This window comes from Falco punctatus (assembly GCF_963210335.1).
Source record: "Falco punctatus genome assembly, chromosome: 13".
Lineage (NCBI taxonomy): Eukaryota > Metazoa > Chordata > Aves > Falconiformes > Falconidae > Falco > Falco punctatus.
In genome coordinates this window covers 1,543,477-2,117,149 of record NC_137593.1, presented here as the reverse complement: position 1 = coordinate 2,117,149, position 573,673 = coordinate 1,543,477, and the positions used below count along the sequence as shown (strand labels likewise).

Below are 573,673 nucleotides of genomic sequence, written 5' to 3'. Positions count from 1 at the left end.
CGTTAGCTCTGCCAGCGCAGGGGGAGAGATGGCTTTTTGCAACTTTGATTTACTCGAAATTGTTGGAAAAGAAGCAAGCAAGAAATGAAAACCCAATATTTCCATTACAGTTTACTTAATAAAAAAATATTGTAGGAAAGTCAGATATCATAAAATGCCCATCTTCTCTCTATATTTACAGGATCATACAAAAACTCGAGCCAGACCAGCAATCAGTTTAAAAAAGCCCTTTGCAGCTGAAGGCAGGGACAAGTGATGGTTCGATATCCCCGTCACAAACCAGCAGCCACACTTCACCAGCACACCCCGAATGTGGCCAGGCTGCACTACCGTATTTCCAAGAAGCAGTTTTGAACATCGAGCAATTTCTCTTCCAACGTGCCAAGAACTCTTCTGCATCATCTATTCTCCCCACTTGCAAAACACCTTCTCTCGTTGATATGGAGGGTATTTTTAACATCAAGCTCCCGTGTTATGGCCAATCCATCAGGCAGCAAGTGCTGCCTATGGCAAAAAAAGATCAATCCCAACTAGGTGGTTTCTTCTGCCCTTCACACACACCTCCCTCTCCTCTCCCCTAGCATTACACCCCCTTCCATGGCTGCTTCTGGTCCTTTCCATTATCTTAACTTACTACTGGTCCTGCAAAAGCCTTTGGTTTTGCTGTAGATACTATGACCTCAGTGCTCGGGGATGGTCCCAGAGGAGACGGGCTGCCAAGGACCACGTCACCATGCCCAGCTGCTGCACTCCAGTGCTGCCCCCCACCACGGGCTGTGGTGCTTGGGGGACTCCCCAGCCTTCCCTCAACCTGCACCGGTTTCAGCTTGGTGTCCCACCTCCTGCTGAGCCAATGTCCCTAAGGAGACAGCACTAGACCATGCGAGATGCCTGGCCCACGGGCTGGTGAGTTTAGGGCTGCCTCCGGTCCACTACGCTCCTCCCCAGACACCAAGGCTTTGCTCGTGCTGCGGTTGCAGCAAGTAGCTCAGGCAGCTCTGCACTCCGTGCTGGGGGAGGGGGAGGCGCTGGCCCAGTCTGCCCAGAGCAGCTGTGGGTGCCCCGTCCCTGGCAGGGCTCAAGGCCAGGCTGGACGGGGCTCTGGGCAACCTGGGCTGGGGGGAGGTGGCCCTGCCCGGGGCAGGGGGCTGGAGCTAGGTGGGCTTTAAGGGCCCTGCCGACACAAACCGTTCTGTGATTCTGTATGTTCAGCTTCGTCAGAAGAACTGAGTCATTTCACGTATGAGTCACCTCGGGCCGTACCTACAAGAACTTCCTTTAAGGGAGCAAGCTCAGGCTGCTGCTGGAGGAAATGCCAAGAGTGGCTGAGGTTGCACTGAGAAGTAACCGCTCGTTTCCCAGTGAGGGCCATTCCCTCTCCGTTCATAAGACCCTGGGAGCCATCCCTCAGCCAAGCAGTGGTTTGGGCTCCAGGCACGGGCGGAGACAAGCCTGTGGCCCACCAGCAAGCCAGACAAAATGCCGCAATGCTGCTTTCTTCCCAAAGCCTGCAACCTGACCTCCGAAGACATTTAAAGATAAAATGTGCTGTTACGGTAGGTGCTGATGTTGATGCTCATGAAGAACAGCAAGTGGTATCTGCCCGAACCTCCACGTGGCAGCAAGAAGTTCCAGGGAGCGGGAGGGTCACTGCTTGTAAAGTCAAACCAGCACTTCTGCTGGAGTCACCCAGTGTTTATTTCTCAGTCAATAGTTTAATCTATTTTAATGATTATCAATACTGATGTTGAGTGTAATCACCTTGTCTGATACAATTGCTAGGATCTAAAAGGCAACTTGATTTTAATGGTTTATCATTAGGAGTATTATTTGGTCAGATTAAAATGGTCTTAATTCCTCAGCAGTCATCATTTAAAAGCTGTTTGGAGCTCATTACAGAGACCCCCCTCACCATGATATGAATCAATGCCCTGTCTCCATACCATATATTTTCAGCAGCATTTAGCAAGCAGCCACATGGACAGGCACCGAAGTACGACAAGCGATTAATATTCATAAATTGTCCCCACCACCAGTAGAATTTCCCTAACACACAGGAGAGCAGCAGTTGCATTTACCTCTCTGACAGGGCCCATTAACCCCCGACTGTCAGGAAAATGGCTGGGAAATGCTCATGAGCTGGGATTTGGAGGAGAAGCTGGAGCAGCCCCTGCTTTCAGGGGACAGATCCTCACCCACGGTGCTGCTCACCCAGCAGCAGCTGCTGCTCACCCCAGTGTGGGCTGCAGCAGCTGGGCTCTGCCGGCAGCCGGGACGCTGCCCCGACTCTCCCTGAGCCCAGGGAGCATCCCGACTGCACAGCCACCATAGGGAGCAAGGGCACGTCCACAGCCAAGAGAGCTGTACTAGTGGCTTCTGGAACAAAACCTCTGGATCTCACCCAGCCCGTGGCCCGGCAACGGGAAGCAGCTGCAGACCGAGCAGGGCTGCATCGCTCCTCCTTTCCCAGCTGGGTACCAAAGCCACCTCTCTCCCCCGTCCGCAGCTGGTTCACAGGGACCGGCAGGGACCCTCACCCACAGGACTGACGTCCTTCATGTGCACAGCCTGAATTTCCCAACCTTCTGCCATTAGGACACCAGGGGAAGTGCTCGTGCCGCTGCGTGGCTTGCTGGTGCTCACTCTGGGAAGCGGGCACCGCCGGCACCGGCTGCACGGACCCACGACACATTGCCTCGGTGTTGTGGCATGAGCTCACTGCAGCTGCTGGCCCAAGCGTTCCCCATGTCTTTTCCTTGTCGTCCATGAAGTTGTCTTTGTTGCCTGTTACCCAAGTCTGAGTACGCGTCGTTTGAAGGACCCAAGCCCTGGATATGGGCAACAATTTCTTACGGTTCCCTCAGTTAAAGCTTTGATTAACTTAAACCTGCAGCTTCTCACCCATGGTGCCACACAGATGTTTAACTCTTCACTTAAACACCCACAAACTTAAAACGTCACGGATGTAAGTCACACAAGGAGGCAGCAACAAAGCAGTGCCCAAGGCACAGCTGCCATTTTTCTCCAGCACAAACATTGCTCTGTTAGGAAAAAGCCATTTCTGATCCATAATAACTGCTACTCTAACAGACAGCGGCTTTCTCTTGCATCTCTGAGGTTACAGAGGAACAAGTAAGCAAATCACGATGAGGTAATTAGAACAAGGTGGCTGTTGTCCAGTTTTGGATATTCTCTGAAATTTTTCTATCTAAAGATAAAGCAGCAACCTCGCCCGAGTCTAATCATAGCACTGATGGCAGAGACATGTCGTTGGCTTCTGCTCTTTGAACCTGAAAACAAACTTGGTTTTCTCTGTTGTACTTTTGGCACAGCTGTAAACAGCCCCCTCTCAATGGTATTGTGCTAAAAACCTTGTGGGAGCATCTTTTCTTGCTTCCACAAGATGCCGTAGACTTTAAAAGCTCGTTAGTGGAAAACAGAGGGAATGAGATCCCGGAGCAGCCAACAGTGGTAGCTTTTGCTCCATGCTGCTTACTAGATGAACCAGCTTTTTCCTTTACACCAATACTGCAGGTTTTGACAGTGAGAATACAAGCATAAATTTCAAAAAACACTTAAATTCCAAGAGGCAGCCAGAAGTGGCAAATCAAATACTTATTTTTCTTACTGAAACAAGTGATCAAAACCAATGTGTAATGGCCAGGAGTAACTCCATTCCTGGAAGAATCTTCTGTAGACAATGGGGAAATATGTTAGCTAAATTATTTTATTAATCTGTATAAAAACAAAGCCCTGAAGACATTTCAGATGTTTCCTTTAGTTAATGAGATTTCCATGATAGTTAAAAAAATAAAATTAGAAAACAATGTCGTTAATCTTGGATTACATGCAGCACGAGGGAAGAATTAGTAGCATAAAGTAAGATTAAGACACTTTGCTTTCCAACAAAGTAGCTGTGATAGAAGCCACATGCTGCATTTTCCTCTCTGAGATTAACGAAGAGGTGATCAGGATCTGCCCTTTAGTCTCTGACCTGGTATATTTGGGCACGGCTCTACCTTCTCCTCCTGACATGGCAGGGTCTGCTCCTGGGAAAATAATCATGGGCTGAGCAAGGGGATGGCAAAGACCTTACATCCTAATAGGCAAAAGGAACAGCAAGGACAAGCACGTGCATTTGATCAGCTTTTGCAGTGCAATAGCTAATTGGTAATAACTTTTTCTCAAGTGTAAGTATTCACTTAACCCATATACTAAGTATTACTTATATATGAACTATTAATAAATAACTGTCATTGCCTCACATTTTAAAAGTTACATTATTTTCCATTAAGAGCCTCAAATTAAATCACAGTACTTTATATACCTCTTATTTGGCTGTTCTAATAAACTGCAGCATGAAATGGGGATAAAAAGCCATCCCAAAATAGGATTACGTATAGCAATAAAAGGGGAAATAATCTTTGAAGAAATGATGTAAGAACAAATTTTAATTGCATTAAAGAGTAACCAGTCATGGTTTCAATCACCAGCCAGGCAAGAGTTTGATAAACTCATGTGTACAGAGTATAAATCTGCAAGTACGACAAATTGCATTTTAATTTATGTACTGAAAAGGTTAATTTCTAATACCCTCTCCTCCCTTCAGAAACCAGGGAAAACACATTCGCCTAAGTACACGCTGAGACTAATAAAGTAACCGAGCTCACCGGGTAGATCCCGCACAAACCCTCAGCATCTCGCAGAGCTGTAAAACGTTTCAGAAGTGCTTGGCTTTTCACACGATGTCTTAGCAAAGCCCTTTTTCACAGCTACTGCGGCACTGCCTAAACCACCACCACCACTGACGGGGGTTACCGAGCAGCGCTTTCAGCAGGCGGCAGGACCATAACCCACCCGGACCCCCCTTCGGAGCCGCCGGAACGGGTCTGTCCTTCCACCGCACGCTGTGCCAGCAGCACCTAATCCACCAGCTCACTGTAGCCACCACTTGGCAGGACCCAATCCACCTCCAGCAAGAAGAGGGAATTCAGTCGCTCATCTAAGTTAGTGCTGCAACAGAAGCTGAAATTAAATTTCCAGATACAGCAGTAGGAACAAGGTTGCCCCCCCACCACCACTCCAGCCCCCCCAACCCCCTTTCATGGGGTTTTTAGCTGCGCTGCATGAAGTTCTACAGAAGTTCATAGAGCAAAATGCTTCACTTCTAGTTTGGCAGCAGCTTAGCTATGATCAATTGTACTCATCAGTTTCTTCTTATTTAAAACCAAATGTATTATTTATTAGATTTTATTATTTAAAAACAAAATGTAAATTGTGTCCCTTTAACAGTTAACTGAAATCAAAGGGAAGGTGCTTTGCTATAAGCCACACATATATACATATATGTACATATATATAAACAATGCTCATATTGACCTTTTTGAAAAAACAGTCTTTTTGTTCACAAACTTACTTATGGAAGAGTGAATCATTATACATCTATTCAATGAAATATTAACAAGTAGTTTACTCTTTGAGATAATTTTATTAAAGTTTTCTTCAAACACAACACAGTATTGCAAAAAATCTGCAACTGCCAGGTACAGTCTCTTTAGCTTCCAATTTATTTTTTTTCCTCTGTGGTACTTATTTAAACCAGAAGCTTGCAAACAAAATGCATGTTGTACAAAAACACTACATGAGGCATATGATGACATTCATTAATAATATTCCTTGGAACACACAGGTATTGATGTATAAATGCTTTAACTCTTAAAACAAAATGTGTAATGATACTCGGCAACGAGCTGTACATGAGGCTCCTACCAACTTACACCAGGACTCTGCTTTGGCATCAATAACAGAACCTCTGCACTGAAATTAATTATAGGATGTTTTTAATTCTGAGGCATACAATATTGAGTATGAATAAAAAAGGCCAAATCTTACGAGACGATGCAACTGGAACAAGCTGTCTGTAACTTCAGGTTGGGTTCAAGACACAGAGGTAATTTCACCATTGGTTTTAAACCAGCCACATTACTGCTAACTAGATGTACGTGTTCATCTGAAAAGATGCACTGTATCATGATCAATATATCTACAGCACCTCTTGCTGTGACTCCATATCACACTAGAGATAGAGAGAAACAGCTAAAATAAGAGCACGGGGGGAATCGGGAAAGAAAATTCTATTTATCCTGAAACAACACAGTAAATATTAAATATTTTATTACTGGCATGTCACTTGTAAATAAGTAATGACAAATTAATGATAAAATAAATAACAAAAAATAAGCAATAAATTTGGTCCCTAAGCAACTGCAGTCTTAACTGTCTGTCAAAGTCATCCAAGAGCAAAATCCAATGAAACCAGAGGCGGAATGCAGCCTGACACTAGGCAGCCTCCTCATTCACCAGCAATGGTTCCACTTCCAGTGCTACTAAACCAGATTCTCTTTCCTTGTGCTGGCGATACAGAATGAATTGCGCAGTCACCTGTTATTTTTGGGTAAGGAAGTAATTAACTAGGATACAGAGGTAGCATTTGCAGTACTTGCTTTCAATTAAAACCAGAATAAGCTGTACAGAATAAAAGCAGCCATCCATTTAGTTCTGGCACAGCCTCTGAATACCACAGTCCACAGAGGAAAGCTTAAAACTTGCTGTATCTAATTCAAGTACTGTAGTGTAAGTATTATCCATTTATTTAATCCCAACTGTGGAATTTTCTACATTAGCATATAACCTTTTCCAAATCCTACTTAACGCTCATTCTGAGTACTTCTTTATGGCAAAAAGTTTAATCATATTTAATTGCAACACTAGAAAAGAGAATATACAGAAAAATCCTAACTCAAAACTTCAGATCTCCTTGGTTACATGGCTCAAATACACACAAAAATATCCTTTACTACCTCGTGCTTGCAAGGGTCCTAAGTGTGAAATTCACTAGTAGCACAACAGGAACAAGGCTCATCTGGAAAAATGCGGAATCAAACATATTGCCCTGTACTACTCCAGCCTCAGTTGTCTAAATACTGCGGGCTGGACTGAGGGTGGATGCTCGTAAGGAGGGGAAGTTATTAAAACATTTTCTTAGCAATAGATCGGCAAGACCTGATTAGAAAACAAAACTCTCATTTCCTGCAAAATTCTAGCTGGTTAGATATTTACAGGGACTGACATGCAGACAACACTGTGACTCAGTATTTAACACTGTCTTCAACACAGGCTTGTGCAATTATTATTTCTATTGTAAAACAGACTATTAGAAATCCTGCTAATCTAGAAAGAATTAACAAGTACGTACTTGTTCTTTTTCTTGATGGTTCCAGCTCTCAGACAATATTATTGACTTTGAGCATAGGTAGCCTTTAAATAAATAAAAAAATAATCAGGGGTGCACATATAGAACGAACAGGTAAGATTTCTTACTCTTCAGAATTTTTGCAAGTTGAGGAGTTTTATACGTGGAATACTGAACTTTGGACAGAGAACACTTTGTTTTCTGATAGAGATACCATTTTAAGCTATAAAGGTATCATACAAACCTAGCCAGCTATGCCCTTCCTTTATGTATTCTTCTCTACTCCATGCTAAGAAATATGCATAGCATCTCACAAAGCAAAGATTTCCACAGTAAATCGATGTGCAAAGTAGCAGGTACCAGAAGACTGTCTTCACAAAGGTAAACCACCACCAGCCAGCAACCTGGCAATACCTGGCTGGTAGACAATGGTTGTGAGAAATTTAAGGCCAATATATGTAATTATTTATAAAAATGGCGGGGGGAAAGCTTTCTGGGAGGCCTGGATGAATGGAGAGGAAATTCTTTACATCTTAGGCAGAGCCCCAAGAATTATCCCACCTTCCCAAAGCTTTCCAGCATCCCACCTCTGAGGCCCCCCTGCTAAAGACTAGACAGGATTTCCTTCAGAGACAGCAGGTCAGCACTCCCTTTTTCGTATTTGTATAGTATTAGGTGGGGAACGCTTTCTTCTTAGAGCTTAGCAAATTAGTTTTATAGCACATATAACTACCACTTAAATTTCCTGCCTTTTTCTTTTTTTTTGGTTTTAATAGGCCTTACTGTACTTGCAGCTGAGCACCTCCCCAAGTCTTAATAGTTGCACTGGTGGAAAAAGAAATTGTGAACCGGGAATCAAAATTCACTGAAATCATACTGTGGGCATACAGCCTGGGCTGTGGCACTGTGCGCTAGCACTCTTAGCCACCAAGCTGGCAACAGCAACAGAGCTTTTAAGGAGGAGTAAATTATAAACACAAGTTATGTGGAGCTTATCTAACAGTATTTCCAGAATATGTTTTTGTGGCACGTGTACTCAGCTGCTTGTATTTTTTAAATGATGCTAAACTGCCAAGACTACTTAATATAGAAACTAACTTGCTGCTCAAGTCTGACTTTCTACGGGAAACTGAAGACCTACGCGTGCAGGCAGCCCAAGTGGAAGAGACAACCAAACTGACTGCTCTGAGTAACATTTATGACAGTCGCTGAGCTAGTGTATCAACTTTGTTTCATTCAATTAAACAATTTAATGACAATTCAAAAAACAAAATAGTTTTGAGACAAAAGTGGGCATTTACAGGAGTGCAGGAAGTTGTTTGTTTGCCTGGGAAACTCTCCCGGCTGAACTGTCACGTCAGCCTTAACATTCTTTGCACAGTGTAATTAAATTACAAAGCATGATGTTTTGTAGAAGTATATAATGGATTCCAAGTGGTCGCTCTGCAAATCACAAAAGGTGCAAGCAAAGAGTCTGTGTACAACAGCTTGGCTCTTGCTGAATATACTCTGGCTATCTAGTAACAACCTGGCTACACTTAATGAAAGGAAGTACATGTGGACGATCTGAACACAGTTCTCTGACAATAGGGTGATGTCAAATAAAAAATAAAAAAAAATAAAAAAGGCAAAAGTCTTGGTAAAGGGCTTTGTCTGAACTAAACACAGAGTTGTTTAGTTTTGGTAGGAGCAGGGGAGGAAGGAAGCAGAGTGAAAGAGGGTAGCAGACTTACAGAAAAGGACAAAGTTTTCTGGAAAAACTTGCAGTGGATTCAATCTTTTAGAAACTTGGTGATGGCTGCTGCTACAAGTCTAAGGGCAGAACTCCTCATCAACTGATTTAGTATTTTAAAATACATAGTATTGCATCCTTGTGTACAAGTGGCAAATTAAGTAATCATGCACATAAAATAAAGCTCTAACAAGGTCCACCACGGAACCCTGGAGCGTCGTGACTGACAAGGTGCCCTCTCAGGCCCATTTAAACCACGAGCTTCATGGTTTCTTGAGAAACTCCAACCACCTGCCACTGCAAAGTGGCAACTGGAAGGAAATATTTTACTGGAAAATAGAATTGTGTCCAATTTATAATTCAAATGTGTAATGCTAAAAGATTCCCCTTAAAATGAAAAGGAGGACAATTCATAATTTACAATTGGACACTTCCATTATTTATCAGAAATAACTGTCTTATTGTGCAACCAAGTAACTTTTAACTGTAGACACTAAAGAAAGGATGACCGTGTTATTCTGTTAAACCAAGGTGAAACAACTCCAGTGTAATCCTGCAGTAAGTAATGCTGGAGCTGCTGTTCCAGCGATGATCAGGAGTCCATTTGTTTCTAAAAATAGTCAACCCCAGCCATGTCAGATGGAAACAGAAGAATACTGCAGCAGACACAGAGTAAGTGAACTCTTAATCCTGGCTTGGACCTTGAGAAATGAGAGTTTATTTTCCACCTAATGAAACTCCCGGCACTATCAGGAATGAAGTCTACTAGAATTAGGCAATTTCTGCAACTACACCTCAGAACAGAGACTGACCAATTACACAACACCTCTCAGAAATTAAGACCTTTTGGTTTAAATTCCTCTGTTTTCCAAACCCAGGTGATCCTGTTCTTTGTTTTCTGGTCTAACATGACGTATCAGTTTGCTAGATTCTTTTTCTTGCTTGGCAAGAGACAGTAATGAAGCTCTCTTTTTAAAAGCATTGACTTCCTTACCTTCAGGGCTTCTCAAAGCAGGAGGTCTGCTTTTGTTTTCTCTTGATTACAAATACTTCATACATTTTCAACTAACACTATATACTCGACTAGATTCCTATAAGCTCCTCAACCTGATTTGGAAGCATCTGTTTTCAATATAATTTGAACTGCAGGACTATTAGCAAGATTGGATTCAGACTCCAATCAAGAGAGAACCCAGAAATGAATGTCATGTGCACACTGGCACTGCAATCCTGGGGCAGGGCTCAGAGAGGGGGGAGGTTTGTGGCCAATATAAAAGTTCCTTTTCAGAGTACATCATAGAAAGGCATCTGCAAACATGCACATAACATACAGTAAGGGTCATCAAGATCAAGTTTTAGGGGTTTTTGGTAAATAAATACTGGCTGGTTTACGTTTCCAGCTGGGAGAAGAAGAAAGAGTCACTACTTCATTCACGGAACAAAAGGACTGAGCGCTCAAACCAGCCACGTGGGCTTAGCAACCCTGACTGCCTACAGCCTGCTCACGCAAAACAAACTGCACTGTCTCACAAAGATAAAACTACAGTTTATTTCAGAACAGGCCATGAACCACAGTTCAGTCTCACCGCTGTGGTGGAGCATTAGCGTTCCCACGATGCAGAATGTTTTACCGAACTGCCCGCTTAAATTGCCATGGCTGGAGACGCAAAACACACAGATGGCTCTTCTGAATGACAGTATAATTTAACAGTCCATCCAAAGGGCAGGGTCGACTATCACATCGCTAGTCTAATTGGAGTGGCTTATGAAATTACTTTAATCAGACGTATAAAGACTGATGCCTGGGAATCATAACTTCTGGAACTGTTCCAGGTAAATCTGGTAAAGAACTTCCTTTTAATATGGAACGGATTAACAGAATATGCTTCAGCGTGGTCCTGAAATCACTCTTCATTTTATCCTGTTTTGTAGTTTGGGTTCATGGAGCTAACTCCTAAGATGTTTTCAGACACAAACCTAAAATTCTTACTTCAGGAAAAATCAGAAAATCTCCTCTCTATACTCTTTCAAGTGAAAATACAAGCTACAGTAACAAGACAGGTGACTATAAAACTATAGTGAACAGCAAGACCAGGTACCACCACATTACTGTTCACTAGACTTCCGAACAAAAAGTATAGTATTACTCTAAACATTTTGCTTTTAATTTCTTGATCACAAAACACTAATGCTAAACTAGAAAGAGCATGACTAACAATAACTAATATACTTTGGGCATCTTATGTATGACCCCTGAATATTCAAATAAAAAATTATAGTGTTTTAAGTTTGCTCTGGATTGTCAAGAAACTGGCACACTAGGTAACTGGGAGTTGGTTAGCCCTTAGCATGACTTAATGAGCACAGCTGCTGGTTTTCAGATGCACTCAGTGTCTCAGTGTATCTGATTTTGCCCCAAATTACGCACTGAAGGGTAGCTGCAGTATTTCTTTGTTAAGTGCTATTTTCTGAAACTAAGTTTGCCAGATCCTTGCTGTTTGTCTCTGACGTTAACACAATCTTGCAATAACACAATTTAACCAAATTCTCAAAGCTATAATTCTACAATTACATTTAAAAACAAGCAGGTTTGGGGGTTGTTTTGTTTGTTTGTTTAGGGATTTTATTTTTTTTTTTTTACATTTAACAGACAGCAAACCTAAGAAAAACAGTCTAATGTGCAAACCTTCCCCTCAACTTTTAGTATACTACGTATTGGCTACAAGATATAAATTAGCCTGAGCAATGTAGCTTTAATGTAGGTATTTTCTATAAACTTGTCATTCTTATCAAGAAATATTACCATAAAAAGCATACAAATTATTGTTCAGAAAGAAGATTTTATGGTCAAGTTAGAATCATAGCAAAAATTTTGGTTTAAAAAAAAATCCACTTGATTTCTGATGTACTTACTAACAAGACTATTCTGAGAAACTCCAGCTGTAACAGGAAAAGGATACAAAAATGTCTAGAAACAGAACTCCAAAGCTCCCAATGAGCCATGGAAGATGGTGTAAGAAGTAGAGTGCCCGGAAGGATTCAGTAGCTGGCATCTTTAAAACAAGGCTCAGTCCATAGGTACAGTTTCCCACCATGGCTAATGCAAACAGCAGGTAAGAGGTGCCTTCTGTTGACCTTCTTTGGAACTAAATACAAAGAAGTTTTTACAAATACAAAGAGATGTTAAAACGAGTATCACAGTAGCCAGATATAGGTAATTTTGGCATTTTGTACTGTAACACATCCAAAGACTTTCAGTCATTCTTGGCCATTTCTTCCTAAGCCCTGAATCCTTTGAGCTTAGTAGTCAGCACGTATCACTGAAACCTACAGAAACTGTCACAGTTCTTAGAAGCAGCTCCAGTTAATATAATTTTTATGTAAGTGCAAAGCAGCAAGGATAATCTGCTTCCACATGATATTTAGTTCTTAAGAAACCTGCTGCTTTAACAGTCTATTTAGCAGACCTTTTTGAAAATATTGTGGCATTCCAGCTGTGAAGGAAAATGTAGAGGGGGAATATGAATAGCTTTGGAAATGAACTAATAGTTTCCATAACAAATTAAAATGCCTGTACACAATTGACAACATAAAACCTTCTGGTCTTTTGTTGTGTTTGGTTTTTGTTTTTAACATATTGATAGTGAAGAGGCTGTGGGGGAAAAAAAACCCGTCAGTAACGGCATCTTTGTGAAAAGGGGCTACAATTCTAAACTACTTTTCCTCTAATTCTAACTTTCAGTCCCATGGTTGATTACTTAAGGTAGAATACTTTGGAGAAATAAATGGGGAGATCACTTGCTCATGACAACAATCACACAAAGCATGTTTTTGCTCCTATCTGATAAATCCAACCGTAAGAATTTCAATTCCCTTTCCGCTGCCAATCCAACTTCTTCCATCAATCAAAGACCATAATTTTCCTAAACTTCTCACCATCCTCCTCTGAATGTGAAAAGAAAACCATTTCTTTTTTCTTTACCATTTTAGACAATCACAAAAGCAAAGTAGGCTTTCAAGTTCAAGAGGGCTCACTGTGAGGGAGAATCCAACATCTAAAGCAATAGATAGTATTTTGTAAAATATACAACTATACTTAGCCAAAAATCTACTTACATTTTTATACAGCTGCGGAAATCTACTTCCCAAGTAAAACACACAGGATATATAACCACAAATGAAGCCTGACATTTCAATCATATCAAGAGAGGTCTGAAAAAGAAAGGTACATCTATTTTGGCAAGAATGTTTTCAGGCATTTCAGGGGATTAAACTGAGAGTTCACTGGCTGATTTTCTGGACAGAACTCCTTTCAAAGCAGTTCAGCGCTGCTCTTCAAATGACCAAAGAGGGCTAGAAAGGGTTTAATCTTTATCTCACAACAATGCGAACTGCTGTGTCATAGCCACGACCAAGATCAAAACTAGTGCCAGGCTTTAGGATATGACACTAATATCAATCCAGTCCTCCTGCTAAAAAAAATCCAGGGCACAATAATTCAAATCAAAACTAAGAACTGTAGCTAGGGCCACTAAAAAAACGAATCATCCTGTCTGGCGAAAGCAAAATACTCATTTTTCACAGTTTAAGAGTTGTTAGTTTTCTCACTCTAGCTGTGTTTTGAAAATAAGCTGCTTCCCTGCTGGGCAATGTTGCTGCATTACAATTATTTTACTGGTGTTAGTATGAAGGCCATCAAATTGGAAGAATAGCCTGTGAACTTTCCTGCTGAAATGACAGCAGCTGCAGGTACAATTGCAATCTTCCACTTCTACCGATTTCACTTGTTACCGTGTAGCCACTACATGGATGTCTACAGTATTTAACACAAGCAGAAACACAACACGTATACATGTTATTTCGCAGTGTCACATCCTAACGACCCAAGGGACAGAATAAGCCCAAAACACGGGAAGATGCTAAAAGAAGAAATTTTGTAACTTCTTTATTTTGGGATGTGGTCCATAACTGAAACATCCACATAATGCCACATTTGATTTCTAAATCATTGTTAAAAATGCCATCCAAATTTCTTCAAAGCTCAGAGCACATAATCCTTTCAAGACACTTCCAGGTGGGATTTTTTTGGAATGGAAGCAGCTAAAAACTTACATTACTTCTTTCAATTACTGTACTCTGGTCTTTGTTTCTTAGTAGCAGCTGACAGAGTAAGGTAACACACAGTGCTATACACACCACGATCCAGGTTATACAGAAACTCTTCAGGCTTTTGCTGCCTAGAATGACATACAAATAAATTAGCTGAAAAATAACATCTGCTGTTGATTTGAGGTTACTTTCTGTTTGCAATATAAACATGTAAATTTAAAGGTACAATTTCATCTATCTTTTTCTTGGCAGCAGTGTAAGCGCACCTCTTTCTTCTGGACTCCATGTCCACCCCTGCTCACTATCATAGTTGGGCTGCGTCTTCGTGCAACAACTGAGGGTAGCGGGCCAGGAAGAGGAGGGGAACTCCTTAAAGGGGCATTGCTACCAAGAGAAAAATCTTCATACTCAGCTTATCTCTTCTATTAACTCCTAATAGTTTGCTATTAAATAACAGCTGATAAACAGAAAACTGCTAAGAAGAATAGAGTGTAACAGTTTCTTTCAACATACTTTGATTAAAAACTGCCAAAGCAAAGATATTTGAAATTTAAGTTAACAAAAATATCTTTATAGATAAAAATGTAATTTAAGTGCTGTGCTGGACCGGTCTCTATGTCTATGGTTAACTAGATATCGAGCCTTACCAAGTCTCCACAGACACCTACAAGTCAACCAGAAACCGGCAGGCAATCCTCCAGAACTCTGGAGCTACAGTATCTTTTGTGTCATGACAATGAAGTCCTGCAGTCCCTGTTACCAATGGAGCAACTGCTGTGTGGCTTTAGCAAGCCAGCCCTGAAGACCTGTAGTCTAAATAACAGACAGTAATGCTGTTCCACAGGCAGCACTTTGAGGTGCAAAACTGACCAACTGGTCTAGGGTAACTGCTCCAGAACTGGGTATTGAAAAGTGCTCTTCTGCGGCTTTAATCATGGTGCCATTCCTCCCTCTCCAGCTATGCAAACCATCGAGCTGAAACAGACACTGGCAGTTAAAACGTACAAAAGCCTGTGTTTGTTTTCAAGAGTAGGCAGCAGGAAGGAAATATCTTCAGCACTGACCTATCTCCAGGTTTATTATCAGTTCCATATTGAATGAATCTGCTTTATCCCTATTTAGTCTGCTGAGCAAGCATCTGTTTCACTTCAGCTTTTTGTTACCTCTGGTGTACCATGAATTTTCTTTGATATATTTTTTTTTTTAAATTGATGAGTTAATGTTTTTGATTTGATACAATGTGAACAGAGCTTTGTGTCTTCCATTTGAGTCAAAACAGTAGTCCACTGGTAGGCTGAATACTACAACTACTGCCAGGATTTTATGAAGCACAATTCAAGTAACTTCGTTCCCCTTGAATATGTTTTTTAACCGTATGTATTGAAACAGAACACATGAAGATGTCAAGATATTTTATGCTATAAGCAAATAAAGTCCGGTTTCAATCAACATGGAGGAAACTATCTGAACCACACAAAGAAATAATGCTTGCTTTCAACTTATACATATATTTAGATAGCTGTAAGTAAATAGCAAAACCATGGAGTAAGTGAAAATGTGGAACCAGATTCCACAAAACTACTGCTTTTTTTATGTCTCTATAAACTGAAAGTACTACGCAGAAAATACAGTATTATGTGGGTAACAAAAGAGAAAGGCAGAAAGGAAGAGAAGAGAAAGGGTAGGATTTTCACAAGAGCCTGAGAAAACTGGAAGCAATAGGCCTAAGAACTTCAACCACAATTTGTGTGCTCTATTTTTTGATCCCTCTGAAAAAAAATTATTTAAATGCTGTAGAAAATATCAAAGTAAAGAGTGCGCTACATTATGAACATTCGGATTGTTGAAAAATCTTACATTTTGTCGTCTTCTGATTCTTGAGCTTATAGTAGACAAATTGTGAAATCATAATTATATCCATGTTAACATAAAAAATGGCAGTGACAATCTGAAAGAGAAGATACATTTGCTTATTCAGTATACAAACATTCAAAATACCTTAACTTAACTGCATGGAAATTTTGCTTCATAATCATTATGTGAATGACAAATACCAAAACACTGCCAAAAAAAATAAAAAGAAAAAAAAAAAGAAAAAAGAGAAAGAAAGCGTTTCCAGTACAAGTTAGACCACTGCAGATGAATGCGGTGTAAACCTTATGCAACACGAACTTGCTGACACAATCTCAATACTTGTTTTATTTTACAGAAGCCATAACACAAACTCCTACCTGGGCAGACTGCTAAATCCTTCCTGCCCAGAAGCTTAAGCCTGCTCCACCTAGTCTCCCAGCACTTCAGAAGCTACTAATGCTCAGTGCCTCTTATCTCAGTAAGACATTCTTTCTTCCCCTTTTCATAATGGGGAGATGGAACAGTTAGCGCCACACCTTAAGTTCTAAAAGAGAGGACAGATCTGTCCACCCTTGGGTCCATCTCCAGCTTGTGAAAGCTTCTGCAGGTGGCTCTCTCCAAATTAAGAGACAAAAATAAAAACCACAGATAAGAAAGTTTCAGACACAATTAACATATAGTTGAAAACGACAGCTCCTTTCAAAGAAACCCTCCCCTTAACGAAGAAAATATATATTCAAATTAGTCAGACATTAACAGCTTTGAACTAGTATTTTCCTGTTAATAAAAAAAATAATAATCAAAAACGAAGTTTAAAGAGTAGCTGCCCCTAAACAGCTTGTTATTACAAGCTAAACACAACTTCCTTCCAGCCCCACTTGTTCCACAAGCTTACTGTAAAGCTGAAGCTCAACTGAAATTTCCTCACTTCATTCATCATTGAGTAACAACCATAAGTCTCTTTGAATGTTAATTACAAGTGTGAAATGGTTTCTATAACACAAAACAGGATGAATGTAAATATTTAGGAAATTATGACCTGTTTTATAGATGGTAGATCAGTGGACAGAATACAAAACTATTTTCTTTTCCAGTATGTACTTTGCTGTGCAGTATGAAGTTATCCTAAAGTTTAAAGAGACAGTTTGAAAAGGATAAATCACAAAGTAGGAATATTGACAGGTTACCTGAATTGGCAGTTGATTTGTTAAATAGCAGCCTATGAAATTTGTAAGATCTCCAGCTATCCATCCCAGCAGAAAGCCCAAAGACAGCGCTTGATCCACTCTTCCATTCTGACAGGCAACGTAAATTTGACTGGCACAAATTCCAGAAATAATTGGAAAACAGCATAAGCAAAAAACGTTTATAATAAGCTCAGAAGTACATTTTTCAAAATCTGAATAAAGAAAGATTAAAACTCTAGCCACACAGGAGACCTATCACAGCTATACTCCACTTACCTTTTGAAGAACAACTCAGTATCACTATAGCTCACCATGTCTTACTCTAACATAACAAAAGACTCAAATCACAACCTCATTACTGCTTGCATGCGTTCCTCTTTTGTGGCCTGCACTGAAATACCATTTTCTGGTCACCAGAACTGTGTTGTAGGCATTTTATAGTCATCTGCTGTAAATACCAGCCTTTACAATACTGAAATAAGAAAAATCACTGTTATTTAACATAGAAGGGCTAAGAATGAAGAATGAACAAAGCTGCTAAAAGAGTTGACAACTTCACTTATGCCTCTAAATCAGAGAATGATTATTCAGATTCACAATGGGGACTATGAAGCAATCCCAAATGTGAGTCCATTAGAGATATCTTGATGAATTCCATGCTCACTAACATGACAGTTTTAATGTACAGCCCCCTTTCAACTAATATTTCAACTAGTATTTCTGAAGCTCAACAGCCTACCAAGAGTGGTTTTATTTTGCTTGATTTCCATAGTCCTTTTACTAGCTCAGTAAATTACATCCTCCTTATGGAGCCAGACTTTGGAGTCAATCTCATTTTGTTTCAGACATTTTCACCTGCTGGGAGTATTTCTACTTTTCCTTTATCATCTCCTACCTACATACTTGAAACCTTAACCCAGTGCCATCAACCAAACAAAGAATGATTTAGCACTACTGAAGTGTTAACTCATGTGCTGCTTCTGACCTTTTCTGCATCCAAATTTAATTGGCAGGAGCCAGCACAACTCTACTGGTGACATGGCATGTGGTTTAAATAAACACGGAGCCAGCTTCTGCTGCAAGTGTGCCTGCGTGTGCACACACATCTCAGGGTGGAGAAGATAAGAGAGAAGAGGTGATTTATTCTCATTTGCTCTAAGTGGCAGAGATTAGTGTCAAGTCAGTACAACAGAACAGTACATCAAGCTCATTTGTCAACCACCAAATATTTTTGCAAACATGAACAACATGCTTCTCTGGCATATTATATCTGTATTATGCAGACAGAGAAACATATCCAAGATAAAATAAAATAAAAAAAAAGGCAGCTTTTGAAAAAGGCTTCAGGCAAGATTACTCATGTTTGAATCTGAAGGACTGCTTAAGACTTTAAACTTACGGTAGTGCAGCAAACAGAAAACAGACAATGGAAATCAGTCCTATGACAACGCTCCAATACTCCCACGCATTCTCGACACATTCTTCTAGGAGATGCCAAATCCATGGTGTTCCATTTATGCACAATCTCCTATCCTCTATTGGGGAGATATTGAAAGCATGTGTATACAGCTGAGAAGCCATCGTTCCCGGACCGAGATTCAATTTCAGAAGTTTATTTCTGCCTCCATTTTTACCCCATGTAAATCCGCAAATCCGTTTACCAATGCTGAATATCCTCTGTGAAAAGACCTCTGCATCCAGACGGATGCTTGATATCACAGTTATTTCCAATCCCATAAACGAACCTGCCAAATTCAAAGAAATAAACATAGCCAGTGTGAATAAGACATTAACCGTACAATGCTTGCTTATATTTATTGCTTACAGAGAAGAAGTTGGACTTCTAAGAAAGAAAAATATTGTGGTCCATTGCATTCATTAGCTCTTGAAAAATATGCAACACTCCAGATTTATATTGGTATAACATTTTAGTCTGAGGTTGTGTTAGACTGAGACTGCCAGATGCACTGAGGTGCCAGCAATCTGCTACCAGGTAAAGTAAACCAAGTAATCTATTTGCACTTAAGACCGAAACTTATTTTCATGTTCAACGTTATGCCAATAAAGTTACAGTACTTTCTTCAATGATACTACTCCAGAGTCTCAACACTCTACTCACTTACAAAACATAAATACACTGTTGCTCTCTATGCAACCAATTTCAGGATAATGGTATGAAAAAGAAGTCACTTACAACTCAGATTCCAGATGAGCTCTAAGGTCTACTTTAACCTAGCTAGCCCATCAGACCAACTAGTGATTCAACATAGTCTCAGTCTGCATTATTTAACACTCCAAAGGAAAGATGGAAAGCATATGAAACTCGCAGAAGGCAAACGTAGGGTACTCATCTCCCCAGAATCCCCAGAATGAAACTTAACAGGACAGTATGGCTTAAATTTTGAAGCAAGGGAGGGTTGGGTTTGACCTTTAAAAATATTTTCTTGTTGCCAATTATAATAATTCTAGATATTCTTTGCTCCTGCTGAAATATCCATCCTATTTGGATTTTTAATATTTACTTAGAAGGCTAGCCACTGCAAAACTGAAGGAAAATTAAACAAAAATGAAGAATTAGCTGTTACGGTTCTTTGAAACTTCCTGCTGAACAAAAATCGGCTGATATCCTACTCATTCTGATAATTTAAGTCCTCTGAAGGTTAATGATTCCTCATATAGAAGAGTCTAAAATTAATGAGCTACCAAGGAAAAAAGCCAGAGTAAATGCACTGTTTAAAAAAACCCAAACCAACGAAGTAAGTAATATACTAGTAGGTTCACCTGTCTAGTGTTTAAAGCCAGACGTAGAACCAGTAACAAGCTGATAAAATTTTTTAAGACCATTTGGAACACCTCAGATGCACAGTGAATTCAGGAAAGAGGAAGGAGTAATACTGAGGTATAAGAGCATCCCTCCAGAAGTGACTAACATCATGCAGCATCTCACAGACAACAGACCCCAGACACCTGATGTTCATGGCAGGGATTTTTGACGTACTTCAGTCCATGTACATGGGGACAGGGTTTGAAGGGCTGACAATGCACCCTTTCTGCAACGTAATAGGTTGCAGCCACCCTCATTATGCATCAGACTACTCTCAAAACTTGATGAAGTTCCACAAAGTTTGTTTTCATAGAATAGCATTCACTGTAAAGTTAGGACTCACTTTGCCAGTCATCGCAAAACCTGCTTTTTTTTTTCATGAGACTTCAGGCATCTGTAGCATTAAATGCTAGAACAAGTTTTCTGCATAAACTCGCTGCCTTGCAAGCCAGCTGTCATCGTTGGACCTAAACCAATTAAATGATAAAAAAAGAACATGTATTCATACACCAAGAATTCACTTCAGCCTATTAGATACATTCAGCTTATACCACTGAAGTTATTAGACTTTGTAGCCATCTTTGAAGAATTTTTAAAGCTTAAAAAAAAAAAAAAAAAAAAAGCTCAGTAATGTTTCAAGTAAGCTTTTGCATTCTGGTACTCTGCAGTTGAGCAGGATTTTACCACCCATTAAAAAGGGAGAAGCATCAAAGCACACATACTACTTAGAAGGCAGGTTTTAGGCATGAACTTTCAACCACTCGTAAATATTGTAACAAAAATCTTACACATTTTATTATTTATTTTTCATCCAAAAATGCCCATTTCAAGATAAGCAAAATGTCAGATACATAAAAAAAAGGAAAAATAAAAAAAATTGAACAGGGTATTTTAAAGCCATGTCTGAAAAATTAGGTTTAACATGGTATTTAAAACTATGTCTGAGTATCATAACTGCACTTGGACTCATGCATGCCAATGTTCTCTTACAAGATCAAGGACTATGCAGCAGCAAGTCTAAACAAAGCGATTCAGACTCAACCACCTGATCTTATGCTATACTCTGCTCCAAACCCCTGCAGCTCTTACAGAAACCCAAACAGTTTAAAAAGTGGTAGGAATTAGACAGGCCACTTACACTTCCCAGATGACTGAAGATTTGAGCTTTGGCCTCCTGCCACACAACACACCTAACGCATTTAAAGCATGTGGATATTCCTGGGTTGTTATTACTTAAGTTATGCAGCAGAATAACGTTTGTGTTGCCAGTGCTTGTGACCGTATTTTTAATCTTACAATAATTGCTATCTTTCTTAAATCCCCAGCAAGATACTCTGTCCCAGTAAGAGCCTTATCACCAAAACCACCAATTCCACCAGTGGCTAGAATAACTGGATACCGTCAACTAAATGTATTGGCCACAACACCTGAGCTCCTCCTGCCATTGCTGGGAAGGCAAAAGGCAATGGTGTCAGTGTTTGATCTTGAGTTATCTTCACACCTGGACTAGGTGTGCCGTATTAGGATATACCCTTCACCGAAAAAGCTATGTCTTCTGACACTGAAGTATTTCATAACTACACTGGCAGCTCAAAAGAATAATGGGGTTTGAGCTAGACCAATACAGATGGTCCCGCCCAACACATACAGTCTTGCAGAGATATCTGAATTTTTCCTCAACATTTTTAAAAAAAGCTTTCACTTTCCTTTATTGCATTAAATGCTTTCCACCTGAAAAGAAGATAGAGACTGCTATGACATTTTTCCTATAGTATTTAAGTTGCCAACAGTAAGAAAATAATATTAAAAGGTGATTTATGTTCCTATAACAACTCGTTGCCTGTAATCTCATATTCTTTCTTAGATTACTGCCCAAATACTATTATTACTACTTGGAAAAGTTACACTAAAGGTATTATTTTCTGTGGACCCCTTGACATCATGCCTTTCTGAAAGGTTTAGTGCTTGTCTAGCTAGACATGAAACTGTTATGATGCAAGATATTTAGTGATAAGGAATCAGTAGCTTGAGAGTCATGTTTAGACACTCCTTTTTCTTATTTGAATACCTTACTCTGGAGTGAACATGTGCAAACAGAAAGATGGCTTAAAATGGCTTGAAAGTGAAATCATTAAGAACAGCTTCACAGTGCAGGCGAGGAAAAGCAAGCTTTCCCTGGAACTTGGGAGACTTGCCACAGATTCTCTCTCTCCAGCTGCCAGCATCCACGTGCTCTGGCTGCTGCGTCCTTCTGGATGTCAAATAACGAGACACGGCTAGTAATGCGTAAAGAGGTCAGATATGTGTGCTTGGCAGATTTGCCAGTTCTCTAAATAGCTGCTAATAACAGCTTGAAATCCAAAAGGCCGTTCAGCTGTACGGTATTCACAACGCGGAGCTAAGCTAAGGAGTAATTCAGGGCTCCTGCAAACATCCCGGTGTTAACCTGGCCATCGCGTTCCGTCTCCAGCGGTTCTCTACGCACGTTCTTACGCGCTGCCGGCGGCGAGCGCTGCCTCTCCAGGGCTGGCCACAAGGCACGGCCAAGCTCGACCCAGAGCCCAAGCCCAGCTCCGCGGCACGCTGCCGGCTCAGCTCCCGAAACGCCGGGCCCCGCGGCAGCGCCTGTGCCCGGGGGGGCCGGGAAGGCAGGACGGGCCCGGAGCTCCATCCCCGGCGGGGGGGCGACCCCGAGGGGCAGCAGCGGCAGGGCCGGGGGGGCCGGGCGGCCCGTCCCCCCGCGCCCAGGTGCTGACCGGCAGGGGGACGGGGGCGCGCTGAGGCCGGCCCAGCCGAGGGCGGCCCTAAGGACGGGCAGCGGCTCCCCGGCCCCGCGCACGAGGCCAAGCCGCTCGGCAGGGGGGGCTCGGCGCCGGGGGGAGGGGCGGGCCCCTCCGGGGGGGGCGAAGACACGCACCCGAGCGGGGCAGGCACCGACCTGGCGAGGCTGCTGCTGCTCCGGGGATCCGGCCGGCCGCGGCGGGCCCGCCCGGCGCCGCGCAAGCTCTCCCCGCGCCGCCGCCGCCACCGGAGGGCGGTTTTGCCGCACGTAAGACCCTGCGGACGGGAAGGGGTTACGCTCCCACCCCCCGGCACCCACCCGGCCCGCGGCGGGGAGGCGGGAGGAGAGAGGGCCGGGCCGCCCGCCCGCCGCACCTCCCCTTACCCCGGCCGCCGCGCCGCGCCCGCCGCCGCCATGAGCCACCACAGCGGCGGGGCGCGGGCGCCCTCTGCGGGCGGGCGGTGGCGGCAGGGCCGCCCCTCAGCCCGGTCCCCCCGGTCACCCTCCTCGGCCCGGTCCACGTCTCGGCCCGGTCCCCCCGGTCCCGTACCCCTCTCGCCCCGGTCCGCCCCTCGGCCCTGTCCCCCTGGTCCCCCTCCTCACCCCAGTCCCGGCGTCCCCCGCCCCCAACCCCGGTCCTCCCCTCAGTCCGGTCCCCCCGAGCCCGGCCGCAGCCCCGCGCAGGTGAAGGTGCCTGAAGCGGTGCCTGCGCCGAGGGGACACACAACCGTCGTGTTTTGTGGGGGTCGGCCTCTTCTCCCAGGTAACAAGCAACAGGACGAGAGGAAACAGCCTCAGACTGCGCCAGGGGAAGTTTAGGTTAGGGAAAATTCCATCGCCAAAAGGACACCAAGCACTGGAACAGACTGCCCGTGGGCATGGCGGAGTCACCATCCCTGGAGGTGTTTAAACAACGCGTAGATGTGGTGCTTACGGACATGGCTTAGTGGCCTTGGCAGTGCTGGGTTAATGGCTGGACTTGATGACCTTAAAAGTCTTTTCCACCCTGAACACTTCTGTGATTTTTAAGACGCAGGCAGTCAGGCCCGTGGTGCTACCCCTGTTACACAAAGCGGTGGCCTTCGGGCCGCATAGTGCCGGTGCGCAGAGCGGCCGTGGGGAGCGAGAGCAGCGAGGGTTTGCGTCAGGAGCCCCTCGGCCATCTCCCACGCTGCCATCCCTACGGGGGACAGCAGCGTGCCCTCTGCCAGCCCGGCCTCGGCGCTGGGTGCCTGGTGAGCACCATGGTGACCTTTGCGCGGCGGCATGAGTGCCTGCATGCTGAGCCTTGGCGTCTCCTAAATGCCACCTTTTAATCTGATTGGTAATGGCAGTTAGTGATCCGCAACACGAGGAAGTCTAGTGAACAATCCTGGGATCTTTGTAGAATATGTACTTTTGGACATGAATATTTTAAAATATTTTGATAGGAAGGAGTGTTGTATAATTTACTGAATTTTTAATATAATTCTACTTTTCATTCTCATATAGGCTCATCATTTCTGTAGTTACTGCAGCCTAGCTAATTAACACAGGGTTGGGAGAATGATTAAAGGAAGGCTCCGGGTATCTGCATTGTTTTAGTTTAATTGCTGCTCAAGTAAAGGTTCAGTGTTGGGTTTGGCAGTTGGGCAGCATTTGTCTGGCACTGAAATTGCCTGTTCACATCCATGAGACCCATCTGTTGCTGAAGGGCAAAAGCATGCAGATTTGTAAAAATGTTAGTAGCTTACAGACTTGTGGAAGGAATAGGTTTTATTACATGCCTTATAACATTTTGGCTGAGGTGCTCAGGTGGTGCCTGTTGTTACAGAGCCTGCTAGCTGGAGTCTTCTCACCTGTGTAGGCAGAATTGGGTCTCATGGCTGATGCAGAGCAGGCTGGAAGGAGCTGGGGCTGCACTGGCAGCAGAGGACTTATTTCCTACACCTCCCCATTGCCTAAAGAAAAGCCTTCTCAGTGTAAGGAACCCATGTGGTACCTAACCCAGAACTGGGTGTGAACATGAAGCATTCAAGGGCAGTAACTGGAGACACCATACAGGTGACTGGAATGGATAAAATAATCTAGAAATGTTCCTCATAACTATGAAGGTGAACAAAATTTGAGACATGAATAATGGAACCTTGAAAGTGTCTGTGCTCTGAGGGCACTGATTGACCTTGATGGTGCTGAGCAGCCTCACCTGGGGCCACCACCCACACCTGCCCTGGGGTCCCAGGTCAGCTGAAGCCGAGTCCCTCAGTCCTGGACAGACCTCAGACCGATGCTGTTAGCAGCTTGGCTCCTGGACGGACCCTTCATACAAGCATGTTATAGCTTGCATCTTGCTCCGTTTCCTGGATGGATTTCAGACATGTGCTTTAGCCTTGTTACCAGTCCTGTCTCTGCCCTTGTTTCCTTTGCTTCTGGCTGGACTCCCTGGGTGTATCTGGGACTTGGTTCGCTGCTTGATGCTCCTGGGACCATTAGTGGCCCATGGTGCATGCACCCAGCTCTGCTGGGTACAGTCAGATGCTGCCACTGAGGGTATTGCCTGTGCTCCTGTGCTCAGATGTCTCGCTGCTCACGGCTTGCCTTGCTCAAGGACACCAAGTAGGGAGGCTTGAATATTTTTACTATTTGAGTCAAAACTCCACGTACCACGAAGTAAATGAAGGTAAGTATGCTGATTAATTACAATATGTTGACTTTGAATGAATTCATGCATTTAAAAATAAGGTTAATCACAAGGAAAAAGGAGTAATGTAGTGATTTATATGTGAGAAAAACACTGTAAAGATGCCTCCAAGATCTTTCCAGCAAACTAGAAAACTTCATCAGAAACAGAGGTTGGTGTTCACATGTTTATCCAAGCTAGCTTCTGTCTCTGTTCCTGAAATGAACGCATCTTCTATGTCACGAACTGCATTTTATGACATCCCCTTAAAAAAAAAAGTGAATAAAGAGAGGATAATGTGGTGAAAGACAGCCAATTATTTCATAAATGTAAACTACATTAAAAAGTGGTGTACAACATTATATATTTATGGATACAATTTTGTTCTACTGTCACATAACAAAATGAATAATACATTAGTCCAAGAACTTGTCATTAAGTGAATTTCTTTGTTGCCTTGCCATTAAAATAAGAAAGTCCTTAGTCTGTATCTATGCATGACATTAACCCTTTTCTGGGAGCATAATGTAGGGTGGGTGAAGGTACTCTTAGACTGCAGATTTTAAGTAGATTTTATAATTTTTAAGGTGAAATAATGCTAGTGAAATTCATCAGAGGTTTGAGGACATTCAGGAAGGCTTTACACATTGGTGGAGGTTTTTTCTGTTAATGAGATGCAATAAATGGAACTGATATTGGATATAATTTAGACAAGAAAATGATGTTCTTTTAAAATCCTCTCTATTGTCAGAGTATCTTTACGGTAACCAGTAGGAAAGAGTTTATTTGCAAGAATTAATGAGAATGTGGAATTGGAGATGATTTATGTAATCATCAGATAACTTCTAGGTAAAGCTGACCATTCTGTTTGATCAGTTTTAACTCTAGAATGTTAATCTTTTTCCTTTTGTCACTGTGTATTCCAATACCAGTATCACACTTGTCTTATTTGTTGTCACATCGTTGAGTCCAGCTGTGACAGCCATGACTTTTCTCTGTAGTGCCTGCTTATATTGTTCTAAAGCCTGATTCTCAAAAATGGTGGATGAAAATATTGGAAAACAATGTGTGGAAAGCTGGATCAGTGTCTACAGAAGTTTACAGATACAGAAGACTTTTGGTGGTGAGTGAGCCAGCAATGTGCTCTTGCAGCGGAGGCAGACAACAGAGCACTGGGCTGCCTTAGGCAGAGCATTGCCTGCTGTTCAAGGGAGGTGATCCTTCCTCTCTGCTCAGTACTGGTGAGATGTGTCTGGAGTGCTGGGTCCAGTGCTGGGCTCCTCAGTATGAGAAATACAGGGATATACTGGAGTGAGTCCAGTGAAGAGGCATGAAGATGATTAGGGGGTGGTACAGAGAGAGAGGCTGAGAGAGCTGAGACTGCTTGCCCTGGTGAAGAGGAGGCCTAGGGAGGTCTTACTGATATATATAAACCTGACGGGGAAGAGTGAAGCAAGACTCCTCTTGGCAATATCCAGTGACAGGGCAGAAGGCAGTTGGTATGAGCAGAGATACAGGCAATTCTAGTTAAATGTAAGGAAAAACTTCTTTACTGTGGGGCAGGTCAAACACCGGAACAGATTGGCCAGAGAGGCTGTGCACTCTGTCCTTGGAGATGTTCAAAGTCCAACTGGAGACGGCCCTGACCAACCTACTCTGGCTCACCCTGCTTTGAGCAGGAGGTTAGTCTAGATAACTACTGGAGGTGCCTTCCCATCTCAGCCATGCTGGCATTCTCTGACTCTGTGAAATGGGCAATGAATAATTAAAAAGAATGAGACTGTTACTCCTATGGTTGAAGTTAAGTTCAAGAATCTGTTGACTTAAGATCTGATGCCTCCTAACAACATCTCCTAAGTTCATGGCATCTACCTCTTGTTTGTTTGGATTTCAATCTTTTTCCATGTCTTTTCTTTCTTTAATTCTTCTCTTTCTGAGAAGAGAGAGGAACAGCTATTTATAGTCTTGAGGGAGGCTAAAGGGGCAATCTGACTTGGCAGTTAGGAGAAAATTACCTTTATGGTTAAAGTCAATTAGACTGGGTATGGGAATTTCAGATCCCAGCCTAAATTCTTTTCTTGTCCCATGAGTCCCGCTGAGAAGGAAAGAAAAAGGGAAACCCTAATACAGTTAGATGGTGATGTAACTGTTTTGGTGTTGAGCCTTCCAGGTGTTCTGCAGGGTTCTCCATGTAGATGTATGTGATGAGTTTGTACCTTTCAAAAGTAAGATTAAACTTATATGAAATACCATTCATCTCAGAATGTGTTAATCTGATTTTTTTTTTCTATTTTCTCCCTAGTGTAATTGACAGCAAAATTGAATCAGTTTACTACTGAGTTGGATTTGAAAGGTGAGCACTGAATTTTCTATTACTTGATTTAATGCAATGTGTACATTTCACTGTTTGGTAAATTCAGACTTGCTGGGGGAAAAAACTGAGAACAATATTTTGGACACAAAGGATCAGATGTTGTCTTATGTTGGAGACTATTGGTTTACATGTTTAGTTTATGAGAGGAAAAATGGTTTCTCTGCAATATGTTTTGAAAATTCAGGGAACTGGTTTCACACTGGAGCCACTGCTTAGCTGTGTGCCGCATCTATGGAGCAGGAGGTTCTGAGGCTAGGGGGAATGCTTAAGGAAAAGACAACAGGTTATAGTGGTACCACCAAAAACCCAACCCTAACCCCACAAACAAACCCCAACTAACAACAAAAAAAAGCCCCAAACCAGAAAACACCCCACAAAAAAACTCCAAACCACAAAGAAACTGAGGAAATGAAAATGTTGTGAGGCAAATTTTGCTCAGGCCCTGGCCTGAGGTTAGGCCACATGAACAGGACATAGAAAAGCACGGGGCACGATGAGTGAAATTGCCAGATGTGACAGATTATGGTGTGAGAAGCTAACAAAAGTTACAGGTATAGGGGAAAGCTGGATTGCACAGCTGGATAAGAGGGGCCATTAGGGAAATGATCAAATCTCACAGATAATTTGGGGGAAGTACCAGCAGCCTTCTGGGGAGGGGACTTTTGCAAAGCCAGCTATATCTAGGCAACTGTGTCTGTAATACTATATAAAACTGAATTTACTTGGATAATGGTAATGGGAATTTTAGTTTTGTGACGAAGAGGCATACACAAGGCAGAGAAGGGGAGGTGAAGAGGATAGCCAAAACAGGACAGGGGGCTGATATACTGTGTGGGCTGGGGGGTACCTGTTGGCAGCCTTGTGCTTGATCGCTACGGCTGGTACAGCATAATAAACTAAACTGGTTGTATTGACCATGCCACAAGAATCAAAGCTTCTTCTGTGGCCAGGAGCTGGGGCAGGGAGGCTTCAGCTGTGCACCATCTCCCTGGGCAGGGAGACAGATTGGTTAGAGAGCATCATCGTACCCTGCTGGTGCCCGGTCCAGGCCTGTGGGCATAGCAGCGACCTGCTGCTCCCTGATGGCACAAGTACCCAGTAGGAGTAGGCTGAGAAATTCCAGAAAGGAGAATCCAGTGGAGATTCAAGGGAGTGTGTGGGGGGTGGAGGGGTGGGAAGAGGACAAGAAAATATGAGAAGAGTGGGAAGCTGAAAGAGATGTTTGCTCTGAAAGGAGGTGTTTGCAAGAGCAAAGAATCATGAAGTCAAACACTGTAACAAAACAGTGATTTGTTGTCCTCTGTTTCTAATGGGGTATGAAGAAGTCTTTGGCTACTGGGTATGTTCCTAATTATGAAGTGTTGAAAAGCTTTGCTTAGGGAAGCAAGATCAGAACAAACATCAGGTGTGCCTAGACCTGATAACTCTTGCCTCAACATAAGGAGGTGGGTTAGGTAATCTCTTGATGATTTTCCAATCCTGCATTTGTATGGTTTCCTGCTCACTTATTTATATAGAGACCCTCTTCTACAAATCTAGCAAGCAAAACTTTGTCCTGGAAAGGCATTTACATAGCCATATTAGTGCTGATATTAATTCACTCAAATAACTTGTCCCCTGAGGTGCTGCCTCTTCTGGTTTTTGTGTTGTGGGTTTTTTTTGGGTTTTTTGGTTGGTTTTTTTTTTTTCCCTGCTGACTGGTTTCCTTAAGCCTCCAAATAACTGCCACTACTTAGCTCTGATGCTGTTACTGAAATTAGAGTTTCTGGTAGAAGTACTATTCCTCTTGTTTGTCTTTCAAAGCATTGCGCTCATCTGTGAAGTATAGTGTTAATGATGGTAAGCTTATTAAGCATCTGAACAGATGTTTTAGTGGTGTTTTTTTTATATACTGTCTGTTACTGTGGCATCTATCCATAGCCAAGAGGAGAACCTGTGCATAAGAAAGGCATGAGCACATTGTATCACATGTACTGCTTCTCTTTCTTGTAAGTTAGCATTAATGCCTGTATTAATTTTAAATGTGGCTCTATGGTACGGATTATCTGGTTTCATTAGTAGCTTCAGAGAGTAGGTGTTTAATATTAATCATCACTGTTAGCCTATAGACTTAATTAGGATGAGAAACAGCTGGATGCTGTGCAGAACGAGTCTTGGCTCCAGATGCTGTCTCTCTCTGCAGCAGGCATGCCCTGATTGCTGAGCTCTTAACTTGTGGCAGCTGAGAACAGCATGTCCTCATCGTTACTTATCAATACTGCCTTTCCTTCCTGCTTCTAGGACCCTTTTAAAGGCTTCTGGCTCTTAACCAGAAACTGGGAGTGTGAGCACCTCTTGGAACAGTCATTTGTAGTCAGGCAGTTTTTCTTGTGTGTGGGAGTAACTGCCTTTGCTCTCCTAGGGTAAGTTTCTTGACTTCTGCTCTCAGGGACAGAATACAAGGATTACTTGGGCTGTCATCAACAGTTTAATTAATTTGTCCTGGCCATCCTTAAAAAAACTTTTGCTTAAGCCAAATGTAGGTTTCAACCCATTTGGGAATTACAAAGTAGAAAAAACACAGAAATCTTAAGAAGTTAAAAATACAGCAGAACTGTTAAAGTACTCCTTAACTTGCAGAGCTTGTAATTCCAGTGGCACAAATCCAGCACTCGATATTCTGCTTGGTACAGTATATAAAAACTGAGCAGTGGAGTTATGCAGCTCAATTAGCACAGTTCATAAACTATGCAGCTCAATTAGAAAGCCTGGTATGTGGAAAACAAAGTGAATGGAAATAGATGCCTGAAGTAATAAAATATGCAGTTCAATTGGAAAATTATGCAGGTGGTTAATGAAAATGTTATCTGATATGCAAAATATGAATGTGAGAGTGCATGTATGCATGTATGTGTATATGTAAAAAAGAGATTGGGCGTGTTTGCAGTCTGGCCATTGCAGCAAGGGAGGCTGGGAAGCATCTGAAGCACTGTCAGATGGACCTACAGTGACATTTGTTTGTTGCCTATGAGTATTTCGGAACTGTCTCCAAAACAGCAGTGGCTATAAAGAAAGGAGTATGCAAACTTTTTCAGATATACTTTATCAACGAGATGACACCTAGATGCACAGCAGATGTTGTCTTTTGTGATGCAGATGAGCCTTTTGGAGCAGTGCAGCTGATAATGAGCTCTGTGTATTGTTACAAGATAGGGCTGCCAGGCAATAACCACCTACAAACCTGACTAACAGCTACGGTGCTGAGGCAGGGTCTAGCTCCTCTGAGACAATGGGTCAAATCTTGTAGTTTTTAGACTTCGTTTGGGGAAAACCTCTTTTAATTTCAGCAGGAGCTTTGACTTTGGTACACAGGATTTGGCCTTTAGAAATAAACAGCTATTCTAAAAGTGTCAAACGAGATTGCTACAGTTTGCCAGTAATTGGAGTATAAGCAATGCTTAGCATGGGGGGAAAAAAAACCCACACTTAGAACAGTTAGAAAATAGCTTTAATAATTAATATGGAATTTGATAGAAATGTTAGGTTGACATCTAACATTTTTTGTTTGGCAATACAGCTTACAATCCTGAATAATCCACTTAGTGTATGAAACTATGCAAGTACACCAAGTATTGGGCTGCTGCCAGTCAAATGCATGGCCCAGATTAGTCCATATAGAAACCAAAGACTGCTTCATAAATGTCTGTGTCATTATTCACTTCTTTGTCTGAGACAGCGAATGGGTACAAGGTAACTTCAGGAAATACCTGCTGGGAGAACAAAAGGCTATAGAACCTTGTAATGACAATAAGAATCTCTCCATTAACTTCACGGGACTTTTGAGAGGCTCTGTTATTTCTGGGGTGAAACATTTCCTCCTCACGGAAAAAAGAAAAAAACAGGATACATTATCTGAAGGGGAAAAAAAATCAAATTGGATATCTGCTATTATGCTAGAGGAAACATTGCTTCCAGGACTAAAATTCTTGGATGAAATTCCTAATATGTATGTAAAAGATGTAGCTGTGAATTAGTGAGCTATATGGCATGTGACAGATAAAAATCTTGCTTACACGGGAAGCATTTTCATGGTCTTCAAGGTATTTGTATACTTGTTGATTCCATCAGAACCAGAGGAATGTTGCCAGGTTTTTAAAATATGAGTGGGTTAGGGAAGCATTCGTCAGTGTCTTGCTTGGCAGGATTTTGAGAAGCATGACTGCACATACTTAAAGGACAATAATAGGTGGTTCCCCATCCTGTGCTGAGTCTAACCTCTGACAGTGCCACCAGATCCTACAGCACAGAACAGCATTTTGCTATGTGAGCTTGTTATTTATTGCAACACAGGCTTGAACTTCAAAATCGGATCATTACCAGTAAAACATGTAAACCATTTGGAGGTACGATCTGTGATTTTTATACTATCCTCCTTGGTTTTCCATGGCTGACTCTTGGCATAGAACAGATTTTTGGCATCGGGAAAGACTGCAGGGATGTAAACCTGTTTTTTAAACCTGTTTTTTCCATTAGTCTTTTATGTTAGTAGGTTGGGAGGGGGTTGGATCTTTATGAATACCCTAAATTAAAGAGACTCCAGCCTGACTATGAAATTAATAGAGCTATCAAAAAACCCACTGTCATTATACAACAATTGTTAATTATTTACAAGCAAACTTCTGCAAGAACAGTATTGTAGCTGTCAGCATTGTTGTTATTAAAATTAAAATGCTGTGTCTGGGTAGACGATAACATGACTCATTTAGGCTAAATGCAATGAATATGGAATATTCTGTTTCTCTTCACCAATTAGTTAGACAACAATAGCATGTCTCTTTCCTAACAAGATGTTTATTTTAAAAAGGCTAACAAAATAAATATTCTCAGTACTTTTTTTAAAAAGGACATGAATTCATTGTAGCTATTATAATGAAAGTTAAAACCAAGTTTTTTTCTAGGGTGACAAAACCTATTTTCATAAAGTAAATTCTCCTTTTTCAGATAGTGGAATGTATGTGAAAATCTTTTTGCCTTATTAGCACAGTATCATGTTTTGCCTTATTGCAGCATACTGTTTACCACATGCATTATATGCTTTAGAGTTGTTCAAGTGCTCTTTGTTGTCTCTGATTGTGTTTCTCTTTCTAAGCAGTCCAGTGGTAATTTCTTGGTTCTCTGTGTAGTTGATGACAGTTTTTATAAACAGCAAGAGGAAAGTCAGAGAACTTTAAGACAACTGCGCTGGGTGGCTTGAGTCAGGCTTCCTGCCATATTCTTTCACATGCCACCTTGCATTAGCTAAGATTTCATTGTCTTAGTGACATTAATGGTTTATAGCAATGAATCTGTCAATGAAAAAGCAGAAGCAGAAGAATTAAGGTATGACTATGTCAGGGTTGTAAAGGGTGATGCTAGCATGTCAAACCTCTGCAGGGAGTATACAGATCGGAAGGGATTGAAGTGCCTAGCTTGGAATGGGCCACATCAATGTCTTGCTCTATGGTAATGCCATCAGTCGTCTTTTCAAAGCTTGTTTGGGTCTCTCTCACTGATCCTTACTATGCTGCCTTATATTGCCCAGCCTGCTGTCTGTCTTGCTTTTCTTACTGACTATACAGATGATTCTGGGAGCAGAGGGCATTCACCTCAGAGTAAGAGTAACCCCTTTCTAATGTCCATTTCGTGACATTAAGAGAACAGGTTGTCTGAGAAGATGGTCAACGCTGTTCTTGCCCTTTCAGCACAGTTATCAGAAAAGCTTTTTCATGTAAATCTTCTGAGGATTGTCATTAGCTACAACTGTAGTTATGTTTGAGTAAGTACAAAACCAGTTTGTGGTTCTATTTTTTCTTCCACATGAAAAATTTGAAGATTTTCAGACACTGCAGGGAAATGTAACTTTCGTTGCTATTAGAAGTCAAAAGTAGGCGTGCAATGGGTGAAGGAGTAGACCTCTTAATTCCTGCTGTACAATGACTTAAGTAGTTAACAGATGCAGAAGTAAAATCCAAGACCCTCATTTATGCTCTCCTGGTTAGACCATGCTGCCTTTTGAAGAATATTTTTTTTTAAACTTCTTGTTTAGAAAATGAGTTTTAGAGTAAGAGTATTTATGTTCTGCTGGCAGCTTGCAAGTTTTTTTACAGCCTTATAGAGGTAGGAAAGAAGCAAGCTGTGTTCTTCATATATTCACTAAGTTGTAAGGAAGATGTAGAGAACGCACAGTTGCATTTTATTTAAGAAAGTCATAGTTGTTTTTTAACATCAGTAAAAGTATGTTCACCCACCATTAATTTTGTGTGTGTTTGTAAAGGCCATGGTGGAATGAACAGGAGCAAAAAAAAGCTATTTGGAGGATTTGCCAACAAAATTGAGGACTCATATGACTGAATGTGTATTCTATGGAGCAGGTTTTTTTAAAACTGTGTCGTTTATAAACTCTTTCTGTGTTGCAAAAGGACAAAAGCCCTAACAAGAACGGTGCAAACATGCCTATTCATTATCTTTCAGCAAACAGTCTGGTTTTTTCTTGCAGCAGCTGGTTAGGAGTGCTTGGCCTTACACTTTGCTGTTCTGTGTGTTGGTTCATTTGATATTACTTTGGCTGTTAATAAAAAAATGTCTGCTGGGACACTCCCAGTGTGGGTTTGCTCCTGTGCTCTCCTAGGAGAGGAGGTCATAGCCAGTATCAGTTCCATTAGGATCCTTCAGGTCGCTGCATAGGGTAGGATTTAGTTGTGGTTGATTTGTTGGAAAGGAAAGTTAAGGGGAAAAGTATACAGATGTGCTTAATGTGGAAGGAAAGCATGTTCAGCTTGCATGGAGAAAGCTGCCAGAATGATTTAGAAATCATTTCTCTGCTAGAGCTGCCAAGCTTTGGAGGTGTTCAGGTAGGTCTTGGGCACTGGTTCCACCTGGGCAGTTATGCTTTCTAAGGGCTGGCTGGAGCTCTACAATTTGGTGAGGTGCAACGGGTGTCAACTGAAAGGATGCATTTCCTCCAGTGTCCTTGATTTTTCTTTTGGCTAATCTTCCTGCAAAGACACTGAAAGGGTCCGGCCTTCTCACCAGCTTCTGAGAAGAGGCCCCATAAGTAATATTAACTTCTGCAATTTCCTCGTTACTCTTAAGCAAGTTATTAATTAACTGAATGTAACCACTGGCTGTTGATAAATCCTCTTAACTAATTCAAATTCCATATCAAGCTCCGAGCATTTTCACTCAAGCTGCTGCTGAAGTTAAGCTTTGTGAAGAATTAGTTCTGATCTGTTTTTGAGTGCTGGAGTTGGGGAAAACGGAGAGAAGATATTTGTTTGCTTGATTCCACATGACAACTCCAGGGTAACTGAATAGACTGTACGGTTGGTTTGACAAGGCTGTGCACCGAGCCAGCAGCCTCGCATACCAGAGACGGGGGATGGAAGGGGGACTGACAACTGTAATGGATTTTTATCAGAATTTCTCTAAAGAGCGACAATTTGCCTTCAATTATTAATGTTTTTCAGAGATTTTTCTTCTGAGAGGTATGAATAACTAACTTAAATATGCATTCATTTAACACTTTCAATAATGAATAAATTACTGCATGGAAAGAAGTTGAGTAGCAGATCCAAATATTAAATAATGGAAGAGGTTTTTGAGAGTGTAGGAAATGTAGTCATTAATAGTGCGACTGTTACTGGTTTTTCTGTGAATGCAGTGTGGTTATTATATGTATAAATGTATTACAGTTATGTTTGTGAAAAACATTCTAAGGTAGCTTGAAGTACCACAGAAAGAAAAAGCAGTGCTTGTGTATGTGGTGTGTGACAGCATGTACATTAATCCTGCAGTGTTCTTGATTCATCCTGGGGCATCAAATGCATTTCACTTTCCTCGCTGTGCTCAGGAGGCACTTTGTGCCCTGTGCGGTAGCGTTATTGCCTTACGTTAGGGGAACTTTGAAAATGCAGGCAGGCTAGGGAACTGTTGGCCCTATTAAAATGTGCTGAAGAGAAACTAGAGAGAATTGCCAGGTACTTGGGAGGAACCTTAGGGCGTTCAGTGATTGTTTGGTGACTGCTGTTTCAGGAGACTTTGAGGGACAGTGACTTTTGCATTCATTTATTGCTTCTAGCCCAATTTTTACTTCAAGTGGCATTCTTAGAGACCCTATCCTGTAGTCCCTCATGCTCTGTTCTGTTCAGTCTTTCACTGTCTTTAGGCAGAAATACACATTTATATATTTTGTAAAATTTTATAACAAGTTCTTTTTCTGTAACATCACTACAGTCTTGACAATTTGTCAGAGATATGAAAGCTTGTTGAGCAACACTTGAAAATGACCAGCTTTTGACAGCATAACCATGACAATGAGTGCATTGGTATTTGTTATATGAAGCAGTTTATTCCGTATTAGCAGTGTGGTGTTTGTTTTAGCATAATATTTTAATATCATGAAGATATTTAGAAATGTAATTCTTACAAAGCTATCTCATTGATGTTAGAAAATACTGAGTCTTGTGAAGTGTTACAGCATTCGTGTGTTCTGAAACAACAGTCAGATATAAACCTTTGATTTGTCATACACTGAAAATTGTAGAAAAATCTCTTGGCAGCACATAGGTTATCAAGTAGGTATATCTACATTGAAAAAAAAATATGGTCAAGTTATAAACTCTTTGCAAAAGTAGCACTTTTCAAGTTCATAAGTACATTCTTACCACTTCGCATCACTTGGGTTCTGCATGGACTGGTGCAGCCAAAATTGCCCTGGAGATCTGTGAAATCTCGTTCATTTAAAGCAGCATCTGACCTATAAAACCTACTGAATAAGCCAACTCGTTGCAGGGGAGAATATTTACATGCTGGTTTTCAGTGTTCTTCCTAGACATGTACTTAATTCAAACTGCAGATAGTAGTATAGCCTTGCAGTTCTGGTAGAAGTGATGGATCTTAAAAAGAGCCTGTATAATTCCTCCGATTGTTTTGCAGTTGCCTCCAATAAGATTACTGCTTCCTTGTGTATAAGAACTGGATGTTGAGAGCAAGTCAGTTCACAGCTCCCAGGACTGCAGCAAGGTGTTTCACTAGCAAAAAAACATTTTTAACCCTAGTCTAATTAGTAGACTCCATAATTTATTGTTTCATCATCTGGTCCAGCTCAGCATCTATGGGATTTCTAGATGACATGAAGTGTGGAAACCTGTCATGACAGAAAAAAACAGAGAGGCTTGTAGGAAACAATGGCTGTCTTGTGGGAAGAGTTTAAATATATGCAGCTGATCCCATGGGAACTGCTGTAGTCTATTCACCCTGTGTGAAAATGATGCTCTTTCAATATAATCTTTAATCCTTTTCTTTCACTGAAAAATGTGAGAACTTAATTTAAAAGTTTTGAAAGAGTGCTCTATTTTACTGAGTAAATGCTTTTCAAACATAAAAATAAATCGAGTCATTAGTGTAACATGGAGGGGAAGGAAAAAGGTTCTCTGAAATATCTTGCAGTATTCTGTCCATAAATTGCATATGTGAATATTCTTGGGAAAGTTTCAGGCTGAAAATAACTAGGAAATGTATCTAGGCTTTCTTTTTTTTTTTTTTCCTGTATGAGCGCGTGTGGGGAAGGAAGAAGTATCCAGCAGTCCTGGAGATACTACAAACTTCTGTAACTGTTTGAGACATACTTTTTCTCATTCCACAAAACAGATGTTTCCTGTGAAATGGGGGAGAAGGATTTCAAGAAAAGGGAATCCTATCATATATGCACAGAATAGAAGTTTGCTTTGAAGTTAGTTCTAATCTTTTTCTTATTCATGGAAAAGTAAAATAAAGCTAAATATGCAGTTGTTGAAAAAATTTGTCCCCACCCCCAGAGAGAATGTAAATCTAAACCTTGCTTTGTTCAATCCATGCGTGTGTGAATAATGTCACAAACACCCACAGGGTTTAGTAGAGCTGCTGTCCTGTTGGCTTTTTATGGGACCATGTCCTAAATATTAAACCCTGTTTTGTGAAATACACAATTGTATTCCTGGATGTATCATGCAGCATATATTTTATAGTCTGCACACAAGAGTGCTGAAAAGGCAGAGAGTTACTAATACTATTTTGCTTTCCTATAGTCTCTTTCATCCAAGGCATCCAAAGCACTTCATGCAACCCAGAGTATTAAGCATGGCAACATGTCTGCGAGGTAAGAATTTTTTTTTTATTATTTTATTTTCCTTTTTATAGATAGAGTAGTCAAAGCATTGGGCTATGATTTGCCCAAGATTGGTGTGATAAAGCAAGACCTCTGGCCTCCCAGTCCTTTAACACAAGTGTCCCTGTTTAAGGACAATTCTCAGATGGCCTTCCTCTCCTGTGTCATTTACTTGATACTTAAATCCAAGTTACTTTTTTGAACCGGGTGCTCAGTTTATAACTTTTAGATTTCTTTCTTTAATATTTCAGAAAATGAACGTTACCTTTTGTTTATCAAAAAGCTGTGGTGCCTGTGGTAGTTTGGACCTTCAGTGCAGAATAAGAAACACCAGCTGGAAGTGCTCCAGCCAGGAGCTGTGCTGCAGCATTTGAGAGACATGCATGGTGCCCATGGCAAACAGAGTGTTAGAGGAGAGCGGGGTCTGGGAAGTGCTAAATGAATCTTGGATTTGCTGGGGAGCCCTGGCTGTGTGCTGGGTTTGGAGTATCATCTGTCTTCAGTGTGACTCCAGCAAGAGGATTGTTTGTGCTTGCAGCCTGTTGTCTCCTAATGTATTCAACTGCAACTGGCCGGTGGCTTTGAGCACGCAGGGACCATCCCCGACAGCAGTGGGTGCTGCGTTTTGCTGCAGGGGGTGAGTTAGCTCAGGACTTACAGCATTTCAGAAGGAGGTACTATTATGTAACTTCATGTACATGATCAGCTCAACGGTATAGTAAGGTTTTAATTGTGTCTTGCCTTGCAGTGAGCAAACTAGAAGATACTACGAGGTTCACTTAACATGAATTCTAGGTGGCTTGCATTTCCTAAAATTCCTTAAATATAGTGAGGGTTTTCTCGATTTATGTTGCTTAGCATGGAAATAGATCAGCAATATTATTGCACTGTTCTTTGGGGGTTGCTTTTTTGGTTTCAGTGAGATAGCACCATCTGGTAAAATCAAGTAACCATACTTACATTTCAAGTCTTTTGAAAGTTAAGGAAATTATTCTAACTTCTTTAAATTTACAGTGAAGGAAATTCACAAAATTTTTTCCTCTCCCCTTCCTCTTTGATTTAACAGATTTTTTTTTTCTTTCTTTTTTCTTGTCCTTCTAATGTCATTCTGCAGAATCTGAGTTCCTGATAAACTGTAAGACTCAGTCTTCTAGCTCAAAGTTCAATTGGCTTTTGGATGCCCTTAGGTCCAACTGCCCTTTTACATGGAATTTTTATTGTTAATCTTCTATTATTGGGGGAATTATTTTGCAAACAAACCAATTCAATTGCTTCAAGCTCTGAAACCTGTCAGGCTAGCTTTTATTCTGATTGCTTCTGATAAGGAGCTTTGGTAAAAATGCTGTGCCTCCAGCAAGTTGAGTTGGAGGGGAACAGCTTCAAGGTCCCGGGAATGTAGGGCTTTTTCAGCTTGTCATGAAAAGGGGAACTAGGTGTTGAAAATCACAATCAAAACTTTGAATTAGGTGTGGGACTGCACTATGAACCAGTGGAAGTGGCCTGTGTTATGAGCTAAGTCTTTTTTTTTTCCCTTCATAATGGTGACTTGAAGTTGCTTACAAGAGCTGGAGTCACTGCTTTGTTTCTGACGTTTTTGACCATAGGAAGGTACGGGTTCCTGCTGTGAAGCCCCACAGACAGTGTGCCAGTGGGGAGCCTTGCAGGGTGTACAGGCTTTGGCGAGACCCTTTGCCTTTGTGCCATTGCTTGTGTACATGGGACACAAATAGAAGTCTGATCCATCTCAGGCACTGGTCTGACAGATACAGTGATCTATCTAAATCTACAATCCTATCTAAATGAAAAGATACTGATAGGTGATGTGGAGTCAAGGTCATAAGACATCTCAGGAACCATATTCTGAAGCAGTTTTATCATCCAACCTGACCTCTTTTTAAAAACAAATTTTAAATAAATGACATGTGTATCATGTTTTTCCTTTTTTCAGTGCCAGCTAGCTATTAGTAGGGAGCAGTGCAATCTTGTAGTGAGCAAGGAGATGCTTAAGGGACAATTCTTTCCTTTTAAGACCTATACAAGAAAAGTATTTTCAGCACTGTTACACAATGTAACTATTAAGAAGATTTGCTATAATTCCATTTCAAAGAGCTTATAGTAAGTAAATGTTTTTCTGTATTGTCATTAGTAATGTCTATAAAACTTAGGTGAAAAGTGTCTGTTCATCAGGTAGAGAACAGGGCCTTTCTGAGAAACTTTTTCTGCAGAAGCACATCGAACAGAATGTAATTTTCAAAAGGCTAAGAAGGGGCCACTGTATTTCAGCACAGCTGATCAAATGGAGGGTTCAGCTTCGTTCCTCAAGCGTTTTCCCAAATTTTGTGTGCAGAGTTTGTTGTGCTACTTACAAGAGTAATGTCAAAAGCCAAAGCAAACTTCAGACCCTCTTTTGTATTAATGTAAAGTGTTACAGAATGATAGCATTTATTCCTCTGGACAGAAAATCTCTTCTGTAGCAAGTTTGTTCACTTGTCCTTTTTCTTTCAGCGTGAGCTTACTGAGGGTTTTTTTTTTTTATGTTCTTCCCAGGGAAGGATAGCTTTCCACTAACACAGAGAGTTCTGTTTTTCTCTATTAAAAACAACTGCCCTCAAGTGGACTAGGCTTTGTATTTTGTCCTACAAACAGAGCATTTCATTCAGAGATAAGGCCTCTCTCCATTTAGGTTCCTTTAGTCACCTGACGAAGCCCTTGTAACTTTTAGGCTGCTTTAGTCTGCATTCCTGAAATGCCTTACTGCTGGCACTACAATTAACAGCTTCAGGTTCACTGCTTGCCACCTGATTCCCCAGCTTTCCACTTGCTGTGCCCTTGGATGCTGCCTGGGGTAGCAGGAGAGCAAAACAAATGGTCAGGCTTTGCTTCCCAAGAACACAAGCACCTGTAACCATCATTGAGGGTGTCATGGAATCGTGAACAGGTAAAAAAAATCAGCTTGTGTCTGTGGCTTTTTGAACTTGTATTTTGAATTTGAGAATTGCTGAGTATGGGTATGATGAGCCCAGTCTCCCTCATACTTAACAGCATCCCCTTCAGTTTGGTGCCTAGTGATTTATGCCACAGCAATTGTCAGGAAGATCTAGCCTTTTGTGCTTTGGGGTTTGCTATCTTGCTAGCTCTTTTCTGCTCTTGTCTTGTTGCAAATTATCAAACTTAAGTCTGGTGTAGAAATATTGATAGATTTGGGGAAATTTAAAAAAAAACAACCTACAACTGGACTTATTTACAGGTTAAGTGCAAGGTGCTGTCTAGGTTATTAAAATAGAAGTTGTTTCATTGAGTCATTCCCAGAAGGTTCTCAGTGTTTTGCATTGGTTTGGCCTTTTATTTGACTTTTTGTGTTCCCCCTCCCTACCCTAAAAAAAAAGCATAAAAGAGTAACAGTGATTAAGGGTACTTCGTATCTCAAAAAATAAGTTTTACTGATCTAGTTTGTGACAACGTAGTACTTCGTTCATCAGCTTGAGAGAAGAACCTACAGGAGCTGGCTGTAAATCCACGTGGGCCATCTAGAAAGTGTGCTTGACAGATCTCTTCCTAGCCTCAAAATCGGTAAATATTCTGTATTAGATGAATAAATGAAGACAGAGGGGAAGTTTTTGTTTGTGACATAATGTGTATTTTACTACATGTTCTCATGTCAAACTATGCCTGGGTTAGATACACATCTCACAGAGCTTCCTGCAGGCCACCACGTGCTCCAGCAGGCAGGCAGCAGCGGGCAGGAGCTCTTCTCTGCCTGACCCGATTGGCGTGTGCCGTCGGGGTGGCTGTGGCTGTACACTTCTATAGCAGCTCCACCTAACGCAAGACTGTGTGGAAAAAGTGATGTTTGAGTCCTTAACTTTTCACACTTACTCAGCTTCTTATGCACTCTGTCCAGATTATGACTATTTTTCATAAGATTCCCTTTTCCACTGTGCTTTACTTGAGCTAATATATGCCAAATCTGAGGCATTTCTCCTTCCTCTACGTAAAGCTACAGGGAAATTTTACTCACTGAAAACACAGACTAGATCATTTAAGCGATGTGCACAAAGGCAGACTGATCCAGTTCTAGCAACTGCTTTTCCAATGTGTAATGTTTGAAGCCAACTCAAACTCTCAGATTAATGACTATCATATTTAGTGTATGTGTACCTTAATGTCATAATTCTGTCAGCTGGGTAGTCATGGATCTGTTGTATTCCTGCAAAGACATGCACTAGTGGCTGAAACTTTCAGATCATTGCATACCTAAATGTGAAGAACATACATATATACACATACGTAAATGTAAAGGACATAAATATATGTTTACTTCAGTTCAGAAAGACATTTTGATTCACGGAACAGCAACTAACGATAGACTGCTGTGCAGTTGCTCTGACGCTGTGTTTGTCTCCACACGCTTCGTTACAGAGAAAATACTGGTGATGTGGAAGGTGTTAGTGTTGAAGCGGTGAGCATGTTCATTTGTGTACCAAAAGATTGCTAACACAGATGTAGTTAAAGCTCAAGGGAGCTTGAGGTGACCATTGAGCAGTGCTTGTTTGGTGTGAGGTTGTTGAGCTGTGCAGCAGCTTCCCGGGGCACAGAGGCATTCAAGTTTTTAACCTCTCCTTTCTTGTGCATCTGAGCTTACTCAGGGCCATGGCACTGTCTTTGCGTTCCCTTTGGCTGGCAGAAGCTCAGTATGCTTCTGGCCAGCGCGGCTGCTGAGTGCTGGTGAATGTCCTCTGTAGTTCCCCCTTTCTCAGCAGGGGCTTGCACAGCAGGCTGTTCTATCGCCCCGCTTCCCTTGCAGCTCTGCCTGAAATGCTAGCAGCCCGTGGAGCTCTGCACTTAGAGACACATTTTGGGGCTGAGAAACTGTGGCTTGTGGGTTTCTTTGTCATTGTGACTAGTGTTGGTAGGAAAGGATGGAAGAAGTGCAGTGCAATTGGGAGCTGAGGGAGGAGGCATTGCCCTTGTTGTGTTCCTACTGGTAAGGGCCATCATGGAGACCCCTGGGAGACTCAAGGATAGACATTTTTCTTGGAAAAAATGGCAAAGTCCAGGGAGGGTGTCCAAGCCCTACGGGATGTTCTGGACTTGAAGGATCCTGTGCTGTCGGTCCCTTTGTCATGTGCAATGAGGCTGGGCCTGAAGACCCTCACTTCAAAGGTATATGTAGCATGACGCAAGTTCTGGCAGGCTTGGAATAACAAGTAGTGCTTCTGAAATGTGGAAGGAACAAACTCCTATAATTAAGGCAAATGTCTCTTCAGCAGATGCTTTAAACACCAGAGTTTTGGGGCACAAGGACAGGACTGTCCTCTTTCACAAGTGTGTGTGTGGTGCTGAGCCCAGCCCCACTTGACTCTGCTTCTATTAAATTCCCCAGCCAAGAAGTGCATAGTTTCAACTCAGCCAAGTGTTTGTTTTACATGAGTTGAAAAGACTGCAGGGATCATTTTGGCAACAAAACTGACTGTTTTTCTAAACAAAAATCATTATCTTCTTGATCTTGCTAGTAGTGTATTTCTGGAGTCAAGACACAACAACTCAGAAAACAAATGATGTGGCTTCACCCACCTCCTCTAGCTCTGCTCTGCTACTGACCACAGAAAAGCGGTTTGTAATCCTTATGAGTTAGTCCAGTCACCTTCCTGCTCAGGTAATATGCAGTGAAATGAGAAAAAGGTGGGTTTATTTATTTAGTTATGTATTGTTTAGCTAATTTTAAGCTATTTAGTGTTTGAGGGCAAAAGGTCCTTCAACATGCAGTTTGTGGTACTTGCTTAAGGACATACTTGGATCAGGGGATCCTGTATCTAAAAAATCTTAGTTAAACTGGAAGGTGACGGTTAATGCATTTGCTAATTCTACTTCCCCCCCTGCCCCCCCCCCCCCCTTTTTTTTTTTTTTTTCATTTAGATTGGTGCCAAGGAACTCTTGAAATATGCCCCGGATTTATTCTTTGTATTAAATTGATCACTAGTCTGCAGGACTGTTTCTATTCTGTCCACATCTGAGTTGTTCATGCACATGGTGCATGCAGAGGTTTGGCTGAGCAGCAGCAAACACAGCCATGCATCATCTGTTTGGGCTGGTTTTGGCACAGAAGGACCTTTCACGTGCAGGGGATCTTTTCTCCTTAGACGATGCTGAAATTGAAGGAAGCCTCTCAGAAGCTCTTGAGCAAATAAGAGTAATTAGTTCGTCTCTGGTAAGTGAAACACTCTCCTTAATTTTTCATGAGATCAAATGTACTGTATAAATAAAATATTAAAAACAGGGGCATGCACAATAGAACTTTCTAAAAAACTCAAGAACACCAGGCAAAGTGTAAGGTTTTAAAATTTGGTAATCAAATCTAGTTCCGACTGTCTGGAATTCCTTTAAAGATATTGCAATTTCCTCTTTATCATATTTTTTTATTAAATAGATATTTAAGGCATATTAAAGATTAACAGGAGGTTACAGGTATGTTGTATGTATAGTGTGTATTCTGTTTGCAGCAGAAAGTTTTCTGTATGATGGTAGGCTCATGGGTTTTGATAAAGTCCTTAAAAGTGCTGTCCAAGAAAAAAAAAACAACAAAACAAATCTCTTTAACTTTCTTTCTTCCAGTCTGCTGAAGGGAAGGGAAAATGTTTTTTGAGCCTTAGGATATTCAGTTAGCCACGCATATGTGTTCTCACAACCGCTTTTCTGGCACGTCATATAGCGTGTGAATTTAGAAATCAGTTTTGGCAACATGCAAACCTCTGACTCTCAGAGCATTCATCATGGCATTGCCGGTTGCATCAAGAACAGCCTCATCTATCAGGACAGCTGCTGTGCTGTGTGGCTTTTCTCTTTGGTCCATTTCTTTGACATCAATTACATTTGCAGTCTTTCAGAATATTAATCAAGATATTTTGGCCATTGCCACTGCTGTCTGTGATGTGCTTTGACTCACCTAACCACAGATTATCAGGAATTTTACATAAATTCCCCCTAATACACTTTTTGAGAGAAAATGCCTGGATTTGCTACAAAATGTTTTATGAGCACGCCGGTCTGTGTTGAGCAGCTAAAGCCGTGCCCTACTGCCGAGCAGCCGTTCCCACCAGAGGGCTCTAGAGATTGGGGAGCTGCTCCAGCGCTGCCCCGTTCCTGCTGTATGAACAGCCTGGATTTGATGCGTTTTTCCTCAAATGTCAGGAGTTGCACAGCAGTGCGGGCAGGACCACTCTGTGCTCTGTGGCCATGCGCAGCCAGTGACCACGACTCTTGCCAGGGGTTTGTTCTTGTGCCATCCCAGCCAGTGGCTGTTAACTTGTTCACCTCTTTATCAATAGGTAACCTTATACAGAAGAGAAAGCATGTTTTCTTTTTTTATGAAGTGCATGGATTATTCTGTCAGACCAAGCAAAGCTCATAGAGGGCTAGCTGCGCAGCAAGACAGAGAATTGCTTTGAGACAGACCTAAACATCGTGGCTTCTGCCAGTGATACGCTGCCCCACCGTGCTGCAGCGCAGGGCTAACTCTGGAGCTGCACTTCTGCAAGCTGGTGCTGAACTTGGCTCCAGCCTTTTAAAAATGTATGTGCCTCATCTAGCAAAACGAATGAATTTTGATTAATACTTCAGTCTGTCTTTCATCTTGATTACTTTTTAGGGTGGAACAGCGTAGGTTAGGCTGAGGGATGGTGATTGTGTATCGTGAATCTCTTAGTTACGGCAGAGTGCTGCCATTTCATATCCACCTGGCAACTGTGTCAGTAATTACAGGGGATTACAGGATTTTGTGATAAAGCCTATTTTAATTAACTTTTATTCACGTTACACTGATACTAATTGAAACTAACTGTGTTTACAACAGGGACTCAACATGATGTGAAATATTTGGGACCTTGCATTTGGCTATATATATTTGGGATATAATGATTCCTGTTTCAGTTTTAGGATGGTTATGGGATAAGAGGACTGTGCAAGTGGTTCTAGGGTGTGTGGCTGCAATCTCTGGTCAAGAAGGCCATGCTTTGAGACAGACTACTAAAAATCATTTTATAACATAGTCCACACCTTGCAGTAATGAGATTAAGGACCTAAACCAGTGAATTCTCTATGGAATGATGAATTTCTGTGTTTTAATGATGCTAAGTGTTTGTTGTAAAGGTGGAAGTGAGAAAATGGACACCTGACAGTTACAAAAACTTCAAGTCTCCAAGTAAATTTTGTGAAGTCCTTGAAAAGAACGGGCATTCTTTGGCAAATGTCTTTTCATTTTAACCAGGACTACCAGACCAATGACAATGACCAGGCTGTGGTGGAAATCTGCATCACTCGCATCACCACTGCCATCAGGGAGACGGCGTCCATAGAAAAGCATGGGAAAGCCCTCGTGGCTCTCTGGGAGTCTTGTCTAGAGCACAACCTGAAGCCTTCTGGTAAAGATGAGGACACACCACATGCAAAAATTGCATCCGATATCATGAGCTGTATCTTGCAGGTGAGACTGAGCTGAAAGCAAGGCAGTGTAATTCATTTATTGGCTATTCAGTTTTATTTTTTAAAATGTGGTTATACTTTGTTTTCTGAGGGTGCACGAATGTGGCTGCATTTATTTAAAACCAAGAATATGACCCCAGTCGTTAATGTATATTATTACATGTATATGACATCCACTGCAGTGAATCAAAAGTTTTGGCAGCTTCCTTATCTTTAGAAGTGTCTTGACTGTTTAGTGCCAGATTTCACTAATTCTCCTTAAATTCCAAGTATTTTCATTTCATGTAAATATTAAAGTGGGAGACACAAGGCTGTAATTCTCTGTGGTTACAGAAAGATTCATTTGAAAGCACTTAATATCAAGGCAGAGGTTGTTATTTCAAGTTTTTCTGGAAAACAGCAAAATGTCTAAGAGATTTTAATGATGTGAAATTTAGGTCAGTAGATATGCTGTCAGTAAGGAGGATCTCCCTTAACATTTCGATTGTAAAAGCTGGGTCCAGATACAACACAGAAAACTGACTTCTGAACTGAAATCTGATTGCTGCTACTCTAAATAGAGGATTAGAAAGAAGTTGTGCTCTGGACAGGAGTGTAGGAATAATTTCTTAAAATAATTTACTACATGTTGGAGGCAGCAACAAGAAGATTAAAAAGATATTTGGGTCCCCAAAATATTAGCTAAAAGAACAGCTGAAGTTGGGTCCTATTTGTACTCAATAGTCTATGAATTATCACTCCCTGTGGATGCAAGATTAAGACAATGACATTTTAGTATATGACAGACTTTTGGGGATCAGAATGGGCTGTTCCAAGACTTCCTAAGAAAGTAAGATGAGGGTGAAAAGCCATTTAAAGGGGAAAAGGAATCTGGTATTAAATCAGGGTAATTTTGGGGGTGGGGAGTGGGCAGTTCTGTTTGTTTCTTGGTTTTTTTTTTAGCTGGGAGTGCAGGCAGTATCATTCCTTGTTGGGAAAGGAATATAATACACTGGAGAGACCCATAGAGAAACCTATGTGCACAGTTATCTAAGTGGAAGCAGAAATCAGGGTTGTTTCCAGGGTTTCAGCTGTGGGTACAATCCATGGGAACCAGCTCCATGTCAGGTGGAGAAACAGTTGCCATGAAGTTCCTTTCTGTACAGGCTGCGCTGGGGTGATGCTTGCGGTACCTCTATTTTGTAGTTCCTTTCTTTACCTCTGCCTCTTGAATCAGATGTGTGTGTGGTTTGATTTGGTGGTTGTTTTTTTTTTAAGTTCTTGCATTATAAAAATTCAAACCATGGTGGCACGAGTAGGTCACTGTCCCATGGAAAGTACTACTTAGCCCCTTGTAGGATATATTGTTCCATAAACTTACTCAGATTCCTCATCTAGTTTGCCTTAAAGTGTTAAAAGTCCAAAGAGACAAAGAGTTTCAGAAAAATTATCATCAGTGCTGAATTTGCCTCAATGAAATTTTACTTTACAATCCTTTGGTATGGTCAGTTCTATTTACCCCCACTCTTTTACTCTGAAGACGCACAAAAAAGAGTACATAGCAAATATTAAAAGAAGGAAAAATATCATTTTCTGAAGCCCAAGTTCTTGTTGATTTTGGTTTGGGAAACAGAGGTGTATTCTAGCCAGATGTTTGGTCAGGACTGTGGATGGACCTTAGAAAGACTTTTTTCTGTACTGCACAGGCATCCCTGAGCCATGAACCATAAGCTGCACGCCCGCGCAGGGCACAGTAGCACATCCTGTGCAGGCCAGTGGTATCTTGGGGTCGTGTCCCCACTGCTTTTGGTAGGTGCCGTGCTTTCTGATAGGCAATGCGTTCCTGGAGATGCTGGTTATCTCCCTTTCTGTCTCGTGTCCCTGCAGGTGGGACAGTAACTGGATTTGGTTACCAATTACAGCATGGCTTAAACATTCCAGACAAGAGGCTGTACATTGTAAAATCGTTTTTTGTCTTTGCGGTACTTTAGAAATCATATTTCATAAAAATACTAAAGTATGCAATGTCTTGTCTAAGCTTTCAGTTTGTGCTGTTGGCAACTGTGTACCTAAATCAAGCTAGCTCATATCCAGATGTTTTGGAGATTGCACTGCGTGGCAGATAACTTCAAGAAAAGAAAAGTTCATTGAAATGAGAAAGTTATAAAAGTACATTTACTGTTCCCAGAAACAGAGCTATTATCAGAAAGTTCCTTTGCATAAAAAAAGAAAGAAGGCATAAATGAGTTTTTGTACAATACGTGAGGGATAGTTGTAGTAGTAATGAATATCTGACAGCTGGGTTGAATCTCACAGCGTGTTTCCGTCGATGTTAGCAGCAGGGAGGTCCACTAGGTTTGCAGGCATCACTATATTGTATTATTGAAATCTGGTTTTCACTGTCACCTTCACATTTTCATAAGGGTGCATTCATGCCCTGATATTTATAATGGAACAAATGAAAACTTTCTCCTTCCATCTGAATTCAAACCTTTTCTTAACTAAGTATTTTATCTTTATTGTAGCAAAAAAATAAATAAATTGTGCTTTCGTTGGAATTTTCTTTGATCTTTTAAATCCTATTTGGAGGGCCAAACCTTATCTTCCTATTCTTTCTGCGTGGAATCCTAGAGTATAATTTGGAGGCAGAATTTGGCTCCTACTCAGCCAAATATAATGAGGCATTATGTTGATGTAAACACGCAGCTGCATAAATCTCTGTTCATTTTAAGGGCTTTTCTCATGGAAGATGCAGGTTTTTGTCATATGACCGTTGCCACAATGAGCTATCTTGACACCTAGGAGCTGCTGCAGCCCCATCTTCCTTAGAGGCTGGCAGAAAGGGACTGTCCTGAAGCAGGTGCAGAACTCTATTGTTTGGCAGGTCTCTGTTGCGAGGAAAAATCCTTATAGCCACTTAGCTTGGCTCGTTTGCATTGGTTGAGTAGCATAATGCAACCTTAATTAGGGTCAGTCCTGCCCTCCGTGAGGCTGATGGCAAAGGCACTTACTGCTGATGGAGGCAGAGCTGGCCTAGGAGGCAACGTGGCAGGGTATATGGCATAACAGATTTGTTATTTCTCAGGACTGAATTTATTTTTTCAGTGCTGAACGAGAACGAGCATGTGTTAAGTATGGACTGCCTTTGCACTATTTTTTGCTTTCTGAAACATCTGGGCTCCAGCAGTTGCTTGCGATTTCAGATGCTGATTAAATATAATCATATTGCAGGATTATATTCAAAAACAATGATGTACTCTAGTTTCAAAGAGATGTTAAAAACTGAGTGAAGAAGAGAGAAAAGCACTGATTAAGGAGGCTTCAGAGAGAATGTAGGTCCTCAGTTACACATTAACATATCCTATTAGTTTCAAGGGCAGTTATGTCTGGGAATTTAATGTGCAGTAGATGTGTACAGTCTCTGCACACAATTTCATGTATACAAATAGTTGCAGAAAACCTTTTTTGACCTTAATGTCGAAACGTAAGTGTACGTGCAGGTACCCCCAAGACTGGTGAAGCTTGGTGCCATTTTGAGGACAGAAGGTAGTGGTCCTGAAAAATTTCACTTGACCCTGGTTTTCAGAGAAATTGTCTGGAGTTTAAAAAAGGAAAACTTAATTATTACAGGAAAGTTGATGATGAATACTAAAGCTATTACCTGGTGAGCAAGTCTCCCAGTATTATGTGTACGCTTTTCCTCATTTCACTGGTTTGCCTTTGATTTAGTTCCAGTGGCTTAGCATGAGATCTGGTTCTGGGAACAGAGGGGTCCTTTCTTCATGTAGTCTCAGCCAGCACAAAGATAGGCTAAAACTCAAGCTTGTAACACGCTTCAGTTTAGAAGAGGGAAGCTGTGACTTCTGCTGGTGAAGGTTTACCCGTACTTGAAATTGTCTCCCTGAGCCTTGACTGTGCATTGGGCTGCCCTGCTTGGGGCTGGAGGTTGGCATGGGGCACGTTACTGTGGTGCGGGAATGAAAGGTGGCAATGCCTCTGTTACAGCAGGGAGCAGTGTTTACCAGTCAACAGCACTGAGTGACTCTTCCAAGGTGCTTCCTATGCTTTGGAATGAAAATTCTCTGTGTGGATAATGGATACGGCTTCTACCATCTTCTCTGAGAGCACCAAACAAAAAATGTCTTGTTAGAAATGTTACAGCAGTTAAATGTTAACTGGTACACTTCATGCCATGTGTTCTCCTCCTCTTGCAGAAAACAAAAATAGGTGCGTTATTAGGATTTTGTGGTGCAGTAGTTTCAGATTTCCTTACTTGCTCTTTCTTTGAAGTCTGCCTTCAGTGGTGTTACCAAAACATAACCTTTCTTGACATGTTTTTCGTGCTCCCTCCCCTTCCCCCGTTGTTTTGATTTTTTGTTTTTCTACTCTGATCAGCATGAGACTTTGTTTTAATCATTTTTTTTCAGCTGCTTATTTTTCAGTGCTTTTTCATGTTTTTTACAGAATTACAATCGACCTCCAGTAATGGCCCTAGCTGTTCCAGTGGCAGTGAAATTTCTTCAGAGGGGCAATAAGGAACTGTGCAGAAACATGTCAAGTTATCTATCCTTGGCTGCAATCGCTAAAGCAGATCTGCTGGCTGATCACACAGACACCATTGTCAAAAGTGTCCTTCAAGGTATGACCTTGCTGAGATTTTTGGATTTAGTCCTTCAGCGTGCCCACCATTAGATTAGTTAGGCTGTATTAGGCATATACACATACATCCTCATACATGTTTTTTATGTTTAATGTAGTTGTTTGTGTAAGGCAGACATACAGACTATCTATAAACATGTGATAAAACATGTGAGAGCCAATCTAACCATAGACTATATCAAAGAAGACCTTTCAAGAACATGGGAAGTTACTGAACCTTGTTGACTGTGGAAGTTTCTTTATAGATTGGATGACCCATAGGGCAGGAAATAATCTGTATTGCTAGTGTACCGCACTAATGGACTTCAAATTATAAGCCATGATAGGAGACACCAGTTACTGGGCTCTTAGCCTTTCTATTAGTGTTATTGGCCATACTCCAAAATATAAATGGGGATGAAATGAATCCCATTCTGTGGCAAAATAGTCAGATGTAAGATATAAAAGTTTTGTAGTGGTTCTTTAATTTTGCCTACATTATTAGCTTTATATAGAATATTGTTGCTGAACTCTGTACAGTTTACTTTTGTGGTTTAAAAAGCCAGAAATATTCATACTTCTACAAAAAAAAAGTCCAATTTAGTTGAAGTAGTAAGGTTCACAGTATTTGTTGCAATAGAGCACTACTGCAGTAGTAAAATCACTGTTTTTCTTCAAGTAGGGGTAGCAGCATAAGTAGCAGTAGCTGTCTAATTATTCCAAGAACGTTGTTATGAAGATGTTAAGCCTTCAAATTAAATGTGTGCATTCTGTATTTATTAAAAAACATAGAGTGTATTATGGAGCAGCAGCTATGATAGAAAGTAATTTTGTCCTTAAGACATTATGGTAAGGGTTTGCATATTTCAGTCTGCTTTGTTTAAGGAGGAATGTATAATAAACATGATAAATATGTATGAGGTATGTGATAACATTAATTGAGCAGAGTCCAAGAACAGAATATTGCTAACAACTTATAAAGCCACATGGATAATTCTTTTAAGACTTGTGATATTAGTGTTTATGTGTTAACATTGTGCATTACCACTTGTAACTCAGTACTGTTAATTAAAAGAAATAGATTGAAACAGATTTTATGGTATAGTCATAGGTTTGGGAAAAGTGATACGCGCCCACAACTGAAGGTTTCATCGTGACTGTGCCTGATCGGTTTTGTGTATTTATGTTATTCTACCAGCAGATGTTGCTGTGGACATCAGGTTTGGAAATTCCAGACTGGAAGAGAGCACTCTGAATAGGCAAAGTGCTTTGTTCTGCATAGTGGCTTAATTGCACTGCAGTAATTTGTATTTCGGGCATAAAAAGGTTGGTTTGCAGCAGGCTAAGAACCACGCTTAAAGACTGTGTGTTTGCTGAAGGGAGAAGGGAAGCAAGAGGATAAGCTGCTAAGGATGAATTGGCAAAGCAGCGTGCAGACAAAGGGCCTTGTTCTGGTGCTGCACAGACAGGGCTCAGCCTAATGGCACCAGTGAGACTGACAGTAGACTTTGGCCTGTTGCCCATGGGTGTTTGAGAGCTAACTGGATTTTTTGATTACTTGAGGCAACTGTTTGGCTGCATTATCTGTTTCTTATCTTATTAGTTAAAAAAGAGTTCTTCAGAAAGTGTTTAACTACTCTGTTCCAGTTAGTGTGAACTCAGCTTCTAAACATGCAAATGTCTGTACTGCGCCGTGCTGATACCTTCCATCAGCATAAGGGATCAGGCAAATTTATTCCAGTTTCCAGGGGACAGCGGCAAAACTACCCTGCAGTCATCTTTGTAATCTGAGAGTCCCATGGCTGCTCCACCTTCCAGAGGAGCTCAGGCAAGGGGTGTGGATGTTGCATTCAGCAGAGAGCAGAACTGGGCTCAGCAACTTGCTCCCAGCACACATGCCTCGCACTTGCTCCTTCATTTCTACCTTTGTAGTGCAAGAGCAGTGGGTTTTCTGTAATTAGAGTCCGAACTTCCCCAAAACAGTGTTTACTTGGTGTTTTCCAAACAGGCAAAGTAACTGTTGACAAAGAAAAATATAGCTAAGCTGGGAAGGAAAGGGAGAAGCATGCTAATGGAGGTGACTTGTGGTGCTGGGCAGGAGGGGACTAAGCTTTGCTAGTCCACAGAGATGATAAATGAAGAGCAAAGCAGTTGGAGAGAGGAGAGTTTTTCAGCTGAGTCAGTGAGAATGAGAGGACTGGCTTTGTATTTGGTCACCTGCCAAACCAGAACAGAGATAGAAGAAAGTTACTTCCAAGACAAGGCATTTCAGGTATGAGGTATAGTAAGAAAAGTAGTCAGGGAGGACTTCTGGTAATCTTTTTGAGGATTTTGCTTTTTCTGCTGTGTTTCATAGACATTTGTTTTCATTTAATGGAGGGCACTGTATGGAAAGAGGATTTGAGAGTGGTTTTGCCCTTGCACGATGTTGGGACCTCAAGTGGTTTTTGTAAGTCTGAAGGTCTGTTTTCTGACTGACAGCAGAGGAACGGAGGTAATCTTTCATTGTTCTGTAGTTAAGGTTATTTGCAGATACTATCTAGTAAGGGATTTTTGTTGTGCTTACTACTAAGCATTTATAATTCAGATACATTTTTATTGCAGAGTAATAGGAGAAATTCCAGCAATTGGAGTGGTTATTTTTTACCTTAAATAAACAGTGTTGCCAAAACTTTGGAGCAGGTCATATAACTTTAGCTATGATGCACAACCCCCCTGAATGGCTTAGTAATGTGAAAATTACCTTGTTATAGATTTTTCTTACTACTTATGTATTATGGAAGGATCTGGTAGTTGCATCATATTCAGGAATAAGCATGGCAGCAACATGTCAAGAAACTTTCCAAAGTGAGTTCTTAGGACATCTGTAGAGAATGAGAAAGACAGAGAAACATGTGAATAGAGCAGAAGGGTGGGCTGCTTCCAGTGGAAATAAGAATTGCTTTGAACAAGACGTTCTTCACAATAACTTGTTCAGAAGCTTCATCAGGTAGTGAATAATTGTTCTTGTCATAAATGGTTACATATCCAGCAAATGACTGTTCATCATTGTCTACTTCTGCTCTGTTTTCCACACACAAATCCCCACCGGTGTCTTGGCTCAGTGCATATGCTTCTTATGCACTGTATCCAGCCCTATATTTTTGCTGGATTTCGGATAAGCTTGTGAACATGAGCAAAATAAAGCTACTGCCGCTGAATATTCATCAATTCTGCCTTGTACAAACCTCCTTTTATCATCAAGCAAGTTGGTTACTTTGGATATCTAAAGGTATCTTAAAATGGAGTATGTTCTTCTCAGATGGCCAGCATTGAGCATGAGGTAGCGATTGATTTATTTTATCTATAATTTTATTTGGGGATATTTCAAACCCAATCCTTCCTTCAGCCTCTAAGCGCTGTGCTAGCACAGCCTCAGGTCACTGCACATGTGTCAGCATGTCAAAGCATCTCTTCCGTACAAGTGACCGTGCCCTTGTGGGAGAACTCCTAGAGTGGCAGATCCTTGCACGTGGCAGCATTCACAAGAGGGATTGTTATCATGACAGGTCTTTATAGCTGTCTATGGCTAATGCTTGGATTTCAGTCCTCTGAGGGTCTCTCTGTTTGTATGAGATGTTGCTATTTATGTTCTTTTTATATTAGCAGCTAAAACTGCACGATTCAAACCACAGAAAATTCCCAATTGGTACTTTGAGTTTCAGTGCATGAGAAGCATGGAGAGTTTTAGTTTAGTAAAGTATATCTTTATTTACAGAACATCTTTACAAAAATAATTTCAATAAAATTATTACAAAGTCAATTTACAATATAATACAGCTGTGTTTTCTCCAAATGTAACATCAGATTATGATGGGGAATATTACTTTTATATGTTAGGTCAATCCATGGCATAAATAATGCTTTAAACAAGGAGCTAGTTTTGTTATAGTCTACAAATTGCTAACAACGGTTAATAAACAGCACATTTCTTGGCTTATGTGGTTCCTCTGTACAATTCACATTAGCACTATGAAAACCAATGACTGGAGGAACCTGGCAGATGCGCAGCCTTACGTCTGTTCTGCAAAGACTGGTCAGCCGGAGAAGTTTGCTTCAGCAGGGATACCAGGAGCGCTGTTCAGCTCCGCAATGCCCACACCGCCATTCACTTTGATGCATCAGAAAACATGTGCTAGAGAGACAGCGGCCATCTGACCTCAGGAACAGGTTTTCCAAAATCATGCCTTGATGTGTGGAGTTGTGTGTGTGTGGGGTTATTATTTTTCTCAGTGTTTTGCCAAAACAGCAGGCAGAGATCAAATCCTGTTTCCATAGTATCTCATTTTATAAACTTGCAACACTAATTTTCCTTGGGAATTCAAGAGACATGGGCTGCTACAGCTTTGTTTACTCGTATGTGTTGGTATTCAGTCTTCGTGAAATACGTTCTCTACTTTAGAAACTGTCTTGCCAGAATTTAAGAAATGTACTGGGCTCCCCCATACAGCAAAACTTCTGTGACTCCCCACCCGATGATGTTGCCCCTGGTACTGCATGCATCTTCTTCACTCTGTGCTGCTATCTCTTTGGCACTGAGCACTCTGTCCCACATGTTAAAGCCAGTTAATTTTCCAGAGAAGGCTAAAGCTTCATCAAATCCACCTCCAACACAGCACCCATTCTTTTCTTGACCAATCTGCAAAATCCCTCCATCTGGAATGGTGTGAGCATTGGCAATGTCCAAGGCACTGGCTGCAAGCTCTCCCTTCACCCACAGGGATGCAGATCCGTTCTCCGAGCTCCAGGAGCTGCAGAGATGGATCCACTTCCCAGGAACAACAATGCTTTTGACAGCTAACTTGTGTTGATCACCACCAACAACAAGCACCGCAGACTCCCGGCTGAGATAAAGCTGGATTTCATATGGATTTAACTTGGTTCCGTAGGAGAAGACAATAGTTTTGTCCAAAGCCTCGGTCACCTTGATCCAGATACAAGCAGTAAAGGAGTGAAGGTTCATTCCAGCAGTTGAGTGAACGCTCCCAAATATCTTTTTTGAACGCATGGGAAATAGAACCGCCGTTTCACACCCTGAAAAAGTTACAAAGATTGTTAGGTAAATAAAACCTAGTCTCTTTGTACATGCACAGTTAGGACCCTTGACATATGCTTGCTTCTGGGCTTCTCAAAGGGAGCCAAGAGCTCAGCTCATCCAGTGGGATGTAGGAACCCACCTATGGGGTGCTGTGAAGAAGCTTCCAGATCTGATGGATGAATTTGCTGAACACTATGGCAGAGGGGCTAAGGGCTAGTCAGGCTGCAGGAACAAGGCTTGGCTCTTCTTGCACTGCAAATGTGTTGTATTCTATAGTCCTGTGCTATGCAAAGTGATGTTTAGGTTTAATGCTGCCTGTCCTCCCTGGTGCTTGCCATGGGAAATTGGGCTTCCCTGAGGGTCTGTGTGGGGCAGATGTCTTCTGTTCTGACATGCCTCCTGGGAGAGCTTCTCTTTTGCTGGGTTACCTAGAGAAATTAGTACTTTGTGTTGGGTAATTACATTGGGTAGTCCTCTCTGTTTCATTTAGGTCTTGTTTTAGCCTTGTGTCCTTTCTCAGTATGAAGTGATGAAAACGGTAATGTTATGATGGGAATGGGTTCAGTGATCTATCAAATGGCAGGTTTAGATACTGTGCCATTCCTGGGATAGCAGTGTGAGGCTGCTGCTGTGGCAGGAGAAACAGAGCTGCTGGGTAGCTGTCACGAGCAGTTAGGCAGTGTCCCACAGTTGTCTCATGGAGAACTGACCGGCAGAGGAGAAGGGGACAGGGGCTACTGCGAAGCAGGCACAGGGAGTGTTGACAGAAGCATGCTGGGATGTGTGTGTTCGTTATCATGACTTCCTTTTCCAACTCTGCCTTTAGGGCTGTTGGTCGGTAACTTTCATGTGCACTGGTAAAGCATGGGAAATGTGTAAAAGACTGATATTTTTTAAATGGTTCATCTCTCATCTGCAATTAATCAATATGTTGATATATAGAAATTAGTTAAAATCACTAACAAAACTTAATGAAACTTGGAAAAGTAACTGATGATCACTAGACCCAAGCCATTTTTGGTATTCTCTGTACTGTTCCCTAGTTGTATATAACTTAATATTCTAGGCGGTACAGGGGAAAAGGCAGCCCCCTTCTACAATTAAGCTGGTTCGCTTCCTGTTCAAACAAGTTAGAGGATCTAAAATGTCTAAACTGTGTGTGGAAATTTCTGCTTCAGTGCATGAAGGACTCTTTGTGTCCTCCAGGATTGTGCTGTTGTGTTATTTCATAGACTGCTTCCCTTCAACTTTGAGCAGATTTTACATTTCTTCTTTGGCTTTTTTGAGGAGGGGCAGCGGCAGCCAACAACTGTTGGGATACTCCTTAAAATGCTACTTAGGAACACTATTGTGAAAAAGCTTTTAATTAGCAAGCTTTCAGGCTTTATTATCAAGGCCTAAACAAAATTAAAACCAGCCTCACTGAAGAACAAAAAGTGTGATTAGGAAGTCCCTGAAGAGTATGGCTGGCAGTAATTCAAGATGTGAGAAATTGAAGTCAGTTGCTAAAAATTCCCTTGAAAAAAAATTTCCAGAGACACGCTCTGGAAGTACTTTAAAATGTATCCCTTAAATTTAAAATAAGAATATTTGTATAAAAAGTCATGTAGGAACCAGTGGAAAGAATCTGGATTTCTACTGGTGAGACTGAGATCCTTAACGCTGATCAAGTTTGTTACTCTCATCTAGTGCAGAGTAGCTGACTGCAAGGCTGGCCGTGTTACAGGAGGGAGATAAAGAATGAGCTCATGCTTTCTGGAAGGCAAGATGCGTGTGTTTGAGAAAAAAGGGATATGCTGTAAGATCTACTCCTGTTACACAAAGATTACTGAAGTGTTATGACAAATAAAGGAGTAAAAGCAATTTACTTATAAAGCTGAATCCATGCCCTGCATGAAAGGATAGATTCACATTAGGTTGTAAAATGCTTTGGTGTAAACTACTGTTGTGTTTGTATTGCAATAGGTTTGTGTAAGTTGTTTCCTTTGCTTTAGCAATTATGAGAAGCATTCCTTGCTTACTTGAGTAAGAGCTCAGCGCTGGTGGTAGTGCTAAGGGTTGCTGGCAAGGCTGGTGTAACTGCACCCCTAATTTCCTATTCACACACCCCTGCAGGATTCTGCAAGTGCAGATTTCTGTGGGGTTTTTAAGCTGCAGTAACTTACATTTATGGAAAAAAATGGTCATTAAAGACATGTCAACATTTAGATGACATGTGGTGATAGCTACCTGGTAGGCAGAGTTGTATTCAAAGTAGTTATGTTGTGCATGTAGCAATTTTGCACCCCCACTTGAAATAGATGGGGGTATGATTTCCCTTCCCCAAGTTGCTGTAGCTGCTTTTTGGTTGTTATATTAAAGTGCACAGAAAAAAAAATTACATAAAATTTGGTACATGAACTCAGCTTTCTATGACCACCTCACTTGCTGACCAATGCAAACATTTTGGAAGGGCGGAAAAAGACCCAAAACCCAAAACACCACCACCACAGTGTTACTAATTTTTCCATGCTTGAGGAAATATTCTGTGCTGACAGTTGCATGCAGTGAATGTGCCCTCCCTGCTGCAGGAAGCATGCTTAGCTGGTTGACATCAGCAGTGTGTCCTTGGATTTAGATCTGCTCTTGGGCACTTGCAGTTGGTGAGACAATGTTTAGTTTAGGAAGAGGAAGGACACATGCATGAAGACAACAGGAGAGCTCAGTGGCTAGTACATAGGCATAGGAGTTACCAGCTGAGAAGGTAAAAGGTAAGCAAACATAAATTGTACGTTTGCAATATGTTTGCTGCTCTCTGGCTTTCATTTTGATGTGGGAGAGCCTGCAGGAGGTGGGATCCTAGCTGCATTTGCCCTCTGTAAATGACTTTGAACACTTCTTTGATCCCACGCTGAAAAGTTTGGTGCCTGTTTTTTGAGATCAGTTAGTGGGTTCCCTCCCTGTATGTACAGACTGCTCAAAGCTGCTTTGGATTGATTCATAAGATTGCTTTGGAGTTGCATGCAGAGGAAGGTGCTTAAGAGGGGTGTTTATAGGATGTCTGTTTGGACAGGCCCAAGGGAGCTCTCTGGTAAAGCATAGTGCATGTGGACTTACCTGCTGGCAGTAAGTGCTGAGCTGCCCATTTCTGCGATGCCTTCAGTTCAGCTCTGGTTTGCTGTAGCTCTTTCCACAGAGAGTTCAAAATGAGATTGTCTCCTCTGGTGGGACTGAATTTGTCCTGCTGAAAAGCTGTCTCCTGAGCCTCTGCCTCAGACCTCCTTAGCCAAGTGCTCTCCAGGCGGCTGAGCCTGCTGGACATGTTGTGGCTCAGCAGCAGAACATGCTCAAGAACCTTTCCTTGCTCAGACTCATGAAGCCGCTTGGCTTCTTCAGCTTGGTCACTGTTCCTCACAAGCACCTGCTCTACCTGTGACACGATGTGGGAGGTGACTTTTTCAACTGCAGCAGTGAAGGTGCCTGCGAGGTTGGTGGTGAGCTGGCTCAGCTCTGCTTTCAGGGTCTGCAGGTCCACCTTCAGGACCTCGTCCATTGCCTGCAGCATCATGTTCTCTTTCATCTGCGAGTTCTCAAGCATGATGAAGAGCTTGTCCCATTTAGTGTGCTCTCGCTGGCAGTCGCATGAAACAGCTGGAATGGAAGATACAGATGTTGCTATTCCTTTGTTACTTACATTTTTAAACAGAAGTATTTGACAAAATCTTGCTCTGTGCAAGGCTTAAGTGCTCCAGACTGTCACTGTGTTTCCCTCTATTATCAAAACAAACAAGTAAAATAATGTGTACAATAGCAATTCTAAAACTGTCATCATCAGTCTTTTGCAGGAAGACTGAAAAATAAAGAGTATAAAATAAATTCCAAGGCACACCATCCAAGTGCTTTAGCACTTGCTGTCTGTAATAATCTACTGGTGCAAGCACATGCTTCTTTGTCTGGAAAAAAGATACTGTTTGTAATAACTGCTTCAAGAGACAAGCAACAAGGAATGCAATTCTGCACTTAACACAAATTTAGTTTAAATCTACTTACTTTCCTCTGTACCAAGACCTGGACCTTCAATTTCATTATCCAGATTCACGTACATGAGATCATAGTCATCATCTTCATCCAGAACAGAAACAGAAGCCCTGAAAACACAGAACAGTGTAAGCAGCAAAAGTATTTCTTGGGGCAGCATTCTCTAGCTGCTTCCTGAAAACAGCTGGGCTGTCTGGAGCTCAAGTCTAAGTCAGACTTCAGCAGAGACAAGACCGCGAGTGAGATGCAGTGAGCCCCTAATAAATGCTCCGAGTGCCTCGGCTTGAATGAATGAGCAATGCTAGTGCCAGTGTTGTAATAAGAGCACTTCTGACTGTTGGTTTTGGCCGGGAGGAGAAGGGGGCGTGCAGCTTGCTCAATTCCAGCCTTCCAGGTTTGCACTGGGGGGAGATGTACTGACTCGTGGAGGGGAAGAAATGGGGAAAGCTGCTCTTGCGAGCTGCCGCTTCCCCTCCCAGAGCAGATTGCTGTAACGTGCAGCAATGCGAGGGTGAGAGCGGGGGAAGAAAATCACTTGGAGTTCACTGCCTACAAGCACAGACTGCATCAGTTATGTTATTTTTGTGTTGTTTCTGGGAAGGGAAGTGTTCTCTGCAAACTCATTTTGTAGTTGGTATGTGCCAGGGCTCTGGAGGGGATTGGTAGAAAAATATATATACCTGGAGTTGGTTTGGATACACTTGTATAGTTTAACCTAAATACTGTAGCTTTTTTTGGTAGTGATACGTAAAACCTTCTATTATATGCAAACAGCTTACTGCTTTAAGCAATAAAGGAGAACTTGTAAAGACAGCTTGTTAAAAGTTTTGCTTTTCTAGCCCTAATTACCAGTAACAACATCATAACTATGTGGATAATATGTTACTGCTAGTATCCTGTTTCAAGAGCACATAGATTAGCAGCTGCATGATTAGAGCCTTTCTGTTAACTTTGAAAGAACAAAACAAGGTACTTTTGGATTAGACATTAATCTAGTGCCAAGTATTATTGTTATTGGTGTTAATCTGTTTTAAATTCTGGAAAGTTTATCAGTTCAATGGGCCATTAATTATTTCAGAGATGTATTGCTTAAGTGAGATTAGGGGTAATGTGGTGCAAGTTATATAAAGACTATGAAATATTCAGAGAATACTACCAAATCCCCACATAATTGTATGCAACTCGTAATCCGTGTTCCCTTTCCATGTGAGACTCTGGTTTAGCCCCTTATTATTGCATGGGAGTGTGTAAAGAGAGCCCAGCATTTCTGTTCTTTCTCATTCTGTTTCTGACACCTGGGCCACAAGCGGGAGGTGCAGCTGCACGTGGCAGCAGAGGCAGCGTGCGTGGCCTCAGCCATCGCCCTTTCTGTGGTGGGGACCAGGAGGGGCTTTGCAGGTGTCACCTTTTCCCGAGGAGGCAGGTAGGGCTGGAGCTGCCTGCCCTGGGGGTGCAGAAGGCTGCTGTGCTGCTGCACCAGATGCCTCCCAGCACCCAGCCTTGGGGTGCAAACCTCTGAGCTACCTGTGTGCTGGGCTGCTGGCCACGGGACTGTGCTGTTCCTGTGGGCCAAGCTGTCTCACCGTTTCACCCTGTGGGTATGCGGTGTTCCAACTGCTCTCTTGCAAATGCAAATAATATATTTGTTCAACATTACTATTTATTAGAAACCTCAAAAGTTTGGTGAAGTAGAAGTGAACGTTTTTGGGGAGATACGTGCCTAACTTGATTCATTCCAGGGAAAAAAAATAAGTCTTGGTGCACGAACTTTTATCTTTGAATACTCAGTTTGTAGTGAATGTCAAAACGCTGCTGTATATAGCTTCGAGAGCTCCTTGTTGGTTGCAGTGTTGTTGTGGTTTAACCCCAGCTGACAACTAAGTACAAAATTATATCTGTCCTAAGCCGAAACCAGGACAAGTGTGCTACCAGGCTCATTGTTTTTTACAAGCCCTCTGCACTGCTGGGTTGGGCAGAGCAGAGACTGAGCACAAGGGAGCTTCTGCAATTTGCGTGTGCGGGGAATGTGGCCAAAGTGTGCCCGGGGCACAGTCCTGGGGCAGCTGGGTGGGCTGGCACCATCGCAGCACACTGAGGTGCTTCCTCTTGCTGTCCATGCCTCCTGCCTCCTCCCTGCCTGGCTTGCAGCCAAGGGTGCAAAGCCATCGAGTGTCCCCAGCTGTACGTTACTTTCTGCCTGAGTTGCATAATTCCCAGTGTGTGGTCTGCTTGGAAAGTCTGAGAAAATCTAATCTGGAAAGTATTGGGGGTAAGGGTGGTAGGGGAAGGAAGAGGGAAAGAAGGTAATTGAGGAGTTGAGTATAATGTTTTTTCCATTCTCGGACAACAAACATACTTTTCAGGCTCTTAGTTTAGACTGAGACAGATGAAGCAAGATGGAAAAAAGTGAATTACTTGGGAACAGGCACAATAATCGCCTCTGCCTGCCTGAGCTCTAAGAATCAGAAGGTTGGTGAGCTGCATGTGCGTAAATCCCTTAGAAACTGAAAAGGTGTGACTAACAAATGGCAAGAGGTTATTCAATTAAAAGCAGTTCCATGATAGTGAGTTCACTTGAATATCACTCCAAAGTGATGGGGTTGCTTCTAAATTGCCTTTGATTTTCATTTATCTTGGTTAATGAATATAAAGCTGGCAATGTTTGCTGTAGGGAACTGCCCAATTTGCATTTGTACAAAGTATTTTTATGCAGAGAAGTTTCATGGCTGTTATCCATCATGTTGTGTCAAGTCAAATTGCATCACTCCTCTAGTGCATCCGATACTTAAAATGCTTGTTTTCTCAGATTGCATAATTAGTCTTGCTTTCTAGATACCTGTGACAGGAATCCTGATTTAGGCAATAGCGTGTCTCAGATTAGTGGCTGTCTTTTGTTGTTTAAAGCTGTTAGTTTTTGTTAATCTCTGCTGAATTCCTTCCCTCTGCACTTTTACAGCTGAGATGATTTTGCCCATCCAGGAGCATGGGAATTTCTTCTTTTGCAATTGTTACCATTGCTGAAATTCAACTGGAGCTTAAGGGCTCTGTTCCATGTGGGCAGAAATCTTCCAGTGGAAGCTAAATGTGTGCAAGTGCAAAGAAAGGACTTATTTCTGTAAGCACTAAATTATCCTGAGAAGAAAGTAATTTTTAGTGTATTCGGTTACAAAATTTTTCAATTTCAAACTCTAATTTAAGTCTAGAAAAGTTCAGGTAAATGCATCCTCTCGCAATTTTGGTCCTAACTTTGGGTGAATTGGTGCTTTGTATGAATCCCATGATATGTTAGTGACACTTGTAAAAGTGGTGGCACTTTTTATACATATTCACTTGTAACATCAGGAAGAGATTTGCACAAAGAATGTGGCTAGAAAATGGTCAGAACAGAAGAGCTTGCTAATCTGTTAGGGTAATTAATCAGCAATTGTATTCCCTTTGCAACTGGCCTTTCTGCTTTGTCTAATAGCAAAGAACAAGACAGAAATTCACTGTGTCCATGGGACTAGAGGTGGGCTCTGAACCTTGCCTTTAGCACTGCAGCAGCTGTACAGAGGGCTCAGAGCTGCCTTCAAGAAGCCAATGGTTCTTCAAGCAGAGTAAATGGTTCAGGATAAGGTTGCAGAAGTGTGGCTGGATGAATAGTGTGGAGGTGCTCTCTGAATCATAAAGACCCCTTAGGGATCGTTACAAGCCGGTCAACTAAAAGTTGTCTGAACGTGCAATGAATTATATCTTAGTTATTTGGCTCAGAGGTGATGTTGCAAAACCTGACAATATCTTGGGGTACGTTTTCATATCTGGCAAGAGCACGATGTGGTCCAGTCTGAACCATATATCCTTTTCCTACCATCCATGAAGTGACCTGCTTATCTTCCAAAATTACAAGGCTCATATTTAAATGGGAGAAAAAGCAGCAGGCCAGAGAGCTAGTTCCTATTGGAAACCAAATCCAAAGAGACCTTAAGGACTTTCGGGGGTTTACAAAAAAGAGCTGTGCTACATTGCAATAGGCAGATGTTTTCCATATGTTGTTCAAGTAAAACTTAAATATATTGAGGCAGGCATGTACAGCGATGTGAAGTTATATATTTTGGTATGAGCCTGGGTTTCAAATTGAATTTTGCACAGACATCTTAAGAAAATGTGTGAGAGAGTGTTTTGTATATCTTTGTCTGTCTGCAGTTGACTCTTTCTGGCTCCTTTCTATTCCTGGAAGTGGCATCCTTAACTATTTATGTTCAAATTTACTGTCATGCATATTTAGTTCTCTTAATAACCAACTATTCTTTCCATATGCTGCTTATTTAATTTGAAAGTCTGAATCTCAACAAAAGAGAAATATAGCTTTTACATGCTTTTCTAGCTGCCATTTTTTTTTCTTTTTGGTTAATTTAACTCACACTTGGATTGGTCTAGGATTCCACCGAGCATCATCCAAATCTGAAAGCTCATTAAGAAGCCTTGTACTTGAGAATGAACTATAATTAATGGGATTTTTTTTTTTTTTACATCTACATTGTTATACTTGCCATGATTCATTCTTTTTAGGTTGTTTATTGGGCTTCTTGGCCCAGTATATATTTTCCTACAGTGTGTTTTAGGCCTCCCAGGTTTTGTACTGATGACTCTTCAAAACTGGTGTCTCCAGGTGTGTGCTGGTTTTCTAGGGCTCTCTCCAGCTGCAGGGTATTGCCCAGCAGTCAGTCACCAGTCTCTTATTTGCTCTGTTCTCAGGGAACTCGATGCTGCTGCGTGTCCTGCCTGCTCTGTACGAGAAGCAACCACAGCTGATAAACCTCCATCTGAGGGAGCTGGTGGCACTAATGGCTCAGCTGGATCAAGCCGAACAGCACCATCTTCTCAGGCTCCTCCAGATTGTGGCTAGGAGAAAAGAACTTGGGGTAAAACAGTGTTTGGAATATCCTACTGTTAAATGCTGCACCTCCTTTTGGAGGAGTTTGTTTCAGATGATTTGGCTAAGCCTGTCCTTGAACAGTGAGGGGTCCAGTAACATGCATGACAGTGCTTTCCTATGTTATTTCCCCCTGAATTCTTTAATTCCATTCCAAATTCTCCATACGTAAGATGAACCATAAAGAGAACATATCAATGACTCTGCTGGACCAGAAAGTTTTGTTAAACTGGAAATGTTTTTAACTTTTTTGGCTTTTCCTGTCAGCTGAGTATGAGTTCCTGTAACTATCTTACTGTTATTCCAACATATATATATGAACTGTATTAAATTACATATCAAGGAAAATGAAAATTGATTAGAAGTGAGCTGGAGATGAGTTATCTAAGGCAAAATATATCATGCTTTGGAAATTGCATGTCACTGACAGCACTCAGTGCGTTAGAACAAGGCACAAAGCTACCTGCTTTGTGAATTTATAAAATTCATAAAATCTTTGGAAAAGAAGAATCAACAGTAGTTAGTATTTTCCCCCAGGTAGCCAAGGAAATTTTGTTGAAATACAAACTCCCAGACGACCTAGAACTCGTTTCAGAAGCAAGGGCCTTGTCAGCTGGAGGGGCCTGGGGTGCACCGCTGGCTATTGCAGGGCTCCACGCTGGAGACAACATGTCTGAACTTGTTTTGTATTCTCATTATTGCTATTATTATCATTTATTACTACTAACAATTGATTCAGCTACTCACCTGCAGTATTTTGCCAGAGCAGTAAGTATCAACTTGCTAAACCTGATAATCCTCATAAAAATAAGAGAATGGGTCATTTTATGCGCTGTTCCTGTGTTGAAATGTCTTTTACACAGATGCAACAGTTTCACTGAATCAGAGGTACATTAGAGTGCAGTGTGTTTATACGAAAAAATAATTATTCAGTAGATAGTTGTATACTCTGCATCCTGTTTGTGAGATGATTTTAAGGACTACATCCTCAGTTTCTTGAAAATTATGTTGTTACAAGAAATGACAACTTGCCTACAGGATTTTTTTTGTGCAATAAGGATGATGCCTTTTATTTTTTACTCTGTTCCAGGTATTAACCCTGGTTACATTATTTAGTTTCCAGTGGAAACAAAAAATTTCTACTAGTACTTTAATTTGCTATATCATTGGGGAAGGCTAAGTCTTAGGTTGTTTTAATCAAGAAAGTATAGGACTGGCCCAGAGCAAGGGAAATATTTGGTGAGGTGATTGTTTTTTGTCTTTTTTTAACAATTGGACATTTCCTTACTTATATATGCATAACTGCAATATTTCAAGGCTAGAGCTTACCCTTATTCCATATGTTGAACTGAACTTTGATTGACCTCAGCAATAGCTGTGTGCAAGGGTCAGCAAGGGTGGAAAACTATTTTACTGAATCGAAGTTGGGTGTTTTATTTTTATCGCTGTGATACACAGTACCTCTTTTGGTTATATATATTGTTTGCAATTTAAAAAATTATATTCACAAATTGTTTCTGTCTGACGTTTTAATAGGTGCTGAAAGAGTGTATACCACTTCTATTTGGCCACCTGAGAGACCCTAACCATGGTGACATTATTCTAAACATACTTATAGAAATATCTAGCTATGAACCAACAGCCTTAGCTGCTTTTCTTCCAATGTTGAAAGAAATTGGTGAGAGTTTTCCAAGTCTGATTGGGCAAACAGCAAAGATCTTTGGAGCTGTTGGACATATTGATGAGGTAAGCTTAAAAACTAAGTTGGTTGGTTGGTTTTGGGTTTGGATTGTTTGAGGTTGTGTTGTTTTGGTTTTTTTCCTAAATCTTGTGTGAAGTAATACATCTAAGTATTCCTTTCTTCATGAGTAACCAGACTGCCCTACCAGAACATATTCACAGTCACAAGACCGTGGTAGGTCTAGACTATAATACCACCAATGTGGCTAGGAGAGCAAGTAGCGCAAAAATGAGACATGGTGTTTTAGTGACTGAGACCGCCCTCTGGCCTCCTAACCAAGGAACAGGCACGTGGTGAACAGGTTACTGGGAAAGAAAGAAACTTTGTAGAAGAACTTAAGGTGCATGAAAAAGGTGAGTACTTACATTCTCATAACGGTGACGATAAATATGTAAATTATTATTCTTTACTGTATAGCTCTTTCTGTGCCTGTATGGGTTCTGTTTATATGAATTATCCTTTTATGGATGGCCAAACCTCCCATCTGGTAAAAGCACAAGACTCCCGTTATTCCAGGGGCTTAGCTAAGCGAGGTTGCAGCATACCTATACGTGCAATGAAATGCAGAGAAAAGGAAAAATGTATTTTGCACACCCTTTGTATGTTATCTTATTTTAGATGCATATAGCCTTCAGGAAAGTTGTAATCATGTAGTGTAATCCAGATACTTTGGCTTTGTAGCTGTAGTTAATTGTATACTTCTGACGAATGTCTTCATAAAGAAAATGCTCAGTGGTGATGCTGGGCTCAAGCTTCATCACAGGAACATCTTTGTTTGGGATCTGACCCAATGTGAGCATTATGCCTAAAAAGGATTTACAGTGACAAACTCCTAAAAAAATTAAGGGAGTTTCATGGCAGTATAATGAATTTGCCCTGAAGTTTTTGCTTTAGTCATAACTGTGCCTGTCTGGATGCAGGAGCAACGTTCACATAATCCAGGTGCTGTGAACAGTCTCAAACACTGTGTGTACAGAAAATGTCACGCAGCTGTCAGGCCCCAGAGCCCTCTGCGCTCCCCAAATACCAGCTCTGATGAGCAGCCTAAGGATCCCTGTGTCCCCAGCAGCAAGGGATGCCACTCATGAAGATCCGATGTTACTCTGTCCTGCTGGGACAGGGACATGCCTTAGACCCCAAAAAGACCCAGCTTACCCTGCTGCTATCCCCAGTTCCTAAAAATACAGCCTGGAGGAGATTACCACCATGAGCTTCTAAACTACCCGATTGCTTGAGACCTTGGGTGTCCTGAGGACACCAAACTGATTAGACTTACTTATGACACATCATGATTTTTAATGAGATTTTATTGTCATTCCCAGGTATGAGCTTATGTGTCTTCCACCACTGTTAATAGACATTTTCTTTCCACCTCAAATCACAGTTCTGTAAAAACAAAAATAATGTTCTCCTGAGCTCAAAGAGTTTTCTGGTAAATAATTCAAATTTTTATGACTGTGACAAAACTCGATTATATAGCAGAAAATGAATCCCGTGTAATAAATCTAACTATTTGCTGGAGTGTGGCACTGATGCCTGCCATACAGTAACCTGGATAATTTATTTCGGCAAAGAGCCGAATCCTGCAGTTTCTGTGTCCTTTCAGCAATCCTTGAGGCAAAACTTGCGCTAAGTCAACTGGAGTTTGTCTGCATAAAGGCTAGATATTTTACTGTAGGTTTTGCCTTTCTGATTCAGACTTTTTGGTTGTCCTTCCTTTGACTCTGCCAGAGGCCAGTTCAGAGGGAAAAGGGGAGAAGTTGCATTGTTTTGCTGTGCAGGGAAAAATCCTCCATATATTCATCTTCTGCCTTAAGATGATAGTTCTTCGATTTACTTCTGTAGATACAGATAACGATGTGCTCTCATCAATGATAGTGGTCATTGGAGAATCTCCAGAGAGGCTTTTGTCTCCAGAGAAAATAGCTTCTTCTGGCCCCTGACCAAAGTTAGTCCCTTAAATCTCGGGAGTGAGGGTTGTTGGGGGGCGGATTAGGCTCTGTGCCTTGTGCTGCAGATTGCCAGCAGCTGTCAGTGCATTTGGGCAACAGCTCTGCTGGGTGATGAAGGATCGGTGGTACAACTTGAAGCATATTGCCTGACCCAGTGTAGGCACATCAGGCAAACCCATCGCAGGTGTGTGTTGTGCCCTGCTACATGTTGCTGAAGGTAAAACAAGACACGTGAGAAATGCAGGGAAGTTTAAAGTGAAATTTCCCTTTGCACAACCTTTTTAATAATTCAGAATTGTTCTGGTAATACTCTTAGGTGAGAGAGTAGCGCTGATTTAAATGGATATTGTGGAGTTTGGATATTGGGAGCGTGGTGGGAGGCAGGGAGAAGCCATGTGGGGCAGGAGCAGAGGGGCGGCAGCAGCCCCTCCACACTCCTGTTCACTGGTGTGGATGGGGTCCATGCAAGCCTCGTTGCACTTGTTGCAATAAGGCCAATCCTTTCTCCTCTGCCACTTAGTTTGGAGTGTGTATTGGCTGGGTGATGGATGTCTGATCGTTGTAGGTACTGCACAGGAAGACATATACTTGCTATTTCTACAGATCTTGAACTTGATATTCATTTTAAATGAAATTAATCTTGTAAGAATCAAAACCAGATTTGGTTTGACTTTATAAATCTGATTTCTGTTGTGGGGGTGGGGGGGTGGAGAAGCCAAAAATCACATCGAAGACTGAGCCAAATGAAGCTGCTTGTTCTCTCCTTGTTTACTTACATCCCCCCCAGCAAGATTTACTTTTATAAGAACTGTAGGTGACCACGCTTAATTCTGCATTTAATACTTAATAGTCAACATCTCCTAGAAGCTTTACAGCTTATAACTAGCTAATCCTCAAATGAGCACAGCTGGGATCAGAAGGATTTAATTTGGACTCTGTATTTTAGTGCGTTGAACCAGCTTTTCCCATGCGAGTGTCTCTGAAGCTCCTTTTCTGTGATACAAATTTATTTTGCCTTTTGTTGCTATTGTTTTATACTGATACCAAGAAGAAGCAAGGAACCAACTGGACTTGTGGTGTTTCATATATTGTTGGAAATTACAGGCTATAGCAAAGTTCACAAAGAAATGACTTGCAGAGCATTTTCTCCTTCTATTTTTTTTAATCTATTGGCTTGTGCAGATGCACGTAGCTACCAAGTGTTACATACACAGCCTGGGCAAGCCTACATTGAATAATTAATCTCTAGTCTCTCTCGTAAGTGTTGAGTAACTGGCGTTGTGTCCTGTGTCATATGTCTTATTTTTCTAAGAAGCTGCAGGCTGCTGACTTAGCAGCAGACTGCATTCCAGCCCACTCTGTCGCCACGAGCGCTGCCTGTTTGCAGAGATGGCACGCTTTTCTTTTGTTTGTAGTGGGCTTTGCTTTAGTGACATCCGGGAGACCTTTCACCAGATACTCAAAAACATTGAAAAAAGCAACACAGAAAGGGTGGTAGAGGTGAACTTGCCAATGTGAAACAAATGGCTGCTTTCCTCATCGTTTTGCTTTCTAAAAAGATAGAAAGCCGAATAATTCTGAATTACGGAAGATCTGTCCCGATTGAAGTGTCTAAGTAGTTATCAGTGCTCCTGTAACTTCATTTTATTTCTGTCTTTGAGCTGTATCAGTCCATGAGGCCCCTGACACCAGTGCCAGGCTTGCACAATGCTGTCACCTGGACACAGGTTACGTGCCCTGTGAAACCTCAGCACTGGATCTTCTCCAGAGGTCGTCCCCACGCTGTTCTGTCTCCTTTGTGCTGGGCAGAGGAGCCAGGCTGGCAGAAAAAGGCTGTCAACACTGTGCATCAAGCCAGGGAGAACATCTTGGTGAGAAAATGAAGGCAAGCTTTCTGGGTGAGGAGAGGTCCAAGCACAATATAGAGGAGCTTTGGGGCAGCCTGAGGAGCAAGTAGGTCTCCGGCACTGTCTGCGGTGCCCTGGTGTCCCAGCCCTGCCCATGAGTGGTCTGGCAGCTGCCTCTGCCCTGCCAGCACCACTGCGCTCTGCTAGAAAGGCTAAGTGCCTGCTGCCTTTCCTTGTGGGAAATGGTACACTTGTGTCACTGGTGCCCTCGAAGGGTTTGGACGTGCTTCTGGCAGTGCCATGCTGCCAGTTCAGTTATTGCCTCAGGAATAGATGATGCAGAAAGAGCCTTAAAATGTGCTTGGGTGGTGACTGGGCATTGCATGCTGGAGCAAAGGCAAGTCACATTTTGGGTGCAAAACTTATGCTGCAGCAGGGGAGGCTTAAAAGTTTCCTGTTTGTCCTTGTGGAGTGCTTTTGTTTCATAGGGCTTTTGCCTCTTGTGATGTAGGATGTGGTCTGCTGCCCCACCTAACCTGGGCGTTTTCACATAGCAAGTTCCTTCTTCCTTCACAGACAATGTAACTGATGATCTCTCTCTCACTTTCTACTTGTGGATTTTGTCTTTTTACCTAAGGAATTACCTGAGGGGTTTTTATTTTATTTCAGGGAACCTGAGTGCTTTGTGACCTGCAGTTTTGTGGGGCTGTAAGAAGCTACTTTGGTGGGACATTCATTGGTCCACAATTGCCTGGGATTGCATCAGACCAGATGTGGTGACTGAAGGGTCCTTGTGGCTCTTGCGTGTTTAGCAACACTGTGGATCTCTCATAGCCCTCCTTTTCCCTTGTAAGGTTTTGTTTGTTTTACTCCATTGGTTCTTTGTACAGATTTTGCCCCCATCCTGTTGAAAGCCAAGAGATGGGTCGTGTCTCTGGATGCTCCCATGCAGGTGAAACTACTTGAAAGGAAAAAAAATGCCATAGGTTTCTCTGATGTATGGGGCATCACGACAGCAGTGCAGACAATCAGCCTTCAGCCTGCAATAAAATAAGCAGAAACACATCTGGCATCATAAAAGCTGGATGGATCTTAAAGTCTTAGTATATAACGATGAATGCACCCACAAGAAAGAATTAAAATAATGCTCTGATCTATAAATTTAACTGCTAAGTTACAAGCATTACTGCAGCCAGTTAATTTATTTAGATCAGGTCCAAGTAGAAATGTGCAAGCAGCAAAAGGGTCCCTGCAGACATGTGCACTGCTGATGGTCTCATCTTGCAGCCCACTGCGGCAATGCCTTCCTGAAAACCGCTGTTGTCACTTCTCTCCCTTTTCCTGTAATGGAGCCATGCTACAGATATGCTGCTAGGTCTTAGTTAGATGTGAATCTGCATCCCCTTCCCAGCCAAGCAAAACAAATGGGAAATGAAACGACAATGGTAGTGTTGGAATTTTATTTGTTGATATTTTATTTCACTGGGAGGTTTACTTGGGGAAAAGAGGCAGCAAGGATTGAGGCTTGGCCCTTTATGGTATGGATTGTAGATATGAATAGAAAACCCTCTCTGCTGGCTTATAGAAGCAACCTCATATGCTTTCACTGAGCTGCTCTCTCCACCTTGGCAGTTCAGACAGCCCTCTGGAGAGACAAGAGGTTTGGTTGAAAACAGATCCCTTTATTTTAAAGGTTGCCCCCTTGTTTATACACGGCACTTCTGATGATGTCAGTGACAGTCTCACGGGTGAAGTTGAAATCAGAACTTGTCCCTCAACCGTAAATTTGTGCAAAGCAAAACACCATCTCAGGGCATAGGTCAGTTGAATGTTTTATTATTTTTTTCCCCCCCAATAACTGTAAGTTTTGGACCAACTGGAAATTGGAGTTACTTCTGAAAGCCTGTGATCTCTTTGTAGTTTTCTGAGCCTGATCTTAAGCTAAAGAAAAATACTTTGCCACACCTTATTGCTTGTATTTTAGATCTTCACCTACTGGCAGATGAAATGCCATGAAATGCAAGGGATGCTTATGAAAAAATATATGAATACATAAAATAAGCATTGTTAAAAATGACAGTGGGTTATGTACATCCAAATAGGCTTTCTGAAAATTTTTGGATAAAAATTGTGGCAGGGATAATGACTGCTTTCATGTTGAGCTATTTTGCTTTAATTTTGTTTTGTACAACAGTTACATATTATATTACTCAGTAGAGTTTATTGTTCTTTTACCTCACTCCAGGCGAGTAGCAGCATTTCAGCATGGCTGGAGACACTCCAGCTGGATCAAAGTGACATGAAAATGGTCAAAACTTCTCTTCCAGTTAGGTCTGCTGCACAGTTTGTTTAGGAAACAAAAATGTGTTTTAAATGTTAATTGAGCCTGTGTTTATCTCTTGGAGGGAGGATTGTCTTCCAAATAAACTAGTGAATATGTACCAAAAAGTCAACCCCTTTCAAGCCATTGAGGAAAATGCTCATTCCGTCACACCATCCAGCCCATCGAGGATGTAGCTGTAGTTTTTCCCCATATGGCTGAAGGGAAGCAATTTGTCTGATATGCTTTCCTCATTTATCTCTGTCATGGCACAGTATAGCAGATCCTCTTTTGTTTGAAATAAATTGACTTTTTCTTCAAAAATATCTTGCTTGTGATGCTCAGGCTGCATTCTGCTGAAGTCCCCAGTGTATTTTTATGGCCCAGCTGTATTTGGAATCAAACTTTCAGCAATTTTTTCTCTCCTGTTACGAGGTCCCAGAAGAGAAGAGGTAATAATCCTATTGCCCCACAGTGTTTGGAGTACGTGTGTGGCACACTACTTCCCCTCCTTTTCTGCTAACCCTTGGGAAGAAGGAAAGAACTTTTTATTTTTGCGTTTGCTCGCATTTCTGCACAGGCTCTAAAAGCAAAATATCTCCCAATTTCTGTAACAATCTGCTGAGTACCAAGTGGGTTTCACTGAACAGAGCCGTATGTGGTTACCCCAGTGGAGGATCTGATAAGAGCTCCTGAGTTAATTGCTGCAATCTCTGCTGCTTTTCCCACTTAGATATTTTTAGGACTGTGGAATCTACTACACTTAGGATAATTATAATAAAACAGAGGAACCCTAATGCATTTCTTCACCTTTGGGGTTTCTGTTTTAGTATGTGGATTTGTACGTGTACATACAGAAATAGTTGGAACTGGAATTTTGTATCTTTGCCAAACAGAGATGATAAAGTATCTGTGCTAGAAAATATTTGCATGTTTAATATTGTGATCTGAAACAGCCTCTTTAATCCTAATTTGTGGAGGATGTGATCTCGCTGAGAAATTGACGAGATCACATCCCCCTGAAGAACTGGCTAGCAAAAACTTTGGCTACAGAGGGCATATCAGACTTCAGTGTGTAGGCAGTGATTGATACAGCTTGCCAGACAGCACCTTATCGTGTGTGATGAGATCTTAAAACAAAATCTCATTTCTCTTTGTTGCAATGTTAGTCATGGGTCTAATCTTAGTGTTGCTCCTAAATGAATCGCTATGAAAGGAGAGAAGCCCTGTGATTTACGAGGTGCTTTAACCTCCCACCACTAGTGAGAAGGGATGGTGATAGTCTCGCAGCGCCTCGCTCCTCTGCTGATGCTGTGCAAGAGGAGTGGCGCTCAGCCTGGGTAGCACCAGTGACGACAGGCTCTTAGGTGACACTGCTAAATATAGCACATCAGCAACACCCAACAGGTCCAGAAAGGAAGTTGTGACTAGGAAACGTTTTATGGTCTGAAAAATAGATCTTCACTCCTGGTAAAGTATTCGTGACAGCTAATGGCATGTGCAGAATTCACTGCAATTCCCTGGTGACCCTTGATTGTTTGCAGTTATGGAGTGGAGTGTGACATGGACAAAGCAAAATCAGGACATTAGCCCATGAATAAGACAAGGCTAATAAAGATGCACAACCACAGTTGGTTGTGGGTCATGCAGTGCCTCATAGCAGCGCAGACCTAAGCCACAGGGTCTGTTGGCAGTTTATAACACGTTTGTGTCTGTGCTAATACCTGTGCGAGCTCGATGTGCAACGGGTTTGGGTACAGGCACGAGAAAGAGACCCTGTGTCCTGGAGCAGCATGAGTGATTTGTCACTTACAAGAGAGTTTGCCTGCCACAAACAGCGCAGAATAAAGTCAAGAAAGGGCACAGAAACTGGGTGTAGGGAGGTGAAGCAGCTTGGTTAGTCCCATCAAAGATGAAAGGGGAGCTAGGTTTGCTGCTGGAGCTCTGGTTGCTGAGCCAGGCTGATCTGCCACCCTAGAGCAATGCACAGGGCCCTTCAAAGAGGCATTAGGGACTCTGAGTCTAGGATTTAGGAGACAAGCTGTGCTGAAGTTAGGCTGGGTTAAGTAATACCAAGAGGAAGAAAAGTAATGTCAATAGTACAGAAAAATAAACTCTGCATTTGATGCAGTTGCGTTTTTGTTAGTTATCACAGGGTAGTCACTATTCCCCAGTGACAATGTTTTAATCAGCAGCACACACACAAACCTCCCTTGCACAAGCAAACAATGAATTAATTTGTTTGCAATTGTTCTTACCTCCTTGTGTTGTCTAGGAGCAAGCCAGAATATGCCTGATGTATTTGGTGAACCAGCTGGCCAACATGGAGCACTCATTTCACCATATTCTTTTGCTGGAAATTAAGAGTCTCACTGACACCTTCTTGAGCATCTTGGGTACCCAGAGCAGAGATATCTACCGCATGAGCAACAGTTTCACCACCATAGCCAAGCTCCTGGTCCGACAGCTAGAAAGCGACAACACGGCAGGAGCCAGGTAAAACTAGTTTTTGTACAATAAAGCCACAGTCATCTCCATGGCTGTGTGAGGCAGCATAAATTTATATTAAATACGTTCAAGTTGCAATGAATGAACAATCAGCTGAAAGTAAGATGTACTGCAGTTCCTATAACTTGCTACGCTGCCATTTTCATATCGCTCTTGGATATCCCTCTTGTATCATTCCCGTACGTACTCACTCAGCCACTGGATTGTGTTATTTATAGAGTTAGGTAAGCACACGAAGCTGTTCACAGACACCTGATAGGCAACATCCCTACTTGTAGAAGTAACTTGCAGTATGTGTTTCAAATGCAAGCGTAAGTATAATTGACACTAAGGCAGAAATCTGTAATTAAAGGGTGGCAGTAAGAGCTATAGGTGCACTGCAGGCACCAGATTCATGCTACTAGGTATGAATGATGTATGAATGTCATTCAATAGAAATTGCGTCATTTTGCACTGAAGAATAAAGAAGCTCTTAAAGTTTTAGCACTTAATGTACAGCAAGAAAGCCATGTCTCAGATAAGTAGACTAAGGCGACCTCAAAAGCTTCAGTTAAAAATAAATTGGTGAAATCAGGCTACACAATCATCTTTGAGTTTATTCTAGACGGTAACTGCTGAAGCTGATGAGAACAATGACTGGAGTAGCTCCCTGATAAAGGTTGCTAAAAAAAGTCTGAAAAAATTTTCTCAAGCTTGTACAAAAGGATGTTCTGCTCACTCAGCTTCTTTCAAATGTGTATCCTAAGGTTAAAGCATTGGGAGCATTGCTGCATTTGTCACAGCAAGAATGTAAGTGTTATTTAAACATATAGTGGTAGTCACTTTTAATTAGGGAGAGACTTATAATTAGCATTGTGTATACTGAAATAGGCCACAAGGGCACAAAGGAATAGTAATTATTTGAAAACAATTAATGTAGATGTCAGAAAACTCATAACCGTGAAGGACAACTGTGGAGACAGACTTGTAGAGTTGGAGCCAAAACATTGAAGTAATTCGAGAAACAATGAGTTGGTATCCTGGAGAGAGTTAAAAATTAAAATGGACAGGAACCCTGATACAGTCCCTTGTTTTACAACCAGGCCCCAAGAAATGTCCAAACTTCACCTGGTGGCAGAAACTTTAGCTGAAAAGGAGCCCCTCAGCACTTCTTTTATGAAAAGTTTCATTGAAGATAGTGAAAAAGCGTAAGTGGAGAGAGGAACATGAGCATGCAGTGACATACATGTCTTCCAAACCAGCCAGCTTCAGCTGTGAAGAAGAGCATGCCAGATGTCACTTAGTGAAGGGGACCAGAAGGATGTCACGTATTCTGGGAACTGCAGTGAAGCAGGACAGGGATTGAGGCTTCAGTAACAAAGCATAATAATTATTCACAGAGCCCATCATGGTCCCTTGCTTTACGGTAGAAAAATTACTTTATTTGCTAAAATGTTATGATGTTCCTATTCCTTATTATCTTCTGTGCTTAACATTTATCTCTAGAGCTGATAAAAACCAGTAAACAACAAAAAAGGTTTTCATTAAAGTGTTGTTGCTGTGTTTCCCCATTTCTCTCTGAAAGTCCCATTTGTTTTGCTGAGGAGCAGAAACTTCGTTATCTGCATGAGTGTGGTTACAGATGCAAAATACTGTTTGGGTGGAGAGTCTGGGGGAGAAGAAGAGAGGAAATTATACTATTTTTTCAGTGGATTTTTCAGGAAATAACCTTATTTTCCTTCAGGAAAAAAACTCTACTGATGATACTAGGCATGAAAGAAAAAGGCTTTGGCTGTTTGCTTGTTTAAGTTGTATTTGCTTCTGAGTGACAAGTTTGAACACAGCCATGCATATAAGCAAATGAAAATGCAACTGCTGTCTTCAGAGCGTGAAAGGTGCCATGGGGTCAGGGGGCTAGACTCTGGAGGGTGGTACGAGGGGTGGGCCATGGAAACCTTATCCCAGGGCTGCAGTGGAGCTGCTCAGAGTTAATTTTGGTTTAAAGAAGGGCAGAGTTTGGTCTTATGTCTGCAGTGGAAGGAACTTAAAATAGACTTTTCTCCACACTATTTGTTTTGTTGTTACCAGCTTTTAACATTTCTGTGGATAAATTGCTGCTTTTATGAGACAGGACAGTCTCTGTGATGCAGCTGTGCTCGCTGTGAGGCAGGCATGAGTGTAGCCAGAGGCGATGGGAAAGAAAACCTGTTCCTGATGCTCCTCTGGGTAAGGAACAGTGTCCTGGGACATGTCCGCTGCAGCGGGGTCTGCCTTGCACACAGCTGTCTTGAGCCAGTGGCAGGGCCTGGACCCTTTCAAACAAACCTTTCTGAAATTATTCCTTATTCTCCAACTGCTGCTTGATTTTTATGTTCTTAAATTTTTTAGAAAAAATTATTTTATTGCCCCTGCCTAATCCTCTGTGAACCTGGTTACTTGCAGTTGCCATCATCTTGTTATCTCAATGTAGCTGTGAGAGATCACAGCAAAACACTGATTTTTCACAATTATGCTTTTTTAGTTATTTGGTTTCACATTTCAGGCCTGTATCAAACAAATCATCAGCCAAATTGGACAAGAACAACTGTGGCACAGCAATTAAGGCTAAAATGAGCATTCTCCACTATTTAAGCAGAGTTTATTCTGACTTGTACTAGCGTAAGTGGGACAGGTCCACTTGTCAACACGGAAATACCCTCCTAGCTTCAGAGCTGCTGCTGTTACTGAACTGCAGTGTTTTTTGAAGAGCAGCAATCCAAAGTATTTGTTCTGTGAAAGGAAAATGGGATTTTTAAATGTGTGGCTGGATTATAACCATTCCTTCCAGAATCTTGTGTTTACATAAGAAGAAACTGATTTCTTTAGAGCGATAGCTGGCCTGGAGTTGTTTGACACAGGGAATTTTACATGCAGTTAGTGGAGAGTATAATTAAAACCATGTGATGCTCTGTTGCCCCTTACTGTCACTAAAACGCAAGTTATTTAGTCTCAGAGGTGTTTTTAAGAACACATACAGGGTTTTAATGGACTAGTCCAACCTAGAAGTATAGCATGGTCAGTTAAAAGAAGGCAAAAAAGTAAAGAAAGAAAATTTAATGACACTTCCAAGCCCTCATTCTGGGTAAGAACTGAGCATAACAGGCTATACCCGTGCTACTCATTTCAGTGTAGTGGTTGGATGAAATTCTTTTCTCCTTAAAGCAGAGAGTAGGTGTAGCACAAGACATCATTAAGCATTCCTTTACTATTCTTTTTCTACAGTGTTTGTCCTTCTTTAAATCAACATTTTTAGTGGTGAAGAGAGCTATATTAGCCTCTAAGAATTTCCAATATTGGGAAGGGACTATAGCGTGATTTAATTCAGTGCAGGCACCAAGAAGCCTGTTTGCGTGAAGTATCCGCTCCCCTTGCCACACACCACTGCCTGCATCTGCCAGCATCACCTAGTAAAATGTTTTGTCCTCCGCCACGGTGAGCGGCATGGCGTGTGAAGTGCTGGGGGTGCAGCCTCCAGCTCCCTGTGGCACCTCAGCCTTGAATGTTACCTGGCTGATGATGTTTCCATGATTGTTCCTGGCAAGATTTGGAAGCTCTTGATGGCCTTCCCAACAGTGAGCCAGAGGTTTTGAGATCGCCGTCTCGCTATCCACCACTTGCCTTTCAGACCTGCATGTCTGTTGTATTTGAGGAGGTGATTATATCTGTACACTGGCGAGCCACAAGGACAGAGTTGAAGCTCTGGAAGCAATCCCGTCTCAAGTGTATTTTTAGTAATTCCTATTCGTGTATGCTCTTTTTCCCACTTTAAGCACCTGACTGGTGATGTTGATAATGGTGCTGGTGGTCTGGAGAAAGGCTCTTCAAATTAATGTATCACTCTTGAATTGCTGACCTGTATATTTAGGTCTCTTTCTACAGAGAATTTAAAAGGAGCGAAGCAATGAGTAGCACAGCACCATCTTTGCAAGCCAGATCCTTATGATTTCTCAATAGGTTTGTGCATCCTTTTCCTCTTGAAAACAAGCCTGAGCTTTGGTGTAAGCTGATCCTGCTCCAGCAACCTCAGCAATGTGCCGAATGTCTCTTGCCAAGATTGCAAACAATAGTTTATTTTACTGTTGCTGGAAGGGGAGGGCAGCAGGAAGGCCTGCCAGGCATCCCGTTGGGCGTGGGGTGGAGGCTTCATTGAACGTTTCGCTTGGGGTATGTGCTTTTGGCTTCCTGGGAATTGATGCAAGCGCAAAGTGGGTACACGTGAGAGCGAGTGATCTGTGGGGGCATGCCCAGGGCCGAGTCCTCTGCCTCCCTCACGCAGTGCTCGCAGTTGCTCTGAAATCCCAGGCACCAACAGGGTCAGGACTGAGGTGGTGGCTTGAGGAGCACCAGGCAGCGATAAGCCCTGTACGCACTAACTTAGTGCTGCTTTTCGTACAGCAAATAGGATTTGTTAACATGTTTCCTTAGCAGAAGCGTTTTCTGGTATTGCCTTCATAAAGCCATCGGAGCTCAGCGAGAGCATGCTGGATGAAAAGGTGCAGTTACCAAAGGCCTCCAGACATCGCCAAGGCTTGCGGGTTTGGGTCTGTCATTCATAAACCTCATCAGTCCATCAATCCTTTCTGTAGCCAGAGGGCTCTATATGTATTTACGTACGTAACAGACATTTTTCTCAGTGCTTAATTCCCACAATGGGAGCAGTGTTGAGAGTTACATTGGAGTGGCAGCTTCCTCATAAATTAAATCTTGTCTCACATCTCCAGGAAGATTTGTTAGTAAAGGTCATACCAAAGTTCTTTATTACAGAAGAATTTTTTTTTTTCAGTCTTCCACAGCGTTATTATGAGATCTTGCCTAAATTAAAAACAAAGCAAGATAAAACTCGCCAACTCCCCTGAGAAATACCCTGAACTGCCTTTATCAAAACAAATGAAAACGTGCATTTTCTGATTCTTTTTAAACATCTTTTTTCTTCCCACAATTGGTAATTTGCAGGAGTTTGTGACAGGCTTTCCAACTGTGAGCATGACTTGTTGAGACTGCTGCTTTGAACATGCAATGTTAAAACGATCATTTGTGGCTTTCTGTATCCGTATTTTACAGATTTAGCTCTTCAGATGTTTGTCAGGAAAAGAAAACACAAAAAAATGGTCAGAAGCAGAATGAGCTTGTTATAGAGCTGTGGGTAGAGCTTAGAAAGCAAATACTGTCAAATACGCCTTAATTCTGTAAGAAATTTCTGAGTGTCTTTGTACTGCCTTCATGATTTTTTGGTCCAGTTATGCTATAGTTGCAGGAGTAAATGGTAACATACAAATCCCCAGCAGAAGGCACCTCCCTCAAGAAGAGGGGAAGGAGCAGGAGTGCTTTTGCCACAGTTTGCTGGTGATCCCCTGGGAAATTCAGTCCTGCTCCTGGTGCATAAAGGCCAAGCAGCATCTTCAAGGGAGAGTACAGATACTCAAGGTTTAGTTTTCTGGCAAATGGCCCAATATTTGGAGGAGCTGAGTCTTGCTGTGAGCTGTGTAGAAACCCAGCAAACTATTTTCAGAAGCCCTGTTTTGGGGAATCCAGCACTCAGACGGCAAACTTTGGTCTAGGAAGCGTGGGTTTGAGAAGGGAAACAGCTGCACTAGGAGCGGGGTGTGACATCGGTGTGCCTCCCTTGCTCTGGGTGGTGCACCTTTCATCCTGGGACCTTCTGCATAAGGTTTCTGCTGTGCCCTAGGGCTTTGGTCTTAAAAATCAACAGCTTCCCTTCAATTTATTTTAAAGTTATCTTTGAATTTTGCATTAAAAGGTTACATATTCTAAGACTAACATAGCAATCAAATTTAAAACAAAACAGCTTTGTCCTGCAGCCCTCAGAGTTCATTTTAATTCTTCATTTTCTCTTTCTCTTTTGCTGAACTCCAGTCACGTTGCTTAGAACTTTTGCTGAGTCTGTTTCTGTCCATGTGCTGCGTTTTAAAAGATACTTTCTTACTCGGAGTACGGTCATGTGGTGGGAACTGCATGTACTTTTGTCAAAAGTTTAAAACCACAGACTTATATAAACTCTGAACTAGCTTGACCTTCGGTTTATGGAAAAAACGTTATAAGTTGCTGTTTAGCAAGCCTGAGAAAATGGTTTAAGTTCAGTTGAAAAACCTTTTGTCATGAGACTATTGGGGAAAAAATTGGGTTTTGCTTATGCAGATACAGCACATAGTTTCTAATCCCATATTGTCAGAGATGTTCAATGTTTCTGATCCATCTGACAGAGACATTGGTCTAGATGATGTTTCTGAAAATGATTAGTCGAGCTCTAAGAGAATCTCTGCTGAAACGTAATTATTTTACTGAATATGTAATACAGGTCACGGGCAGAAATGCAGCATCAGCATCACTATGGACACAGTGTGCCAGAGTTAAATCTCTGCTTTCTGCTTCCTCAGAATGGAAAATGATGCTGAAACAGAATCCCCTGTACCACTGGATGATTTCAAATCTGTTATGAATGGAAACGAAGAAGATGAAAAACTTCAAGTTAAAATACAGGCTTTTGAAGAGAAAATAAACGTTGACAACAGTACTCCTGGCTCAGTGCGGAGATACAGTTTAGGCCAGGTTTCTAAAGAAGAAAGGAAGGATATGAGATTTAACAGGTATGGCTCTGTAAAACGTGAGAGTGATTTTCATGAATATCAGCTTTGTAATAAAGTTTTATCTAATCATTGAGAATTTGGTTTGCTTCCATGATACCTATGGGCATCATAAGTCTAATTTTAGCCAAGTCTCATATCCATGAATTCAAAGGCTGGATAAGAACTTTCTAAATTATTTAATCTCTTCTGTGCCCTAAAACAGCACAAAGAATAGGAAAATATTTGCATACAGATATTACTGGAAAGGAAGATACAGAGACCTTTCTTGTGTATTGTTGCCAGCAAGACATATCAAATGTTTGAATCTGGTTTTGCCCGTGTGCTGTGTGAGATGAGTGCGCCTCTCCCGGGACCTGGGTGAGATAAGGGCTGAGGCAGCAACACGCACTCATGGTCCGCTTAGGCTGCCTGTGCACGGCAGAGGTTTTCTCTTCCTGCTCCAGTATTTGCCCTTTCAGTCACTCCACTTCTACCTTTCTTACTCTTCCAGAGGTTTAACTTCATCCTCGGCATATCGGTACAGGGCAGTGAAGAACTGGAGGCTGAATCTTGGTTCAGTTAAATGGCTGCTGGATGTCATTTTTATGATGTGATCAATAAAGCTTACACTCCAGTCCTGGGGTTGTAAGTTTCTTGCAGATAGGTTGACTCGCTCCCTCCATGGCACGCAGATGTTGTGATATATGGATATTATTTAGTTTCATTTACTTATTAAATCTGCAGCTTGAGTTTTGCTTTTGACATGCGTATTTACCAAAAGGTACTTGCTTCGGGCTGAGTGAGTCCCATGCTCAGCTCTGAGCCAGCTGCACAGGGGTAACATGGAAGAGCACGCATTTGGGTGATTTTTGTGTCTTACCCCTATTCCAAAACATTTTTCCTTTCCTTCATCGCCTTCCAGGTCCAAAAGCCTCGCTTTGCATGCAGTCCGCATGAAGGGGGTTAACTCAGAGAGCGGCCAGGACGAGGAGAATGGGGAGATAACTGCTGGTATCTCCTTCACAGAGATCTACATTAGCCAAGAAAATGATAAATTGCCTTTTAGTGTTGATACTGAAGCAATGCAACTGGGAAATTCCGTGGTTTCACGCCAAAGTATCGATTACCCAGAATCAGCAAATCTGCCAGAATCTGCTAAAGAAAAGGCCCTCGAAGGAAGCCCGGAGGCAGTGACGAGCCCTGTGGAATACCAGGACAAGCTCTACTTGCACTTGAAGGAAAACCTGGGTAAAGTGAAAGCATATGTCACAGAGATGGGGAGGAAAATTCCTATCCCCGATCAGTGTGTTATTGAAGGTAAGAGGGCTGAGCCTTTCTGATTATGAGAAATTGAACACTACACGGGAAGTCCTCTCGGGGCTCAAGCAAATGGGTAGCAAAGATCCTCTAGTGCAGAGTTCGTGGATGGGGAGGAACATTAATTTTATAAAACAATATAATTTACAAATTGCACTGTTTTGAAATCTCCTCAGGAAGTGATTGAGTCACCATACTCAGAGGTATTTAACAGACATGTAGATGTGGAACTTAAGGACATGGTTTAGTGGTGGACTTGGCAGTCCTGGGTTAATGGTTGGATTCAATGATCTTAAAGGTCTTTTCCAACCGAACCAATTCTATGATTTTCCTTCAGGGATGTAGTACAGCCCTCACCCAGCCCAGACTCCCATGAAGGTTAAGGTGAGGATTGTCTGTCATGGGGAATGAACCCCGAGCTGTCTGGAAAAGGTCACGCTGGGCTGAAGGGATGTGGGTGTTGGCTAGGGCTGGCGGTTCCTCTGGCTGTGTCTGCAGGGCCGGCAGGCCAGGCGCATGTGGCCCAGCTCCAGGCTGTAAGTTACGGAGCTGCGTTAACAGTCGTGGAGCGTTGGGTGCAACAGAGCACACGTGCCACAGGTCGGACTCTGCCGTGCAAGCCTTTGGGTGAGCACGTGCTAATACCTAAGACTCTTTCTTAGCCTGCTGGGTTGGCCAAGGGCAGATCTGTGTCTCCTTCTTCATTATCATGATATTATTGCTTCAGTTGACTTACAAGATACACAAGGCCAGGACCCTCAGGTCAGCGTGTTCCAGTCTGGACGCAAAGCTCCTTGGAGGCACAACACAATGAGATCCCCAGTGCTCTGGGTGGGGTTGGATCCTATCTCACCTTTTCCCTGGGTTGTTTCATGTTTTCTGCTTTCATCAAGGGCGGGTATTTGTTTTCAAGTGCAAGAAAGCAGGTTTTGTGAGACTGTGGAGGAGGTGGGCGATACACTGCAAGATGGGTCTGATACTCCTCCTTGAAGTAAATATTTCAGGTTGGGTTGTGAGCCTCTTGCTTGCACTGAGCAGCTCCCTGTAATGTGAATTTGTGTGCCTCTAACTGCTTGCTGGTGGTCATGAGCTGTTTACAGCCCAGCCCTTCAGTGGGCCACTTTGATTCCAAGGAGTAGCTAACTGAATAAATTAATTTGCAGTCTCTTAAAATGTAATCTAATATTGTATAACTTCAGGTCCCTCAAATATCAACTTTTATTGATAAAATATTTGTTTACTTTTTCAGTGGTCAAGTAGTAGAAGTATCCACTCGTAAAAGGGATATAATTATATTATTTCCTAAATACTTTAAATTCCAGGTTTACTATTTGAAATAGTTATTTAGTAGAATTAATGATAAAACTTTAGTTTCATAAAATTATGTTGCAAACATGAGTGAACAATCTGGGTTTTGAAGTGCTGAATGCTGTGACCTTGCATTAATCAAATACAATATATTGAACGTTTTTTAATGTATTGCTCAGTTTCCTTTCTGAAGTAGTAATGATATGTTCAAGGATGTGACTATTTCTAAATTCATTCAAACTATTGTAATTTCCTGGAAATCCTCAACTAGCATTCTTGGGGAAATTCTTTGAGCAGGGACACATGTGCAGCACAGGAGATTTATGTGACTCATTCTAAATACACTGAAGAAATGCAGGCTGGCTCATTACGCAGGGGACAGCGTTGTTCATATTTCAGATATTACATAAACCTTGGAGTTATTGGACTTCTGTGATTCCTACACACTACAAAGGGCCCATTCAAATTTTATTTTTTCAAATGTGATGTTTTGAAAATAGTGGGAAAAGTTGGAAAATATTAATATACGTAGTTGGCAAATTTTATGTTAGTTATGTAGGCGTTGGAACTGGAAATTTAATATATAAAACATGGAAAATATTAAAAGATAGCTTTTCTTCAGAGCTACCTCTTCTTCAGAGCACTCTCCCATGACACAGAGTGCTTGAAGGAAATATGTTGCAAGAAAATTGTGCTGCAGTGTGTTAATAACGGACAGTGCGGAGTTCCCCACGTACCCTTTTGCCAGTCACACCTTTCCTGGGCTTTCAAGCGGCAGCTCACACACAGGTTAACAGTGTTAATGTCAGTTGTAAGAATTTCTAAGGAATGATGAGCCAACAACTGAAACAGAATTCAACCCCCTGCTTGCATTTCTAATGACAATGATATCTAACCTCTGGGCAGACTGTTTGTGAATGTGGTGAGCTCCTTAGTGCTTAAAACTGAGGCTGGGTGCACCCCCGCCCCCCCCCCCCCCCCCCCTTCCCCCCGAAAGGATGCCGCAGTGGCATGCTGCTGAGGGCACAAGCAGCTTGCATGCCTTTGGTTACATCCAGAATTAGTGTGCATGCACAGCTCCTGCCAGGTCTGGGGGCATTAATACCAAGAGCAGTAGGAATGAAAGCAAGAGGCTGCAGACGGTTTTCCAAAGATGGAGTCACTACCTTGCAGAAAGACAGAGGGCATTCGCTTCAGTGCTCAGCAGCTGACAAAAAAAAAAGGCAAATCATAGAATCATTTAGGTTGGAAAAGACCTTTAAGATCATAGAGTCCAGCACTGTAGACAAGAGAAGAATTATCTCCCAAGAGAAGAAAAATAGATACAAGAAATGACATCGTTATGCCATTGTCTGCATTAATTGGATCCTGAGTGTTGAAGGAAAAAGGAGACAGGTGGCAGGAGTATGAGGATAATCAGAGACTTCCATATGAAGAAAAATGGACTGGGACTTCAGTCTGGAAAAGAGACAGCTCTAGAGATTTGCAATGTCATGAATGACTGAGAAGATTAATTGGGAGTGGTGGCTTACTCTGTCCTAATACAGGCACTAGAGGACACGTAATGAAGTCAGGAAGCAAATGCAAAATACACAAAATAGGCACCTCTTACACGTAATTAGATATGTGCAATTAAATGGCGGAACTGATTTCTACAGTGCATTAAGTATGCTGAAAGAGTACCTGGTTTCAGAAGTGATGAGGTAAATTCATGGATTACAGCCATTCAAGGGTTATAAAAATAATACCACCCCTGACTCTGGAAATGCTGGGCCCGCGGGAGCAGGAGGGAAGTTACTGCTGTGTGCTTGTCTGCCCTTGCGCTCCTTGCTTACTGTTCTCCTACTCACCCTTTGTGAGCTAATACCAGGATAAGATACTGGTGGGACTTTCTGGCTTGAATCAGAGTTGCCATTCCAACATCCCTCAAAAGGATGAAAATTGGAAAATTTGGTTTCTTAACCAAAGTAGAATAAAACTGAAGCAGGACTTAATAACAGTTGTCACCTGTGTGCAAGATGGTTAAGGGAACAGACCATACTGGACAAGGCAGGAAATAATGAGCTTAAATACCAGTAAAAAAATATTCAGCTTAAATAGTAGAAAAAGCTCTCTAGCTTGTGCTGGCAGAGGAGGTTGTGGAGGTTAAAAGCACATTAAAGAAACCTGGAAAGCTGGCCTGGGCAAGGCTGTGAGCTCTGACAGATCTGAAGAAGTGTTGGTGCTCCCTAAAACATTTCTGTTTTTTTCACATACATCAGTTGATGTCATGTAAGAATTTTATTTCTTCTGAAAGCTTGCCTTACACCACCAGCCAGTTGTACTGCTACTACAGCTCCCCATGGCACAGGCACTCTTGCCTCTGACTGTGGGTGAGGGGGCAGACCAGGTGACAGCTCCAGGTCCCCTGCATGCAATCCTCCCCTGCTCTGTAACATTGTGATTTGCAAGTTGGTTTTTTTGCCATTGAGTCAGGCATTTGCTGTGTAAGTCTTATCCCTCACAAAATATTTTTGCTTTATGGGGTGTTTATTTTTTCAGTCTCCTTGTTGACTTATAAGCTTATTTGATTTACACTCTTATGTCAACGTTTATGTAATATTAACTGAAGTGTTAGCTTTTACAGCTGTGAAGGGATACAGTTTAAGGACTGTAAGGGTGGATCCATGATCTGTCTCTGACAGTTTGAAGATGCCTCCTGTATGCATTGGAAAATTGACATGTCCTCAGCTCCTGTTATCTCATTTAGTTTTTACTATTTTTGGCTGTGTGTGCTTCAGGCAGGGTGATGATCCTGCAGCAGAAGCAGGGTTAAGACTGGGCTGTTGGCCAGAATACTTTATACTAAGAAAATGATCAAGTTGAGGGTGTTTTGAAGAACAGACAAGCTACAACAGCTTACCAGATGCACGTGCGTGTGTGCATAAGTGAATCTTATGGAACTACACTGCAGTCGTAGAGGGGATTTAAACAGGGGCAGAAAGAAGGCATTAGAAACCACAATAATCCATTTATTTTAGCTTGTTGCAGTTTGGGGTTGATGGTTTGGTTCAGTTCCTGCTTAGTTTGAACCACTTTGCCCAGATTCACATCTCTGCCATACCTTAAGCAATTTGAGGCATTCTTTTATGTCATGTTCATCACTTTAAGCCTCTTAAGCCTATGGATCTTTTCCTCAAAAAAAAAAAAAAAAAAAAAAAAAAGGGTGGGGGGGAAGCCACCATATTTGTCAGGCGCTTTAGCTTTCTTGGAGCTAAGCAAAGTAGTTTTCATCAGCCCATATTTTTCCAGATGGTTTGTGATCTTACATCTTATTGGTACCTCCAGGATCTTGCAGATGGCAGTGGCCCAGACTTGTGCATCTAGAATTTCCTGAATGCTCCCAAGTTTGGTTATTGCTTTTCAGTGTATGCTGGACAGGATTTCTGCTGCCTTGATGTGGCTGGGGCCCCAGTGATTAAGAACAAGAGCCTACGTTCAAGATCCCTGTGTTGTATTTGCAGTTTCTTCACTGGCTGTGTGGGTGCTTTCTGAAAGGTCCTTCAGCCTTTCTGCTTTTCTAGGTCTCATGTACCCTCCTGGGGAGACAGGGCTGGCAATGGTTGGAGTAGGTTGCTTTGAAAGGCTTAGGTGAAAGATGGCATTCCTGTATCGGGCATTATTGGTGTTGGCTTTGGGAGTGCCACAACATCCAGCTGAGACCTGAGTCTGCCCTATTTTACCTGGTGTAGCCCCAGTTACCCCTGCATGCAGCACGGGGCTCTTGAGCAGCTGGCGGGCTCTGCCTGCTCTAGCCTTGCTGGGTCTCACCTTGAACCCTGCATGCTGGGTGATTTCTCACTTCTTGTTCTTCTAGTGTCCCAGACGTGTAGGGATGGTGGATCAAATGCGTGGCCATGTGTATCCTGCCTCTGAAAGTGGCTGGTGTCAGATGGTTCCCAGACACGAGCCTGTATGGCTGCTGGATTTGGTTATAACTTGAGGGCAGGTCCTTGTTTTCCACTCTAGTTCTACTTGCTTTTTAGATAATTGGGATAAAAATGCCGCCATTAACTTAGCTCTGAGCACTGAGTGTCAAGTGAGCTGTTGGAAAGAAAGCATTTGATAATATCTGTGTGTAGAGGATGCTGAAGGGTTTGCACATCTCCAGCCTGCCTAGTCTCCTTTTTAAAAGGATAGAGCCCAGGGAGATCTAGTGCCTCATTCAATCCGTGGTCACTGAAGCCACATTCAAAATGCAATTCCATCCAATGAAAAATATTATAGCCATTTTATAGTAGTAAGTCACTGCTGGCTCCTTGGTGCCCTACAGAAGGAAACAAACAGCAAACATTTTGTGGGGTTAATGACAAAATGCTGGAAGAGGAGGAGGTGGCAGGGGAAACAGGTTGCAGTATGTTGGTCATAAATCTGGTTATTATTATGTTTTATGCTGTACTGAGAGATAATCGGTACCATATGACGGTGTAGATGGAAAAGCTTATTGCTCCCCTGCAGTGCTCACCCCTGCACCGGTCTGATAAATTCCAGCATTCCATAAGCCAAACATTGATTTGGAACAGATGGACCTCTGGTTCTTCAGTGGGATCACAAAGTTGCATAGGCTCAAGCCAGCATTTCCAGAGATCAACTCTGCTGCTGCTAGGCCAAAAATAATATTAGCTGGCATTTTATTCTGCAGGACTGGTATTTCAAATGCATCCCAAATGTGAGGGCAGGCAGCGCAAATGGGAGTGCTAACTCCCGGGTTGGCCATCGTGCCCACGGTGATCTGCGTCGTCAGACCGTGGAGAAACTCCCAGCATGACGGGGAGTGTAATAGAACATGAACACGCTCATAACTTGCTGCCCTCACGTACGTGACAATAGCAAATCACGTGCGCTTTACACCTAGCCTGGAAGCATCGCTTGGAACAGGCTGGTCTCCACACGCGCTTTACCTGGTAGCTGGGAGATTCCGGGTGGGGTGGTGTTATCCCTCTCCTGAGGGAGAAGCCAAACCAGGGGAACTTGACTTCTGGGTTGGACCAGGACAGGCCTAACGGTTCCTTGAGGAGGTGCCTGTGCCACCGTGCAGGCGGGTGGGCCAGCAGCCCTCGGCCAGGCTGGGGATGCGGCCAGGACACGGAGGAGCCAGGCAGCAGCCGGAGTGGGATGATTTCCCCAGACCCTGCTTTGCTGCACACACCTTCTGGGCTTTTTGCACGTCAGTCATCGATACGGGCAGCGGAAGGGCCGATGCACCTTTGCTTCTGAAGATGGGACGATGTGGCAGAGAGATCTTACCATTGTACCTTCCCAAATGACTTGGGCTTCTCATTGTCCCGATGGTAAAGGGAAGGAAGACAGAGGGTTTTACAGAGCTAAGCTAATCTGTATGTTCTCAAATGTGGCTTTTGCACACAGATTTGGACTCTGTGTATTGAGCGCATTGTAGTGGCTCTCCAGACCCCATTATAATCATACCTTCTCTCTTAATTTTTGTGTAACTTACTGCAAGTTAAATCTGTTGGACTGAGTTATGGCATGCAGGCAAAGCTAGTAGTGTTAAAAAAATAAATAAATCAGCATCTCTTGAAGCTGGTTGCTTTAAAAATTACCTCTTTCTCCTATAAACATATTTATTGTTTGTATACCTACTTGTAATCCAAACTGAAGAGAACAAGCAAAGGAAAGTGAGGAAGCTGACAAAGGCTTAAAATTGAAATTTAAAAAGTTGCATCTATTTCTTATTCCCTGGTTTCATGTTTATGGTGGGTGGGTTTGATTCTGTTTGGGAGATTTATGAGCATACTTTTACTCCTATTAACAGATTTTATTTAATAGTAAAGGATTACCAATGCAAATCAAATAATGCATTAATTGTTTCCAGAACCAGTGACTCTGTATCTACTTGACCATGTTTCTCCTGGTTTAGCCCAGCGTGTTAAGCTGGAATAAACAACAATTAACAACTCCACTGACATTCTTCTGTTTATGTTTTATTCTTTTTCCCCCGGCACAACTACTTAGTAGTGAACTTCACAATTGCAACATATATTCTCTTGTTTCTTGTAGGAAAAACAAGTTGTTGCTTATTCTCTTGCTGGAAGTTTGAGACTTGGCAACAGATGTGATCAGAAGTGTTTCTTGACTGGAGGAGCATTTGCTTGGGATCTTCACCGCTCTCTGCCTTCTGTGGCGTTTGGTGACCCTGTGGTGTTTTGTGCCTCACATATTCTTCATGTTTTAAAAATCCTTTTTTTGTGGTACTCGGACTCTCCTTCCAAGCTGAAGCCAGGCTGAGGAAGGAGGAGAGCTCATCCTTCTTTAAGGAGATGTGCCCAGGTGTGACCAGCTGCTGCTGCCCGCGATGCAGGAGAGCAGGATGTAGCTGCAGCTGGGTATGGTGCCCAGGGGGATGCTGAGACGAGGGGCAGCTTGAGTGGAGGGATGCACAGACCCCTAAAGTGTCTTGGCTTAGGTTCGCTCTTCGGTGCTCATCAATAGGGGTAGTTCATAGCAACTGGATGAAACAAGCACTTGTTCCATCTGTTCAGCGTGTTACCCCACAGCAGCAGTAGATGTTGCTTTGCTGCTAATGAGATGAAGCAGAGCTATGAACTTTTCTCCTTTGTTGAGTTAACTGAGCTGGTGCTTAGCCTAAACAAAACTCTCATCAACATACACAGACTTCTTACCTAATAAACCTGCTTTGCACCAGAGCTCATTGGCCTCTCCCTGAGTCTGCAGTAGTCTGCGGATGTGGGGTCATGGGCTGAGATCCCAAGTGTGGACAAATTGGTTTCTCTGCCATTACCAAAGGGAGCGCTGACAAGATGTACAAAATGTGCCGTAATTCTCTCTGACAATGTCAGAGTGTGGCTCAGCCAACAGCAGCTCGCGGGTGCATGAGAAGCTGATTTTTCACGCAATAAAGCAGCAAGGTGGCTATGGGGGTGACTGGCGTTCAGACCGCGGCACTGTGTATGTTCACCTGTGATCACCTGTACTAAGTCAATGCCACCACAAAGATATACCCAGTGTCGTATCATTTTGTCCCTGAACTGTCCTCCTCATGCACTACCTTTTGACATGTTGACATGTACAAGGGATTTTCCTGGCCCAAGCAAAATGATCATATCCATTGTGCAGCTCCAAGAGCTTAAATAGTCGTAAGACAAGTCTGTCTCTGGGTTTTTTTTCTTTTTCGTTTTCCACAAAGCCTCTATGACCCCGTGCAGTATTGAAGTGCTATTAGAGGCACCAATCTAGTGGTTGACATGGTGCTTCCATAAATCCTAATTTAGGTCAGATGGGACAGGTTACTCAGTGAAATAGAAGTTGGCATAAACACCCTGCTTCAAATTTGCTTTCCACATTTAGAAATGACAGTAGATTTTTAAAGTACTGGTTCTAGAGTCTGTAAATGTGTAGCTTAAATGTGACCAATGTAATAGGCTTAATGTCCTCAGGGAAATTAGTTAATTTTTTCCTTCCTCTCTCCCTTACATACTTTTGAACAATTATTTTAAAGAGTTGCAGATCCATCTTTGCCATAATTTGGACTTCATTGCTTTAAATCACATCAAAAAGACCTTTAGTCAGCATTGGATTACCAGCACTCACCAAGCTGTGCTGTGTGCTGAGCGAGCCGTTGCAGAGCAAGTAGGCTTTGTTGACAGGACTCTCCTGTGTGTTGTATCTTACTGATATCCTGGAATTTTCTTGGGGCTAAATTAATCTTTCTTTACCAGGCAAAGTCAGGGTGAGTGGTTACGTGTTTCCAGGCCTGGAATTACAAGAGATTCAGGGAACTAAGTTGTCCTCACCTTCGTAGGCTGAGACTGGTTTCTTTTCACCTTCAAAGTTTTTTGCTAAGTCAAGCCTGCAAGTTATTTAATTTTGTTGTTCTTAGCAAAAAACTTTTGTATGCTCCTCTTTCCTGGCTAAACCTACAGACCTGATCCCTGCTCACTCTGTCAGCTGCTGCGCATTGCCAAGTGCAAATGCCGTGAGCTGTGTTCCCTGGAAATGACTGCCTTCAGGTCTCGCAGGTGGGAATAGGTCTTGCTGTGTTGTATTATCTCTGCTGCAACTCTGAAAACCTTTGGGATTACACAAGGTTGATACTTTGGTGTTTCATGTAACTTGCAATGACAGACTGGGAAAAGTATGCAACATAGTTTACTAAAAGCTCAGCCCATTTATTGACGTGTGTGTTTTAGGAAAGCCCAGAATGTATCTTCCTAAACTGCGTATCATACTGATTGCATAAGCACATGCAATTTGTAAATACTGCGATGACTTTAAAAGCACCTTTTTCGTTCTCAGAGTATGCCTAAGCACAAGTATGAACACAGATGTGTTACAGACATGCTTCACTCCTAAGTGATCCTGCCACACTTCTAACTTGTTCACAAAGTACAGCAAAGATGACCTACTGTGATGGACATTTTGAGGCTCAAATAATGGTTCTTTGAGATCCTTGAATAAGATATTACAAAAGTGCAATATTATGCTAGAAACAGCAAAACCCATGGTGAATGTTACTACCTCTGCTACAGCAGCACACGGTCAATCTGCATTGAACTTGCTACATGAGTGAGGAAATACTTGTAAAGAGTAGTAGTGTCACTTGTAGGAACATTCAATGCTTTGGTCTGGCTTCTTCAAAATGTAAATGCGGCATACAAAAGTTAGTGTCCAACAGCCTCTGGGTGTTAAGATACCATTTGCCATATATAATACAGGCATTTGGGGGGGATAGTTTGAGCACAACAGACTCTGATAACCAGTTGAACAGTATTCACGTCATCTGCAATGTTTTTATATGGAACAGTAGTACAAGAGGACTCTACTGACATGGTTACATTTGAATAAGTGTTTAAACCTATTTCATTATTCATCATGCTGGAAAGAGAGAGCCATGGTGGTTAAAGACTTCTCGAATACTTTGGCCAGACACTTGAGCACTCGGTTACAGGTGAGCAGATGTGCACATTCGTGGGTGGCAAGTGCTCCAGTGAGCAGAACCGGAGGAAGGCAGTTTTAGTTCTGCTCCTTCATCTTCAATGGATGCTGCCAAATTTGGAAGACTATGACTCAAACCATGGTTATTACAATTCATATTTTTAGTTAGAGGTCTGTCTCTGTACGGGAGTTAGTGATAAAACAGGCCACTGGTTATTCTGCAGTGTGTGTATACCCAGCGTGCCAATCTCACATTCGGTAGGTCAGTCTCTGATGGTACTATGAATTAAAATGATAACTTTTTTTCCCCCATTTTAAGCATTTTGTGAAACAGCGCAATGTAAATAGTTTTCTGACACTTCATTTTCTTGAAAATGTGCCCAGCTTCATTCTGGGCAGCTTCAATGTGCCCAGGTGATGACAAGAAACTAGTTTTGCCTTGCCTATCTATTTACATGTCTCCTGTGACCATAAAAATGAATTCCCATGGTACTGGCATGTTGGTTTGCACTTGAGTGAAATACAGTGTAATAGTAGTGCTACATATGGATCGGGGTTATCTCAGCCTTCATCAGAACAGGTTGATTATTTAAATATTGCTTTCCTTTGACTTTGGGATAACTGAGCTTAGCTGTTATGTGTTGAAACTGGTAGTTCATTGCAAACTGTTGAAAACCACACGTAGTAAACCTTGGCTTGTTATCAGACATTGCCAAATCCAACACATCAAATGTAGCAGAAATAGCTATGAGTAATCGCTCGTCCCGTACCAGAGGTTTGAACATTGTCTGAGTAGGAGGCTTTTTTCACTTGATTTTGACAAAGGAATGCTGCTTTTTTCCAGGAACTAACGTTTTGCTCAGCCAGCATGGACTCCAGTGCCTGAGCTGACGTTTATTTTGGCATGTGTTATAAGCCTCGGTATTTTTCTGTGTGATCCACAATGTCTTGCTAAGCAGTTTGTTAGGTTTTTGTCTTTCCATATATCCTTTACAATTTTTTTTGTTCTGCAGCATTTAGGAATTTCCTTAATAGTCCCATCAAACACAGTCCTACCTAGCACAGGGCTCCCTTTTGTAATTGCTAACCCAGGGGCTGGTATCCTGGAGCCCTGTCACCTTCTGCTCACAGCTCTGATGGCTTCTGTGGGAGGCTGCCCAGGGCAGCTTGATGTGGCCTTACTGTGGGTGACAAGGAGTCTGGCTGTGGACTCTGGTGCCTTGCTCAGTTGTTTAATGCACTCCAGTGTTTGTCTGCAGCCTTTAAATGCCTCCCAGGTTCCTTGTCAATTCATACATTTGCAACTGAAAAAATAACCGCCGTACTCACTGAAGAGGAAGGCATTGCCTGCTAGCTCTTTATCGCAGTGGCAGTACGTGGTTTATGGTCACTTTTAGCTAAGAGCGATTTCTCATAATGAAGCATTAAACTTTTCACACACGTTGGACCAAGGCCAAGCCTCTACTTCTGGTTGAGTGTATTGAAGTTCAGGTTTTGTTAGCATCTGTGATGCATAAACCGGGGGTCTTTAGGTTGGACCATGCTGTTGGAAAAGCATTCTGTCAACAACCTCCTTGGAGACATCATTTAGTTTTGTGCTTTAATATGTCCCAGGACTTAGGGTTGCTCTAATTAACCCTTTCCATTTCTCAACCTCCTTTATATTGAACATTGAACACTGGAAGGTTTGGGTATGAACCAGTAGATTTGGGTAACTAGGTTAAACTCAGATTTTCCCCATAGCCACTAATCCAAGAGTAGTGGATTTTGTGCCCATCTTTTTCCTGCTAAGGTGTATTGCTTATGGGCACGATGTATCTGTGGTCTCCAGCTAAGTTAGTTTTCTTTTCAGAACTGTTATCTCAGTTTAGCAGCATTTCCATCTTTGTTGGTTTAACTTTAAGCCCTGGCTTTCTGCTGCTGAAAGCTTATGGTCTACTATTGTCCCGCTGTAGTTCTTAGAGTATGTTTGCGCTGGAGTGATTGACGTGACCCAGACAGCACCGCCACTTTCCACAGGATTCAGTCAATGTTCACAAATCAATATCATCTTCTTCACAGTGCAGTCTACAAATGCCCAATTCTTGACATCAAGCCACCACTTTGTGCAGATTCTTTCCTTCTTCAAGGCAACATTCTCCTGTAATATATTCATTTTTTCAGGCCTACACAAGAGGAAACTCCATATTTCCTAACACCAATAAGCACACCTCCTTTTTTTATATGCTTGGAGTAGCCAAGAGCAGTGGCCCCACTTCAGCTCCTCTTCCCATTGCTGTCTCAAAGCAAAGGAAATGTCTTCAAAGCTGTCCTCTGTTAATGCACTCTCTAGACACAAATACAGCTGGGTTTTCTTGTTGGCTCACCCATGGGTTAGGAGAGCCGGGGCTGGTCTAGGTCCTGCCTCTTTGGAGGGGAGTGATCTGCGTGATGTTTGTAGTCCTGTTCAGTTCAACATCATTTTGACTTGGTTCATGAGTTCCCTCTCCGGGAGGAAAGCTCGCTGCCTGGTCTGACCCTCTGACCTCCTGGAGCCTGTGGCTTTCCTTCTGCTTTGGCCCCACATTGGCTTATTACCTGCCTCCGATTAAAGAGTAATGAACACCCCGTTGGTTTCCAGATAATCCAAGCTTCATCTGCTATAACACTGCTGATCATACCGTGTAAGTGCTCTGAGGAAGGAGTGCTGCTGTCAGCCCTTACGCTGTGGTCGCTACAGTCTGGTTTGTTCTTGTGCTCGCTTCCAAATACTCTGCATTGCTTTGGCTGGTGTGTGTTTCCCCACAGTAGGTGTAGTGACTCTACTGGTTTTTCTGAACCATAACTTTAATCTTCCCGTGCTGTTACATCTCAGGTCTCTTCTCCTGTGCTACAATGGAGTCTCAACGAGCTCTGCAGCCCCAGCTTGACACTGGTGACTTCCTTTTCTCAGCAAATTCAAACAGCTTTGTCAAAGGCTAATAAACTGGTTTCCACCTGCCAGTTTCTAAAGTTTTTTCTCCCAGCCATCTGGCCTCTCTGTAGCATCTTCAGCAGGTTCCAATATCCCAGTTTTAAATTTTCTGCATTTTCAGTGACAATCTGATCCATTGATGCTTTTGCTCTAGGGAAACTGGGGTTTTGTACCTCTGGTAAACTCTTTCCTCATACATCATGGTTTGCTGTGAAATACTGAATTTATTACATTTCTCTCCTATGCTTCCACATCTTGATTAGATGAAAAATGTTAAAACAATAAGTATTTCAAGATGATCTGTTGTTGGAGAGAAAGGCTGCATTCTGATATCAGTCTTCCTTGTTGCTTCTGTTATCAGTCTTCCTTGTTGCTGGCTCCCGTTGTCATTAGATTCAGAAGGCTGTGCTATTTAAATTGTCCCGTTAGCTACATTTTCTAAAAAGCTACAAGTAATTTTTCCGGTTAGGATATTTTCTTACAGCGTTTTTTATTCCTACACCTTCACCACAGGGTGACTCACCAGGATAGCACGCGACCTTGGGTGATGCTCCCTGCACAGCTGGCCCGTGTCAGCCTCCTCAGCCGCACCGTTCATCCTGCGGGCATGGTGCGGCCAGACCTGGCCGGGTGACTGCTCCCTCCGCTTGGTGTGCTTTGGCTCTGACCCTGCAGGTGCTGGCAGGCCAGGGCCTTGGGAAAGGGACAGCGGTGGCTTTGTGCATGGATCAGCCTAGCAGGCTCAGCAGCCACTGCCGGGCGCTTGTCTGTCTGTGCCATTTCTGCCTTTAGCTGGGAAACAAGCGCGGCGGCGGCAGCTGCTGGGACCGGTTGTTCCCCTCTCCCTTTCCAAGTTCAACTGTCCAGCTGGGTGAAGAGGGTGCAGCTCTCTCCCATCTTTGCATCAAGGTTATCATCTAAGGATCTCAGTCTTCTGTGTTCCATGCCTTTTTACCTCGGGTAGCCTCTTGTTCCCATTCAAAAGGGCTATAAAATGATACCACTATTTTAAGTTAATTAAGCAGCCTGATCAGGTTATGCCTAATGTGCTTTAGTCATTATGAGCAGTCATCCAAAGACAGAGAATGAGGGTTCAAGGTCAATATTTTGCAAAAACAGAATTGTGCATCTCAAGGGCTTCATTTCCAGTTCAAACCAGCATGGGAAGTTTGGAGTCAGGTAACATTACGCAGCATTTAGCTTTGTACAAAGCAGCTGACCCCAAAGGACACCTTCAGATTCCACATAACCTCTGCGGGATTTTTATCAACAGGTGATGCCATCACAGGTGCCATAAATGGTTGGTATTTGGTAGAGCAGCAAGACTTGGAGACGCTTTGTGTGTAGTGCCCCAGAGCTGGGACAAAGAGTCAAACCGCGCTTTTGGTGAAAACCTGTGCACTAAGCAGGTGACACCAGGCACAGCTGTGAACTGACGTACCCTGCTGTTCCCGGCGTGCACCTGTGAGTGCGTTTGCAGTCTCTTGTCCAGCTGGACCTGCCGCTCCATACCTTTTCCTTCTCCCTGTGTTTTTTTGCTGCAAAGTCTGTGGCTGTGCCAGCAGTTGTGGCCCAGGAGCTCTGCCAGCAGCTGCCTGTGCATTGGCTTGCAGATTTGAGCAAGTCACTGTGTCACGTTGTCCCTTGCAGTATGGCAGCAGCAACGATTCCTGTCCCTTGTCTGTTGTGCCTCTCGGAGAATGTGGCAAGAGCTGCAGCTCCCTGGCTTAGTGTGTAAAAATCAGCTCAGAAGTGGGATTTGTAGGACCTGGAGCCCCTAAAGCCAGGCTGTAGCCAGAGCATCTGTGCACGGGCAGGCTCAGGTGGACTTGAGCTGTGGGGCTGCAGCTCCTGCGTGGACGGGGAGAGGAGCTGTGCTGGGAGCCTTCGCGGTGGGGCTGGAGCCGCTACATCAGCTCCCCGCGGTGATGCAGGGCTCAGTGAATACTCACTGATGCTCCTCTTTGAAACTGTGGTATTCCTGATGATGGATTTGTAAGATAGCCTGTACAGCAAACATGCTACGTGCACAGTAGCGTTGTAAATCGATTTATGCACCTTTTGGCTCCTGGAGAATCCACGGCAAAGGGGAAGTGCCGCAGCTTTCACCAGTGGCTGAAGGAGCTGCTCCTGGCTGGGAGCCGTGCGCCACACTCCTCCGTCCCTACAGACAGCAGCTTTCAGCCGCACAAGGTCTCGGCAAGGATTCCACAAATGACAGGCCCCCATATGGCTCTTTCCTAATATGGGATGGTTTTTCCAAGAAATTCTTTAAATAAAAATAAGTAATGCACAGTTTTGACAGATCTGTCTGGTTCAATAAGCCAAACAATGGTACCAAATGCATGAGAAAGCACAAAGGAGCTGAATATCCCGACTGTGTGCTGCATCGCGCCTTTTGCGTTTGGGAGTAGGTGATTGCTACCAAAGATTTAAAGCACTGCAGACTAAATTTCTCCTGTACTGTCTGATGGCTTGTGTTTAATGTAAGGGTGCAGGCTCAGCACCGCCCTTCTGATGCCGCAGGGGCTGAGCCAGCCCGAGATTCCTGCGGAGTGGAAGTGCATGCCTAGGCGCTGCATGACTGCATGTGCACTGCTAACGGACACGTAGATTTCTGTCTTTTATGTACTTGACTTTAATAATCTGTATATTTATTTCTAGATACTGTTAGAAGTTGTGTCGCAAAGCTGTCTTTCAGCTGTCCCCTGAAGGGCCATTACTGCTTGTACAGTAAATCCAGTTTTACCCTCGTCAGCCGGCAGCCTCCGCTGTGGATCCATATCATGTTCCTCTTTCAGCAGGTGTGTGCAATACAAATTAGTGGCACCTCTATATTGTTCACGTTGTACCTGGAAAAAAGGTGTGTTAATGGTTCATCTCTTTAAATATGCTTCTAATCCACAGTACTTTGTAACCCTTATGGTTTCTCAGAAAATCATTATAGTGGGTTGAAGTGATTTTGCAGCTTATAAGTTTTTATATTTCTATTAAATACAACAAATTCAAACTGTCTGGAGAGATTACAAAGTCTGGGGTTAAAAAAAGTGGGATGAAACCTTATTGTCCTCTTTCAGGCAAAACTTCCAGTAAGTCCCAGGTGCCTTGCAAATGAACAGGAGCATTGCAGTGGATTTGCAGGGGAGCAGAATCAAGCCCGAGGCTGCAAGTGGAGGTTAGAGGTGCAGCAGCCACAGGGACTTTCTACTGCAGAAGTTTTGACTGAGCAGGATTTGCAACTCTGATCACTGCTGTTCTCTTACCAACCCTAAAGCTGTTTTTCTCATGTTTAATATGGTTTCCAAATATAGCCTAGCATTTGGACATATGTGGGATTTCCTAATAGGTTACAAGCAGTATGAAATTGTAAGAGAAAACCCTACATTCACACTTCAAGATGAAACAGATGGGGTTTTGCATTTAAATAGTAAGGTTCAGTTTCTTAACCTATGTAGAACTGTTCATTGCAGTTCATCCCACCCCAGTGTAACCTTAGAAATACAAAGGATTTATCAGAAATTTAAAACAAGCACAGCAAGTTATGCTGTGAATCTAACAGTTCAAATTGCTCTTTTCTGTGTTTATTCCTAGCAATAAATACAAAAAGTGTTTTTCAAAAATGCAGGTCAGTAGGAGTGTCTGGGTGCGTCGTTGGTGGTACAAGTCGCGGGTCCTCTGGATCCGGAGGTGCCTGTGTGAGTGGTTTGTGGGGACAGGGCTTTGCTGTAGGTGAGGAAGGAGGATGGTCAGGGGCCAAGCTGAGGGTGTCAGGGAAGGAGAGACAGTGACAGAGCAAAGCAATGGAAGCGAGTAAGAGCAGAGGCAAAAACAGCAATGAGGAGACAAGACGAAAGGGAGAATAAAGAAGGTGACTGACTGTAAATGAAAACCTGAAGAAAGAGGCTGAATTTTAACTGGACCTAGAGAGAATAAATGAATTATGTTATAAATGTATCATTTTATTCTTGATGAGAGGAAAACAGGTGCTGAAAAATATGGGCTAAAGTTCTAAACTGCACAGAAACGAGGAAGGAGGAGCAGAAGCAGAGGAGCGAGCGGCAGGGCTGGCGCACCTCACCCGGCACTGCGCAGCCGCCGCCGGAGTTGAGCACAATGACCTCTGCTCTGCCTGTGCTTCATGGTTTGAATCAGTTGCACTGACAGTGTAATCACTGACTCCACCTTTATTCCCTCGTGCCTCTCCTTTTCCTGATAGGTTTTCCATTGAAACCCCCCTCCCTTTAACCCCTTCCCAGATTGCTCTGAATTTGGCCCTGCTAGTTCCACCTTCTGTCAGGACTACTGAGCTCAAATAGTTCCCAGCTCACTGGGGCATATTATTTTGCTTCCCCATTCCTCTGCACTCAGGTGCCCATTTTACCCCCCTTCCCCATCCCCACGTGGTCCTGCTGGGTCCGGCTTCCTTTGGATGCTGCCCCACACCTGCTGCCCCCATTTCCCGTGGCTTTCCCTGCCCCGGGCTGGCTAACTGCATCTGTCCCACTCCACCTATCCTTTCCAAAACTTTCTTTTTATTCCCAACGTTTTTTTCTAGTTTGCTCCAGCTGTGCCGGTGCATCCCCTGGCCCCAGGCAAGGAATCCCCAGCAGACCCCCCCCCACGCTGCCGGGGCCAGGCTCGAAGCAATGCGGTTTGGTTTGTGTCTTTGCAAACATGCTGTAAACCAAGCACTTAATATGCTTTTTTATGGGGGGGGGGGGGGGGGGGGGGAAGTTCCTCTTGTGTTGCACTGAGTGCTCATGTCTGCTGTACATCAGGATGGTGTTTCATGTCAGATAATTTATGGTTTTCTTTTGTTCGAAATCCTAAGGCCTTTAAGTACTGGATATATAACTGTGAGTAAATTAAATACAGGGCACTAAATTCAGCCCTGGAATAACGTTATTTAAGCCTGTGAAATTGTACAAGAGATAAATTTGACATAAAATGTATTTATAGTGTGTTAATAATAAGTTAAATGAAAGGCTGGTGATAAAAATGTGTTTTTCACCAAATCTGTCATAGATTCACAGACAGACAACTAATATATGGGTTCTGAAAGTTTCAATACTAGTTACCGTGGTTTTATTCCCTTTTTGCTAGTCGATCCATATTCCGTCTGACATTGCATTTTGGGAAAGTAAAAGCAAGAGAGATTTTTTCACTCAGCTCTCCAGAACAGATCCTTAACTTCGTGACCCTGCTTTCTATTTAATTTTTAAAATATTAGTGAATAGTTCTATCGTGTTTCGAAACTCTCAGATGGAAGTTGTGAAAAACCAAATTATTCCTGCGGGGCAGTAGGAAGAGTAGCTGTCTTGCAGTTAAGTGATGATTAACAAAAGGAACAAAATTAGAGTAAGGGGTGGTGTTAAGCTATTCGATAGACAGGATGCTTGGTTTCACAGATTCATTCATTAAAATAATCCTTTAACGCTTTATGATTTAGAGTTTAATTTCCCTCATCAGGCGGGCCAGTGTCATGCCGCTGTGGTAGCACCAGCAAGCAAGGGGCTGCCTGGCACGTCCCTCCCTTCCTAACGCCTTCCCTACAGTTACTCATGAATTTGCCAAACACGAACTAATTGGGCTGCCATTTTCTCGTGCCAGGTGGCTGCCTGGAGCGGACTGCTTCTCCCTTTTAATTTGGGCAAAGCGATACAGTTGTTTCTGGGAAAAATGCATTGCCTCAGCCACAATAAAATTCCTTGAGTTGAGTCTTACAGAAATGTCTCTGTGTTGGTTGGGTGCCAGACTATGGGATTAGGGCTGTTGGGCTTCTGCTCAGAAAGAGGAGGAACATCCATCCAGGAAACCTACATTAAAAGGATATTGTTCATATTGCAAAATCAAATACTTGAAATATGGAAAATCAGATTTGTCTGTGCATTCTTAACTTGGCTCCTGCATGCGAGTGCATTTTTTAATTACAAGATCATGTAGTAGATGCAGTAGAGGCAGAAATGCTAAGCTCTCTCAGCCACAGTAGTTCCTGTAACATTGACCTCATGTGCAGTTTAGACAGCGAGAACTTCATGCTGCTGACTCCTAGAATAACTCAAGGCAGTGTAAGGCTGTGTCCTGGCTGTCCTTTGAAATCGGGAGCTTTGGAGGTGAGAGCACCCAACCCAACATGGGTTTCATCTTGTTTTGTGAATGTTCAGGGACTGAAAATTCCTCTACTCTGTCAGCAAAATCTGTGCTGAATGTGTTCTGTGGAGCTTCTTCTCTTGCATTTTGTCCTGTTCAGTGCAGTTGCAAACACCACGCTGTTATTCTTCCCCACATGAGGACCGAGAGCTGCAGTCAGGTCCAAATAAACACAGGCAAACCTGCAGCGGTGCCGAACATCTCTTCGCATTAACTGCCAAATGACATGTCTTTTCCAAAGAGATGCATGTCGCCGAGATCCACGCCTGGTCCACAGAGCCCGGTGCTGCTAACATTTGGATAAACTGGCATTTCAATGCAAAAATGACATGTGAGTTGTTGTCTGTAGCGGTGAGCCACAGACCTTAAAGTTGTGTAACGTAAACCAAAAACAAACAAAAAAAAACAAACCCCGAAGGAAATTAAATATTTGAAGATTTCTCTAGTTGTATGAATATTGATCCATCGTATCTCCTTGCAGAGAAATGAAATAATCCCTGGTTATTTGCACACTGTCCCACTGTAAGAACAAGATGCTCTTTGTTAATGGCAAAGTAAAAAATGCTTGAAATCCTGTTTTCAACATTTTCTTCAGAGCTTGTTTGCAGAGCCTTTGTCCATACAGAGCAATTCTGTGCAAGTCCTTAAGGCCCTGTGGGAGAAGACACAGCTTAAGGGGACACACAGTTTTGAAACTGCCATGATCCAGTCTACGTTTCCACACCAAAAGGTAAGATTTTATTTTTCTCAGGAAAAATTAGCAGAAGAACTTTGCCCTGACTTTTAGAACAGCTGTACAAGGACCTTTACAATAGCTACAGCAAGTCTTTGCCGGGCTCAAATCGTGAGAAACAAACCCCCTTTCCCTGCCTCTTCCCCTTCTTTGCCTTGCTGACACGCCAAGTCCTCTTCTCCTGGCTGGGCACGCGGTGATGCAGGGTGCGTGCCTCTGACCTCCCTGTTATGTGAAGCACTCGGCTTGTGGGGAGGCTGGGACGTGTTTGCCAGCCGTGATATTTTCATCCTCCGCAGAGGGTCCGCACTGCTGTTTTGCACTGTGCTTTGAAAGGTGTCCAGGCTTGTTCTCCACCCCCTGCTCCATGCTTCACGCGGATTGCTTCCGACGTGATGAAAACTGGTGATGCTACATATGGATATTTTTTTTTCTGCCTGCAGTTTCAAACTTTGGATTTAGATTAGCTGCCACTATGAACTTTTTGGCAGGCACTTGGAAATTCACCTAGTTAAACACAGACTTGGCTTTTATGGAAATGATCATTTGCACATGCAGCATTAGTTACCCCCATCAGTTTAAAAGATTACTCTTTCAAAGCTGTTTACTGTCTCTGGGATTTCAGCAAATGCTGTTTCAAAGCTATTAATCAGGCTTCTTGGAAAAGGATGCTGTAGGATTTTAAAACAAATATCTATTTATTCCTGAATGTCTCCATCCAGCTCAATTGGATGAAATGAATTGTCAAATGCGATTTTAAAATACTCGCTCTCAGAATATTGTACACATTAAGATGTCTGACTGAATAAGATTAATTTACTTAGGTTATGGCTGATTTAAAACCAGGAGTTTTGTTAGAAACACCTTCTGAACCCCCAGGATAACGTGGCACTGAAGTGGGAACTCCTGCTGTGCCTCGTGAGAGGAGCAGGGGCTCTCCACAGCTGAGACCCAGCTGATGGGCCAGTGCTACTTAGGCAGAGTGGAGCTTGCGCTAAGTATTGTAGCTGCTGTTGGAATCCTGGCCTGACTCACCCCAAGGTATTAGAGCTGGTTTTCTGTTCGATACTGGCTTAACTTGAGTCCCTGCCAAGATCTAAGAGTCCAAAGTCAGAGCTGGTGGAGATGTAAAGGAGTTTGGCGTGAACAAAGAGCTTAGGAAAGAGCATGCCTTCATGGGTAGGATTAGATGTAGTGCATCATGCACACAAAGTCTATAAAACATGTCCAACACCCTAGAAATATGATTAGTCTCGAGCGCATCCACCGCATAATCCTACTACTGCTCAGATGCTCGCATTTGGCCTGTTTGGGGAACTTTCATCACTCCATGACGGTGACTGTATCTCTGAGTTCCCAAAATAGCAGAGCTGGAAGATGAGATACTGATCTTCACTGCTTTAATGAATCAGGCAGTGGATTGAAGTTTGGGAAGTCCAGGAGCTGCGCATTGTCTGACAGCCTTGGGAGGCCGAGGGCAGGCAGATGTAATGTGCCTGAAATGTCAAAGACTTCAGTGTTCAGCCCCGCGCTCCGCGGCGTGCTGCTGGATTTACCTTCCTCCTCTTGGGTTTGCTCATGAATGTGGAACCCGAGCTTGTTTCTAGCACAGTTTCCTTCAGTTTAGTGAGAAAGTCCCATTGAGTTTTCTGGGAGCGAGACCTAGGTCTGCCGTAGGGAAGGTTTCCTTCAGCTTCTACATTCCCAAAAAATCTAGCCAGAGCGTTCCCGGCATGACCTGGTACTTTGCTTGACAGACTAAGCTTCTGCTGTAATCTGAATTATTTTTTTCAGAAGGTCTTCCCGTTGCTAATAGAACTTCAAATATTGTGAATTATTTGACAAAGTTACAGTACTTGTTAATATTATTCCTCTTCCGGTAGTGCAGGAAGCAGCATTATGGGGCTGTGCTTGTTTCAATGAGTATGGCACCCTGCATTTGAAATGTTTTAACATCTGTTGACATAAATGCAGCATCAGCGTCACATATTGTACTTTATGTTAAGTTTTACGCATCGTGCTATAGCTGTGTCTGAATGCTTTATCAGAACTGAGGGATTTCTGTGCTGTGGGCACGTGGGGAAGGTTCAGCCCCCAGACCCAAGCAAAGTCCGTGCTGCAGCACTGCTCTGCAGTTGCTCCCTGTTTTGTCTTGCAAATCCACGGCTAATCCAGAGTAAATGAATTTAGACTTTGTTTTTTCAATATGTATTCTAAAAGATTTTCTCTAGGTTTGAAAAATGCATTACATCAATGGTTTATTCCAGAGTAAATTCTGAGAAATATTTTCAGATTTACATCACTGTAAGGCATTTCTGAGTTTGGCCCAGGATGCATGTGCAAGGAATTGCAGTGAATACCTGGCTTACAGAAAGCATGTTGTGTTTCACTGGGCAGCCTGTTCGTGCCACAAAAAATATTTATACAACACAGCTTAAGATGTGCCAGGAGTAAAGCATTTCCAGATGTACACCCTTACAGATTTCCGTTCAGTTGCTTCATAGTTCTTTATCAAAGTACAGGCAGGCCATATTACAGAAACTAAGCCGGTCTTGAGCTCGTTGCTGAATTCTTTGGGTTGACTCATGCTGTGTCAGAAGAGTGAGATGGTGACTACTTCACAAGCCCCGTGTGATGCCTTAAGAGAGAGTCTTTTGTTGAGCAGCCTTGCAAGAGAATAATTAACATTTGTAAGCCATTGTTAGTCCTGTTCTTCCCTTTCCTTCTTTGCTGTCTTAGTTTACGCAGCAGAAAGAAACGCCGCGTTTTCACAATGGAGTCACTGAAGTTTTCAAGATGATGGAGCATGGGGATGAGATAAATCTCTCCTCTCTAATTAGGCTTTTTCCCCATGCTTCCCCTCCTGAAATAAGTGGTTTATAGCAGATTATGCAGCCCTGTCCCGGTGGACGGGTGCAGGAGGCACAAGGAACCGCACAGTGGAGCATTCCGGGGGAGCCCACCAAGGAGCCCAGGAGGGCAGGGGACCTCTCCGCTGCAGCCTGGCTGCCCGTCTCCCATGCGAGGATGGGGAGAGAAGCCGAGCTGGGAGGCTGCAGCCCTGCAGCACCCTCTTGCAAACAAAGCTGACACGTGTCCGAGACCTTTGTGGTGTGACTGTTGCCTTCCCATGCGTTGTCAAGCCTATTTCTCTGCGTGTTCCTCTGGAAAAGGGAAGGCAACCTTTCTCATTTGGGGCTTCTCAGGTGGTGTGAGTCGTGCTCCCTGTTCTGCCTTGCCATCCTTAGAATCACAGAATCATTCAGATTGGAAAAGACCTTTGAGACCATCAAGTCCAGCTGTTAACACAAAACTTCCATCAGACAGCCTAAAATCCACCAGGAGATGGCCTCTGGCGTGCAGAGGGTGGGGGTACCCAAGAGCCCCCGTTAAGTTAAAACGTGACGTTTGGCTCAGCTGAGCCTGTTACCCGGGGCCATGGCCAGAGGTACGGAGTGCTCTCGGAGTGCTCTCGGCTGTTTCGGTTCTCATGGCCGTTTCCCGGGTTGAAGCGGGCTGGGAAGGAGAGGCCATGGTGCCGGGTCTCCCCGAGCCAGCCAGCCTCCTGCTCCCTCCCCTTCCCTAAAGCTTCTCTGGAAAGGCCGGGATCAGACAGCTGCATCCTTTGCACAGCCGCGGGCGCTGCGATGAGCGGCTGCCCCGCAAGGGCTGGTCGCCTCCCCGCTGGCTGCGTAAAGCTGTGCTGTCTTTGGGCCGCCGCGTGCTGCTGCAGCCTGGTGAAGGCTCCACACAAGCGACAGGAGTGTTTTCTGAGTGTTTCTAGAAATTCCTGTTGTGTTTGCAGTGAGTAACTTGGTTGCTGTTATTTAACACCAATGTTTGCTTAAGTGTGAGATCACCATCTGTTTTAAAATTGAGTAACGGGATTTAAAATACACTGAATTATACAGTGCTGTTAATTGCCTAAAAAAGAGCATCCTGTAGCTTCTCCTGTACTCGGAGCTGCAAATGTACTTTCTGTAGGCTTACTTGATCGGGCCAGACACTCAGTTTACTTTGCAGATGCATAATCCTTACTTTCCTGGTTTGTCACTGACAGAATAACATCACATTTACCTGGGTTTTATGTGAGCTAAATCAGTCCTGTTGTTGCTGCATTTTTTGGAAACGTTCATATTAACATTCATATTAAACATTCATATTAGTGCTTCTCACAGGGGGCTGGCTTCAGAGCCTCTATTAGTTCTTTTAAAAAAAAAAAAAATAGCAGTCCCCAGCCGCTAACTTCTGCTGTGACGGGGGACCCAGCTGGCCAGGAGGAGGTCCCCAGCACTGCAGTGTGTTAGCAGCGACCACTGCCTTCTGGATCATTGAAAAAAATCCTGAGAGAGGGCTGGAGGTAATAAAAATGGTTCAGCTGGTGGGAAATGTGCTGGGCAGGACTGCTGAGCGCGCTGCTGGCAGCAGTGTTGAAGAGGCAAAAAAAATCCCAGACCAGCCCTCTGCCTCCTGCAGACTAATATGTAACATGTATTAGCTGCTGCTAATGATGGTAGAGAGAGATACGTCCTGCTCGGCGCCTTTGCCCTGGTGGGTCGTTTGTCTGCAGGAGACATACAGAAAGGGATGCTCAGTGCCCGCTGGGCATCCCATCCCGCTGTGATTTTGGGTCATGAGCTGTTACCCATGTGGTGGTTCACCTTGTTGAGTGGTTTGGTTTTTCTCGTTATTGGCCTAGGACCTGGACCATGTGCAGATGCACCTGGAAGAAGTGAGGTTCTTTGATTTATTCGGCTACAGCGAGGAAGCAGGAGCTTGGCAGTGTTTCATGTGCAATAACCCTGAAAAGGCAACAGGTAAGCAGTCTGCCTTCATTGCTGGTGGGCTGTACATGCCAGTGGAGTTGCGGAGGGTGGAGAGTGGAGCGAAGCTCGCAGATAACACTGTGTCAGTGGTGATGATGGCAGAGGCTGGGGAAAAGGGCAAGCAAACTTTCCAGCATAGCACAGGCAGTGTCTATTATAATTGGAATTCTCCATTACACTCCTCTTGTCTGCTTTTCTGATGAGAGAGTCAGTCTAGCACAAGCTTTATTTGGTGCTGGACCACATCTCAGGTCGTCAGGGGACTGCACAGGTGCCGTATGTCAGGGGACATCGGTATACGTACTACACCTGATTCATGTCCTCTTCATTCTCAGAATTATTTCCTTTAATATAATTGAATCCATAGCGCACACTTCCTAGGAACAAGGCAAGGCTGAAGAACAGCCATAATACTTCAGCTGTATTAGAAAACAGGGTGAGCAGAAAATACACTTTTTCCCAGGTAAAAGATCCTGGTGAGTTGTGGGGTTTTTTAAGCTTTCTGATACCCGTGTCTTTTAGATCAGTGCACTGAAATTCAGGGGAATGGCCTTTTTCTTAGATGCTTTTTGCCGCTCTGTAAAAATTGGCACAATTGTGGCCAAGAATTTTGACTGCTTTAGCCAAGCCTTTGAATAATGGGGTGTTTCAGCTTTTTATTTTAATAGCTAGCATGTCTTTGTATTTCATCAACCCTGAATTTAGTAAGTCTTGCAAGAGTGGCACAGCCTCTGCTGCAGGCAGGGCTGCCCATGCTCATTTCATGGGTGTTTGACCATCTTCCTCCTTCCACAACTCTCACGGGAGCCAATGACCATAAAGGAAATCGCCCTTTGAGCTGAAATTGCATCTCGGTACCATGGTCTCACTGTGGTTTGTCCATCACATCAGTGATAGGCCTATGTCAAGCTAAAGGAAAATGCATCTCTTAAAATTTCAAACCTTAATAAAATAGCCCAGAAAGGGGAGTGTTTGTAGCAGGCCGTTGGGTAGGCTGGTAAGGCAGCTGGGTTAGAGCCAGCAGAGTGGATGAAGGTGGGAAAAGGAATCCTTGGGGGTGACACGGGGCACCATTTCCTTGCTGATGCCACGGGTGTTGCTGATGCCACTAGTCTGGAGACATCGAAGGGCAGCTGACACCTTGCTTCCCTGCTGCTTCTCCTGCCAAAATGTCGCGTCCTCTGAGGAGAGGTCTGAGAAGGGCTGGGAGTGGGACACAGTGCGGGGGGTCCGTGTGGCACAGCACCATGGCTCTGCTGCCAGGGATCCAGACGCCACCGGTACTACCAGTATAGAGCTGGTATTTTCAGATGGGTCTGAACTCAAGGCAAACAGCAATCACAGACCGTGACAGCAGGCGGCAGTTCCCAGTGAGCTCTCCAGTGCCCTCTGGTTACTACAAGAGCTGATAGAACCAGGACCGTCTGCATCACTGACAAGAGGCTCTTGAGCCACTTGAGCTGACATCTCGAGCAGGGTAAACAGAATTCTCTGCTTGACACCAGCGGTGCTGGGGAAGCAGGAGCATGCTGCCTGCCACGGCGGGGCTTGGGCACACCGCCTCTCTCACTTACTCATCGTTGTTCCAGGCCAGCAAAAAATCACACGGCGCAGCGTTGTAGGTTGTAGATTTGGTGTCGTGATGTCCCACAGAGATGACGGAGAAGGTCACATCTCTTCTAAGGGCTCCCCCTCTCCCCTCGCTGCTGTGAAAAGGCTGCAATGAAACGCATGTGCTGACCTCGCTTCCCAGGGTGTGTAAACACGGTTCTCCGCTTACACACTGATGCCAACAGAAGGGTTTAATGTATTCCGAGCTCTGCCCGCCAGCCTGAGCCGTGTCCACCCGGCGGCACAGCAGCTCTGCCCTTCCCAGCCAGCGCAAGACCCGCTCTGCGTGGAGGTGCTCAGGCACAGGAGCACTGTGGCTGGAGGCGGGGGCTGCCCTGGTCGAGCTCACCCAGCAGTCCCGGGAGAAATGAGACTTCCATTCCTATATGCTGGTACTTATGCAGGCCCTTGTAAATCCTATCACCTCTTCTAGGAGTAGAAAAGCAATTTTTTTCTTAATTTACCTTTTTTTTCTAGCTTGTATCTGTATGATGTCAACTAAAAACCAGTGGAAAAAATGCAAATACAGCATGAAGGTGTTAAGTGAAATGCTGCCTTCTCAGCAGCTGCAGTAATCTGAGGCTTTGTCTTCTTTTCCTCGAGTACCACAAGCACTCAGGAGCATGGAGGATGCCTGGACATTTGGGAGAAGGTTTTCCCTCCCCAGGCACTGAAGGCACCGAGGGTGGTGCCCGAGTTTGCAGGCTTACGGCTGCGCACAGCTCTGCCTGCCTCTCCCCTGCCGGGAGGGGTTTCCAGCCTGCCCCCCTCTACAAAGTCACCAGTCACCCTGGGCTTTGGAGCCAGGGCTGAGAGTACAGGGATGCCTTTGAGGATGGTCAGGAGCAGGAGGAACTGGGCACAGAGTATTTTTGGACTGTAACTGTCCTTTTTATGAGCATTTACTCTCTTTGTCTCAGTTTGAAGAAAATTTTTTAAGAAAGGCCCATTGTGAATACCGTGACTTGCTTCTCAGCTCTCAAAGCCTTTAGAAGAGCAAGAAAATAGTCCTGAATGGGTCATATGAAAGCTCAAGTGTAGGAAAGGAATGTGGAAGATAGTGCTTAATGGAATAAAAATCTGCAGGTGAGTGAGAAATTCACCTTTGTATTGGTGATGCAGAGCTGTGGCAGCTGGGAAGGGTCCTACCGGAGTGGGAGACACTCAGGGTCTTTCTGGGTTTATAAGACCTGACACAAGAAAGAGGAATCAGAGGTCTCCTTGAACCGGTGAAAAATGTAAAGGCTGTAAAACATCTTTTATTTTCATTCCGCAGTGGGACAGAACCTTTGAAATCTCACATACTTTTGAAAGACAAAGTAATTTCTTCCTCTCAGCAATGCTGTTTAGCAACCGAATTCTCAAAGAAGGAATTCAGAGGCAAATTCTTTTTCTATTATTGTCTTTTGTTTTTTGTTAATGTTGGGTTTTGTTGCATTTTTTGGATGCCATGTTGCAAGATGCCGTTTATCCTCTGGAGTTAGGAAAGCATTATGCCTTAAAGGCTCAGTCTTGCCTTGGGGTGCCGGGTCAGTGCTGGCTTTTCCGGAGGTCACTGGGAGGGGTTGGAGCTGGGCTGCTCTCGAGGCTGCGCTTGTGAGGGAAGAGGCAGCTCTGCTCAAGCAACGTGGTGGATGTACCCAAAGTGGCAATTAACCCAGGGAAAGTTTGACTATTTCTCATGCATTCTTCTGATCACAAAGCATTTCTTGTACAACCACACTCTTCCTGAAGTGCTATTAAATCATCCCAAATTATTTTTTCCTGCGACCAGGGAAGAGCATTCCCACAAATCCTGCTCATCTGCTCAAATACATGTTTGTGCCCTGACTGCGCAGCTGGTCTCGGAGCTAGGAAAACCAGGTTACACTTTTTTTTTTTTTTTCCCCCGCTTTTTTTCTAAATGACAACCATTCAAGCAGAGATACAAGGCATTTGAAATTTTGGAAAATGCAGTGTGTGCCTCTTGTTAGGAAGAGCTGGCCTTTATACCCTCATTTTAACATAACCTCCTGTATTAACAGTTGGCTTCACAAGCTCTTGCACAAAATAATTCAGTAAAACCACTTGATAGCTGGAGAGAGAATTGCAGTACATTCCCTATTCTGGAAGCTTACAAAGAAATTGCAGCAATCCCTGTGGGCTGCAGAAGAGACATTGTGCCCATGGGCAATGATTCGGGTAAAACTGAGGGGGGAGTTATGAATTCCTCTTTAAAAAAGCAATTCACTCAGAATAGCCTACACCATATTAACTTCTGAATACATTTATCTTTTGCTAGTAGTGGTGATTATCTAGTGATGTCTCAGCTATAATGCTTGCTTGAAAATTATAAAAAGTGGCATTCAGCAATGTGTTCTTTCCAGGTTTTCAACAAAACCAAATGTGATGATTAATGAGAGAGAGTGAATCCATATTCCCTTAGGTTAATTGCATTTATCTTTGTCTGGTTGCCACCCACACATTCCATTCTTTCAAGTTACTAGGAGTTTATTGTCATTGAGATCATTCATGATTGGACTCAATTTTTGTGGATGATTTTATGTTTCATCAAATGCAAGATTTAATGCTTTGGGTTTTATCTTTCTTGAGTTCATCTTGGAAGAGTTTGTAGGTTTTTTTACTCTTTATTCAGTGCCTAAACCACCTAAAGTTTGGTATGTTGTAGTTCTGCAAAGAAAGCAAGATACAGTTAATAGAAGGTAATTCCAATGGACGCTTACATCAATGGGTACTATTCAGGGTTAAATTGGTTTTGGAGTTACTGTCTCTATTGAGATGGTTTAAGAAGCCATGGATATTGTAATAAGTGATTTTTCATTTTGAATTTGAGTAATATTTTTAGCTTTATTGTCTGTTCTGCAGGAAAAAAAGTAATGGCACATATATAGTAAATATATCCTTTAGAATCCTTCAACTCCTTTTTCTAAGCTAAAGATCTCATCATATGTGTCAGCATATGACCACGTAGAGTGATCTGAAACCCAGAGATGATGTGATCACTGAGTTTGACCTTGTATAAAACAGGTCAAAGAATCTAGTCCAGTAATGCTTATATCAAAGAAACGTTCACTCTTTGATCTGTGTTACTTTTGTGTATCTTTCTAAAGATGTCTAAACCAGACCTGATTTTTAAAAGTCAAGTGAAGGAAAGGCTTCAAGCCAACTGAGTTGTTGCTCAGGTATTTTAACCACTGTTAAAATGTGTGTTTATTTCTAGTCTGTCTCTAAACACTGCATCACATTATGCCCTTCCCTGCCATGCAGAAAATCTCTATTTGTAAACTTTATCATGTCATGTCTTTGCTTGGGCAAATTAAGAATACGCTTCCTTAGTTTTCCATGATACAAATAATCATATGGAAGATCAGTCTGAAACCATTCTTCTATCACTTTTCTGAAGTCTTTTCATTAGTGCTTATTCATGCAAGGTGAAGAAATCGAAGCTAGACATAATCTTCCAATAATTAATACGTTTATAAGCAATGTGCACACTCTAGTTGGCAGCTGATTGCATTTTTTAAAGAATCTTCTAATTGTATTAGAAGCCTAGATGTGTCTTTCAAATAACCCTGCTCTACCGTGGAAAGAAGCGGGGGTCACCAGCTACTGCATTTGGTTTTGGGAAGAGTTCAGACAGAAGAGTAAAGCTCTGCATTTCTGAGGCAGTACGGAGTTACTCATGATGCCCCTTGCTAACAGAGCTCCGTGCTCTGTTAACCTACTCCTACTCTGCACACAGCAGGTATTGAATGTCCCAGTAAGGACTGGGACAGGCTCCACCAAGATGTTTGGGTGCTTGAAGCGCTTGCCCTGTGAAGAGAGGCAGAGGGACAAGGGCTGGTGCAGGCAGAGCTGAAGGGCAACTTTGTAGTAGTCTGCCCATAACTGGCAGGAGGTGGTCGAGGAGGCAGAGCCAAGCTCTTCTCGGTGGCGTGTGGTGGGAAGGCGAGAGACAAGAGGCATAAACTGGCACAGGAGAGAGAGGTTCAGATGCCTGCAGGGGAGAACTTTCCCACCATGAGAACAATCAAGCATTGGAACAGCTTGCCTAGAGATGTTGTTGAGATTTTCAAGTCCCGGATGGATAAGTCCATGTGCAACCTAGCCTGACCCCATCGGTGACCCTGCTTTGAGCAGGAGGTGGGATGAAAGACCCCTTGCACTCTCTTCCAGCTGAATTATTCTGTGATTCTGTGAAGTTAAACCACAATGAAAATAAGCAAAAGGACTTAGAAAAATATTGGAAAAGAGCTTCATTCTTATCTTTCATGAATCTTTTCATTCTAATCAGACCTTCAGACATACTGGCATCAGATTCATTACGACGACTTTGGAAGCTGACGTCAGAGTTCCCCATGGACTTCTCTGTGGATGTGCACAAGAACTGCTCTGTTTGCTTTGTTTCCAGCCACCGGACACTAAGTGATCAGCGTTTCTTTAGTAAATCCTGGTGTTGAAAGATTTGGGCCATAAAACCCCACTTCAGGGCAAAATTGCACATTTGCTTCCTTTCTCACATTGCATTCCTAAGCACCAACCATCTCAGTACCTTCTTGTCCCTGAACTTTTTGTGCTTTATACCTTCTTCATTTGGATTAAAGCCATGCTGGAATCAGTATTGAAGACATTCCTGTGGGACCAGGAGCTGGGCAGATGCACAAGACCCAACCACTGAGCAATTGTCCTTTCATATCAAGTCCTTCTTTTGCTGTATCTTGGGGTTTATATAGTTGTCATCATGCTCTGAAAGTCACTGTGCATGTTATTAATTTATAGTTATCAAGCAGGACTAAAAAAACTCTTTTCCTGTCCTATCTTTGCCATTTTTATTGAAGTTCTCTCCTCTTTCATGCACACCCCAGGAAAGCCAGCTACTTGGTGCTTGGCGTTTCTGCGGCACTCGGCCTTTGGCTGGCACAGCAGCTCTGACACCGTCCTGGGAGACGACGCAGTGCCGTGCCCTGTTGTACCCACATGCTACTGAGATGCTGATTTCCTAACACCAAACGGCTTATTCCCGTGGTGACAACACGTCCTCCACCAAGAGAGTGTGCGTGCAAATGGTAAATGATGGGAGGGACAGGGATATTACCCCGTCCATCATTAAGTTAGAAATTAGATGGGGCATTTGCACAATAAGCAAAATAGCAGCTTAGATCGTGTTTAATTATAAAAATTTAAAACTTTTTTGTCTGTTCCGACAAATCTGACAAATTATAAATGCTGATTGTATAAATGGGGAACAAAGTCACCAGAAGATGAAGTGGCTGGTACCAGAGCACGAGGACTTGTACTCAGACCTGCCAGACCACTGCTGGCCCTGGAGGTCTGTCCTTTTGCTCGGCTCCCAGAGGCCAGTGACTCTTAAGGATGACTGTTACGGGTATCCCAGCCAATCTCAGCTGCAGAAATGCCAGGTAATACCTGGTACAGCCTTAGAAAACCAGCCCTTCTGTTCCCAGTACATGTTTCCCCCACAAAGCTGCTGTCGGCAGATGGTGTCCCTCCTGCAGGATGCCTACAGCTGCAGGCAGAAATGACCGCACGGTCCTGCTTGGGTGTAAAAGCCAAGGCTCACCTCGAGCCTGATGGTCCATGGACCTAGTTTGTTTGGAGAAGCAAATTTATCTGAAAAAAAAAGAACAGACCAGAAAACAAACAGCTTTTTCCTTCCTCAAAACAGATTATTTTCTCTAGTATTTTTTGTTCCATGGCATTTGACAATACTTTGTGTGCATCTTGTTGCCTGCGTGAGCTGGATGTCAGCTGCTTTCTGCTGTGTTCGAACTGCGTGAGTTGTTATTAGGGAACTTTGCCACAGGATGCTCTTTCTCTTGTCTAGAAAATGGGGAGCACGCCTATGCAGGATTTTTTTGCCATCAGTTCATTGGCTGTTAATTCCACGTGTTTTATGTGAGTGTAAATTTAGTGTAGGCTGCACAGCACGAGGCTCCCTCACAAAGGCATCTGTGCTGGACCAGTGCTTCAGGAACCCATGTCAGGGAGCAGAGGGATGTACAGAGTTTGGGCTACCTGGTTTTGTTTTTCCCTGCCAAGTGAAAGCGTGTGTCTCTAGCAGTTCTGAGAACAATATTTAATGCATTGGCAACGTTTTTGTTTAAGGGGCACACTGTAAAACGTGGTTCTGTCCCACTAAAGAGCGTGTTGTGAAATGAATGCAGCCTCAAACCAGCATCTCTATAAATCTGTGCCATTTTGCAGTGACAAAAATTATGCAGGGAGAAAGCCAGCTTCTGCTTTCTTTTGTCCCGTGCCAGGTTGGGTGGTGTAACACACTGGTGCTGGCATGAAAAGATACAGAAAAGAGCTGCTGCGTCGAGCTAGGGATGCGGTGGGCTGTGAGGAGCAGAGCGCGACCTGTTTTTGTTGTGGAAATCACAGCTTCGGTTCCCCATCAAAGCTGAAACCTAGCCACCCCCTGTTCGGTCCTGCTCCTTCCACAGGCTGCCTGTCTATAGAAACAGAAATATTTATAGTCTTTCACGAGGAAATTGCAACAGCTGAAGCACCCCAAAGTCTGCCTCTCTGCCAATATAAACAATGCTGGGGAAAAAATACCTTCTTTATATAGATGTGATGTGTTGTACTTGCATTGTTTGTTTTTTCCTCTACTAGACAGGAGGTAGTGAAGAGGGGGGTGTGCCCCAAAAGCTAGAAAGCCTCTGAAACCCCAGGTGCTACCTTTGGTGGCTGTGCTTGGCCACCCCGCTCCCCTCGCATCCTCAGCATCACACCAACCTGCTGCGGTTTGGGCTCTGAAAGGCTCGTGCACAGATGACAGCAAACACTTTCAAGAAAAAGCATTTCTGGATAAACTTTCATGCTAAGGTATGCAAGTACAGCCAGCCAGCGGATACACTGACCATCTGACAGATGCTGGGAAGGGCTCCAAGTCAAACATCACATCAAAAAAACATCCGTTCTCAGACTGCTTACGCCTTGGACTGCTCTTCAGTCTATCTGATCCATCATGTCCCGTCTATCGGTGTCAAAATAGAAAGGAAAAAGAAACACAGCCGTGATATTAGAGAATTTTTAAATTGTTTGCTCCGTACGTGAAGGGCAGTGGCTTCAGGCTGCCCTGCGATCATGGTGTAAAGCCCAAGGTGATTCCCTTGGTTGCTGGGCTTTTCTCGTGCTGGAAAATTCCTTTTTGCAAGCAAGGTGTGGGAGCGCTCTTCCAGCCCCCCAAACCTCGCGCGCTTCCAGCCGAGGGAAGCGCCAGTGGATGCTGATCACAGGTGAGCACCGTGGCCATGGGGCTGGCAGCGGAGGTGGCCACAGCCTTATAAACGTGCTGGAAATGAAAGCACAGGGCTTCCCAACAGTCACCCAGGACTTTGAATTCTGAAAGCAGTTTTAAATACAGCAATAATTTTGCAGTAAGAGAAAAAAAGGGTTTCTTTCCCTTTCCTAGGGTTTATTTTTAAGGGAATTGGTGGAAGGAACATCTATCGTGACAGACAAGTTATTTTTCTAAGGCAAGCTGAAGCCACTTCTCAGGCCGGTAGAGAAGGTGAAGGGGCTGGGAAGCGGCTGAGCGGAAGGCACGGCTGTGAGTGTGCCTGTTTCTGCTTCCGCGCTGGTTAGTCGTTACGGTTATTGAACTCTGCACTGTATGCTACGTATTTTTAATTACACTCCAGATTATTCTTGGGCAACACGCTGTAGCACAGGTCATCAGAGGGGACAGAAGCTTTTGTGTCTCTCCCTCTCCTCCTTCCTCACCCGTGGCTTGGGCAGAGTTACCCAACTTGTACTTGACGACAGAGGCTCTGTGTGGTCAGCAGTTCGGCACACGCGTGGCAGGAATGCTGGTGTAGCTCCCAGGTACAGACGAGGCAGTGTTATTGGCCAGTGACACACTAGTAGTTCGTAAGTAAATTTTGCCACAAGATGATAAAAACATAGATGTCCTTGGTGGGTAACGTGATGCAAAGGCCCTGGCTGTTTCCGAGGGAGGACAGGCAGCGGTCCCTGGGGGCTGCGCTCCAAGTTGCTCTGGCCTTTGCAGCACAGCTGTCAGCATAAGTTGTGTTGGTTTAGAAATGCAAAAGTGATGGAAAATATCACGTTCCCAACTGGTCGGTGCTTTGAGATTTACAGGATGCAAGTAACTCTGGGTTTTCCATAAGGATTGTTTTTTACAAAGTGGATTGCTAACATTAAATGACTTTTGAAATATCCCCAAAGAGAGAATTGTAAAAGATAATGAGGAAGTAACAGGGAGTGACCTCTACAAAATGCAGTGCCAGGTTTCTGCTCGAACAGGGGATAAGGGAGGGCTGATAACACATCCCTTTCCCGAGGGAAGGAGGAGTTGTGTCTTGGGAGGGTGAGGAAGGGAAGAGTCATGTCTGGGACAAAGCCCTTGGACTCACCGACCCCCTTCTCAGCAAAAAGTCACATTTCTAGGCTGGAATTACCTACGAGAGGTTGGCAGTTGTTCCAGCGGGATGGTGCCCAGTCACTCAGCCCCACATGGACGTCCCACTGCTGGCTCGTAATTCCTTCTCCATGGGGCTGCTGCGGCAATGAGGCAAGCTGCTGCAGCTAATGGGGGGCAATATCCTCAAAATATTCCTGTCCAAAGCGCTGCACAGCAGGAATAAACCGCACTGAACTCGGCAGCGTGGGCTAAAGCCTCGGAGACAACATAAACACCTACTTTCAGTTCTATGAAATTATAAATTATTATTGCGGGGCTGAGGAACAACAGGGAGGCGTAACGGTGGGGGTAAGGATGCGAGGGCTGAGGGAATAGGAGGCGTGGTGGCCAGAGGAGGTGATGTCCAGCTCCAGCTGCTGGGCCTCCCAGCAAAGCACGGCCGAGGGCTGAAACGTCTCTCTGAAGTGACAGCTGGATGCTTGTGGTCGGGAGGAATGTGAGCTTGGAGCTGATAGAGCTAAACTGCGAAAAACTTCTCTGCATCGCAGCAAAAGCCTGGCTTTCGGCTGGTGCAGAGGGAGGACAGAAATAACCCCCTTGTTGTGTGCTCACCTCCCCAGTTGTAAATCAGGATGGCCAACCTCTGATTGAAGGCAAGCTCAAAGAGAAGCAAGTCCGGTGGAAGTTTATCAAAAGGTGGAAAACTCGCTACTTCACTCTGGCTGGCAACCAGCTGCTTTTTCGGAAAGGAAAATCTGTAAGTCGGAAGACCCTCAATTTGATTTCTCTCTTTCCCTCCTTCCCAGCACTGTTTCCCAGAGGTTTTTACCGCTCGGCTTTGTTCGTGGTCGCTGTATGCCGCATGGCTGACCAGCCAAGGGGCTGCTCACCGGCTATAGTTACGTTTTTCTCTCTGGGTCAAGAGCACCAGGTTTTTGAGAGTACTCGGTGTCAGACTGGTGCTGCTCTTGTTCAGCCGACAAATACCCAGGGCTCAGCACCACGCTCAGTGATTTACGCCCTGCTAGCTGCTGAGCTGGGGCTGACCATCATCCACTCTGCCTCGAGGCATCCCAGGGTCACCTTGGATATTGCAAAAAACCCTGTTCCTGAAGGAATTACAAGTTAAGAAATAGTTTCCAGGCGTGCCCAGTGATTCTTGCTATTTCCTTGGATAAACACAAATTCAGTAAATTCTGCTCAGGTGAACATATTTTGTCCACTTGCAAAGCGCATGGCGTGGGACAGCAAGGCGTGCAGCAGCCGAGCCACCGTGCTGCGAGTGAGCTGGCATGTCGGGGTCCCCAGTTTTCACAGGACTAGCAGTGTCCGGGGGAGGGGGGGATGGTTATGTCAGGCCCTTCTGAACACCTCAGGGCAGTCTCCAAAATCCAGACACTCTTCACCTTTTCTGAAAGTCTAGCATGCTCTTGTGCATTAATAACCGTTGTTGAGATGAGAGCATTATAATTGGTGTTATTTGTGCAGGAAATACAAGTTTAAATACATGTTTATTATGCAGGAAATACATGTTTGAAGCAAGGTGGTGCTAAAATGCTTTTCTCCCAAAGGAATGGAGTTGTTGGGGGTTTTTTGCTTCACTGCTACCGTCATCTAAATTCAGGGAAATTCTGCTGAAATTTCTATTAAATTGTTTGAAATTTATACTAACAGGACTGAGACACATGTGTGTCCCAGGGTACAGGAGAGCAGGTAATTGAATCTAGTCCTCATTAGTTGTTCTCATTTATTAGAAACTAATTTTCTTCAGCTTTTCACAATGAGAATTATCAAATATTGTGCAAAATAGTCTGGTTTTGTTACAAGAGCCCTCTTTTAGATAATAAAAAAATAGCAGCATCTGCCAAATACAGACAAACCTTAATATCTCGGGTAAATAACCTTTACTTTTACAGAAACCTAGTAAAGCTCTTTAAGCTTCTTAAATGGCTTCCTGAGCCCTTGCCTGTAAGAAATACAAGAGAGTGTCCTGCCTAAGGGGAACATGTGCCTTCGTGGGACAGTGCAATCCTTCTGAAAGCCAGTAGTTCGAGAAACAGCCTTCCCCTTGCTTCCTAGTGATTATTTCTGATGTTCTGGCCGAGATTCTGAAGACAGTTTAATCCATACATGTGCCACGTACAGCTCAGTACTGGCTGATGCTCACTTTTCAAAGAGTCTCAGAATAATTGTCATTTCTTAGCAAGTTGGTTGGCTTATAGAAATATATTTAATGGAATGGCTTTAATTAGCTCTCCAAACAAGCCACGCATAAGGCACATCAGATACCTTGATTACTCCTGGGCTGCAACCGCCTCCTTAGATTTGCATTCTCAGTGCTCCCCTTGTTCCCCTGGGGGAACGTAGAATGCTTCGCAGGCGGGTGAAGCTGGCAGATGAGATTGTTGAATAGCCGATTTTGCTCAACAGCCTAATTCTTATAGATTAACTTCCCCTTTTTAACTGGCAAACTCAAGTCTGCTTTGCTTTTTTTAAAGTTGAACAGAAATACCCGAGTTGGTTCGTCAGCGGAGCAGGCTGGCGCCCAGCCCCCTGGGGACAGCAGCAGGGTTACTGTGCCTGGGTAATCAGTCTTTCAAGCTGGTGCGTTACATCCTGTTACTTCTACGGTTTTGGCCTAAATTCGAGAGTCAAGTCCTGCCATTAACCATGGCTTGGACTGCAGCTTGGAGCAACCCTGAGCCCACCAGTTGAGGTTGTACATGTGCCTGGGGCTGACTACGGCAGGCACCAAAGACAAAATTTTAAGTCCTTTAAACGGGGCTGGAGGTATGAAGCATCACAGAAGTGGTTTGGACAATAAAAGTGTGATTTTTAGATCCCACCGGAGGTCCACTGCTGCGCACCTCTGGCAGCCAGCAGGAGCAGCAGCCCCCTGCCTTGCTGGCCGGGCACCAGCGCCAAAAGCATTGCGAGATGCAGGGCTGCAGCCTGGCTGGCTAAAGCGGTGCTGGAGGCTCCTGCCCAGCTGCTTCTGCTGCTTGTTCCAGCCTTTGAAGCCGGATGGTCCTTGCCTGGCTGAGCACGACAGCTCTGCCCCGTCAGCTCTGGCGTCGCGGAGCAGGGCTGGGTGCTGTGTGGGTGTTTGGACTTTACACACTGCTCCACTTAAAAATACAAACCTAACACAGAGGAGGTATTGTGAGGGGGCCAGCTGGCTGTGCCTGCTTATTCCTGGAGCCCCACCATGAACCTTCCTTTCATCAGAGTAACCATGTGGACAATGTTCGCTCTGTGTAAGCAACCGTATGGCCAGTGGGTAAAGGGGAGGCAGGAGAAAACCAAAATCTAAGAGGTCTGAAAAAAAAAGCCACATCCTAAACTCCTGGAAAATTGCGGTAAATTCCTTCCACAGAAATGCGCCTAGGGTACAATCAGCTTTCTTTAGCAGCTGGAGGTCAAATGCTGTGTCGTAACGGAGGGAGTATATCATTTTTGCTAGTTGGGCTTCTAAGTGTAAGGGTCTGGCTCATGGGGTGCAAAGTTCTCAAGGCTATCGTTGCTTCGCATTTGCTGTGATAAAATGTTCATGTTTATCCCAGGTCAGATTTCAGTGCGGAGCCAGCCCAGTACTGCCGATACAGCCTTAGCCGGCGGCTGGGGAGGCAGGGGAGGGTGGGCCACACTGCGTCCTGCAGTCACGCCGGGACATCAATGACAGCTCTGGAAACATGTGTTCCCCTGTGGAGCTGGAGGTGAACTTCATTGTTTATGAAAAGTCATTTGATCAGAACTGAACGTTTAGCGGGGCAATTACCCGTTTAAAGAAAACCCTCAGGTCTGGAATAACGTCACTGATCTGAAAAAATGAACGAGACAGACAAGCAACTGCCCCGTGCCGGAACATGCAGCAGCAGTGCAGGGGGTAGAGGTGTGCCGGGAAGGTGATGGCTCTGTGCTGGTGCTGCCATTCCTGGCCCAGGGACCTCCTGTGTCCCAGAGGGGTCTGGCTGCCCGTCCTGGCGAGGGGTCCGTGCCAGCCTCTCCTGCTGGGGAGCTGCTCCGGGCAAGGGGTGGCCTTAAATGTTGCTTTGAGTCAGAAAGGAGGGGAATGCCCAGGGATTATGGTACTTAGGGGTGGAGGAGACCATGACTGCAAATAATATCTATGTGTGCAACAAAGAAGAACTCCAAAAGCTGGGGAACGCATCCTGGGCATTCACTGTGGATGTGGAAAATGGCAGATCAGTGATAATGGCAGGGGACTATCAAATCTCTGAGAAGAATCACAGCCATTGGGCTTGGGCCTTCTTTTGGATGGTCTTTTCAGAAGAGCTTTTCCTTAGAATAGTAAAATGTTCCAGGTTCTTTCCCAGAAGGACTGAGATGTTACCGCAGGGGACTTGGCAGTGCTGGGTTAACGGCTGGACTCAATGATCTTCAAGATCTCCTCCAGCCTAAATGATTCTGTGATTCGAAGTCTCCCTGCCCAGCTGTGGTCCTGCAGTTTCAGTCGTGGCCGGCCAGGAGAGCAGGTGGGGCTGGGGCCGGCAGAGCGGCTCTGGAGACAGCAGCTCCCGCAGCGCCGCCTCTCCCGCATCCTGCTCGCTCCTGCAAGATCCTTAACCACCGGTTCTGGTGCAGAGCAGTCCAGACCTTTCCTGTGTGATAGCAGCAGAAAGCTTTTGGAAAATCTGCCTTACTCCTCTTGGTAAAAAGCATAAGCTCAACAGGAGGAACATAAATATCCTTGAGGAATCAGGGCCTTGGGCTTAAACTCCTCACCAGGAGACCCAACTCATATATTTTTTATGAGCTCATGAATCTCTTCTTCCGCAGGAAACTTCCCTGATTTTGTACAACTATCTCTTACGCTCCCTGCATCACATTGCTTACAATGACACTAAGATTTTCTAGATGTACCTACTTTATATGTTTTCAAACAAAATTGCAGCTAAGCTGCCCGTGTTCTCCATTCCCTGCTGTGAAACGCCACCATTCCCCTCGTGCTCCTGGGCCAGACTCCAGGTGTCTGTTCTGTTTTCAAAACCAACAAAAGGAGTTGCTGCTTCTGGTTTTGGGTGGAGACTCTTAGGGGAACAACTTCACCGCTTAGGAGAAGAGAGCTTTGCTCAGTCCCGAGGGCGGGCTGACCTTTGTACCCACCATTTGCTGGTGGCACCAGTTGTGCCCGCCACCATTAACAGGGGTCACCGTTACAAAAAGCCAGGCAAAGGGCAGTCCAAACCTGTGCAGATGCTGAGGGGGAAGAGCTCATTGATGCGGACCCTTGGTGCTGGGTGCAGCACACGGTGACAGCTCGTGAACCCCAATGGTGCCCAGCAGGGGAGCACAGCACTGCGTGGGAGGGGGGCTCTGACTCCCCGGAGGCTCTTCTGGGAAGTGCCCATCAGTGCGTTTGCCCACACAAGCCGTGTTTAGCAAGCCCAGCTCTAGAGACATCCACTGTTTATTAAGACGGTGGAAGCTCTACCAGATGAACTTGGTTCTGTCTTCCCTGTGTTTCAGAAAGACGACCCCGATGACTGCCCGATTGAGCTCAGCAAGGTGCAGAGTGTTAAAGTGGTGGCAAAGAAGCGCAGGGACCGCAGCCTGCCCCGGGCCTTTGAGATCTTCACCGACAGCAAAACCTATGTTTTCAAGGCCAAAGACAAGAAGAATGCTGAGGAGTGGCTTCAGTGCATCAACGTTGCTGTTGCACAGGCTAGAGAGCGGGAGAACCAAGAGGCCACCACCTACTTGTAGAGCTGCTGTCACCTCGGTGGCTGTACCAGCAAACCAAACGTGTCTGGGACCTCTCCAGCACAGAGCACCCCACTGCCGTACCGTGGACCTCTTTCACCTCCAAAAGCCCCGCGGGCTCCTGGAGAACCGTGGGGGAGATGGTGTGTTGGCGTGGGCCAGGGAGACCTGTGTGCAGTGCAAGGGTCTAAGGCATCAGTAACGGCACGAGGTGAGGAGTGCCACCGTGCGGGAGCGCTCCCTGGCACTGGGACATTTGCTGGTGTAGAAGCAGCTTCCATGGCCACATGTGAAATGCGGGGTTTTTCTTCAGCCCAAAGGCCTGCAAGCCAGGAGACATAGCTAGAGACAAACCTGGACCCCAGGCCCCCAGCCGTTACTTCTGAGATGCACAAAGTTTGGGTGGAGCGTTCAAGCGCGTAAGGACTTTCTGCTTTTCTCAATCACTTTCTGTCTGTAAAAGGATCACTTCCCTTTTTATTTAATCTTGGTGTGCTTTATCCTTTTTTACTGTTTATATGTGTCTGTGCTGCTTTTTTCAGGTTTGAAATTGTGCAGTTTTAAAGATTTAACACTGCTGAAAAATAAAATATTTCACTGTTCTGATTTTCCCCTTCCCCCCCTGCTTTTTCTCCATTTTGAAACTGAATGTAATTTTTAAAAATGATTTTCTTTTCTTTTTTTAACTGTTCTGTAACTTTTCAACATTCCTCCAAAACTGGAAAATTCCCAGTTTGTTTGATTTCCTTTGTCACACTCGAATGATTCCAAAGTGGAGGAAGCACAGAAAAGACTGAAAGCAAAAAAGGAAAAGGGGGGGGGGGGGGGGGGGGGAGGGGGGGGCGGGAAATGAATGTCTGCAAGTGAAGAAATTAACTCAGAGATCATTCAAGGCTAAGTAGAAATAAAATTTGAAATTTCCCAACCTAGAAGAACATCTTTTGCAAAAAGTTGTTGCCAAAAAGGGGGAGTTGGGGGGGGTGGGTGTGGAAGAACTAACTGTAATGCCTTTTGCTGTACCATGTATCTTCCACTCAGTGGCAGAGGGAGCCCACAGCTTATTTGAAAGTCCCTTGCAGAGTATGGCAATATAATCTGCTTTCTGAAGTATTCTCTTGTCGACCCTCTGTAGTGTTTGCTGGGTGCGTTTTGGCTTTGGTTTTGCAGACAGGAGGGCAGCAGGGGCTGGTGAGGGTGGCAGCAATGCTCGGGTGGCTGTGACGGCAGGGACCCGGAGAGCAGGAGGGGGGAAGGGTAGCGAGGGGAATGACCTGGGACATAAATTCAGAGTAAAGCTAGTGCTGGGGCTGCTGAGTGAAGCCGGTTCTCAGCGGTCACCACAAGGTTTGTGTCTCATATCGCAGTTCTCTGTGCAGGTCGGATGACGGCACGCCTCTCGGTTTGCAGCCACCGTCTGAAACATTCCCGACAATCTCGGTTTCACTGGGGCTGCTGCTGGTCAGTGGCTCAGAAAACGGGGTCCAGGACAGCTCAGAAATGTTATTCCACCTGTGTTGAACTTCTCTCGCTTTGGGAAAAGGGGGCCACGCCGGCGGCTGGGGCAGGGCTGGCAGCAGGCTGGGGCGGGGGTGCTGGGCTCCTCCGGGAAGCCCAGGCACGGGCAGGCCATCTCCCTTACCCTGTCCGTGCTGCGGTGGGCAAGAAGGTGGGCACGAAGCTGAGCAAGGGCCGGAATAAGTGTGGAGGGTCTGGGAGCTGAGCGATTTAACTTGATAGTTTGGTGCCTCCTTCCATGTTGCAGTTGTTCAGTGGGGTTTCTGGCCCGAAGCTTGGAGTCTTGTCAGATGCCATATAAATATTTATCTTTGGTGTTTGATAACTTGAAGCACTGAGTGTTGCTGGTGTTTATCTCTCTGGCTGCCAGAACTCTGTAATTTGTTATATTGACAGGTAAGATGCTAACGTTTGGCAATAAGCATTTACTTGAATTAGAATGAGGAAAAAAACCGTATATGGTACCATAGGAGTGCCTGAGTTCTGCTGCCAGGTCAGAGCTGAGGGCTGCCTGGTCCCTCACAGCAGCCAGAGCTGGCAGTTCCAGAGGGGTATTTCTCAACCTGATCCATCAAAGCACCATCAAACCTTTTGGGGAGAAAGTCCCTGGACCTTGGGGCACTACCAGCGCAATGACTTTCCATTTACAGTGAAATGAAAATTAGGCTATTGAGAGGCTGTGTGCTATTTCTGTGTGCCCCTTTTTAGTTGCCTGCACATGTGGGGATGTCTCTGTTTCTTTGCTTGGGTTTTTTCCCATTATTTTCACTCATTTCCCAGACCCGACAATGATGTTTGTGGAGGCCCTGAGGGACAGCAGAGCGCCAGGGAATGGGCAGAAAGATGCCGAGACCTTGTGCGGCTCTGCTGCAGCCAGGCATGGGCAGGGTGCAGGGAGTGCAGGCTGGGAAATAAGACCAAACAAGCTCAATATTGCTTTGGGTCAGGATTAATCCGAGGTGACCAGGCTCCGATGGTGACCTTCTGGTGGCAGGGACGATCTGCCTGCCTGGTGCCACCATGCTACCCACGTGTAGTCCTGGTACCACCTTTCCAAACCACCCCTCCAGCCCAGAGAGAGGTCCCTGTTGCCAGGCCTGTGCCACCCAGCTGTCCTGGACCAATCCTGAATCACATCTTTTCCAACTCTCCACGTTTTCCCCAAGTCCTCTTGGAGAGAGTGAAACAAAACCAGTAATTCCTTCCTTATGCTCTTGCGCTCCTTCCCCGACTCCTGCAGGAGTTCACGTATGTTTGTTTTGCTTTGCTTGAGGGTCTCCAGTATTTCCTGAGACCTGTTCCTCCCAATGCTGATAGGCTGGAGCCCTCCTCCTGCCCCAGGGACCTCAGCAGCATGTCTTGGCCAGCGCTCCCGCCGGGGCTCCTAACACATGTCGAACAACTGACCTGGCACCCGTGCCCTGGAAGGTCAGCAAGCCCTGGCCTGAAAAGACAATATTTTATTTCCAACATTCCCATGCTGACAGGAGAAGGAAGTGCCGATAGATCAGACCATGCAGCCGGCAGCTGAGAACAAAGCGGTTGCTGAAGCATTCCTGGATGATGGAAAATCAGGGAAGGCTGTAAAACCAGCCCATAGGTTTATAGATCTAAAAGATAAATTTGCATTTCACCAGTGTTGTCAGTTGGGAAAGAGAAGACCTCTGTCAATGGCCCATGCAATACCTTAACCAGCTCCAGACTTCCCGATGCTCTCAGCACTCCGGAGAGATGCTGAAATGTTCAAATTTCTGAAAATTCCTGTAACACCTAAAATGTCGAGGTGTTAGATCATAGAATGTAGCAAAGTGATCAGAACGACTTTGTTAAAGCTAAATCTAGTTACAGAAAATACTGAAAGCCCATCTGGGACCAGTCTATCCGAGCAAGTCTTGGACATCTGCGCAGGTCACCTGGCTGGGCAGAGTCTGGCTCCCTGGTACAGAGCTCCGTCCCTCTCCCTGTCATTTACATGGAACCAGCTAATGTGTGCCTTATCCCAATAATACAATATCATTGGGACTTTACAACTTGTATTATGCTTCAAGCCTCTAAAACACATGAAGTCAAATCCAAACCTGATGCTGAAAACCAAAAGTGGGTGTTTTTTTCCAGGAAGACGTGTCTTTTTCATCTGTGACTCTTTACTGTTATCTCAGTGATATGGGATGGTTTGTTCAGGGTTGCTCATGCACAGAGGGTGAAGCAGGGTTGATGCAGACAGCCTGCACTCCAGGACATCATACAGCATGTAAGGAGTGGGGAGGAAATCTACAGTAAATTGTGAATTATGTCTGTACAAATAATGCAGGTCTGCAGACCGGACTGCTGCCACCTCCGCTGCCTCTGGATATAAATGAAGCTATGGAGCCAAACCTCGATTTAAAGGCAGAAGAGAAAGGGTAACAGAAGAGATACGATGGGAAATTTCCGTGGCCTCTCTGGCAGACAAGGAGATTCCAGTCATTTAATTTTCAATACCTGGACCAGTAAATCCTTACTTTACCCGCAGGACTCACCATTGAGTCTAACAGGAATGAAGTTAATTCATAGGTGTGAACTCGTGGATTTAAGGTCTTAAGTTCCAGAACTACATCCTACACTAAACACTGGATTCAGCCACCAAGACATGTCACTGGAGTTCAGTGGTACAGTAAGTGGGCCATTAAAACATTTTTTACAGACAAAACAGTCTGTATTTCTTAACCTTGATGCCAAGTTTCAGTCTGCCACTTATGCATTACATCATCAGTTTAATGCACACACTTATCCGCGTGCATATATGTGCGTACAAACGCATGTTGTCATCTACCTGACAGAGTATGGGGATGTGCAAAAAAAAAACTTCACCATTGAGTGATTTCCAGGTCTGAGTGAGAAATTTGCGTAGGGCAAAAACACAGCTCTGCTTCACCTGCTGTCTCAAGGTTTGTCATCAGTTGCTTACATCCTCCCTTTCAATCTCAACGTGATTGAAACAATATGGAATGCATAGCTATGTAGTTAGAGAGGCTTTGGGTTCTGTGCCAAAAAATAATTGCATAAAGTAAGAAGCTTAGCCACACTTCTCCTGTCTTGAATTAAAACTTGGAATAAAATAAAAGAGAAATTCAGCTGGCAACTTATTCTAGTCATCTTCCTAAAAGGAGAAATGCAGAAATCATCAATCTAGTTATGATGAGAGCAGGGAGATTTAAAAAAAAAATAAAAAAAACCCCACTGTTGCAAATTTTTCTTCTCGAGCAAATATATAAATAGTTTTTATTGGTTCTTTTTAAAACAACATGTATTGAAACGCTCTAGATTTAAATAGCTGCTTCCCTCTGAACAGGGAACACGTTGGTAGTTCCTGTTGTGCTGCATTTTCTTGGTTTGTTTGCTTGTCTCTGACAGGAACCACCCCAGCCCTCCACGAAGACACTGCGAGCTCGGCAGAGGGTCCCTGGGCACAGGGTGTGTGGCAGCGTGCTTGGAAAAAGGGATGCAAACGCCCTCCCTGGCTGCAGCGCCAGGACTCTGCCGAGCGTCCACTCCTGCCAGGAGACCAGCTGCCTTCTCTCTTGCACAACTTTCGGTACAAAACATGCCATTGTCTCTGTGGGGGTAAGTTCACCTTTGCTAAAGAATCTTGTTATTTGGTCAGTGTTTGGTGGAGGAGAGGAGCCTCAGTCCTACGGCGAGAGGGCCAAGTCCCAACCCTGGCCGTGTGGGATGCTAAACCCACACAGTGTATCAGGTACCATGCTCCCCCTGCCCCCCATGGGCAGCAGTAGTGCCATTTCCTGGGGTCCATGAAAGCAGGCAAGCATCGCAGGGGTCCTGGCAGCAACGCTGGGGCTCAGCCAGCCGGTCCCTGCAGTGCAGCGAGGTGTCGCCTGCCGGAGCTGTGGCACAAGGTGGCCCAGAGCCCAGGCTGCCAGCAGGGAGAGCTCCCAGCCCAAACCAGCACCCTCCAGCCCTCTCTGCATACTGGGGGCACACAGCGAGCTTTAGCATCTAAACCCGAGCCCACAGCTAGAAAGCCAGACCAAAATACGGACCTGAAGACTCCCAAGTGTGAGCAAGTTCCAAACCTAACATGAGTTTTACAGATCAGCATAACTTCTCTAGGAAATACACTTCTTCAAAGCATTGGCTCCAGCTTACATGAACATTTTTATGTATGGACAATAAACCACTTTTTTTTCTGGAAAACTTGATGTCCACCACGATTTCTGTGCCACATCACATGTATCTTTCAGGAATCCAAGTCTGGGTGAGTGTGTGGCCTCACATTACACTCAAGAACAACTGGTACTTCAGCATCACTTCTTCACCGTTCTGACGATACCACAAAGGGGAACAATCCAATGGTTTTGGCACTGAAGAGCTGGCTCACACCTCTGGGGCTATGGACCAGCCTCGTCATGTAGCACTTCTGCAGTGAGGACAGGAGCGTGGGTCCTGTCCGCGGGCTCACACGACGCTGGGAGCAGCCCTCCCACTGGTGGGGTGGGGGCTGGCAAAGTTGGAGAAGAGCAGGGAGCCAGCAGCGGGATGAGCTGGCTCCCAGCTGTGTGCGGTGGCAATGGTCTGCAGTTGCTTAAAGCACTGGATTAGTGCAATCCACAGAGGTTCTAGTGGACCAAAGCCCTGCTATGAATGGGAGTTGGACTGGATGACCTCCTGAGGTCTCTTCCAGCATAAATTATTCTGTGATCTATAGCAGTGCAAGAGGATTGCCAAAAATGTATCAGCAGCTACCATCATGTCTTCTAAAACAAACTGCAAAGCACTGCTGCGGCACTGCACAGCCCCTGGCGCCTTGCTATGCCGTACGGGTGCAGCTGCATGCATTTTTCCTCTTGTGATGCCTGCTAAGAGAAGAGAAAAGAAAGCCTAGACTCCTCTGTAAGCAACGTAGCTAACGATGAGCTGCTGTGCAAAACTTTCTCACATGGAAAATCTCTTTCCCCTCCTTCCTTCAAAACTCTGCTGTCATAACCATCTTTCTTCCTGTGCTTGTTTTGGTTACAGCTGTTTGCATCTCTGTAAGCCCCAGATGAGTTTCTCCCATGTGGACCCATGCGGGGACTCCCATCATTGAGCCATCCACCTGATCACGGGGATTGACTCGTGCCATGCCTGAGTCGGAGCAGGGGCCCTGCAAGCGCCCGTTTGCCAGCCATGCAGTGCTTGGGGCAACCTGAGATGTGCAAAGTGTGGGTCCCCTTCTGCTGCTGGCTCCCTTCCTCCTCTTCTCCTCTGATCTCCAGAACACAGGTATTACAGACTTCTTACCCTCCAATTTCCCACTCACGCCTCGCGTGGTTTGACTGCCCATGGCTGCAGGAAGGGGAGCAGCGAGGACTGGTCTCTCCTGACCCACCTCCGCTGCATCCAGCCGTGGTCAGGGAGAGCAGGTGGCACAGTGGGTACAACACGAGGAGCTTGCACTGGCACTTACAGCTGCCGCCCGGGCTGAGCTCCACCATGAGTAACACCACCACTTTTAACAGCTCGGGGGAACACGAAGAATGAGGTAGTTTCATGGTAAAAGCTTTGTAAGATAAATATGAAAATTATACTTAGCCAGGCAAATTATAAGTAATCATTTCTTTCTCTAACAGATTTAACTACTTGATCTATTTTTCTGTTGCTCACAAGCAAAATGTTCTTTGTTTCAAGTACATTTTTTCTATTATTCCCTGAAAAATTCTTGTATTCCTTCCTGTGAAGTTTTTGCAAACGGCTGTTTCTGATCACTTGACACGTACACTGTGCTGGTCAGTTTTACTGCCCAAATGGTATTTCTGTGCCCAGATGGCAGGACCGTACCTTCTGGAGTCAGATGACAAACACCAGCGGTCTCCCACAAACCCCCTCATTACGTTGTTGTTTCTTCCCCAGTGCTAAACTGTCTGCTCTTGAAAATTCAACTTAAAATTTTGGGCATTTTTGCTGTGTTTACTAAGTCTCAAGTGGATCATATTCTCAAACCCAACCGAACAACAATCCAAGGGAGGACTGCAGGAGCGTGCCGGCAGGGCTGGCCAGGCTGTAAGCTCTCCAAACTGTGGCCGCTTCCATGGGGCTATTAGTAGCTCCGCTTGACAGTATTTCCTAGAAATACAAATATAGGTTGTACACTGAAACTGCCTTCCCAGGGCTTGTTTATGAGAGCTGAGCCCAGTTCTGGGAAGTTTGCCAAGGAAATGTTACCCTACAGTTCCCTCCCACCTCCCCAAACAAAGCATTCCCCCAGTGTGTTTGACAGAAACAGAATAAAACAGGCGATAAATGCTTAGGTATTGCATACAGGCATTGCATGTGGGTATAAATGGAATAAGCTGAACATTATTTGTCCAGCTTTGCTGATTCTGAGCTCAGCAACCCATGGGAATAACCTTGCCTGCTTGTTGACAAGTCATCTAATTCATCTTGATACTGATGACTAATAGTCCTCGGGTAAAATCCTTGGCCTCACTGAGGTCAAATGCAAAACTACTATTAACTCTAATAGGGCCAGAGTTTTACTCCGCTCTCTGCCTGTTGTAGTGGTACCCTTACCGCTTCCTACGATCACTGGACTTGTCCAGCTGCAGAAACATGAGCCCTTCCCTCCCCAGCGACAAACCTCAGACACCAGGTTTGTAGTAAGGAGTATTTCAGCAAGAAAAGCTGTTTCTCTCACTTCTACCAGCATTGAGCATCACCTGTGCCTCCAGCAACACACACTGGGGCTTCCTCTCGTGGCAGCTGCTCCATGGGACCTGTGAGATGCGGCCACCCTGCAGCGTTGCTTCTCCTGCTTTGGGGCAGTGATGGTACTCCAGCTGGCTTTCCATGGTGAAATGGTAGGAGGAAGCAGGAAATAAACAATTTTATGGGTTTTGTTTCTTTGTTTTTTCATAGCAACATGCCTGCACCAATTAGGAAGTATTTATATTGCACCTGTGAAGGAACAGGACATTGATCAATTAGATGTCAAATTACAGCAACATTGAGTTGGCTCAGTTATACCATAAATCTCCCTGTTGTCTAATTAGGTGAAGGAAAATCAGACTTGATTCATCTGACTGCTTCACTGAAATGACCTGGAGCTTTCTAAGTTGTTTGTGTTTGGGATGGTTGTGTCAGGACCTGAATCTCCCTGGCCAGCCCCCCCTGGGACCCCCACCCTGCCCCACCCCAGGATCCCAGCCCAGGGCCTCCGTCCTGCCCCAGCGATGCTGCAGGAGCCGGTCCCAGCCCCACCGGGGGATCCCCCCTGGCCCCAGGGAGCCCTGGCAGGTTTCACACAGCCTCAGGATATTGAAAGATTTATATTTATTTGCTTCTGTAAATGTGGATACTGTAATATAAATGCCCGTCCATCTTCTGTGGACATAAAGCACTCAACAGGTAATCCTGGCATTTAATTAACTGCAACTTTTAGTACACACTGAAATCCCTTGGCTTTTTTAGGACAGACGTACCAATATGTTTAAGTAATAAGTATTGTTTAAGAGCCAGGTTTTTCCTGCTGATCTCTGCCCTCCACCCCTGCCCTTCACTTCTTCCTCAACAGGGAAATCAACCTGGACATGCGATTTCTGTCTGCCTTGCAGGTAAAGCATGGGGAAACTGGAATCTGAGGAGGGCCTCACAAACCAGGCAATGCTCTGGCTGGCAGAAAGCCTCAGAGAAGATTGCTTATTGAGGTCGGTGGCATTGCAGCCCCCGGTCACCCCCCCAGCTGGTGCTGAGCGGCTGCTTCTTCCCTGATTTCACTGTGCAGTGCGTGGTTAAAGATCATTAAAAGAACGTGATCACAGAAGGGACGGCAACGCTCCCAGGTTAGGAGCAAAAAAAACTGGCAGTTATTCATGGAAAATATGTGTGCCTGTAAGAGGGTCCTTTGTTTTTACATACTTTCTGTAAAAGATAACTTTGCATTACCACATAACGCTCTTGTCAACAGCTACAAACCTGTATTCTGTGGAATGAATCTTTATTTAAGAGTAAACAACAGTAGAAGGCCATGTGTCACAAGGTGCAAAACAGTTCTGCAACCAAAGGTCTCTGCCTGGTTGTGGTTTGGGGCTTCCAGCCCAAGGGAAAACATTCATGGCAAGTAGTGTTGTTTTTCCTTTGAAGAACACAAGTGTGAAGATCCTTTGCTTCAATGCAGGTGGTGTTTAGGCAACAGCAGACTGTTTTTCCAGCTGTCCATGACTGGGTCTGTTCTGACACAGAGAAGCCACCGCTGGGTCTCAGCTGGCCCAGTACCATGCCAAGGGCATTGCTGAATCCCGGCCACGCTCTCGCACAGCCTGCCAGGCTCCACTTTCCCATTCGGTGGATCATGCATGTTTTCCCCTCTACATGGTCTCAACCCTGCTCTCCTTGTTAGACCTTACTGATGTCTTGTTCCTGCTGCTGAAACATCCACAGTTATGTGTTGGGTTTAATGTGTAGGAATCCACTTGTTTTATTTTCCTCGACTCATTAAGTTTCATTAAGACACGCAGTGCTCTGAGTGTCGGTGCTACCCTTGTTCAGTTACACAGCGGGGACGGCAGGCTGTGCCAGTGCCCCGCTCTTGGGCTGCCCCTCAGCAGTCCGGGAAGGCCACTTTTCTCTTCTGAAGGAAAGAACTAATTCTAAAATAGATCAGGAATTCAGAGGGAAACAAAAAAACCAGTGTCCCTTTCATTTTGGCCATGCTTTATTTAACCTGCTCTGGTCACTCGTTCAATGAAGTCCCTCTGCATCCCACTGACCAACGAGCAAGTGATCAAGACCAACATCAGCATCAAAGAAACAGTGGAAGCACATTTTCCACTAACACCTACAAGGTGTGTCTTTAAAAATCATCTAAAACCCACACTGCAAAGAATCAAAGGCGCTTTCTAAACACACCCCATGTGTGTACGGGACTGTGACTGCTCCGTTGGCTCTCTGCCAGAGGTTGTACAGTATTGGGCTCACTGTGTTTTCACCATGTGGCTTGCAGATCTGGATCCAGCACGATATGTCTCTCTGAGAACTGGGCCCAGCAAGTTTGACATGTCCATCAGTAGGACAAACAGACCTTCAGAGGAGCTCCACAGTTCTCCCACTCCATGGCTGGGAGTCCAGAGACTAGTCCTGGTGGCACTGCACCAGGAAGATGCCTTACATGAATAGAAGAGTCAATTATTTGTCTAAAATACCACAAGACCCCTGACAAACCTCAGTTCTACCCCCAAGGCCCTTGGGGACTCCGAATGATACATGTCTATAATCCAAGCCCTGGTTTAGCTGCAAACCTCTGACTGTCCTGTCTTCCACGCCACCGAGAATACTCCCTCAAAACAGGGCTGAGTCCTGAGCCCCTGGCAGAGCTCACTGACACATCGCTGAGGTGTCCCGTGGGGTTTACACCAAGGTGAGAGCCGTCTGAACCTTGCCGTGCTTCACAGGGCAGTGGCAGAAGGTTAGGGAGCACCTTGCTTCCTGCTACATGGGAGCAGCAAGAAGGGGCCACAGGAGCTATCTGCATCTCACTGCGTCAGCACAGGACATTCAGGTGCTACGAGCATAGGCGGCTGGCAGAACTGCTCAGGGCCCAGTGCAGGGTACCTGCGACTACCCTGAGCATGTCCGATCATTTTAGGGGACAAATTACTTGACACTCTTCACTTTGTCAAACATACTACTGGCCACTGGTGGTTGCTTCTGCTTCCTGACAGGATGGCTGATGGTGACGGACAGGGGGAAAAGAAAAAGATAGTAAATGTTGGACAGGGAGGAAAAATTGTCCTGGGCAATGTTATTCAGCCAGAATTTATCAACAGCTTGATAAACACCTTGCAGTGTTTTTGTGATATGTTTGTGAATAATCAAAAAGCAGCAAATAGAATAGAAGCTGCATATTCAACTGTTCCAGTTCTGTTGAGTGCTTCACATCTGGTTGTATACTGGTCCACTTAATCACTAAAGAGGGTGCATGTGAAAAGCAGTTGCCCTCTTCAAAAAGCTTATTTCTGCTTTTGGGCTTCCCTTTCTGCTATCTATTAACTCTCCATACTCACAGCAGCTCACTTTCTCACTCGCAGCCTCCTGTTGCTCTGATTGTCTTTGACAAGGGCAATGCAATGGGGATGGGGAAGGATGATGGAAAACATTATGATTTATCAGCAGCCTGTTGTACATACTATTATGAAATGAGAAATAAAACCCATGTGTAAAATATCAGTATTGGTACTAAACTATAAAGCTCATAAGGCTGTTAACTGTAGGGAAGGCTGTGACGGGGTGGATCAATGGTCTCAGACGAAAGCCAGCTGCCCAGCATCTTGCCTCTGACAGCAGCCAGTAGCGGATGCTTAAGAAGAATGTAGGAGAAGACAAGTATTAAGTGACCCCCTCTCTGCACCATCCTCTTTGCTATCACCAGTAGACGCTTCACGGAACTCCTAACACCAGATGCTTCTTCCTGAACACTACATTTAATAACGAGATTTTACCCAATCCTTTTTAAAGTCATCTGTACTCTTGGCCTCCACAACATCCTGTGGCTATGAGTTCCACTGTTTAATTATGTGTTGTTTGATCGTTTCAATGTCCTCATCTGCAAATCTAATAGCAGCACGAAGGCACTGGAAAACACCTAAGTAATTCAGTCGCCCAGCACTGAGGGCTCCAGCCTCCTTTTCCTTCCACATGAGCACAGCAGACACTGTGGAAGCTTTTTGGGGCACTCACAGCAAGTGCGGCAGGGCAATGGGAGCTGGTATGTGAGCTCCTTGACTCACGGCAGAAGAGTGAAAGGGAAGATGACTCGAGATCATGAGGCTTATCTGAAATCTGAAGTTGCATCTGAACACTTAAATGCAACAGGATCTTCAGGACTTTTCTATTGTTCATTTCTTCTGGCCCGTTCTGTCACAAGGAGCAGCAGAGTCTCACACCATCTAGTGTAATGGCAAACTAGACCACAAGTCCATTGAAATATGAGCAAAATAGGTCTTTTTCCCCAAAGAGCAGCTAATGGGCCTTCTAAACTTTCACAGCTCCTGAAGAATTCACCATGTACATCCAACTCAGTTGCCAGCTGCCAGTTCGGTAAACCTGGCCTTGCCCAAAGAGCCTCAACCAGGTGAACGGCTGTGAGCGGCACTTGACGGCTTCATGTACGCCATGTTTTGCCTCTTCCTTTCAATCTTCCTTTCTTTAAATCTGTGATTCTAATAACGGTATAGCAAGACCTTTCTTTCAACTTCTGCCTCTATATCAGTTACTTTCTCTAGTCCAACCCTCTTTTCATTTTTCTTGGGAAAAGTTCATCTCTGTTCTTTCCCCTCTGAAAGGCTGGATTGTGATTAACGGAGGCAACAGGAAAATGAGCACTCGAACACGTGGGATTGAAGTGACATAGCAGTCACCTATCTGTTTCAGGAATGATCAGGCCTCCCAGAGCAAATCCATTGGCAGAGGCGCCTATTTATATGCAGACATTGTTTTTTGGTAAGGAGGATATTTAGGACAGATCTTAAAGAAGCCATGTAGCTTTTCAGGAGGTACCACCAAACAGGCAAATGACTGCAAGGGCACTGGCAATAAGCAAAGTTCACACTTGTCTGCAGATCGGCATCTTTGGCGGAAAGTCTCACACATTGATGACACTCTGTGAGATCCACCAGCCTGTGGGCACTTCTCACTAAAACAAGGGTTTGATTTTTCCAGCTCCTTTCTACCAACTTTAGAGTCTCCACGGGATGAAGTGTCCCCGTGGTAGAGGTTCCCTGCTTCTAGGACCCAAGTTATCTCAAGTGTCCCCCAGAACAGCACTGGATAGGTATGAAGCAGTAAGAGGTGTAAGTGAGTTAAAAGAGAGGGAAGAGGGAAGGAAGTTTCATGGAACTTCACATAATTCTGAGTAAGACAAGCAAAGTCTCAGCGGGATGTGACTAGATGGAGTGTGTCTCTGCGTACATCGTAAATCATCGAGGAGACATAGGCACCGCTAAGTTACTGCACACCCACAGCTGCGGGTGTCACAGGCTGCCTCCTGCAGAGAATGTCAACACACACTGCGGCTTCACTGCACTTCCCTCTGGGCCTGGTGATTTTAGGAAAGGTCTAGATATATGCATTTTTTTTTTTCATCATTACATTGTGGGTTAACAAATACAGATTGACATGAAGTCTGAAAATGCCAGAAATGCCTTTTGGCCACCAGTGGATTGCAGCAGCTTGTTAAATGTTCACAGATTGTTTAGGTAGGCTAAAGTCTGACAGGCCCTGAGATGGCCCCATTGGAGACACCTTTCATTCATTCGGCCTCATGTGTGAGCTTACACAGCACACTCTCCCTTAATCCTAGCTGTATCCCAAAATGTGACTTGGGACAAACGGCATTGCAAAGCGGTCAGCTGGACTTTGCCAAACTGTCTGGAAAGTTCCCATTAACAATCAAGCAAACCACATTTTCTCACCTCCTAAAGAGTAACTGAACTTGAGGTAGGTATGCAGAAGCGAGTGCCTAGGCTTACACAGCTAACAGCCAGCTGCTGGGGTTTAGGTAATAAGTTGCAGGTGGCAGAAAGCTATAAAATGGGCAGCCGTGGCAGCTGGGGGTATGGGGAGTGTGAGCAGGGTTTGCTGGTACAGCAATGAGGTGGTGGCTCCTCAGGGCTTCCTTGTCACCTGGTGTGCTGAATGGTGAGATTTCGTGTAGGCTCACAGACCAGGTATGTTCAGCAGGAAAAGTCCACCCAGAAGGACAAGGTTATTGGGTCTAGTCTATGAAGCTCCTGAATTTGCTAGAAGCTGGGTGATCAGCTGAAGGAAGCCATTGGGTAGCCTGCTTTGGTCTTGGGCTCTTCAAGAGTCCCACTGCTGCCAGAAGCAGGATGCTGAGCAGCTCTGGATGTTTGCTTTGATCCAGTTCAGCTGTTCTGGAGTTAGAGGTGATACCACAGCTGATCCCATCTCCTCACAGGCTGCGTTTGCAGACACTAAGCAGTGGTAGGTGTTGCTCTGACTGTACAGGGGAAGCAGGTGGGGGTGTGATGGCTGGTTTTTAGCCATGCTATGCATTAAGTTTTGAATGCATGGTGGGTTATTTCAGAGGAGCAAAGACCTTTAGGGGAGGCCTCGTTCTGCTCCAGAGTCACTAGAGGGAAGGAGCAGATATTTGGGGGAGCACAGCCTGTGAAATACATCCAATCTGAAATAATGTATTGGTTATCTTGATGTGGTGTAGGCACAGGAGAATCAGAACTGTCCAGATACATGGTTGAGATTCTGATGCTTTCAGCTGGCTGAATGGTTTAGGTCTTCTATTAAGCTCCAGTAAAGTAAAAATGGTAAGTAAACCTGTGAATTTTATTTTGATAATGGCACATGCAAATAGGCTTAAAAGGGAACAATTGAGTTATGCTGATCACTTCTGTGGGTTACACTGTACCAGCAAAGCAGATGTCTGGCATTATTCAAGAGAGTGTAGAGTCAGCGTAAGACTTGGGTTTGCTGTGAAATAAAGTCAAAAGGTCTTTCTTCTAACTCTGCCGGTAACATTTGCAGGTGCAAAAGAGCCACAAAATCAAAATCAACACACTTTCAATCTGACATGATCCATTATTGGTACGTTCCTGTTTGCAATTAATGCAGGATAAATATGGAATCTCCCTTTTAAAGATCTCTAACTTCCCACCCTCTCCATATAAGCTGGCTCAGAAGGTTCTGCCACCCTCCCCTGCTTAGGTGGAGGATTTGTACTGCAGGATCCACTTGTAACTTCTGTACGAACCTCTATCAAAGTTGCTGGAGACAGCCATAAGATGATGGATGTAATTTTGATTTTATTTATTTAGTTCACTTTGAAATCTAGTTTTACCTAAGGTCAAACACAAATGTTTCCAAGTTTTGGTTGGTTTTGTAGTGAAGTGCTGCCTCCTGCTGGGCAAAAGGCCCTGTAATAAACCCTTCAGTAACTTCCTATAAAGTATTTCTTTCACCTAAAGTTTAAGAAAGGGCTTTGCACAGATTGGCAATGAAATAGGATATCTGTTGTGCAAGCTGTTTAGCACAGAAGGAAAAAAAACTGCCTGCAGACAGGGCTGCATAAGAAAATAGCTTGATATTTCAAGGCAGTGTGTTTATCCCTCTGAATGCAGAAGGATGCCATCAGTGGGCCACCTATGCAGGGACAGAGATCCAGGCTGCGGCTTTTCTGCCTTACCTTCGTTATAACAAACAGGTATGGCCCAGACCAAACCTCTCTGCTTGTGCCCAGTTTGGTGCAAGTGGAGAGGTGAATCCCTCAGGGAAGGAAGGGGGAAACTAGCTTTTCCTGATGCAGCGCTCAATATCAAGCTGAGGTGGTCACTGCCAAACTTCCAAGAAGCACTTAAGAGCAAGCACAGGGTCCTCCCAGTCCCCCACCCTTCTCTAGCCTTTCTGGCCCAGTGATATCTCTGCCTGTGTCCACATTAGCAAGCATGTAATGCTCATAATGGGGAGCAGGTGCTGAGAACTGATGTTCTCGGCACATCTGCTGAGAAGGTACTTCAGACCCACTCCAGGCAGTCCAGTGGGCTGAACTCCCTCTACCATGAGAGCAGGCTCCTGGAGTACTGTCTGTGGTGCAGCTCCCTCCAAGAGGACCAAAGGTGAAAGCACAGCCTGTCCCAAGCACCTTCTCTAGCGCTGCATCCCAGGGGTGCACCCAACCTGCTTTGGGTGGTGACCGCTGGAGAGCGAGCCCTGTGCACTGTGGGGGCAGAAGGGACATGCAGGGCTGTCAGAGGGCTCAGGGCTGGGAGGGTGTTGGATAGCAGCTGTGAGTAAGTTGCAAAGAGGAATGGGGCCCGGGGCTTGCCTGTATGCCTTTTGCTGGCATGCTGCAGGGTACTGCATACCGGCTGCCACAGTTCCTTGCTGGGGGTGCCTGCTGGCCCCGGCTCAGGGTGCCTAAGCCACCCTCTCCCCACACTCGGCACGGGTGCTTCAGGGACTGGCGCTGGGCTGCAGTCCCCTTGGAGCACGTCAGAATTCCAGGCTGGTACCGAGGCACCTCCAAGCTCTCTTGCACAGCAACACTTGCAGTCAGAATATGCCTATATTTAAAACAAACAACAAAAAAAAGACAGAGGAGGGATGAAGGAATTTACTCACTTGTACTTGATCCCTAAGTAGTATTATTACATATCCTTGCCAAAAACTGGTTTTGATTCATATAGGGGAAAACACTAGCAAATTATATTGCCAGTCCTTCCAGAAACTAGCTAAGGCTTAGAGCATCTTTAAAATCTCCTAGTTCAGACTGTGCTCGATTCCAAAAATAAGTGACAGAATTATTCAATTATGTTGGTTAAAAGGAAAGTTAAACAAAAGCCTTACTCTAATATATAGTACTGTACAGTATGGGGGAACTTTGCTTATAATGGTAGAAATCCCAATTTCTGTCAATCATTGAACAAGGTATGCCCGCTTACACTCATAAATGACCTGGTAACATGAATATTCAAGTCTTCCCTTGTTTCTAATTAACTGGTATTGAAAATATTCTGGGATAATGGCATCCCAGCCTATACTTATATGCCAGTATACCCTGGCAGTGTCCATCCTATCTACTTTTATATGCCAGTTTTCTCTCGGTGCTACAGGGACAGACAGCTTATTGATGACAGCTATAACTAATGATTTCAAATTACCAGTTTATTTTTTATTTGCAAATGACTTGTGGTCTAGCAGTGGCAGTATCTGTGTGTATTTAATGTTGCTGTTGGTTATATCAGTAACGAAAAGCTTGCCCGTATATTATCAATTTAATTTCCTCCTTTGCTAGTGAGACTCTTGGTATCTTAGCATCCTTTCTCTCCCTGTCCTGCCATGCCTGACTGGGGATGACACAAAAATAACTGCCTTAATGCTTTTCTGCAAAATTGCATCAACCCACTAGATGGCAAACAACCACTTACAAATGCCACAGATACAGCTGTCTTACACAACCAAAGGCACATCAAATTCACCACTGCTAAACAGCTAAAGGAATTAAATTTCTGCTTATAGTTAACCTCACAAGCGAAGCTTGTCCAATAATCACTAGAAAAATATCTTATTAAAAGCTCTTTTACGTTCATGGATTGTGAGCTGCAATATGAGCTTTCACATAGCTCAGACCACAAGCTATGACCAGCAGCATATTCAGCATCATCTCTTTCTCGCAGGAGCACTGAAGGTGTTTTTCAAGTAAGTTTCCACTTATTCTAAGAATATATATACTTTCACTTATCCAGTGAGTTACTTTTGGCAATGTGATCTATAAACTCCAAGAGGCTGTGCTATTTTTCTAAGTTGCCTCACTATGCCCATAAGGACAGAATTTCACGCTTTACTGCAATCCGTGGGAGATCTGCCACTGACTCAGAGCCCAGTAGAGATTTCACTTAGATGCTGTAGCAGAAATAATGTCCCTGACAGAAGAGCAGACATGACGAGGCAAGGACCTGATGGACCTGATCTTTCTGCTTTGAATCATTGTCTGGGGAGGAAAAAATAGAATAAAAGACCTCTTGTGGTTAGCAAGACACTTGAAAACGCTTTAAAGCGGAGAAAGCTTGGAAAAATGTGAAGAGATGCTTGAACAGTTCACAGGCCATTATAGCAATTCCTACAGTGAAAGAAGGCTGTCTGGTATGTTTAACTCACCCCCAGAACTACCACGTCTCTGCTCTCTGCCCTCCCCTATGCACCAACTACTACTTTAATACTTGGATGCTAGTGGTAATAACTTGTTCAATATTAAAAGCAGCTTTTTATACTTATATACACAAAGGGCTCCTCCTCAGGCTAAAGAGCAGTGGAAGTTCTTGCAAAAAACTCAAGCTGCAGAGCAGGAGAGGGTGTGCAGCCCCTCGGGTAACCCTCGCTCCCCTTTCAGAGAAGCTCTGAGCAGCCCAAGAGCCCTTTCTGGTAACTCCTGCAGGCGGATACCGCTGCTATTGCTAAACTGGCTTTACACTCATTTTGAGCTGATCCACAGTTCAGTAAATGCAAATGGTGAAGCAGTGAAAGATTTGCGTGATATTTATATGAGATGAAGCATTTCTGTACTGACTATCTCTTTGTAGGGGAAACACCTGGTGAAACTGCTGGCTGATTGCAGCTCAATGGTTTCTAGACCATGCAGCTGCTCCTGCAGTCTATCAGATAAAGTTTCAGGACATGGTCACCCCCCCCAGCCCTGTCCCCCTTCAGCAGGATGTGGTCCTGTGACTTCGGTGCACTCGCTGCCATAGCACAGAGCCTCTCTCAGGCTTGCAAACACGCGCCACAGCCTCACCGTGCCTGAGGAGCCCAGCTGGGCTGATGGCCGTGCTGCAGCAGGGCTGGGAGTCACCTCTGCCTCCCGCTGCAGCTCAAGGTGGCTGTCAGACCAAAGCGTCTCGCTGCAGCTGGACCAGGGCTGCTAATGCAGAGTCTGAATGGGCAGGAAACAAGGCAAGGCTGCCAGTGCTCTGAGCCTATACAGCATGCCTCTGTTGGGCAGTTCCTGGGTAAAGCTGTTCAATCTTAAACAGATTTAACTAGGAAATACTTGCTTGGGCTCAGTCTGCTAGCAAGTACTAGACTGGTGCTTGCATGGCCCAGGATGAGGATAACATGTGTGATGCTTGGGTCTGCAGACTGCAAGCGTCACAGCTAGTAACAACAAAACCAGACACTACACTTGCAGCCGCACTTGGTGGCTTGTCCGTGCCTGCACATGCTCCTTGGCTTCCCAGGGCTGCATGTGCATTGCTCTGCTTCAGGAGAGAGGGGTAAGCCCTCACCAAGCTAGCATCATCTTTCTTTTTCTGTCCTTTAAACCTGCAGACTCATGATGCAACCTCTAAAAATAATTCAGGCCTCTCCCTGTAGTGACAAATATCCTCCTGTGTGAACCAGAGCTAAATCTGTCTCCAATGTGTGCCTTTCAGGATACAGGCTGTTCTTTTCTGGCCCATCACTGCTTGCTTCTGTTCATGCTCTGTGCTAGCGGCTCTGCTGTGAGTTATTCCAGGTCAACACCTTGACCCTGTACTTCCTTGTTCACACGCCTACAGCTACCAGCCTGTTCAGCTGTGATATATTTGCAAGAACCACATCTGCATACAGGGAAGGTCAGCACTGGAGGACTGCACGCAAAGGACAAACTCAGGCACATTCCCCGTTCAGGTCTTTCACCATCATGGTGATGCAGGGTGCAAGAGCCTCTTGTTAAAGCAAGGGCCTGTGCAGTGAGTCTGGGGAGTCTGTCCCATGCTCAGTGTCATACTCCCCCATTTGCTATTTGCCCATTTTTTTTTTACCTCCAGAGACTATCGGACCATCGGTAACTTCCCTGGGATGGATCTGAGGCAGGTGCTTGTACAGGCATGCATACAGAGCATATCACTTCTTTAAAGTTCGTGGTGACCAGCTGGTGGGGATAACATCAAGCCTAGTTGTGCATTCCCCAACCCCCCAACTGCCAAAGCAGGCTGGATGTATCACTGACCTTCCAGGGACAGGCTGCCCTGAGGGATGGGGAGAGCAGAGTCCCCTGCCTGCTCCTGCAGTGTCAGCTCTGCCTCGAGCTGCAGCACACCTCAGGGACATGAAATAGCCTGTTTTTCATGTAATACCCCTCCATGTATTACCTAATAGCGCGGAGTTAAACCTGAGGTACAGCAGAAAGCGCCTGCTTCTCAGAACTACTTGGCAGCAGAGACACCATCACATCACTGTCGCACATTTTGGGTAGTTATTGACACTAGTGCAAAGCAATCATTACACTCTCTCAGATCTGCCTGCCTGCATTTCACACATAACTTCAGCTGCTTGTGACCACGTGGTCCATGCCACAGACAAACATGACATGTAGAAGAGCTAAGCCTGCTGAGCTGCTTGCACCCAGCCTCACAAGGTGCTGAAGCACAGGGCTCTAGCCTTAAAGGTCATTATCTTCACATTTTGGCCATTGGAACATTTAGAGAGACAGGCAGGCTTGTGTTAAGGCATAAAGTTCCCATGGTTTAAGGCATCACTGCCCAGTCAGCTGCTGTCCCCATTCCTCTGACAGGGTTTGGCACCCCCAGTCTGAGAGTTGTTGGAGCAACCACACGTAACCTTTTCCACCTCGAGGTGCTATGGAACAGGTTGGGATTAATCTGGGAATTGTGATCTTGCCCTAGCGAGGGAAGAACTGGCCTGGCCTTGTGGTGATGGTGCAGTTGCAGGCCGCCCTGCCCTTTCTCAGCAGTTGCCTACCGCAATTCAAAGGCCAGTGTGTTAACCTCAAGTGTCAGTTGTAGTTGGACACATTTATCATTTTCAATTTCTCAAATCAGTTTACTTGAGGCACATAACTTGTGTGCAGATAAAATTAGCTCTCCCTGATCTGCATCTGAATACGACTTTTGCTGCTGTATCACTGTCTGACCATGGTAAGATCTGATAAATCAAATTCCACATGCTTTTGCTTGAATACCAACGTCTCTTAATGAGAAAACCAGGTGTGAGTTTTAAATGTGCTGGAAAACAGGTTTGAACTAAATTGACTTGAACCATGATGTTCAGTTTGCAAATGCATCAAACTGCTGTTTGCAAATAGGTGAGCTGGTGAACATCAGTCCATAGGAAAAGCTTACAGCTTTTAATACACGGTGAGCATTCCATATTTACTCATTTTCCAAATGCCTTATACTTCTTTGATGGAAGGCTAAGCAATTAGTGTGTATTGTGATAGGAAACCTGAAGCCCTGAATCCATAAACCCAAAAAATGAGAGAGAGATGCAGGCTTCGATTAGCATCCAAATGCTGCAGAGCCTGCACTAAAGTCTTCTGAAAAATCTATAAAATGCTTTTAGAGAAATGTAGCTTTACTGAGAAAGCAAAAGGCAACAAATATTGTATCCTGAGCATGAGATTTGAACACACATATTCCAGTTCAGCAGCATATTTTACATTCTAGATGACAGTATCCTCAAAAAAAAAAAAAAGTTTGTTTTCACACGGGAACTTTTTAACCTTTTCTTGATGAAGACTTTAAGCCAGTCACAAGCTGTAGCTTCACTGGAATAAGCAAGAAATGAGGAATGCCTCTGAAACCGGCAGAGAGCGATTTAGGGAGTAGAAGGTAAAGAATTGGTTAACGTGAAATGGAGAAACACACATATAAACGGCTGTATTCATAATTACACTTCTGGTTTCACACAAAGTTATTTATGGTAAAAACTGCAGGATGTAACTTAACGCTACTGAATTCCTCTTTTCTCTTCTGCAACCAGTGAGTAAGAATGTAAAGAAATCACCCTCTGGGAACAATTTCAAATTAGCTTCATTGTTCCTCTGAGCTGTTAATTTAGAGTCCAGAATTGGAGTCTCTATAAATCTTTTATAGAAGTACCTAACTAATTTCTCTACAAGTTATAATTTGACAGAGTAAAACACCTGTTTCTCCAGCCTGAGTAAATGTCACTGCCAAGTCTTTTGGTGCTAAACTCTTTTATATCAATGCAAACCCAGTATTCAACCTATACTGGAAGTGTACTTGCCATCAGAAGTCCTATTAGAGCTGGTAACACATATTTTATCACCAAGACAGGCAATTCTAGATTCTTGGTTAATTTCTCAGATTCAGCATGAAGAATTGCAGTCAATCTCCTAAATGATTTAATTAAAAGTAATAATCAACTTTCTAAAACCTTCAAAGTAAAAAATTTAGTTGAATACAATGAGTAAATTGATCTAATCATAGTCTCCAGTCTTTTAGTCTGGTCTGCTTGATATGATAGCAGAAACTGTCAGGTACCATCAGCTCATGTCAAAATATTTTGCTACCTAACTTCCCGTCATATTGTTTTCTTACATACTGGCATCTACCATCGTTTATGGAAGTTAGATTTTCCTGTCATCACAGATTCTTATTTCTCCAAGCAAATCCAATCTATTCTGTTAAGGCAATTGCATGTTGCAACTTGCAGTTCTTTGCCAAGAACCTGTTCTTGTATTACCTCTTGTGAAACATATGCTGACAAACCTGTAAAATCCTCAGGGGATTTTAGGCACTGAGGTGGGTGGTCTAATTACCTACTAGGAAGAGGTTTTAGGATCTCCTAAAACTCCCTTCCCACGAGGCTCACTCAGAAGCTGGTGCTACCTTCTTTTCAGCTCAGCCATCCTCTGGCCAATGCAGTTTATCGCTTAGCTTTGAAGTCTGGAACTGCAATGGGAAGCCTGGAAGAATGAAACAGCATTATCAGATGCAGAAATGTGTAAAGGTATGGATGTAGGGCAGACAGCACAGATTCAGAAGACATGATATGCTGCTACATCCCGGTCCCAAATTGCATTTGTTTGCTCGGGTGAAGCTGGCGAACCGTTCCCCGCCAAAGGCCCATGCTCTGGCGGTGCCCCCTGCCAGCTCTGTGCTGCTCGCTGCTCACTGCTCGGTGTGGGAGTATTGGCAGCTGCAGGCTGCTGAGGAAGGTGAGGAGGAATGATCATGAAAGGCTGGAGGCAACAAGGCATCAATGCCAAATCTACTTGGACATCAATGTTTCAAATGCTGTATGTGATTGTGGGCTTTTATGTGTGAACGTATGACACCAAACACACTTATTTTACCGTCAGTTGCTATCTGTGTACAATTGATTTAAAGAAAGAGCTTCCATGAACTGTACAGTTCCAGGCCAAAGAGCACAAGAGAATTAGGCTCATTAATGCACTCATTCATGACTCAACCAGCAGTTATTGATTGCCATTGTTTTCCAGCAGTATACTGTGTCCTGGCAACAAAGCAGGAACTTGCTATCCTACTTTGTTAACAGGTTTGTCTACTGTGCGCATCTGGGTGCACTTCTGCAGCAAGGGGGCCAGTCACATGGACGCTACCTCCTGGATTGTGTTGCAAAATAAAATATTAATGTAACTCCATGTTTACCAGTTTGGAGACATCAAGTACCAGCCACTGCAGGCTGTTTGCCCTCTATTTTTAATCATGCTACAGAAAACATGCTGGCATAGCCAAGACCTCCAGTTGCGTAACAGTTGAGGGGACAACGCATTGCTCAACTTCATTGAATTAAAAAATATAGATACTAAAACCATCAAGAATTGTTAAGAAGTTTGAGCGACCTAAGGAAAATCAAATACACTTCTCTTCAGGTTTTTAAAACATCCATGTGTAACCTGGAAAACCGGAGCGAATTAAAACTGATACACTATGGGTGTGTGCATGGGGAAAAAAAAAAGTGGGCAAATTCCACTGCAATGAGTGACACTTGCTGCTCAAATTACTCAGTTTTCCTTCTTTCCAGTCCATTTAGTACACATTACTAACTGCTATGAAAACAGAAAAAGCTGTTTGCCTTCTGTAAACACCAAGGAACCTGGTATTTTCACCTCCAGAATAATTTAAGGGTTACAGAACTGAACCAAACATGGCAATTTTTTTCCAGCTCCCCTTTTTATTACTATTTATTTAATCTTCAGTACATTCAAGGGGCTGTAAATTGCTTTTGCCATTGCAGAGATGCTTAGCACTAGCATTGTGTGTTTACTGGACTTTTCTTGGCTCTGTTAATGCAACACATAAGACTGTGGCAGGTTTCTAAAGGGCCAGTGACATTCCAGGTTGGTGGTGGGATTTTTTAAATCTATGTAAAATTGTTTTTAAAACCCCAGTGACAGGACAGTACATGGCTAAAGGGAGGAAGCTTGTGAAAGGACCAGCACGCTAACCTGTCCAACTAACTAGAACCACTGCTGAGTCATGAACCTACAAGTACAGCACCTCCCAATTAAATCCTCTATTTCTATAAAAAGCACTACATCAATGATAGCTACAGACTGGCTCTTAAACCCCAAACTATAAATGGAAAGGGATGGCTCAAAAGCAAACATCGTGTACTGTGGTGATCTTTCTGAAAGACTTCCTTGTAAAACTAGGAAAGTTTGACTAATCGTTGTGACTGTGACACAAAATAAGGTGCTATACCCACCGCTTCTGAGGAAGAGCAGACCAGGCCATGTGTACCTCAGCCTCCTTCAGCAATGCCATTCCTGTGAAAGCCTGGCAGATTAGACTTCTGCACCAATTTTTCTTGTTCCTGATTAACAATCATGGATCTGCATCTCTCTACAAATGCTTTTATCTTAGGCTCTCTTAGCACAACAAACCCTGGATGCAGTGAACTTACTCTGACCCTTTGCCCAATTAATTATTATACTGCAACTTGGCCTGGTTCCATGGGAGTTAGGCAACCTCACGTCCTGCGAGCCCTGTGCTCTGCTCAGGTTTGCTCATCCTCAACGACCAATGGAAAAAGAAATAATAAATCTTCCCTCTGCCCTCTGCAGAGCTGCAACCCTACCCTCCCTGCCTGTCCCACAAGGTCAGAACTGCACTGATGGGCCCATCTGAGTGACAGGTGTCCTATGCGCATGCATGAAATTATCGTGGCTAGATAATAGTGAGCTGTCCTCTCTAGCAGATCCTGTGGGCCCCAGGCATGCCTCTTTTGAGATATCCCCTGCTGCAGCATAGTCATGGTCTTTTTTTTCTTGATTTGCGGTCCAGTAGCTGTTTGAGAGTTGCTGCTGGATGATGGATGATGCCAGTGCTGTCAGGCATGCTAGCTCAGCGGAGAGGGGTTATGAGGCGAACGCGCAGGCCGCTGGGCCCTTCTAGGCTGGGAGAGCCTGAGCGAAAACAGCTGTGCTCACGCTGAGGAGAAGAGCTCAGAGGCACCCCTGCGGGGAGCTCCTCCCTGCTCCCAACCAGGCCTGCGCCGACCGGCCCAGCCTTACTTCCTTCCCCAGACAGGGGCCCGGCAGGGACGGCGGCTGAGGGGACGGCACCCCGCGTCCCCACACAACATGTCGGACAGACGCCCCGAAGGGGGCCTGCCACTCAGGCCGAGCGAGCCAATCAGCTTCGGCAGCTGCCGGTCGGGGCGGGATTTCCCGTTGAGTTCGCGTGCAGTCACGGCGCGGAGGGATACGGCCAGGGGGGCGTGGTGCGGCCCTGCCGAGAAGTGGCGCTGCAGGCGCCGGGAGTTTCCCGCTCGCCGCGTCCTGGGGTAGTTACGACAGGCGGGCGGGTCGCGATGGGGTCTGCTGAGGCTGTGGTGGGGCCGCCGCCGTGTCCGGCGGCACAGGCGCGTGTCGCCCGTGCTGAGGCGATGGCCGGAGGTCCAGCGTGTGAGGCCGCCTCGCCGTGCTCAGCGTGGGGACGGTGCGGGCACCCCCGTGTCGTCCTTCCCGAGTGTCCCGGCCCGCTCAGGGACCTTTTGCAGCCACCCCCTCGGGAAGAGGAACAGCCGGTGCCAGAGGGGGAGGGCAGCTGTGCTGCCCCGGCCAGGGCAACACACTGATAGATTTTTAAGAAATGGTGAAGTTGAGCACAATGAAATCCTGGTGCCGTATTTGTGCAGTTCGCAGGGTGGTAACCAAACGGTCCATGTCTTGTCATAATTATTTTTAGGCAGCAGGTAACATTGCAGTGGAAACACTTCCGACAGTATCAGTATCCTGGGCCAATGAAAGAGGACTATTAGTAGCGCCGAGGTACATTTTTATTGGAAATAAACACTGTATGTGGCACGCCTGTCATCCGAGATCAGTGGAGCTACCATACAGCTACCTACAGTACCTGTTTTAGAGTTTTTTTTATTAATATCCCTTAATAAAATTAAGTGGAAGGTTAACTATTTTGCTGGAGGTATGCTTCTAGTCTGGTAACAGCCCACCTTCTGTCAGTATTGTACTACAGCCATCCTGGTTTATTTTATTACTCATTTTATGGGGTTTTTCTCCCGCATGTGATGCAGCGCAAGCACCAAAGGCCTACAGCAGCTCCTGCTCGCCTCCAGGGCACGAGCTGCTTCACCGATACAGTCCACACAGTTCTCCTTCCCCTTGCTGCTGTGAAGCACACAGTGCAGTTACTTTTCAGTTTAGTACCTTTTGGAGCGGATGTACAAAAACCCAACCAGTAACCCCAGCCGCCGCCCGGAAGCCTGGGGGCAGCTGCGGTGGAGCCGCCCCCTCCCCACGGGCGGGCCCACGCGTGTCCTCATTTCCTTCCCCGCTCGCCAAAGGGGATCCTCGCCTCAGGCGAGGCACGTCTGACCCGTGGCGGCCCGCGGGGACAGCCGCGCCGCCCCGCTATCTCCCGGCGAGCCCCGTCGGGGTGGCAGCGCCGGGAGGTGCCAGTGCCACCGCCACCGTAGGCACCGGGTGGGGCGGGCGGACTTTTTTTTCCCGGCGTGCCGTGCGCGGGCGCCGTTGTGTGCTGCGTCACAGCGCCAGCCGCGTTAGTCTGTGCGTGGCCGGCTCCGGGTGCGGACGGGCTTCGCCATCATGGCATCCGCCGCCACACACCCGGCTCCCCCCGCCGCCGCCACCGCTAGTGTTGGTCCCCCGCCGGCTCCCGCCGCTCCGGGCATCCTTATCGGCGACCGGCTCTACTCGGAGGTGTCGCTCACCATCGACCACTCGCTCATCCCGGAGGAGCGCCTCTCGCCTACCCCCTCCATGCAGGACGGCCTAGACCTGCAGTGCGAGACCGACCTGCGCATCCTGGGCTGCGAGCTCATCCAGGCGGCCGGCATCCTCCTCCGCCTGCCTCAGGTGGGTGCGCGTCCCGGGGCGGCGGGGAGGGCGGGCGCCGCCATTGTGGCGCGGCGGGAAGGGCGGGCGAGGCGGCCGCGCGGGGGGTGGCGGCGCCAGCTGGTGCCTGACACAAAATGGCGGCGCCGGCGGCTGGGCCCGGTGACTGACTCCCGCTCCTTCCTCCTCCTCCCCGCTTTGCGTTCATAGGTGGCGATGGCGACGGGGCAGGTGCTGTTTCATCGGTTCTTCTATTCGAAGTCTTTCGTCAAGCACAGCTTCGAGGTGAGCGCGGCACGGCCCGGCGGGGAAGCCGGAGGGGGGAGACGGGCGGGGGAGTTGGAGGAGCGGAGCGGGCGCTGTTCTGGGGACCGGTGAATTTGGCTAGCCACACGCCAAACGGGACGCTCTCTTGGAGCGTTTAGGCCACGGATTTTTTGCCCTTTTCTTGTGTAATTTTGGTCTTTATGAGATTAAAACCCATCCGCTTATAGAAACGGGTCTTCCTTTCAGATTGTTGCTATGGCCTGTATCAATCTCGCATCCAAAATTGAAGAGGCGCCTCGTCGTATAAGGGACGTGATCAACGTGTTTCATCATTTACGTCAGTTAAGAGCAAAAAGGTAAGATTAGCTTTGTTGTGAACACAAGCATCTCTTGTCACTAATGTACACTGCAGTTTTCAATTCACAGTATTTTTCCAGGCTAAGTTCAACGACCTAAAATTGAGAAGGGAGTGCTCATTGGCTGCTGTGTAGGCAGTGCAGTTCAATGCTGACTTCTTCTACCAATAACTCTTTTTTTTCACTTGGTAGACTCGTTGTCATTACTTACATACTCACAAGTATTGGTTCTAGTTTGAGGTCCATGGTTGTAGTTTTAGGTCTGTTGCTAACTGATCTTTGGTGTCTTGTTCTTGTTCTTGAAAGGTTGTCTTAGGTGTGACTAGCCAATTAGTGGGTTGCTGTATATTCTCCAAACTTTTAACCACGTTCAGTAGTCCTAATGCTTTGCTTTTCTTAATACGTAGCTGTCCAGATGTGGTTATGGTGCCAATAAAGTATTGGTTAATAAAAGATGGCAGCTGAACTTTACCCAGTGACGATAGTGTTACCTTTTAGAAAAACCCGTTTTTGAAAGTGTCTGAGAGAGCGTGGTTTGGCCTACAGTGTTTGCCGCTTTAATGACACCGCTTCAACAAGGAATGTGTAATTGAGTCTTGGAAGCTGAAGGCATCTTTAATTGCAGAAAGCGAGACTTGTGTCTTTCACGGTACTGTGTGCTTGTGTCAGTGAAGTTGGAGTGTAAGCTTACCTGATCTGTGTGCAGATCTGGGTAACTGCTGAATTGTAGAGCTGTCTTCAGTTGTGAGTGCCTAATACTGCTTTTTGTGTGTAAAGCGATGTATGTTTTCCTGTGTAAAGCAAATTAACCTGACATATTGGAACAAGGAATGGTTGCAGGGAAAGAATTTTATAAATTGCTATTAGATGCAAAATGCGTTTAAATCTGTCATGCAGCGGTGTTGGTCTGTGAGATTGGAGACCTCAGCTATGATGAAGTAGCTTTACTTATAGTGGCCAGTTGCTTAAAGTGTAAGGTAATCCATAGTTTACAGAAAGGATTTTGGGTTTAGCTAGATTCTTAAATTGACACTTTCATTCCTCTATCACCAGGTTACAGCAGGAATTTAAAATTTAGTGTCGTGTAACCTTTTATGAGGAGTGGAAATCCCTTAGGGAAACGAGCCGTTTGCTTCTGTTGCATCTAAAACTTCCACTTTTAATGATTTGTGCTCATGTTTTTCCTAGTTAGTTTTAGATAAAAGAAGAATGATTTGGTGTTATACTTTGGAACTTAGCTTTGCTGGTTGGTTTGTCTGTTTGCTTTTTAAAAAGTTGATATCCCTGGTGGCCCCAAGAGAATTTTGTGAAGTTATGCTGGATGTTACTCGGTGGTATTGTTTCTTACCGCAGTTGTGATAAGGGAGTCTGGTTATGGGGATTATTGAAGCTGGTTCAGTGGTTCAGAATGTTTTGGCCTTCGTCCAGGAAGTGAAGGTTAATTATTCGTATGCAGTGCTTTTCTTTGCAATGAGAATATGAATTAGTTGTTTCTTTGTGCTGTGCGAAGGATCAGAGAAACTGAACTTAACCTGTGAACTTAAATCTTTCCAGCTAGCCTGTTCCAAATCAGAATGTCACTTGTGCATGTTACATGGTGTCTAAAATGCATCATGTCAAGAGAAATCGTGCACTCCTACCCATTATTTTCTGGAGAAATGGGTATTGTTGCTCTGAGGTTCTGAGTGAATCTGCATGAAAGTAATCTTAAAAATGCTGTAGTCTGAGATTCAGACTTGCCTTTTTTTTTTTTTTTTTTAGCAAGCAGGATGTAAACGTTTTTCTGTACTTTTTACAAGATTACAGTTACATAATCTGTACACGTTATTAACTTCAACTCTTTTTTCCCTTGCAACCGACTATACAGCGACCAGCTACATTTACCAAAGCCTGGGTGATGTGGAGTGGTACATAAAGATGAAGCTGTCGTCATGGCAACAGTGAGTGAAGTATCGAAAATCCCCAAGGAGAAGCCAGTGCTCTGAGAATAGGTCACTGGAATCGGGGGACTAACAGGTTGGCCGCTGGTGAACCATTTGGAAGAACTCCTGTATCTTGTTATAAGCTTTTTTCTTTGCTGTCCAGGTTTTTAGAATACTAGCTTAATCTTCTTTTGGTTTTTTGTTTTGTTTTTTTATCTGATGCTAACACTTAGGCTCTAGTTAGTTTCTCACACACAACCCAGCACTGAAACAAGCAGTCGGGCTGCTATAATTTCTTTTTGCCTCTAGTCTAGTATTTCTGTTAACTGAAGCTCTTAACCTGCACATGAAGTTTGAGTAGTTTGAGTAGACTTGCTTGCTTTCTTGAACAGTTTTGGGTTCTTGGTTCCACTTTCTGGCTCTGTATAATTGCAGTTTGAATTCATAGTAAAATATGCCTTCACAAGGATACGGAAGTCTTGAATTGTAAAGCTTTTTATACAAATCATTATGTAAGCAGTCCCTTATATGTACGTGTTTGCAGATCTGGGAATTGCACTGGAATTTTCTTTTTGTAAGACCTGTAGTCAACTGAGTTAACTGCTAGGTGGTATTTCTAATACTGAGAAGTAAGAAAAATCTAAAAAAGTGTTTTGGACAAGCATACTTTCGTTTGGATCTTTCACGAGCATATGTCATGTAGTACTGCATGTAAAAATGTTTGTGCATGGAGAAAAAAGCTCGTATTATGAAAATACTGGTTTTTAAAAAATTGTGTGCCGAAACCACTGTGTTCTGAGCGAAGTGCAACTATTGTTTAACATGTAGAATGTAGTTTGAAGTTGATTTTATTTATCTTAAATGTGCCTGAAAGCTGCAGAAAGTCCTTACGGGACTGGAACCAAATGTGACTCCTGTCATTGTGTTATCTCACAAATGTTGGTTTGAGATGCTCAGTCAGCTGTTCTGTTGCAGCAAACAGGTTCATGCAGTTGTGTTGGAAGTGGCCTGTATTAATAATACATACTACTTAGTGTTCCTCAAACTGTTCTATAAATCTGTGGTGCTTGTATTTACGATGTTGGACACAAATATAGAGCTTACTTTCTTCTCTCTTATTTTGACTAGGGTAACAGAGATCTGGTCTTTAAAACGAGATGCTGTTGTTACACTGTACTTGTCAGAAGTACTTCTCGCATTATGAACAAAACTACATGCAGGGCACTTTTCCTCCAAAGTATTAGACATTACAAAGGCATCAAATTTTAATATTACATCAAATGAAGATGTAGCTGTATCAATGTAGGTTTCATTTGTCAGGGGGATTTTAAAAAAAAAAAGGATACTTGTAATTTATTTATTGTTACAAACACATTACAGTGTGTGTTAATCTTCTGGGTTGTTACGCAATCTCAAAATCCCTATGAAGTTTTGTGACTCTGTGTTTGGTTGACTTACCTGAACGGGCACTGTGTGCATTCTGTTCCTAAGTCTAAAGTCTTGCCTGGAGCTCTAGTGCTGATCTGTGAAAACAGATTCAAAGTAAGAATTTATAATACTAGTTGGCTATATAGGGCTTGAAGCTTATATTTTATATATAAGCTTATAAATTATTTTTCTCTTGTTTGCTACTTGGAACTAAAATGTTTGGACTGAAAACTTAAGTGCAGCAAATGGCAGTAGCACAAAGTTCCTCTTTTTTTCTTTCCTCAGTAGGAAATCTAAGAAATTTTCCAGAGGGAAATCTCTGAAGCTTCCAACATCTAAATAATTGTGCATACCAACACTTTGGAGTTTGTGGCAGAAGTGCTAAACTGGTAAATCTTAATGCAGTGGGGAACTTGATTTCTGCTGGTAATAAGGTGCAGTAAGGTTTTCCACAGATTTTTATTTTGCATAAGTGGAAAAAAAGGCTGCATTTGTCTTTATTTCTGGAAATACAGTCTGGATAATCTGATGGTTTTCATGGCTTCCTTAGATCTGTAGATCTCTCAAACTTTTATCATAAGTGAACAGAGTAACATGGAACCGCAGAGTAAAGCATGCTTCCAGGTGTCTGAATTCTGAGTTTCCTGTCCCTTTGCTGTTCAACATGTACAACCAAAGTATGAACTGTTTGTGCTGATCCTGTGGCCCTGTAGAAGGACAGTGGAAAGCTTGAAATGCAGTAAGGCTCACAGTCTTCCCTGTTGCACTTCAAGTTACCCTATTGTGTTTTCATAATACTGACTTTCTTACATAGCTTTGAGAATGCAAAGACATGGATGATAGTAACTCTCCAGCAGGTTGTTGGGTGGTCCCATGCAGTCATGTTGTCCTGCTGTTGATTTTTTCTTTTTGACTGGAAGTCATAGTTGCCTTAACTGTTTCATCCCAAGATTTTTCGTCTCTTATGCAGTGTTCTGCTAACAAGATAAGCTGAGCCTGGACACCTAAACTCACTCTGGATGATGCCTTGCAGATCCTCTTAATGCCAGTGATCTATAGATAAAATTATATAAAGTAGTATTGGAGGAAATGTTATATAAACCCAGTATAGCTAGTTGAAATGGATTGAATGTGAGACAATTTCTTGGATTTGAAGAACTTCAGCTTGGTTCTTCCAGTCTCTGTGTTCAGACAGCCTTTATGTGCTGCAGTGTTCAGATAAAATCATAGCCTCTCTACCCAAGTAGTTACTTTACAGAAACTTAAAAAGATTTTTTTCTTTTCCAGTGAATTTTGGGGGGACACCAGAACCAATCAAACGGAAGCCCACATTCTGTCTTGGTTATGTTTAGAGCAGCTGAAATCACAAACTTTGCCCTGATGAGTAACATTAATGCTTAATTAGAGAAGTTACATTTATGTAACGTGGAAAAGATGGCATTTTTTTAGGAGACCAAGGTAGTAAGACTTGCACTTAAATTGTAGGTCCTTCAGCACCAGGAAGCTTCAGTGGTTCATCTCAGACCTCCTGGGAAGTGCTTCTCAGCCTGTTGGGAAAAGCAGGGGGAGCTCACACTTCAAATGCATGGTTATACAATATGGTGCTTGCATTAGTGAAGTGGGTCGCTTGTTGTATCCTTTAACCAAGGTAGTAATCATCCTTGTATGTGACTGCAGAAGTCTTCGCATAAATTCATTATTGAAGTTAGGAAGCCCCTCAGCTGGCCTCGTAATTGACCCCGGGGTCTTGAGTCCAGGGGTTTTGAGTGCGTTTTTTCTTCATCTGTGTTCTGTCAGGGAGGAGAAGCGTGATCCACTTGTGGAACTTGCGTGGAATCAAAAAGGACAAGTTAGTAGTGAAATTCTTTGTCTGATAAAATGGAACCTGTATTCTGAATCCACTTTGCATTGCTACTTTTGTTCTTTGAGGGTAATACAAGATAAATTGGTCACCAGTGCTTGGGGTACACTGGGTGTATGATGTGAACAAGCTGTTTTATTGGAGTGTAACTAGTTGCAAAAGCATTCTGCTTTGGAAAGCATCTGGAGTCTCTGAGGCATACTGCAAACAGGGAAAAAGGTGATCTGTCTTTAGGTAGAAGTTTAAAATGCACGATATAGAATGTTGAAAGGTCAAGTCTAAGCACAGACAGAAAAGAATATGAATGGAGTTTGATGCTTGTGCATAAAGTATACAGCAAGTTATCTTAGTTAAAATTTAAAAAATGCTCTGGAGAGTTCAGGTGTTGGATTTGGAAGGAATTAGGAATTGATAGTGCTAGACTTGGGAATACTTCTTTGTGAAATGAGTTCTTGTTCTGCAGATGCAAATAGCAGAAGTGGCACGATACCCACTGATCAGTGGGTCAAGCATTCAGAATCACAGGCAGATGTGACACCACTGCAGAGGTTTAAGTCTTTGTTTTACTAGGCTTTTTGTATGTCACGGTAGCAGGGCGGCCTTGTTCTCTGAAGATCTGAATGATCTTGTCTTCCAATGCATGGGGAAACTGCAGTTCATAAAGCACAAGCTTGCTACTTTTTTATCAGTCAGAAAACCTAGCCTGCTTTTGGTTTGAAGGCCTACCTAGCAAAGGCAGTTGTCTCATGTTCCGACCCCCACGTCTGTTGTGAAGTGTAAAGGTTTCTTTGAGGTCTTTGCTGTAAAGGTGATTTTCATTCCAGCAGCTGGGCCAGCATAGTCTGCATACACAGTAGCAAAAAATTATTTTTTTTATCTTAGCCATCTAATCTGTAGTTGGTCAAAAGCAGAAACTAAACTAGTTTATCTAAACTTGGACAGCACAAGATTAATGCTTAAACTTGCTTGCAGGAGTTGAAAAACGGTTTCTGTTGCCATTAGTTGGTTGGAAGGGAAAACAGAGATGCCACTGTTTTTGGATATGCAAAACAGTTTTGATTTTATTTCTTGCAAACTATAGGACTCCAAGCCCCCTGATACTTGATCAGAACTACATAAACACCAAAAATCAAGTAATCAAAGCAGAAAGGAGGGTACTGAAGGAGTTGGGATTTTGTGTTCATGTCAAGCATCCACATAAGGTGAGTTGTCAAAAATAATATAATTGTAAATTCTATTCTGCCTTGATGGCAGCATTGTGAGCTGTTGAACAAGAAACGCAGGTGTTAAAATGACCTGGTTATTTCTTCTCTTTATTCCTTAGTAGTTATAATGAATGCTTTTGGCAGAGTGCTTGGGCAAATAGTCATATTAACTTCGTTAGAAATTGCTTCCTTGGGACGTGTTAAAGGTGACTTTTTGAAAAGCATAGAAAAGTAGTAAAATACAGAATTGTCTGAATATGACTGGATGATGCATGAGCTTACAGTGTATGTATGCTTGGAAAAGGAGGTATTTGTTTTGGCATACTGCTTGATTATACTGTTGCTTTATATGTTAAAACTGAGTCGTGGTTTTCTTTTTCTTCCCCCTCCCCCTCTTATTCCTCAGATCATTGTTATGTATTTACAAGTCTTAGAATGTGAACGTAATCAAACCCTGGTACAGACAGCCTGGTAAGTTGTAATTTTCCATTCTTTTCCTAGCCAGGAAAATAGTAGCAGAAATAACAAGCCTGACGATCCATATGCAAAGCAATGAGATGTAAGTTATTACACAAATACATGCTTTTAAAATACTTTAGTGCTTGTTTCTGCTTACTATTTTCATGGCTTGATTCCAACGTAGTAGTGGAGAACTCAATTTAACTTTGTTCTTTTTTCTACTCTTTAATTAAAGGGTAGTCCATGATGGTAAGTCATAGAGCTCTGCCCTCTGCACCTCAGCCCATGACCTGGGGATGGCCTGTTTGGCTGCCCTTCTCTCCAGCCAACCCAGTGCAAGCTCTCATCCGAGATTCACTGAAGTGGTCCATATCCATCGGGCAGCATCTTCTAGTTCTGTCTGGGTGTCAAAAGGATTTGTATATTTGTTTTTAGAAGTAACTGTTAAAAAATGTTTCTAAATGTATTTGTTGCCTAGCTACTGTATACTGTAGTGTATTTAAAGGACACATGGGGTAGATTTTCTGCCAACACTTACTTAGTTGACTTAGCATTTGGCTAAACTTGAGGTGTTTTTTTTTTAAAAAAAAAGTAAATTACAGTGCATGCAGCATGTTCACTTAGAAGCCATACTGGGCATGGTTTTCTGTAGAGTCAATACTTACTGACTGCTGTTCATTTCTTTCCTGTAGCACAGTAACATAGAAATCGATGGAGGTCTCTGCTGTTTTTATGTATCTCTTGGCATGTGTTGCTTGGTAGTGCCACCGTGGTGGAAGAACAGTAGCTTAGTGAAGTGGGAGACCCATTACTAACTTGCAGGTCTTTTTCCAACACTCAGTGAGCAAATTGGATGCTTCTTTCTCTGGATGAAGTTAATGTGGCTCGAGACACTCATAAGATTCAAATGCAATGTTTTATGAACTTTATAGGTTGCATCTAGCCTCTGGAAAATGGTAGGTTAAAAATGTACCATGCTTTCATACTTGCATTTGAGTTTTAAGCATATTGGGTTTTAAATATGAGAATGTTTATGTTTAAAGCGAACAGCTGGACAGATGAAAAGTACTTGTTAGATTTTTTAACTCAGTGGACACTTCACAGTATAACTTAACATACCTACCTAAGGAAGTAGCCATTACATACGATTACTTGCATTGGGGTTTCAAAACAATGGCAATGGTGCAAACTTTGTTACAGAAGTAACAATATAGACATCAAATACAATAATTTGAAAGAAACCAAGTGTTCAATATAATAACAGAAAAAAAAATAAAGTCAATTGAGTCTCCAGTATTGCTACCCTCTAAATAAAAATACGTAAACTGGAGATCCAGCCTTTCATAATTGTTTGGGTTTTTCTTGTTGTTTTTTTTTTTTTTGTTTTTTTAGGAATTACATGAATGACAGCCTTCGAACAAATGTGTTTGTTCGCTTTCAGCCAGAGACTATAGCATGTGCTTGCATTTATCTTGCTGCTAGGGCTCTGCAGGTGGGTATTCATCTGTCTTTAGCATTGCCTTTTATTGCTAGTAATTTGGTTTCAAGAAAACGAAAAAAATTTAAACAAATGCTTGGTCTGTAATCTCTGTCGTTAAGCTTTTGGTTGTTCTATTTTCAGATTCCACTACCTACCCGTCCTCACTGGTTCTTGCTCTTTGGTACCACAGAAGAGGAGATCCAGGAGATATGCTTAACAACTCTTAAGCTTTATACCAGAAAAAAGGTAACTTAGAGATGTTCGTTCTTCGTGTTCATTTTCCAGTGCAGCTTGAGCTGTCTCGGTTGTCTTAAGATTAGGGGTCCTCAAACTTTTTAACCGGGGAGCCGGCGTGCAGATGAAGTGGCAGGCAGTCATCTGTGGCTGCCTGATTTCCCCCACCACCACCACACCCTGGCAGGGGGGGTTCAGTAAATACCGGGGGCCGGATTGAGGACCCTGGGGGACTGTATCCAGCCTGCGGGCCGTAGTTTGAGGACCCCTGGTCTAAGATATTTGGGAACACCTCATACAGATCTGCTAATTGGAAAGCCTCTGCTTTGTGGCTCCTCTGAGGGGCGTGTGAGAAGAACTTACAGAAGTTAGTCACATTATGGGACAGATGATTAAAAGATAATTGAATATTTTTCAGAAATGAGATGGAAGTATGAATTGCATTAGTTCAGATTCTTACCACATTGTTACTTTAACAGCCCAATTATGAATTCCTGGATAAAGAAGTAGAAAAGAGGAAAATGGCACTACAGGAAGCTAAACTGAAGGCAAAAGGTTTAAATCCAGATGGAACTCCAGCACTTTCAGCATTGGGTGGCTTTTCTCCTGCATCCAAACCATGTAAGTTTTTCTGAACAGAAACTTGCATAATACTTTTTGATGAGTCTTCTAAATCTGTGTCCCAAGGTGTTAAGAAAAAGCAGTGTGCTCCTTGAGCTTCTAGACAATTTAGGCTTTCTCACAGGACTAAGAAGTAAGAGAAATCTTTCTTTTTTTAAAACAAATTCTAAAACCAGTTCCAGTACGTTGAAATGGCAGATTAGAGGGGGAAGGGATGCTTTACTCCATACCTCCACAGGTGGAAGAGTGAGATATTAATAATACACACCCATAAGATAATGGTGTTACAAAAATGTCCAGACCCAGGAGTTTGTCTGTTACTGTGTTGTGAAGAGAGAGTCTCAGGATTTAATCTGGAAGGGTGATGTAGCAATAGTAGCCTTCATGGTTCCTTTTGCAGCAGGTATCTCTGAAAATCGCTTTCTCTGCCTCTTTTAATGTACATGTCATCTGTTAAAGTGCCGTGAAGGAAGACAGCTTATAGTCAGGAAATGGAGAAGGCAAAGTCACAGTGCTGGCTTGGCATTAGCGTGAATAAGTTGTGATGCATATCGTGAACTGGCCAGTAAATCCATCTGGACTCTACACTCTGATGGCTATTGAGTGAGGAAGCTGCGCTGTAAGTCCTGATGCAGCACCTCTGCCTTACTGTCGGCAGGCCAGATACAAATGCGTCGTTCTTGCATAGTAGCCCTTCCCTGAAAAGGTGAATCAATCTCTGGGCTACATCAGCTGTCTGTAGAGACAGATTGAATTCTAAACTAAGTGAGTTTTTTTTGTTAACTCGTATTTGTACCATTAATATAAAAATGAAATCTAATTCTCCTGTTCAGTCATTATTCTCTATGGTATTGGAAATTAACTGTCAGGGTAACAGTTGAAGTCACATATTTTGTGGGCCATAAGGGCAGCTTTTATTTTGTACTACTTGGGCTCCAGTGGACAAAATCTCTAACCAGCAGCTTGGCTTGAAGATAAATAGTGGTGTTCTCTGCCCTCCCTGCCAGCAGCTGGCTTTAAACTGTATATCTCCCCACGAGCATCTCATTGCAGTGTTCTCTTGTAGATGGAAAGATGGAATGAAATAGTAGCTTTTGAGTTCATATTTGTATTTTGTGCAAACACTGGCAAAGGTGTGTAAAGGATAAAATATGTTTAAGAAAGTCTGTGGATAAAATACCTAATTTTGAATTTAAATTCAATTCTTAGCTTCCCCAAGAGAAGTAAAAACTGAAGAGAAGACTCCAGTCTCTGTGAATACCAAAACCATTAAAAAAGAGCCAGAAGAGAGGCAGCAAGCTTCAAAGAGCCCTTACAATGGGTAGGTAAAAGTCTTCCTGATGAAGAGGATACTTCTGTAAAGATGGTTTCTTCAACTGAAGTACAGTCTACTTCTGAGCTAGTTCATGGAAGTAACAAGTGCCTCAGGTGTGTAACTTTTTCATTTATTTTTTTTCCCCCAAAGCATGAGAAAAGAAAGCAAGAGAAGTAGAAGCAGCAGAAGTGCTAGTCGATCTAGGTCAAGAACAAAGTCAAGGTCTCGATCACATACTCCTAGGCGGCAGTAAGTAGTGGATTTTGCGTTGGGTGGGGTGGGGTTGTGGGGCAGGGGCAGGGGTTTTTGCGGGATTTTCTTTTTCATCCTACTTAGTTCTCCGGGATATTTCAGCAGGGCTTTTCACTTTGAATAAGTAGGGTTGCTGCAAGTAGCCTGGAGGTGCTTAGTACAGGCTTTTAACTGCTGGCCAGGAAAAGTGTGAGACTTGGGTCTGGCTGTAGGCTCTCGGTTCCTGACATGAAGCAGTTCTGTTGGTAACCATGCCATTAACGGTTGAAGCTGTAAAAGCTTTGCTGTAAAATGGAAGCTTAAGACTATCCTAACAGCATGTGTACACGATGAGTCTGTGATGGAAGGAGTGTAAGGTAGCCTTAGCCTGTGTGATGATGTTCCCCGGGAATCCATTGTAAATGGGCGCAGTCTCTTGGGACTCGGTCCGCTGGGAAGGGGTGAGAAGTGCCATAGGGGCCAGATACACTGTCGCAGCTTTCGAAGGCGTGCGAGGACGTATCTTCAGCCAGTGTTACATGGTGCTCGCTCTGGCTCTTCAGTACTCTGCCTCTCTTCTGTGACTGGGGAAGAGGGGGAGCTGTGCAGGGTGATGTGCTGATAGCTGCTGGCTTTATGTATATCTATCTATCTATCTATATCTTTTTAAAGAATCTTCAGGCTGACATCCAAGTTGGAGACTGCCAGCTTGGATCTCAGTGAAGTGTTTCCCTGAGTGTTGCAGACTTGGGCTTGGGCTGATCACTGAAGGAAAAAAGGCAATAACCAGTTTGCAATTTGGTGTTGAGGGGAAGATGAAACAATTACAAGAAGCACTACATTCTGGGTTTGGTTTGGGCTTTTTGTTTTCAAAGGAAGTCAACTCAAAGGCATGTTCGGGGGGGGGGGGGGGGGGGTGTGTGTCACTCATTCATCAGCTCTCCCTGTGGAATAGTCTCTGACTTCTTCCTTCTTCCAGTAACTTGGAAATTCCTAAACGTTGATTGGGGTTTTTTTTCTTCCATGTGGAAGACTTGCTTTAACTTTTAGTGCTTTTCTGTAAGCTACAACAATAGGCGGAGCCTGTCTGGGACATACAGCTCAAGGTCAAGAAGCAGGTCCCGCAGCCACAGTGGCAGCCCTCGCCGACACCACAATCATGGCTCGCCACACCTGAAGACCAAGCATAGCAAGGAAGACCTGAAGAGTGCAAATAGACATGGTCACAAGAGGAAAAAATCGCGTTCACGTTCTCAGAGCAAATCCAGGGATCATTCTGATGCTGCCAAGAAGCACAGGCACGAGCGGGGACACCACAGAGACCGGCGCGAGAGATCCCGCTCCTTCGAGAGATCTCACAAAGGCAAACACCACGGCAGCAGCCGGTCAGGACACAGCAGGCACAGGCGCTGAGGCTTTGCTCCTGCACCAGATTCTAGTTCAGTCTGTATATAATAAAGGGACTCTATTTGCAAAGAAAGGAACTGAATAGGATTTGATTAATTTAAACCCAATATCTGATTTTTTTCTAAAACATGTAGAAGACTTTTCTTTTGGGAAAGAAACTGTTACCAATTTTTGCACATAATACCTTAGCAGTATCGGATTGGTTGGAAAACAGCGATAAGGCTATATTGTATGTATTAGAGTTGTGTATTGTTTATTGATATGAGAACTGGAGAGTGAGTTTCTGTAAAAAGGCAAAATGTACCTTATTTTTATACAAGTCAATTGCAGACACTTATATTTAAGTATAGTTATTTGTTTAAACAATGGTGGATACTTTCTTACACTGGTTTTAGTCTGCATGTGTTAAAAGATTTTTACAAGAAATAAAATATAAAGCTTTTTTTTAACTGCCTGTTGCATGTCAAATGTATTGGAACTAAACTGGATTTTCTTAAATGCTGTTGCTGTGACCAGTGGATGCAGATAGGACATTGGGGACGGTGATGTGCTGCTCATGTGAACACAGGACTCGGTCTGTGCCCGTCCTAGGGGAGGCAGGTCTGCCCCTGACACCCGTGCAGCGCTGGGACCTCTGAAGCGTAGTGGGGGAACCTGTGATAGCTGCCTGGCACAAGCCACAGGTAGGCTACTGGTGGGGGCTACTCATGGCCCGGCTTGCCTCCTGGCTGCCCCCGGGGAGACGGGGATCCCTTCCCAGCCCACCTCTGGCAGAAGCAGGTGAGTTGCTGTCACCTGCTGTTTGGCTTGGTTGTGCTGGAAGCGCAAAGTAGGCAAGTAGTGTCCCTGGGGGATCACGTTGGGGAATTTTTATTTCCCTCCTGTTCCCGCTGGTGGGGTGAGGCAGTAGAAAGAAAGATCCTGTTGGTGGCGGGGCTTGGGGAAACCGGCTGAAATGGATTGTGTGCGCCCCAGTGCAGAGCGGAGCGCTTGCTGCGGGGGATCCGAGCGCCTGGCCGTGGTTGCAGGAAAAGGAGAGGTGAAATAAATGTGTGAGGGGCTGGGTTTGCTCTCCAGGTGCTGCTCGGGGGGGGGTGTGTGTAAAGAAAACCTGAAACGTGAAGGTGTGAGGTGTTCGCACTCCTCGGCAGGCTTTATTTGCTATAACCGGGAGTCCCTTCAGGGGTGAAGCTACTAATGCAGCACAAAAAGACCTTTGCTCTCCCCACAAAAAGATCTCTGCTCTCCCAAAACGCTTCTCACAGTTTAACTGCTCTGGCTGAGGGGGGCTTGGCAGAGGGCAGAGCATGGGAGCAGCCTGAAATGGGTCTGGTGTCCTGCACGGCTGCGACTCTCCGGCTGCGTGTTCTGCAGCCCCCCGAGAGGAAGGAGGAAAAGGGGGTTGAGCAGAAGCTTGGCTGGAGCTGGCATGTGCCCATGGGCGGCTGCGAGCATCCTGCCAGCCCGTCCGCCGCTATTTTCTAGAAACAAAGTGTTTTGAGAAGAGGGAAAAGATAAATGGCTTCCTCTGTTTCTTCCTTACCTCTGTGGGCTGTTTTAATCTGCAGTGACTGTATTTCATGAGTTTGTTGCTTTTAGGAGAAACTGATTGTTGCTATGGAAATTAAAGCAGCTTTTTTCCCGGCTATGTGTATTTAGGTAGTCCAGGGCAGTGATAAAAACCCAGTGCTGGAGTAGCAGCACAATTGGCTCGGGCTCTGCTGAAGGTCAGTTTGTGCACTGAAGTGAGACACGAGGGCCCAGCTTCTCTGTGTGTGTTTATGCGTGAGCACTAATTACCCTCCTGTGCTTCCAGTGCCCCTCGCTCCAGAGCCGACGAGCAGAAGTTAACTTCCATGCGAAGTGTGAACATCTGGAGACATTGAGCATCTAGACACCATCTGGCGCAGATCACTTCAGCAGTGCTTGCAGTCAGCCGGCAAGGAGGTGTGTGGTTGTTCTTCCCTGGGGAACAAGGAGGTCCCCAGCCAGCGGGGCACCCTTACCCCACCACGTCTGCCACTGGCGTGCTGGAACACGGGTTTGGTTGCTGGAACATGGGTTTGCTTGCTGGAACACGGGTTTGGTTGCTGGAACACAAGAAGATCTTGGTCAAAGCCCAGGTTTGTTGGGTCAGTGCTGTGAGCAGGAGCTGTGCTGGGCTCTGAGTGACATAGCACGTGCCGGAGTGAGCTGCTTTGCTGGCGGGGTCCCCTTGGCGGTGCTGGGGGGGTCTTCAGGGAGCAGGTGGAGCAGCCTGAATGGCTGCAGCCCTGTCAGTGTCCCATTACTTGGAGGACTTGTAAAAGCCTCTGGGGTGAGCAACAGTTTCAATAGGCCAACACCTGGCGGTGCGGTTACAGCCGGTGGCCCAGGAGCCAGCAGCACACGCAGCTGGGGCTGCCGAGCCGGCCCAGCCAGTGGGCACAGCCGGGACCCCGCAGGAGTGGACTGTTCTGGCCACGGCTGGACTGTGCATGAGTGAAGGTTCCGCTCTTTTGCCTCATCCCCTGCCACGTGGCGAATTCCTCCATCTCTCTGGTTTACAGGGAGAAAGCCGCTCCCCCAAACTTACCGTACTGTTGGTTGCAGGAGGGGCAAAAGCAGTGGCACAGTGAAAACACCAGCTTGCCCGCAGCAGTATGGGCTGCAGGGGCACAGGTCGTGCTGGGAGGCAATGTGAGAACTGAGGAACTCGGGGACATGCCAGGAATGGATGGGCATCAGGAACCTGGCTCTGCTGTGTCACGCTCCAGCATCATAACCATCAGCAATACCATGAAGCATCAGCCTAAGCCTATTTTAAGAGAGGTACTGCATTATTTTTACATCTAGACTTCATATACCTCTCCTAAGGACACTTCAAAGTCTTATGTGTTCATTAGATCACAAAAATTAATCATTTCAGAGGGCTGTTTGACCTTTAAGCATCTCTATTGACCTCCAGGAGTCACTTGAGGCTGACTTGAGGCTACATTGACATAGTAGCTGAGCAGTGTTTTTCTTCAATGCTTGTTATTTTTAAATTCTTCTATATCTTCCATGCGCATGAGTCACTAATGGAACCCTTCATCAGCTGAAACTTATCTCTGAAGGGTGCGGTGGCTTTGGTGACCCACCCATGCTAACCAGAAGTGCATGAGGCAGCTCTGGACCCCAGCAGCCGCTGGAAACCAGCCGGACGCATTTGAGAAGCGAGCTGGGGTTTTGAGTGCCCTGCACGGGTTTGTTTCTGACTGAGCTCATTGTCATCCCTACAGGCCTTATTCCGCACAGCAGTATGTGACACCGTGTTTAAACATTTACTCTTCAGAGTGGAAATGCTTTTATGGTAAAAAACAGACTCAGTGTTGGCCTGCTGCCATGCTGTTTCTAACCGAAACCCCACATGCCACCCATTTCCCTCTGCCCCATCCCTTCAGATTTGATTTACCCTGCTTTTTCTCTCACCAGCCTTGTTGGAAGTACCAGGATGCCGAAGAAACCAGTGATGCAGCATGCAGATGAAGTGCAGAAGGTATTTTGGTCCTTCCTTTCCACCTTTCCGGGCTGTTCCGTTATAGCTGTCTCCAGGGCACAGTGTGCTGCTGCTGCCATCACAGCAGGCAGGTGGCTTGGTCTGTGCCATCAAACCCAGATGGCCACAGGCAGTCATGCTGTTAAAATGTTTTGACTGATTTTTCAACAAAATGATGCAAATATTTCAATTCAAACTGTTGTGACCATCCTTTGCTTTCAGCTTTGTTACAGATGTTGGAAGGATGTATGTGGACCAAAAGCTTTGGATGGTTCGGGAAGAAAAAAAATAGTGAACAATCTAAGAACATTCTTGATGGAGAGTGGACCAACGAGTACTCCCCTCAAAAAAACACAGGTGAGTGGTAGTGGGTGCAGCAGAGCGTGCCTTGCGCGCTGCTGTTAATGACAGCAATAAGGGTCCCTTTTCCAGGAAATCCTTCCCCCATTGCTGCCTCTGCCAGGAAATGCTTGTGAAATCCATCACATCACACCAGCCCCACCTGTGAGCCGCCCAGCCTGCAGCTATCCTGCCTGTGCTCCTTGGTGCCTCCCGCAGAGCACAAGGTTGTTGCTTGCAGCTCTCTGGGCAGCAGCGCTCGGAGCACTGGCAATTACAGCCCACTTAGGAAAAAACACTTCTGTAAAGGAAACAGCTTTCCATTCCGATCTCCTGCCTGGCCACAGCCCAGCAGGGCATTTTGAAAAAAAAAAAAAAAAAAAAAAAAAAAAAAAAAAAAGTTAAAATTAGTAAAGCTGGCCTGAAAAATAATGTCTTTATATTCCGGTGGAAGGAAAAAAAAAATGGCAAAAATTACCATTTTTGTCCCGGGACAGAATCCCTCTTCACAGGTTTGCTGGAGGGGACAAGGGACTCCCGCGCACACCCTGCAGCCATACTCCGGCTGGCCCCGGTTCCCTAAAGCAGCCCCCCGGCCCAGCTGGGCCCCCCGGGGTGCTGTGCACCCACCGGCTCCGAAGGCTGCTGCCAGCGGCTCCCGCTGCCGTTCTGGGTTTTATTCTGTAGGTGGAAGTATTGCGAAGCGGACCCGATGTCCCCGGCGCGCACACAGCACGCACACCCACCCGAGAGGCTCTGCCGGCGCTTTGTGCTGCCGAGAGCACCCAAGGGACCAGAAGCAAAGGGGGGGCTGGCAGGCGATGCGGGCAGAGCAGCCCCACCCGTCGGGGTCAGATGCCCTGATGAGCACCCGACTTGACTCTGCTGGGAGCAGCGGAGCTACTGATGGGTGGGCAGCTTTGAGGGAGGGCATCAACCACCCAGCGTGAGATACCAACCAGGTTAAAATCTGTGAAATCATCTGCATGCAGGTGTGCAGCAGCAGCGCGGACCAGCCTGGACTGCCCCTGGAAGGGCGATTGCAGCCACAGCCCTGGAGTCACTAAGTTAAAATCGGGTTTATGTGCCGCAGCCTGAACTTGTTCAGGCTGCTGTGCGTGAGAAAACCTCCACATGAAGCCAACAAACATCGACTCAGTTGCGCTGGTGGACATCTCAGGTAAATATATAACTATCAGTGGTTTGAAGCAGGAGGTGCTGGATTTAGGTTGCTTTGAGCCATGCTGGTTTAAAAGCTGTCCCAGGTTTGCAGGAGAGGAGAGACAGAAAAGTGCTCCGAGGTGTCCCAGTATCTCAGGGCCTGGCTCAGCTGTGGTTTGCCTGAGCGTTAAAAGGTTTGTTGTCTCCAAAGGGGTGGCACACACATCTTGCTGCCCCACAAGTTCCCCTAATGAGCACTCAGTTCAGCTAATTGAAAATTCAGATCCCACCTTAAGCCCAGTCTGGCACTTGTCCCCTGCTCCCCGCGGCCGTGCGGGTGTCCCTCTGCAGGAGGGTGTGCTACTGAGGATAGAAGAGTTTCAGAAACACTAGCAGAGAGCTAATCTGTTTCCAAAAAATATAAATATGCTGACAGCATCGCCTTTGAGTAATAGGGGAAGCAAGGGGTGGGCACCGTGTCCTCCCTGTGACATTTGTCCCTACTCAGCCAGCATGGAGCTGGCTGGATGTGGCCGCAAGCCATGCTCCCCCCTGAATGCTAGATGAGAACAGAGTCTAATTTACGTTTGCCCTTATGCAACAGCAACCTGTCTGTATTCCAAAAGTGTCTGGATTTCATTTGGTGCGTGTCGCAGAGTGCCGTTCCTCTTGGAAGCACGCACAGGCAGCGGATGAACTCATGGGAACTGCAGTCACGCTGCTGTGGGAGCAGGCACCCCCCGAGGGAAGGGATTTCAGACTGGCTGCACCAAACGCCTCTGGTAAGAAGAGAGCCAGGGCTAAGTGCCTGCTCCTGCTCCTCCAGGCACCTCAGGGCTGCTCAGAGCCTCCTGGAGCCCCTCACCCATGGACAGGGCTGCACAAGGGGGGCTGTGCGTGCCTGTGCTCCACACACTCCCTCTGTTTGTTTGACAATAATCAACTTGCCATCAAGTTTCAATTTTAAATCACACCGCAAACATCGCTGCTTCATTCAGGCATCCTCCAAAAAAATCACATTGCAAACGCAGGCACATGCGCAGCCATCCCCGAGGCTGACGGAGCCCCTGCAGTCCGCATCAATTACTGTACAAACAGAGCGAGCGGTACAATGAGAGGCTATGTGTGAGATCTGATTAATGTATTAGTATCAAATTTCAGAGGAAAACATGGATTATTTAAGCCAAGACATGTCCCATTGCTGTGCTCAGCTTGCCCATAACTGGGGGCTCCAGCCTGCCTGCAGCTCAAGTGTACTGTGCATACAACTCCATGCCAAAATTTTGCCCACCGCACACCCAGGTGACTCTGGGGGTCCAGGGATTTGGGGGGACAAGGGCATAAGCTGATAGCAATGGAGTGTGGCAGAGCACAAGGAGCAAGTCCTTTTGCCTTGATGTTAGAAAAAGAACTGTTATGTTTGCTCTTCGCTTGGGTACCTGTGAAAGCAAAATCCATCTGCCGGAGTGCAGATAGCTGGTGAGCAAGGCAAACGGTCTGAACGTGTCAGCTAATTGGAAGGCAAAATTCATACTCATTTTAACTGTGGGCAACCTGTGAAGACTCTGCCTGCCCTATAGACTGCCCCTGGCTGTAAGCCCACCTCTTCTTATAATTTGGTAGGAAAAAAAACATACAACTGCGATTTGAACCTTTTTCCCCAAGGTCAAAACTGTTCACTTAGCCAGCTAACTGTTCTGGCTTGGAGGGAGCCACATAACCCGAGGGTACGGAGACAGCAGTGTGGCGGGATGCCGACCTGCGCATCCTTCCTCAAATGGCAGCACAAGATGGCTCTGAAGTGCTGTAAGCAAGCATCGATCAAAGAAATTATGTTTACCCACCGGCTATTGCACTGTCGCTGTGTAAATATCATCAGGGATTGACCAAGGAAGAATTATTAGACTGATAACCACTGTTCCCATCTGAGAGCAGTGATATCCAGGTGAAAAACAGTTGTGAAGAATAATGAAGTGCTCCTGTCTCTTGTGCGGGTTTGTGGTTTTACAAATCCCGTTACTAAAGGGCTTCTCTGCCGCAGCAAGCGCCGTGCGAGTGGACCAGCGGCTGCACCATTTGCCCAAGCTGAAGGTAGCGGAGGTCCCGGGCAGCCAAATGGCATGTGTGCTCCTGTGCTGGTGAGGAATCAAGAGAGGAAATAATAGCAAAATGATCTTAATCCAAGTGGACCTAGTTAAGGGCTAACAAAAATTCAAATACATCCCTTCAGTGAAGTGACATAGGTTTCGAAAATACCTATGTGACTTGGGATCCTCAGGTTTGTGTTCATTTAACCAGGAGTTAGGTACCCAAATCCCTTTCACAGTCACTTCTTGTGTTCCACTTTAAAGTGATTTAAAGGCTGAGAAGCTGCAGTTTCTTTCGAAGCCTGTAGGTTTTTGTATGCCACAATACCTCGGGGAAAAAAGAAAACCTTTAAGCATCCTACAGCAACTGGTGATGTTTCAAAATTTGCCCACGCACTGAGAAGACACCTGGCCCGACAGCACGTGTAAGGCTGACAGGTAACTAAAGGACAACAGACCAGAGGGGAGAGGACTAGAGCTACCACAGGTGTCCCTTTCCAGAGAATAAGATACGTGCGGTTCAGGCAAAAAGCATCCTCCTGCCCCGCTCTGCTTCCCGGGGGGGCTGAGCCCTGCACGAGCCCTGCCCCAAGCCAGCACTCTCGGTATTTCATATTTTCATCCACAATGATTTTATAAAGCAGTCGGACACTAAAGAATTCTAGCACGGTAGTTTGCCATCAAGGAAACCGCAAGCAACAAACAAAGATGTTATCTCTAACATATGGTTCTTATTTGAGGAAATATGTCTGGTTACATTAATTGACACAATATGGCTCGAGGCTGTTTTGTGTTTTATAACTACTCGTGGGTTCCCTTAGCAACAGCAAAGCCCACAACATGGATCCAGAGCCAAAAACACAAGAGCAGGACCCACCACCCTTCCCCTCCGCCCCGTCTGTGTCCTCAGCAGCCAAGCACCGGTGCTGCCCGCAGACGCCAGCAGGCACTGACCTCGCAGCTGCATTCTGCAGCTCTTCTTGAGCCGGCGGGGCCTGTCGGGAAACGTGGTGCCCATCCACCCTTTTCAACACCCCCCCAATACCTGAGAGCAGTTAAGCAGCTGTGCTCGGGGATTCCTGGGATAACCATCCCGGGTGCCCAGCAGCCGCCTCGGCTTCAGCCCCTGCCTACAGGATGCTGCGCAGCCCTCAGGCACGCTCAGGTACAGGCAGTATGAGCGGGCAAGGTCCCGTCTTCAAGAGACTTTAGGAAGCTGCTGGGTTTTTGAAAGATTGGCAAAAAAAGGGTTGGGTACCCAAAGGCAGCCAGGCAACTGGAGGGAGGAGCTGCTCCCAGCCGGGCACCAGCTCCTCAAGCCCTTCCTGAATGCCAGCGCCGGGCACTTCCAGCCACCTCAGCACATGGTGCTCCGCAGCTGTAGGTGCTTCGTGAGCTTTGCAAACCTGCTGAGCACCCGTAGCACTGCAGGTGTTTCAGGGAGAGGTGGGTGCTAAAATACCTTTCAGGATCTGGGCTGAAAGCAATGAATTCTTTTTCATTTAAGTCCCATCAGCTGGTAAGGGTGGGACCTCAGCTCCTGCGTGGACATCCACCTCCATGAGTGGCTTTACAAGCACCGCAGCCACCTTTCAGCAGTGCGGCGTCCCCCAGTAGCCCACTTTCCCAGGCCAACATGTCTTCAGACCACGGCATCGGCACCCAGCACTACACGGGCACGGTTACTCACAGGATGCATCTTGAGCTGTAGCTTTAAAATGAGCACAGTTACACCCCAGAGCAGGGGTTGGAGGAGTAACTACAATTAGTCATGTTTGGAGACATGGCTGTAGCACTTCAGTATTGGAACAGAAAGTGGGAGCTGTGACAGACCCTTGGGCTTGGCTGGCTGCACTCGGAGCTTCTTAATCCACATTTACATACCGAAACAGAGTGCCCTGATTTTCAGCAGAGCCAAGCAGCCATAGCTTCCACTGTCCGTAATGAATATATTTCCAAAAACCGGTTACTTCCATGTGGGTACCTAAACAAGGGTCTGGGACCCTGCCTTTGGGCATGCGACTCAACGAGTTCTGTTTTGCGTGTTGCAAACGAAGGGAGGGTTACTAGTAACTACTCTGGCGTTAAGGGATGCCCTTCTCCATAAGGAGGTTGGCCCGAAAGAGTACAGGGTGACACAGCGATGGGGTGGGTGTAGGTAAAATTCTGAGCATAGAAAAGTATGACACAGCTGTTAATATGATGCAAGCAAAGTAAGCGATATGAGCGACTCCATGGCAACTAAGTGAAAGCAAAGGTAAACGGTGAGAAAGCAGCCTCTGGGCTTTCTCACCCAGGGATCCAGGCTCAGCAAGTACCAAGACACTCACGGGGGGAGGGGGGGGAAGCAAGGCAGCGTGAGAGCTGTCGCATCTCACTCACCGTGGAGAGAAGGCAGGTTCCCAGGGCTCCCAGCCTTTCCAGTAGAAATTTCTATTTCCTCACCTTCCAACCCAAGCTGTATGAAATGAAATGGTGCGAAGTGAGAAAATTTGGAGAGTCTTCTAAGGAAAGGTGATCCCCCCAGAAGCGTTCTCCTTTCTCAAGCCCCCAAGGGAACTACTTGGAAAATACACTGTTTTCCTCAAGCAGAAGCTTTCAGGTTACTTCTTACCTCATCCTCACCTACATTCCTGGGGAAGTAACGTGGACTTTCAGCCTTTGTATTGAACGTCTTCACCTTGTGAGGTTAAACTAGGCTGCAGGCTCTGAGCACCTCCTGGGCTCAAAGATGTAGGAGTTTGTCAAGGATAATGCAGAGCGGGGGGAAAGCACCAGCACTACGCCAGCCAGAAATGCACGTGATCTGCATGGTGGCAAGGGGTGTCACAACAGCTTCATGACTTCTGCATCACATTTCCTCATACATTCCTCACCACGTTGCACCAGGAGGCTGGTAAATGATGCCAAGATATCCGATTGCCCTTTAGGCTCTCCTTCCAGATGCAGAGACTTGTTAGATACAAAGATAAAGTCAGGTGGAAAGAGGAGAACAAACTCCTTCATTTTAACTGGGGGATGCAGTTTTCCGAGCACCATCTTATTAAACTAACACTTGTCCAGCCCTGGGACTGAAACAACTCGTAGCCAGGTGATGAGCCATACAGCCTCCCTTGGCGCGGTGGGCTGGAGGCTGCCCAGCCACGGCCGGGTGGGTGAGCAAGCACCAGGGGTCCTTCCAATGCCGAGCCGCTCGGCTGGGAGCCCCCTGTTGTCCCAGGGCTCAGCCCCCCAAGGGCCTGGAGACAAACAGCACAAGAGCACAGGCAACGGGAGACCCAGCGGGTAACTCAGCCTCAGGTTTACCAAGACAATAAACCCCCCCGTATGTGGCATAGAAGAGCATTCAGGCCACTGAACCAGGACACGTGTGTACGTCTGAGAACGTACCTTCTACTGCAGGAGAACTGGGTGAAAATTAAAGTTATTTAATGCCATACCAAATCCTAGGAAGCCCGATTTGCAAAGCGACCTGACGTCAGGCTCCTTTCTTACGTGAGCTAGCAGGCAATCAGCACCCCAGTGCTGGCACACAGATGGGCTGAAGGCGGAGTTCGGGAGGCTCAGGGGAGCTCAGGTAGCGCCTGTACAAGGAGGAAGGCGCGACGCCGGTGGTAGCAGAGGACCAGCATCTTCCCTGCATCCCAGCTGCCTACAGGGAAAGGGGGAGGGTGTGGAAAAGAAGGTGTGATCGTTGCTGTCTGCATTGGTTTACTCCTCGCTTAATTATGCTTTTGCAAGGCCAGAGGTGAGCTGTCACCCCTAGATGAGTTCCTTTAAAGCAAGTCCCCAGAGCAGGCTTTTGCTCTCCCCTGTTACTCACTGTGCTGGCTTTCCAGTCGCTTCTGTAGACTTCATGCTTATTACATAAAACGTGGACTGTGCTGCGATCATGGTGCGAGGATGTTCTGCAGAGCTTCTGCATCACCCTGCCCATCCCTGGATCCCCACGTCTCCATCACTGCAGCTGCTGTGCCTGCTGGGAGCCAGGCAATACACCTACGGCTCTCCTGCCCGCACGCAGCCCATCGGGCAAGGGACGCTTTCCCTGTAAGATCGGTGCACGGCACGTTTGTAACGCCCCTGCCCAAAGGCAGCCAGAGGAAAGTCTTTCCATGAATTTCCATGAATACTAGCTCACAGAAAAGCCTGGTCTTCAGAAGCAACTCTTTATCCTTTTGTTTTATAGCACAGGAATTAAAAATAAAGACGCTCCCCATATACAGTTTTAGCAGATGAATTACTGCCTCCTTCTAGCTCCAGTAACTGCTTCCACCACCCTTGAAGGAGGTGCTGTTATTATTTTAAGAAGGAATCTACAGAAACAAAACCCATAAAAAGACATCAGCAAATATAACGAAGTTAGCAATCGCTGATCTATGAAAGCGCTGAGGCAATGTTGCTACTTGCTTACACCCACAGCACCCGTGAATCGCTCCGCACAGCTGACCTCTTCCTGGACCATTCCCAGCTGCTGCCGCTCATCCTTTTTTGGGTACTTCTCCCAAAACACACATGTGGTTCTTTGTTCAGAATTTTACAATGACCACTCAGTCCTGGTAACCTAACACAAATACTGCAGCTAGCGCGGTGCTTCCCATGCACAGGGAACATGGATACATGGGTGCTGGAAGGGGCTTCCCTCAAAGCCAGCGGCTGCTGGCAGCTGGTGCTCGGCGAGCAGGGGCAGGGGCAGGGGCAGCCCCGTCCACCGCCCCGCGGCAGCACCCTGCCGCCCAGCCCCAGCACCACCTGCGCTTTGTGCAGAATAGCAGGAATTTCCAAAATACAGCGGGGGATGACATTTCGCCTACATTTTCATTTTCTGCTGCTAAACTGCTTTTCACATGACCTGGATGTGGAAAAAATGTGATCTCATAAGTCAAGAGAGGGCAACCCACGTGTTATTAATGCTTTCAGCTGCTCTCTCCCAGGGACCTGTACACTGACAAGGCCGTTTGGGCAGGACAGAGAGCACGACCCACAGACCAACCCCATCAGCTCTCGTGGTGGGTCTCAAGGGTTCTCTCCGAGCGCCTCCGTGACCACCAGATTTCACCAAGGACTCTACCCAGGGGTCAGAGCAGCTACTTGCCAGCTCGGCGTTATTCATTGTAGTAAAGTGGTGGTAGGTCAAAATAAATCACTTGCTGTGTCACATCAATTGGGAGATGGAAAATGTCATTTAGGTCATACGGTTCATCAGCTCCTGCCAGTATGTTTTCCATGGCTTTTTTTCCTGTCCCTTTGGAATGACTCAAGCACAGGAGCCCCACCACTCCTCCCAGAGATCTCCCACGGCTCACACAGCTCCGTGTGAGGACATTCTCCTCTGCACAGCACCAAAACTTTCCTTGGCCAAATGTCATCCCATAACTCCCGTTGTGGACCACCCTGAATTATTCCACCCTTTTGCTGATGTTTCTCACCTTCAGTTTTCATTCTGTGCTGGCCACCACAGCGTCTGAGTTCTGCCTCTGACCTGCAGAGACATCCCACCATAGATGGACGAAGGCAGCGTGTTGCCTGCTGCTCGGAGAGGCGGCCACAAAGACACCTTGGGCAAACAAACCATCTGCAGTCTGTGCCTCATGTAGACAAATCCAGACAGCCTCTGAAATAATGAAACAACCTCTAAATAATTGAGACAACCTCTAAATTAACAAACTAAAGCAACAGTATGGCTGTTGTAGAGGAGTTCAAACACTTGATGATACCCACCTAAATTTAGCAAGAAGAGAATCAGCAGCCTGAACTGCTGTAATTGATGAGGAAACTGAGGGAATGGTCTTCATCACGCTTAGGAGGCTGGTGGCACTCGTGGCACATATTTCCTGGTTGTATGTAAATTAAGTGAAGATGTCACCACACATAACTTTCTTCCAGCTGCCCAGCGTAGTCACGCTGCAGATGAGTGGGCTTCATTTGAAAGTCTGACCTTTGTAAAACAGAGGTGTGGGTCAGGATGCTGTGAAAAACAGCAGCACTCACATAGCAGCTGGCTGCACGGCCCTGAATGAGCAGTTTTACACAAAGAAACCGTCAGAAACTTGGCTTCAAATTATTTCTCCTCAGCATAACATCGCACTCTTCTCGCAGAAGGGGAGCACTGAGCCACATGCCCAGAGGAAGCCTGACCCAAGGCGCACTGTGGTTACGGGCTCCTGTGTGGTCCCAGTGAGCCCGGAGAAGTGCTGGGATCAGGACTGATGGTCTGTGCCTTGGAGAGACGATCAGGGTTTGTTCCTTAGTGCCTGCATGGAGGGGTGGGAGGCGTCACCCTGCGCCACAACCCTGGCAGCCCGGGCACGCCGCGGCCGCAGCTGCAAAAGCCCCATCACACCCTCTGAACACCTTCCTGCCACCTCCTAAAAATTAAGGAGAACAATTCTGCTGCAGCCTGCTTTAAAAAAAAGTTAACAATTATCTGTGAATTTTTGGCAAGAGACTCCACCGGTATTTTTCTGCAAAGCTGCGACTCCTTAACCGCAGTCAGGGAAGAAGCTGCAGGGCTGAGCAAGGACCGAAATGAAGAAGCCAGAAATGCCCCCCAGCCTCCCGTACCTTGGAAATGCAATTATTTCCCTTTATCCCTCATCAAGCAACCCGACAGAAGGGGGTGACTTGGATGTTAAAAACCTGCCCCGGAGCTGGCAGGGGGATGCCAGCCCCCCGCCCGGCCCCCTGCCACGCTGCATGGGGAGGGCTACCAGATGCTTGGGCCACAAGTCACATCCCCCTGCTGGTACCTTGAAATGGCAACCATCTCCCGTGCGCCTGTGCATCCCTCTAACTCCAGCCCTGTCCCAGCAGCGCCCACAGCAGCGCCTGGGCAGGCACTGGGCTCTGCCCTGCATCCTCCCCAGACCCTATAGAGACCAGTGGAAATGTGTCTATGTGGGAGCTGGCAGACCTGCGGGGAGGGTGGGTCCCAGGGGGCAGAAGGTGGTGGCCCACAGCAGGGCGATGGGGAGAGGAGGGAAGGAGACAGCGGGGAGGTGCCCTGTTTGCATTGACCCTCTACAACAGCACTGTGTGGAAGAAAAAGGAAAAAGAAATGATGCCAGCACAAGGCACAAGCTTCCCAGTTTCACTCCTGGGCCCCAGATAACCTGGAGTCCCGCACCTCGCGGGTCTCTGTCTGATGCCAGGTGCATGCACGACCTGCTTAGGGCAGCGTAACCGTCAGGGTGAGTTTGCTTGGCTGACACAGAGATGCCCACATACAAAATATTTTATCTGTAGCCATAGCCACAGCGAGCCACACGACTGCAACAGCTCCTGTGTCAGCAGCAGAGAGCTGGGGGAGCCTCCACCCCAGCTCGCCCACCAGCTGCTGGTGCCAGGGCTGGGGAATTCCCCTGGGATGAGGGAAATGCGGATCAAATGGGGCAACAGGAGTGCTTCCCAACTCCCAGAAAAGCCTGGCGCGGGATAGCCAAGCGACATACCAGTGTTGGCGAACGAGTGCTCTCTGCTTCATTTCTTCCTCACCGAGGGCATGGATGAGCGGTGACATCTGCCCAAAGCACATCCACTGCTGGCACCAGCCATGCTGCTGGGCGAAATGCACGGGACAAGTCACCTCTCGGTGTGAGCTGAGCAGGCACTGCCACCAGGATAGGGACTGATCAGTGATGCTTACATTTTCCAAAGCTTTTTTTTGGGGTCTCTTCAGCACAGGGCGGATGTGGTAATCAGCTCTTTGCTCCCAGCTTTCAAGTTTAATTTTTTTTTCCTTTTCCTTTTTTTCTCTTAAGAAAAAAAGAGAAAAAGAGAAAAAGAAAGAGAAAAAGAGGAAAAAAGAGAAAAGAGAAAAAAGAAAAAGAAGAAAAAAAGAAAAAAAAAGAAAAAAACCAAGCAGGCAGCTGTATTGCCACAGGCTAAACTCGCACAAAACCCCGACTGTGGTCCCACCAGGCAGGGTTCAGCCAGCCAGCCACAGATGTAGTGAGGATTTCCCTCCCAACTCAACCAAGGGAGAACACTGCGGGCTCCAAAAATACAGATCAACCCTCTGTCTCTCAGCCGCGGGAGGAAGGCAGACACTCGGGCGTCAGGACCTGGGCTGCCCCTGCCTGCTGTTTAAAGCTTGAATGACTGCCGGCCACCTCCTGCCACCATACTGCAGAAGGGCACAGCACATGACACAAGGCTCCCATCACCACGCACGCCTACCAAACCAAACCAAACCAAACCAAACCACATCTCACTATTATTTTGTTTTATTATTTTTTCTTACTGTGTATATCACATTAACAGAAGACAAAAAGGAAAGGAGATTCTAGACCCTTCTCTTCAGGCGTGTGTACGCCTGGAGCCTGCCCCTGCCCTTCACTGGCAGCAACACCAGGTGCCCAGGGATGTGGCGCTTGCACCGAACAGGGACATTGCCGTGATGCTGCGGCATACCCAGCTCTTGTAGTACCCAGCAATTACCCGGGAGGTGCCCCAGCCGAGGAGAAAACCTGCGGAAGCACCAGCAGGCAGAGCCAAGCTGGGTGTCCAGCACCCACCCAGCACCGGGCTGGCACCGCCAGGTCAGCAGTGTCCCTGCCGGCATCCCAGTCTGGGCAGGTCTGGCACCGACACCTGCCCTGTCAAATGCGTTTCCCACTCAATCAAGATGTGGTTGTATTTTGTGAAGAGCTAGCAGCTTGGACACAGTCGAGATATTGCTGCCGCTGCCCCTTGCTGGCTGTGCCTCCCCGAGGAGTGCCTGCCAGAGCGCAGCGCTTCTTGGCACATTCCTGAAGGGCATGTCCAGGGTTCTGCTTTCTGCAGCGGCAACCAAAAGTGGTGGGAGCGATTTCTTTGATTCTGTTTCCCAGGCTTTTCCGGCAATAGTCTACCCCAACAGCTCCACCTTTTCTTACCTTTTCCATAAAGAACTTTTTATCATTCCCATGATTTACCGTGCACAAACAACGCCAGGACTGCTGGAAGGAGGAGAAGGGGCACCGTGTTCCCGTGGCAGCTTTCTCTTGTCCCCCCCAGGCGCAGCTCTCGGAGAGCAGGTACCTGGGTCAGCTTGTGAAAGAGAAGGACAAATTTATCCACTTAGGTGTGCAAAAAAGCAGAACCGAGACGCTGCAGTTTCAGCTCACGCTGCTTGGCTGTACCCACCACAAATGCGGCAGGTATGGGACAGACACAAAATTAGGCTCTGAGAAGTAATATTTTGCACATGAAATCAATTGCTGAAGTTAAAAATAAAGATCATTTGAAAATAACTAATTAACACCAATTGCATCAACTTTGGAAATGACTGCTAAGCAAGCTGCCTGAAGTCACCAAAGTGCCAGCAACAAGGTCAAATACTACAGTGAACCACCGAACTGAAGAATGCAGCTATCTCCAGATTATGCTTCTGCTCTGTTATAGCAAAACCCCAGTTATTCGGGTGCTTGCATTTACACAGAGGCGGCGAAGGGCCTGGTAAATGATGTATTTTCCCCCTCCTGAGACTTGCGGAGGATTCATTTCAACAGCCATCTGCTAACGACTACTCAGGGATGCTCAGCTGAAGCCCATAGAGAAATACCTTGGAGGCAGCAAGCTGCTGACCTGTGGAGCGTGACGGGCTCGGCCACGCGCTGTGTGCTTCCCCGAGCGCACACCGGCTCCTGCAGAGGGCTGATGCCGGCAGAGTGCATCCCTCAGGGATCGGGGTGCTCCCACCCATGGCTCGGGAAGGTAGCCTGCAGCAAAGCAGCTTCCGCCGCGATCTTGCTGAGCGAGGTCACCCTGAGCTCTTGGCTACTTTTCCTCTTCAGGCTCTTAAAATCCTTGGGCTGTGCTGACAGAACGCTGTGGCATCGTAACACAGACGGCGTTCTGTGTCGGGGCCCCTCACCCCGGGAGCTGGAATTGCGCACGCCCCAGCAATGTGCGGTGGCTCACGGAGCCCCACCTGTGCCCGCGTCAGGCCGTCCGGCGGCACTTCAACAGCATTGCAGACCAGCCCTGTCCCAGCTGGTCACTAACCTCAAAGTTCCCTTCGGAACCCGCACCTCCTTGGGGCACACCTCACGTCCCCCGGGCTTTTCACCACGTCTAAACTGAAGTTGGCCAGGGGTGTTAGCGTGGCATCCTGGCTGAACGACAGCCCAAGCCATAACCAGGACAAAGCCCAGCACTAACGCCCCATTTCTCTCTGGGTTTGGTTTGGCTTTACAGCGGGTATGAAAAAGGGCTGGACCTCAGGTCATCTACATAGTTGTTTGCACCTAGAGCAAACGGCTTCCAACACCAACCATGAAGGGACCTCTTACAGACGTCTGCCTGCCGTGCCTGCTGACCCAACTGCTTAATCGTCTTCTTTTATACTTTGTCCAAAAGTTGTTTGCATCATTAAAGACCTTTTACACACTGCTGACTGCAGCTGTTTTTCCACAGGTGCACAGCAATCAACTTCTTATTTATACCGAATCGTTCTTTAACTCTTACATCAAATGGAGTCAGAAGCTTTGAAGCATTTCCAGCAGTAGCCGCAGCACCGGCACGAGGGCACGCGACTGCCACCCTCACCACGCCGTGCCGGGCTCTGCGGCTTGTGCCACAGCCAGGGCGCACAAGGCACCGCGTCTCTCCTGGGACAGCTGCAGGCAAAAAGCGAAACTTACCCAGACTGCCAAACTGAAATCCTGGATGTTTCCACTTTCGGTTCGAATTCCAGCTTCTTTTGGTTTGGCCATAATTGGATTTTACCATAATTAAGTCACTAACTGAATTCTAAACAATAAAACAGAAATTTAACATTCAGTAGTGGCAAAACAGGGGTTTTATCCACTCGAAAAAATATTAAATGCCTTTTTGGAAACAGGAGTCTCCCCCAAACAAACTTTTCCTATAAATTTGGGTTTGAGGAACCAGCAAAGCCAGGTTTGATGGGCTAGGGCAGCTCTGTGTCACCGCTTGTGTGGCCCTGGCATTTAGGAAACAATGGATTTTTAGAAGATAAAATCTGCTTGCAGAGCAAGCCAGCATCACTCCACACCCTATTAAGGGAACAAGCATGGGTAACAGGAGAGTAAGAAATAGATGGCACTCACAGGGTGATTTGGAACCGCTCCTTTATTCTCTAGTACCTTAGGTTATGACTCACACAAAGATAACGGCTCACACTGATTTTTGAAGAGGTGGTGCGGCACACAGTGACATATTCGGGTGCAATTAGACAAGCTCCACAACCGAAAACGCTTCTGCGTTAGCACATTCATTTTGTTCCTAATTTTGTTTAGTGTACAACAGCAAATAGAGGACAAATAGAAAAAAGAAAGCAGCAGAGTATCTGTTTACCCATGACCTGCGGACACGGGGATACGCTGGCATTTCACAAGCAGACGGACGGTTGCACAGGGGTGACAAGGAACCGCTTTTGTGTCGCTCCACGTGCCGTACCCGCCCTGCCCTGCCTGCTGAGCAGCGCTGCGTTCCAGAATGCCACTCGCTACCTGCAGCGCCGCAGTAACACCCCTAACGCAGGCACTACGCATCACATACAAGCCCACAGTACAGAGGCAAAGAACGAAAGCGACGTGCACAGCGCAATCCGCGCCCTGGTACCGCCCAAGCCTGGTAAGGCCACAGCTCTGCCAGCCTGCCCGTCCTGCTCCGCTTCCAGCTGCAGCCTTTGCACGCCGCGAGCACCCACAGCGGCAGCCTCAGCCCTGCGCGGGGCCGGCACGGGAAGGTCCCACCACGGCCAGATGTGGTGGGACACTCCAGGCTCTTCTCTGCTTCTCATGGACACCTGAGGCTTTGCTCCAGCTCAGCCCTGACTCCCTGACTTAGCTCCCCCCCCCCCCCGCCCTCAGTTCTGCTTTGATCCTCCAAACCCTTGCTGTGCCAAGTGCCAAGAGGCTCACGTCCCCATGGCGTGCTGCAAGGCAGCACAGGCTGGCCCGCCACGGAGCCCAGCACCCGTGAGCCGCTTCTTGGACACAGCAACTTACACCAAGAAGCTCTTTAAAGCGATCTTCAGAGAGATGGGAAACCACCTTGGTACCAGGCACGTCGCTGAAGGCTGCTTCAGTGGAGGACAAGAGCTGTGGAGCACAAAAAAACAGGCTTCCAGTCCCCCAGGAGGTGTGGGGACAGGGTATAATATGCATTGTAGACATTTTTTATCTCAATACTTTTTCAAAGCAGAATTTTTTAAAAGTTCTAAGTATCCTTTTATGGACTTTCCTTGTGAAGGGCTATCCATCAAAAGTGGAGTCAAGCAAGTCCTAAACAGGCCAATGCAATCAGCGTTACCCTGCTGATTTCAAGGTAACGCCAGCTTGTGCTACTGAAGCACTGGTGGGATTTTTCTTGGGTTTGCTGCCCAGTTACAGTGCGACGGGACCCACACCGGTAGAAGAGAAGGTACCACGCTGGTAGGCTGCTCAGTGATCCAGCCTTGGCTTGACTAGGATGCCTTTTTTGGGAAGAAACACAGTCACATCCTGGCACTGACCTTAATTCACCACTCATTCGAGGCTCCAGATGGAAAACTGCAAGGAGGGAACGTTTGTCGTGTGGTTGTTTCAGAGGCTAGAGGGTATCTCTGGAGAGACAAGCAAAAGTAATCTGCGGGAACTGGCCATGCTTCCTTGGAAGGTTTTTGTTTTTTTCATTATCTGGGAACAGCTCACAGTGCAATGCCAGATGCTCATATTTTCCATCACACAAATTATATTTCCGGTGTTAAAATCTCTTCAATGTTAATCTCTTGCAGTACCCTTTTTATTATCCTATCAAAATTGATTTTGTACTATGCTTTGAGGACGAAAAAAAACCTCAAGCCACATAAGTGCTAAGCATATTTGGTTATATTGTTTCACACCATTACGGTTGCATATGGAGTTTATTCTTTCTTCAGTAGAATACACTTAACCACCTATAACAATTAAAGATTAAATTGAACATCAGATTTTCATTATGTAAATAGGTCTCCATTTTAAATAACTAAAAATAAAGGCGTGTGGGATTTGTCTGAGACAGGAAATTTCCCCAATTTCATTATCCTGCTCCTTTCTTTTGTATTAAAACCGTACAGTGCTTCTGCAGCACGCTGCAGGCTTTAAAGGGAATTAGTTATAAAACACTGGGAGCCAAATCAAGAATTTAAAGCAAAGAATACCTCACAGAACAAATATATCTTTAAATTAAAAGAAAGACAGTCTATTTTTTGTTTTCCTGATTAATACATTTTAATTTTATATATATATATGGTATTGGGTCTGGCTCCAGTTTCTATTTTCACATACTAGGGGTTTTTTTCATCTTAAGTCTAATTTCTTCCTCTGTGGAAAAACTCCATATGCAAGCCACAGGCTGGGATCCCAGATCATACACACTAACTCAGCTGAATATCTATTTATCATTTTTAATAAATGAGGCACATCACTGCTTTATTTTGTAATATCCTATTAGGAATAGACGTTTGATACATATGGCGAGCACTTACATCTATGATACATATGGCAAGCAATAATTCAATCTCCTGCCAAAGAAGCGGCAAGCCAGCTGGTCTTTGACCCTTTCTGTACTATTATCCATGGAGAACAAAGAAATTTTGGGCAACTTTCAGTAGAAAAGTGATGACCCCATAAGAGGCACAGGCTGCTTTAAGTTTGATTGCTGCTCCAGCACGGGAGCCGGGTGGGGGAGTGTGCCTGGGCAAGCCAGGCTCTCCCGCCTGGGCTGCCCGTGGGCTGCCCACCGGCCATTTCTTGTCCAACAGCCATCGATTTGCATGTGTGACGTGCTCAAAATAACGTGCCTGGCTCTTGCTGTCTGTACCATGGGCTCCGACTCACACCGTCACTTGAGTTGGGTCTGTCCTTTCCAAGGCAGCCCATGGAGCCCACGTGCTGGTGCTTCCAGTGCTGCCCAAGGGCTCGGGCCCCGATCTGCCATGGGTCCCAACCTCCTGACAGTCCAAGCTACCTGCAGGTACACAATCCATCTTTCCTGTTTGTTTCTGCTCCTCTTTCAGGGCAAACCAACAAGTTCCTTCTGGGATGAAGCCAAGGCATGGCTCCAAGCACAGCTTGCACCAAGGACTGTCCCCAGAAGAGGTCCTGTCCTACTGTCCTGCAGGATGTCCCCTGCTCAGAGCTTTTCCACTCTAGGCTACATCAGCTGTGTCCACCTGGCTCTATCTCCTGGGATGCAAGTCTTGGGCAAGAAGACGATGACCCCTGTATTGCAGTTATCTAAGAAGTGCTCACTCGTTCTGCTACAGCAGCCAGGCGTCACCATGGATGCATGTGCTCGTGCAAGGCGTGCAAGCCAGCGGCTCCACCTTCAGCTTCTCCCACCCGCACCCTCAGCAGGGACGTGGGCAGAGCAAAGGTCCAGCCCCAGGCTGCGCAGCTCTCCCCGCCGAAGGCTGAAGGCCATCTGGCACAGCAGCTTAAACGGAGCACTGCGAAAGCACATGCAGAGGTCTGAGGCATCTCAGGACAACCCTGCTGGTGCTTCATATGTCAGAAATGCTGGGATGGCTCCTCCGGCCCTTCCCCACCGTGGCTGTGGGCAGTGCCCTGTGCCTCCCTGCCCACGCAGATGCACGCACTTCTCCCCTCAGTAACGATGCTTTTACACTCAAAAGACAGTTGGCCAAACACAGATGTTTGATGCCCCCACAAAGCCTTCTCTAAAGCATCAGACCACCGTTTGTGACTCTTAGTTCCACGCCCGGAGGAATCAGGCCTGGTATGGCGGGCAGGCTGGAGGGGGTGCCAGCACAGACCACAACGCCCAGCTCAGCATCGCGGGGCCCTGGCCGGGACTGGCCTCCCCACCGCCTCCTCCCCCCACCCACAAGTGTGACTGCAGCCCCTCGCAGCTCGCACCCCGGCACGGCTGCTTCCTCCGAACCATGCTCCGCTCACCTATTGCACGCAAACTCTCTCCAATTAATAGTAAGACACTGAATATGTGAAACTTCTCTGGAAGTGAAGACTACTGGATAAAAATAAATAGATAAATTTGTTAACAACACAGTATGGCAGCACACTGGATGCAAAGTGGCAGCCTGCTAAGCAGGATTAATACTTTATGCAAAGATTTGGACCGTCCAAGCTACTATTCTCCATCAGGCAACAATATCGGCTCTGTCAAGGATAAAACAGAAGCCTTTGCATCAAGCAAGAACAAGACAAGCCGTTGCCATGGGATGCTTTCCTGTAACCTCAAGAAACGAGAGGATGGCTTACTGCCTGCAGCCAGCGGGTCAGGATCCCACAGAGGCAGATTTTTTTCATGCTCAGAGATTTTTTTAGTATTCCCTTGTGCCACGAGTCCTAGAGACCAAGGTCCAGCATCCGAAAAAAGCATTCATAAATGACAGCGCTTCTGCCAGGCGTATTGCCTCCAGCACGCTCTGTTTCCTGAAAATGCAGCGACGTAAGTAGGCGTCCGCATTCTCCGGGGTACTTCCTGCTGATGCGTGTCATCCCATTACGAGAAATACTCTGTAAACTTTCCTTTAATATGTGAAATAAATTAATTTGTTTTTAAAAGCTGTTAAAAAAGTTTTCCCGACATATATTTTGTTTATTGCTTAGCAGCAGGAGTTCTGGGTTTCCGCGAGGGAAATATTTGTTCTTGACTTGGTTTGGATCCATGATTTATACACTCCCTTGTGTTAGAAACATTGTTTCTGTGACCGCTCTCATTATTGTACATGCTATTCCCCTCTTCACAACTTACGACCACGCAGTCATTCTTTACTACTGCTGCTGCTGCAGGACACAACCACCGGAGCAGCGGGCAAGCGCCCAGCCTGTAAATCTGCCCTGCACGGCCCCGGGCCCCGGGCGGGAGGGCTGCGCGGCGCGGGGCTGGCGATACCCATCACCGGACAGGTCGCTTTCCGCGCCTGCGCTCTGGCTTTACCTTAAGCACAGATGTTACTGCACAGGGTGATTCCAGCCAGCGGAACAGTCCACAGGTAAATATCCCACCTTTTCTTCCATGTAAGCACTCCAGTATTAAATGCCAGGTTACATCATCAGGGTTCACCATGACACCTGTTCCGCAGCTGCACAAGGGTGTGAAATTTTGCAATAGCATTTACCGGATTTACATTACCTAAAAATTCTCCTAAGGCTGTAAAATACAACCGAAGTTCATCTAAAAATTTTATGAAAGATCTATGTAATAGAGCTCTGATGCTCCTAATTTTAAGAGCTGTCTCAATGAAAATCTATTACTTTGGCACACAAAGACTGTGGGTGGACAGTGGAATAACAATTTTCAAGCTCAAAGGAGTCAGGATCATTCCTAACAAAAAATGACCATCGTCACCAACCAGAAAAGGGGACTCCGGCCATCCTCCAAACAGGATTCAAACATCCCTTCTTTCTGCCTTCATGGAATTGCTGAAAAATTCATTTCCCGAGGCTTGTGTTTCAGTGCAATTGCTTTCACATCTTTGACATTTCCAATTTTCAACATTCGTAAGAAAAATGCAAGTGTCCAAGCAAAGTCAGCAGGTCCCACAGTCAGTTCCCACCACTTTCCAAGTACCTTGGTTGTGCTTAAGACTCACTGTTGCTGTCAGCCAATTCATTATTCAGTCGGTATTAAGCATAATCCCGTTTTAGTAAACCGGACAAGGCTCCAGTGCGCCTATGGAGGATGCAGCCCACCAGCACGTGCTCGGGGAAGGTACCGCCGGGCTCTCCTGCAAGGGGAAGGGAAGCCGGGCTCCTTTGGGCTGAGGAGAGCCAAGAGGTGAATTGCTGGACTCCAGCACCCAAAGCCTATACTCTCCCCAGGACAGTATGTGTTTGAGTCTAACACCCCCCCCATCAGCTGGGGTTTAGAGAGTCAGTTCAGGTCCGTTCAACCCGCCAGGCGACTGCAGAGCACCTACACCATCCCCGTGCAGCAGGAGCTACCAGAGTAACCTTCAGAATACTGATTTCTGTTGTTGCTTTTGGAATTTGTGTATAGAGGACTTTTGAGCTTTTGAATAAACTCCACTACCGCTGAAATCAGGTAAGGCTTACTGATGGCTTCAGTGGGAACAGCAGCTGGCTAAGACAAAGTGTGTTTTCAAATCTAGTGCCAGAGACTGAATCTAGAACAGTAGATTCTTCCACCAGCGTTACTGAATAAAATGCATTCCCTGTCATGCCACTGGATTCAACATTGCTTTTCTAATTTTCTCCAACATTGAAGACACGGCTTACTACTGTCATTTTGTCACGTACAGGACTACCTCATGACCAATAAATCCTGAGAAGGCCAAGGTTCATGGTGCAATTGTAAACATATTTTTAAAAATAAATGTGTCCTGTGAAGAAGCAACTGCATGACTCCAAGTAAAGAGCAAGACCAGTCCCAAAACTTAAACAGGAGCAGGCCATTTCAGTCTTCCTATGCGTGCTCTGAGGGTCTCCAAAATGTTCCCCTCTAACTTACCTCCTATGGAGCTTCTGTCCAAGCCAGAGCTGAGGGTCTCAGAAGATGAACCGTGGTCTTTCAAGAGAGTGACTCTTGGGGCGCCAGTAGTCTGAGCTGCCCCCCCCCCAGGGGCTCCCACCAGCCTGGAGCTCAGCCACAGCTCTGCCCTGGCCCAAGACCTGGCCCAAGCTGGCTCAGCACGGCAGGTCCACCTCTGCCCAAGTGACTTGCCAGGCTGACCTGGACTGCTTCATTGCCTCTCTGTCTGCTGACCGCCGGGCTGTCGCCAGAAGCTGTTACCGTCACCAAACTGGCCCTGTTCAGGCTACCTGTCCAAAACACTTGAGAATCTGGTGACACAGTAAGTAAAATCTCAGACTGTGCTGCCCATCGCTGTTTCGCTTTGCCCACCCGGTGCTCCACGCCGACAAACCGCCACAGCAGCAGAGCTGCCGTGTTCGAAGAGCAGCTACTTCTGCAGTGTCTGCGTGCTAGCAAAGATAACTGAGACTTCTCTGGGCTTTTTATACTCTGAAACAAACGACGGTTCCACGTATCAAGGAGTAAATCAAGATATTGATCCTCCTGTGTAACAATTTTACAGAGAACTCCAGCGTGTCTACTTTGAAGCCTGAAATTATGCTTAACAAAGGCACTTTTCTAATGAAATTCAAGAGGCAACCATCTTTTGGACAAAATGTATTAAGTCTTCAACTCCTTGTTAATTAGCACAGCTTGAAGACTTGCACACAGAGTGTCCCTGCCAACAGCTAGTCTACTGAGCAGACAGATTGGCCACATTTTCATGCTGAGCGATATATACTCCACAACTAGCGAGTCTCACCGACCTAAGCATAACTATTTGCAAATGTAATACTGTTCAATTAAATAATGGCAAAAATCCGATTCTAGCCAAACAAATCACATTTTTACACCAGAAACGAGCAATTAAGCTACATGGGAGAACACATAAAATAGGAAGATTCCAATGAAGTGGTTAAGTAAAATAGTATTTGAAATTAGCAATTATTTTAATTACGCCTATTGAAGATGTGCTCCTCTTGGAGAGACAATGTTTTTTGGTTTTTACTTTTCTCATTTTGAAATGTAGATAGCAATTAGTTACGCCGATATGCAATGGACAAAGAAACATTACGGCATTACAAATGTATAAAAGTTTAACTTAAAATTAAGTTGTCAAAATGCATGAATTGCATCAGCTAAGATTTGACCCTCAGGGTCCACAAGTAAACGGTCATTTGAATGGTCATTTGATGCACTGGAATGGCTTCCCATGCGCTATGCATGCATACGTGGCTGTCAGAGCTGACTCAGTTGTCTTCTTATAGCTGCAGTAATCCTGCTCCTGGGCTCATTCAGCGAAGCTGCCCTTCCTCTCGGAGGATGCGGTGGGGTTAGAGCCGGCAAGGCCATGCTGCTGCTGCTGTTACGCTTACCGGAGGTGGGTGCCTTCGCAGCTCGTGAAATACCAAACTGTCCGGAGAGATTGATTTCCTTCCCAGTGCCCGGGCTTGTGCGGCTCTTCTGTCCGTAATCAGCGAGCAGGGCAGCAGGGGAGGTTAGGCTGCCCTGAGCCAGGGAACACGGCGATAACGGGAAGTTTCCACTGAGCTTTTTTAGTTCCAGTACTTGTTCCCTGGCTTGAGTCAAAGCTGCAGTCAGCTCATAGCGTTCCTCACACTCTCTGCGCACCGTTTCCTGGAGAAGAGTGTTCTGCAAACAGAAACAAACACTGGCTGTACAAAATGCCATTAGTCAAAACCTGCGCCTATTAGCTCTCAGGCTTAAGGCAGGGGCGGCTGGAGGGTGCTGATGCACACAAATCCTTCCGTGCTTCCCCATATTTTGGTTTCTCTGAAAGGAGAACTGAAGGACATACATCAGCATTTACACACCCTTCATTCCCTCAGGAGACAGTGGAAAATATGAGGTAAGTTATCAGAAGTTACTTCTGATCTCCTGCCCACCCTCCAGTGAGGGGGAAACTGGGAATGCTGCTCTTGGAAAGGAAAAAGAAACAAACAGAGGCTGAGTACTACTGTGCCAGTTCATTATGATAAGATGTTCAAGAAGTTATCCTCCTCTGTAATTTAAATAATTGTGCACTCTTTTTTTTTGTGACTGCATTCTTGATTATTATTTCCCAAATAATTGGGATAAATAATTTTCAGTCTAGTGTTTTTCACAAGCGTTGCACTGCGATGGTAAGTGACTGGTAGGGGCCTGGAGCAGATAACTGAAACCGTTCCAGTACTACAGAAGTCCCCAAGTTGGTATATTGTGTGGAACTTATTTGTGATGCTAATTTTCCTGGCTTCCAGCTGCAACAAAAAGCAAAGAAAACACAAGAGCCAACATCACTAAATTGAGTCACAGAAGTCAGAACTACTGAAAGTACTCCTGCAAGCAGAACCCCCCACTCTTTTGTTCTTCTAGCAAGCCATTGTGGCCAACACCAGGAGGTCCACGAGAATGGAAGGGAAGCAACCACCAAGGCAAGCTCCAGCACAGTGTGACGATCAAGTCACACGGAGAGCCCCCTCAGTCACACACAACCTCATTGCTCGGACACAAACTTTTCTGTGTAAACCTCTTCAGCGCTAAGGGAATGAGCTGTATGCCAGGCCAGCTCACGTATCACCTTGAAGGGAGGACGAACATTTGTATTTGAAATTCGCCACATGACTGTGACAGTGGGTGTATACAGGGATGAAAATGTGTAAGAAAGATAACCTCAATAGCACTTTTTTGATGTTTTGAAGAGCAATTACCGGTATCAGTACAGTCAGAGCACAGAAGTCTGTTCCCACTAAAGTGGAAGACGGTAAACTCTGCTTAGCCAAGAAGAGGTTACTTAAACTATTACATTTTTGCACACACGTTTCTGTCAAAACTTCAAAAATTATGGAGAAATTGAGTCTTTTGTTGACCAATTTTTTTTAAGACTTTAAAATTTTACTTTTTAGCGGATGTAGAGTGGAAAAACAGAATTTCTGCTCAGGATGTCTAACTTCTGTGCCAACTGCCGGTGAAGGAGCTGCTGGAGAAGGAACATAACTACATGCAGAGGCAAAAGAGGGAGAGATATAAATATCCAATCGAACTTATTCTCTGAATACCAAACTCTGCAGGCAACTTAACAAAAGAAAGTTAGATATTACTTTTCCTGCCACTCAGACTGTCACCGATAGTCCATGAAATTATTTGGGAATTGTTACCTGCAAATCTGAGAAAGTATCCTGGTGCAAAGTTTATCCTAAAAACAGTTTCAGCTTTCAACCACTCTTATGTCCCCATTTCCTCACACAATTTATATTAGAGGGGGAATTCTGCTTCAGGTGTGTGTGGGGTGTGTGTGTGTGTGGGGGGGTGTGGGGGTGTGTGTGTGAGTATGTGTGAGAGTGTGTGTTTGTGTTTAAGTGTGTAAGTGTGTAAACTAAGAATGCCAGCGGAGCTGGTGGATCTCGCAATTGAGGATAACAGTGTTCCTTACTCTGCTGAAGGTCTTTCCAAGAGCATTTTCCATAGGTACAGGACAGAAGAACTGCCAACATCGTTCTAATTTTACGAACACAGTGTTTCTGAACCCTTTTCAAGGAAGAAATAAATATCGACCCAAGCCCTAATTCATTTTGAAGAGGTTTATTTTCTCTGTTCACCGTTTTTTTTCTGCCACTTAATTACTTTGGACATTCCAGTCTAATCTTATCTGCAGTCCCTGACTTCACATTTCTCATAGAGCAGTACAGCTCTCTCCTCCCTTCCCATTATATTCCAAACATTCAGCAAATGCTTGTGGTAAGAATACCCATCAGCCAAATTTCTCTTCACATTTGATTAGTTTTTATGCATTCCTATGTTACAGAAAGTGGCTTTACTGGTGGGAGGTGAGATGCATCCCCATTAGCACAGTGGGATGCACACACATAGTCCTACATTAAGAGATGTAGTCTCTGCCCCAGGAGCTACTCTAAACAGGACTGGGTCCACTCTTCTTCCTTTTGAGAGTATGAAGTTTTTTTCTTACAAATTATTTCCAAAGTAAGTAAGATTACTGGGAGGATTGCTGCTGTCCAGTTCAAAGCATGAGAAATGTCCATGTCTTCTACTTTAAAAACATGAAGAATGCTTTAGTGTTTACTCATGCTTATGTGGCATGATGTCAGGCTAGAGACCAAGAAATGCCTTGCAGGACCTGATAAATATATTATTTTTTTTGAAAAAATTAAACACTAGTTTAAGTGCTTGCTGAATTAAGAACTTAAGATATATTGTGATATATTGTATCTATGAAATTATGATGGACTAGTTTTATAAATCTTTTAATTTCAATGGTTTTTAAACTAGTACATAACAGGGTCTGAAATATAGGTGCTGTGAATGATTTTAGAAATCACATGTCTCTAAGTAAAAATAGCAAGGCATTTCCTCAGTCATGTTCCTACCTCCTCTTGAACTTGACTCAAATTGTGAATCAGCTGTGTCCTCTCCTGGGTTAATTTTTCCAGTTCATCTGACTTGTGTTTCATTTCTTTCCTCATATTGTCCAGAAATGATTCGTTATTGTTCTTTTCCATTGTCAGCTGAAATTCAAGCTCAGTAATTAGTCTTTTAAGGCTCTGAATTTCTTTTTCCTTATCTTCATCTTTCTCTGCGAGTTTGATCTGTGCATCTTGTAGCTTCTTTTCAAGAATTTCTGTCTCCATCCTTAAGCTATTGGTGGCACTGGATATTAAACCTGGTATCTGCATTAGATTAGACAAAAATTTCATTAGTCTATATTCAGTGGATATCTTAAGATACATACAATTAAGTATCAGACAAATGTTGACTTCAGGAAAAAAGAACACAGATGCAAACATGTGTGTCCTCAGAGGCAAAAAAAAAAGCTTTGAATTTACATAAAACTCTCAAAGGATATCAGAGCTGTAAATTAATAAAAACTCACTCAGAACAGAGAGATTAATTAGTATATCCAAGATCAAACAAACAAAGAGAGGCAAAAAAGGGAAAAAAATTTTTACTGCAAGTCAGTATTTCTTCAGGGTTTTAAAATCATAATCAAATATTTGGAAAGTGAACTAAGCCAAACTGTTATTTTCAGCTCTTTAAAACACTGTGCAAAATACTGAATTTTAAACAACAATATAATCTCAACAAATTTCTTTGATTTTTCCAGAATTCTCAAGAAATGTGTCAAATCTTTTGAAAACTAAGGTTATAGGTACAAATTTCAATTTCTACATAAAATTTCCAAAAAACTGTAGGTCTGGGTAGCTGGGAATAGCCAACAGCATGTGATGCAACCAACAACACAGACAAGAAAGCAGTTAACTGGCCACTAGACTTTACCCCATTGGTGCTGAATTAATCTGGGAAAGGAAAAAAAACCCCAACACTAGTACAGATGGTTTTGTGAGAACTCATCATAGTCTGAAACATTCCAAAGCTTTTGAAAAATTATGATGTTAGTTTAAAAATAGTAATAAGTACAGTCCATGGACATAGATGAACTTTCGGTAGAGAAAACGCAAGAAAAGAAAGAACTTCCACACCATTTAAATTTAACTAGAATAGTTACTTTTTGGCTCATTCCATTAAAAAAAATAAAAGAAAAAAAAAAAGAAAAAATATAACCTATACTAAGACTGGGAAAAAATATATCATCTAGATACAGGACTACACATAAAGATGGCTTTAGTCCTTCATGAACCATTTTTTAATAGTTTACACTATCTACTGTCACAAAACTTGCCTCGAATGTTACACACCTTCTTCTGGAGCTCTTCGTGATCTCTCTGATATTTTGTGATTAGTTCTTGCTGTTTTTGTCTCTCAATGTCTAGTTCCACTCTCGCTTCTTCCTTGACTTTAAGAATTGCTTCTTTGTGTCGTGCTTCACCTTTAGCCAGACCAATCTCCATCTAGGGAACAAGTGGGTTTCAACAATACGTAGCAGCTCATCCTAAAATACTTTTCACATTCTACACTGCCATGAATGGAGTGATGTGAAATTTGGCAGACTGAGATTTTGGGCGCTGGACACATCTGAACAATTGCAACCGCTGGAGCTTGGCGAGGGAAAGCTTCCCCTGGCCGGCAGCTCCCAGTGGCACGGCTGGCTTCTGCTCTGCATTGCACCAGCACTGAGCCACAGCCGGCAGCCCTGGGGAGACGTCGCACAAGCCCCACGGTGTCTCGAGCGGTGCTAGAGGCCTAAACATAGGCAATTGAACTTCATGCTAAATCACCATGAAAACACTGTTACAAAATCCTTAGCTACTTCTTGAAATAGATGATTGTTTTGCTGGAAGTATTTGCTCTGGAGGTAAAATTCAGCTTGTTACGACTTTCAAATGCAGTAAAATGATACATTTCACAGTAAACAACATCCACTGTGCTTAAAATAGGCCATAAGCTCAATATTAAAATATAAAGGTGTTAACTCTTTCTTACAAAATCACTTATCCACGCTCCGCCACTCAGCCTTGTCAGAGTAGCAGTTTACCATACAGGGTGCTCAGCTGCCGGCTCCCAAGGACCATGCTCAGGTGACACACACTCCACACATGCCATCTTGCAATTTAGAAGCGCAATGCATGTTAGCACCACGCACCTATTCCATCATGCGTGCCTCTTAACCTAAATCTGCTATAAATACCAGAAATCTAAAGGAAGGAGCAGAGAGGAACCTCCACTGAACCTCTCCGCGCAGCAGCAGCAGGATGCCTGGTGCTGGTGGTGCACAGCCACCGCCCTGGCCCCATCACCAGCTCAAGGTTCCAGGGAGCAGCAAGGCTCCACGGCTTGAGGACTGTAGGGAGCAGCTCTGGCTCATTTTTGAGTCCAAACAACACTGCACTGATGATACATATGTGGGACAAGCTCTGGACAAAAAAAGTGGTGAAATGGAAGTGAAAGAGTTGCAAATTCTGGGTAAAATACCCCAGTCCTTAAGACATCTCACATATTTAACATTATAAATGCAAATGTGAAAATTCAGCCATAATTTCCTGAAAATAAAAGCCTGGTTTCTGGAGGCTTTTATTTCAGACTCTCCAATACCAAAGGCTGTATTTTGAAAAATACTTTTCCTAAACCACTATGTTAATACTGTGTTTCTGCAGGCTGAATTCTAATGGACTTAATTGCAGCGCGCTGGAAGAATATGAAAGGCACATTAAACATGCACAACACTAGCCTAATTACTTAAAATTATTAAAAGCAGAGAAGCTCAGAATGAGCTTAATTACAATTATCTAATTTCACATAGTAATTATGAGCAAAAGTATAACAAATCCTCCTAACTCTTCTTGAGGAAAAGATAAATTGAAAATACTTACATTATTTTTAAAATCAAAATATACCCAATTCTGGACATGGAATAGGCACAAATCCCCCAGCTAAGGTTTAGCTTAAAATTGGTATATATATAAGATCCTCAACGCAAGCTATTATTATTGTCATCATTATTATTATTTGTAGTATATTTGTATCTTCTACATTATTAGCTATGGGAATTTCTAACAATAGAAAAACACATTTATTAATTCCATATATTATTATAGAAGCAGACCATATGTCGGAAGCTACCTGATCACAAATACTAAAAAAATAAAAGGCAGTATAAAAAAACCTCTAAGCTCATTTTGAAGATTATAAAAGCATTTTTCCCATTTAACACTTGAAGCTAATAAAGCTGATAACCAGAACTGGAAATAAAATAGCAGTTCATCTTCAAAGAAAGCATAATGGCTACTAATTGCTTTAAACCCACTTACATGTACCTCATTAATACATACTAAAAAAATAAAAGAATAACCCATACACAAATGTTTATATCAATCTTAAAATCTTTTGTAAAAGATTTTTTTGTTGTTGTTCCATTAAAACAATTTAAGGTCCCTTCCAACACCAACTGTTCTATGACTATCTGTATTTTAAATTAAAAAATGGAACACTTTATACTTACACAATGGCACACTGACCCAAGAAAAAGATAACTTTGTCACTTTGTCACATGTTGATTCTTTTGTCTGATGAGAACGTTTTTGGAGCACTTGCTGTTCGCTACATTTTAAGGGCTGTGAGAGCAAAGCTGTAATTTCTCTTACTAGTAGCAGCCTTTATCTTGTTGTAATGTCAGGTTCAACAATACACCGTGATTATGCAGACAGCGTGACCTCATTCTAAAATTATATCCTGCGACAGACAGGTTAAGAAGTTTTGAAAGAAATGTAATTGATCTTAATTGCTAGTAGTCCAAAAATTTTCCTGAGACTAAATAAAGCTTTCAGGCACTTACCACGTACTGAACCAAAACGGAGATGGCAATTTTAGTCACCAATTATACAAGGCTTAAATCAGAAAAGTCAGAGTTATTGTTCAATGCTTTTTTCAATTTTTCCTTCACCCTTTTTTTTTTTTTTTAAATTCTTTTATTTCATTTGGGGGTGTTTTTGGTGCTCATGTGAAAAAGTTTATGTGCTCACAGTTGTTTACGGTAAACAGCTTTCCAGATCCCACTGGAAGAGAGTGGCATCTGCACTCTCCAATCCCAGCTACAGTCTCTGGCTCAGCTTCCCAGCATCACCCAAAACTCCAGGAGAAGGCACCCTGGCCCGCCACAGGTCCCCGCACCCCAGGCTGCTGTTAGGCAGTGCAGCTGCTCAAAGCCCAGTACAAACCAGGAGCTGTAGCACTGCCACGGTTCCAACCAGCTGTGCAATTAACTAAGAAACCACCTATTCAACCAGCACATAAAATGGGCATACACCTATATTTTTAAAATCAGCTGAAATTATCTTTCCACAGAAGACTCCAAATCCAAGTACATACTAAAAGACGACTAACAAACTACAACCTCTTTTTCCTACTCTCTGTTCCCCAGCCAAGCCAGTCATCCCCTGAATTCGAGGCATCCTCCTGGCTGTATTTTAACCATCCTTCTTATCTGTAGCCTTTACTTAATTTCTTTTTTCCTTCACTCCATTAAATAGAGGAAAAATGGGCATGTAAAAAGGAGCATGCATCCATGGAAGGTTTATCATTCTTCCTCCCACCTTGCCCTTCCAGCTTGCCATGAAAGAAACCACTGCCCGATTACCCAAAGGGCCTGGGTGGGAGAGTGTGTGCAAGCCTTTAATAAAAAAGTGTGCAAACAATTAATAAAAATTAATAAATTTAAATAAAATTAATAAAAAACAAAAAGATGGGCCATTCCACAGAGAAGCCAAGTCGTAGGAGTGTCAAATGAAACACAGAGGTATTTTCACAGTAAACTTCACTGAAGTCTTTATTTTCATACTGCTCTGATTTGCAGGGAAGGCAAGCAAGACAACCCAGAAGAGTCATTAGCAGGAGACTGTCTGGCAGAGAGAGGACTGCCTGAAGGGAACTGGTGATACTGGAGGTCAGCAGAAGGAGCAGAAGCCTTTGCACGCTTGAGGTCCATTCTAGCTCGGGGACTATGAAGGTCAAAGGCAAGTGTAAGGTCCTGCTCCTGGGCAGGGACAGCCCCACGCACCAGCACAGGCTGGGGCTGACCTGCTGGGGGGCAGCTCTGCGGGGAAGGGCCTGGGAGCGCTCGTGTACAGCAAGTTGCCCATGGGCCAGCAGTGTGCCCTCGTGGCCAAGGGGGTGGCGGGATCCTGGGGTGCATGAGGAGAAGCGTGGGCAGCAGGTCAAGGGAGGTGATCCTCCCCCTCTACTGTGCCCTGGTGAGGCCATGTCTGGAGTTTCTGGGCTCCCCAGTTCAAGAGAGACAGGGAGCTACTGGAGAGGGTCCAGTGGAGGCTACAAAGATGACAAAAGGGCTGGAACATCTCCTTTATGGAGGAAAGGCTGAGGGAGCTGGGCCTGTTTAGCCTGGAGAAGGCTGAGAGGGGATCTCACCAACGCATGCAAATGACTTGAAAACGAGTGTCAAGAGGACAGGGCCAGGCTCTTTTCTGCAGTGCCCAGCGACGGGACAAAGGGCAACGGGCACAAACTGCAGCACAGGAAGCTCCATCCGAATATGAGGAAAAACTGCTTTACCTGGAGGGTGACACGGCACTGGAACAGGCTGCCCAGAGAGGTTCTGGAGTCTGCTCTGGAGACACTATGCTACAGCAGCTTGTTTGTTTAGCTCTGCTTTGGTTTACAAACACCTGTCTTGTAAGCAAAGGGTATTTTTGCTCATCTGCTTATTGTTTATTTACAGTTCTGTTTTACAAATAGCAACTTTCAGTTTCACTTCACCTAACCCACAAGCAGGAAGGCTCTGCGCTCTCTCCGTCTTGTCAACAATGCCCAACCTTGTTTTTACTAGGAAACTGCTTCAATAGTAAATATATGTTTTCCTAGCCTCTGCCAGACATGTCAGGAAACAAATCCAGGCACCAATACGCTTCCTCACACAGAACTGTGGTTCAGAGTTGATAACCCAGACTGTGGCAGACAGAACAGGGTGAGATCTGTACTTGTGTAGGACAATGGTCCATGAAAGTGGCTTTTCCTGCTGCACCCCCTCCTGCAGAACACACGGGGAACGCAGTGAGCTTGGGAAACCAGAGGTTCAGTGGGCTCAGACCTGCTTCTCACACCTGGGCTCTCTGTGGACTGCGCTCCCAACACAGGCACCTCACAAACACCCTGAAACCTGGGAAGTCTAGATCAGACCTGAACACCTGCCAAGTCTATAAACACTCATACTACATACCTTTTGCATTCAGTTTCAACCTATGTAGAGAGATCACTCCTTAAATCCTCTAGTACAAAGAATACTGTTGACACGTTTGCATTTGAGGAGATAGATACCTGGCTTACTTGTACTCATCCGTGACAGCTGACTACAGCTAGAAAAAAAAATATAAAGAAGAAATCAAAAGGGTGCCAACTGCACATCCAGTATTACCTTCTCCCTCCAGTTATCTTCATTCCTCATCTTCTGTCTTAATGTTTCCTGCAGCTGCTCTGTTCTGTTCTGATGAGAAATCAGCATTAACTCCCTAGAAACCACAAAAACTCGTATGTAAATATGTGCTCTGCCCAGATTGGTGGTATGCCATTTTCTTGCAATTAAGTCCTTTGTGGTAAAGGCTCGTCTTTTCCGCTTTGTTTAGTATTCTGTGCAGTAAGCCCACGAATCCTGCCTGGAGCCCAGAGGCACAGCAGTAATCACTATTTAGCATTTGCATAATGCCATCACATGTTTTATGAGTTTTATGTTTTAAAGAAAATACTACAGTTGATCTTTCTTCCACACACATATATTCAAACCTCAAATATTTTTAGTATTTCTCATGTCAAATTTTGAAAAACACTGAACAACTGTTATAATGGTCAAACAGAAATTGTTGTATTTAATGAACTCAGAATATTACTATCATTAAGTAAAAAAAGTTTCAAATTAAATAGGTTCCGAATTAAAAACACTGAGTACTTTCTATTGTTAAGAGTTACTGTTTGTTATGTGAGGTAGAGCAGAAGCCCTGGAGAGTTTCAATTCTTGTAACTTAGATTATTAGCAATATATCAACTGGAACAACTCACGTATCTGGGGTTCAAGTAGAAGGGAAGTATTTTTAAAATTAACATGTAATATCTTTTCATGCAGGTACTAAAGTACAGGGAGTATTTAAACCCTTTAACAGCAAAAATAGCTTAACGTCTCTTGATGCACATCACTCTAAAAATGTTTCTCTTCTCCAAAAGTCACTTTTCTGAATGCATTTTCCATTGTACACAAAACAAACAAATAATGTACCACCATGTCTTAAGCAGGGGACAGCACATTCTATTTTGCCAATAAAAGACAAGGTAATTTATCAGTAACTGAAAATTTACTAGTAGGACACTTAAATGGGAAGAACAAGCCTGTGGTTGTTAGGAATAAAACTGGATATATAGCTTACACTCAGAGCAATCAGAAAAACATGGATTTAGGTTGGTAAGTGCAGAAGTCTAAAACAAAGCCACTCAAACTAGATACCATTGCAGAAAAGAATCCTCAGAAACTCTATGCTTTATTTTTCACATCTGAAAAGTAATTACAGGACAAACAGCAGCTTTGTTGATATCTGAGAAGCTTTTGAATAAGACTAGACTGGTGGAAAGCTGTCCATAGACCTCACCAAATACTAAAACATATCCTATAATCTGGCACATTGTAATATTTATAGCATTGTTACGGTTTGCAAGTTGCTAATAACACAAGTTACAAGAATTTAAACTCTCCAGGGCTCTTGTTCTACAAGCCTCACATAATAAACAGCAGCTACAACGACTGCAATAAATGGGTGTTTAGATGAAGCTTGAGCTGCAGACCTGGACTGCAAAGCGGGGCTTCCTACACCCCACCCCACCCCCACCCCCTTTTTTTTTTTTTAACTTTTTCATTCAAGTTTTGTCTATACTGTAACAATTAAAAAGCAAAACCACATTCAATAAATCCCAAATTTTCAGGATACGAGCTCAGGGCTGCCAAGACAAGTTTTGCCCTACAAGCAAGAGAGAGGTCAGTGGCAGGGCAGGATTGTCCTGAGCACACAGGCAAGGCACTGATTTCAGAACACTGATCTGGACCAACAGGTCTCTCTCAGTCCAGCCCAGTGCCACAGCCACACCCCTTGTTCTGCTGCCTCTCCTCCTGCATCCCAACTGGACAAACCACTTCTGGTGCTTTACAGAATCTATCCATCCTTTTGGTGACAGTGAGAGAGGCTGAGGAGGAATGTTTTATTTTTAGTAGATTTCCAAAAGAACAGTCTAGGCTGAACGTACTGTCACAGATTACCCATGGTGACTCGGCTCCAATTACCTTTCTTGTTTCAACATCACCACCTCTTCCTCTGTTTGTCGAAGAAGAGTTTTAAGTGCTTCTAGCTCACTTTCTGATCGACCAGTTCTTCTTTTTAGATCTTCTTCTTTCCTTTCTTTGTCAGCCACTTCTTCCTGTAAGTGTTTGCATACTTGTTGACAAATTAGAAGAGATTCCTCCTTTTCCTTGAGCTCTTTTGTAAGTCTACAGATGAAATAAAAGACTATCAGCATCATACTTACTATATTCTTATTTACAGACAGAAACTAAATAGACAAATAATTTGTACCTGGAAAATAAAATATTAGACAAACCCCTATGTTTTGTCTAATAAAAAATATTCTTTATGAAGTTAAATCTAGTGATTTTAACACAAAACCAGAAAAAAATGATCGTATAAAAAACACATTAAAATAATAAAATTTTTGCTCTCACTGATCTGAAATCTGTTATGAAATATAATTTCTGCATTCACCTTGACTCAGAAAGTCCATTTTCATATTTAATTTTCTTCAGTTCATTTTGACAGACATCAAGTTCCGCTGATTTTACCCTAAGAAAACAGTAAAAAAAAAAAAGAAAAAAGTATATTGTCTAAACAATTGACAGCCTTTACTCATGCAGTAATCTGAACAGCATTTATCGATGTATTTATTAGCTAACTTGCATTTTCTATTTCAGTTAAGAGACAGACAAACAAAAAGTTCTTTCAGTTCTAGCTAACATTTTTAAGTAACTGGAAGTTACAATTCCAATGTAATCTCAGCCTAACCTAGGATCACAAGTTTAATGTTGCAAACAAGAAAGTGAGATCTTGCAACACTGATGAAAGTATCAAGCAAGATGAGAATCAAAATGAACAAACAACAATTTAGTAGGTAAGAGGGCTGGAAACTTTGCAGGTTTCTTGTTATTATGTCATCATTTCATCAATTAATAACCATGGTTAAGCTTCATATTTACATTTAAACAGATATATGTTATTTTATTCAACTGTACCCATATTACATTGAAATTTTAATAGTACATTTGGAAACCCTTTACTGTTTATTTAACTGTTCATGAAATCTTTCTTCATACTCAGTACTTGTATATCATTAAAATACTTTGTTGCTAAGCATTCCAAATATTTGCAACTTCGTTATGATCGGTCAGACCGCCTGAATATAGGAACCAAACCCAGAAAGCACACATTGTAAAAGAACTTATCCTTCTTTAAATTTCAGGAAAACACACAAAAAGATTGATGACAGCTAGTCTCGAGATTGGCACTGCTAGTTCATTACTTTTGGGCTTAATATTTGAAATGGTAATTTTTATTTTCAGTAGTGAATTATAAAGTGCAGCTCTTTCTGAGTGGTACTCTAGGCTATATGCAAGTAACAAGCACTTTAAATATAGGGAAGTATCTGGAGCCTGGATCCCACAGCTTTCAGAGGTGACGAGACAGGTCCCACGGAGCCCCGCGGTGTCCAGATGGGACCCTGCGAGGTGCCCGGCCCTATTCTGGGTGCCCGATGCAGCTCCAATGAAAGCCAATGGAGGGCAGCCCCTGGGCACGGGGAACCGGGCAACTCCCCTGCATGGCCCCTGCTTGGCCATTAGAAGAGTATCCCAGGAGAACAAGGTGCAACAGCCCAACAACATTTAAGAAGAGTGGCACCGCTGCAGGTGCCGCACCTTTTGAGTGGGCTGAAAACTGAGCAAGCTGAGTTTTTCAGTCTGCCTGAGTGCTCTCTTTTCACTCATGGTGCTTCAGTTAGCTCCAACAAGTTTTGATGACATTCTATTTTTGCTTTATTAATTTACATTTTGCATACTTCTACTTGAAACCATGGGCACAACACAGTAAAATTACAAAATGCAACAGCATACTGATGCATGGGGGAAAGTCACAGCAAATTTCCATTTTGGGGGGTGGGGGGCAAATAAAAAAAGAAAACATAGCCACTGATTAAATACTGAAGTTTCTGATTAGTTTTATCGCACCCTTCCCTCCATCCAAAACCTACAATGTAAATTACTACTTTCCACATACATTTTTAGTCCAAAAGTTACATGAATTTCACTAAATGTATCCTACACTTGTGTGTTAAATGAAGTGTTGAACTGATCTGACTTAACCCTCCTCTTTCCTGTATCATTAAACACAGTTGGAGGAAGAAAACTCTGCTTCCACAAAGAGACATACTCAGTCAGGTTGTTAGAAATACAGACTGTGTAACATGAAGATAAAATATTTTCTCTGTCGGTCATAACCTTCTCAAATCATTATGACAAGCAAAGCTCTCTGCAAAAAAGTGGTCTGGTTACAGCTTTATGCGCAGTGGCAAAACAATCAAGCAAACAGAAAACTTACATCAACAGCTTTTTGTAGTGGTCCATCTCGGCTGTCACTTTCTGCAGCTTCAGTCCAATAGTCTCTACTTGATTTGTTAAATCTGAAAGCAAAAAACATGGGTTTCATGTCTGTATTTGTACTAAAATAATTCACTTTTATACAGAGTGTGTATTATTTGCATCTCAGACATGCAGATCCTCACTGCCACCTCAAACAGGCAAAAGTACATCACAGCACTGGCTCTGAACAGCACAGAATGGCCATCTGTGAAAAGTACAGGTTTATGACTTGTAACATTCGAACCGATTTCTCACTGCTTACAAGCCATATAACCCAGTTCCTTAGATTTTCTTAAGAATAACAAATTACTTCTATTGAAAAGGTTGGAATGCTGTTGCACCACTGTACACTTCACTTTGGAACAGTCTTCCCATTTCTATTCATACACTAGCAGAGACTGGCTTTATAGCACAAAGCTGGGTTTTGTTTCTCTGGGTTTTTTTATCCTACCAGGAAACATCAGATTCAACTAAATGTAAATATGAACTGCTTTTAATCATGTGGTTTGTACATAAAGTTGAGAGCAGAAGCATGCAGGAGGGCCGACCTGAAAATAACTTGCTAATGCTACTTGATATGACATTGAGCTGACTTAATGTACTATTTATTTTGTCTTAGACTCTCTTAGCTACATGTTATTTTTCAGAACATATCACCTATCAGTTTCAATCAGCCACTGCCTTTTTGCCAGTATATACCCCAGTTCTTTTAATCTGTACAATTAATTTCATTATCTTTTTATTTTTCCTCCACTTAAAAAATCTTCTGAAGAAAACAACAAGCAAAGATACAAGAACTGTTAAATATCACTCCTTCTGCACAGTGTCATGTAAATGAAAAAGTGATATTTAATCCCAGCACATGCTTCTGATTTGCTAGCTTACAAACCTCTGAGTATGCCAGGTCTCCCCAAACATGGTGTAGCAGGACAGCCAGCCATCAGTTTGCACTTGTGGCACAGCACCCAAGCATTTTGTTGCACACAGGTTACAAGCAAGTGCTGTGCAAAAATACAGGCTGGTAGGAACAGAACAAACATTCTCACCACTTGCAACTAAATCTCTTTGCTTACAGGTGCAAATCAATTCTAAAAGCTTACTTAAAATCCCTTAGCAACATGTATTAGACCATCTCAAAGAACACAGTAACAATTCAAACTTCGCCACCTTCTTAAACAGTTAAGTATCAGAGAAATCTCATCTAGTTTTGTGTGGCATAATAGTATTTTTTCTTTTTAAATCCTAAGCAAAGTCATAACTTCAAGAGTTGAAGTCCTATAAACTGATGTAGTGGCACATATCTTAATCTGATTCTCATCTTAATGAACGTATCTAAATATGCTCATCAACAAGGACAATTGGCTTTCAAGAAAACCTAAGAATTAACTGAAATCAAAGTTGCCTCTATAGAAAAGGCAGCATCATAAACCACATGGGGAAAACCAAAATGTATGATAGAACATCACAACAAATCTAGAAGTGGAAGAAAAAACAACATTTTCCCTCAAAACATAACAGCAAGCTAAATGAGCTGACTTCCTCTCCAAAGGTGAACCTCTACGGAGTCCAACCTCTCCATCTTCAAAGGTCTCTGATACATCCTCCAAGAAGCCAAAGCTAACTGATTCCTGTTCTTAAATTTATCATTTCTGACATAAGAATGCAGTGAATTTTTGTAACTTGTCCTGTGTGCCTATTTCAGTCATTTCCAGCAACTCTTATGATGATGGATAATCCCAGAGCGGGATTTCCTGCCGGCGATCCCCCACGTCACACCTTATTTTACTAAATCCTACTACTATTCCCATACTTTCAATAAGGGGAAAAGGAAAGCTGTTCATTATCTCAGACTACAACAACAACAACAAAAATCAGGGAGAGAATTATATAAAGTACATCCTATCTGTCAGATACATTCTCAAACTATCAGCGTTTATAAAGAGCTTTTTTAAGAAAAAGTTTCTTTGGGCTTGACTAAACCCTTGCAAAAGAGAGAAGTTGTTAATTATAGAAGCACCTTCTACACCACCTGCCACTGACGGCAAACAAATAAAATATATTTTTGCATAATATACCATTGCCATTGTGTTTATACATTTCAGACACAAAAATACTAATGCAGTCCTGCATTCATTTTCACAGCCATAAACAGACATTGCCACAGCCCTAATCTTTTAACATTTCTACTCTGATTCATATCAGCCAGAGTCTACATAATTAAATGAGCAAATAGAAGACTGTAAGTAGATATTCAAGAAAAAGAGCCTTTTAGTAAATGAGAACAGATGCACACAGAGCACTGCTCATTACAAGCCCTGATCAACAGAAGCGAACAGACCTGGACATTACAGATCCTCTGGAGTTAATCTGTTCATGTTTTTAAGCATGCAGGGGATGCTGATAGCACTGCCTCAGACAGATGTCATCCAAGTTTATTTTTTGGCTCCTTGAAACAGTTCAACCTACTCCATGGAACATAAGACATCACAGAAAATGCATGTTTTGAACAGGTTGAAAAGAACAGTATTGCTGGGAAAAAATAAAAAGCATGTTTAATCACCATGTATCGTTTATATCAGTATCACACTGAAAAATAGTGTGTGTGTATACATATATATAGACACACACACAAAATTATACATATAGAACGAAATCAACAGTGTTCCATGAGAACCAGCAATTAGAGGGAAAGTCTAAAATTATTTACTTCCAGTCATTATTTATGTTATTTTTCCAGTGCTTTTGCAGGGTATTAACTCCTAAGATGTTAACATTGTCAAATTATAGTGAAATATAGCAAATGGCAATTCACGTGGCATTTTTCCTGTCCTGGATTTGGAAATCCAGGAGTCCATAATGATATGCTGTCCTTAAAAAAAAACAAAACCCAAAACAGTATCCTTGAGATTATGCAAGTAATTTATCTCATCTGGAAATGCAGGTGAAAACTCCGAGAGAAAAACCCAGCCCAAAATGCATTCCAATGAGAAAAGCAGCCCCTTCCAGCAGAACCAGGGCTGTGAAGGGAAGCACAGCAAACCCTCTCCCAGCCTGGAAAGGCTCTGCTTCATCATTTGCATTCTGTACTGTATTTTCCATTCAGGGGTGATGCTATCTGCACATAACTGACAACATTCTGGGCAATTTGGAAATTGCATATATTAAAAGAGGAAGGACATCATAAGTATAGATAATAATTCACTCATATTTACTGTTTCCTACCACTAACAATTAACTATCTATATTCAGTTAGTAAAGGATACTTACCATTTACACCAGACTTTCAGAAACTTAAAAGAATCAAAAGAAGCAATTTGATACAGTTCTATCTGAGAGCATCATATGTTGGCATTTTGACAAAAAGCCTCAGAAATCCATAGGGACTGACTCTCGCCATCATCCAGGAAGACGACACTTCTAGCTTTGTGGTGAAGGATGTTTTTCCCATGACAATATTGAAAAGAAAGGGAAAGTGAAAAGGTCTGGCAACAGTGAAATTAAGCCTCACACATAAATCAACCTACAGTCTGGCAAAAGTGAAGTTAAACTCCCTTTGTGCTCCATCCCAAGTGGCGTTTATTACCTCCACAGACCAGCCCCTGCCCCATTTCCTCAGAGGCCAAGAGTTGTTTCTGTACAGGGTCAGGAGAACAGCAAGGATCTGTGTGGTTCCACTTGTATGGCCATGCAGTCGGCTGGGGGAGAGCCAAGACCTCTCAGGAAGACTGTACCGACACTGTCAAGAACACTGGTCCCAGCAGCAGGCAAAGAATACATTCCCACCACAAACACAGCACAGCAACAGCTGAGCTAGGACAGGCTTGAGGTAAAGAAGGAATAGTCAGCTCTAAAGAGGCATTGCCCCAGGCATCACCTCCCCGACCCCTCTGCTCAGCAGCAGTAATCCTATTTAACTTTGCCGCACACTATTCAGCTAAACCTTGGTTTAGCTTTTTGCATCTGCTCTCGCCATCCCGCCTCATCCCATTACAACTGTATGTTTTCTTGTACAATGAGTTAAGCAATCAGCATCTTTACAGGCATTAGAAAGAAAACTAAAAGAAAAAAAGAAAGAATAAATCAAATTGTTTCAGATTCTACAGTTTTTCAGTACTCCTCATAGCGCCACTTCTAAGCTGGGTATGACCAACAACTAGCATTCAGCAGTAAAAAAGGACTGAAGACTGCTGACCTTGACTCCTAGAGGAAAGAGAGACGGAGACTGGTACCTTCTCTTCCTGTACTCAAATTAGGGAATATTCCCAGCTTTTCACGGCTGCACTCCTCTTCTGATGTACTGGATCCTGACTACACCTGGGATAATACTTACTACAGAACCGTTAGCCTGCATTTACCCCTATTTGTCTCTGCCATTCCTGTGATACCAAGACCTCAGGTGCTTTGGCTTGACTGTGCTCCTCAAATTGACAGAAGGTGGTCTGAAGCTCTTCCACGGAGCTACTGTCAACAGAGCCCAAAGTCTGATGGTAGCGCATGGCTGCAATAAATGGTGAGGGTAGCTTAACTGCTCATTAAAACCACTGGAAATCAGTGGTTTATAATGCTTCAGTACCCTCTCACTGTTTCGGTTTTGTGCCTGGAACATTTGTGCCAGCCACATTTTCCCTCAGTTCCCTGGGAAAGAGCCACTGAGTATCCATGCTTGCTGTTGAACAGAACCCATAGAGATAAATCACTGACAAGTTACGACTATTTAAAAAACGTGACAGTGTTCTTGCCAAAACTTCCTCTCAGCTGTTTTAAAGGTTTCTCTGACAAACCCCCATTGTAATCAAAGCCATGCAGTCACTATGTTATCTAAGTCCCGTTATCTGCAACAAAAAACTGCACAATGACACCGGACCAAGCTGCGACGTTTGCTGCTCGGAGTTGGCATCTTCACCTTCTCTCAAACGGGAAGTTGTGGCCAAGTACACAGAGGACAGATTAGACCACCTGCAGTTACTTTTGCTTACTTTAGTTTCTTCAACTGGGCATTCTTCAGGAATGTATTGTTCTATACACTTTTCCAAAGCTGAACAATTCAACTTTAATTTCCTGTCATTCATCCTGACATTGCCTTACGAAGTAAACTGCTCTGAATGCCTACAGAAAAAGGAGAAACTTTGGCTTCGCACACCAAGCAGATGTTAGAAGGAACACGTGGGAACAATCTAACATTGACAACAGCTAGTTCTACTGCAATGAGACTGCTTTGCTAAAACAGATTAAGACCAAATTACTGTAGATCAATACCACAAAAAGCAGAGCCCTTTGCCTTTCTTTGCATGGGATGGCTGCTGCAGAGAAGTTTTTCACAAACTTATCTTTTTTTACTTTTTTTTTAAAATGCTATTATAGGAGATCTTTAGCAACTATTAACAACTGTGGTCTTTTTTCCTCTTTCTAGACGTAGGAGAATGGACACAAGTTCTGGAATGAAGGAAAAAGAAAGGGATAATGCTTATTTTGGTTCTAGTACTTTGGGTGGTCTCTTTCAGGTCTGTTTCTTCTTTTACTCAATTTGTTTTGAGAAATTTTCATAATGACTGAGCATTGGACAGGAGGTTTTCATGAGGGAGTAAATGGATTCAATTACATGGCTGGTTTCTGCAAGCCTTCTCTAGAGAGAGTTCCCACTAAAGTCAACGGGAGCTGCTTAGCAGAAAGTCTGAGGGATCACACTCACGCCCACAGAGACTAAATCATATAGATTTCAGTGAAGTTCAAAAAACATAGTAAAAATGAGGAAATTAATAAGGAGAATGATAACACAAACAGAAACTTATGCTGAAAACTTGCTGAATACAGCAAAATAGTCACATGCTTATGCAAAAATGTTCTCCCGTAATAAAAGTAAAGCTTATCGCAAAATATGCAAAACCAACAAAAAGCATTTACGCTTTGTAATACCAATATTCATTTTAAGTCTTTAAGTACCACCACATTCTAAAGAATCTTCAGTCCAAATCCATCTCAGTATCATTCACGTTTAATTTCACTTATCTTTGTGATTCATAATGAATCTTACCATAATCATAAACGGCCAACAGTAACCTTTCAGGCAGCACATGCGACCAGCCCTGCCTTCAGGGACAAAAGGCAGGTAAGGGCAGAGACTGCGTCCTTTGCACCTCTGTGTTTTAGCAGTATCATATTCTCCATAAAGCGAGACTCTGTTGTGATAAGGACAGAGACTGAGGGGGCACAGCACAGAACACGCACAAAGAAAAGATGTGAAGAACCAAAGAAAAAGAACCACAATTGTTGACTGTTTCCTATTATTTGAGTGAATTCCCATAGATACAGCCTGTAGTGTCTGCAAAACACCGAGCACAGAGTCTGCCCAGAAATGGGTTTCAGGAATTTAGCCACCCAGCTTGCATCCTCTTCAGCTGCCCGGCCAACAGCACCATGCTGAATGAAGGCTCCAGTTCCTGCTTTGTAAATAGCAACAACTGGTAAAGTTTCCAGTAGAAAGAAAAAAAAAAAAAAAAAAGCACTGTGAACTGTATTCACATTGGGTAAGCAGCCACTCTGAAAGCCATCAACTTTGCAGCTAATTCATAACAGAATCACACTGATACCAGTTCAGAAGCACATGCAAATGAACTGTAATTTTCTACTTTTCCTGCAAAACCTACAAAACAATCCCAAGATACCTTCTGAAAAGTTTGGTTTCATCCAAATAAAAGCTCAGTGTTTTATACACATGTAGGAAAAGGAAGACTATTTACCAGTAATTAGACTTTCTGGAGAGGTTAATACGCATAGCTCACATAGTGCTGTTGAAGACACGCAGACCCTAGTCATTACTCAAGACCCTTTTGCCTTAGCAGCATCAGCTCAGCTGCTGGTAGACAGAAACTCAACAGCACGGTTCTGTTTAGACCAATGCCAGTCATGGTATGAATCTGTTCTGTATCACTAAGTCTCTGTCTTAAATGACTGTGCCTACCTAAGAATAAATGCATGTCTATAAAGTTCGTCTGGTTCCCATTTCAGAAATACAGACCATTTCTCACTACCTGGCTGGGGACTGCAAACAAGTGGATTTGCTACTTCTAACCACTATGCTACAGCACAGAGAAAACAGCACAGGGAGAAGGCAGTTTCCTTTTCCCTTCATTTAAACCTGGTTTGGGGAACAACTGGTAGGTAGTTGAGTTTAAACAAGATGAGCTCTGACTCATCATACTGGTCACTGATAAGGAAAGAGCCGCTGGGGCAGTCCCGTTCGTGCTCTCACCAAGAGGCAGAAAGGCTGCGTAGGCTGCATCTACTGCCTTCCAGTCCTGCTCACTAGAAATATCTAGTCTCAGTGCATGTGTGCCAGCACCACACAATTACTTGCAGAAGAATCATGGATTACAATATTTTTTATTTTATCAAGCTTTATAAAATTCTCATGATGATTCAGCCAGGTACAGATGTGCCAGGCAGATGGCTGCAAGGGACCTCTGCAGCCTGCACAGCTCACCCTCCTGCCCAGAACCTGGTCCGGTTTTGCCAGCAGTACTGCTACCTGTGGTTTTATTCAGCTGAGCTTTGCAGACCCCCAAGGCTGGGGACTCCCCCAGGCAGCCTCTTCCCCACTAGACTGTGGATCCACCACCTTCCTCTCTCCCCTCCAGGCACTCCCAGACTGCCGTTGGGTTGCCTCTTGCCCAGCCAGGAAAATGTTCTCATTTTGGGAACAATGTTTTTTAAAGACTTGGTCTATACATATATGAAGCCTGTGGGACACTCCTTGTGTTATCTCAGATCAAGATAATATTTGTCACAGTGGCAGACTGAAGGAAACCTCCCTGAGGGTGGGGGCGGGGAGAAGCATCCTTTCGGGAAAGGGCGAGCAGCAGTCAGGCTCTTTTGGGCACAGAAGGGACTGGCTGGAACGGAAACTCAAAACACAAGAGCCACAATATTGCCATAGAAGAACTGAGGGAGAGGTGGAGCAGGGCAAATGCACCCCAGTAACATTGCAGGGACGGGCAGAAAGAAACAGAGAATCCAGGGGGTCGGGAAAACACTGGCAGCTCAAACCCAGAAGATGGTCAGGAGACTGAAATGGAGACAGCATACAGAACCCTGGCCAAGGCAGACTGGAACCTGGCTCCTGTTGCTAAATTTCTCCAGTATTCTAAGAAACAGGAGGTTGTAGGCATTCTTCAAAACCTACTAAATAACCACTCCTCATAACAGCAACCTATGAGGCCCTGAATATTGGCTGATAACCTGTGTCAAAAGGGGTAAAAGTATTTAATTTTTCTTAGAACATTAATGCCAGACCAAATTCGGATGTACACTTAACACAGATATTTTTAAGTACATTTATTTTAAAAGCATAGTAGAGAAGCTGTGGGAAATATGGAATAAATATGTGAAAAATTACTGTGTCACAGTAGGAATAATTTGCCTCACTGTGTGTTTCTAAGGAGACTGTAGAAGTGAACTAAACACTCAAAGTCCTTGCACACACAGAATGCAACTATTTATTTTTATTTATAATATTTCATGTACTATGTTCTCTACGATAAAATATTTTTTGTATACCCAAGAAAGCACTTTAATTTGTGAGGCACAAGCACAAGTCTGTCTGGAAGGAGCCCAGGGATGGACTCCAGCTGAATAGATGTATATCCTTTCTGGAGACCTGAGCAGCGCCACCAGGAAGTCTCTAAATCACTGAAAGCTGCCAGGAACTGGGAGGATGTGCCAGAAAAAGGAGTGCTTGTTTCTTATCTCCCCCAGCATATGTTGCTGACCACTGCCAGGACTGGGCTTTCTGGACTTCTGGTCTGAACTAGTATGTTAGTTCTTTCATGTTTGTATATCAAACAAGCATTGAAAAAGTATGAGGAGGGACCAGATTCTAAACAGTTTTGAGTGGTACAAATCTAGAACGCCCTCAGTACCCTCAAAAGAAGAAGCCAGCAACTGCATGCACCATGCAAATATGACAGCAATCTTAAGAAGTGCTTAATTAGAGAACCAATGCTATCTCAGCAAACCCCGCTCCCCTCTTCTTCTCCCGGCTCCCTGAGGGCACAAGTGACATGCTACAGGCACTTCTGCAGTTAGAGGGATTGCTTACATGGTATTTGCTCAGCCACAGCCAGGGTTCATACTCCAGCATCAAAGGATTTGGCCCTTAAGCCTGAATTTTCTGCATATGTTCCTGCCCTTTTGAACCCAAACTAATTTGGTTATGTCAGAACTGTTCCTACATACCTGCTTCTCCTACGTATTAAAATCAATTTGAAATACTGTCACTTACCTATTGGCTGGGAAAACTGAAGGTGAGAAAATGGAGCTTCTGACCTTAATTTTCTCCGGAGACAGATTTATTTTTTTTTCCCCTTACTGTTTAGGCCAAGCACACGAAACAAAATATAATAAATATATTTCCTTTAACATGGATTCCTGATTTTTCTCAAGCAGCAAAATGGGGTCCTTTGTAACTAAATTATATTCAAACACAGCCTTATCCCAACACCTAGCTGAAGAGAACTAGGACACTATTCTTTCCATCATATCCATCTGTTTCCTCTCTCACTTTAAGAGACTGCTGAAAAGCGTTAATGAGCCATTGCTTCATCTAACCCATTTGTCACGTTCTGTTCAAACACCAACACTGCATTCCCCAGCTCTCACCCTTCAAATTCTCAGTACCGCAGCTGGAATTAATTAAAAAAAAATTCTCAACAGTACTTGTAGTATAAATAGTGGATATTTGAACTGCAGCCTACCTAAAACTACAGGAAACTATTCTCTCTTTGGATTTTCAAAGCTTTTCAAAGCAGTCTTTAAAATGTCATTAAAGACACTTCATTTAGATGAAAATACTGCTCCTTCTTTCCATGAAGAGTTGCTAACATTCCCCACTTAAACTACCCAGCTACTCCTACAGCTGCCTACATTTTTCAATCACCTCTCATTAGCCTTATTATGTCAGCAGACCACTGCTAAGTTTATATTTAGTAACTTAAGTAGCCTATGAAGCAGTAGCATCAAAAGATTTAAAGACAGATTTCATGTGCATAGCTGGCAATTTAATCCCATACAGAGCTAAACCTGTAACTGTAAATGGGCTGAAGAAAAACCACAATAACTTTGTGACGACAAATTATTCTGTATCTGTGATTAAGTGGAGGAAAGGGTTTGGCTGGTAATAAAAAAAATAAATTGAAAGCACAGATATCAGCTCCTCTCTTCTAGAAGCATGTGCTATTGCAGCTCTTCTGCTGCTCCCAACCCTAAGAATACAAAGACCCTATCGCAAGGCATTATTGATTTTTCTTTTTTTGAGTCTACTTGATTAGACAATTATTCACCAGACCTTACCCTGCATTGAGCACTTTTCAAGACCTGTCATCTCTAGCTAACTGGATGACACATTGTGAGTCTGAGAAGTGGTACGAAACCAGCACTCAAATTCACCTCTTTGGCAAAATCTAACTCACTCACAAAGACAATCTTTGGAAAGACATGAAAAGCACAGGAACAAAGAAAAAACAGTAGAAACTAATGCTTAGTTTCAGCTTTGGCAAATGACTGCTATCATATGAAATACTCAACAATTTACAATTCTATGATAAACACACAAAACATGAATCTTCAAAATATTGGCTGCAGAAAGGAAAATTATTTCAGAACACGTAAATCACAAATCCTGGTAGCTGGGGTTTTTTTTCCTTTTTCTGAAGCATTGAACTATTTCAGCACTGGAGAGGGACATCAGCTGGAAAATACTTTGTGGGTAAAAAAAGCAAACAAAACCAAAACACTAATACACCCGCCCACCCCCCAAGCCATGGACACTCTAAATCTGTCTGATTTCCTACACATTGACTTTATACGATAGAAATCCACTCACTGGAATTGATTTTCACTAAGATCAAGTGAGGCAATTGTTTGTTTGCACTATTTTATTTTAATACAGTGGCAAACTCATGTAATAAAACATGATTTTCTTCACGAAACAGGCATCTAATATATTTCAAAGAAAGCATTTTTATCATTGGTGCATTAGCCAGCTTTATTACCCCAATCCAGCAATGAGTTCCATAGAGACAGACCTCTTCAAATGCATACGGATTTGTGTTTTACTGATCTACTCAGGAAGGGTAGACTAAAAATGCCTGAGCTAGCGTCCTTTCTGCCTTGAAATCTCCTTCTGGACATCCACACTGCTACTTAATAACTGATTTATTATGAAATAACCGCTACTTTTAAAATTTATTTTTATGAATTAGAAAAAATGCCTCACATAAAACATCAGCCTGCTTAGCTGGTACTTTAGCTGCTCATTAAGATTTTGCAGAATCCTAATATTCTGTATGAATTCCACATATGAAGTTTTACTTGTGTTTTCTCCATAAAATGTCTCTTACTTCAAGTTTTACTATACGCAGTTTAAAAAAGAAGGCTGATGTGCAAAATAAGGAAATTGAGTCACACAGCACAGCGTGATAAGCAGCCATCACAGTGACCCTTCTGCTCAAGTATTACACCACTGGGATGCCTGAGATCCAGTCACACTAACCACCGAGATAACTTTCAGTGAACCAGTTACATACGGCCTTTTCTTTTGTTTTCTTTTTCAAATCCCTCTTCTCTGGAAATGTATTTTAAACGGGTGAGTGAGCAGAGAAGGAATGCGGCAGTGCACTTCACAGACTTCTTGAGGGACGGAGCAGCTCTGTGGAGCACTGTGCATTTTCAAATCTCTTTATAAACATAAACAAGCAGCTTCCTTTGAAGTGGACAGGAAAAAAAAACAAACCACAAAACAAAACAAAACCATAGATGTTAGTTCTTGGCTAGGTCTCCTATCAATGCTAGCAGTGGAAAACAATTAATAAAGATATACGTATGGATAAAACTTTTTCAGAATATTCTAACAGTTTCATGCCTTCACTTTCAGCTGTGTCACATCAAAGTGAAAAATAATAATTTAGTTCAATAAATCCCAAGCTTTTTCTCTCATCAAAACCAGAACTCTATAGTTGCTCAAATTAATACTGAATTACAAAACCAGCATAACTGGTGAGAGCTGAATCACAAGCGTCCTCCCCAAATTACCTCAGAGAAGGATTCTGGATGACAGCAGTAATTTTGGAAAGTTAACAGTGTTTACATTCATCTATATTGCAATTCCCTACAGAGATCAACAAGCTTACTAGATTATAAGCAAGTCTTGTTAATATTGTTCAGAAGAAAAGTTAGCGAGCGCTCACTCCTGGAGGCACCCTGAGGCAGGATGGAAGAAATAAAGGCAAAAGGAGGCATGTCCACAAATTCCAGTACGTGGCACCAGTCAGTCTCAAACATCCAGCCATCAGAGGGGTATTCAATCCTATTGCTACAAAACTACAACATACAGCTTCTTAAACCACGAATGTGGCACAGAAAAAAAAAAAAAGTAGAAGCATAATCAAGCAGTGGTGCTGATACAGATGTAAATCCACAGAATTTATGGGGACAGAGTAAAATTTTCATCAGAAGCAGGTAAAGGGGAGACTTTCATCAACCTTTCTTTTGGTATTGGTAAATAACGTTAGCTCCTTGCAACAGCACAGGTTTGGAAGTGAGCTGTGGTTTGTGTGAGACTAAGGTGCCAGGATAGCAGGAGGAGAGGACACTTTGCAGTCCCATTGCTGTTGACACCTTTGAGCTGCTCCAGTGAAATGCCAGGCACCATCATGCTTCTCACTGAAGAACAACAGCGTGCAGGCTAGGATGCAGGGCAAGATACACACAGTGCAACACTCAAACTGCACTAGTGACTGTGTTTAAGTGCTGCAATCAAACATATAAAAATATCAGCTGCTTCTTCATGTTTTATTAACTATGCATTACAAAATACTCATTCAGGATATAATTGCATCCTGTTATTTCCTCCCCCTGCCCGGGACTCCTGTGTCTGTCGCCACATGGGATGAAAGCACTCCAGCTATTTGGGACTGGCATTTCACTGCTCAGCGTGTGCTCCTCAGCTCATTTACAGAGCAGCCAGCGAGCCAAGTTCCCAGATAGCCTCGTCACACGTCCCAGCCTATGTGCTCCTGCCCTGGCCTCTGCCCCATCCAGGCTGTTCCCTGACCCGGCGGCCAGGGCGCTCGGCAGGTGCAGCACGGGCTGCGCAGCAAGTGGCAGCCCCCTTGTCTTCTGTCCTCCTGCCCAGCGCCCCAGAACAAGCGAGGCTTGGGAAAGTGCTGCCAGGCCTTTGTATTCTGGAGATTCATCAATCAAAATCACAGAGAGCTTAGTCACCACACCAACAAATATCTAGTCAATGTTTTCAAAGGCTTATTAGTCAGTTTAACTTGGTCCTTTATGTCAAGAACACTGTCAAACCTGTCTCAGAGCTCTTTTTCAGAGAGCAGAGGGTTCATGGGGTTTTTCAACAAAATTTTTGCAGTGTAAGATTTATACAAAATTCAATGACTTTTCCAGCCATCCCACCCTTGTGAAAGCTATTATCACTTTTACTGGAATTAATATTGAAAAATAATTGATTAGTTAAGTTTGGCAGTATTCTAAGTCACTGAAACCAACAGTCATCTTACAGGAAATGTTGAGCAATCTTGATTTCTTACACAGCAATACTTTAAAAAATCCTTGACAATCCACAGACTAGAATAGGGTCTCTAGACCAGGCATTTCTTTGTAAACTCAGATTTTGCCAGCACAAAAGGTAGAGATGCTTTATGTGAGCTAGCTCATGATGTGGTACTCATAGATACACTATAGTTATTGTCCTAAATTATGCATATCAATTAAAGGCAAGAAATTAGAACCTAAATATACCTGTTTGATGTGATGGTCTGATGCAACATGCCAACCTAGGGAAGTAAATTCAGATTTTGAGAAGATGAACCAGAAAGCCATGCAAGCATCACAAAAAAATTATAACAGACTGAGTATCTTCCAAAAAAACCCAAAACCAAACTACAGACTGCAAGCATCTTTCTCTGGTTTTCTAACATAAGAACAAGGCAATTCTCCATGGAGTTGAAGGTGGGCAAAAGTGAAAAGAAGTTATTTTTACAGTGCATGTGAACAAACCACGAACTCACTGATTACAGGAACCTCTGAAGCAAACAGCTTTACAAAACTGAAACAGGAACCTTAACCAAGGGTAGTTTTCGTATCAGCATAAATGTAACAATACAAATATCTTATGATACTAAACCACGTATTTCAAAGATTAAAAGGTTGTCTTATTAGGCTCAAGGCCGCCTTAGATCAAGATGAGACATGTTAAGGAAGATAGATTATCCTATAATTGCTCTGCTCCTTCCTTTGAGCCACACCAGACAGGATACTGAATTAAATGGACTTCAGACTTTCTACAACAGCAAGTGCCAACATTCCAGCTCCCACCAATGCCTGTGAACTACTGAATTCACAGACTGCTTCACATGCCCACACACCGCCACCTCACCGGAAAAAATTAACTCAGTAATGCACAAAATCATCTGAGTTATATTGAACGTGGCATCTTATAAAATCTACAGTTCTGGAAACTGTACAAAGGACTGTTCCTAAGGAACTACAACAGCCTGCACACCACCACTGACAACTTAACTGGTATCATCCATGAGGTTTTAATCTCATACAAAAAAAATTTAAACACTTTTCAACACAAATAAAATGTCAAAGTATAGTTGAGAAGGAGCTATTTTTGCATTGAGATTTTATTTTGACTAATTTTTCCACCAAAAAAAAAAAAAGCACGTCAAATTTAATTATATTTTCCTCAAGGCAGGCAGGTGGTAGACGCATTTTGAAAATTGCAGTATCTCAGGTTTCCAGAGAAAGGAAAATAAGAAGTGATCTAACTGCTTATGACTTATCACTACTTTTGTCTAATTATACAAAGATACAAAAATATTCCTAAAAAGAAAATGGAAATAAGTTTTCTGGTTATATTGAACACCGAAGAAAGCCAAGTATTAGGGCAAAAGAGATTTTAGGTACACTGCTTAAAAAAATACAACAGTGTGACCAAAAAAGTAAGCACACAAGGAGCATGTAACAAAACACTGGTGCATAGATTTTGAACAGAGTATCTGTGACAATCAAAGTGACATGTAAATCATTGCAATTATCAGCACTTGGAGTAGAATACCCAAATTGCTGTACAAATGAACTTACAGACAGTTTCGGTGCATGGCACAAGACCACGCTAAAGACCAAACAAGCTTTCTTTCTACTCTGTGAGCAGAGAAAGAAAAGCTTAATCAACGGCAATAAATCATTGCCGTAGGTTTTATCCTAGGATCTGCAGCGCTAATGCTGGTTTTGGGCCAGTCGCCTTGGCTACCTCCTGAGTGATACTAACCGCTTGAGTGATTTCTCGTACATTAAGAGCTTCTCAGCTCAACCTCTAAGGTTACTTCAGCGTAAGTCTTTTCTAGCATCATTATTTTAAGCTTGTTTGGGATTTTTGCCCCCCCCCCCTTTTTTTTTTTTTTTTTTTTTTTTTTTTAGTTTTTTTTACCCAGGCACTTGTCTCACATATAGTACATATTATATATATGTAACGTACACATAATGTTGAGATTGTTTGCTTTTCTTGCAAAAAAAAAAAAAAAAATCAACACAGCAGATACCATAGATGTACTACTAGCATTTTATTTTATGTCTCCTAAAAGATTTCTTCTAGTGATTTTACATACAAGCCAAAAGGCACAAGTTTTCACACTGTCCAACAATGTGTTCAAGACTGTTTTGAAAAAGGAAATCTTACAAGAATTGACGCATTTCTTTCTGTTTCCTCAGGTCTTCAAGATGAGTTACTGTGGCTAAAGACTGGCAGCTAAACGCTTGTAAGGCAACCCTCTCACTAAATCTCGCCCACCAGAGTTTACTCTGAACAGGGGACTAAGTAAGAAGAGGTAGCTACAATCAGACGATGAGCCTACCGAAAAATATCACAGGCAAGTTTTTGAGATACCAGAACACTTAGTGCTTCCCAACAAGGAAAACCAAACAACAACAACAACAACAAAAAAAAGAAAGAAAAAGAAAAAAGTGGATGCTGTGAACAGTACACAGAAGAATCTCGTCAGAGCAAAATCTAACTGATTTGGCATTCATTTAAAGTTAGGTTTTTGAATAAATACCACAAAGAGGAAGATATGTTAAGTCTATTTCTTATATTGACACTGTCTGGAAAATGATGCAGACTTACCTGCTCATTTCTACCCATTGCTGCTGAAGCTTTCCTAACAGCATCATTATACAATGACAAAAATTAAGACTGGTCTTAGCAACATAGGTTACTAACTCATTGGATGGTGTCGTCTGCTGTCTTCTACTTTGCAGTCTCACGTTTGATGTTATCAGTGGCATTGAAGGATCAGTGAAATTCCTTCATCACAACTAGCACTGAGACCCAGTGGTTTAAATTTGACATTACATACTGTGCGTAAGGCAGCATGGTAATTGCTGTGCCAATTTGATGACTCAAAACTGTGCCCAGAACAACACAACCTCTATATGTTTTCAAGGTCTTAAAATGTCTCTGAGCCAACACTACAGATGTAATACTGCTTTAAAGAGAAAAGAGATTCAGGAGATGCTAATATAAATAATCTTTTTGTAATGAGTTGTTGTTTCAACAGAGCTCACAATATATTCTAATTTCAAGTGCTATCACTGCTCTTACAGTTTTCAAAAGGACTCTCCAGATTCTTGAGACGAGACACTACCAGGAGTAAATCATTAGACAGTCTCAAGTTTAATGAATCTATGAGAAAAGAGACTGGCTTAGCCTGACCTACTTTTCAGTTCTGTTGCTGATAGCCAAAAATCCTTCCTGCCCTTCTACTCAAGATGAGAGCGTTTCTTTTAATCTCAAAGCCTTCTTCCTGATGTTTTACATAACATTGACAAGTAACAGCAGAACTGTATTACCACCACCCTCATTGTTTTCCTCCCTTCCTTCCTTCCCCCCCCCCCCCCCCCCCCCAACTCATCTGACTCACGTTCCCAGCAGGGTAACAGGCTCCTCAGAATAACATACTGTCTTTCTGACTGCACAACATCCACATTAAAATATTAAATTAGTGCCAGAGTTGGGCTGTTGAATGCTTTCACACCAAAAGCCACAACTTCAGTGCTTCTAAAAACACTTTTTTTTTTTTTTTCATTTCATTTTACTTGGAAGTTTGCTTGAAATGTCAAAATTCTCTTACCTAATGTTTCCTTTTGTAGTTCACGGCATCTGCTTTGTAGCTCATTCCCTTGCTGAAGTGAAGTTTGAAGCTGTTGAGTTTTCAGCTCAACCGTGTCAGCCACCAGCGTCAGATGTTTTACCTTTTCTTGGAGGCATTCATTCTCTCTCTGGGATTTTGCTAATCTTTGATTTAGTTTGGGTATTTCTAAGGAGGAAAAATAAATCATATAGACTGTTGTCAAATTTATCGTCTTCACTAAAAAGCATTCCACCTGATTTACGACCTCAGGACTTCAGCATTCTGTAAGCCTAGTTTGGGTATCGATCAGCATAAGCCACATATATTAGCAACACTTCTGCTGATAATGTAGAGGGCCAAAAGAAGTGCTTTGTGCCACACTTCTTTGCACAGATAACTTATGCTCACCCAAACACATAATATTGACAAATAATAGAAATTTTATTGTAAGCAATAATATGCATTTCCTCTAAGATCACAAAATGAAGTTGAAATACATGTATATATTCCAAATGAAATAACAGTTTACAGAAATATTTGAATCCAAGCCATTTATCTTAAGATACAAAAACCATTCCCGACACACAAAAGCAATTGCAGACTCATTTTGATACCTTGTCAAATTAATTTCAAGGGGGTTAGCCTCTGCTAAAGCTCAATTTGAAACTTTTAGTTCAGAAGATGTTTGGACATGTGTATTACATTTTACTTTCTCACTCCTTAGATGACTACTGCTGTTAAAGTAATCAAAAAGTGCATCTTCATTATATAAAAGATAGGCTTTGTCACTGTCTTTCATCAGTTCTTCAACATGGAAGAGCAGCAGTCCCAAGGAAGTTTCCCAGGTAGGTTTTTACCACAAGGTAAATAAGTAAATCATGGGTGGAGTATAGTGGGTCTCATACATTTTCATATTTTCTCCTGAGTTCAGTTATCCTTGATGACTGCATTTGAACATTTCCAGAAGTACTTGCAATTCTTTTTTACACCTTCTCCAACTACAGCCCTAAATGTCCAGTTGTCCAAAGAACTTACCACTGTTATCTACAGTAATAATGACAATGTTCAAGTTAGATGAAGCCTAATTCTGTTGTCAAGTCAGCTATTTCAGATGTTTTATATGCTGCTCACATGCAAATTTTAAGTTCTTTGTGGTGCAAATATTTTCATTATCTACAATCTTTCCCAACTAGTCCACACTGAAATCAATTTGTTAGCCTAAATGATGGAAATACTAAAAGATTTTAAGTTCTTATACTTCTTTCTACTTGCCATTAATTAACCAAGGCTCAATAATGTACATATACAAGGGCTTTTATAAGCAGTTTTCAAACTAATCAAGAAAACTGGCTTAGGCATAAAGAGTAGCACCTCATGTAACATTTTTATTCTCAAAATCTGAATGGAAAACAAGTTCCAAAAAGCTTGTTGCAAAAACAGTAAGGTAAAATAATAATAAAAAGACTGTATGTTGATATATTACCATATGTTAATAATGAACAACTCATAAAACAGAACATAAAAGCTTTTAAACAGCACTCACAGGCAGAAAAAAAAAAGAAAAAAGAGAAAAAAAAATGTGTGACTAAATTGTTTTGATTTAGAAAGCTAGATTTAAGGATGTATATAATATGCACAGTGTGGCATTATTCTCAATGGGATATGTTGAATGCAGCTGGGGATATATAGCATGCCTAATGGTACATATAATCATTAAAAGAACGTGAAAGGCTTCATTTCCACTTTCATATAGATATTCTATATATTTGCAGCATTACAACAAAAAACCCAAAGACTACTTCCAGAAAAGAAGTCTTAAAATGTTATGAAACCCTTTGAACATGAAGATGTCTGCAGAAATGCACGTTCATATTCCCTTTATTATCAATAAGTAGGCAAAGAATGAGCACAGGAAAAGGGGAATCCTTAGGGACATAAAATACTTTCTGTGCTCAGCCTAATTAGAAGATGAAGTCATGAATCAAAATGTGTGATATTGACACTGACATTTAAATTAATTGTTCTTACAAAAACTGAATACTAAAGAGTGATTTTCCGGTCACGCTCATCTTCAGCAGGCAAGGCTTCAACCCTCTGGGCTCTGCTGCCTGGGTTCAGGATGCCCCAAACTCTCTGTTTGAACCCAGGCGCTGGCTCAGTGGGATGCGTGCCTACTCGCTCCTGCAGCACAGCTGCCCACTTATTTATTCCCAGTCTGAACAAAGCAATCATTGAAAACATTAAAAATTACTTCTAATTTCACAGGAAGCAAAAGCTACTGGGGAGCTATTATTTAAAATGAAGCTACATATTTTCTGAGATACTCTGCACACGCAGGTTTCACTTAAGCTGTGAATTTGCACCGGACTTCACACAGTTTCACCAGCAGTCATCTGGGAGGTGCACATCGCCCACCATGCCCTTATACTCCTCACGAGGACAGAATGGCATGACAACACCTCACTTGGTTCCTTGCTACCTTATAATCCTGAGAAAACCAGCCTCCAGAGCAAACAGCAGCTCATGAACTCACCCACACAGAGCACACTGAAAAACTATAAGGAAAGGAGTAAATATACGAAAATTATGTCCCAAGGCCATTCAAGTTGCAAAAGTCAGCACAGGGTCTATTTGGATGCTCTGGATGTTACAGTCTGTAATTATACTACTGCACACTTTTCTCAGCAAAACTAATCTCTTAACTGAGGCAGAGCAGAAATGGTATTCAAGGGTAAATCTGAGTTTCCAAGCCTGACCACCAGCCTGAGGGCTGGCCATGACCTTCACGAACAAGCCATCAGTTGTGACTTGCTCACAGCTTCTCTTTTCCTGAAGGCTGCCCTTGTTTGATCAGGAAGCAGGCTGTGGGCCAAGTGAATTATTCTCGGCCCATGGGCTGTTCCATGCCTCTTTCAAACCCAAAGACCCCTCAGAAAAAGACAGCTGTATTTGGGTATGATTCATTCTTATTCAGGAATGGAAGGAGGGAGGAATTGCTACGTGTTGGGTGCAGGTTTGCTTGTACACAGTGGCTCAAATTGTACTCAAGGCAACCTGACGTGTACATCAGTAGGTTGGTCAAGGGGAGAGGTGCAGCCTGCCCATGGGACAGGGAGGCAGCGCTGCAGGACCCTCAAGCAGCAACACAGAAGGATATTTTATCATTGCTGTATAGCATGTGTACGCCAGCATGTGTAAAAAAATGGCAATAGGAGACACAAGGCAGATTAAAATATCTCCAGGTATTTGTGTTGCAATCATATCCATATACTCATAGTAAGTATATTATTTATGTTTCAAATCACGGTAAGTTTTTATATTACTTCCATCTCAGTCCGACTTGCTAACTGAACAAATGGTCCAACATGCTAATCCGGTAGGAACAGGACTGACTTCAGCTCAGGTCACATGGTGCTGCAGCAGTAGATAGGGTCTTTTAATGCTTCAGATCTGGACAAGTTAATATCAGAATTAGAAATTACCTAGTTAATTTTACATTCTAATTTACTGTGTTACACTAAACTATCAAAAAAATATTTCATCTTGCCCAAAATTACTGCGAGATTATTTACCTGTCAAAGCTTCTTTGCTAACGGCTTTTATTTGCAGAAAAATTTCTTCTTTCATCGCAGCCCAGTTCTCCAGGTTACTGGAGATTACTTCTTTAATACTGTCCAGTTCACTTCTAATAAAAGGAAATAGTGAGACAGCCTTGTTCAGAGTTGAACAATGGTGTTCCAATGTATTTCTGCAAGACAGAAAAGCAATACCAGATGTACATTTTTAAAATGACACAATACTCTTCATAAACTTCAGAACTAAAGTAAACTTGACAACTACTTTTCTGTTATACGATAATTTATACTATATTGGGTTCCAATAATTTAGTGTATGAAATATGCTGTATATTGGATATATTTATAATACCAACTTTTTCCCTTCTAAATGTTGATTTAGAACTTACATGTCTAAATGAAGACAACTATACAGTTGTACGATCACTTTTTAATTAAGAATTTGGCATGTTTAAATGGCTATACATCCAAGCTTATGTTGACTCTTTATAAAAAAATATATATAAGAAATACAGTATTTCCAATGCATTACAAGCAAGCGGTACTCACTTGCTTTTAAGTGTTAATTACTGCTTTTAAATTTGTGAAGAACTTATCCTGTTGCTAATAACATCAGCAATCAGCACTGATATTTTCTGGTTACATTTGCATGTTCACAGGAGGCCCAATTATCAGCATTTCTTTTTGGGTTCTTACCTGAGCACTTGTGATTGCTTATAGGCAGCTTCCTTTTCTTCTTGGAAATAGAGCAAATCATTTTTCATACTTTTTAATTCATCTTGCTTGTTTTTAAGTTCCACTGTTAGGTTTTTTATTCTACAGATGTAAATAAAAAAAAAAATAAATCAGGAAGTATTATTTGCACCACTAACCAACCTTTAAGTTTTGTTTTGGCTTTAAATTAAAAACATGCTGAAAATCTTTTCAAGAGATGATAATCACATATATCAGACGGAGGTATCGGATCTCCAAATGGAGAGAGAATTTAATCTTCTGACCACTGTACGAGCCACTTGAGCAACTCTTTCAAAAGAATACTCATAACACATTTATAAAACAATGTGGAAATTTATATGTCCAATATCAGCTCACATGCAATGCTATATAAAAGTCTTAAGAATCTAGTGTTCATCCACAGATGCAACACAGAATTCATTCATCCTCCAAAAAGCATATGTCATTATGAAAATTTCAGTTTAAAGTTCAACTTGGACACTAAATATTTGGTTACTGTTACCAAATTTTTTCCCATTCAGATTGTTTATTTATTTCTTAATTTCAGACTTTTGTAAAAGATAAATCCCAGTTATTCACTCTTGTTTCCCTTTGCCCTCAGTTTCACACATGATCATGGAACTGTACTTCTGCATTGCAGAATTAATGGTGCTCAGCAAATAATAACAAAAAAATACACATGTAAAATATATTCCTGTCCATTATTTTTACAGCAAATGGAATTTAGGCCTCTTCTGCTTGACAATGGCATTTTAAAGAGCTAAAGAGAAAGTTTTCACAAAAAAAGTTTCCACCAGATGTTATTTCTATGTACCCAGGCAATGACATTAGCATCAAAGCAATCAAAAATGTCAAGTTAGTAAGATTATTTTCCTACGTTTTTCTTAAGGAAGACTTAAGGAGAGGGCAGGAAGTTCTGGACTAGAGCTAGGTTTCCATGTTCCCAGCTTGACCCACAACATGCCAGAGAAAACACACATATATCTTCTGTACTTCCCCCTCCCTCCCCCCAATTCCTTTCAGCGAATAAAACCCAACAGATTTTGGACCCAGAACACTGTTGAGCACAAGATGGGGTGCGAAGGACGTGATCTGGTGGCTCTACCTGGCAAATCACAGCTGGGTGTCTGGCTCCTGCCAGAGCTCCAGCTCTCCTTGGGCTCCCCCCGCACAACACCCCTTGGGGTACCTGCAAGCAATCATTTTGGGTAGAAGTGGATCGAAGGAGATGTTGTCACAGCACCCACTATAAGTATTTGCCTAGAATAGATTGAAAAAATTTTTCATGCTTCCTCCTCCTTAGTCTTCCAGGGTGCTCCATCACAAGACCACGTAAAGGATTTTTAAATTACAGCGCAGGTGACAACTCGCAGCAAAACACTTCAAATCTGACACCAAAAAAGGTCCTAAATCTGGGTCTGGGAAAGAAAAGTTTACTGTTATCAGGACTCACACATACATTGTGCACACACACCCCCATTAAAAATGTAAATTAACTTTTGTTAACACCTGTGCTTCAGTTATGCTTATTTAAATGAGATTATGACACTGCAGAAGTAGAGTATCTGCGATGGGGGAAATGTGATCAGGAAGAGAAGATACGTGCTCATGGTTATGTACAAGGATATACTTATTATACATCCCGAGTCAAATAAATGGGGAAAAAACATTCTTTGCCTGCCGCAGACCAACAGCTTGTTTCCCAGCCAGCAGACAGTGCTGCTTACCCAGCCCCTGCCTTGGCCGCACAGCTGGGCAGAAGGGGCATGGCCACTCGCGGGTTCTTCGCTCCATCCCCACAGCGCTTCCCACCCAGAAAAGGGGGCACGAAACCAGGCGCCTCAGCAGCTGAGGCGGATCCAGCAGGGGGTTTCCCCACTTATGGGATTTCCCACTCTCACCGCCTCACCCTTGCAGTTGGCAGCTGGACTGCCTGCTCCGCAGCCGGCTCAGCCCGCTGCCACCCCAGCTGGAGCAGCTGCGGTCAGGCACGGTTCCTGCAGCCACCTGGCAGCATGCAGAGATGCTGCTCAGTGCATTTGCTAATGTCCAAACAATCTTCTCATTTTAACTGCTTCAAGTTTTGTATGTGTATTTTGAAAAAACACAGCCCTATAACAAGACACAGGAGGACAAAACGGTATTTCCTTTACCACCATCACCTGCCCACAGGGAGAGGAGGGTGGCAGCCCCTGGCAAGCACAGGGAGCTTTCCCTTCCTGCACCGCTGTGCACAGCTGCACACACTGGTCCCCTACCTGCTTAAGATACAGCCCACCTTTGTGCTGGACTGAGCCGCAGTCCCAAGGTACAGACAGCTGACCTGCAAGTTTTGCTTTGCCTCTAAAATTGACCTTTTGACATTACAGCAGTGGTTCTGACCTGTTTATTTTCCAAGCACAGCTACCATAGTGTAAATAAATACATTTAAATACTGTGCTTTCAACAACTCCAGACTTATTCCCACAATTGTAATGAAATCAATGGAACCGTAGGGGAATAACAGACAGTTGATACAATTCCCTTCCTGTGTTACATGCAGAGAAAGAACACCACACAGCACATCCCTACCACTTCACAGTACAAGTTTTTTCTTTTCTTTTAGTTGTAGACAACCATTCTAATAGCCTTCTATCCCTAGAACTACAACTACAATGACATGCAACTATTAAAAACTAATCCCTTTGAAAGCTTTCAACACTTACTGTTAACCTACTGCAAGCAGAGTAAATGATTTATTCGCCTACTGGTGACTCATTGTCACCAGTAAATAAATAGTATTTTAATCAACAAATACTTTACAAAACAAAAGGATGGCAGAAGAATTACCTCAGCCTTTGCTTCAATTCTAAAAAGCAAAAGAAAATGTGAATAATTTAAATTTTAAAAATCAAGTCATTAATATTAATGTGCATTAGTTACTGTTATCAGATCATCATCAAGAATATATTTGCACCAAAATGCAAATCTATAAAAATCTTAATCCTGCTAAAGAAACTTGGATCTGTGAGCTCTGCAAAAACCAAACTGCAACACCTGGTAGTTAAAAAAAGCAAGTTGTTTTGGGCTCAAGTATGATCACTGGGGAAAAAAAAGAAAAGATAAAACTTAAAAATAATTGAAGAAATTTCTGGCATTATCTTCTTAGGAAAATTTACCCATATCTACCTGTAAATCTCCTGGAGGTGAAGGGCAGGAGGGGAGAGAATAAGATCTGTTTGATTGCATTTGGGAGCAGAATCAGACTGGTGTCACTGACTAACAAGGAAATGTCCATCCCCTTTAAAAATTACATAAATCCAAATCTATTATTTATCATTGAACAATAACAAATCAAATCTTTGGGATCCATGGAAAACTAGATGCTCATTTTCTATTCTTACTCATTCCAGAACTGGCAATATTTGAAGATCTTTTGGTTTAAAAAAGAAACCTGCAAAAAAGTACACATTTTCTTCCTCTTTCCATTCCAGAGATCTGATACAATGTGGTTAGCACGGAATTACAGCTTCAGAGTGCAAAGGACCACTATCAGTATGTTCTGGGCATTCACACACAAAAGAACAGGTGGAGAAGGCAAGATACTTTCACTCTGTCTACTATCATCACCATAAGAAGGAAGAAAAATAAACATGTTATTTTGGTGGTATTTAGCACAAGGGAAAAAGTTCAATGGATCATTAAATGCTGGCATGATAAGACAATTGTGAGAACATACTGATCTCATCCTCTGTCCTACAGTTCACATGAACCGTGAAAATTAACATCCCATCTTTGCAGCCAGCTTACTTTCTTAGTAAATGCAGGAGGAAGCCTGCCCAGAGTGGGAGCTGAATTATAACATGTTGACTACTAGTGTTGACAACGAAAAGAACAGCATGAGAAAAATAAAGTAGTAGTTGCAAGGGATTCTTGCCAGCAAACAAATATACTCATTGTCCTAAAAGTTAATGACAAGAGCAGTTACCATGTCTGCTCAAATTTAAGACGTTGCATTTCACAGGATCAGAAGAAATAACCTTTGCAGACTACACGGCACATAGCCCCTTTACAAATCCCAGCAGGACCCACTTCAGCCTGAATGAGCAATTGCACCCCTAGTTGCCTGGAGTCAGGGGGGACAGTATGCACAGAGGAGGCTGGAACATAATGTCAATGAAAAAGGTTTCACTACAGTATTTTCAGCTCCATGAAACTCTAAAGACCTACTCAGAGCCAGAAGTTGCTCAATTTCATTTCAGCATACTGCATTCCTTCTAATAGACAACTCAGTGTGCATGTCTATGAAGAAACTGACTATTCATTCATAAGTTTAGCATGGAATATGTATAAAATGCACAGTCTGAAACTTGTTGCACTTAGTATCATCCAGAAACTTCTTTAAAATGGTCTTTTTTTATATTCTGTTCAGCATAGACTGCTCAAGTTAAGACAAGACTATTCAGGTGTCACTGCAGGCTAGCATACAGCCCGATTTGACAGCAAATGAAAATTATCTCTGACAACCAATCAAGAAGTTCTTTGTGAAGGTCTCCATCAAGTCTCATGTAGGCTGACAGTCATTTCAAATCTTGCATTAATTGTTACCTATCTTTATTATCGCAGCAGAAATATAAGATGTATTATGAAGACAGACTAGGTAATTTTTGCTCCAGCAAAGGTGTATCTCTGGAATAGGTCTGAAAAAACAATAATAGAAAGACGACTGCCTTGTCACAACCACTTCAAAATTTATCTTTGAAGAAACCCAAGATATAATTTCCCAGAGCTACCAATCCAGTTACCAACTTCATTTAAAGTAATTACAGTTTACATAATCTCGGTCATAGCAGTCACACTTTGCACTGTCAGAGCAGTGTAACTCAGGAGTAACTTCTTCAAAGTCAGTGAAGCTATACTGATTCAGTTAAAAACGTAATTCAAATATATTTCATTTTATGTGTTTGGATTTTTTTTCCAAATTAGACAAGTGTCTTGCTGATGAAGCCAACTCTGTTACACACATTTTTACATCTTTGAATGCAAACAGAAACTATATTTTTCCTCTTAATTCCAAAACTGTCACAAACCAAGTAAATCCATCTTATCATTACTTCTTCCTTGCCAAACATGAAATCTTTTTCCCTATCTTCCCTCTGATGAGGGGCCCCTTGACCTCCAAATCCACAGGGCCCAGTGATCTAGAGCAGCAAGTGACCTTCATACATCCCAAACTCACCTCTTTACTAGAGAATCCTTCAGAATACAGCCATGGTCAGAATAGCTTACCCTAGATTTTTCTCTGGGTAGCCACCTTCCCATTTTGCAGTCTTAAAAGCAGTCAAGTACAAGAGGCAGTCAAAAACAAGAGAAAACAGGTGTCTCAGTACTCAAGGATTAGCCTGAGTTCACCCTCTGGTCCCATCCAATTTCATTGCTATGTGGCTGTAAAGAACTCTAGAACATAATACCTTGTCCTGTATGCACACCTTCTGTCCTGTATTAACCTTCTTCAGAAAATAACCACAAAGCTTTCAAATTTCACTTTGAAAGATAATAAAGCAGAACCCCTGTGGATTTCAGCAAGACATTCTGAGCATGGACTGCATGAACCTGTTTAAGGCTTTGCAGTTATGCACAGAATCATTTTACAGCTACGGATCAAGCTTGCAAATCTCACATTAAATTATAAAGTGGAGGTAAATGGAGGCACAAAGAATTATTCTATTATAAACTTCTTGATGGGTCATTCTTGCTTTTAACCGGTGGTCACAAAACGGATAGTAACTCACTATAGCCAAGCAATCAAAAGTTTCAACTTCAGTTTACAGTGTGAACAAATAAATGAAGACCCATTATAGGAAAGGAAAAAAACCCCAACCACTAATGTGCGTCACACCATTTTCTTGTATCTACCATGCAACAGAGGATATTAAACACAAATTCAATTGTCTTGAGACTTCACAAATACCATAACCAGGTTACAATAAAATAATATCTAAGCATTACTTTAATCTCTCATGTGCAATTCTGCTGTCCACAGTCAGTTAAGTTATACAGCAACCTGTCGATCCCTTTCCCTAGTAAATGGGTAAATATGGCCTTTGCCATCGTACATGATGCTGTGCGAGGACTCCGTGTTGGAACCACACAAGGGTATAACAGAGGAACTAGTCCCTGTAATTGCAGATGGTTGTGAGCACTGAAACTGCAAAACCTCTGTTCAAACAATAAGCAAAGACAGAACTGAAAATGCATGCCTAATGGAAAAACGTGCACTGAGGGAGATGAACTACTTCTACTTTCCTGAGAAAAGTCATCCATCCACAGAGGCACATGTAGACTTACATGGAAACTTCACTGGAGCCTTCTTGTCAGCAGCCACCTCTCAAGGCCATTTTTGCATTATGTGGCACCATCCTTAGATGCCAAAAACTGTGATAACTTTTTAAGTGTAACTTCAAATTTTAATTTTACCTATTAAATATGAAAATATTTTAATGAAATATACATGAAAAGTATGCATGGAAAGAAAAATGCAGATTTCATGTTGCCTTTTGCATTTTCTGCTAACTGCTGTTTCAGTCTCTTCCAGATAAGGAATTTTGTTTTGCCTGAAGAAAGTAGATTTTATCAGGAATTTGGGAGAAGGCTGAGCATTACTGCAGAGTTTTGCACTTCATGAATCACTCTTCTGAACTATCTCTGTGACCAAATTTGTCTTGCTTATTAATAATCAATCTTGGCGCTTAATCACCTAAATAGAAAAGAACTTGTCAAAACTAGAACCACCACAATTTTAACACATCAAGAGTGGGACTGAGCTATCGCTCCCCAGTAGCAAAAAGCACGTATCCTATTGGGAGGACACTGGCTTCAACATACTTTACATAAGAATCTAATAGTAAAAGATGATTTCCCCAAGGCACTGTGCTGATTGGCCTTCTGAGACCATGACAAGATTCGTCAGTGGCTTGTAAGTATAAAAGTGACATTCACTGCTGTACAGAGGGTGAGCACAGGACCTGGGTGCCATGAACCCTGTTGCCTTTTGCTGGCTCCCTGCACAAGCCTGAGCCCTACCTGAGTCATCATGACACCATCAGGGCAAAACATACAGGCCAGTTTGCAGCTATTAAAAAGAACATAATAAAACATTTTGGCATTATACAAAATTCTGCTTGTTAATAAGTACTCTTGCTCTTAAAATTACCATGTAGCTAATTGGAGAAGTACATACTGATGTTACTTACAAAACAGATTCAATAAAAAAGTTGAAGGCGCTATTTCTTAATAAACTTCATATCCTCTCTTCAGAAAACTCACACACAGCACTTCCAAGTATAAACCAGCTCTTGTGAGCTTCTAAACACTGCAACTTGAGCTACCTAAAATAAGAATTAAATGCATAAAAAGCCAGGAAAATTCCAGCACTTACATGCTCTATATTCTCCCTACAAAGAAAACCCACTACATTATTTCCTTTTGCTAACGATGAGTGCAAAACCCAGGGGCTCACTGAACCCCATGCCCAGCTGATACCTCTTGGCAGCCTGACATATCTACTTGTCTCTTCCAAGCAGCCGCTGAAGGAGCACACACCTGAGACTTGCCCGGAACATCTGCAGCGTGATGAAGAATACTCATTTACTACTTTATGAACTGCTTTCTTCTTATGTGTTATATGATACACCAATATTATTCTGAAAATACATTAGTGCTGCAGTGGTTATAATGTTTTTTTCATTACCCATGCTTTCTAAAACACTCAAAAGATGTGCGATCTCCTAGGTTACCCACATATGACGGTACATGATAAGAATAACAGACTGTATGCCCTAAACCATATTCAGAAAAGGAGAGGTTCTTTGCCTCTATTTCATCCAGGTTTGGCACTCAGCAATTTTCTACATCAACTCAATTCCACTTTATCACTAAATATTCAACAGAAACAGTCATTAAAAAAACCCCAAACTATTAAAGTGACCTTTTTGCCTTGTGTTCTTTCCCTTCAAACCCTGTTTTTAAAATGATGACACAGTCCTTAAAGCATGTACCACTCCCCATTTCCAGTACTTTCAGTCTCCTAGGACAAGAAAACTCATGTCATTTCTACCAAACTGCTGTGTAGGCTGGTAGCCAAGTGTAGAGCAGTGTGCTGTTATCACTGCTCAGTCACTGTATTATTTTATTACACCTTTAGACTCTACTAAGCCAGGTAGTTACTGTTGCTTTCCTAAGCAATCGTGTTGCAAAAAAGATTTATTTTAGGCAAGTTCAATAACAAAGGGTTTTCCACAGTATTAAGTTTTGCTATTGTGGTAGGAACTAATAAACTCAAGAAAACATACGCAAAAAAGCACAAATATGGACTGTTTCCCAAGTTACAATGTTAGGTTCACATTATCTTTAAGATTTTATTATTTATGGATAAAATTTTCAACATCTACACGCATGACTCAGCAGCATAAGTCTCACAGTAGTAACCAACAAGTAACTCCTGTAGATTTGTAGAAAAGTTTCCAGGAATCTGTTTACAAGGGACCTTTGACATAGGACTCGCTAAGTGGTATCTATACACCTCCTCACGTGTCTAAACATCATAGAAGTTTTTTGCTCCTTGTCCCACTCATGATATACAGCACTACTATACCTTTAAAGAGCATCTTTACTATTTAAATCTATTTTACATTTCTTATGTTGGATGTTGCAAGAATTATCAAAAGTCACACCACAAATACTGCGTAAACCCCTTGTGCAGTGTCACAAATGTCAAAAGCCATCGCCAGAGAAAAGCTGTTCATAAACTCAGCTCTAGGGACTCCAGGAATCTAGGGCGAGTCCCACACAGACACGGCTAAATCAAATCATACTTGTATCTCCAATGAATTACAGAAGTAAGACCCCAATGAAAGTGCCCGTTACTAATATGTCTAAAGAGCTAACAGACCAAAATCAGTCAGTCAAATGACACACCAGTGATTCAGCTTAACTAAGCATGAATCACTGCTCTTGTAGGCAGCAGCCAGGCTCTCGTAGAAGAGGAGCCAGCAGCACAGAGCACAACGCGGTACCGGCTGCACAGCCTACCTCAAGTTGGCACGTGTATTGACCAGCATTGCTATTTCAAGCTAGCCACAGCCCTTCAGGAACAGCTCTCATGCAAGTATTCTGGAATTAAAGTGATTTTAACATCGAATAACACTTGAATAGCTAAACCAAAGTAGTGTAGTTAACTGCATGATGGTTAGTTTCCCTTCTTCTGACAAAATCCCTAAGGGTAGATAACTAATTTCTGCAAAAGCTCAGGTTCCCAGGTGGCTTTCAAGGTTAACCACAAGTACAAACAACAGCAACACTTTAACCTAAAAGGAATACAAAAATGAAACTGTCTGCAACTAACAAGAAAGATTAAATCTCTTGGTCTACCAGAGATAAAACAAAAAGAGGCATATTTGGCTTCTGATAAACATTTGCAGTTTGAGAGGAATGATTTGTCAACCTTGCAAGAACCAGAAGATAGTATGTTGAGTAGTTAGTTTATGCCAACAGCACAAGGTAACAAGAGAGGCCCAGGATAGTAAAGAAGAGATAAGGAGTATTTAGACAAGCTACTTAAGGCACAATAGTTGATTTACAGCCTGAATGAAAGCGTACTGAAGGTATTCCACTTGATTTCAGCAGGTTTTAAATCAAGTCGAGTCTTACAGGAAAAAAATGCAGAGATAAAATTTTTATTAACTGTTTCAGCTTTACTACAAGAAGTCAGCTAAATGAAATTTTAAGTTTACCTCTGGCAAAGGATCCTCAACAAGAAGAATGTGCTGTCACCGCATATGCTAACACACAGAATACTGCCACCATAACTGCCACCCAGAGCCATTAAAGGAACAAGGAGCAAATGCACTCTTCAAAAATACAAAGTTAAACCAAAGAAAACACTGAATAATGGGGGGGCTGCAGGATGTTCAGTTCAAATGAAAAACGTATTGCAAGAAACACTATGAGTAGAGTGATCTACAAGATAAATGTGTTTTGCTCAACTTTGTGTGAACTTGTGTTTTAAAATTAATCTTCTATTAGTAATATTACTAAACACAAGCCTAAGTAAATCCATTAATAGCAACATTAAATTCTTAATGTATGAGTGATTTGCAAAAAGAAAAGTAAATGGATTTGCGTGCTTCACCTATAGACAAACTGTAGTTGTCCTGTAGTGTTTCCAAAGCATTCCAGTCCAATCTCTTCAAAGCACTTCAATACTCAAAATGCCCATCACCAGTCCTAGATTGCCTGCTAGCAGGTATGAACTGATCATGCAAGAAACACCCCTATTGGGGGTCTTCAAAATCAAAATGACTGAGCTGATAATTAAAATTACAATCTTATTCTTACAAAAAGCTTCCAACAAACAGTTTAATTCAGACAAGCAAGAAATTACCCAGAAGTTTGTTTACAAAGGCGCCCTTGTTTGTACCACATTATTCTATTAGTCATCAACTTCAGCAACTGCTTTTTTATAAAGTATCTTTTATTAACCAACTATAAATATCAATGTTTATATAGTCCTACTGTAAACAATCAGTGGAATATAACAATAGATTGCAAAATATGAGGATAGAGAATTAGGATACAGAAAACCAGCACATAGTATCCCCCTTAAATCTGACTATGAAGAATAGAAGACAAGAGATAAAAAAGGAAAGGCAGTCCCTCAGGGATTCAGGTCTGGAAGAGGCCAAAACACACTTGTATTTCTTTCACAGAACAGCGCAGAAGATATACAATTTGGTATTATGAAATTTGTTATATTTTCATGGTGTCATAAACCAGCATAAAAGCAACAGAAGGTTCATTAGGAAAAACAAATATCAGTCCAGAAATCCTACAGCAAAAATAAGACTAGAAAAAACACCCATAATGCTAATTATATTATAAAATATTCATATTGACTACAACAATTTCCCTCTCAGTCCAAGTTCTTCATCCATTGGAAATATCCATTGGAAATAACTGCTGATGATGGATGGATGGTTGGATGGAGCTCTAAGCAACCTGATCTAGTGGAAGATGTCCCTCCTCATGGCAGGGGGGTTGGAACTACTTTATCTTTAAGGCCCCTCCAAACCCAAACTACTCTATGATGGACATATCAAAGCTAACAAGCTAGCCTAAAATTCACGGTTGTGAACCTGATGGCACTCTAATAATGGTGGCACAAAACCTGACACAGGTGGACACCAGGTTCTGCAGCCACTGTTGCTGTCTGGACTGCTGCAGTAATGCACTTACAGTACATGGATCAGCCATGTATTTTAATGCTAGTTTGGATATAGCTAGCTTTGCACCCTTTACTGCAAACCCAAAGAATAGGAAAAAATATTAGAAATAATGAATGAGGGAAGGGCAGAGGGAAAAAAACAGTCTTTAAAACTTTTGGTTTATGTTTTGTTTTCTCACGTCTACCCCCAAATGAACTTTTATTTTTGGTGTGCCAATCTGAAGGCTTTGGAACGAAAGCTGTTCTGTAGATGCATCGAAAGGACAAATATTTTCATACTTGAAACTTTGAACTTCCTGTTCCAAGTTGAAAGTTATCATGATGTGATAAAGCAGAAGAACACAACAAAAGCCTCTAAATAAGAGCTGGAAGAGAACACACTTTAAGGTTCCAATCATTGTGCCCTAAAAATATAAATATGGCTCTGAGGTCTATTGCTAACTACTGGAGCTCTTAGGAGTACAAAACTCCCCCTTTAATCGGGACCTTCACATACTTACCAGTAAGCATTTGCAAACACCTGTTTCTGAGGAACAACAGAACAAGCAGTACCCAAGATCTTCATAATTGCTTTAGTATTCTGTATCAGTCCCTCAGAGAGGGAACTGTAAGCTTCTCAGGGTAGGAATGCTGCTGATTTTTTACTTTTACTATGAGACCACAAGCAAAAATTTCAGAACTCTGAAACTCCCCAAACTGTGGAATTTCACATAAAACATTACAACTTTATTACAAAAATGATAAGATCAAATATTTGATTATTTCCCTTTGGGAGCGTGTGCAGGGGAAATACCTCTGAAATGACTTCTGGCCTTTCTTCCACTTTAAATATATTGACTGTTTCTAAACTATTAAGGAATTTAAAACTTGCTTTCAGAGAATATTATGAAGGATGATTTAAATTAAGTATTACAGTACATACGTTACATCTGAGAAAAGACAGACTAATCTTATTTGTATTTTAAACATCTTTGGAATGAAATTACCTAATACACATACACAAGAATAACATCAGACTAGATAATATGCTCTGACCTTTCTGTTTTTGATTCACTGTCAGCTCGATAGTGTTCAAGGTCTTGGTAAAGAGACTGCAGTTCTGCTTGAAGTCCTTTTTCTCGTTCTATACTTCCTTCATAAAATTTAATCTCCTTTTCCATTGCTTTTACTTTTTCTTCCATCGCCTTAAATTCATGAAGTATCAAATAGCTGACCCCACAGTATTTACACACTGTCTCGTCCCGGGACATCTAGAAACAGAAAAAAATGGTAAGATTGATTGTAAGAAACAAGTTGAACAAAAAAAACCCCACCACTGAATGATGCTAAATAATAATAAACCTGAATAATTTAAACTGTTTACTGCTCTGGAGCATTTATAGTCAGACGGTCTTATTGCTTTAACAAATAATAGAGACAAAACTCTGCATTAGCAAAATGAAATCAAGCTACAGCAGTACTTCCACTTACTGGAACCTTCACAAGATATCGAATATGGCAATTTACTATGTGGGAAATCCCACTGGAATTCTAAACTGAAGTATCTCTGAATTATGTTTGATGCATTAATTTAAAATAAAACGCTGGCTTTTACATAGTTCTCTCCTTAATGAATCTGGGATCGCCTGAGCCAGAAAAATGTTATTTACTGTGGGGTTTTGACAACTCCAATTGAAGTAGACAAGATGAAAAGTGGAAAGTGAACAGAATGATGTAATCCAGCAGTCTTTACAAAAATAATTCAAATGAGTAAGGGACTAATTAATATGATGTAGCACCCATGGTACCTGAATGTTGTGGAAAATGTTGCCCATTTACTAGGTATGAAGTATTCACCACTGATTGAAAAAATACAGAGCGTGTAATACACCTCTAATTGAAAGCTAACTTCTTAACTTGAAAAACACTTTTGTCAGTATCATCAAATTATTAAGCTTTGCAGTAAGCAAGCCTTCATAAATACGAACAGAGAGATGTACTCTGGCTTAGATACATACTTATTACTCAGTATATCAGTTATTCCTGTATATTTTAATCATTTTCACTTTGAAAAAAAATGCTTAGTTCACAAGTGAGGCAGAACTGAACCTGCACAAGAAATTGAGATCAAGTAAATAAATCAGCCAGACGAGCCCAAGCAGGTCTGATCTGACACTTCAGCAGGGGAGATGTAAGCATCTGCTTACCAGCACAGATCCCTGAACATGACAGGTTTTACCCTCTTCTTGGGTCACAGCATAAATGCATTTGAGAGGAGATGGTTCAAATTAAGACCAGATCAGAGGATACTCATAATACAGCTAGACAGACAACCTCAGAGCAATAAATATAAAAAGGCATTGGTAAGCTTGGAGACATGAAAGATGGAAAACGGGTGGCAGCTGGAAGAGCAGTGCTGTGGTTGTGTATTGAGAGCTTAAAACACACTTTAACCTTTCTTGCAGTTATCAACTGCTATAAGGATTTTAACACAATGACTTACAAAAATCAGAAAGCTGGAAAACTGCAGTTTAATTCAAAGAATGTAAGAAACCCTTGTTTTACAGAAAAAAAATACATTTTGAGACATTGGGGTAAGCTGAAAGAAATCATACTTAGATGAAAGAAAACAGATTTCAGAAGTTACAAACTAAAGACATTATCCCATGATTCAATAATCTTTAGCACTTTAAATATAGCTTGATGAAAATGATATTTCGGAATGCCCTGGAATTACCAGGCCAAGCTTTATTTTCCAATTTCTTAGTTTTGCCCCAGTTTAAAAAACCCCTAGTTACAGTTGCTCTGAATGAGCTGAAAATGCAAGTTTATTTTTCCTGGCAGCTGCAAACTGTGCTTGGAAATATGAAACTGTTATTCAGGGTAACTACCATAAAGTTCCAAAGCACTAAAATTACTATATTGAAAAAGGACAAAATGAGCTGTTATAAGGAGCACAGGAGGGGGGCTCTTATCCCAAAAAGAACATTGTGCTCTCATGCAGCACCACCACTGCTGTCTTTCAAATAAATGGTTATAAAAATTTCACTGAGTACTAGGATTAAAAACAAAGTAAAAAAATCGGGGTCCCGAACTGAAAGTGTTTTATACAAGTTCTCAAATTTAGTTTTGTTACTGAACTTAAAAATAAATGAAGTCATAGAACAATAAATATTATCTATCTGGACTTAGTGGGAAATGGGTCCCTTTCTTCTTCATATCCACTCCTCAGGTGAAGTAAAAACTTGAAAGGACTTCAGATCAGGTTGAATTTTTAAATTAGTTGCTACATAGTCAAAAAGAATCACAGGAAAGCCTGAGGGCTTTGTATTGCTGCTGTAAGGAAAGAAAGTTCTGTCTTTGAACCAGAACCTTGCTTCTGTACGTGCACAATTATCTGCAACCACTGCAATATACCGTATATAGATCGAACTAGTTTTAAAATATCTATCTGTAGGATAAGTAGCAGTTTCCTAATACCGGTAATGAATTTGGTGTGGGTTGAGTGATGCTCAACAGGCAAGCTAGCCCAAACTAAATTCCATGCTGCAGTAGATTAACACCAATAAGCAAGCCAACTAATTTAAATCCAGCACACATATACCCAATATGCCTAGAAAATTAACAGGACTCAGTTAAAAGTGAACAGCTCCAAAGAGCAAGGGGTATACTAATCTGAAACTTCATCCTAAATCCAAGATTCTTCTCTCATGCCTGTAGTAGTCAAATCACAAGCAGGACTATCTCATTTTTTCTTTTCCTTTTTGCTTCACCCTTCTCTTGCATTGTTAACATTACAACCCAAGTTCTCCTCATTGATACTTAAAATACCTCCTGAAATTCCTGAGCTGGTTGGACATTTTTCAGAAGCTACTGAAGCTTCACACAGACAAGCTGTAGATGCTGATTTCATTCAGCCAAAACAATGACAAAGGTATCTTAGAGCTACACCAATTTAAAAGTCAGAGCAGGAAAGCATTTTATAGCTTTGCAGACTACTTACAAAGTGTTTTGGGGTTTTGCACAGTTTCCAAAAGAAATAACATCACTTCGTCTATGTGTGTATTTCTTTATTTCCACCATTCAATAATTTGTGAACCAGAGTCTTTAGTCATTTATAACCAATTCTGACACTGAGGGCAGAAACATTTAAGTGTCTAAAGCAATATAAAGTCTTTGCAAGTTCTCTGTTGAAGAAAACTCTGGAGTGTGAGTGCAGTCCTTATCAGATAATCCACATAGGAGAGAGCCTTGTAAGTGGCCTGTCCAGAAGAAAAGATTCCATTAGAGCTTGTATCTTAGACATCAAAGCTGATCAACCATTACACAGAAGTCTGTAGGAAACAAATTTTCATTAGTTCTTATGCTTACAAAGCTACCTTTTCTGGAATAATATTATCGCTAAGTAACCACTATGTATACACACAATGATCTATGGTTTCAGATTCCGTATTTCACTGTTTACATTTGATCAAAAGACTGCTGTCATCTTCCCAAATGAAAAGCGGGGGGTGGGGTGGGGGTAACAGCAGAAAAGCAGAGTTTGAAAGGAATAGAAAAGGAAACTATCAGAGCACTAACTAGAAAGGGTACTGGGTCTGTCCTTAGCAGTGACAATAATCAGTGAATAAAAAAACCCCACAATTAGAAATAAAAAACCCAAACAGAAAGTAACTTTACTATTGACCAGGTTTTGGTCAGCTTGGAACAGGGAAACTCAGGGCAAACAGGACTTGAAAAGCTAACAGAGGGATACAAAAAAAAACCCTATTTGAGTTAGCACAACAGTAGTACTGTGTGCGCAATAACATAAAAACAGGCTCACTGAGGAAAAAGTGCTTGAAATAGGAAGATATTTGACCCATAAGATTTTGAGCTACAGTTCTGATACACATTACACCAGATGCTATAACGAAAGGACAAAACCTATATCCAGAACAAACTGTATCGCAAGGTAGCATTTCTAGCTGTTCCACTACAGCATCTGTGGGAGTCGTTTCAACTCAGACCTGCATTTGGTTTTGGAAGAATTAATATTATTCCATGGTTACCTAGATTTCTTTAGCTACCAAGAGTGAGAGGAGAGCTGAGCCAAGATGGATAGTCACTCAAATGACATGTCTGATGCCGTACAGTAAGCATCTGTAGAGCCTAAGTTATAAGGAAAAAAAGGAAAAAAATACTTTGGTGGTGGTCTAGACCTTTTTTAGTCTTTTGAATGACAAGACAGGAATTTATATCCTTTCAACCTGACCATATAACTACAGGGAGCATCAGTAGCGCACTACTATTCTTCTCCTCTGATATTTCAGATTCCACCCATAAAAATTACCATGCTACAGAGCTAAATTCTTGTTAAAAGAAAAATTATCTACTTCCTCTCTTAGCAGTGCTTTGGGATTACAACATTCAGCATATGGATCACTTATGGCAGAAACAGTCCGTTACAAGCAGCTAATAAATAGCCACGACTCTTAAAAGCCAGAACTTCAGTCCTCAATTAATGCGATACTTTTAAAGAGCTTTAAATACATTCCTGTGCATCACTGAAAAAAACCCACAACATAGAGCCATGAGCACAGATGTACTCCTTGTACACTAATTTTTACACTGCAGGGAAGGGAGAGCCTAAGGGAACTGCAGCATTCATCATCCTCCTTGCATTCACCCAGTGCTCCTCAGGCAGGTAAGGCAGTAACAACAGCTCTTGCTCCCTCCCCAGTCAAATCTGTCAGGACTGAGACTGCTTTAGCAAGGACTGGCCAAATCACAAAAAAACCAAATTTGTCCAAGCTACACTTGTAGCAGAACAATATGTAAAGCTCAAGGAAAAAAAAAAACCAAAAAACAAACAAAACCAAACATCATGCTGGGTGCACTTAAATTATTCCTGTATGTTGATTGTCTTATTCTACCTCTACTTGATTCTACCTTATTACCTGAATTTACTTTGTTTTCAGTTTACTCCTCCTCTCCCATACTACTTTCATTTCTCTCATGCTTCTTGTCTCTCTCCTGGTGAACTAGCCAATCCCTATGACAAAAAAGAAATCATTACTCAAACCATTTTCTCAAACAATTTTCTAAGAAGAAACTGGAGTCATGTGCTGTATACGCAAAACGGAAGAGTTATTTGATTTAAATTGGTCTTTTTTTTATTCAAAGAAAGATTTTTAAGAGTCTCAGTAGAAACTTCACTTTCTAAAAAAAAGTTTATTCTGAGTCAAGTTTTCAATCAGAATCTACTCAGAAAGTAATATAGATTGTAATGCCAAGCCATACTGCATACATAATTATTTGCTCCATTTCCATAAAATAGCAGTTGCAAAATAAAAATCACAGTACTTGCTTTGAATACATATGAGTAGTATAGAAATAGGCTTGTAGTAAAAGCAGAATGTCCTGCTCTCAAAAGTTTCGTTCAAAACATGCCCTGAAATAATCAGTTTGTCACGACAGGAAATAATACTCAGATTTCAGGTAGCTTTAATTTTTTCCTGCCTGTGAGTAAAGCAGACTAATGAATCATAAAAGACTGTACTGCATTGCTAGTAACTGCACACACTCACACAAGCCCTGCAAATATCTAACACATGTCCGACAGGCCATGCAGACCTTCCTGGTGCTCATAAGCTCTTTCAGGATGTGTTAGGGCACACTCCGGCTCTCCAGAGCAACGTGGAGCAGAGAGTTCTTATAAACTGAACCACAGTACATGGCAACAAAATGTAATGCCTGTGCAGACAAAAGATAATTTAACCCATTGTTAACCATGTTTTGCCTATAAAACTTTGCCTGACAAATGCTGACTTTTTGCAGTTGCAGACGTTCAAAAGCCCCTCCTAGCTACAACCCAACTGCTTGTGATGCAAGAGAGATGGCAATCCCTCCAATTCCTAGCAACATACTTGGACACTGGTTGCAGAAAGGGTAGAAAAGTTTGAATATAGTGAATACAGCCCTAGCCTTATGAGTATAGCAAGAGATAAAAATGCTTTGCTGCCCTAGGTGACCAGCAGTGGCTCCAGAATTCTCACATTAAGAACAGAAGGCTGGTGTCAGTTGAGAATATCTGCTTTCACAAATGCTCTGATACCACCACACACACACAGTGGTAACAAAGCAGGCTGCCTTTACTCTCTGGGAGCTGGTTTTCCCAAATGAACCGCAGGTCCACGGGTAACCAGTTCCCTGTCGAGAGCTTCCCACCTCTTCAGGCTCTAACATGTGGGCTTACACCAAAAATAAGCAGATATTTTCTACCATGTATTTCCAAAGCACGTTATAGATGCTCAGAATAGTCACATAGCTGAAGCTTGACATCCCAAATATCAATACTTTCTATAGCCAAGTATTGAAAATCTCAGTGGGCATAGGGCAACTCACGAACATCATCTTAGGAAGCATTCATAAGGTGCATGACAACAGGACTCTGAAAAGGCCTCCTGCCATTCTGCATGCAAAAGCTACCATGTTTATCTGGAAGGCACAAATGGAAATGCTGCTGCTTCTAAATCCATATCGATATCCATATTGTAAGTAATAAATAGATTGCTATGTTGTTCACTTCTACAAAGCTAGTCTTGGTGGACGGGACAGGTTCTTTAGCTATATAACACAAGCGGAACTATGTACTACCCCCAGGTTCAAAGATAGCAAGAAAAATTAAAAGATAACATAACATGCTCATAAAGATACCATAACGTGCCCAATCTATAGCACACGTGGCAAATCCAATGAGTAATCATTTGCTACTAGTAATGTACGTGATGTTTTGTGGATAGTTGGATACCACGGAACGTTCTGTACTGATGTGTAATGCAGCTTCAAAGTGCCTGCTCTGCTTGCTTTCTTAAGCTCCCAGGGTGGCAGAACTACTAATCTGTAGGGGCATCTTGTGCTCAATTAATTTTATGATTTATGTTGAGCAGAGGTTATTTATTTGCCAAATAAAATATAAAATTAAATATAAGGTTTTGTTTGCTGCTTTGAGAACTCGGGGTCATTTTACTGCTATTCTGTTTCCCATTTCAGTTACATCTTCAGGGTAAAACCTCATCTTCCCATCTACTTACACTGATTGAACAACAATGCTGAAACAAACAGAAATTTACAAGTTCACAAGCATATGAAAGATTCATCTATCACTAGCAACAAACAACTAAAGGTGAAATATGACAGTCTTCTTTCCTCTTGAGGAAAAATAAATAAACAAACAAAAACACCAAACCCAAACAACAAAAACAGAACTCCATAAAAACACATCTATAACGTTGGAGTAAATGAAACAATAACTTCTTTTTTAGCATCCAGAGTGCTATGATACCTCTCAGATTGAGTTCGATGGCATAAACTTTAAGACATGTTAATACATGAAAAAGCATGCATTACGAGCCAGTGATCTCTGCAAAGTTCTTTCTACAGTCCTGTGACAACAGTTAGCGAAAATGTAGGGCTCTACTGAGGCAGACCAGCCAACTTATTCAGCTGAAACACCTGTGATCTGGCACACCAGATAGCAAGCACCACTTCCCAGAAGTACACAAGCATCCCTAAAATAAAGGTAAGAGATAGAGAATACCCTCCCCAAAAACTTTCACAGAAGAGAACATAAGCTACAGCTTGGACTTTGCCACTGACTGACCTGGTTACTTCCCTCCCGGGAAGTTACCAGTTTCCCAAGGTCTGCTGCCAAACCAGTAGCAGCTGTTCTCCACATTCCCACCACCACCACACCACACCACGTGGCACAGCTTCCTTCGAAACCTGCAGGGAAAACCAACTCCTGCTGACTTCTAACACTGATAAACATTGCTCAGTTTGGTAACCAAACTGCTAACAGGCAAAAGTCACAACTCTGGGCTTTTTTCAAGATATAGATATATATTTTAAGAAACAAACCATGATTTAGACCCTTACTAATAATTAGTTTCTAAGAAGCATGCAACTGTAAATACAAACAATACTATAAGCTTTAATAATGGACATGTGGATGTTTATTTGCCTGGGTTTTGGTGGGTTTTTTTCATTTAGCACCCATCTTGCAATGCATATTGTGTGAAAGAGGTATGAGAGCAGAAGAAGGAATGGGAGAGAAAGACAGAAGCAGGGCCATGTAGAATTCTTACATGATTCTCTCTAAGGCAAAATTGATCACAACCTGAAGAACCAAAGTCCCTCCATATCTATCATTACATTGACAAAATACCAAGAAATCTCTTCCCCTCTAGATTAAAACTTCCTTTAAAATGTAATAAACATTGCAGATAACACCTACTGGACCCAGTCTGCAAATGGTCCATCTATTTCAACTTCTGCCACAACATCCATGGCTTTACAGGGTCTTCCTCTCTGGCAAACTCTGGCAGGAGAACAGTCTGCTATAGGTTGGCACAAGATGTTCCCTTCCCCTTTTCCTCTCTGTACTGTCCTCCAGAAGAGTGCAATTTTGGAGGCAACTATGTCACTGCTGCAGGTATTGATAAGCAGCTTCTGAAGATCCATCCACAAAGAGGACGAAGGAGAGGAACGATGAGGGCACTCTGGTTTGCATCCTTTCGAGACAGCTGCTTGATCCATTGTCAGCACTACAACCCAACCTCCTAGAAGCCAGCTCAAAACGGCCACTAGCAAGTGGCAGTATTCTTCATTCTGCAGCTGAAATCACAGTGCTTAACACACTCCCTCCAGATACACACATTCCTTTGGCATGCAAGCTGCATGTTGGGAGCATGTGCTCAGTTTGGCAGAGCAACTTACAGCTGGCACAAGTTCTGCTTTCTAAAAGAGAGATTCCAAAAGAAATGCTATAAAACCCAAGGAGCAGAGAATAGGAAGAGAAAAGGAACATGTGCACATAAAAGATAGACAATACAAGGACAGGAAATTGTGAGAATGACTTGTAATCTAGCTCTGTATCTTGTAACTATACTGCAACTACAACGCAAACCAACTGAGTGAAGAGACAAGCAGCAGCAAAGGATATGTAAAACCCTGACACTTAACCAATGCCAAAACCTTGGGCTGTAATTGCCTTAGAGCTCACATACCTTCACACGGAGGTGCAGGGTAGGATGAGACAGGAACATAAGCCTATTGATGTACATACCTAGAAATACTCTGTCTTCTGAATACAGATCTTTTAATGAAAGATCTACTGTAGAACTGGAAGAAATCTGAAGAGATTGCCTGCACAGTCCTCTACTCCAAAGCAAAAGTTTGCCTTGCTTGTCCCCCACAGTATCAACTGGAAGAATTTCACAACTCCCCTGGATTAACTTGCAGCTGGAGATGAAGGACAACTGTCACCTTCCTACACATGTGAATATTGCTACTCAAGAATTTGCCAGAATAAGTAAACCCTGCTCTATTATCCCTTGCTAGAAGGTCAAGATTTTTAAGCTCCTTGCTAAATTCCCATCAGTCACATTATTTTCCTTAAATACTGCAGCTCAGAAGAAATATGTCAACCACCCTGAAGGGAGGAATAATGAAGGCCCAAGTTTCACATGCAATTACTACACTTATACATTTAATAGTTGCTTTCTTGGTAACATGACTGTTAATGTTATTCTGCTTACAACCCGATTACAGACTTCAGTGTTCAGTTTGACAAGTGACAAGGAAGCTTAATCAGTTACTATGCATTTTGTATTATGCAATGGATTTACTCTTTTTAAATATGCCTTATTCTTACTATGAATATGAAGCTTAATGCTTTTCCTAGAGTGCTCACGACCCTTCCCTGACTGGCATCAGTGTATTCCTTATGATCCTAGCTCAATGAAAAACAGCAGGCACCAACACTCCTGAAAGAAAGAAAGAATGTCACACCCTTTCTGTTCCCAGTTTCTGCCTGCACTCACACCTGCCTCCTCCTTGTGCTAGCATACACATAGCACACAGATCAGGAACTGATCCAAACGAAAGACAGGCAGTTTAAGTGCTGCCAAACTACAGCCTTAAGCCATGAATAGAGATATTGAGCAGTACTAGATCCAGAACAATTCCCCTGATGTACTTCATCCAACAATTTGGGACAACTGCTTTTCTGAGAAACTTGCACTGATTTTTGCCAATCACCTTATCCCGTCGATGCTTGCAAACTGGTTTCTAAATAAACATACCTGATATGTTTCCTGCTACCAACACAGCTGATAAGGAGTCTGGAAGTTTCCCAGGTTTTTCCCCTCCCCATTTTTTAGGGGAAAGTATTCTTTTTCCCTTCCTTCAGCTATCTTACCCATCCTTCGATTCTCAGAAATCATCACTGATGGCTCAGAAATTGTCTCAACAGTTTCCTGGACTATCAAGGGAGAATTTCTCTAGACTTTGCTAGCCTGAGTACATAAAGCTTTTAAATTACCTGTTAATTATTAGATGCACACCAAAAAATGAGGACAGCTGGGTGTTTTATTGCCAAAGTAAAAAATTCAGTGTTACAGAAAGTGACTCGTGTTCCACTTGTGTGCGTCACGGCATAAAAAAGGCCTCCTTGTAGGTTAACCCATATAAACATCAGCATCATTCCATTGGTAATAATTGGTCTCCCAAACGAAAGAACAGCCTCACACACAAAGAGAAGATAAAAGACGAAGGGAAATATTTCGTTCCTATTAGCATTGATGCGCCTTTGTTACATGTACGCTCTGTTAATTACATGTTATGCTCTGCAGCCATTCCAAGCTTATGGCAACAAACCACGCCATACGGGGTAAAATCTGAAACTCACCTAGCAGCGCCAGCACTGTTACAGAATGGGTACGTTCCTCTACGCCATTCCTATAGTAGCAGCGTGCCATTACGCTCCGTACGTAACGACAAAACCTAGCACACACCCAGCCTAAAACCAGGACCCAACGGTACCCCATACGTGCCGGTGTTCACAGGCAGCGAGCCAACGCTCAGCTGCTGCCCTCTCTGGCCTGCGGGTGCTGGGCCTTGCGCACCTGCACCGTTCCGTACCTTCCGCACCCCCTCGGGCGGCGGGTGAGCGGGGCCGCGCCGCTCCATGGCCTCGCGCCGCTCCATGGCCTCCCGGCGCCCGGCGGCGGGGTCCGGGCAGCTGCCGGTGGCCGCAGGGCCGGAGGCCGCCGGGGCCGCGCGCCGCCGCGGGGCCAGGCGCGGGGCCGCGAGCGCACGCATGCCAGCCGCCCGCGCCGCGGGGCCTCCGCGCGCCCGCCCCGCCTGCCGGGGGCCAGGCGGCGGCCGCCCGCCCCGGCGGGGAGCGCCGCGCAGGCCGCACTGGGGGGAGGGAAAGGGGCGGGAGGACGACGGTCGATCCGCCCCGGAGCCCCCGAGCCGCAGCAACCTCCGCAGGACACGCCGGAGCCCTGGGCGGCCGGAGGGAAGCGGGACTGGGGGAAGCGGCCGGGGCGGCCATTTTCTTACCGCGGCTTCCTCCGTAACCAGGGCAACGGCCCTGCGCGTGCGCGTCACGTGGCGCGGGGCGCGCGGCCGGCGGGGGCGCCCCCAGCACCGGCCCGGCGGAAAATCGGTCCGCGGGAGGGCGGGGGCCTGCGCGGCCGGGCCGGGGCGGGCTCTGCGCGGAGGGCGAGGGCCGGCCCCAGCGCCCGTCCTTCGTCCCAGCCGGGCTGTCGCCCCCCGGCCGCCCCAAGGCCCTCCCTCGCGGTGGGTCGGTGGCATCTCAAAACCCGGGGGATGTGCTCAGCCTCCGCATGAGCCGGCTTGGCGCTGCCAGCTCCCAGTGAAATCCACTCGAGTCCACAGCGAAGCAATAACAATAAATAAATTGGGAAAAGGCGTGCGAATTGGGAGTTTTCAGTACAACCGAATTAATTTCACATTCTGCCCTTCTCCCCTTGTCACCACCGTTTTTGTGTTATTTTACGTTTGGCCCCTTCAGCGCAGGCTGAAGAAACCGAGTTGCTGCTGAGACTCACATCCCATCAGCTGTGCCACTACGGCCATCTGCTTCATCCCCACGGTCCCCAGCAAGGCAGCGGCACAGCCCACATCCCGCTCCGCCCCAGCCTGCCGCAGGCCTGTGATGCTGCGGCGGCTGAAGGGCCATGGGCACAGCAGGGCTGCTCACCTCCCACAGCCCATTCCCAGCCTGCCCAAAGCAATTCCTGCATGCCCACCACATTTCCTAGATGCCCACAGCATTTCCTATATGCCCAAAGCAGTTTCTGTATAGTCAGGGCAATTCCTGTACGCCCAAAGCAATTCCTATAAGCATTCCCTGCAAGCCGCATACAAAAAGATCCCCTCCCCCCCCCCCCCCCAAAAGAAAAAAAAAGTAGGGACATCCACTAAAAACTGGAAAGAGGCCAGCGTGAAAAACGAGGTGACCTTCCACCGGCCTTGTCAACCTGATTTAATTTACGCATGACTCGCCCTTAGCTGCTGCTCTTAGCTGCAAAGGTTCAGTCTCTGGGGCTGCTCCGTGCAGGGCAAAGCATCAGTCGTGTTTTCCAGCAGCGCCGAGCAGCTGGATAGGGAATAGGGTTTTTTTTGGTGGAGTAAACTGTGTGCTGGCAAGGGGAGGGCGTGCTATTGAAGAAGTCAGTGAGATTTATCGGGGGAAAAAAAAAAGAGGAAAATTGCATAAGCAGGAGCTGTTGGAACAGCAGCGGATGCGGCACCGCCCGCGCCCCCGGCTCCGCGCGGCGGCCCCCGGGGTGCCGCTCCCCCCGCCCTCGCGTGTGCTGCCGCCGCGACCCCGCGCCACGTTGCGTGCCGAGCGCCGCGCCCGCCGCTAATCCCGGTTTGGCAGCGACGGGGGCCGCAGGGGCCGGGCCCGCCCCCCCGTCCCTTGAACCTCTTCGGGATGCACGGCGAGGCCGGGGGTAAGGGGAGGGGGTGCAGATGGCGTGTCTCGCGTGGGAATGTCACCCGAGCCATCGCCCCGCAGCGCAAAGCAAACATGCACTCGCCCGTGGCGGACGCTCAAAGGTCAGAACGAAGAGCTGCGGGTTTAAAAATAAATAAAGTGCAGTGGCTCCCCGCGCCGCGGCTGCCCCACGCCGAGCCCGCGGGCTGTCAGGGGGCTCACCCCACGGGGGGGGGGGCGTGTTGCGTGTGAAGGGCGGCTCAGCCCCCGCGGAGGTATTTAATTAAGAGCGGCATTAACAGCGAGACGGGCCCGGCAGCGCCTTTGATGGGCGCGGGGAGCGGGGCGGGGGGCCGGGCCGCGCCTTGCCGGCATATGTTCCCCCTGCGTGATGGCGGCGGGGGGGGGGGCGGGCGCGCGGCGCCTCTCACGCGATGGCCGCCTGACGTGCCGGGAAGGGTGTCGTGCGGCGCGGCGATGAGATCAGCGCGGATTGCCGGCGCGGGGGGCACGGCCGGCCGGCACGCAGCCGCCTGCAGCGGCAGCCGGGGTGGGACGGGGCTGCGCCTTGCCCGCCTCGGGCTGCGGCCGCGGCCCAGGGGGTCTGGTCCGGGGGGGCTGAGGGGACCCTGGCTGGGGGCCGGCGCAGGGTATCCTTTCCTGGGGGGGGGGGGCTGAGGAGATCCCGTCCTTGGCGGGGGGCAGCTGAGGAGATCCGGTCTAGGGGGTGGCTGAGGTCATCCGGTCCTGAGGGGACTGAGGAGATCTTGTTCTCCAGTCCTGGGGGGCTGAAGGGAGCCTGTCCCTGGGGGGGGACTGAGGAGAACCTGCCCTTGGGGGGCCTGAGGAAATCCAGTCCCGGGGAAGGGGGACCGGGTGCTGAGGAGAACCTGTCCTGGAGGGCTGAGGGGAGCCTGACCTGGGGGGGCTGAGGAAATCCAGACCTGGAGGGCTGAGGGGATCCTGCCCTTGAAGGGGGCTAAGGAGATCCTGCCCTGGAGGGCTGAGGGGGCCCTGAGCTTAGGGGAGCCTGTCCTGGGGGGACTTTTATTTCTTTTGTTTTACACAAGCACGTTTTACACAAACCCACAGGAGCTGGAACTACATGATCTTTAAGGTCCTTTCTAACCCAAACCATCCTGTGATTCTGTGACAGGAGAGCCTGCCGGGGGTGGGGGGGGGACAGGACTGAGGAGAGCCAGTGCCGGGGCGAGGAGAGCCTGTCCTGGAGGTGAGGAGGACCAGGCCACGCTCCCGCCACCCTCCACTCTGAAGGGGCTGCTCCCCCCTGCAAGCAGCACACACACAATCCCCACTGTCACGGCCCCGGTCCACGCATGCAGGGTGGCTCGGGACTCGGGTGGGCTGAGGGTGGCCTGTCTGCCCCTGCCCACAGCCGCCAGCCCCCCCAGGGCCCGCCGGCCGCCTCTCACCCACGTGGCATGGCGGCAGGCCGTGTGCGTGCCAGCCTGAGCCACCGGGACTGCTCGCGATCAGGTTCCAGGCGGTGCGAGCAGCTCCAAGGACAAACGAACAGGCAAGAAATGAGTGCGTGACACGCAGCAGTCATAAGCCAGCTATTTCCATTGTTTTCCAGCAGGCTTTGTACCTTCTCAAACACACGTGAAAAGCCTCCCACTGCTTAGAAATCCCAACCCGGAGGAGCAAAGTCCATGCCAGTGGGCAGCTAGGGAAAAAGGCTAATAAACACCAACACCCTCTTTGCCAGGGAAAGCGGGGATGGCCGGGGTGTGTGTGGGAATGAATCGGTGTGCCTGTGCCTGCAATATTTCCTGGGTGAAAGAGAAACCTTACTTTTGTAGCAGCCCTCCTGTTTTAGGCTGTCCTTTCATTTGTTCAAGACAAAGACCAGCAGGTTTGCAGCGCTGTCTGTAAATGGCTCCTGTGGGAAGCTGCTGCTGGTTCCAGTTGTTCTGCTAGGGAGGAGCAGAGCTCAGGCGCTTACCGCTCAGTCCTGCAGTGCTGCGGGTACACGGGGGCTTTGTGGAAGAGCAGGGGGGGTCCCTGTGCTGGGCCTGCAGCAGAGGCTGACACAAGGAGGAGAGATGGCAGGAGATGTGCAGAGGGAGGGGTCAAGGGAAGGACAGGGCTTCCACGGCGTATGGCAGCGAGGTTATTTCTGGTGCTGTATGCACATCATGTTAGTTCCCATTTTCAAGCTATATTGTTTGCTAGATTGGTTTGGTTTGCTCTGCTCCCCCTCTTCTTTGCAAATGTCACAAGGACAAGACCGTGGTGGGAGAGCAGCCTCTGTGGAAGGGTGTTTGGAGAAGGGATCTGAACACAAGGACTACCTGGGAGTCAAGGTCAGGCAGGTCATTCTGTGCAAAGGGACAGCGCTAGGGTAGAACCTCTCCAAAGCAGCGTGAAAATGATAAAATCAGGAGCAGGGTGCTGGTGGTCTGTGCAGAAAGGTAGAGGTGAGATGATGGCACCAGGCTCGGAAGGGTGGCTCAAATAGCAGGGTGAAACTGGAGCGTGCTAATGACAGCGGGACATGCGAAGCAGGAATCGGATCATGAGGGAGAAGATCCCAGTACTCCTTTTGTGACATTGCCAAATCAAAGTCAAGCTTTTGGCTGCAAGACCACATGAGGTGAATCAGAGAAGGAATCTGTATGATTAAGCAGCAGCTGAGTGCCAGAAGTGAAGAGCTGTCAAGGATAGTATCAGGAGTGTATGTGTAGAGGACAGTGGGTTTATTTGCCACGATAGAAAAGGATTTGAAAGGGAATACAAGAAGCTTGTACTGAGCCTGAGCTGGCAGCCAGAGAGCTTGGGAAGGGTGCCAGGAACAGCGTCACATACAAGGCTGAAGTGAGAAAGGAATACAGAGCACAGAGGCAGCCTCAGCAGTCGAGCGGCTTAGGAATGGGTGCGAAGGGCAAGAGGGCACAGACTGCCAGCTAGCAGGACATGACTTGGGGAGGAAATGACCGAGCAAAACCCCAAACCCTGGGACATCGGGTACAGAAGGGCTCAAGGTTTTGTTCTTTAAGACATTCAAGGGCCTGGGCTCAGCATATCTAAAAGATCACCTCATGCTCTGGGACAATGATGATGGTGGCACTTGTGATGGCTTATGTGGCAAAACAGAACTTTTACCGTAAGGGTGAGGTTCATCTGTGCAGGACTCAGCATTTTCCCAGGGGCCTGCTAGAAAACTCCCACGGGAACTCAGAAACTCCATAAATCTTTCCCCTTCCCCCCATCCACAAGCAGAGTGATGTGCTTTTTCCTAATTTAAACACACAAATCTGTAGGGAGGAAAATGTTTATACTGTTGGCTTTAAAAAAACCCAACTACCACCTGAAAATTCTGCCAAATAGGAACTGCACACAAAGACCTCCCCATTGAAAGAGGGTGAGAATGGATGGAACAAGACATATGTTACTTAAAGTCCTTAGTGAGCTACTGGAAGAAATATCAGGCAGTGATGAAGGAACTATGGAGTCATTGTGAAACAGGAAAAGATAAAGAGGAAAAACAAACGACGGAAGCCTGGATGTTCAGAGGACAGAGCATACCAAGGAGGATGGTGAGGCTGACTCGAACCTAGGAGGCAAGGTCACTACATATAGATCATTCTGAGATCCAGCGTACAAAACCGGTGCATCAGTCTCCCAGCCTACAATGAAGGAAATGCGATATAAGGAATACTGAGGAGGGTCTGGGTTTGCAAGCCCTGAAACTGTATTGTGATATCTACTGTTGACACAGTTCTGGAGCTTTTCTTGGGCTCCACTCCATCCCCTGATAACATGGCCACCCTTTTAAAATACTAAATAACAGCATATAGTACTTTGCAGTAGATTAGGCTACTCCTTCCTCCACGTTATTACCTCATGATTTGCGATTGCAGTGTAATGTCCTGGCACATCCTGATAGGAAAATGCAAATGTTGCATTTCCATGGCATGGCCTGACAATTTAAATTTATCTCCCACAAAGAGATAACACCATGTGTATGCTGATTGCATGCTGTTGCTACAGCCTTGTTAAAATACTGCCATATCCTTATACCTTGGTGTGTGGAACTCAGGTGAAAATTAAACAGAACAAGATTCTTACTGCTCTGCTTTAGAACCTGTTTCCTCTTATCGGTGAAACCCACGGACTTCCAACAGGGCAACATCAAGACCCCATCCCAAATGGGGACCTGTATTCTTCTTACCCAAACTATAGATAACATTTACCAAAGTACAAAAATGATTATTTCTGGGATCTGAAGATAGGTATGGGATAGGTGATGGCCAAGTGAGTTTGGCTTGATTCTGCTCCCTTACTGTTACGACCAGCTGCACTGCCAGTAGCAAATGTGCTAAGCAAAAGAGGGCTCAGCAGTCATGGCCCATGGCCACCTGAGGTAACCTGCATCGCAGGTTGCACCCTGATGCTGGCTAAGCTGGTAGGCCATGAGAGCTCATGTAGTTAAATGAGTCGTGGCAGGCATCACCATCATCATGCAAGCTGGTTTATGAGGGGGCTGGAACAGAGATCAGTGGAAGAAGTTACAGGGTGGTTGCTTCAGGTCTCCTGTAGCACATAAGAAGAGCGTGATGACCTGCTCAGCACCACAATTCCTTCCATTAATTTAGGTCTCGTTCCTGTGAATTACCTGTCAGCAAGTGATGATATACATAATCTGGTTTAAGACTGGATATTTTAGACAACATACTTGCTTTTAAAGCTCTAGGTTTCTTTGCCATTTGTCCTGAAAAAAGGTATTGAAGAATTTGGCACAGTTGTCAGCAGAAGGCCCAGAACTGTTGAGTCATTTGGGAGCACAAGTGGAGACCACAGTGTCTTATCAGAGGTGCAGACAAAGAGGCGTTCATAGTTCCTGCTAAAAGCATACCTTTTATATAGATAATATATATTTATTAAAATACATATTTTTATTAATATATGTATTTATATATATATACCGGTGCCAGCCAGGCTCGTGCTGCAGCCTGTCGCCAGCAGCATGCCCTTTGCTATAGGCTCCAAGGGAGGTTCAGTGCATGGAGTGACCTTAGTCCTGCTGTCTGATTTCTATACTGCCTCACCCCTCGGTAAGGCTCATGACGGGTTAACATCCAGCTGTTTACCAGAGCTCGGTGTCTATGGGGTGTTTTGGCTGCCTAGTAGCTTGTCTCGAGGGAGAAGCGGGAAGTCGGAAGAGACATGTCACAATGTGCAGAGCAAAGCGCTGCTGCTGGCTGAACCCAGCTCATCTTCCTCACCTGACAGCAGTGGGCCTAATCAGGAGAGCCGGTGGACTTGACCCATGGAGGAAAGAGGTGATTGTGAAATTGGATGGCATTTCCCTGTCACTATGGAGTCACTAAGGGAACAGGCATATTTTCTTCCTGTTTACATAACATCACCAGTAGCTTTGCACCTATTCCTGGTGACCTGCAGCCACAATTTGCAAGCCACATTGACACGCCATGGTGATAAAGCTTGCCGGTGATTTTTTCGGGTCTGAAATAAGGAGGCTCCCCAGCAGGCGCTGGGCTCACCACAGGCTGCTGCCGTGCAGGAGGCTGCGTCGCGGTGGGCTGAGAGGAGATGTAGCCATGGCCTCCTCTTTGAAAGCCCACTGAGGCTGCAGCCGCTCAGGTACAAGTGAGGGCAGACTGGAAGGTTGCCCAGATATGTCATGGGGGTGGAATTGCTCCCCAGAGAATCCGGAGCAGCAAGGTACAACCCACATTTCATCAGTACCTGTGCGAGACGGAAACCTTGCTGGGAAGTCAGGCTTGAGCTGGGGTTCCACCAGCATGACTAAGAGGGTGCTGCCACACTTTCTGGGTCCATCTTAAAGTGCAGTAGTAGCTTGTGGCTTGAAACCAAAGGTACTCACATTGCATTCAGGACTCTACACACCGACATCATGGCACACAAGGGACCTTTGCAGGACATAATTCACCATTTATTCACAATAGTGTGATTAAAATGAAAAGTGAATTTATTCCCAGTGGTTGTGGCAAGTGCTTCAGTGATCCTCCATTTCATTGCAGAAACAATTTCATTGCAAAAGAGTTTTCATTTCATGTTGTGATGGTGGAAAGTGACAGAGTCCCCAGCTGCACCAGTAAGAGCAGCAGGCTCCAAGCACGGGGCTGTCACAGGGGATTAGTCATGTCCTTAGCCACAGGAAAGCCGCAGTGGAGAACAAATCTTGCATCTTATGGTTTACAGGCTCCTTTCACAGTCAATGTTTATCTTCCCCACAGAATACAAAATTAAACAAAAATGTAAGCTTCCTGGCCTTCACCTGATGGCCTTTCTTTCCTAATGTGAGAGAAAATGCTGTGGTTTTGTTCCGCAAGGTGTGCAGAAAGCCTTCTCCAGCCAAACAACCAGCTGTTGGCGAATAGGTAGAGGCCACTTCCCACTTCGCTCGGCAGGGTTTGAGGCATCTGGCAGTCCTGCCAGCTGGGATCAGCTCAGCAGGGCAGAATGTGTGTCCCCCGTCCTTGCACTCTTCCTTCTTACCATTCCTCTGCGGGAGGGCATGGTGCTAAACAGCGGGACACCCAGCTTTCTAGGATCCAAGTCAGCTATGACTCAAAAACACTGCGATTGTGGGAGTTCTGCAGTGTTGTGCTTGCTGAGCTGGGATTAGTGCCTGCAGAATAAAAGTGCTCCCATGCTGCTGTTTGCTCATTGTGCGGTACCCCTTTGAGTATACTTTACAGTATCTTAGTTGATACTGTAGTAGATACTCAGCATAGTACCTTTAAGTACAACAACACAGTCACACAAACCGAGGATCAGCACTTCCTACTGGGGATACAAGTCACATTCCCCACCCCAAGATTAAAGGCACATTAAATATTTATATAGCTGTCACGCCTAGAGGCCCCATCAGGATTAAGGTCCACAGTACTCAGTGCTCTAAAAATTTATGATAAGAGCCAGTCCCTGCCCCAAAAGAATGCAGCCCCGGCTCAGGCTGACCCACTGCCCTGGGGTGGTGCGTTGCTGGAGCTGCCCTGCCATGCCTACTTCATAAACCACCCGCCTGTGGGAAGACCAGCTGAGTTACCAGTGGCACTAAAGGGCAGAGGCTTCGTTTTAATGCCGAGTTCTGGTTCCTGTTTGTTTTACAGGTGAGGGCCCTCTGCTAAAAATGCCTGCCTTCTGTAAGGTGGACCATGCCTGAGGCGGGCAGGGTGGGAGCTGGGAAAAAAACCAAATTATGTAGCACAGGGGTTGCTTTCTGCATTAAGAAGTACCTCTTCTCATGGAACAATGTTTTCCCCATTACAAGATGAGGATTTCTGCTAGGTAGAAGCACAGTCCTTGATCATGCTGGGTCTACATTCAGTTTCTATTCCTCAGGTATCCTGGGCGAGTGACTCTGCTTGTTTCTTGTGCAAATCCTCAGCTGTCAAATATTGCTGCTTCTCCCAGGCATGTTGCAGCCATTAACACAGTCAAGGTGCAGGACTGCCTTGGGCAGGTGGCCGGCACGCCACGGTAGGATGGGCGTGCTTGCTGACTTCTGGGGATGGTGTTAATCACTAGTTCCACAATTAGAGGAGGCCTCCGCAGTGGCAGCAAGGCAGGAAGCAGAACCAGTGGCTGGAAGTGACTAAGCCCAGGACTGGAGATGGGGTAAGAGTAGCAGTTTCTGCTCAGGGCGGCCTGGCATTGCCTGCAGAGGAAATCCTGGAAGCAGATGAAGGGAAGGGAAAATGCAGGGTAGGATTTGGACCTCTCACTGGCTGGGACAGCAGTGGCAACAACAGGACTTGTCTCTGAATACAAGCCTGCCTATGGGAATACAGCCTTGCGAGTAAATAAGGTGTAGTCCTCAGTAATCCAAGAACTTGTATAACATGCCCCTAACCATTGTCTTTATCCCCATCTGGAAGTTTATTGAACATCTTCCTGCAGCAGCTTGAAGCACTTGCTCCCCGTCGTGCCTGCTGTGTCTGGTCAGCTTTAGCACAACACGGCAAGCGAGGCCGAGCTCACCTTTACCTCCAGCCTGCCTTGTGGCTCACAGCACGCCAGGAGGAGATCCTTACCCGAGGCATTGGGCACAGCTCAGAGGCACAGAGCCAGATGCAGCGCATCGCGATGGGCCAAACTGTGGAGGAGTAAACTAAGTACAATACCTGCTGCTACTGCTGCATTTATGCCTTTCTGTTGCTGCTTCCCACGACCTGCCTGTTCACATGCACTCTCCCGTATGATATTATGTTGCCCCACAGCACAGTGAGGAGTGCTCGGGCATTTGTGCCAGCATATTCGCTGGGACTTCATTCCCCTCCAGGGGTCTGCTTGTGAGATGATTACAGTTCGACTCAATGACCTTAAAGGTCTTTTCCAACCTAAATGATGCTGTGAATCTGTGAGTTTACTCTCTAATAACCTGTTGCTAGGCTGCTGCCTCACTCTCTTCATGCACTGCCAGTGGGTCACAAATCACCTGGCTTGATTCACCAGTGTGTTTTTAACAGGTTACCCCTGAGGTCCCAGCACCCCCAGAGCAGCACTTGCTGGGTGACTGGTGAGCTCTTCCCCCAAGCACAGAGCAGAGGGCTGCTCTGAACAGCTTTGCTGAACTTTGTCCCTCTGAGGAGGGGGTTCATCCTGGTGAGATAAACTGCAGCCCTTTTGACCGCCGTTCCAGGAACCGGCTGTCACGGTCCTTGCTGGACCACATCTGCACGAGCTGTGTGTGAAGCAGACTGAGGGAGCCATGCCAGAGAGCTGGAATGATGCACCAGGAACTTTTCCCTGGCTGAGAGCGAGCCGTACAGAGCGATGCCATGCCACGCACGCTGCTGCTCTGCATTCCCTGCACTGTGTGTGTTCCCTGCTAACTATGAATGTCAAAGTGCCTGGAGCTGCCATTTTGTTTATTTTAAGAACGGCAAGGACTAACATTTAGGTATTGCCTTTCAGAACTCTTAAAAATAGAAGTTACAAAATTGCTTCACGTAATCCTTAGCACGTAATACCTTCCTGGCTGAGAGGAAGAGACCAGCCACAGTAGCAACAGGACACGAGTGTTTTGGAAATTAACTCTGATCCAGAGAGAAGCATAATTACAAGTTATTTATACAGAGCCTTTTTCCTTCACAGGCTGCCCAAAAATTGGATCAACAGAATGATTCCTGTCTCACAGCAAAACAGAGGTGGGCTGCTCAGACAGCGGCAGACCTGGAAGAGGGTCCGGATCTCTGGATTCTTCAGTTGATTTCAGCCTGCTTGATTACAGCTTCCTCGCCTTGTAGTAAGTGTATGATCAGTAATTCTGTCCAGGTGGTAAAGGCAATAAGACATACAGGATTCATCATTTATGTTTTCAAACCTTTAAAGCTCCCTGTGGAATGACTGCCTTCTGACAGTTCTTCTTTATAGGGATCAGAAAATAGTCCCTTCCCTGATTTCTTGAAAACTGGTGTTTCCCAGCCATGTATATCATCAGCAAATCAAATAGAGACAAATCTGGTCTCTCATTTCCAGTTAAGCCTGTCGTGTTATACGGCACTACATAATATGTCAAGAAACCAGTGCAGCTGATCTGGCGTGTCATTGCAGCAAAAGGAAATTAAAGCAAATACAGATTTATGAAAGAAGGCCCATTTTTGGCACCATGCATGAATTTCCTGGCTGACTGCTAATACCAAAGTGCAGATCATCTATTTGATGTTAGCAAAGGGAAATCCCAGCAATTCATGCCATAGCATTAAAACACAGGATTCTAAAAATAACATTAAAGAGACGGACTGGAAACAACAATAAAAACTAAAAAGAAAACCTTGTCTTTTTGTTTGCTTGCTTTTTTGAAAGTAAGAATGCCAAGTTCAACCCCTAGAGCTAATTTCAAAATCACAAGGCCTGAAAGGTGAGGTGAGTGTATCAAAATAGCCAGGTGGCTCATGTGGGGCGGCTGCAGGAGCTCTTATCCCTGCTTGGCGTGGTTCCTGCTGCAGTCCTGTCCTTAGTAAATGGCGGGGTAAACGAGGTAAATGGGGCCACTCAACACTGACTTGGGAAGTGAGGACAAGCAGGGAGAGGACTGATGGACCACGGAAAGTCTGAGGGTAAAGACGACACCCCCAGCACCCTTCATCACTGGGTTTTCTCATGGATATCCCTGTCCTCCCGCTCAGAGTTTCTTCCAGAGCTCTAACTTCCCCTCCTCTATACCCAAACGTATTCGGAGGCTTCACTGTCTCCACCACCTTGGGCACCCCTGCACTCAGCCCTTACACTTTGCCTGCGCCAGCCGGCACACTAATTAGAGGTCTTACCGAGTGAAATCAGCGTACTGCAGATGAGGATGTGAGTAAGCCCCAGCCAGGACATGGTGCAATTTAAGGTAACTGGGTTTCAAAAGGGAATTGGTGAAGTCAGTGTGGTTCCCCCTGAGCCGGTGTTCAGTCCGTGCATCGGTTGGAGGAAGTGCAATGACCTAGGTCTTGTCCTGCGGTGAGCCTAGTTCAGCGAGACCCACCTGGCGCAGAGCAGAGATGCAGGTGGAGATAAGTGGATGCTCAGGTGAGCAGTCAGCAGAAGATGATGGCAATTCAGAGATACGTAATCCAGGCTGCACAGCTTTCAGAACTCGGGTTTTTATTTATGTGCCTCATTGGAGGCCATATAAATCCCCACACAGAAACATCACAGAGGACAAATCATCAGTTTAAGAATGAAAAAAGTGCTCCACGGGGGAGCAGAAAAGAACAGAAATACTTTTGAAGATGACTTCAGGGAAGGAAAGAGAATACCCAGATAGTCCCGAGACTTTCCAGACCTTCAAGAATTCCCCACAAATGCAGCTGTCTTTCATTTTAAAAAAGTAACGAGCTGAATTCAGCGGGGCTGTATAATGCCTCTTGGACCCCAGCGATCGCTTTCTGTAAAGGGGTGTTCTGGGAGGGGCGGCCAGGAAAGCATCACACAGCAGCAGGTAACACGGCGTGCTGGCGACCAGCAGCGGGAGGCCGAGTTTGTGCTGGGATTCCAGCTGGATTAAATGATTGCTTCTGTACAGGGACATTTTTCTATTTAAATCTTACATTGGTTTAAGATTTTCAGAACTTGCTTCTTTAAAAAGGAGAGTGGTTTCCCAACCTCCATGTGCTTTATCATGGTTTCATCATTCGTTTTCAACTGTGTTCATTTTTCCCATGATCCTGATAATTAATCCGCATCAATACACGTCTAATTCAGTTGCTTCAGTGTTTGACCTGCAAATCTGTAGCATTTTTTTCCAATATAACCCAGGCCCCTCATGCCAGGGTGCAGGGTGTGTGTGGTAAGACAGGGATAAGAAACGGCTTCACAGCTGAACCTGCCTCCTCTTGCAGCTAAATCCCCTCAGAGCCACAGGGAAAAGAAAAAACAGGGAAGAATCTTTCCGTGCTGAGGGCCCGTCAAATACTATTGGGAGACCACACATGAAAGTACATCTAATGTTATCCCACCATAATAACGTGGGAAAAATCAAGCATCCCTAGGCCAGAGAAGCGATGTCAAGGGCTGCAGGTTTCTCATAGTTGTCATAAATAGAGCGTCCTTAAAAATACCAGCTCAAGGATGGAGGAAGGTTGGAATTCACAGTGTTGTCCCAGGAGCTGAGCAGTTCTTGTAGCATTATTATCCCAAAGAGATCATCTGGGCGCTTTCCTATGCGTGACTCCCTTTGCAAACGCCTCTTCTTTGGCAGGTTGGGAAAGCAAAGTTTATGAGAATTTCTAGCATTTTTCCCTTGCAAATAGAGTTTCTCAGGGAATTATACTGTCTGAGTGGAAGAGGTCAGGACCAGGCAGTGGGATATTTATACAGCTGGCTGATCAGATTGCCTTTGTATAGTTTTTCCAGAGGTCTAGTTATAGATGGACCTACCGATTCATTCTCAAATCTGACTCGTGAAAATTCATTAAGTAAGCACTTTGGTATGGCAATATCCAGGATTGCTTTTCCATATTTTTTAGCATTCTTGCTAATCCATAAAATTTAGCAACTTGGAATGAAAGCCACAGTAAGAAAAGAGGTAATGACGTCCTCCTACAAGGGTCTGTTCTCCGCTGGGTGTGTGTATACAACTCCCATTAATGTTATTTAGCCTTACAGAGTCACAGCAAAAGGAAAATGTACCCGAGAAGACAGAAAAATCTACTTATTTGTCCAGACAGGTAGTGACCCCTTGCTCCACAGTTTAGGTCAGTGACAGCCTTATTTAGTACAACAGCTATAGCTGGTTTTGCCTCCCCCTCAAAAGCCACAACATGCAGATGAAAAGATTGCCAAATAAATTCAGTCACATTACTTAAGCTGTAACAGCACACGATTTAATAGAAAAGAAAAATAAAACCCAAACCCACTGCTATCACCCTGTACCAGGGGAGCTCATAGCGCCTGCTTAACTTTTGGCGTGTATTTGAACTGTAAATAAGATTTAAATAAGTTTCTGACTCGGATCTACACGACTGATGAAATCAGAAAAAAATCTGAGCTAATGATGCAAGATGCTGGAAGGCGCTGGGAGCCTTGCACTCTTTGTACCTACTGGTTTGCGTGCCGGCCAAGGTGGCCAGCTACAGCCAGGATGCTCCAGGGCAAGAGAGGAGGCAGTGCAATGTCAAGAGCTATCAGAAAAGCTCATCGTGGACGTGGCACTCCCCCCCCAATGCCTTGTGCCGCCAGCATAGCTAATCTGTGCAATCTGTTGCTGTTACCCAGCTAATCCACCCCCCCGTGCTCACACATCCGTCGGGTGCTCTTCACTCTGCACCGCCTGCCCTCAGCTGGACCCTGAGCTTCTTAGGGCAAAGATCATCCTACTGGCTTGCACGCTGCCTTCCGCTGCAGGCTGGCCGTCCTCCGGCTGTCACCGTAACACAACATTTGCAGTGGTTATTTCTTCCCGAGACAACCTTTGTAGTCTTTCCTGTCCTTCCCCTCAAGCAGAACCGCTGCCACGCTGTTATGACAGCCCCTTCGCCGCAGTCGTGAGAGCAGTGACTTTGTGTGTGTGGCTGTAGGACCGAGCAGCAGCTGAGACCTTACTGCTGGCTGAAGGTGGAGCCTTCACAGGACCTCGCAGCCCCCCTTTCCCTCTACTCAAAGGGCCAGATCTCAGAAAACTGATGATTCCCACCTTCTACTTCAGCAGTGGAGGAGGTCAAACCAGTGCCTCCAGCCCCAGGCAGAGCAGCTTCAGTGCTGCTAGGAGGTGGTTGGAGTTGAACCAAGCTGTAGGCTGAAATTTGTTCCCATAGCTATTCAAATAGTATTTCCATAACCAGAGCCACTAACTGCAAACAGTTTGCAAGGTGACAAAGAAAGTCTTTCTTGAGTAAGTTTCATGAGAAGGAAGGTGAAAGCACAGACCGAGCAGCTTTGTTTCGGGTCGCACTGAGAAGCCAGCTTTCCCTAGCTGACATTTGCCCGCGTGGGAAGGAGCTGGAAGAGACAATGTTCTGCTCCGCACCATCAGACAGGCACAAGAAATGCCTGGAAAGAGGCCAACACTTCAGTGATCTGCGAGGGCCAAGGCAACACAGCGTTTTGTTGGAAATCTCCTGTGCGAGTGGTGCCATTTAATAGAGCAGGGTTCAGATGCTACCTGTTGAAATGGCAAGTGGAGTGGGTGGCTGTAATCCAGCGCCCTGTTGTGACGGTGGACTCGGCACGTGCTGTGAACTCCCCGGGGCTGGCAGAGCACACAGGCAGGTCTTCTCCAGCTGTGCAGGAGGCACCACGTCTGTGCTTGCTGCCCAGCGAGGTCCCCCACATTGCAGCTGCCTGCTAAAGCAGGTCATGCTCAAGCAAACCTTTGCTCATGCCACATGCAAAACCTGAGCCATAAAAAGCCATTTGCATGAAATCCACAACAAAAGTTCATTCTTAGGTGAGGCACATTTAAAATCAGTTTGGGGTTTTTTCAGTTTTTTGCAACAAGAGGCAGTTCCCTATGACTAATGAATTCTATTCCTCTGTCCTCTAATCCCACCAACTCCTACCGAAGGATGTCAGCAGCAAACATGGCACTGATTTACCATGTGTCACACTCGTAAAGGAAATCGTTAAAATTTGCTATCGTTAAAAAGGTCAAGTAGTTTAGAGGTGTCCTGACAAGCTGAACAAGGCTTTTGAAACCCTGGCAGAGGAGCTGCTGGCTGTGTGGCTGGCCCAGGAGCTGTCGTGCCGCCAGCCTCCCTCGCACACATCTTGCTGACCCAGGCGATTGCATCACTCAGTCTCCCGAGGCAGAATCTGCATTTTTCCACATAGGCCCATATGGTACATTAAATTGAATAATGAATTCATATTTCCGGAGGAGAGGAGCTCTCCAGCAAAGTGATGATTCTGGGAATTTTGGAGGGGACAGTGGCCAGGACTAGGGAGGAAGCTCTATGACAAGCGAAGGGAAACACCAAAGGTTTTTCTTCTCACCCCTGCTAAGACGGTTCCAGGCTCACATATATACATCTGTGTTCCTGGGCATTTTCCAGCTGCTTTTTGGAGAATGCTAGACAGGAAATTGATGCCACAGGGCAAATATTCCTTCTTCCCGACTTCCCTCCCAAAGCAAGCGCGGATCTGCCCTGGCTAGACTCGCTTCCTGCAGAACACCATGGCTTCCCCCAGCACCGTCCACAGCAGCACGTTCAGAGGGCAGCAGAAATTACTAAAACGTGTGACAAGTGTGGAAAAACAAACAAAAGCCTGTCAGATGTTTGCAACACAAACCTAAGGAACAAAGATCTCACGGGAGAAGCTGATGCTTGTGTTGCACTTCCAAGCCGGGCTGGAGAAGCTGCCAAGCTTGTAGCTAAAGCAGGAGCTGGGTATTTTGATGCTGCATCTTGTAGCTGAAGCAGCAGTGGCGTATTTTGATGCTGCATCTCTTAAAGTCAGGTAGATACACTACTGTGTTTTCCATATTTACATCCTGGAGTTGCCCTTTGCAGGGGGAGGTTGGAGATCAGGACTTCAGTCGTTAGAGGCACCAAGATGTCTTGCAGCCGTGCTTCTCCGTGCCTCGGCACTCTTCCCGCTCCCTGCCCTTGGCTGAGATGGCCCGAGCAAGCTCACACGGCACTTTGTGCAGTTGACTGGCTCTGCAGGGGAGGCTCAGCTCTGCCGGCCCTCGCCTGTACCTTATTACCATTCTCCCCGGGGTTTGCATTCAGCTTTGATTGTAATCCTGTGCGAGTCCATCGCCCAGCTTATGCTCTAGACAGCAGGCAACCTCTCCTGTGAAGAGGAGTTAATGGATAAGAACAACTTACTGTGGTATTTGTACATTTAGTTGTGCTTACTTCAGCTGTTACTGCACTTTTGAAGTGTTATCAGTGAAAAATCATTTATTGAGAGCTCTTGCAGCTTTTGATACAGCCCCTCGTGAGAAGCTCTTAGCAAAGCACGCAGGGGAGAGGTAAAGCCTGCCTGCCAAGTGCGTGCTGTGTGCATGAGGGAGAGCGAAAGAAAAAGAGAAACAGCCATATACCACCCTGGAGAGAGCAGCCAGCCTAATGACAGCGTTTCCTAACACTTCTGTTAAGGCTCAACCTAGAAGATGAAGCGAAGAGCAAAGCAGCAAATTCTGTCTGGACCGCAAGCGATTCGGCAAGAGCTCGGCAGGATTGCAGCAGAGTAGCTCATTGAGCAATACGCCAGCGCACAAAGCGCAGGGAAGACACAGGCAAGACCCTGCCTATCAGAAGGAACAATCTGAACAACTCACACGCTGAGTTCTCGTGTTGTAACAACCCCTGAGAGCAGGAATAGAGACATCTGGGGAGGACAGATGAACCCAGCGTGGTGTCGAGCGAGCCTGAAGTGAGAGCCACGGCTCTGGCTCTTGCAGCCCCTCACTGCCGCCAGCAATTAAATTTATTTGCATTCTGGACCTAACAGTGAGGAGGCTTAGGGGCACGTTCCTCCTCAAGGTAGCTCCATTCAGTGCACACACAAGCTGGGCCCACTGGATATCAAAGCAGAATTACCAGCAGGGCCATAACAGCACTGGGATTATAGCAAACCCTTGCCTGGATGCAGCCAGCAACAGTTTTGGTCTTCCTTCAGGACAGATTTTTAGCACCAGCACAAGAGAAACGTTTGAGCATCTGTTCCTCACAGCCAGGGGAGGCAAACAGGAGGATGGGAGCCTTTTTGGTGCTTCTGTTTTCAGCTAAAACTGTTGCTAGTTCTTCATTCTTCCTCGGTTATAAGCATCTGCCCAAACAGAAGCGTGTCCCCAGGGCTGCCCTCAGCAGGCAGCTGAGCTGCCCCCTGCGAGGTGCCCCGGGACCCTGGCCTGGGGCAGCCCTGCCGCCTGCATCCCACCCCTCACCACGGCAGCCTGGGCAGAGGCGCACCGGGCTCTGCAGGTCAGTTCGGCCTCTGTGCTGAAGGCAAGCAAACCCAAAAGGCATTCAGAGGAGGGCAGTGAGAGCAGTTAGAGGTTCGGGAGGCCGTGTACACAGAGAGAAGAGCATGCAACCCTCTCCTTTGCACACACATTGAGGTGCACCGGGCTCACCTAATGCAGCCCTGGCAGCTGGGAGTGCAGCAGTGCTATGCTGGTACAGCTTTTATTTACATAAAGCCACTGAGAAGGCTGAGGAAAGTTTCCACCGTCTGCGTTTCATACCTAGATTCATCCCCTTTTAAAAACAAAAGACGCATAAATCACTGGTGAGCCAGGTTTCACAGCCCCTCCTCAGCCCCGGCCGAGCGCTGGCAGGACAGCAGCCGCCTGCAGAGCCCTGCTCTGCTGAGTTACGGCTACCCACGCCTTATGAAAGAGCAGTATCAACGCCTGCCTTCGAACATCTTTTCCTTCCCATCAGCTATTTGGGTGCCGATAGAGGACCTGACTGCCCTGCTATTTAACGCCTGCCCCGTGCCCCAGCACGCACCTCCCGCACCCTTGTGGAATTTTACCAAGCTGCATAAATACCACTTAGTGATAAAACAAGAAACCTCCAACACTTCTGAAGAAGATTTCACAACTCAAGCAGCAAATTAAACCTGCCCCTCCAATAGTTTGTTGACAAGTAAGCCCAGTACGATGGGAAGAGTTCACCTTCTCCCTCTGGAGCCCCTCCAGCACGGAGGTCAGACGTGGCGAGGAGCGACCAAGGAGGGTTAAGTGCAGTTCACTCCATGGCTCGCTGCGTATTCCACCGTCTCAGCTTTTTAGGGCTTATGCTGAAGATCTGAGGTGATGAAAACCGAGCAGTGACGTTTGGTAGGTACAGCTGCTCAGCGTTATGGAGGCACGTTGCCAATAGTGCTTCTCCTCCGACCGCTGTGAGTGTTGAATGCCTTGCCGTGTCCAGCGGACGCTAGGAGCCGGCCAGCCAGCCGGGCTAGGACACGTGGTGTGCTTTTAATGCAAAACAATATTCATCATTTAACTGGTATGCTGCTTGCAATGATTATTCATTTTTGTGTATTATAATGGCCTCCAGAACACAGTAAAAAAGTAGATTCTTATAAACACTTCTGTGGTTTTATGGACCATTTCTAAAATCTGCTTCACTTGCTTACTGCTCAGGAGAATGTGCAGGAGCGAGAGAGAAAGCACCTGGAACACCACCATCAGCAGGAGTCTTCGGACTTCAGCAGATCACAGCCAGAGATTATCTGGCAAAGGCGTCAGTTGGTGTGTTGGCCTCATCGTGACATGCGAGCGAAAATTAAAGCCATTCGGTCTGACTATGCAAACATTGAGTTCATGGGAAATAAACAGGAATTGGATTCCATAGTGGTATTTACTGCAAAATTTCCTCATCCAGTCCTTCGTGCAACCTGGCACAACAGGTGTTCTATAACGGTATTTTCAATAAAAACCTGCCCTGGTGGGCAGCAATATGAACTTGTGCATAAAACTTAGTTGTTTAGGATTTTTCTGAAGGAGATCCTGGTTCTTACACATCTGTACATGGTTTGTCTTGGCATGCAAAACAAATGAAATCTTTTAAGTCTATAGTATTGCGATATCATTGCATTTAAATATCAAGCTTTACTTTTTCCTTGAAGGGAGAACATAAAATGCCTTACAAACCTAGGCCTGATCCACAACACAGCCACAGCTGTTCAAACTCGTACCCTGCGTCCCAGCTGCTGAACCACAATCACAGAAGGTAGGCCAGCCTGTCCCCACACAAAGTAGCTCTGGAATGGAATATCCCAATTTTGGTGAATGCTTTAGGGGTTTTGAGGGGAGATCTGGGTTTCTAGGGGTGTTTGTCTCCTCTCTGTGCTCCCAGCGAGACACCTGTTTGCCGTGCTGATAACATTGCTCCTGCTGCTTCTTTATGGCTGCGATAGGATCAGTCATAACCAAAGCCACAGGTAACAAGCACCAAAGAATGATATTGTGCAACGGCCCGGCCAAGAGCTCTTCCCCTGTTTGTTACAAAGCCTTGTTTGCAATGGCCTGCTATTCATATGGATGAGCATACAGGGTCTGTGATGGTATACAATTAATTATTCATGCTAATTTTAAGTGACTTCAGCTTTATGAAGTTATTTTTGGTGAATGTGAATCCATTTTGCTCGCAGTAGTGTCAGTACCTCACATTACCTATTTTCTGGCATGAGACTGGTACTACGCTCTCCTATCTAGGCACCACAAGCCCAAATACTCTTCCTCCAGGCTGCTTTCCCACAGTGCTGCTTTCTACCACAGGCAGAAATGACGTAGCAGATGTGCAAAATGAATGCTTGACACACAAAACAAGCGCATGACGTACGCAAGTCAGGCCAGACGAGCCCAGAGGCTGGGAGCAGAGAGCTGACACACAGCTCTGGCAAGAATGATCTTGCAAGTGAGAGCGCAGCCAGCCCGCATTGTGCTGTGTCTGCTGGGAGGACCATTAAAGAAGAGGGTTTGTTGCTAATGGTTAGTGGCATGAACAGGGCTGCGTTGCTTTTAAATCAAAAGAGTCACAGGCACCTGTAAGCCTTGTTCCAGGCACGTCAGACCTGCCCCATCCGAGCCAAAGCAAGCATACTGGGGAGACTCCCTCCGCAACGCCCACATGGGCAAAGCCGCGCTGGGAGGGATGCAGTGTCTCTGCAAAAGCTGGGCATTGGGAAAGGCCTTTCAACATGAAGAATGGGCGTTGGAGTGAAAAGAGAAGCGCTAACGATAAAGGCGTTTGCAGAGCGCGTCCCAGCTGCCCAGGACAGCCTGGGGAGCCCGTGTCCTACCCGGCACAGAGAGCTTGTGTCAAGGCAGCTTTGCTCTCCACTCCTTTTCCAGCTCTGTCTGTTCCCTCTCTCCAGACGTTCCTGGCTGGAGCAAGGACCGGCAAAGCCTCACCAAGAGGAGCCTCTTGCACCGGGCAGCTCAGCCCCAGGAACTCGGGCTTCTCTGGGCATCAGAGGAGAAAGCCCTCACGTTGGCAGCAACACAGCCGCCACGCAGGGAACAGCCCTGCAGAGCAATGCTTGTCAGATAAAAGCTCCCAATCCACTTCTGCACGGATATTTCAGCAGAGAGCTTGGACTCTGCTGAAGCAGCCAGACCCTTTGCACAGGTGGCAAACAAGCAGCTTGTCTTCCCTGGAGACAGAGCTGTTGCTCTTGGCCTCCTCACCCTTGCCACCACCATGCACGCCAGCTCTGCAGCTCTCCAATGAAGGGCAGAGTGTGGCATTAGGAGACTAGCTCCCCACTTTCTGGCCCAAGTTCACATTTCTTACTTTTCCAGCTATGAGAATCGGTGCTTAAGATTGTTCCTGCACTTTGGAGTGGCTGCCAAGCCTAATCACAGCCCTGTTAACAATTCAGAGGTAGCCTCAAGGGATCCTGTAAAGCTACCAGCATGTTTTTCAAGATTTGGTGTGGCTGCTCAGCTGCAGCATTTGGGAGGCTGTAAACTGGCACCTTTCCCAGCCCAGCCTCAAAACACAGAGTGGCTTTGGAGCGGTCCACACAGCACTGCTGGACTGTGATGTTTTTATCAAAGCCAGTTTAAGCGCTGTTAGCTTTAAGTATTGCGCACCGACTCCCTGACCCCTCCAACTAACCCCAAATCTTCCATCAATCACACGTATCATTGCAACTACTCACATGAACACAGCAAGCAAGACCTGACCCTGTCACCGTGACTCTCCTAATTCAAAATCTCCCCTTTTCTTCTGCAAGCATTCCTTTGAACCGGGAGAGCTGCGCTTAGGAGGGCACTGCAGATCCCCTGGGCCACTCACTACAACTCTTTTGATTAAGCTGATTCACAGGCAAGTTACTGTAAAAAGTTTGTGCATGGCTGAGTTGGTGGCTGGTAGGAGGGGGAGGCACTGTCACAGGTTCTGGGTATTCAGCCATCTGAAAAATCCAGAATCAATTTTTTCAATCAAATAAGGCAGTCAGCTTTTTATTTCCCATAGCTGAGACCCTTTAATTGTTGGGAAACTGTGAAGATGAAGAAGAGAGGCGAAAACCAGTCACATAGCCCTGTGTTATCTGACACAAAGCAGAGAGGGAAGATCCCTGCAGAGAGGATTTGACAAGGTTCTGCAGGAAATTGATGGAGCCTGCCCACTAGCCTGCTGCTTCCCGTGGCTTTCCATGGGGAAACTTAGGAAAAAAACAGCATTATCTTTCAAAAAAACCCACCAAAAAACAAACCCAAACCAAAAAACAACCAACATGGGAGAAGCGAGTTGCCCAGTGTCAAAACCCGCTGTACTCTGACCATCTGCATGGATAGAAGATTTGCGAAGGCTGGCAAGACCCTGCACTGCCCTGCTTTCTGCCAGCAAAAGCACGCAGCCCTTATGGCTACTATTTAGGCCATGGGAGTGCGAGCCATAAAAGACCACAGAAGCCACAGAAATGCTTTACTGGACACAATCTGTTTCAAGAAGGTTTTATACTCTTCTGTGTTCTTCTACCCCCCTCTGAACATCTGCTGGGGGGCGCAGAAAACAGCACCAGCTGCCCCCCTGCTGTGGTCAGTTTGTTGGAGGCATCGGGGCTGCTTTCACAGGGTGCTTTGGGTCTGCAAGCCAAGATGAGAACGAGACGCCTGTGCATAGTGCTGAGGCAGGTTTTGCTGCTCCAACACCCGTGCATAAAGAAATGCATTAGAATATTTACCAAAAATTGCAGGTGTGGAAGCTGTAATTTAAGACGACTGGCAGCAGAACTACATCATGTAGATATATTTCAATTTGAGCACTGTTTTGACAGCTCTTTGCTAATGCCCCGTTTGGGTCTTGCTCTGCAAGCAGTGTTCAACAGGAGTTATTTATAGAAAACAAGGCGCCAGGTGCAATCTGCAGTAGAGAAATTATGGTGCAGAGTGCTCCGCTGGAGCTGGCTGGGGCTCTCGCCTGGCTGCAGTGGGTTAGATCGGTGCCAGCGTGTCGCAGAGCCGGTGTGCAGCTGGGGTTTGAATGCAGACCTGGATTGCTGCTGGAGGGGAAGGACTCCCCAGCCATACGTGCCAGAGCCCAAAAGCAGTGCCCTTGCTACCCAGCGCTGTCTGGCTGTTGCAGAGCCATCGGTGGAAGGAGGCGAGCCTCAGAGTCCAGTTTGGTGCTGTTTGCATGCGTTGTGCCAGACCCTGAGCGAGGTCGGGACGGAGGGAGGGTGATGGAGCAGGGTGCACACGGCTGGCTGCACCCTCAGCACATCATCTCCAGCCCTTTCCTGCATGTCAGGCTTAACTGGAGCGCGATGGATCGGAAGCAAAGGCTGCCCAGTGCGCAGGGACACATGCGTGAGCGGGGCAGAGGTCTGAGGCAGACATGCCATCCTTCCACTGCTGTGCTCTGCCCGCCCTGGGTGACAGCGCAGGGGTGAGCAACAGGCCATGAGCTCTTCAGCAGAGCCCATATGGGCCAAATGAGTGGTTTTCACATGCTGTCCCTGCTTCTCAACACAAGCAGCCCCAGTTTGTGTAAATGGGGATGTCACTCCTTCTCAGCTGCTTATCTCCAAGAAACCTGGTTTTAGTAACCTGATGTTATTTAATTAATAAAGATGCTTATTAAGTCTAAATTCAGTATGCATTTGAAGCACAGCTCTGGATGAGCACGTGCCTTTCCAAAGTGCTGTGGCCTGTGGCACCAAAAAAAAACACCAACCCAAAAGAAAAAGCAAATACAGCTTTGTTTTGTACGGGCATTGCTGGAGGACATGCGCAATAACCCTGACATTGCTCTCAGCCCTGTGGGACCCTGCGTGACTGCGACCGCAGGCACAGCCTGGTTTGGGGCAAGCCAGAGGAGAGGGCAGGAGGAGCGATGGGAGGTTGGGGAGCACGGCCCGGGGGCAGCCCCCTGAGCCCCCCATTTGTTTAGATGGCCTCAGATAAGCCAGAGGCACCGCATGGCAGCACCCACTGAGCATGCGAGAAGCTGCCGCAAAGGTAAGAGTACAGACTGCTGTGACCACTGCGGGAAGGACACATAATGACAGGTCCACCTTTCAGCAAAGAAAAAACAGGCTCAGCGTCAGGCTCGGGTATTCAGGACACTTCTGCATCTCCCAGTTCTGAAGGGTTTCACAAATATGCTGGTCTGACTTTAATCAAGGTGAATTTGGAAGTGAAACCTGCCTCAGGACAGGCACAGAGGTGTTTTTATCCTACGTGAAGCATAATTCTATTTCTCCTGAGCAGGGCAGAGCTGTGACCCAGACAGCGTGCTGCCAGGTGATCTAGGTGAAGGCTTGGCACAAGCCTGAAGCCATCTTCTAGGTACAGGAGGAGAGGCAATAAACATCATTTCACAAGCCTACTCAAGGCTGTGCTCGACCGGCTCTGGGTACCAGCCAAGCAGTGCTCCCCAGCCATCAAACCAGCACCACGACCCACCCTCCACAAGGCTGTGAACATTCATGGTCAAACAGCACACAGCCCGGCCCTTCCCTTCACCCCTGTTCTGCTAAGGCAACTGTAGCAACGCCAACAAAATTATCCGGGTTTGTGCGATGTCAGTAACCAGAACCCTATTGCTATGCAAGGAGGAATAAACATCAGCCCATCCTTAACAATGTGTTTATTTTTGTTCCCTAGCAAGGATGCTGATGATGACAATGAGGTATTTTTGCAGAACAAAAATACTCTGACAAATCACCCTATATTTTTCTAAAAAGTCATTTCCAGTTTCACTCTATGGAAAAACATTAGCAGGAACCACTCCAGGCAGTGGCTTCATGGTTTCCATTTCCTCTTGCAGAAGGCCTGGCCTTCCAAAAAAAGCAGGAACAGAGATATCTGCGTATCCCACACGCAGATTTGCCTCTTGCTGGGTTGTGGTTCTGTGCCAGTCTGGCCCAGCTGCCGCGCTGGAGGCAGCAGCACAGACCATGGACCCCAAGCGAGCCAGTGCTGGGCAGACGGGAGAGCCCCTTTTGCACCGCATCCATGCACGCCCCGGGCGCGCTCCCAGCTTTGCCCAGGCACCGCGGGTCAGCCGGGGCCACCCCCCTGCTGCAGCCCTTGGTGGCAACCAGGGGATTGGGCAACTCCTTCATTCTGCTGCTTTTGCAAACCTGCTGTGTGTTTTCAAGTGGTTTTAGACGCATCTCGGCACACCCCATTCGACATGTGAAGGAGGGCTGATGTTTTGCACCAAGCAGGTGTTGTAAAACCAGGGGCGGATGCGCAGGTGAAATCGGTGACTGTGTTTGGAAAAGCTACAGCCTTGATTTTTATATTTCTCTGTTAGTTTACAGGATCAGCAATGAGCAAGAGAGAAATGAAGATGATAAACCAAAACATACCCAAACGACGCTTGGCCTGCCTCCCCTCGGCTCGAGGGGCAAGGGGAAGCCCACCGGGAGCACAGCAGCCCGGTGCCAGCTGGGGCATCCCATGGCATCCCTCACGGAGCCTCGCCACGGGCAGGGAGGGCAGGAGAAGCTGGTCCTCCAAAACCGATCCCAAGGCAAGCATGCTCTGTGAGAGCCACTGTAATTTAACTTAATTCATTAGCTTTTAAATCCAGATTAAAATACAAGATTTTTCAGGAGCCCACAAAAATGCTTCATGGTGTGCCTTGACAAGTCCTGCGTGTTTGGAAAGACTGGGCAGCGCTCCCTGCACTAGAACGCCATGAAAACCAGCGGTGACAACAGAAACTGTGCATGAATGGTTCCAGCAGCTGCGTAGGCCCTCAGCCCCTGAACATGGATTGGCATCATGATGGAGGATGCTAAAGGTTAAGTAGAAATAAAAAAAAAATAATTAAAAAAAAAAAAAAGAAGTGACATGCCTTTCAAGAGCCCTTCCCTCTGTCACTCAGCAGTGGGTGGTAACAGCCCCGCAGTCCTGCCCATTGGTCCCTGGTCACCAAAAGAACCGTGGGGCAGCCAGTGCCACCAGTGGGCAGACCCCCCAGGGGGGCACCGAGCAGGTTCCACCTGCAAAACACCCAGTGGAGCCATTAAACACTTGTTAGAGGATGCAAGAAGAGCAAGACGACCAACTGCCCCTTTGCAGAGCTGATGACCTCGCAAGAGCATTACGGGGTGTGTGTGGGGGCAGCTCGGTCCCCTCAGGCCATACTGCTGCTCCCCCCCCCTCTGGCACTGACCCCTGGCAAAGACCCCAAAGTGCTGGAGCACACATCAAGCAGCACCTGGTGCTGCAGAGGCACCCACTGATGATCAGGCACCCGTAACCATGCCTGGGGGCTGGATTTCTGTGGGGTTTGCATACTCTTAATTTTCTGACTCTCTGATTTTTTGCCATGGGCACCTTTGTTTCCATTTCTTTACATTCCCTCTCTCCCTCTCTCGCTTTCTATTTGCGTTTTTTCCTGCTGGACATCTACTTCAGTGCTTCTTGTGATCCCTTCCCTGGTTTCTGTTCCTGCTTCTTTCACCCTCCTTTCTTCCTCCTCCTCAGAAACCAATTCTCACTTTTCTCAGATCGCTTCCTCCTTCCCTTCTCGCTCGCCTCCTTTGCTTCGCTCCCCGCTCGCTCTGGCTCCGCGTTTTGCTCTCTGAACGGTGGCTTTTTACTTTCATCCATGAAGATTTATCCAGCCAGGTGATGCCAAGAGGGTATTGCTGTGCAAGTAATCAGGGACGGCATCTTCCCCTCCGGCATCCAGAAGGTCCTGGGCATGTTTTCAGTTTAGACCTGTCCTCGCTGTCTTGTAGCCCCTTCCCTTATCCGGGATCAGGGTGCAGGTGCAGAAGATGCCCCATATTTAGCGGCGTGCCAGCAGGAGCCTCAAGAGCAGGTCCGCACGGTAGCCGCCAGCTGAGCCCACGTGGGCACTGTGTGCTGCCCCATCCACACCCGGGGAGCCACGGGGCCACGTGGCAGAGGAACCCTCAAGAGGCCACCATGGTGTGGAGATGCAGCCAGGCACAGCCCAGAGGTGCTGCACTGCGGGTAACAGTGACAAGGGTCAGGAACGTCCCCCCCGTCGCGGGGATGGACAGAAGGAGTTCGTTCTCAAAGCTGATCCCCGACCCGGCCGCAGGGCAGGCCAAGGGGTCCGTCCCCCTCTGCGTGAGCAGCAGCAGGTCATCCCCACTGACCTGAACCCGGGTCCCACCATGAGCCCACCCCAGAGGGCTGCGGGTCCAGGCACCTCAGTATTTGGTTGTACGATGGATTCCTCTTCAAAACGCTGCTGGGAGGGAGACTGCCGGTTCGTTCTGGATGAGGTTTGGTGAACGGTTTTGTGCTGGTCAGCTGCAGAGGTATGAGGATTGCAGAGTCTGACAGACATAACCCCTGAGTCTGTATCAATGCATGAGAATGTGTTCCTTGTGGAAGGGGGGTAAGGGGGGGAGGGGGGGGGAAGAGGCAGAAGATGATTTATAATAGTCTAATTACACTTGAAACAACTTGTACCCAGCTAGTTGGAGAAAAGGGAGCCCGAAGGAGATTGAGGAAAGAACAACCCTTAGGTCAACCTGACATTTGTTGTCCAATCTATGGGAAAATATTCTCGTAAACCCAGACTTTATAGCCATAAGAGAAAAAAAATAATGGAGAGAATCTTTTCACTTGCTGTGATGTTAGCGTGGCAACGACACCGTGGACTGCCAGAGCTGGAGGAACCCCTGCGGCAGCCAGAGATGCTCCCTACTTCTGCAATCCAGTTCCCAGCTCTTGCTACTGTGCGGGAACCTCAAATTTCCACATGGGGAAAAAAAAAATAATCTCAAACCCCAAGTTGTGTGTGCTACTCTGGGTTTTGAAACTGGGAAGCAAAAAGGCTCATCGTGTGTTTTGCTTTGTTGAAGCGTCATGACTCAAAGTCTGGTTTTCAGTAGCTCATCGCGTGAGGTCTCAGCCCTCGGAGCCAGCGGTGCTGAATTCCCCGCCAGCAGAAGGAAACCCTGGGCCAGATCGTGACCACCCTGCCGTGACACTGACAGCAAAATATTCTCCTGGCCTTGCCTTGCTCTGCCTTTCCCAGCAATGTTGAGAGGAAAGAGGGTTTTTTCCCAGGGTTGGGAAAGCTATCAGCTGCGGAAGTCCTATGGAATCCTTGCAGCCAGCAGGAATCCTTGCAGCCTGCTGCCAAGAAGCATCTCACTGCATCGATTTACAATCTCACTCATCACCACTACCACTTCTAACTCCCCCTGCACCAAGCCTGGAATTTATATAAACCAATTGCGACGTATGGACGCCAGAAGCCAGGGCATGTAATCACAGGGTGGTGTAATCCTGGATATAAGGGGACTTTTTTACCCCACCACAAGGACGCTGGGGGTGGGGGTGCCCGTGGAGCTGTGCAGCCACCACCCTTGCAGGTTTTCAGGAACAGGCTCAATGAAGCCCCAGACTACCTCGTCTGACCTCGGAGCCAACCCTGCTTTGAGCAGGAGGTTGATCTAGACATCTCCTGAGGTTCCTTCCCACTTGAAGGACACCTGAGCACCTTCCCACTGCAATCGCCTGCTGCTACCATGTTTCTTCAAGCCACATCCCCAAACGCGTCCCGCAGAGCTGTCCCAACAGCTGCTGCACCAAGAGGTGCCAGGTCTGCACAGAAATCCTCAGGCACCTGCGAGGAGGGGATGGGGAGCATCTCCTTCTCCCAGATTACAATTTGAAGAAATCTAGAGGCTTGACAGCCCCAAAAATCACTCGTACAAGATAACGGCCAAAAAAGACAGGGAGCTGGGGCCTGTGCCAGGGTGGTTTACAGCCCAGCCAGGCTCAAGCCTCTGTCGGGAGAGCAGTTGCTCCTGGTGAGCACCGTGCCTGCGCGCGTTGGAAGAGTGGATGGGTATCACAGCGGTCTGGCTGCTCTCCTACAACCTCTTGGGCTGCTGGCACTTAAACATCTCCTTGAGGAGCAGCATCCCAACCTTCTGCTCAGCTCCCAAGTCAGCACACGCTCCAGCCATTCCTTCCCCCTGGCTACCAAGACACCTTTGTCCTGGTGTTCAGAACAGTTTGTCTCATGACAAAGTCCTCCGTCATCGCTCACCGTGCCCAGGCACCACCAGCGACCAAAGCAGCTGTGACCCCATCTTTCACTGTCACCCAAGCACTTGCTGCCTCCAGAAGCTGGTAGCGTTGCCCTGGCAGGGTCCCTAAATACACGGGTAAGTTCATGGAGCCCCCCGGGATGCTCAGGGTGCACACCACATCTTACAGCCCATGCTGCTTTCCCACAGGTCTGGACACGCCGAGCACAGCCCAGAAGGTCCCTCTCGGCACACGGCATCATCACCACCACCCTCACGGCAGCCACGAGTTGCACTGATCGGCTTTCCATAATGACATGGCTTTGCCCAGAGCATGTGTCATCACCTGCAGTTTCAATAATGACACAGTGAGATCTTTATCACGAGTACTTGTTTTTTACCTAGTTTCATCCTCAAATTCTTGATAAATGACACCACCAAAACCAGGGCAAGAAAGCACTGTTATTTATTCATACCGTGGCAAGCCCCCAGAGCCCACCGGCAGCTGTGGCGCAGCCCCAGAGTGCTGCGATCCACAGGCAGGGACAGATCCTGCCCCAGGAGCCTCGTGCGTGGATACAGGCAAAAGCCAAGTTCAATAACAAACAGTAAGGGGGAAGTGGGAGGGGTGGGAAAACTGGTGACAGGCATTTAAATAGACCAGCTGTGATGGCCACATGAGGGTTTCACTTCAGTTATATTTATGGGTAGTTTTAATATACATACACACGCACACAGAGAACTTGAGCAACTCCCCTCAGCGAGCAGGAGCACTCCCAGCAGCAAGGTAGGGATCGGGCCCTTTCTCTCCTGATGTTCCTCTCCAGGGCAGCTCCGGAGCAGGGTTTAGTAAGACCCTGCTTCTCACAGTACTTTGACGAGACACCCCTTGAGCAACTGGTGCCCTGGAAGAAGCTGTGACAGTGCACATGGGAGGCAATTAACAGCCGACTTGGCGATGAGGGGCATGCTCTGCTCCCGCCGGGCTCTGTCCCACTGCCCACACAGCTCCGTCGCTCCTGCCCAGATCCTGCCCTGCGGGGAGGCTGGGAGCCAGGAGCGATCCACCCCTAGCCCTGGGAGAGCTACGGATGGACTCCGGGGGGTACCGATGCCCACCTTGCCGCTCATCGGCAGCATGCGGTGGCCTGGCACGCCTCTGCCTGTCCCCTGCAGGGCAGCTGCACCAGGTTTGGGCCAGCACATCCCTGTGACCGACCAAGCTCCCAAGGGCAGCAACACAAGCTACGGGGCCAGACTCGTGTGGGCACAGAAGGGGAGACCAGGTCCCGTGCCCTCCGCACAGGACCACGTCACCACGTGTCACATCCCGAGGATCTGCTAAAGTGATAAGCCTTTGCAGGATGGTTTATACACTTGGAACGGGTTGGCATGGGAACAACATAAATATTTTCAATACATTGTCAGCAGCGTGTCACCAGAGCTCATCGGCACCCATCCCCGCAGCTGTTTCAACGTGCTCGTGAGGAAAGTCTAAAAAAAGGTGAAAGTTCAGGAAAACCATCCCAGGAGCATCAGCGGGCAGGGAGCTGCAGGAGCACCCATGGCTGGAGTAGGTGGCTGGCAGCAAGCCAGCCATGCAGAGGAGAAGGCCCCCAAAGGGCCAAGACTCCACTATAATGTCTGATGAAAAAAATAGACCCGGTGATGGCCTGGGCACGGAGGGAAGCCTCGGGCCCACAGCACCAGGCTCCGCAGCCCCCAGCGCGCCCTCCCGGGGGGGCGCGTTACCTGCTCTTGGCAGCGGTCCCACCTCCCGCGCCCACCGAGCCTCGCGCCGGCCAGAGGCCTCGGATGGGGGGAGCCACATGGCCACCAACCCTTGCTCAGCCACACGGCACCAACCCTTATTCAAAGCCTCTGTCTCTTAAGTCAATTTTAAATCTCAGCTCTGAACTCATGTCAGATCCCAATGCAAAAGCGCACCTGAAGCGCACAGGCGGGCGCAGCTGCGGGCACGATGGCTTGGCCAACCGGCTCGTGCTGCGGGAGCAGCTCCCGGCCCCAGCTGCCCCCAGGACAAGCGCCCAGCGTCACCCCGCCGCGCTTGCTGCAGGGCTCAGGGGGCACGGCTCCCCGGGGAGGCGCCCACAGGCGCATGAGCAGTTCCACCTGCCCACCCCACTGCCACCATGGCCGGGCCAGACTCGCACATGGGCTCACCGCCCTGCGGCAGCGGGGCTACCAGAACACTGCTTTGGCAACTGCAGGAAAGCCCGATTGTCGTTGGGAAGAAGGGAAGCAAGCCAGAAGATTCAGCGGCTTTGAAAAGGAGACAGCCTCAGCTTTACCTCATCATTAGCCACAACCCCTTCCTCCACAAGCCACCTTAACCTCTCCAGAGTCACCTCCTGGGGAGCCAAGCCACGGCCGGGAGCAGCTCCCCGGGGCCGCACATCCCCGCCGGTAGCTCTCATCCTACCGTGCCAGCGTCTCCTCCAGGCCAGCCGCCCTCCAGGCTGAGCGCTGCCGAGAGCCCTGCAGGAGATCGGGAGTTAAATGGAATCAGCTGCAGGGATCTCCCCCCTCTTCTCACCTACCAGCTGCTGTGATCTACTGCAGGTAACAAGGAGTGATGCAGTGGGACAGACAAGCAGGAGTGCTGGTGGGAGCCAGGAATCCTCCCCAGCGGCAAAACATGTTTTTATTTAGGCCCCAGAGAAAAAGCGGGCAGGGAGCCGGTTAGCACAGGCGCCGCCGCAGGCTCAGCCCAAGGCTCGTTCTGTGCCACCGGGCACCCGCTCCGGACACCGCGACCGACAGCCCCGCCCCCGGGCTGGCAGGGACGCAGCAGCCCCAGCCCCCCGTTGGCACGTGCTCCCCAGCCATGCCAGCGCTAACGAAGTGGGTGTAGGTTTTGTAACGAGATACCTAACGCCTTGTAAAGATCCTGAGGAGGACGGGGTGTCTCAGGTACCTCTGTCTCGGGGTGCGTGTGGTGAACAGTTTAAAGCATCGAGCTGAACCTTGCTGAGCTATGAACTAGGTCACTTGCCATATGAGCAGTTCTGTGATGCCAGCCAGGCCGTTACAGCCGTGGTGAGGTCGCAGGGACCACGTGCCTCTGACGGGCTTCTAACGACTGTGGTGGAACCAGCTGGGGCTGCAGCCGGGAGATGAGCCGGCTCCTGGGGTGGCCCATGGCTAGTGAGCATGTGGCACGTGCCTCACCGTGACTTCAGGGCAGCTCAGAGGAAACAGGCTGAGCTGAGAACACAAAATATGCCAAGGTTTGGAATGGAGGTAATTATCATTTACTCAACTTTTCCTGAATTTTAAATCATAGTTCTGATTTTTTTTTGTGATCCCACTGTAGAGACTGGATTTTTCCTCAAGCATAGCTAGAGAACAAACCCTGACGCGATGGTTCCAGCGGTTCCACTGAAGCGGCAGCGTCACAGGCGGGGGCCCCTCCAAACCCCGAAAGCACCAGCTCCGCCGTCAGCCCGTGGCGGGGTCTGCTGCCAGGCACCCAGCACGGCGCCCGCGCTGCCGCAGCCCTCGTCCCCGCCACCACACCCGAACATGTTAACCGGCCGCAGGGCGCGTCACAGCCCACGTTGCGGCCTGTCTGCCCGGGGAGCCAGGGGTGAGCGAGCCGCCTCTCCAGCACCCGCCACGGCTCGCCGGGGCCCGCTGCGGACACGGAACCTCAGGAGGGGCTGGCTGGAAGGGGCCCTACAGCCCGACTAGCCCAAGCCCCTGCCGCTGGCGGCTGCACCTTCGCCACGCCAGCAAGCCGTGACACCAGTCACCATACCGCCGCCGGAGACACTGAAGAGCAGTGAGCCAAGCACAGCCACCTGGGAAACAAAAAAAAATACCTTGACCAAATGAGGATTATGTGTTAACAATTAATGTGTCAAATGATTTTTGAGTATCAGCCTCATTAAGTGACGTTAACAATTTTCATCCTTGATCAAATTTAAAACCCCATCAAAACCAGGCTTTGGTTGGCGTTTCTTTTCCAGGAAACCCACCCCCCAGAGCCACCCTCCGGGGGCTGGTGGTGGCACGTGCCCAGCTGTACGCGGGCCCGACGGCACAGAGCCGCTGGCTTCTGGCAGCTGCCCAGGTGGCCCTCCCAGCCCCGCCACAGCAGCAAAAGGGGATAAACTGGATGTCCCGTAAGCTGCTGGGAAGCCATCTGGCTTTAAACCCTCACGGACCACGTGCCATACTAACCTCTTCCTAATTTTACTTTGGGCTGATTTTAGAAAATGATGTATTTATTTGTGTTGTCCTCTTTAATAATCCAAAGTATGCCCCGGATGTTAGTTTTGTAATCTCTCCCTATCTTCCTAAAATACAGTAATAAAAAGTAGTGGTTAGGAGAAACTCATATTTAATGTACTTGGGATGAAAATTACCTGCTTCTGATTATCTAGAAATAGCCAGCCTCGGGACTTCTAGACCAGGGTGTGAGCAGTTTCTGGCCACTCTGATACGCACAGGACGCAACTGAAATTACACACACGCACACACAGACATTTTTAAACATGAATATTTACTAACATAAATAAACAGTGTTTTATAACAAAAGGCACAGATTTTCAACTATAAACAATGGAAAAATATTTACATTTTGCACATACATAATCAAACAGCAAGTGCACAGTTGGTCACTTCAGATCATCTTTTCTATATTTTGAGATTTAGTTCCTTCCAAGCAAGTAATTTAATCAGTTCTGCAATGTCCAAATTAATTTTTTTTCCACAAAAACTGCTACCAATGTCAGATAAGAGAGTTTATTAAAATGGATACTTTAGCAGCAACAAGTTTTCAAATGGAGACAGTGTTGCTAACTTCTTCATATTGGATAATAAAATAAGGGTAGCTCTGATCATCATTAAAAATGACAAAAATCTGAGGCTCAAAGTAATTGTCCACACAAGAGTCATAGAGGTCGCTGGTGATGCTGCTGGGGTTCACTGGCGGTGGTCTCCTCATGGTGTGGTTCCCCACCGTGTACCTGCCTGTCAGTACTTTCGCCAGGAACATGTAATGCACTCCTTTGGGTGACCTTTTGGAAAAGTTGTGGGAATAGCTTGCTTTTCTGGCAAAGTAACTGCCCTGTCCAAACATGGTGGCATGCTTCCCACAGACACGCGGGTCAAAGTTGTGCTTGCAGATTCCATCCACCACGTCCTGGGAAGTGCCATGGAACAAATGCCTTTCGTTCATTATCCTGTCAAGCCCAGTCATTTTTTTGGACATATATTCCTTTTTCCTGGAAGAGAAAACAGAAAGTGAAGATGAGTATTCACTGCAGAGCAGCTAGGGGAAAGCAGGCTCTCGCTGCAGCCCTTACAGTATCGGTACCATCCTCAGGAGCAGCAGAGCTGTACCAGGAGGTAGGAAGGCATTTCCGTACGGATAGCAGAACAGGTCTTCCACTTTCAAGCAAAGCTTTGGTGTGAATTAAGTGTCTTTTAAAGGACCTGAGCTGACACGGCCAGGGACAGAGCTCTCCCACCTGCACCGCAGCAAAGGCAAAGCAGCCTGAGAAGCGCCTGCTCATCTTTGCCTGTATTTCCCCTTGGCTGCCGAAGGAAATCTTCATGAGAGTGAAAACAAGGGCTGTGCAAAAAAACCCCGGTGCCTCCTAATCTGGCCCGAAAGTGAGTGGAAATATTTTTCAGCTAGATATCCTAGACTTATTTTGAGGTTTCTGTGAAGATAATGCTTTACAGAAGTTATCAGTAGGCGGTATATTAAACCTTTTACACAGGAAGTTGCAGGATAAGGTATTTTTCAGATAAAGTTTTTCAACTGAAGACGCTCCTTTTCTTCAGAAAATCTGGAGTTCATGTATTCTACTTAATGATCAATGTCTATTTTGCAGACCAAATTACACATTTTAAAGTATTTTTCCATTATTGTAAAAGAATGGGTATTTGCATTATCTTACCTTTTATATTTCTCCCAAAGAAACTGATTCTGCACTCTCAGAATTTTCAAAATTTTGTATTTGGTCTCTGGCACAGTCTTGTGAAACAGGTTATAAATGGTTCTATAACTTTTATCTTCCTTCAGAACAGGCACTTGGATGAAGTCCTGAGATGGATCCATACTAATCCAGGTTTCAGGGTAGAAGTTTGAAGAGGTAAGAGCAGCTGGAGATAAGACGTGTGAGGAAGCTGGTTCAGCTGATGGAGAGGTTACCGGAGAGTTGCCACCTAAGGTCCTAGTTGGGGAAGGAGAAAAAGGTTGTGCTTAAACATTCACAAACAGGGGAAGGAGAAAAAGGTTGTGCTTAAACATTCACAAACAGAACAGCTTCTAATGACGTTTATTTCATCACCAGCCTATCTTAAGCAATTGCTGCTCTTCAGTTTTGCTACAATTTACCTATCTTTAATGCTTGTTTAAGACAAACATGCCAGCTATTCCTGCTATTTTAATAACTCCTCCATCCACATGAACTAACAGCAAAATCTTGACTTTCAGGGACGCTGTTCCACGTAGGGAAATAGCACTGCTTGGTGGTGTTTAGAAGCCTGCTATCATCGTTAGTCACGTTCTGGGGTGGGGCTATAAGCTACAGACAGGCAGAATGCCACCAAACACAATTATTCTGTATGTTAGCTATAAAGCGTTAGTGATTTTAACGTAGCAAGCAGGGCATACGAAATAAGAAGAGATTAATAATGTGACAGCATTTGACCTAATTCCTGAGAATACAATGCAAGGAGTAGAAACACATACTTTCTTGTACAGAATGAGTAATGAACAACCCCAACCGATAACATTTTACAGGCAAAACTTGCCGGTGTTTCACTGCGTTATGTAGAAGAGGAGATGCTATGTTTTCAGTCCTACCCCGTATCACACTGAGGAAGGCTCTCGTGTTTTCATTTGCACAGGCCAGATGTAGATTTGCATTGGCAGTTGCTTATTTTCATGCGACAGCCCAGCCCCTCCCCGCGGGAAGGCTGCCAGGCAAGGAGGCAGGAAGGGGCGAAGGAGGGGAGCTGCGGCTCTAACGGCCGTGGCAGGGAAGCTGCACGGATGCCAGGGAAAGGACAGACACTTGTAAAATCCAGTTAAGGACACCAGCTGCCGTGTGGCAAGACTTTGTTCTTAACGAATACCTGTGCCTCTGTGGAATTTTTTACACTCCTGAAGCTGCTAAATCTAGATAAAGAGTGTGGCATTTGGCTTATGTTCACCTGAGTATAATCTGAACAAGCAAGTCTTACTCAGCTGGAAATCCTTACTGGAGTTCTCCCACATACATCAGTGAAATTACTTTGAACGTGTAAAGCCTGCGTGCTCAGGCTCTAGCTTTCACACTTGCAGTGCACAGCTCTTCGGCTCCTGCAAGCCAGCGAGGTTCCCTTTCAGTTGCAAAAATATATGGAACTATCTCAAAATTTCACCAGATGAGTATTTTACCAAAGTATTTTTACAGGAACAGCTGCTACTGCCTCCAGGGCCAACCCCCAGTGACTGCGCAGGGGCAAGGGGTGCTCAGGAGCCCGCAGCTCTGGTTAGGAAAGGCCACGAAGCCGCAGGTGCCTGCTGCCCGGCTGGGAAGCCACAAGGTGCATCTCGCCTCTGAACCCCACAGCCAGCCTTAAATTACATTTCACTGGAGGTTAATGAACATTGAAGTTCGTTACATTCCTCAGGTCACTTGTGTTCTGGTAACGTATCACTGCCAAAGCGTAAGGAGGAAACCCGTCCCACGCCAGAGGAAGCGTGGAGAGCGACCCCCTTTGTGCATCCACCTTGGGCAAGGCGAGGTGTGACAACACCCAGGGCCAAATCCTGCCTCCTGGCACGCACCCAGCTGGAGCTCGCACATAGCCATGACAGGCAAGCTCAGCTCCCTACGCCGCCTTTGTAAAAAGAAAGTTTACTGGAGAACAACTGAACTCTCCAAGCTTTGTACCGGCAGAGCTGTTTTCTCCAGAGCAACTTCAGGAGTCAACCTCCTCTCGTTGAGGTGCGATGCTGCCTGAAAAGCCACATCGCCACGACTCCTGCACCAGCCAGTGGGTTCTTGAGGTCCAAGGAGCAACTCCTGATTGTCCCTGCTCATTAGCCTGCTTTGCTCTGCAGAGCCAACATAATTATCTAGATAAATAAGAACTCTACTGCTACTCACATCCTACCTATTGCAATGTCAACTGAAGGTTGCCTTTCAGAATGTTTAATGCTGGTGACATGTGAGCCTGGAAGAACTGTGTGTGATTTTTCTGTGTGACCCAGAAAACATTTAATGTGATTCTTCTGATGGCAGGTTGAGCTTTTCAAGCCTAGGAAAGAAGCTGGGGCAGGGGAAAAGTCTTTTCAAATTGATGCATTGGATCTGGATCAGAGAGACAGCAAACTGTAACAGCACTCACACTTCTCAGAGCAGACGTTCTCTAATTTAAAAGTGTTCACGTGGCTTTCACCTGCTGTTCAAAGCTAAAAAGAGACCTCACTTTATTTGCATGGATTTGACTCAATTCAGAATTCTTCTCTCTATTAATAGTTCAGCAGAAACCCAGAAGATGGATTTTTCTAAGAATTATTATTACAATAGCAGTCTTCACTATTACAGTGTGCATTTAAGATTTTTTTTTTCCCTCCTAAAGTCAATGGGTAAAAAATAACTACTGTAGAACCTCATTCACTCACACTTGCACTGGAAGACCAAGCACAGATTAACAATAACTTATGGATTAATGAGTAAGACATCAAATACAATAAACGTATCTTTGTTCATTGTTTCGATGTACTTTGTTCATTTCTTCTGACTAGTGTAAATTATTTGTAAGCATTTATTACACAAGGGAAGCCATTAAAAACTCACCATTTCTCAACCACTATAACCCACTTTTCTCAGTTTCTAGCCAAGATTCCTTCCCAGTTTTAGAACAGATTAAGCAGGGGGGAGGGGAGGGAAGTAAGAAATCGCAGGTAGCGTTGTGTGATAAGTGGAGGCAAATCCTGACTTCTTAAGGATAGCTCCCACAAATATTTAAAATACTCTTTCGTTCCTTGCTAAGAATTGGCAGATTTTTAAGTAAGCATTACTAGGGCTTTATCTAAAGAAAATACAAATGAGATTTACTGCAGAACAACAGAAATTTCAGAGCTTAGTTTATTGTTTTGGTAGCAGGCAGGAATAGTTATGGTCAAGGCCTCATGAGTGTAGAACCCTCAAGGGTCCACTAAAATTAGCAGGAACTGCCGAATTTTAGCATATCTCAAAATACTAGACTTACACTGTAGTAAACCAGCCACTGGTAGCAAGTATCAGGAGCATACCCGAAATGCTTGTTTTTCATTAAGGTGATAATCGGAATTGCTGTAACCTCAAAGCGCATGCCTGGTCTTCTCACCTGCATCCTCTCAGCACCTCTTCAATAAAGTTGGGTTTCCTTCCTGTAAACCCGTATCTAAAAATGTTTCTAAGAACCACGTGTTCTGAGGCTTTGACCAAATCCACATGCACCTCGCCGTAACAACTCTGCAAGCTAACGAGCACTCGGTCCCTGCTGCCGCAGCTACAGCTCCTTTGACTGGCCCGGCACGCCAAGCTGCCAGCCAAGGCTAACAACTTCCACCCCTCTGCTAACGGGGCAATATGCTCCTAACTACTGAGCGCTGACAATAATGTTTCCAGCTGTGCTGGTGAGATCACAAAAATGGCATTTTTATGAGTTGTAATCAAAAATGACTACAGTGCAACACTTTCCTCACTCTGCCTTTGATGGGTGAGCATGTTCACCCCCAGCTGGGATGACAATAAAAACAAGGCACGTTTTAATTGTGCTTGGAAATTATACGATGGTTTTGAACGCTTGTTTTTATGGGACCTAGAACTGGTAGCCTGGCAGTCACTACAGCCGGTGAGATGCCGAAAGCCGGACAACACTTTGGCAAACTTGAACTGCATCTGTGCTTCTGATGTCCGAGATCCACAAGGTACATGATAAATTTAAATAACGGAGCCCAGCAGTGAGGAGTTCCTCAGACAGTATTTATCTTGAAAAGCGGCAAGTGAGAGCTGCCAATGTGACTCAGATTTTTTATTATTGCTTCCAATTTTTCTACCCAACAACGCCTATGTCCTTGTCACACCTTAAGGAGTACAGTTCTCACAGACAGACCAACACAGAGAGCAAATGCAAAGTTTCCATTTTGCTGGGATACGTACTGTAGGAACGGCATCAGCACGATGCACGAGCGAAGGAGGGGTCTCCTCTTGATTTCTCTTCTGAAACACGCATTTTGCTGGAATCCATCTTTGATGTTTAAGATATACTGATTATGCCAGGTAACAAACCGAACCTCTTTCAGACCCCGGCAGCTGGCCTCTTCTATCAATCTTACAACAGGCTGTTTCAATAAAATTAAGAAAAATAAACCATAGACATGATAAATTACATGTTCAAAAATTAGTCTTTTTTCCAGAGACCTCAAAGAACCCCTCTCTCTACTCTCTCTCCCCGCTCTGAGGCACACGTACATTTAGACTGCTGAGAAATGTTCCATTACCTGTTTGCAGGATCTGCCGAGGCAGGTTTCACAACCTTCCCACCTAACTGCTGCTGGTGCTGTCACGTTTTCGCATGTCAAATGTTGTTCCCAATATCTAACCTAAAACTTCCTTGCCAGAAATTAATTACTTTTTGCCCGCTGAGCATGAAAAACAGAAGTCTACTGTAGAATATATATTAATATATATATTCTCACAGTATTTTTTTCTTCTTTTCTATGCTACAGAAACCCAGTTCTTTTAACTTCTCCTCGCAAGTCAAACATCCTACACTTCTTGTTATCTGTGGTGCTTTCTTCCAGACTCTCTCCAGTTCTTGGGGCTTTTTTTCATTTGCAAAGCCCCAGACCGCACACAGTGCCCTGCCTTAAGCTTCCTACCACGCCTACAAAGTCAGTGTGACATATGAAAAAGATGAACATGATCTAGTTTACGTGGGTATTTTTGGTATTGCCAAAATAGTAAGACACCAGTGAAGTTTTGTTCAAAATATTTTGCACAGCTCTGGCCAGACAAAGATGAGCTCTTAACTACCACCGGTATTTAGAAGGCCAGCCGGAGTGCTTACTTGAATGAAGTGAACAGAAGTATTCTGGGTTGGGCTTGGTTTTGCCTAGCACAATACTGTTTGACAATGGATGTGACTTCTGTGTCCATAATTGGGGTTAAACAGTTGCAAGAGAAGGCCTATTTAAAACCCAACACGGAAAACCGCAGCTGTTAAAGACCAAAGGGCAACGGTGACACTGGAATGAGTGTGCATAAACCATCGGTGAACGGATTTAAACTAGATGGTCAGGAAAAGCTCCCCAAGGAGCAGGGGCTGGCAGCTGTGGGAACGTCCAGCTCCAGCTGCAGAGGGTGCAGCCCACAACACAGTGAAGGGCTGGAACAAGTGACCCTGGAGCCTCATGCCCTGCATTGTGGTATCTTTGGGGACAGGTAAATAAATCAAAAACTGCAAAGCTAAATGGTAGTGTTGTTAAAAAGGCTGCAGAAAGCTGTCCCCTTTGTTTCAAAACCAGATTCATAGGGATTAGAAAGGACTTCCTTGGTACTGACATGGGCCAGTTTGCTCTCAAATTTGACAATTTGGTCAGCCTCCACGTCTCCGATGTTTTCAGGGATAATTCAAAGTGCAGTCCAGTAGAGCAGAGTTCTCCTTTTATAGATTTTTCAGGTCAGCACTGACCTGGATTATCTTCCTCAACAATACCTCTAAGTAACTTCCCTGAATATTCAAAGTGGAAACAGACTAAAAATATACATATATAGTTTATAGCATATACTGTACATAGAGTTTGGGGTTACAACCCAAAAGCAGGACTCCGGAACATGTTAAATACCTCAGAGTATTCTCTCCAGCCAAAGTGGTCCCTGCAGAAGTATTTCCAGATGGTGTAGTAGTTGGAGCTGGAGCTGGGGCAGGAAGGTGTGGACAGCCGCCGCATTTGGTCAAACTCAACAGTTTCGTATAATTTCATAAGATTCAAATCCACCCAAAACTCATGTCCCCTGGAAAGAAGAAGAAAACCAAAGAATATTCACCTTCTGTAATCCACTGCAAAGATCACTCAGAGATAACAGAACAGCTTGGCATAGTGCTCCCCACAGATACTCCTGGTCTGGCCGTGCTCATGCCACACCACCCCCGCGAGCAGGAGGCTGGCTCGTGGGCTGGAAGCAGGCACAACGTGGAGGCAAGCGCAGAGATGCTGGAGAGCTGCGAGGGCAAAGTAATGATCGGGTCAGGTCAGGTCAATGACGCCAGGGTCAATGGTGGAAAAAAATGGTCTACAGGAAGGCGACAAACCAAACCCAGGAGCCTTCCTTGTCTGGTGGTATTTAATCAGTACACACGAGTGGTACAAAAATCAATATACATATCCTTGACATTTTGAGCATACTAAGTAAATACATCACACAACCATATTTGATGAAGCAGCCACGTACTATTCAAAAGGTTATTCTTGTGAAAGTTAGTGCTTCAGGGAAGAAAAGAAAATGTAAATGGCTCCAGATGAGGAGCATCTGCTGCCAATCCACCAGAGAGTTCGAGTATCTTTCATCATGCGCAGCAGAAGAGAACTAGGATAATATGAAAAGGAAACATCATTTCACAATTAGGGAGCCTACACGGAGGAGTACAGACTTTTTGGGTTTTTTAGTACCTATATTGCTGCTACAGAAATCAGTGCCAGTATGCAACTTCACGTAAAGTGCCTGGTGCTTTCAGAAGGACCTAACAACAACAGGGTGCTACAAATCAAAAGCCAGAGCACACCCTTCATCTAAAGGTAAAAATAAAAGTGCGTTTCCTCCACTACAGAGTGGTGTCTAACACTGACTGCTGAATGCCTTAGCAAACAGTTCCTAACGCTGTGTCATTAGTGTTAAGAGAGAGTCTGCAAATTAAGGAAAATTCTCAAGTAAAGCATGGCATTCTAAAGCTCTGCCGATCATCAGACAATCGCTGGTTTATTAGCAATCAAGAACTTAAGAAAATCATAGAAATTGGAAGAAATGACAGTAATACTAATTCCCTCCAAAAGCAATTTTTTTTAGAACTGGGATCAACGTATTTCCAAAATAATGCTGTTTACATAATTGGTTTTCTACATTTATAATCTCTTTACCAGTTGTCAGCTTACTGGTATTCATTAACAGTTACTAATCTTTGGTAACTGGAAACACAGCTTTTGAGACTATGTAAAATATTTTCTTTGAATTCTTAAGAGTAAACATAAATCAAGCTGATACTTGAAATCCAGTTTATTTTTAAAACTTTGGCACATTAATAGTGTGTATGATCAAAGTACTGTGTATGAAAATTGCCACATCAAATGACAGCTATTCAAAACATCTATATGATTTTATGAATACAGATTTCCTTCAGAATGGCTGCGATTTTGTTAGCTATTTCACTGGTACAGTTGCTGAAGAGTTTTATTATACCACTTCCACAGAAAACTACTGGAGGGTTCCCATTTTAACAAATGATGATCAGCTGGAACAACCCTTCATTTCTCAACAGGAGATACAGGTGTGTAGCTGTTCATAAGTGTTTATCATCATCAACTAATTGCATTTGGGTCTGTGAAGTGCTAAGCACAGTTTGAAGTCCTGACACAGACAAAAGGACAACACGACGCGCCTGCTCCTACGGGCTCACTGTCAGGGGAGCTGATCCGCTGCTGTTCGGGCAGCTTTCGACTGCTCTTTGTGTTCAGTAAGCGTTCATGTAGACTTAAGGATACAGAATAGTCCCAAAAGTCAAACCCAATGTCTCAAAAATGCAACTCTGTCAGCTACTTTCAAAATTCTTTGGACACAAACCCCTTTCTTTTTGCAACACCCCCAGCACCCCAGCCCAAGCCCCAAGCAGCATGGGCTCTGCCCGACTCATTCCGGGGACACACAGCAGACCTGCCTGCAGCAGGAGCAGCCCCAGCCAGCCTTCTGCCCCTTGACAGCAAGAACTCGCTACCTAAAAGGAACATCCTGCCAGCTGCCTGTACTTGGCTCTCTAAAACCGGTCACAGCATCACACCAATTCAGATGAAAATTTTGTCAAGACACTATCGCACCAGATCCGTGGAAGGTTTAACAGCGTGCTCCCCACTTGTGCCAAATGGCGTACCAAAGCACGACGGTTAGCATGAGTACAGGAGGAAGCCAGCTACTCTGCGTGTGACGTGTGTGCTTCCCACCCGAGCTGCACCCACCGCCAGAAGGCTGATGCACTAACTACAGCCGACACGCCGCAGCCGCGGCTCGTGCGCCCGCACCCACGCGGCTCCAGAAAGTGCCTGTAACAGCAGCACAAGATGATAAATGTCAGATACAAGCGATGTAAGACAGATGGAGACAGCAGGAAAACTAGCACAGAGCAAACGAAATGACTGGTACAAAGGGACTGAAAGTCAATGTAGGGCTTACCAAAAAAAATAATTACACTCTCTGGAGTGAAAAACCTAGTATCAGATCACCCCACCTGCCTGGTATGTTGCCGTTTCATTCCGTAAAAAGCAGCTACAACCTCCTTTATTGTGTGTGAAATCATGAGGAAATCATCTCTCTGAAATACCAAGCTATGTTATTTATAGTATTAGCAGGCAGCACCCTAAGCATGATTTTTTTGAGCTTACTTCTTCATGAATATGTATTTTAATGCTGCTTTAGGGACATTTGCTTTTTCTTATCAAAACATCTTACAATTGTGAATTGCAGTGCCTACTAAAGCCATCGCTTCTGAGAAAAGCGTATTTAGCAATCAAAAGTGTTTATATTCTTCCTTTGGAGTGGGGAGGGGAGTTGGACTCAGTGTTTTGGGGTTATGTTTCACCTACAAATCCAAGTCCTGAATCAAGACCCCCCAGATACTGTGCTGCATATTGTATGAAACAAATACCTCAATAGATATTTCTCAATACAAAACCTCACAATTTGAGCATTCAACCTCACTTCAATCTCTTTTCAAGTCAATCACCGTAGCATGGTTCTCCCTACTCCAAAGATCTGTGACCTGCAAGAAAGTGCAAAGAAATGGAAAATCTTTTCTTTACGAGTATATTATTTTCTTTTAAAGGTGGTAAACCCTAGAGGATCATTTAATGTTATTATAGTGTTGTACGTTGCATGTGGAAAACAGATAATGAAGAAATGTTTGCAGCTTTCTATGCCAACGCACTGCAAAGTAAAGAGAACCTGAAAACCAACACACATTCTAAACATGATAAATATTATCCACTAGCATGCTGAACTCTTTTAAGAGTAATCATAGACTGGTTAATATCCTAAAAAGTTAAAGATCTGTAAAATTTGAAGCCTGGAAAATAAATTCCACAAGCACTTGAAACATGGCTGGCTTCCAGTGCGTGATTTGGTTATTTCTAATATGGGCTTAACTGTGTTAAAACAGTCTCCAGCAGACACACCGAGCTCTGCAGCAATGCAAGGGGAATCAAAGTAATGCAGCGGGAGGGCCCCTGTGGAAGGAAAAACACTTTGAGATGGACACAGTATGGGACTGCTTTTCCTCATGCTTTCAGTGCAGAGCAAGCAGACCTTCAGGGTGCACTCCTAAAACTCTGGGCGACGGTGTGTATGCAGAAAAGGGTATTTGCGTGCAGACATGTTCTAGCTGCCGAACAGGCGGGGAACTGTCGAGTTTTTACACCGCTATTCTTCCAGCAGCACTGTAACAATGTGAAAACTGCACAGGCGATTCCAGTACAGCAAAATGCAGGAAGTTTTTTTACCCTATAACAAATGGAATCTGTGAACAGCTAAGTGTGCATCTACGTACCTCATAAGACTCTGCTTAAGATTTATGAGGCTGGCAGCTAACGATGGCTTATAGGGGAAATAACTTTGCTGAAAGCTGAACATTTTTCTGCAAAAACTGCGTAGAATTGCCAAATTATTTCTCAGTACTGAAAAATGTAATGATTGCCTGCTGATTGGAATTTTTTACATTTTTGTAGCTCACTGCTCCTACTTCTTTATCAGATTCCCCTCCCACGTAAGCAAACTGAGGACAGGATGGTCATTGCTCATTGACTTATGCTGACAAGTCACTGCAAGAACCACCCAGGCACCAGGCACTGAAACAGCTGGTTACCACCCCTTCAAACATTCTTCTGGAAAGCCGGTGTACCATACAGCACATTAAGTGTACTTGTTTTCCCATTCCTAAATGGAACTGCTCAGTCCGCCTGGCTCCGGAGGCGATGGTGTTTTCCAGTGACCCACCTTTCGGTGCGTGCCTGCGCCCCTGCCAGCAGAGCAGAGTAGAGCTCCCAAAGCTCCCACGCACCAAGCACTGGCTTGCAGCTTGCTTTGTCCAAATCCATCGCTCTTCAATGAAAGATGGGGACACCAGCTGCTTAAAAGTTTCTCAGAGTAAAAGCTTCAGCTTAGAACCCCAAAAAGTGCTCTCCAATTATTTCCTGAATTAAAAATATGTGGTTGAGATACTGCTTGGTATGGTATCCTCTATCCATCCCCCTCAGCTGTGAACAGGGAAAGGTTCAGCAGTTTCAGGATGTAAACATGGCAGAATCTTCCTGAAATTGAAACTTCCGTTAAATCAAGGATGTTTTAAAAATGGTGGGTTTATTTTTCAAGTTGGAAGAGTGTTTAGAATGCTACTTCCCATTAATTTTAACAGAAAATTAAGTGACCAAATTATCTAAAACACCCTGAAATCTACAAAACAGTGTTTTATTTTTTCCCCTGAATACTCTGTCTAAAGACTTTTAAACTCCACACATTGTTTTCTACCTAAGAATAAATTATTTGGAACAATACTGCATTATTTTATACAGCTGAAAGTTCAGACAAATGCATTTAAGTGACTGCATCTGGAAAACACAGTATGTGCCCAGAAGCCTACTTGATTTTTTTTCCTAATTATAACACTGGGAATAAAGGAGACACTTTCACAAAAAACCTTGACTCACATAAAATGTATATTACTCCAATGCTCATTTACATTCTTTAACATTTCTCTATTCAGAAGTATTAACTTTTTACTGGCTTTTAAGTTCTAAAACCCAAAAGTACATTTAGTAAAGTTGTTTAATAACAGTTCTTTGGTTAAAGCACTTCCTCTGTATATTAAAAAGCCTATTACCGGCTTACATAATGCAAAGCCATGAAAAAAAAAAAAGAATCGTGATTACAGCAAGTGATTGCGTGATTACATTCCTGGCTTCAGCTTTAAGACACCAGTGATGAAAGCAAATGCGACAACTGTACCTCGCCACTGCCTGAGGCCTAAATATAGGCCAAAAGACGCCAAATTTAGGCTTCAAGAACAGCAAGAATGCAAGATGCTCAAGGTTACATCTGGATGTTCTTTAGCATAACATCACTTTATCTTCCCACAGCATAATGATTTACTACTGCTGATATACAGCGTATGCTACCTAAAGTGAAAGGTATCCTCCGTGATGTATAGATTATGGATAACATATAGATTAGGAGAGGGAAAAACCAACAATAAAGTGGCAAGGCGCACATCACCTTGGCTCGTGCCCTGAAGGGAGCACGAGAACCAGTAACGCATCACGGGCACGTGATGGCACAACAGGCTGTGCCTCCAGGAGATGCTCACATGCAATGGCCATGAAACACTCGGGTACAACAATGACAGCGGTGGAACAAATACACACAGAAGCAGCAATTAAACCCCTTTCTGGTGCGCGGGGGTGAAACAGGCCCCTCCCAACACTTCCTCTGCACCACCTGCAGAAGACGAGCTCCATAGATGGGGTCCATCGCGCTTCATTGTTTTCTCAGGTAGTCTGTGTTAGGGAGAGTGTGGGACTAACGTGATTTAAAAAAAATAATAATCTGGTGGTGTTACTCATGGACTTCTGGAAATATCAATCTGGAGAAGAGCTGGAAAGCAATTCTGAAGGCTGCAGTTTGTCAGACATTTGAGAAAGCAGGAAATGTGTTAAAACACCTTGGTGGGGCAAAGTGTTACTCCCACTACCTCTGCATCATGCAGCAGGAACAGCCTTCAGTGCAGCTTGACACCAGTAATAAAAACAACACTGTCTTTTCCTACAGAAAAATGTATTAAACCTCTCTGCAAACACCACAAAACTTTGCTTCATCTTGCTTCTGAGGTAGAAAATTACTATCCCCATTTTTCCCTGGGGAGGACTGATACACAGAGAGACTAAAATAGCTTCTCTAAAGTCCCAGAGAGAGCCTGTGACAGAGGTGGGAACAGAGATTACTTAAGAACTTCTTTTCACCAACTAAGCAAATAAAGGTCTCTATTTATAAAATAAAGCAGGAGGTCAATGGAATTACTTGCACTGGAAGAATAAGCACACTGAACTCTCCTAAGAACACAGCGAACCCCAACCTGGTGCTGTACAGCAGCGCAGTTCAAAGTAGAACTCCACAGGTGCTCTCTCAACAGCAGAGCCCGGTTGCTGCAGTAAGTTACATTTTCTCTGTGCCCTAAGAAATAACACAAAGACATCACCTCTTCAGGGCACTGACCTGAGTAGATACTTTGACTAGCAAGTTACAACATGGAAGCCTTTTTTTCAGATGAATGTAGCCTGCTAAAATAAGGGTATTTGGGCTCACTCTTCCTCGCATCCTTCTGATGAACTTCAGCCCCATGTGTGGATTGCCTGGGCTCTCCCCATTCAGCAAGACAAACATTCACTAGGTACGTACATATGACTAGGAGAAATATTTTTTTATAAGCGCTATGAAAATGCATGTGGTTTCGAACTCTTCTCCTAGGTTCAGTTCCAGTCAACGAGTCTTACCGCAAATAGAGTTCAGAAAAAACAGAAACCTAGCGATCAACAAAGCTCTGTGCAGGAAATGAAACTCCGTTCCCATCAGAACAGCTGTGATACAATGCAAGGCTGAGAGTTAAACACCACTTAGATGATGAAACTGTTGATTTTCTCTTTATGACTAAACCAGTTCCTCTCTGCAACAGCAACCACCTGAACACCACTCAAGGGAACAAATGAACTTAAAAGACCCAAGCAGGTATGAAAACCTGGACGTAAGTTCGAAAGATTAGTCAAATTGAACTCTGTTACTGCAGGAGCTACAAGTCAGGCACTGCCACCTTCTCGTGACCCCCATCAGCAATATTTCACCTGGTAGCAGGCAGCTGTGGGAAGCTGCAGGCTGTAGTCCAGCTGTGGGTGAGGGACCAAGTGTTTCAACTCCACTGTACGAAACTGAACTTCACTTAAGGTATATTGTCTTAAGGAGATCTTTCTTCCTAAGCACTGAAACAGGAACATGGGATCTTAAACAACAACAGCCAAAATTTGCCCCCATCAAAGCCAATACTGATTCCACAGGAAGTAATGGCAAGCATGGGCACAGGTAGCACCCCCGACGGGACATCCATCGCACAGCTTTTCACAGCACAGCCACACAAATGCAGCCAAATTCCGGTGAGTGCTGTAAGGAGTGGGAAAGGGAAACTGGAACCTTCCCTCACAGAAGCAGTACCTGGCACCAGGGCAAGAAAAAAACAAGATGGTAAACACGATCCCACAGTCTTGATCTTATCAGCATCTCATCATTCTTAAACCAAGAGAGGGGCAGCAGGTGACAAGGCAGGAAATTAGTTTCATGTTTTACCAAATTTGTTCCCTCATCGTGTCAGGTTGCTTCTCTCTGCTGTGGCTGTGAACCATGCAGGAGGGGGACAGTGACAGACTCAGTCTAAGAGGAAGGTGCTACAGAAAGATTTACCTCTACACTTAAATCCATCATCAGAGAAAAAAAGCCCCCAAAACCATCAATATAGTAGTAGCTTTACTGTTTTTCCCATATTTGTTTTTTTAGAAGTTGGAAAGGCAGACTTTTCTGCATTTATAGTTGGTGACTGGGGGTGCTTGAAAAAGCAATCTTCTAATTGTCACAGTGAGAAGGTCTACCCTGACTTGCATGTTTGTAAGCTGGAAACAACTGCTGATATACTGGTCCAGTTGCACATGCAGCTTAGATGAAAGCCTGGCCCCAGATCTTTTCTAGCGGGGGGGGGGGGGGGGGGGAAATACTTCAAATCTATCAAGCTCTTTCTCACACAGAGATACCATCTCTGGCTCAGGAAGTCATTGAGGCATGACTGCTGGAAGGTAAGAGCCTGTACTGAGAAGTACGTTTGTTCTGTTCTACTCTTCCCAAGAAACCCACTGTAGGCAATTTTTGAACATAAGGTACTAGGTTAAAGTGGTCCTTCGGTGTGAAGTACTGTTAAGTTCTAAAAATCTGTAGCAACAAGGATGTCAAACACATTCAACGCTTCCAAGGATTACTGCATGTACCATATTTCATAATTCAAATCCAAGTTACATCTTCTGTTTGCAGTAGAGGACAAACATGGATGTCCTTGCCTGAGGTAGATTGCTGGTTTCAAAGGTCTACCCACACCAGATGAGGAGATGTTTTGCAGACAGTTTTGTTTATTAGCTTTAATTTTTGTATCACTAGATGTTTCGGAGACAGCTTGGAGTGACAACAGAGCTGATACAGGACAGGGTTTTCACGTCCCAAGAGGCACTTGCTTTCACAAAGCTGCCATAGGAACACTTTCCAAAGTGCTTAAATAGAGCTCCGTTTTCAAAGCCCCATTTTTAAAAAACGTTCTGCACAGACAGGCCTGCTTTTTTTTTCCCCTTAGAATTCTATCCAATCTGAGGACTTAAAGTACCTCTATTTAAGATTTATGCTAAATAATGAAACTGCATCAATTTCATCAATGCTTTACATAAGATGATCATATACAAGTCTAACATTGACTAGTGACCACCAGTTCTGGATGTTTCAGTTTCCCAGTTCCACCCAGTGGGCCATGCCACACCCTCCACCTCCAGCTTCCCAAAAGAGGACTCCTCTACAGGTTTGACTACAAGTATATAAATTGCTATTACTACCCAGCTCAAACCTCTATTGCTTTCAACAAATACATGCACCAACTAGGCAGGCACTTCACAAACACCACTCTTGCTAAGCAAGTAATTGTAACAGGCTCTTTCTGTTCCTCATCCTTACTGAAACGGGCAGGCAGACAGTGCAACAACACTGTGCCTGCTGGATCACCTGTAAATGACTCTTCTGAGCAATCCGTTCCACCAATTATAAATCTTTGTTTCAGAAAGGACTGTTTTATTACCGTAAGTACACAGGGAACAGACTGACCTCAACCTGAAGCCAGGTGACAGCTGTTTCCAAAACTGTAATTGTTTATTGACGTGAAACAAGAAAAGAGATACACGAGTGACTGCAGATTCCTACGGCAGCTCAACGTAACACTTCTAACTTCCCTAGGTTTGTATAGCTAGAAGCCAATTAGTTTTATTTCATATGTAAATGATACTATAAAGTGGAGCAAACAGGAATTCACTGAGGCATACTATTATAAAGCACAAGGCAAACACTTCTAAAATCACTTCACATGCTTTTTATTTAGAGTCCCTGTCTTGCATTCCTCCTAGCAAGGAATTAAAAGAAGTTCAAAATCATTCAGCTGTGTATATTCAAGAAACACCACACACTAAATCGCCAGGCACTGTGAATTTCAGCTGTTTTCTCATCTCCAGTGTTATCAATAACACATGAGTTATCTCACACGCTGTGGCAGCTGTGCAGATTAGAAAGATAACTTCCTAAATTTAACTATTGAGTTGGTCAGACTACCTGCAAAAGTCCCTGAATGACTGAAATGCTTCCACTGTGCTCTGTATGATTTTAAAGTCATATAGCATATTCTAACAGCATCAGAGAAAACAAGTTATTCCGTGAACACAAGAATGGAAGAAAACTAGTTGTCTGTACATTCATTTTTGTCCTCACCGTTCCTTCTCAGGTCTTTTCCTACGCCCACTGATAACCCCACTGGGGAACACACAATACTTACTCTGACTTCATCCCAGAATTATGCATGTATACCAAGCAATCAGTCACCTGCTCCCAGGCAGAATATGTACCACTGGGGGTCCACCTGCTTTTCCCTGATTGCAGCCAGTTCATTTGGCCTTTCTCTTTGAGCTAGAAGGAGCCATTTCATAAAACTTAAATTACAGGGGAAAAAAAAGGGGGGGGGACAGGAAGGGGAACCAAAGCAACTATGAGAAGCTGTTGTTTCATGTGGGTTAGGATATGCCGGGGTACACGTAGCTGAACAGCCGCTGCGGTTCCCATGGCACACAGGCATGTCTCTTTGCCAAGAGGAGGAGTGGAATTTTCAGCCAAAGCCAGGGGGAACTGACAGGTCAGGAACTCCAGAGCTGTTTTAAACAAATCCTCATGTCATCAGTAATGATGTTGCTTATTTTGAAAAGCAACATATGCATCATTGGACCAGTGTGCATGTGGGGAAAACCTGCTCTGTTCTGCAGCCAAGTATTTCCCCTACTAAAGAGCATCTTAAAATCTCCCACCTTGGGTACTGTCATGCTGGAAGCAGTACTTGGCATTGTTCAAATATTTAGCTGCATGCTGAACTTCTCCAGGGCCTCTCCTCACATGTATGAAGAAAACCGAGTGCCTCTGAAGTACTTTAACCTGTTTAAAGTTCCTATTTCCCCATTTGTTTAGATAGCTTGGTATTTGGCTCTAAATACTTGACAGATTTAGGAAAGCAAAAATATAGACAATTGATAAAGTTTTCTATTCAGTTTGAGGCCGATGTGCATTAAGTATGAGGCAGTCGTATTACAAAGACCTAACTAAACAAAGTTTACCACTTTCTCCTACTTTCAGATCATGCTCCCTTAGATGAAAGGCAACAACTGAATGCATACTTTACATTACTCATCTCAGTAACACCAAGATGAAGATTTATATAAATAGCGACTTGAAGGACATCATACTTGAATTTAGAGCCTATTCTCCAATTGAGCCAATAGCCCAACACTTCCTTGAATGGCCCAGCCTCCCTGGAGCAGCACACAATGGCAATATTCTGCATGCAGACTGTAATCATCACTTACTGTGCCATATAAACTGTTTAAAACAAAGGTGAATAAACAACTACCGCCCACTGGTTGTCAGGCTGGCTTCTGCACGGCCTTTCTTGGACATGCAAACTGCTGAACAGACATTTCCTTGTTGTACGCAATCTGTATAGATAGGCCTGTAAAGCTAGTCTGACCACAAGAGATTAATAGCTTTAGCCAAATAATGCGGTAACCATGTGAACGATGAGCTGTTCTAGCATGTTTGCGAGCCTCTCAGCAAGGTTCAACACGCTGCTATCTGCATCTTGTTGCCAGGAGACACAACATCGCCCAGGAACATAAGGGAAGCCAGGCTGCAGTGACCACCAGTGAACTCGAGGAAGAGTCGCACTGGGTCCAGAAGCCCACATCTAAAGGTCTGGCAGGTTCTTCTGATAGCACATGATGTTGTGTAAGAAGAAACTGGTGGTGATACATAGTAGAACATTTACACCCACCCACGCCCCCCTTAAAAATCTAGCTTAAAACCATGTTAGGTCTAAGTTTTAAAGCATCTCAGATTCCGTGTTTGACATCAGAAGCTGCAGTCTTGAAAGTTTCACTCCTAGGCTCTCACTGATACTGTCCCACAAACATGAAGCTCTTCCAAGGGATGAAATACATACAAGAAAGAGCTACAGAAACCGCCAATTTCACATTCCACGGTGAGCAGATACTATACATTTACAACAGTTATCCAGCCTTGCACTGGGGCATGATTTTGTAGCCCTGACTGAAGCAAAGACCTTCACAACATCTTTTTAGAGAAGGAAGAAGAGTATGAGCTATAGAATTAGCAGTCTGAAACAGAACTTAGCTAGGAAAATACTGATGTGTAAAATAATTTTAGTCTCAGTAGACTACTTTTACCTGAGGAAAACAGTTAGGCAGACACTTGCTGGGTAGCCAGTTCAACTCAAAGCAAGATGAAGCCTAGTTTGTATTCAAAGAACCTGCCTCCACTTTGACAGCAGCTTCAGGCTGACTGCAGAACCAGCACCAGAGCTCCACAGAGCCCAGCGCACCTGGGTTTGCTGAGATCACCCTGCTTGTGGGACTTCACTCACGGTAACAGTATGTCATGCATCTGGCAACACACCCGCTAAGTTTCTTCCCAACTGGTTCAGACAGACAGAAACTCAGTGTCCCAAGAGACCAAAATACCCACCAGACTGGAAACCTGCAAAGTAAGTGTAAAGGCAGACTACGCTATTCAGCCAATTTCACAGACTGGAGATGACTAAGCAATTATGAAGCATTGTTTCTTTTAAAATTAATCATTCTTAACTCCATCATTCAGAACACATAGATCATGTGTGTAGCAATGCATTCTGTGATACAGGCTTCAAAAAGAAAACTTTTTGCTCATTTACACAGAGCTGAAATGTAAGTAACTTGTATGGGCTTGTCTTATTTCTGCATTTGCTGTTTTCAGAAATTATTTAAAATACTTGGAAAAAATGGGAGTTTCTCTGTTGTGAGATACAGCAAATTTTATCTGCTATGAAGTTACTAGGTTTTAATTATTTATTTTTTTAAAACAGACTGGCATGATTTTTTCAAGATAATTCTATAAAATGTGATTATTCCCTGTTACATATAATTCTTATTTCTCACTTCACTTTCATTTTCAGCATGGGGTATCTATATTCTGGTATTGTCTCCAGTAAAAGGGATGAATCCATAGCCTGATGGAGCCTGAGTTTTAGTGCCTAATCCAGTGTCGAGTTAGGTGAAAGTTAAGACTCACACTGACTTTAAGCACTAGATTGGGTCTCTGGTGCCTAATGAGAAATTTCAGCATAGCAAATGAGCATTCAAACATTAGGGAAGAAGGGATACACTTTCTTCAGGAAGTGGATGGAAGAAGAGGCAGTGAGAACAACTGCAGAAGCACACAGATGGCAAAGGCAATTTGACGTTTTTACTACACAACTACGGGAGTGTTGCTTTGAACTGACTATGACTGGAATGAGTTGCACCAGGCTTACAGCTCACGGCAGGACAGACAGGGTATGAGAAATTCACATTGTATGCTTCCTCCAGACAACAACAACAAAATAGCTGTCTACACCCTGTACTCACACAGACATGGACCATATAGGTCTGATGAACTTGCAAACAACAGCACTACCCACTACTACTCCTACTCAGAATGGAACCTGCATTATAAAAGTTGAAGAAGTTTTATTTTAGATCTCAGAGTGCAGGATCAAGCCTAAATTGACAACATAACCAGGGAAACTTAAAAGCTATTCTCTAATTTCTGAAAACAAGTCGATAAACACTGCTATGCATAGAGAAAACAGTGACTTCTAATAAATGGTTAAACGTTTTTAGATGACAACTGAGATGATAGGCATTTCTGAAAGTATTGATCAAGTTGTTCACAGTGAATTAGCTGAAATATCACCATATGTTATCAACTATATGAAATTTCCAGTCAAAGGACTTAACAGAATACCTATCTAATTTTAGTGGCTTAGAATGTAATTATGAAAACCGTGCTGGGAGTGCATACAGTCAACCTGCATTCACAGCGACAGCAAGCAACTGCTGTATCCTTCCTGTTTCAATCGCTGCAAAAGCTCATTCATGCTGCCACTTTTTGTAACGCAGAGAAAAGACTAATTAGGAGCGTCAAGAAAAAGTACATTACACAACAGTCTCCATCAACTCAATTTCTACAGAGCTGAAGTTTTCTTATTTCACACGCTTCAAATCTTCCAGCTTCCAAGAATACTTCCCAGACACTAAGCAGTAGTTTTAATAGGCGTCGTGAGAATTTTCTGTTGTGGCAAACTTGTTAGATATTATGCAGGTAGCATCATCACAGGGTTTATAGTACAATTGTGTACAAAACATGAGGAAAAAAGAATGCACATTCTGTTACATTACTGCACCACTACTCAGCTAACCACCCTTGCTAAGTAAGGGAGTAAATTCAGTTACCTACCGATATTTCACTTTGATCCTGTCATTGTCAGGATTGCAGTAGAGTCTTTCCAGATGCTCTTGGGAATCATTGGTCACACTTTGCCAGCTCTGGGTCGCTGTCCTCCTCACTTGCCAATGGTACGGCAAGACTGTGTGATGTTTGGGACAATCATTGCCATAAACACACATGCCCTGGAGAAAATCCACACAGATTTCTATTCCATCCTCTTGATGGGTGTGATATTGCAGCTGATTCAAGAGCTCAAATACCAGGTCAAGAGAGGCTTCTTCACTTTTATCCTGGAATATCCCAGCACTGAATTTATTGCTTGGGTTCAAACTGTATTGCATTGGACAGCTATTCTCTTGGAATAAGCCAGATGCGTAGCTTTCCAGAATCTTGTCTGGGAACAAAGGACAAGCTGCACCATCACTAGCAGTTGGGTGCAAAGGATGATCCTGGAATGATTCATTACTATTATCAGCAGCAGTTCCAGGAGTAGTTTCTGGTGAGAAGCCTTGCTCTCCTGACTGGACATCCTGCTCAGGATGCCCAGAAGAAGGATGAGCTACTGGCAATTGACTCTGCACATCTGGAGCTGTTGGCACCAGCACGGTCACATTATTTTCTGGCTGGGGGCAAGAAGTACCGAGGTCCAGAGTCTTTTTCACAGCAGGTTCACATAAATCTCTATGACCACCACTTTGGCCCCGGGGCACAAAGACCCTATCCAAGGTCCCAGCTCCCAGCAAACTGGTAAAGATCGGACGCAGAGCCCGGAGAGTTTCTGTCTCCAGTCTCTTCTGCACTTGCTGCTTCTTCTTGAAGCAAGGCTTCACTGGTGGTATCTTTTCAGACAGTCTTATTTGAGGAGGAAAGTCCTCCGAAGGAGGGCACTTCATTCCTGGGCAGTGAGCCTGCTGCACAACACACGCTGGCTTTGGTTCGGTGTCCATCAGACACAGACTTTGCTCTCTCCAAATCACTTTCAAATGTCCCAGAGCCTCACAAGAATCAATCTAGGACAGAAAGGAAAACAAGACAGTTAATCTCTCTAATTGCTCATGGCTGACACGAACAAGATCACCCCTGGAGAGGATTTTGAGCCAGCAACAGCAAACTCCTCCCCTCTCTGTGACTGCGGGTAGCCCCTAGGCACGTAAAGCATGAAACCAGCAAAACTCAGGCTAATTAATCCCAAACACACACTCATCATCTTCTCACACATGAAATCTCAGAGACACTCAGGCATGCACACACAGTCCCCTGAGGGCGGACAGGAAAGGGGGATGGTCCGATGCCCTCCTCCTTGTGATGATGTTTAATAATGAACAGCACTTTAGTTCATTATATTCCACAAAAGCGAACATTGCATTGTTCGTTTGTATGCCTCCCTCGCACACAGACCTGAGAACAGAAGCGTTAGCAGACATGCAGCCCTGAATGTTCCCACCACACTTTAAACACTCACGCACCATTCCTTCTCCCACAGATAACCAGGCAGACAGACGTAAGCATTCCCATTCCATTCACATGTATCTTCCCTCGTACAATCCCACACATCCACCCAGCAGCAGCGCCAGAGATCTGCTGGCTTCACTTAAACCAACAGAAAACTTCATACTGACTTCAGCAGGGGCCAGGATTTAATCCTTGGGTTTTTAGACCCAGGAATTCCAGGGCTTACACCCTGCTCCTCCTGCTCCACATCTGACATTGACAGCCTCGTACATGCCCAGACACTCCCACGTCACACACAGCCACTCTCACACCCACGCTCTCACACCCTGACTCAGATGCACAGGCTGCACTCGGTCACCCTGCCGTGACACACCAAGCTCATCTGCCTCTCGCTAGGCTAGTCAACAAGAATTCAAACCGGGCAGGGAAGAAAACAAAAGGGTGCTAGTTACTCAGGAACAGGGGAAAAAATATTATTTGTAATATGAGAAATTATTTTTTTCTGAAGTACAAATAAATAGTACGTCTCATACGTCACCAGAAAGCAAGCTCTCTACCTTTTAATCAGGAGTATTGTAATATTTGATTAGGTTTAATTAAACCCTCTTCAGTCTCCCCACGTAGCCCCAAAGCTCAGAGTGGAGCACATTAAAGATTACTTCCTGGATAAATGCATTCCAAGCAAAGTGACTTCTCATTTCAGAACAAAATCCCAGAAAACAGATAAAATTTGGCACTGATTTCTTACTACTGATGATTTGCTCTGGAAAATTTTTCACCGAGTCTTCCTTATTTTGGAACATTCATTTAGAAGGCTTTTGCATTACCCTGGGAAACAGCACATCAGGATTGCCAGGAAAAAAAGAAAAAAAGTTGTATCTCTCCTGTTTCCCATTTTTAGGTTAAATTTAAAGCAACTGGTATATTCGTTTGCCAATTAAAACAAACTCCAAAATTACTAGTATCTGTTATTCATCCACAGATGGACCAGGCAATCCTCTTTCTAAACCACCAAGGTACCTTAAAACTTCAACTAACTTCAAGGGTTTAGAACTCCTCAGCCGGGGAGGCAGAGCCGCCTGGCTGCACCGTGCCCAGGTGTCACAGCCCCGGCGACAGGGCAAGCGCATTTCTCAGGGTGTCCAGCAGCTGCACAAGTGCTTTCTGGTCATTTCCAGCCCCCTCTGTAAGGCTATTTCAGTATTCTTAGTGCTCCCTCGGTTAGCGTTTACATTTTTGCTGCTGTTTTTGAAGAAGTGCTTTACTGTACAGAGTGGACTCCTCCGACAAATCTAAAAATAGAAAGCAGCGAGAATGAAGAATATCAGGATTTGTTGGTGTTTCTATTTCAGCATTCCGACGTCCCAGATCAGTCGCTATTGTTCAGGAATAACACTGCCGATCGCCAAGGGCAATGCTGTTGGCACAGTGTATTCCAACAGGGGAAGGTCTCGGTGGGAGATCGCAGTCCCCAAGTACTCGCCATCTCACGCCAACCACACCTCCTTCTCCTCTGCTGAAAAAAACAAGTCTAGCGGTCCTAAATTCAGTTTAAAAATAAACGAAAACAACAGCCCAAGCCCCCCCCCCCAAGGCAGCCCTGCCGGGCAGCGCGCCCCGCCGCTCCCCGGGGCCGGGCTGCCGGAGCAGGGATCCCCGCGTTGGCACCTACCGGCTGCGGCCCGCGCGTTCGCCCAGGGCGAGGGCACCGTCACAGCAAGGGCCGTCTTCGGGGCGGGGGGGAAGGGGAAATAACGACAAATCAGCCGCCCGCCGCCGCCGCCCGCTCGCGCACCCGTATTTCCACCTAAAAAACGCAGCGGCGCGCCCCGGGCGGCTGCCCGAGCTGCCCGCGGGTTCCGAGCGCCGGCACCGCAGGGAGCCCGGCCCGGCTCAGGGCCCGGCCCGGCCCGCGCTCGCTCCCCGGCCCATCCCCGCCCGCCCCGCCGCTCCCTCTGCGCCTCGCGTTCCCCTCGCTGTTTTAAATATCGCTTCCCGAGAGCGCCCGGCAGGCGGCTGCGCGGCCCGGGGCGGAGCTGAGGAGCTGCGGGGCTGCTCCCCGCCACCGGGGCCGGGCTCCGGGGCCGCCGGCCCGCCCCGCCCCGCCCCGGCGCGGCCGCCTCCCCCCAGCGCCGCGGGCAGCAGACAAAGCCGGCCGGGCCGCAGCCCCGCTCCCACGCTCACCACCGCGGGTCCTGGCTTTTCGGGTGGCCGAAGTCCCCGCACCGAGCCCGGGGCCCCCGCAGCGCCCAGCCCCGGCGGGGAGCGTCCCCCGGCCAGCACCCCCACCGAGCACGGCCGAGCCCGCCGTGCGGCTGCGCCGGCTGCCGGGGCACCCCAAGAACAGCCGTTAATGAGTCAGCAGCGAACCCACAGCCCATCCTGGCACCGTCACCGTGACTCGTGCTGTACATACACGGCGTCGGGCGCAGCCGCCTCCGGCACGGGCTGCCAGGGTCGGAGCAGTGACACGCTCTGAGAAAAAAAGCATGAAATACAGTGAACGACAGTGAGTTACCGCTCCTTCACGTGGCCTGGTTTATAGGTGGAATTGTTAAGAGCAGAGCTAACTTTGTCCAAAAGCCATAAGCACGCTTCACCCCCCGGGGCGCAGGCTGTGCGTGTGAGAGCGCACGGGCGGCTCAGCACCGGGCGGGCGCCGGGGATGCCTCCCCGGTGAATCACCGCTTGCACTGCCAGTGAGATTCTACAGGACATACCCATCCATCCACAGGGACTCACACCACCGGAACTGACTGCAGCTGCATCACTAACTTGGCCAGATAAAATAACTTATAAAGAGGTACACGACTTCAGCAGGCAACGTTTATGTTGACCGAACGCCTATTACATTATTTCTGTTACTGCTTTCTTTTCCAATAAAGCCAGTCTTTCATTCCTCGTGCTTGGTGATTTTATGAAATTACACATACAGCAAATACAGGCATCTGGAAAGAAACTGTCATTTTAAGGTGGCACAAGCCTTACAGCACGTTCTGAAAACGCTGCACAGCTGCATTTACAATGTGGGGAGAATATGCCGCTTCTACAAACAAATTACAAAAATTGAGCTTTGTGCCATTGGAGCCAACTTCTTCTAGATGTCGGCACGATGGAGGCTGAGTAAAGAAGGCATCCATACCTACAGGAGCTGAAAACAAACTATCATCTGTAAATTAACTGAACTCGTGAGTGTCTGAAACATCAGACAGGCACAGCCTTCCACTGTCTGGCCTCGACAAAACAAGAGCTTTACCAAGCACAGTGACTGGCAACGTGTCATATCCTCATTCAGTGAGCAAGACCTGTACACACACTCGCATTTATCTTCTATTACCAGAACAGAAATCATCTGATTGGAACAGCTTATTTCATGCATGAGATACAAATAAGTAGCAGATGTGGCTGAACTGCACACTGAGGCACACACAACTCCCACTGCAGTGCGATTGTAAGGATGTAACTGAGGCAAGATGGGAGGCCTGGCATAACCATCTTTCTCAAAACAAATGTATAATTAAAGGAAATACATCACGGCACACCAGCAGATCATACACCCACTTCTGAGGCTGCCCCACACAAATATATAAAGAAACTATGACCACCATAACAGTATGATCTCATTTTTAAATACATGTTTAAATCTTAAGCAAGAGAAAGAAAGCTTTAATTACTTCTTTCAGATGGTAAACTGCACCAGACTGAAGCAGCAATTTACAATTCTGACTTGCAAATAATGGAATAATCAGTATGCACATTCCACTTATTTGCTGATGAAAGGAGGGAAATGTCTTTGACTTAAAAGTTCATGCAAAAACAAAAGTTCTCAGGCTCCAGCACATTTTTTTTCTAGTGACAGAAACAAGACCTCCTTTTCCACCTCAATACTTGCACAATGAACATTCCTGACTTAAAACACATCCCATTACAGGAAGGTTAACTGTCCTTTCCCCATGCTTTTATATGAAGTCAACAAATGCTAGCAGGATCTGGAAGGATGCTGGCGAGCAAGGCAGTGCTGCATCTTCTCAGCTCCTCTGAAGCCCTTACATCCCACGTCTTATCTTGCACAGACTCTTGCTTTCTGCATTTTCAGCAAGAGGGAAAAGGGAGAGGAACAGTCACGGCCACGAGCTCTTATTTTAGCTCGATGTATTTCTGCCAAACCAGCAGAAAAGAAAAGCTGTTACATTGTCTTCCACAATTTCTCCCCTCCCAACAAGAGTGGTATGTACCACCATTTTAAAATCGGGCAACAGTAAGATGGTTCCAATACAACCCACTTAATACAGAGACCCAGAAATTGAATTCTAGTTTTTTCCATAGCTGTGTTTCACATGTTCTCAGGATGTCTTTACCTTGCAGGCTGCCTCTTCATGACGTTTATTAGGCTGCTGTAATGAAGCACTCCCTTGAAGGTACACATTCTGGAGGAAACAATGAGAAAATACTGTCAACTTAATTTTCAAGGGAAGAAGAGGTTCCTGAAGGAAAGCTAAACAAAAAACCAACCAAACAAAAAAAGGCCACAGTGATGCTAGATGTGCCCACTTGCAGTAACACATGGGGAAAAAGCTATGGTTCTCATTAGGTAAAGGCAAAACCGAGCTATGTTAAAAGACTTTCTGCCATCAAATCAGAGGGAGTAACTGCTGGTGGTGGCTAGCAGTGGGTGTGGGGAAGCCCTCCCATTAAAGATTAAGAATCCCGGCAGATGCAGTTTTGGGGATGTTGTGGGTTGACATTTTTGGCAGCAAAACCAAGGCAGTGTGTATACCCACATTTTATAACTTCTTTCTCCTGATTTTTTCTAAGCAGGAAAATAAGTTAATGCAACTAAAATTACTTCCCTGCCTTCAGGGTATCTTTCTAAACTGCAGTATCTAGTTCAGTCAACTGTCCAAAACTTCTAACGTGCCTACATTTTCTTTTTCTCGATCATGGAGCAGGTGAACATTGAAACTACTGAAAAGCAAAGGCAGGATGTTGTGTGGTGTCAGGTGGCACACACCTTTCCATAGTATCTAAGGCAGCCTTTCCACAAAAAGCGATTTGAGGTCATCACACAAAACCATCAGTACTGCAAGATTATTTTCCATCAATACTACAGTAATTCATTTAATTGATAGCATGATAAACAGAAAGCTATCATTCTAAGATCTTGCTAATCAACGCAGAAGTTGCATGACTGGAACTCATGTTTACAGAAAGTTGTATTGGTTGGAAGTTAACTTGTTTTGAGACCTCACACATCAGCACTTGAAACATCGGATCAACCATTTAGCACTTCAGAGTCCAAAAGAACACACATACGTATAGACCTTTTTCTTTGCTGTGTAGCATCAGACAAGAATGCCGAAAATAAGGAAAAGGAATGAAAGTTGTGACTTCTTAAGCTACTGAATCACTACTATACTTTGCAGTAGGAAACAAAGTTACACCACCTTAATTTTAGTAAAAATACTAAACTTGTGACTTTGTTTTTCCACTGCTACATTAATCAACTTATTAATGTTATACAGTACTGAACAAAAGATGTACATTTATTACAGAACTCAAAGGACACTCAGGAATTCACCTATGTAGCTAATTTTTACCATAATGCTTTAAAATTAACTGAAAAGATGGTTCTTTCCCATATCAATGCTTCATGAAAAATGCTAATCACTTTCAAATGTTTCAAGCCCTACCCTTGTTCTGACACGGACATGTGCCAGCAAGTCAGGTTAGGTAAGTACCAAGGGAAAAGAAATGTCAATGTTGCAGACATTTTTTAAAAATTAACAGATGGGAAAAGAGAATCTCTGATCAGTTCACCCTGTTATCAAGATGTGCTAACTCTTCCGTACCCATCAGACTTTTGCAATAGTCCATTTTTCATAGTATGATATGCCAACCTATTATATATAATTTTGTTTTTCTCTTACAAGTTGTATAATTAAATATTTAAATTTATTTCCTGTGCATATTTCTATCCTCCCTCTTAATACTAAGACTGATAATTTCAGTTGGGTTTTGGGTTTTTTTTTTAAATTGAAAAAAACACTTGCTGTGTTTATACAAAGGTGAAATAATGCAAGACAGTTTTCACTAGTGAAGAGAGAGAAGAGCAGCAAAGGTTTATTCTACACCTGCACTGGGGCAGCCTTTGCTGGACTGACAGCTAGTGGGCTACATCTCACTTTGGGCTGTCCTGAAGATTAGGAGGGCAGAAATTTGAAGGTCCAAACATGTCGATCTGAAATTTTCTATTAATTAAAGTCTCCCTCCACTGGAAATGCTCAACATTGACCACACTTTGGCCAGGCTGGTACATATAACTTCAGGTCAGAAAAAGGACCTCTGAAGAGTGGTAAATGCTTCATGCCAAAGCCTAGAAAAGCAGCTGGGACCCTGTTTTTTTGTGGGGCACAGAAGAGGGCATCTGTGCTGTGTACCTATATTTTTAAAAATGGCTGACTTCCACACATTGTCGGAATGAATTGCTTCTGAAAATGCCATTGTATTCAGAGTGGTACGATCAGTAATTAACTATAGTAATTACTATTCCTTGTTGTGCCCTATTGCTATCAGATACAGCCAGGAATCCTAAGTAGCTAAGCAGTATTGCGCTATCTGACTGGCAGATGCATTTGGCTCTTTGGAGGACAGCAATGACCTAAACCCACAGTTTTTAAGAAAAATATAAACACGGATTATTCTTCTGGTACTATCCACAAGTTAAAAAAAACCAAACACACCTCATTTGCTTACACATGATAATCTAGAACTGGTGTAAATGGAAGAAAGTGGCTATAGTCTTTAAAATAAAAATCTTCTTGCTAGTTAAATGACACACTGTGTGGTGGTGATTTTTTAGTAAAATCTCATATTCTTCTCTTTTACACTGCTCAAAAGGAAAGTATCAAAACTAGGGACAATTAATCTCAAAACTGTATCCAATTCATCAATATTAGTAAATGAAACTTTTTGAATCCAGGCCCAACTTTTACATTTGCAGCTAGCTGTAACAAAAAATAATTTCTTTGGTCTCAAACTCACATTCTTTTAACATCTTGTACTAGTAATTACAAGTTTTCAAAGCACACCATTCTGTTTTTCTTATTTAAGACACCTGAAAGTTTGGAGAAAACAACATTTCTCAGAAAAAGATAATCATATATTACACATATGAGTATCACCACGCTTCTAGTTATTTTGCTGACTATCAAATAATCTTATCTCTAAGTGATTTATGATTCATGTAATTGGACAGGGAATGCACAATTCAAAAGCTGGCCCTTTTCCTGGAAAATGCGTTAATCATTTCTGCAGAGGTATCTTACTGTCCTAGTACTGCAGTCTTAGAGGAATGGACCTAGAACTTTGGCCTACACATGCAGCAGAACACTTTAATGCCTTTAGCATATTGGTACAGTAACATTAATACAACTTAAGCTGAAGCATTACCAAGGGTTCCCATTTACCTTATGAAACAAGAAATAATTTTATCACAAAATAGAAACAGAAAAAAGTTGTATCAGTCATACTCAAGTCAGTTGCCTCAAGAAGTCATCTTTCTCGATGGAGTTTTCTTCTGCAGCTGTACTATCCAGTGCTGCACCAGTCTGAGGGGAAAGTTAATGATGCTTCAAAATCAAAAATAAAAAAATAAAATCCCAAAACTTCTTTCTTAAGTTGCATGTAATGAGCATTTGCAGGGCATCAGGCATGAATTAGGAACAAGTAACACATTTCAGTACACTAAACAAACCCCAAGCATCTAAATACCATCTTGTGACTGCAGTCTGAAGATAGCCTTTTGTCAGTGCGAGCGGGATTTCTGAAAACGGATTTTTGAACTCTTGCTCAAAATTAAACTTCCAGACTGGCTCACCCGCAAAGTATCACACATCCATTCATGTATCTGTTACAGACTGGAGAGACGCTCTGTGACATTAAACGGATTAAAAGCATCCATCCAGTTTTGAAGTTGATTTAGATACATGAGTCAACACATAAAATAACAGAAGATATTCCCGCAGTGGGGACTTGCTCGTTTGGTTTATATGGGCTTTTGTTGAACTGGCGCACCCTCTTGTGGAAGTCTCTTTGAAACCAGCATAAACCACGTAGCTTTAGTTAAGGCCAAACCGACACTTGCCATGCATCCTTAAACTATCACGAGCAATATAAACTGATTCATATAATACCATGTAACTTTTGAGATTTTTTTTGAAGGTTAATTCTAAAACGCTGATTATTGTGGAACACATGGATCCTGCCACAAGGTAAGCAGTAATGTGTGGATGGCAGTGCTTTGCTCCTTCTCCTTTAGGTTGACTCCTATTTAAACTAAACAGAACGGGAATCTTCCTTTATAACGCTGTTGGCCAACCAGAATTTAAACAGTTCTAAAATTAACGGCCGGTTCTATCTAACAAACAGGTAGTTTGCTATCTACATGCAAATAATGTCCACTCCACAATCAAAAATTCCAACAAATTACAAAAGGACATCTAGAAGGTAACAGTACTGTAGTATTTCATATCTGAAAAAACAGCTAAGAGCTGCTCATCATAGCAAACTTCATTAGACCTTTCATTACTCAGTAAAACGCTGATTCTACAAAGACCTGCAACACCTTTAAAAAGTTGAAGGTGTGAATGAAGATCTCTGTAGACATCCCTTGAAAAGGTCAATCCTTACAATATAAAAGGGAGTGGTATTATAAACCTGACTGCCCTTTCTCCCAAGCTCTGCATGACACCAACAGCATGAAGGAGAACAGCAGCATTCACATCCTAAATTAAAAACAAAATAAATGAAAGGAAGAAATTAACACTTAAATTCACCATTTTTCTTCTAAGATGCAGGAGATGACAAAACAAAATCTGAAGCTCAGGAAATACTGTTAATGTTCAAATCCTCAAACTTAATCATGCCTCCTGAAAATGGCGACAATAATGAAAATTATTCACAAACACATCACGTGCATCCAGATCAGCTGCAGCAACACAGTGAAGTTCTAACTCTGAGTAATAATACAACACCATCTGCAAAAATATGGGCCGAGTCCTTCATTTTGCCTAATACATATGTAAGCAACCAACTATAAGAGACACACACATTGCTTTAAAATCCTGCATGTCTTCCCTCAGTTCCGCATGGCATACAGTTTGGCTCAGTGTTGGCTCCCAAAGCCTCCCTGCTGTGGATATTGTGAGCAGCTGGATGGATACAGTCTGCAGAACACATAAGTAAAACCACAGCATTAGACAGTACCATGCAGAAAACAGCCAAATGATTGCTACATTCAGCAGATGTTCTTTGTCTGAAACAGCTTTAAGTCACTACGAGTTGGAGAGATGCTCTGCTCTATGTTTTAGAATGCAAACATGCCTTGGAAAGATTATTTCTTTACGGAGGAATTATTGTGTGGGAGTACACTACAAATGCTTTATTTCTAGAATTCAGCAATCTGTGTGTTGCTGAATTCAGCATTCCAGAAGGGCATAGGATACTGCCTTTCTATATTAATTCTGTTCATGAAGATTTTTGTTTATTTGACATTTCCTAAGGTTTTTTAAATTAGGAAAAAAGTGTAACTTGGAAGAATTCCCTCTAACGTATAGGTCCACGCTGAGTCTAGTCATGATTGGCTGGCTAGAAAACACAAAGCTAATTCTATTTTCTGTGGATGGATTACACTCCCATCTATACCAATACAGAACGAAATAAATGAGCCTGAATCAATTCTATCCAGAGCTAGCTCAAATCTGCACTATTCTCAAGATGACCACAGGCATGTAGCTAAGAGCAGTTCTGTACAGCTGTGCCACAGAAATTTTGACCTGCTTTCCCATGGACTTTACATTAAACTTGGCAGATCCAACCTGGAGAAGAACTAGACCACTGCAGACACCCGAGCGGCTGTCCTTAGTTAACTGGGCTCCTGTCCTCCTCCTCCTCAGTAGGTCCAGCTCCACACCAGGCTCCCTGGATCCAACGCTGCTGCTGCAGAGCACACTTGCACATACCTGGACCTTGCTACCTTGCGACAGATAACCTGCAAGAGCTTTCTGTCCCAGCTAGAAAGTGATGCCCTGGTCAGTCCTAGCACTGCTACACCCAGCCAGATTCTTACTGAATCCTAGTATCAGTATTGATGAGATTTCTTATCATCTCCAGACTTATTGCTAACTATACCCAAGCTCAGCCATGACCTAAAGTTCTAAAGCTGGCTGGATACAACTCCTATGTACTTTGGTGATGTGAGTATTACCATGATAAATTCAAACGTTTGCGATGTGCAAGGCTAGTCTGTTTTACATATGATTACAAATAACCATTCAGAAGATGAAGTAGTCAGAAATACCCCCTTTTATTCACTCATCCAAACATTCGCCACATGACACCTCAGTTTCTAGTTCAGCCTTCTCACTCTAGGTATTAGTATCTTAGGAACCATCAGCACATGGATGGCCAACTCTTCTGACTACACTTTATAGGCTAAAATTTCCCTATGGCTAAGATCCAGAAGACACTTACCCAATTTACAGCTGCAGGAATGGGAAACCCCAGAGATAACTCACAGGTGGAAAGTGACACCAACCACCATGAGATCCTCCTACACAGCCTAAGGATAGAGCAGTAGCGAATGGGTGGGTGCCAGAATGACACATTTCAGACTCAGAAATCCCATCTGGCTGACTTCCTCCCACTAGCAGCAATTCAGACTGCTGAACTGGACCAGCATAATCCCAGTGCAGATCACCTGATATATCCCTAGTGTGGGGACTACATATGAACTGTTTGTAATCTGCATGCTGTTAAAGAGACACAAGCTGACTATTCCACATTTAACAATTGTTTCTGATTGCCTGGCACCTTTTGTGCCTAGATATGTAATCACAGGCAGCAACTAAACAGATTCCAAACTTCACTACACAGCCAGCAACAAACCTGGGTCCTGCGCCAGGGCTTCACTGCCTCAAGTCACACCCTTAGCTCATTTTGCCATCCTACTGCCTACCATCTTCCACACACACAAAACGCAGTGGGGTAGGTCTGCTTATATTAAAGGGTCATTCATTCAACTTCCTCAGCATCCTGTAGTGCAGCCCTTGTGCAGAAGCATTAACGACACAGCTCCCAGGCTTACCTTCACCATGTATTTCTCCACCACATCATAAAAGGCCAGTGCGACCTGTAAGAAAACTTAACAGTGCCTGCATGTTAGGTGGCATGCCCAGAGCTGGGTAGCTAGAAGAGTCCTCCTAAGCAGATGAAAGTTGCAGCTCCTCAGTGGCACCCACACAAGAAACAGTTTGGCTGCCATCCTTGGATCACGTCTGGAAAGCATGCATGTACAGCATCAGTCTGCACAAACCTCCAGAGGACTCAAACCAGGGTATTTTATGCTTGACCAGAATAAAAAAGTGAAAGATACACAACAGGATGAAATAAAATACCATCATTTTCTACTTCCTGCTTTCAGAAGCTTTTATTTGTATTATCTGCAGGATATGCCTGCAGATCTCAAACCAACACGGGAACCAGACCGTGAAGTTTGAGAAGCAGACGCCCCGAATCTTGGATATTAGGGTCACTCTTACCTGTAGAGTTTAGTTATTCTCCAAATACTGCATTTGATATTGCTTTTCAAAAGTGCAGTTCCATGCTCTATCTGGGATAAACGCTGAGCAAGCCAGCCCCCTGAAAATCTATTAATAGACATTATTTCATTCATTTGGTCTACACGCAGAAGAATCTATCAACCAAAACTTTTAAAATGCTAAAGGAGGAAACTGGAGCAGATGAGACCATTTCAAGACACCAAAAATGGGTCACATATGCTACACTGACTTCCCTTCAGATACAGCAAGCGTCACAGAAACCAGCAGTTTCTAGCTTTTAGAAATTAAAGATGAGCACAGCAATTCATTATTTCAATGCAATGTTCTCAGAAGGCAAGAGAACAGCTCATGAAGCTACAGCACTGGATGATGTACTCTACTTTGTTCACCTCAGTGACTATTTTAACTAATTTACCCTTCTCTGTGTTAGGAAAAGGGAACTCAGACATTCCCCTCCCTTACAGAATCACAGATTCTTCCCAAATTCACACCCAGGTAAGTAAGCTATCCTCTCAAAACTGCATCTGGAAACAACACTGGTTCAAGACAGTGCCACTCCTTACCAGCGCCCAGATTGCCTCTCCAGCTGTGTTCTTTCTGGGGCTACATTCTAAACCACATTGAGGAACTGATTTGGCTGAAAAATAATATAGCCAGATTATGCCTCCAGTTTTAAACCTCAGACACCACAGAATGCTTCAAAGTAAGCACAGCACACAGAAGAAGTGGAAAGCTTCTCATCTACCTTGTTCACACAAAGATAGCAGAAGCTGCTCAGTTTATGAGTGTCATGCGTGTTTATTCAAAGAAGGTTTTTCTTTTGTATTTCAACAATCCCCAATCAGCTGATCCAAAACTCAGAACACTAATCCCTTACTGCATGGTAAATTTCAATACATCCAAGTAAACACAGGGATTTCAGAGTATTATAAGAGTTCAATTTGGAACAAAGAGGGGGTTTTCAACCTTAACTAGAGCAGAGCAAAAGCTCCACTGTAACCTAATTCTTGGACAGTTTAGTCCACCGACTGTGGAACGAATACCGTCGAGAAAGCTAGTTCGAATTCAGATTTAGAAGTGAATGTGAAAACCCAGCAGTTTTCAAGACTATGGAATTTATTTCCCAACTAACAAGTGCTGTGGAGGAGGCGTGTGTGCATGTGTGCATGTAAGAGGAGACATAGAAAGAAATCTGTCCAGAACGAGAAGAATACACAATTTGCCCCAAGAATTCCAATAGACAGCTGCAAGATTAAGTCTTAGTCACAAACTTTTTAGGCTGTATCTACAATACTAGGAAATGTTCTCAATTTCAGTGAATGACTTAAGTTAAAACAACAGAGTAGACAGAAGTCTTCCACATATGTGAAGCGAAATGGTTCAGCTAGAACAGTTAAATAAGGGCAAAATGAAGCAATCACCCCCAGAGGACTTGGCAGTGAAATGATTACCAAAAGCAAATAATAGATGCCGTTTCAGTGCTTAACAAACGCCCTTTTAGAGAAGCAAACAAAAAACAAATGGTTGGTAAGTAGGCAGGAAAATTAATGCCTGCAAGGTCAGCCAAGTTTATGCTTTAGCTTTGGATGTAGGTTCACAATGTAGTTGCATACAGAAAATAAAAGGTATTTTCATATGAGTGGGATCATTCCTCTGGCAGCGATACAATTTAAACTAAAACCCATGTAGCACTAGCATGTAGATAATAAACTGAAAAAGATGCAAGAGACTGCACAGCTGCTTCAACTCCATAGTAAAACACCAAATCCAGGGTAAACACTGACACAGGGCCGAAGGCACAATGTCCTTTTTAGACTAACTTAAAAAGAGGAAAATATACACACTCCAAGTATAACAGAATATACATCACTGGTACTACTGAAAAAACATGTGCAAGCATCTGGAGACAACATCAAAGAAATGAAACCCCTTTTCTGAAAGAGAGCTGGACTCATTGCTGCCTTACTTTCTATAACTGGTTGAAATAAACAATTTTAAAATATCAGGTATCTCCTAAATGCATCTGTGAAGATTTACTCTGACAAACTAACGTTATAAAAGCAAAGAACAGAGAGGGTGTATCAAAGTCCATGTTGAGAACATTTGTTTTGTTATAGAGGTATTAAGGGTGTGCACTGTAATTCCACACAGCACACAATGTTCTACATTACTTTTATGAACATGAATTGTAAAACAACACAGAGATCAGCTATAATCACCACCGAGGTGACATGTATTTTAATCACAAATATTATTTTCTGTGGGACTCAAAGGATTCTTGCCAGTCAGTTATTTCATTTTGATACAACTGTTACTGTTGGAATGTGATAATGATCACTATTCAGAAAAAAAACACATTTCTGTCTGAGGGGTTTTAAGAATTCTTCTATTAAACAAGATGCCAGCTACCACAGTAACTAACGACACAGCAATTCACTTAGCCATAAGTAATATTGAGATGTCCTAATATTAATACTGGTCCTATTTGGTCTGGTCTATGTATTAATCTCAGGGGAGTTTTTTCCACCGGTTTTGCAAGCTAAAAACCCGTTATCAAGAGCCTTTGAACTAGGTTAGAAGGACTGTATAAACCATCAAGCTGTAAGAGCTCGTAATCTTTTCAGCAGAGCTACGCCAAGAAAGAACTGCAGCTCAAAGTGATACAGAATATTCAATACAGTTGAGAAGCCTTACTCACAGAAACAGTCTGTGTTCCCAAGGGTCTAGGCAGGCATAGCTGGGCAAGTGTAATCACAGTCTGACAAAAAGGTCACTTCACGCAACATGAAGAAATGCAGTAGATGCTGTTTGAAAGAACTGCTACACAAGATTAATTAATATATTGATTTGATGGAATGCATAAATAAAAAGATGGAGAGAGAAATAAACAGGTGTTCAGAAAGTTACTAATAAATGACCAATAATAATCAAGATGTTCAAGACTGCTGGCTACACAAGCATAGATACATAACCTCTGGCATCCACCTTAGGAATGCCCAACTCCTCCCACCCCACACGCAGTCCAGGCACCACTTACACTCCAGGTACTTGTGCACCGACCTGCTAGAGACACAGAGGAGAAAAGGAACCATTATCTGGTCAGAACACCTTTGTATCACTGCGTTGCTCTTTGCTACCGGAGCTACAAAGAGTCACAGCTCTTCAGTCCTAGGGCACCTATTCCTGGCACTGTTACAGCGACAGAAAGAGCCACCACAACAGCTTTCTGGTTCTGTTCTTGACCCACCTGAAGTTGCTCCCTGTCTGTGCTGTCTGCCAGGAATTTCCATCGCTGCACATTAAGGATTCTTTTAGTATTTCAGCACCTAAAGGAAGAGATGGCACAAATTAACCAACAGAAAAAACCCTAGTAATAAGTTATAGACTCATTAGGGTTTTGTTTTCTTTTTGTGTAAGACAGTCATATTAATGAAAACCATTCTTATCCCTTGGGACATTAAAATTCATATTAGCACAGAAGATGACAAATAAAACTTTGCTAAAGAGCAGACTTATTTACTGTTAATCACCTGCCTTGGAGATTCTACTTCGCAATCTGACACAGATGTGTTTTGGAGTCTATGCTTTACATAGATATGTGGCAACAATAAAACAGACAAAACAAATCCTGCTGGGAAATGTATTTCCAGAATATTTATCACTGCTGCTGTGTTTTAGAAAGAAATTTGGTAAGAACCATACTTCACGAATTACAAAGATAACAGCATTAACTTTTCTATTATGAGAACTTTTGCTTTTGATTCACAGAGCCATTGTTCCTCTGGTTTTGATGCCTTATGTTCCCAACAGCTTCTGAATGAGGATTCAGACAAGACAGTCAGCACTATGCAGATTTAGGCATTTAAACAAAAACTTTAATTGTTTTGACAGAAATTGGTGGCCCAACCAACTATGATATACTTAAAGTGAGTATGAAGCTTCAGTGACAGTTTCGTTGTATGCAGTGTTCCGCTTAAAGCTACAGTTTGCCAGTGCCAGGATTTTTAAAAAAGCAAAGTGCTCATTGTTTTTTCAAGAAAATCTTTCATCATTCCACTGCCAAAAGCAATGTCATACTTCATCTTAATGGACAGACAGATGGTCACCAGGCAGATTTTGTTCCAGAATGATACCATCCTTCTCATGTAAATGCAAACCAAGACCAAAAAGTTAATTACATTGCACAACACACAACAAATTTATCCAGATAAGCAGAGGGAAGAAATCTATAAAAGAACAGAGTCATGATTGCATCTGAATCTTGAAACAATCTTAATCTTTCCCATGGTTTCCAACTTAACAATGTTCTTTAGTAAGAAAATTCTTATGATTGATAACACTAATCGAATAGCGGTTACCTACTACGCATTTAGTTTTAACGTGTTTTACAAAGGAACCAAGACTGATCTCCACTCTTGTTGGAGTACCAACCTCAGCACAGATTTCAGAATGCCAACTAACAGGCAAATAGCATTTCCTGCCACTGGAAGCCATAAACTGCTGAAGCCATTTCAGAACAGGTTAATATAACCCAGAGATGCAGGGCATAAGGAACAAAGACATTAAATGGAAGAGGTATCCGTGTGTTTCATGTAGCAGATGCTTGTCAAAAAAGAAATCAGTGAAAGTCAGGCATGCTTGCAAGTTCAGTGAAATACACACAAGCATCTTTAGGTGCTTAAAGACAGCAATCCACTAAAACATTGCTGATGATCTCAATGATTTCCGCAGAGAAAGTGATTTTACATTAAAAAAGGCAGAATTCCTTATTAAAAAAACCCAGAATTTTTCTACTTTAAGACAGTCACACAAAATATTTAGAAATTGAGAATAAACAGCTTGATAATATAATCCAGTTAGGTGTGGGAGTCATCACCAACTGCTGAACAGCATTAAAAGCATCTACGAAGGACAATGCCTAAAGTTAGTATCTAGGCAGAGGACAGCCATATATACTGGTTAACTGCAGCTGCAGGGGACACATCACCTGCTGATTACAAATCCCATAGGACACAGGCTTCCCAGCAACTGAATGCTCACACAGGTACATGACCTGTGGCATTACTCCTGACCACCTGCGTGCTGACACCAGGCGCAGGGTAAACGCCTGACCGGGACCACAGGCCAGTACCACCGCCTGTGTGATGAGGAGCAGGGGGTGGATGAGGGGGCAAGGCCGGGGTCCCCGGCTGTGGCATCTGGAGAGCTGCCCCCCGCCTTCTGTGCATGGGCATGGCTGCTTCTGCTGGTACTCAGCTACTGTGCCTCGTCTGATGGGCTGGCGTGTCAGCTACCCCAGCTTGGGAAACCCTGCTGGAGAGGTATTTCCAAGCCATGAAGGAAGGTCTCGCTAGCAGAAGGGTGACTCCCATAGCTGCCTGTAGATAAGGAGACATTAGTGGTATTGCTCTGCTAGCACACTGTGAATCACGTAAATTCACTCTCAGTTTGGTCTATGGAAATTTATTACAAGGTCCAAAGGCAGAGTCCTACAGCACTTAAATGTTTTCTGAAACTATCCCAATGAATTATGATTTCTGATCGTATAAATTTCATTTCATTTCCAGCTAGTATCTCCTCATTGCATGACCTACCTTCTCTCGCAAGCAAAGAATATTACTAACTGGGGGGAAACAAGTGGGAAGAATGACTTTAATGAAAAGTTGAAAAGATACACGCTTTGTTAAATGAAGTTTCCTCAGCAATGTTACAAATGCTAAGGGGAAAAGCGCTGTCCCAGGAAACAAGGGGCGCTGCAGGCACCCCAGGCCACAGGGGCCAGCCCCCTGAAGCCGTATCACGCCGCAAGCCCTCCGCACTTTCCAGCAAGACACTAGTTGACCCCCGAAATTTCTGGGGGCTCCCACATGCCAGTAAGACAAACCGCAGGTGGGCCGTTAGCAAAGCTGTGCGGACCGCTCCCCACGGCTTCCCGAGCCGGTGCGTGTGCGGCGGGGAGCCGGGCCGCGCTCCCAAGGGCTGCCAGAGGCGCGGGCAGGGAGCCAGAGCCGCGCCAGCAGCGGGGCCGGCCGGCTCGAGTTAAGGAATCTCCCGAAGAAAACCGTGAGGGGGCCACCGCCGAGGGCCTACAGTGGGTCCGTTCCATGCCCCAGGCCAAACCGACACGGGTCCAGGCACCGCCGGCAGCCCGGCGCCCCCACGGGTACTCACTTGCCTCAGCCACCGGGACCCGCGCCCCTCAGCGCCCGCCGGCCCCCCGGGGCAGCCCCCGGGGCAGCAGGCGGGCTCCGCATCGAGGCGCCCGAGGAGCCGGCGGGACCGAGTCCCACCAACAAGGGGCAGCACCCACAGCTGGCGGGGCAGTAACGGCCGTAACGGAAAAGCCCCGCGCCCCGGAAGTGCTACTGGCCGGGCCGGGCCCGCCCCCGCCCCGCTGGCGGCCTGACCCGGAAGCAGTCGCGGCACGTTGACCGTGGCGGGGCCCGCGTCCCGCTATGGCTCCCAAGGGCGGCCCTGGCGGGCGGCAGCAGTCGGAGGAAGACTTGCTCCTCCAGGACTTCAGCCGCAACCTCTCCGCCAAGTCCTCCGCGCTCTTCTTCGGCAACGCCTTCATCGTGTCCGCCATCCCCATCTGTGAGCGGCGGGGGTCCCGGCGGGGCGGGCGGCAGGCCCTGGTGTGGGGGCCCCGGCGGTGCGGGGGGCGAGCGGCATGCCCCGGGGCGGGGGGCAGGCCCTGGGGCGGGGGGAGCGGCCGGCTCTGAGGGGAGCGGGGACTGCCCGCAGCCCGCTTCGGGCTCCTGGCCCGCTACCGGGTGCGGGTGGTGGTCCCCGGGCTGCAGGGGCTCACCTTGCCCGTTTGGGCCGACTGGCGGGGTGTCCTGGCTGCCACCGTGCCGTGCCGAACGCGGCCCTGCAGGCTGCGTCGCGCCAGCCCGGGGCAGCGGGCACGGGCCGTGCGGCGCCCTGTGGGGGGGGCGAGCCGCTGAGGAGCACTGACGTGTCAGCGCCGGTGAGCCCGGCGGGCGGGCGGCGGCTTCTCACCGAGCCTGGGCCCCTCGACCACAAGCAAAGCAGGTATCTGTGTTCGAAAGCGGTTTTTAACGCAGTTCGAGGAGCCCTCCAAGTGATTTTGCAGGAACTGGTTTCGGTCTGGCAGAACCAGTGCTGAATTACAGCGCTCATAAACTCCGTAGGACTCCTGTGGGGGCGCTTTTCTTTGAGAGCGAAACTGCTCAAAATGTCTTTTTTTTTTTCTTTCTTTCTTTTAAGGGCTTTACTGGAGGATATGGCATATGGATCTGGTTCAGTCTGCAGTCCTGTATAGCGTAATGACCCTCATCAGTACCTACCTAGTAGCTTTTGCATATAAGAATGTCAAGTTTGTTCTCAAACACAAGTAAGTTTGGTGGCTCTTTGAAGTAGAAATTATTATTAAATAATTCATCAAAACCAGCATTTCCAACATTTTTTATGAATGTCTGAAATGTTACTACAAAATCTTTTTTACACAGAAGTGTCCCCTAATTGGTTTCCTTTACCTCTCTTGTAATTGTGGAATAGACTAGTCTTGTCAGCTAAGAGTACAATGAAATAACAAAAATGCCTTCATTCTCAGCAGGTATTGCCACAAACTGTAGTTGACTAATACTTTTAGTAATTTAATTATTTCTTATTGTCCCTTCAATTCAGAAAAACTGTTCAGTGTCTTGCTTAATTTTTGTTCTTCTCTGTAACTACAGCTTCCTATAACCCCAGGGTTGGGATTTCTTTTAATTTTTCAACTCTAATGTAAATGGTGTTTCTTACAGAGTAGCACAGAAAAGAGAAGATGCTGTTTCCAAAGAAGTTACTCGCAAGTTGTCTGAGGCAGACAATAGGAAGATGTCTCGTAAGGAGAAGGATGAAAGGTAATCCTCTCTGTTCTCTTCATTCTCTCCCTTCTTATAATACTGCCTGGTGTCTTTAAGGCTCTAGGTAGGATGTTGGGGACTGTTGCTTTGCCATTGGGTTTTTTTCTGCATTCTGGTAAGTAGAATCACAGAATGATTTGGGTTGCAAGGGACCTTAAAGATGATGTAGTTCCAGCCCGCCTGACATACTGTCAGTTCTTTGTTCATCCATAAAGCCTTTTTGAGGCGAGTGATCAATGAAAGTTCTCGGACGTTGAAACCTTTATCAATAGGTCCTATAAGGCAGCCTCTCAGTCCTCGAGCCACAAAGCAAAACAACACAACTTACTGTATACAGGCCTTCTGATAACTCTTCTGAAGGGTAAGCATCATGGCTGTCTTCAGAAATCAGAAAAGCTCCTTTTCTTAAGGATGGGCTACTGTGATGTATTTTGCATAGTGGCACGCAGGCTCCTTCAGAATAGCATTTCCATATACTGCTGGGCCACACTGGCAATCACTGGTTGTACTTGTTACCCCTTACTGGCACATGTCAGTGTGCAGATTTCCAACTAAATAGGTCATACTAATATCCAGGCTATACCTGATGAGTGTATTGGGAAGCACTTAGTATTAGATGCTCATTAGGGCTGTACAAGGCATGGGGTAATGACCTGTCAGGTCTTTGGTGCAAAAAGCCTTATCTTCCTTTCTAATTTCTAATTGCAAGGCATGCAGGTGGCACGTTAACAGATACAGGCTCACAAGAAGTGTTACTGATGAAGGGCTAGGTTTGATGTGCCTGGTAGGAAAACAAGCGTAAGCCATTTAAGTGTACAGGTGCAGAGTATATGCAGGGGTTTGCCTTTAAGTAGTGAGTTGACTGGTAGTTATTGCTGCGCTCCATCTTTTAGAACCTAGCTATAACAAGAGCAGCCGTATGTGGTGTAGTACACCCTGGGTGTTAATCGCTTCACAGTGGTGGCTGTGCCAGGATATGCATGGATTTAAATAAGTTTGAAATAACGTCTCAACTTCTTCCTAGAATTCTGTGGAAGAAAAATGAAGTTGCAGACTATGAAGCAACGACTTTTTCCATCTTCTACAACAATACTCTCTTTCTGGTCTTGGTCATCATTGCTTCATTTTTTGTGCTGAAGAACTTCAACCCCACTGTGTATCCTTTACGTCATGCTTGAAACAACTGGAGTCTTACTCCTATTTGTTGTCAATAGTAGCTATGCTTGTCATGTGGGTTATGAGATTACTCTGTTGGTGCCTGCAGTTTGTTGTAGTATCACAGCTTAGAAGCACTGTAACGTAAAAATAGGGGTGACAAAAAGAAAAAAGTCCCCGTCATCTAAATGTTTAACATCTTGCTTTAAAGATACTGGTTGGGTGATATACAGAAACTCTCAGGGCTTTGCTGTTAACAATTGTAATTGTGGAATGAGGAGGTGGCTTGTGTTCTTACAGGAATGCTGCAGCAGTGGTTAATTGTCAGGTGCTCTTACGCCACAGGATTGTTTAGTTTCAGTAACCTCACAAGCAAAATTGTTACTTAAGCAAATAAGTACTGCCAGTCAGGGCCACGTATGTTAATTAAAGATCTTCTGTATTTAAGCATATTTATAAACACTTTTTTAAGAGAACAGGGTAAACTTTAGGCGTGTCTTAATTTTGAGGTGAAGTACAATGTCAGCGTCCTGCTAACAGCCTTGATTGTGAGCTGTATTTCAAGTGATGATGTTGCAATTTCAAAACTCGTAGACAAAGACCATTTCAATTGCTTGTTTTTCATAAAACTTGTACCGAGTGTTCTATGCAAAAGAAGTGGTGCTTTACAAGTATATGTCCTTAACCTTTTCCCTACAGAAACTACATTCTTTCTATAAGTGCTTCATCTGGACTGATTGCTCTGCTATCTACAGGTTCCAAGTAGATAAAACCCCACAGCAGTTCATTTCTGTGAGAGGGTTCAACTATCGTACAAAAGCTTAAGGGTGGAATAGGAATACATCTTTTGTTTATAATGTGACTGCTTGAGGGTATGGGGGGAGGGTTTGAATCCAAAAGGAATTATATTTACTCTTGGGATCTTTACATGATATTATTCAATAACAGAATTGATGATTTTTTTTACTTACCTAGCAAGGAAACGGTGTGTGAGCAGTTACCAAACGTAACCTTTCCAAAGCACCACGTAGGTGTGATGGTACTACAAACTACTAGGCGAGTACAGCGTAGTGGGCTGCTACACAGCAGGCCAAATAGTTACACTTAAACCCCCTAACAGACTTCCCCTCTAAGTTTGGTGACTGTTACAAGGGCCAAACTCACTGGTGATGAAAAGTGACAATCCACCATTTATCATTGTAACTTGAAAAGTTTTAATAAAAAGGAGGCGCTTTTTTGTCATTTGATTCCTTGTATTTCCATTCCTAATTTTTAAAAATCCCTGGTATGTTCATGGGCAAGCAGTGTGTGTAGGTTTGTCAAATCTTTCTGCCTCTAGGAGAGAGGATTCTTCTACAAGTTAGTGTACATACTGTATGTGTTGGAAATACTCCTCATTTTTAAGTAACTTGGAGTCAGGACAAATCTTAAACTTCCTAAAAAAATACTTCTGAAGTGGTTTGATACTTTCTGGTCCCGTCGTCGTCTCCCCCCCCCTTCATCTCTAAAGTCATAAATAAATATAAAACAGTGCCAGTTTGCCTGGCACAACTTAATAAAAATGCTTTAGCTAGCTCTTTATGATGGGTTTATCAGATAATCCTTTTTTTCATGCTATTGGTGAAGCCGCTCTTAAGTTAAATGCTAAACTCTGCTACTGTTAATGGAATTCTATTGTAAAAGTTACAGATACTGCCATTACAGACTTGGAATCCTAAGCAGGGAAGAAAGAGAAAGCTTATAATCAGATTTAATGTAACAATGACTTTGCTGATCTTAACTTCGATGAGATTTGTATTTATGTAAAATAGAGTAAAAATGAAGATTCTGGAGTGCAGGAGACAGTGTATCTGGCCTGCCTTAGAGTATGCAGAGTTGGTGATTTCTCTAGTTCTGACAAACGCAACCAGGGCAGTCTCACAAAACTATTACCTAATGACCCAGTGCCTGCTGACTATTAATACTCAGCATCCTTTGGGATTGGGGGTTGGATGGGGGTCTTCAATCTCAACTCTCCACTGCTTGAGTTACTTCTACTTTGCTTCCCAGTACAGATAGTACTCTTCATGTGCTTACATCATGAAAATTCCAGTGGTTGTGGTGCACTTTAGAGGTGCCATTGAAATTACTTTTCTGGTCGGTCATTCAACACTCCAGATAAACTTCGTGGTTTTCCCTCAAAATATGTAGATTTTTCTTTTATCGCTTCTGCCTCCTTATTTGCTACTGAAAGGAGACTTCCCATATTGCTGGTGCCTGCCTTGCATAATTTTACTTTCCTTGGCCTATCACTTATTGTAAAGGATATAATTTGTATATATTTTAGTCTGTTTAGCATATGTAAAACAGATTTCTAACAGACCTATGAACAGTCGGAATCAAACATGAGGCAAGGTTGGCTGCTCTGTAAGCAACAGGACTTGAATGTTGCTGTTTTGCTGTCACGGGTGATTTGCTTTTGAGGTTTTTCTGGAGGGTTGTGTTTGTTTTTTCCCTTGCAATCCCCACTGCAAGTTCCACCCACTTTCTATGGTAATAATGCCAAAAGTTAGCCTAAGGATGGGCTACTGCTGGGCATCCCATTGCCCTCAGAGCATTAGGCAAGCTGACTTAAGCTTTTGCTCTAAGTAAGGGCAAATGCCATCTCATTTTCAATTTTTTTTAAAAAAAGAACATTGGGAATTGATGTATTTTTAATACGTTGTTGGATTCCCATGAGTGTGAGAAGGGGGAGAGAGAACATTAAATTGTACTGTTGGTCATGTTGGTCACGTTCTGTTAACTTCAGGCCAAAATGTTACATTCACCTGATGTCTGCCTCAAGAGACTTAACATCTAGAAGTACCTTCTCCAAGACGCACAGCCAGCCCAGCCCTTCGCTCCCCGGCTGTACCTGCTCCTCTGGCCCGAGGTCATTGTCCGTTGCCTGACCCAGGTAGCGCTGAAGATTAGCGTGTCCCTGTGGAATGATACACACCCATTTTCAACGTAAACCATTGCTGTTTCAAAATCAGTCTCACCATTAGTAACAGGTCTCTTAAGTATAAAATTAGATGCACAAAATGCTTTTATTGTGTCCAAGCAGAAGTCGAAGTCAGACTGCATTTCTGGATATACAGTAGCTAAGTTCATTTACACATACCGTAGCTCATGGGATTAAATACAGGAGAAGACAACTCAAGTATTAGTATCTGTTCACATGGCTCATGTGAACACTGTGCACACTCTGCAGATATCCTGGATTTAAGGGGACTAGAATACAAGGGTCCTACAAATACTGTACATAGTTGTACCCCCCTAGGAAATAGTGCCCGAAGTACGCGATTCAATATGAGTGAGAAACAGCTACGGAAATCATAGATGTGTTTTACAAAGCAAACTCATGGTGAACTATGACACGGGTCTTAAGATGGGCAAATCAATATATAAATGCTTACTATCAACTCCTGTAGAGGGATGAAATGCTCACAAAAAACTACCTGATTAAAATGTGTCTTAAAAATACTATGCATTTACTTATGCCCGATTCCAGAACAAGTTAAAGCAAATGTAGCCTTCCACCAAATTACGTACCTGATTTTCTTTCTGGTATTTTTCAGCAGCCATATATTATATATGTATTTATAAGTATCTATATCCTTAAAAGCTCATGAATATTGAAATTTGCAATAGCTCTGTCTACAAGCAGGCAGAAGTAGAGGCAGGTTTCTATAGATGCAAAACCCAATATTTTATCATGGCTTTCATGGTTTAAGGTTAACTTAACATTAGAATTTGCAAACAGCTGTTGTTTTTATTAACCTGACATGCGAGGTTGGGTTTTCTACCTGTGCTCTTCTGTCTTGTACTCAGAAATATGTCCTATGAGCACTCCACAGCTGAAGTAATTGTATAGTTAGGAGCTATCTAATTTCTAACTAATTCTCCGTATTACATCCTTTATTCAACTACAAACAAAATCTAAAGCTTATATTCAGCATAAAAAAGAGAACAGAAAATCTGAGCTTGCCCCTTCTATCTGTTAACCTGAAGAAACTTTATAGTTGAGATTTCCCAAATATGGTTTTATTAAAACCTTAAATTGTGTCTGGCTTTTCTTCATTGAAAAAATAGATCTGTACATCCTTCTTTAATTACCAAGTACCTGAAGGTTATAAATTATTTTTTGCTTTACAAGTGTTTTTCACAGCACAAGCATGAGGTGCTAAGAGTAAAGTAAAAAATGAATTCAGTTGAAGTTAAGAAAATACAAGATCATTCTTGGTTAGAAGAGAGATAACTGTGCTTTTAAATTTCACTGCAGATTAGTAGCAACAGCACACATCTCAAAGGATCCAGTGACAGTAGACACCAAGCAGCAAGCTGCTGAATGATTCTCATGACCGGATATTAATTTGGGGCTGTACTTCTGTACAGAGCACTTTTTAAACCATGCAGTCCAGGTAATTCATGCATTGCATTATGATCTGTAGTCCTTCTTGCTGTAGGGCTTATTTCCCAGAATATTATCTATTTCGTTTACAATATGGGATGTCATCTTTGGAAGGACCTGGGGGTAGAAGAAAACTGATGTTTAATCAAGCTTCCATTAAAGGTTTTTGCAAATCTAAATCTAAATTTTATCAAACAACATTTCCTCTGGGTTTTTAAACATCCATCTAATACCTTTCTGCCTTAAAGGAAAAATGGCTGCAGTATCTTTACCCAGTGAGAGAATCACAGAAGTACTCCGAAACTTCACATGCACGGTGTTGCTCAGCTGCAGTGGAAAGCAAGCTGGTGGCAAGAGCACCACGGAAAGCTCTTATTATGAAAAGCAACAGAGAATAATTAAGGTGGGTGCAAGTGACACGTGCCCCACAGAAGACTTAGCACAGAATATATCACAACATGCCCTGCAATTCGGTCTGTTGCTTTTTCAGGTACATTAAACCTGCTGGTGCCACCCTTTTGTTACTGGATGCAGCTGTAACTACTGCAAATGGTGCCAAGTCATGGGGATACACCATAGGTTTGCGTAATTAATGTGCATAACTAGAACTGGAAGACACCTGAAACAAGATACAAAGTATTAAAACTATATTAAAAGAAGTAGGGTGCTGGTACCAAGGCATGCTGGTGTTACCCGCACAGGGAGCTGAACAGTAGCCCACCACTGGGTTGAGGTGCCACCACCACCTGCACTTGCCTGTATGGCTCCAAGGTTCTCTATCAGCTGCTCTGGGTTGGAAGATCCCAGAAGGACGGAGCTCACCCCTTCATTTCTCAGGCACCATGCTGGGAATAAAGTCACAAGTTGGTCAGGAACGTAGGCTTTGCGACATGGCATTACTCCAGATCCTAATGCTTGTCAGAGCTTCTGTCTGACAGAGCCGAGTAACTGCCGGCTTCCACCCGTGAAGGGACCATTCGGAGAAACAGGGGGGTCAGAGCTGGAGCCCCGAGGACGGCCCAAGATACACTAGACCTCTTGTCAATCAAAGCCTGGTGATGATGATGCTGGAAACAATCTTATTTCAAGTAATTTTTAAATCTACCACTTAAAAATTTTTGTAAAAGAATGTTATTATTGCGTGAGGCTAGCGGACCGAGGGTAACCTCAAAAACAATACACAGCATTTTAATATCCTACAGTGTGTTTTGTTCTTTTACTGTGTTCCTTGAAACGCGTTGGTGCCCTGGGTTTGGGTTAGCCTTCTCCTAATGAGCTGTTGCTTTGTCCACCTTCAGTCTTTCCTTCTTGCATTTTGTTCCATAAGCCCTGATAGCAAATAATCATTTAAGCATTTTAAATAATAAACAGATCTATAGATACTGGCAAAGATAAAGCCATCCTTGCTCCTATTTGAAAGGCGACACACCTTTGCCTGTGCCACATTCACCTAACCATCCCGACACTTAACAGATGTCAGGAGCACTTACAGAGCTCCCCTGGCTGTAGGGGTCTGCATAGGATCTCGCCTGCACTCTGCTCCCACCAGCCCGTAAGGCACCAACTTTCTGCCAGCATTGCAGAGCATTTCCCTTCGCACTACGGGAACACGAGCTGGGTCCAGTGCTGGTGACAGCAGTGACAGTCGTCGCCCGCCCTGTCACCTACCGACAGCCAACTGGGGCAGCGTGCACCCGAGGCGCTCGGCGATGGGCGACAGGTCCTTCAGCTTCCCCTGCTGCTTCCTGCCTTCCTCGCTGATGATTTTCTCTTTCAGCCACTGGTAGCACTGGAGGTGAATTACATTGCAATCGACTGTTAGCTTTAATCTTCCAAAACTGAAAGTTTAAGGCAATTACAAACAGCTCTTAAAAAGCCATATCCAACCCAGGAGGTAATGGAAGCTAAATAACACGATGCTTTGCTACCCGAAGCAATTACAACAGGACCAGGACGTCTCTGGTGGGAGCCTGTCTGTCTCTCTCCGGCTTTACGCCACTGGTGGATTCAGTCTGGAAGCGGGAACCTCCTCAGTTTTATTTTTGGACCACTGAATCCCATCATAGAGTGGGAAAAAGTGAAATACTAGTCAACTTGAGAAGATTTTGACACAGACCCCCTCCCCCCAAAATGGTGAAAGAACATCTGACCTTGCTCAAGATTTATTATTACCATTCAAGATTAGAAAATTAATTAAATGAAGCTGAGATTTCCATTCTCCCAGCTCCAGAATGGAGACTTGATTCTGCTTCACTCTCATCAATTTAGTTTGGATCCCTCTCTGTGATGCTACCTTCTTAGCTAGCTTTTACTAAATGTTAATAATACATTTTATTTTGGAAAAAAATCCCAAATGCAATGAAATACCACATTTGAAAATGCTGCCTTTTGTAAGTAAGTCAGTGTAGACTGCATCTTTCCTTTAAAAAGCACCAAGCTGAACAAAAACCAGCACAGGGATGTGCGTCAGTCTGCTGGCACTTGTCAGGCAGCATTGGCTTTTGCCCATCAGCTGATACAGAGGCTCAAATACCATTTTTTTCAAATCTGTGACATTCTAGTGGTCTGCTGTTTTTCAAACTGTTGAATAATACACCTGCCATGGGCATGTATAGGAGGAGACCCCATAACCCCCAATAAGAATAAAATCAGGATAATCGTTGGAGCAACTGAGTGCTGTGGTGATGATGCTGCAATGCTAAAACCTGTTAGAGAGGGCTGCTGCCCTGCCTGGCAAAGGGCAGGACCACAGAGGACCCAGAAGTTTTGTGGGGTGCTGGGGGCCTGCCCTGCTGGAGGGATGCTGCTCCCTGGAGGGATGCTGTGGGGCTGAGCTCCCACCGTGGCTCGCCCCCATGCACTCGCTGCCTGGTGGGTTGGTGCCCAGGGACATGTGGGCAGAAAAGCGATGTCCAAGCCTGTTTTACCCACTCTGTGTGGTTAAGAGGGTTTGAAGTCACAGCAGCTGCATCGATTCACAACAGCTGGGAGCATCATGGACAACAGAACTGCTGGGCTTGTGTCCTCTCGCTGATGATGTCCGGTCAATGTAAGGGTGGTGACAACATACTTTTGCAGACCCCTCCCTGCCTGGCTCCAGTCACGTGCTGCCCCACAACCAGCTCGCAGCCATCAGCTCACAGTGATGGGAACGCGAGCGTCTTTATAACCCAGATTCTCCCATACTTTGGAGTACGGTTGCCAGAGAAACTGAGCGGATCTATCAATACAGCAGCACACAGGCCAGCCTTTGCATGAGGGATCTGTTTTCCCTTTGTTATTTTGCTGCCCTCACAGAAGCAGCACATTTACTTTTCTCAAACGCGCAACAAGAATATACCTTTAGTGCAGCCCTTGAGCTTTCAGGGACACCGTTGCCATATTTCCCTGAGATGATCCCACAGGCCAGTGGAGACCAAGTCATTGCCCCGACTCCTGCAGAGAAAACAGAGAAGGAGGCTTTAGGAGACTGCAGGAAATCAGAGTTGTATCAAAAATAGGACTTTCAGTTAAAAAAATACAAGCAAAACAATTGCTGATTGCTTCCATTGCTGCTGGCAGTGACACCTGGTCAGTGCTTCCCAGGAAGATGCTGCTGGTGCCCTGATGAATACACCGATCAGCATATTCATCCAAACCCTCACTGTGAGAGCCCCAGCCCCACCCTGGCTCCTGCTGCAGCAAAGGACCCACACTCCTGACCCCTGACCAGGTATCTCCTACGCCCGCTCTGCCTGGCACCCTCATGTCCTCCTCATCCTGGCTCTGCTTGGCAGGGGCACCAGCTCCCGGCCACCCCCCAGCACAGCCCCCAGCACAGCCGTGCCGGGCACCACGGCCGGAGACCCCCCAGGAGGCATCAGGGTCCTCCGATGTGGGACAGAGGTGGCACCTCTGGGGCTGCAGGAGGCTTGAAGAGTAAGAAGCAGCCATGGAATTAACACCTATTTCTATCAGAGGCACAGTAAGCCGGTTTTTCTTTAGAGTCATTAGATAGATGCGCGTCTGTCCCCTCCAGACCCAGGGAAGGAGAGCGCTGTTCCCATCTAGAGCCCCAGATCAGCCCGTGCTCTGTTTCTTTCTGCAAATGGAATAGCCGGCAGGCACAGCAGTCTCAGACTCACCGATTTTGTGATATAATTCCGGCAGCTGAACCTCCACTTTCTCTCTTTGGAAAAGATGGTATTCAGCTTGTTCACACACAGGTGGTATCATGTTAAACTGCCTGGCTACGGAGTAGGCTTCCTGCAGAAAAGAAGTCAGTAGATAAACGACTAGGTTAAGGAAAAGCATCTTGTAGGATAGAACCTACCAGCCAGCGCTCCTTGAGCGTACAGGAGACGACGAACCCAAGCTTCACTCTGCCTTCGCAAGGGCTATCCCTTAGCGCGTCCCCACGCACACCGCCATGCCAAGGCAGAGATGCAGCCGCATTGCTGGCTGTGCTGCTCCCCCGCTGCCCCCGCGCCCACCACAGCAGGACATGTGCCCACCCCCTGCCGCTGCCAGCCCCAAGCTGCTGCGCCGGCTCAGCAGTGAGCCGAACAACTGCCCGGCTGAGACGGTGGGTGCTGAGATTGTTTATCGTGTTTTGACCCTGCTGCAAGAAGCAGGGACTGGCAGAACGCTCCTGGCATCTCTCAGGACTGTAGAACAGTTTGGGTGGGAAGGACCCAAGGTCACCAAGTCCAACCCCTGGCAGTGAGCAGGGACATCTCCAGCCAGAGCAGCCTGCTCAGAGCCCCGTCCAGCCTGGCCTTGAACATTTCCAGGGATGAGGCAGCCACCACTTCTCCGAGCAACAACAAATGCTTCTGAGGAAGCGTTAAGGACAAGCTGTCTGGGTGCTGGTTCCCCAGCCTAGGGTTTCTGAGGTAAAGCCAACGAGGAGGTCCCTACGGCCAGGCAGGGGTATTTCCCATCTGCACCTCTGGACACAACATGTTCAGAGCGGTGCTGCCCGTGGGGGCTTCTCCCCTGCACAGGGACCCTTCCCACCGCGGCAGCAGCCCCGATGGTCCCACAGGTCATGGGGCTGCTGCTGAGAGCCACGTCTTAAATGGGGCAGCAGTGGCCACGGGCACGGACATCAAACAGGCCCTTTACCAAAAGTCTTGAAGTCAACCAAAATAAAACTAGAATTAAACAAACCCCCATTAAACCAGCCAGGACCCCCAAACCACTAGATCAGCCCATCTTCTAGTTAACATCAGGCTCATTAGAGAAGGGGTTTTAAAACTATTTTAGGTGAAAAGGTGTTGGATGGAGTAAAACGCAGACATCCCCAGCCCAGTCACACGCTCGTGGTTCAGCTCCCAGCATGGCTTCCAGCAGGCGCTGCAGCCTGGACGGACGGAGAACTACCGAGTGCCAGCGCTTCCCTAAAGATCGACTTTACCATGATCTCCATAGCGCTCCAGCGCGACGTTCCCCAGTACATCGCCATGCCTTGATTTATTACATGTGTCATCGCTCGGACAATTTCTAAAGGAGGCAAAAAAAGTAGTATGAGAACTGCACAGAGGCCAATTTTTCAGCACCAAATGCTCCCAAAGCCACTTAGAAATGCCTAGTGTGCTGACAAGCCTGAGCAGCTTTGCATTAAACACTACTTCTGCTGCGCCTCTTTCTCAAGCATGGATGAAAAAGCATTGACAGTACAAATGAAAAGACATTTATCCTATCCTGCAGTTTAAAAACTGCCTTTACCAACTGGCTATTGCCTACCAGCTCCGTACAATAATATTTCTTTTAAAATTTAACACAAGAGGGCAGCACAGTCGAAAAATAAACTAAAAGATCAATTACATTTATTTTAAAATTTCTTTACTAAAGGCCTGTATCTGGTGCTGCTTCTTTTTACAAGGAATATTGGGATGCTGAGGATAAAGTTGCAAAACTGGATGATTGAACCCTGCTCTGCCGAGGGCCCCTTGCCCGCAGGAGGAGCAGGCGGCACCTCTGCAAAACCCAGCACCGCTCCTCAGCGCAGCAGTCCCGTGGTCCTCATTCTCCTTTGGGAAGGTGGAAGCCTGCGAGGCTGCATGCACCAGGACAGCATCTTTAATTTCCATCCGTCAGACCTTTGCTGAGCAGCCCCGTCTTCTTGTGCAGGGGAAAACCCCATTATAAACTTTAGCTTGTGAGAAAAGGAGAAAAAAGTTGTCTATCTTCATGGTTTCATGGGAGGTTGCAGAGCCTGGTAGGATGCCTTGCTAATGCTATAAATAAAATAGTCCCTGCTTACTGCTTGCAGCTCATTTTTCAGCCTTATTTCTGCCTGGAAGCAGTCTGCTGGGTACATGGTGTATGGGGATCCAGGCAGTGCCCATCGCATCGCTGCTGCAGAGGAGCCAGGGGCTGAGTGGGGTCCCCAGGGCAGGAGGGTCTGGGGACTGGTGGAGTCTGCAGCCCCGGGGGGGACAGTCCTCATGAGCAACTATGAGAGCATAAATAACTGCCCTGGCTGCAGTAATAAATTCATATTTCTTACTGAGCTTTGGCACTCCCTGCCCTTTGGAGCTGAGCAGTGGCTGCCAGGGCACTGGCACTACACTGGCCACTACAGCACATCATTTAAATGGAGAGAAATGGGCTAAACTCACTCAGAAAAGAAAAAAAAAAAAAAAAAAAAAAAGTGATAAAAAAATAATTCACACTTAGTCACCACTCCCAGTACCGCACAAGGCACCCCGCAGTCAGTGGGTGCTGCCACCTCTCAGTGTGCTCTTCCCTTGGGAAAGCGGCAAGGAACCCGTACTCCACACCTACACCATTGATTTCTGACCCGTCAAACTACATGAAATGACTCTGGTCAGACACAGGGCTGCGCGGAGGAGCCCTGCGTGCCTGTTAAACCCCTTGGCGTGCCTGCTGTTACTGGCACAATGACTCTGGGCACTGCTGTCTCAAGATCAAGATGAGCTGCCTTTTATATCATGAGGATTCTCATCCTATTTATGGAAAGAAAAAAAGAAAGGGAGCTTGGCAGAGGGGAGATTACACTGCCAATCTTGATGTTATTGTGAGATTTCTTCTGCAGGCAGCGACAAGCAGCTAAAGATGATGAAGTCTCCATTTATAACCTCAGAGGGCTGTACATGAGACTCTGCGCCTCTTGTGCTGAGCTCCTGCCTTCCCACGGGAAGGGGAGATTTCCTCTCAAGGGACACATTGGCTTGAGGAGTCTTTCCCCTGATGAAGAAGAGAGTTCAAATGCCAAATATTGTTTTCTTCTTTTTTTTTTTTTCCCCCTCTTTCATTTTGGCCAAAGTCACACTTTTCTCTATTTCTAAGCATTTTATTCTTGGGCATGTCCTAGCCCAACAAAACGCCCCGCTATCAGGCAGCTACCCGAGGTGCGCGGTGTGTGATGGGCAGCTGCACGGCAATCCCTCCCTCCCCGGCAGCCCCGGCTTCTCTCTGCCTTTAGGTTTCTATTTTTGCCACACTACCGTTTAGGAATTTTGATAAGCATTTCATCATACGCCTCTTACACATTTCAGTCCATGGTTGTTTCCATTTCTCCCACCTCTAGTCCTTTCAAGAAAAACTGAAGTCAACTCAAAAAAAAAAAGAAAAAAAAAAGTATATATATATCTATATCTCTTCTTGTTTACCAGAGCCTGCTCCCATGGGCATGGTGATGGAATTGTTTGTGAAGAGCACTCGGTCTGCCAGCTGGATGGCACAAATGGCATCGCTTAAGAAGGGAATATTTTTTAAAAAAATATAAATGGATCTTTCAAACCCCAGAAAACAGCTTTCAGTGGCAAAATAATAATAATAATAATAATAATAATTTTGAAGTGGCTTAAAGTTCCCTGACAGGAACCACACCACCTTCCCTCCCTGCTTGTCAGGGCTGTGGGCTGGCCGATGCAACTCCCCCAGCACTATGACAACAGAGGGTCTCACCGGGGGACCCTAGGGACCCTCCCTCCCCTCGGCCAGAGCTGCCCTGCTTGCTGCTGGGAAAACCACTTGGGATGAGGAAAAAAAGCATCTGCTATCACAGTTGGGGGATCAGCTCTCCAGCCTGACTAACAAGGCATGAAACCTGCCGAAATTCAGGAGAGAACCCAGGTCCTTCCCATCACCCATCTCCAGAGGTCCCGGCATGGGGGGACCAGGCGCTGGCGGGGTCCCCCAGGCACAGGATGGCCCCACATGCGGCTGAGCCCAGCGAGGGCAGCCCCTCACCTGCCTGCCCCAGGAACAGCCCTGGGCAAGGGGGGACAGGGCTGCCCTCAACAGGGACCAAGGGCCTGCCTGCAGGGTTATGCAAAGAGCTTTGAGCGGGATACTCATCTCCAGATGCTCCTTGAAGCTAATATTGTATTGCTTTTACAATGGAAAGCTTTTTTAGTCTGCTCAGAGACTTTTAAGAAAGGTAAATACATTTCTGATTTTCACATTAAGCAAGCTTTGCCTGCCTCTTTGGGGACCAGAGTCGCCTACAATAAAGAAATCTGTATTAAACGCTCATCTTCTCTTATTAGCTCTGCGTCCCCCATGCCTTCTAAGGCAGCCCGAGCGGGGCCGGCAGCAGCGTGGGCGACGGGGAGCGACCCTGCTGCGGCTGGGGACCCCCAGGTGAGCGGCTGCTCCGCCGCCTGCTGATGCCCGCGGGCACACGCATCGCAGCAGTGAGAGCAGAGGAACCTCACCTGCATGCAGCAAGCGAGGAAAACACAAGGCACATTGGAAGTCTATCCTTCATTGGGTTGTACCTTACCGCAGGCAACCCTGCTGCTTGCTGGAGCGGGACCCTCACGTGCTGTCACGAGCAGCACAAGCAGGGGACGTCTGAAGGTTACCTACCAACCACTCTCCATCAGAAGCGGCTATTTACTCGTGGAAAAAGCATAGGCATGTAAGGAGATGGAGCAGGGATTGCATGTCTTGCGGAGGCAGCTCAGCACTTACTGCACACGCCAGAGAGCGCAGAACTGACAGATGGTTCAACAGATGCTCTGGGATAGAAGTGGCTTAGTAGGTGAACCATGAAAAAAAAGCACCAAGTACATAGAAAGAATCAACACCACACCATTCATAATAAAAATGTCCCTTTTTTCACCCTGCTCGAAATCTCACCAAGCACCACAGTTTATACCTTATTGCCAAGCTCTGGCGCTGCTACCAGTATCTGTAGCATCTTAAAAGCCGCAATCAGCTGTGCTGCGCGGGCGTGGGTAATATATTCAGCATTGCCTCCTTAGATGACAACTGACTGAGCAGAGAGGTCATTTCTCCCTCCAAGATACAACATGTCATCTTCCTTGACCTCATCAGCTACCGCAAAATCCTCACCGGTCCTACACCCCCAGGCAGTGCCCCAAGCACTGGTCAGCCAGGGCAGCGGTGCTGCCGTCCCTCCAGGGTTCAAGCCAGGTCATGCAGCCCCGCGCTTGGGAAGGAAGTAGGTGTCACGACCACTAAGACTCAAGCCAGGAGCTTCAAAGTGACCTGTCAAGCTCCAGGTTTGTTTGATTTATATGTACTCATCCGTGACAGCTTCAGCAGCCTGTAAGTCTTCTCACTTTTTTTATTTAGCTATGAAGCTGATCTTCTGCCACAGTGCGAATGGCTGCGTTAGCTCCAAGGGGAAAAGAGAAGGAACAGGAGCTGGTGCCCACCAAATAGGGCGCTAGCCCAAAACAGAGCAATGGAGGCTTCTGGATAACCGAGCTGTCCAGCCATGGACCAGCCATGCATGTATGGCTATCAGCAATTAGGAAAAGTAATTAAAAAACACAGACGCTTCCCAGAGTGACTTTCCACAACTTTTCTGAGCATCTCTGGGTCTAGTGCCACCAGCAGCCGGGACACCACTTCATGGCAGGAATATTCAAATGAAAATTCAATAAAGTGTTGCTAAAATCTTTCTCTGGCATTACCTTAACATGAAAGTCATATATGTATATTTTATATATGTTTTTATATATATATTTCTATTTTTATATATAAAGTGCCCATCACCATATTGATAAACATTCTTTGGAACCACTCTTGATGGCAGAGGTGAGAACAGGAGTCAGTCTGTCAGCACCTCAACACTTCTGTATCCAACCATTTTTTAAAAAAAAAAAACAAACCAAAAAACCCACAAGACACTGCTGTTCTTGCAAGTTCCTAAATTCGTTCCCTGAATTTAATGAGGACTGTTCCCCAGCAGGACAAGGGGCTGAGCCCAGCCCTGGGCAGAGCACCCCTGCTCCCTGTGCCTGGGGGTCCCTGCTGTGCCTGGGGGGGAGCTTGTCCTCACACAGCCCCTCGGCCAGAAGCGCAGCCTGTGCTGCTCCTGTGCTTGGGGCAGTGAACCCTACAGCTTGCCAGTTCTTTCTTTTTTCTGACCACTCATTGGATTGTGCCCCTGGTTTTAGCCCTGGGAGAAGCACATGCCACCGGCAGCCCAGGGGACAGGGACGAGGATGGGGACAGCAGCGCTGGCACGCTCTCCTCTCTAGAGCTGGCTGCACCAGGAGTAGGGATGTGCAAGTTTCCTCTGACAGAGACCTGCCTTAAATGCAAACAGAAATTCGCTTTATCTGAAGGAATCGGGGAAAGGAAATAAAAAGCCAAACAATGTTAAAGCTGCCGCTGGGACACAAAGGAAACTTCAATTTCCTTCCAAGAGATACAAACTCATTTCATTGAAGGGTAGATCTATAGGGCTCCAGGGTATCACGGGTAAGGTATTTCACATTTAAGCTGCCCCACCTGAATATTTAATAAACACAATTGGTTTTCATTTCCTATCGTCATCAGTCTAAGCCTGTAAGCCAGGATCAGTCAAGTTAAAACCCTTAATTCAAGCTTCCACTAACCTTCCATGGGCGTATTGTTGTCTGGCCGGTTGGCAAAGACGACGTCCACATACTCCAGCTGCAGCCTCTGGAGAGATGCCTTCAGCCCTGGGAACAGCAAAGCAGAGACATGACCCTGCGCGGTCAGCGCAAGCAGCAGTGCAGCAGCACAGAGCCGGCAGGTGCGAACCAGCCCTGCGCCGGGGCTAGAGCAGAGCTCGTTGCATCTCTACACACGTGTACGTATGTTTCTACATATATATGTACACACACAACCACAGACCATATGAGAAGGACGCTGCATAACATTGTCCCCTATCTATGCTACCATATTAAGAAGAAAACACCAGTTTGGCCACATGCAGAGTCCCCCTGTTCCACGAGAATTTGCTTTATTTTTTAATTACTCTGAGATTTGGATTGGAACAGACACTGGTTACCGAGCGTGTCCGTGGTCAGCCCATCAGGAGGCAGCTGCCAGGGACAGGTTTCAGGGCTCTGCTTCTGTTCAGAGTTAATTTAACCTAAATGACATTGCAGAGCCTTTCTGTGCAAGCCCAGGGCACACCGCCCCGGTCCCGTCCCACCTAACGAAGCCCTGCCCCGGGGGTCCTCCCAAAAGGGCAAGCCCCGATGGGAGGATGGTGGCACTCAGACACGTTACAATGGGCAGATAAAGCACAGTGGAGGGCTTCACCTCTCTGCAGGGTAAGCAAGCTGAGCCCACCTAGGGCAGGGAGAGTTTTGCAGAGCAAGACGAGGCAGGCCGTACAGCTACAGTCCTGGGCTGCCCAAGCTTCAGCAACTCCCCTGCGAGGGTCTGACGGAAGGCGGCATCAAAAACTTGTGAGTGAGTGAGAGTGAGAGAGTGAGAGAGAGAGAGAGAGTGTGCGTGTGTGTGTGTGTGTGTGTGCATGAGAGAGAGAGGAGGATTTCTAACACTTGTTTTCTATGAATCTTCCCAAGAACAAAATGTTTTTACGAATGTTCATGAAGAATGAGCCAAAAAAGAGCAGTCTGAAAATGTGTGCTGAATTTTGGGATGAAAAAAATGCCTATTTTTGCCAAATGTATTTATAGAAAATTGCTAACGTTGACCTTAACTTTATTTGCTATGTGTTCTGCAAAGTTATTTCAACTGCTGCCAGTATTTTTCTATCATCTCGTGAAGTAGCTCCACAAGAAATGGAATGTGGATGGGTTTGGATGCCTGTGACACGGCTGTGGCTTTCCTGAGCACCTCTGGGTCTAGTGCCACCAGCAGCCTAGACACCACTTCATGGTGGGGTTATTCAAATGAAAAACGTTGCTAAAAAATTTTCTCCGGCATTACCTTAACATGAAAGTCATATCCTAACGTAGCTGAATTCTGCCAATACTAAATAATTAAAACTTTCCAGGACAATCCCCGATGTATGAGCTGGTTACTATGAGGCAAACCTGACTGTGCTCTGGTGATGCTCCTTATCACGCAGAGATAGCTCCTTTGGGATGGGAGATGAGCAAACCTGCACCCCTGGGAGGAGGCGGCTCTGCGCCCCTCGCCCAGCTTGCTGGTGGCCCCGTTCAGCCCACCTGGGACAGTATCAGCCAGGGTGCGATGGGGATGGCAGCGACACATCCCAGGTGGATAATATAAATATAGTAATAATAGTCTCTGTATAATCTAAGTTTTAATGTCAATGGAACACGTCCTGGTTGTTGAAAGCTGTAATAAACGAGCCATTACAGATTCTGGTGACAAAAACATGCAAATGGCCAAACGCAAGTTAAACTGCCCTTTCTGGTGGGCAAACCCGATTCTCAGCCGGCGGATGCCAGCTCCCGCTGAGCGCAGCCCAAAGCCCCCTCCGCCCCTCCTGCAGCCCGAGCTGAGCTGCCGGCTGCTCCTGTGCCAGGCACACTAATAACGGAGCCCAACCTGAATATCCCTCCTCCGGTTTGCCTTGGCAGCAAACATCAGCTCAACCAACCACCGCCATAAACAAATAGGGTTTATCTCCTAAATCAAAGAGGAGGCTAATTACCCCAGCATACCCAGTGCAATAAAGAGAATGGCTTTTCATCACTTCAGCCCTTGTGGGGTGTTGCTTTGTGGAGGGTGCTGTTCCCCTGGGGCTTCAGCCCTGGATGACCCGGGCTGGCATTGCCCAGCAAGGAGCCGCCGCTGCCCCAGGCTCCCCCAGGGACCTCAGCACGGAGCGTATAATTTCCCAGGAACCCAAAGAACACGTTTTGCACATTCCTCCGTGGCAGCAGGCAAAGTGGGTCAAAAAGCAAGAGGTGGGCGATGCGAAGCCCTCTGCAGAGACCTGAAGCACAGGTACCAAGCCTGATGCTTCCCTCCTGCCCCAAAGGCTTCCCAGACCCTGAGGAGCCAGATGCCCCCAGTAACTCCCTTCCACGACTTTACACAGCTTTTCACCAAACCCATGTTATTTTTACTCAGGATTTATATAGAAGACAGGCCCAGACCCCCATACTTCTGGCTGCTTTTCTGGCTCTGGGACCTGGTCACAATCTGCGGTCAGCCCCAGGGTCCTCCTGGGGAGGTTTGGGGTCTGATCCAGCCCCCGTTGGGAGCCAGCCCAAGCTGGCACCTCTCACTGGGACAAGGTCACAGCTGACGCTGCTCCTTAATGTGACAGAAATGTGTCTTTTTATGGGTGCTGCTCTATTTGTGTCCTGCATGAAAATCCTGTGCAGGTTATGATTACGGCCCTGGTCATTGTGCCCGGGTGCCTGACCCGATGCCGAACAGCCTTCCAGAAAGAGCCAGAGTAGGCGAAACACATTTATCCGTACAGAAAAATGTATGTGCTCTCACTCCCTCTCCAACAATAATGTACCTGAAAGAACAAAAAAAGCAATTGGAAGACAAGGAGCTTGCATTAGACCCAGCAGAGACAGGTGAATAAATCCCCATGGATGAGTAAGGTAGTGCAGGGCGCCTCTCAGCGGGATGCAGGACGGGATGCAAGGAGCTGGGTGAGGGAAGGTACAACAAAATTGAGCTCCTGAGAAGAAGCAGCACTGAGAGCAAACCACAGCCCTCCCCAGCCGGCTGCTCGGTGGATGGGACCTGGCAGCCCTCCCAAGGCTATTTCTGCAGGCTGGCATCATGCCCCGCATCCTCATCCCTCCTGGCTCTGCCAAGGGAGACCATGTGGCCAGAGCCACGTCTGCTGACCGCACGCTGCTGCTGACCCCCCGGCCGCTCCAGGAAAGGGCTGGGAGTGTCAGCAGAGCAGCTCCAAACCCCCTAAGCCTTCCCACCTCCTGCCATCCCACAGCAGCTGGGACTTGGGCCGTTCTTGAGGACAATAGTGCGAAGCTGCCAGGAAGCTGTGCGAGGCAGCGAACGATGAAACCCCCAGCGTGGCAAACCCCAGTCGCTGCAGATAAGTGATAGATCTGCAAGCCACGCACACACAGCTGGCCAAGGACAACCCGCTCACTTATTAGAGCAAAACCCCAAAGGGTTATTGCTGCACAGAGGTGTGGTACAGAAGGCATTTTGTCTGCCATGCGTTTGCTCATGCTTTTTGAGAAAAAGCCGTAATCATCCTTTGGTGCATTTGGGGCACTTTCCCAGCTTGGGAAATGCCTCACGCCAGGCTGGCACGGAGGAGCAGCGAGCGCTGGGGTCAAGCAGACCTGGCTTATGGGAGAGCATTCGCCTTGGGGTCCTGCTGCTTGCACCCACCGGGCCCATGCCAGCGCACTGAGGCACGGCCAGACCCTACCCCACACAACACATACCTTCAATGATGTGTTTTCTCGAAAGCCCTCTTTCTGTTTCAGCTCTGCGAAGGAAAGAACAGGCACATGGCTGTCAGGTGTTCGGCATTGCTTGGGTCGTTAGCGCCTGACCAGGGAGCGCTGGCTTTGTGTCCTGCTTTAAACATCCCACAGGTGAACTTACAACTCATACAACAGAGAGACCCTACACCTCATTTGGGTTCCCAGTCTCAAAGACAACAGCATCTGGGATGAGTAACGCTGTTGTTAATTTAACGTGGTAACAGCCCTGCTGTGGATGTCTCCTGGGCGTAAAGCTGCCAGCGACATTCCTAGGTGGAGGGGTAAGGATGCTGGCAGGGCAGCAGGGGCCCAGCAGTGCGAGGATGGGGCTGCATCCTGGCCACCCTCCCAGCACTGAGGCTTCATTGACACTGCTGCAATTTCAGAGCGAGGCAGCCTCCACCCCGGTAGTTACAGGTCCCAGAGCCACAGGGATGCTCTGGGCAGGAGTGCACCACCCCAGCACCCCAGCCCCTGCTGGGGGCTGCTGCCCCTGCCGGGCTCCGACTACAGAAAGGACTCGCCAAAATACGGAGAAAGAAAACAGCAGCAACAAACCACTCCTCTGAGGTGCTGTTAATCTCCACCTGGTTGTACAGCAGTAAAAGGGAAAAGCATGTAGCAGCAAACACCATTACAAGTAACTGTGAGACTTACTTTCCACCCCAGTACAGCTTTGTTGTTATGACCAGGCTGGACCTCCTGCGAACAGAACAGAAAAATGATTAGTGTTAAATAAAGAAATTATAAGTACCTAAGGAAGGATGCTGCCCATCAAGAGGCAGCAGCACTGTGGCTTCCCGCAGAGGTGGCTGTGCCCAGTTCCCCAGCCCTGGGCTCAGCGTGGGTGCCTGCACCTCACTATAACCCTTTTTACAACAGGCTACTTCTCCCATGCTCAGGTCTGCTGCACGCAGGGAGCAACCCCAGGGTGGTGTCTGGAAACCAAAGCTAATACAAGTGAAGTGACCAAAAAAGGAAAAAAAAATTTACATTTTTAACCGTGGAGTAAGCAATCTCCAGAGTCCTTAACTGAGGGCTACAGCGCTATTCCCTACTGGTACCCAAGTCCAGTGCTTCTCATTATCATGCAGTATTCCCGGAGTTATTAAAACTCCAAGAGTGATACATTCACTGAATTAATCTATAAATTCCCATGGGATATTAAATCAAAGATTTATCATTTGCAAACTGTCTTGCTGCATAGCTGTACGTGTACCACGCGCAATTTCTCCAGCTTTTGTTGGACTTAATTTTTTTCTTCCACAGTATCTAGAATATTTCTTACTGAGCAATCATCCCTCTTACACAGGGGATACTGATTTTAGAGCGAGCACTACTAGAGCCATTCTTCAGATGAAGGCTGAATATGACACGCAAGGGAGGCCTTTAAAGATTATGTAAATGCTCTTAAAACCACACAACATATGCTAATGTGCATCACTTAAGTTAGGTATCATTTCCTCCCAGGCTACCCAAGATGAAGGCCCGTCACAGATTTGCATTCTTAATACATGATCTTATGTACACAGATGAGGATGCCGACACGGAAATCATCTGGCTTGATGCATGGCAGTGATGAGGGATATGCTCAGGAGTTGCATTATCCACACCACGCAGAGCGACGATGCTCTGGTGCACCGGCTGAGGCAGCACCACAGGCTGGTGAGCACAGCCTCGTGAAGCCAGATGTGTGCTCCCCCCAAAAAACAGGAGAGCATTTTTGTTTGGTGTTTGCAAGGTCTGGCTGCTGGGCATGGGACCATCGTGCATGCAAGCTCCTGGCACCACCTGGAAACAGCACCCACTCCCGGGCCAGCACCACCTAACACCAGTCATTTTTAGAAACCAGAAGGATTCTCATACACCCAGGGGTCCCGCTTGCCCGCAGGCGGCAGGGAGCGCGGCCGGCAGCACAGTACCTCCAGCCCTTCTTCTTCAGGATGTTCCCCAGGATGACCTCAGCCCTGTGAGAGAGAGCGCCCCGCGTGAGGGGAGACAGGAGGATGCTCAGCGCCCAGGATGGGTCCCCTCCGGGGGTACAAAGCACCTCACCCACCCACTCCTGCAGGGACAGACCTGCAGCCTGTGCCCTGCGGCTGCTTGGACCCGCTCAGGGAGGGCAGAGCTGCTTTGTCCCCACACCAGGGACACAATGTCCCAGGCCACCATTTTTTTTATGCTAAATACAAAACCACATAAATCAGCCAAAGTCACACATATTATGGATGGATACTTCTCCCCCCCAGTTCCACAGCAACACTGAGAGCATTAGCCCTGCTGCAGCCAGAGCAGCTCCCCGCGCTGGGATCCGTGCCTGGGAGCTGTCACTGGCACAGGCCATTTGTCACCATTAAGATGTGCGCTGACTTTTCATTTACCCAGGACGTTTCTCACCCTGTGCCAACAGCAAGTGGCACAAATGATAGATTCAGTCTTCAGCTGAGCACACAAGGTTTGGGATTCAATTTTTTTGCCCTTTTTTTTTTTTTTTTTGCTTTTGGTATTTTTGTTTGGTTTTGGGTTTTTGTTTGGGGTTGGGGGTTTTGTGGGTTGGGTGGGGCTTTTTGGGTGGGGGTGGGTTGTGGGGTTTTTTGGCTTTGTTTTTTCAGTGCTCCAAATACCCAAATATATAGGTTTTTCTGTCCTCCCTCAGGGAGAAGGGGGCTTCCCAAGCACTGCCAGAGCCCCAGCCCTATCCATTGCAGGTGACCATGACACAGGGAGGAGCAGAGCCGGGTGGAGGGACCCCCAGGAAGCAGAGTGGGACCGTGGGCACTCACTTGCCAGCTGCATACACCTCAGCTGTGTCGAACAGGTTGACGCCACTCTCGTAGGCGATGGTCATCAGCTGCTCAGCCACCTTGGGGAAGCAGAGGCAGAGAGGTGAGGGGTGGCAGACCATGTCCCGGGAAGGTGCAGCAAAGGTGTTTCAGTGGGGCTGGGATGGGCATTAGCATCCCCCACCTGGGGGCAAGACCCTTTGGCAGGGCACCTGGCAGGTCACGTGCTGGCCCGAGAAGTGCTAAAATGTGAATTTACACCAACTTCCCGTTGACTCACCCTGGGAGGAATTAATCTCGTCTCATAGGAACTTTCTAACAGGAAAGCAGCCAAGAATTTAATGGGGTTATAGAATATACAGTGCAAATCTGTGGAGTTTAATACCATGGAAATATCCTTTCCATGGTATTAGTTTAATATTTTTATTTTTAAAGAGTTTTAATTTTTATATTATTTTTTTTGGCTACCCATCCGGCTGTCCCACAGCTCTCTGGCTGGTGTCATGGGGCATGCAAATGCCTAAAGGCCATTTCAGGTGATCCCCATCAGAGTCCAGGGGTCCAGCTGCCCCCCGGGGGGATCCTGCACCCAGAGGGGGCTGGCAGCTGGCCAGGGCACCCACGCGCAGCCAGCGCCTTTGGGGTGGACGTCCCTCAGGGATGGGGCTGTGTTTCAGTCCCCCTTTTCCATGTGTGCACTTTGCGTTGACTCATTCTGAGCAAGGAAGGCAGGAGAGCCAGGGAGCAAATATCCAATCAAAACAAGAAACAGGAGTGAACTCGGTGATCTGCTGTCAGCAGAAGAAATACCACCAAAGAACAAGTGAATTAAAAAGGAAAAAAAGCTTTCCAGTTGAGACTCCTGGGCTGGGGCTGCTTTCCTTCTGCCAAAGTTATTTTGGGGTTTTTGCCACGTACGAGAGGGAAGGCAGCCCGGAGGCTGCTCTGCCGCTGACCAGCATCTGCATCCTACCTGAGATGGAGGGAAACCCACGTGCTACCCAGCACTCAGGAGATTAACTACGATGAGAAGCCATCTGGTACGGCCAAGAACACACAGGAAACCCAAGCTCATTTTCATTTGTTTCATCTTATTATGTAAAAAAATAAATCATCAGGCAGCTTCTGCTAAGCCAAGCCCCTGCTCGTATTTATGACTGTTGCCGATTACATTCATGATGCAAAAATAGTTTCCCATTTTGGCTCCAAGAACAGTGCCACTGCCAAGGGTAAGAAGGAAATACCACTCCAAACAGCACGGAAAAGAAGATCGCTTTAAGGGATAAATGTTTTTTTTTATTAAAGTTGATCTCTGGGAATGTCAGGTTCATTAAGGTTTTTGTAGCAGAAGCACAAGCTTTGTATTGCTTTGCACAGTGACTCTCTGCCATTTCCCTGTACAGAAACAGGCTCCTCTGATTTCGGTAGCCATGGTTTCATTTAAAAATATCTCAGATTGGATTTTACTTCATGCATTATACTTACAGCAAGCATCACTTACCTCATCTGAGATTTGACCTCCAAAAGTGACCCATGTCCCTAGAAAAAACAAAGTAATCTGTTACTGCGAGAGGTTTGTGCTGACAAAAAAGGAGCTCTGCCAAAACTCAGGCTCCTTGAGATTAAAGGGGTTTAAAATGGGGTTAACTGGCTCAGGGGCTGCTGTGTCCCCGGCTGAGAGCTGCGGTCAGGACAGGCACCCGAGCTCCCTTTCCAGGGACGACGACAATGGGGCCGGGCATGGGGACCCAGGACTGGCATGTGGACCTGCTCAGGGAAACGCTGGCAGGATGCTGCGCTGCCAAAATACATAGTTTTATTGAAATCTGAAGCTCTTTGCAAAAATGAGATAATTTTCCAAAGCTTCAATTTGAAAAATTGGAAAAAAATTATGATGCTGCTGAAACATGTCATTTGGGGAATGAAACTCTTCCTAAATTTGTGCCTCGGCATTTAGCACCGTACAAGTCAAAATCAGGAGGGGGGGGGGGGGGGGCAGGAATAATATGTCTATTGACATGAAGTATTTAAAACGCAAAGTGACTTTTCCCCAGGAACTTTTCCATACAGCCCGCATCCGACACCAGCGCAGCTGATGAGCAGCACTTTGGCCAGCCGGCTCAGAGAGCAGCTGCACGTCGAACTCAGCTGCAGACTCTGATCTATTAGCAGCAAAACCTTGGGGCCTTATTTCTGTCTGACCACTGCTTAGAAAAAAAAATATAAAATATCCTGTGGTGGAAAAAGCGTGTGGATTTAACTGGGTATTCCTAAGCTGGAGGAATATTTTTTCTTATATATATGTATTTATGTGTATGCATATACATCAGGAAGATGTATTTCCTAAGCCACTGGAAGAAAGAGCCGGCAGCGAGCTGGGGAGGCGCCAGGTCACATATGGGACTGATCAGACAGCACGTACTCACCCTGGCAGATGTCGCTCCTGCCCTACTTGTCTGACCGCACCGAGCACCCCATGGAAGTGTGGCCGGGAGGGCAGCTGCCCCCTGCGCCCTCCGCAGCAGCCCTGTGACCCACAGCACCGCCTCCCCCGCCCGACACACCAGCTACAGATAGAACTACAAGTTACCCGTTTAATGGATGGGTCAAAGCTCACACAAAACTCCCCAGAGTTTAAAACTCTGTCTCAAATCACCCCTCCATGAGAGGGCAGAGGGGTTGGGGTCCCAAGTGGGAAAATTCACTGTGGCTTGGGCAAGGCGGAGGAGAGGCTGCGGTGCCAGCAAAGGGTCAGGCTCTGATGCTGCTAAGGGCGCGGGGGGGGGAGATCAAATGCTCCCTGCCTGCGCTTGCAAAGGGCCTGGTGCGATAGATACATAGGCGCTCCCACATCTTCATTAAAGATGCATTGGGTAGCTCATTGCTCACAGCGAGTGGAAGATGAACCTCGAGCAGGACCCGGAAAGCAAAGCGCGCCTGCTGCTAACGCTCCAGCTGCTTTGATCCGTCCCTGGTTAGAAGCAGAACAAGAAGAGCTGGCTCCGCTAAGAGGATCTTGCCCTCTTTCCCTCAAAAAAGGTCAGCCTGAATTTTTTTATACATCAGGTTTCTTTGAGTACAAATAAAGTTATTTTTGAAGAGGCATGTTTACCGTGTAGTTGAACTGAAACTCCTGGTTTCCCGCAGAATAACCCAAGCTCTGGAAAAGCCAGGTTTCCACAGATCAGAAACACGTCTGTTAATGCTACTGAAATAAAAAGAATGAGCAAAGAGCAGACATTTCTAACTAATTTTGCTTTCCCTTCTGCTCTCTCCAAGGGCAATAACTGGGGGCGAGCAGCACCCGCCGAGCCCAGAGCTGCCCCCCTGCTACGCCTTGCTGGTTACAGACCTCAGAAAGGCACTTTCTCTTATCATTGGGGTAAAATGCTCTGGTCCTGCACAGTAAGGATAAAAATAGGTTTCATTTTATCATTAAGCTTCTTTATGCAGATGAAAAAAAAAAATCTAAATGAAGCCTGATTTCCATGTTAAAGCTTCAGAAGTGTTATTTTTATAACAATACATTAAAATGCATTTCTACTGAAAAAATGGGTTGAGACTGTTTATCTCAAAGTGGTTGGGGTTTTTTTTTTCCTTTTGCTTCAGTATGCATATAGGTCCCCAGCACAGGTGAGAAGAAAAGGAATTATTTTTATTCTTGAATTCACGTGACTATAACTTTACAACACAAACTATGCCCCACCAAGCAACGGAGAAACAAAATGCCCAAGTGCTTGGGCACACAGAGAGCAGCCCGAGAGCTGGCAATAGCTCACGTAAGAGTGAGAAGCACTTTATCTCTTTAAAGACAAGGAGTACATACATCCAATATCTGCCTGTCTCCCTCTGTGCTCCCAGACCCCAGCTGGGGGATGTGAGAGGCGTGGGACCCCTGAGCAGCTAGCATCAGCGGGACCACATGAACAGGGAATCCTTGGGGTATTTTTCTTCCTTGATCATTGCAAAAACCAGCGAAGGCAGGCGAGTTTTTGCTCAGCAAGATGAGCGTCTAAAGCATCAGATGCAGTTGGGAAAGCAAGATGCTCTGGTACAGTCCCGGCCAGAGCCAGGAGCAGGGAAGGCAGCACACAAATCCCCTTCCCATCCCTGGGCAGGTAGTGTGGGTGGTGGTGAGCACCTGCACCCAAAGCGGCTGGAGCAGTGGGTGCCCACTGTTCAACCCTGATTTCAAAAGAAAAAAATAAATAATAAAAAAAACCCTCACTGCAGAAAGCACAAGGCGCACATGGCATGTCAAACGACAACTGAGGATGATTCACAGCCTCAACCAATGGGAGTATTTTAGAAGAAAAATATACTAGAGAAAGATATATTTTTTAAAATCATTACCTTCCCCTTACTGAGTCACTGTCCCTTGCCTACCCCAATTCACTTTTTTTAATGCATCCCCCACCACCACTCAGCGTGGCAGTGGCAGGTTGACCTCCTACTTCTGCGCCCTTGCCCGTCATGTTGTTCCCTTGCATTGGAAAGCAATTTCCCATCTAGATATCCTCACCTTCAGAGGGATTTCTGTATTAAAACTAGATTTGGCTCCATTTCCATCGCACCCTAGAGCCTGGCAAGGTGTGATTATTAGTCAGTTATTTGCTGATGCAAAATTCACCACTCGATAATGTTGTTGCCAGCAGATGTGTCACTTTTGCGGGGGGGGGAGGGGGGGGGGGAAGTTTCTGGCTGAAAGCCCAAGCTTTGCCTCCCGCCAGTATAATTTTATCCCTGGCTTGCTCCTGGCAAGGATGATGCCACATGGAAATCCGGCACATGGGTCTGGTCTGGCACTCGAGCAACCAGCAAATGCCCAGCCCTGCCCGCTGAGGGTACCTGGGTGCAAATGGGACCCTTTGCCGCTGTCCTGGGCCAGCGGGCGTTCAGGTCTGGGTTTGCAAAGGCCTTTCCCCAGAGCAAAGCACCGAGGGGCAATGGCAGCAGCCAACCCCTTTCTGCTCACAAAACATTTTTTTTCGTACCAGATTGTGTGGTGTCCCACCAGCGGCTGCAGGAACTGCTCATTTGGGGATATTTCTTCTGTGCTTTTGTACCTGGAATTGGGGGTTGGGATGGCTGGTTTCATTCTGCTGCTCCTCACCTTGGAGTCTGGGCTAATTGCCTGGTCGGAGGCCATCTCAACATTTTTTAAAAGTCAACAGGCAGCCTCCACGGGCAAAATTTTCTCTGAATTAACTACAAGAAAAACATGACCTTATTTCCCACACGCCCTGCATCGCAGTGGCATTTCAGAGCCAGCATCCCGGCACGTGCCTCAGCCCGGGGTTAGGCTGCGGAGATTCCTCAGTTAGAGCCTCGCCTGGCCTTCACTTGCTCCAGGGAGGAGGTGAAAGCGCAGCCTGGCTGGGAGCAGGGCTCAGCACCGGGATGCTGTGGGAGCCAGCTGCTGGGGGGCTCAGCCCGGCAGAGCGGTCCCGGCTCTGGCAGGAGGCTCAGCGACCCAGGAGTGATGCTTGGCCATCGTCACCGCAACCCTTCCCAGGCGGCTTTGCCTGTGAAACACGCTGCGAACGCATCTGACCTTGTGCGCTCACTCAACACTTCTCATACTGCAAGCGGCACCCAGCAAATGAATTAATTAGAGCGTGAGCTGGGAGAAGCAGGACATAATTAAAGAGTATGCCTTGCCTTAGCACTGCCTGCCTTTGATTTCTGTCCCGCTTCATTTTTCTCCACTTACTTTTTTCATACTACAGAATGAAGCACACTCCCACCTTGCTGAGATTTTGGAAAGCTTTTAAGGAAGATTGCTGAGCCTTCAGAAACTTTAGTAAACCCCAAATTGGATTTTCATGCTGCAGAGAGTTCAGGGAAACACATTTATCTTTTAAGGAACTGCGAAAGAGAAGCTATTTAGAAAAGTCACATAAGCTGGCACTGGAAGCGGACACCTGACGGATCTGCGGTGGGGGGAGGACGCGCTGTGGGGCAGCAGAGGTAAGTACGCTCCACAGAAGGTGGCACCTGAATTGCCGGCTCTGCCCCCCCTACCCCTGCACACCCGGCCAGGGCTGCAGGGCTCACCGCGGTGGGTGCTGAGCCCGGCTCCGCACCGATGCCCGGCAGCTCTGCCCGGCCCTGCCCGTGCCTGGAGCAGCCGCTCGCTCCCTCCTCAGCCCCCACTCCTCCCGCGCAGCTGTGCTCACAAAAGCTCAATATATTTAGACACTGCTGCAGTTCCACATGCTTGAAATTAAAGAAAAGCTCTGCAAAGTGGTTTTTTCCTCCCGCTACTTCCTTCCCATCGCTGTTCTCCACCACCACAGCACTAGCTCTGGGTGAAACTGTAAGGATGGTAAATAAAACCTCTGCACAGATAAGACAACAACCCCTTTCAAAGCCCAGATCTATTTTAACCAGAAGAGCCCTTCTTGGTGGAACAGGCCTTATTTATATGACTTGTGATTACAGGGTGACTTTCACATTTCACTCTATTTGAAAACCAAATTGTAAGGCATATTGGAAGAAATGAGCTGACCCCTTGGGCACCTGCTCCATGAGCCCAGCTGGCACCGGACCGGGGGGCTGGAGGGGGATGCTGCAGCCACAGTGGGCTCCCAACGCGGGCACAGCCCAGATCCCTGCCTGCTCCTGCCTCCCCCAGGCAGCAGCACAGGAGCCCAGCACACCCAGCCACTTCCCTAAAGACTGCTTCCAGCACCCCGCACCAGCACCTCTGATCCCCGGGGAGCAAAGACACCCATTTAACATGGGGCACCCATCCCCGGGGGCTTCACGCTCCCAATGCCCCAGCCTTGCACCGCAGGAAGGTGGTCACAGCAAGAAAAACAGCCGTCTCCTTTCTACAGCATTTGGGTTTGAGGTTTTTACTTCGGTTGTTTGTCTCTTTTTTTTTTTTAAATATATTTAAGCATTCTTCATGTGAGCGGTTCAACTGCCATCAAAGAAATTACTCGCATGAGTAAAACCATCATGAGTTGTCCAGCCCCTCACGCACGCTCTGACTTGGTAGCTGAAGGCCAGCAGCAGCGTACTAAAGCCTGCAGGAACTGCAGCATCACTATGGGACCTGCAGGGCCAGCACATACATGCTGCAGTGCTTGTAGATGCCCTTTTCAATAAAATATTGGTAAGATAAAATATTGACAAGATATTCTTTAGTTTTCAAATTGGTACGGAACAGAAATAACAAGATATACACACACCGAATAGAATAAAATCTGCCTAGAGCCCAGGCAGATTGCCATCCCCGGAGACGGGAGCTCTGACACTCGGAGTTCTTGGGGGCATTCACAGACATCTCAGACGCGGTCTCCGCGGGCTGTCCCTCACAGGGATCAGGTCATATCAGAAGGATTTTGTGCATTAAACCCTCATACAGTCCCACTCGAGTGTCACGGGAAAGCACCACCTCCCCACGGGCAAGCACCTGGGCTGATGCACAGAGCTGTTACTCACACGGGTAAGGGCTCCTGCCGTGAGCAGTCTGCAGGACCCAGCGCAGGCGGGGGCTCTGAGAAAGCACGCTTCCCCCGCCACACGCTGAAATGCTACCACTGCTCCAGGGCGCGTGGGGCTGCAGTAAGTGTGGTGGCTGTGGAGTTTACTCACCCAGCCCGAGGCACGAGACTCTCAATCCGGATTTTCCAAGGTTTCTGAAAAGAAAAGAAAATAATTAGAAAAACATTGTTAAAAACTCAGGGAACACACAACTTAACCCCATGGGAAACCAGTGGCCAGAGAAGATGAGTCCCTGCTTTTGTCCAAGTCATCTGTTTTCCTCCAGAAGAGACAGAGCATCCCTCAGCCAGCGTGCTGGCCACCCAGTTTGGGGACAGGTGAGTGACCTGCCATCATCCTTCGCCTCACCAGGCTGGGGGGAAACGCTGAGCACTCACGGGATTGTGAATAAACCCAAATACATTCAGATGTATCTCACATCCAATGTCATTTCGTGTCCCATGAGTAAGGCACGCACGTGCCCTGCACTTTCATCATTGTTTAGTATTCATTGTGATAACACCTATTAAAGTATTCACCTTATTCAGCTTCATTTTTTTTTTTAATTCACCCTCACACTTGCCAGAACATTCACACCCATCCCAGCAGACCGTGGTCCAGCTACCACCGTGGTGCCCAAGCTCCTGGATCCCCCCCAACGAAAAAGCCCACAGCTTCCCAGCCCGAGGGGAGGCAGTGCCTCCATCCCCGGCACCGGCTGCTTTTCAGCATCAGCAACATCAAGTTATTACCTTTCTTCCCACCTCCCAGCGCCGGGCTGGAGACAAGATAATTAGCCCTGAGGCCATGAAATGTGCCATACATTAAACCCCTACCCTAACTTAAACCTATCGCTGCAGTACAAAAACCCTTTTAATTATACCCTCCTGCTTTAACCTTTATATTACAGCTAGATCTGTGCAATTTTTTTGCCAGATCAAGGTATTAATTTAGGGACCATCTATCTACCTTCTACTACAAAGCACCACAAACAATCACTGCACTTTGTGCTGCTCCTGATGAATTATTTAAAACCAGATCGAAAAAAAAAATTAAAAAAAAAAAAGGAGGAAAAGAAAGAAAGAGCCCTGCTCACTCGTGGGCAGGGGACACTGAAAGGAGTCACACAAAACAGCCGACATTAGCACAGGTCATGCCACGCTCTGTCATCTCTTTCTCTTTTTACACGCTTGATTTAGTGGCCATTTCAGATGTTCACTCATATGGCACAATTGCCAGTGTCAGAAAGCAACCGAAGGCATCCCCAGGGAGGTCAGGAAAGCCAGCCTGACTCCAACAAGCAGGCCTTGGAGCTGGGGTGTCGACCCACCCGCCTCTCCCCAGGGCCCGTAATGCCTCTGCCATACCCAAAATTTCGTGCTGCTGATGGGAATTTAAAATTTCAGGAGTGAGAGGAATTTATCCTCAAGTAGCTATTTGAAAAGCTACAGCTGCATTTCCAGCACCACGAGCCCCTGGGCTCACAGCATGGCTGGGGCAGGCACTGACCTGATTTTTTTTTCTTTTCTATTTTTTTCTTCTTATTTTTTTATTACTTGAATGAAAGCACAGCTGGACCTTTACATACCCAAGCCCATCCATGCACAGAACAGCACAAATGATGCCAATCCTCCCCTGCTCGGCAGCACAAAGCGTAACCCTTGGCAAGTTCAAAGGCAAATACTCGGCAGCCGCCTGCGCGCTCCAGACGGAACTACAACACTCCTGCCAGGAAAAGAGGAGCCTGGGCTCACGGGATTGGGATTTCCATGTTCCTTCTGGAGACAACCCCCCTGCCGCATAACGCTCTTTGGAGAAGTCAAGTGCTACTGTGCATTTCCAAACAGTTTATATTTATTTTGTAGAAGAGTTTTTTTTAAGTCCCATTTCTCACAGACCTATTCTTTGCTTTTCAAAGTCCAGCTCTGCCGCTGGGCGGGCATGTGGCTGCGAGGGCACAGTGTGGCCGTGGGGCTCTGCCTCTCTCTGCACGGGTATAAATATATATACACACATAGACACCCTTTACATATATATATACCCTTTATATAAACCCCCTATATATACATATGTAAATGCATACATATATGCACATACACACAGAGTGTGATTGAAACCCAGTGGTAACTGCGTGCAGTTATAGGGTTCGTCACTCCCCCAGCAGCAGGCTCTCAGCCAGGACCTGGCTGGCTGTCCTGCCCTCCATCCCCACAGGTCCCATGTTCCCTCAAGCCACATCAGGGCTCACCCCTTCATACATGGGAGATTCTGGGGGGAAAGCACACACAGAGGGACCCAGTTTTGCTCTGGAGAGCGATAACCAGTTCTTTGCAGACTCTGGTGCACCAACAAACCTGGACAGAATTATTGTGTTTGGATTTCCAAAGCTGTCCTTACCATTTACTTAGCACACGTGCCCTGGGTACTTGGAAAATGTTAGGCCTGTAGTAAAAATCCAACACTGAAAACACAGAGTCTTTGCAGCGCAAGATCAGCTTGGAAGCTGCTTGGAAGCTCAGGGGAGGTTGCTTGAGCCCATGGTCCAGCCTAGAGAACGTCACCAAATTGCAGCCCCCAGCTACTACCATCATTCCCAGCCCTCCACTTGCCTGCAGCCATTTCACTCAATTAACAGGTCTAATTAACGGGTGTGCAGCTTGAAAGCAAAGGCCACAGCAGCATATGGAGCTACAAAACCAGCTAAAAACTTGGCCAGCTTGGGATGGCTCACCTCCCAGCACGGACCTTGTGCTGTCTAAAAGCACACAGCCACTGATTTGATTACTGGCCCTACAGCAGAGAGCAAAGTGTCTGAAAGAGCGAGAGTTCTTGAGACCTGGCTCTCCTCTACTCCCCTAAGAAAAACACCCTAAAACCCACCAAAAATCCCACCAAGCGAAAATATATATATGTATGCATTTACATCTGTTTCGCAGCCTCCAGGTGTGTGTACACGTGAAGATATGCTACACACACATGTGCATGTATATATAGATATACACACCCAGATATATACAAGCACACATGCCCAGAAGCTGCAAGTTTGCCAAATCAAGTCAGTGGTTGGTTTCTAAGTAACTGGAGAGAAATAGCCCTTTGTGCTTCTGCCGCACTAATTCCCAGGTCCGAGACAACTCAGCCGCTCAGCGCTGAGCCGGCGCGGCCCATGCACGGTGCTGGGAGCAGTGCCCGGGGTAGCGATGGGGACCGAGGCGAGCAAGCGTGACTGCGATGGAACCCAGGGCGTGCTGCCGGCACGGGCTGAGCATCCTCCCCAGGCTGAGCTGCCGGAGCGCCTGTGCCCACTGTGTGCAGGGGCCTCCGAGGGATGGGGGGGATCAGCTGGGAAGGTGGGGTCCCTGCCGTCACCCTCCTGAGACGTCACAGACAGCTTGAGGTTTGCTGGGCCAGTGGTGGAAGCTCTCAGCACTATTTTCAAGGCTAGAAATGATCTTTTTGTATTTTATATTTATATTTAATTTTATAATTGTATGAGTTGGCCCTCAGCTATTGCTGAGCTGACACCCCTGGGGGATGCTGAAGCCCCTGGCCAGCACTGTAGGGAGGCCATTGCCCTGACAGCCCAAGGTCTGTCTCACCAGATCCAGTGTGGTGCTCCACACCCACCCGTGGGCATCAGTGCATGGGATGTGGCAGCTGGGCTCAGCCATGTCCCACCGGCAGTGCTTGGCTCCAGGTGGAAAGAGGAAGATGGTGTCTTCATACATCCTTTTGTTCGTAGTTATAGGCCAGCGCATCAGCATTATTGCCCTGGTCATCTGCCTCTGGTGCTTGCTAATGCCAGGCGGGGAGGAGACAGAGTTCCCCCACAGACAGCGTGAGCAGTGGTACCCGACATCCCACTTGTGCCACAGCCAGTGCCAGCAGTGCTATTTGCTGCTGTTACAGTCCTGAGCAGGTTATTCCATCTCTGAGCCCCGACCTTGCCTGCCTGGAGCAGCCCAGCCCGCCTCCCAGATACCTGGCACTGCCACTGCTCCTGGGGGTTTATGCTGACACTATTGAATCACTCTTCCAGGAGGGAAAAAATAAAAAAAGTTCTTTTCAAATTGGAAGTCAGCACTGCTGAGGGATGAAGTAGCCATTAAAAAGGACATTGCAAAACCCTCCAGTCTCTCAGGATCACTTTGCTAACCTAGAAGCAGCTGATTAAAAATCAGCTCTCTTATACATGCCTTTTTTTTTTTTTTTTTTTCCATTAGCACAGCTATCTTGTTTGTCCTCTCGCTGGTATTTAGCTTCCCTTGCACTTTGCAGAAGTGGAGCCATTGCACTGCTCCTCACAAATCACTGCCCAACCCCACCATGCAGAGCAGCACCAGTTTTATCTGCTGCTGTACCTGGCTGCCTGGGTGATCTGCAGCCGTGCAGCTCAGCATGGTTCAGTCCAGCACCCCGTCCCCGCAGCCTGCCAGGCACCTTCCACACTGTTTCTAGGTGCCAACCTGAAACTGCCTTCACTTTATCCCAAACTTGTACCACAAGCAACACTCAGAAGTATTCAACATCCTGAATTCTTTTAAAACCAAAGCCTAAAGGCAAATGCTGCCGCACCAGCACGATGCTTAGCCATAGCCCAGGCTCTGGCAGAGCCAAAGGCAGCTGAGCCCGGCTGCCAGAAAAGCCTCCTGGGGAGATGGGATGGGGAAAGGTGCACAGGAGTGGGGATGCACAAGGGAGGCAGCTTTGCGGCAGGGGCATCATGCAGCCTGCTCAGTGCCCACAGCAGGAGCTGTGCAAGCCTCAGAAGCACCCTGGCCACAGAGACCTTTAATAAGGGACATCTGTAGCCATGCTCGTCACACCGAAGGCCAGAGGACACTAACTTACTTTCTGAAGGGAAGGGACACACCACGCTGCTTCTGCTGATTGCAGCTCTATGAAAGGCGTATTTTAAACTTAACTTTAAATCTTCCCAGTTACCTTCTCCAGGGAGCAGAATCAGGGCAAGTGAGCACACCACAGCAGCATTGCCCCTTGCCGGTGCCTGGGGACAAGCAGAGCAGGAGACAGTGAAAGATGTGGGTACACAAAGCCCCCCAGGAGCCCAGCCTTGCATGCCAGGTTAACATGGCTCTTTTTCCCTGGCATAAAGCAAAGGTGACATTTTCCCTACGCAGCCAGGAGCTTGAGCCAAAACAACTGTCCCCGCAGCACTGGTGGCTTTGCCAGATTGCGCCAGGCTAACGACCACGGGAGATGAATGCCTGATTCATTGAAAACACAGCTTGCAGCTCAGGGATGTTGTTAAAAATACACCAAGGTACCAAAACAGCACACAGGGAGAGATGACATTTCCCTTGCCTAGGCTTTTCCAAGTAGAAGGCTCATCCATTTCCCAAGGAAGCGTGGTATTTGGCAGCGTTTGATGGGCAGCACTGCTCCAAGATGCTGGCATCCATGGCAGCATCCATGTACCAGCAGCCTCCAGGAGCAGCTGCTGCTGCTAAATGCCAGCCAACACCATGCAAACAACCAGGCAGCACGTGCAAACGGCCCCAGCAGGGAAAGGCTGGGAAGGAGGCGTTAGCCCAGCGCCTGCCGGAGCTGGGAGCCCACAGCCAGCCGGGAATGGCACCTTCCTGCTGGAAAGGAGCAACCCAAGCAGCGGGATCCAAGCCCACAGCACAGCCACAGGACTGGTTACTGACCCCTCTGCCACCTGGCAGGTCTTCACCAAGAAAATAAAGTTTGGTTTTTCTCACTAGTGGAGAGTGTTGCACATAAAACACCTGCGCCTGCTTCTTCTTCATCCTCCTTTATCACCCTCAGGCTCACAGCTGTGGTTCCCAGCATTGTAGGGATTTTGCCTAGGATGAGTTTGGGGGTTTTTGCCTGGTGGTCCAGCAGGCAGCCCCCCAGCTGAGCAGGCACCAGGCCTGCAGGTGAAGGGGTTATTGCATCTGCACAGGTTGGCTTTGCTAGAAACACGCAGCTAAATGAGAAGCCATTCTGTGAGACAGGTGCCGGGGCTGACCCCAGCCAGCGCAAGGGTGTGGAGCCCAGCTGCCATGGGCACAGCCAGCATCCAGCCCTGTGTACGTGCTCAGGGCTGCAAAAGCCTTCAGTTCCCCAAAGATGGGGGGTGAAAAGAAAAATAGCATTTTGCTTGTTAGCCACTTTGCTGTGAGCAAAAGCATGGGCAAATCCTAGAGAGAGAGATCAGATTTCTAACGATGGGTAAGAGCTTGTTACAGGTCTGAGGAGACAGGGTTTGACACGAGAAAGTCAAAGAGTGACACGAAGGGAAGAGAGGAAACTCATGCGTTCTGCAGAAATGCAGAGGGACGAGAGCAACAAGAGGCATCTGGAGTAAAGCCTGGCAGTAAAAGGGCAGGGAAAAAAAATTAATTTTTCAAGAGTCTCAGGAGCAAAGGAGGGTGAAATCCATTCCCAGAGGACTTATTCCTTGTAATGTGGCCATGTAGGAAGATTAGGTTATGTCTGAAACATGAATTTTAGTTAACAAGAGAAGAATCCAAGGTTTAAAATTGAGATGAATATTTGGCGATGAAAAGTGAGACTAATTTGACTGTGCAGCGATCCTAAACTCATTTAACTCCCTCCTAGGAAGGATATTTGATGAGAATAACATCCTAGAGCGCTGCAAGCTACCTGCAAGTCTGAAGTCATTCCTGAAATTATAAAGAAGGAAGACTTACAAGTCAGCTGGAACGTTTTCCCCTTATTGCTGGTTTTGCTATTAAAAGCGTTACTCAAGCTACCCTGCAATCTCCCTAACAGCCCCAGGGTGAGCGTGGGCATCGCTTCATCAGCCTAAACCTGCACGTAACAGCAGAATACAAGTAGGGGTTAATTGTGCAGGATTTCTCTATACAGATAGACTTGGAACTCGTTACAAATTGGGGTTTCACAGGCTCTCCCTGAGCTTGCAGGGACGGGCACACAGTGGCTCAGGCTGCAAGGGAAAGGGGCACGAAGGGCACTGCCACACCAGCCCCGTGGCAGGGCTTTCCCGTTCTCTAGGGGTAACAGCTAGGCTTACCTTGCAAAGCCCAGCCCGGCAGAGGCGTGGGTGCAGCCCGGGGTGCAGGGTGCCATCCCTCTGTGCAGGGACAGCCCTTCCCAGCTGCTCGGCGATCCCCCAGCTCACCAGCTCCTCCTCTCAGACCGGCTCCACCATTTTCCTACTGGGGAATCTCTGCAGGATTTAACCAAAGCTTTTTATTTCCTCTATCCCACTCCACTGTGCTGCTAGGAAAGCCTTTTCACTGGAAGAGCTATTTGAAAATCTCTTCCAGGCCTCCTCTGCTTAAGCCCGTTGTCGGGGTGGGTTTCTTAAGTAATATTAAACCATTTCTTGCTGAAAAAAACCCAGTCTTTGCCTGTGATGCTGTGGTCCCAATTAATTCCCAGGATGTGTGGAGGGCAGCCGGTTGTAATCCCACGGTCGTTAAGGGCTTGCCTCACCGAGCTGAGGGAAACCTTTTTGAGAGACATTGCACTTGATGCGAAGCACAGCATCCTTGCCAGCAGTGCCCAGCCTCGCCCCACCGAAGCCTCATGGGCTGCCCAAGACCTGCAAGCCCCCATCCTCCTCCCTCTTGTGCTCACCCAACGCCCCCTTCATGGCTTTTATGGTAACTTTTAGTTCCGTTATTTCCTCAGAAGGGTAAATGCTGACAGCGCAGTCCAAGCTGAACGAGACCAAAAGGAACATATGATTTACACGTATACATATACACACACCTCGCAGGCAGCGACTCCTGCCCCGTGCCCCCCCGTGCCTTTCTGAGCGGGTCACGGGTGGCATAGCCAGGCTGAGCCATCCACCCCTGCCGTGCGGCCGGCAGAACCGGGAGCTTTAGGAGGGACGTGAGCAGGGGTGGGTGGGATGAGCCCGGAGCAGAGAGCTCCCAGGAGGAGCAGGCACAGGGATCCCAGGGAGCCATGAGAAACGAGAGGAAAGCTGGAGAGCTTTTGGAAAGCCATGGGGGCCCTGGGGAGGACAAGGCTTAGCTCTGGCAGAAGGTATTCAGAGAGAAGATTTGGTTAAACGGAAACAAACCACCATGGTGACATCTTTATGGCTATCCATTGATGAGGCAGCACATCACAACCTTGAACACCTCGTGACACCCCCAGACCTGGCACCCCTCCAGTGATGCACCTGGCTGTCAGCAGAGGGGCAGGTCCCCGTTTTGTAGCTGAGCACCTCAGTCTCCCACGGGACAAGCAATAGCTGGACGCCCTCCGAGCTGGGCTCTGTGCAGCCGGGCAGCTGCAGGACAGGGCTTTGATTAAGTGCCTAACAGCTCTTGCACCTGAAGCCCCACATTTGCATCAGTGCCAGGTACCTCCTGCAGGCATTGGGGTAGAGCAGCCCCCCAAAACTGTGCACAGTGACACCCACACCCTCCCACGCTGCTGGCAGGGCACCTATCCCCAGCAGCTGAGCATCACCGTGAGCCACAGCTGGGTCTGCCACCAGCACCATGCACGCAGCAGCATGGCACGCCAGCACCTGGTTGGCTCTGGGGGGTTCAGAGTTGACAGCCTCTTTAATAAAAAGGTGGAGAAAGCAGGGGAGAAAAGCTGTCTGCAAAGCAGCCCATACCATATGGCAGGAATGGTATTTGCCTCCTGTGGCACAGGGCAAAAAGCAATTGTAATTACTCACTTCTAATTAATTCCAGTGTAGGGGAATTGGTAAGAGAGCTCATCAATGGCAGCAAACACCAGGCTGCAGGGAGCTATAAGCAGCCACCAGGCTTGGTCCCTGTGCCCAGGCAGGTACTTTCCCCACCCCTCCTGAGCCACATCCAGCAAGACAGGGCCCCAAAAACACAGACCCAGCTCCCCCAGTACCCCAACAGGAGAAAAGCACCTACCCCAGCACCCAGCCTTGGTACAGAGAAAATGCATTTCACCTTGCATTTCAACAAGCAGTGACGAAGAGCACCCTCTTCTTTAATCCAACCTTTACCATTAATCTTCCAGCACCACCCCCAGCATCACCCAGGTACCAGATGCTTCCTATAGCACGTGGCTGGCAGATCAGCAGCTTGAGGCCCATCACAAGTCCCCTGCACAGAGACACAGCCAGCTGAACTAGCATTTATCACCTTCCCTGCAGGGATTTATGGTCTGAGACACCTGTGCTCATTAATCAACCCATTAACCTACACGTGGTTCCTCCTATTGTTAAGGGACAAAGCAATTATAAGAAAATATAGCCTGGTTATCCAGGTGGGAGATTTGTTTCACTGCTGCCCTTCATCATCTGGGGAGAGTCTGGGTTAGGTCACTTCCATTTACACACAGCCAAATCAGTCCAAATCCTTCCTTCCCACTGCAGGGCTGCCATGCCATCGGGTGTCCGGGCCCGCATCCCCCTCTGCCTCCATAACCCCCCGCGGCGCCAGCAGCCTGCGGAAGGGGATGCGGCTCCTGTTCAATCCAAAGCCATCTGCCTCCACGTACGCGTGCGCTTCACCCGGTGTCTGACAGCCGGCTGAGCTTACCTGCTGCGTTTCATGAATGTGCATTTTTAGTGCTTCAGCAAAGCTAAAGCTGAACCCAGCCAAGATCCCAGCTGGGATCAGCTCTGGGTGCTGACAGTCCCCCGGACCCTGCATCCAGCCAGCTGGGAAATATCTCCAAAACAGTGGTGGAGGCTAAAAACAAAGAGTTTAAGATTTTAAAGCAGTGACAGTTGGGTTGCTTGGAAGATGAAGCTGCCGAGCAGCTTTGCTTCAGTCTGAGGTGTGCTGAGCAAACCCTGCTTTAAGCTTATCTACTTCCAGTATTCCCATCTGTACAATGGGATCAGGATAACCATCCTATCTGTCTGGCTATCCACCCATCTGTTTATCTCTCTATCTGCCTGTCTATCCCTCTCTCTATCCATCTATGTATCTATCCATCTATCCACCCATTCATCTCTCCAACCGTCCATCTATCCAGCCATCCATCCACCTATCTATTCACCTACCCATCTATCTCTCCATCGATCCATCTGTTTTTCTGTCCATCTATCTCTCTATCCATCTATCCATCCATCTATCTATCCATCTATCCATCCATCTGTCCATCTATCTGTCTATCAGAAATGACAGACAGAAAGTGTGAGAGGTTTTTCTAAGGAAAAACATAAGTTTTAAATAAAATCTCTGCAATAACACATACAATGACTAAAACATTTTTGACTCCACACCCACAGAAGAATCATCAGGCTTAGGAGAGCTCTACAGAAATCAAGATAATGCTGTTTTTGGCTTGTTCCAACCCCAGTTTAATTGCCCTGTGTCGGTGGTTTTGCCCACAGAAGCCAACTTCTACCAGAAGCGCAAAGCCGAGCGGATGGCTACTGCACGGGACCGGTGGTGGGTGACCCCCAGGACCCCATTTCACAAGCCCCGGGGGCTGCCAGGGTGGGCCGGTGGGTGTGGATCCCAGGGCCGTGGGGGCTCTGCTCATCCCCCATGTGGGCACTGCTGGCTGCGGGCGCCCACACCGCAGTGCCCACGGCCACACCGACAGCCTCGGCACGAGGGAGGTGTGCGGAGGATGCCAAACCTGGTGCTCCCCAGGCATTTCTAAGTATTCCAGCGTGTGGAAAACATGCAGAGAGCGATAGATGGGGGAAGGAGGTGGGAGGGGAGAGAAGGGCTTTGAATGGAGCAGAGGGAGTCGGGAAGGGCACAAAGACAGCCTCGGCGAGAGGCATCGGCACCTCTAGGTGCAGAGACCTCCACATGGGCGTCTTCATGGATGTCCTCCACCCCTGCTACAGAAAGGAGGGGCTAGGGCACCCCAAGCATGGCATAGCCCCCCGAGCACGCCTGCACGCACCCTCCTGGGTGTGGGGAGAGCCCCAGGGCCACGATACAGCACCCCCATTCTGATTAAGCAAAACTGGGGAAACTATGACAAGGTTTTCCTGCATATAAACTGCGGATAGTTTGGCTTATTGCTACAAAAAACGTAAAAAAAAAAGTCACTGTTCCTGAAGCTGGTGGTGGGAAAAACAACGTTGCTTAGAAACATCCCCTTTAGTGCTCCAGAACCATTCCTTTCTGCACAGAAAATGAATAAAATATGTAATTTGTTCCCTGAAAAAAAAGAGGCAGTTTCAAGTAACAACAAAAACCCGATGAAACAGAGCCCTTTCCAATTGCCCTCTCCCACTGCAGCACATTCAGTGTCCTTCGCCTGCGACCCGTGGAGTGGGGAACAGCAAAGTGCCATACGGGGGAGCCTGGCCTTCATGCTTCTGCTTGCTCCAGACCATATGAAACCCTCTTAGGTTTGGCTGCTGCTTCCCAGGATGATGAATCCTCCTTATCACAGCCTGCTTCCCTCCCCACTCAAATGCTGGAGGGAGCTGCCCTGCACCCTGGAGCAAAGTGAGCTGGTGACAATCACGAACCCCAACCTCATCCCTGGTGCTTGCATTAAAATGGGCAACAAGGAGCAGCTGTGGCTCCCTGAATTTCCCCAGCTGTACCCAGCAAGGTGGGGTGGCACACCTGTCCCTGCCCCATGGGGAAGGGGCTGTTCTTTGCACCTGCAGGGTCCCCAGGGCACAGGGTGCTCTGTGCAAACCAGCGCGACGTGGCAGGGAGCGAAGGGACCAGGAGGAGAGGGGCCACCCCGCTCCTGCCCAGTCGAACTCTCCTCCCCACCACCACCGAGCCTTTTCTGAGCCTTCCTGCTGCAAGTGTCCAAGCTTTGGGTGACATTGCTCTCAGGTGCCCCCAGAGCTGGGAAGTTGGTGAGATCTACCCCTCCAATGCGACCCTACCGATGGCGTGTGCAGGGCTTTTGCTCCTCTGAACAACCCCTGAGACACACGTGCAGGCAGCTCCTTAGCCTGGCCGTGCCAGACCGGAGCGCGGCGCGGACACGGCACAGCTCGGCTGAGCACAGACACTGTACTTCTGGGTGGTGTGGGAAAACACAACATCTCCACGTCTCCTCACAAGCTTTTAGGGTGAGCCGTCAGCATCTCCTTGGGCTCCTGAGCTCCCTGCCTCACCCCGGGAAGATGCTCAGCTCTTCCTAAAATCACAGCCATGTGAATGCTATTCATCACGATTCATCGGGCTGCAACAGCCCCCAGTGCATAAACTTAAGTCTTGCTGTGAACCGAGGTGAGGTAACACGGAGGTGTTAATTCTCTCCTTTCATTAACCTGGATGGTTTCCTGCTTTTAAGGCTGGATTTCATTTTGCTTCATCAGCTCAAAAAGACCTGCAGATTTTAGACAATCAGTGGCTGCCCCTCTAGCAAGCTCTGATGGCTGGAGGTTGTCTCTAAGTGGTGTGGGTAGGAAAAGAGAAAAATAATGGTTTCTGTCTCCCATTTTGCGAACAAAACACTTCACAACACGCACAGCAGTTTCCACTAAATTACCACCCGTATTAGCAGTAATTGCAGTGATGCAGAATCGCAGCTTTCACTGTTTTATGTATTTTAAACCTGTTCACACGTGCCGAGATAACAAAGCGAGGAAGGTCTGTGTGCGCCGGGACACCTACACGCCCTGGGCAAGCGTTGCTTACAGGCAGGTACAAATCACTGTATGCTGCTTCACTGTGGGTAATGCTACAAAACCCAGCGCAATGCCTCACGAGCCACCTTGGCCACTTTCAGGTGATGCTTTCAACTTTGCCTGGCAAGCCAGTCACGTTCTACTTAGAAAACTGTTTATTGCAGATTGGGATTTGAAACCTTCCAGGTAGTTGTAGAGAGTGAGAAAGTCCCCCCTGAGCCCCTTTTCTTCAGGCTGAGCACCCCCAGCTCCCCCAGTCGCTCCCCATCAGACTGGTGCTCCAGCCCCTTCCCCAGCTCCACTGCCCTGCACTGGCCACCCTCCAGCACCTCTACACCCTTCCTGTTCGCCCTCAGAAATATTCCCTGTTTCTAAATGGAGATTGTTTCACCCTATTATGAGTTGAAAGACCACCCGAGCCACTCCGTGCAGGCATGTCGGAGGATCACGGAGGCTCCTGGCAGCATGCGTGCCTCCCAGCAGCGGCCCAGGGGGATGGGGCAGCTGTGGAGCATCCCCTGGGAAAGCCCCCGCTGCAGTGCCGGGCAGGCTGGAGGCAGCGCGGGCAGGCCAGGCACGGGCGCTTTCGCCCACCACCTGGCAGGGACACCCCGGCCAGGACAGACCTGTGGTGCCTGGCTGTGCCCGTGGCACCTGGCTGTGCCTGTGCCCAACCGCCCGTGGCCACGGGCTCTTCGAATGCTCAGACCAAGGCACCGCACCTGAGCCATGGCGCTGTTGTGGGCAGAGGTCAAGGGCACCTTCAAGCAGAAAAGCTGTGGCAAAACCAGAAATAATCCAAAGATAATCCAAAAAAATTTTGTGCAAAGCATCAAATCTCAGGAAATTTTTAACTATTTTCAAGTGATAAGAAGGGTAGATGAATGTGCAAAGCTGTAGAAGAAGCTGGACCAGCATAGATAGCCCAACAGATATCCGAGCAAGCTGAAAATGCAGATCTATTCCCCTGGCTGAGCACATGCGCTCTTAAATTTGCTTTAACGTTCAATCCTACACTTGCAGTGCTTGACCGTGCTTATGTTTGCTGCTTTGCAGACTGCTTTGTAACCTCTTCTACCCAAGACGTTATAGAAATAACAGAATTTGATTTGAACCACGCGTGCCTGCAGCAGTGTGGTGAAGTGCGCCCGGAGCAGCACTGCTTTTCTAAGCTGTTCCTGAGTGGAAGTGGATGGACAACGCCGTCCCAGGTGCACTGCTGAGCACCACCCGGCACTGCAGCAGTGATGTTAAGTATTAGGTCAACGATACAAAATAGGAAAACCCCTGCTGCTGGTGGAATAACCACAGAGGCAAAATGGGACAGTACTGATCGGCTGAAAAACAGCAGCGGTGAAGCCAGGAGGTGGGTCCTGGGCAATGAAACGTCCGGCTCAGGTGCAGGAGGGCAGCCAGCCTAGGCATGGACAGCACGAGGGGACAAGCAGGTGCCCAAAGAGCCATTTCTTGGCTCCCTTCACACTTCCCAACTCATCTTCTGTTCTCGTAGGGCCACCGGGTGTGTAGGTGGTTGCTTCAGCTGAAATTCCCCAGAATTTTTTTTTGGCTACATCCTCAGAAAAGTTGCAGATGACGCATTAAAATGTAGATAAGGCAAAATAGATGGGCCGCAGCCAAGCGCAGGGGCTGCCGCGCGTGGCTCTGGCAGACGTGCCGGTGTGCTCAGCCTCCCCGCACGGGATCTGTGCCATGACCGAGGCTCCGGCATGCGACGCTCCTGCCCACTCCCTCCCTCCTGCCCGGGCGCCCGGCGAGCCTGCAGAGAGCAGCCCGCGGGCAGCTGGGTGCCAGCACCGCAGCAGAGCCACGTGCCACCCCAGGCTGCAGCTGGCCCCGGGGACACCCTCTCGCCGCAGCCGGACAGAAATGCTTGCGGAGAGTTGGCTGCGAGGGCAGCAGCTGTGCGTCCCTGCTCCCTGCCAGGGAGAGTGGGTGGGGGTGGGGGTGCCAGAGCGGGGGCAGCACTGGCACTGGTGTTCCCAGCGGAATAACTCCTCCGGGGGCCCTGATCCCAGCAACCGCATCCGGGGATGCTGCGCAGCCCACGGCTCTCCTGCCCCCACCGCGTTTCATCAGCTGTTGGACCCGAGGATGAAAGAGGGGAAAAGAAAAAATATTTGCCATTCTGCAGTGATGCTTTTAAAGTGCAGAATTTCAAGTGTCTGAGGGAATTATGTTATCTTTGGGGGAAAAAAAATATCTTCAGTTCCTAAGGGACTTGAATGAATCAAGCTATTTCCAGAAATAAGGGAGGACTAGGGAGCTCTGCATCACACCTGGGTACAGGCTCATCCACAGCTTCCCCATCACCCTCCAGTGGTACCCAGCCCTGCAGTGCTACAGATCTCAGAGGGCTGGGCAAAGACCCAGCAAACCTGGAGCGTGTGCCTCACCCTGTTGCGCTGATCATGTTGATTCCACTTCACACTCGCAGGAAATTAGTAAGCAAATCGTACCTGGTTTGTGCAGGGTGCTGACTCTACTGTCACTAGTCAACACCTCCCGTAGGGCTGTAAATAACAGATGCCATTTTCTCTCATTTCTGTACTACCTCAGACTGAAAGAGGAAAAATAAAAAATGTAAAAGCCTGTCACTGATTTTTCCTTCCCCATCCATTGACCCACCTTGGAAAGTATTAGTCATTAAGCTGAAGTGATTGAATAAGCTGAAACTGGAAAACATGTGTTTTCTCCACAGGCAGGAGAGGCTAATTCTGAGAGAATCGCAAGACTAACTAACGAGCAGGACCCCAAGCAGTCTGGGATGAAGGCTGGGTGCTCAGCGCAGCCAGGAGCATCCACGGCGCCTCGGCCCGGGAAGGGCAGCCTTTCGCTTTGGAGGGGCAATTTATTCTTGCATAAATACTTAGGTAAAAGCTATTTGCATAAACTGTTGTAAAAACAAGCAGGCCGAGTCAGGGAGACCACTGTGAAAAATAATTGAAGTTTTGTTTTAATTACTGTGCAGGACTTTTACCTTTCGGAGAGAAAGGACATTTCTGACAGGTTTTAAGCACTTCTGAAGCTGTTCGGAAATCAGTTTTGCAGCCGGCGCGGCTGGAGCCGACCAGGCAGTGCTTGGTTTTTCTGGCAAATGTAATGCCAACGGGAAAATACAGGTGGGCCATAAAGGTTTTATAATTTCATATGCCAAAGACTTCTACAGCAGCCTGTTTACATACAGGGCACATTTTTTGGTAATGATTTACACAGCCCCTTGATGAGCAGCGTGTAGCTGGGCAGGCGATCCTGGCCGCCGCAGCCCAGCTCTCCCATGCCTGTCTCGTGCAAGGAGGCCATCCCGTTTCTTCAGCCTGAGGCTCTCCAGCTGTGTTGCATCCAGCTGAATTTCAGCTGCTGCCAGGCCCTGCGACAGTCTCTCACACCACCCTTGCATGCCGTAAGCAAAAACTGGGCATTAAATGCACGCTGGCTTTCCTTTTGGGTGCTGCTAGAGGCAAGGCACCAGCACCTTGTTGGGGTGCCACGTACAAAGCACCTCCAGGAGCTTCAGGTCCTTATTTCTCAATAAGCTTACTGCTGATCCCACTTCTCAAGCCCTGTGTCCCATTGATTATTTCTGTTTGCTCTCTGACCTTTGCAAGAAAATAGCTCATGGAACTTAGCGCAGTGGCTGTGGAGCCCTGACTGAGCACCCGGCCACCCAGGCAAGGCATCTCGGACACCAGGCGCTGCTCCCGGCTCCCACCTGCCTGCCAGGAGGTTTTATAGTGCTACAAAAATAGCTTGAAAGTAATTTCTAATGCATTTGGATACCACAAGGAGCAAGTCTTGGTTTGCCTGAGGGACAATGCTGCATCTCCCACAGGGGATGCTGCTGCAGTAGCAACTGGCTGGGGAGCAGTGGGAGGGCATCGCTGTGGGACAGCCGAGCTGTGCGTCCCACCAGCCACCCAGAGTGACCCCAGCACACAGCAGACAGGGCACAGCCTACCCCAAAGGGCTGCCATCTCCTTCATGCCCTGGGCCACCACAGTCTCACAGGGGCTGCTGTACTATCCTCCCTGTCTCCTCCAGAGGGTATACAGTGAGCACAACAGTGGAGGCTGTGGATGGAGAGCAGGTTCTGATCAACTTCTAAATTGGGTTTGTTCAGGAGAAAACACTTTCCAACCCCTCCAGAGGCTCCCACCAACTGCTGCCCTGACTCCTGCAGAGTGGTGGGAAGCATCACCTGGACCACCCTGAAGAGCAGGGCTGGGATAAGGGACAGGACAGAGCAGCCAAACCACTCTGTGCATTAGCAAGATTCATCCAAACCATCTGCTGATTTTACATCAGGTATTTACCCACCACAGACCTTGGTTTGCTGGATAGTTTCCAAACACTGAAGCGTAGGAAAGCTTTGCTGGAGCATGACCTGCAGAAACAGCTCCAGGGAGTCATCCCTCTGCTGGCACAGTGCTCAGCACACGCCGGACCCCAGGCAGAGAGATGCCCACTGACTTGTAGCTGGCAAAATGTCACCCCAGCTGTAACCTCTGGGCTCACATCGAGTTGCATGCAGAACGTTTTCTTTTCCTTACTGAGAAGTAATTTCTTAACAAACGTGTTCTACAGATGGCCTTTTATAATGTTAGTCTAAAATAAAAATAAGCATGCTCGAAATTCAAATTGGATTTTGCCAGAGCAGCCATGCTAAAATAATACATTTTAAATACCTTAAACTGTGCGCTTCACAAGTAATCAAATTAGCAGTGTTTCTGCATTACATCTTTTTTCCATCCATTTAAGCATTAGATTAACGTTGTCATGCAGATTTTAAATGGAAAATACCACGCTGCGGGGAATGGTTGGGGACAAGGAGAGCGGAGCAGGGTGCGTTTTAGCAGCCAGGCGCTCAGGACCCTGCTGCAGCCACCAGCAGCCAGGGAGCTGCCCCGCACCAGGGGCACAGCCACCAGCCCCCCCCCCCCCCGCCTCGGCAGAGTGCAGCCCGGCTGCGGGGGGCACAGGCAGCGGCAGTGCTGTGACAGCCACCCGCCGGTGGCCGGGACAGCTGCCCAGGCTGCCCCCGCGCCCTTGCACCACTGCCCTGCACGGCCCGGCCGCTGGCGAGCTTTGAGAGGCTGTGCGGCTCATCGCCAGAGTAGCATTGCATTATTGAAAAGCTTCCTTAAAATACCATCATTTTGCTTCTGCTTAACAAAACTGACATGAAAAGCACGCTCTTTAAAACACCGTTTGCCCTTGAATTCAATCTTGTTCTCCTTAGCTCATCGCTCTCTCTTGGGATTAAAATGGGTGGGTGGGAATCGACGGCTGACCAAGCCCTGGCTTGCTGCTGTCCCCTCCCAGTGCCCCCAGCGCTACCAGCCCTGCAGGACAGCATCCTGGAGGCTGGGACAGGCGAGCCAGCATCCCCAGAGCTTGCTCCATGGGGAGTCATGAGAAACAGTTGGCATGCCACACAGCCGGTGAAGCGGGGACGGTCACGGCGCAACTGGGCAGGGTGAATGCCAGGTGCTGCCACCCGCCTCCTGTACAGCAGTCCCTGCACTGGGCTGACACCAGCCAGCACCGCTCCCACCGGTGACATATTTCTCCCTGAGCTAGACCTCATGGAGGGTCTGTAATTAAGCTGGCATACAGAGGTTTTCGAAGTGCCTGATAGGTTAGAAACATTTATGAAGAATATTGGAATACTTGCAAATAACACTATAAATCAATTTTCCAGGTCACTAAAGTTAATGTAGAAGGTTCTTGGCCTGGCTGGGTCTCCAGGGGAAAGGGGGCAGAAGGAGAGACCCTGAGCAGAAGAAACCCCTTTGCTGCGGGTGGGGAGCAGCGAGCGGGGCAGAGCCTGCAGGCACTGCAGCGCTGGGCATCGCTCCTCCGGCAGCAAAGCCTGGTGCGGGCAGCCGGGAAGCAGCCGTGCTCAGCCAGGCAAGCACCGCCTGGGCGGTCAGCTTGGGCAAACAGAAAAGACAACTTTGCTTTATCTGAAACCTGGAAGAGGAGATACATTTTCTGTGCTTACACTCAGCCCAGACATCTGCAAAGTCTTTGTTGACGAGACATGAAAGCCGGGGAGTGAGCATACATTGACCAACTCCATGCACTACCATATATTGAGCATTTACGTGGTAACTAAATGTGTATTCAAATCTAAAGCTGGTTTTAACATTGCAATGTTAAACACGGCTTTTGCATCAGTGTAATGAGACAAGCAAAATGCAGACCACACCGAACCCACAGCCTTACTTAGCAGCTACAAACTCCTGGAGAGCCATTAGGAGTTCGAGAGCAGCACAAATCAACGCAGATTTTGTTTACTCAACTGGTTCCTTTTTCTCCTTCTTTGAGTTATTCCTGCCTTCTTTGTAGCCATTATAAGCTACAGTCCTGGGGGAAAAAGCAATGTGAATTCAGTGTAAGTCCATTCTGTTCACTGGATTACTCCTAATTTACAGCAGTAAAACAAAGATCAGACAATGAGCCATAAAAATCAACCTGATGTGGAGAGCTACTATAATAATACGTAGATTTATATAAAAATAATTGTGCCGTTTGCATGTGAGTGCTTAAAACTACTCATAATTGCAGCAAGACTTAAATAAAGCCTGTCTTCCTAAATATATGAGGTGGTTATTGTGGTTAATGCTTGTAGTATGATACAAAAACAAGAAGACTCAACTCCTGAAACACTGCTAAGAAATGCCTGCTTTCCCTTACAGCCCTTGAAAAGTGTAAGAGCTTTATCTTCTATTTCCAAACTAATTCTGCAACCCAGGCTGACCTGTGTGCGTTTCCAAACCTGGCAGGTTGGAAGCTTGCTTTTGACTCTTCTAAGCCCACGCTTGTGCCAGCTGTACAGCCAGGCACGTTGCATGGGAGCTGCACAATTATCCACAGCTACAACACAATTCTAGTGTTAATCATACCACGTTTCTACGTAAGAAATTTGCACCCTAATAAAAGCATTGTGAGTTTTGCTTCTACCCCACAGGTCACTCCTACAAAGGAGTGGAAGAAACCGCTGGTGACCACGGAGGCAAAAGTCATTTTCCTGATGGCAATCACACATCTCAGCCATGGCTCTGAGTCTTTGCAGGGCCCCGCGTCCCCCCTGCAGGTGTTCCACCTCCTCGGCAGCTACACAAGGCCGCCTCCAGGGAGGGGGATGCTGTGAGATGTGTCCCACAAGCAGGTTTGCTCTCCTGCCCACCCTGACCCTGGCAGGGAAGGTGCTCCAGAGCATTGCTGCCCTCCGGGCTGGGACCCGCCAGCCCACAGCACTGGAACAGTCTGAGTTAACCACAGGACTGAGAGCTTGATACTTGCTACATACCTTAGTTACGTTTATCGGCGGATATTTATCTAGGTAGAAAAGGGGGATGGGGAATTCTTTGGGCTGTAGTACTTTTATTGTGCCCTTTAATGTCTGTAATTGGCATGTGCTGCTCTGAGCCTGGCTAAGTCAAGCCTGCAGCCACCTTTCCAGGAGGGGGAAGAGAGCCATCCCACCGGAGCCACCGGAGCAACACACCCACTGCTGCGATGCAATGCATTAGCAGTGCTTTCGTAATGCACTTTGACAATAACCCAGAATTTCAGGCACACAGTGCAGAAAAATGCCTTCAAACTGCTGATGCATTTTTAGCCAGCAGGATGGAATGACCTCTGCTGGGATGTGGTCAGGGCACCGCCTCGGTGGTGGTGCCACTGGGGACTCTGGGAGGTCCCACAGCCTGCAGCCTGGTGAGCAGCAGCACCCAGGCAGCAAGCCAGGAAAAACCCTAAGAAAAGGATTGAGTAGGGCACCCTGCACTGGGGTTGCTGTTAGCACGGGCACCCACATTTTTGAGAGGTACTTTGTGTTCCAGGAGAAGGAAGTGGACAGGCAGCAGCACTGTGTGCTTGGCCAGCTTGGTCTCCTCCAGACCCTTCGTGCGCATTCGGGTTCATGCTGGTGCTTGGCCCTCCAGAGCAGCAGCCGGTGCTGAGCAGGTAGCTGAGCCCCACAGCATGGGTGGCTGGGGAAGGTCTTTCATTGCTAAAGCTGCTCCAGACCCTGCAAACTGTGACATGCTATCCTTGCACACACAGTGTTCAGCGACTGAGACAGCACTTGCCCCCACGGCACCTGCAGCAGCAGGGCAGGTCCTTTGCAGACCTGGCCGAGCAGGGACGAGGTTCCCAGCCTGGCCTCCCTGCACGGGCTATAATTGCTGCTGCCTCCCTCTAGCTCTGCCAGCCATCGTTAACACTCACCCTGAGGCCTCTGTGGCACAGGAGGACCCCCGGCGCTGCGGTGGCATGGGCATGGTGGCCATGATTGGCTTGTAAGATGGGGCTGGACATTCCACCTTGGGTGGGAGGAACGGGTCTCCCCTCCAGAGGATGGTGCCCAGCCTCTCTGCACCTTGCTCCAGGCTCTGTGCAAGCTGCAGGGTGAGCACGGACTGTTAACTCCACCAGCTTGTCTTTGCAGTTATTTTTTTTTTGTTGTTTAAGCTCGCACTAGAGTTAATAGTCATAGCTGCCACCATCAATTATTTATGAACACAAATAGATAGTTGAGCTTTGTAAATTGCATCCCTCGTGCCCATGCACAGGCAGAGCTCTCATAAAAGGCTATTTTTGAACTGCTGATGGCCCCGAATCGGCAGTGCAGCGGATGGAGCTGGAGCTGAGCCCCATCCTGGGCATGGAGCAGGCTGGCGGGGAGCCGGGATGCTCTGAGGCGAAGCCTTGCCCTGCCGCATCCGTGATGGCAAGGCTGCCAGTATAAGCATGGGCGGGCTGGACCAGTCTCAGTTTGAGAAGTTGTTCTCTGTGGTAACATGGAACATCTCAAATAGCCCCATGCACCAGGATCAGGGCTGCATCCAGTTTACTGACACCTTGAATTGGGATAATAAATTTTTTCAAATTACAGCAAATTAGGTGGGAGGAGAACCCAGGCTGTGACCTTCTCATGGTCCAGATCGGGTGAGGACCCAGCCTGCCAGCCCTCCTCCCGTGCTGTGCATGGGAGGGATGCAAAATACATCCTTTGTTTTCAGCAGTGGTGTGGCAGATTGCAATTTTCCAAGCCAAGCACTGCAACTACATCATTTTCAAGGAAAGACTTGAAGTGATCCCAAATATTCTGCCCCAGCATCTGGGCAGGCTCACTAGTAGGACTGAACCGGAGCATTAAAAAGGATAAAAGGGAACAGCCTCCCTCCCTGTTCACCTTCCGCACGCAGGGGGCAGCTGGGGCTGTCCCTGGCGGTGACAGCAGAGGTGATGTCTAGGGAGGTCCGGTCCAGCTGATGCCACAACCTGACAGGGAGGATGCAAAATGAGATTTAGCAAATGCAAAGCAGAGGTTTGCTCACACAAACGCTGCGGGAACACACCTGAGTCCTAATATTTGCAGATGATCCCCGATGAACATATTTATTCCCGTAAACTTTGTCTTTTACATTTCCAGTTCGGTCTCTGAGCTGGAACGGGTCCTGAAACATGTCATTTGCTGAAAAGCCCCTGAGCTGGCTCCTCTCCCGCCCCCATCCCCTGTCACAGGCGTAGTCACTGTCTCTCCCTTTTACATAATCACCCTGGCACCGGGAGTGCCTGGCAGCCGGGGGTGGCAGCGCCGGGTCGGGCAGAGCCCAGGAGCGGGGCAGGAGCCGCGGGCAGCCCTGCCAGGGGGACGGCAGCACCGCGCAGGGTCTCAGCAGGACCAGCTATTGGTATTTTTAGCCTAAAACAAGGGGCAGCTGAGCTAACATGTCATTTTAAGCAGCACCTACTGTATAGTTTAGCATCAGCGACATAACTCAAGGAGAAAATTAATTGGGAAGGACTTCAGCTTCAGATGTAAGGGAGCTGAGGACTCTACAGGATTATTGTTGTAGCCGTTGGGAAAAGCCTTCGGCTTCTCTGGGCACTGGATTTCCCCAGGACCGAGGAACCATCCCCAGAGGTGAACACGAAATATCAGCTCCATTGCCGCTGGTGGGCATCTCCCCTAACTAAAGGTTATCTCAATTCAGCAGCAGCACAGCTGAGCCTGGAGGTTTAGTCAGCTCTTCCTCCAAATTCCCCTCCACTTCATTTCTTGGGGGAGAAATCAGCTCTAGATACGGGGAGATCTGGGAGCAGAAACAGGGATTAGTCATAAAGATAAAACATCAACCTCGTCACCGAGCTGCTATTCCTGATGCAGTTCCCCAGGTCCCAGGCAGCCAAGCCAGGGGAGCCGCCAGGGCTGTGCTGAACCAGCTGGAGAACCCAGCCCTCGGTATTGAAACCTTATCTAGAAACAAGCCAGAAAGGATTTACAAAGGCCCAACTTCAGAGGATGCAGGAGCGTTGGTGTCATGTGGGTAGCAAAGAATTGCAATTACCCGGCGTGTTGGTACACTGATAGCACTGGCAGCCCGTGGGAAATCAGCGCAGATAACTGCTGACAATTAGTAGACTCTGTCCATAAGCCTAACGAGCAGAAGCGGTGACTTGGTAACAGATCATGTCTGTGAATTACATGATCAAAGACAGGACACCACAGCCGTGCTTATGGGGGAAGCTGAGGCAGGAACGTGCAATGGCTTGGACTGGGCTGCAGGAGGGGAGAGGGCTCATGGGGAGATCCTGGCGGGCGCTGCTCCACCAGCCCCTACTCCACAGGGAGGCTGATTAAAGGACAAGTTATATTGATTTTGAGAGTTGCCTCTCCTTGGGCAGGACCTGCCACCATCCCCCCAATATCAAACTTCCCACAGCTGGGGCAGAGCCCACAACACCCAGGAGCTGGGACTGCCGCCCCGCCGGAACCCTCCGGAGCACCGATCCTGCCCCACCATGCACCCCCGGCACCTCACACAGGGAGATATTAATGAGCATTTCTGCTCTCACCACAGGCTCGCTACGGGAGCACTGCCTGGACCACTTCTGCCGACACCATGCCGGGGAGCGAGCGGCAGGAATGTGTAGCGCTCCTGCTAAAAGTTGGTCACGGCCCAACAACGGGAACGAGCAGTCGGAAAGGCCAGGCTTCCCCTCGGGCAAAGCCACCCCGTTATTCATCAACCTTTTGAGCAACTCACAGCAAATAACACCCAAACATCCCAGTCACCCTGCTGCTGTACACCCCACCTGTGCGGTTCCTGGAGAGTTAATAATGACATTTTCAGAACTGCAGGATTGCCTAAACCGAGCTTTGGGCTGGGCTGCACACACGCTTGGGTTTCGTGTAACCATGCTAGAGCCAGCCTGGCTTTGCATCAGTCCCAAGGACCATAAAACCAGCGTAACTACAGAATGGCATCCTCACCCTGTGCCGCTCCCCCGGAGCAGGTATGGCCATGCAGGAGCATCGGCCATTATTCCATAGGCTGGGAAGGAGCATGGCTAAAATCACCTGGAGCCCTGCGCCCCTTGCCCTGCCCATGGAGCCCCCCGGTGCCGCCCACCAGGCTGCTCTGCACAGGGCTGCTCATGGAGGGGTGCAGAGCATCGCCAGGCTGCTGCCTCCCCCAGCGCCAGCCACCCCACCCGTTAGTTGCTGAAAGGGACACCCCGAAGAAGCAAAAGCCAGCCGCCCCAGCATACCGGCCCTTCTTGTTCTCAGCTAAAGGCATGACAGGGAAGCTCAGCAGCTGCCCACACCCACCACTTCAGACTGAAGTCACAGCCATTCATTGTTTTTCCTGCCTGGGTTAGGAGGAATAAAAACCTGCAAGATGCATAGGGCATTTTATAAGAATGCCCATGATTATTTTTTTTCCCTCTGCATTTCTCCTAAAATTGGCTTTGAAAGTCAGTAAGCGATCACCGTGATGAAATGGTACCCAAGGCAGATGCTCTTCGCTCCATACAACGTACTGCAAATTAACTTTTCCTGTCCAGTCTCAAACATGCTTTGCTAATTGATTTTTCTGCTCATTAGTACCAATATAAGTTATATCAAACACTTAATGGAAACCATCTTACCACTGCTGAAAATTCACAATGCTGTATATAATCTAAGCCAGGCAACTGTTTTTTTGTATAAAATCACGCATACATATGCCTGTGAAAACGGTCACACCCAAATGCTACTCAGTTATGCACAACTTTAAAAATCTATTAATAACCTTAGTGGAAAGCTCCTCTGCAAAATCAGATGCATCCAGGCAGGCAATTCTTTAAAGGCAAAGTAAAGAGCTATCACACTGCAAGGTAACAAAGAATGATACTGTCACCATACCTATATTTCATGCCCGTTTGCTTTGCAGTGGATTCTTTTAATGAAATGTGGTGCTGAGGGGTAAATGTCCCCAAACTGCGAGCAATAATAGCCACTGTCCGAAATTTTGCCCGGGCTGCATTCACTACGTTTGGGGTAGTGGTGTTCTGCTTGCTGATGAGCCTGTCTTCACCATTTCGACTCTTCAAGTTGTGCTCTGTGCAGGCGATGGACACTTGCATCGCGCCCTCCGTACACCGTTAGCCACCGTCCAGGTCGCAGCCAGAGCCCCCGGCCGGCCTGACGCGGGCTGCAGGCTGCCCAGCAGCGCAGGGCTGGGTCCCAGACGCTGCCCAGGGGTCCTGCCGACCCTGAACTCACAGAAGTAGCCGAGGCAGCGGGGGTCTCCGGGGGAGCCGGGCTGCGTCCCTGCAATGCCGGGAGAAGAGAAGCCCCGAACTTGACAAAGCAATCGCAAGCGGATTTCAGCTGGCTCTCAGGTCTCCCCCCACAAAATTTGCTGCAGCTGAGACAAAAGCATCCATCCAGTCAGGTGCTCTCAGAGGCATAAAGCTGTTCCTTCATGATGAACCGCCAGCAGCGGCCGCCGCTCTGGCTCGATGCAGGCTTGCTTCTGGTGGCTGGTTTTAAATCGATGCAGGCATGCTGCAAGCGCTGGCTCCAGCGCCCGCTGGACCACGAACTGCTGAGCAGGCAGCCTCGCCGGCCGGAGATCCACCCGCTGGCCAGCCCCTACGGACCGGCGACATCCATCCGTCCTCCTTCGCGCCGATGCAGCAGCCCGCTGCAGCCCACCCAGCGCAGCCCACCCGGCGCCGGGGCTGGCAGCGGGCGTGGGGGGCGGCGCGGTCCGGCTCTGCAGCAGCTCCCGGGATGGCCCCGTCAGGATCCTGCGGGAAGCTTGGGAACGGGCCTCCCTCGCGCTCAGGGGGAAGGCAGGCGCTTCGGGCAGGTGCCTCCCGTCAGAACAGCTGCCGGCATCGCTAAGCAAGAGGACCTCTTATAGCGGGGCACAATTCGATGCTAAAATGGGCTAATTAGCGCGTGTGTGCGCGTGGGGAATAAATACAGGGGAGGGGGAGAAAAATGGCTGTGCTACCGTGTGCCAGTGAGTTCGCACGTTAATCCCGTGTTTCTGGCACCCGGACCCGCCGCCTGCAAACCCACGCTCGCAGCACTGCCGGGGTTAATCCCTTCTGCCCCAAGCATCGCCAGACAAACAAGCCGCAGCACAAAGTCTTCGAAGTAGCCCCCGCGGTCCCCGCTGCGGCGGGGCTGCAGCCGGAGCAGCCAGCCCAGCCCCCAGCCGGCCGCCCCGCTGCCCAGCGCCCCGCTGCCCAGCGCCCCCGCCACCTCTGCTGGGGCGCTAGCTCTGGGTGCCGGAGGCAGCCCCGCCGCCCCCGGGCCGGCGAGCTGTTCAGCGGCGGTGGGAGGGCGAGGCAGGGATGGGGCAGCTGCGAGTCACCCCCAGGACCCCTGCCCTTCGCTGCCACCCAGCAGAGCAGCCCTGGAGGGAGTGACCGGTGGTTTGGGCACAACGCAGGTGCAGACCCACAGGAGAAGGTGCCCACCGGGTGAGCGTGGGTGGCAGCAGGGAGTGGGTGGGTGGGTGAGGGCTGCAGCTGCAGTCACCCTGCTGTCCCTTCTCCAGCCCTGCACAGGTGGGAAATGGTCCCCCAGGCATCCCTGCACCCTGCTCCTGAGGCTGCCCCCAGGATCCTAGGTGGGCTAGGGTAAGGGTGGGGGCACCTGCAGGGGTCCTCTTGCCCACCTCCTGCTTGCTGCCCTGTCCTTGGGGCAGAACTAGCTCTGGGGACCCCCAGCCACTCAGGTGACACCCAGGCTTTCTCCTGCTCAAGGCACACAAAGGTGGAGCTGGAGCGGTAGCACAGAGAGAGAAGCTGGACACACTGGTGTGGTGATGAGAACCTGCTCTGAACTCAGGATGACAAACCTTCAATTTCCTCCCCTGCAGCGGTGGGTTTTCTACACCACCCCCATCCTGCCGAGGAGGGGGAGCCTGAGAGCGGCTGGCTGGGCAGCTGGCAGCCAGCCAAGGCCACCCACCACCCAGGGTGACAAGGTGAACGCCTTCTGACGATCTCCTTGTAGTTCATTTATCTAATGGCTCATTAACACTTACACAGCACATTGCTTTGAGGGTGGAAAGCATTATATCAGTGTAAAGAAAGTTACTGCATGATATTTTCCAAGAGAGGATGATCAGCTAATCCTACAGCAAACCCCCAACCTCCCAGCCATCAGCAGAGGTTCGGGGCAGACGGCCCCCTCAGCGTGAGGTTTGGAGGGAGGGGGAGCAGGGCTGACCGGGGGGGTGGAAGTCACATAGCTAAGGAATAACGAGCTGAACCCACTGCTGCAAGGCCCTGTCTCAAATACAGGATTTTGGCTTTGAGAGAGTTTCCAGACATCTAATCAGTGAATTGGTATTACAGACTTTTAATTACCGCTGTTAAATGCCTAGGAAAGAGGGTGTCAGCTGGGGGCACAAGCCATGGGGTTGCTGACATCAAGGTGCCCCGTGGTGGGGCCCTCGTCCATGACACCCTCTGTGCCTCCGTGGGCCCGGGGGATGCGGCTGGAGGCTGGCGGTGGCACCCGCAGGGCTCTGCCTCAGCAGCGCAGCCAGCCCAGTGCAGGCTCAGCACCCGCTCGGCTTTTGGAGCCCAGCTTTGCATTCCAGAGCCCAAAGCAAGGCTGAAAAAAACAGAATTATTTCTCTCTCTGATAGACATACAGCATCCTCTTGCTGGGCACAGCTATTTCAAGGAGATGCATCTTACATCTTGTTCTAGATGTGTCTGGAGATTTCCCATTGTAGCCAGCAGCTGGCTCTGCCCCATGGTGTGACTTGGTCCTGAGGATGTGCCCAGGTCACTGTCACCCATGTCCTGGTCACTGTCCCTGCTGTCACAGCTGGCCATGCCCTTGGGTGCCAGGGAGGGGACAGCAAGGGACAATCACGTTCTGTGCTGGCACGTCCCACAGAGCATATTAACTCAAGCCGCTTAGCTTCGGAGGGGTTACAGCCTCTGCCAAAGAAATATGTATTTAAATGTGGGATTTATTTCGTTTCCCTGAACAAGATAATGACTTCCAGATAAAAAATACTAGAATAGCATAATTTCGTATCACGAAAATCCTGAGCTTATAAAACAAGAGGTATGTGACATCCTCGTCAGAGGACAGTGCTGGGGTGCGCTGGCCACTCAGGCTCAGCCACGAGCCTCTGGCCAGGCTCTCCGTGCCGCTTCAGTGCCACCAAACTGCTACGGACGCAGCTATTTGCCAAGACATATGTATGCATTTCCCCCCCGAGGAAGATGACAATCACTCATTAAATAATTGGCCAAAAACGCTTCATCAAGCAAATCTGTTTTAACACAGATGCTCAGGACCATGCTGGCTTTGTTTTTCCTGTGATCCCTGTAGCCCCCATCCCAGGAGCTGCTGCATCCATCCCAGGGTTCAAAATAAAGGCAAGAGCCAAACACAGAACTACAGCAAGCAGGATGCTCAAGGCAAGCGCAGAAGCCAGGAGATGTTCTATGGCTCCTACACAAATACATGTTTCCATGCCCCGAACAGTCTGCTTCTTTGCCCAGGACCTTGCAGGGGCGGGATGATGCGCATCACTGTGGTGAGCAGAGTGGAAACCTCCAAAAAGGAAAAAATATTTCACTGAGACCCGCTGCGGAGGCAGCGAGGGGCTGTGGGGCCATGCAGTGGTGCAGGTGATGGACAAGCCCTTGCCGGTGCTCCTCGCTCCCTGCACTGGGCAGCAGCACGGCTCTTGCTGCAACCAGCTGGAAAAAGATGCTTCTGCAGCCCAAAAAGTAAAAACAAAATGAGGCCCGTGGGTGTGGGTTGGATGAGACATTGCAAGCTGATGCAGACCCGTCCCCCCAGCATGGCGCAAGCTGAACGCACTGCTTTCCTCTTTTTTTTTTTTTTTTTTTTTTTTTTTAAAAAAAATTCACCTTACAGCAAAGCAACTTTGAAACATTATGCCAAGTCTGGCTTGAGACTTTGCTTCGTGATGGCTGCAGTCATAGGCTATTTACACTAATTGCTCTGCCCTGCCACTCTACCAAAGCAGAGCATTCCACTGGACAAATACCAATTAGCATCTTACTCATTTCATTATATTTAAGCTGATTGCCAGCTAAACCTGTATTTTCAGTAACACCAATATGCCGCACATAAATTCTAGCAGGCTCTGTCAATCTTTTAAGATGACAGGTCTTAATTTCATGCCTTTCTTGTGCTCAGACCCCAGCAGCAGGCTGTACTTGCAATAGCCATATACATTAATTAAACAACACACACCGCATAGGCAATGAGACCACGTCAGCTGCCGAGCACGGGGTAAAAGGTAGAGCAGATCTTCTCTGCCTCCATCCCTGCACTGTTCATGCTTTAGCAGGTCAAAGCTTTCAGTGCTTTTTATCAAAGAAAATGCTTTCTTTCCATCACCAGCTGCAAAGTTCATGGTTTTACCCCCCAAAAAAGTATACTGGAAATTTCCATTGATCTATATAAAAATCTCATCTTTCACATAAATAATCTGAGTATTACTCAATCTTAACCTTAATTTCTTACAAAATTGCCTTTTAAATTTTGAGTGCTGATAAAATAAATCCAAAAAGCTGATAAAACAAATCCATCCCAGTTATCTCCCTGGGAGGAGGCTTGGTGGCTCCCTGCCCGAGCGGGTGGGGGCCCGGGGAGGCTGCCCCGCTGCGCTGCCTGCGCCACCCCTCACCACTGCATGGACCTCTGCAGCTACCCCCTCCTCTGCAATCCCAATAGCCCATCTTTGCTTTGTCGGGCAGCGGGACTGGCACATCTGCAAGGACACGACGGGGCTGTGAGGCCGGCGGTGACCCCAGGATGTTCTCAGTGAATCACAACGTAACCGGGGGACATTTTCACCTTATCGTACTTGGAGGTTTACGCACAGTGGAAGGCGCTCGGCAGTGCTTGGCTGCAGGCTGGGACAGGGAGGAGAGCTCTATTCTATGATTTCTTCCACAGCACAAAGCACTGTGTGCTCTTCCCGCTGCAGGGTCCTGGCTGTCCGACCCCCCCCTCTCCCAGGGCACCCCTTGGGCTGGCACATTTTGACATCCCCACCAGCCCCGTGGCAGCTTCCCCAGGTGCTGTGGGCAGGCACGCCGAGCTCTTGGACGGCCACGCAGCTCAAACTGCCTTTGTTCCCGATGCTGCCGCAATGCTACCCATGAGCTGAAGTTTACAGTTATCACTGCTCACCATGGCAGTGCAAATGATCGGCATTGCAGCACCGCTACATAATTGCATGCAATATTAAATGCAAAGCCTGAACCATTCTCCCGGTGGTGCAGACACAGCCTCTCCCAGGCCAGGCTGACAGCAGCTCCCTGTGCTGCCTTACGGGACCTCAGACGGGTGGCTGCAAAGGAGACCCCACCAGCATTCTACACACCAGCAAAGCCAGCACCCAACCTGGCCCCTGGGTGTCAAACACAGCACAGCCCTTAAGTACCAGCCGCTGTATCCCCCTGCAGCTGCTGCCCCTACCTCAGCAGCTTTCCCTCAGCTCCCTGCAGCTGTGGCCAGAGCAGCACCGGCGACAGGTCAGATGCAGCAGGATGGAAAAATCACCACTTCCAGGCTGAAGGCACATTAAAAGTATGATTTCAGTGTGTGTGATAGAATTTTAACCGCATTGGACATTTTGACAGGTGCTTAGCAGGACTTTGCATGCAATATAAGCAGATCAGCCAAACTTCAGAAAGCTGCATGGAAGCACTGAAAATGCAGCCGGCAGCATCCCACACCAGAAACAGGGCCTGGGAAATGCAGAGTTCTGCCCTTGGAGCTTTTCCACCCCAAACATGCCCTTCTTTATTCTAACAGACCAGACCTCACTACAGTCACCACGGTCCCTCCACAGCTACCTTCCCAAAATCCAGTGCAGATGTTTTAGGCAATAGTCTCCAAGACTGGCCTTCACAAGGATTATCATAATATACTGTCAGAAATCCTTGATTTTTGGACTTCCACACGATGATTCTTCCCCAGCACAGCAGGACGCACTCAGGGAAATTCTGTGTTACGTCCCAATAAAAGTTTCATTGGGCCATAAAAGCTCTGATTACAAACAGAGCCTGTGCGCGTCCCTCGGCCATTCCACTTCATCTCAATAGCTGCTGGAAAACAGGTTTCCTGCTGGGCTAATTACTTATGATTGCAGCAGTTCCGTTACATCTCTGTAAATTGGGCTGATACGGACACTGGCAAGATAACAAGCACTGCCACCCAGGAGCACGGGGAGAAGAGCCCAGGAATGAGCTGACGTTCGGATGCATCTCCCAACAGGGCTCCCATGGCATTAATTTCAATTAAGAGCCAAGGCCCTGCTGCAGCAGGATGCTCACAAGCTCAGCTGAGGAGTGGTCCTCTCTGAAGCAGCAGCGATGAACCCTGCAGCTATTTTGTAGAATCATAGAATTATTTAGGTTGGAAAAGACTTTTTAGATCATTTGTAGCTCTTTTGGGTGCATCTAAACCCACGAGGAATGTTTCTTTTTGATAACAATGCTGGAAGCTTGGCAAGGAAATGATCTGCAAAAACAAAAGCACTGCGCTTATCTAGCAAACAGTTGTCATATTTTCACTGGTTTCACATGAAAAACTTAATTTGCATTTGCAATTGCACTTGAGGAAGACTGATCAATATTCTCATTAAATGTTTTTTAGTTAACACACATCATTCTGGCAGGTTTTCAGCCAGGCTGGCTACAGCATCCAGCCCAGGCTGCCTCTGGTACCAGATCTGGTACCAGCTCCGTCCCCATGCCTGCTGGCTGGGCTCCAGGGGCTTCGTCCACCCAGGAGGGACCGAAACCGGGAGCGTAACAGCACGGGGCAGCGCGGGCAGAAGAGGCCAGGCTGCTGGCTCTGCTAATGCATGCCAGGCCAGGGTAGAAATAAGGCAGCAGCATCCAGCCCCGTGGAGGCACGCTGCAAAACTGTAAATGCTGCCCTGCTCTTCTGCAGGGATGGTCACCTTACAGATCCTTCAGGATGCGCTAAAACAATAACCAAACCAAAACCGGTGCAGGAAATACACTTGCTTTGCTTAATTTAATTAGAATTGAGCCAGACGCCAGCAGGGTAACAGGTGTGCGAGATGGCTTCCCCATGGGCAGCACTGCCAGGTGTCTGAGCCCCCAGAGCAGGGACCCTCGGCTATGGCCTCGCCATGGCTGCACCGTCACCCTGCAGGAGTGGGGGTTTTAAATAAAAGGACTGAAGGAGAAAATCTGCCTTTTCCAAACAACTTCTAAAACCCACTCAGTTTCAGAGCCCTATTTGTTTATTTCTTGCAGTACGTACATCATATAGAGGTCTGTTGATGAGGAGTTCATGAACAAACCATGCAGAGATCCGATCGCGAGGAACTCGTGAACACACTCCCACCTAACTGCCGTTCCCAAGTGGGTGTCCAAGGCACCTGCCTGCCAGCCCCGCACTGGGAGCATCTGCCGAGAGCCAACAGCACCCCAGGTACAGCCCCCGGGCACCGCCTGCTACCAAAGAGCTTTGCAATAGTTAGCCAGCTCTATGTAATATTAAATGAACCATCATTTAATATAACTTGAAAGAATCAATACCAAAACTGAGACCTAGAGCTTTCCATGTCTTACAAAGAGGATGTAACTTACCGGGTGCCCAGCTCCATTAATCAGTCACTTATCCCTGAGGATAGAGAGCATCCACCAGCATATTGCCTAGCACACTACCCCAACACTCCTCACCAGGTAATTTAATTTTTCCCTGTTATCTATTTCATTTCTCAGATTACTGAAAGCCAGTGGCTTACAAGAGGGACTCCAGAAATGACCGTTATATTAATGTATTGCAATACACTGAGCCTGATTAAATATGATTAAAACACTTAGAGCTGCATGAAGGTCCATTGCACAGTACAAGAGGTTTTCTTGGGGTTATATTCCCCTGAAGGCAAAGGCTGGAGCCCCTGACATGGAGCAATCCATCCCCGGCCCAGAGGAGAGGAGCATCCCCGGCAGCAGCAGCGTCCTGGGGAGCCTGGCAGTATCCTCAGGCATTCAGGGCCGCCGTGCCAGGCTCAGGGACACCAGACGGCACATGGCTGCAGGTTGCTCAACAATTTTCTCCCTTCTGTGGTATTTCAGGGTTTTTTGAGGGAAGCAGCACTGGGCCGCGCACATCCTCTCCCTGGCAGAGCCTGAACCAGGGGCACTGATGGAAGCGCCCTGGGTGCTGCCGCCTGCCCTCAGCAGAGCCACGGCTGCCGCCCACGCACCAGCCTCCCTGCAGAAAGGGTTAAATAACCAAAGAATGTTTTCAACTATGGCCAGTTTTTCTATGGTAAAAATATAAAATAAAGGAGGGTGAAGAGTTAGAGAAATGCATCAAGGCTGGCAGCTCGTGGCAAACAAGCAGCTTTCCATTTTGCCATATTCATTTTCTAGCCTGGGCATACAGAAAAGGCAGATTATTTTTTTTTCCCAGGTGCTTTGCATAACCTGATCGAGAAGTGTATTCCAAGCAAAGCTCAGCCCAAGCTACATTCTTCCAACTTGGCTGTGCTTGTTGACTAGTAGATTTCAGGCAATTATATATATTACTCCACTATCCATACACGTCAAATATCACCCAAGCATTACTTGTAACAGCTTAAAACTCTAAATTAACTTATATGAAGAAATATGTTGCTAAGGTCTTGGATGCTGAATAATACATACTTCCTTTCGGCCCTTTTCTGGGATGTGCTGTGGCAGATGGATGACTAATTATTGTGCAATAACTTCTGATTCTTTGAGATGAGCTGGCAGAGGGTCAGAATAAAGACGAGTTACAGCAGATTGCATTGGTTCCAAACCTTTCTCCCAGTGCATACCCCTCCAGCAAACGGCCCGCTCGCCCTGGAGCCCCTGGCTTTCACTAGAGCTGTACCCTTCTCCGGCCAGCGTGGGGACCTGCACTCTCTTGTGAGCAAACTAAATGAGAGCTGAGTGTCTCTGCAGAATAAAAGAACCGTTCAGGTTGGAAAAGACCACTAAGACCATCGAGTCCAACAGTTAACCCAGCACTGCCAAGCCCACCGCTAAACCGTGTCCCCAAGCACCCATCAGTGATTATCTTATATAAGCCAATACTGAATGATAAGCACTATTAAAGTTTCACCTTCCCAGACAGTATTTTTTTAAAAAGGAATTCTAATTCTTCTCTTGAGACTCTGTCTTTCAGCTGCAACAACATTTCTAATTACTAAAGTGAGTGGCACAGGATAAGAATCCCATCAGCTACATCCAGCAAAACTGGCACAAAACCTCACTCCCTGCATTGGAATGAAAACTCTTCACACATTGACCAGTGCTCCCAAACTGATGAGAGGCATCTGCTGGAATTAGTCACTGAGGAGAATTATCACATCACCCAGAACAATGTCATTTGCTGAAATGCAGCAGATTACTAAGAAATGAACTTCAGCCCAATTAATTTTATCATTGCCTTTTCACACTGCCAGGCTCCTCTTTGGGGAAAGCGATTCAGCAAACCCGTTGTGTCAGCACTTACTCCACCACTTAGTTACTAACCTACATTGCTAGTTAAAAAAAAATAAAAAATAAATTATTTCAGGACTTTTGGAACCTGGTTTTTACCTGAACAAGGTGACTTCTCCCAGCGGGAGGTCTTGCGACAGCAGGCTTTGAGACCGTTCTGTTTGCCCAGGGGTGCAGGCAGAGCACTGTGCTGCCCAGCAAAAACCAGGGACTGTGGCAGCTCTTTAGCTTTCTAATTTTCCCCTCCACTCCCTTGGGACTAACCAGGAAAATATTGTTCTTTTCACTTCCAGAGCCCTCTGCAAAGGCTTCTTAACTTTGTGGATTTTTTTGCACCCAAGGCAGGAGCACGATGTACCTCCAACCAGCATAACGTCAGTTTAGTAAATTAAATGCAAGGCGCCGGCAAGTCTTCAGGTGACCTCCAAACACTGCCAAGCACTTCCAAGCCAAGGATTTGCTGTCCTTCCCAGGGCCAGTGCTGGCCAGGCAAGTAGTCCCTGATCTCCCAGCACATCCCAAATGGCATCAAACCATCACTTTCATACTGGAATGGCGCCCATTCAATTAACAAAAGGATTTGCAAGAGGATCGTTACTTATTGCCAAATGCATAACCACTTATTAGGTCCTTGGGGGGAAAGGAATAATTACTTTTGCAATCTACAGGGTGTCTTTTTCTGCACTGAATGTGCATTTCATTACCCCAGCTGGGGGAAGCTGCTTACCCCGCCTGAGGCTGCACGGCCTGAGCAGCTCCCCCCAGCAGCCTTGTCATGCCTATCTGGACACACTAAGGACACCCGTGTTCTTCACAAACACCCCAGGACAAAACAGCAACCGTGCTGCTGAAATGATGGAAATGCTGTGTTGCTGTCTAGAGTCTTTCCGGCATGGGGATGAAGCCAAGCAACTCTGAAAATGCACACTGAAAACACGGCGGGGGGGGGGGGGGGGGGGAAGGCTTATCAGGCAGTAGCACGTCTCCAGCAGGCAGTTTAGCCATCGCAAAAGCTACCTTTCAAGGCAGCAGCACCGAGCAGCACCGGGGGGAGCCCGGCTGCCGGCTGTCCCACCTGTGCGTCCGCAGGGCCACTGCCTGACCGGGAGATGGAGAAATGGAAAGGTGGTCACCTCACTATGGGGAAAAACACAAGACAATAAAAATAAATTCCAGTTGTTCATTTTGGCTTGCTTAAACTGTAATAAAAGCAACTTCTGATTCAAAGGCTGCTGCAGAGGATCACGCTGAGCTGAGCTCCGTCGCTTGCCGCACGTGCTGGGGTGATGCTGGCACGCCCCAAGCACACGGCACCCGTTCCTCCTTGCACCAGCATGACAGGCTGCCTAGAGGAGATCCACTGAGCAAAGGGGCATCCTGAAACACTGCAGTTACACCTAGTATTTTGAAGCAGACAGCACTAGGAAATATATCTAGAAGTGCCAAGGGCAGAACCCCCAGGAGCTCCCCCAGCCCAGCACTGCTGCAGGCACATGCTCCAGCTCTGCCCTGCGTTAGGTGCGTTATTCCCATGTTATTTACTGCAGTCGGTCCTGGGAAGCAGCCATAGACACCCTGGGAGCTGGCACCCCCTCCTTCAGCGCTGGCATCAGCCGCAACCTAAATGTCCATCCACTTCCCTGACCTATTTCCTGGTGCTGGAGTTGTTCTGAGGAAGGGGGAGAAGATGCTGTGCAGTCCGACGAGGAGGGGCGCCTGCACCTGACAGGTCTCTCTTAAAACTAACCTTGATGGGAATCATGTTGCAGCTTTGCCTTCTCTCAGATACCTCCCCTTGGATTCTGCCAAGTTCTTCCTAATACCCCCAGGTCTTAGAAGGGCACTTTTTATCCTAAATGTTTTGCCTTTGGAATCTACTGGACTGAACAAAGCATCGCATCCAGAAAAGTTTCCTCTTCACATTACCCCACGCTTGCAAGCCCTGCAAATGCTGGATGCAACAAAAACTCACTATTAATAATCATTAGCGTACAAACTAGGATTAATAACCAAGAGAGAAAATCAAGGGAATTCTCTAAGCACAGGCTGGGCCACAGACCTGGCTCTGCTGGGGCTGAGAAGGGGCATTTTCTGCCTGCAGCGGGAGGGGCGGGTGTGAGGCAGCAGGGGTAGCTGCAGGGAAGAAGAAAGATGCTGGAAGAGCAGCTGCCGTCAGGCTTAGTTATTTACTTCAATTAAGCAAAGCATTGCTATTGCATCAATATCGGATTTGTGTTGAAGATTGAAACCCATTTTCAGTCCACCTGAACCACAGCCAAAGCAAAGCCAGCGCTGCCGGAGCACCCACCGTGGCTGGCGACACAGACCTGCTGTCAGCCCGGACCCAAGCTAACCTCCTCACAGCCTGCCCCAGAGCCTGCTTTTATGATTGCTTCCTAAAGGATGGAGCTTTGAAACAAACTAGCAACCTGGCAGCTGCTAGAGGAGGTTTAGGTGGCATTTTCCTGAACTCAACCCTGCCTCAAGCCACCGTTCAGCAGTTTGTGCCAGCGCAACGCACGGTGACGTCCCAGCCTCAGCAGATCCCAAAGTCAGCCCAAAGACACCCAGATAAAGCCTGCTTTAACCAAGACAGCATGGACTGAGTTTCATCCCAGGCCACGCACACATACTGCAGACTTCAAACCTGCATATAAATATGCCCATAAATATCCTGAACTTTCAAGTCAGCCCCCGGGAGAGATGCTGCATACGCTCAGCACCACTGGTGCCGCTGCGGGGAGCCGAGAGCAGGCTCAGCAGGCAGCACCTGCCCATGGCGCTGGTGATGTATTCAGCATCTGGCAGTGCAGGCTTCCAGGCTGGACTTTGACAGGAGCAGAAGGTGTGTGAGAAGCAGTAGCAAGGGTGCAAATTCCTGCTCTGCACCGTCCGGAGCTGCTGCTGTGCACACAGCTAAGGGTTAGCTGGGACTTGCTGCTGCGCTGGGGGACTGTGAGGACAAACTTTGCGCCAAGCGCCTGCGCAGTGGGGAGCTTCCTACAGAAAGGCGTGAGTAATCCTGGGAGTACCAGCAGGCTCAGCCTGAGCTTTGTGGAGGACTTTACTCTGCCAAAGGGAGCGTGTGTGCATGTGTGTGCGCATGTGTGTGCGTACATGTGCGGGCAGGCACGCACACACGTGTGGCTGGCGATGGCAGCGGGGCAGCAAGCAGCAGGACCCGGAGCCAGCACCGCCCGCGGCTGAGGGGCTCCTGCTGAAACCCGGCCAGGGAGATGGGGCTTGTGCTGCGCACAGGCAGCAGGTACCGCTCTGCTGGAGGAGGAGAATGGGATTATTTTACACCAAGGAGGAAACACCATGCCACAAATGCTGTACACACATGCGGGCACTCTGTTCACACCCCAACCCACACACATCCCCTGTTTCCATCCCATCCGCCCCCAGCAATGCACAGCATGGGCAAGAATCCTACAAAAATAACACAAAAAGCAAGAAGCAAGTGGAAATGGAAGTCATTTGGAAAAAGGATAGACACTGGAATATCCTTCATCACCACTGCACTAAATAGCAGGCTGTATAGTTTGAACAGACTAAAAAACACCCCCACTTATGAAAAGTTATGCTGGCTATTAAAAAAAGGGCACAGCTGGATGCAGCTTGATAGATCAATCTGCCCAGGAAATAGGGAAAACATTAATGCTGTAAGCTATATCCCAATAAATATAATGCAACTTTGCTCTGAACTGAGAGGATTAGGGCAGGATTACAGGATTATAGAACCACATCAAGTGCTCTCATATATTCTGCCATCTAAAGATTAGGTATTTTAAAGCTTTGATGCAACAAGACTGACCAAGGGAGCCTGGAAAAGCAACTATGGCAAAGTGATCGTTCCCAAATTCCCCTCTTCTGGGGCAGCCCTGGTGGGGTATAACCACGACCCCAGAAGAAGGGGTAAGGGCTGAAGATCTGCCTGCTCACCCGCTGCACGCTGACTCCTCTTCTGTTGCACAGTTCAGCACAGACGTACTGACACAGAGCAAAGCTTCCCCACGGCCCAGCCACACAGCCCGTAGAACTCTCAGGAGCGGGTACTGAGGAAAAATTATAAAGGAATTGAAAAAAAAAATGCAGTAAATGCCTTCCCCAGTATATCATCTTGGCTCTCCACCATTTAAAAATTTGCTGTTCTAGAGGTTAAATCCCCCCTTTGTATTTAATAGCCTTTGATAGCCTTGCCTGATACCTAATAACATTTCAAACATGCTCATGCTTCCAGCATCAAAAAATCCCATGTCAGTGAGTTCCCCAGTTTCATTACAAGACGCAGGAAAAGCATTTCCTGTGGTTCAGACCTGTTGTCCAGAAATTTCATTTGCATTCCCCCTGGTTCCTGTGTTACAGGAGACAGCGAGTTACTTGCTACAGGCTGTTCCTGATTTTAAACACATCTGCTGTAATCGCTGTCAATCATCTATTTCCTAAGCTAAAAAGCCTGTTTAATCACCTGGTGCAAGGACAATCCCACCACTCAGAGCCCTCTGCTTTCCATGGCCCGGCTTACCGTGCCCATTCAAAATGGGGTGGCCAGCACCAGGTGCAGGATTTGAAACGTCAGCTCCCAGAAATCTATAAAACCACCAGTATTTCACTGTTATGCATGTTATGTTTTCTAAAACAGCATTTGCCTTTTCATCTACGTAACTCAGGGATGGCGGCACATTTCAGTAATAGTTCTTCTGCAGAAGTATTTTCTCCTTTTGCCAGCGCTGGTCAGTGCCATCAGCCATCACCACAAAACCCTGGTACTCACCAAAAGCCTTTTGCTATCTCAGGGTTTGATCCTCTTACGCAAGTGTCTTAAATGTCTTGGCAAGGTTACCAAACTGGAGAGCCTTTCTAGTAAATTCAGCATGTTTGATCTCTAGTAATACTTAGAAAGTAACGATGCGGCTGAAAAACTACGTCCATTCTGGCACTGCAGGCGACATATTTCACTCCCTTATTGCTTTTCCTGACACAGACTTGTACCAAAGCAAGACACACACCAAATTAGACACACACCAAATTAGACACACACCAAATTAGACACACAAATCACAGCCCTTCTGCCACCAGTTTCTCCCTAGAGCTCTCTGCTATTTCCTCTTGCTGTACTTAGCTACAGTAAGTGTTTTCATTTTTCAGAATTAAAAGAGATCGGCTATCTGGTCGTGGTAGTATTTTTATCACCAGCGCCTCCTCCTGCTGTGCACCAGCATGAGCTGCCTCCTCTTCCTCCTCCTCATGCATCAAACGAGACTGCAAGGGATTCAGGGTAAAGGAAAAAAAATAAAATCGAGTGAGGGAGAGTTTTACCACCCGTTTTCCTCTGACGATTCACAGGTGCCCTCTCCTCCCTGCAGTCACCATGCCCAACTCACGGCGCCAGCCGAGCGCTAGCTCTGTGATGGTCCCATCGCAAACGGAAAAGAGAAAGGAAATGTCCTGCAAAGGGCTACCTGCTGCCCAGTCTTCATACAAGGTCCTCAGCATGACAGTCCTAAATGTCAATGTTTTAATTAGTTTAACCAGCAAAAGCAACATAAACCGGGCAGAGCAGCCCAGCACTTTCTCAGGGTGCAGGAGCTGCTGCAGGACAGCCAGGGGGCTCGCTGCAAACCAAGCGAGTTTGCCAGGGGCTTGTGTGCTGCAGGAAGAATTTGCGTTCCCTGAACAAAACCTCAACCAAATGTAAAATACAAATAGAAAACTGTACCCCCAGCTCCGAAGGCTGCTGCGTGGGTTAATCCAGCAGCGCCCTGGGAGTCCATGACCTCCGTAAATACTTTCCACCTATAACAGTGGCCAGCAGCATGTTTTGCAGAAGTTGCCTAGGTGCTTTTGCAGACATATACATACAACATTTCACCTCCAGGCCCTCAAACTGCAGCTGCCCAAGTGCAGAGATGCTATTTCAACCACGCATCAGCAGAATAGTGAGAAGATTCAGAGTCACAGCTTCCCAGTGGCGAGGACAGACCTAGCCCGCGCAGCCTGGCCTTTAGGAGCCCAGACCCCAGCAGTGTGTACGGAAGGAAGCGTGCAACAAACACCCCGTGGGATAATACAACACCAAACTGACTGTGCAAATGGCGTGTTGTCTGTGAGCAGTACTATCGTCGCCAGAAACAAACTAAACTCATGCACTGCTGCACCTTCCGTTATTCAATGATAGGCTGAACTAAGCTGTATTTGCTAAAGCAATGAAAGGAAAAAGAACTAATCGTCCTATAAACCAGCTTATGTGTATTTAGTAAGTGTTTCCTGTTAACAATTCGTTACTTTCCACACATAAATAAGTGACTCTTAAAAAAGGAGGCGGGTGGGGGTGTTTATTGTGCTGTCTTTAGACTAGTCCTATGGATACCTGAAGGAATGTCTGGAAGGTAAAACAAGTCACGCTGGGAAAGATGATGTTCAAGCTCACGGTAAAACTAGAAAAGCCCCTGCACCTCTAAAGCTAGAAAGGGAGAAAACCTACAGAAAGTGGCAAGTGATGACCACTGGGAAATCGCCCCTGCCCTGCAGCACAGCCCCTGCACAGCCCCCTCTCCTGCCGACAACTTCTCTCTCCTGAATACGTGTGAAACACAATACTACATAGCTGTTTCTGTCAGCTATGAAAAACGCATGTACTTAAAATTAAGCATAAGCTCAAATCCATCAGCTTCTATAGACATAAAGCACATGCTTTATTTCACCATGGCTGAAGGCTCCGATGAATGAAGACACTCCATTTTACAAGCCGAGGGCCAACCACTGGGGAAAGCCTCAGAGCCAGCACCAGCGACTCTGGACAAGACAGTCCCAGAATCTCTCATTAATCACGTTTTTCTGTGATTTAAAACTCAGCCTCCAGTGGGTTGGGGTATCCATCCCCGCAGAATTTTTCTCCCCAGCCTCCCTGTGGGTTTCCCCTCCAGGCTGGGCATGTTTCCATGGTTCCAGAGGAGAACACGGCTGCAAGTTCTGACTGATGTGGGTTTGACTCTGCAGCAGCTGGGTTCAGAGCCAGGGAGGTGTCCGTGCACCAGGGTTGCCGGCAGGACAGGCTCCTGCAGAGGAAACTTCAGGCACCGGGTCATGACTGCCCTCCGGGAACACTGCGCCACTCTGACATGCCTTGTGCTTCTCAGCCAGGGCACAGCAAGCGTTAAACTACGTCCAGAGTGGGCCAACACCATAGAAAGTGCAGAATTAGGAGAGAAATAAAATAAATGGGAATTTTTACACATGTGCTAACACCAACCATTTCAAACACAACTGACACGTGGGGTTAGGATCATCAGAAGGGGAGAAAGTAATTGCTCATTAGAAGGGAGGCCAACTCGCAGGTCTGAAACCCGCAGTTAATCACAGCATCTCACTGGGAGAAGGCATCGCTCCTGCTGACCCGGAGTGATGCCAGGGATTACTTCCACCATAGCTCCGCTCCGAGCATGGCATCCCTGGGATGCCGTTCCATTGCCTTTGGACATTTTCCCTCTCCATCACTCACACACTGTGGCTCAGCTCTCTTCTTATTTACATCAGCTTTCAAGGCTGCGTAACCCCAGCTTGCTCTGGGGATTCCCCACCGGTGCTGGCAGAGCAGAGGTACGAAGCCCTTTGCCATTTCTTCTGATGCTGGCTTCAAAGCACTTCTTGGACACGGTCCTCCCTGGACAGAGCCTCCAAACAACAACAATTTTCCCTGGCCAGCAGCTAAAGCTATGACACAACTGTGCTCTTTCCATAAGGATAGTAAATGTCGTGTTTTATGTCAATTTTAAGCTCAGACTGGCCACGGCAAAAGCACTTCTCCCTCAGGAAAGCAAACGTTTAGAAGAAAATTTTCTTTTATTAGAAGCACAGAGAATACATCTAGTTTCCATATAGGATGCCATCCATTTACAGTGAGTCTCTTTGAAACAAACCAAAATGACAAGTGATGGACTAAGCACACCAATGTCCTCCACACCCATCAGCCCCAGCCCGCACCCTCTTTCGCCAGGCCGTCCCAGCTCCCTGCGTGGATGAGGCCCCCTCCCTTGCATGCTCTAACACACAAGCCATGTAATTTCACTGCCAGACCCCAGTCCTCAGGCTTTCAGTCTGTTTGCTCGGGTTTTATGGCAGAGCGGGGACAGACACATCAAAGCACCAGCTACAGTCAGAACATCTGTTCTTCGTGTTTTCTGGTTTGCTGTTCAGCAGTTACCCCTCTAATGCACATAAATAAATGTGGTTTTTATTAAGACATATGAAAGAGTAAATACTTTTACCCAACTTTAAAAGAGGCTGTTCAGTAGATGGACACGACCAATGTTAGAAGAAAAAGAATGAAGTTTTAAGAGAATAGGCCACGTGCATTTAGCTTTGCTCAAAGCTACGCTAATTCTTGTGGTGCTTTGAAAACTCTGAGGAGGAAAGGTGCAGAAGCAGACAGTGTCTTTGGATTTTGCAAGCCTGCCTGAAGGCTCCATGGGTTGCTCCGTCAAGTTGCTCACGGTTTCAGGGGTTCGTGGCCGAGCAGCCAGCCACCGAGCGCTCAGCCAGGGGCATGCAGCAGTACCTGTACTTCATTCCCGTCTCGGCGCAGACGGTCTCTTGCAGCGACAGCCCGTGCAGGTGCAGGAACTTCTCCAGCTGCTTCAGCTCGGCACCACGGCTGGGCTTCGCCGGCCAGCCCGCGGCCGGGGGGCAGGCCCTGGGTACCACGCTTTGCCTTTTACCTCTCAGGAGCCCCTCGCTCGGCTTCTGCAGGCTCGGCTTGTGGGGCGGGATATCCGCGCAGGCCGGCTTGTACAGATGCATGGTCCGCCCGCGGGGCTGCCGAGAGAGACCCTCGGTGCCCGGCGCCTTCCCCCTACGGTCTGCCACGGGGGGAGCCCAGGGCCATGGCACCCCCTCCGGCACGGGGCGGCCTGAGCTGGGCTGTGCCGCCCAAGAGGAGCACGGCACCACGGCGCAGCGTTTTTCTCCCAGCCATTCCCGATGTTATTGCAACTGGCTCATTTCAATTGAAGCCCGGGATGGATTCTGGCCAAAGTCAGCAATCTCGTTCATCTGCTGAAACCTATAATGGTCAAGGACTCCGAGGGACGGGGACTGCCAGTGGGAATACAGCGCTGACCCTCTTTCCCAGGTCTTATATTTAGATAATAAGAAATATTTGTTTGGGATGTGATCCAAGACCAATAGATATAAACCAAATATTCTCACAGAGTTTATTTCAGGCCCTGGGCCGGACAGATGAATGCTGCAAACATCTCTTATGCAAGTCATTAAAACGTTTTGTTCTCTCGTAGTTCACCTGAGCTCTCACAGCTCCGGTTACCTGGTCTGTGAACTTCCTCGGTATCTGCAGCCTCCTGGGCCTTTGACAATTAATAACACAACAAAGGTTACGGAGCATCAAACACCAAGAAGAAAAAAATAACCTAAAACCAAACAGACAAGGGAAATACTTGAGAAAGGAATGAAGTATGGGCATCAGAGCCGGGGCAGGGCAGGAGCACCAGCTTTCAGGAGACTCTGCGCTCCCGCAGGAGCCTGTGCATGGGTGGGGAGAGGTTGCAGGAGGGTACCTAGTGACAATATATCAAGCTTTAGCCCTACATGCAGTACTCACACAGCAGGCAAAGCCCCTGAGATGCCACCAGCCGTGACAAAACCTCCCACCGGACAGAACTGGCATGGCCCTCGGCATGGGGCAGCAGGCGAGGACAGAGGCACGTGTCTGAGCACTATGCCTAAAAATAAATGTACTGAACCAACAAACAGTCATTTCACCACTGCTAAGCAGCAAACAAAAAGGTTCTAGTTCTCAGGGTCTTCATCCCTGAGGGGCGATGGGAGAAACTGCACAGGTTTCACCGCTTCACCAAAGCCAGTGCACGAGGGCATCCAGCACCCTCTGGTCGAGACAACATCCAGGAGGGCCACAGCAACCCTTCCTGGCCCACAGCGAACAACTCACAACCACGTCCGATACACACCACGGAGGCAGATTTCTGAGGCTCCTCTATTTTAAAAGTTCTTTTTCTGACTGTCATTTCAATCCCAAATACATCGGAAAAATAAGTTAAATAATCAAGTGATGGATGTATCATGAACTCAGCTAATCTTTAAATCTTTCAAAGCAGATAAAGACTGATCCCAGAACGTATTTTAAAAGATTATAATTCAATGTCACGGAGAGGAGTTCAGCACGGACATTTGGACTACCCGGTTATTCTTTCTCTGCAACCGTTGTACCAGGGCCCCGAGGGCACTAATGGACCTCAGTGTCCCTGATGCCCCAGGCTGGGGTGGCGGAGGGTCGCCCCACGGTATCCTGACATGCTGCTGCCCAAAGATGGGGGATCCTGTCCTCGTGGCGCTGCGCCAGCTGCCCCACCAGTGGTGGGGTGCAGGTGTCCTTCCAGGCTCTGCTCTTCACAGCACAAGTACGCTCGGGTGGGGAAAGGTGCCCTGTGGCTCGGCCGTGCCGGCCTCGTAGGAGCCGCACTTTTTCCCCCCATCACTGTAACACGGAAGGCTGTAGCTGTGATCTCTGCTGCAGCTGCCTTTTGATTTACCTCCCGTCAGATCCAGCTCTCTGCTCATTTATAATGCAAGGTGAATCAATGCCAAAGAAATATTTCCACGAGCTTCTTCTGAATTTTTTAGACATAAGTTTCCCTGGTTCGGAGTTTTAGGGGCTTGTATGGATCAGCATCATTAGAAACTTAGTTCTTCCAAAAGTTACTCCCCAGCACTTTGCTTTTATAGTGCCATTTAAGACGACAGGTCCTGACCACGGGCTGTGGTGGCTGGTGAGCACTGTGCCCCAGAAACTGCTCGGTCTTGGTCTACATACCCACCTGTATTCCCTTCATTGCACCGTTAGGCATTTCTGTGGTTAACAACCACTTGCCCCATCTCTCAGTTTTACCTCGTTTTCCTTTCAGTTATCCTGTTCCCATTATTTATTCCAAGGGCTTTTTTATTAATTTCTAATCCTAGCCTGTCTGCAAGGTCTCGGTTTGTACCAGGCACTGCCGGCAGCCCCGTTCTGTCCAGGATTAGGGAAGCTCTCAGCCGACTTCTCAGCTGAAATCCCCACTGCTACTGATGTGCTTGTGTGGGGCTGGGCGAAACCCTGAAACCCCCCTTTGGCAGCAGCCCTGGCCCTCGAGGCAAACGAAACCCACGTCCCCCAGACCTGCCCTGAGCAGCGAGATGCCGCAGTCCCATGGCTCGGGGGCAGCAGTGCCAGGCAGCTCCAATTTAGGTCCCTATTTCATTAAGGGTCTTACTCAGCACAGGAGATTAGAGCGTCGCACGTCTAATTTCCACTTATACCAAGATCCCCTTATATTTTTTTAAAGAAGCAAGCTCAGATTCTGGAGGCTGTGACATTTAAGACCGATGGCAGGAGACATTCAGCAGCTGCAGGTTTCCCCTCCTGAGCCGCTCACCCCCAGCTGGCCCGTGCCCGGGGAGGGAAGGGCAAGACAGGGACCCGGGGCCAGCGGCACCCAGCCAGGACACACAGAGTCCTGCCATTCCCCGTCACACACACAGTCCCTGCACACCACCAGCAACTTTTCAACTAAACTCAAACGTTGGACAAAATGGCTCGTGAGAAATAAGGCTGAATAACCACGGGTAGCTTGTGCCAAAGAAGTTACAGAAACTAAGGAGCAAGTCTGCAGAATATTCAGCTCTGCAACACACATCTCTGTGGTGCAGGAAAAAAAGACCCCGAATAATCAGAAAAGTCAGACTCATCAAAGCAAAAATCTTTCTATTATTATTATCATTATGATTATCACCACCACCATCACCATTTCCCAGAGTGCAAATTGCTGCTGCCTGAAGAGCCAGCGGGGCACGTACCTGTGGGGCATCCCGGTGGTGTAGGCGATGGTGTACTCGTGGGACAGCTCGCAGACCCGCAGGTACCAGTTCATCTCCAGCTCCCGCAGCAGAGCCAGACGCCGGGCACGCTGCTGCGGCTGGCCAGCCCGGGCTCGGCCCTCCTTCCCGCTTTCCGAGGAGCTCTTCAGGGCTCTCTCCCTGCTCCCCAGGGAAAGCACCGACTGCTTCCTCAGCTTCAGGGTTTCCTCGGCATTTTTACCCCCCACGGTCCCTGTGCGTGCCGCCAGCATTTTGCGTTCCGCCTCGGCGTGAAGACAGCACACCCCAGCACTAAGTCCCTGCCCTCAAATCATTTAAACTGATTTTCAGCACACGCTTTCCTCCCTCTATAGCCTCATGCCGGCCACAAAGCTGTAATTAGATATGTGTCTGCGGAGCTTAACCAGAAAGAAGAGCTGCAACCTTCTCATGGAAACATCTGCAGCGGCTTCCCGTTTGCCAGCAGGTTCCGCTTTGCAACGAGTAAGGAGGACAGTTCTTTAAAAACAACGTGTAAACACGTGCAAAGCAGCACACCTAGACTGGACTCATACAAAACAGGGTGTTTAGATGGATGGTAGCAGATAAAAAGGTCTGACTCACTAAAGCTGTAAACATCGGAGGGCTCCGTCCAGCGCAGGTGAAATCATGCATGTCACCTGGATGGCAAACCCGCAGCCACGTGGACTCACCCGAGCAAATTGCAGCGCGGTGCCTGCCAGATTTGGCCTTGGAGCATCAGTGTCTTCACCAACCAGCTGCTTTAAGAGATGAGCTGGGCGCGCCATCCCTCCTCCTCCTCCTCCTCCCATGCGTGGTGCTCCAGCTCCTCGGGTTGTCCCATCTGGCGGGAACTTCCATCCTCCAAGGGATTTGTAGAAACTGGGGGATCTAATCACCCTTGAGATGAGAACAAAGTTATGGCTTTTCCTGATCCATTTGTTTGCTGAGCAAATGGTGTTTTGGGAAAAGGTAGGAAAGGAGCGGATACTAGAACTGAATTAATTTCCCTCTCTGGTTTGAAATGTAAAAGCCGATATGGAGATTACAGCACTAATCACAGCAGCCACTTTAGCAGCAGAAGCACATCCTTGTTTAGAGAGAGAGGCAGGCAAAGGGATGTTTTGTCAGAACTACCATGCGAGGACAGCCTCTTCCACCTTCCCATGTTAAAAATCCCCCTTCAACCTCCCAAATCCAGGACACTTCAGTTTGTTTGAAGTCCCTTGGTGGTAATGTTGCTCTACAGGTACGGACTGCTGGCTGATTTTCAACAAGAGACATACAGTTGGATTGACAATCTTAACATCCCTTCTAACCAAAATGGTTCTATGGAAGAGGAAAAAAAGCCCTCTAAAGACAAGCAGGATTTTAAAGCCATCGCATTCAAAAGAAGAGTAACTGCCCACTCGTCCCTGCGTGGAGGATGCGTGTGTCTCACAGGGAACGGCAGCTTGCAGGCATCTGCAGAGGGACCGGGGGCTGGAGGAAGAGCTTCATGGAATCAGGGAAAAGGGAGCCCTGGAGGTCTCCAGCCCAATCTCCCACTCGCGGCAGGTCTGCCACCAGCTCTCAATGAGTTTTCCCACCCAAGCCTTGCAGACCCCTAAGGGTAGAGCATCCCCCAGTCCCCCGGGCAGCCTCTTCCCACGCTGCACAACCCTCCGCTGAAAAACCTCTTCCCAACGTCCACTGCAAAGCCCCCAGGCTCCAGGCTGTGACCTGCCTTGTTCCCACCTACCCCTTCCCAGGTGAGTGTGCATCCACCACCCTCCTCCCTCCCCTCCAGGCTGCTGCTGGGTCACCTCTTGGCCAGCCGGGACCAGCCCAGCTCTCACCACCCCTCCTGGGCCTGCGTCCCCCCAGCCTCTGGCCACCCGGGCAGCCCCCGCCAGGACCCCCCCAGCCTTTGAGAGCCAGAGACCTCCTGGGGGAGCTCTGCTGGCCCTGCTCCCCGGGGAGCCCGGCGCGGGGATGGTCCTGCTCACCACAACGGTGCTCTGCCTGCTCACTGTGTCTCAGGACGTGCCACAGTTAAAAAAAAAAAAAAAAAAATTAAAAAAAAAATCCCTTTTTAGGTTTTTTTTCAGAAAGCAATTCCATTCCCTTTTGGAAGAAGTCCTATAAAATTCACCTTCCACAGGAACTGACGTTATCCAGCCTGTTTAGCAGAGATGGCACTAAAATGTTCAGCAGCAGTTTTGCAAAACTCTAGAAAAATGACTCAAACTTTGAGCTGTCAAATACTACAGTTCTGTGCTTGTTCTAACGTCTTTTCCCATTTGCCATTAAACTTTTTAACACTTCCCAAAAAGGAAAAGGTTTCCAGCAACTCCAGAGGCCTTTAAGTCAACCCAGAGCAGATGAAGTAATACATTCTTATTTTACAGATACCTAAGTTCAAGCCTTATAAGATTCCTCAAGTTCTTTCACTTGGAAGTTGGCTAACAAAAGCAAAATAAAGTCCTCAAACAGTTGTATAAAAGGCGCATGGTGCTCACTCAGCCTTCCGTGTTTATCGTTTCCTTAACCACAGAAACACCCTGTTGTTCCCGAAGACCTTAAAAGGTATCAGTCACCTTAAAAGTAAACTAAATTAAAAGCAGATGCCGACAATTTGTTCCTCTCCAAAAGGAGCATTGTCGGTCACACAACAGGCTATTGTGAGGGTGGATGCTCCCATGATGTCTCGTTTAGGTAGGTAATGCTATCGGATGTTGTCTCTTGGATGATTATATATTCTGGCAGGTAAGGCGACCCCGGCTCACCCTATGAAAAATGCAGAAAGATTGTTTTCCTGAAAGCAAAGCTGCCCAGCCGCCTTTAAATATTGATACCGCGGTTCCGCGGCTGTATCGGTATGCCCTGCTGCCTCACCAGCCCGCCGGGTGAGGTGACGGCATCGTGCCAGAGCAGCACGGCCGGCCAGGCTGGCTGTCCCTGGGGGGCATCTCCTGGGGGCCGAGTGCTCTGCCCCACCAGCACCTCCCCCAGCCCCCACAGCACAGAAGCCCCCTCCCCTGTGGTGCTGACAGACCAGCATCCTGCTCGGGAACGTCATCAGAGCAAGACCAGCCAGCCCCATGTTGCGTCCCAGGTGAGGGCTGGGGATTAGTCACGAACGGGTTTTCCATGAGCCCCCCTCTCTCCAGAGCAGGGAGAGCAGACAAGGCAGCACCGCGGGGCGCCTGGCCCCGCACCCCCACGACCGCAGGAGTGGGGTACAGTGCTCCGGCCAGGGAAGCCCCAAACCCAGCCCCGCTTAGGGCTGGGGCATCTCCCCCCCTTTGCATTGCTTTTTCCAGGCAATCACTGGTAAAGTAATAAGCTGTTCTGATTCCAATTACATACTTCTAATGGCTTTATACACTGTGTAAATGTATAGCAACATGTTTAGGAGCTCTGTAACTGCAATTATTCCAAATTATAACTTATTATTGATACTCTTACTCCAGGCTTCAAAAATTTCTATACTTTTTCTTGGAACATTTTATAAAATTCTGGGTTTATTCCAGCTGCTGTCCCTAGAGTTTGACATACAGTATGGAAACCACCTCCACAGAAGCACCCCAAATTGTTGGGTCCCCCTGTGCCCACCCCTGGCATGGCAGGTCTGGGGGCTCGCTGGGTCCCCAGCCATGGCACAGCCTGTCCCGGCCAGTGGCCCTGGGGCTCGCTGGGTCCCCAGCCGCGGCACAGTCCCCGCCGAGCCCCCCCTGGCCTCAGCAGCTGCCCAGCCCACGCGGGTGGGTTAATCTCTGCGCTGCTGAGCGTAATGCCCTGCACTTATCTGTATTAAACATGCAATCCCGAGCTGTCTGGATCGACAGGAGGTTACAGCAATAACAAGCAGTGCAGAGGTACAGATCAACCATGAAAAAAGAACAATATTGTTCATGTTGCCAGTTTTAAAGCAGAACGTTCCTGTAATACCCAGCCTTGCCGCCTCCAGGATCAGAGCAGAGTTCAATACATTTTCCCCTGGCTTAGACACCATTTTAGTCAAACCTCCTATTTTTCAGATGTAAATAGGAGAAGCATTTCTAAAAACCTCCAGTACATGTTTCCTGCTCAGAAAAGCATTAGCTTTCCATGCTGAATTAGTACAATTCACACAGTTGCAGTTTTTTTTTAAAAAAAAGCCTTTTGAGCAGTTTTCTATCAGGATGTGCCATTTCAGTTAAATCCGTGTGCTGGCCAACAAGTGCCTCACAACATTACACAAGGAAAGCCTGTCCTGATTTTCTTCACAACAAATTTATTTTGCTGTACTCCAGACTAAAGGAATGCATGATGCAAATTCTGATCCAACAATTCTCCATCAATTTACTAAAATTCACTTTGAATTCATCCTCTTTTAAAACTATCTTAAAATCCACCCGAGTTTTTCAGATTCCACACTAGCCGTAAGCGTTCCCTCAATTTTTTTCAGCTGTGTATACACACATCTAAAAATCTATTTGCATGTATAGACATAGCTCATCTCAGGCAGGACAAGTTAGCAGCAGTTAATAACCGGGAAGGTCCTACTTAGAAGTTCTTAAGCAGAAAAACGCAAGCCTCACACAGGTACAGATTGAGTTGGAAAATATCTGTAAGTGATATCTAAGTAAACATATATATTTCCTCCCATAGGAGCACAGTAATTTTCAAATGCAGGATTCAATTAGCGAAAGCCTAAACGATAGCCTTTAGGCTAATGGTGCTCCTGCTCTATACTGTCTTTTACTTAAGGTAATTGAAACCCCACCAGGGAAAGATTCATTAACATACTTAATTGGTTTTAAGTGGTTCACCCTGCTCTGACAGCATTTAAATGTAGTGATTGATGAAGGACGGACAATCCGTCTGGTCTAAGCAAGCCCAGCTCGTGCAATGAGCTATGCGGCTGTCGGGCACAGGCTGCCACCGATTCCCTACTGATGCGCTGGGAGAGCAGCTCCAGCCCCTGCAGATCTCAGCTCAGCCATCACACCTCAGACCAGCTGTGTTGCTTATTTTCGATCCATTTGCTGACCAGCACAGGAGGGAGAGCGGGACCACCCGCTCCAGCGACCGCTGTGCCCGCTCTCACCCGGAGACGGTGCCTCAGCAACTACAGCCACTTGCAATTTGCTGGTGTATGGCTACATTGCTCTTCCATCCAGATTTATTACATCTGATTGAAAGACCACCGCAATTAAAAGTGGCAGAGGGTAAAAAGCGCTATATTTCTTCATCCAGTGGAAGTGGAGCAGTTGCATATTACAGTATATGCCATAAATGCCAAAGGCAGCCCCTTGGAAAGCTCCCAGCTGCCGCCTTGAAGGGCGTAAGGGAGCTGGGCAGCTCGGAGAGCACCGGATCACATTCAGCTTCGAGTGAGTCGAGCTGGCAAAACTGAAAAACTGAAGTGGAAGTAAGGTCTCTTCAGTCTTTTCTCAAATAATTTTTATCTATAATCTTGGAGCCAAATACCAGTCCTATCACACCCAAGCAAAAAGGATAATTCCTGCGTATGTTAATTAACATATTTTTCTCTGCTTGCTGAGTCTTCAGTGAGATCACTGGTGAGCGGCTTTTCTGTGTTTGCTCTGGATTGCATTGAGAGCAACTAGTGATCAAGCAATCCATGATCAGAAAGGGGAAGATTTTCCAAAGTCAAGGGGAATTCAGATGTTCAGACCTTTCTGGAGCAAGCAGCTGCCTGGGGCAGGCTGGCACGGGAGGTCGTGCCTCGCTCTGCTCATGGACATGTGCACCAGGCTGTGTAGCCTGACAGTCCTCCGATCCTTTGGCATCTGCTTTCAAACAGTATGAAAAGGTGCAGAACCACCTACGTTGTTCTTTACTTTTCTGCATAAATTTCAGACAAAAAGGCTGATCTGCTTTAGTCAACAAGGTTTTGAGCAGTTAATTCCCTGCTGAGCAGCTTTAATGCTCCAAGGATGTATTTAAAATTCCTCCTGGACAGGCTTGTGTGCTCAGAGGGTTGTGTTTGGTTTCCAGAGGTGGAGAGCCCCAGCTGTGACTGTAAGCCAAATCCATGGGGCGGACCAGACACGGGACATTGAGCTGCCACTTTCTCCCCAAAACCCACAGCCGGGAGCCCTGTCCCCCTGCTGGCTCCTCCCGGACCCCAGGCGGTGCTGCCCGAGCAGCACAAGCAGCACATCCACTGGAGAACTCCATGATGCTATTGTGTTACCATGGCAATCAGCACCACAGAACCGACTAAAAATAAACACTGGCTCCGCAAAACACAAAAGATCGTCCTGAATCCAAACCCTGACTCAGCTACCTGCAAACCTGGGCATGTGCGGAGCCGGGTCCCTGCTCGGCAGCCACCCGCTTTGCACAGTGGGGGCATCTGCCCCCTTCCCCTGCGAGATTCACTGCCGGGCAGCGAGCTCCCTGTCACACAGGTACAGCGTTTGCTTCCGTCCCCGTCCACCACCAAGCTCTGTCACAGAGACTGTCTGGAGCTCACAGGAGCTGACGAACATCTCTCCAGAGCCCTCACGGGCCTGCTGTCATCAAGGAAACTCCATTTTTTTTTCTCCAAAAACCCTAAAATCCCACTGATTCCTACTGCATTCCCAATACCCTAAGCAGCATCCCACCTCCAAGCCAAGAAACCTGGATGGCTGGGCCAGGCCCAGGCATGAAAAGATAAGCTGGGCACTTGAATGTGACTTGTCACATGTCACCTTGCCCACAAAAAATAACAAAATTAAGCCACGGAGCAAACCGCAATAGCAGCACTGCAACACCGGAGTACACCTTAAAGCAGACCCACAAGATAGAGGCTGCACAGGAACATAAGTCCTGGGCAGCAAACCCGACGTGTGAGTGCTGCTGCGTGAACAAGAGCCGAGCAGCAGCTCGGGCAGGGCTGCAGGAGCGGGCAGCGCGGCAGAGAAGCGCGCTGGGCTTCCCCTTCCCCTGCGGCATCACGGCTTCCCACCGGGGAGGCAGCAGCTCAGGGACTCCAGTGTCCGTGGCCGGGTCACGGTCCCCACAAGCCCACGGTCGGATGGCAGCCTGCGTTAAACCTTAAATTACGCGTGGTAGCTTTGAATTATTTCTCCCTCATTAAGACAAGCGTGCCCCCCGACACGCTGGCAAACAGCCTTTTCCGCAGAGGGTGAGCCTGGGCCCCCGGGGCAGCAGGGACGGGGCTCAGCCCGGGGCAGCCGGTGGGACACGCACACCAGGGACAGTCCCAGCCCCATCCCGGGCACGGCCCCTCAGCTGTCCCCCACTACCAGACCCTGCAAGGGGCAGGAACTATTTCTCTTTAATTAACATTTCTCTTAATTAACACATGATTCAAACTCAGGCTGTCCATGGAGCTCACACTAACCCCACGATATCTTCCCATGGTTTTTTTCCACCCTAAAAAACATTTAAAAAGGAAAAAACACCTGCAAGCAGCTTTATATTGGCCTTCGTATCCCAAACCACCCCGGGGAATTCCCCGATCAACAAGAAAAATACCCCAGCTCTAAGGGGGCTCTTGAACACACATCTAAGTCAATCGCATTCACAACAAAGGGAACCTGTGGGAGTAGCGGGGCACACGGCGCAGCCAACGAGCCTGAAGTGGGGGCACCTGCAGAGCCCCCATAGCCGCAGCTCGCAGCGGTGAGGTGGGAGGCTTAGGGCATGTCCTGCCTCCCCACAGCTAAACCAGCTGCTGGAAACTGAATTATCTGTATCGTTCCCACTCCCTTGCGCTGAAAACCTACAACCCTCCTGAAGCCACCGGAAGCACAGCCCTGGTGAGGAGCTCCTGTTCCAGCCCCGGCACCCACCGCCGCTGGGGTTTGCTTCTCTAAAGACGGGCAGCGACCGGATTAGGGCAAGAGAAACATCCCACCCAGCTGCTGCACGGCTGGGCTCCCCCACGCAGCCCCGATGGCTGCGCCAGTGCCATGGCTCTCCAAAGGACAGGGCAGCGTGCCCCCACGTTTGCAGCCCACTCCCCCTGTGCCCACAGAGCCGGGGGGGACAGCCCTTGGGAGCCATGTGGCACAGAGGGGGTTGTAGCCAGGCTTTACCCTCTCACTAATGAAAGCATTTAATGAGCCTAGAAATATTTCCTAGCAGAATTCCCACTGGACACCTGGTTCCTCCATGATGCTTACTGGAACAAAATCAACACCTCTGCATACGTTTACGCATCCCACTTTGGGGTGGGTTTGCTTTTCATCTGCCTGAGCTTTGTGAGTTTAGGATGTCATCTCTAAGGACTGCCTTTGCTATCTGCACGCCAGTGCAAACAAAACCATCATGGAATCAACAGTGCAAAAGCCAGCCAACTCACTTAAACGTTAAAACTATTCAATTTTACAACACAGTAGGTTACAGCACTGGTTCAGTTATCTGCAGCCATGTTCAGACAATTAAAGAAACAGAAATAATCTACTCCCCTTGATGAGATGCGAGTTGCCTCCTGGCACTGCACTTCCATGGAAGCGGTTATCCTTGGGACAGCAAAAGCACTTCATCACAAGCTCTTGTCTGTGCTGAGATGCAAGAAATTCAATGGAAAATAAAGTTTTAGAAGGAAGAGTCACAAGGGATTCCTGATCTTTAGGCAGAGAGACGGAAACGCTCTACCTGTGATGCTGTGCTTCACGATCCCACTTCACTCCTTTACGTATGGCTTTCTTCACATTTACATGTTAGCCAAGTGGGTTAATGGCCCGAATCTCATTACAGTCAGTTGCAAACAGCTATTACATTATTGCACAACAGTCTTTTTTGCAATCTGCTTCTAATTTGGTGAGGAAATAAGCCAGAAACAAGAGCAGCCCCACAGCAAGCTGGGAAGCACAGCAGCACAGCCGAGCTGGCAGCACGCTGCGCCTGAGCCAGCCTCAAAGTTATAAACCTCGCTCTGGAGCTGTGATCCCAGTAAAATGCAGTAAAAACGTTTTAGGATAGAAGCTTTTTGTCCTGTTGGAAAGATCATTACTGGACTAAGGTAAAGGAGGAGAAATGGAAGACTAAGGATCCTTTTAAATAAACCAGCACAGGGCAAGAACAGCAGCCTCAGAAATAGGTGCCCTGCTATTTAAACTTAACCAATACAACACTCACTAGAAATTTAAGTATTTTTAACTGTGGAAATGAAACCAGGGGAAACTCCAGCACGACACAGAGGGTACAGCGCTGCAGCGTGCAGGATTGCAGGGACAGCCTGTGCTGAAAAGGTAAACAAACTTCTTCCCCATCTACAACAAAACAAATCCCATAATCCAAATTCTTTTTAGTTTTGTGAAGCTTCTGGAAAAACCATTGCAGAAAAATTACAATTTTGTGAAAAACATCCTAGCTTCATTTCTGCAACTGCTCTTTCCCAGCCTGCCTTCATGCTTTGAGGAGTTGCTCCCACTAACTTGTTTGATGCTGCAGCACAGACCCCAAGCATCTCCCCACTCCCCAGGTGAACACAGGGCTGCACCCAGAGCTGGCGGGACGTGCTGGTGGCACTGCTGGCTCTGCTGCTGGCAACTGGGACAACAGACCCAAGGAGCATCCGGGCTCCCTACCAGCAAGCCCAACTGTGCAGCCGTCGCCTTGCCCAAAACCACTGCTGCTGCATTCCCCACTTCCCAAAGCGCTTTGGGGTGATGCTCAGTCAAGACTCGCATCCTTACCTTGGATCTTTCCCGCTGCTTCTCAGTGAAATCATGCTCTCCTGAAAGGCTGGAAGACTGCACAAAGAGTTTTGCCCCGGAGTCTCCATCACAACTGAGCTGTGGAAGAAAAACATGCAAAATAAGACATTTCCTCTAGAGCCTCCTTACAGGAAGATAATCCCTCCAAAAAACCAAAGCCCTGCAGTCCCCACGAGGTGTGCGGGTCCCAAGTGTGGGGCGAGCGCCACAGCTCCAGCTGCCAAGGCACAACAGGAGAGAACCGAGCGTTGCCGGCAGTGCCGCAGCCACTCAGAAACACTGCCGGGAATCCAACAAGAACACCTTGCTATTGCACTCTTTGGGGGATAAGATTTATTTACATCACCAGTTGAGGAGCAGGTCATAATCAGCGACTCATTCAAACCCCGCTCCCCTGAGCCCTCCGCACAGCCCGAGCCAGGTGCTGCCCACGGAGACGGAGCCCCCGCAGCGCTAGAGGCCAAATCATTTATACCAAGATCGTGGCTGTCGGGTTTGTCTGCTTTGGTTATGAGAAGTGTAGCTTGTGCACTGCAAGAAAGGACCTTTAAGCAAGATAAACGACTGGTGCCCACTCACGCTCTCCCGCAGGCGATGGCAACTCCTTGACTGTATGTGAAGGTCTTGTTCTTATGTATAACCTCAGCCGCCTTTTTCTTCCTAGAGAGGAATTTCACATGCCGTCTTGAAACTGTGACCTACAGCTAAAAACAGTTAAACATCATCATCAGGGGTCTGCCACAAAACCAGTGGCAACCCCAGTGCAAGGAGGGGCTGTCGGAGTTTCCCCCTAGCCAGCGCCCCGAGGGATGGAGCGATCTGTCCCGGTCTGTGGGCAGCACCGTTCGTTAGCAGGGCTGCTCACACTGAGCCCTAAAAACAGGCCCTATGCACACTTTTAGGAAGGAGTTACATCCGTCATAGCATATCACAGTACAAAAGCACGCAGGGGCAGGTGCCACAGAGCGACCCAGTGGGGGTGTCCCCGGACAGCCTGCAGCCAGAAAGCACAACTGCCACAAAATGGCTCTTTCAACCCAAAATGGACAGTCCGTTTATCACGCAGTTTCTACACGTAAGCCCTAAAAAACAAGTCACACCAATGTTCAAACATAATACTTTTATTTGTGGATAAAAATTAAGGCTCACAGTACTTTATCATTTCACAAGCAGAAAAATGTTAAAAATTGAGAATGATGGGGAATGCCCCCAATACAAATTCCTCTAGCTGCTGACATGTTTTACTGAAGACTCGAGGTGAACAATTGTACAGGGCAGCTACAGTTATTAGTTTGTAAACTAGGTGCTAAGTATAATTTTTTTAAGAAATGTGAACAGAGTATTATGTTTCTCTCCACTTCTGGCTGTCCAATACACATGGATTCCATAGAAACACTCAAGACCTGCTGGGATGATAACACCAACCTTCCTAAGAACAACCCACCACGACTACAAGGCATGGCACAGGCGTCAAATGGGGGAAAAGAGCTAAAGATCACAAATTTCATTTCAGTAAGACATCTTTATCATAGTGCAATAGTTTATGCCTAAGATGTTCAATATTCAACTTTCTGGCTTAAAAAAAAATAAAAAAAAAAAATATCAAAGTATGTCCCTAAAGAGCACAGGAATTGCTGTCAAGCTCCATTTCCTTACAGCCATGAAAGCAACCCAGGTGATTAAAAGATGGTAAAAGCGTATGTCAGACTTCAGTATACACATAGAATACAGGTATACATCACGCCTACAGTTAAGATGCAACGTCAAGAAGGGCTTCCAAGTGCACAACATGCAGCGAAGAAAAGATTTCTGTCCAGAAACGCTGCAAGTTTGTGGTCCAGAGGTACAACTGTTACCATAACCCCCATCCCAATGAGCATCACCACACAACTTTTCTGGCAAGTTACATCATAACTATGGGACTATATTCTGCAGGTTTATTTACATGGAGACCAACTAAGTGTCTCAGTCAAAACTGAGAAAGGTTTCGGTTTAAGAGGTGCTCTATATTCTTTGCATTACTTTTTAGTAACACGTTCTGTTTTGCCTATTTGCTGTCAAGGCAACGCAAGCTGGTGGCAGCGGCAGCAAGAGCAAGCCTACTTACAGTAAGCAACAACTGCTATAGCATTAAAAAGCTGAAGGTCTTCTGCTTCACACCGAAAAGATTCATTTCTTGTCACTGTACCCTTTATATCTGAGATACCAACACAGTAATGAAAACAACTCTCCTCTGCTTTTTCTGAAAAAAAAGTTAAAACGTACTCTAAGGCTGTAATATCATTAGGGAGCTTTCTTTTGAGACCAGCTACAAAGAAAATCTGTTTTCGAGAGAACTCACGCTATAACAGATTCTACCAAGGCAAACACCAATTTACAGTGGTTTTGACCAATAGCTCTTACAGATCACAATCCAGTAATAAGAGAGCATTTGTATTGATAATAGTTCACTTACATCACACAAAGCTCATCCAAAGGGCTCAAAGAGGTCATGACAGATGCGAGTGAAACTTACTACCCCCATTTTATAAAGGGGCCAACTGAAATATCGACTAAGATCCATTTGCCCAAGCTACAAGCCCTGCCGGGAGCAGGGCTGCGAGGCACAGGCAGTGTCCTATCTCCAAATGACACATGCCACTGCTCTGCTGCTCTCCTGCCACCAGTGTCCCCGGAGGGGTGCAGAGAACACAGGGCTGCAACACGTCATCTCCTCCGCCAAGCGAAATACCAGCACTCAATGACACAGGCAAAATAAGTTTACACAATTTAGCCATTTCCTACAAGCAGAAATTAAACCAAATTTCCATAATGTGTAGGCTGTAAATGTAAGAATGGCAGGAAAATGTGTGCAATCAAAAGAATACAGAACAAACACTTCCAACCATTATTCCAGTTCACAAACCTATGCAAGTGGAAACCTAAGTAGTTACAGCCATTAATACTCCATGTTACACAGCTTAAAACAAGTACTTTGCCCCATAATACGATGGTAACCTTGCAAGTGAATGAAATGCAACTGCTTAAATTAAAAACAAAACAGAAAAAAAAAAAAAAAAGATAAGAGGGATAAGCCTAGATACACTGTTACAGTTCCACCAGTGGAGGCACCCAATAAGCTGCTCAGGTCAGAATTTAACTGTTAACTTTCACAAACAGCAATCGCAGGACATGCTCAAAATTCTTAGGTGGATGGAAATAGCTTTGCCTCAATACATCAGAAAAGCACAGGTGTCCAAAGTAACCATCTCTCAAATTATTGCTTTCTTAACTATGTAAAGAACAGAACACGAATAACGGAAGGGATCTACATGGACTGGGTAAGTCACCTCTGATACCATGACTCCACACTAGCAACTATAACCATCTTAAAGATCAAGCTAAATACAATACACACCAAAAAAAAAAAACATCCTGTAAAAGCAAATGCGTAGAAAATAAACTGTCCTCAAGTATAAGGAAAGCACATCGGCAGCAGGCTGCAAAGGGGCTGTTGTGCAAGCGTCAGAGGACAGAAACAGGTTTTGCAGATCCAGTAGCTCTGCTGCAACAACTTTCCACACCACACTCCCATTATTACGCTTCCATCAGAGTCTGCAGAAGCACACAGAGATACTTCCCTGTCTGGAATTTGACATATGCAAACATGCAGTAAGTGTATACTAAAGGTGAGCTGGTGTATACACGTCTGTTACCTACACGCACGCCTACCGAGCGATGCAAGAGGGAGCGAGTACAAAAAGACAGACAGAGATAATTTCATAATATTTTAGCATTGCTCTTCTGGAGCTCAACATTATTGCCATGGGCTAATACGTCAAATAATATAGAACAAGCTTAACAGTATACAACAGATACACAGTAATTCCACAACTCAACAGTACCCACTACTCCATTTGGCAAAATATTTATTTATAATAAATCCGTTCAAGAGCAGTTGGTCACAGAATTCATTTTACATTTTTCGGCTGTAACAATGCTTTTGGTAGAAGTAAATAAACCGTCTCTTTTTACACAGTGTACAAAAACAAAGAGACACTGAAAGGACAGTTAACAATAAAACACGTGAAAACAGGAAGAACCGGTAAGACAAAGGCAAAAGCAATAGGAATCTGTCTGCGCACCAGCAATGCTGCCATGATTATTTACCCGTACAAATCCTCAGCCCCACTTAGTTATTATCCCCAGCATAGCTCTTAACTGCAGGTTTATGCTCCAGGAGAGGAATCTGATGCGATGTAGCAGCTCCAGTCACTCTTTCACAGTACTGCATGTCAACACTGGGAATGGTTTCTGATATGATTTAGACTGCACACAGTACTTCAATAGAAAAAAGTTAATTACTCCCACTCTGTAGTTCCTGGTGGCTTCGATGTCAAGTCATACATCACCCGAGAAATGCCAGGAATCTTCTTAATCTCTGCCACCATTTTTAACACGACCTATCATGTAGGGAAAATAAAAAAAACTATCAGAAGAAAGCACGCTAAACAGACCCGATGAAAACTACCTAAGAAAAGCTTAAAAACGGGAAAACTTTGACCACACTAACTGTTATACACAGGAGAGAAAGCACCTACAGCTATTAGCATATCACCACCAGTTATGGAATAAAATCAACTGAAACAAAACCTCTAGCTTCACGGTATCTGCAGTTACATTTGGAACTTGCTCATTTTTGGTGCTGATAATAGACCTGGGTGTCGATCACAATACACTTCCCTCAAGGCAGCAGCTCTACAGCTTCAAAACTACTTCTTGAAAGTTCAGCAGGAACACAACACCATTACGTGTTACTATCATTGCCAGATTTTTCTCAGACCATCACCTTCAGCTGAACCGCCAAACATGAACACAAACAGCCTGAGTGAAAGCCCTTTCAAAACCAAAAAGGGAGCTCTAAAGGTAAAAACAAAACAAATAAGAACACCCGCAAAAAGCAGAAAAGGTACCCAAAGGGAAGAGTTTCCATTGAGAGTTACTCTCCAGAGTTCACAACCAATTCATGTTAGCAAAGTATTCTAGACGAGAATTTGCTGATCCTTACAAGTTCAGCTTCCTTAAAAATCCCACAGTCCACAACAATCCCACTTACACGACATGCTGTTTTATAGTGCAAGCAGAAATCAAACAAGACATTGCTCTCTATGGAAAAACTGAAAATTTTTAATCAAATATGATTATATTCCCCATAAACACAGGTATTTTCCACAACCTCTACTATTTTGTAACCACATTATTACCTAGCCTTAAAGTGACCATTTTACATTTTGAATAAGGGGGGTGGGGGTGGGGGGTGGTGGTGTTGGTTGGTTTGGGTGTGATTTTTGTGGTGTTTGGTTTGGTTTTAAACCCAAACTTCCAAGGTCAAATGAATCTTCATTTTATATAATGGAATAGTTTTGCATGGTAACCTTGAATAATTTCTTACTAAATGGGCAGGCTGCCTTAAAGTAGAAGGCTTCAGCTACATACAATTACTAAAGAATGCCTATATGCTTGTAAAGTATATTTAAAAAAAAAATTAAAAGAAAAAAAAAAAGTCAATCCTGTTCTTCAGCTACACTGAATTCCTAGAGAGAGAAAGTACTTGAAACTGGACATGGATAAAGTTTCTCAGAAAAACACACCTGAACTGGACTCCTAAACCCTCCTAGTGACCTAAATAGAAAACCCCACAATTTGAGATGTTAAATAGCAGGTTCCAGTAAAATCAGAAGTGGCAATCAAGGACAATTCTCTAACTCAGGACATTTCCAATTACTAATGCAAAAAATTAATTTCAAAATCCCAAGAATGGTTGGGGTATTCTTTCTTTTTTAATTCTTGGTATTTTGGCTCAACTCTGCTGGAAGGCCTTTAAGTCTGTCATACCCATTTGCCAGCTTCTCACTTTATTAGTTTTTTCCCCAAAATACCACCATATTCTTCCTAATGACTACCATGAAAGAGACAAAAAATTGCAAGAAAATCAAAGTCAAGGCAAGCAATCAAGAGAGAGGGAAGAAAGCCAAAATCAGTCATCTACAATACTAGCTTATGTTGAAAAGAAACTTGAAAACCACATTACCTCTTCTGGAACCTCATTACCAGGAGTTGCTGCAATACCAGTCATAAAATCACTTGTAATAAAAGTTCGAATAACCACAGATCTTTGACAGGAAGGTTGTTTCTGTAAGGGGTCCCGATCAAAATGCAATGGTGTCAGTATTATTGGCATCTGGCTAATTTTTCCGGCATAACCTTCAGAAAATTGTAGTACAAAGTGCATTAATTTTGCTTAAACACACAAGCGTGATAGAAATATAACAGAATTTCCCACGTGTACTTCAAACTATATACTAGGAGCTACATTTACATCTTCTGGAGTCTTTTTGCTACTGCTACCACACCCCAGACGATCGCACTCAGTGCTGCATACACTACAACTACCCAAACTGCCACTTGAAATGATCTTCAGCGTTTGCAGGCATGCAGAAAAAAAAGAACCCAGATAATCTCCTTTATCCCTGTAATTCACTCTGAATGCAATTTATCTACTTTCCTTCCCACTGAACATAACCATGGGGTTTTATCTATCCCCATATCAAGCCTCAAATAAAGAGCTGTTCACAAGTATCTCTGTGCCTTTGAGATATTTAAAAGAAAGCTCGTAAGTATCCCTGTTGCTGGTGGTTGACAGGAAACTGCAGACAATCATTATTTTTTTTTTTTTAATATCTCCTTCTGAAAGCCAATACACAGACCCCCTAATTTCACTGTTTAAATGATCTATAAATTTGAGATTCAGGCGCATGGCAGCCTGCAGAGCCAGTCTAACACTGTGGTGGGCTCTCATCCCCTGCTAGCAGCGGCCCAAGCTGTTGGTACAAGAAGTCTTTTTCACTAAATGGTAACTCCAGTCTTATTTTTGGGAGTGATTCATTCACACAAAGCCAAGTGTCACCAAAAGTTAGCGAGACACATCTACAGTTTTACAAACACAACTGACAAGTGTTATTTTCAACCTTTTGAGGCTAATTTTGTACAAATTATGTTGACAGCCTTGCAAACTAAGTATGTGTTTTCAAAAAGAGATATCCTTTGTAACTTGATTTACAGAAAATACAGGCAAAGTCTGATGAACTGCTTCCCACAGATATCACAACTTCAAATGTAATTAAGTAAAAAAAAAAAAAGTTACTGAACCCCGGAACTACTATATTCCCAGACTCTACCTGTGTACCTTATCACAGGCTATTGAATGTTCCCTGGATGTTAAGGATTTGAAGTATTACTGTCTGCTAGCCTGAAGTGGCTGGGTTTACAAATACAGTTTTTACTTTAAGTTAAGAAATATGAAACCACCACAGACAGTGAGCAGCATCACCATCAGAAACTTAGTATTTGGGATTCCTTCTTCCCACCAAAAAAACTCACGTGATTTGGAAACTATGCCAAGTTTCTTTACACAGTTTATTTACTTGAGGTAAATACTGATGACTGAGATCAAAGAGAAGTAATTCAGCTGACTTTCAGATGGCTAACTACTTTTTGCAGAAGTTGGCACTGCAGTGAAGCAAGACACCTCTGAGCTTCATGACTTGACAGAGGCAAGCCTCAGTCTCCAAAAATCCCCCAAAATTAATTCTGCTAGCAGAAAGGCTAAAAACTCCTGTCCTTCAGCTATCAGCTTCTACAGCTTTCAGAAAAGGCTCTTGCCTGTCATCCCATTGATTTATTAGAGAATCTTGCAGATTTTGACAGCACCACTATAACTACACCCAGTTAGGTCTGCAGGGATCTTGAAACAAAAGTCTAATCCACAGGCTAAGGCGAAGTACCTACCAGACTCCCTGAGAATATTGTGAGCCTCAAAATCAGCTTGACGTAAAGTGCTGAGGACTCCTGTCGTCAGGAAAGTGGGGGTGACATCTGTAGGAGGTTCTTTGACCGGTGGACCGAACACGTACACAACTCTGGAAAACAAACAGGATGGTAGAAAAAAAACACATTTTGAGTACACAGAATAGAACAGATGGCCTTAAGACTGCTTCTTAAGTACTGCAGTGAGGAAAATAAAACTAGGGAAAAAAGCATAATATTTGATTCTGCTCCTTAGCTACTAAGTAGAGCTTAATACAACTTCATGCATATATTCTATAAACATGACATGCATACTAGCTTTGGAAGTCAGATCTATTTATTTTGACATGCATACTAGCTTTGGAAGTCAGATCTATTTATTTTGACATGCATACTAGCTTTGGAAGTCAGATCTATTTATTTTGGTTTGCCAGAGACTAGCAATAGCCCCAGGTATTACTTATTAAAGAAAATAATCCTTTAGAAAAAAACAGAAAGGCTAACTCAGCCATATCACAAAGGGTGTTTTTTCAATTTTACTTTGATGTCAGTAAATGCTAAGATTATTCTAAGAAAGCCAATTAATAAGTGCTTACAATTTCTATCTTCTCTCATAATAGGAAACCGCCAAAAATACCATTAAATTGTAAAACTTATTGTTAATGAATAGCTGTGCTTTCAGCACAGCACGCTAACATTGCAGTTTATAAATCTACAGAACTACATCTATAATAAAATATCTTCTGAATTCAAACCAGTCACATCAGCTTTATCTTCTTAATCTCATTCATTGCATTTTCTGTCTTGCAGAGCAAAAAGCAAAGGATATCATCACCCAACTGGCCTCATACAAGGACTTACTATGACAGATTCACACAAGTTATTTGAGTTTGTAGATACAAACAAAAAATACTTGTCTAAAATCCAAAGCAGAAAAACATGCAAGCTTTATATTCTGTATTTTTGTTTGTAATATAAAGTCTGCAAGCGTAGATGGGCAGACAACCAACTATTTCAGTTCACTCCTCAAACTGCCAGCTTCCGTGTCCCTATAAACAATAATGAGATTCTGAAAACATACCCTGGTAGAGCAGAACTCCCAGAGACGTGGTATGTTCAGGAGGGTAGCATTAAATCCAAAAGAGCTTAAAGACGATAGCCATGCTGTAAATCCAGCACATACTTTATAGTTGCACACGCAATCCTGATTTCGTGCCATCTTTTGTTCCCTCTGCATTTAGTTTAAAGAAGTATCTTGCAATTCAACATCTCACCTTTTAAAAAGAACTACTCTTTCAGGAAGCGTCACTTACGTGACAAAATTAAATTTTGCTATAAGCAATTATAAGCAGTATTATCAGAATGTCTAAAGCTAGGCAAGGAGGATATGCATTCCCCAGAACTGATATATTATCTAAGCAACTTCAGCTGCTAGAAAAATTACAGAATCAAGTAGCTAGAAAATGCATATTCACAAGCTCAATTAAGATTAAACTGCCCAGCTTTGGAGCTCTCCTGTGTGTCACAAGAGCTTACAGTCCCACGTAAATTCTCTTTTTGACACAAAGCAAAAAAATACTGCATGACACCACAACTGATCAGCAGGCTTGGAATGTTTCAAGAAAGATTTTGCTTAAGTTACATTGGATGTTGTCTAATCAAGTGCCTAAAAAAAATTAGGAGGTGGCTATCAATTTCTTCTTCAGGCTAGCAATTCCAGAAATAAACCTGTGTTCTGATTTATTGTGTATCTGTAACCTCTGTACGATACACCTGTCCAACATATAGAAAAAGTATACCATAGAATTAACAGGAGAATGCTTGTGCATGCGAAACTTCCATGTATTAAGTGGATCATTAAAACCAAAGATAATTCGAAATACTTACCTGTTTATGTTGTGGCACATGCGTGGTATGAGTCTGGCAAGAAACATAAGAGACTCCCAGTGTGGAGCATCTTTACTAGAGATCCCGCAAACATAGCTATATGAACGACAGTCACCCTATAAATTGAAAAAAAAAAAATAAAATTGAAAATGAACTTTGCTGCCAAAACAGTTCACTACTTTCCCGTTCATCCTGTAGGTTACAGGACCATATTTTGTGCCAACATTCAGCAGACACCAAGCTGGTGAAATCAGTAGGCTGAGAGACACCAAGTGAGTGAGCAAACAGAGTTAACACAACAGATGATTCAGAATGGAAAGAGTCATATAAGGTGACCAGGGCACAGGGACTGATTACTTATTGGTATCTTCATGACCATCTGAGGAAGGCCTTCGACAAAGTATAGAAATCACCGATGACACTGCTGTTTAAAACAGCAAAAGCTGACTGCAAAGAGTAACGGAATCAATGCACAATTAAGCAGCTGACAATAAAATAAAAGATGTAATTCAATGCTGACAGTGCAAAGAAAAGTACTTTACAGCTACGACTACTCAGTAAAGAAACACCCCAAGTTATGGCAGGCAATTCCATAAGAATTGCCAGATCAGCATTTCTATTCAGTTTATTTCTGTCACCAAAGGACAGCCCACAAAAATGTGTGTGGCATTAGCAAAGGAGTGAAAGGAAAGAAAACATTATGTCCTGGGCAGATCCAGGTGTTCCCCTATCCTGAACTGCCTGCACTGCTCTGGTTCCTTTCCTCTCAAGGCTAAGGATGCAGCGCGACTTGGAAAAGTACAGGAAAGTGCAGCACACATGTTCAAACATAGGAAGCAGGGCAGGTTTGACCAACTTCGTCTCGGACTCCTGAGCCTTCAGAGGGGCAACAGGATTACACTGGCCCAGTCTGCCCAGAGCAGCTGTGGGTGCCCCGTCCCTGGCAGGGCTCAAGGCCAGGCTGGACGGGGCTCTGGGCAACCTGGGCTGGGGGGAGGTGGCCCTGCCCGGGGCAGGGGGCTGGAGCTAGGTGGGCTTTAAGGGCCCTGCCAACACAAACCGTTCTGTGATGATTCTATGATTACAGCAGAGGTCTACCAGATTACAGCGTCATGAAGAAACTACATGTAAGTGACCAGCATTATGCAAACTTAATGATATTCTCAAATGCAACACCTGGCATTTACTTGAGTGCCTATTCAGGTATCTTGACACCTTTGCACCACACCAGCACTGACAAATGACAGTAACGTAGGTATCAACGCCTTTTGAAGTTTATGTTCTTAAAGCTCTTTATTTTCTGATCTTAAAGCAGCAATTATTACACTTCACTGCAGCCTGCTACACTGCTAGGAAGCAGCTTTCAGAACATCCCCTGAATGAATCCATTTACCTGCACTCCCACAGTTTTGATTGGTAACAAGAAGGCATTCAGTGAATGTAGGCTTGTAATCTGCATCAGCTTCTCCTGATCTTCTTCAGATGTACATGCTTTGACCCTTTGCAGCAAAGTATGTGGCTGTGCAATGATGCAGAAAAATAAATTTTAATTAAATAAAACCCCCAAGCGCTCAAACAGAACTTACACAGTGCAAATAAAATTATTATTTAAGTAGCTGTTTTCTTAAATTTAGACTACATTTACCCCTTGGAACTACTCAAAAAATATCTTTCATTTAACGACTAAATTTTAGCACTTTTGATTAGACTGCATGTATTTTAAACTGAAGTTCTCCATAGCCACAGGTGAAACTCTTTTCCTATGCTCATTTTCTCTTTCACAAAGCTATACTTTTCATTTTTGTTGTTTATTTCAAATACAGAACAAACTAACACCCTGTTACCCTATACTACAATTCCGTATGTTTTGAAGGAAAAGCAGATGTAAATACTTTCCGTTCACAGTATTTATCAAAAAAGTTTTGGAAGTTGTTTGAACTTATGCCTCAGAGCAAGCCTCTGCCAACGACTTTTCACCTCCCCACAGTTAGTTCAAGTGAGCTTAGAGTAATCACAAAGGTCATAACAGTGAAGAGATTGAGAACTTAAACATCACCAATTAAAAAGCTCAGGTTTTTGTTTGGGACATCTGGCAAGCATTAGTTCCTCACTCCTGCACTTCCATTTATACATTCAGTGATTGTTAGGGCAGACAAATCTAGAAAGTTACAATTACTTCAGAAAGGGAAAATCTTTTCCTGGTACTACATGTATCTCCAGAAATCTCACCTGCACAAAGTTTAACTAATTTTAAAGCAAAATTTATTTACTATTTGAAAGGTATATAAACTTCCATTTTCCAGAAATTGTTCAATGCTTGCACTAGTCAAGGCACTAAAAATTCTACTGTACTATACAGAATGGCTTCAAGTGAGTTGTACTGGAATGCATTATTCCTTAAAGAGCACAAACAAGTCGTTTTAGCAGCTTAAATCTCATTGCGGGCCACTACAGAATGATCATGCTGATTTCTAATCTGCAGAAAACTAGTAGTTTTGTTACCTTCTTAACACTTGCAGAAAAATCTGCAACTATTTTCAAAATGTTGTTTGTTTCAGGAAAGTCTTTGCACACATAAGGTTCTTCAGCACATATCACTCTGATTGCTAGTCCAGGACCTGCAATGCAAAGTTGAAAAATCATTATACTAAATAACAGGTAACAGACTTTCATCTAAAAATGTGACAGCATCCTGAACAGCAGGTCAATCACTAGGTACAGTATGTTTTGCCATTGTACCTATACTTCAACTGCAGGTTGGTTTTGGGTTTTTTTGTCTTGTAGGGTGTTAAGACAAGCAGTTGACTCCTGAGCAGTATGTCTGTTCAGTACATTTAAGTATTATTTATCTACATCTTAAATTGGCTGGTTGTGTAAAGCAGCAGTGAGTGGTGATGAAGAGTAGTGGACAGCAAGCCAAAGCGAACAGGAGCCCCTTCGCTAAGCAACTGGGATGGAAGATGTGGTTATAACAAACAGTTGAGTCTCCGTTGTTTTTAAAGACCCCTGATGGGTATTTGACCTTTTAGCTACCTCACAGAAAAGCACATGTAATTTTCTGAAGTGTCTGAAGACAGTGGAGAACTGTTGTTATTCTCCACGCAATCATTTTCAAAACAGCAAAAGTCCCCTAGAAAGGCAGGCAGACACGGGCCATTATTTCAAGTAAGATGCATGTGACAGCTCAGGCAGCATTCAGCTGCACTTTACCTACAATTCTTGCTTTGGTTTATACAACTAAAAAGAAAGAAATGCAGCTAAAAGCAAACTCAATTATAAAAATTTTCCTTTAATCACTATACATAACAAAGCTGCTCTCCAATGCTCTTTTCCTGAAAGAATCCTGCTTAAGCTAAAACTCTAAATCCATCAATTTCTTCTGTGTTTTGAGGTAAGTTTTATAGTCCAACATACTGCAGGTGACATATCTTCTGAACAATACCGATACGATCCATAGCCCTTCACTAAGTGGCACAGAGCAGCCCTCATACCTGGGAAGGGATGCCTCGACACCAGCTCTTCAGGAAGACCAAGCTCTCTTCCTAGCACTCGCACTTCATCTTTGTGAAAGTCTTTCAGTGGTTCTATTACTTTACCCTTAAAAAAATGAAAAAGCAATTTACACCCCAGCTTACATAGTCAAACAAAAAGCCTCAAATGTTTACGTTATACCAGTCAAACTGGCCTGCTTTTCACAGCATCATCTGCCAACGCTTGCATAAACACTGGAAAGAATAGTACCCATGAATGTGAGCTTTGTAAGGCAGTTGCAGGGCAGAGGATAAGACAAGGAAGTTTAAGATTGTGCCAGAAGTATCAATGGTTCAATCAGTGTCAACGTAGCTGTAAGGTCAAGCTGGCTCTGTCTTCAAACACTCAGACCTCTCTTGTCTTTGCTAGATGTTCAATCTAAAAGCCTTGAAAATACTTTGTGCAGCAGTAAGTATTACAAGTGTGGATCATGAACAGTTACTCTTCTGTCCTGTGGTTGTGGACTTACTAATAACTGAGCACCTTCCAACAGGGTTATGTGATGTCTCACATGTTGGTTCTTTCTTCAAGATTATTTTATAATAGACTTACAGAGAACTTGCCATTCTAATGTCAGAAAAGGCAAAATAAGGCAGTCTCCTACATTTGCTTCACATGCTAATACTTAAGTGCTCTGCATGGGAAAGGTATTTATAAAGCTTTCCTGGACTTTGGACTAAACAGACCAATTGGGAGTACAATCAAAGGGACAGCACTTGGGCTGTTTATCTTCAGACAGTTCAACCTCTTGTGTTCATATCATCTTCAAGCTCCTGGTCATCATCCATAGCTATCCATGTTGGGCCACTTCAGAAAGATCTGTAGGTTCTTAAATTAACAACTGGCAAACAGATGGTGTGCCATCAGCATACTGCTGGCAGGTAGCCCACGAGGTTACTAGAAGCATGATGCAGAAGCTACTTAAGAACAGAAAGAACTCATCGCTGTAGATACCTGAAGGAATTATCCCTAGATTTCAACACATTTAAATGCAGTATTCTCATTCTCTCTCAAGAGAGAGGTGAATGCTATGGTTGCAGTCGCTGAATGTTACAAGAGGTTTAAGAGGAGAATTTTGGCCCTCTCTCAACAGGAGCTGATCACCTTTCTACTAAAGCAGTGTCACTGCTCTTGCCTAAATCTGTGATGTGCCAGATCTGACCTATCGGCACCTAGAGGTTACCCATTGACTAGTGCTAAGAACAAGATACAACAGAAGGAGTAAGTGACCCATTACACCATCAACTCCAGCTGAACCAGAATAAAGTTGTCTGAGAAGTCTTAAATACTCTCCTGCTAAAGGCCATTTGGTATTGTTCTGGTTCCTTACTAGAATACAAGTTTGTTTTGAGGGTTAAAAAGTAAGAGTGAGGAAACTGCTTGCAGCTGAGAACACCACTGGTCACACTGAATAACCCATGTTCAAACTGCCAGCAGTGCTGGACAAGGCTCAAACAATTCTGACTACTTTGAGAATAGAGCAGCTACAGAGAAACGTAATAAATTGCAACGTGTTACAACACAGCCTAAAGGCCCTCATCAGAATAGGGTCCCATCAACATAGGACAGTTATATCAACAGAACATAAAAGTTCTTCATTTGTGATACTCAGCTTCACATGTGTCAGAACGAGAAGGATACACCAGTATCCTCATTGTCATTTACCTCTTCTCTTAACTTTCGAATCAGCTCTGTGTCATTATGATGAGTTTTGATGACTTCAGCTTTGCCACTTGCAACAAGGGAAGCACTTTCAATGAGATCAGGTCTGAGGGTACCCTGAGCAAGAAAAACCTCTTCAGGTTTCAGATTCATTTCTCCGATAACTTCATTGGCTATCTGTAAGATGGAGAGAAAGAAGAAAAGTGTTCTGATCTACTTTTTGGTTGTCAAAGGTGTAAAGGAAGATAATCAATTGCCCAACAAATGCTACTGAGCTGCAAAAGCACAAACAAATAGGAAAACTAATTATGACATGATCTCACTGCTGAAACAGTCCTATAAACCCATATTTTATTGAACAGAAAATGGAAAAAAGTATTTTTAGACTACGAGAACATCACTGCCTGTCAAATGTTATATTCTCCCTCCATCAGCGACACTGGTAGCTGACAGACAGAAAATAGCTCATCTTCAGCAAAGCAACACCAGCACGCCCCAATTCACGCTACCCACTGATCTGGTGAAAAAACATTACATGGAAGTTTATGCAATAGAAATGAATGGCCAACCAACACAGTATACCTAAACATGATGGTAGATCCACTACAATGCTTGTGGACCATATTTCAACTATTGATTCATTGCCAGAAGTTTTAAGCTTAGGGTAACATATCAATGGCTTCTCAGGTCATCCAAAACTTCTAAGACCACTGATGCCACTGACTGCACAGTGCTTTGGAATGAAGAGTCCGATGTAGAAAATATATCTGAAATCAAGTTACTTAAAAAAACAAAAAAAAACAACAAACCCACCAACAAATAATTATAAACGTTACCTTAACAAAAGTGTCACCAATAATTTTTCTTTTTTCTTCAGGACTTGTAGTCATATTTAAGGTCTTGCTAATTCTTTTACGTGGAGTTCTGTCCTCATCCGAGATAGGCAGAGTTGTTGTACCATTATAGAATGAATGAGCTGCATTCACCACTGCATGAAATAACAGAAATTTTTTGGCAAAGCCAGTAAAGATTTTTTTATGCAAGTTGCAAAAAAAATCACTCTATTGCTTTAGAAAAAAGAAAGTAAGTCATTCCAGTCCTTTGACTATTAACTGCATTGAATAGGGCTGTTCAATACCTCAAGAATTAATTGTAACAAAATATTTTATTTCTCTTACTAACTTACTCTAGAGTGCAATTATTTTCATATTATGAGGCTAGGCAACTGTGTGAAAGTTCAGCTCTTGCTTCCCCTCTTAGATTATAATCTATTTGCTTTATTTTAATATAATTTACAGGATAGTATTCCCCCAAGGGCTTTCTGCAACCAAAATTACACGATGCACTGTTTACTCACGGTATATTATGCCTCTTCGTTTAGAGAGGCTCAGTGCAGAGATCAGTTAGGAGGCTCTTTGGCATCTTTTACCAGCACTGAGCTCCAAGACCTACAGAAGGAGCACCTGCAGCAGAGGGATTCCCTCAATTTATTACTCTGGCAGCCTGCCAGAGCACAGGTTTATTGGTCTACAGAGTGCATGAATAAGATACAGATTTTCCACTAAAAAAAGTCAAAATAAAAGAAGATGTGTGTAGAACAAAGCTTAGACTTTGACACATCAGAATATTGCAGCCCAATTGGCAAGATGCTAATGTGCAAGCTCCCTGCACTGTTTCACACCGTCAGGCTAGTGGAAAGCACTGCTCACCTAGTGCCACGCTTCCTGACCAACACACAGGAGAATCACTTGACAACAGTACTTACACAAAGCCCCAGGAACAGGTAGCTATTACTCATTAAATAAATCAGCCAGGCAGTATGAAGCAGCTTTCAATGTTGGCACAACTCAAACATACATTATTGTCTTCACTGACCTCCTCATACTTCAGGTACCCAAAACCTCTAAACCTTCTCAACAGCCATGACAAGGTACCTTTTGCTCTCTGATAATGTATTGCTCCTTAACAAGCTACTCCAAAAAAAAAAACCACCAACAAAAAACCAAACAACTAAAATTTGCCTATTTAGAAGCCAGGAGAGGAAAGGAAAAAAAAAAAAAAAGCCTTGAGAAAGTAATTTTGGCTATAATAGCATTCAATCACCCAAACGAGCTCACAGTTCAAAAAGAAAGAGATCCAGGACAAGAAATAAAGCCTCAGTGGAGGACTGTTAACCAAGCTGCTGAAGAAAAACACAATCAAACGAGTTTTGCAGCAGCTGAAAAGGATTACTCAACCATCAGCAGAAAAGTAGCTGAGCAGCAGTGACTGAGGCACATATCCACTGCTTTGCTGTGCCCCAACAGAAGATATCAGATCTCAGCAGCTGAAGAGATGGATCAGTTCATTGTATACTCCAATCAAATAAGTAAGGCTTAATATTTTAGGTTTGAAATTTTGTGAATAGGCTAAGGTGGTTCCAAATCAGCAACCACGCTAGCAACTGAGTTGTAAAGTCCGAGAACTACGAAGATCAATTCAAATCAAAGAAACAAAACACTAAATGCACATTTTAGGATGCTGGCCACATCATCAGTAGTATCAAGCACATTTAACAAGACTATGGTACCTTTAACTTGAATCCCAAGTTTTTTGAGTGCCTCCTCCACAGACTGACTCTCTCTTTTGCGCATAAATCCATTATCTATGTGTACAGCTATGACCTGATCTCGGTTTAAAGCTTGGTTCAGAAGAGCAGTACACACTGTTGAGTCCACACCACCACTGAGTAAAACCTAAGAATGAGGAAAAAAAAATAAAAACAACCCCAAAGTTTGGTCAGCTGTCTGAGGAAAGTGTTAACAAATAATTCAGATAAAACTATGAGGATCAGAACAGACTACTGACTTAACTGTCAATGATCGGGAAGCAAACAAGTCGTCAAACAGTGTGCAGACCCAATTGTGCAAACTTTCTAAAACCTGTTTAATGTACTACCCAAATTCACAACAATTCTGCTTTTTTCAAATTAACCTGAACAACTCTGTCATTTTCTGTCACGCTTTTGCAAATAATCTTTCAGCTTCAATTCAATTACCTACCAGGACTTTTGATGAGCCCACTTTCTCTCTGATATCTTGAATGCACTGAAGTTGTCTGTTTTCCACTGTAAAGGTACCACTGCATCCCGCAATATCGTAAAGAAAGTTCTTCAGGATCATTTTTCCATTCACTGTGAGGCTAACTTCAGGGTGGAACTGTGCTCCATACAGCTTTTTAGATTCATTTGCTATGCCTTCATTAGTGCAAAGAAATGAGCGTGACAAAACAACAAAAATTGGAAGTGAAATGCATACCCAAGAAAGTCAAGCATACACTTTGTGAGTGATTTATTTTGCCATTTATTTTGGCAAAAATTACCAATCAAAACTAAAGACTCCGCTTAAGATTAGGAACAAGGGTACTGTTACATATCTAGAACACACAGTCCCTCAGAAGCCAAAGAAAACACTCAGACATCCTAGTAAAACCATTGGGAAAACAGGAGATCAATTACATTTATTTTTTCCTACCACATACCTCATACAACCCTGCAACCAAGCCACACTGACACAGGTGCATCCATGTTAAAAGGGTTGTGCTGGTGAAGCTGTGCAAGTGTCCCTACAGGGGTACACCTGTGAGCACCACTGCTCTCTTTGTTGCGGAGGGTTACTTTGAGGAGTCTCCATACTGCACCTTGCACCAGGTAAGTGGTGGTCTGGCTTGGATTAAAAAAAACAAACAGCAAGGGAACAGCCTAATTACACTGCTCTGTGTTAGACTCCCAGATGCTCTGTATCCCTGTATTTTCCTTTCACTGCTGGAAGCCTGGCTACCACCTCGCCAGCATTTGTTTGCTTGCTTAGGCACGAGGAGCCATACGATTTTGTAAAAGCCCACGGGAAACAGCACAGGAAAGTGCTGCAGATGGGAAAGGTACAACAGCTTGTGGGCAAGAGCAGCCCTGGGGAGAACACGTTGGGGGCATTGGTTTATGAGAAGCTCAACATGACCCAGCAACGTGCACTTGCAGCCCAGAAAGCCAACCGCACCCTGGGCTGCATCCCCAGCGGCGTGGCCAGCAGTCGAGGGAGGGGATTGTCCCCCTCTGCTCCTCCCTGGTGAGACCCCCTGCAGCCCTGCGTCCAGCTCTGTGCCCCAGCATAAGGAGGACACGGAGCTGCTGGGGCGAGCCCAGAGGAGGCCAGGAAGATGCTCGGAGGGCTGGAGCCCCTCTGGTGTGCGACAGGCTGAGGGTTGGGGTTGCTCAGCCTGCAGAAGGGAAGGCTCCGGAGACACCTTAGAGCAGCTTCCAGTGCCTGAAGGGGAATGGCTTGCAGCTGGAGGAGGGGACAGTCAGGTTAAAGGAAGAAATTCTGTGCTGTGGGGGTGGGAGGCGCTGGCCCAGGGTGCCCAGAGCAGCTGTGGGTGCCCCGTCCCTGGCAGGGCTCAAGGCCAGGCTGGACGGGGCTCTGGGCAACCTGGGCTGGGGGGAGGTGGCCCTGCCCGGGGCAGGGGGCTGGAGCTAGGTGGGCTTTAAGGGCCCTGCCAACACAAACCGTTCTGTGATTCTATGAACTCTCATTTCTAATGCCTCTATTAAAGAGGGATTAAAGCTATGTGTGCATACTGCATGCAGCAAACTTTACGTAGCTCTACAAATTTTTTTGCTATCTGAGTAGGCATGAGTTCTAGATCACTTCAAAGCTCAGCCAGAATATAATGAATCTTAACAGTCTTATCTTAACAGCAGTATAGAATCTGTCCATAACAAAATACCTTTAAGTCTTTTAAAAGGTCTGTTTTTCTCAGATTGGCTACCTGTCTGATTTAAGAGCAACATCTTCTCTTTTTTTTTAATGAGAGATGTAAAATAAACTGAGTGAATGCTTTGAGATCTTACTGTCCCAGCAAGTTTAAGACCTCTACAGGTCTCCCACCTCCTAGGAAAGAGATGCACAGAGGCTGCCTGGTTTTGAATAATTTGAGTAGCTTCCAAAAACCTTATTCTAAGGTCCTACATTTTTCTGTGACAATCTGTGTGTAACGTTTGAAACACTGCTTTCAGTACCAACATTATTTTTGCGCAGTTGAACATTCATGCAATATTAAATACAATAACAAGTTAATCAAGCTTTAATAATTAAGCAGTGCTTGACTTTTACTACTACAGTGAAAAACCAAAGAAAAACAACATATTCATACTTTAAAATAACAAAACCTTCACAAAGGTAAATTTTCCTTAAACCACCAATGTAAAAACAGTACAATTGTTTTTCACATCTATTTCTTTCTTTGTTATCACAACAGCACAATGCCCAAGCAAGCACATACAAGTAATTGTTAAAAACAATCCACTTATTTGGCAATTAGATAACAGATATTCTGTTCCCATTTGGTTCTAACTACTGTCCGACATTATCAAAAGACAATTTCAGTATAAAATAATGTCCATTAAAGGAAAAAATTAATACCTGCTATAATGTTCCCAGACTGTGCAACCACTTTGAATCCATCAGCTACTTTATCCACACTATCTCCGTGAGTGAGAAGCACAAGCTCTTCCTTCTGAAGGCCCCTAAACAAAGATTAAAAACCAGAATCAAAAAAAAAAGAACAAAAACCTAACTACCTGCATTTCCAAGATAAACCCTTAGGGATTCCAACAAAAGCCGATCTCAGCTGACCAGGCCCATTTGAAGTAGATGCAGAATTTCTTTCCCAGAAACAGTCATCTCCACCTCCAAGATGCCTCTGTTGGAAGCTGCATAAGTTCTTGTACATCCTTCATTCAAGAGGAATTTAATTCAGAAAGGAGTGTGGTTTGTTTTTTTCATTTGTTTGTGGATTTTTGTGGTTTGTGGGGGGTTTTTTGGGTTTTGTTTTTGTTTTTTTTTTTAACAAACATGCCAATACTGAAGTATTCCCTCTTTGACATGTAGAATCATCTAGAGTCAACCAGGATACTTGGAATCCTGCTTTTTTCAATGAAGTGAAGCTTTCTTGCTCAAAATTGTGTTTTCAGGACAATTTGGGCACCTCAGGTTTAGGCAGCATATAAAGTTCTGCAGTAGCCCTACAGAGGAAGTTAATACCATCGGAGTGTCAGGTATGAGTAGACTATTAGAATTCTTACATGGAACTTGAGAGGCATTGACAAACTACCAAGAAATCTAATTCTGGTTTTATAAAACATCACAAAGCAATTTTAAAGGAAGGTAGAAAACAAATGGTTTCAAGATTTTCTATTACCTTTCAAAAATTGGGTAGGTGCCAGCCAATACAAGAGTAATGTACTGCAAGAGCTTAACACAAAGATTCTCATGTTCCAGTACACTTTACAGTGTCTCAATGAAGATATTCTACTGTGAAATAAGGGGTTTACACAATATTGCAAGCAAATACATCTGCATTTCTAGAGTCAGTTGAAAAGTTATGCCTAAATATTAAAATTACTAACTTGTTTACTCACAAACACAGTTGTAAAAGTTTTATTAGAAATTATCAGGTAAGCATGGGTGCAATTTCACTATTTTCTTTAAAATAACCTTCCTCTCATCCAGACACCAATTTCCAGACTGGTATTACCAATATTATTTTGATCACTTAAAATGCCTATTCACCTGAACAGAGAACACGTGTTATCCAGAGTAATGTTGAACACTCCATCTTCTCTAACACTCTTCTTGTGCACCGTACCTCCAAATACCTTATTCATCATCTGTCAAAACAAAAAAACTACATGAAAAAGCACCACACAATCTAGTACCACTTTACACCTCAGTCAGCCAATGACTGACAACAGCTCTAGCCCTTCACTACATACCAATCTAGTTTTTCAGGATTATACTTATTTAATATATTGTTTTCCAAAATGACAAGAATTCTATTCAAAATTAATCATTTTTCTGTATTGGGCTCATTCCCTTCTGCCAGCATAACCAGAGACTGCTGCCGCACATGATGAGCAGCAGAAATCCACAACAGTAGACAACAGGTAGAGATTTGCAAAATAACGCATACTTAGTGGTGTACCTCTACTTGCACTTACAAACGGCTGCTCTGCAAATCAGCTGAGTATCTGAGGCCAGTTATCGTAAAAAACAGTTAAGCTGCTGAACAAAAACCTCAATCATCCTTCAGTTAAGGGCTCTCAGATAGGCTGGAACTTCTCAAAATCTGGCTCCTCAGTGCTGGTGAACCAGTCAAAAGCTGGAGTCTATTCCCTTAGTGCTATTTTTGTAACTTTATAATCCTTGCTATATTGGAACAGTACAATTGTCAGCCAGGTGTTTTTCTTTCCAAAACCTCACCTTGTCATTTGGAATTAAGATATCTGCATTTTAGATTTCACAAGTCTCAAAATAAAGACTTTTTTCCTTGCAAACATAACTGGCAACTTAAATACTTTTAGTTTCACCTTCCAACTACTTTAATTTTCAGAGACTTAAGGCTTCATTTTAGACCTAATTTGATATACTTCCTGCGCTTGACTGATTTCAATCTTTTATAATGAAGTAGTAGTGCATTAACACACACACCTGACCCATTCCTGTAAAGGCAGCCTTAAGGGATTCCCCTGCTTGAGGGTAGCTAACCTGATTTTCAATTTCCTCAACATTTTAAGGCACATCTTAACATAACACACATCTCCCTTTAGAACAGGGAGTGACAACGTTGTTTCCCTAATTACCAGCCTTTCTAAAGGAGTTTTTCCAGTCATTATTCAGCACCTCTGAAGGCCTAGTAAATTACTAACCCTGGAAATAAACAAGAAGCACAAGCAGAAGTCATGCATCTAATCCATCCCTTGCCTCCTTGGAAGTTTGTTTCTTCACTCAGCTTGGATCCACTAGATCACTGCAGGATCACCAGTCAGTCCCAAGGTAAGTAAGAGTGATTAAACACCCACCCACCCAAACACTTAAGAACATGCTAGAAACATTCCATACTTGAAAACCAAAGGGAAACACTATTTCACTTGTGTCCATGGCATTGTCCAATACCAACCACACAGAATTAGTAAACAACTGCCAAGTTATATTTATTGCAACAAAAAAGGCAGTGTGGAGCTCAATTCACAGCACTTAAGCAAAAAAACATTTATGCTATTGATACGGCAGAGCAAAGAGAGGAATACACAGTATGCTCAGTTTAACAATTAGGACTTTAAAAGTATCTTTTGCACATGCAGCATACTGCTTATATTTGAAAAGCAGGTCCTTTAGCAGGTCATCTTCAGTTACTATCAGAAATGAAGCCTACAAGACAGCTGTAGACAAACATATCTCCCAACAGCACCTGCATGCCATAGCAGATTCCAAGAACTGGTTTTCCTATTGTAAATATTGCTGGGTCGAACCATGGTGCATCTTCTGCATACACAGAGTTTGGTCCTCCAGATATAATGATAGCTCTGCACAGAAAAGATAAGGAAAACATCAACTCAAATATATTGTTTTAAAATATCTTTTTTTGCTTTAAACATTGACAGTGTCTTATAACACTTTTAGAACTCTGTATATTCTAATATAAATTTTAACACAGGTATCCTAATGTATAGCTTCACTTTACTATGCTACGGCTATCAAAACCAGCAGCTTACCAGAGACTTATTTCATCAGTTCACACAAAGTCAAATATAAACCATCCCAAAAAGTGACTGTACTTTAAATTCCCTGTAGCCATGTGTCAACTCTACAAGAGAAGATAACTAGGATCAAATGCAGAGTACTAGCATTAAGATATATATACTTCATGATGTCTGTGCCATCTGGAGCAGAACTGCATTCAGAAAACCAAATTTCTAGAGCTGCTGAGAAAATGTCCTTTAATCCACCCTGATTAGGAAGTGAGATGGTATTAGCACCAAGTTGTGAATTAAAAGTCCAATACATGCAAGCATGTATGGTTTGAAGTTCACAGCTCACACATAACAGGATGTTAAATCTTTCCAAAATGGAAGAGAGAGCTTTTGCAAAACACGAGGATCTGCAAGACCATGAAACGGCAGAAGCACCAGCCAGTTGGGCAATGCTTTTTGGCCTTGGCCCAGAATCGAACATGGGTGCACCAGACCTTGGACTCATGTACTGTTTATTTCACAGAGAACAGCAAATTTGTAATTCAGAGAGAGAAATGCAAAACCGGATGAGAGAAGTTGCATACAGAGGATTAAATGCACCTAACAAAGCCGCCTTCTAGCATTATTTAGTGTTTGTCATGCAAGTACTAACTGAATAAAATTTGTCTATTTTTAAGCAGCAGAAATGGGCAGTGCGATTACAACACCTCTATCACCGGCAGAAATAATCATGTAGTAACAAGCCCATGTACTAAATACCACCTCTCAACTGCAGTTGTGCAGGGTACATGCTCCCACTGACGCACGGCTAGATCTCCCCTGCAGCCCACCTCCACAGCCCCAGCCTGAGCTCCGCATTTCAACGCGGAGGCACCCCTCAGAGCCAAGTACAGTGACTTGTGCATTGGAAGAGGCAGCATTCATTTATTTTTATGTCAGGATCTAAAGTGAGCTCTGGCATAAGCATTCAGCCGACATAGGTGTTTCACACCGTACCAATCCTGACAACTAGTACCTGCTGTACGTGTACAGGCACTTCTGTTCCACTTGGAGACACAGTAATTTCCGTAACTCAGACACTGCTAGAAAGTGCCTGAAGACACTCAGCATCTGATGGCACTACTGCTTCTAGGAACTCCACATACAGAAGCATCTGCTCAAGTGTTATATGTACAGAACACTATTTAATACTAATTAAAGGAAATTAACCACACCTACAAACAGAACATTCTTACAAGAAGTTGAAAGAGTTATACACTGTCCTATTCAAAAAGTAAAGCCTTAAAAATCAGTTTTTTTCCACACCAATTAAAATCCCACAAAACAGAAAGGCTATTCAATGTGTCCAAGTATTAATGAAAAAAAATATGATCTGAGGGTGAGAGAGGAACCTTCATCTCAGCTGTCCAGGAGAAATTAAAAATAGCATGGGGTATAGATTTTAAAGTTGTAATATAATTTCTTACATATCTTCTTGCATTGGTACAAACATACCTTTCTCTGGTTTACCTTAAACAACTTCCAAAACAACCTGACATAGCTCTGGAAAGCCTGTTTGCAATGGATTAAAGGCACATCAGGAACCACATAAAAATACCAAGAGTAAAAGACATGCATTGATGCCCCAACCTCAGGACTCACCAGAGCTCAGACTAACACCAGCACAGCCCCCAACCACAGCACCTCCTCAGGACCACAGTCTTGTGGAAGCTGCTAACATTTGTCACATTTAGATGAAACTTGTCACTAGAGCTTGTTCTGAAATTATGAAAATCGAGGAGCTGGCTTTTTGAACACAACATGTAAATGCAGTTTAGCAAAATGTTCAACCTCGGTGCCTGTGTCAAACCTTAGCACAGACCAAAGTGCAGCTCCTTGGCTGATTCAATGCATGAGCCGCAACACGGAAGCCTGACTACCCCCATGACACATGGAACATATATCAAAATCCTGCAGTAAAACCATGAACTCATTTTTACAGTGGTCACTGAATAAAAGGCACCCAACGGCTGCGCCAGTATTTGTTGTGCTCTCCTGGATGCAAATGATTGACTGAGACTGTAGACACAGAGCTTACTGACCAACCTGGGTAACCGATAACCTGAAACCACCATCTTAAACCTTGAGAAGTGACCTTTTGAATGAAGAGGGTTTGCCATGTTTTAGAGAACAGTTACTTGGAATAACAAGTCCAACAGGTCTCATCACAAGATTTTGAAGAACATTCAACTGTGAAAAGAACGGAAGAAAAGGCCTTCCCACTACAAACCTGTATCAATACAGCACAGATCTGAGACCAAATATTGTTAGGGCTATGACTCACACCTCAAACCCAACACACAGGAGGACACATGAACTCTTCAAACCAGTAATTAGGCACGTCCATCTTTTACAGACTTGATTGTTGGAGAATTATAAACAAGATCTGACAAGAGAAGGTATTTTTCGCAACACTTCTGAATGAGAAATTCTTCACACAACAGCTACCTGACAGATCCAGCAGTTCCTTGTTTTTCTGTTGTCTGTTTTCAGAAGAGATCAGTAAGTTCCTATGTGACTTACTAAAATATACTGTTTACTGGTTCACTAATTATCATTGATTAGAAAAATGCAATTCTGCAGCAAAGCACTGCCTTATCTGTTGTCAGGCTCAACCAAGAAGCAAACATGCACTGTATTTCTGGATTTGTACCAAACTGACAAAGTAAGGTCTTTGATCATTTGTACACTTCAGGGAATTTATGGGCCTCACATGAAAGAGTGGCAGGCCCTGGTAAGCTTAATAAAACTAGAGAAATGCACAAAGTACTACGTGATTGTGAGACCTTTTCTTGCTGCAAGTGGTAGTTTCAGTTAGTTATTTTAGTTGCTTCCCAGAAATAGACATGATTTACCACAGTATCTTCAGTATCCAAGTTAGTTTTTTTTAAATTAAACTAAGAAAATCGATTTTAGAAACTCACAAGACTTGTTTTCTTTATTAACAGCTACTCTAGTTTAACAGGTAAAACAGCAAGATGATCTAAACTTTTGCAGATACATATTTAAAACACAACCTCTTAAACTATACTTACAAATGGAAATTATTAAAACATCATTAAGGCATGAAGAAGCAAATACACAATTCATATTGTTGCACAAGTGTCCCCAGCAAAACCCAGGTGTTTCTGTGGATAAGCAAAAGATGCAATCATTAACACCCCTACAATGAAAGCTATGGCACATCAAAACCCAGGCAATTACCACCGCTGCCAACACCCAGAGATACCATTAGACTGAAAGGAGAGAACAAGCAGAACAGAAAGGCAGAGGCATCGCAGGAAACGACCTACCGAAACCCTTGTTCTCTGATTGCAAAGGCTGGCGTTTCCAAAGGGAAGATCTCGGACTGGACAAACAGCTCACGCACCCGACGATCTATGACTTTTCCATACTGCGCTCCGGCATCGAGTATGACAACAGCTCCCTCGTAGCGGTGCTGCCCATCCTTGAGCTCTCCTCCGGCGCTCTCCGGCTGTGAACATCACTCACATCAGTGCTTTACAGCAACACATTGCAGACCACAGACTTTAAGCCAGGTCTCTTAAACAACTGACCCGCAAGAAACATCTGCAAAGCTTGCTAAGGTTGCCTGTATGTTAATTTACAATTAAAATTATAAAGGCTAGCCGAGAAACTTTAACTGAAAAAATCCTCAAGTTTGTAAGGACCAGCAGACCCACTGGCAAGATAAAGGGACATACATCAACACAGCACATCCCTCCCAAGCAGGCACACAAACATGACATCCCCATCCCCCAAAACAAACAGGGTTCAAATCAGAGAAGAAACAGACTAACAAACTAACAAAGGCAGAGCTTTCCATAAATAAAAAGTCATATGCCCTGTTCACCACTCCAGCTTTTTCCATTTTACAGTTCCATATGAAACCCAGCACACTGTGTGATAATTAGGAGCATGTGCCTTTTTCTCAAGCAAAACAGGACAGTGCAAAGTCAGAAGAAAAATGTTTTTCCCCATCACGCTGCCTTATAAGCTGAACTTTCACTTAACATTATCTCCTGGAGGGGGCAAAATGGAGAAATAGAGAACAAACATCTCTGCTAAATGATTTTTTGGAAGAAAACCCAAACAAACCAAAACCAACTTTTGCATGCAGCATTCAAGCAGATTGCACATTGGAACAAAGCAATGATTCTCTCTGACCCCATCACATTCAAATTGGTTGCCCAACTTCAGCTAAATCTGAAAGAGGGCTGGAAAATTCAAGGACAAGTTTCTTCTTTTAAAAAAAAAAATTGTGAAGAGAGGCAGCTGTTCCATGTAAGTATCCTTATCAGAGGACCTTCAAGGAAGAACATGAACATAGCCACACTGTAAGACACCAAGAAATTAATGCAGGAAAAATTCCACTGCTTAAAGAAATTGCTTACTCTGAGGGTGTTTTTCTCTTAACTTAAAGCCTACACTGTTTCCTTGCCAATGTAGTTTGATGAAGGGAAAACTGGGAAGGGTTTTACTTCAGCAAACACTGCCACAAAACACATCTTGAAGCTTATGACCGTTTCAAGTTTTAATCATGGCGTGTTGGAGTAGTTCTGCACATTTGTACCAGGCAACACATCCTTCCACCCAGGGCTCACAGGAGGTTCCCACCTGCTGCTCAGGCTCTGAAGGAAGCTGGGGCAGCCTGCAGCATGCCGCAGTATCTCCACATGGGTCAGACAATCACCCCCACCATCCACCAGTGGTCATTCTGGAGGAGCGCATCATCCTGCTGGGACACACTGCTCCCAACGAACACGTAGCAAAAGCTGCCTTTGAGCTTTCTTCCTCAGCTACCAAGGGACACTGCAGGTAACTGTCCTCAAATTAGTCAAGGAAGGCAAGCATGCTGAAAACTTCCAAAGTTTACACTAGCTGGAAAAGGTTTTATCTAAATTAAAGGACATAAGCAGAAAAAAAAATTGTGCTAAATCCCTCAAAAACCTAAATCCAGGTTAAGAGTCAATTTCTTGATTTCCTTCCCTCAGCTGGTAGCTGAGTTGCCCGAAGGGCAGCTCTTAATGACTTCTTAGTCTTGGGTTACGCAACAAAAAGGGCACAAGCTGGAGGAAAGCAGACTTCAGCAGCAAACACCCCTCCAAGCCCCCTGGTCAGATGGAGAGGCCCACAGAAACGTCTTCCCTTACAGTGGAAGAGTGGGAATCACTTTTAGAGTAATTCTGGGCATTTTCACCTAGCAACTTCTAAATTAGCAGTTCATACGAGAAAGACCAATGTCCTTATTCTTTCTTGATCCCATCCTGTGGCAAACACTGTTCCTTGCAGTGCTTTTTCCTATTAACCCTTTAATTGTTTCAGAGCATGTGCTGTAGCTTGTGCCATGATGGGACAGAGCTCCGCAGCCCTCTCTGCTTAGCGCCCAAGACTGTCCACTTCCACCTGCAAGAGACCAGGGTGGGATGTAAGCAGCCCACCCCAGACCCCTGGGCAAGCCACAGGCACACAGCCAGCCCTTGCACAGATGGGTCCCACCTGCCAGCAATGCTACCCACACACTGTACCCTAGCATCTCCCAACCTGCAGATCACTCCTAAGAACCTGCAGAATTGAGTAAGAAGAAAGTAGCACCATTCTGTGAAAGCAGCTTTTACATTTTACAATTTTAAAAAAAAAAGCACGACAACCTAAGTTATAGTTGGCATCAGCTCAGCTGGACCGATGACCAAGTGTTTACATTTGTAGCTAGTAAATAAACCTCATTTTCAGTGCCCTACCCTGAAGGCAGCAAGCTGCTTTGAGCAGTCAGGTGTACTTAGCTGGGCTCAAGGAACAGCTGTGGGGGACACACACACATGAAAACACAAAGAGCTCAAATTTCTATCAGGAGTAGTTTGAGAAACGTTGCATACGGAGGCGTAATTAGGTCTGTATCCCAAATGAACCTGCAGCTTTGTTAGTTCTCCTCGGCGAAAGCAGGACAGTGACATGTACCCCTTGGGCACAAGACCAAACCAGCCAAGCCTCTGCACTGCAGCCACCCAGATGTGAGCGCTCTGCTCCCGAGTGGCAAACCCCACATGAAGCCATCCCCTCACTCTCGCAAAGTACAGCATCATTTTGCACAATGATCAGAGGAACACCTTCACAGATTGCAGCATCAACATTAGAATTACTTCTTAATTGTTTACTCGGCCCTGAAAGATGGCTATTAAAAACTTCAAGTAATAGCTCATTGCCCAGGTTTCGCTGGGAGTCCATTAGTACCCTCCCAAAATCTCAAAAGCCTCTAACCAGCACTCAGGTTTTCCCTCAGAAGATGCTATGGGCATTTAGGCTAAAATCCAGTAGAGGCACTGCAACCATTGAGCAACACTGATCTCCTTAGGGGGAACATGTAAGATCAGCAAGACAACACGCACCTCACAAGGGAAAAAAAAAAAATTAAATTTTTTTAAAAAATCATTCAATTGGTGGCCTAATAACTCACTGCTCCCTTAGATGTGGGCTTAAGAGTAAACTACAGGCTGAAATAGCTCTCCCACTATTACGCAGGGCACTGCCCACTGTCCTTTTCTCCTGTAGGCAACCTTGCTGCACGTCTCCAGCACACATCCAAGCAAGCCTCATCCTGGGAGTTAACAGACAACCATCACCACACAGACTGTGTCAGAGCAGCTTTTGTACTTCTCTTTTCAGCTTGAGTAGAACTGTAAGGAGGTTCAGCTCCGAAGAGAGCCCAACAGAAATGCTACCATAAATTACACAGAAGAAGAGGAAGAAGAAAGGCATGCAGGCAGTACAGGATCTGGCTTTATTTATTTAATGGCATAGTTCCAAGGGTAGAGATTTTGAACCCAAATTTAACAAGGGAAAATTAATTTAATAGAACGAAAAAAGGAACAGATGCTGTTACCATGCAGCCAACATGGCAGTTCAGCCCATGCATTTGTATACCGTATGCGTGCCAGGAGAAAGATGAAGAGGATACCAGACAGCCCAGCTCCTGCAGGGACAGGGAGAGTGTATGGAGCCAGCACCTCTTCCTAGTGTGGATTCTCCAATTTCTAACAAAAGATCTTGTTCCCCTCAGCAGGGGTATAACTAGAGTTCCTTGTCTTCTCCTGGTCTATTTTCACAAAAATGTGGACAACTTGCTATTTTTGAGAACTTCTGCGGAAGCTGGTTTGACAGCTGTCCAGGCGCTGGGGCAGAGCAGAGGCACCATTCTTATGTCCCAAGAGTGGAACTAAAACCAGCATGGAACTTGTGTATGCCAAGAAAAAAAAAAAGGGGGGGAGGGGGGGAAGTCTGTATTCAGCTAGTTTAAATCACAAGCTACCCTGAAAACAACATCATATATATGAAGGATTCCTACTGTTCTCCACGGCCAATGAAACAAAGTGATTATGCCGTCAAAAAGCTGTACCTCCAGACTGCTGTTTGCCTACCATTTCACAGACCCGAGACCTGGAACTGAGGTCCCGAGTGCCACCTGAAACACATCCTCACCTCCAAGCACACTGCCATCGTGAGGATCAGCCTCAATCTATCATTTCAGCCCTACCACTCAGTTACACTGGAAGAAAAAGGCTCCCATCACTGCTGGGTTTTTTTCATGTCAAAAAAAAAGTAAGTTCTATGGTAAGCTGTGGCAGGAGACCTGCCATCAGGCTTGTGTTACCAGCTAAGGACACCGCATACCTTACTCGTCAGTGTACCCACCTAGCACTTCAAACCAAGCTTAAAGGTTCCTAACACCCCACTTCTACAGAATCAGGGAATTTTTCAGCATTTCACACACCCACACGCTTGCAGGATTTTCATTAATGCAATTTATAAAACACATTAACACAGAGAACAGTAATATTCCGGAGTACCAGGAAGCACCCGGCAGAGCCCGCTCCGCAGCGGCAGCCCCCCTGTCCGAGCCCTCAGCCCTGAGCAAACCCACACAAGTAACTTCGGACAGGCCTAAACCAGGAGCCTTGATCTGGCACTTTCAAGCCAGCACAGGTTTTACAAGAGCTTAATTGCTACCCTGTGGTATTAAAATTAAGCAGGTATAAGAACACTTACTCATATTTTTCCAAAGTATAACAGGACGGGATCTCCTTCAAACTCAGGCATTCCCCAGGCCGACACCAGAGCCCCCGACTCAGTATCTCGGGCAAACCTGAATTTGCTCAAGTCGCATGCGGATTTCCAACGGCTGCTGGGACGTGGGCCCCCGCGGAAACCGCTCTCCTTCGCTCCTGTCCCCCACCTCCCGCCAGCACACGCGCTGTGGGAGAGGGGCTTGGCACGGCCTGGCACAGCTCCGGGTGCCACCGCCCCAGCAAAGGGGCCCTCGGGAGCAGCCCCAGCCCGGAAAGGGGGTTGTGTCCATGGTCAGGGAAAGGTGTCTCAGTAGGGACCCACCAAGCACTTAAAAAAGCCCGCCCAGGGTCACGTTTCCTTGCTAACTAGCGACGAACAACGCTACAAGGCTTCTATCCTACCACAGAAACACTCGAGACAACTGGCAGGGTTTTGGTTCGGAAGCTGCGTTATTAAGGACGCAAATTCAACTTCACGAAAGCACACGAGTCACGCTGTCACCCCGGCACACAAGGTGCATTTTTTTTGCCACCATCGCTGCAAACCGGGCACGGGGCGACACCGGGGGCGCGGGGCAACCCGAGGGTCACCGGGACAGGGGAGCGGCCCGCCCGGGGCCTGGCGTGGCGAGCCCGCCCGGGGCCGCGGAGCCCGAGCACGGCAACTTTTGTTTGGAGCCGGCCGAAGGAGCGGCCGCTGCCCCTGCGCCGTGGCGCCCCAGCAGCGCGGCTGGCCGCTGCCCGGACCCCCAGGCCCCAGCTGAGTTTCGCCCTGGGGCCGCCGTAGGCCAAGGCGCCGAACGGCCCCGGCTCAGGCGGGCTCGGCCGCACCCGGAGCCGACCCTCCACAACAACCCAACCCCCTATCAAAGCCCAGGCTGCGGAATTAATTATCTCCCCAGCGGAACGGCCGCCGTGGCCGAGCGGTGCGGGGCGCGCGGGCAGCTGCCGTGCTGCAGGCACCGGCCCCGGCCTGCGCCGCAGGGCCGCCCGCAGCCCCGGGGCCGGCCGGTCCCGCCGCGCCATGTGCCCGCCAGCCAAGGCGGCGGCCGGGCCGGGCAGCGGCGGCACAAAGCGCCCGGCAGGCCCGGGCGGGCGGCGGGCAGCGTCCCGCGGCGAAGGGGAGCGCGGCGGCACTGACCTTGGCGTCTCCGTTGCAGAGGGCCATGGGGGCTGCCGGGGCGCTCCGGCCGGCGGGCAGCGGCCCCGAGGCGGGCAGGGGGAAGAAAGGGCCGCGAGGAGCCGCCGCCGCGATGAGCTAATGCCGCCCGGCTGCGCCTCCGCCGCGGGGAGGAGGAGCCCGCCCGGCCCCGCTCCGGCGGAAGGGGCGGAGCGCGGCGCCGGCGGTGGCTGCGGGGCCGGCGGTGCAGCGGGTCGGGCGCGGGCCGCGGCGGGAGCCGGCCCGGCCCTGTGCGGGTGGCGGAGGTGAAGGGGAGCCCGCCCGCTCGCCGCGGCACGGGCACCTCGTGGCATCGCGCTCCCGCGGCTCCGTAAGGGCACGGGCGGAGGCGGCGGCCGCGGCTTTCACATAGACGCCTCTGTGCGTCCACCGCGTGGTGTAAAGCGCATCTCTGGAGGAGTTTCTTGACAGACCCTGAGCAAGGTGCCCGCACCAGTGGGACTCTCCCCAGAGCCGTTTTAACGCCCTTTCTCTGAACGTTAGCCCTCGCGCTTCGAGAGAGGTGAGCGAAGAAAGCCTCACTACAGGCATTGAAGTTATTTGTGAAACTACAAGCTGGGGCCTGGTTCCACTGCCGGATTCCAAGCAATGCTGTCCCAAGGACAGTAATTGTGCAATGTTTGTTCTAAGTGTTTTAATCGTATTACACCTTTACCCATATTTAAAGTCTTTCAAGGACTTTTAAAAACTGAGCGCTGGCAGAACACATCAAGTCCCGCAAACAGCAGGAGACACGCAAACCGTGTTTCTGAGGGTCTAATCAGGCTGTAACCATGAATAAGGGTAAAAGACTGACACCTCCCCAAAAGATTTATTTCTGCGAGCACGGGAGAGCCGAAGAGCTTTTCTCTACCGATGGAAATAAAAAAGAGCAAAAAAATGCAACTTACTTCTTATTTTTCACCTACTATTTACTGTGTACTTAACTGCTGCCAGCCCGCGGCGGGGGCTGCGCCCGGGCGCTCACACGCGCTGCCTACAGCCCCGTACCGAGCGCCGCGACGGCTGAGGGAGGCCCGGCAGCTGCGACCTCCGCGCCCCGCACCGTGCCGCCGCCCGCGCAACAGCCCAGGGGCAGAGCCGCCTGGGAGGCGGGGCCGGCCAGTCAGGGCTGAGCGACAGCGGGGAGGAGCGGCCACCTGACGTCACTGTGCGGCGGGCCAATGACTGGCAGCCACGCCTGCCGCCGGCGTCCGCGTGCCCGGAAGGGGCGGGGTGGCGGGCGGCGGCCGGGCCGGTGTGCGGCCTCTCCTCGGCGGCGGGGTCCGCTCCCGCCTCGCGCCGCACGGCCCCGGGCCGCCGCCGGAGACATGTCGCCTGCCATCGCGGCCAAGGAGGGCGGCCGGCAGCGCCGGGCCGGGAGCCAGCACCACTGCCTGGACCTGAGGGGTGAAGTGCCGCCCGCCCTGGCGCTCTGCGGGGACGGGCTGCCGGGCGGCGAGGCCGAGGCGCTGCTGCCGCCGCCCGAGGCGGGCTCCCGGGGGGCGCGGGACTGTCGGGCAGAGCTGGGCAGCATCCTGCTGCTGCTGGTGCTGTACGTGCTCCAGGGCATCCCGCTGGGCCTGGCGGGCAGCGTCCCCCTCATCCTGCAGAGCAGGAGTGCCAGCTACACCGACCAGGCCTTCTTCAGCTTCGTCTTCTGGCCCTTCAGCCTCAAGCTGCTCTGGGCCCCCCTGGTAGACGCCGTCTACCTGCGGGGCTTTGGCCGCCGCAAGTCCTGGCTGGTGCCCACGCAGTACGTCCTGGGGGTCTTCATGATCTACATGTCCACCCAGGTGGACCTGCTGCTGGGCGATGGGGAGGGCCGGGGCCCCGACGTGGTGGCTCTCACTGTGACTTTCTTCCTCTTTGAGTTCCTGGCGGCAACGCAGGACATTGCGGTGGACGGCTGGGCCCTGACCATGTTGTCCAGGGAGAATGTGGGCTACGCTTCCACCTGCAACTCCGTGGGCCAGACGGCCGGCTACTTCTTGGGCAACGTCCTTTTCCTGGCCCTCGAGTCGGCCTCCTTCTGCAACAAGTACCTGCGGTTCCAGCCCCAGCCCCAAGGGATTGTTACCCTCTCAGGTACTGCCTGGGTACCGCCGGCCTGTTCGCGCTGATGCTGGGATGGGGATTCTTCTTCCCTGAGCCTGGACCGAAGCTCCATTCAAGAGCAAACGGTGGTTTGGCGCTGTGAACTGAGCAGGTCTGGTTTCTCCCCTGCCTGTGAGAAAGCACAGCCTTCCTGGAGGCTGGCGGAGTCTGCTGCTACATGCACTGAACTTCAGGCTTCTCTGGGCTTGATAGTGTGGGAAACCTGCATTGTCATTATATTGGCTGATCTAAGCACTTTAGAGAGAATTTGCCCTCACCTCCCTCTAGTTTAATGACCATGAAATAGATTGTTGTTAAAAAAATACCCAAACAAACAAAGCTTTGCCTCTTTTTAAGAAGGCATTTTAAGAATATCTCCTTTTGGGAGGAAGGAAAGGGGAAATTGAAAAAAGTTTACTTTTCCAAGGTGGTATTGTTCACTGAAGTAGAGGTGACAAATCTTCTGGTGGACCACTTTGCCTGTTTCTGAAGGAAGGCCTTATTTTCGTAAATGAAGGGGGATTTGGTTTTCTCTTTAATGAATTAAATGCAGTCTGGTCATCCAACCGTATCTGTTACTGTATGAATGTGGTGTTTGGTGATTTTGGGGTTTTTACGTTTGATTTTGGTGGTGGGTGGTTTGGTGTGGTTTTTTTCCAGAAAGTTTATATGCGGTGGTTGATGTTAGGCTTATTATCTAGAAGAGACTTAAAATGCACGTTTTGGTTGCAAGGCTGAGTTTAGCCAGCTCAGCTTATGGGAGGACAGGAAAAACTGGCACCACTTCTGGCTGCAGTCTCAAGGTGACCATGGCTGGCAATAAAGACTGAATTCTCATGGGTTTAGTTTCTTTTCCCTCTCTTACATAGATTGTTCTGCCTATATCATCTACGAGAAAAGGTATGCCAAAACTGAGTTGAATTGTTGTTTAAAGGCTGGTTTTCACTTTCTGTCCTATACCAATGTTGTTAAACCAGAATATCGGTTGCCAAGACTGCTGTACTTATGCAGCTATCACAATTGCTTACTAGTCTTCCTCTTTCCTTCCTGTTGATAACCCTGTGTCAAGTCTATATGTTAGACAGTGCAGAGTGGTCCTCGAAGTAACCCTTGTTTATTGCTTTCTTTTGTTTTCCCTTACTGTGTATATCGTCAGTGCTGGTGTCTCTTCCCTCTTGCTGCAGCGGCACACTGACGTCTTTTACTGCTGATGCAACTTGCAAATGACTAGTGTAATTAAGAGAGTTTGGTTTGTCTATACTTACCTCCACTGTCCAGGTTTTTTTTTTGGTTTTTTATTTTTCTTTGTATTGTTTGTATAAATGGGTTCCTTACTATTACAAGGGTGCTGTCCCTGAAAAAAAAAATATGTCCCAAAACCAACGCAACCTGTTTTAACTTGTCCTGGAGTACTAACCTGGGCAGAGTAAGAAAAGCAAATAACTGACACTATAGTTGCAGGAGATATTGGAGGTTTTTTTGGGGGGTGGTGAAACTGGCTGCAAGAAATGTCTGTTCCCTTGTTCATGTGACTCTGTGCCACAAATTGCTGTGTCCACATTTCTCTTGAAGCAGCTGTAGAGCTGGTGGACTGTAAACCAGCTCACTGACACGAGGAGAGTGATTCTCCAGTCCTAGCACTGGTTGTAACGGGGCTCATGTTGAGCCGGTTCAGGCAGTTACAGCAGCAGAAAACTTTGAAAAGGTGAATAGTTTTCTGCCAGTTTGCTTTCTGAACGCGTCTGTCATGGGCTGAGTGCCAGTGCTAGGGAAGGAACAAGTCAACGCTTCGTGATCCCGAGTCAGCTTTAAGTGGCTGAGAAGCAACAGCATTAGCCGTTCTCATTAACTTTGGGAAATAATATGAACAAATGTAAAACCGTTCAGCAAAACAAATGCTGTGTTATGTTGTTTCAGGGTCATTTCTAGAGGAGAGAATGAGAAATAAATTTCATTTGACGTATTGTTTGTGCTAGTGTGTATATGAGTTTAGCACTTGGCTGCTCAAATGACGTTTTTTTATATATTTTTTTTTTTATTATTTTAAAGGAGGGACAGGGGGTGAATCTTACTGGCTGGGTTTTTTGATTCCTGTCCAATTTCCCAGGCAATCACAGGAATGCCTCTTCGGCATGAAGGAAGAGAGGTAAAGTGCGAGCACAGGAAGAAGGTGCCCCTTCAAGGCAGTTCAAATTTACCTGGGCCAGTGATTGTGGAGCGCCCTTTTTCCTGGGATATGTGTAGCTGTAGAATTACTTAAAGCTGTTGTGACAAAATGCGTGTACCCCCATGCACGCTTTGTGGATGGTTATTTGCCAACCTGGTCCATCCCTGATCTAGTTAAAAAAAACTTGCTTTGCCCCAACACAGTAGTTTTTGTTAGTAACAGGATAGAAGCAGAGACAAAATAGGGATGGGGGGAGGCAGCAGTGGTGGCACCAGGAATTTTGTGCTAGAAATTCCTTGTGTAAACTATCATTTCAAAGTTGTTTTGCTTGTAGCCTGTTAGTGGGCTTTGTTTGAAAGGAAGTATACTTTATATTTGTGCAAACAGCCTACAGCCACAAAACCATTTTTTTTAAAAAATCTGGAATATTATATATGGCTTTTATTATTTTTTGTTTTGCTTTGTTGCCAATCCAGCCATTGCACTGCTGTACTGCAGCTGACAGAGCTGACCTGATCAAGAGTATTCATGCGATGATGTTGAAAGCTATTTCTATTCCCGTCCTTGCGCTGCAGTGATAGTGCTTAGTGCTATTATTAGAGTACCACTCCTGTATGTCTTTTGTAGACAGTAGCTGTGATTATCTTGACTTTGAAAATTTACTTTTTACTTAAAAGTACATGTTCAGGGTACCTTTTTTTTAGCAGGGGAGAGAGCAATCTGACAGCATTGATTATGAGATCTTCCTTACTTTAGAAGAGGGAGAAGTAGCTGCTGTGGAAGCAGCAGCAAATGGTTTGAAATGCCTTTTTTTTTTTTTTTTTTAAACTGAGAACAGTAGGCTTTACCTAAAGTAGTCTTTCTGTGTTTTCTTCCATGCTTCTTGGGCTTGCTCTCTTCCTGTGTGTAAGCAGCAGCTAATAATTGACTAAACCTTTGCACTGTCTTTGCCCTTTCACCAGCCCTTGCAGCTTACTTTCAAGTCACCGTGAGGCTTCTGCAGTTGGTTGTGACCAGGAAAATAAAAGGCTGCTTCTGTTTTAGCCTTTGCATGTTGCTGAGTCCTTTCTTGCCCCTTTCATAAAGGTAGAAGATAAGATTATCTTAGATTAATCCATTCACTAACTTGAAAAGTACTTGCCGTAAAATATGGTTGATTTTTACTATTGCTGCCTTCAAACACACAATTTAGGAAATATTACATTGCTTAAAATAGAGCACTTAAAAGTTGGCAAGTGTAATATCAACTTAAAACAGACATATCTGACTTTACAACTGTGTAAGAACTTTCATCAGAACATCTTTACACTCACAAGCGTAAATCTTTGTTTCCTTCTGATGGTGGATAGATATTATAGGGGGAGTATAGAGCTGAGGGACAGAATAGTTATGTAGCAACACGGTAAATCAGCTGGAGAGTTGTGAATGACTTCCTCTGAAGTTTTCCCCATCTTTTAACTATTAAATGGTTTTTCCTCCTTTATTAGCTTTTAGAGGTTGTATTTGTAATCCTTCAAAATTTGTATTTCTGTTTCTCCTCCAATGTGCTCGCTGTAGTAGTAATACTGAGAACACCAAGGAAGTGACCCGGTTTGCTGCTGCTGTTCTGTCTCAGATCTCAAGCAAACATGTCATTACAGAGTGAGGGGCAGGGAAGAGCTGCGTCAGTCACTGTGTGTAGCTGTGTATGTGGTTTGCTTTTGTTCCTTGTTTTTAGGAGGATCAGTGAGTAATGGTCTTATTCATTTTTTTATTATTATGTTGATATTTTTGCAAAATAACTGCATTTTAGATACTCAGTGACTTGTTAATTTAGTGTTGATGATTGCTGCTAGAAAAAACTTTTTATTTTATTTTATTTTTTCCCTCCAGATTTCCTGTTTTTCTGGGGAGCTGTCTTTTTAATTACTACTACGCTGGTTGCCCTTTTGAAAAAGGAAAATAAGGAATTAATACCAATAAAAGAAGAAACAAAAGGCATCACTGATACATACAGGCTGCTATTCTCAATAATCAAGATGCCAGCAGTTCTTACTTTCTGTCTCTTGATTCTCACAGCAAAGGTAAGTAAATATATACATGAATTGTTAGATGCTGATGACGCTGGAGTCTGAAAGGTTACAGAGTCCCTGTGATGCAACAGTTCTTAGCTTTCCTAGTTCTTGTCATCAGAGTTTGGAATTTTCAAATGAAATTTGAAACAGAATGTTTTATGTCATCATGCTAACCAGGGTTGTACAAAAGAAAACATTTGTTTGAGCTTTTGTGTTTACCCAAGCATTAAAGAGAAGCTTGAGTACAATCTAGTATTAATTTGTTTTAAGACATTTTTAAATAATTAGGCTGCTTTTGTAGTCTGCAGTTAAAAGGACAGAAAACATTTCTTTGAACCTGTATATTATTCCTAGAATCTGCAACTCTGTACAAACTGGGTTTTCATGGCTTCTTGCTGGCCGTTGTGGGTACCAACAGCAGTTACAGCATCAACGTGAATGTGATTGCTATGTTTGATGCTCTTGGTATAGTTTTGGCACTGAAGACAGTAGGAGTGTGCAAGTGTAGAATGTGTCTCAAAACTTATTTGGAAATCAAATCAGAGACAGGAGCGACTTGTACTCTATCAGTTTCTCAGCTTACTTAATACTGAGTAAACTGAATTTCTAGCCAAACTATCACTCAATTTATTTTGTCTAACATTGCAGGTTGGATTTTCAGCAGCAGATGCTGTAACAGGACTCAAATTGGTGGAAGAGGGAGTCCCGAAAGAGCACTTAGCTCTGCTAGCAGTTCCAATGGTTCCTTTACAGATAATACTGCCTCTGATTATCAGCAAGTACACAGCAGGCCCCCAGCCACTCAACACATTTTACAAAGCTATGCCTTTCAGGTAAAAACAAATCTCATTTTATAGAAATGTAGTAATTTATGTATTCAGATGAGTATTGGATTTCTTGTGTAACCATAACTTCCAGATACAAGGAAGTATGTCATAATTTTCATCTTAAATTGAACACTGTGTCTTGTGCCCTGAAGATGATTCATGCAGTGTCACGGGCGAGAAAGCAGAACAGGAGGTGTTTTCAAGGCACGTATACAACAGCGTTAGAGCAGTACTGCCCTGCTCTTATTCAGTGTCAATAGTTCCTTATTCGTGAATCGTGCTGACTAGATCTGGGACTCTCTGTAAAATTCTGTGTGCTTCCCAGTGTAAGAGTGGCAGAACACATGGACAAGTCATTTGGTGCATCTGCTGGATGTATGTTTTACTGAGGTAACTGGAAGTAAAAGAAGCTAAGGTAGGCTGATGCAGACAAGGAGACATTTCGTTTCTGTGTTAATTGTTTTGTACAGGAGTTTGCTTATAGAATACAAAAACAATGAATCCAGCAAATTATGTAATGCTGTTACTCAGTAAATCGTGTAACATGTCTGTAACACTCATTACTTTAACATGTTCTTAGGCAACTATGTATGTTTTCTCCAAATAAAAAACAGTAGATCTTGCTCCAGCTGAATATAGGTGGATATCTTCTGCGTTGCTTTCTAAAGTAAATTTCTGTGTGAAGGGGCAGGGGAGAACACTACTGTAGATCTGGCAGTGAATTGTGTTTATATGGAAGACAGAATTGTTTAGGTGTAAAATGTTTACAATTTGAGTGCTTGTCAGATATTTAATACCTAATTCTAAGATACAAATAGTTGTACTTATTTAGAGATAAACTATTTTTATGTAGTCTATATGTATAAATGTTCAATAGTTGCTTTGTATCAAGGAAACACATGGGAGGAATTACTTGAATTATGAATTATCTTATTCCTCCAGATTACTGCTTGGTCTGGAATTTGCTTTTTTGGTATGGTGGACTCCTAAAGTAAAACATGAAGGAGGATTTCCTGTCTACTACTATGTTGTAGTACTGTTGAGTTATGCTTTACATCAGGTAATGTGCACTTGTGTGGGAAGGGGAGGGGGATGGGGGAGGGGTATTCCATATCGATCAACTAGAGGACTATAAATGCCATTTTCTGCTTTTTAGTTACACTGGAATTCCTCTAAGTCTGACCTGTGCTGTATGGCTATATTTGCTTTTGATACTCTTGCCAATATTATTTTGCCCTCTTCCATGTGCTCCATTGGACATCTTCAGTGGTGTTAGTTTTAGTTGACCAGATCTTTTGTTTCCCAGATGTGTTTTTGTCCACAAACAGAAAAGATCAGAAGTGTGGTGGAGTTGGGAGAAATGCCAGCATTCGACTGAGTTTCATAGGCATGATGATGATCATGCGTATTGTGCAGATCCATAAAGTTATGTGATCCTGGTCCTAGAAAACATACTTTATTGAATGTTTTTGGAGGAGCTTCATAACGGATCTGATCCAAAGGCCTGGAAAACAAATGCCTGATACAGACTGGGCTTTGGATCAGATTGAAAATGTATGCAGAGCCTTAAAAGTATATTTCTAAAAGCAAAAGTGTTATTTTTATATGCTATTTTAGCTGGCCTTATACTTCAGTTTGATTACTTGAGTCATTCCTGTGCGTGTGAGGCTGGGTCCATTTCAGCATGACTTGAGATAAGTGGCAAGGCTACTTCTTGGAATTAGCAGAGAGGCAGACTGCAGAAGTAATTTATCTCTTGTGCCATTTTAAGCTGTTGAGATTATTTTGTAGTTAAGGTTGCTAACTTCAAGTGATCTCTTAGAACAGTTTTTATGGTGGGGGTTTTAGCTGTCATTGTCTGTAACTGCGGAGGCCTTACATCACTGTGGGTTTTCTTACCTCTTCTGTAGATTACACTGTATAGCATGTATGTTGCAATAATGGCTTTCAACGCCAAAGTCAGTGATCCACTGATTGGAGGGACCTACATGACGCTCCTAAATACTGTGTCAAATCTGGGAGGGAACTGGCCTTCCACCGTTGCGCTCTGGCTTGTGGACCCGCTCACGGTGAAAGAGTGTGCAGGGGCCCAGGAACAGACCTGTGGAACTACGGTTGCTGCAGAAGTAAGTGTCGGAGGCTGTGAAGGTCTCTGTTCAAATATTTCTTGATGAAATTGCTTCTTTTAGTATTTTTTCACCTTTGAAAACCTTCATAGTGCATAGCTTGTGCTTGAAAATTCCCACCAATTGAGCTGATTTTCCTGTCTGACAAAATTCACTCTGGTTTTATCTGTACACTCTTACTAACTAACATCTTACCATAGATATGCAGTTGCAGTGTAGTTGTCCATTTGTTTCTGGGCTGGGGTGAAAAGCTGAAGGTAGAAGCAGTAGACTGGTGCCACATTCTCTGCTGTGTAAGGAGGCTGTAGGTGCATTTTTGAGAGTTAACCTTGCTGAGTTCAGAGTTGTGTAGTTAGGCGTGCTGTTCTTGGCAGTGTGTCTGTCCCCCAAGTCCTTTAATTTTGTGGTAGGTTTCTGTTCCTTCTGCGTTTTTGGAGGCTTTCTATCTGGATACCTTGATACTTTCTCCTGTGATGCTGCTTTCTCTCTCTGTCATTGATCTTCACTTTCCATATGAAACTGAGCAGTGTGACTGGCTGCCTTCCCAGTTCTGGGGAGCCCTGTGAAAGGGAACAAAGAACATGCTGTGCTACTGCACACAGATCAAACGGCAGTACGCAAAGCTGCCTGGAAAGCAAGGTTCCAAATTCAGCTCCTCATGAGCGAATTAGAAACTTTAATGTGACTCTTTGGAAGGGTGGAAATGTTTTGGGTTTTTTTTGTTGGGACTTTTTTTCCATACTCATGACTGAGATTTATTTCATTGATGAATGCCAGGACTCTTTAGGATGTGGAGACTGTCTAAATAAACTAAGTGTTTTAGGAGTCAAATATGAGTTGTTTGAACTGGAGTTGCAGTTGTTACTAGTTGCAGAGGGGAAACCACTTTTGCAGTGTGTGCTTTTTCAGCCTGTCTCTCATTGCATTGCCACTAATTAGGTTCCCTGTGCCTGGGCCTCTACCGAGCCTAAGTCCTTCCTCCTTCACCTTGCTCCTCTTTTTCTCACATCCTCCCAGCTGGTAATGTTCCAGTACCATTCCTTTCTTATTCCTGATCTGATCTTGACACGTCTCAGAATAATGAAAATGCTGGCAGAACCTCAACTCAGAGGACTGATTTATCTTGGAATTATAGCAGTATTGATAGTGGAACAATAGCAGAAATTAGAGTGCTATGCTCTTACCCTTTAAATGCTGGAGATTTTGTCTTCGAGTTCTGTGATTAAAAAACATCCCGAGCATGTTTTTCCCAAACATATGCAGCATTTTGTACTGCCCATTTGTAGATTCAGTGTGGTGAGATGCAAGAGTGTAACTTCTTTAGAAGCAGTTTGGATGGCTAGAGAAAAAATAAATATCTTTTTTTCATGGTAGGAAGAACAGCAATTGCACCTTCAGGCCTGCATGAGACAGCTGGACAGTTTCCCTTTTTAGAGTTAGCCCCTTGGGCCAGTGCTCCATTTCCCATATGTTTTATAACATTTCTGTTACTTCTCACACTGACTGTAAGCTCAAAAGCCTCTCTTACTAACTCCGTAAGAAACAAGGAAGAGTAAAATATATTTAATCATAACCAAAAGCAAGTAAAAAACAGTGGGTATCTAATCCCTGCTTTCTAAAAGGTCTGTGTGTCTCTCTCCCAGAGAATAGTTGATGCATTGACTTCTGCTTCTCTGTTTCAGCTCTGCACAAAAGCTGGTGGTTCTTGTGTTACTACCTTGGATGGTTACTATGTGGAATCAGTCATCTGTGTCATTCTGGGATTTGGCTGGTGGTTCCTACTTGGGCCAAAATTTAAAAAGCTGCAGGATGAAGGACAGTCTTCGTGGAAGTGCAAGAGGACCAATTGATGCAGTTTAAATATTGGACGGACTAGCAAGGTCATTTTAGTTTTATTACAAAGACATATCCCATAATCAATAAACAGGAATATAGGTATTTTTACATGCCACATCACTGAGAAAATGGGTGGCTGAGGCGGTGGTATGTTTGTATGTGATACCACTTGCACTCCCAATATGAAAATGTTAAGTTGGGAAAGTAATTGATTAAAAAATGGCACCTATGTACTACATACATATCCCCGAGCTCTAGCTTCAGAGTCATGGCTGCTGGTATAACCAATGTCTGAATTTCCATATAGTGACTATGGAAAAGCTCATTGTGCCATGTCTGTCTACACAGCAGCGTTGTCGGCTAAGTTCCAACCCTTTATTTTCAAACAGAAATGATCTGACATGGGGAATTGACCCGGGGAAGGATGTCAAAGGCATTTTGACTTGTAAGTTAAACATGTTGTGCTACAGAATTCCTTGTGGGAAGAGAAATGTGAAATGTCTGTGGGCTTTGTTTCTTCTCACTTTCTGAACTGTAACCACACATCAAAGGATGAAATGTTTCAGAAATTCTTTTAAATGTATTTTCTGGCTTTTATAAGCTTTAAAGATTTATAAGAAAATATTTTTATAAACAAATTACATTTAATTTATTTCTGCTGTTTCAAAGCATTTTGATTTCCATTCAAGGTACTTTCTTGTCGAAAAAAATGCTGTCAGGTAGGACTTCAGTAACGCACAATACTCTAAGCCTTGAGTCCTGAAGATGCAAACTGGGTAGTGTAGCAGCTAGCAGACAAAAAACAGGCTTCCAAAGGCATGCAGGCCTTCGGAGGGCGGTTTTTATTTTGAGGGAATGAATTGATAGTGTTGGTTCCTCTATGTAACTGTAACGTGAGCATTTGTTTTCAAAGTCAGTGGAAGAAAAGGTGACTGTTCCCACCTAGGGGTAAGAAAAGATGATCAGTGCCTTTGAAAGTGATTTGGTGATGACAAACTTGCCAAATTCCCAGTGAGTCAGCATACTACTTGCTGCCACATAAATCAAACAAGCGAAATCCTGCGGTAGAGCTGCTATAGACATTTAATACTGATGCTGTGTAGTGGAAACATTCCCTTGGCATTTATCAAAAATTACTTCCCTCCTGAGTGCCTTAGTGACGTACAGCAAGCGCACTGTATGCCTAGAGAGACGGCACTTGGACATTGTTGGGTGTATATGGTACATCATTATTAAAAAGGAAGTCTATTAAAATTCTCTTTGAAAGGTACGTGATTTTCTTTTCCATTCTGTGTTTCTTGCCTTGTCAATATTTGAAGTACTGCATCCTGAACTTGGTGTTCCAAGCTCCAGAGGGCATTGTGGATCTTTGTTACTGTATGTTTCAGGGAAAAAGGTAAACCTGTACCAACTTTGACTGACTGAAGGGGTCGTATGGGTGTGCGTGAAATGTCTACATGAGGAGAGGATTAAGAAGGTGACTGGAAGAGGACAGTGTGACCAAGTGCTTCCCTGGGCACTGAAGCCTGTTCCTCGGTCTCCTCCCCTCTCCTTCCTCAGTGACACCCTTAGCAGTTGGGGAAAGCCAGACCCTGAGCTGCACCTCTCCCCTGCTGCGGCCTGCTGTCCAGCAACAGCATATTCTCACAGTTTGCTTCAAGTACAGCACAACCAGTCAAGCTAAATAAGATCACATTGTTTTTACTTCCCAAAATAAAAATCTTCCAATTTCACCTCTACATGAGCACAAAAAGAATATATAAGAATATATGTGAGATTTGTAGTTGAAGGGGGGTGCATCTTTCAGTCCTAGCCAGATACCTCCATGGGATTAACTCTGTACAAGGCACTTCAGTTCTGTGTTTTTACTGGAATAATGAGCCACTTACTTTAATCCCATCTTGGCTACACCTAGAGATGTTTATGTTTACGTTTTCTGACTTTGAGGAAAAACTTTTCAGGTGCAGAATATGGTGGGTTAATTTGTAGGTGTTTTAGAGTTGGCTTTTACTTTGCAATTTTTTTCACTATTTCTGAAGATGCCAGTGAAACTTGTTATTAATAAAGACAGGTTGAGGATTGCTTGTCAGTATATTGGATGATCTTGACAACATCAAAATTAAAAATAAACTTTAAATCAGGTCACATTTCACATATATTACTACTAAATTAAACAACTGCCTCCTGTTTCAAACTGGAGAAACAATGGATGGATTAGGTTTCCTTTAATCTGTGTTGCTGTTTCGTAACACAAGTCAGAAATACTACTGCAGTACCAGTGGCTTAGCAAGCTGCTGAAAAGAACCAGTAACTTTTCTTGGTTATTGGTCTCACTACTTGTTTTTTCCCAACCCTCTTTAAAGTGAGGATTTTTATTTTCTTAAAGACTAGAACTACCATAGTCTTTAAGATATTGAACATAAAATATTAAATAAAACCTTTGAAAAAAGGCAAGAAGAAAGAAGCAACCCAACTTCTTCCTTGAGAACCTCATATTAAAATGGAACTGTAGAAGGTGGGTGGCACTGGGTCCTGGGGAGGTTTTGTGGTCCTGCGTGGCCTGAGCGGGCCCAGGGGGGTCAGATGTGTTTTGTCTGCAGCAAAAGGGAAATGGCAGAAATTGGGGTTTTGTAGGTAAAGGGTTTGTCCTGGTTTAAATTTCTTAGCAGGATCATTGTGAAGTGAGACAGGTCCCAGGGGAGAGGGTGCAGCAGGATGGGGAGGAGAGGTAGGGAATGGCTCTCCCCTTTGGCACCTGTTAGACACAGCCTTGTAGTTTCCGTGCAGGAAAGCCATCATCGTCTGCGCTCATGAGTGTAATTTGTTATTGTTTCCCAAGACTTCCTTAAGAGGCAAATACTGGTGCTCCAAAATTCAACCCTGCAATTCCAGTGCCCAGAGAGAGTGCATATAAAGCAAAGTGTAAGGTCTGACAAGGCAGGATTTTGCACCCACTGCTGTGGCCCCGCGTGGAAATGGCTGACAATCAAACCTGCTGGTCCTGCGTCCTGTGAACTATCGGCGCACCATCGCAACATCTGACGGTTATTGGTTTTTTACAGTATCAACCCTATGTTTTGTCTTTGTTATGGACACTGAAGTATCTGCCAGTGCCGATTACCAACAGTTCTTTGTTTTCTGTGAAGCTGTCTTGTTTGTGTCCTCTGGGCACTGGCAGTGTGGTTACAGGTGTGATGAGCGCTGTTCTGAACAGGCTGATGGCAGAGGGTGTTTGGGTGCTCTTTGATCCAGTAGCAGGGCAGCGAGGAGAGCTGTGTCACTGATGGAGTGGGAAATCAGAGCTCCCTGCCGCAGCGGACAGAGCAGCTCCGGGTTTGCAGGCAGCAATACTGTCTGACTCTTGAACCCCCCACTCTCTGTGAGGCAATGCTATTTATTTTTTAGCATTTTACTGCCAACTGCTACAACTTGTATGTTGGGTATGTTTTCTAAATTGTCATTTAGCTACAAGTGACGCTTTTGCTAAAAACAAGGGTTTACACTATTTCTATATTTATTAAAATGTTTGCATTTAGTAAATAAAGTAAAACTAACAACTATGCTGCTGTCTTTGAGAAAAGGTACAGGGGTGCTATTTGCTTGTCCAACTTATCCCATAGGTGGTAATTTAAGAATTGTCTGAACTTTTGATAAAAAGTTTTGATTCAAGCATGGCTTTCGCCAGCTTGGGTTACCGATTCCCAACTCGGCCTGTGCTTTTCCAGAAATCCCGAGTTGTGACCGTTACCGATACCGTCTCCTGTACGGCCTGTTCGTTAGAAACCCAGCGTGGGGTTGAGCTGGACGGCTTGTGTAAGCACAAACGCGGTTTGACATCGCTGGCGGCTGATTCCTTACACTTTCCGTTGGAGACCGGGATGGGGCGGCCGGCCCGAGCGCTTTGGCGGCAGTTACGGAGGGCTCTTGGGTTTGCCCCAAGGGAGGGGAAAGAACCAACAGCGGCGAGCGCCGGAACGTGCCGGGACGGTGGTTTCCTCCTAACGGGGCGCCTGCGGCCGCGCTGCGCGGGCAGGGCGGGCTGCGCCGCCGCCGCTCGCAGGGGGCAGCGGGGGGACCCGCCCCTTGCCCCGCCCCCAATCCCCGCGCCCCGCCCCCGGCGGCCATGGCGGAGCGGCGGAGCGGGGTGGCCGAAGGCCTGGGCCGCCTCTCCGAGTGGGCGGACGGGCACCTCAGCCTCCTGCGGGTAACGGGGCGGCGGGGCCGGGGGATGGGGGGGACGCGGCGCGGCTAAGCTCTGCTGAGCCCCGCTTTCCTCTGCCCGCAGAGCCTGAGCGCCGGGATGGCGGTGGCCGGGGTGCTGGTGCTGGCCCGCAGCGTCCGGCTGGTGAGTGCGGCGACGCCGGGGGGGGGGGGGCAGCTGGCCCCAGCGGGGCTCCGCGGCCGGGCTGAGGCATCTTCCTCGGCCCCGTTCTCGTTTCTTAACTTAGAAGCTGCTTCGTACCCGTACGGGCCCCGGGCCCTCCCGCCGTGCGGGCCGAGGCGCCGCCAGTGGCGGTGAAGCCGCAGCAGGGCCGGGCCCCCCCGCCCTGTCCCCGGGCCGCCCGGGGCACCGCGGCGTTTGGGGGGGTTTTAGCAGAATCCTGAGCCTTGCCCCGCCGCGGTGCGGCTCCGGTGTCACCGCGGGCTCCGGGGTCGCTCCACAGCCCCGGGTCGGCCCTGCCACCTGCTTCCCGCTGCTGGAGGGGCTGTCGTTACCGCCACCGTCCCCCCGCACAGCTCCAGCAGCGCTCTGCTGGGAGAGAGCATCTGCATCGAGTTTTTTCTTTAAAATCTTACCAGAAAGCCTGAACCACAGATGTTAACCAGCAGTCTTTATTTGTTGTTGCTCTTTTTAGTTGTTTTTTTGTTGTTGGGTTGGGTTGGTTGGTTTGTTTGTTTGTTGGGGGCTTTTTGTTGTTTTGGGGTTTGGTTTTGTTTTAAGGCGAGGGTTTGTGAATGAGCTAACCTGTTGGAGCTTCCCGTGCAAATGAGATCAGACTTGAACAACTTCAGTTTGTAAAAACCTTCGGCCTTCCTGCCTGCAAGCTCCTCATTTGCTGTATTCCTAGTGGGAGTCCTTACAGACTGAAAATGGCAAGATTTACTGAATAAATAAATTTGAGTTTAGTTGTGGTGGTTTGGGTTTTTTGTTTCCCCTGGGGGCTGGCGTGGCACTGCAGTTGATGGGTGATGTCATGTAAGCAGATGGGAGCTTTTCAGAGCTGTGTAGAAGTAGGTCAATGTTCTACAAAAAGCTTCGTAAGGTGAGACCTCTGGGCGTTTGTGTCTCCAGTAGCGGGTGTCGGGCAGCGCTGGTGCCTGTCCTGCCCCTGCACCCCCTGAGCCAGCGGCTGCTGTGCTCCGAGCCTTTGCTTAGTTGTAACCGGCCCCTTTGAACCCTCCCACTAACCAACGGCAATAGTGTCAAATTCAATCTTCTTGTGATGTTTTCAAAGGTGTACACCTGCTTTTGTCTCTCTCCTCTTTTACTCCCTTACCAAAGGCTGTGTTGTTTCTGTCCTCCCTGCTCTGCCTTTGTTTTCAGCGTGTCTGTTCTAAACACATCTTGGCTTCCTTTTGCCTTTATTCTAGCACTATTCAGGCCACTTCTGTAACACTTTTTGTGGTGAATCATGTGAACTTCAATATTCATTGCTGAAAAAATATCAGTTTCTCTTCTCTCTCTAAACCTTGCTTTCATGCCCACCCCTAACGTTGCAAGTCCTGTAAAATGGAAGATCGTGAAAGGCTGGCATGTAATGGCTTCTGCAACTGATTACTATTTAAAATATTTATCTATACTTGTCCGTGCTGTCTAATAATAGAGCTGTAATTTGCCAAACTATTTTAAGAAGTTTTTTAAAACTGGCTTGTTCTTCTTTCCATCAATAGACAACAAAGTTTACAAGTGCTTTGGATATACCTGTGGAGTTTGTAGAAAAGAATGTGAAATTGCGAGGAAAAATACATCACATAACTGAGAAAGGCCTGGAAGTTGAACATATTCCCATTAGCATTCCTTTCATTACGTGGATACAGAGAAAATGTAAGTAAAGCAATGTGAAGAGCAAGGGTAGAAATGAAACATCATCCTCCTCAGTGCAGCTACGCAGAGAACAGGGTGGTGGCAGGCTTGGGAGGAAGGGCTGAGGTACAGTTCTGGCTCTTTACAGGTGGGAGACTGGGGAATAAAAAGACTGGAAGGAGACCTGTAAAATGAACTCACCAGTACAATGTTTGTATTAATGAGCATCGTTATTGTGGTATTTTTCTGGCAGTAAAAGCTAGCATGCATACGGTTCATTTGCTTGCATAGTTCATCTCATTCCTGGCAAAAAGACTTTTGGGGTTACGCTTTTATTTAGAGATGATGAACTGACAGCTACATATACAAACCCATTTTTACTGATAGTTTTTCTGTGACTTTGCAAAAGCTCTCCATCAAGTCTGAGAGCCACACACTTGCTTGGCAAATACCTGCAGGCACTAATGCTTCTTGGTTTTTCTAACCCTTTAGATAAAATGATAGTAACTGACAATGAAAGCAGTTCTTTCTATTTGTATGCAAAATAAAACCAACTAGCTTAAACCACTTCCACAATCTTGAGTTATTTTTTTTTACTGGAGGAGAGATGAGACCAAATTCTGTTTGCAAATAAGCAATGCTTTGGGGAACTAAAATGGATTTTATTTTTTTTTTTAGGCCCATGGGAATAAATTCATTACCAACAGCCCAGGAGCTGGCAAAGCATGACATTTCCTTTGCTGCAAGTAGTAACAAAGTTTTCTCTCTAATCAGGGCAATCCAAAGGTCTTCTGCTGGTAAGACTTGCTGGAGTGGAGTTGGCTCCAAGTGGCATGGCCTGGTTACAGCAAGAGTTAAAACCCAAACAAGTGATATGGTTCCAACTTCTGGGAAGGGAGAACTTGGCGCTTGAGTGCCTTGTTTTAGTAAATAAGGTAAATATAATAACAAAAAATGGCTTTTATCTGCAGTTCTGAGTTCCACTGTAGTTAGGCAATTCAGTTATCTCAGTATATGTAAGGAATATTATTACTTTTAATTTATCTGCCTTGATTTGAATTTTAAATGTTGTTTGTAAATCTGATTTCAAGACCAGTGTTTTTGCACACTGATCATGACATGAGTGTATTTCTCTGCCAGATAGGCTATATTGTGTAGTTCTGATTAGCCTCACATTTAGTCTATTGAATGTTCTCACAAATGTCTTGCATTAGTATTAGGTTTTAAAAGTCAGATGGATTCCTCTTTAACTTTTAACACTTTCTGCCAGAGCGTAGATTTAGCCATAGGTAAAGCTTGTATCTCAGAGGGAGCTGATGTGAAAAAATAAGTAAAACTGTTTTAAAGGTGAAGGGAATACCACATTTATTATGCCTTTTTATAGGGTCGATTTCTCAGCGTGTGCTTAAATGAAGAGATATTGAAGCAAGGGCTTGGCAAAACAGCACGTATTGAGGGACTGCAGCATGATTCCCGCCTGTACTGGGAACTTCATAAAAGACTCCTTCGAGCAGAGTTAAAGGCCTTGAAGAAAAATAAAGGAATATGGAAAGAAGAAAGCTACTCTGAAAGAATTAAAGAACATATAAGCAGCAATAAATTTGTACAGACATTGAAACAATTTGTGAGCTGGTTAAGAAGGTTTATTTAAAGTTTAAAAGGGAGACTTGTGTGGAGGAATGCCAGTTACCTGTGTTAATGTGCTTTATGTAAAGTTTATGGTAAAAAAACCAGTGCTGTAATGTTGAAGGGTCCCTGTCTTGAACAGAAACCTCATAGTTCCTTAATGCCTTATTATAACCCAGATGGGATTGAAATTTAGTGGTTATATAGGCCACAAATCCAAATGTTCTGAAGGTGAACTTTTCCAACAATAACATCTTAAATTAGTTGTCCAGTTTTCCACCTATTAAATACCTACACATCTGTGTTAACCACAGTGAAGGCAGTCGATAGTCAGGTTTCTAAGAGGTGCGGAGTGTCATTCCACAGTGTAGGGCCATAAATGCTTCTCTGTTACTTGTCATTACAATGTAGCCCACATTGGTTCAAAACCTCTATTTCAGACCTTTACAAAGCTTGTGGTAAGTGTTTACACAGGAGCATTTTGTTTGAATTCTATCCTTACACTACTTTTGTGTATAATTTGTGTTTTGAAAATCTTTCATCTTGAATAATGGGTTGCATTGTTACCAATATAAAAGGTAATTTGTTACAGCTGATCCTAAAAAGCCAATAAGGTCATAACAACTGAAGTTTCTCGGGGGAAAAAAAGATACCACTTGGTGTATCAAGGAATGTAAATATGTCAGTAATCCAAAATTTTAGAAGACAACATCCACTTGAAGAGGAAAAAAACTATTTTTTTCTGATGGCTCTATAAATAACTAAAATTCTATGAAAATAAAACTTTAACATGGAATTTGAGAAGTTAGACCGTACTGTGCTAAGAACTTAAATTCTTGTTTTATTTTTGAACCATTTGTTAAGTATATCAGTGTATTATTAATTTTGTAAATATTTTCAGAGCAAAGATTGAATTTTTTACGTTCGTTGTTACATGTTTTATATGCCAAGCACTTGACCTTTGTTTAACCTCCTGCAATCCCATTATTTATTTAAAGTGAAGCGGTTTACAGATTTTCTTTCTTTCTGTGTGACTCCTTGCCGAGGAAATACTAAGGAGAAGAGTGTGGTACAAAAAAAATCTTAATAGCTGAGCACTGCTTGTCTGACAATTAGTTGCTATGTCATTGTTTTTGCTGCTGACTTCAGAGCAAAATTGTGAAGCCTGAGATCCTAAAAAAAAGCAGCTTTTCCTTGCGTAAGAATAGATGGTAGTGCACAGTGAGCATCTAGCCATGAAGTACCTGCTGTGCAGATCTCAGTGTCGGAGACTAACATGGGAGGCAGGGGCAGCAGCAATTTGGGCAGAGACAGACTTCAACGGCAGCTGGAGACCAGGTATTTGTTCCTGTTTGGGGGAAGGGGGGAAGAAAAGTGAGGCATCTGGTTTTATGCATTATACATGATGCATAAATTGGACCAACTGCTGCTGTGGTACTTGGACATAAAAGTCATACAGATGATCAGGGATTTGGGATCGGCTGTAGCATCCTCCAAAGCAAAACTAAAAGTTGACTTTTAATGCCAAACTACAAATGCGGTCTCAGCAATAATACACTTCTTTGAGGGGTTATAGGTGTTCCTGTTCCTATACCTGGCAAATAGAAAAAGCTTTCCCAAACTGGTCATAACTGTACAGTTATGATTGTTTTTTTCTACCAAGACTTCCTACCTTCACTTTATAAATGAGTCATAGAAGGATTTATCACAAAAATCCACTGTAAAACTGAGAGAAAAATCTGAGGAAGCCACATGCTACATTTCTAGCAAACAGAGGTGAGGTGTGGGTGAATGTGAACCACCTTTGTTCCCTCACAGTCTTGCCTCTTTTTACCCTTGATGAAGTTCAGAAAAGCCCTAGAGACTTTTCTAAACTACAGCAATTGCTGTGTCCTTTCCATTAGGTTGTGGCTTAAGAAGGCCTTCCTTTTGGTCTGAACTAAGTTTTTAAAGTTCCCTGTATTGGTGGTAGTGAGGTAGCCTAAATGAAATGGTTTTGGAAGGAAGTATGGAGTGGGATATCCAAATCTTTGGATTCAGGCCTCTGATCTCTTTTTGTGTTTGTTGCACAAGACAAGAAGTTTTGGTGATGTGCCCTTACTACAGTTCTTGGCCAGAATACAGAGGAAGCAGCTTCATGTATGGGATTGATGCTGTAATGGACACTAGTCTCACAGAGGGTAGCCGAGTGGTGCAGGGTTTGCAATTGCAGTGACAAATGATTTTGTGAGAATCAGCTTCTGTAATTGTTTGTTAATGCTGTTTTCCTTACCATCCAGGGCTTAGCTGTTTAAAAAAACCCAACAACACACCCTCCCCCCTCAAAAAAAGCACGTTTTTTTTCAAAGCCGTGCTTTCCATCTGTGCAAGGCTTGAGAGGTTGCAGATCTCATCTCTGTGGGAGGCCTGTCTATTGAAAGAGCGGTAACAGGAGTAGAAACAAATAGCTCTGCAGAGCTGAGGAACTGACTGGGAGAAGCAGCACTTTTCTCCATCACATTAAAATACCCCACGCTGCCTCTGAGCAACACCATCCCATTCCTTTAGCCACAGCAGCAACGCGCTATGGAGCATTTCCAGGCGGAGGATGCAGTTCTTTCGTGACTGGGAATAAGGTCAGGAATTAAACTGCTTAACTCTCGTGCCTTTATCGCTGCAACTCTGAATATGTGAGCGGTACAACATCTTCGAAAGATCACAGGGAGTGAAAGCAGAGGCCTCCTGATGGCTCGCTAAGGGAGCTATCTCCAGCATGGCACAGGCGTTTTATTGCCGGTGCGGCACGTAAGGCAAATGGTTGTCATAAACATTGACCAGCCCCCCGGAGCCCACCCGAGGGCGGCGGGCGCGGCTTGGCGCCCCTGCCCCGCAGGCTGGCTGAGCGGGGCGGCGGGGGCGTCCCCTGCCCGCGGCCCGGACCCGGGGGAGGCAGCGGCCACCCTCCTCGGGTTACCGCCCTGCTCGCTGCGGTACCCGCTCGCTTCTCAGCCGGCCGCAGCCCCCTCGGCCACCCACGGGACCATCGGGTATGAAGTTACCGTTTCGAGAGCCGAGTTTTAGACTCCCCCTCCTCTAGGAGTGGGCGCGCTCCCTCACGCCAGGACCGCCGGCGGCCATCGCCACGCTGTCCGTCAGGGAAACCAGCGCTGTGTAAGTACCGGCTACCGCTTCCCTGCCGCGGCAGGCGAACAGCCCTTGGAGTGCATCGTTAATTTGTAAAGGGGGAAAAAAAAAAAAAAAAAAAAATGTCAAACCCGATGGTTCTTCTGCCGCGGGGCGCGCCGGCCTGCTCCGCCCGCCCGCGGGGCCGTGAGGGAGGCGCTGCCGCCCCGCCCCGCGGCAGGTGCGGCGGTTCCCGCCGGCTCGGGGCGCCCTGAGGCGACGGGCCGGTGCCGCGCGTCTCCTTGGTACCCGCCGCCGACGGGACCGAGGTGGGTGAGCCCGGGGGGCCGCCTCGCTCTCTCAGTTCCCGCTGGGGCGCGGCCCCGGCTCGGGCAGCTCTGAGAGTCCCGCCGTGGGGAGGGTCTACCGGGACGGTTAGGGACAGGGCCCCTCGGCGGCGCCCCGCCGGCTCGGAGCGGACACACAATGGAGCAGGTTGAATGGGAGCGGGCGCAGGGCCGCAGCAACACCGGGGCTGGATCGTCGGCTTCAGCCGCCGCCGCCGCTCCGCCGGCGGGGGAGCGCGCTCCGCTCCGGCCGCGCCGCTGCTCCAGGTTTCCCCTGCGCTCCCCGCCGGAGGGCGGGCCGGGCCGGGGCGGGGCGGGCGGCAGCGCCGTGCGTTTGAACGGGAGAGCAGGTTGCGGCGGCGGGACTGAGTCGAGTCCGGTGCTTCGTAGTGAGTGAGTGAGTAAGTAAGTGAGTGCGGGCCACGGACGGGACGGGCCGCGCCACGGGCGGCACTCGCGGTGCGGCTCCCCTCAGGCCGGGGGGGGCTCCCCTCAGGCGGGGCCGGGGCTGGGCGGTGGAACGGGGCTGTCCCCGGCCCTCTGGGAGCCTCCGCTGGGTTTCGTTGTGGGAGTTAACGCTGGGGTTTCCCGGGATCTGCAGCCGCAAGTTGAGGGTTTACAAAGTGTAACTTTTATTTTTTTCCTTCCCCCCCGCCTCCCGCCCTCCCGCCCCCGGATAAAATGTTTCTCTGGTCGGTGAGGCACTCGGCATCTCAGGGCATGCTGCTACACTCGCTTTATAAAGAAACCGCGGCCGTTCCTTCCCCTGGCACGGTCTGTCCTTGTTGGTTAAATAATGAATCATGCTGGACAAACTTCCAGTCGCCTTTGGGCGCTTTGCCCTCTCTCGGGGGTAAACCGGACTGTTGCCATGTGGCTGGGAGGTTCTGCTCTAAGGTTGTGCCAGTCCAGGCGCAGCACTGCTGGGTAACCAGCTGAAACCGGAGAGAAGTGCAGCCGTTTGGCCTGCCTTAAGCGTGGGCCAGACCCGGTTAAATGAGGCTGAACAAGATCCTGACCCCCCGCGAGGAGCCGGGTGCCACCATGAGAGCCTGCCCGCAGGGTGAAGCCCTGACCGAGCATGCTTGGCCCTGACCCTGGAAGGTGCTGGAATAGGTGCGAGGTGAGAACCCGAGTGGATTGAGTTGTTCCTAAAAACACCTTGTTTGAGGGCTGATCATCTACTCCATAATTCCTTTAAAAAAAAAAAAAAAACAAAATAATACAATGAGCTGGGAATTATACTCCGTGCCTGTCTTCTTGTAATTAAGCAACTGTATAATTCTGGGAACTTCAACTCTAGCTGACTGGAAAGTGTTTTTAGAAGAAGTGTTATTAGATTCCAGGGAGAAAGATATAAGCCTTATCTGATGAACTAGTCATAGGCTCTTTGTTTAAAGTGTGCTTTAACTCCTGAGTTATAAAGCACAATGTTTGCCTGTTTTCAGTTGACTCTCCTGATTTACTTGTCCTTGGGAATTCTGACCCACATGTTACGAAACTTGGAGGCAGCAAGGGAAAACGTTAGGTGTCTGTTGTTCTGAAATATGAAAGAATAATTGCACGTAACATTACTAAAAAGACAGGATTCAACTGTTCAACGAGACACCTAAGTTAAAGATAACGCGGTGTATAGCAAGAAAATGTGGACTTTTGGGGGGAGGTGAGACAAGAATGCATGTACACTGTTAAAAACCTTCCTGTTTCTTTAAAGGTTAGCTCCCTGTAATAAGTTTGAGAACACTACTTTTTTTTTTTTTTTTTTAAACTCTGAAGGATACTTTTTCTAGGTTTAAAAATGCTAGTAGGCTGTTCCAGAAAACATGTTAAGTTTTATCAGTTCAAGATACATGATTTGTGGACAAATGATCTGAGTGGTTGCAGACGCTTTCTGGTTTTATGCTACCTATTGTCTATAAAAATGGGGATCAGCTGGTGGTTTTGGATCAAGTGGTGCACAACTCATTATTTTAACAATACTGGCTCAGCTTGGGAGGTTGCCTAGGGAATTGATTTAATGCTCCTGTCCTTTCACCCTTTGAGGCGGGTGTCCCATGATGACTTTGATCAAAATCGCCAGTATTTGTAAAGGAGAATAAAATTTTCACTCCATAAAATCAAAGGAGAGGCCACCTGCTATTAAAAGATCCCAGTTTTGCATGACTTGATTTGTAATGAAAACACTGTCAAGAAACGCCTGTGGCAGTAAAACAGTTTTATGAGCATCAAGATACAACGAAAATTAGTCTCCTATTCAATATTTAGCTGCCTTTTATTTCTGGAAAAGGCTTTAACACTGAAGCTGTGTATTTCTGTTGGCTTTACACAGTGATCTTTTTGTAAATACAATGGTTTTGCTTTAATGAAATCTGAATAAGGTTTTTCTTTTTTTAAGGTGTCACCCAAGATCCAATTGAATTTAAATTGATAACCTAGATGGCAAAGCCAGGGCTATGGGTACACAGGGTGGTGTGGTGATGGTGAACTTTTTTGTTTTGTTTCGCAGGGGTGTGTGTTGTGTTTTGTTTCCTTTGGGTTCTTTAATAAGCTTAAAAAGGTCTGAATGTTAAAAAAACAACAAAAGCACTTCAAATTCGGAAAGCAGAGGTCTGTTTCCAGGTCTGCTAGAGACCTCCTGTGTTACTTTCAACAGGACAGTTTTTTTCTGCCTGTGTCTTCAGAGGAGGTAAGGCTGACATGCATAATTGCCTTGTAGGGTCTTACAGAAACCTATTTTATTAATACTTCAGATTTACTTGAATGTGTTGAAATGAAGGTGCTTTAGAAACACTATCATTACAACATTTTCCCCTTGGCATAGCAGGATTCACAGCATGTTCTAAGCAATCGTTGTGGCTGTTGTACTGGAAGGGTGTTAAAGCCACTAACCAGCAAAGTGTGGTACCCTTGGGTGATGGAGCAGGGCTGAACAACGACCCAGAGATTAGTTGGTTTGAACCACTGAGCCTGGACTGTGTTAGGAATAAATCTGTCTTTGTTTCTAAGTTCATAATCAAAAGGTGCTTCCACTGGAGGTCGGCCAATGTTCCTGCAGGCTGATCTAATGGTCAGGAGGGAGGTGTGTGTACTCTCTTTTGTTTGGGTTTGTTTTGTTTTGGTGGGTTTTTTTCTTTCTTGTTTACTTTAGGAAACTGGAGTTGTTTTCTGTAACAAAGGTGGCTTTCTTCTTCCAATCTCCATGGACATGGAGGGCATTGTCATTACTCCAGAGATCTGAGCTTGCCCTCTGCTTTCCTGACTTACAGAGCCTTTTGCTGATCATCTGGCATTACAGAATCACAGAATGGTCAGGGTTGGAAAGCACCTCTGGAGATCCATCTAGTCCAACTCTCTGCTAAAGCAGGCTCTCCTAGAGCAGGTTGCACAGGTTTTCATTGGGTTTTGAATGTCTTCAGAGGAGATTCCAGAACCCTCCTGGGCGGCCTTTTCTAGTGCTGTGTCACCCTCAAAATGAAAGTTTTTCCTCATATTCGGATGGAGCTTCCTGTGCTGCAGTTTGTGCCCGTTGCCCTTTGTCCCGTCGCTGGGCACTGCAGAAAAGAGCCTGGCCCTGTCCTCTTGACACTCGTTTTCAAGTCATTTGCATGCGTTGGTGAGATCCCCTCTCAGCCTTCTCCAGGCTAAACAGGCCCAGCTCCCTCAGCCTTTCCTCCATAAAGGAGATGTTCCAGCCCCTTTGTCATCTTTGTAGCCTCCACTGGACCCTCTCCAGTAGCTCCCTGTCTCTCTTGAACTGGGGAGCCCACTGCCTCACCAGGGCACAGTAGAGGGGGAGGATCACCTCCCTTGACCTGCTGCCCACGCTTCTCACGCACCCCAGGAAGGGGTAGAAGGACTATCTAGTTGTACCTGGGTAGCTGAGGGTGATGTGGAGCAGGCATTTGAGAGATGGAAAGGCAGGTTGGCAGATCCAGAATGTGAGGAAATATCTGCTCCTGCAGGTAGGCACTTACTAAGGTTCCCACAGGGGCAGTGGGAGTGCAGAAGAGTGCAAGGGAGAGATGGGCAGAGCTGCTGACAGCAGTTTGGAAGCAGATGCCTGTTGCAGTGCTAGAAAAAGCCAGGGACCTGATGCTGGGGATGCAGCATACCCCTGCGGAGGCTCGGGTCCACCGGTGAGCAGTGCAAAACCGCTCCATGGACGTTTGGCTGTGTGTATTAGAGCAGTGTATCATTCTTGGCAAGAGATGTCTGTGTGAGTCTCTTCAGTTTGAAATAATTGAAGGTTGCTTGCAAGAAATTTCAAGTAGAGACAAGCTGTTGTGTAAAGCAGTCCATGCTCCATTACAGGCTTGAGTTATTGGAACTGACTTAAAGTTCAGGTCCCCATGCACACGGAGCATGACCAAGCATGTCACTGAGATGGAGTACGGGATGTGTCGATTGTAACTGCATAGGTCTAAATTGGGCATTACTGAGCCTCTTGTCAATGGGTTTCCCATATTCTTTGCTTAGTCTTAGTTCCAGCCGTGGGTGATTGGCACATTGGTTGGTAGTGTCCCCCCAAGAACAAGATGGAAGAATTACCAACTATATCAATTGATGACAAACACGAAGGGTTCTGTGGTATGTAATGTTTGTTCTTTGGGGGACTGTGTGTCAGTTGGTAAGTAGCCAAATGTACAAGATGCAGATCATCTGTGTACATGGCTGGCTGTGTTGGCCAGAGTCCTTTCCAAGCATCTTATTTTTGATTTTGTATTTTACTACATGGTTTGAATTATTCTATGCTACAGCAGAGCAACATCCAGGGCTTTGTAGGTTATAGCAATAGCTACGAGTTCAGCAATAGCTGCTTCAGCTATTTAAACAGGCAGTGCTGCCATTTCAAGGAATAGGGTCTCATATATTAACAGTATGTCTGAAAATGACTTGTCCAAATTATCAAGTATTTATTCCTAGTGAGAGACAGATACTCTCAGGCATGATCTGGTGTGCTGCGTACTGTCTGCCTTTTACAGAGTATGTTTCTGTTGATCTATCAAGGTAAAGAAGGTCCTTCTTAAAGCCATGGAATGACCTACTGAAGAGAAATGTTAATTTTAATGTCTAGAAAGAGAATTATTGTTTTCTAAAATCATGGTAAGTAGGAACAAGGTAAGCTTGCACTTTGTGTTCATTATCATGACATCATGTCTTTAAAGCATTGTTTTGCTGTTGGGAAAAGGTCTTAAAGTCTGTGTCAGGTATTTTCAGAAAGTCTTAAAGATGTGTTATTAGCAGCTGTTCAGTGAATTTCTCGCTCTGTTGAATTTCTGTGAGAACATCTACTCCCTTCCTTCGTCTTTGATGTTTCACAGTCCAGGCACCATGGCAAAGCAGTGTTAACCAGAGCTTCAGCTAAAAGCGGTGCTGCATGTGTTTTTGGGAGACCAGTGGTCTCCCTCTGCCAACACTCTCAATAGTTCAGCCTAGTCAGCATCAGCGCCACTGGACTGAGTGCTGTGAATGGGAGTTTATTTTCTTGACCCCATGCATTAGTGTAATTCTTTGTCTGTGGAAATTTATCATCTCCAGCATGGGAGGTAAAGTTGGATATTCCCCTCCTCCCCCCGGCCTTGTTCCAGTTTTTACCTGGAGATTGAGGCATGAGCTAGGAATCTCTGGGAGTTTGTGAACTGCCTCTGAGGTTAATCGTTTCCCCTGACTTCGGGACTGTTCATGTTGGGATTGATGGTTCTTGGAGCTGACAGTTCTGTGCTTGCTGTGTGTTCCTCTGCCTACTTTGAAGTGGGTGGTGGTGTTTACAGAAGAAATACGAGAAAACATTAAAAAATCTCAGAGCATAATAGAATCTGAAGAAGTGTTGTTGATGATACAATAAAAAAACCCAATCATTGCCAATGTGGTAAAGTGTGTTCTCTCTCGGTAGATTTAAAATCTCCAGCATAGAAAGACGCTCGCATTTGACATACAGAGATTGAAAACCTCTGGCAGCAAAACCAAAAAATTATTTGGATTAGTGAATTGATGTACAGAGAGCTGGCAAAAGCACCAGAAGGGTGTGCGGAGTACTGGGAAGTTGTGTAAGGAAAACATTAATGTACACTTGCTCATATTTATTAGTTCCGTGTCTGGTGGGATGACTGTTGTGCTGAACACAGGGTGTGCTGAAGCTGCATCTGCTGAGCGATAGAGACAGCAGCATGCTGCTCTTCTGGAAATAATTCCTTAAATAGGAGAAAAACAAATTCCATTTAGGCTTCTTGAGGAATGGGGAGCAAATGCTAATTCCCTTTCAGGGTCTGTTGCCATGGGGAGTCAGTTCAAATCCTTTTTAATGCCTTTCTCAGCAAGTTGTGCTGACACATGCTTTTCATGACTTCCCAGAAAGAGCAGAGAAATGACTTGAAACAAAAGCTCCATCAGAATTAGAAGGCCCAGGAACATTAAGGTTTGCTGTATGTTAGCTGTGGGTAGGACAGATAAGAAAGTTGTCCACTCTAGAGGCTAACACAGCTTGACTGGCCTCCTGCCTGCACTGGGTGGGCTAACCAGGGGAGGAACAGGGGCTGGGTGACTTGGCCAGACACCATGTACAGTGCTGTGCACTGAAGCCTACTTGCTCCTCTCCTGGGAAGTGGAAGGGTAGTTCATGGAGCAAGCTGTGGGTACCGGTCCTCTAGTGTGATCCAAGTTAGGTGTGGTTAGGGTTGGGCTGAACCTCACCTGTCCCTGGTGCCTTTAGGAGGGAGATGTGAGCCGTCCCTGCCTGCTCTTTATGCCTTGGTGCTGGCCAAGTGAAGCAGAGTGCAGTTTCCTGACTGTTCCCAGCCGAGCCTTGGTATGGGGACAAGAGACTGAACTAGCATAGGGGACAGTGAAGAGAGCTGTGGCCTGATGTGGCAGCAGCAGTGTCACTGGGGATAGTGCTATTTCTGGCTTGCTGAGGTAGATGATTAGTTGCTGTAAAATGAACACAGGTTTAAAAGCAGCTTTTTCAAACACTTAAACAAGCAAACTGACGTCAGGGTCTGTCTTCATGTGGTGAATGATGTATGACAGATTAGTGTTTAATGCTGTAATGAGAGAATAGCCAAAAAAAACAGGTTAAGAAAAAAACGCCAATTTCACATTTTCAGGAAACTTCATCTGCAATGCATGCAAGTGAAACATCTGTATCCCAAATCCAAACTCTCTTGTGCCTTTTTCCCTTTCAATAGACAACTCTGACTTCTAAGAGTTTCCAGTTGCTCCCAGTGAAATCCACAGGAAATTTTTCTTTGCTACTGTGCTGGCTCGCACACTCTAGTACCTTTACTGCCAGCATTGTGCCAGCACAGCTGTTCTTGGGGCCTCATGGCACATTAGATTAGGGAACTGATCTGGCAGAAAAATATACCGGACAAAAATCTCGTATTTGATTTGCCAGACCAGTTCCTAGAGAAATAAGAAAAGGATCAGATACTGGATGTTTTTCCTTTCTATTACCAAGTATTATTGATAATCTTTTTTCATGCTGGTGATAAACTTGCTGTTGAAAAGGGAGTGTTCTGTTGTGGGTATTTTTTTAAAGCATTTTGTTTATTCAAGGTGCTTTTAACTTCTGGAAAGTATCCCTACATTGATGAAACAGTTTACACCATAGGTAGGTGAAACTTTCTTAAGTTATGAGAGCGACATCAATTTAAGGATGAAAATGTCTTTTTGTATCAGCAGTATGGATCTTTCGTCTGATGCAGCTAATGTGTCTTGCCTATTCTGCATGGCTCTTATACATGTAATATTAGCAACATTTACGCAAGTTATTTTGAGTGAGTGTCGATATTTGATGCTTATTGATGTGATTTGCACAGACGATGGAACCCTTAGGGTCTGGGTTTGTATGACAGTTAAATCTAAATCTGCATGAATTCAGACCAGCTTAAATGCTTAGCAGTATTTGGGTGACTGTTAGTGGCTTAGTGAAATACGAAGTCCAAGACTGCAGATGGGTGGATGCCCCATGAAATATTTTCATACTAGGATTTTATAATCTCTTCAGATTTTGTTTTCGGGTCTAACTATGGCTAAGCTTTTTCATCCAATAGCTACTTTGTTTTGTGGATACTGTTTTAAAAAAAATACAGCCCACATTGTGCAGCATCTGGTCTCTGAAAGCTTGAAGGTTTTTCCACCAGAAGGTTTGTTGATACTTTCTGCAGAAAGTAAAAACACAGGCTGAAAACAGCAGCTATTTTTCTCATTTATAAAGCCTGGAAAGAAGTTCCTGTTGATGGCTACTTATTGATAAACTAACCTTTGAGAAATCCTGCAGCATATTTTAACATGCTCCAGGGAAATAGTTGGTGAGAACATAAATTTTCCTGGTTGCATGTTGTGGTATAAACAGAATTGAAAACGACTTCACTCCCCCTCCAGTTTCTGTTATTTCATAATATTAGTAAAAGAAAGCGCTCAGCCTTTGGGCTGTTGCGAGGGGGTTCTGGGATAAGTATCTCTTACTCTGTTTTCCACTGCAATGTGTTTGCCAAGCTGCTGAGTGCTGATGACATCTTTAGAAATGATGTAGAGCCTGATCTGGAACATTTTCTTTATTGAACTAAGAGGTTGTACAGAAAGACCGGTAATCCCATCTGGGCAGTCCTCTTTCTGTTCCTGAGGTGTGCAAATCATTTGCTTACTCTTAGACTTAAGATAACACAGTTAACTTAACCCTCTCCTCTAATGCTGTATGTAGATTTGTTGTGAAGCTAAGTTGCTTAGCTTTTGAATACTACCTCAGTATTCTCCAAGGAAAGGTCAAAGTAGTATTTGTACTGTGATCTGGTGTGGGTTTTTTCCCGCTGTTTGCGATAACTGGAAGCTAACTGGATGCACATGATGGCAGTCGTCAAGAGATTCTGGGTGCCCCCACCGTAGTCACGGCTGCCAGATTAAAGACCAGTGTTTCTGGACAGTGTATTCCTGTTACTTAGTGCCAGCCAGATGGTCTTTCCACCCTCCCATACAAATGTGTCTAATGCTCATAAGAGTGCTCTCTGGCTGTATCTGGATCTAATACAGTATTATTTCTAATCTAACACTTAGTGTGTCCTTTGCTTGACTCTGTATTGCTCTTCTTGTTCTTAACCAGTTTTTTTCCCCTTTATTACATGTCAATTGTAACATCCAGTATCTCTGAACTATTTTTCACTGTAAAAATTATTATTAACAGGTATCTCAAAAGGTGCAATCTTCCAAAATCTGGAGCCCTCTGAATATTCAGTTTTTTCCTGCACTTTCTTTTCTGTTGAAAACATAATTGCCAGACAGATAGTGGTTTTGGCTTTTTTTTTAAAAAAAAAACAAAGCCCAAACTTTGGTAGAACTTTTTTCAAAATATTTGTTCTTACCATACATAGTCTTGTGCTAAGGAAAGGAATAATTTTTTAATAAATCATACCTTCAAAATATGTTCACTGGGTTTATATTGAACAGTGAACTCTGAAGCTGGAACTGTGGTTTTGTCAGAGGGAAGGGCTGGTGAACTGCAGTAACTGTCCTGTTATTAGGAACGATTCATAGTATCTGATTGACTTAATACTGTTATCTGTTGAAGTGCTTCAGAGACCAGAAGGGGAGAGGGCAGCTGAGAAAAGGTGAGATTAGCAGTCTCTCCACACTGTATACTGCTCACTTAACTACCAATTATCTGTCTGAGGCTCTCAAGAGAGCTGTGTATAGGACTCGAAAGGAGTTCCTGTCTGGTGCTAAATGGATGTGTGCTTAATACCCTCTTCACATTAGGGACCTGCACAGTGTCCTGGTTAAATATTGCAGATAAATGTTTAGATTATGGTGCTACTTTCTAAAATAGTTTAGTGCTAACCTTAACAGTCAGCCTGAGCTGAGAATGTTTCGCTTAAAGTGCTGCTTGCCCTCCAGCTGCTGGTACAATGGCCTGTGATTCCCTGGAATGAGTGTCTTTCTTCTCTGCACCGCTTGCTAAAGCATGGGTTTTTTCTGTGCGGGGAGGGGAAAGCTGCAGAATGCAGTGAGACCAGGGAGGGGGGTGGTGGTGGTGTCAGGTGTTACGTTCTTGGTGTTACACCTCTTGTAACAGGAAGCATCTATCACAACCTACGCGGGACATATGTGTCCTCTGCTAAATCCAGAAGTATCTTATACGTTCATCTCTACAACTTATAATAAAACAATTTCATAAAGTGTGCATATAACGACACTTTCCTTGTGAGTTTAACCGCTATCTTGATAACAAAATAAAAATCATAATTGCTCATCTCATCCATCTATATGTATACAGATACATGTATATGCATGCATATACACACACGAATACGTAAGTTTAACTTATTTTTTGTATCAAACTTCTTTGAGCAAGATCAGTTTAACTTCCCTTAATATCTCTTTCGTAAAGTACTCTTCAGTAGAACTAATCATAGCCCTTCTTTTTGAAAGTACATCTCTTATGGAACAAGTACTCGAAGTACTAAAAGTGGCTGACGTATAATAGAAATTAATCAGCTAAAATAGAAGATACAGTTCCTTCAAGTTCTTGTGTTTCTGCAGACTACTTAATGGACTCAACTTGTATGTTAATAATACACTTTATCCAGATACGAAGTAGATGGATTCCTGTCACACTGGAGTAACATCTCCCAGCTCAGGCAGTGAAGCACCAATTGCTTTACCTCTTGGAATGAATGTGCCAGGCTCACGGTTGAACCTGCAAGGAATTTTGCTTGTTGTGAAAAAGTGATACCCGTACACTGAGAAACCTGCAGAGCAGAAAAGCTAGGAGTGTTTTCAGCTCCCTTTCTGAATTGGTTGCATTATTAAGTAACTACGCAAACTAATTTTGAACTCAGATTTGCATCTGTTCAGGTTTTCAGTAGCTTTTTGCCAAAATAGTTTTGGTGGTATAGTTGTTTCCTATTTAAACCTAATTATGTGCTTATTGGGACTTTTTACTTATATGGCCTGTATGATGTTCTGGTCTGACGTCATCAGGATGTTAGTTTTCTACTATATTACTCTTGTTGAAATGGTGCAAGTTTTGTGTACAGTTAAGTTCCTGAGTGCATGTTCATTTGAAATGATGGTATTTGGCCCAAAGTGTGTGGCTGGCTGGCTTTTTGTTTGCTTTTTTTTTGTACAATACAGTAAGACATGATCTTGGCTGGTCTCTCCCAGAGCTCTGTAATGGAGAAAGCAAATAACTTTCAGGGCCATCCAAATAACTGCTGCTGTTTCATGGAAGGTTTTCTTACAGGATGTTTGTGTCAGCTGATGCAGCCACTTTGGGATTCTGCCTTCATCCCTGACTGTGCCAGGGAGAACCTTTGTTCTAAGGGGCCACCATGGTGTGGGAGAACCCTTTGTACAAGAACAAAGGAGTATTGTACCGGCATGAGCCATGAAAGGGGAGGGAGGGGGTCAAGGGTTTCTTTCGGAGGCACTGCTTATGTATATAGATAGCAACATTTTCCCCATACATCTCCCCCATGATACAAGTTCTGTGTGGGAGCAGAGCAGGAGAGATCATCTCTCTTTATTTGGTGTAAATTCTTAGTGATGAGTAATTGATGTGGGTTTTTTAATTAAAACATGATGCTACTTCTATTTGTATAGCCTAAAGCAAAACTCCTGGCAGTAGGCTGGAGTATGATGACAGAATTATTCCTACTCTTTAAAAGTAACTAACAGCTTGTGCCTTATTAATTAATGCTAGAAGAGTGGCCCTAGTTATGGCAAACTATAATGAAAGCTTATGGCTGGCAAGGGCAAAAGTCCAGGAAATGTAGAAGATGAAGTCTGGCAGAGGTAGCGGGTATTGCTGCTTAGCATTCCAAATTTTAGTAAAATATGCCTTTAGTGTAAACAATATGTGGGCCATACCCAAAACACATACTGTAATGGAGGCTGTGATAGTTTTAAGATAGAGCAGAACAGGAACAGGCGTTTTTGGCTCACGCCTGCAGTGGATCATTCAGACCATCTCTCCTCCCCACAGAAGCAACAGCGAAGAGGCAAATCCCACATCTGCAACAACAGCCTCCTCTCAAACCTGCAACAGAAACATCACAGGTATCAATTAGTGTTTGCCTATTGGTCTCTAATGCTTGTACTAATCGACAGTGCAAGTAAGCATAAACATTGCTACACTTTTTCACCAAGTTACACTTCAGCCCCGTGTTAGCCACTTCTTGCCACCTTCCAGACTGGAGCACCCCTGGCAGGGGTGTCCGTGAGAGCTCGTCTGACCCAACAGCTCGCTGGTGGGAGAGGGAGAAGCTGGCTCCCCTCTACCTTGCCTCCAGGTTGCAGGGTACTGCTACCCCTTTACAGTGCCAGTGCTGTTGAACCTTCTCTGAGCTCCTTCAGCTTGCTAGTCCTCTAGGAACAGCCTGCTTTTTCCCTACGTTTGTGAGGTGGATGAGCTGAGGGGTGCCTGGTGACTGACAGAAGTGGCAGGGGAGCAGAGGTCTGCCCAGCCATTGCAGGGGACCACAACAGAGGTAGGACTGGGGTTGTTTCCAGGTGGACCAGAAACAACAGGTATTTCTGGGCTCTACATGGTCGGCTGCTTTACTTTCACCACTGCAGGAGACAGCATTCATCACACTGCTGCGTGGGGAAGGAGTGAAAGTTCTCCAGGTTCTTCTGTTCCCTTACAGCTGCGTACAGTGGTTGGGTCCCAGGGAATGATTGTAGCTAAATTCGTCCTTAGGGATAATATGAGTCCTGTTGGCTATGATTTAAGGTTATATCTTTCCCTCTTTGTTTTGAAATCACATAAGCAAAATACATCTGTGTTCCTCACAGAGCTGCAGTCTGGGCATTTCCAGTGTGCTGTGATATTTCATTTGGGGGGGGGGGGGGATTTGTCACTAAGCCCCCCTGACAGTAGTTTTATGAGGAGGCTTGAGTGGCAGTGTCCTTACATCCTGCTAGTGGTTTGCTTGAATAAAGACAGTTGGAATTGTTTTGTGCTGAGTGTGGGTGAGAAAGCAGCTGGGTTGACCAGAGTGAAGGTGGGAGGGAGATAAAATGGGAGATCAAAGTGAGCTTGTAAGAGGATGCCGTATCTGGATTGCTGAAACAAGAGTCTTGAACTTGATAAAACAGCAAAGGGAGAAGGATTCGGTGTCTGGGTGTCAGAAGATCAAGGAGTCCATGGGGTTTTAGTTTTGTTTTTTTTTTCCAGCAACAAATGTCAAAGAAATATGAAATGCTGGTTTGTTTGGCTGTAACTCTAACTGTGCATAATAAGACCTGTGGGTGGGATGGATTTTTGCAAGGTCCAACTTGCAAAACAAAAGGGTGAAATCCTTTGGAAGTTCAATGAAATGACTCTAACAAATACAGCCTTGTCTTGAGTTATAACCACCAGCTTATTAATGAGTTAACTTCTACTGTTTAGGTCTCTAAAAATAATTGTTCTGATGGTTCCTATTGTCCCGGATTGTGGCAGTGGAACAGCCAGTGGCTGTGATGGAAAGGCTCCCGGGGCTGAGAGGGGGTTGTTTTTCACCTCATTGTCAGTGATTGGCTTCAGCCACTTGCTTTGCCCTCGCTTGGCTGGTCTTTGTTTTGTGCTGGCTTGCTGTGCATTTCCCTTTTAACTGGTTTATAAATATTATTGTCTGGATCCAAGAAAAACTGGCTATCAGGGGGCTTGCTCCAGTGAAACTCTGGGGCCTGTGTCCAAAAAGACTGCTCTCCATTCCCAGTGCTTATTGGTGATAGCACCTCTGGCAAATTAGCCATGAATACTTTGATGGGCTTGTCTCTTATGCTGCTGGCGTTGGAGGCAAAACTCATCCTGTGCCAGTGCTGGGAGCCTCAGCCCTGGCAGGTGAGCAGGGAAGGCAGGGGCCAGCACGGACCCGTGCAGGGAAGGGTTGCTGGCTGTCTGCTGTGGTCTCAGGGGAATTCTCTGCAGTCTGCCTCTGAAAAGAGTGCAGTGCTTCAGGGTTGAATCCCAGTCTTCCTCTTGTGCAGCATTGTGGGCTTGTTTGTGCCTGCGGATAAAGACGCTTGGTTCAGGCAGCCATCAAGGGGGGAGTGTTCAGGCTCTGGTTGTGCTCTGGGCTGTCCTCAGCTGGTGGTGTTTGCCAGGAAGGGTATTGCTCCCACTCATGCTGTTTGGTCCCATCAGTGCTTAGCTGTATAATGGGGTCATAGGGCAGGCAGGAAAGATGGTAAAGCACATAGACAATTTATCCTGTGCTTCTGTACTGGGTAGAACTTGCGCTCTGAACTGAGAGTATCTTCTCCCTGTGCAAAGCCTGGATCCCTTACAGATGGAGGACACTAATTTTGCGTCACTAATGTAACTGCACCTCCTCAAAGGAGCTGCTTGAGCTGCCTGTCCCCAGCAGAGTTCATCTCGAGCCCCCATGGGTGAATGTCTGCCCAGGGCAAGGGTGGGCTGATGCAGGGGGAGTGCTTGGGGGCTCTGTGTCCATACAATGCAGCTCTGTGGTCTCAAATCAGGAGGTAATTACCTTTGATACACATCTTTTAATAACCCTCACTTGGGGAGGTTTTACAGTTTTGTGGTGCTGTCTGATGTGTCTGTAGCTTGTTAAATATGGGGCAGCTTCATGAAATAGATTAAATTGATCATCTCTCCGTGGCCCTGTGATAGCCTGCAGGGGCTGTGGGGTTTGATAGTAACAACAGGCACCCGGCGCGGGTGCAGCAACTGCTGGGTAGGGTGGGCTCACCTCAGCTGTCTTAAACTTGCTGGTTGTAAGCATTGCTGGCAGTCCGTCTCTAGCTCGGTCTGAGCGATCTGCCTGCACCCTTCACCTGCATGACCTTGGAAACGGGCACATTTGGAAAGTGAAGGACTGTGCTTGTTGTAATGCTTTGCATGAAGCTAGTGAACTATTTTGCATGAAGGGCACAAATAAATACCCTTATAGTGCTTGCGGTAGTTGTGCATTTCTTGTAAATTAACTCATGATTATCCATCTTCTGTTTCACTTCGTAGGGTCACCGCTTTTGATGGTGAGCAGAAAGTCATCTTACAATGAGTTACTGGAGTCTGGATAAGAAAAGCTGTCTGCAGTACTGCAGGCACTTCCTAGCGGACAATGGTGTATTTCATGGTAAGTTGCAGGTTTTCTCATATTTTTGGCTTCTTGTGTTTCCTGCTGTCAGTGGCCACTGAAATCTCTGTGTATACCTTGTTGGGGTGAGTTAGCAGTCGGTGCTGCGCCGGCCTTGCTGCGGCCGTGCCTGTGCCATACGGTGGCAGGGAGCGGGTGTGCAGGCCGGGCTGGCCGGGACCCGCTGCGGCGGCTGCTCTGCGGGTGGGGTGCCCGGGGCCGGCCCCCCGTAGCGCGGTGCTGGCGGCTGGGGGAGCACGGGCCGGTTACCGGTGCTGCCGCGTGGGCACGCCAGGGGGCGCTGCGGGAGCACCCCGCGTACCCGGTGCTGCCGGTGCGGGGTCCCGGCGGCGCGTCGCGGCTGCGGGCAGGCGGAGCGGCCCGGCGCCCCCTCCCCGTCCCTCGGGGTGGAGGCACCGACGGGCAGGTGCTCAGGGGAACTGAGCCCGAGCGCTAACTAAAGCATTAGCGCCTGGAGAAGAGCAGAGCAGCGGGCAGAGTTGCTCTGGGTGTGGATGGCGACTGTGTTTTGCAGTGAAATGGGTTGATTGTGTTCACACGGTCTGATGCTGCCTTACATCTAAGTGTTGCCTCCTGAGGCATTTCTAGAACTCCAGCGAAATCTGCAGGTATGCATTCCTTCTGCTTCTAGCGAGGAGGAATTGAAAGTGTCAGAAAGAGCCTGACCTCCAAGCATTGATGAGACATTTGTGCAAAACAGATGCCTAACAGTGATTCCTCATTAGTCCCCTATGAACCCCTCACATCTTAGTCTCTTGCCATTATATTACTTGCTATGATCATTCGGTTCTTGAAGTATCCTTCCAACAGCAAAATTGGGAAATACTATGAAGACATTTTGATATTAAAGACTTCAGAATTTAATTTTGAATGCTTAAAATTTAACTAGAGAGTGCATGCACTCTACACACAGGTTTCTCTCCCTTTGCAGGGTACCTTTACCCTTTGGCATAGGGTAAGGAGCAGTGCTGAGGTCAGCCCGTGCTCCTGCAGTGAGTGAGGGACCACCAGGATTTGGGAGCCATTCCTGCCTGAAGCAGACTCCTACAGGTCTAGTCTCACAAGGCAGCTGGACCCCTGCCTGTCCTACGGGGCAAGTGACTCTCTAATGCTGTTTCTGAGAGGCCCAAATTTTGTATTCCTTATTCCCTTTGAGGTCAGTGATTAAAAACTGTCACTTCAGGGTAGATTTACAGTACTGCTAATAACAGCAAAATGGAATGCCTATAAATTAAAGGTAGAAATGCTCATCTTTTTCAAAAGCAAAGGTAATTTTTTTTTTCCCTAGAGGGCCTACATCTCCATTTTCACTGTATTTGTCAGGAAGCTGGGGAACTTTGCAGCTTACAGAACTATGATGTGACTCACTGTAAACCTGACTGCATCTGTGTTTTTGTCCCTGTGATTATGCCACCATCAATGAAGCTAATGGTTAGTGGGAGAATTAATCATCTGTCAATTTGTGCATCTTTTTAATGAAAGCCTGTTCAGAGACACCACCATTTCTCCCTGTAGTGCATTTTCTTGCCCACAGGCACTGCTAGTTCTATTTGGGACACCAGAATAATGTTAATAACTTTTCTGTAAGTCAGTTTGACAGCGGCATTGTCATATTAATTCATTTGTGCACTGCATTTGGGACATGCATTACAGGGAAGATGGTTCACAGATCTGTCATTGGTGAACCTGTCATCTCCAGGCAGAACTATATTGCTTCTCAAATGAAACTGATATTCGCTTCTAGGATTTATCAGGACAGTTGTGCGGTCCCTCTGATTTTGGTGGGCTTATGTTCGTTCTGAGCTCTCTTTGGCACTGTGGAAGGAGAGAGTGGTCTCCCACGTCTTCACCCAGGTCCCCCTTTGCTGAGTCTGAGCACTCTTGCAGTGTTTTGGTTAGTGCCCGTTAATCACGCTTCTCTCCAGGCAACAGTCTGCTCTCTGGCATGAGTGTGTAACTGGGGCAGCTATGTTTTGAATGCATATCTGCTACAGTTTTGCTATTCCAGACCAAGTGAAAGAAAAGCCGGATCCATACTCTGTGACTTGAGATGGTGGTTTTTTTGAGCAGCACGATGTCTTTATCTTGCTAATGGTGCGAAGGACTGATAATGATCCATTAACACAAATTCCAGAATCCATGAACAGCTATTGAGTGATGAGTCTGCAAACTGATAATCATCTGAAGTAGAAGACATAATTAGCAAGAACCAGACAGTTTCTATGGCTTAATTTATTTGTCTTTCATGACCAGACAGGATTAATTATTTTTCCCTGGCAGAACCCTTCAGGGCTTCCCATTTTTTTCTCCAACCTAAGCAAGACACTGCCGTGACAGTTACTTTCGCTCCAAGTCAATGGAGGGAGCTGACATCCCTGCTGGACAGTGACAGAGGTGGCAGTTCCCAACAGCATGACATAAGGAGACTTGTGAATGTCCCTAGGAATTAGCATGTTGCTCCTGATGCTTGGGAGAAGTTGGTTTCCTATGGGACTATGCTGATGCAGATAAAAGAGTTGACGGAGCTTTTTAAGGTTTTGCTTTTTGTCAGTGAGCCTTCTGATGCTGTAGGTCCTGACAAAGGGTAGTGGGGTGGGTGGGGGTGAGTGGGCTTGGGTGCTTGCCTCCGTTCCTTAACGATTCACCCATCCTCCTTGCCTCTTTCAGAGAGACCCAAGTGGGACTGAACAGTGAACTTCTGGCATTTGCATGACGAAGTGAATGCCAAACAACCGAATTGGGACTTACCTGTCTCTGAGACCATATTTTCTCTAGTAGACATAAGGAAATTGTACTTGTTTAGAACTTTTCTTTTACACCACTGGGAAATTAGGAAAGAAAATCCATTGTGAACTGTACATGGGAAGGGTACTGTCTGTTAGCAGGGAAGGTACTGTGATCCAACCCCTTGTGATTTGCTGACACTTCAGTGTTTGGGTTGTATGTGTCCAGCTCTAGTATCTACTAATTCTAACTTATGTAGTGTTTTCATGATATTTTTGTAAATATTACTATTATAGTTTTATATTCTGATATTAAGAGTGTGGCTTTTCAGGGAAAAAGCACACAGAGCTGTTGATTAGCTTATTTTTTTACATTTATGGATGTTTATATTCTGTAATCATTAAACAGAAAGAAGCTGTGACATGCTCAGCAAATAGCTGATTTTGTCTCAGCAGCTCTGAAAGTAGCTGTCCGTACTTATCTTATTAGTTATTTATGCCAATTATCTTTTCTTAAGTTCTCTCAGAAATACAGTTATGGAAATGCAATTTAAATAAAAGATTTGTAATTAGTTCTCTCTCTTTAGTTTCTAATTTCTGTCTTCTGGCCTCTCCACCTCTTTCCAGACCTGTGTCAATAGAGACTTGACTGCTCTTGGTAGGATGTCATGTTAATTCAGTCTTGCTCATATTACCTAAACTGCACTCTTTCCTTCAGAGCAATGGACTAATTCAGTTGTGTCGGGCTTGCCTGGAAGGTCACATTACAGTGGCAGGTTATTATCTGTAATTGAACCTGTAATCTGGAAGAGTTGTTGCACCTCAGGTGCAAGCCAGTCAGATAAAAATATCCCACTGCATCATTTGAAAAAGCATAGGAACATCTTTCTCCCTAGAGATTTCAGGACTAGAGGTGTCTACAGAGGCACACAATATAAACTTTGCTGCTCAACTGTGTTTATCTCTGGTGTTTCTTTCATACGCTTCTGGGACCTGCATTGCTTTAAGAACCTGAATAGATAGTATTCCATTTGTTCACCTTCAGGTGAGGTGTTTAAATGTAAGAAACTCTTGTGGACTGCATAAATAAGAATGCTGAAGCTCTGTGTTTATTTGCAATAATTTAAACGTTTTGTGTAAGAAAAAATAAAAGGACAGAGAAACCACAAGAAAAACCCCAAAACCAACCAAAGGAGAACACCCCACACCCCCCAACTTAGAGCAGAAACACCCAAATGAGGCTGCAGCACTGCAGGTATAACCTGTTGGAGTGCATGGTGCCTCTGTGTGAATGTCAAAGAAGGTCGCTTAGAAGACAAGCAGTGAATGCTTCTGCTCCAATGTGGGAGACCATCAGCTGTAAGCGAGGAGGTGGTAGAGGGCAAAGCATGTAAGATAACAACAGGAGGACAGCACCTTGCTCACGTGATGCATTAGTGATGGCAGATGCAATTTTGAGTGTTGTGGAGTGAGATGAAGGTGTTAGTGCTGCACGGCCCAGCCTAATGTAGTTTTAGTCAGTAGTATTCGAGCAAAGGGAGCTCTGGAACAGGCAGAGAGGACGACAGAAGTGGAAATGAGATGAATGTGTTTTGTTTAGCTTGGAAAATCAGAGATTGAGAGGGGATGTGACTGCTGACTATACATGCATTGTGAAGGGAAACCATAGGGAAGAAAAGGCTTATTTGAACTGATGGTGAAAATTGGTACAGGAGCAAATGGAAAATTGTCCATGTGTCTCTAAATAGACACAGGAAAAAATAATGTGCTTTGAGGTGGAAATTGGTAAGGTTTGGAAAAGTTGTTAAAGCATCCTATCTGTGCTCTTGCTCTGAAGTTGTAAATGTAATTAGTAGCAAGCAATATATTGACTACTGTGAATATAAGGCTGGACAACTATTTAAGTGGTCCCAATTCAATTCCTGTGTACAGTGAACAACAAATACAAACAGCAGTGTTTCCATTTCATTCTGGAAAATGCTGCTGTACACAGATGAGGCCGCTCTACTGCATTATAATGATGCTTTGAGATGAGTGTTGTTAGGCAAGTACTGATACACAACTGTGTGTCTTTCTACAGTGCTTAAATGGGTTATCTTTGACTAATGACTGAACATTCATATGTGTAATGCCTAAGTACTATATCAAAATTGCTTAAGGATTTATCATACTTTTATTAGGAAAAGCTGCTAATAGCTGCATTTGGAGGGTATTAAAATTGTGATCTGTTTATGTCTGAAATTTTTGGTTACAGAAGTGGAGGCTGCTGCTGTGGCTTGCACTCTAGGGAGTCTTATCTGCCTAGAAGCAAAAATGTCAGTTTTCTTCAGTAACAGCGAGATACAGCACTGTGTGTGTGCACACAGAGAATAACAAACTCAAGACAGATCTAGGTTTAAGCTATTTTAGCAGTTTCTGTAGAATAGAGCAGATAAGCAATTATAATGTTCAGAATAGCCTTGAGGACTTGATGAACCCAGTTTCTTTTCCTTCCTGTTGCAAACAGTGCCAAAACCACAAAGTACATCATGCCTTTAGGCTTGGTAAAAGGTTTTTTTAATTTTCTCAGGTTTTTCAAGCTGTGGATCATATTTGGTTTGTTTGCTGGCAATAACAATGTAGGAATGGCTGTATTTTCAGACCAAACATCCATCTACTTTCCTAGCAGTTGTTTGGGGCTAGAAGTGTAAATAGTGTGTGTGTGTGGGTGGGGGAAGCAAGCAATGAGTATGTAATAACCCTTGCTGTGGCACTCGATCCCAGTGCTGCCAGTCACCAACATTAAGTGCTTCCCCAGCTAGAAGATGCATCTTGGTAACTATGTTTATTAAGTTTACATCTGCTAAGTTTTTATTTCTAAAGTTTTTCGGAATTTATTCATGCTTGTGACCATCTGTGGGAATTAACTCCAAAATTCATGTTGATCGGTGTAAACCTTCTGCTTGAAGGGAAACAGTAATTTCATGCAGTCTTGCCACGCTCAGACTGTCATGCATGGAGCAGGTTTGGTTGCTTGGTTACTTCACCTTGGAAAGACCATTGACTGGATGTACTGAACCAAGGGCCAAGGCTGTAAAGCAGACAGGTACTGAAGTCATGTTAGGCATTTTGGTAGCTTTGAATGTCTGTCTTCTAACACCTTACTGAGGAAATGGGTGAGCATTGTGATAATAACACTTTCTTCTGCCCCTGGGAAAGGGAAAGCAGCAGGAATGGGAACTTTATTCTACACTTGAATATCAAGGTCCTGAGCCACTGCAGCGCAGCTTTGGCACAGCGCTGCCATGAATATTGGCACTTCCACTTCAAATGGCACTTTGAGATAGGCCACTCAAACATTTGTCTCGAGCTGGCACTAAGTAAATTATATATTTTAGTAATTATTTTGCCATTTGACAATGTGCAGCGAGCTGTCTGTCCCAGCCACTAGCAAACTTGCGAGGGAAATTGCTGACTGCTGATCTGGATTCCTGCATGTGCATTTAGTGTCTCTTGTTTCAGGAATATCCATCTCATCTTTCAAAAGGTTCTTGCAAATTGCCTTCTTGTATACATCCCAAGTTGGGGGCGAGACAGGGGAGGGAGGGGGAGAGAGAGAGACTTAGTCCAAGGCAATTGCTTATTTTAAGAGATCATCTCGAAGATTTCCCAAATGTAATGGATGCGATTGTATACCACCTTTATTTTATATATATATATATATATATATAAAAATATATAATATATATAGACAGATGAACACCTACTGCTGTTACACAACAAGTTTTGGACAGCTTCATAAGAGATTGCTTATGGCAGGTGTTATTGCAGTGTTTTTCCATTCGTTTCAGTCTGCGGAGCTAAGCTTTTGTGCAAGTTTTTAGGATTTTTTTGCTTCAGTGATCTTAAACATGTGCCACATGAATGGGAACATAAAATGCATTATGTTTTACTTGTTATGCGGTAAAATGGACTATTTGGGTTATTTAGAGCACAAGACTTTTGAGGGAACAATATTAAATCTTTGCTGAATTGCGTGTATGTGTTAGGTTTGATGTTTGCTGATGGACAGTGCTTTATAATTGGTTCTGCTGAAGCCTCATGCAAGCCCTATGCTTGAGGCTACAGTGCTGAAGGTGCCACATGTAGGCTTATATCTTAATAGTCAGTTTCAATTTAAGTTTTATAATGATGCATGGAAAGCAGGACAAATTAATAGTTCAGTAATTTATATTTTGGTTTATATCCTGATTTAGGTAGTACAATGATCACAGTTCATTCCTTGAGACAACCAGATATAACTGAAAGTGTATGTGCAAGGGCATTAAAGAATTTATTTATTAAAGTTCACATAGATTAAAGAATACTTAAAATGCCTGAAGAAACTGCATCTTAGTGCTTTGAATGTGTAACTACCTTTAAGAACCCTCTGACTATCTCTAGATGCATCCTTTGTTGAAATGAGGAGCTTCACGTGTGGGATGTGTCTCAAGCCAGTGTATCAGGTGGTTCAGTTCTAATGCCAAGTGTTTTTTCCTTTCCATTTTTGTATATTTGTCAGCTTTCCAAAGAACCGTGTCTTCATTAATGACAAACGAGTAGAGTTGATAAAGCTTTAATCTGATAAAAATGACAAGTTTTTCATGCAGCCAATATAAAGTTTTATTCATTGCTAGCTGACTTTTCACGAGGAGGTTGTATTACGTTTAAGTCTAAGATTAAATCTGGATGATGAATATGGAGATGTTGCCATCTTATTTCATTATCTATTTACTGTAAGAGGTAGAAATTATTTAATCAGCTTTTCTTATTCTTTAGCAGAATTAGTCTTTGTACCAGTTTCCAGTGATTTTGACAGTGAAAAAGGAAAAACCAATGAGCCAGAAAACTAATACTCTTCTGATACTGTAATTTCAAAACTATTAGTTAAATCATATTCTCGTTTATTGGAAAATGAATACTTTGCAGTAGAACTTGCACTGTTGTGTGTCTGTCCAGTAATCTAAGCCTTGTGAGGTATGGTTTTTACTGTTCAAAAACTTTCATTTTTGGCAATTTGGCAAAGGCTGTCACTTTTGGTAATGCATTTTTCTTTAATTGTGAATGGGGATGCAGCAGCTGCTTGATACCACTGGCAAGTTCAGGTGCTGCCAGGCTGGGGCGGGGGGGAGGCGGGGAAGGCAGTCTCCAGTGTCTCAGGGCACGGGCAGGGCTGCACCACAGCCACTTGTCCAGCAGATACCTTGGGCCGTGGTCACTCAGCCCTGCTCAGCGCGGGGCTGTCTGCCCTTGAAAGGGACCCCTGTGTGAGCTGGTGTGGGTACAGCCCTGGGGGGCCTGTCCGCATCCCATCCAGCCTACAGCAGCAAGCATGAGGCCGGATTTTTTACCCTCAAATTACCAGTTCAGATTTACATGGCATACATGTATCTTCCATGCTTTTCAAGGGACTCTTTAGCTGCTTTTGTGGCCCAAAAGACTTGAGCTGCCTGGGGAGGAGAGGCCTGAGCACAGCAATTCCTGCAGCTGTCTGTCTGTCCTGTTGGTTACCCGTTTTGCTGTGGGAATGTTGCTAGGTTATCCTGTGGGCTATTTGCTTGCATGGATGAGCTGGGATGAGTGCCTCGGTGGCAGGTTTAATCTGTCTTTTCTTCCAGGGAGCTAAAAATATTGGTGTTGGTTTGGCAATTATACCCCAAGACAAGCCAGCACCACTTTGTCCCTCTGGCATTGCACAAAACAGGCCACACTTCCCCCTTCTCAGCCAGAAGCTGTGAGCTGAACCATGGTGTATTTTAAATGAAAACATATCTGTAACTATGCATAGGAGAAGAATTACAGTTTACAGATATTACAAGAAAGCTTTAAATCCCCTTTTTTTTAGTGAAATTACAGGGACAGCGCTTTGATACTACTTTGTACCTGTACAGAGGTACTCAAAATAATTTCAGTGGTTCAACAACAGAACTTTTTCTTTGAACAGCAAATTAAGAAGGCTAGAAAATAATATTAGCCTGGGGGAGATGGATTTTGAGTGAATGAACATCTTTTAAATACATTTTACTGCTTTTGTAGCTGGAATTGTTAAAAGCTATTGGTGAGATGAGAGTTGGAGGATAGTTCACGTGTTTCTTGAAACCAGTGTAAAAGGTTGAAAAAACCCAGACTTTTAAGCATGCAAGGCATTGGCAAAGGTCTCCCAAGAAAGAGTAAGTAGGAAAAATAGGCATACAAGTGAGTCTGTTACCTTTCCTGCCAAACCTTATCTAGGGATTGCACAATACCTCGGAAACAGTAGTGACTGTTGACAATATGTACAGTTGTGTTATGGTGATCATTGGTGTTAGTCAAATGCAGATAACAGAATAACAATTTCATATTTGGAAAGCTTGCTTGTCACCATCAGCTCTGAGACTTTGATAGAACTTTGCGTGCTGCGGCTCCGCAGAGTGCTGTGGTCCCTCTGAGAACAGGGGATGCATGTGAAAGCAAAGCAAACTGGAAGATGTGAGGGTTACTTGGCCACTGCTTAAGTAAGTTGTAGGTGTAGTGTCAGATGGTATAAAGTGAACTAGTTGTCTTTTGACTTTTCCCTTTGCAGACAGTCAAACTCTGATGTAGTGTGTCTTCAAGGATGCACCAGTTTCAGATTTGACGCTGACAGGGCTGGGGATTCAATGCAAAACCTGGCTTGTCAGTGAAGAGTTGTCATGGTGATTATTATTTTTTTTTTAAGTTGAATAAACTTAGAAGTATTTTCATACCATTTGGCATATGTCTTCTGAATTATACACAAGTCTTCGAATGTCTACTCTAATGTTCTTGCTAACCCATGCAGCATGCTCTAATTTCTAAAGCCATACAGCATTCAAGCACTTCTGGTTTTTAAAATGAGCTTTACTTTGAAGACAAAATAATAAGGAATGTATTGATGATTGGACAAGGTTTCTTACAGAGCAGCTTTGGTGTTAAAGATGCTTGTGTATAGCTCCTCTCATTAATGGAACGATAGGAGTGTGCACTTACATTATCAAGTGCATCTGCTATATTGAGCATTAAACTACAGAGTGGTGAAGTTTATGTTTTGTTTTTGAATTGCAGCTATAACACATCAACTCATTTGAATGTAAAAGTATTGATAACTCTTTAGGGTCTTCAGAGTGAAGACTTCATCCATTAATCTTGTGAATGGAAGTGTGAACCCGTTGGTGCAGTAAAGTTGTGGCTGTCCCGTTTCCCTTGTTATAACTGAGGATGAGTGACGCTTCTCTCTGCAGAGCATGGCTTCTGCCATGAGTGGCATCCTCAGCTGAGAGCGTGATTAGAAGCACAAACTTCGAGTGCAGCCAAGAACAATCCTACAGTGGGTCTGGAGGGTTGTTTCATTTTATAGGTTGCTAGATATAGTCCACACATATCTTGCAGTGTACTGCGATCTATAGTGATGTGCTGACTATGGGAAGTCTTACTATTTGTGTTAGCCACAGATAAGAAATAATGATTTCTCAGTAAGCAAAATGTGTGAACTCAGCTTGTATCTTGTCTCCCATCTCACTGAAGTTCTACAGGCACGTAGAACTAAGAGGGTGTTTTTTGTTTTATTTTTCCCCCTTCTCAGTCACACTGTCTACCACGTAACTTTTCCCTAGTGTGCTCTAGACAAATTCTGTCCTCTTTTATTGCTGTCACAATCTTTGAGAATACAGCAGGGGATTCCTTTGGTGTGCTGATGTAAATGTCACTGTGTAAAAGCCAGCTGAATAGTGAAACAATTAGAAAATGCAATAAATCAGAGATGCGAAGCATTATATATGGAGAGTACTTTATTCTTGCCATACTTTCCAGCACTGTGTCCCCTTGGGCTCTGTCATAAGTGCGTGCAATCTATGCAAGTCTGAATGTTTTCTGCCCATTGTTCCACACTGACTATAAACCTACTGATTTCAGTATCACTGAGTTGCTTAAACAAGCATGGTATTTAGCCAGTAGCATGGTGATTTATTTATTTTTTTTTTATAGCTACTGGGAGAGTTAGTGCTCATCATCTCACAGGAGACTACTTGTTCTTATGAAATCAAATGCTCAGTGATGCACAGACTGAACCATTTGCATGCTTTGTACTCTAACTGGCCTGATTCTGCAGAATGGCTGTTTCCCCTCAAGTTAGTGACAGACAGGAGGAGGGGGCAGAAAACCTAGGGGAAAGGCGTGTGGTCCACAGAGGTTCTCTCCTTCCGCCTCGCAGAATCTCATGGCTGCAGATGCTGGGAGTTACTTTGGAGTGAGGGTGGTTTTTCTCTTCTGCATTCACCCTGCGTCACTCTCCCATTCTTTAACAGAAGTATGGTAATCCGTTCCTGACTGGCCTCCCTAGGTGCCAGCAGGATTTTCTTGCACTTGCCTGTAGAGCTGCTCTTCCCAGGCGTTACAAACGCTTAATGCCTGGAGCATCTTAATCGCTGTGCTATGCATGCACGTCTCATACCAAAAGTAGTTGCTGCTCCTGCATTCCCAGAGCAGCAGCAGCACAGAGCAGATGCTTCCAGCTTCCTTCTTAGGCTGTGCTTTTTGGTTTTGAAGAAAGTTGCCTAGTATTGTCTCTGGATTTGTGTTTTCCTGTCTCTGCGTTATGGATCATGAAGATTTCATTATTCCTCGTAAAAAGCAGTGCTGGCAATGTTCTCCTGTACTTCTAAGGATTGCTTTCCAAACGTTTTAGCTCTGGAGAAATGAAGATTAAATTGAGGATTTCCTGCAGTGAGAATTTCTATTCTACTCACCAATAATGCATGAGTTACAAATTTAATGGCAGACCTTGAAGTATATAAAAACTTAAGTCCAGAAAAAGGTAAGGATGTTTGAGTTTGGGAATTACTATAGGAAGAGCTCATAACGTTTCTGGAAGTGCTTATAGAAAAATCAGGTAACTTTATCCTTGTGATTGGTAAGTTGCATACAGTATTTATGTGGACACTATTAGCATGAAAAATGTATATATCTATCTCTATTCCTGAATATTGAAGAGGAAAATGTGGTGTTTTGGTATTGACTTGAAAATACATTTCTCCATGAAAACATGTGGATTGTATGTGAGATACTGCTCCTATGATATGGATAAACTGCACTTGTGCTTTATCTTAAATTATTACAAGTGTATTTGCCTTTAAAAAACCCTATTCTTGAGCTTTTCATCTATTGGTCATTTAGCTGTGGCATAGCTCTCTATGGAAAAGAGTTTCTGTGGTTTTTTTCTACTAGCACTTATAAATACTGTAACACGTATGCAAATGATGTGTGAAATTCTGATCAAACAGCACTAGATGAGAAATATGTGTCTCTTCAAGATTTGTAGAAGGATGATACAAAAAGGGGAGACATTTTGAACTTCCTTCAGTAACTTGTAGTTTATAATGTCTGATTTTGCTCAATTTAAGTCAGTGCTGGATGGAAAGTGGTAATTAGTTTAAGCCGCTTAAGTGGATATGGAGTATATGCTGTAGAGGGGAGAAATAATGGTAGATAAAGTTTATTTTTGTATTTTACTCATCCTTAATGATGCTAGGTTATGTATTTTTAAATAAAAACTTACAAAATACATTCAGTGAAGAGCTGGCTTGTCAGAATTGGGTAGTTCAGAAGACATTTTCTGACAAGATTATCTATAATTTAAAAACAAATAAACTAATCTAAACTAAAGCCACTAAAAATTTGAGATATCATTTTGCCCACTATGAAGTACATTAAAAAAAAATGAGGGGCAGTGTTTGGGGATGAGATATACTGATTTTTTTTTTTTTTTTCTTTAGCATGGATGATTTCATAAATATTTTTTAACTAGGAAAGTTACTGGACATAGACACAGCTTTTGTATAAGAAATTGAGGCTGTTTAAATAAAAAATCAGTTATTTGTATATCCTCTCAGGGAAGGGCCTCCTATGTTGGAGTTGGTATGCTACAGTGCCAAATACTGTATTTTTATTTTGGAGGTTTTGGTTACGCAAAACTCTACATTAAGCTTTGATGCATATGGTTAGGTAAAGGCAACCAGGTGTTACTCCATCTGCTTTCTGAGACGCAGAAGGTAATGGATATGTCCCCATTTAATAATTTAAGAGAGAGAGACTTATTTGAAGAGGGGTTTTGGAACAGTCCTAGAAGAAAAGCATCAGGTTTAATTTTTGAGGCTTGTGTAAATATACATCTATGTTTAGACAAACACATTTCATACCAAAGTAATTGGTGGCAAAATTCTGTTTGAGGTCATTTTGCAGTCCCTTTTCCTTAGTGAGATATAATAGCAACTGCCAAATTTGTTAGCCTTTTTCAGTTAGTAGGACTACGGTTTCTTGGGTGGAAGCGGTTAAAGGATGCAGAAGTGAGTACAACTCGGGGTCGCTTGGGTTTGGGTTTGGCCGCTTTGGTGGCGTTGCAGCCGTGCATGTGGGGTTGAGGCTGGGCTCCTGGGGTCCCCCTGCATGCAGGAGGGGTGACAGAGCACTACGCAAGTGTGGCCCTTGGATGTGGCATTTTCTAGGCGTGAATATATTCACATACTTAGATGGTGGAAGAAGGCAGGGTGCCTGATTTCCCTCTTATTCAGGCTGGGGATTACTTTAGCCTTCTGGCACCGGTACCAGCAGGATCACACCACTCACACAATTTATGCACGTAAGAGTGCTTGTCCGATAGCGCCTGGATAAAGGGGTAACTGAACAAGTGGGTGCTGTGTGTGCTGTCGCTGGCCGACCGTCTGACTTGGCTCTGCGATGAGTGCCTGCAGGAAGCAGAGGTTCCGCACCTGCCAGCGGTTTGGCTGTAAGTTCCTACATGACTGTTAACCCTCATGAACAGGAAATGTGCTTGTGCTCTGAGAGGTATTGGCAGTGGGACATGAATGGGCATGGTCTAGTGGAAGGTGTGCCTGCCTGTGGCAAGGGGAGTTAGGGTGGGCTTTAAGGTCCCTTCAAAATCAAACCGTTCTGTGATTCTCTGGCGTGGGGGGAGGGTATGGACTTCCCTTGGTTATGGGGTTTGGGTCCTTGGCTGATGAGCCGTGGAGCTTTGTAGTTATCTTGTTGTTACTGCTTTAGCAGAACACGAAGATTGCAGTCAGTACAGCTAGGCAGAGAAACAGCAATGAACTAAATTGCATTTCATTCACAGGGACTGTTGCAGCAGCCTTCTTTAAGGTCATTGATTAGTGCTTCTTCAGGACTTTTGTATCTTTAAATCTAACCAAGCGCCTGTAAAACAAGTATAGACTCTAGAATAGTAAAGTGATTGTAAAGGAATTAGTTCTGAACAGCATGCTGTTCTGTGTGGGTATTGAAGGCACCAACCTCCTTCTGTGAAAAAGTTGGCCTTCCACAGGTTTAATTCCAATAATAGTTTAAATCTAACACGGTGTTATATGCACTCACAATAAATTAGCATTGCATATAGCAGCTTTTAAAGGTTTAAAGCCTCTGGGTCATTTGGTATGCTCTGAGGATGTTCCCTTGTGAAGTGAAATGCCTCACCTGCCAGCCTGAAAAGAATGTCGCTGTGGGTCCCCTCCATGGCACCAGTGAGGTTTCAGAGGATGCTGGAGCTGGATGCTGATGGCTCCATGAGAGATACCTAACCTGCTGCTGCAGAGCCAAGGGTGGGGTAGACCAACTAGTAACTAGGTTATGTGCTTGTTAACTACTTCGTATTCTTTGTGTGTGTGTGCTTATGAATTAAATATGCTCTTGTTTCAATGAATCTACAGAATACTGTCATCATGTGAAACTGAAAAGGTTCTCAGAGTTTGCTGAAGAACTATGTCTTTCTAAAACTATGTGGCATAAACTTAAACTCTTAAAGTAACTCTTTCACTGCTTTGATGAAGACTGAAATGGCTAAATGCTATGTTGGGATCAGCATTAAAGGTGTCCGTGTTGTGGCATACGGTAGCCGTGTGCAACCAGGTGTTGGTGAACACAGCTTCCTGAAGCAAGTTTGCAGCTTTTTCCAGCACTGAGCTTACCTGGAAGAAGAAATGCGTGTGCGTATTTTTCCTCTTTACCATACATTTTTGAAGTAGTCCCTTAAGAAGCTCATGTCTTAGAGGACAGCCTGTTAGTATGCAGGCAGCATTTTGTGCTTCTTGGATGACTGAAATTAAAGTTATGGGAAACCATAAGCTGACTTTTTTATGCAAGGAAGGAAACCCAGCAGTAGGTGAGGAAATTTGTGCCTGTTCTGCATCTGGTTATTGGTATCCTCAGTAGTATAACAGATAACTGGTTTGGAGGCATTTTCGTGTTACCAATAGAAACATTGATCAGCATGAAACTCGGATGCACAAAACATCATTATTTTTGGTAACAAAATAGCTTTGGTCTTTGAGACTGTCAATTTGTTGTCCACAGATGACTCGCTGTCAGTGAATTGCACCAAGGTAATTTGAGAACAGAACAGATAAACATGTCTTTAGCAAAATGATGTTTCTGAGGAGTGTGAATAAATTAGTTCATATCGTCAGTTGCACTGTAGTCTTCATTCATTACTTTTAAAGGTTAATTAACTCCACCTTCAGTTCCACTCTGCTTTTTCTCCTCCTACTCTTTATTTGAGCCCCAGATGTGGATTTCTTTGGCAGACTGAAGGAGAAGCAATGCTCCCTCCTGCCTAGCTGCTGTCACAGCCCAACGTGACAAGCGTGTTCCAGGTCCTGGGGACTGGATCCTTCTTCCACCTGCTCCATCCTGCAGCTACAGCTGCTCTTCTGCCCTGTGATTTATTCCCCTCACCAGGCTGTGATGCTCTGCAGGTGCCAAGATTGCTCTGACATACTGCCATTTGCTGATAAATCTGCAGACAGCAGAATTCACTGTTTGTGCTGAAGCTGGGGCAGTTTACCCTCTGCACACCACCTATGCAGGGGCAGGAGCAAGCTTTATGAAGTGTGTTCTGGTAGGGTTTTTCTATTTTAGTGGTGGTGTTGAGGTTAAGGAGGGGTAGGATATAAAGGAATGGCATTGTGGGGGTTTTCTTCGGGGAGAAGGGGAAACGAGGGGATCTGACCCAGGTCAATATGTTGTGAGAATTGTATTTCACTGAAGTCCTGGGTATTACTAAAGGATCAAGGAACAGGGATGATATTAAATGCTGTACAACAAAGGCAGGCTTAGAACAAGACATGCTTGGTTCTCGGGCATATGATCCTTCTTTATGTACTTACTGATTTTTAGAGGGCAGACAAGGGATTCTGGAAGAGAAAGAGCTTATGGCTTATTGTGGTTTACTGTTTTCCACTGTGACCTCTGCATCCAGAAGTGTAGGTCCTGGTATGCCTTTCAGACTGTTCTTTATTGGTCGCTGTGAGGCCTCAAAGGAGGAGCTGCTGTCTTAACACTGCTGAGGAGCATGCCCAGGTGACTTAGCCCCTCTGGGTGGGTTATTGCTGTCCTTTCTGGTAACTGAGCAAAAGCTTGCCTAGCTAAGGGGAGACACTAGGGTTTCCTTTGCGGATGTGGCCACACATTCAGAACAATGTCTTGTACTCTGGTACATAACATGCAAATGGTTATGGCAGCATGAGGATGCTGCCCAAGAAGCCAAATGCCTCTCTGCCCTTTGTCTTGAAGCCTGCTATGGAGGCTGTCACAGCAACGTGTACAGACCTGCCTACCCATCCCCCTTGTTGGCAGGTGTAGTGGAAACTGGCCCTCCCCATTTATTCTTGTCTGCTGCTTCTTCCACTTGCTCTGTCGCATTGTAATCAATTGCTGTGCCCTTGCTGCCAAGGGATCCTCGCACAACAGTGAGGATTAGGATGTGCAAGCTTGTTAACTGTTCTTGTTTAATAATTCTACGTTCTTGTTCACTCTGTTGATGTGACAATGTGTTTTGGCAGTTACCCATGTCTGTGGTTCAGTTATTGTGCTTTTAAGTGTTGATAAAGGCCTAATTCCGTAGTCTTACTGGAAAACTTACAGTCCTCAGTCATGCTGGGTCGCAGTGGCACCAGAGCTCTCAATGAACAGCTTTGCAGTGTGTTTCTGAAGAAAGAAAGGGAGATCTCAGAGATACTTATTGTATTTCAGTAACATTTCCCTGGAAGCTGTCACAGTCAGTCTCATGGCTCTGTGCTGGCAGGCAGTGGCCTGTTGAAGGTGCTTCTTTACAGGTAACACTTAGAACTGGGGTCTTGAAGCCTTCTGACCACCCAGGACCTCGGGATGCTTCAGCAGTGTGTCTGGTAGGACTGCAGAGAAGCTGCACCTGCAGAACGATCTGTTCATCTGCTGCACTGCTTGAATGAAATTTGGGCTAATTCCTTGAAAATAATAATTAGAAGTCTGCTGAGCTAGCATAAGGCCAGTACCCTTGACCAGAGGTGGAAAACACACATTACTCTTTTATCCGGGGGTTGCTCTCATAGACTTCAGTTGCTATACTGAAGTGTAGTTCTCCAAAAGGGGTTCATAGGCCCTGTCAAAAAGGTGCTGTCCTAGCAAGTAATTTTTTTGCATTGCACAGTACTCTGTAAAAGATAGTTTCACTGTAGGAACAAAACTTATGATTAAGGATCACTAAAACTCTTCTGGGACTATATTGTAGTGTCAGGTCTTTGTTTTGATGCGTCTGGTTGCTTTCTGATCTCTAAGTGCAAAAGAGGAGGGGGCCTCAGTCTGGGAGAGGACTCTGGGTGCTCCCATGGCAAGAATAATTACTGTCAAGGACCGGCTGTGGTGAAGGCATATAGCAAAAACCTTTCGCTTGTAACATGGAAGTGAGTTAATTTGAACATCCTAGAAGCATTAAGCCAGCAATTTTAATATAGTAGCCTGCAACAGCAGTTACTATGAAATTTGTAGTACTCAAATGTAACTTCTGGAAGCTACTAATTCCAGCTTCTTGTTTTTGTGTTTTGTTTGTGGGTTTTTTTTAAAGAGAAAAAGACAACACCAAACAGTTCCCAGACCTACAAAGCATTAAAAGTGTGCTGATAATTTTGCTTGGCTAGTTTTTTTTGCTTTTATTTTCCCTTCTGTCTAGTGTATGGTTTTGTTCTCAAGCTTCACCCCTCTTTTTATTTGCATATTATTTAGTGAATTTACAAGCATGGGTTGTTTTTCAGGTTTTATGATTTTCATTGATTGTAACCCATTCACAATTGTTTTGAGTAGTCATTGTTTGTATTTAGCTGCTTGTTTTCATTCCTCCTGGTCTTGAAGGCTGAAATGAAATACCTGTGCACTTTTCAGCTGGGCCTTGCAAGGACTAGCATCAGTCTTTGGGATCTCTGCTAGTTGTATGTGACTTCCTTGAGGACTTCTGGAGTTTTGCAGAAGTGTGAGAGATTGGCCATCTCATGTCTGTGAACTTCACGGAGCTTGTCATTAAACCCACTGTAAGAAGCTTAATGTAAAGTTCTGTAAGGTTGGAGCAGTTGCTGCAAAGCAAATTAAAATATGGCATAAAATATGAGATACAATTATTAAGAATGGCCCTGACTGGGGCTGTGAATTCCCCCAGACCTGCATCTGTGGTCTGTGCTCTCCTGGGTTTTTTGGCTGTTATGTAACAAAACAGCAATCAACAATTTGATGACATTAGTGGTAAGCTGCATGGCGTGCTGGATATTAGTGCTGTTCTATGGGATTTAGATAAAATGTGCTCTCTGGGGGATGGAGGTAGGGAGTAAACGGCTTTTAATGGCATTAGTGTGAAGGCGAACTTACAGCATACTGATGGTGAATAAATGATGCAAAATAGGGTGATGAGAAATGTTCAGACAACTGAGAATGTTGGGGGTTTCTGGTGGTTTTTTTTTTTTTCCTTTTTTTTTTTTCTTGAGGCAGGGAGTGGTGGTAGCATGTAGATTGTCTTCACTACTTGGATCATGAGGGTTTAATTGCCTACTGTTCTCTAGTTCAGGGGTGTGTGTGCTTTTTATTTTGCATATTTCTTCAGTGCCTGCTTCTGGGAATGCGCACCTCCGTCAGTAAAAAATGGAATCCAGGAACGTGATTCCAGCGACAGGAGCACACTGTGACTTCTTTGTCAACCATCTACTTTTTGTATAACAGCCTCACTTAAGAGTTCAGTTTCTGGAATTTTGGTGTCTTTAAATCTGAAAACTTGACAGAATTACTACAGTGGCATTTGGGGGTTTAAATAAAGTAAGATAAACAATGCTTTCGATAGCATAGGAGCAGTTACCCTAAGGTGAAGTGTAGGATCCTGTTGTGGTTCCCGGGGTAGCGCAGTATGGTGAATCAGGTGTCTGCAGAAGTCCTGGGAGTCCTGGGTGGCGGTAGTGGGGGTTTTGGCTCTTCCCTCTCTGCAGAGGAGAACCAACAATATACTCACAAAGTATACAGTAAAACCAAAATTACTGAAGGTAGGAGAGAAGAGCAGATGTTGCAGTTGAAAAAGTAACTTCTGTGTTTTATGGGTTTCTTTTATCTCCTTAAGCTTAATGTTGGCTTAATGCAGTTGTTGCATATAATTTAGAAACACAGTTTATATCCTCTTTCATAATTACACTTCTCGTTGTTTGGTAACACTCTTTATACTTTATTTAATCTTTTTGTTTTGTCAGACAGCTGTAACATTTAAGTCTGTAAAAGCAAGACAGGAGACCAAGCCTTTTTTCTTTTGATTGCACTTTGAAATATTAACTTCTTAACACATAGTAGTATAATGGGGAAAAAATAAGAAAGAACTGGTTTTGTGGACAGCAATAAAAATTGCTTTAATCTTTCATTAAAAAAAAAATCCATCTCACTTCAGTGGTGCAATCTTAAAGAGTCAGTTGTAAGACACTGTTCCTAAAGCTATTAAATATATCTACATTCTACTGCATTTGCTAAGGGCCAGCTGTATTAATTTTTACTAAGGGTTTGCTGTGAACACTTGAGCTGTTTGCATATAGCAGTTGCACATGCTGCCCCTTGCAAAAATAGGTTTTACTGCCTGTCCTGAAATTGAATGAATAACTTACTGTTTAAAGACCTGTGTACATTCTCTAACAGCTTTCTTGTGCTATCTCACCAAAGCTGACGGAAATGTGGGTGAGGTTAGGCTCAGGGTGAGCTGAGTGCTAGTGTGGCAAGAGGCTGCTGTGAGTAAACTTAGGACAAGCATGGAAGTTTAGTCGAAACTTTGCACGTGGCATGTGACTTACTGCACAGGACCCATAGAGTAAAGTGTGTGGGGCCTTGAGCTTTTTTTTTGGTGGTTGGTTTGTTGTTGTTGGTTTTTTTTTTTGTTCCAGTAGTCAACATCACGTCTTTGCAAGTAATGGTTCTTTGAAGGCAATGGTGGAAAAAAGAATGCCTTTAAAGCAGAATCCCACTGAAGGTGGCTAAAAATAGGGAGATAAACCCTTGTTCACCCTAAACACCCTGTATTCCATCAAGATTTTGCTGCAGGCTTTTGGCAATAGAGTTTTGCTACTAATGGCTAGGTAGTAGTATTTTCTTTAATAACTAAAACCCAAAATATAGCAGCAAAAAAATCTCAAACCTGTTTTTGCTGTTGCTTACTTTCAGGGTTGCATGACTGAAATGAAGGGTCGGGGAAGAATCAGGGCTGAAGACACAGCAAAACCAAGGATTCAGGAGTTGGGGTAACCCAGAAAACCTTGGTGCAGCATTGGCTGTTGTGTGTGTGTGATGGGGGCAGCTGGTACACGTAGTGTCCCAGCCAGTGTCCTTTGGGTGCCAGTGCCACTCCTGCATGGTGCCTGCCTGTTGGCTCTGGTTGCAAACTGACCAATATTTGTATTTAATCTTGAATGAACATGTTTTATGGGGAGTGGATGTTTGTTTTACTGCCGTGGTGTGCCCTGCATATCAAAGTGCATTTCTGTTTTACTGAAAGTGCTGCCAGGTATAATGTTTTAATTCCCTACACATTTTCCTTCTAGTATCAGCTAAAAGGTCCTGTATGCCTTAAAGGCTTTGTGGTAAAGCACAACAGCAAGCAGATGTAACTGCAAGCATTGTAACTATGACTGTTGAGAATTAAACCAAGTTAACTGCAGGCTATTGAAAAATAGGGCTTGTACAGGGAATGGCCGTTAAACCTGTGAACAGAGCTGTAACTTTTTGCAAGAGATTTTTGCGGGGTGCAGTGCTAAGCTATTCCCTGGTTATTAAAGACCTGATTGCACATGGGGATAGATTAGAGCGGAGCTGGACGGAAGGTAGCGTTGGCTGATTTGGGGCGGATTAGAGTGCTTTTTGAACATAAGGCTGCGTACGGTTAGTGGTCAGAGTTCCAGCTTAGTGTTCTCAGGCAGCAGCTTGATTTATTCAGCAGCAAGGAACAGTGTTGTCAGGTAGAGTAAATAACATCTGCCTAACGTGCAAGATTTTAAGTAACATCTGGACTTACAGGGGCTTGGATGGCTTTCCTCCTGGCTTCAGAGGTCTACCATGTGCTGGGGAGTGTGGCTACTTCAGAAAAAGTCCAGCTGGCACAGATGGGTTTGTATCTGGTTTACCATTTAATAGAGCAGCAGCTCCTTCTGAAAAGGAGATATGTGTACCACTAAAAATGTTTATCATTGCTTGAACTAAAAATTAATAAATGCTCTCTGACTTGAGGTGTGTTTTGCTTTAAATGGTTATTTTGAGACGAAAAAATAGACTGGTATTTCAATATTATTAAAACCCATTAAACTACAGGATGTCTGTTAGAATGATTTTAGGCTGTAAAGAGTAAGTGCATAATTCTAGGAACAAGTGACTGTAGTTTTCAGATTTTTTCCATTTGAAAGTAGAGCTTTAAATATACAATGCATAATAGCTTATTTGAACTTCCAGATTAATTAATTTCTTCTAGTAGCACATAAACTATATTGTATTCTAGTCTAACTTAATTTTCAGACTTTGGCCAAAAAATGGTCAGTTAGTTCTCATGTTGGAAAAACACCATATAATGGACACTATGTCTTGCTTTCTCAAAATTTTAATATGCATCTGCATTGAGGAGCTGCTTCATTTACTTAGTATTCATGGTTTATATAGAGGATTAAATGTTTTTCTGGAACCAGTTTTCCTATTCCTTAGTAAAAGTGTTCTTGAATTGCTCTTCTGGAGCTTTATTCTGAACTGCCTGTGTTCAATAACTTCAACTTATTCAGATGCTAATATGCGGTGTCTCTCTTTTGTGAATGTCTGGCTAGAGACTGAAATTAGCATATTAGGAATAGATTTGCAAAAGACTTTTTCCTTTGTCTGCTTATATTTTGTGAATAGCTTAAAGGAGAGGATGGTGTTCCTTGTAAATGGTTTGCAGAGTTGAAATCCAGTGGGCCTATAATGTTATGGTATTCTGTTACCATAGTCCATTTTTTAAAGTGGATTCTTTCTGTTACTAACACCTACACAGTAGGGATGATGCAATGAACTCTTACACATTTACTGTTCTTCTTTAAATGTTTGCATTCTGCTGGTATATTCTTGAAACTGGAAAAGTGCAAGCAGAAAAGATGGTGCTTACTTGGGCACTAGACTCATTGCAGATGGCATTTGAGAAATAGACAATGCTGTGGAATTTGGCAGGAACTGGATTTCTTCACTGTTCTTTATTTGTGGAGGGAAAAAAGTCTTCTAAAATCTATTCCATGAAACTTTGATTCTGAAGTCTATCTGAAAAGGTGTATGTGAAATGCATCTTTAACAATTACAAATGTGAGGTAGAAATGTTTAGGCAACTGAAATGTTGAAGAAGAAACTGGATTGCCTTTTATGTTGTGTGTGTGGTTTTGGTTTGGGTTTTTTTATTGTTTTATTGTCCACCGTGGTTTTGTTGCCTGTAATTGTGTGGCCCACTTTCTGCTTTTCTTACACTAAAGAAATGTAGTCGTCTGTCTTCTGCCTTTTGCTAGCTGTTCTCAACATCTTAGTGAAATCAGTTTGGTTTTTTTTTCTGACGACTGAGCTGATGAGAATAGGCTTATGTGACTAGCTATTTTTGTAAGACTTTTATTAATAAACTGATAGCCTTAAGTGCAAAGAAGCAGATTTTCTCTGTTGAGTAGCTTGTTGCTAAACCTCTTCCTGAGCTAAAACCCTGTTGCAATCAATCACTCTGATAGTGAAATAAACATGCGTGCAGTTTGTGTGCCAGGCTAATGTAACAGTTCAAACTTGTATATCCATGCACACTGGTAGGACTTTTTCTTATGGAGAGCCTTATTTCTGTGCTGGAGGACAGTTCTTGGTGGTTAGGTATGAATCCAAGGCAAACTTGATCTAAACTCAGTTCTAAAGTAAAAGACTGAGTCTGCCAAGAGAAGGGGTGCGTGTGTATGTATGTAGTAAGTTTTAGAGACTTATTTTTGCTTCAGTTAACCTATCTTTCTTTAAGGTTCTGAGTTTTGCATTCCTTGTGGTGTAAAGGCTTGTCTTCCTGGTATTTTGTGCATCTTCAGATAGAGGTTAAAACTGCCACAGTCAACATGTGGATACTGTGTAACATCTATTTTTGGCTTGATTTAGGTCACTTTTCTGACTCATCCTAAAGCGCTTCCAAATGCACCTGTTCATTTGAGGGGGCTGATGATTCAGGGAAGGCCATATATTTATGGACTTAAAGGGCAATTTATTGCACTCGTGCACACCTGTGGTGCTTTCAGAAGAGTTTGGTTCTGTTCAGCTCAACCCGAGTCCTCTCATTCCTCCAAGAAAGACAACTACTGAGCAAAACCACGGCTTCTGATGCAGTTATTTGATATGAAGTTTGGTTTGCCAATGTCTGTTGTGTGAGGGAGCCAGGGGAAATTGGTCCAGCAATGACGGCTGTTCAGCCGGTGTTTGACTAACGTTTAGGATGCTGCTCTGACTGCATCAGACCGAGGTGCTTTGGAAGGAGCAGCAGGCTTATACTCCTTCACTGATGGCCTCTGGGTTTTGTGGCTCTCTGCTGGAAGATGTGTTCTGGCCATGCTTCTGCCGTGGAGATGAACTGAGCTGGGCCACGACATCTTTTGGTGTATAGGAGCACTGTGGTGTTTCAGCTGGTGCTGAGTCCACTGCTGCTTGTGCTGCTTCTGCCACATGCTGTGGGAACTAAAGAGGTGTCAGGAGCTGAGAAAATAAATCCTAGCTCTGACAGAGAGGAGTGGGAGGGCATATTAGTCTTTGTCATGATACCAAGAGGAGTACTGAAGAGAGCAGTGGTGAAGAGAAGGCGGCTGATTAGAAGAAACAGAGACAGACCAAGATAGTATTTGGGAGCCAGCCAGAGTGTAAACAAATCATCTGGGAGGTGAATTTGGACGGATACGAGTGAGGGGAGGCTGTGAATGGATAAAAACAGGAGAAGGTAATTTAAGAGCATGGATATAAACTGAGATCAAGAGACAATCTTATCTTGATCCTAGTGTTTGGAACACTGTAGGAGGGAAGATGTGAGATGAAATGGAAGAGACCAGTGTATTTTAGTCAAAACAGAGAAACAAAGCCTTATGGTCCTGGATGGGTGGATGAAGGGAAGTCATCACAGTACGTGCTTGAAATTTGGTAGCAGGATGGAGAGGGTGTGAATGTGTGTGGTAGGGAGGAGGGATTGTATATTTATAATTCTATTAGCAGTTCTAACAGTGTCAAAAGCACAAGATAGAAGCTGAAGGATTATTGAGCCCGGAGGAAAGTGGAGTTTGAATGCTAATCTCACTATTCAAAAAACTTGCAGAGTACTGTGGTTTAAAATTACAGTACTATGTATAATAATATAAAAATATTTAAATGACATAAGCGTGGAACAACCATAAAATAGTTTCCTTCAACATATGTTGAAGTTTTCTTTGCCTCCTTTGTTGTGAAGGTGTTTTGATAGATGATTTTTTTTTTTTTTAATTTTCCTATATGGAGAAGCTAGTAGAGAAGAAGAAGAAAAATAGTATGTCTCACACAGCAATTACTAGTTTCTGTAACTGAAGGTAGAAAAAAAATTGTATATGCTTGGCAGATGTTGGAAAGACCAGCAAGTCATTTTATTAGTGGAATTAGATAACAGTTTAATTTATTCTGTTCTGCTTTACAGTCGAAAGATGCATGAGTGTTATGCAGTCTGGGACTCAGATGGTTAAGCTGAAGAGTGGAACCAAAGGGCTAGTTCGGCTCTTCTACCTGGATGAGCACAGGACCTGCATCCGATGGCGACCATCCAGAAAAAGCGAAAAGGCAAAAAGTAAACTTTTACTATTTCTTTCACTTTCTGGGGCAGTTCACTATTAGACTGTGAATTATAGAGGGATCAATTAAATAAATGCTTTTTGATGCTTATTTTAAATGTGATGCGATACTGAAGGTTTTCAGGAGTGTGAGTAGAGTTTAACCACCTACTAAAAGTTCAAGATTATGAAAGGAAAGGGAGTGTAGTTCAGTCACATGTCAACTTTTTCCATAGGTTTATATGAATTGTGAACAAACTGAACAGGGACTTGATAACAAACTATGCTGGACTCTTTTTCAATGTGAACATCACAAATTTAAATATAGAACCTAGAAAATTTTAGACTGAGGTTTCTTAATACTAGCCGTAATAATTTTATTTATTACATTTTGATTATTTTCTTTATTACATTTTGAGGTTACTGTGTAGCAATGTTTCTCACTGAAACTGTTCCTGCTGCACTGTTTTAAATTGGAAATTCAAATTAGTGGTTTATTGAATAAAATAAGGAGTAGAAATTCACAGAACTGTCCCAGAGGCTTGAGATTAAAAACAAGCAGTTGCGAAGGTTGCGGATAGTGACACTTGATGGTTTGGGGCCAGTGTATGGTGGCTAAGAGCTGCTGTGTTGAGCAGCATAGCTGTTAGGTGCCATTGCAGTGGGAGCCATGTTACCTTAGCACAGTGATGGGTATCCCTGTCTTCCTGCTGTAGAAAGCACAGCTGTGGTGGGAGCAGTCACTTTGGAGCTACACAGCGTTTCACTGATAGATGGAAGACACTTGGTATCTGTCTCCATGCTCCCCTGTGCATAGCCTACAGTCCTCTGACATAGCTCAAAGAGCCTTGCTGTAACCTTTGTGTACCTGCACTGGCCTGCCTTCAAGGCAGCTGTGCTGTGCATGTGGCACGGCCAAAGCAAGGATAAAACTAGGAATCAAAAAGCACTTTTGGATTTCAAGATGTAATATTAAAAAAAAAATAATAATTAATGACTCTTAGCCTGAATAATTCAGAAATGCTAAAAACAGAAAGAAGTTGAGTGGATATCCAAGCATGTAAATTTTTGTTTTCCCTTTTCCTCCCATAGTTGTCATTGATTCCATTTACAAAGTCACTGAAGGTCGGCAGTCTGAAATCTTTCACCGCCATGCAGAGGGGAACTTTGACCCAAGCTGTTGCTTTACCATTTACCACGGCAACCACATGGAGTCACTGGATCTGATTACATCTAACCCAGAGGAAGCTCGCACCTGGATCACAGGACTGAAATATTTGCTGGCTGGAATAAGTGACGAGGATTCGCTCGCTAAGCGACAGAGAACACATGATCAGTATCCTTTTATGAGCCTGAGCTCCAGCTTTTTATTCATTATTTCTGGCTTGTTTTTTAGTGACTTAATCATAGGGTGTCCTTTCACCTCCTCTTTGTGACCAAAAACCGTGCCATTGATTGCAATGGAAACTTGAGAAATGGGTTTGACGTGGACACTTATGTGTGCAATAAAGTATCAGCTGTGCCTTAGGAACTGGATTAAACTGCATTGAAATCAGGGGATAGTCTTGCATTTTGTTAGTGAAATTCTTATTGAAGGGTCAAAACAGTAATTTCTAGTTATCTTAATAAATACTAACCTTGGCATGATTTCAGGATTTCTGTCATTTTCTACTTGCCCAGCTGTGCTTTAGCTATTCTGCTGCAAATTGCAAGCTCCATTAGAAGGCACTGTTTTCAAGATACTGCCAATTGTTAGCCTCTGCACAGGTGAAACCTAACATTTTTGGGAGTCTTTTAGTAAACTGACTCGTAAGTCCTGGCCATCACGATTTCTCTTGGTTAGCGTATGTCAGACATCTGTATGTACTTCTCAGCCTCCATCGATTGTCAGGAGCACAAATCTTTAAGGCTCCTTAAATGTTTGTTGTGGGCAAGTAACCAAAATGAACTTCTTGTACAGACCATGTCCATTGAGTATTTTCTTGATGTGGTTTCTTTCACAACAGGGCTGACTAGTATGTTAAATACAAAGAACATTTACAATCCCAAAGCAAGCCCATGTTGATTAAAACTGTAACTTCTGCCACATAGAAATCTACGGTGGTCTCTTGTAAATACTCCTCCTGGAGAATATACATACTTAAGGTATTTTTAATTTATATTTTCAGTGTTTAAATCTGATACAAGATAGGCACAGATTCATTTGGGGGATATATTGCATGCTCTGTTGCACACATACTCAGGTTGCTATATTTATCCACGACTTTTCCGAACTGTGCATATCTGCTGTATGTTCTGTACTGGTGAAACATCACTTCCAAGTCTTGTTTGTGTTATCAAATGTGGCAACTGGGAGACTGCAGACAAAATGACCCTGTACCAGTTCCACATAGTGTAAGAACTTGGCAAAATCTGCAAAGGGATATATGTGCAAAGAAGGGGTAAAAGGTACTGGTTTGAAAGTGGAGACCTTCAAGCTGAATGAAGGGAGAAGTGGAAGACGATATTGGAGCAAGCCCAGCAATACTGGAAAACTTAAAAGAGTACATTCTCAGAGGAGAAACTAGTAGCAGAAATGAGTGCACAAAGGAGCTAGTACTGTGAACCTAGTGGTAAATAACTGCCATAAACCAGTACCAATTTTAAGCATTTGAATGAAACTGGAGCAAGGGCAAGGGGGAAAAAAACTGGTTCAGTGTCACTTCAATCCCATGTAAACCTGTAGAACATCCCCCAAAAGGTTATATTAGAGATGAGCCATATGCTGTGTGAAGGATCACCTCTTGTTTTCTGAATTTGACAGTTGCTAGCTTTGTTTGGTGCCATTTTGCCCTTTGAGGGGAGAAACAGTAAATGCATAAGTGCTACTCATTTTCTCTATGCAGCTTATGATTCTATTGAGTTGTTGCTGTCCTGTGGAAGTTGTGGCACAAGGTGAAGGCAAAGATATTGTAGAGGAAGTGGTGGACAAAGTAGTTGTCCAGAGATGGAAGAGTTACAAATACACGGATGAAAGAACTGTGTGGCAGTCTTGGAGGAGAGAGCTTGGAAAAAACAAGAGGGATTAATTTTTAATGAGGTTCTTACGGAAACCACAGGGTGATAATAATGTACTTGGGCTAATTTCACAGTGTCTTCCTTATTCCATCCTCTTGCACTAGATTAACATCATCCCTGATCTAGGTGGCTATTGAGCTTGATTCCTTTGAGTCACAAAACCATTGGTCCTCAGATGTAACAGTCTTAGTTGCACCAGGCAGGAGGTACAACAGCAATAGCACATTGCACCAGAAGGTGTATAGTAGTAAAAATGCTTTGATTTGACATCAGTGTGGGGAGAATGATGTAGATAGTGCCAGATCTTTGTCAGCATTGACTTTATTTCAGTGTACCCCAATAACTCTTAATATAAGCTGTGGGAAATGTTAATTCAATATTTTACCCAGAGGCACTGGCTTGAAAAAGACATGTTTGTGAAGGCTGGACTGAATAATGCTCAGTTTTTCTCCTGGAAGATGTTAAGGTCCTCTGCTAAGGAGGATTATCCTCCTGCCCAGAAGAGCTGGGGCAGGGTCTTGTTCTCCTGAGTTCAAGTCTTGTCCTTTACCTGCCCAGCTGTGCTGCCTTTCTTCTCTGTGAGGAAATCACCCTCTTGTACCTTTCTTTGACACGTTTGTAGCTGGGTCAAACAGACCTTTGAGGAGGCTGACAAGAATGGAGATGGCCTGCTGAATATAGAAGAGATCCACCAGTTGATGCGTAAACTAAATGTTAACCTGCCCCGCAGGAAGGTCCGGCAGATGTTTCAGGTTGGTGGCCTCTAGCACCCAGCGTTGTTGGGGTAAGATAGTGCCAGTTATGGTCTAGAAATAGATGGATCCAGAATAGGATCTGTGAGTTGGGACTTAAAACTCTGTCCTTTCCAGCACCTCACAGTCTTACCTTTTTGTAGACAAAGATGCATCAGAATGTTGTTTTAACAACATGAACCACATAGAAGACAACAGTACTTTTTCTGCATTATTGTTTTCATCTCTCTGAACTGGATTGTTCTATGCTGGCATTGATGGACAGTGAAGTTACTCTGTTTCTATTGAAATCGTTTTTCATTTCCTTTATGGAGAAGTATTTAACAGAACTATTAATTAAGATTTTTAACAACTTCCTCTTACTTAGCCAGACTCAATGTTCTACTTCTGTCAGTTATCATTTTCCACCAGCCCTAGTGTTTACTGTAGGATAGGAAAGATAAGCAAAGGACACAATGGAAGCCAAAATAACATTTTCTTAAATCTTCAAAACCAGTATCAGCCAAAAGCTGGTTTGCTATAAAACATGGGAAAGTTGAAGAATCTTCCATGGTCAAAAGCTCTTTGTTTGTCTGGCATAAAATCTGCATTAGAGATATATCTATCGAAGATCAAGTTACTCCCCAAAGACTTGTAGCGTGGAAACTGGTGGGGTTGTACTGTGGAGGTGAATTTGGGTTGTACTTGTTCCTGGAGATTATAACTGTCACTGAAGATATCTACTAGATGTAAAATAATTTAAAATCCCATTTGACACCAGATAGCTAGGAATTATTTTCTTCTCTGCTTAGTTGCTGTGATCTGAGTTTATAGCTCAGATGACAGACTGCTAACAAGAGGTAATGAAATGCGGCTTCCCGAGATCCTTGGGTTTTGCTGATACTGTTGACTGCTGCAGGAGAGCAGAGAGTTGTGAAGCCATGTACCGAAAGGGGGGGGGAAAAAAAAAGTTCTGTCTGCACTGTTTAAACTGTCTAAGAATGAAGTAGGGCACTCTAGCAGCCATTGTCCTTTGTATAATCAGAGGCAGTTTTTGGTTTAAAATAAGCTGCTTTACGTGTTTTTATTTTGCTGCAGTTGCTGCCAGCCTATACCTGAGTTAGTATCCTAGAACTCACAGGCATGGTTAAAGTTATTAAGGTTAAATATGAAAATTGTAGAAGGTTGGTTTGCTGTTAGTCGTTCAGGGCTCAATCTTAAAGGCCTTACCCCATGAGCAGTGCTTTGTGCCAGCAAGCCCTAGGGACTTCCAGGGCTTAATGCAGGATTAAGGGAGTAGCCAAGTAACTCTGGGACAAATCCTCACCCCTATATTTAGCCACTCTGCACTGTTCTTCCACTTGGTCTGCTCAGGTGGTACTGTTTGTGTGACTTAGCGTTATGGTTCTGGACATGGCACAAAGCCTGGAGGAGCACCTGTGGCTCCATGGGGGTGGCTAGGCTTATGAAGCAGTCCAGGTCCTGCCTCTGGGAGTGGAATATGGGGCTGCTACTTGTGTGTGTGTGTACTAGAAGTCGCTGGTATAAGGATGGATTCCTGTTTGAAGATATGCTTTCAAGTTCAGTAGATTGCTTTATGTGAAGGGAAAATAAAATTGGATCTTTGGAAAGAAAACCAGGCCAGAGATATGGTCATTGCATCTGCTATTAGACTAACTTCTCTTCTATAGAAGAAGTGAGGCTGGACACCAATTGGAAGAGCTTTCTTGAGAAGGAAGAAGTGGTAGCCAGATGAGGATGCCCTTCGTCTGGAGAAGAACTTGTATTTGGTGTACCGCTGCAGAGGCAAGCCAAGTTCAAACCCAAGTCAGTGTTAAAAGGACTCTGCACAGAAGGTGTTCTGATCTGGACAGAAAGAAGCACCATTTTTAACAGAACATGACTTTGGAATGGAAGGGGGTTTATAACTACAAAGAAAAAAACATATACAGCTACCAACAAAGGACGTTATTCATGGGAACAACAGCATGTTTTTAAATGTTCATTTCACTTTGTCTCCATTATTTGCTTACAGCCTCAAACTTAGCAAGAGTTGTAGCTTCCCTGAAGTTTGTTTTTTGTGGAGACCTACCTAATGTTTGACAGCAGTTCTCCAGAATATATTCTTTGTTTTGAAAATCCAAAGCAATCCTCTTAGGCAGGTGTTCACAGTAAAAAGCTTGTATTAACATGCGTTAATACTGTTTTCTTCTATTCCTACCTCTGAGGATGAACAAAAACTACCATCAAGACTGGGGCTATTGGGCTTATATTTTTGTGTGGAGTTGTACTGCTGCTGCAGATCTCCCCTCTACAGAGTGCTGACAGGGTTGAGAGTGTTGTAGTTTGAATTAATATACATTTAAGACTGCGATATTGAATATGTTAAAATGTCAGACTTTTTTGTTAGAGGAAGCCACAGGGTGAAATTATGTTCCTTGCTATGTTTTAATCCAGGATAACTGCAGGGCATACAGGAGAGTAACAGAGATCAGAATAAAGCCCAGGGGGAGCCTTTTTACAAGGGAAACGTTCAAAACTGAATATAGGGAACCTGTGGTTTTGGCATAGTAACTGTTTTCACAAAAAAAATCCAGCAGGTGGTATTGTAATTTTGCCGTTATTTTAGCCTACTAGGATTTGTGTGAACAGAATCTTGCAGGCTAAAACTTATTAAATTTCTGTTTACGTATGTAAATCCTGTTTTGCTTTGTTCCCTGAAGTCAACTCTGTTTAGCATGCTTACTTGAATGTCTTTACTTCTTAGGAAGCAGACACAGATGAGAACCAAGGAACCCTAAATTTTGAAGAATTTTCAGTGTTTTACAAGATGATGTCCTTACGTAGAGATCTCTACTTATTGCTCTTAAGCTACAGTGACAAGAAGGACCACCTCACTGTTGAAGAACTTGCTCAGTTTCTAAAGGTGGAACAAAAGGTATGAGAATACCATGCATTCATATATATGTACATATAAATACATTCAAGTACAGGGAAATAATTTTATGGAAGAGTTTAGCTTGGGGCAGGGGGATAAAGCACAGGTTTTGTAACAAAAAAGAAGTCGAAATACTTCTAGTAAGTTTGAATTCTTCTGGACACTGGTAGAAGAAATGCAAGTACAGGGTAATATGTTTTTTTGTTTTTAATTATTTGTTTATAATGGCATTTAAAATTCACACTTTTTAATTCCAGTGATTATCATGTGTCTTAGCATGGTTGCTTCCTCTTGCATAGCTTGTCTGGATTGTTTCTTGGTGTGGTAGGGGGATGTTTATATTTCCAGGAGATGCCTTTTGTGAGTAATGATCTTGGCAGATATGCACTAAAATATGATGATATGTGATATGTTTTAAGGCTAGAAACACATGACAAAATAAGAAGAGCAAACTATTTCTTATTATCTACAAATGGCTTGCATGTGCTTGACTTAATACGGTAACACATCAAGATGAATCTTTGTGTCCGCATATCCTTTCCTGTAAGCAAAGTTGAATCCTGCTGTTATATATCCCAAGTTCTTGGATATATAGATATATAGAACTTGGAGTTCCCAAGTATCAGTAGTAGTAGGAGTAATTATAAGCACTCTGTTTTTATTGTTAAGACAGCAGTTCAAATATTGACAAAGAAGAACCTCTTATACCTGGCCTAAATCTCTTACTAAATTTTAAGGAAAGATTATACTTCTGTGATGTAATACAAAGATGGATATTGCACCAACATGGCTGAGGTCCAGGATTCTATCCTTTTTTTCCCCCTCCCCCCCCTTCTGCCGCCTTTCCCAATTTTTCTTTAAGGAAGTCTGTTTTCCTCATACATGTGTGGGACTTGAACATTGCACTTCTATCTGAAGTTTCTCAGAGAGAATCAACTGGGAGAGATGAGGTCCAGGGAACCACAGGAACACACACACCAATAAGGAATTTAAAAAACAAAACAAAACAAGCAGCATAAGTAACTCAAGAAGCAAAGTTGAGTCAAGATCAGAGATTTTTCCCCCCATGTGCTTATGAACAAACTTGCTGACCAAAAAAACATATCTCTAGGCATTCCTATATATCTTGCTCCAGTAGAGTTTTTCATGCCCATCTTGAAAGAGACTGGGTTACTACAAAAATTGCCTGTGGAACCCATGGAGACAACTTGTATACTGGACAGTGAGGAGCACAGAAGGAACCTTGCGATCTCTAGGACTCATGTTTGCTTCTGGCAATTGGTCCTTGGATGGTTTGCTCACTCTGTGTGTCCTTGCAGAGTGTTGTTCCAAAACAACCTCAAAAAAACCCTGTAACATCCCAACCTACTTCAGCTTCCTGGGTGTAGATGCTGTGTTTTGCCTGCAATCATTGGATAATCTCCTGTGTAGTTCTGGGATCCTGCCTGCAATGGCTGTTTTTTCTGAGTTATCCTTAGTATAAAATACCAACAGTCTGTGCAGGTTTGTTGCTGAATTTCCCTCTGGCCAGTGTGGCAATTCCCTGGCATGTGTAACTCCCTGGTTCTTCCTTCTTTCCTCCCCCTTGAAACACAGAGCATTATTACGTCACTGATCTCGCTGTAATAGCCTCAACACACAGATTCCTGCAAGCAGTCTGGTCCTGGTCAGTCTGTTAATTACAGCTTGAAAGCACAAAATGTGTTTGTCTTTTTCCCATTAAACTATTTCTCTAAGATTTTTGAGCTCACTGATTTGCCCTTTGTTTCCTTTTTAATCACTGCCTTTTATTTGGGTGCCCTTCAGTGGAGCACCCTTGACAGCAGCAGCAAGGTTGATGCTGATGGGAAAGCAAAGAAATGCATGTTCATGGAGATGCTGAAGTGCCCAGGTTCAGCTCAAGAGCAGTGGTATGAGAGGGCACTCAGGGACCTGGAACAGGGAGAAAACCATGTGAAAGAGGCAGAAGAGCTGTCTTTGTGGGTGCACAAGGATATTATTAAACTACCGATGCAGCAGAGAAAACAAGTTGACTGTCAAGTCTGGCATACTGCATCCTCTTTTGCCTACACACTACTCAAAATGCTGAATGTGGACAGGGCTATCTGCTATAAATGCTTTGCTCAACGTTATTCCCAAAACAAACAATAGAAAGAGTAAAAGCGCGATCTGTAGGTGAACCTCTTGGCAGTGCAGTATAGAAGCACCTTGCACTTTCTTTGCCTCTTTCCTCTGTTTTTTCCACTTTCCAGTATTAACGGTATTAGAGCAGATTTATCCTTAAATGTTTTCAGAACTCAGAGGTGATAACCATGTCCTTGGGTAAGGCAAGATTGTCTTCAAAAGCTGATGGTTCAAATCATAATGCAGCTCTCAGTTGCCTTCAAGCAAACAGCATTTCATTTTTGCTCTTGTCTGTCTGCTTGGAAATCTGTGGACAGTCTGTCCAACTCCATCTGCTACTCTTCTGGCAAAACTTTTAAATATTGTGCAGCCTGAGGATAGAACAAAAGGGGTTTTTGTTTTCTGGGTTTTTTGTTAACTTGCTAAGCTGGCTGCTTTTTTAAGGAGAGCTCCCCGTTGCCTTTACCCTAGAGCTCATGAAACAGGTTACTTCTGCTTAGGTGGAAATTGCTATTATGTGTCTATTGAAATTACAATTATACAACCTCAAGTGCAAGAAGAGCAGAAAGGCTGTTTTCTGGAATGATTTCTGGTCCTGCAGTCCTCTTAGCACAAGTGGCGTGAGGGAGGAACATCTCTGGATGTGCAGTCATGCCTGCATGCCTGAGTGTTCTCCTTTTGGGAATGTCCTTTCTTAATAAACTAATATAATTGCCTGAGTTGGTCCTCCCCAGAAACTTATTTGCTATAGCTTCCACAGCAGGATCTCCAGGCTCTTTTGACCGACAGAGCTTGTCTCATACTTGCCTTTGAGTAGTGGGGCTTGGGTGAATTGGGCTCAACAAACAGTCTTCCCTGTTAAAGAGCAGCTCTGCAGTTGCTAGCAGTTCTGGACCTGCATTGTAGAGTGAGTGGCCTCATTCTGCCCTGGCCTTGGGAGCCCTGTAGTGATGCTGCTGGAGTGTTGGGGGGGTCAGCCAGCCTGCACCTGTTGTCTGACTGCTGTCTGTTCTTCCCTCCTTCTTCATGCCGTATCTGTATCACATCAAGTGCTTTTATTTCAGTCATAGCAGAGACCTTTTCAACTCTTCTGCTTATGGTTTTATGCAGTTACAAGGCTGACTTGGTGTCACAAACCTGAAATGTTTAGTTTTGGTTTTCTGAGGGTGAGGTTTCCTGTGTGCCTGCTTGCCAGCTGCTGCCTTGCCATGGATCAGTTACTTAGCAATACAGTTTTTATCTGTCTTGAGGAAGAGGAGAGCCTGCTGAGATCTTGCCTACAGCAGCAGTCTCTGCGCGCTCTGGGGAAGAGCTGCGTATTGCGTGATGCGCCCTGTTGTACTCCCAAGCGACAGGAACCAGATGGAAATATTAATACCATGCCATCACATGGGTACCAAACTAGTATCTTCTGTGGTTAAAAGGGCTGCTGCCATATGCAATGGAACTGGTGGCAAAAATTAAAGCCCCCAACTCATTTTAATTGAGCTGAAGAGGAAGCAATTTAGTAACAATTACACCCTCGGAACATACACATATAATTATGTAAAGCTTTTCCTTAATTATTCAATATGAAGTTTTGCATTTTGAGTTAAGCCTGCTTGAGAGAGAGTAAGCTCACTTTTATTACTTGTCTGCAGTGATTATACAGTATCACAGGAATAACTAGGGGTGTGGTGAATAGCGAAAATGTGACAAAAAATGGGAAGTGGGGATTAAGTACACTATGAAACCACTATACCTGCTCTCTTGGAAGAAGTTTTAAAGGGATATTATGAAACAGTATAAGCCAGGGCATGTCAGTATATGTTTGGCTATGATCTGAAACGGTGAGTACTGAAGGATATCAGGAACCAGTATCCCAAAAGGAATAGGGAAATTATAAGAATATCAGTGTTGGTACATGGACTTTGAAAAGAGCAGAGACTGTGGAGCGTGTTAATATTGGACAAGGAAGACAATACTAGGTCATCATGCCTGATCAATCCTTGCTGCTTTTCACAGAAAAACCTTATGGCAGCAGCACAAATTCTCAATTGGAAAGTGAGCTGACGCCTTCCTCTTTCATGCTTATGCAAAAGGATAATCAGTATAACTGATTTATGTGGTGATTCAATATGTCATGATATTTTACATTGACATCTTGCACTGAAATTGGAAAAACGTCTTTGCTTTGATTATTTGTGGTTTGATTTTTCTTAGAGAATGATTAACTGTGAACAGCCGTAGCCTAAACCATTAGAGCACTATTGACATGCCGGTGGGTTGGCATCCTGTCTAAGAACACCTGTTATTGGCATTGCACTTGTTTTCTAACTTCTCTTCTACTTTACATTGCTTTCTTTTATTTCCTTTCCCTTGAGAACTATTCCCATTCTTAACTTATGGGCCTTTGACAGAAGTGAGCTCTCCCGTTACCTGGCCTTGCAGTGCTCTGCAGCTTCAGATGGCAGTAGATTTTTGGCAATTGGTTTGTCTGACCTGCTTCCAATGAGACTGGTGAAATTAAAAGTGATTTTCCTCTTTTTTTTCTCATACTTCTACACTGAAGATTAGGGATAGTGTTGCTTTGTTTGTAGTTTTGTAGGATTTTGTTTTAGGAAAATTAATCGGTAGTTCATTTACTTAAAAACCAAGGTCTTACTCGTTGTTCAAAGGCTGATACTCTTTTAAAGAACATACGTGCATCAAAGTTACAACTTTTAACCAGGGATATAAAAAGGAGGCATGTGTCCAAGAGATTTTGCAAGCTCCGCTATTGACCACTTTCAATAAGCAGTGTATCTAAATATACAGTCATCAATAATGATCATTACTATTTGATATTATTAGTGGAGTATTTTAAAACTTAATGAAAACAGATTTAAATGAGTAGCCTAAGTAGTCATCTCTCTAGCTACAGTTAAAAAGCACAAATCAGTAGACTTTTCCCTAGCAGACACGCTTTGGACTAGATTAGACATTTTCTTTCCTAAAGCACACAAGTACCCTGCCACTCAGCCATCAAGGAGCCATAATGCAAAAGTTATTTCTGGCCAGCTTGTGCTGAAGAAAGGCCTGCTATGAACAGTGTTTGCAATCAAACAGCAACATCTACTTGAGCTAGAAGAATCAGGTGGGGTTTTTTGCTGCTGAATTGTTCTCTTTCCTATTATCCTGTGTAATTCTTGCAGGCATCTTGTGATTGTTGGCTTAGCAAGGAGTTACAAATAAAATGCCTGGAGAAGTAAATGGACTGAGCTATGCTTTCCCTATACAAGACAAAAAACAGAGGAAAGGGTGAAGAGAAAAAAGGCTGGAAAGTATCTTCAAGTTTTTCAGCTTAAGTCACTATATGGGTTGAACTGCTCACTTGCTTGCCTTCTATTACTATACTTCTAATATTGTCATGTCTAGTTTTTCTCCTGCTCTGGTGATTTTTCATACTTAGACTGTAGCCTTTTAGGTGCTACAAAACATGGTCAGTCACGGCACCCGCATTTCTTAGAAGGAACTCTGCACTTGGCAGGATCAAGCCCTTGGAGAAGGCCATATTAAGAGTCATCAACCTACTTACAGATTTTCATGTAGCTGAATGCTGATGCTGGGAATACTGAGCTACTGGAAACAGCAGAAAGAGCAAATTCATCAGAGGCTGTAGACAGAGCAGAGGAAATTGAATTGGTTTTGCCATCTGAAAGAGAAGTCCATTAGTAACAGAACAGTTCACAGAGGGGTCATTTTCAGATTTAAACAATAAATATTGTGTAATCTGCATGATGACTAAGCTCATTCCTGCCTTTGCCTGAAGCAGTCATGTTAACAGAGATGACACGCTATCTGAGAAAGGACTGCAAGTTCCTTTGCTTCCAGCCTGTCCCTCATGTCAGGCCATTTGACCTGACCTTGGCAAAGGATGGAGGGTATGAACAGTAGGCAGAATAGGGGCACAAATAAGCTGCCAAAGGTTTTAGTGTTGTCGTTGTCATCCCGTGATGTTAGTGGAAGAAAAGAAATACACCCAGTCATAGTTCTCACTTTGGCTGTCTGTAACTTAATGGGGGTGGGCATGAGAAAAGGTGAGTCCTTTAATTTTAAAGGAAATGTAAGTGTATGGCGATACTCTGGCCCCACCAATTAGGACTTCAGTTGTGGGCTAGTTGAAGGTGATGACAAAACTCTTACTTGTTTCAGAACAATTCTGTTTTTTTCATTTCAGAATCTAATTATTTATCTCATAGCCTGCATATTACAGTGAACTCTCTTGGAAGTAATGAAATCACAGAAGTGGAAAATGCATGAAAATGAAATCAAACCCTGCCAAATATTTCTGCATGTTTAAGTAGATCATATTAAAGAATATAACTTCATAGTTCTCATTTCAGCAGTATTGCCCAGTACTACTATTATTAGGTGTGCTTAACAGGTAATTTTCATCTTTAAACTAAAATAATACAACTTTTAAGTGATAGCTGCCTTTCAGTCTTGTTTTTCTCCTCAAAGGTAAGATCTGTGAGCCTTGTGCAGCACTAATCAAACCAACATCTTGAAGTCCTTTTACAGTAGTATTACTGACTGTCCTAGTCATACTTGATGAACTCGGTGTCTCATTGTAAGGTTTTTCAACTGGATCCAGAAGCTTAAAGTAGTTTTTTGTATGCTGGTAACATGGTATTAAAAACAAGTGCACCAACACTGTTGTTTTTGTGCAGATGAATAATGTGACACCAGAATACTGTCTTGACATCATACAGAAGTTTGAAGTATCAGAAGAAAACAAGAAGCAAAATGTTCTTGGGATTGAAGGTAACGTTTTTGATTTCAAAATTAGTCTTGATATACTGTAGTGGAATAGAAAAGCTTTAACAATGTTTTTGTGTAGCTTATAATATTTGACTGTGATAGTAACATAGAAGAGCAGCAGTCAGTAGTGTAGGTGCATTTTTGTGAGACATGGGAGAGACAAGAGTAGGTGGGGTGAATTAGCAGCTAGTGTTATACAGCAATATATCATGGCCATCGTACAGTAATGGGAATGCCTTAGGCTTGCATGAATTTATTGCTACTTGTGTATTTGTAAGATATAAACATAAAATATATGGTATAGAATGTTTTATGTTATAGTCTGTTATAACTGAAGTAATAAAAGCAGAGTTTTCATTCTGTTCTGCTCTGTAGATCTGGAATCGCTCCTGTACAATCCATTGATTTATGCTTATGTGAAATAAATTATGGATAGTTGCATTTTCTTTTGGTTTTAATACCTTATTCACCTTGCTTGCTAAAGCAATTGTAAATGTTGTATTTATTCAGAATCAACTTAATATCGAATCAAAATCTGAACTGGAACAAAATAGATTAAATGCTATGGTGTGTTAATTTGCCCAGAAGATAGCTTTTGTGAAGCAGTATAATTTACATGATGATTTTGGGGTGGGGAAGGAGGAATCTTCCACATGGTACTTAAATCCTGGTGACTGCCTCCCATGTCTTAAACAAGCTTCTGGTATGACCGAGGGCACTGCACTTAAATTGAAATAAGGAAAGCAAAATGAACAAGCTATGGCGCTTACAAAAATATTTCTGAAAGCATTTCTGTTCCTCTTAACCTTACTGCTGCTGCTTTTATGTTGGAGTTGCTCTCACGGTTAGTATTGTTTGCACTATCCTTTTAAATATTCTACATTTCTCAGTCTCATAGGAGGTATTTTTAAAACTTTCTCTGTTTAATGCTGATCTAATTTACAGAGATATAAACCAAGTACCATCTTTTCAGAGAAACGTGCAGCATAGAGAAAGCTGTGAACTAGTGAGATGGGCTAGATCAGTGAATAGGCTAGCATGGGCCCCCATGCTCCCTGTGCTGCAGTGCAGTGCTTCAGGTGGTGCTGCCTTGTCTACACAGTATCTTCAGTCAGGGTAGTGCTTATTTACAGCAGAAGAGTGGCACTGGGGCAGAGCCTAAGTGTCAGCAATAAACTCAGCATAAAAAAGCATTAGCTTCCAAGTCAGGAAGTCAGTTTGGCTCTCGTTCCTGTCTGTGAGCTGTATAAATGGTCAGATCTTTCTTAACTTTGGTAGGAGCGTGTTCTTTTGTTCTTGACATTGTTGCTACCTTCTGAAGATTACTTCTCAACTTGGGACCTGTGAGGCATCAACAGCAGCACGAAGTCGTGACAGACCTGCAGAATACCAACCTATACTCTTGCAGGCATTGTATCCTAAGTCTTTTCTGCTGCCCAGGATTTGAGGGATTTCCTCTGCTTCCTCTTATTTACAAGATGTTATCCTTGTGATGGAGCAGAACAGGATAGCTCTTGTGCCATCAGAAGCATCCACTGAGGGGAAACATCGTGCATGTGTCAAATCCTCTGTATCCTGCTGAATGTGAGGCTGAGGTTCCCCCCTTTCCATCTACCCAGCTATGCTCCTCTAAGCAGGTCGCTTGCACTCCAAGGCACAATTCAGCGTCCCAGGAAATGCAGACTGACGCTGTCTAAGCATTTGACCCAATTTCTCAGTTATACTGATGCTTTAACAAGAATCAAGAGGGTGTAGGGGGTACCAGTTTGAGAAGGACAAGGAGAAAAAGGCAGTTTTTACAACTGTAACGACTCGTGGTTTAGCTGCGTACTGTCTGTTTGCAGTAACATCTAGATGAAGAGATTATTTTTATCTCACCAGAATAATTGTGAAGGAGGGTATTTTCTTCTACTAATACTAATAGAACCAATACCTTCTTCTATTGCATGTATTAGCAGAGCAGTTTTGTCTGAACTGCAGAAGGCAGTTTGAGCACACTTGTCTTAGTCTGTGCACTGGATTTAGTATAGGGAGGTTCTCCAGGGTTTCAGAGAATTTTTATAGGTGCATTTTTGTCATCTGCCCCTTCTGAGGGTCTGAATGAAGCATCTGATCAGCAAATAGGTTGGGCAGTGGCCATATCAATCTGTGACTAAAAGTCGTCTTGTATAGCTACTATTTGGCAATTGTATGCTTTTTATTAGAATCTTACATATTTTTTTTTTACTATTGGTTGTTAATTAAGTCATGAAGAGGCCTAGCTCAATGCCCTGTTTTGCAAATGCTTGTTGATTTTTTCATATTTTTTTTAAATTTTGGCAGTCATAAATATGTCTTTCTAGATTATGTCTTCTCTAGTTCAAAGCTGTTTGAAAGTTGTTTGAGGACGAGAGTTGGATCTTGGAGATGTGTTCTTCTCAAAGGTATCAGAACTTCCATAGGCTTCAGAAAGAAATACCTCTGTGTGTGCCAGCAGTGGACTGAGTCTGTGTAGCCTCTTCAGTTTGCAAAGAACCAGGCAAGGCACAGACAGCAGTTAATATGCTGAAAACATGGGGTACAGGAAGATTCAGTGGTTTTGGAGACAATGAGTTAGCACTGACAAGCATAAACAGAAAAAGCAAACATTAGAGTGCAAATCATTTACTTGGTAACACATACTGCATCCATGGCAAAACTCTTTCTCTTCTCCAAAGGTTTCACCAACTTCATGCGCAGTCCTGCTTGTGATGTATTTAATCCACTGCATTGCGAAGTGCATCAGGATATGGATCAACCACTTTGTAACTACTTTATTGCTTCATCTCACAATACGTACCTGACAGGAGACCAGCTGCTGTCCCAGTCCAGAGCGGAGATGTATGCACGAGTGCTGCAAGATGGTTGTCGATGTATTGAAGGTATGTTTTTTGTCTAACTTGCTAGTTGTGAGAAGTATGATGAATGTTTATTTTAAGCACAAAGTCAGTGGCAAGCTCAAAGCATGAATGCTTCACTGGCTGATTAACTTCAGCGATAAACTCCTGTTTTCTAGCAGTCTAACCAGAATTTTTCTATTGGGAATGGCCATCTCAGACGAACATGATAGACAGTACTGTTTTCTCCTGCCTGCTGATTATTGTTACACTTTACTCAGTCAGTGCAACTTTTCCATTGTCCTGCAGTTTTGTGAAGTTGTTTTTTTTTTCTTTTTTATTGCGCAAGCTCAAGTAAGGCAATGGGCAGGCATCTGTTTGGGGCCTGGCAGTCCCAGCAGAGAAGCCCCAGTTGTTCTGCTCTGCAGCTCTCCTGTGCCGGAGGTTACTGCTTCACAGGAACGCTTCCTGATCCATGTTGTTCAGAATGACCTGAGCCAGCAAAGACCTTTTTCTTTCATAAGCTGAATAGGAAAGTGGGTGTTTGCCTATGCAGTTCCTCCTGCAGATGCAAAGGGAAGACGAAAAGTGCCTGTAGGAGGACAGGTGAGCAATAGTGCCTTCTCTCAGCACAGCTGTGTATCTATTTCTGTCACCATCTTCGAGCTGAGGTTTTGGTCTGCCACAACAGAAAGGTAGGATTCTGTTTCATTGGCAGGATGCTGGTGGAAGAAAACAAGATGCTGTTTGTCTGATAGCCTGGAGATAGCACTGGATTCTTTTATAAGTTCTTATTTAAATAATAATAAACTCTTAAGTATCTTATTTAAATAATAACAAAACATTAGTATTGTTGTTCTTAAGATTGTGGGTGGAATAAAGTCCTTTGACATATTTAAACTTGCTATTAATTTTTTTGACTGGTACTACAAAATTCATAATTGGGAAAAAAATCTCTTAATCTGAATTTAAAAAATAATTGGAGAAAGTGAACCAGATAAAATTGGGTGATCTCTCACTGTACTTTCCCTTCTGTAAAGTTCACTAGAATGCACATAGTATGTCATTTCGCTTGACCTCAAAACTATTGTAGATACAGTACAGCCTAGGTAATACCTCTGTAGCTTTCACTTTGTGAAGTTTTTAACTTCCTGTACAGCCAATAGTAGTGACATGTTTAGTGTAAATCCAGGGTACAGTAATTGTATTGGGAAAAATATTACTGTCCTAGTTCATTCAATATGCGATGGATTTGATGCTACTTTTACTATCATCGGTTATAAAACTGCAAGTTTAATTTGGAGTGGAAGAAGATTAAATTGCTTTTAAACAGGTTGTCTTCAGAAGCGAAGCTGCTTTCCCAAGAAATAGCTGTAAACATCATTTGACCTGTTACACCTTTATAATTTTATATATGAGGAAAACCACTCAGTTTAGTATAAGGGGAAACCCCCTTTTTAGGTTGCGGACTTCTCATTTGGTATAACAAAAGACTTGTTAGTCTTAAGTCAGTTGGTAGATCATAATAGATTGAATCAAAACTTGTTGACACCTGCGTGGTTGAGTACTGTACATGAGTTCTGCTGGCAAGCAAGATCAGCAGAAATGTATAAGATCATGGGCATCTCTTAATGTATAACTTTTTCTGTCTTAATAGTGGATTGCTGGGATGGTCCAGATGGAGAGCCAGTAGTACACCATGGCTATACTCTTACTTCTAAAATACTCTTCCGTGATGTGGCAGAAACTATCAATAAATACGCCTTCATCAACAATGAGTAAGTGTAGAGTCGGTTTTGAAGCTACATCTGTCTGTTTTGTGTAGTTAATCCCATGTCAGAATCAAAAGGCAAAACCAGGAAGTAGGTGTATTCCTTTAAACACATTTAGAAATTGTTGATTTTAGAAAAGTTGATTCTGTTCCCCTGTTTATTGCTTGTGCTTTATTTGTTCTTCAACTGCATGAGGTCTTTCCAACAATCAAATTAGAAAGGTCAACCTAAGATAGAAAGACCTTTCATGCATCATAAATGCAGTAATATTTTGAGCAGTCTGAGACTGTTGAATATCTTTGAACAGAACTTCCCACTCATAACCACAGGGAAATTCTTAAAAATCAATAGCATAGTATTCTCTGCCTAAGGAGAATACTAAATTTCAGTAAGAAAATTTGAAAGCCGTCTCATGCGTAGTATGAGGAAGTGTGGAGATGTGGGATGTTCAGATTCTATTTTGTTTCCCATAGTACGATATGACAGTTTATTATGAAAATCATGGTGTTTAACCATATATATACAACAGTCTCAAATTATGAGTGGGTGTACAGAATTTTGAGTAGTTTAGAAAGAATAAAGAGAAAATGTTTACTTCTCTTTATTTGGGGGGGGTGGAAAGAAGAAGAAGAAAGTGACCCAACAATGGCCATTTGAAAAGGGGAAAAAAAAAATCCCAACCCCCCCAAAAACAACAAACACCAAAACCCAACCAAAAAACCTGAGCCCAAAAGTTTGGTGTTATTGATTAGAAATAGGAGATAGTGATTTCAAAACTGAAGGAGGTGGTTCTTCATTTGGTGTGTAGTTGGCATATGGGGTTCCTTGCCGTAAGATCCCAGGGCTGCCAAAAGTTTAGAAATCAGGGCAAATTTTTGCAAGAAATAGGCTGTTATATATAGAAACAATGTCTTTAGCTCAGGAAACTTAAGCTGCAAATTCCTTGTGCCTGGGAGAGTACTCTGGAAAGTATTGCCGATAATTTCTCCTTCTCCAGAGTCTGGGCAGCTTCAGAGATTTGGTCTGACTCGCTGTAGCTACACTTACTAAAAGAAAGGCAAATCATTCATGCAGCTATCAGTCTTGGAACACGGAGAGGAGTTAGCAATTCCTTTGAAACTGCTTATGTCAAAATGCTTTTCTTCAGGAGCAGCTTGCTGATCACTTATGGCTTGCAAAGACTTTGTGTATGGCTTGCAAAGGAATAACACACCTTCTGCTCCGTTACATAGAACAGAAGGGCATCGTGTTGCTGATGAGCTTTCTGTCTCTGTGCCTCACACTTGGTGATCATGGATTTCAAACTTTGTCACCCAGTGTGCTTGTGAGTAGGGTTCAAGAAAGGGCAGAATTGCTTGCAGGGACTGAGAGAGGGGTTCTGACAGAGCAGGGATCTGGGAGTTCATGTGCAAAGTCCTTCTTCCCAAAGCGAGTTTGGTTCCAGGCTGCTGACAGTGCAAAAGCAAACTGCTTAAACCAGTTTATGTGGTAAGCTGTGCAGGTCTTCTCCTTTAAAACACAGTTATGACAGAGTCTGGGGGTTTTATTTCTAGGTTTCCAGTGATACTGTCTATCGAAAACCATTGCAGTATTCAACAACAAAAGAAGATCGCTCAGTACTTGAAGGAGATATTTGGTGACAAACTGGACTTGTCATCTGTAGTCACTGGAGATTCCAGACAGCTTCCTAGTCCTCAAAATTTGAAAGGGAAGATCCTAGTGAAGGTAACTTGCTACTGGCGGCATGTTCAAAATGCAGCATGTGATATTTATCATAGATTTTCTTTGGCTTTGGAGAACCAGTTCAGCAGTACCATGTGGAATAGTACAGATGCAATGAGTTAGAATTCTGAGCTTCTCAGAGACATTGAAACAGAGTTTACTTTGGACTTGGCATGTGTTCCAGAGTACTTGTGTAAGTGTTTCAACAGGGACATGGTATCAACAGTGGAAAGAAAATTCTCTTCCTTAAGCATCTTTATCTGAGAGTCTTAGTCAGAGGTGCATATTTTTGCACTTCAGCACCAAGTCAAGAGAGCAGAAAAATGACATAAAATGCATTGTTATGAATAGAAGTAACTGTGACAGCTACCTGAACCTGGTCTTTTCTTTTTTAAAAAATTTTGTCTGATTTGTTATTAGTGGATGTCTGTATGGTTTATATCCCTATAGTATCTAAACATTATCCTACAGTCCCTCCTTGGACAAGCATTTTGGAGTCATATAAAAGTGAAAATTTCTTGCATTTTCTGGCATTTCCCCTTCACCCTGATATGAGCACTAGTTCATGAAATGAAACTGTTTTCATGGTTCATCAGCTGTGTTTATGAAAGGAGCACTTCAGAAGGTGGCTATAAGGAGCGGCGAGGGAGGAGGCCCTGGAGCACTGAAGTTAGTGTGGTATGCAAGACTAATTATTTGAGCCTCTCATTATGAACAGATTTGCTCTGAAAAGAATTTCAAAAACCAAGATGGATAGGATATAATAAGCAAGGCAGACCTTTAAGGGGGCAATTTATATAGTTGTGGCTTATTAAATTGTCTAATTTTGACACATGGGGGCAATTCCTTTGCTGTGAGCTCTTGAGTTACTATACCCCCGCCCACCCCCCCATCTTCTGTATCAAGCTGGCTACAAGGATTCACAATTTTGATTTGATGCTTATCTGGATGTATTTCAGTGTATAGTACAGAACTGACCCTGAACTAGAAAACCTTTGAGTGCTCAACTGTGGTTTTGAATTTCACTCAGTTGGTTTTCTTGTATAACTGCTGGTTAATGAGCGATGCAAGCATGTAGTGTTGGTATTAAGGAGTCAAACAAAATAGTATGTAATGTCAGTCATGCAACAAAACCCAGCAAACCTGGCTCGAAATATTATGTCAATGCACAGAAGGCAAGAGAGGTTTAGTACTGTGCAGTTCTTACATGAGCTTTTGAGCTGGTCTTCCTAGCACATTTGAGTTTGTAACTTCAGTGTAATTCTTCAGCTAACGGTCCTGAAACCCTGAGAGTAGTTACAGAATGGTGTGAAGCCGAGCTAATGTTTTCAGAATGAGAATACTATTTTAAGCATCACAGTCTCTTTTCACAAACCTGTCTCCCATTGCCTGCTCAATTTAAGCAGCCCTGTTGGAAAAGATAAAAATCGTATTTAAGAATTAGCATCTTATTGAGAAGTAAGCCAGTTTCTCATCTGTTTGCTATTATTTTTGCTCCGTTTTATACATTTTCCTTTTAAAGGCAGGATTGATTCAGTAGCCAAACAATTTCAAGTAATGGCATAATTTTTGTTTTGCTAGTGTATTTAAAGAGTGATTTTAGTAAAACTTATGGATTTAAACCAGTATAAAGGTGCCCATGTGAAGTGAATTTGACCCACTCATTAGCAGGACAGCATTATTAATTTCAAAATGCAGTCTATAAATCAATCCATTTCTGCAGAAATCTGAGCCTAATTCTTGTCTACCTCTGCCACTGAGGAAGCAGGTAGACTGTGAACATTTTTGCTATTGGTGAGGAAGACACAGAAGTAATGACACAGAAGTTTAATAGGTGATTTACTAAGTAACAGATGGTAAAACAAGAGGCAATGGCTACAAGTTACGGCTTGGGAGGTGCAGATTGGATGGCAGGAAAAAGCTTTTTCAGCTGAGGGTAGTGGAGCATGGAAAGATGCTGCCCAGAAGGCTGGGGGAGACTCCACCCTTGAAAGTTTGTGAGACTTGGCGAAGCAGAGCTCACATAGAGCTGGTGATGGTCCTCCTTTAGTGGGAGATTGGACTGGAGACCAATAGCCCAACATTTCTAAAATTCTGTGATTTGGCTTCACTGTAAGTGATCATACAGGAGAATTAAAGATTAATGCTCTAAAAAAGTTCATTAATCTGTCAGGGCCTCTTTTTAGGTTTTTTGTTTGGTTGGGTTTTGGTGGTGGTTTGTGGTTTTGGTTGGTTGTTTTTTTGTTTGGGTTTTGTTTTACCTGGAGTAGCTAATAACCTCTGTTTTGATGCTCACTACTCTAATCGGGTGTTGGAAACTAGACATGGAATTAAAGTAGTTCCTTTCTAATGGAAGTATATGACATTCACAGTACTGGATTAGCAACTAATTTGGATTGCTGACCAGGTTCTTGCATGAGCACACAATATTAAACTAGGCTTTGCTGCTTCCTTCATTTTGGTACCTGCTTGCAGTGAGTTCTTTCGTGTCTGCACTTCGCTTTCTGATGAAGAACCTATGACAAAATCTCAGCTTCTGATTTCTAGAGTTTTATTTTAAATATACAGTTGGTCTGCTTGCTAGAGATAAGCCTGAAATATCTGAGAGTCTGCTTAAAAAATATTTTGGGTACTTTCTGTCTTGCTCTGGAGATGGGAGGTAGTATGCTTTTCTTGAAAGAGCTTGCAAAGTTCTTTCAGTAATAAACTCTTCCAGAAATACTTAAAATATTACCTATGATAATCTGTGTCCTTGAACAGGTTTGCATGAGACTCTCTGAAAACAAATTCTGAACTCTGGTTGCAGTTTACATAAGGAATAATTGAGGAATGGGCTATTTTGGTCTTTGCACTGAGAAACACTGGCCATGTGTGCATTTATTGTGAGTATTTTTTCTTCATTTTAGGGTAAAAAGTTGCCATACAGTCTTGGAGCAGATGCTGAGGAAGGAGAAGTTTCAGATGAGGATAGTGCTGATGAAATTGAAGATGACTGCAAGCTAAAGCCCTGCTATGTATGTGCATATACACAGTTCCCAGAATTGTTACATCTGTACATTTCTTACATGCATACTCCGTCATGCTACTTACAGTTGTTAGCAGATCAGAGTTTTTAACTTTGATTTCTAAGTCAGGACCTTAAATATAGAAGTTATATAATTCCACTTTTAGATATGGGATAACTTTGTTTGGAAATGCACACTTTGTCTTTTAAATCATATAAATAACAGATTTAAGTACTTTAGTTATAATAGACTGAAATAGCCAGCATTGTAAGCCTGCTAGGCTTTTTTTCAGATACAAATGTGTAGTACTCAAAGCAATGGCATGATGGAATTGCTACACCAAATGCTAGATGAAAATTATGGAATGAAAAAAAATTTGAGGTGTGAAACCTTTTTATTTTCAGTCCTTCCATTTCTTATTTTTTGGCACTGAAGATGGCTTTCTGTTCCTTTTATTTTTTAGACTCTGTGTATTTTTCTGCTGTTAATTTCATTAACACATTGGTTTTTTGCTACAAATGGAAACTGACATATGATGCTAATACGCATTATCCAGCAGGTGTGGTTGATTTTGTTTTTTTCTAGTCAGTAGATAGCCTTGCTTCACCAGTTAAAACTTTTGAACAAAGAAAATACTGTCTAGGGAGATGCAGAAAGAATAGATCAAATTCAAATTAATATTTAGCAAGACTAATGTTTATCTTTACTTTTGAATGTAGCCCAGTGAGTTTGTCTTGTTCTTATCTCTAGTTCTCATTAACTGGTTTTGGTTTAAATACTGAGTTTTTAGTTTGTCTGTATATGCCTGCTCTTAGCGATTGAAGGTTTTTCAGAATACCTTAGGATTTGCTTCTGTTTAAGAAGTCCTCATCTGAACTGGTTCAGAGGAAGTATATGTTTATGCAGGTTCTTCCCCTACCCTGATGCTGCTAAAATGCTAGTGTCAGCCACATCCTTTGGGGGATTCTTGTACACCATACAGAAGGGCTGATTTGATTTTTCTTGGTTGGTTGGTTTGCCCCCCCCCTTTCCAATAAACTTTAGCACCCCTTTATGCTACTGGACAGAATCATAATTAATTAATTTCTTAATTATTTGAGGTTAAATTGCACTTTGATGTCATTCAACCCATGTGTTCCACAAGACAGTCTCTCTCATACAGAAGTATGCTTGAAGCACAGGATACAGTCAGCTTGCTCAATAAGTCAGAATTTGTATTTGTCTTAGTATTTACTACAGAACCGGAAATATTTGGTATTAATTAATTTGTGGGGAAGCTTGAAGACTTCCAATCCCATAAATCTTTAGGAATATGATTTATTTTAAGTACAAGTACAAACTTCTGCAGGTTTAAGTTCAGGGAAAATTATGTATTGAATGAATATAACTCTTAATTATGGATGTAATAAGATAAGATTGCTGAACCAGTTCTGAAACCAATGTAATGACTGATGTGTTGTCATGTGCTGTTCAGTAGGAGCAGTCTATGTATTTACTAATGTGGCTTGAGCACTTCTGATGAGACGATGCTTTCTTTAACAGAAAGACTTAAGACAAAATTTGGCCATCCTTAATGCCAGTGCAAAACACAGTATGCCTTTAGGCATGGAACATGTTAGGACAGAACAGTTGCTTTCCTGTCCTGTGCCAGGAGAGCTCTCACGCCCCACAGGCAGAGGAATGCTAGGTGCACACTGTTCTATAGGATCCATTTTTATTTTAAGTGCCTTATGTAATTGTGCCTGTATAGTCCGTATGACTGCTGTTAACAGGAATTGCTTCCTCTTTCTTACTGTTTGGAGCAGCAATCTAATGATGCTTAGGTTGTTATTTTGGAGGAAATGTGTAAGTGCATTGGCTGAAAATTCATGCTGCCTTCTTGAAAGAGAAGTCAGACTTGTGACAGTTTTGAATGAAAGAGCTAACACCAGGGTTCTGGGGTGATCTGTGTGGTAGTGTGCTTTGGTGGGAGGCAGTGTAAGTTTTGTCAGGAGGAGTAAAGAGAAAAGGAAAATGGAAATGGCAGTAAAAGCCACCAATAGAAAAAGCAAAATCAGGCAGTATTACACAAGAAGCTTTTTCTTGCACAGAGAAAGGAAAAGTTAGCAGCACTTTGTGGCCTGAAGCATGTGTAATGCTCCCTCAGGCTGTCCCAGGAGTGATGGACATCATAATCTACTTTAACTGGATTTCTTAATGTCTTTCAGAGCAACGGGGCAACCGAGCACCAGGTGGAATCTTTCATAAGAACAAAATTGGAATCTCTGATAAAAGAATCCCAAATCAGGGACAAGGAAGATCCTGACAGCTTCACTGTGAGAGCCCTGCTAAAGGCAACTCATGAGAGTTTAAATGTTAACCTGAAGCAGGTATGTGGGTTTTTCCCCTTCACATGCTCTGTTGAGTATTAGACAGCACAATGTATGTTGTACATTTTTCAGATGAGGAAGCTGATAACTTAGGAGCAAGTTCTGAGTTTGTTTTATCCAAATGAAAACTTGGAACTATTTCAGGATGATATTAAGGGAGTGAATTCCAATGGTCAAGTGTGAAGAATATGTTCTTTCAATGAGTTCTAATCAGGTTTATTCCTTGTAAAACTTAGAAGTGACTAATTCAGTAAGTACTAGTATTGCAAGCATGTGTCAAGCAATTTGGTTTGTGTCTAGGTTATTGGAGAAAGATCCTTTTTTCTATTGCCTCAGTCCTATCAAGACCGGCCGCAATAACCCAGAGCGTTGTCTGCCTTAATGCTGATGGCTGTTTTGTACAGCACTAAAACACAGGATTGTGCTTTTACTGCCCGAAGCAAGGTTCTGCTTTTTCATGACTGCTTTTTCAGACTCTTTTAGATCAAGAACAGTATGGATTTTTTCCCTTTTGACATCAAACTCTTCTTGTAAGACAGTAAAATGTATTGGAAATTTGAATACATCAATAAGCAGTTAGTACCTTGGATCCACACTTACTGTACTTTCACCTCAACTGGTTGCAAATCCCCGTTATGCTAGAATACAGAGTGAATTGTTCCACAGGGGATGTGTCCACGCTGTAAGCGTTGTAGTTTTAAAGGTCAAGTACATGTAGCTCTGCTTTCTGCATGTCTTCCCACTCTGTAGGGCTTACATAGCTCTTGTCAGTCTGTTTCTCTGAAGTTGGGCCTATGAGACTTTTGCCTGAAGCCAGACTTGACTTGTGCTGATGCTTGAGACGTCTGGTGAAGGCTCTGTTGTGGTGGGAAGGGGCTGTAAGAATGCAAAGGATGAAGCCATCTGACCCAACAGAGAAGGGTTATTTTCAGACTTTGCAGTATGAGAACAGAGTCAGTTTGCTGGTTCCCTTTGGCCTTTGTGAGATGAGAAAAGCAGGATTTCAGAGAGCAAACTCCCCATATTGGTACGTATGATAAGATATGAGCTATTTCAATGTATTTTGTGTTAGAATAATTACATTTGGTATGTCCTCTGGTATCTGGAGAATGACTGGCCCCTAGATAGCATTTCAGGGGGTAGGGAGTTTTGTTGAAAGAATGCAAATTGCCATGACGTGTTGGTGTTGGATATGATGTCTCAGATTACCCATTGCCTATTGTTGATGTGACCAGAATACTGAAAATACTTCAGTAATGCAAGTGTGTTATTCAAACATCTGTCAGGTAATAATTTAAATGTTAGAATTTTCTAATTGACTAATTGTAAAATTATTAAGGGACATTCAGAGATCTCTTCCCTTGCTATGTGAAGACTGATTGTATGTGACTATGGTTTCAAGGGTTTTAAGCAGTATAGAGCTGAACAATTAGTAATAGTAAGTTAAAACAACTGGAAGATTAATTTATAGAAACTGTTGGTTTAGATGGGAGAAAACTAAATGGTTAAACGTTGCGCTGATTTAGTAATTCTGTAACTCATTAGCTAGCCTTGGTGTTGTAAAGCTCTTTTCTAGTATTTTTTCTAGTGTGCTTTTGCTGGTAAAATCTCATTTTCCCTTGCTTCGTTACTGATGTGCCTTTCATTTTCCCAAAAACTTGCTATTATTTAAAAAAAAAAAAAAAAAAAAAAAGCATTCACAATGCAAGTTTGTGTACTAATCTCCAGTAATAATCAAGTGGATTTCTTGGGAGGGCAAGGGAGAAAGGCAATGTGTATGGTACTGTCAGTCAGGCCTGATACTAGTTTGGATTTGCTGTTGAAACTGTCAGCTCTCACTCTTACCTGAGGGAGAAAAGTACTTTATCTGCTGAGGTAGTCTTCTGCATTTTACAGAGACTTGCAGGCTGAGCTAGGAACGTATCTTTGAACATAGATACAAAGGCTGTCGACTTTTTTGGACCTGAAGAAACCATCTAGTGTTCTTATTGTCATGATAGCCACTCCAGCTCAGCACTGAACAGAGTAACTGAAGTTCACAGTACTCGCTGAAACTCTGGGGGAATAGTCTTCAGCACCTTTAGGTCTTTGTTTTGCCCTTTAGAAGATGAAGGCATGTGCTTTTCTGGCAGAAGAAGCTACATGCTGCCAGGAATTATCAAACTGATGTCTAGGGGCATGGCTATAAATGTGAAACTCATACTTCAGGCTTCCTATGAAAAGTCCACGTTTATCTGTTAGGAGATTATCCCCGCCCCCTCCCTACTGTTTCCTTTGTGGCTATTTTCAAGTACGCTTTCAGATGCTGTTGTGTTTTGTTGTTGCTTGCCTGATGTTGCTAGACTTTTTTTCTACATTGTTGTTTGTTGCCTTTGAGTATTAATGTTAGTATTTTTCCTTACTGTTAGAGGATTGCTAAGCTATCAAGTATTTAAAGAAATCAGAAAAGTCCTATAATGAGATTTTGGATTTCGATTTATATTTGCAGATGATTATCTTGTGTTTAAGACTTTAAATCATTTTTATTCTCACTTGCTATCACTGTGCTTTTCTAACAGTCAATCAGGGTGACATACAAGAACTTATATTAGGTTGAAACTGTATTTTAGAGACTGTAGCAGACTCTCTAAAGATACTTCTGAAGGTATCTAGTTAAATTTTTTTTTGCACTTTCTCTGCACAGAGCCTGGACACAAAAGAAGGTGGAAAAAAGTCTCATAGTCGATCATTAATGGGCAACTTTGGTAAAAACAAAGTAAGTAAAATGAGAGTCTCAGTTTGCTCTTCTAGGTCTGACAGCATTCTAGAGACTCTGGGTATGTTTTATTGCTGGAGACGAGCTTAGTGCATATGAGGGCAGTGAGGAAAGACTACATGATTACACTTGCTGTTCAGAAGAATGTTAGTTGCTAGCAGTATGGAGAACCCTGTAAAAGACAATCATGCAGACTCAGGAAAAAACCTTGCCCGACTAAAAAGATTATCTTTACTAGCGATGTGGAACTGCTGATTTTCTGATCAAACTTGCAGCAGCAGAAGAGCAATGTAGATAAATGCTTTGGTGTATTCTTGTTTTCCAGAGCTCTGTCCACACAGCTGACAATGTTTGTTTCATTCAAGGCCCAGTTTTAGTCTGTTTCATACCCTGAGCAGTGCCGTGCAGTGTTTACTGTCTTTCCTCTTGCTTTAAAGAACCGCTATGATTTGAGTACTGGCTCTGGGCTCCTGCTTTGTAAAAGTGTGTTTTTCTCTTCATGGTTTTGCATATAGTATTTCTATGTTCATGTAGCTGCTAGTTCAAGTTGTCTGTTTCGCTGGGTCTTCACTGTGGTGGCTCTGTTGAATCAAGCAAGAGCTACTATAACATAGAGGGTGAGGTTCAATTTTACAGCTGTACAGATAGCGGCCACCAAAAGGGACACTGTGCCCCTGTTTCCTCCCATTCCCATATCCTGATAAATGTGTTCCTGTCATCTGCCTCCCCTATTTCCACACTCCCGTGGTGCCTGAAGGCTTGGATCTCTGGAACGCATAGCCTCAGCATGAGCTGATACAACTGCAAGCTTCCTTCCTCCGGGAGTCACTTAGATGCCAAGCCAGTAAATCAGCAGGTTGGTTCGTCACGAGAGAGGCATGTAGCAGATCTGCAGCCAAGTCCCTGTGCCACCAGTGGCTTCCTCTGCCCCCAGCCTCCTAGATGCCTGTATTCCTCTTCAGTGCTGCCTGTGGTGAAAGCTGCAGCCGAGCAGGGAGCACACTCTGATTGATAATCTGAGTAGCAGTTTAGGAAAAAGAGTGATTACGAAATACTTCATAGAACTTAATCAGCCACCAGCTCATCTGCCCTGAAGCCAGCCAGGCGCCATCAAAATTTCCCTAGGCAAACAATACCAGGACTCATATTTACACTTCGATTATAAACTTACAACAGCTTAAAGTGGTCGTATTTCAGCTGCTTTAGCTAAGTGCACATTATTCACTCGGTATGCGTTGAGATCTGCAAATACCTGTTGTGCAGGATAGTGGGCACATCTCGTTGTAACCCATGTTTGTTGATGGGAAGGCAAATGCTATGGAATGAGATGTCACAGACAGAAGTTGGCAACTAAAATCTGTTGGTTGCACTGAGAGCTGGAAAGTATGTCAATAATTTAATTACTTCAACTAGTTATCCTAATTGATGTAGCATGTTGGAAAGCCCATTCATTTCATCTCTGCTGAAAAAAATAAGACAGAATACATAGATTTATTTTTATTTTTATTTTTTTTTAAATAATGATTGTATTGTAGAGTAAGGCAACAGCAACATTCAGTAACTTCCCCCTTATGCCTTTCCATGTAAAGGGATGCCTGGGAAAGATGGTTACTATTCATATTTTTGCAGATACAGAATTATCCACTGAGGGATATTGACTTGTGACATTTTCAGCCAGCTCTTGTGCCAAATGTGCCACATATAAACTCTTTAAAAACTGCCAGTGGAGGACAAAGACACTAAAGCTAACAATTTCTGCAAGTTAACTGCAGGAAACATCCACAGTGCAGACCTTCAGATTCCAAAACTGAACCATGTAGATTATTTCCAACATAGTCAACTTCATATCAGCACTAAACAAAGCAAACTAAATTATGTAGAATATTGGTGTATCACAACAGGAGAAAAGAACTGTGTGCTCAATTAGCCATATGAGCAAAAGGATAAGGAGCTCTCAGTTATATTATTACCTCTTGATGAAGAGGGAATTAAAGAAATTCTCACTTGAATCTATAGTTAGTGTTACAAAAAATGTAATGTTGTTGAAGTTGAAAACTGTATTAAATAATAGATACTTCTGAAAAAAAGGTGCTTTTGAGATTTTCAATCTTTTTATCATAGCTATTTTCTTTACTGTATACTGTAATAATTTAGGATAACTGAATGGCAGCAGAAAGATGATGTTTGAAAATTTTTCCCTGGCTCTGTTCTCAACTTCACAAATGAATTTGTAAAATTTTCTAAGCTGGGAGGGAAGCGTAGGTATGTGGAAGCAATGCGCTGTACATTTAGATCCTACTGTGTGTTACTATTTGTTAAATTTGGTATGATACATTAGAATTTCATCAGGATCAGTGCCCAGTGTACTGGAGACAGGAGCAGTGTTGGCTGCTCTTGCCAGGAGGGAGCAGGGGACAGAAGCTGCAGAATGCATGGGGGCTGCAACGGAGCAGCCAGTTTGCAGAAAAAAATTTCTCCAGGCTTGGATTTGTCTGCCTGCCAGCAGGTAAACCTGCTCCATAGCTGCAGGCTTGGATCCTGGCAGTTAGATGGAGAGAGATCAGGGCACAGGCCTTGTGTTGGCTTTCCTTCTCCGCATGTATGGAAACACTTGGCGTACCAGCCAGGGTTTCCTGCTGTCAAACCCCCAGGGTCATTCTGCATCCTTGTAGGACACTGGTCCTGTGTTGTAAACCTGCTGCAGCTCGCTTCCTTACCTACCTGATGGTAATTTACAGTCATGTGAATTTATAGAAGCACCCCATAGACTGACACAGCTGTGCTTGATTCTTTCCCAACAGAAAGCTGTGAAGGCAGCATCCAGATACCATAGTGCATCAGATGATGAAGAAAGCCAGCAAAACTCTTCTGGGAAAGAAATGGGGCAGCTCCACAGGTAAGCTGTGAACCACTGCAGTTCTCCACCTCAGTTAAAGCTATAGGCATGTTTGCTGCTATCAATATTTATATGTGATTTCCTCAGGGAACTCTGTTCTTAAGAGCAGGTCATTTATGACACTCTTGTTGCGCTATATTTTGCTGTGACTGCTGTAGCCTGATATTTTAATTGCATAGCTTTTCATAGGTTGCAAATAGCGATTACCATTAAACTGAAAAGAACTGTGATAGTAATACTCTTCTAATGGAAAAATGCCAGTCTACATTTTGCATGCTGTAAATAGTGCTCAAAGAAAACTGTTTAAGCTAAATAAGGGCACATCACAGCCCAGCCAACTTTATTACATCTGAGAATGTAAAGAAAAAGCAATCAAAGAAGTGCCATTGAGAACGCATTTGTCATCACAGAAATGCTCCATTTTCAGATACAGCTCAAAGCTGCCTGCCTTATTTTTGTTGAGAAGAGTCATGATGCAGCTATTTCATTATGTTTTAAATGAAACATTTTGTTTGTGTAGTGTGACTATAGAGGTACAAGCAGAACAGTCATCTCTGAGCCCTCTCCAAGGAAGTTTGCCATACGTGGTTTCCTGTTCACAGTTGTTTATTTCCTTTTTCATGAAAAGTTGAAATATGCTTTAAATATTGAAAAATTCCCAACTTGCTTTATACATTAAATATAACTCAACAGACTAGCTCGTCGAAGAAAAACGGTGAAGTTGTGTCGAGCTCTGTCTGACCTAGTGGTGTACACAAACTCGGTGGCGGCCCAGGATATAGTAGATGATGGTAAGGCTGCTGGCACAAGCATGTGCCTTTTTAATTTTTCTGTTTGGATAGGAAACATGTCTGTGTTTTAAAGGTTTCCCCTGTTTTTCAAACATGTTTTAAAGGCAGAGTAGTTAGCTTAACCTGATCCTTTCACTTAACAATGGAGAAAGAGTAAAGCACCACCTTTTTCTTCCCTAGGAAGTATACTTTCCGATGGTTTCTTATGGCATTCATGTTTTAGTAGCAATTTTACAAGCTAGGCTTTCAGGAGAACTGTTTCCTGGTTTCACAGTTATATAGAATTTGTCATCATCATTTAACTTGATAAATTTTACTTAAAATTTAGTAATGCAGTAGATTTGAATTGTGATAAATAGATGTGATCCTTGTTCAGAAAGCGTGCAGTTGTTTCACTAGATGTGTTACAGCAAAATGGAAATTGAGAAAGTTGTAGAGGAATTTGTGGGAAAGGTCACCAAACATATGTAAACAGTGTATGAAGTTCTGTAATTACTATAAAATTAATTCCTAATTTAATAGAACTTAATGAGAGAAATTAAGGAGGGTGAAAGCACTGTGGGGAACGAGTCTAAGAAATCCTACAAGAACATAGTCTTGTAGAGTTCCAGTCTTGTTCTGAGCTGAGAGACAGCTCAGCTTTTTCTGCAGGTCTGGGTGCAGTTAGGTGGTACTGCTGAACCCACCTCATGGCTCGTGGGCCTCTGGAAAGGAGGATCTGCTCCTCAGAGCACAGTACTACTGCTGCTTTTCATCTAGTGCTTTCCTGGTGCTAGCTGAAGAGATGGGCATGGAGAGATGATATAGCTGAGTTGGTCTAACTGCTCCCTCAAAGTTGGGCACTCTCACCTAGGAAAGTCTTCTGGTCAGTCTTTCTCCCAGAGGGCTGTTCAAAGGGGGTCAGCGGAAGGTGAGAAAATGCTAGGAGGGAAGACTTATGAATTGGAAAAGTTTGCTTGGATTATTTAGAGAAGGGTGAGTTTGCAGAAACTTGTGTGAGAGAGAAATGGGTTGAGTGCTGCTATTAACGTGTTATAAGGACAAGAGCAAAATTGGAGCCCTGCTGGACACTCCTTTCCCCTGGCTGTAAGCTCTTCAGCGAGATAGTTTTGATTATGCTGTCATTAGTAGATTTCTCTATAGATTCCTCATAGCAGCCATGTCTGGGGTTTTGCAGGAGAAAAGGCCCTAGCAATTAGCTTGAACTCTTGCTTGGCTTTCCTTTTGTTTCTGGAAACTTGAGGGTAGAACAAAAGACCCTCCTGGAAGGGGAAATTGTGCCCTTCAGTTATGCAGTGTACATGATTTGCATATGACAAGACAATCTATTGTTGTAACTTTGGACTAAATCTCATGTTCCCCTTGATTAATATCAATGTAACTGAGCTCTGAGTTCAGGCCCCCATCTCCTGAGATTGCTTTATAACTTGTTTGTTGATTTAACAATACACACAGGATCAACAGGGAATGTGCTATCATTCAGTGAAACAAGAGCCCACCAAGCAGTGCAGCAGAAGGCCGAACAGTTTATGCTTTACAACCAGAAACAGCTTACAAGGATCTATCCATCAGCCTATCGGATTGACTCCAGCAATTTTAATCCATTACCTTACTGGAATGTTGGTTGCCAGTTAGGTAGGTGTTTCGTGAAAAACTTACTTCCCAGTTCTTGTGTATCTGCTAAGTAAATATCTTTATCGATGACACTTGAGTTATCTCTTTCAACAGTGGCACTAAACTACCAGTCTGAGGGACGCGTGATGCAATTAAATGAAGCAAAATTTAGGGTAAATGGCAACTGTGGTTATGTCCTCAAACCTCAGCAGATGTGCAAAGGTAATGTCCCACTATACATTTATTACTGTAAGTGTCAAGCCTTTCAGAAAGTGTCTTTATGGTGAAGTTGTGAAGACGCAAGAAAGGGGATTAAGAACATACATAGAATCTCTCATATTTCCATATATTCATAGACTTTAGACTATGTAAGTACTAGCATGCAATGTCTTGCTGTTATATAGATCTATTTAGAGGGCTCCATCTTATTAATATATGTTTAAAAACAGAAAAAGGGGTCCTAGGACAGCCAACTGCAAGAAAGTAGAAAAAGATGCAGTGGCCCAGGACCAAGGACTTGGTCCAGCTCTCAAGCAAGTTAGTGGAATTACTTGGTTATGTTTAAAAGGATTTGGTTCATTCCTCAGAATACTGTTAAAACAGGAGCCGTAGTTTTCAGTGTTATGCAATGGCAATCCTTCCATATTTTGTGGATTTGGGATCTGGTCGTGGCCATAAGAAGCAGTGGCATTGACTGAAAGGTACTTGAGAAACAATAGAGGAAGTTCTGGGTACTTGAAGCAGGCACTGCTGCTTCAGGAAGCACCTTATTCAAGCCTGGCTGCTTGTTCTCATTAACATCTGGGCAGCTGTGCAAGAAACAAGATCACAGTGCTGATCCAGGTGATAACTATTGATTTTTTTAAGCTACTACTTTACAGAAGAAATTTTGGGGGGTTTTTGGTTTGGTTTTTTTTTTTTTTTTCAAAGGAGTCTTGTAAAACCTTACTATTAGTGGGGTCCTTTCTGTCTCACAATCACATAAACAAAGGCTGCTCAGCTTAGAAAAGGGTTGTAAGAAATTGGAATGAAATTATAAAATTAATGAACAACCGTTCCATACTCTTGTTACTTGCTTATGACTGAATTTTGGCTATATGTATGCATCATTGGAGGTAATACTTATTTTGTGTATCTTTCTCCTTACATTTCTCACTCCTTGCCATCTTTCAGGCACATTCAACCCCTATTCTGCTGATCCACTTCCTGCCAGTCCTAAAAAGCAGCTTATTCTGAAAATCATCAGTGGACAGCAGCTACCTAAGCCTCCTGACTCAATGTTAGGAGACAGAGGAGAGGTAAGATATTCTGATACCAACAAATGCTTCCATGAGAGGTCCTGTAGTGACGTGACAGCATGTGACTCAAATAAATAAATTTTCACCTTATTTAAATACACCAGTTATTGTCAAGCTTTTGGTCACTAAATACTACATTTTCTCACAGAGTTTGTATCCTGTGAGGTACAAAACCCCATGATGTTTAACAGTGGATTTGCTTTGTATTTTGAGGGTGACTTCATTTTTTTTTGAAAATTAGTCATAGCTGGCCATAGCTCTTGAGACTACAAACCATACATCACTTCTACCTCGTTAAACCATTTCCCGTGATAGTGCTGCTTGAAGATTCATGTGAATCATAGGTTTTTGAATTCTCATATGAATTTAAATTAACTCTCTGCATGAATTTTCTTAAAAATTGACCTTCACTTGTATCATTGACTTGCTTTTAAAATGCTTTGTTTTTAAAAAATAGATTATAGATCCCTTTGTTGAGGTGGAAATTATTGGGTTGCCTGTTGACTGCTGTAAAGATCAGACCAGGGTGGTTGATGACAATGGTAAGATAATCTAGCTGATTTCTTCTTCTTCTTAAAGTAAAATATTAAGTAATTATAAATGATTCGGTATCTGTTATTACTTTCTAAATTGCGAGGCTTCTTATCTGACAAAATCAAATTAATGTATTTAAGAAATTCTGTTTTCTGGACAATTTCTGGTATGCAGAGACAGACAAGGAAGAGGTGAAGGACAAGAACTCTTCACTACAGTATCTTTCTCCTGGATTGTGCTTAAATATCCTTTATGCAGAAGTTCCAATTATTTTTTTTTAATGTATATAAAATATACATGTATAACTTCAAATGCAACGAAAACGAATCATGTCCTATGGAGTTTAACTGCTACCTCAGCCTTCATGGGAAGGAGATAAATAACAGAGCGGGGTAGCCTGTTGCAGCAGGAGAAGGGGCCGTCAGTTGTCATAGGCTGCTGGAAAACCATGGAGGGGAAAAAAGGTAGTTCCTATTTGGTTTGGTCTGTCTTTACCCTACCATAGTTCTGCAAAACAACAACTTGCCTTGGTATCCCTGCCAGCTACCCAGCCAGAATTATTTTTCTGTAAAAGCAGTCCAAGAGACAGATCTCTCACTTTTAATTACTTACATGATGGAGATTGAGAGCGCCTAGATCTAGATAAGCAATAAGTAATGAGTTTTCATATGTGTATTTGGACTACTTGTTTCTTATACCTCTTGCTATGCATCATGAAAACTGAGGCTAGCGCTTGCTATGGAATTGTTTTCCAAAATTTCTGTTCTGTTTGTTTTACAGGATTTAATCCTGTTTGGGAGGAAACACTCACTTTTACCATCCACATGCCCGAAATAGCTTTGGTGCGATTCCTTGTTTGGGACCACGATCCTATTGGGAGAGACTTCGTTGGACAAAGAACTGTGGCCTTCAGCAGTCTTGTGCCTGGTTAGTCCCACTTGTTTTCCTTGACTTAAACACTAACTGAAGAACCAAACACCTTTGAACTTGAAGTTTAAGATGAGGTTATTGGCATATGATATACGCTTATATCTCTGGGACTTCGTGAATGACCTTGGACAATTCTCCTGGTATCTTAGCAAGGTATATTCACCGTTACTTGAAGGAGTTTGGATGTCTGTGCTTTTGGGAATTACTACTGGTGTTTTATTTATAACTTGGAGGCATTTATACTGGGGGGTTGGAAAACCTGTGAGAACCTAAGTTTTACTAAAGGCATAAAAGGTGGCTTACTGTATGTATTTCACTGTTATAGATAGTTGTTGCCAGTTACACATAAAATGCAAACTGTTGATTATTTGTGGTGCAATATTTTTGTTTTACTAGGTTATCGTCATGTGTATTTAGAAGGACTGACAGAAGCATCCATATTTGTTCATATAATAATTAATGAGATCTATGGAAAGGTAAGTCTATCCAGAAATTTGCTTATTTTATGACTCTTTAGTTTCATTCTTCTTATAAAAATGGATTTAAATGTACCACAGAACCTCACAGGATTTGTGGGGTTTCTAAATGATTCTTACCGCTTAGGTTCGTGGCATTTTGTACATTGGGTTAGCAGTGCCTAGTTCTCTCTGGCTAATTCTAAATGAATTATTCAGATCATACAGCAATGAAAAATCCCAATGGCTGATTCTGTTGCCCTCAACTCGAAGTCTTAATTTATACTCATATCTGTATATGTATGTCAGTATCTATGTTATCTGCTAAGCATCGGCATGCTCAAGGAAGTAAAATGCAATTCCTTATTCGTAGTGTTTTCTCTGAGGAGCACTGAGCCAGGATACCCGCTCACAGCACACCCATGTCCAGTAAAACACTTGGGTCTCTCCAGCTGAGATACCCCAATAAAGCACAGGCATGCTTCTGTCGGAGTGCTCAGGACGCAGAAGGGTGTAGCTTGTAGTGTGCGTGTGGGTTCCTTGCAGGTGATCAGCAAGGAGTGCATAACATACTGTTACTCTAGTCTTAGCGTGCGTGTACTTATGAATGTTCGTAAGTTAGCACCTAGTAATTATCACATCTATGTACAGTAAGTATATTTATTGAGTCAAACTAATTTTATCTTAGAAGTAAGTCTTGAGAACTGTAACTGCACCAAAACATGGTATTTGACAAGCTATTTTTAGCAGCTAATTTAGGCTTTAAATCTTTTAGGTTTTAGTGTATACCTTTTTGCTTTTCTGCAAGATTACTAATTTTAAAACGGTAGTGAAAGCACAGTGCTTTTTCTCTGCATTTCTGCTTCAAATGCCTTCATGAGCAACTAGCACAAAGAAATTAAGGCCATGTTCAACAGGATGCTAAAATAAAATAACCCTTTGTAGTGATTTAGAAAAAGAGAAAAACACACACACACACGCCCCACCTTTATGAAATGTGTAGGTTGAAAAGAACAGTTAGACCTCAGTCCTTCTGCCTTCTGAGAGTAGATGCAGACAATGTCATGTTGAATATGTAAAACCACAGTTCTGTGAGCACCCAAGGGAAGTTCAGTGGAACAGGGGTAGAAGGTAATGTAAATGAGGCCTACGGGCTGAGATTTTGTATAGTCTAGATCCTCACTTAACTCCACTGCCTTTACCTTCACTGATCCCATTAGATCACTGAATGATCTAATGATGGCTCTGTAAACCATTTAGCTATCTGTCTCACTTTCAGCATCCCTGTCTCAGTGCGGGGACCAGTGTCTCAATGTACTCCTCTGCTCTTGTCTCGACCAGTGTTCCTCCTGCCAGGGAGGACAGCAGCGAGGTTGTGAACAGTGTTGACCAAATCAGACCTGTGCATGTTCTGAGCACAAAGAGAAGCTTTTAGTATTCAGGGTAGACTTCATTACTCTTAAATCAGTGTAAAAAGAAAAGCAGCAGTAAACAGCTTGGAATGCACCTGCAATATATACCTAGATCTGCACACATCTGGCTATGTGTGTGAAATCATGTACAGTTTTGGTGATAGCCTGTAGGGGAGCTTGTTCAGCTGTTGCTCTTGGCTCATGTGCTCTTCAAAGAAGAATTATGCTCAAGAAAAATCGTAAAGAGTAGTTTCACAGGGAGGACAAAAGGAAGCAGGGGTGAAGACCTGTTGAGATTTGATTATTGCATCACTTAGTCTGTTCATCTAGTGCTTGCCTTAATGATGGGCTGTGTTATTGTTTCTAATGTGCATTCAGCCTTTTTTATACATTTGCATCCTTGTAAGTGAGGATATCTGGTCAAGTTTGTGAGAGATACTTACATTAGACTAATACATAGTTTTAAATTATTTGCTCTAGAGTTGTATTTACAGCTGATGTGCTATAACCTCATTTGCTTGTATCACAGTCTTGCAAACATTAGCCAAATGTATTTGCATGTTTTTTGCCTTTCAGTGGAGCCCTTTAATCCTCAATCCCAGTTACACAATATTGCACTTTCTAGGAGCCACAAAGGTAGACTTCATTAGCATGCACTTTGCACTTGGCACAGATTTTTCAAATGGTTCTTAATCGCATGATCTGCAACTACCAAACTTACATCATTCTTCATTCAGACTCTGAAACATTTGAATATTGCTTTGATGAAGCCCATGCATAAAACTCCAAGTTAATGTGTAGCCTGTCACTGCAGTACACTTACAGTCTTGTCATCTCTGATTAGGAGACTTTGAGCAAACCGCTTTTGTAATTGTGGCAGGCTGCCATCCTAATCAGGAGAAATACAGACATGCATGAATTCATGGAGACCTATGCTGATAGTTCCTTGGTCAGAGTAGATGTGAATTGCTTGGTGTGAATTTTTGCTTTGCTGCATTTTTAAACTTTGTCTTCATCGTTCATAAATACTCTGAAAGCAGCCCTTTTCATTGTACTCATTATATAACAGTCAGAGCTCATTTGAAACCCTGGTTATCCTTGTCCTTTCAGAATAAGCAGCTGATAGGACTCAGAGGGTTGTTTAACAAGAACCTGAAGCACAATTCTGCTGAAACCAGTGGGCATTATGTACGGAAGCGATCTATTGGTGATCGAATTCTCCGGCGCACAGCCAGTGCACCAGCAAAAGGTAGAAAGAAAAGTAAGATGGGTTTTCTTGAAGCTACTGAAATTAAAGACAGTGCATCTGAACCAACAGACCTGAAGGACAAAGAAGGAGTTGTAAGGCGTACAAGCCGGAGTTTGCAAACACGTCCTGCTTCTATGCCCATGGACAAATATCTTCTTGTAGGACTACCGTGCCCAGCAGATGAAACTGCCCAAGATGCCAAAGGAAAAGAAAATGCATCTGGTAAGATGCTTCCAAAATTACTTTTGGTGTAGTAAGTGGAAACAGTCCGTGAAAAGGCTTAGTTCTGCAGTCTTTATGCAAGTAGCTTTATTCAACTCGCATAATAGTTACATATCCCTAAGACTGCAGTATTTCAATAGCTTCTTAAACTCTTTGATAAAGGACACCCTGGAGAGCTGTCTACTCTGCAAACTAGGCAAATGAATTACAGTAATTTCTGGAAGTGCTCTTAAAAGGACACTTGCCAAATTTCTTTTTATAATTTAAGAGCCAGCCTTCAATCACGCTTCATCAATTTCTAGTTTGCTACTGTCTGTTTACTTATTGAAAGAGGGCTGCTGGCATGGTGGATTTTCTCTCCCCATTTTCAAGGAGGAAGAACAGCATACAGCCTGTGTTTTTGGAAATGGTGTGTGTAAAGACTAATGCAGACTTTCTAATAGATGTAAAAGTGGCAAAAGTAGGTCAAATTTTGTCGTATCCAACAGTCTTGGTGTTATCCTCAACCTAGGTTACTTACTTTGTTTAATTTATGTGGAAAGCATGTGTTAGGATGAAATTTTGGCCTTATATTATTGATATGCAGTAAAATTTCTTAAAATAGTTTTTTTTCTAAGTGTATTCAGTAATAATAATCCTGGTTTTGAAATTCAGTTATTCCTGTGACTACAGCAAAGTCAATGTGTTTGGCCTGCCTAATACCTGATTTACTGGAATATCTAAATAAGTCTAGGAAGCTTTGAATACAATGGCTGTAATTCATTAGACCTGCTGTCTCCACCCTGAGCTTGTCCCTAGCCTAGAGTGTCTATACTGCTTTTTGAGGCTGTTTTTTGTTTGCTTGGGAAGAGCAAGTGCACTCACACAAGCTGTCCCCATGGGGCTGCAGGGCTAGCCAGATCCTCAGCTTCTGGTCAGTTCTGACAGCACAGTGTTTCTGCAGTTGGTCCCGCAGGGCTCGTCCTCAGCTGGCGCGGGACAGCCAGCAGCACTGTCTGTCTTGCTCAGTAAGATGCAGGGAACACACTGAGAAACCTCTCTTGGCTGGGGGTGGATGATAGAAATGCTGCTCTTCTCCAAATATTTTCATCTACGGAGCAGCAGCTTCCAGCAGCCACAGGAGCCACCCTAAAACAGAACTACCAGGCACAGATTAAGGATGTGTTGTTAAGCCACCTTTGTTCTATTAGCAGCTCATATTAGTGGCTTTGAAGGAACAGATAATCTGCACATCGCCTTGTAAGAGAAGTGACTTAGGAGAAACAGCAAGCAAAATCAAACCAATTTTTTTTTTTTTTCTACCACCCTGAGAAGAAAGTGTAGACAGGAACTAGTAAAGGGAGTTACCTCTGAAATGGTGTTTTTTAAATTGAAAGATCTTCTAAATAAGCCTGTGAAGGTGATATAGCTCAGCCATTCGTCACAACAGACGTAATCATTTCTTAAATAGTTCTTCCTAAAGATGCTACAGGCAAAGACACAAAATTATTTTAGAAGAAAATTCTACGCTTTTTGGAGGTCACAGGTATTCACTTACAGCAGAGTAACCTTTGCAGAACACACAGGTCCTGGTGAGATGACCTAAAAAGCTGTCACAGGGAATGAATCCTGCCTCTTCTAGCTATGGGAGGACTAGATCCTGTCCATTAGAGACTGTAAGCCTTGCTCCATAACCCCTGTGGAAGAGAACTGGCCACCTTTAAACATAAAGAAGAGAGATGTGAAGATGGAATTCCAGATGGAGTCCTCTCCTGTCCCCAAGGGACCTTTTCCCTTCTCTGTGCTGCAGGGCCATCCACGACTTAGTGGTAGGCTCAGAGAAAAGCAACCTGGGCCCTTTTTTTGTGGGAGAACTTACTTTGAGTCACGGTAAGAAAAGGTACAACGCAGCCTTGTGCACATATGGAATATGCTGGGGTTTTCTCAGGAAGTAAGTTTAGCTCAAATATTTTAGACTTGGAGGTGGCGTCACCCTCAGGGAGGCACTAATCAGGTGAAGTGTTTGTTATTGCAGGATGCAGTGAGGAATGGAAAGGGCTGGCTGTCCAACAGAGATCTTTCTTGCTAAAACATTATGGCTGAACATATATCCTCAAGTGGAATTATGCAGGTGGACAGTGTGCTGTCAGTTTTCTCCTGTGTTCTTTATAGAAAAGAAAAAGTCTAGAATCAAAGAAATGTACATCTTTTCTATCCTTATCTAGGAGCACTGGAAACTTTGGGGAACTTCTCAGATTTTGGAGATCAGCATTTAAAGCTATATTCATTAGAAACAGTTCTTACTCCACCAAGGGGTTTCAGTCACTGCTAGTGAATGATCAGGGCTTCTCTTGTTTTTCCTGGGATACCTGACTTCTAGCAAATGTTAGGAACAGTGTATGTTATGCCACACTTCTATAGTCCCTGCTTAATTAAAAGCTCCAAAGGAGTGAGCCACGGAGCTTGGATTTGGCATATAAAGACAAGTAAGAAGATTGGGTGGAAAAAATATCTGATGTGTATTTTTCAAGGAAACAAAAATGTTTCTCTCATGAATGCAGCATGCTGGTAGAAGATCAAAAATGAAATCCTGAAATTGTAACATTTTACAATAACTACATGTATAACAGAGTCTGGAGTCCACCTACTTGATGATTTTTACTCAGCTCTTTTAAGCATGCCTCTTGTTTCAAAGTATTATGTTTTTTAACAGAGCTGTTTTGTTCTGTCTTTATTGCCATGCTGCTTTATAGTACAAATCTGAATAGGAACACAGCTGAAGGTAATACCATGTGCAAGCTATGATATGGTACCTCATTAACATTATTTGCAACAAGTATTACATCATGTGCTTGATGTAATAGACATTCAAAGGAAGTTTCAATGAAGTGCCTGCAGTTGTATTTTTCCATTTATTCATATCACTCAGATAATTTGTACTGAACCTGCACAACCCCATAATTAAGTTCTGTCACAACTGTACCTAATTTTGCGTTCTCCATTTGTCTGTCTAAGGACAAAATAGTTGTTAATAACCAGAACACAGTTTTGTATGCAACTAATATGTTTCTTATTTAATTCAGCCAACAGTGATGGCAACACAAATGAGACTGAAACAAACTCAAAAGAATCTGTTTTTCCATGTTCTGAGAAAACATCAAATACTTCAAATTTGGCATCTCGGTTTAAGGAGAATGAACAGAAGGAGACTACAGTTGACTCTCTAGTACCACCTCTGCGGGAGCAACCTGAAAATTTAGTTTTTGCAACTGGTGTAGCTGAAACAAATCACCTCGTAGACTATGAAGAAAATAATCATTCTGATGAAACTGTCCCCATAATGCAGGACTCCGATTTTGAGCTTTCCACAGAAAAAACACACGACAAAAACTGTGCAAACAATAAAAAGGAAGATGACGAAAAAGGGTCTGAGGAAGTAACTCTTGTGGGGACTTCCCTTTCTCAAAAAGTAGAGATGGAAAATCACAAGTACGGCATCATCAGGAAAAGTACCGTAGCACCTCTTTCTTTGACAGATATTTCTTCTACCATTTGCTCTGTTGCTCCTGATTTGCACTCCACTTTAACCATGCAAGACAGTGACATTTCTCGCCTTATAGATGAAGTTTCTTTAGCGAATGAGAGTGAGATGGATAGTGCTGTCTCTGCTCTGATCGGACAGTTTGATGTCACAGATGACCAAACTGATCTTACTGCAGTCTCAAGCCTCTGTGGCACAAGCAGCCACACCTTCAGTATGATGGCTACACACCCACACATGCTTACTGTGGATCTTAGCAGTCCCTATAAGCACAACCCTTCTACCACAAAATCCACCAAATCCCCTTTGTTCTCAACTCCAGACACTACCATGTTCTCGAGCCCTGAGACTGCGGAGTATTCTGTGTACACCGTTATCCATGAGGCAACTCTTACACCAGCTTCTGAATGTAAGACCCACAGTGAATTACTTTGCAAGAAATTAAATAGTACAGAAAATAACTTGCCTAGTTCTCCTTGTCCTTCATCTCTCTTTTTGCTAAATGCAAATCCTAAAAGAAAATGTGGAGTAAAATCTGGAACGGGCTGGGAAGCCCCTGAGTCTGCCAGTTCTTTTGCTTCCCAGAGCCTCATCTTTGAGGAGTCACTTGACCCTCTCACTGGTGAAAATTCAGAAAGCAGCAGTCTCCTAGAAGTAGATGGGGATTCTCAAGATCTCTTGGTAACTGCATGTGAGTACAAAAGGGAAGACATGAGTCAGTTGGCTTCCCCTTTGAAACTGAGGCAAAAGCAGGACGCTGGGCATGGTGGTGAGAGGACCTCTGGGGACAGCACAACTGTTGAGCTTTGTGCTGCTGCCCTGGACTACTCGGATAACTTCAGGACTGCAGGGAGTCAGCTCCCTTTCCCAGTGTGTGAAAATGTTGGCTTTTTGTGTCATCATCATTCAGATAAGCAGAAAAATATAATGTGTAACTCCGAGAGATCCCAGATCAACGTACGCTCACCTGTGCTCAAAAAGGCTTTGGCTTTCCCACCTCATTCAGCCATCAAGCAGACTAGCCCTTGCAAATCCAAAAGTCTTGGTGACTTGACATCAGAGGATATTTCCTGCAATTTTGAAAGTAAGTATCAATACATAAGTAGGAGCTTTATCTCATCAGGCATGAGAGACAAGAAACTTGCTGCTATGAAGAATATGAGACCACATTCTACGGATGCTCTGACAGAGCAGCTGAGGAAGCTGGTGTCCCTGGACCAGGAAGACAGCCGTCAAACGCTGTACTCCAGGCAGATTGATGAAGACTGCCCAAAAGCGCTGGTCAGAAAACTCTCCTCCAGAAGCCAGAGCAGAGTGCGGAATATAGCCAGCCGTGCCAAGGAGAGGCAGGAGGCCGCCAGCAAGCAAATATCTTCTAACACAAGCAGCATAGCAGGGGTCGTCTTTCGGAACAAGCCCTCAGCACCTCCTCACGTTATCAACAGGCACTCAACAGGCTCGTACATAGCCAGGTATCTGAGTGGCTTCGCTGGGGAGGACGCGGAGGGCCGAGGAATGCCGGAGGGTGCGTGCGCTGCTTTGCACTACGGCTGTAGCGACCAGTTATACGCACGCAATTCGGTTCTGCAGCTGGAACCCAATAATGATGATAAGCCTGAAATCTACTTCCTGCTGAGACTGTAGATTGTATAAATGTACATCTTCAAAGTTTACAAACTGTTTCATTGAAATGAAGGATTTTTAGCAAGAAATAATGTTTTGAGGGTTTGAATTATTTAGAAATGCAGTTTCATGCTAGTGATTCAGTTGTGATTTAATGTGCCCTTTCCTGTCAAAGCTTATGTAAACAGAAATCATGCACCATCCTTATGTACAAGTTACTTTGATTTAGAAATTATAAAGTGAAGTAGTCTGGGGACTATCTGCACACAGTAAGCATTTGTAGTGGTTTATATTTGTAATGCTGTGCTCAAAAGCCTAACATTGCAGTGAATGCAATAGTATTCTGTTTTCCTGATGTCCTGTCCTACTGTTTGGAAAAACATTTTTAGTGATCACTTTTGGCCTTTTGTGCAAATTCTACTAAGCATAGTGCTTTCGGTTATTGGTAATGTCCTCGGGGTTAGACTGCTGAACTGGGACTCGTTCTGCCCAGCAAACAGCAGCCTCGGAATGAGAAGACCCTTCATTAGCATCATTGTTTTTCTGTGATTGTACTTAATCGTTAATATTAATTTTACATGTTTCCATGTATGAACTATGATTCTACAGCAAACAATTTGTAGAATTAGGATTAGTCCAAAATCGCGAGTAATGCGTAGGTTTGTCGTCTGCCTGTTCTATGAAGCATAACAACAATTGTCTTCCTGTTTTGGTCACCGTGTTGAATGCTGATTTCTGAACAGAGTGGAATGTGGGAGTAATTTTGCATTTATGAATGGAAAACTATTTCTGCATATTTTGTTATGTATTTTTGCTATTGATTGTGTGTGTAGCTTCAGTGCAGTAGCAGATCTGTTCCCTGTATATTTGTAATTTTATTGCTACATTGTTGACAGCCAGTGGAATATTTAAAGCTGATGTGGTAGAGTAACTATTTTGACTGTCCATCTTCATCTTTTTCTATGAAGGCTGAAAGTGAATTAAGTGAGTAATCTCAAACATCTGATGCTTCCCAGTAGGGAACAACGTAGCTTTATCTTGGTTTTAAGAAATTCTTTGCCTTTGTGCTAAGTTTCTTCTTATATGTAAAAGACGTACCTTTTACCTCTTTCTTTTGTAATGCAGAGTATTATTATTATTATTGAAAACATCATTAAAATAGATTTTTAAGTGCTTGGTTACATGTTTACTGAAACTGTAGCAAATACAATTGTGCTTAAACTAACAGTAGTGAGTGATTGCAGACATCTGTCTTGTGTTGAGCTTGCAATAAGGTTTCAGAAAGGGAAAAAACTTCACATGATGGTAATGGTTCTTAGCTAGAAACCTGCAGCTGAGCTCTTTTGCTTTTCTGGATAGAAAGTCATGTTTATTGAGTGTCTAACTGCCTGCGTACTCCCATTTTGTTCCATTAAGGGTCTAACAGATGCAACTGGCTGTTCTTTCAATCGCTTGGGAGAGAACAGTTTATTTTCTAAATAAAAATCATTTTTCCATGGAGGAACAGAACAAGATACTGGTGTAATCCCTTAAGCTTTGGACCTGAATTTCTCTCTCAGTACTTTTGATACAATTTGGAAGGTGTGACTGAAGTCACCTCTAACTTCAGGAAATTTCAGAATCTCTGTGCCTTGTACTGTCAGAGCTGTCCTGGAGGGGATATGGTTTCAACTTGGACTTGCCTCTAGCTTGTCTGCTGTGGTAGTTTAGAGGCAGTTTTGAAGTGAAAAAGTGAATGTGCACAGGGTGTGATCTGCTCCACTGAATCTCTGTGCCACAGATGCTCACACACTATTCAGATACCTATAAATTCTTTAGAAATAACTGTCATACAAAGTGCCTTGTAGTTAAGCATTGCAGGACATGAAAAAACTAATCTTGACTTGAAGGTTGTTTCTAGCTTTAATTGGAATTAATATAGAAAAATTGTATGGTGTATGCAGGAGGTCAGAACAGATTATTACAGTTGTCTCTTTTGACTTAATCTCTTACTCTTTCCTCTTAATTTTAGAAGTTAATTTGGATGGAGACAGTTCTTTGTGTGAAATTTGAATAGTGAAATAGGGCAGGATTTCTATAGTGTAGACTCAAGTCAAAGGAGCATCTGACTCAGTGTTTTATCTGTCTCACTGGACTTAGTGTTTTGGGTTGTTTTTTTTGTCTCACTAGATTCAAAATCTGTTTTGTTTGCACAAGGGTTTTTTTGGTGCTGTAGCATGTGTGCTAAAACCTTCTAACTATTCAGTGCTAGAATACTATGAGCCTGGAAGAACTTGAGTCAGATATTCAAGATGTTCTAATGTCTTGTGATCTAGCATGGCTGAGAGTGCAGAGAGTACTTATGTCAACTGCCATTAATTTCTGCTCTTGAATAATCTGTAGGGCAGTTTCTAGACCTGGACATGGAAAACTGATAAAACAGGGTTTTTATGTCTGTTGGCAAAGGTAATGTTATAAGAGAGAAGTTTTTAGTCTGCAGAACTTTAATTTTGTTAGGTTGGATTCAGAAATGGATTTGGACCTCAAACGTACATCTTCAATATGTCAAGAATGCATGAAACCACAAGAATTGTGTATGAAGATACCTGTTTTAGCAGCTACCTCTGCACAGAGAAGCTTGGTGACATAATGAAGTGTTTTGAAGATTTCTGTATAAAATGTTTGAATTGGAGAGGGGTCTAAGGCAACGTCAGAGACATTATCTCTTGTTTTTATGTTCATAATTACAGAGAAAAAGGTTCAGTAGTAAAGATGAAGTACTAAAAAGTCAATGGTATTATTTTGCACATACCATATATTTGGATTAAATTTAGTATTTTGTATTAAAGCAAGTGTACCAGGTGTCTTTCCAAGATAACCATTTGACCATCTCTGTCTTAATTTACTAGAAATGGAGAGCATTCAGACTCTGGAAGGAAGAAGCTGAGATCTGGAGGAGCTGAGTCCATACTACCCTTGCAGAATAGGCAGGTGAAGAATTCTCCATAGGACTGATGTGCCTTCTGTTTTCCTGCCAGCTGGCATAGGGTCCAGTCCAAGTGCAGTGCTGTTCCCCTTTGTGTGCCAGGTCAGAAAATATGTCTAATCCCTAAAGCTACTGGGCTATTCCTTTGCTTACTGTTAAGTATATGGCTAAGGTCTTCACAGAATTAGGAATCATTCTATAAGCAGATGTCAAAGATACTTAAAACCTCAAGTTAACTTTTTCTTTTCCAGATAAGAGTCTGTAGAAATAAAACCCCATCATTTTCTTAAAACTATCCATATTGCTTCTGAATCTGGAACTTAAAAATAGTCGAAATGTAGGACAAGGACGAACAATGGAACAGAATGTGGCTGAGTCAGAGGTTAAGATGAATTGGAGATGGGCAGACATCGCTCTCCAGTGAAGTCACTAGATGTAAACTTTTTATTTTTTAAGAGATATACTGATTTCTGTATCAGGTTATATTTTCAATTGCATTGATTGCATTGGATTTTACATCTATTCAAGATTTCCATTATAACTTCAGGTTTTAATTTAACTGTGTGAGTTTAATGAGTGAGTTTCATTTTCGTTCATGGAACTGAAAGGACATAACAGTATGTTCCTGTGGTGATGAGAACTGTGATTAGTATATAATACCAGTCTGTCGCAGGCAACGTCTTGTTTCTAAGCACCGGGCCAAACACATCTCTGGTATAACTAAAAGGTCTGATCGGGGCAGCTATACTATATTAGATATAAACTTCTTGGCACGTTAAAGCAGTGTGTTTCGATTAATTACCACTCACTTTTTCTGTGACATTCTGATACTTGGCATAAACTTGAAAATAGCAGAATTGGTCCATGCGTGCCTCTGGGAATTGCTGATGCTGCTGTGTGAGTGGATGGGCTAGCTGATGCTGAGACTGGGCTCGCTGACTGCCACGAAAGTCTGGAGACCAGTCTAATTCTGTAGCTGCCAATTTCCAGAAGGAAATGGGCAGTCTCTTCGGGATGCTTCTGTGAGCCTGGAAGCATGCTGTCAATGCAGCCGCTCCAGTGGCGATGTTCCCATCATAAAGATGGCCTAGCCTATTGGAAAACACGCTGCTGATCCTCCCATATCCGGAGGATGATGTGGTATCACTGTGGGCATTAGTAATACGAGTCTAGAACTGTTATGACGTGACATAGTCATGGTCTAATGTTCTCAGCATCAGAGAAACATTGGCCTCGTGTATTTGTGCTGCAGAAATGATTGCAGCGTCAGAGAAAATCTTAACCCGGAGGTCACATTCTTTACACAGCAATGCTAAAACGTGATGCTGAATAGCAGTAGGAATGGGACAGTTTTGGAAAACTGAGAATGCTTCCTTCAGTAGCCTTGTGTACTGGATAATAAAATTAAGGGATACTGTGTCAACAAATTAAGCACTTTCTGAACTCATCTCTGTCTTTAAACCTCTGTGAGCATCTGGTACGTAGATTAAAAGAAGCACTGTATAGAGCCAGGATTTTTAGATATATGGATAGAACAGACCAGAATTGGTCTGCAATTCAGACATTCATAAAGCTATTCATTTTTCAGTCTTTTCCCCAAAATTAATTAAACAGTGTACGAACAAGGTTGCTGCTTCTTGAAAATCCATCTAGTAAAGGTTTTTTTGGTGCAGAATCTGCTGCAAACTTCAACTTACCCCAATGCTGATTACTCTCACTGCTTTAAAAACAAATATTTCTGGTTGATGTTTGTCTGGCTTCACTTTCCAGCATGAAATTACATTTTATCCGACTGCGCAGTTGAAGGGGCTCTTGCCATGCAAGTTTCTCTCTCATAAACATAAAGTCACAGCCTTCTCTTTGCCATCCTATATGGATCAACCCCCTGAAGTTTCTCTGTTTAAAATATTTTGTTCATTCTTGGAGGTCTCCTGTGAAGGTTTTAAAGTTTCTGGCACCATTCAAGAACTGTAGGCACCAGAACCAGTTGTAGCATGACAGTGGAAAGCATGGAGATAATATGATTTGTACCAGACTGCGGTTAGACTCTTAACAGTTGTACAAAATGTTCCTAGTGTTAGGGATCCAATTTCATTTTCTTTACTCTTGGCAAAGAGGTGAAAAGATCTGCTAGGAAGTTTTACAGTTTCTCCTGTTCATCCTAACAGGCTGAGGAGGTGTTTATCGCCCAGTCAGATTCACCACTGATGTATCAAACAAGATGTGAAGCGGTAGCCAAAGGAACTATCTGTGGGTGGGCAATGGGATGGGGAAAAGGGGTTCACTTCAGGCATCTAGAACACATGAGAAACAGAAGTAAGTATCTTGGAACGATACTTTTGAAAGCATTTGTTTTGGCCAGTCATGCTGTGTTACAGCAGTGCTGAGGTGGTGTGCCATGACTGATGTGGTTGATCAGATGAGGTGGTAAATCACGTTTATCGTTCAGGAGTAACATTTTAATTCTTTATTTTCAAGATCACATGTTGTAAAGCTCGCCTGTACAGCTCAGAGAGAACCGCAGAGCTGCCCGTTGCTTGAGGCAGGGTTACTGCTGTTCAGAGAAGCCTCAGATTTGCCAGGGTGGTCCAAAAAAACCCACAAAACAACAAACCCTGTGTTTCTTCACTGCAGTTCTTGTATCAGTTGCTGTGAAGTTTCCTCCTGTGAGGGGCAGGCATGAGGTGACATGCAGATGCTAATGAGCCCAAGGCTGGTTTTGCGGCTCTCCTGTCACAGAGGGGTGACTGGTCATTAGTGTGCCTCCTGTGCACCCCTGTCACCGCGACTGCGAGAGCTGAGGGCCGGTGCCACAGGGCACTGAGGCTTGCTGTGGTACATCGGGCCACCCGCTTCCCCCAGAATTTCCCCCAGAAGCATATTGGGTCCATTTTATTCTTGGACTGATGCTTATTTGTTGGTTGGTTTTTTTTCTTGGTAAGATTTTAATGCTGTTCCTATTTGCAGCAGGGAAAACAATGTTCAGGACCTCCAATCCACACATATGAGATCAGTGATTACACTGATTACAGATCTGCTTAGACATGCAGAAGGAGAAATAAATTGAATTTCTATCAGAGATTATCTGTTGAAGTCCTGTGTTGACTGAGACACAAATAAATGAAAATGGGTAGTGTCTGCGCTGGCCTAGTTGAGCATGGAATTTATATATGTTTGTCTGCATGTAAAAAGCCATAGAATTTGAAGTGTGCTCTTAGTATCCAGTATATCTGTAGATTAAACAGGAGAATTTGTAGTCCAGGTACAGTTTACAGCTGCATACCTTATGTTCTCTTGCTGTCTGTTTGCAAATGTGTGTATTTGTACGTGTAAGAAGGGGTCATGGGAGGCGAGGGAGGATAGCTGTAGCTACTGCCTGGCTTCAGTAGTCCTTTGCTTCAGGAACAGTTTGGGTTTTGTTATGTAAAACCTTTGCAGCAGAGACTTGTCTTTACATATGACTTGATTCAATCACTGCTAACAGTATTTCTAGGGTCTAGTTCCAGCCAGAGTATGGTCAGCCTCTTCTATAAGTGGAGTTACACTGATGTAATGTCTGACTTTGCTGCTCTGGTTTACATATACACATATACAGTGAAAACACAGGAGTAAGGAATAGTGATAGTGGTCTAAGGGAGTTTGAGATTCTGAATTAACTAAATTTTTTATGAGTTGCTTTGCTGAGCTCTTGCAAATAAAGATAAATCCTGTTTTTCCTGGTGGGTGCATTTAAAAACAATTTGAACATCCATTTCAGACTTTGTAATGACATGGAAATAGTTCCTTCCTATTCAAAACAGTAAGATCGAATCCCAACATGCAGGGAACATGGCTGTGTACAAAATGACACCACAAGTGGAAACTCCAGTGTCTAACAACCCAAAACTTTGGATCTAGGTCAGCACGAGAGTCTGGGACATCTCTGTGCTCCACAAGTGGTGTGACACACTTGCTGGAGGCTACGCCAACAGTCAAAGGTACCTCTCTGGTGCCTGCTTGTGCTGGCTGTGTGGTGGTACAGGAGAGCAGAAGGTTTCAGGAGGAAAGCCACCCAGCTTGGACAAAATATTCACGCAGCGTTGCATGGGACTCTGTATTGTTTCCTTGTTATGACCAGTGCTAGAGATAAAGCGCTGAATTAGTTTTGCTCCGTCACCTTTGGGTGGCAGTTGCTGCCCTGAAGCTCTGATGTTCCTGATTCATGCAGTGTTCTGTAATGGTGTTAGCTGGATGGTTAATTTCAGTACATCTGGATATAGACTTGAGTTCATCAGCAAAGTCAGACAGTATTTATGTGATCCAGTTTTAAGGAATAATAGTCTTAAGGAAGCACATTTTTAAGGGAAGCAGATGTCTTGAAGCAGAGCATTAATTCATGCTGAGTTTTCAAGCATTCATCTGACTTACAGGCTTTTTAAAGTGGATTCTTTTAATTTAGTGCTTCCCATCTTGAATGTTTATAGTCAAAATTGTATTTCAGTTGAAGATGTATTAGTCTAAAATGACACTTTTAAATTCAGTGGAGAAGTTCTGAAAATTGACACTGAGAAAACAGAATATAGAGAGTTGTAGAGGTCTGGAAGTCATGTTAATTTGACTTTGTTATTTTCAGCACTACTAATATTTTTTTTTCAGTAAAATGAAAATTTAGTTGCATCTGAGTGGATCCTGTTGCAGGGCAGAGTTCAGTGGAGCAAAGGAATACAATCAAGTGCTAAATTTGGGTGAAGTCAGTGCTGATCCAGAGTGTAACTACTGTAGTTGATGGAGCTTCCCCAGATGTATATGCTAGGATGGAAGTCTATTTCTTGACTACTTACCCAGAGTCAGTCTGTCTAAAGCTCTTCAAAAGGCTAACATTAGAGATGGAACTTTGATTTTAAACATGTTTCAGATGTCTTGTACTTTTCCATATCTTCAAATAGAGGCGATGCTGAGTAAGGAAGATGGTAATTAATACCCTTTTATTTATTTTGTCTTGGGGCTAGAGATGTTAAATATTTTAAAATATATGCCTAGGCTTCTTAAGGATGAGGGTGCATGTGCTGTTTTGAATTCATTTAAATAAATATGAGTGATACTGACCTGCACTCCCATTTTTTTCCTATAGCTTTGTGAGAACCTAGTAATGCATAGTGCTTGCATAAAATAAGGCTTTCACATTCTCATTAGCTGCATTCCTAATCCCGGAAGATAATTATTATGATTTTCTGTTTTGATCTGTGTAGTCAGTGGGCAAAGGTTCAGTCCACTTGAATGGATATTGCGCTCTGGAGGAGACTGGCACTATGTGCAGGGTGGATAAAGTGACTGTTTTTAATTGGGTGTTCATTTGCTTTCTAAAGCTGGGGCGCAGAGCTGGCAGTCACAGTGCTGGCTCTCTTAGTCCTGCACACGCACATGAAGTGCACAGTGTTTGTAGGTATTTGTGAAGCGTGAGCAGAGTGTTGTGTTATCTCACCAGATGAAGAAATGTAGTGCCACCAGAAAGTGTCTGTTGTTCTCCAGAGATCTTGTTCTCAGCTGGAAAGGTTGAAGCAGACACAGGCAATCTGCTGATGGAATAAAAAAAACCCAAATCTGAGAGCAGTTTGGGATAAGGCTGCAAGCACACTTCAAGGGGTAAAGGGGAGAAAGACAGAAATGTCTCAGGGCCATGTAAGCAAAGCCAGGCGATCAGGAGCTAAAGCTGCTGCATTGATTTACCCTTGGTCCAGCTGTGGGAAAGCGAGCTTAGAGACCTTTGTTGCAATGGATCCTTCCCCATCCACTATGGTGTGAAGAGAAAGTTGCAGAGGAATTTATCTTTCTGGATTTCCCTAAAGCCAATACACTTTCAAGAGATAAACCAAGATTTACTCATTCATATAGTTTTTAATTTGAAAGATAAATCCTCAGCAGTCTCCTTTTGCCTCTGGTTTCCATGCTCGGTCTCTCAGTGCCAAGCAGAGCACTGAGCCAGCTTTGCCGCAAGAATACTGCTAGACTTGACAGCAGGAGTGAAGAGGAAAGGCCTGATGCACACATGTCCAGTAAATTGTCCCTTTTATTTCCTTGCTGAAAAGAACTTCTGTTTTTAATCAAAAGATGCGAAAGTGTGTGGGGGTTTTGCCAGTAATTCAGGTTCATACGTTATCAGGCCAGTAGGATGTAAGCCATCCTCTGCTGTAGGTCTTTGCTAGGAATCATGCAGGGGGATTCAGTCCAGTACCAAATGAAATGGTTTCTGTGTCTTGAACAGTTTCGACAGCACCTTCTGTTGCACTTAATAGAGATGCTAAATGCTTAGCAGGATGAATAAATACAAGCAATGGCTGACTTCTGCTTCTGAATGCAAAGCTTTAGACAAGGAGGGAACAACATTTTTTTATTTTGTTTGAGCTATATAACAGTATAAATTAGATCAAAATTCTTAGTAATTGGTCGTACTTATCAAATGTCTATTCATTTGTTTTAAAGTGAAAGAATTGCGAAGAAAGTGCTGGTATGACATGTCGAAAACAATGCTGTAAGCATGGCAGTTCTGGGTTTCTGGTCTATGAAAGCCTTGCCAGGCTCAACATTCAGTCCAGAGGCTGCAGTTGCTGAATGGATATACATTCCAGAAAGATTTATAGTTTCTGCAATACTTTGTGTAATTCTGAGTCGTTCAGTAGCTAAGGAACTATGTGTAAGGAAAATCCTTTGTCAAGGGGGTCAGTTTCAGATCAGACTGGCAGCCCCAGGCTCCATCAGCTTTGGAGGTTCCTCATCGCATTCTGGATGGGTGTTGGTGAGGTCTCCAACAATCTCTCTTCCTCCCTTATGATGTAGAAAGGAGCAGCAAGAGGTGGGTGTTCTTGTCAGATTAATAAAATGAGACTATCTTTTCATTTTGTAAGAGGAATGCATCGGATCACCCATGCAGCAGGAATAAGACCAGACAAATCGTATCTTTTTGTCTTCCAGAGTCAAGGCATCAAAACCAGTGTGGCGGTATGTGGTCAGGGTGTTGGTAGTATAATCTAGTGTCGTGTAATTCTGAAATGTATCAATTTCTGCTCCGGGTGTTGCTGAAGGAGGAAGGGGAGGATGATGTGTTCTTCCTGTTAAACTCCATGAGTTTAAGGCTGGTTCTTACCCAAGCACAGTATGCTGAAAGATAATGGTTGAAGGGATTTTCAAAAAGAAAGTTTGCAGGTAATTATCCCTATAACATAAAGTAAAAGAGAAGGATGTAATAGTGGCAAGAAAACTGTTGAGATGCAATGGACTAGTTACCTCTCTAATGACTTGTAAGTTAAGCAGCATCTCTGGAAAAGTCTCTGCTTGCTGGGTGATCTGTAGCCATGCAAAAGGTATTTGTTCCTCTGTGCATGCATCAAAATGCCCAAGATGCAGAGTCAAACTAGTCAAGTAGAAATGACACAAGTACTAGAGAGCCAGGTTAGCCTCTGTGGGCAAAGTAGAAGGAACAAGGGATTTGAGTGGGGTGGTGGTGGTGGAATTTCTTTGTTTCTGATAAGCATGGAGAGCAAAGACGTGAATGTCTCCCCTAGCGAGGGGAAGCAGATCCATCCACCTCTGCCCTCTAATGCCAGCTTGGCCCTGACTCGCTCACATTCACCATGAGGTCTCTGAAACACAAGCCTTATGCTCTGGAATTCTGTCATTTCTGGAGATGGAGCAGTGTGGAAAGGCTTGGGGGAGCTCATCTGTATTTTTCTCTACTGTTGGGATATTGACAGATGGAAATTTGCTTCTTGCCTGTACTACTTAAGATGCACATTGGTTTAGAGCAACAGGTTTGTATCATGACAAGAGTAGTACAACACACTGTTACTTAGATACAAAAGAAAATAATCCTAACAGAAAGTACGCCTGATATTTTTATCACATTACATTGAACTAAGCAGGATTACTCAGTGTGTAAGTCCATTAAAACCTTTATGGATTTCTGTGAATGCAAACTGAACTTTTAGGTTGGAATTGGATCTTTGAGGGCAGGAGTTGCATGCTGCAGCACTCGTGCACAGAGTGCCAAAGAACAGGTTGTATGATCCTCTTCATTCTTTGTGGCAATATACTGTCTTAATATTCTTCTAATACTCCAGTATCTCATTAAATTGTAAACAAAATTTCCTGGTTTGCAGCCACAGCTCTACAGCGTTCAGGCAAGTGACTGTTCTTACACCTGCATTGTGTGTGTATGCTGATGGTGATGGCTTGAGTCTGGAGGAAGGGAGAAGCTGGGATATGCTTACATGGGTAGTAACAGTTAAGGGATGGGGTACTTCTACACAGGTAGTTACAGAGAAAGGATAGAAAGGTTCAGCCTAGACCCAGAACCACTAAAGAATCCAAAAGGATTTGGTTCCAATAGGTGTTCACTTACACCATTTCAGTAAAAGACTGAGAAGGATATTCCAAAATGCTTTAAAACTCCTTTTGGGCTACCTTGAACACAATTCCTTTGAAAAATAGAGAAAGCACAAGTCAGGAGGAACACCTTCAACTCTGGTGTATCAGATTCCAGGCCCTCTAAAATCCCTCTATTTTTGAACTTGGAACTGCTACCTTTTTTTGTTGTTGTTTTTTTTTTTTTTTTTAATATATATATATATATATATAAAAAAATAGAAGTCTGGCCTCCTGTTGAAAAGAAATGTACGCTAAAATAATTGATGCTTTTCTTCTTTAGAAAAAGAAGTTAAGCTGGTTTTTCATTTCTAAAAGATTGTTTGGTCTTGTGATTTTGCTCTGAATTGCTTCTCTGTATATATTTGATTCCAAATACTAATCAATGACAGCTGAACAAAAAAAAAAAAAGAAAGAAAAAAAAAGAAAAAAGCCAGACTACCTCCAGAAAGTCCTGTTTCTTTTTTTTTTCTTCTTCTTTATTTCCTTAAGCCTAAGAAAAAGCAGCCGCCAATACATTCAGTGGCTGGCAAGTAAAGCACTGTCAATAAGTCTGACTTGCTGTGAAATATTAGTAAACAAGCAGTTATGTTAACGGTAGCCAAATTTAACAAGATCTCCACTTATTATCCTGTCATTTTTTGTGGAAGAATATGCCATTGCTGTCAGGTCCATCTGTTCAATCGCACAGCTTGTGCATAGAAATCACCTCATCTCACACATGGGGAAAGATTTTGGGGAAATCTGAAACTGAGAATGAAAGATGAATAGAAGGTCTGTTAATAAACAGTTAGAACTCAATTTAGATAATTGATCGTCTGGCTGAGAGCAGCCAGGTTGTGGTATGTTGTTTGTAGTGGTGCAAAATCTGGCTGTCTGGCCCAATGCAAACAGTTTGTTGTAGTCTGCATAGATCAAATGTTAACTGCAGCTTGGTTCATCACACAATTATATGGAGAGGAGGTAGAAGAAAAAATGTTGCTGGTAAAAGCCACGGAAGAAAAGCACAAACATGATCACTTGCCGTAAAAATCATGGCCAGTGTACTTGGAATACCTTTCTTGGAAGCAGTGGTATGGAAAAATTAACAAATGCTAGAGAAACTTCAAGGGATAAATATATATCCCTAATAATATCCTATTATTGTTTATCCTATTCTGTCTAAGAAGGTGAAGAAAAATTGCTGGGGAAGAGAAGAGTTGGTTGAATGGTCTCTTCAACAAAACCAAAAGCTTGCCATCAGATTCTGCTGGGGTGTGTGAAAACTGTGAGCTGGTGAGTTGGTGTGTTCCCGTTCCTTCTGCAGGGGAGATCCCTCTGGAAAAAGAATTGGGACGTCCAAAGTGGTTATCATATTTCAGTCATCGTAGATCAATAAATAAATAATGGTTTGACTGATTCTAGAAGTGCTTCACAAAAAATGAATCCTATTGCTGCTCTCTTCCATAGTGGTGAAGCAGTCTTCCATCACTGTCAAACCTGCCTGCTTACTTCTTGGGTACAAATAAGCTTAACAGCAATGCAAAGGCTGTGCTGAAGGGACCAGCAGTGGAATGGGATGAGGCAGCAGCAGAAGCATGGTAGGATGTTGACAGAAACTGTTTGGGGTTTTAACCTGCCTCTCTCAGCAACCTTTATGGAACTAGGTAGACTAACTAAATAGCTGCTAAAGATACATTTGTTAAAGTTTAATAAGTTGCTTGCTCAGACATGAAAGATAGATCCAGCTTTGTGACTTTTGCACAGCCAATTTATGTTCACTGACAAATGTATTTGCTGCAGATGCTGGCAGGGACTATCGCATATTTGCAGAACAGACTTCTGTCAGCAACTGTATTGTCATTCTGGTGCCTTTGCAGTTTCACATCTTTTTATTTGCCTGTCAGTGCAAATCTGAATAATACTGTTAGCTACTCTAAACTGAAATGGATCCTTTCATTTCCATGGGAATGGTTCAAACCTCAATATATTTAATAGATTTATTAGGAGATGCTTAGGGATGTCAGGTTTGGAAAATTTAGTGAAGTCACGTATTCCCTGGTGTCATATTTTGTTTAGAGTTTCTCCTCCATCATTTATGTCATGCATGGTTCCTCTCCTTTTTGCTGTTCCACACTATAGACGGAAAGTTGGGGGTTTTTTTCGGCACTGGCCTGTCCACATGGCCTCTGCATGTGACAGCCCTGGCATATATCACTTTGCACTGGTGATTTTATTGTGTTGTGAAGACTTAATACACCTGCTCATCAGCAGGGATAGTGTTGCTGGTAGGAAAACAAAAATTATCTGCCAAAGCATTCAGCTAGCATCTTTAAGACCCAGAGACCAAATGTACCCTACTTGGTGGTACGTGGGAAGCTACTGGCTTCTGGCAGTAGAATTCTGGTGTCAGTTCCCCCTCCACCCTGGGTGAAGCACATCTCTCTTGCTTGTCTTCACACCCCAGGGTGCAAACAGAAAGAGCTAAAGAGGGGTTGAACACATGATGGTACAGATGATCTTTGTGCCAGACTAGGTGTGTGTGGTCAGTGCTTCCCATGGTGGGTGTCTGTTCCTGGCCTGGCTTCACCACAGCCCTTGTTGCTCCAGGACAGCTGAGAAAGCAATTGGTTGTGGGGCACAACTGGCGTCTCTGTGAAATGTTTTGGGATTCGAGTTTTTGTTTGTTTGTTGGGAAAGGGGGTATGTGGGGTTTTGGTTTGGTTTTAGTCTGAGTTCTTTGATACATCTCAGGGACCAGCATTCTTTGTTCTTTGCCCTTTTATAAATGAAAACAAAATTGCATCTGTGTTGGAGCAAGATGCAGCATGGCTTTAGCTTTCCATGACATGTATTTTAGCTTCTGTTTCATCAGCCTAATTAACAGATCACAGCCTCCAGTTCTGGTTTTGGCAGAGGGCTTTATTGGAGCTTTGAAACTGGTCCCTCAGCTGATGTCACTTTTTGCCCCTCAGAGATGTGTGAATTGCCTGGGCTTTTACTCCACCCAAGTACAGGAGGAGTATGTGGGCAGTCCCAGGTTTGGGGTGTCTGGGGCGGTTGTGGGCTGGCTGCAGGCAGGGCCCTGCTGCCAAGCTGCTGATTTGAGCAAGGGCAGCAGGGAGTGCAGGGATGGCTGCAGAGCCTGGGCAGGATTCCTGTGTGCCTATTGCTAGCTAACGGGGTTAGGGTAGGTGTGAAGCTGAAGCTGCCAGCTGTGTGGTTTGAGGCAGCCAAACGAAGCAAAAGATGTCTATTAAAAACTAATGAGATCAGCACATGCATGGGAGTGTAATCCCCATCCTGGGCTGCAACAGGGATGTGTCGAATCTTAGCTCTGCCCAGAGCAAGGTGGGGAGTGTCCAGCATCACCTAATCCAGAGAGCGATGGAGTCAGCCCACAGAAGCGGAAAGAAGCGGAGTCACGCTCCAGCGAGCTGTCAAGACTGGGAGTTTCTGAGCATTTTTATTTTTTCATTCTGGGTAGGAGCATTTAAAGTATTTTTCAACTTTTTTGTAACTGTGAAGACCAGGAGCTTTGTAAAACAAAGCAGAAGCTTTCTATGTACAGTTGGAGCCAGCTCAGACATTTCTGTCTCTTTTGGCCTGTTGTCAAATCTTTTAACTTTCTGGAAACTGGAAAAAAGAATCAGTGGCATATGCAGAATATTATGCTTCCATATATTAATTCCGTATAATAAACATGAATTAATCTGCATTTGAAAACAAAGGCTAGCTCTCAGTAGCCCCTCTCCCACAGCCACTGCCCTGAGTGTGAAAGGCATGTGCCAATAAAATCAGCAGGTACGGCTGCTCTCTTGTCAGACAGACATCTGCTTCTGTTTTAAAAACAAAGGCAGGAGGATCTGTACCTGGAAATGACAGTAACTGAGCAGGTGGAAAAAGGTGGTGGAAAACGTCATTTGTCATATATTTGGATAGGGATAGAAACATCTGGATCATCTAACTTTCAGTGGTTGGATACTACTGCGATAGGATTGCAGTGTTCCAGTTAAGAATTTTTCCAAACATATTATGTACAGTCCTGCTTTAGTTTTGTTAGATGATCAGCAACTTTGTTACAGTCCTTGATTCTCTACGTTATCTTTTGAAGTATCAGAGAGGGTGATATATTTCCTCAGCATTTGCTCTAAGGGATTGTAGTGTGTTTAACCTTGGGATATAGCAGTGGAGAAGAATGTTTGGTGGTTTTGTTTGTTTTCAAACTCAAAGCTCAGTTTCAATCCTGTCTTTGTGAAACAGGCAAGGCAGTTGCTGATGAGTCCTCTCAGGAGCTGGGGGTCTGTGCAGTCAGTCGCGTTAGTCTCCAGGTTACCCTTGAGCTGCTCTGACCAGAGGTCCCAGCAGTCCTGGGGCTTCCCTTTCTGGAAGAAAGCTGCAGCAGCAGCCAGGCAGGTTGCTGAGGTGGCTGTGGGGAAAGCAGGCTGAAGAGGAGATGTTTCCTCTATGTGAAGGAAATCTTCTCTGTGAAACAGCAGTAGAATCTGTCCTGTAAGGACAGCATGTAGGAGGATTCCTGATCCTAGTCCTTTGCTTAATTTGTCCAATAACTGGCTCCTCAGGCTGCGCTTCCCAGGAAATGCAGCAGCACCTTTCCCCTGTGCAACCAGGAAACGAGTGATTATGTAGCAAAGCATGTTTTACTGAATTTATGTAGTAAATGTATTTTTCCTTGAGAAGGTTATTTGATAGTGCATGAAAAATCGAGAATGTGCAACTCTGACTTGGCTGCAGAAAGACTGTTTGCAACAACTTGTTTGTGGCAACAGCCCTTAACTAGCCGGGAGGGATAAGGGATCAATTCATTGCTGTAGCGATGTATGCAAAGGTGCTCCAGACATGCACTGGAGGAAATGCTTTTTTGTGGCAATGAAAATACATTATTTTGTGATGCAATGAGTTTCCACTTATCAGGAGGCACAAATAACAAATATGATGAATATATATTAATTTTAGTAGTATTTTTAAAGTTACTTGGAAATGATCATCAGTGTTGCTGCAGTTCTGTAAGATTTCAGCCTATGGAATAATCAACTTGTTCCAAGATAGTTTCACGTGAGGTTTTAGTAGCTGTGGGTGAATTGTTTTACTTTCTCTGTATTGTACAGAATATTGAATTTTATGACAGCATAATAATTGGCAAGAATAAATAAATGACTAATTCATTGTAGCAGTAGTGTTAGTGCCATAAAACATGTTAATAAATGACAACTTTTTTGACAGACTTTGAGCCATACTTTGCAAGCATTTTAATTGCAGAAGGGAGGGGTTTATGAGTGCTTTTTTTATAAAGCCAAGGAACCACTGGCAGTACTTGAAGGTAAGGGGGGATATTTGACTGGAAGTAACCTGATTGTATGGTTTCAAGTGTGCTTCATTACAACTGAACAAAGGCATGAGCCGCTACCACCCCTTTTCCGCTCCATAGGGAGCTCAGCTCTCTGCTTCACTTAAGCAGTCTTGTCCCAAAGCCAACTCTACTGTTTAAGGCAATGTCGATAGAGCTACTAAATCCTTCCTTTTGCTACCGTGAGGTATTTTGTACTTTTTCCTGCCTGACATAACACTGGTGTGGGAGTCGAGCATTCCATCATTGCTGAGGAGGCACAAACTGTGGAAGAGCTCTTCTCACCCTGTCCTGAGAAGCGGCCAGGTGTGGGTTGGTGCTGTTTCGCTCCTGCTTAGGGCAGTTGTATCTCCTTTCTGAGCCGGGTAGCTATCCAAAACTGGGGAAGCAGGTCTAGCAGGCTATTCCCCTAAAAAATAAAAATCACTGATGGTATCAGATGCATCTTTTGGTGCAATGGCATTTCTCTGTTAACCAGAATACAGGAACTGACTAACAGTTCTTTTTCATCTGGCCCTTCTCCTACAGAGACCTCTCCCACAGGGCAGAGCATGGCTGCTCCCCTGGCTGTTTCTTGTCTCTGCATTTGCCTTTGTCCCCTGCAGAGCATTTTCTTTCTTCCTTCCCATAGAACTCCTTCCCAAAACAGCAAGTACCCAACCCCTCTTTGTTTCTGACCAGTCTTGTGTTTCCTTCTGTTTTGGATAGAAATGTCCTTTCAGGCAGTTTCTGTAGCAGAGCAGCCTCTGCATTCCCCTAAAATGTGACATGGCAGTAACTTCCCTCACCTGCCCCTGATACCAGGGCCCCAGGCTCACCTGGCAGAGCTTTTGAGACAAGGCATGAAAATTAGCTGCAGTGATGCTGCCAGCTTGTATAAAACAGGTTATATGGCGTTTGGCATTTTCTTACCTCATTAGGTAATACGAGATAATGTGGTGCTTTACATTCCAGTGCCTACTGGAGCCAGGAATGACAGCGTTCCAGGTTTTCTATCCTTTCATTATTTTGGGGGATTAGATAATCAGGCTTGCAGTGTATTGAAAGAAGAAGGTCCTGGTTTTCTCCTTAAAAAAAGCAAAGCTGCAGATGTTGTAGTGGAGCAGTCACAGGTGCAGGGCATATAAAAATGTGTAGAGGGATTGTTCAAAAAGAGGCTATTAAGAATAGATCAGAAGACAAGTTAGGAAAGAGATTTAATAAGAAGGGAAATTATCTGGCTTTGTTTTGTTTTCCTGGAACAGCTGCTGTTTAAGAAATCAATACACACAACACTGTAACAACATACAGATAAAATGGTATAGTGAGGGATAGTTCAGAAACAGTAGCTGCTTATATTCTGTGTAACTCCTTATGCTGTGATATACTCCTATTTGTATTTAAGATACTCTGTGTAAGGGAGTACGAATCAGACATATAAAAGACTTCCATTTTGTAAGTGGTCCAGCTGGATTTCTCTTTCCTTTGCAGTTTAATGTGCGAACTTGACCTTTCTGATTTTATCTGTGGGCAATGAGACACTGTATTTTGTCCAGGGAGCCTGGCATGCGACAGCTGGCTTGTGCAGAGTGTATTATGCCCCACAGCTAATGCAGTGGAGTATGAAGAACCACCCCAGGGAACTGATCCTACGTCTAGCTGTTAACAGAATTAATAGGTTTTAGGTGGCTCTTAAAGCAGTGGAATTAATGGATATGCATAGGAGAACATAAATGTCAGCTACCATTTACAGTTTTGGGACATACTGTTTGGTGACAGACAGTCCCATAATTTAAGATCTATGTTTAGTTTAATGATCTATGTCATTATGATGGTATTTTTCCCAAAAGAGAAAAAAAAATAAATAGAAAAACACCAATATGCTGATTGATTTAAATGACTAACATGACCTATTAGAGGCTTCTTGATATATGTTAAAATTGGCAGTGGAGAGTCAAAAAGAGTCTTTTTAGTTCTGGTATCTCCTTCAATGAATTTGGAATCGATTGTTAACAGCAAATTAGTTGAACAGCACAAACTATGCTAGAAAAATAGCATAGAGAGGATTAATACAGGCCAGGAAGTAGATAAGCAGTGTAGTAGCGTAAGAAAAATTAAACCTGTCCAAACAAGCAGCACACTAATACAGTTCATGGATGGCATTGATATAATGTGTTAAGTTAATTTCCAGTCTTGTCCTTCCCTTATTTGGTGGGTTTCTTGAGGACTGGCCTTGAGTTGGCCAGGGGAATTAGCAGTCTGACTTTCTGCCTGCTTTTTGGTTCAAAGGAGATGTTGATGGAAAGTGAAAAGGCAACAATGTTCCTCAGATTGCTGGAAGGAAGCCTGTTTTGCTTCTCTGGGATTTTTTTAATGAACTTTGAGAACCGTACATCCGCCTGACAGTCAGGCTTCAGTGTCCTGCCAGGAGATGAGGTCGGTACCAGCAAGCATTCAAACCCGTTGCATGTAAGGTCTTGCTTAGCATCCCTTCTTTGCCTTTCTGCTCCTCCTTCACCTGAAACTGTCTTTTCATTGTATGAACTGAGCTGAAGCTCTTCCATTCGGTGGGGAGAGCAGGAGCTGCCAGGCTGCTGGTGCCCTTCTCCTTTGGTATCTGTGAAGTTCCAGCCCTGGTTTGTCCCACGATTTTTCATAACAAATTGCACGTACAGATGCTGAAAAGTAGCAAAAGAACTGATAAAATATGCACCCAATATAAATTCATGAGCAAGGTAATGCAATAAGATCATTCCAACAGAAGGGTTATTTTCTACTTGCCTTTTTAATTTGAAATATTCAGAGCAGTTTGAGAGTTTTGACGTGTAATAAAATCCTGACCCGTTTTCCACCAATTGCAATTGTACAGCCTTGGCTTAATAATATATTGCCATCTGGAACTGGGTCAAATTAAATCCACATACATTATATAACTTGAATTGTACAAGGAGAAGGGGATATAATATCTTAAGCCTTTTAGATAAGGGATAAGTGCAATACTTGGAATTTGTTAATATTATCTCATGCTAAATTTCAAAATGCATTTCCAGGTGCAGCATTTAAAGATGAGGCTGTTTATTTGGTGGGATCAATTGCCTTCATGTGCCTCGGAGCTCTAACTGGTAGGGATGCCAACAGGCTGTTAACTTGTGGTTGGGTATTAGTGTGGTCAGATGCTGCTGTGATGAGCTTGGTGGATATACCTGGATGAACAGGGGGAGAGCTCTTCCTTCCAGCCAGAAAAGGAAGCAAATAAATGATTTGCCAGAGCGAAAAGAAATAGTTGTGGTTTAAAGCCTAGGCTCTCCTATACTGCTTGTGAAAATTAGTCAAGAACTCCAAAAATAGCTCCTTCTATCGGTATTATTTAGTAGCCTGGAGAGAAATGTCCAAGCTTTTTTATTTTAATAGGAGCAAGTTAATTTATTGACATTTTAAAGCATTTTGGCTACTTTGGGGAGGCTAGAGGGAGCTATGCGGGTTGCCAGTGCAGTCCCAGGGCTCAGTTTCTTGGGTAGTCTCCAGAAAGTTGCCATCAGCTCAGAGGTGGCTTCACACTTTATTCTGTAATCTCAGTGCAATGTAAGCCGCAGTTGCTGCCTCCCTAAGGCTTTTTTTCCACCCTCTATGGAAGGAGGCTGGGCTGTCTTACAAAATGTACAGGTACGTAAAGCATATCTTCCACTGACACACAACAGTGCTTCAAGAAGAGGAACTGGGTGTTACTGGAGTCCTGTGGAGCTGCTCGCGTGCGGCAGCATCAGGCAGTGCTGTCACGGTACAGAGGAGAGCACGGGTGTGCTGTGCTGTCACAGCTCACATTGCAACTGCTTCAGCTACCCAGCCCTGGGTGCCAGTGCAGCCAGCGTGACATTTTGTAGGGTAGTATTTTTAGGTGTCTCGGTTGTGAATGTTTTCTTATATTATCACTCCAGTTTCAGAGTCCAGGACATAGCATAAAAAGACAAAACCCTGATCTTAGTGACTTGTATATACGTACGTATGTGTATATATATGAGATAGATGGAGATAACTTCATGGTTTTGAGGTAGTATCCCTGAAGTGACTGGGATGCAAGGTGACAGTACTGCAAAGTGTAATGGAGTTTAGGGATTTTGCAGCAATAAGTGCGATACAGAAGTTAAATTTAAAATAGATCAACTGAAAATAGACTGTGTGTCAACAAGTCCTGGGTAAGAGCCTGAAATATAACACATTGTCAGTCATTAGCCCCCCAAGTCAATCAAGAGGCCGTTTACCACAGTGGCCTTGACAAAGAGTAAAAGGAATAGTGCTTTTCACCTGCTGCTGCCATAAATGCAGTCCAGCCAAATGGTGACGGGGAATTGTTTCCACATGATGACATGTGGCTCATTTGAGATGAGCTGGTGTCACAAACCCCGCCTCTCTCTATAGATGGCATATAGACAGTTGTCAAGTGCAGGACAAAGGCCAGAGAATGGGCTTTTAAGACTATTTTACTCTAAGTAGGTTTTCTGATGCTGTCACTGCCTTAAGCATTGCCACATTTGAGGTCATGACATTTGGCTAAAATGTGAATGTTAGGTTGGTGCTGCCCTTGCAATTGTCCTCTTGGGGAAAGAACATCTGCAGCATACGGGCTTTTCGGACAGACTTGTTCTTTCACAAGTACTGCTGCTGTAGAGTTGTGTTGGCAAGGACAAAGGGTGGCATGGCTTGTGACGTTTCTCACTTTCTGGAAGGAGTCACAGAAGTGATGATCTAAAGATTAATTTAGGCTGTGTGAAGGACACTTTTTTTTAATGGGAATTCTCTGGGATCATATGTAATTCACCTGAGCTTATTTCAAAAGGATATAGAGCTGTATTACCAAATCCTGCATTGGCATGCAAACTCTTCCTACCCTACTGCCTGATGTACAATGTGATGTTCTGTATGGGACGTGGCCACCGGTCTTTGTTAGATGCAGGAGGACTTGGCACCTTGAGGTTCATGACTAGATCAAAGCAAAGGAGCTGCAGAAAGAGTGATCACGGAGATGATCAGTACATTATAGATTCTTAATTGTGTAAAGTTATTGTATTAACAAATACATGTTACTGTATCAATACAGAAAGATAAAGATTAAAAACCATGACACTGAGTATTAATTCTCTCTGAATCACACATAATACATACAGAATTTAAAGTCAATGTAATTACTAATGCTACTAATTTAATTAGCATTAATTTAGAAGAAAATATCCTTTGACATTTGACAACATTTAAACTCTGTGTTGCTTGTTCAGAAATAGCTACCGGGGGAAAAAAAAATCTCCACTTAGGGAATGTCTGAAAAAATCAGAAATACTTTAAAATTAAGCTCTTTCCTTTCCATGTGTATGCTCATATAAAAATAAGCATAGGTATTTTAGAATTCTCATTTTGCATGAATAACGTATCAGATGATAATATTAGTATTCACAGAATATACTTCAATCGAGTATTAGCAGCATCAGTTTCTCAGAAGAGGAAAAGTGCTTCTTTTGGGGTTTTAGTATGTTCTAAGCTATTGTGGGCAGTTGATGACATTTCCAAGTGTTCATGTAACACAGGGATTGTTTTGTTTTCGATATGTTTGGTGATTTTGTAACCTAGAAAACTTGATGACTCGTTCAGAGCAACTGCCAGTCAAGGCATTGGTGCTCAGATGAAAATAAATCAGTAATTCTGAGGTACACTCAGAAAACATGAACTTCTTGTTATCTGCCAAGCATATAATCTAGTACAGGTTATTATACCCCCAGAAGGGTTGTTTGCTTCCTCACACTGAATACAGCCCTTATGCAATCTCTCTATGGATTTTGCTTTAAATTTAAACTTCAAGATAACTTAATAAAAGCCTATTTTTAGAGATTATCCCCCTATAACAGTCTTGGAAAGTCTCGTCTTTTCCTCTTTGTCCTAGCCTTTGGGCTTTTCTGTGTGCTCTCTTACTTGCAGCATGATTTTAAAGCACTTAAGCTGTTACAAAAGATAACATGCTCTTCATAAGGCTTAAAGATAGCTTATTTCAGTTTCGTAAAAATGACACAAGAATAAACTGAATCTGAGGAAAGCCTTTTACTGAACTAATAATTTCTGCGTTTTGCAGCAATTAACTTAAGCTAGAACAATTAAAGTGGTGAGTTTGTGTGTGTAAGTAAGGCCCCGCAAAAATGACGAGTGGCCTTTTGTGAGAGGATTTTATAGACCCATCTACCTTTGCTGGCCAGGTAAGGCCAAGTTACTTTGCCTCTCCAATTTGCGCCACTGCTACCACTTCCGTTAGCATGGTGAATATTTGATTTGTTGTATATATATGTATAGAACAAAGTACAATAACTATTTAAAAAAATAAGTTTTGGTGTGGATTTTTGGTTTGTTTGGTGGTGGTTGTTTTGGGTTTTTTTTGTAGGAAAAGCGTATTCCTCACCAAAAGTGTAGTCTTCTGCAGGATCTTGCTGCCCCTGGGGCGGAGATGGAGAACTGGGGAACAGA

At 44.7% G+C, this 573,673-nt stretch overlaps 13 protein-coding genes and 1 long non-coding RNA gene across 57 annotated transcripts; 8 read left to right on the top strand and 6 right to left on the bottom strand.

Annotated features, from left to right (window-relative positions):
* Nucleotides 1-3,711: 3,711 nt before the first annotated feature.
* Nucleotides 3,712-23,210, bottom strand: LOC308072822 (lysosomal amino acid transporter 1 homolog). 5 transcript variants are annotated; one of them, XM_080410280.1, is made up of 10 exons: nt 23,125-23,210; nt 22,897-23,015; nt 20,302-20,425; nt 18,534-18,879; nt 17,135-17,264; nt 15,951-16,041; nt 14,097-14,221; nt 13,101-13,196; nt 11,945-12,130; nt 5,469-6,441 (listed from the first exon to the last, which is right to left on the bottom strand). In XM_080410280.1, the coding sequence occupies exons 3-10, from the start codon at nt 20,336-20,338 to the stop codon at nt 6,340-6,342; spliced, it is 1,113 nt and encodes a 370-aa protein (XP_080266406.1). In that variant the 5' UTR covers nt 20,339-20,425; nt 22,897-23,015; nt 23,125-23,210; the 3' UTR covers nt 5,469-6,339. The 5 variants fall into 5 exon arrangements, 4 of the variants coding, with proteins under 4 accessions (XP_080266407.1, XP_080266406.1, XP_080266408.1 ...); XM_080410282.1 differs by lacking the exon at nt 23,125-23,210 and having other exon boundaries at nt 18,534-18,669; nt 18,796-18,879; nt 22,897-23,109; XR_013931821.1 differs by lacking the exons at nt 5,469-6,441; nt 23,125-23,210 and adding an exon at nt 3,712-5,013 and having other exon boundaries at nt 7,497-12,130; nt 22,897-23,109.
* Nucleotides 23,211-23,324: 114 nt separating this feature from the next.
* Nucleotides 23,325-124,132, top strand: VEPH1 (ventricular zone expressed PH domain containing 1). Of its 4 annotated transcripts, XM_080410193.1 has the most exons (15): nt 24,147-35,275; nt 37,856-37,926; nt 43,852-44,143; nt 46,199-46,414; nt 50,857-51,031; nt 64,859-65,025; nt 66,573-66,782; nt 75,172-75,392; nt 81,818-82,027; nt 82,929-83,323; nt 99,201-99,340; nt 103,282-103,416; nt 108,119-108,236; nt 118,890-119,026; nt 123,760-124,132. In XM_080410193.1, the coding sequence occupies exons 3-15, from the start codon at nt 44,006-44,008 to the stop codon at nt 123,994-123,996; spliced, it is 2,499 nt and encodes an 832-aa protein (XP_080266319.1). In that variant the 5' UTR covers nt 24,147-35,275; nt 37,856-37,926; nt 43,852-44,005; the 3' UTR covers nt 123,997-124,132. The 4 variants fall into 4 exon arrangements, with proteins under 4 accessions (XP_080266317.1, XP_080266319.1, XP_080266318.1 ...); XM_080410191.1 differs by adding an exon at nt 23,325-23,975 and having other exon boundaries at nt 26,151-44,143; XM_080410192.1 differs by having other exon boundaries at nt 24,147-38,572.
* PTX3 (pentraxin 3) lies at nt 54,755-61,585 on the bottom strand. The gene is made up of 3 exons (XM_080410245.1): nt 60,137-61,585; nt 59,204-59,737; nt 54,755-56,103 (listed from the first exon to the last, which is right to left on the bottom strand). The coding sequence occupies exons 1-3, from the start codon at nt 60,282-60,284 to the stop codon at nt 55,490-55,492; spliced, it is 1,296 nt and encodes a 431-aa protein (XP_080266371.1). The 5' UTR covers nt 60,285-61,585; the 3' UTR covers nt 54,755-55,489.
* A 26,437-nt stretch (nt 124,133-150,569) lies between the features above and the next one.
* CCNL1 (cyclin L1) lies at nt 150,570-164,334 on the top strand. The gene is made up of 11 exons (XM_080410230.1): nt 150,570-151,120; nt 151,310-151,384; nt 151,613-151,722; nt 158,015-158,135; nt 158,545-158,609; nt 159,990-160,089; nt 160,219-160,323; nt 160,791-160,932; nt 162,142-162,253; nt 162,398-162,496; nt 163,543-164,334. Exons 1-11 carry the CDS (start codon nt 150,851-150,853, stop codon nt 163,889-163,891), a joined length of 1,548 nt encoding a protein of 515 aa, XP_080266356.1. The 5' UTR covers nt 150,570-150,850; the 3' UTR covers nt 163,892-164,334.
* Nucleotides 164,335-166,570: 2,236 nt separating this feature from the next.
* On the top strand, nt 166,571-178,179 carry LOC308072838 (uncharacterized protein). 5 transcript variants are annotated; one of them, XR_013931823.1, is made up of 6 exons: nt 166,571-166,696; nt 167,146-167,216; nt 167,339-167,402; nt 167,625-167,759; nt 168,734-168,921; nt 169,559-178,179. XR_013931823.1 is itself a non-coding variant. In XM_080410314.1 (5 exons), the coding sequence occupies exons 1-5, from the start codon at nt 166,589-166,591 to the stop codon at nt 168,689-168,691; spliced, it is 630 nt and encodes a 209-aa protein (XP_080266440.1). In that variant the 5' UTR covers nt 166,571-166,588; the 3' UTR covers nt 168,692-178,179. The 5 variants fall into 5 exon arrangements, 3 of the variants coding, with proteins under 3 accessions (XP_080266440.1, XP_080266442.1, XP_080266441.1); XR_013931824.1 differs by having other exon boundaries at nt 169,507-178,179; XM_080410314.1 differs by having other exon boundaries at nt 167,636-167,759; nt 168,429-178,179.
* LEKR1 (leucine, glutamate and lysine rich 1) lies at nt 168,529-249,132 on the bottom strand. 15 transcript variants are annotated; one of them, XM_080410187.1, is made up of 14 exons: nt 248,342-249,132; nt 237,434-237,648; nt 225,100-225,219; nt 224,401-224,576; nt 220,829-221,014; nt 203,581-203,662; nt 201,697-201,774; nt 201,222-201,425; nt 199,317-199,410; nt 194,191-194,343; nt 192,865-193,164; nt 173,604-190,132; nt 173,372-173,447; nt 168,529-172,700 (listed from the first exon to the last, which is right to left on the bottom strand). In XM_080410187.1, exons 1-12 carry the CDS (start codon nt 249,020-249,022, stop codon nt 189,719-189,721), a joined length of 2,703 nt encoding a protein of 900 aa, XP_080266313.1. In that variant the 5' UTR covers nt 249,023-249,132; the 3' UTR covers nt 168,529-172,700; nt 173,372-173,447; nt 173,604-189,718. The 15 variants fall into 15 exon arrangements, with proteins under 15 accessions (XP_080266313.1, XP_080266311.1, XP_080266312.1 ...); XM_080410185.1 differs by having other exon boundaries at nt 173,372-190,132; XM_080410186.1 differs by having other exon boundaries at nt 168,529-172,694; nt 173,372-190,132.
* Nucleotides 249,133-282,080: 32,948 nt separating this feature from the next.
* TIPARP (TCDD inducible poly(ADP-ribose) polymerase) lies at nt 282,081-322,925 on the bottom strand. Of its 5 annotated transcripts, XM_080410223.1 has the most exons (9): nt 322,786-322,925; nt 319,862-319,940; nt 312,526-312,603; nt 309,355-309,423; nt 303,554-304,554; nt 289,438-289,606; nt 287,750-287,931; nt 283,505-283,780; nt 282,081-282,823 (listed from the first exon to the last, which is right to left on the bottom strand). In XM_080410223.1, exons 5-9 carry the CDS (start codon nt 304,489-304,491, stop codon nt 282,376-282,378), a joined length of 2,013 nt encoding a protein of 670 aa, XP_080266349.1. In that variant the 5' UTR covers nt 304,492-304,554; nt 309,355-309,423; nt 312,526-312,603; nt 319,862-319,940; nt 322,786-322,925; the 3' UTR covers nt 282,081-282,375. The 5 variants fall into 5 exon arrangements, with proteins under 5 accessions (XP_080266349.1, XP_080266348.1, XP_080266350.1 ...); XM_080410222.1 differs by lacking the exon at nt 312,526-312,603; XM_080410224.1 differs by lacking the exons at nt 309,355-309,423; nt 312,526-312,603.
* On the top strand, nt 283,686-284,160 carry LOC308072845. Its single transcript, XR_013931826.1, has 2 exons — nt 283,686-283,802; nt 283,843-284,160. It is a non-coding gene; the product is annotated as an uncharacterized lncRNA (long non-coding RNA).
* An 87-nt stretch (nt 322,926-323,012) lies between the features above and the next one.
* SSR3 (signal sequence receptor subunit 3) lies at nt 323,013-326,887 on the top strand. The gene is made up of 5 exons (XM_080410318.1): nt 323,013-323,208; nt 323,845-323,971; nt 324,384-324,482; nt 325,510-325,641; nt 326,340-326,887. Exons 1-5 carry the CDS (start codon nt 323,070-323,072, stop codon nt 326,404-326,406), a joined length of 564 nt encoding a protein of 187 aa, XP_080266444.1. The 5' UTR covers nt 323,013-323,069; the 3' UTR covers nt 326,407-326,887.
* Nucleotides 326,513-414,643, bottom strand: KCNAB1 (potassium voltage-gated channel subfamily A regulatory beta subunit 1). 7 transcript variants are annotated; one of them, XM_080410247.1, is made up of 14 exons: nt 401,214-404,893; nt 355,073-355,116; nt 348,969-349,006; nt 347,468-347,547; nt 346,607-346,651; nt 345,342-345,386; nt 344,643-344,686; nt 340,902-340,988; nt 335,471-335,556; nt 334,197-334,317; nt 333,413-333,507; nt 331,741-331,861; nt 330,829-330,917; nt 326,513-330,189 (listed from the first exon to the last, which is right to left on the bottom strand). In XM_080410247.1, the coding sequence occupies exons 1-14, from the start codon at nt 401,483-401,485 to the stop codon at nt 330,100-330,102; spliced, it is 1,257 nt and encodes a 418-aa protein (XP_080266373.1). In that variant the 5' UTR covers nt 401,486-404,893; the 3' UTR covers nt 326,513-330,099. The 7 variants fall into 7 exon arrangements, with proteins under 7 accessions (XP_080266373.1, XP_080266375.1, XP_080266377.1 ...); XM_080410249.1 differs by lacking the exon at nt 401,214-404,893 and adding an exon at nt 397,903-401,200; XM_080410251.1 differs by lacking the exon at nt 401,214-404,893 and adding an exon at nt 379,723-386,516.
* Nucleotides 414,644-414,793: 150 nt separating this feature from the next.
* GMPS (guanine monophosphate synthase) lies at nt 414,794-444,308 on the bottom strand. The gene is made up of 16 exons (XM_080410220.1): nt 443,637-444,308; nt 437,726-437,907; nt 434,111-434,225; nt 432,433-432,530; nt 431,284-431,387; nt 428,869-429,062; nt 428,397-428,562; nt 426,664-426,815; nt 425,831-426,004; nt 424,126-424,231; nt 423,137-423,252; nt 422,028-422,153; nt 420,635-420,750; nt 418,730-418,860; nt 416,973-417,145; nt 414,794-415,344 (listed from the first exon to the last, which is right to left on the bottom strand). The coding sequence occupies exons 1-16, from the start codon at nt 443,661-443,663 to the stop codon at nt 415,243-415,245; spliced, it is 2,082 nt and encodes a 693-aa protein (XP_080266346.1). The 5' UTR covers nt 443,664-444,308; the 3' UTR covers nt 414,794-415,242.
* A 553-nt stretch (nt 444,309-444,861) lies between these two features.
* On the top strand, nt 444,862-456,853 carry SLC33A1 (solute carrier family 33 member 1). Its single transcript, XM_080410226.1, has 6 exons — nt 444,862-445,742; nt 449,791-449,981; nt 450,621-450,805; nt 451,742-451,859; nt 452,710-452,925; nt 454,608-456,853. Exons 1-6 carry the CDS (start codon nt 444,986-444,988, stop codon nt 454,773-454,775), a joined length of 1,635 nt encoding a protein of 544 aa, XP_080266352.1. The 5' UTR covers nt 444,862-444,985; the 3' UTR covers nt 454,776-456,853.
* A 1,983-nt stretch (nt 456,854-458,836) lies between these two features.
* Nucleotides 458,837-463,426, top strand: LOC308072835 (protein C3orf33). Its single transcript, XM_080410311.1, has 5 exons — nt 458,837-458,965; nt 459,047-459,106; nt 460,654-460,807; nt 461,561-461,721; nt 462,171-463,426. Exons 1-5 carry the CDS (start codon nt 458,885-458,887, stop codon nt 462,435-462,437), a joined length of 723 nt encoding a protein of 240 aa, XP_080266437.1. The 5' UTR covers nt 458,837-458,884; the 3' UTR covers nt 462,438-463,426.
* Nucleotides 463,427-465,301: 1,875 nt separating this feature from the next.
* Nucleotides 465,302-551,657, top strand: PLCH1 (phospholipase C eta 1). Of its 9 annotated transcripts, none has more exons than XM_080410165.1 (23): nt 465,302-466,984; nt 480,827-480,944; nt 505,701-505,847; nt 506,923-507,166; nt 509,510-509,639; nt 512,386-512,556; nt 519,372-519,465; nt 522,159-522,362; nt 523,975-524,095; nt 525,643-525,814; nt 528,718-528,825; nt 531,024-531,185; nt 533,869-533,940; nt 536,742-536,836; nt 537,530-537,627; nt 539,083-539,262; nt 539,356-539,463; nt 540,415-540,539; nt 540,997-541,081; nt 541,854-542,000; nt 542,400-542,479; nt 544,981-545,341; nt 548,404-551,657. In XM_080410165.1, exons 2-23 carry the CDS (start codon nt 480,866-480,868, stop codon nt 550,503-550,505), a joined length of 5,085 nt encoding a protein of 1,694 aa, XP_080266291.1. In that variant the 5' UTR covers nt 465,302-466,984; nt 480,827-480,865; the 3' UTR covers nt 550,506-551,657. The 9 variants fall into 9 exon arrangements, with proteins under 9 accessions (XP_080266291.1, XP_080266298.1, XP_080266297.1 ...); XM_080410172.1 differs by lacking the exon at nt 465,302-466,984 and adding an exon at nt 544,447-544,506 and having other exon boundaries at nt 475,807-480,944; XM_080410171.1 differs by lacking the exons at nt 465,302-466,984; nt 480,827-480,944 and adding exons at nt 486,410-502,135; nt 548,074-548,102 and having other exon boundaries at nt 548,404-548,487.
* The last annotated feature ends 22,016 nt before the right edge of the window (nt 551,658-573,673 follow it).

What these genes read in the sequence shown, in the direction of transcription:
- LOC308072822 (XM_080410280.1), bottom strand. Translation starts at nt 20,338, where the DNA reads ATGAAAAAAAAAAGCAGGTTTTGCGATGACTGGCAAA. An exon ending in GAATCAGAAGACGACAAAAT is followed by an intron (nt 14,222 to 15,950) that starts GTAAGATTTTTC and finishes ATGTCATTCTAG; the next exon opens with GCAGCAAAAGCCTGAAGAGT. An exon ending in CAGTAATTGAAAGAAGTAAT is followed by an intron (nt 13,197 to 14,096) that starts GTAAGTTTTTAG and finishes TTTCTTTTTCAG; the next exon opens with ACCTCTCTTGATATGATTGA.
- VEPH1 (XM_080410191.1), top strand. Translation starts at nt 44,006, where the DNA reads ATGCATCATCTGTTTGGGCTGGTTTTGGCACAGAAGGACCTTTCACGT. An exon ending in GAGTAATTAGTTCGTCTCTG is followed by an intron (nt 44,144 to 46,198) that starts GTAAGTGAAACA and finishes CATTTTAACCAG; the next exon opens with GACTACCAGACCAATGACAA. An exon ending in CGATCAGTGTGTTATTGAAG is followed by an intron (nt 83,324 to 99,200) that starts GTAAGAGGGCTG and finishes ATTTATTTCTAG; the next exon opens with ATACTGTTAGAAGTTGTGTC.
- PTX3 (XM_080410245.1), bottom strand. Translation starts at nt 60,284, where the DNA reads ATGCTGCCCCAAGAAATACTTTTGCTGCTTACACTGTTCTGTGTTTTC. An exon ending in AGGTCTTGGTACAGAGGAAA is followed by an intron (nt 59,738 to 60,136) that starts GTAAGTAGATTT and finishes CTTCCATTCCAG; the next exon opens with CTGTTTCATGCGACTGCCAG. An exon ending in TCAGCACTTACTGCCAGCAG is followed by an intron (nt 56,104 to 59,203) that starts GTAAGTCCACAT and finishes TAACTTTTTCAG; the next exon opens with GGTGTGAAACGGCGGTTCTA.
- CCNL1 (XM_080410230.1), top strand. Translation starts at nt 150,851, where the DNA reads ATGGCATCCGCCGCCACACACCCGGCTCCCCCCGCCGCCGCCACCGCT. An exon ending in TCCTCCTCCGCCTGCCTCAG is followed by an intron (nt 151,121 to 151,309) that starts GTGGGTGCGCGT and finishes TTGCGTTCATAG; the next exon opens with GTGGCGATGGCGACGGGGCA. An exon ending in ACCCTGGTACAGACAGCCTG is followed by an intron (nt 158,610 to 159,989) that starts GTAAGTTGTAAT and finishes TTGTTTTTTTAG; the next exon opens with GAATTACATGAATGACAGCC.
- LOC308072838 (XM_080410314.1), top strand. Translation starts at nt 166,589, where the DNA reads ATGCCAGGAATGGATGGGCATCAGGAACCTGGCTCTGCTGTGTCACGC. An exon ending in AGAGTGGAAATGCTTTTATG is followed by an intron (nt 167,217 to 167,338) that starts GTAAAAAACAGA and finishes TTCTCTCACCAG; the next exon opens with CCTTGTTGGAAGTACCAGGA. An exon ending in CTCCCCTCAAAAAAACACAG is followed by an intron (nt 167,760 to 168,428) that starts GTGAGTGGTAGT and finishes TTTATTCTGTAG; the next exon opens with GTGGAAGTATTGCGAAGCGG.
- LEKR1 (XM_080410185.1), bottom strand. Translation starts at nt 249,022, where the DNA reads ATGCCACCGACCCACCGCGAGGGAGGGCCTTGGGGCGGCCGGGGGGCG. An exon ending in AGTGAATCAAAAACAGAAAG is followed by an intron (nt 225,220 to 237,433) that starts GTCAGAGCATAT and finishes TTACATCTGTAG; the next exon opens with AATAAAAAACCTAACAGTGG. An exon ending in TAGCAAAGAAGCTTTGACAG is followed by an intron (nt 221,015 to 224,400) that starts GTAAATAATCTC and finishes TTTCCTCCTTAG; the next exon opens with AAATACCCAAACTAAATCAA.
- TIPARP (XM_080410223.1), bottom strand. Translation starts at nt 304,491, where the DNA reads ATGGACACCGAACCAAAGCCAGCGTGTGTTGTGCAGCAGGCTCACTGC. An exon ending in AGGATCAAAGTGAAATATCG is followed by an intron (nt 289,607 to 303,553) that starts GTAGGTAACTGA and finishes TCTTCTTTCCAG; the next exon opens with GGGACATGAGTTTTGGGTGG. An exon ending in GCTGGAGAGAATACTCTGAG is followed by an intron (nt 287,932 to 289,437) that starts GTATTTAACATG and finishes TTATTGAAACAG; the next exon opens with CCTGTTGTAAGATTGATAGA.
- SSR3 (XM_080410318.1), top strand. Translation starts at nt 323,070, where the DNA reads ATGGCTCCCAAGGGCGGCCCTGGCGGGCGGCAGCAGTCGGAGGAAGAC. An exon ending in AAGTTTGTTCTCAAACACAA is followed by an intron (nt 323,972 to 324,383) that starts GTAAGTTTGGTG and finishes TGTTTCTTACAG; the next exon opens with AGTAGCACAGAAAAGAGAAG. An exon ending in AAGAACTTCAACCCCACTGT is followed by an intron (nt 325,642 to 326,339) that starts GTATCCTTTACG and finishes TTTTCCCTACAG; the next exon opens with AAACTACATTCTTTCTATAA.
- KCNAB1 (XM_080410246.1), bottom strand. Translation starts at nt 401,485, where the DNA reads ATGCTGGCGGCACGCACAGGGACCGTGGGGGGTAAAAATGCCGAGGAA. An exon ending in GAGAAAACACATCATTGAAG is followed by an intron (nt 340,989 to 344,642) that starts GTATGTGTTGTG and finishes TGCTGTTCCCAG; the next exon opens with GGCTGAAGGCATCTCTCCAG. An exon ending in GCTCAAGGGCTGCACTAAAG is followed by an intron (nt 331,862 to 333,412) that starts GTATATTCTTGT and finishes ATTCACCTCCAG; the next exon opens with TGCTACCAGTGGCTGAAAGA.
- GMPS (XM_080410220.1), bottom strand. Translation starts at nt 443,663, where the DNA reads ATGGCCCTCTGCAACGGAGACGCCAAG. An exon ending in GTCTGGGAACATTATAGCAG is followed by an intron (nt 429,063 to 431,283) that starts GTATTAATTTTT and finishes GCACTAATGAAG; the next exon opens with GCATAGCAAATGAATCTAAA. An exon ending in GTCGAGGCATCCCTTCCCAG is followed by an intron (nt 423,253 to 424,125) that starts GTATGAGGGCTG and finishes TTTGCATTGCAG; the next exon opens with GTCCTGGACTAGCAATCAGA.
- SLC33A1 (XM_080410226.1), top strand. Translation starts at nt 444,986, where the DNA reads ATGTCGCCTGCCATCGCGGCCAAGGAGGGCGGCCGGCAGCGCCGGGCC. An exon ending in AGGGATTGTTACCCTCTCAG is followed by an intron (nt 445,743 to 449,790) that starts GTACTGCCTGGG and finishes TTTTCCCTCCAG; the next exon opens with ATTTCCTGTTTTTCTGGGGA. An exon ending in TACAAAGCTATGCCTTTCAG is followed by an intron (nt 450,806 to 451,741) that starts GTAAAAACAAAT and finishes TTATTCCTCCAG; the next exon opens with ATTACTGCTTGGTCTGGAAT.
- LOC308072835 (XM_080410311.1), top strand. Translation starts at nt 458,885, where the DNA reads ATGGCGGAGCGGCGGAGCGGGGTGGCCGAAGGCCTGGGCCGCCTCTCC. An exon ending in GGCACCTCAGCCTCCTGCGG is followed by an intron (nt 458,966 to 459,046) that starts GTAACGGGGCGG and finishes CTCTGCCCGCAG; the next exon opens with AGCCTGAGCGCCGGGATGGC. An exon ending in GCCTTGTTTTAGTAAATAAG is followed by an intron (nt 461,722 to 462,170) that starts GTAAATATAATA and finishes GCCTTTTTATAG; the next exon opens with GGTCGATTTCTCAGCGTGTG.
- PLCH1 (XM_080410172.1), top strand. Translation starts at nt 480,866, where the DNA reads ATGAGTTACTGGAGTCTGGATAAGAAAAGCTGTCTGCAGTACTGCAGG. An exon ending in TTCTAAAGGTGGAACAAAAG is followed by an intron (nt 512,557 to 519,371) that starts GTATGAGAATAC and finishes GTTTTTGTGCAG; the next exon opens with ATGAATAATGTGACACCAGA. An exon ending in GCAAGCTAAAGCCCTGCTAT is followed by an intron (nt 528,826 to 531,023) that starts GTATGTGCATAT and finishes AATGTCTTTCAG; the next exon opens with AGCAACGGGGCAACCGAGCA.